Consider the following 457,414-nt stretch of genomic DNA (forward strand, 5'->3'; position numbering starts at 1 on the left):
TCTACAAGAATTCTCCTTTAGTCATAGGAACCACAATTTGATTTAACAAAGTCATGAACTTTCAATAATGTAAGGTAAATAATCCTACAGAATATAGTCCCCTTCCTTAGTATAAGGTAATGGTCTTTCCACTGCATGTACATACTCCTAGGTGATGTTATAATCAGGGCTCTGGAATCTGAAAATACACAAATACTGTTTCATTTCATAACATTGGCATCACATTTCAAATTAAGCACAATCATATGTCATCAAACCTCAAGCAAAGTTTATTGTGCTTTATTTACTCAAATTTTAGTTTATCGCTCAAATGTTCCATATCAAACCCCCAAAGAGGGAATGTTAAATCTGTTACACAGTAAAAAAACTGAAAAACCTGTATTACAAACATATTTAATACTTTATGAACAGTTTGACATTAATCAAATTGTGATTGCACAGTGGGAAAAAACAATTGTCACCAAAATAAACAAAATAAAGGACTGCGACTTAAACATCTGACCCTGAACTGCTGTAGGAGAAGCAATGAATACTTTAAGTTAAATTTAATTATTGTATACGTCCACTAAACAAATTATCCATTTCCATTTAACATATCTAAAGCAGGAGAATTATTGAATTTAGGGCTCTTTAAAGCACTTTTCGCAACATGGTCATATTAAATCGGAGCCAGACTGCTATATGATGTGAAGTTTACAAATTAAAGAAAAAAAATACTGTTACGATTCAGCCTTTCTGTGAAATATCTTTTGTTTTAAAAAAAAAAAAAAAAAAAAAAAAAAAAAAAAAAAAAGAAATATCTTTTGTTTGTGTAGGGAGATTTTAAATAATTACCATACAAACTGAAGCTAAACTTATTATTCAAATTACTCCATGGAAAGATGGGAGACTAAAGGAGGCATAGACAAAGTAAAAAACAACAAAAATAACCAACACGTATTCTTTACCGTACTAAGTAACAGTGCCATAACATTTACAGTCCCATTCCTATGCACAATCTACAATTCAGGTTAAACTTTACTTGCTTATCCCAGAACAATACCTGTAATATAAAAAAATGATTACTCTATATAAAATTAATCCGTTTAGTTATCTTTTAAGTCAATTATGCAATACAATGAAACTGTACCAGAACAATGGAGTTTTTTTTAAGCTGCTCTCTGCTCTGTTCAGTCCACTGCAAAAATTACATTTTAGAATATGGTAGTCACATTACTTAGCATCACGTTTTTCATATTTAAACAAATGTTGGCACAAAATGTATGTAGGCCTCTTATTATGCCCTTTTGGTTATAAGCCCCCAAAGCAGACATATTTGATTTCCAGGTACTCGTCTATGCCATATTTTGAACCTTCCCTTCCAATGCCAGATTGTTTGACACCACCAAAGGGACACTCCACACTCGACAACAACCCTTCATTTACGCCAACCATTCCGACTTCCATCCGCTCTGCCACTCTCCAGATCTGGGCTGGGTCTTGAGAATAAAAGTACCCTGTTCAGGAGGGGAAATTAAAAGAAACAAGTGCAATAGTAAGAGAACAACTCAGAAAAACAAGTAGTCTCAGACTCCGATATATTTTATCGAAACAGTTTGCGTGCGTAATCTTGCTGCCGCAGTGCGCTGTCCTCTTATTATATTGTGCCCGCATGAACTATAAAGGATCCAATGCTGAACAATCAGAAAATAAACTCCCTTTAAAAGCAACAGGTTTCCTCTAAACTGGTTATAGTGGTTAGTTTATTGACATTTGTGATAATAAAGCAAATGGATAGTTAAATTAGGTTTGAACTATAAACTTTTTTCCACAGATATAAACCATCGTCACTTGTAAACCACTAAGAATGGTGTGCTTTGTCCTTCGAGGAAAATGTATTTCAAAATTGGGTACTCCCAGTTTTTTGTTATCGGGGGGACGACACTATCAATGGGAGACTGATACGCTGAAAGCAAAGGAAAATAGGTCGACTACCACTACCTTAAGACCCTGAGTCACACAGGGTTAAATCCAAGGTAATCTCATGCAATTTTAATATTACTCATACCACACGTGACTATCAAAAATATTTTTCTTTTTATTGTTCAGACAACACATGCCTAAAATAAAAAGGCTTTCTAACGCCTAAATCTATAAAAACAAACTGTGCTAATCACTTACAATCTAACTGGTGTGAACACACCAGACCTTTCAAGATGCCAATGTATTTTCATGCACTGTATCTTTAATGTTTTTAACTTGTGACGAACTGGTGAAAGCAAAGAATCTCCACTCAGCTTAGTTCACGGTGGTGCTGTGTTCAAAGTGGTAGCACTTTCATCTGTTAATATGGGTGAGCAGCAGCTCCAGAAAGGAACCAGTATAGCTCCTGGCTTGCACTCGTATAAATCAGGCATCTGCTGTTCTCTGGTGAAATAAATTGAATGCGCAGCATCCGCTTAGGAGCCGGATGAAAATGCCGATAAAGTTACCTTATACGTCCCAAAGAAATTGAGAAACACTCAGATGTTCTATTAATGGGAAGTATCAATTACTGACAACAACATTTTCTGTGTCCTGAAGACGGCCATTATTACCATCAGAACCAACGGCACCAAGAGAGAGTTCTGTATGCGTCAGAAAGGCCGAAACATATGTCGACTTGCTAATAGGAACTTTTTTACTTCTCCGATTCCTGTCTCTCATTTCAGTAATTTGTTAAAGGGTAGCTGGCGTGTATTAAGTAACTCTCAGTTACCCTATATTAACGTAGGTAAATTAGCACAGAGTGGTTAATAAATATAACAGAACTAGATCACCCGCTCTGGTCAAAAAACCTTTGAGGCATACATTACAGTTGGGAGGCTCTAATATATTTGATTGTTCCTTGAGATTATATGTATCCATGCTTGCAGTAATATCCACTGTTTTTCCCGTTACCTTTCTCCATGTAATTTGGCATCTTGAAAGGTCTGGTGTGTTCACACCAGTTAGATTGTAAGTGATTAGCACAGTTTGTTTTTATAGATTTAGGCGTTAGAAAGCCTTTTTATTTTAGGCATGTGTTGTCTGAACATAAAAAGAAAAATATTTTTGATAATCACGTGTGGTATGAGTAATCTTAAAATTGCATGAGATTACCTTGGATTTAACCCTGTGTGACTCAGGGTCTTAAGGTAGGGGTGGTCGACCTATTATCCTTTGCTTTCAGCTTCGAGGAACATGGCCACACCTGTCCTCCCCCAGCACTACCTATAACCAGGCTAGGTTACGGAATAAATATGCAACAATGGGAAGGCAAGCTGCGGATTAATGCCTATTTCACTGCTGCCTCCAGGTTCCTTTTATTTACCTCTGAAGGCGTAAAGGAGTTTACTTTATTTCCAAGGTATAACTTACCTGCTAAGCCAACGTTTGCAGAATTTGAAATGGCCAATGCTTCTTCTTCTGTATCAAATCTATTAATATTAAAAAGAAGGTTAGGTTTAAAGGTAATTCAAGATAAAAATAACAAGTATGAACCAGTACAGCTTTAATACAGCACTGAAAATCGGTGGTACGAATTTCATAAGAGCGAGAAAAAAAAAACATGAATGCCAATTTTACAGAAATAATCTTGAACAAAAAAAACATAATTATGGCATTCAGACTAAAACTGGTTAATGTTGAAAGACAATAGTTTTCCATTGCAGAGTAGTGAACTTAGACCTTTCCATAAGAAGAGCAGGAAGCAAAGGGAAAGTAAGATAATTGAAATAGAAAGGAGATACTGAGAAATAAGAAAATAATGGGAACACACAGAAACACAAAACACGAATGTAGTATGAGCAAAGACCTTTGCCGTGTTGAAATTAGGTAGCAGGGTTAGGGTAGAAATAGTGTTTTGGTCCTTCACAACCCAAATCCAAAATTTGGTGAGGTTACAGTGTAATACTAGGGTGGGGTGATATAGGTAAACTTATGTAAAAGTTTGGATTGTCTTTTATTGGTACCTTGTTGGACCTGAAATTTGCAACAGTAGGTTTAGGGTTTTCAGCTACATATTGACAGGCTGGTCCACTACAATTTGCACGTGCTCTGGAGAAAGACGGAATCTGAATCCCTTGCAAAGGAGATGAGAAAAGCTGTTCTCCAGTTTCTTGTGTTCTTCCCTGGACTAAAAACTGACTTAAAGAACTGGATCAGAAAGCTTCCTGTCCATGCCCAGTGGTGTCTATGGTCCATTGGGATAACTCTACCTTACTGGAGACTCCTATACCAGTAGTCTCAGGCTTCCTAGTACTTGTGGAGTTCTGAAGGAGTCCGAAACCAGGAGTTGTGTGCTTTCAGACCCCACCCCAGGGTGTGTTAGGAAGAACTTTAAACCTGCTTGCAGAGCCTGTGCCCATTGTCCACAAGTGGTGCCTACAGTATGTGAATGAAAAATAAAGAGTTTTCTCCAGATACTGCAGCAAGCTGGGCCATTTAAACATGAAATCTCAACTGGCATTTGTAAACAGTCAACTGACCTTCTTTGGTATCTAAAGCTGCTCTATCCACCCAATGGCCATGACAAATAAGCCAATGGGATTTTTGACGCATCCAAGAAATGTCTTGCAGCATTTATTAATCTCAGATGAAAAAGAGAAACACAGAGACGGTATGGTATGAGCATGTATTTTGAAAACAAATACAAGTTTTTGTTTAATTTTTAAGGGTTGATATTTTCAATTAAAACTATTTACACCTCGATTTGTGTTGTTCTATTAAAACACATTGCTTTTGAAATGTAAGCTACAAATTAAAACACTATCTGAAAGCATTACACCTGGATTGGAAAGAATTCATACGTGTGTTTGCATTTTTAGTTTAAAGCACTTCCTTGTTTTTTATTAAAAGGTGTTATAACTTGTAATACAAACCTTTCACCAAATACATTTACTATCCATGAAATAATTACACAATTGAGGGAGAATAACAATATATCATTTGGCATTAACAAAACATAATATTAAAACAATTATACAGTCTCTAGAAGTGGCAAATTAGTAAAAACAAGATCCTAGGTCTCCATCTCTTAAATGTTATTCAACACATTTGGAAAAAATAAATATCCATTCAAAATGTAGTGGTAGCTAACATTAAGGAGACTTTATCCCCTGACATTATTCATGCCAGTTAATGAAAGTGATATCCTGAAAAAACTTCTCAATATATCGAGTTGACATTTGCAGGCTAATGTTTTACATTCGATCACTAGATGGTATACTATTTCTACAATATCTGGTCTGTTAAAGAATCTGCAGTCTCTGCTCTCCGATTATATTTAGTCAGGCTCCTAGAATTTTATGGTCAGTAAATGTCTTCAAATAGGGCAAAAAGAAAATTTGCCGGCTTTTCAGTTTCTAATATATGCGTATATTTTTTGTATTTACCCATCTTTTCTCTTCTTGAAATCCAGTCAAATGTCTTATGTTTTTTCCAAACTTATGAGGGCAAATTGTTTAAAACATTATCATGCATCTGAACTCGCTAAGAAGGCATCTAGTAAAGTCACTCTGGCGGGTTAGTTCGATATCGATTCCCTTAGTGATTGCTAAATTTAGGGTACAGAATAAGGAACCTTTGTTGGGAATAAAATGTTTCTATATAGACTTCGATATTTCCATGTTGCAAGTGTATTAAGAGAAATCAAGCCCAACTTGTACCTTATATCGGAGATGGGGACACAGTTTGTTAAGTTCAGCACTCGCCTCCAAAAGAGGGGTTCACATTTGTTCCAAATAGTCTCATTATTCGGGTTTCTTATTTCTGCACCATATGCAAGAATAGCTGTAAAGAATTATGTAGCTGGAATCAAAGAGAAACCCCCAAACCTTCTGCAAATTCATCTGACTTGGCTCACAAGTAAAATACATTTCTCAGGGGGCTCATCATAAAAAGCTGTCTTACGGTTGCCAACAGAGGGAATCCCAAATAGATAAATTAAGTAGTTACCTCAATTGATGTTTCATTTAATGTCCATTTGTAATTTAAAAATGTGGCTCCAGGACGTATCTTCGTTTTACTTGGATTCATTGTTAACCCATTGGTCTTCACATAGGTGCCTCAGGTTACCAATTGTCACTGCAAGTGAATAGGGCTAAGATCCAATAACACTAAATCATGGGCGTATGCCAACATAACTAACCAAGGAGTTCCCAAATTTAGGACCCAAATTATTTTACATATCCACTATGAGGATATTAAAAAAAGAAGGGGGCAAGTACACAGCCCTGTCATAGTCCCCTATATGTAGAGATGGGTCTCTATGAGGCACCCTGAACATTAAGCATAATCTGGACTTTAGTATAACAATGTAGTTACTGAAAAATTGCTACATAAGAAGTGGGGCAGGCCTTATCTTATAGTTTTACCCAAAGAAGCTATCAATCTATGCAGTCAAATTCCATAGTTAGGTCACTAAAGGCAGCATAAATATGTCGTTTTTTGTGAGTTGCCCAGGCATGAAGGACTATTCAGGGTTGCGACTAAGCGGGTTTTTTTTTTTTTAAACTAGATTAGTTCACGTCATGGATTTTATTATCGATTTCCCGTTTTTCCAAACGTTTTTACAAAATACAGGAAAAGATCTTACTAGACACATCAGGCAATACAATCGGCCAATAATTCTGTGGAAGGACTCTGTCCCCATTTTTAAAAACAAACTGTATGCTAGAGCTTCCAAGAGACAGGTGTGTGAATTTAGTACGAATTATATGGTCAAAAAGAACCTTTTACATTTTAGACCATAATTCTGTCTGGCTTCTCATAGTGATATTACAGAGGCCATCAAGCCCTGGAACGTCTGAGGGTTTACTTACTTTTATTAGGCGAAAAATGTCTTCGGCATCAAAGTTTAGGGTCCAAGCTGGCTCAGAGATACTCGTTTCAGCACAGGTATCGGAGGGATTGGCACAAATTGCATTATAATGGGAGATCTACTCCGTTTCTAAAATGGACACAGGGCTCTATAAACCTGGTTAGAGTAATTTATCAATTTCCAAAAACATGCTATATTGTTTGAAGATGGGCTTCTCAGCATAGTCTCTGCATCACGCTGGAGAATGGACTATTTCCTAGACTAACCCCTCAACCAGTTCTTATATTGCAGTCTTATCTTAGCTTTTTCAGTCTTTAAATTGATGGAGGGAGGTTGAATCAAAGCTCCAAGATTACGTTTCAGTTCCCTGTTTTTTGTCACAGATGTTGATATCGAAGACATGTTTATGCTTAGGTGCTTCCCTGATTTTGAAATCAAATCTTGTGTTAAAACTAAAAAACAAACTGGCAAACATTTTCAGAGAGAAAGCACCAATTAACCTTTGTTAAGACCATGTAGAGGTTGATGTACACAATCTTTCATTACAGACTGCTGCAAAAAGTGTACTCCATTTCAGTCGGTTGCCTCCTGTATTGATTTAAAAAAAAGAGGCATTGGCTGGACAAAAGTATGTGAAAGAGCATCTGTCTCAGACCTCCATTCCGTGGATAGCGGCATATGGATAGCTGAGACTGTAAGCACCTTAAGGTAATGTCAAATAGGGACTCTCATGCAAACATGTAGTCAATCAGTGATTTCACATTTCCTCAGTGGCAGGTAGAGGGGGGCGGAATGTCGCTTAGATATTACCATTAAACAGGCGCAAGCCCCACATATCCATAAGTTTCATCCAAGCCTGACCACAACTCTTATTTCATTAGAGTGACAACCAGGGCAATGGGGAGTATTTATAGATTGGTACAATTAAGATCACCAGTAATTAACATACTAGGAAAATCATTAGCAGACATCCGCCTACTAAGTATTGACTAGTATTGATATACCCATCAAAAAGGTTTCTGCAGGGGTATTTAGAGAATTCCAGTAAATATTAAGCAGGGGAACATGATCAAACATACAGGCCTCAGAGGACGCTTTAATTTCAATGGTTTGTACAAAGGGGAATTTGATTGGCCAGCTAAGACATGACAAACTCCTATCATTCCTTATAGCGGTCAACAGTACACCTTATGGTCTGCCTTTAGGGCCTTTTACAGCAGGATTCAGAAATATACAGAATCCATCCATATGGGGCCTGTCACTCATCCATGTTTCCTGTAGCATGAGAATGTCTTGAGTTTCGAAGTCCAAACACGAGTCACCAAATAAATAAAATTGGCCACAGGTGTTGCCAGAGACAATTCTTATTGACTCAGAATTAAAGATACTGGGTGGTCCGGCAATTAACGGGAGGTCCAGAATGTGAGGTAGAAGCTAACCAAGACCAATCACTTGTCTCAGTTTCTTTTTTCTTACAGGCCTTTCTTTGTTTCTCCTGAGATAGATTGCAGTGAATCTTCAAGGACCGGTCCCCATCCCTCCAACCGAACCCTGGAATCCTCCCAATAGTTTTTTGGGATCATGATCAATTTTTAGAGTTTCCTCATGATCTTCCCAGAGATCATATCCCAGGCTAAGGAGGAAGGTCACAACAGCTTTTAGACTCTCCATTACATTTGCTGGTGGGGCTCTTCAGACTGAACCCTAAAGAGGGTTCAGTCTGAAGAGCGACCATATTGAATCCCACAACATTCCAGTATCCCATGCTACTAGTTTCCCCCTCTGCAGAGGCTAGCCTGCTATACTGGTGTTTTATGCCCCATGGGTAGTTTCCCTGCAAGTTCACAGGCCTCCAGAAGGAAGTACAGTGCAGTTCTTGTCGGGTTAAACCGCAGTGGAATATTATTTGGAAGCATTGGAGCCCTGCAAAGACTGGTTCCGTCTCATTTTAATGTTTCTTGAGAAAGATACAGATGAGAAAGCTTGATAAGAACTTTTAAGTACAAATTTACCGAGTTGCCCACATCCACACTTCACTGGGCACTGCAGTTTCAGCCGGTTTTGTTATGGAAATGGGTTTTGGAAAGTGTGGAAGCTAGTTGTATTTTACTTTTGTATGTGGATGTCTTGGGAGGACAGCTCAGCGGCAACGTGCTTGCCTTGGAAGCAAGACAACACGAAGCAACACAGGTTCGGTCCGCGCTTAGAAACCTGCTGGGTATTAACCGCGTTATAAATAACCTATCATATCATAATCATATCGAATGAGTCTCGGACAGTGCAGAACAGCAGCCAGAGCTGTGACAAGAATGTAGGAACCACAGCCATGCTAAGGGGTGGTGGTGGTGGTGGTGCGGATTAAACAAATCGTAAATCAACCGGTGCCCATAAGGATGCGAGAGGATGAAGTAAGCCAATGCTTGAAACACAGGTACTTCTACCTACACGCAATCGATCCTGAAGGCAGATTTAGCCACCCAAGAGCAGGAATAACGACCACATGATTGCTGAGCTAGCAGTTAGCAGTTATGGCACCATTATTTTGGATTGAAAACTCCCAGAGAAGCAGTGGTCTGAGACACATGGGTGGCCCGAGCTGTATTGCACTGGTCTCAGATGTTCCTGTAAAGCCATGACCCTAAAATCTACCCATTTGGAAGTCCATTGACTGAATGTACCATACTTACTTTTTTCTGTATGAGGTTCATTGTCTAAAACCCAAGGTTTTAGGAGGGCCACATTTTTGGGGCAGGATAGCATGCTGGACTCACAAACCATTCCTGCACAGCTGTGTAGAAATAACCCTGCCTCTGCCTTTGCTGGCCATTTCTCAGTTGGATGTTTTGGCAATGAGCTGCAGGTTTCCTCAGAAGCCATAGGTTGAGCTTGTTCACCTGTAAAGAGGTTAGTCGATGGGGCACAGTGGAGTGGTCAGGGTGATAAATTAAAACAACTGTCAATAATTCTGGGGGCTTCTCAAAGAGACAGGGTGAATACTTTTCCTGAAGAGAGGTCATGTTTCTTAAGGGATCCGACTATGAGAAGAGGATGGCACCCCACAAAGTATGCATAGGTATACAAACTTCACTTAAAATAGGAAAACACATACCTTGCATAAGGCATGGCTTTTCTGCTATATGTGTGTATGTATACAGATTAATTCATTTCCTCACTCGTGTTCCTAGTGCCTTGATGCACTGTACGCTTATTTTAAAGAAAATTCATATCAGCTGGCTTCTCCATATCACCAGGAAACTCCAGCACGTTGTCATCTGTTTGAAGGGAGCAGGATGACAATAACATGAGTGCCGAGATGTTTCATTGCAATCTATGCTAATGGTTTGAGTGAAGTAGCTTAACATTCAATGTCAATCTCTGGTGGTGATACGGACCCCAGGGCATTTGATGGCACTTCATGCTAACACTGACCATTTAATGGCAGCAGCTGGCAATGCTGTGTAAACAGGGACAGTGGATTGCAATCCTGGTCTATGATTCAAGTACTTGGACATAGGTTACGTTAAAGATAATTAACAATGAGCCACAATCACCATCAATGTGGTTTTAAAGCACTAATGCTGGTCAGGAAGATGGTAAATTGTGCCACAGCGCAGGGTGTCAAGACTGTACAGAGGGGTAATACAGGGCTGTTAGGAGTGTTTTTTAAAGTCACTATCTGGGGTAGGTCTTGGACAAGCCAACCTAGGTTTAGCAAGGTTTTTTTCTAACCCCAGTAGAGCGAAGTCACTCACCTAAGTAGCAGTGACCAAGGCTGAACTAAGGAGGAAGTGGTACTGGTGTATGGTACAATTAACACTTAGCAGGTCAGGTAAGTAAAAAGACCCACACATGTAAGTCACAAAAATAACAATCTTTTATTACAAGGCAAGTAAAAATACTTCAGAACATATGTACAACTCACAAATTACTCTGGCATAAAACGCGTAGGGAGCAAGTGATGTTATCTCAGTAAAGCCCAAAACCATATACTAACTTTGAAAGTCCAGGCATAGTCTACCCCAAGTCTCTGAAAGTCTTTTAGGTGTCTCAAAATGTTCCTGAGGAAGGAGGAGTGAGCCAGGAGGGCACACTCACTTCGTTCAGGTACAGTGCTAAAGTTCAGTTACTGCAGAGCAAATGCAGCAACGTAAATAGGAGGACTTAAGGGACTTAAGTCTAGTTCCAGTGTGAAGAGGAACAACTACCACCTGTGGGGTTCTAAAGGAGGACCACCAGAAGTACGGACCCGGACACCCCCACCTTGGGTCTGCCCCAGATAGTGATATGGTAGACAGGACTTTGTGCCCAATGCTAACCCTACAGGGAGGGGGGCTGGTCAATAGATCTAAAGGATCTGAGGCCCTGAATCCCCTAGAAAGTTAGGAATGGTTCCAAACGATAATAATAAATCACTTGGGGAAGCATGGTTCACTGTTGATGTCGCTGTGCAAGGTCTTCTGGTTGTGGGTTCGAGTCAGTACTCCCGGTTGTGTTTAAAATCCTCTGGCGATAGAGTACAGGGAAAACACACAGATTATATTCCACAGTGAAGAAGGGACCCTCACAGAGATCTTCACTGATGCGCTTCTTGCATTGACCATGGACAGAGTGAGGAAACACTCGGCAACCGGTCAGGTGAACTTAGTCATCTTGCAAGCATGCCTCCTGGTGGAGGGCAGCACATTGATTACCAGAGTCCGGGCAGAGTCTTGAAGATGCACACGATGAGCTCCAGCCAATTGGCTAGCCGGAAGTCCTTGCAATGATGGATGTCTGGTTTCAGGCCTTGAACAAATGCAGTGGTGCATGCTCCAGCAACAACAAAAAAAAACAGGTGACAAACCTCAAGCAGGACAGTGCTGGTCCCTAGAAGGGAGGAAAACACCTCATGTAGGTCTACCATGTTTAGAAGGTCTACAATGTCGAGTAGAAGGTCGAGGTGGGTGACAGTTAATCTTTCTGAGACAGTACTGGCCACTGCAGCAGTCCTCCGGCGTCCCTCGGTCGCCTTCTTCTTCGGATATCTTAAGTTCCAGTGGTCGACTTGGTTTCTGGGTCCAGCTCGTCCCCTTATATTATGAGGACGACACCAGCCCTCCAATAAAGACACTCTTCAACATTGAAACCTGGAAATCAAACATCATTTTACAACTTCCAAGTATCTCCAGGAATGTGGAACGGGAGTAGACAGCCCCATCACCACTTCGTGCCAGCTTGCACACACAAAAGAGAGTAGGGGTGTACCGAATAGCATATGTACTATTCGGCCGAATGCCAAATAGTTTGTAAAGGATTCAGCCGAAACCGAATATGAAGTCAAATTTAATAATTTGTGTTCTAAACTTGAAACAAAAAAGATTTAAATAGGGGTTCCTATTTATCATTTATTTCTATTCATTTTAATCAATATCCCATACTTATTTAATGCACACAAGCGAGAAAATAAGAGATTACCAAATATAAACATTGAACTGCATGTATGGAAGGATGTTGCATATGCAAAACCAGTGCTACTCAAAGTGGCAGGCTACATGGATGCAAAGTGCTAGGTTGCAATGAACAAAATAGATAATGCAATTTGCAACTGCCATCGCAAAGCACATACATTGCAAACTCTTGTGAGTTCCAAGGTAGCTTACATGGATAGCGAATTTCAAACCTTCCTCCTGCTCACACTAAAAAACAAAAATGGTTTCAGACTGTTCATGCAGAATACATGTTGAGGGTACATAGGTTATTTTACTCAATCTCTCTACTAACTTTAAAGAGGGGGCTCCCTCTCCCATACACCAAACATGAGAAAGAACTCTCCCAGAGAGGCCAATTAGGTTGCAGCAGGATTAGTCACACATAGGAGCGTCTGACATGTGACTGAATCTGCCAAAACCCTAAAAAGGTCTAAGAACACATTTGCATGTTGAGAAGTCGCTCAATTCCACCAAATTTAAGTCCACATTTACTTATCCAAACTCCTTCCAAGCTCTATTGATGTCTCTCATTTCTCAGGCCAACATAAAACACCACCAGTGGATACAGTGTGCTCATCTTTCACACTATTCCTGTTGGGACTGACTGGCCTATAATGTTTTTAAGAGATTTAAAAGAAAATAATTCTTCTATGAGGCCAATATGGGCCGGGAAATGTCAGCTGCATCTTGCACTGCCTGACGTGTAGCTGACTCGTCCCCAACACCTATTCACCTAGAAACAGGTAGCTCACCAGCCGGGAAGTCTTCTGATTTCCAAACATCCTCGCTCCTACCAATTTCAACAGCAGAGCATAGCTTTCTGCCCAAGTCCATTCATACAGAGTCTTCACAGCTAGCTCTCCATATTCCCTCTGGCAGACTGGCCCCCAGGGGTACTGCAGAGATGTCCCAACATGAAGTTCTCCGCGATGCCATTTACGCAAGCGGATGGCACTCTGCGTGATCTACAAATAACTACTTCAGCCACACTGACCTCCACTACCTGCTGTGAATTCAAGTTTTTCATAGGAACACACCTGGCTCACCTCACTCATTAACACAACTCCTCTCCAATAGACAAACATATGTAACATAGTCTTCTATTTATTTGTATTTTGTGTTTGTATTTATTGCAATTTATGTAGTTTCCACTAAAATGCTGTACAGCAAATGACGTACATTATAATATGAAAAATTGACAAAAACTACAATGTAAGCAAAATAGTATACTAAGAGGAAGACGATGGAGGAAGAAATGGATCTTTAAGTAAAGTGTAAAATATTGCCAGAAAGGGAGCAGATGGAAAGTTAAGAGGTGAAGAGTTCCAGTGTTAATCTTCTTAATATAGCAGAATTTGCATATATAACAATGCATCACATGCCTCCGATCACCCTAGAATGTTACCGAAAATCATTCCCTTAAGCAAGACCGTACCCGCAGCCAGTGAAACGATACAAAATATCCATACAGTGCAGGCTAAGGTGTCAAAGTCTCTGATACGCCTTACCTTACTGCGCTCCTGCAAGACGCATCCCGCGTACCAGGTCTCCCTGTTGGAACCTTGTGTATCGGGTTCTCGTATAAAGGGTAGAAATCCCCTGTTCTGGTCGATGGCTCTGATGAATTTGAGGTACAAGCCATAGTGGATGGTCAACTGTCCAGAGGTTTGCTTGTATTTCCTTGTGGACTGGAACGGTTATGGTCCAGAGAATCATACATGGAAGGCCGCTTCCAATGTGCATGCCCCTTGCTTAGTGCCTCACTTTCCTGGCCAATTCCGTCTTCACCGTCCAGGGTTCGCCCCTTGGGTGGGTTCTTTCAGGATCGCCAACTGACGTCCCGCTATTCCATGTCGCCCTTAGAACATGGAGACTAGGTCTCCCTATATGCCCTGCGTGGACGTCTGCCCACAGCAGTGCATCACTCTGGTGACGTTTCAGCTCACCGACGTGCTGCGGTTGGTCCACACACAGCAACAGCTTCAAACATCTTAAGCCGCCTTGGGGAACAGACAGCGGTGCTCCTTAACAAGTACATGTGTGCTTGCGCCGTATCTTGACACATATTTTTGATCCCGTTTATCATGTTCCTGTGAGCCCCTTGATCCCCCTATTTTTCCTCCATTTTTATACGTTTGTGCTTTGCCTTCCCTTCCTCATATGTTCTGTGCCCCGCTTCAGCACTACCTTTTATTTTTTTTCTTCCTCCCCACAGCTCTTAATTATCTTTATTGGTGGAAACATTTCACAAATCTATATGAAAGCAACAAGAGTTCTAATATTACTGTAAACTACTCAAAAGACAGAATCAGTCCCCTGGTCCTTCTGGAGGACCAGCCCTTGTCTTCCACAAGGTTTGTTGAGCCCTTCTCTGAGATTAAAGACCCACACCGCAGTAGGCACTATATTTTGTCAACTATCACCAGAGCCTTACCCTGGATACTTACTCTCAAAGTGGGTAGTAGTATCATTTTTAAAATTTTATTGGTTTCAATTTAATCACCATACATTGTAACATCTCCCTTCACAACAACTGTCACCACATTTTCTCCCTCCCCAACTCACCTCCACCTTCCCCCGAGCCTCACAACCCTTTAGCCTTCTCCAACTGTCCCATTGGGCGTTTCACCCTCCTCACTTTGAGGAGCTATCCTCTTCCGGGTCCACCTGATTGGGCCCCGATAGCGAGGCTACTAAATTCGTCCAGGCTATCAACGTGTTTGCTACTTCTTTCCATACAACTGTTTCAGCATCAGCCCATTTCAGAAGATCCCGCCATCACGCCTCTACTTTCAGCCTACTACTTGCTTTCCAGCTCATGTGCAGAGATACCATAAAGTATCAAGGAATGTGAGATTGCAACAAATTCAGCTCTATATTGCCCATAGGGCGTATATATGACTCCGAAGAATTTAGCCATGTTCACGAAGGCCAAAAATGTCCTAAGAGTGGGCCAGTACATATGCCAAATCTTTGGGTTTATTCACATGTTTGAATTTATGCGGCCTTGAGAAACCCCCCACCATACACGCCCACAGAGAATCCACATCCAAGTTTATTTCTTTACCCGCTAATAGGTGAGCTACTTCATTCCAGAATCTCCCTATTTCAAGGCATGCCCAGAACATGTGTACCATTCCTGCTTCGACCTCCCCACTCTTAGGACATTTTTGGCCTTCGTGAACATGGCTAAATTCTTCGGAGTCATATATACGCCCTATGGGCAATATAGAGCTGAATTTGTTGCAATCTCACATTCCTTGATACTTTATGGTATCTCTGCACCCTGACCCTTAATCTGTCTCCAACTGGTCCCCCACCTTCTTCCTCCCATTCCCGTCTCGTCTGGATCACCTCTCTCCCCAACTTTAGACATCATTAGTTCGTAAATCTGGGAGACCTCATGACCTCCTTCAGACACAGCTTGAAACGTTTCTATAACAGCGTCGGGCTGACGGGTCAGCTCTGCTTCTGACCACATGCCTCTCACCAGTCTCACCAGCCTAGCATAGGTGATATATTGTCCACTGTGTAGACCTGTGTCCTCCCTCAGCGTGTCAAATTTCATCATTAACCCCTTATTGCCATACATCCCTGATAGTCGCTACCCCCACCGGTTCCCAATGCTCCCTGACGGTCTTCCTCAATTGTTCATCCATCCCCATCCAATGTCGCTAGTGGTATCTGTGGGGAGTACATGAATGGGCTCCCCATTACTTTTAAGGCTCTCCGCCACATCTTCCTACCCAGGTCTAGTAGCCTCGGCTCTTTCCCTTTCGGGGTCTTCGGCAGCCACATCCACTCATTCAAGAAGTATGGGGTACACTCAGCACTCAATAATTTAGACTCCGGTGTGAGGTCCTCAGGCAACCATCTTGCTACATATTGAAGTTCGCTAGCCAAGTAGTACACCTCAAAGTTAGGCAATTTGATGCCCCCGCTCGTATGGGTTTTGCAACTTCCACAATGTTAACCTATTCCTGGAATTATGCCAAATGAAAATCCTGCATATACTCTGTACTCTGGTGAAGAACTGTTTAGGTTGCATGTACGGAATATTAGCAAAATAATGTAATAGCCTGGATAGCAGCACCATCTTTAATAGTGCCGCTCTGCCCATCATGGTCAAAGGTAACCGGGCCCAGAATTTCATGCTGTGTTCTATTCTAGTCACTGCCTTCTCCGTACTGAATTTGTGTTCATCCTCAACTTTGTGGTATACATCCACCTCCCAGGTACCTAAACGTCTCAGTTGTCTATCTTATCTGTAACACTGGCAGCTCGTGTAGTGGTATCCCGACATATCTACATAGGGGAAATATGCAGGACTTCTTGGGGTTGATCGTTATACCAGACCACATCGCGTAACGTTCCATAACCTCTAAAATGTATTGTAAGTTCTCCTCAGGATATTTCAAATACAACAGCATATATCGTCTGCGTACAAAGATATCAAATGCAGTATTCCCTTCATGTAGATCCCTACTTCCTCATATTGTTGTCTTAAGTACGCTGCTAGAGGTTCCAGTGCCAAGATATGTTCAGCACTACCTTCCGTCTAACTGACCTGTGTGCTTCTTCCTCTGTATATTTCTTCCCTACTGTTTTTTGGATCTCCTTTGGCTGGACACCTTCTTTAGTATAGCTTGTTGGATTATCCTTTTTGCGTGGACTTCTTAACCATGCATCAGACCTCTGCCTGGTTTAATCAGATTGCGCTTGGATTGTGTTTTGTGCTTCCCAGATATTTCTTGGACTTCTGACTTTGGTATTCTCCCATCCCTATTAGTACATCCTTGTGCAGTCATGATAGGTCCTTGTTGCTTTTTGTTATTTCCACCTCTTGCGGTCATGCAGGTCTCCTGACCTATGACCATAATGCAAAGGGGAAGAGAAGCCAGCTTCCTACTAGGTTTCTCATGGATAATCTCTTGACCCTAGGTGGGTTAATGTCATAGTATCTGTCATAAGATATATTTTGGTGCCTAAGGGTATTGTAAGAAAGGCATGGTATCAACAGTAAGACAGACACAAGTGACCACAGTACAAAGGAGTTTATTGAACTTCAACAAGGGTATGATAAAAGCCCATCTAAACCTAAATCTACAGATGGGAGCAAGCTACGACCATAACGCATTCCTAGTGGTGTCTTGTCAAAATAAAATGGCCTATACTAAAAAAAAAAAAAAAGATTGCTAATCCTTACCTCTAAATACAAACAACGTAGGAAATAATGTTACAAAACGAAAGAAGTGTTCAAAATGATATATGTCAGGATGTTCAGGCCGTTGGCCTCCCTTGCCCATGTTTTTAGCACCAGACAAGGCGGTTCACTCGAGCGTAGCACAGTCTCTGGCTTCTTTATCACAAGGATACAGTTCAATCGGTTTATAGTGATTACATGGAAAAAATGCACGTTTACATGTAAACGATAGCATTTCAATGCTTTTTTTGGTCACTTTAAAACGTTACATGGAGCTGTCCAGAGCTGACATTTTGGCACTGGCCAGCTCCTTGTAGCGTTTTAATTGCTTTTTGTAATTTGGGTGGGGGAGTGGGGGGTTCCGCCCCTATCCCCCACAGCCATCCCACCAACCCTAACGTAACCCTTAATCTAACCCTAACCCTAATGTAACCCTAAATCTAACCCTAGCCCCTACCCTAACCCTAGCCCTAAACCCTAACCCTAACCCCAACCCTAATCTAACCCTAACCCCAACCCTAATCCTAATGTAACCCTAGCCCCAACCCTAATGTAACCCTAGCCCCAACCCTAACCCTAACCCCAACCCTAACCCTAATGTAACCCCAGCCCCAACTGTTGTATTGTGCCTGTCTCTGGTGATGTATCTGGTGATGTCATGTGGAATGTTTGTGTGTGGATGATAGAATATTCTTGGTGAGTGTTCTATTCAGTGACAGTTACTGCTGGCTTGCCCTGGGTGATGGGAGCCGGTGTCGGTCCACTGCTTATGTCCTTAATGTCTTCATGTGGAACTGTAATTGTTAAGCTGGAATAAACTTACATGAATTAACATAAAGAGCATGGAACCTGCTTTTTAACAATGGCGACAAGGAGGTCTTTGGTTACACGAGTGCCACAAACTGAAGCACTGAGGACTCTGCTGCGGGGGGTGCAGGAAGGACAAGCTGATGGAGAAGGACAACACCGCCGCCAGAAACCGTAAGTCCCATTACCCAGGGGCCCAAGGGGTTGTCAGTAAGTGGTCCTCATACGTCCCCCAGAGTGCAAGGGGAGCCGGAGGGAGAAGGCCCCATTGTCGTTGGACCAGCTCCCATAGCTGTTGGACAGGCTGGAGCCCGTCAGGGAGAAGCCCAGTAATCCCTCCACAGGACGCGAGGGGATATGGAGGAAGAGAGCCCCAATGTTGGTGGTACCTGCCCACATAAGCTGTGCCAGGGTGCAGGGGAAGGAAAACAAGGGCCCCTTATATGGAAGTGACTGGAGATAGAGGGTTTGCTAGTAGGATAATGCAGGAACTGGCCCTTTTATTGTGATGACTATCTCTGTCTCAGACCAGTAGCCCATAATACTTGGGAGTGCTTCGTTGGACTGTGAAAGATTCAAAGCTGTCCATGGGATGAAATGATGCTGTTTACCGTCCTGGAATAACCGTCTTGCTGGATTGTTCTAGCAGAGTCATGTGCTCCGTCTTTTTACAGTGTCAAGCAATGGTTTTAGTTTGTAAAGCGGAAGAACTGATAAGGAAAAGGAATTTCTCCGTAAGGGGAAGCAGCGCATTCACTGTACGAATTATCTGTATGTGTTTGAATGGAGTTCTGCAACCCATGGTTGCTCGCTGTGACTGATGTCAGTCACGGATGCTGGGGGAAATCGGTGAAGAAAGGGAATGTTGCCTCTCCATCGTTTCGGTTTTTGTGACGGACGAGCTTCGTTCTGTTCCCAGCAAAGTTTTTGACTAAAGGACCTGGGTAAGCTGACGCGACGTGACGGTGTCACGTGTTTTATTCCGGAAGTAGTGCGGCGTAAAAAGAGACGAGCCAGCGCTGTGGGATAAAGTCTTCGCGCTCTGTTTAAGCGGGTATTCGCAAGCGGTGAAGCGTACCCAAGCGCCCGGCTGATGAAATGTCCACTGGTTGAGCATGACATACTGTGGAGTGGAATGTTGGTGAAGATATGTCGCTCAGTTTCAGTTAGTGAAACGTGTTCTAGCGACCAACGTAAAAGGTGACATTTATAGGGTGTTGTGTGAGTCCTATCAGGCTCTATGAACCATATTTTGCTGAAAGCTATTATGCATTGTGTTCTGAGTAAGTGTCATAATACGATGGGATGATGACTGACATACCTGTGTTTTGGTTTTGCTGCATTTAACATGAAGGCAACTTTGCGGTAGCGAAATGGTGGAATGACTTTAAGATAACAATAGATGTTACATTTAGCAATGGCTTAGGAAGAGCTAAAGTGCTTTATGTGAAAGTAAATGCCACGTGATAGTATTACATGTATTGCATTTAACAGCAGACTAAGAACTCTAGGACCTGATGGTGCGATTGGTATGGCATGGGTGAATTGAATATGTAGAATTCGGATTTGGTGTACATATATGAAGTGACATTAAATGAGTCTATATTGGTAAGTGTGCTGAGCCAGGAATGTGTCAATGGTGCAGCGGTCAATGTTTCTTTTGGTGAAAGATTGGACTAGAGACTTAACCTTTTTGAGGAATTGCAGGTTTGGAGTGGAGAGCAACCTCGCATATGGACTTCTGCTTGCAAAAAGGTGTTATTATGTTGGTCATGTAGATATCAATATGTTTCTATGGGATGGATAAAACTAAAGGTTTTTTTTGTAGGATTTGCAGTGTTTACAGTTGCATGAAGCAACGGACTGGTAGGGATTTCTTTGGAGATCTAATCTCTATGGACATTAAAGTTGTGATGGAGCCTAGCAATGGCTATCGAGCCTAGTAATGGCTATCAACCTTTAGGTTCATACGAGTTTTGGGTTCGGTGTTTTGCTTCATTTATAGCAAAATATGGGTAATGCATTTTATTGTCTTAGAATGCATGTTATGAATTTGACTCTTATAATATTGTATATAATATGCAATATCTGTATCTGGATGGGGAGAGTCAGTGAGAGTTTGGTAACGGATAGAACTCACAGTTAGCATGGGTTATGCATGTTCTTCTGTTTTTAAACATGTGAGTTAATTCTTGGGTAATGTGTGCTTGGTATGGTTTGGACAATGATGTATGGTGCCATGAAGTTTACATGAAGCGGTGTACTCATGTTAGGTTATTGGTAAAAATTGAACTGCTAGGATGTAGTTCTAGAGCAGTACAGGAGAATGCTTGTTTTTTTTTAACTTTGGAGTTGGGCTTGGTTGATGAGTTTATCTCATTTGCTAGGTAAAGTTTGAACAACTATGTTGGTTGCTTTAATGGGAGGTAGCGCCTTCTCCAAGGTTTCTTAACCTTCTCATCATATTGGACTGTTAGTAGCTGGCGGTGAAGGGGTAGCTGGGGATGCCTAGTAATGACCCGGTGATAGTGAGAGTGGTTTGTCCATAGCTGGTGAGTAAACGATTTTCTATGTTACTTGTGATTTTTTTAATTGTGGATTTTGTTTTGCCTTTTGGTTTCCAATAGTTGACTTGGGTGAGGATGTCATTCTGGCTAAATAGACTGTTCAATTTTACCAGTTTATGATTTTCGCTTTGGGAGTATGTGGCCACTGCTCTCAATGCGTTTGGAGGGATTACATATCCTGGTCTGGTGCGGTGTGTATGGTGTTGGGTCCATGGGTGTTTGTTGGTTTGAGTGATGTTCTGTGTCTCCATCCAGTATCCCCTCTGGAGTGAGGTTGTGGTTTTGGAGACTTTGAGTTCTCAGCTCTCTAGAGTGGCAGTCTAGAGGCCTGCTGGAGATTCCAGGGTGGCAGCCTGGACACCCGCACTGTTGTAGGCGGGGGCAGGTGGCAGGAGGCGAAGCAGTTGTGTGGTGGTCAGGAATGTAGGTGATGTTGCCCAAGTCAGGGTTGGTCGGTCATGGGGTGAGAGCCCAGTTGCATGTTTGTGGCAGGAACAGGCAGGTGGATGATCGTATTTTTGCGAGGGTATTTGGTTTGCGGTTTGTCAAGGTGTGATTTTTTTGTTGGTTGGGGTTGGCTGTGGAAGTGTTCGTTTCCTGCTGGGTGTTGTGTTTCTGTTCTTGGAAGGTGGTAGTTTTGATGTGGTGTGTGACTTGTTTTTGTGCAGGTCAGGTTTGTAAAGGAGGGAGGTGTGTTGTATTGTGCCTGTCAACCCTAACCCTAGCCGCAACCCGATTCCCAACCCGAACCCTTAATCTAACCCTAGCCCCAACCCTAACCCTAATGTAACCCTTAATCTGACCCTAGCCCCAACCCTAACCATAATGTAACCCTTAATCTAACCCTAGCCACAACCCCTAACCATAATGTAACCCTTAATCTAACCCTAGCCACAACCCCTAACCCTAACTCTAATGTAACCCTTAATCTAACCCTAGCCCCAACCCTAGCCCCACTAATTTCGATGTATGCATCAAATTATACATACAACGAAATGGCTATTCGAGAGAATGGAATTTCGTTGCATATAATTCAATGGTTTGGTATTAGATGTTTTGGTGTTCAATGGATTGACCAGATACCAGTTTGATAACAGTATCCTGAGCAATGATTCTTCCGGCATTGTCCGCCGCTTCAAGGTTGGTTTAAAGTAAACAGCTCGACACAGCCCTCCCTTCTGCGGCCACCTGTGCCAGCTGGGATTTCAGTGGTCTGGGTCAGACGATAGTAGAGCTGACACTTCCTCCCATTTGTGGCAGTTATAACTGCCCAAGAGGGTAGCATAGTTCACAATTCTGGTTTGGTAAGCCGCAGAGGAGGCGACTTCCCTACCCATGGTGTAAATCTTTTTACTTTCCTTGTCGGGTGGAGCCTCAGAGGAAGAAAGGGGGTTCCTGCTCTTTTCCTACTTGTAGTTACAACTAATGAGTCTGGCTTCAGCTGCCCTCTAATATACAGTGGGTCTGAAGGTGCGGGTTTAAAAAGCTTTTCTACACGTGGGTTTACAGCCTGTGTGAGGTTAAGGGCTTTTAATGAGACTTGTATCCTGCGCTGTATTGACTTGAGTAGAGGAATAAACTGCACCATTGTTTTCTTGTCCCCAATGATCTGTTCCACAAAGTCATTAACTTCCTGTACCGCCTGGGTGTCAATTTGAAAGTGCTCTGCTGCCTTGGCTAGCACCTCATTAAGAAGGGGTTGGTTGTCAATAGGAGAATCAACTATAGGAGGATCCTGATCGATAGGCGAGTCTATCGGGTATATATTGGCCTCTGAGTCAGCCTCTTGGTCATCATCTTCCCCATAAGGGTCTACTGCCTCCTTGTCATCGTACTGAGGGTCAGCTGCCTCTACAATTGAGAGGTCCACGTTTTCGGAGTCTGGGTCATAGAGCTCTATGACTGCGTTACACACTGGAGTTTCTGTAGGAGACCTTTTAGAAGGGGGTTGAGAAGGCTGAGCAGAGACTTGAGACTCAGAGGGAGCTGTGGGGGGGGAGGGGTCGATTGGAAACTCTGGAAGTATGCAGGGTCCTTCTCGTAGAAATTGGCCATAAAGGACATTCTCCTCATTACCCTGAATGAAGACCATTCTGCCGAACCTGGGATAACCAAGGGTTGGGAAGGAAGTCCTAAGTCTTCATCGGTGGGAGGAACAACCCCAGATTCTTTAGGCCTATTCTCTGTAGGTGTGTCCTTATTAAGGATGGGGCTAGTTTCCTTAGGCTTCTCTTTCTGAGAATTTTTTTTCCTATGAGGGCCTCCCCCCCCGGCGCCCAGAGCCATGTGCATCCGACTGTATGGGCTGTTTGGGGCCTACTACCTTATTTGATACAGAGCGTCGATTTTCGGGCTTGGGAAGGGCCGAAGCCTCGTTTGCGGACAACCTTCAGAGAGTTTTGCGTGCATCACCCTTGCCGTCTTTCGACGGTTGGGTGCTGTCGTGCGGCGATCTCTAACGACAACGTTCAGAGGACAGGGACTCAACTGCCCTTTACCTGGGTGCCGTGCGTTGTCGAACACTCACCCCATGTTTCGAGTCTCGACTAGGGGATATGCGTTTAGTGGTGTGTGATTTCGATGCGCTTCCGCCGCTGGGTGTAGTCCCCACAACATGGCCTCCGGCCTGTCCTTCGGGGTCGGGGGCTTGCGCTTGGGTAGCGGCGTTGCTGTCATCACTGAAAGCGCCTTCTCCCTCCATGGCCTCGAGTTGCCTGGCGTAGTGGGCCCAGCGTTTCGTGGAGCAGTCCTTTAAAGTCTTTGGCTTGAAGAGCCTACACGCTCGACAAGACGTTTTTACGTGGTCTCTTGGGAGACACAAGTTACAGACTAAATGCTTGTCGACCCACAGGAATTTCCGATTGCACTCGGGGCAAAATTTAAATGGGGTCTTGTCCATAACTACAAACTATGGCAGCTGGGCGAAAGTAATGTAGGAAAAGGGGCATATGCATCCTAAAATGACCTCCCCCCTCTCTCCCTACTGTCTGGCCCGAGGCCCTGGGTGGCCTTCCAAGGTCGAACGGTCTGTCGCAGTAGTCCTTGGACGGGCAGTCTTTGTCTTCACGGACATGATGTTTCGATGGTTGGTGAAGTAAAAAATAGAAAGAATGAACTATCGATAATTGAAATAAGTCAATGGCTTTACGCCGAAAGAGGAACTCCGCTATACAAGTCCGTCTAGAATGGTGGAAAAAAAGAAATATGAGGGACCTCGATGCACGAGGGATCCTGGGTACAGTGGACGTCACACCAGGGATAGTATTACTGGCACGCCCCGTCGACGTCCCTTTTCGAGTTTCAAAAGCCACAACTGTAATACTCTGCAGCTTCCACTAGATGTAAGCCTATGCACAGCATGTGATCTAAGCAGATTCAACAAGCTTCAGAAATATATATATATAATTTTGGTGCATGCATAGTATGCAGAACTATTTCGAAGCAACAAAAAAAAACATTATGTTTGACACAGCCCTTTGAATATATTTGCATTTTTTTACTTTTAGCCCCGAATTCCAAATGAAAAAGAAAACTACACATACAAAAAAGGTAAAGAATCAAGTAAGGACTTGATCGGCTTCAGTCGCCTGACAAGGGGCAAGATGGGCGCTTGAATGTAGTGAGCCGTAGAATACCCAAAGTTAAAAGAAATCATGGTGTACAGGAGAGGAAGGGGAAGGTTCATGGGGGAAAGTGGCAGGTTTATTTGCATATCCATTTTCACTGCTAGAAGCAAATGAGCAGCATTTAAAAATAAAACACTTATGTAGAAACTTAGCATCTCACCATAAAGATTACGACAAAGCCCTCAACAAAATTATAAAGTTGGCATATTTACTAAGTAGTCGATTAAATAGATTCTTGATTCAAAGAGCTGGATATTTAATTCAATGGGAATGAGGGATTCCAAATCACAGACCCAACTCTGTGATTTTTAACCAAACTGTACAATCGAAACTTCCATTATGGCTAGGGTCAGCAACCTTTGGCTATCCAGATGTTTCGGACTACAAATACCACCTATCCTAGCCAGCATAATCAATGGTGAGGGATCATGGGAGTCGTAGTCCAAAACATCTGGAGAGCAGCATGTGGCAGAGCCCCGCATTATGGGAATAGAAGTGATCTTCCGCTTGGTCTATTTTCCCAATAGAATTTGAACTGACTTGTGTTTGATGGGGGCTCATTGGAATGCAAGGCACCATTTGATCAAGTAGTCATTTGTATCTTTGAAAAGTCGCTATCTGAGGTTTTGCACACCTGTAGATTTGGCACTACAATGAACTCCAAATTGCTACAAACCTACCATGCAATTGCCCAAAGTTTAGTCAAAGCATATATATTAAGCTTCTGGATTCAACTCTTCCCTGTGTTTCCATTACTTTCCTTTGCATGGAGGAGGAGCAACAAATGTGACATTAAAGTGGCACTCCTACCATTGTATTTTTCCAGATGAGAGGTTTATGGCTGCCGCTCAGAAGAACAAGTTACTTACCAACTGGTAACATTCTTTTGACTGGATGTTCCTCCAACGTATTTCACATCTTTGACATGTAATGTGCACAGCTGTGGACATTACATGTCAAAGATGTGGAATACGTTGGAGCACACAATCCATTCGAAATAACCATACTCTGTGTGCCATTATGTTTCGAAATGAATCCTGGTGGTTTTATTGGTTTTAGTGTCATACATATGCATCATAGAAATCTCGTATACATTAGTGAGCATTTTCATTAACAGTTGCTAAGCTAACATGGTAACATAACACGCAGTTTATGTTTACTCCCCAACATTCCCTCCTCTCCCTCCCCCCATTGTTGCCTGTCAAATTACAATTAATTCTCCAATCCCATGTTATGCAAGTGGAAGGTCTGTTTGTGCGGTCATAGTGGACACGTGTTCCATCTACGACCCTTGTGTAGCAGGTGCAAACAACGATTGGGTGAGTGTATGCCATGCCGCTATCTCCACATTAGTGTCAGAGGGGCTTACGTGTGCTGCCTTCCTCCAGGCCGTTGTTTCGACCAGTGCCCATTTTTTGAAGTCTCGCCACCAATCTTCTAAGTGGGGGCCCCTCAGGGACTTCCAAGTCATCACTATCCATCGTTTGGCTAGTACAAACGCAAAGTCTTTCATTTTAATTGACATAACGTAAGTGTTTGGGGCGTGTAAATCGACCCAGCAGGCAGGCCGCAGGTGATAGTGTGTGTATATTACAGCCTCCTTTGTTCATTCTATCCGCTATACCCTCCTAGTACTGCAATATTCTAAGACAGGGCCAGAACATGTGCAATATGTCAGTGTCCGTGGCAGCACATCTAGGGCAGTGTTGTGCAGCAGCCCTGAGGAATTTGGACATCTTAAGAGGGGTCACCTTCTTATGGTACGGCAGTATCTGTGCCCAGTGCGTGTCCAGGAGCGGGATTCACAGATCTTCCTCCCACTCGGACCTTATGGTTGCATCTAAGGAGGGTCTGCTCGTTAGGAGGAATACATACAACCTAGAAATAGTTTGTGCGCCTTCAGCTATGTCGTACATAGTATCAATTATGGAGTGTGCCTCTGCTATCTCTTCATACGTTGCCCACCTGCGTACAATCACATTTTTTATAGTGCAGTATAACAGGTATTGGCCGTGATGTAGGCCTGTGTTATTGGCTAGCTCTAGAAAGGGTGTGAAGGAGGTGTCTGTAAGCAGGTCCCCTATTGTGGCGATGTCCTTAGGTTCCCAATGTGTCCAGGTTCCCAGATGCACCTCAGTTGCCTCTGGGGACAGAGAGGCCAAAGGGATCTGCACTGAAAACGGGTCCTTCAGTTTAATTAATGCTAATGTCCTATCCCACAGTTGGATGGGTAATGTCACCAGGTATGAGTAGCGGCTTAGTTGTGACCACTTGCTCCACAACATTTCTTTCAGAAGAACTCGTGGCATGCAGGTTGGAATAGCTTAGTGTCTGAAGTAGGTTCGTCCGTCAACCATCCTACCACAAATTGAAACTGCCCTGCAATGTAATACTGCTCAAAATGAGGGACCCTGATGCCTCCTTCCTTGTACGGTCTTTGTAGTGAAGCTAACGCAATCCTGTCTCTACCATTGTGCCACAGGAATTCTCTACACAAGGAATCAATAGCTTTAAAGAAGGCTTTGGGTACATTATATGGGACGTTTGCAAAGTGATGTAGAAGCCATGGGAGAGCGATCATTTTTAACAGTGCAGCTCTGCCCGTTAATGAAAGGGGTATTTGGTCCAGAATGTCATGGAGTTCATTATCCCCTCCAGGGCTCTCTGTATATTGTTGTCATGTTCCTTGGCCGGGTCGTGGAAAATGTCAACCCCCAAGTAACGAAATGTAGTTGCGTTCCATTTTAGGACCAGCACAGGTAGTTTGTTGGGTTGTGTCTTAGCTAGTCCGGTCAATGGAAACAGAGAGGACTTTTCCATACTGACTGTAATGCCCGAGATCTGAGCCAAGCTAGCGAGTACTTTGATTATCAATTCTGAATTATCTTCTGGGTTTTGCACATATACAAGCGTGTCATCCGCGTACATGGAAATCAGGTGATTGTTCCCAGGACCGGTTTACCTGCTGTCATGTACTCTGATCGTATGTGGCCACTGGCTCCATAGCCAGAATATACAGCAGCGGGGACTATCTAGTGCCTTTCGCTAGCACCCAGAGCTTTGAGAAGTGGCTGCCTGTCCCGACTCTTGCTACTGGATCCTTATATATTATTTCCACCCACTTTCTTACTGTGGCTAGTAACTATCGGCCACCAGGTCAGATCTCCTTCCTCTGAGTGAGCGGACCTCTCCTCCTACCTCCTGGCCTCAACCACACAACTCCTTCTTGTAGACTTCAACATCCATCTGGGTGCTTCCTGTCCCTCCTCTGGACTCTTTCGTGACCTCTGCAACTCTCTCTCTCCCTCTCTCTTTCTTTTCTCCCCTCTGGCCCGACTCACTCTGCAGGACACACTGGATGTTCTGATCTCTTCAGACCCCCCCTCTATCCCTCTGACCACTCTTCTCTCCTGGAGTGATCACTCTCTCCTTTCCTCCCCTCAGGCCAAGCCAACTCCAACACTGCCACCTACCTTTTCGGTCATCCGACCCATGAAGCATGCGTTAGTTGAGGCTTTCGCTACCAATTGTTCTCCCCCTCCTCACCTCTGGCTGACTCGCATCCTGACACAGCCCTTTCCATGCTCTACTCTTCTATCTCTGATACTCTTGTGGTTCTTTCCCCTGTCATGAGGATCCGCTTGAAGCCCAAAGCCAAGTGCAACTCTTGGTACGACTCTGACCTAGTTACCCTGAAACGCAAGTGTAGGGTGGCTGAGAAGAAACTGCAGGCTTCTTGTGCATCCTCTGACAAACTGGCTTACCACCTTCTCCAATGGCAATACTGGCTCCTTGTCCGCACTAAGAAGAGATCCCATATCCAAGCCTGTGTCTCTGCGGTATCTAACAACTCGGCCGAACTCTTTAAAATCTGCAAGGAGCTGGCCAACCCTGCTGCAGTCTATACCTTTCCTGTCACCTCCCAGGCCCTCTGCGGCCCTTGACTCATTACATCTAAAAGAAACAGGACATCCTGTCCACCCTTTCGTCCTCTCCTCCTGCTCCCCCTTCTCTCTCTGATACCTCTGGCCCCCCTGCAGCCACCTCTCCTCCCTCATATCATTTCCTCTGTTCTCCCCAGACGAGATTTCCAGACAAGTCCGATCTATGAAAGTGTCGCCAAAACAGGTTTTTCCCTGTTCGTCCAAAACCATCAAGAACCACATTGACACCCTTGCTCCTGCTCTGGACGACTTCTGCAACCACTTCTTCGCCTATGGAGCCTTCCCATCCCCTCTGAAGCACTCTCTTGTGCACCCTATTGTCAAAAAACCCACAGCCGACTCCTCTTGCCCGGCTAACTATCGCCCAATCTCCATCACTCATTTCCTGGGCAAACTCCTGGAAAAGCTGCCCATCTCCCAGCTTAATCATCACACTGATTCTGTTGGTTGTCGCCAAGACCATCAGTCTGGCTTCAGAGCTGCCAGAAGCACAGAAACTGCTCTGTTGAACACCTGTGAATACCTATTCTCCAACCTTGATTGTAATATCACATCTGTCCTCATCCTACTTGATCTTTCTTCTGCCTTTGACACGGTCAACCACATTATCCTCCTCAATCGCTGCTGTGATAATCTGGTTATCACTGATCAGGCCCTGGCCTGGCTGACTGACTGACTTCCTCTCCAACCGACCCTCCCAGGTCCAACTTGGGTCCTTCCTCTCCTCTATCTCACTTTCTACCTGTGGTGTCCCCCAGGGGTCTAACCTCTCTCCCTGGCTCGTCAACCAATACCTGGCACCGCTGGCCCACTGCATTGCTGCTCTCTGCTCAAATGTTCAATGCTATGCGGATGACACCCAACTTGTTTTCAGGTTCCCATCTGCCACCTCCCTCCCTTATCTCGGACTGTCTGTCTGCAATCCAGGAGTGGTGTGCCGCCAACGACCTCTGCCTTAATGCCAGTAACACAGATCTTCCTCATCGGCACACCTGCATCTTCCTTTCCTTTCACTCTCTGGCCGGCCTCCCTTGGCCCTCTCCCTGCTCCCACTTGTGAGGTTAAGAACCTCGGAGTCATCTTTGACTCCACGCTTAAATTTTTTCCTCACATTTCTGACGTCTCAAAAAAAGTCTAACTACTAACTGCATCTCCTCAGAGGTATTCTTCCTTTCCTCTCCTTCCCCCAGAAGCTCACTGTCTCCAGAGCTCTGGTACGCCCTAGGCTGGACTATTACAACAGTCTCTTTCTAAATCTGCCTGCAACCACTCTCCGTCCTCTGCAGCTCATCCAGAACAGGACTGCAAGACTTGTCCTTGGCCTCAAGCCCTGGCATCGTATCTCTCCAGCCCTAAAATCTCTTCATTGGCTCGCAGTGGCTGCAAGGATTAAATTCAAGACCCTTTGCATTGTCCACAAGGCTTTCTGGGGCCTAGGCCCACAATACCTTCAAACTCTCCCTCCATAAATACATTCCTACTCAAGCTTGTCACTCCTTCACCTCCAACTCCCTCAGGGTCAGTCGCTTGTTGGGAGTAGATCCCTTTCCTTGGCTGGGGCCTCCTTCTGGAACAGCCTCCCTGAAACTTGAGGAGAACCGTCTTTGGTTCCGGAAGCACCTCAAGATCTTCCTCTTTGCTTCTGCCTTCGCTCTTCCTCTCCCTTGCTAATCTGTCTGCTTTGGCACTGGCACCTGGTTACCCTCTGATTTCGGACCCAGATCCCTGCCCTCCTAGCACACACCCGCACTGCTTCCTGGCAACCCCTGCACTTGGGTCTGTAGCTCCCACCCTATAGTTCCCTTCCTGAACTTATCAGACACCTGTTGTCTACACCTTATTCTCGCACTTACGACCTGCTGGCCGCACTACCTGTTCTATCATGTATTCAGCACTTTCCACTCCCCCCCGCCCTCGCACTTTCCCCTTTCCCTGTCCCCTGCACTTGCACATTCTCAATCTCAATGGGCCTAGTAAGATCGTTATTTTGTCCTCACTTGTTTCCCCTTCCTTGCCTTGTCACACTCTGAAACACTTGTGTGTGGGTGCAATACAAATAAAATATCATATCATCGTAGATAGTACGGGTCGAAACCTAACCTGCGTAAAGTAGCGTGCAGCCAATCCCACTTAATGGAGTCAAATGCTTTTATTGCGTCTACAGCTGCAATGGCGCACAGTGTCTCCCAAGAAGCAGTGCTGTACATGCTATGATATAATCGTCAAGTTCCAGGACATATTTCTCACAGGCACATATCCCATTTGATGGGGGTGTACCAGTGTGTGTATTACTTTTTTTTAGACTATTGCCCAGTGTTGCCATCAGGATTTTGCTATCCTGGTTAAGCATAGACAAAGGTCTATGTGAGCTACATTCCTGTGGAGGTTTTTGGGGTTTCAGCAGGGGTACTATTGTTGATTCTCTTAGGCTGAGCAGAAGACGGCCGGAATCAAACGCCTCGGTCAGGGCGTTTAGAAGATGGGGGGCTAGTTCCATAGCAAATTCCTTGTAAAACTCACCAGGCAGGCCATCTGAGCCTGGGATTTTTCCTGTGGGTAGCAACATTATTGTTGCTATCAATTCCTAGGCCGTGATTGTCTAGGTCACTGGCTGCACTCCCATCCAATCTAGGGAGATCTATTTCGTTTAAGACCTCTTCCGTGATAAGTTGAGTGGTCCTGGCCATTTCTTTATATAGGCTGCGGTAGAAGTCATAAAAGACTGTCAATACCCTCTTGGGTGTTACACATGGTGCCCTGTTTTGTTTGTATTGAATAAATGGATGTGCGTTGTTCCTCTTTCTTACATAGCCATGCTAGTAGTCTGCCCGGCTTGTGCCCCTCAGCATGCTGCCTCTCTACATATCTGGTATAGCTATGCCTCCCTAACCGTTCCCAGCAGCTCTGACACTGTTGGCGAAGAGCTGTTTCTTTCGCTTCTCTATCCCCTGGTGGATGTGGGATTGCATGAGTGCTTGCAACGCGTCCCCAGCGGAGGAAAATTCCCTGCAAAGCATAGCTTGAATGTCCCCAGATTTGGCAATTGCATTGCCTCTAATGACCACCTTTAAGGCTTCCCATAGTGTATTAGCGCTTGGCACACTGCCGTTGTGTTGGAAGTATTCAGTAATACTGTCTCATGTGGTCTCGGAAAGCGATGTCCAATAGGGCCGCGCTTCTCCATTTCCATGTTGGGATGGGGGCCTCGGAGTTAAATATTGCCACTGCAGCAGCAGATGAACATGGTCGGACAGAACCATACGCTTATATTCTGCTATCATTGAGTCGTCCATCAACTCCTTCGCAACGAAGAAATAATCGAGCGTGGTGTGGACCGCAGAGGAGGCATGGGAATAATGTCTAGAATTCGGGTGGAGTGCTCTCGAAATATCGCCGAATTCGAATGATGTTAGTAGCGTCTGTACGGCCCTGGCAGGTGGGGAAGGTTTTATAAACGTCTGAGCTATCCATGCAAGTATTCAGGACGCAATTAAAGTCACCCCCCATATGACAGTAACTTTGGGCTGTCTTAATATCCAGCTGGGGACACACCAAGTCATTAACCTGCTTGACTTGTTAACAGTGAAGGTATGGCGAGGGAGCGGGTGTCCAGAAAGATGTGAAGTGTATGTTTAGAAGGACTAAAACATGTTGCAGTTATACAGAAGGCTCTGCATGACTGTAATAGATTGGAAGGGTGCTAGTAAGAGTGTGTGTGCAGTGTGTATGGGGAGCAGTGTATGTAGTGTAAGGTGGTAAAAATAAAAGGGGAGTAGGTTTTAGAGAGCAGAGACATCCTAAATTGGGGCTATTTATAAGATAGGGTGTCCTGGCTTGCTCCTATGAAGTGGGGAGGGAAGGAAGATCAGGCGTGTTCCTTTTAGACAAGTGCATGTTTGTTATTCTTGATGTCAAAAGCGAGGGAGGCCTAGATCAAGCCATCAGGGTCCAGACACCAGGATGGGGTGAACATTAAGTGGAGGGTATGTCTTGGGGAGGACAAACTGATGTCAACCAGTCTCTGTTCCATTTGTCCTTGACTGAGCCTGGGCCTGCACTCAGGGTAGGTGTGTGCTATGGAGGACATGTGGGATAACCTGACCTGATTATGTCAGACCTCAGGAAAACTCTCGAAGATGTGCTCAAGTAGTGGACTCTAGTCTTTTGTGAGGGGCATATGACTGAAACTGACCCAACTGGACTAGACCTTCGACGCATGTGCATCAGCACCATTTTGTGCGTGTGGCCTGGTGACCTGCCAAGTTTTAAAGGGACTTCCTAAAGGTTATGTGGCCTTCCAAGTTGTGGAGTTGCCTTTGTATAGACAGTTTGGTTTCAAGGACTGAAAATGAGGACCTGCTTTAGCATTTCTGGTTAAAGGTTGAAGTTTGAGATTGTTAATAGAGCCACATTGCTTTATCAAGGGGTTTATCAAGGGGTTCCAACAAGTGTGTATGTGATGAACTTTGCAATGGTTTCTGGGCTGCTGCTGTTGAAAGCGTTGCCTAGAACTAGATTCTGTGCTTGACTGGAATCCAATGGTGGTCATGTGTTCCCATCATTCAAATTTTAGGAGTTTTGCGGACGAGTTTTTTACTCTTTGGAACAATTCAGCAGGATTTATGGTAGGCCTAACTAAAGGCTATTGGCATAATCAATTATGGAGAGTACAAAGGTGATGAATGCCATGGTTCGGAGTGCCAGCGTCAGGTGTGGCATAATTTGCTGAATCAATCCAATTTGAAAGTAGTATCGGATTACAGAAAAGTTGAACCTTGGTGTGCTTTTAAAACCTGTGCATTTAGTGCTTTGCAGAAAAGTTGAACCTAGGTGTGCTTTTAAAACCCGTGCATTCTAATTCTTTGTAGGAAAATTGAACCTAGGTGCACCTCTGACCTGGGTATTGTTTCTGCTGTACGCTAGCATTCATCCAGTCTGGGTACCTAATTAGCAAGATACCTTGCCTTGCTCATATCTAGTTCAAAGCACCCCCTCATCTGTGATCTGTGCCTGCTGGCTGCTAGGGTGCCTGGTAAGTGCATTCGTGCACTGTGAGCTCCCCTGTCTATCTCCTCCCTCTCTCACTCGCATGGCGCTCTCTATCCCCCCAATCTATTCTAACTGCTACTCTATCACCTATCCTATCTCCCTCACAAAGTCTGGAAGAACAAAAGTTTAAAAGAGCTCTCTTGGCCTCCAACCCGGGACTACCTATTGCTGACACCTACATCAATGCTACTTCCAGATCTACCATTATTGACATCCTCTTCTCTGTCCCCTCCCTGGACCTCTGGACTCCCCACCTAATCACCACCCTTCCCCTTTCTCCTCCTCACCCATTAATGGTGGTACTATATGGTAAGTACTCTTGGCATACTTCTCATCCTTTAGATGCATCATTAATGTCTATCACAATGGCACTATCATAGCCCAAGGCTCTCAACCTCCCCCCTCTTCGACCGGCGCCTACCCTCTCTCATTAACTTCCTCCCATCTCCTGCTATTCCTCCCCCTTCCTTTCCTTTTGCCGCTTTTCCAGCACCGACAGGAGTACCACGCCCCTGTACCCCACCTTGGAAAACTTTTAAAGGTGGTAATCGGCTTCACTTAGCTAATCTGAACGCTCGTTCTGCTATCATACATGCCTCTGACATCGGTCACCTTCTCAAAGCCCCTCGGTCCTTTGTCTGATCTGCACCCTGCACTGCCAGCCTCCTCCGCCGCCATTCGACCGATGAAGCGAGTGTCAGTTGCTGCTTTTGCTTCCACTTTTATCCCCTCCGACCCCCTGCACCTGACTCTCCCTCGGACTCCGTCCCTTCTAACCTGGACCTCTCCATCTCCAACACCCTCGACATCCTTGCCCATGTCAAGAGGATCCACCTGAAACCTGCCTTTAAATGCAACAGCTGGTATGATTCTGCCCTTTCATCTCTGAAACATACGTGCAAAGCTACCGAACGGAAGTGGTAGACTTCAGGTTCATCCTCTGACAAACTGGCCTGTCGCCTGCTCCAAATGCAATATCGCTTTTTAATCACTCTAAGGAGAAGGCTCACATCCAAGCCTGCAACTCTGGGGCCGCCAACAACACGGCAGAACTCTTCAAAATCTGCAAGGAACGCAACAATCCAACTGCAGTCTCTACCTCCCTCTCCCAGGCTCTCTGCACCACCTTGGCTTCCCATTTCACCTCTAAAACTCAGGTCAACCTGTCCTCACTCTTCACCACCTCCATTCCTGCTGCCGCAGTCTTGCCTCCCTTGGCCCCCACTCCTGACTGGCTGACCTCTTTTCTCACTAACCGACCCTCCCAGTTGCAACTCGGCCCTTTCTCCTCCTGCACTTCATGCTCTACCTGTGGTGTCCCCCAGGGCTCTATCCTATTGCCATAGCTTCAAAATATCTATCTCGTCCCTCTTGCTCGCCTGATCTCCTCTTTCTCCCCTCATTTCCAGTGTTATGCTGATGGCACACATCTTTCCTTCAAACTTTGCTATACCACTTCCTCATCTCTCATTCTCAATTGTCCATCTGCTAGCCAGGCATGGTGTGGGGCCAATGACCTCTGTCTTAATGCCAATAAGGCGACAAATCCTTCCCATCAGGACTCCTGCACCCTGCTTCCCTCTGGCCACCCTCCTTGGGCCATCTACCTTCACAATCCCTTGAGGCAAAGACCTTGGGGTCATTTTTGACTCCTCTCTCGCCTTCACCCCTCACACCTTGCGCCTTGCCAAGAATGCCCATTTCCAGTTTCACCTCCATAGAGGCATCTGCTCTTTCCTCACCTTTCCCCAGAAGCTCAATGTTTCCAGTGCTCTGGTCCTCTCTAGGCCGGACTACTGCAAAAGCCTCTTCCTCAATGTCCCACTTTCCTCCCAACGCCCCTTCAGCTAATCCAGAATAGGGCTGCAAGACTTATCCTTGGACCTCAAGCCCAGGGACCATATCTCTCCAGCCCTAAAATCTCTCTACTGGCTCCCAGTGGCCGCAATGATCAATTTTAAGACCCTCTGCATCATCCACAAGGCTTTCTTGGGCCTGGGACCACGCTATCTCCAACGCTATCTCCCTAAATACTTCCCTACTAGAGCCCTCCGATCCTCTAAGCAGAGAGTGGGGAGCAGGTCTGTGCCTCTCTCTGGAACAGCCTCCCTGCCCCTCTCAGACTTGAGCTGAACCTCCTTAAATTCAGGAAATTTCTCAAAACTCTGCTTTTCTCTACCCCTTTCTCTCTTCCCCTTCCATGCTAACCACCCCACTGCCACTGAGACTGGTGGCCTGGTACCTTCATGAACCCCACAGGTTACCAGGCCCTCTGACAGTCAACAACAGTACCCTCCCCACCTAAGCTATGCCCTTTGGGCCCTCTGCCTGGTCGACACGCATCCCACTCCTTGGGATCCCTCCGCCCAGCACTTAGCTGTGGACCATCCCTGGCACCCCCACACTTCCCTAATGGGCTCATCTGCACTTGCTCATCCCCAAAAATCTGGGGGTCTATGCCAATTTTCTCCAATCCCTGGTTTACTCTCCTGCCAGGGTTTCTATGATCTTGCAACTTGGGTGCAGGTCCCAGACTCGCTGCATGCCTGGTTTATTCTCCTGCCAGGGCTTTTTAAGATTACTCAGTATTTGAGTGCAAATCCCAGGCTTACACTCTTCGTCAGCATTCACTCTTATATTCTTCATATGTCGGGTCACTGAGTTAAATGTCCCAGTTCCCTTATTTGGGCTTATACTCTTTACTAACGGTACGCGGTATCTGACCTGAATGAAGCGCCCTGGTATCCCAATCTCCTTCGCTGGGTTTACCGGTCTTCTTTGGCAACTTCGGTGTCCCTCGCGTCTCATCTTTTCCTCTGTTGCCCATTTGCTAACTGGGAGCACATCTCATCGGCTTCTCGGTTCCTGCGTTACCTTCTCCTGCTGTCCGTGGTCACGGCATGGCGAACACTCTTCTACCCGACTTCCCTGGACGTCGCGCTAGGTAGTTTCCTTGCGCCTGTTTGCAGCCTGCATTCCTCCCGTATCCCAACCAGCGTCGGGAGGACTGAGTCTCTCGCTCTGTTTAGGTGTGCCACATTTGAATGTCCTGGCACCTGTTAACATCCTCCAACAACTTGAACGTGGCATTGGCTTGACACTTCTAGTGATCCTCATCAATCCATCCCTCTTCCTCATCTCAGTGTTATTAAAAAGGGGTGGGGGGCGTACATATGGTTGGTGATCAGTAAAGAGTGGAGATTCTTTATCAACACTACAAGATGCCATACAGGAACAAGAATGAGGGGATGGGAGGTGAAGGGTGTTACCAGGGAGTACATGTAAAAGCCTGTTCTAACCCAGCAGGTTCACTTCGCCTTCCTGAGGGTTGTCCTCCCCCCCCCCATGTGCTCCTCCCACTGATAGCCACCCCCAGTGACAACCTAGCTATATTCGTCACAATTCTCAGGCAAGTAACTTAGATTTCTCCAGAATTGCATCTTTTACAGAATCACATGCTTACTGAATATAAACCGGATAAAGAGCAATACATCTTGGAGGCGAGTCCAGAGAATGGCATTACTTGAAGAGGTTTTTGAGAACTGGTTGGCCCACAGTGGTTATCTTGTTTGGTGTCCTTGCGTAAAGAAAAACGTTTACAGAACACTTTCAGGGGCAGAATACTAGCCATGAAAGCGGTTGTGGATGTTTTACCTCTGGGTGAATGTCCCGTCATTCTCCCTGGTAACTATTTGACAGCTTATAACATGGTGTCATTCAGCCCACTATACAGCTTCTGATAGCTGCATTCACTACTGCTTGGTTCTTAGTAGCAGAGCAAGAAGCTAAAAACTGCAATATTTCTTTCTGAAATCCTTTGTGCCGTCATTGTCATAACTAAGACACTGTTTAACCAATGCACAGAAAGATCCTTCTGCAAACTGATGTCATCCAGTCTCTGTTCCATTTGTCCTCGACTGAGCCTGGGCCTGCACTCAGGGTAGGTGTGTGCTATGGAGGGCATGTGGGATAACCTGACCTGATTAAGTCAGACCTCAGGAGAACTCTCGAAGATGTGCTCAAGTAGGACTCTAGTCTTTTGAATCAGACTCTAGAGTTTGATCTCTAGTCTAAATCTGAAAGATTTATCACACTTCTGGACTCTTCCGTGTCTGGGTGCGGGGGATTTTCTCTGGCCCAGTTCCTCATCCTTAACTTCAGAGTGAATATAACTTGTGGAAGCTGAGTTTTTGAAGAAATCTGGAAAATGCACTTCCTCTTTCAAATGAAAGTCCAAGAATATTTTAGGGCAAAACCATAGGTGTGTTCTTTGAGTGACTTTAGCTGGATTAAACTTTAAGCATGATTCTGATGTCGAAAAAGCTTTGATTTCACTCTGTATGCAGATATTATGAAGACCGAAAATGGGATTTTCAACCTCAAGAATTTCATTTTAGCAGGTTTCATAGGCTCGAAAGGGGGGACCCAAGTTTCAAGAGAACCACATTTGTTTCCCATGTTGGTGAAGGGAGTTCAACTGGTGGAAATTCACGAAGTATTCCTTGCATAAAGTCCACAATCGATTAGAGAAAATGGTCTCTTCATCAAACTCATTATAAAAAGGAGACCAACTCCAAATGCACCTTTTATTGAAGAATGTTGTAAACAAAATCCAGCAGGATGCAGCAAATATGGTATGACTTACTCAGGACAAGTGGGTAGATTAACCCTTTGTCACATAGCAAAATGCAGAGGACAAGACCACTTAGATTGTTCTAAAATGTATTAAGGATTATGAACAAAGGGACAAAAAAAACAAAGAGCTAATGGGAAAAAGTCGAACAAAAAGGAAACAATCAGAACAAAACAGTTAGAAGGGGCTTCTCCTTATAAGCTTCTTCCTGCCGACTCTGGGTGCTAGGCGCCTCACTTGTCCCTTGGTGCTGGCTTTCTGGGTCCTATACCTGTGGACTACTGCAATTTCCCAAAAGAGATCCTGAGCAGTCGAGGCATCATTGTGGGGGAGGGGGGGGGAACAGTGCCCCTGTAGCACCTCGGTCAAATCTGGGAATGCTTACCCTTCTCTCAAACTGATTATGCACTCTCGGGCCCCACCTCATTCCTCCTCCAACTGCCTCGGCCTGCCTATGACTGACCTGGCCTACCGAAACCTACCTCTTTTGCCTGGCTAGGCTCAGATTATCCCCTTTGTATTTTCTGTTTATAGATCTCCTTTGCGGCTTCCTTAATGTCGCTTCACCACTCTCCCTGGATGTCAAAACCGATTCTGTCTCGCTATTGGGCTGAGGAGGTTGCTTCGTTAAATCTCTTCACTGCTCTAATAAACTCATTCCTCCCTACTTCTGGGTTTGCCACTCCCTCCTTTCCATGGCTGTTCTCCCAAACTAAGATTCATCTTTCCGCAACCAGTACTACTGGTCTGAGCTGGCTGATTTTTCTAGCAATATCCCCTCCTCCGCCTAGGTGGAACTGGGGAAGAGGGTCTGCAGCTGTGAGCCCACAGTGTTTGAAGGTCACGTTGAGTTACCTGGCTGAGGGGCCATCCTGAAATTAAATCTACTATGATGGCCTTTTTGGATTTGCTCCGTTTGCATGACTAAATAGGGAGTAAGTGCTAGTTTTTGAGGCTGGCTGTTCTAGTGCTGAGTGCAAGTGAATGAACTTGCGGTGCATTTGTTTTGCCACTCTGGCTATCTTTAAGTTTTCCTGAGGCCTCATGGAGCATCACCACACTCCGACTTTAAGGGTGGGTGCAAGTGGGTCCATGAACCTGCGATGGCCAGTGGACTTGGTAGCCAGGTCGGCGGTCCACAGAAGATACACAAGTGGGTCTGTGAGCTTAGGTTGGTCCACAAACTTCGGAGATGTTCGCCAACAGAGTCGGGGATGTATTGGGGAACAAGACATGTTCTTTGGGAAGAGGGTGTTCTCTGTAATTGGTGTGGGAGGGTGGCCTTCCTAATGCCTAGGATACCTCGTGAGGGGGCAGATACCCCCAATCAATGTAACTGTCTTCTGCCAGTTAGCCTGGACATTGGGATTTTCCCTTCGGGATAATCCCCATTCTGCCCCCGGGCTGATCATCTTCTGACTTGTGTAGGTCTGGGGCCATAAATACCACTCTCCCATTTGTCTGCAGAGTCAGGCAAGAGACTAGTGTGCATATAGGAAATGTGACAAAAATATGGCCTACTTGATATTCTGAAATGCGCTGTATACATTGCGGGCACTCTAGAATGTGCAAAACGTCTCATGTATTTATGGAAAAAAAATAAGTTTCCCATTTGAAGACATCAGGGGTGGCAACAACAGATTGCCTAGAGGTGGTGGAAGGGGGAGAACAGCGAATGAAAAATGCTAACAGGACCGTGGGGTGAGAAGCCAAGCTGGTCTTCTCTGAAGAAGTCTTAACTTGCCATCCACTTTTTGGTTTGTTGTGGTCACATATGACGAGTCTCCCAGACTTACTTGGCCTTCTTCAGTACACTGGGCTGAAGAGGGATCCCCATTTTATACCGTCTCCTCACAAACACCAATGCCTGGGATCCTTCCTCTGCTAGGGCATGGGGCGATTGCAGCCACAGATAGTCCAGGAACTAAAGAATCCTCTTGTGGAACTATTTGAAGGAGGAGGGAAGATCCTATACATCCTCCCTATTAGCCATGTCAACTTGGGGAGACATAGGCGCATCCAGGTCTGTCGGAGACATTGGACTCTTTCGAGGAGGCGGTGGGTAACACTCAGAGTTGTAGTGGGGGCGTCAAACCACCCCCTCCTCCCAGCATACCACCAAGATGACAGACGCCACTCAGTGAAGCAGCCCCACAGACTATAACCAGATGCCATCAACAAAGTAATCATGAATAGGCAACACAGCTGAACACACACACACACACACACACACACACACTTAGATCGCATTAATCTTAGGCACGAAGAACATGCTTATGACTCACTTAGCTAGTTCAACAAGAATACACATGAACTGCTTACTGTCGCTTAAACACAACTAACATAAACAGCCATGTAAATCAAGATGAAAGCCACAGCTGCATTGAAATGAATGGAGGAGATTGGAGAGGCTCAAGAATACAGGAAGAGGCCCGAGACACCGATTTCCCTAAATAAACGCAGAGCAGGCTAGCAGTGCAGCCACTGTGCACAGTTTTGCCAAGGGTACCAAAAGAGAGAAAGTTTCGAATCAATAGAAAAGATAGGGCACCTGCAAGGACAAGAAGCTGATAATGCTTATAAATGCAAGCAGGTTTACAGTCCCTACACATGTGATCTGAACCCCAGAAACAAAGCCCATCTATTTGAGCCAGACAGAGACCGTTGTTCCAACCGAACTGAAGACAGGAGATACAAAAATAACACAGCATGACATTGTAAGCTAGAATGCACTTGCACATGGCGAGAGTCGTCGTAGAGTGATAACTTTATAGGGAAATGGCAGCACTCTGGGGGTCCTCCTCCCCACACGCCATTGTGCTCATGTACTGATTGCTTTCCCAAGCTGATAAGGCTTGTAATAGCCAATCCTTACTCGCCTTCAACGCGGCTCATAATTTGTTGCAGTAGCCACTCACAACCCACTAGTATGGCATGCTTGTAGTTGCAACATCTGGTAGGTGGTCCCAGACGGAGTTACCCGATATGGCCGGACCAATTAGATCATCTATCCTATATAGAATGTATATCTATCTATGCTATTCACCCAATCCAGTCTCATCTGAGGTTTTAGGATTATCTTTTGTTTGCAATATCGCTGGGGCTTAAAGCCCACATGACAGGTCTGTTACTGTGAGAGAGAGCTTTGGAAATCCTGCAATATTTGCTTCTCAAATCTCAATCCCTGTTGCAACAGCCTTTAATCCTTTAATAAACTGAAAGATTTATCACACTTCTGGACTCTTCCGTGTCTGAGTGTGGGGGATTTTCTCTGCCCCAGTTCCTCATCCTTAACTTCAGAGTGAATATAACTGGTGGAGGAACCAGTAAAGGAGGAGGAAGGAAGGTAGGAAGGTTGTTAGAGGCAAGGGTGCTATCAACTTAACCTGTAGCGTTGTAATACAGGTGAAGGATTCACTTGTGAAAGTCATCCCAGCAGCACCAATCCAAAATGATGTGCGTATGGTATTCGGAGACTCAGGTAGGGGTGATGGACACCTCAGTGACCTATGAAAAACCTCCCATATCAGATCTTTGAAATACAACCTTATGGGAGTGGAGGTCATGAAGACCGTGAACATGAGGTGCACTAAACTTGTAGTTGGAGCCAGAATCTGGCTCACAGTGAGTGCCTGCATACAGGTCAGTGTTAGTTGATAGAAGGCCGTATATGGCTCTGAAACGTTAACAGCATGGAGCTGTGAGAAGGAAACAAGCTTTCACTCGAGGGAGTGGACCACTCTGTTCAAGTTTGCAGGAAAGGTATCCCACTTCCCCTCTACATTCTTGCTTAAGGTCTGGTCTAAATGTACACCAAGGCTCTATGAGGCAGCATGAGACTCCTCCGCAAGGAGGCTAGTGCAATGAGAATCCTCCCCAAGTCCAAATTGGACTATGTTCTCCGCCCCATAGCCGAGGGGTGGGAAGAGGCTTTTCCCCCTTTGTCCTACACAGATCTGCTATTTTGCGGGCGCATCCTGGCGTGAACTGGTGAGGATTATGTGCATGTGCCCCCCGGAATAGAGTTCTGTGGAGCAGAAGAGTAGTGGTGCAAGACTGCCACTCAATCGCATCCAGAGAGCTTTGACGACTGAGACGTTACATGGCAGCAGTTGGGACTGGTTTTGACAGTCTGAGGTGCAGTAGTGGGGATTTTCCTTCTTGTAGAGCCTGAAGGAATTCAGGGACTGACAAAGCACCTCTGTAAGAACTCTGTGGGCCCTCTAGCCCATGTCAGTAAAAGAAGGCCTTACAGCCCAGGAAGGTCTAAGAAACCTCACCCAGAACAGTAGCACAGTGTGGCACCAGTCCGGTGTGCTGGATTAGTCCTAACACAAACCTCAGATTGGGCCCCGTGACTATTGTCTTGTGGCCTAGTAAAGCGCCACTGGCATTTCTGCCAATTAAAGAGAAAACCGGAAACATGTCCCCCAGCCAGAATGACTTAAGAGGTACTGCCTTTCATGATGTTTTGTAGTCTTTGAGGAGGGTAACTGAAAGCTTCCTCCCATTTCAGAAGAAACTTAAGATGAGTCCTGCCTGAAAGTTAATCACATTAAGGTCGGAGGGCCAAGGCATGATCCCCACGAGGCACCATTAAAATCGAACATGCTGGTCTGTGACGTGAAAGGACTGTGAAAAGGATGTGCAGCATGTACACCCACTGTCATAAAGCACAAGCCCTGGGAGGCCTTCACGAAAATAATAATCTAGCATTGGATACGCGTAGCTTGTGTGCAAATGTAAAGACATCCGTGCAGAAGGACCGATCTGTGCAGGCGTACAGCCCCGCCTGCATAACAGGTTTTTTCTTTGAAAATGTATCCGTGTTGTGAGAAATACTCTGTTCCTCTTCACATTCCAGGGCATCATATTTGAAGGAAAGGGGACTGGATGTAGTAGTACTCAAGAGTTTGCAGAGGGTGGCTCTGTACAATTTAACAGTGTGCTTTCTTGCAAAGGTTTCAAGGACTTCTTCAGAAAGACCTTATCCATGGTTTGTAATATCCACAATGCCTAAGTGGAGTGAGGCTTAGAGGCTTTTTGAGCTGCAGGGAGAGCATAAGGCAGGAGGTAATTCCATGATCTGATAGCTGATCATTTTGGCTTGGTGCTTTTAGCCAGAAGTGTGGCAGGGATGAATAAGGTGAAAAGAATGGCAGCACGGTCAATGAAGGGTGGGGAGGGAAGGCAATGTTACGGTCAAGACTCTTGTTGCAAAAAGCCCCAATCAACTTGTGTTCCACTTGGTGTGTTGGTTCTGCCACCAATAAGGTTTGCTGGCAGGGCTTTGGCTGCAGCTTTTCTTTTACTCAAGCCAAAGTTGAAATCTCCAAGGATGTTGAGGTAGTGCCAATCTACCAGGCGCTTTGCCAACATATCCACGATTTTGTCTGCGAAAAAAGGTGATACAGTGATCTGAAGACCAACTCATGCGGCCACCATCTTTCCTCTGTGCAAGCTATCTTTCTTCCTGTGAAAAGAGAATGCCTTATGTGTAATTCTGCTTCAACTATCTCCCTATACACTAGTTGAAGGAAGCTGGGAAATATGGAGGTCAACCAGCAAGAAGATTTTCTGGGAAAGGCATTATAGCCCATCTTTTGTACTAAAGATGATCTGTTCCTGAAACTTCAGACCATCAGGAGCAGGGTAGGACCTCTAAATGAGGAGGAGATGTGGTTATTACTTTAGTAAGCAAGCAACAATTTGGTATCATTTACAGTCAATTCATAGTGTGCTCATTTCGCACAAATAATTAAGTGCATCCTGATTAGAGTGTTTCAACTGTAAATGAACACATTTTTGCCTGACTTTTATGTAGTGAATATCTTGATGTCTGTTCATATGTGTAGAATTGTATATAGCATTTTCACATTCATACAGGTAGTATATGCACAGTTTATTTTACATAGGAATAGTTTACTAGAAAATAAATAAGAAAATCGGTTAAAAATACCAATGAAGAAAGAAATGTGAAATAAGTGCAATCATAATAAATGGGAAACCGAAAATTGGCTGCAAAAGGCAAGCAACTGAAGAAAGATCAGCCTGGCAAAAGAAGAATGGTCTTTTAAAAATAAGAAATCTTGAAGTGTGAGCTGAGCAGGGCTGAGGGTGTGATGGGTGAAGTTGGGGGTTATGCTGTGCATTATAATTAGGGGATTTATTGAGCTTCGGGAAGCAACAGAGCGCTTTACAATCATACAGGGGAAGAACACAGTGAAGAAAGCAGAGAAAAAAGGAGCAGGGATGCTAACAGGAGAGGGTGTGTAATTGGCTGCATTGGGGGAAGACAGTGGGGGGCAGATCACAGAGTCTCAGGTAGGGTAGGGAGTGCAGGTTGTGCAGACCTAGGTGTTAAGGAGGAGCCATTCCTTGAGGAGGAAGCTCTTGAGCCCTTTCCTGTATGGTAGAAGTGATGGGGCAAGTCTGATGTGGACGGGGAGGAGATTGCAGAATCTTGGGGCGTAGACAGAGAAAGCCCGTCTTCTGGTGCTTTCCTTCCTGCCCTGTCGTAATTAAAGTCTGCAATTTCCTTACTTCTGGTGAATCACAGGCCTCCAGAGATGCTGAGTTTCTCAGTGAGGTCGCTTGGGGACTTCAGGATGACAGCCTTGTAGATGCAACATGATTTGAAGATGAGAAAGGCTTCCAGTGGGAGCCAGTGCAGATGGATGAGGGTTAGGTTGATGCGGTCGAGTTTGTATGGTTTGCTATGTGCCAAGTACAGTGGAGGGTGCCTTTTCACAGTGGAAGCTTTAGTTCAGAATGTTGCAAGAAAGTCATACACATTCGAATGCGGTTGCTGTGAGCTCCCCTATGAATGCAGTTTGGTGCAGTACATTTCACCTCACAGCAACCATTCAGTAGGGTGCTATGTGAAGGCTGCAAGTGCAGCGGGCTGTAGGGAGTCTGTTATGCAGGGAACAGAGTTATGAAATTAAGTGGGTTTACATGTATACATTCATAAAAGCAATAACATATATAATACATGTATAATCTATATCTACTTAAACAAAATTAAAAAAACAGTGGAGGAACGGGACGAACTAAAACCCAACCCACATTTGTAAATACAAGGTTTTATTTTTTTGCTTTTCAAATCCAAGCTATACATCACTGTATAAAACAGAATTTTAATGGCTGATGCCCTTTTATCAAAAAATGGACTTGGAGTTTTGTATTAATCTTACTAAGGAGGTAGCGGCAAAGCTTCAGGAGGTAAGGTGTAGCTTTGTTTGGAAGCCAAAAACTATTTGATTTTAAACTGTACAAATACGGCGGTGAAACCCCCCCTGACATCAATAAACTATTTGCACCTTCTAGCAGAGGAAATGCTGATAATCTGGAGCGTCACTCACGAAATATAGAGCAAAATCACTTATATGGTGAAATATGCTAATAAGCAACATACAAACAAGCTGGTGGTAATGTCGAGACATTTTGTAGTTTCAACTGCAAGTCGACAAAGCCAACTACATTAAAGTAATCTGGTGTATATGGCCCTTCGGTTGGTGAAAAGATGCATTGCAATTCAGCTTTCTTTTGGCTTTCAGGTGTGCATGCCTACTATCTTAGTGTATTCATCCTCATCTTGTTCCTTTTGGTTTTGGCACATAAAAGCACTACCTTGTAGCCAAAACAATGCTACTGAGAAGAGTGGAGAGGAGAGGAGAGGAGAGGAGAATGGGTGTTTTGGGAAGACGTCTTTCCTCTTCATCTCAGTTCTTCTCCTTGGTCAGCCTTTCCCTCTCCTTTGTCATAGTTGTGGGTGCAGATTATTCTTGTAGGTCTTTCCACTAATGGGTTATATTAGGAGCTCATTTGATACATTAATAAACTTTGTCCTCCACAAACTAAAAGTGTTCCTTTTCTAGCCGACACATTACAACTGTGCTTTGAAACGATTTATTATTGGCTCTAGGCAATGCTTGCTTTAACTCAATGGTTTGTTTACTTGTCATATATGGACTGGGACTCAAAAACTGCTGAATGGCAATTTCAGTGCCAAGGATTTTTGTAGGCCTGTAAACTGGTGTAGAACATACTGTTCAAAGGGGACGCTGTGAAAGGACAGAGAGGTGTTATGAAAGGCAGGGTTGGTAAGCCCCTTTGTCAGGAGCAATCGAAGGAAGGGGGTCATATGATCTGTCCAATGGTCATCTGCATCCATGATGAACTGTCATGTAGAGGTTTCACTAGACCGGATGGGCAGGCAGGCCCTTTTCCCGCTACATAGACATAAGGCTGAGTTCTGGGAGGTTCTTGCTAGATTTCGTTTTTGTTACCCAACAAGGAACATTTATAGTGGCGATTTGGATGGTGGAGGTTGTTGCAGCCTTTTCCCGTAGGATGTGTTGCCTTATCCTCGTCTTTCAAGAGAAATCAAGCTGCCCCTGTTAATGATGCTACCTAAACTTAAACATGATGAGCCTGGGGTCTCTGGCATAGTCATCATCACTCTCCTGGGTCATACATCTGCTGCAACACATTCCTTTTGTATGGTCCTTCGTCACAGACTCTGGTGATAAACATTCTCCATCACAATCCTTATCAGTTACAGTCCATCAGAATTGATCATCATCAGTCCTTTCACAGGCCTACATAAGTATTTCTTCCCAGTCCTTCTCAATCAAAGACCTGCAATGCGGCTCTTTGCCTTAATCCTCCTTGGTCAGTGTTACATGGTCCTTTGCACTTCTCGCTGTCTTCTTCCAAAAGAGCAGCCCTTTGTCACAGTCTTTCATCACACTCTTCCTTTGCAATAGTGCTTCTCCTTCAACCTAGTCCAAATGTTTTAGACAGTCTCAGTAAGAGCCATAATATTCCTCTCTCTGCTCCCTCCTCTGTAAAGCTTCTTCTATCGTTTTACTTTCTCCTTCCATAGGCACCTGTCAATCTCTTTTTCTCCCCATCTCTCTCATCATCACCACATTGTGTAGCAAAAGCCATTACAATTTAAAGAGTACAGTATCATCCTAGAAATATGCACCTAAAACAATACCAATTAAAAAAAGAAAAAAAGAAAAACAACCTTGCATTCTCTTCTCATTATTTTCCAATTCACTATCTTAGCAAGGCTCATAAATCTAAGGAAAAAAGGCCCTTCCTTCATGCCAGGCTGTAGTGCAACAGATAGGTGCTTACTACTGTGGTTACCCTCTCTTTAGTAGATGCACAGTATTACACTGCCTCCTTATACATTTTAATATTGTTTCAACTAAAGAGGAATAGAAGCCCCTTCACCTCCATCTGCGATAATGTTGGAATGGTTATAAGAAGTTGCTCTCAGTCTAAATGGTATTAGAATCAGAGTCAGGACCATGGGTGCCTCGCCCCACTTAGCAGCTATATAGCCCAGAAGGAGGCTTCAGAATGTATAACTGCATGAATGGCTGCATAGCCCCTTGATGTGAACCTTCACCGCCCATATGCCCTTATGTTTAAATAAAACATGGGGCATTTGTCTGGGTTACCCCAACACAGCATAATTGTATACATCCCAAAATCTTTCCCTCATTTGCCTAAGGAAATTCCTACTAATCGTGGTTTAATTCTCCTGCAGAGTTGCAATGCATTCCAGGCTTTCTTCACCCATGCCAGTTCTGGATCTTCATCCAAGCCTAAAATATCTTTCAATATGGCTTGGTAATCTTAAGGCCTATGTGTTACCAATGCAATATGCACTTGGTAAGAGGGCAATATGATCAGTGAGCCGACACTAAACTGGGTCCAATCTGAGTTCCCTTCGTAAATTAACAGTGTTCTAGGGGCGGAATGTTCAGCTGCAGTCAAAGCAGTACATGGTTCATAGCCCCAAACTACTGCACCATATAAAGTTTCAGGGACAGACTTCTGTTGATAGTCAAAGTCCTGTGCATGGGAATTTATCCATGGTCTTTGTTTTGGTCACGCTAATGACCAACTTTTCACAAATATGGTAGCTATACAAGGAGCGCAGTAGTTCAGGTATTGCCATTTCCATGCAAGTGAGAATCACAGTGTCTCTAAATAGATGGCGCGGAACACCCTGGCCTAACACCCTGGTCACATCTAGTGTCTGGACACCCAGAAACACCTTTGAATCCTTCCAGAACTGACTACATAGTTTGGGAGCCAGCAGACACCGTTGTCCAACACCCATCCCCACAGGAAGTAACTTCCCCATTCCGGCTGTATCCGATTCTTGCCACATTACCCTCATAAAGGGCCTCTATTATTTCCATGTACCATTCTCCCAGGTCTTTCCTAGTCATTGGCTCCCACAAAAACTCCCTATTCACAAAGTTGAAAGACTCTTTCAGATCTACCCATCTTTCCCTTTCCCTTCATCTCACTAGTGCCAGTATAAAATGTAATGTATGAGAATTTCGCACTTATGCTTAAACAAGACACCCCCTGCCACCTCCCCCCAACAAACCCATACATCAATATTTGTGTGGCATGCTACATTTTGCAGCTTGACTGGCGGCCTTGCTTCATTGGAGCATTTTAGGTATGCATGGAGCTGAAGTCCGTTTTTAAGTGTGAAGCTTTCAGGCAAAGTCTCACTAGAGCAGCTGCTTCAGTTGCTCCAGAGGTAAATAGAAAGGCATGAAACACTGCTTAAATATTTCTTGCAAGAAACGAGTACTATGTATTTTCACACTATCCTTTCTTTGCACCCGTTATAAGGTTTAAGTTACTTGTAACTATGGTTCTCTTGCACGGGTCCAGCATGGATTCACATGTTCAACAATATTCCCTGTGGTCTGGCTGGGAATCCTCGGTAAAAGAAAAAAGTTTCACTTTCACTTAAAAACTGTATTTGTCCTTTAAACCAATCTATGTCCTCTGGGTCATACTGCCCCGTCCAATGACAGTCCTCTCTCTAAGCCCCTCCTCTGGCAGCCATCTTCAGATTTTCACAGCACGCTTCAGTGTTGGGAGTCCTCGGGTTGGCTCTCCAAGCGTTTTTTTGCGTTTTCACTGGCAGAAGTTTAATTTCTGTTTTAAAGGGGCCTGTGTGCCCTTTTCTTCATCTGCCGACAGCGGGGATCCGTTGTCGGTGAAGTTTTGCACCCATCAAGGGCGGAGATCCATTGAAGATTTTACAAGGCCATCTTGGGCCTACTTTACTCCCTCCGACCATGACAGAGGAGAAGGAGGGAAGGTCCCTCTTCAGGCCCTGCACCAAATGCAGATCACGGAATGTGTTTGTGGAGGACAAGCACCTGCAATACCTCAACTGTCTGCACCCGGACCACAAGGAAGTAGAGTGCGAGAAATGCCTTGGTTTCTCCAAGAAAACGACGAAGGACAGGCATAGTAAACTGGCGGCATTGGCTTAACACAAACAAGGCCTTTGACCTGTACTCCAGCAGGGTCATGCCTCATTCAGGACCGGCCGAAGAGCAGTCTTAAGTCCTTTGAGGGTGCCTCATCCGTGGGGGCCCAAGATAAGGCCAAGAGCTGCAAGTCTGAGTCCACCGGGTTTGCCGGAGAAGTGGGTCCCAAAGTGGATAGGACGCGATCAGCTTCACCTTCCGCCTCAATTACCAGCATACCTTCTAGCTCCTCTTCAAAGAGGAAGTCATCTACCCTGGCAAAATTACAGGAGAAATCTGAGAAGCCACGGACGAAGGAGAAGAAAGACACGCAGCCCAAGCAGGCTCAACCGGCACAAGCAAAGACCTTGTTGGCCGCTCCTTCGACTACTACCATGGAAGCTACGAGCACAGATCGTGCGAGGGTCGCTCCCACGGCTCGGAAAGTGTCCCTGCCCAAAAGGTGCAAAACCGCCACAGTGACTTTGGCAAAGTCTGCAAGCATGGGCTGGCATAACCAGCCCAGGCCCTGGTTTAAGACCCTCAAGGGGGGGAAAAAGAGGGAGCCAAGGAGGCCCCGAAACAGCCCTCACAGGCCGTCGCCCAAGCCATGGAAGTCTCGTCCATGGGCAACGAAGATCTACAGTCTTTGCATCCAGTCCATAAGGACATTGAAGAGGAGGAAAACGTCACCGACGGTGCAGGGCCTAGTTTTCCTGTTCTGCCATCTCAGCCGAAGTGCATTTCCTTGAATATTCTATCGACTCTGTACACCTTTGTGTCAAAGATCCAGATGAGAATGCCTCCGGCCCGGTACCTGTGGTCCCCCAGGTCACCAATCAGCCTCAATCGAAGAAGAGGAAGCATCATCTCACGCCCCTATTTCAACCTCCTCCACCACGTCTGGCCCCTCCTCCCCCAGCAGACCCAGATACGGGTACGGGAACAGCTACGGCCACAACGACGGATGATTAAGATATTGTCGCAGCGGACGGTGAATCGCCACATTTGGATGCTCCACATAGGGTGCCCCCACTAATTGAGGTGGGATTGTTCCACTTCATGATCGCAAGGGCCTCCGAGTTATTCCATCTATTCGCAACCCTCGTCGGCAGCCGCGAGGAAACAGTTCTCGTCTTCGGTTCCTCCGGACATATTCATGAGCATGTGAATCCATGCCAGAACCCATGTGTACATGCATGTTGCTGCTTTCTTTGCATAGGCATACCTGGTAAACAGGTGCTGGTACAGCAGAATATTCTCACCTTGCAGGAAACTTATCAAGCGGTGCATGCCTCCTAACACTTGGTCTCATATCTGTATTCTGTTTTGTAGTAGTACGGTCCTACGTTATGACCCTGTAGCAAATATATTGGTGAGAGTTACACCATTATGGTGTACATCATTTAAAGCAGAGGTAATTGGGACTTGTGTGTTGTAACATTGGTGATGCCATGCTGAATGGTCAAGATATCAAAAGCATCTAATGGGCCTTCTTATCTAAAGTGTAAGTTCCAGGCTTCTTGCCTATCCTGCCAAATTAAAATGATAGGAGTATTTAATGAACCAGCAGCTCACCTAAATAAGCATTTGACTGGCATTTCAGCGTCCAAGTTCTTTGAGGTTGGCCATTTTTTTTTTTTTTTTTTTTTTTTTAACAATGGAGCCAACACAGATTCCTTCCTATAAATGTAGAATACAATGAACAGCACAAAAGGCAAAGCTATTGGCTTGGTCAATGCTAGTTTCAAAATCCCTGATGCAAAGGCTTTCCTCAAAGAAACAATCTGCACATAATCTAGCTAAGGCGTTGAAAAGAACCATAAGGAACTTTATCCTTGGGTGGTAACCCTTTATTCAAAGACATTCTGCATATTTCCTAGTTTGGCAGTAAATCCACCGAATTGCTGCCAAAATCTGTTACCATTAATGCTACTTTTTAATTTTTTTATTTCTTTGAATTAATTGATTACAACTTTTGCAAAACCTTAGAACACTGGCAAGATGTCCTCCAATCACTATCTCTTAAAAGAACCGAAAAAAAGAAGTGTGTGGGTATGTGAACATTACCGGCGAGCATCACCAATAAGCATAGGGTTAACCCTTCCATTTAACCTACGGAAGAACTGTGGACATGAATGCCACTGTGGCTAATACCAGTGGAACCCTTACCCAATTCAAAAGAAGCACCCACCAGCATTCTGAGTCCACTGATGGCACTTCCTTCAGCAATGGACCAAAATAGTTTGTTGTCTCTAATGTCAACTCTTTACAGAACATAGAAGATGTTTTAATGTTTCCACTTGGTCCACCTCCACACAAAAGCGATATTGGTTGGTTTTCGGGATGTTGGATGGCAATCTTGATACGATTATTTCATTTGTTGTTAACAGATTAAATCTCATCCGAAATAATTGTTCCCTCTGATGTCTGCTTGGGAACCTGGCGAGGTACCTTGGTAGCACACTCCGTTTTTATGCCTCTCGAGCCAGATGTTGGAACAATTTATAGGTATGTGCTTCCAAACGAGTAAATCTTATCAAGCTCACTCAGCTTGGTCTTTACCCTAAACAGATGTCTTTTCAAGTTTTCTTCTGTGTATTCGATCTCCCTCAGCTTGTCTCGGTTGATGTCAAACCATGCCTTTAGAGACCTGGTGGGCCCTTCCATCATTTCCTTATGAATAATTTCAATAGTTGTTATATGAGAACCCAAAAGGCATTTTCTGAACAGTGCCAGTCTCTTCCATTCCACTGTTGCCTTTAATCAAAGGAGGCCGAGATCCCTATGCAAAATCTGGATGGGGATAGACGTTGAAACTCAGGACTTTCTTCCAGAAGAACAAGTTACTTAACCATATCTGGTAATGTTCTTTCGATGGGATGTTCCTCCGACGTATTCCACATCTATGACAGATAATGTCCACAGCTGTGCTGCTTCAGAACATTTTTAGCAGAGGGCGTCCTGCGTCGATGGTGTTGATCCGCTGTCCCTCGAGGGCCTCCATCGAGGGTCGACATCACCGGATGTTATATATAGGACGCATGGCACCTGTAGCCTCAGTTGTAGTTTTTTCCCAAAACGTGTGGCACCAATCTCCTGCCAGTATGACTGCAGAAAGCCTTGCAGAACCGTAAGCTGCAATCGCATAGGAAATTCAGTAGAGGGGCAGGCTGGGAGGGCGATGTGGAATACGTTGGAGGAACATCCCATCGAAACAACATTACCAGATATGGTAAGTAACTTGTTCTTCGAGGGGATTGTATCCTCCGATTTATTCCACATCTATGACAGACTCCCAAAGCAGTACCAACTTATTTATTTATATTTATTTATTTTAGTATTTGTATATCGCGCTGCAACCCATGGGCATAGAGGCGCTGAGAATAAAATGTATGCAGGCTTGCTTAAGGGTTAAAAGATAGCGCCCCAGTACAATGAATAAAACAGTTACATCAATTACAGTAGGGTCCAAGTCGGATGCAGTAAGCAGAGACAGTCATAAACTGAGGCGATGGGGGGAGGCAAGTCAGGCAAAAAGCTCAGTCTTCAAGGCTTTACGGAAGGTTGTGTGTGATTCGATCATCCTGAGTTGGGCAGGGAGGGTGTTCCAGTGAGTTGCAGCCAAGGTAGGGAAACTAGAGCCACCCGCTCTAACTCTTCGTGTATGAGGAACAATGCGACGATTGGCATACGCAGACCTGGATGGTCTGGAGGGTGTTTTTTTGTGATCCTCTGAGCTAAGTAGGTAGGTGCCAATCCACGGATGCATTTGTGTGAAATGGCCAGTGTTTTGAAAAAGATCCTTTCTTTGACGGGCAGCCAATGTACCTGCCTTCTCACTCCAGAGATGTGCTCCCTGCGATCTGTGCCAGTTGTGGCCCTCAAGGCATTGTTCTGAGCAACTTGAAGTTTTGACAGGTTCTTTTGGAAGGTGCCGGCATAGAGTACGTTACAGTAGTCTAGCCTAGATCCAATAATGGCCCTTGCAATGGTGATGCAGTTGTCTTGTGACAAGAATGGCCTCACTGCATTGATTAGTTTGGAGTGGTAGGCAGCTGAGGAAGCGATGGCATTAACCTGTCTGTCCATGGTCATGCTAGGTTCACGGTATACGCCTAGAGTCTTGATGGCTTGGGACACGGTAATGGGGATGTTGTCTATTGTAAATGCGCTGTACTGGTGGGAAAAGAATTTAGAATTTTAGAATACCCAATCAAATGGCTGAATAGAGGACTGCCATACCAAAGGCCAATTCCTGCCCATGGATGGAGTCCAAGGAATAGTGTCTCACAAAAGTATGGACAGAGGTCCATGTGGCTGCATTGCAAATATTGCGAATAGGAACGCCCCTCTGTAGAGCAGTGGAGGCAGCCACACCCCTAGTAGAGTGAGCCTGTAAGCCTACTGGGGGGTCCTTTCCCGCCAAACGGTAACACTCAGAGATCGTCAAAATGACCCATCTGACAAGGTCTGCTTGGAAACAGCCTAACCCAAGCACTTAGCATAACCAACAAAGAACTGATCGTCCACTCTGACCCGGGACATCCATGAGAGAAAGAAACTCAAAGGATCCAACCTATGGAGCCTCTCCTCTTCCTTACCAGGATGTGGAGGAGGATAAAACGCCGGAAGAATCACCTTCTGGCTCAAATGGAATTCCGACACAACCTTCGGAAGAAAAGAAGGCTGCACCCGCAGGACAACCCTGTCCTTATGGAAAACAGTAAAGGGTGGCTTGGCGGAAAGTGCCTGCAACTCACTCACTCTGCGGGCAGAAATAATCGCAACTAAAAACACAGTTTTAAATGACAACAGTCGCAACTGACAAGAATGTAAGGGCTCAAATGGAGCTCCCATTAGGAACTTTATAACCAAATTCAAATCCCATCCCGGCACCTGGAAGAGGGACGGTGGAAACGCATTAGTTCGTCCTTTTAGAAACTGGGAAATCAAAGGAATCTTAAAATAAGAACATTGCTCAGACGAGTGCTTAAATATGGACAGCGCGGCCAGGTAACCCTTAATGGTACCCACTTGCAGGCCCTTGTGGACTAAAGAAAGCAAAAAAGACAAAGCCAAAGGAATGGAACATTGGAAAGGATCCACATTCTGTACCCTGCACCAGTCACAGAACTTTCTCCAACGGCAACGGTACAGGGATTTCGTTGCGGGCCTTCTGGCCAAAAGCAACACCTCCATCACGTCTTCAGGAGGTCCCAATCCTTATACCTCAACCTTTCAGATACCAAGCATGAATGCTGAGAGACTTGAGCTCTGGATGGAGAACCCGACCCCCCTCTCGTGAGAGAAGATCGTCTTGGTAGGGAAGACGGCGTGGAGGGCAGATAGACAGGTCTAGAAGGTCCGGGTACCACGCTCTCCTGGCCCATGCCGGAGCAATGAGGATCATTCAGGAACCAAACCTCTGCAAACTTTGCGGAATGAAGGGGACTGGAGGAAACGCGTACAGCAGTGGGAAGGACCACTCCACTACGAACGCGTGCCCTAAGGCTCCTCTTGGGGGAAAATTCCTGCAAGCACAATCTTTTTCACTTCCAGTTGAAACTGGTGGCGAAGAGATCCACTTGTGGGGTTCCCCAAGGGCAAAGATCTCCAAAAGAACTTCCCGAGCCAGCTCCCACTCCTGCGCAGAGCGTCCGCCGCTGCGTGTTCGTCTCCGGCCAGATGAACTGCCGAGATCGAAATTTCCTGCAGGATGGCCCAGAACCAGAGCTGCATCGCCTCCCTGCACAACGGGAGTGACCCTGCACCCCCTTTTTTGTTGAGGTAGTGCATGGCCACTGTACTGTCCGTCATAATCAGGACATTCTTCCCCCGCACAGATGGCAGAAAAGCCTTCAGGGCTAGCCTGACGGCCCTCAGCTCTAACAGATTGATGTGGAGTTTGGACTCCGACGGAGACCAACGTCTGCTGGCTGTCAACTCGTTGGCATGAGCGCCCCAACCTGTGAGGGAATGTGTCCGTCACGATCGTCACCTCCTGCCATGGTTGCCAAAATGGTGCTCCCTTCATCAGATTGCCTTCGTCGGCCCACCATAGAAGATCCTGGGCGACCGGGGTCGGAATCTGAACGGGATACGACATCCTGCCAGAGAGCTGCGACCACTGCATCTTGAGAGCCCACTGCAGGGATCTCATCCGCAGCCTGGCCTCTGGCACACAGAAAATGCAGGATGCCATGAGGCCGAGCAACCTCAAGAATTCTAACGCCGGGAGACTCTGGGCACGTTGAAACTTGTCCACCATCTGCAGAATGTGATGAGCCCTCACCTGGGGAGGCGAACAATGCCCCAGGGATGTGTCAAGCACTGCTCCGATGTATTTGAGCCGCTGGGTAGGTGTCAAAGGTGACTTCTTTAAATTGAGGGAGAAGCCCAGCTTGTGAAGGGAGTGGCAGGTGATGGACAGATGATCCAGGGCTTGCTCGGGAGAGCGAGCCCTGATCAACCAATCGTCCAAGTAAGGGTAGATGTAAATCCCCCCTTTCCTGAGATACGCTGCCACCACCACCATCAGATTGGTGAAGACCCTCGGGGTGAAGGTCCATCCGAACGGCAGGACCCGAAACTGAAAATGCAAGTCGCCAACCGCGAACCTCCAGTACTTCCTGTGCTTGGGATGAATTGGCACATGAAAGTAAGCATCCTTGAGGTCTAGAGACACCAACCAATCCTGAAGTTGAAGGGCCTGGAGGACTTGAGAAAGAGTTACCATTTTGAACTTGTCCTTCCTGAGGAGCTTGTTCAACCAACGCAAGTCCATGATGGGTCTCAATCCCCCATCTTTTTTCAGGATAAAAAAATAAGGGGAATACCATCCCTTGTTCATCTACGCTACAGGGGCACCAGTTCTATGGCGCCTTTCTCCAGCAGGGATATGATTTCTGCACAAGGAGCGGATCCGGACGCTTCAAAGAGCTTCTTCGGTGGATTGTTGCGAGGTGGCCCCTTTGACTGGCAGCTAATCACGATCTACCAAAGGAAGAGTAGTACCGAAATGAACCTCCCCTCCATTGGTGTCCCCTAGGATGAAAAGGCGGAGGTTGACGTACTGCAGTGCTCAAAGACTTCGCTGCAGCTTTGAAGGTCTGCAACCTCTCAAGGCTCTCGTCAGCCTTGCTGCCAAACAGATGAACACCATCAAAGGGCATGTTCAGAAGACAGGATTGCACATCAGGAGTAAATCCCGACTTCCACAACCATGCAAACCTGCGTATCACGGTGCTCGCAGCCATGGACTGGCTGGCACAGTCTGCCGTGCCCAAACCCGGCTGAAGGGATTCGCACATGGCATCCTTGCCGTCTTGCAGGAGGGCTAGAAAACCATCCCTTTCTTCCCCTTCGGGTATATGCTCAGCCGCCAAAAACGCACAGTTCCAGAGTGTGTGTAAATCTCGCTAAGGCACAAGTGGAGTTGGCCGACTGCAATGCCATACCCCCAGCCGAAAATACCTTCTTCGCCCAACAGCGCTCATTGTCCCTTTCAGGAGGGATGGTAGGGTATGCAGCCTGCTTCGAGGAGGCCGTAGCCGCCTGCACCACCAAACTCTCCAGAGTAGGGTGCATCGATAAGTAGCAGGGGTCACGAGTGGATGGGCGGTATTTCTTCGGAAGCGACTTAACTGCCGGTAGACTCTCCGGAGCAGTCCAAGTCGCCACCCTCCTTTGCAAAGCCATGTGAAAAGGCAACACCGGGTCAGTGGGTGGACCTAGATCTAGGATGTCCGTCAAATCATCCTGAGCAAACTCAACAGGTGGAGGAGACCACCCCAAGTATTCTGTCACCCTTGACATGAGACGCCATAGGAGGAATCTGCATGCGCCCCAGGCTCAGGTCGGCCAAACTCCACCTCCGGAGAGGTGTCAAGGCCACTAGCATCATGCAATGACTGACGCAGTTCCTCCATCTGACTATGCCCAGACAAAAGGTCATCAGGGACATCAGGAGGCACAGGCAAGGCCATCTCCTCATCAGACAGTTCAACCTCTGAAATATCCTGGAGGAACAGAATAGGGCTCAAAAACAGTCCTCAGACTTACTGGCAGCCTTCCGCTGAGGTAGCACAGCCCTCAGGGGCACCTCTGTCAAATCCTCCACAAATGGCGTTGAGGGCGCTGAAGGAATCGACATCGAACAAGGCGCCAACGGCATCGAAGACTTCTTCGAGGCCGGAGCCTCGAGAGAGCCCCTCGACGGGCACGGCGCCGATGGCGTTGACGCCTTATTGGAAGGCTTCACAGGTTCCCACTGTCTCGATGGCGTCGAGGACCGGGACCTGGATCTGGCATGGCTATGGCGATCTCCCTTGTCCAAGCGGGACCTCAACGGCTCGATGCTTGCGCCGACCGCCCGAGCCTAAAGGCGTGCCGGGTCCTTTTGAAGGCACGGCTGTAACTACGCCTTGCGACTCGAAAAATCGCTAAAATCTGCTGGCGGAATGCATCCCATTCGGCCGGCAACGAAGACTTGGTGGGACAAGTCAACCGTCTGGCGGAGTCCTCCTCTTCCAAGGAAGGCGACCGGTGACGGTACTTCCTAGAATGCCTCGGCGAGGCAGAGGAATGGCGGGAACCACTACTAGAATGAGACCCCCTGGATTATCGCCAACACGGAGAGTCGCCCCTCGAGTGATCAGTCGAAAGCCCAGCGGACTTCGATTTACAGAGCTTAGACACACTACCTACCGTCAATTTCCTGTTACGTTCCCTCAAGGACTTAGACGTCAGGGACTGGCAATCCTCGCAGTCGTCGGTGGAGTGGCTTTCGCCGATGCACCAGAGGCAGATGTCATGCTGGTCTGTGATGGACATCTTCGAACCGCAGTACCGACATTTTTTAAAGCCGGACTTCGGGGTAGTCGAAGAAGATGAAGCCAGTGTACACGAAGAAAGAAACGAGCGCGCCGAGATTCCGAAGCAAACACGTTTGTAGAAAAAACGGAACTGAGTCTACAGGCGCCGTGCGTCCTATATATACCATCCGGTGATGTCGACCCTCGACGGAGGCCCTGGAGGGACAACGGATCGACGCAAGACACTCTCTGCCGAAAAGTTTCCGAAGCAGCACAGCTGTGGACATTACCTGTCATAGATGTGGAATACGTCGGAGGACACAATCCCCTCGAAAAGGCCTTCTAATAGAGGCCAAAGATTGTTAGGAACTTTTAAGATTGCCTCTGCACCAAAGGTCAAAGTAGGGACGACCTTTGATCTGTAATAATTCAGAACAGGGACCAATAAGAATCGTCCAAATTTCCTGTTCACAGCTGTTGCTTGACTTGCCAGTGAGTTTGCTTTCCTTCGGAGCGAATCCAGGACCGAGTTTTGATGCTACGGTTGCTGATCCAGAAACCCAGGTACTTAAATGACAAAGCCTGCTTGATTCGCGTTTGGCCCAGGTACCACTCAGGTTTTTCTTTCAACTTTTTTGATTTTTTCAAGCACCAAGATTGTTGTCTTTAATGTGTTTATCTGCAGGTCATTCTCCTCCATGTAATTCCTCAGTTTATTCAACTGACGCTGTAGACCAACCTACGTTTCATCTATTAAGACAAAGTCATTGGCACACAGAAAGCTGCTTAGGTGGACCCAGTCTATATGTGGGGGAAAATACCTTACTAAGTACAGGGTTAAATTGAGATTAGCCAGGAAAAGATCAAAAAAGGGCCGGTGCCAGCGGAGAACCTTCAGGTATCTGGCTGTTTTGATCTCTGATGACAAGAGACCCAATCTATTCTATCTTACTCTCATGCTTGTATTTGAGTGCAACGAGATCAAAGGATCCAAAACTGGCTTTGGGCAGTTCCATGTCGACAATTATTTCCACAGACGTGTACGACCCACCTGTTCGAAGGCCTGGACAAAATCAACAAAGGCCAGGTAGATTCTCGGTTGCCTTCCCATACCATTCCTTTCAACATACTCGGCGGTAAGATGTTGACCGCTGTGCTAATCCCCCTCACAAAACTAGTCTGGAAGGGATCATCTTTCGCTGCTGGACCATTCATTTAGCCTTGTCAGTAACATGGAACCAAAGATCTTGCCAATCAGATCCAGAAGGGCGAGTGGCTGATAGTTCTTAGAGTCTTCCCGTTCGCCCCTCTTGATCGGTACCACTATCGCTCTCCTCCTAGAGTTGGGAATGGACCAGTTCCAGATAATTAGTTTGAAAAACAGATGAATGAAGGCAGTCCACGATTCCGGGTTTTGTTTAAACATTGCATTAGTTAGGCCATCAGGGCTAGGGGCATGGGAGCCGTTTAACTTCATTAGTTTCTCCATTATGTCTTTGATGTCGTGGGGGACGTCCCATGGTATCAGCTCTTCGCTCAAGTCAAGGACAACCAGGTCTTTTTTCTCTTTGTAAAGCCCACTGAAATAATATATCGATGCTTCCTCGCGGACACAGTTTAGCTGAGGTGAGGTGGCATTCCCGGAGCAGGAATTTACCAGGTGTGATACTGGAAATGCATCGGAGGGACAGGGCCTCCGAATCCTTGTCCTTTATTGCTTTTTATCTTGTGTTTGGACTTGTTTTCCGCGCAGGAGTTCATGTGGGACTCCTGGCGGTGCGGCTCTTCCTGTATTTGGATTGTTGAACAGACCCTTGGGATACCCCTATGGCACCCATGGGTGGGAGTACGTCCCTGTACACCTGTGTGGCCCATAGAGCAGGGTACGGGCTGTTAATTGCAGGTGCCCTGAGCGCCCTCCATTTTGGGATGCCCAGGCCCTGTCTTTGGAACATGATGGCCCCTGTGGCCTCTTGCTTTCTATAGCCTGTTACCTTAGTTTTCCCGAAGTCCTGCGAAGCCCCGACTCTGTCCCTTCCCCCTGACTGGCTGTTGGGTGGAAGTTCCATATATGGTGGTGTGGGGAATTCCAGGAAAGACAGGCTGGAGTTGAAAAACACAGCCTAATGACCTCTCCCTGAGCTTGGTCTTACGGCCGGCCTATGGGATGCAGTTTGCATGATCTATTTTATAGATTTGAGCAAATGTATCAGAACATGCCAACTGTTATTCAAACAAAAAAAAACAAAATGTATTCATTTAACACACAATTCTTCCATAAGACATCATACATTTGATTTTAAAGGTGCTTTCCACAAGGCACACAGTAAAGAAGCCATTTATCTCAATTGGTAACAAGCCTGTTCTAGGGCTAAAACACAGTGGGGTTAGTATGTGATAGACAGTTTTTACAAATCACAGATGTATGCATATCATCATTGTGTTCATTTTTCATTTAAGGGGAAACTTAGCCAGAAAGAGATGGATATTGTAATCTCTATTTTCACAAGACAAAGTTTGTATATGTCTCCTGGATATGTCTACATATGTTTTGGCTAGAGTCACAATTTGACACCATCCCTGGTGTCTTGCTCTTTGGTATTAGCCCTCTTCAGGACGAATAGTTTCTTATTGATGCAACATTCATGTATTCCCCAATAGTTCAAGATTTGTGATCACTCTGGTCAGTAGCATTGGTCAAACACGAGTTTTTCAGAATTCTTCGTTGAAGGGAGTATCTTCAATTATATGTTCATTCCCATCTTATTTGCTTCCATTTTTGTAAAGACTGGACCTTGAGTTCACCTTACTGTATGGTTTCAGCTTCACCTTCAAGGTCTAGTAGCTAAATTCCGCCTGTGTAGTTGAACCACAGCTGCATTACCAAGTTCACTCTTTTACTCGCTTTCTTAGTGCTTTTATCAATGACACAGTTTAGGTCTTGCTCCTTCCCGTTAGTTCTTTCAGCGACCATCCATCTCAATGGAGCCTTCCCAATGACTATGTTGTGGGTACGCCCGTGGGGTGGGACCTGGGTGAATGGAGTGTGTGATGAATACGCATTCTGTGTTATGGGTGTCTAGTATCTGATGTTTGACACAATGACTGAGACAGCCCTACCCAAAACTGGTATGAATGCAGTGTGTAGTGCTGGATGGCAGAGTACTTGTCTGAATCCACATTCTGTGTTGTGAAGTGTCTGGATGGAGAAAAATGGCCTGAATGCACGGTGCGCCTGATTGGCTGCATGAATGCCCTTCTGAGTGATTTGTTGCCCGAGTGTGACTCAGCAGAGTGAATGGGAGATCAACAGCATATCTGGGGCCTCTCACTGCTAGAAATCATTCAGAAGCTGAAGTAGAAATGGACATTGAAACAGTTGCCGTTCAGAAGCTAAAGTTGAAACTGATGCTTAACTTTGAAGCCCACTGTCCTTCGCTAATCTGAAAGCTGCTGTGCCTTCAAGGAACTGATCCAAGAGAGGACCTGGCTAGGAGACCTGTCCCCGAGCTACGAGGGAGCATCGTGTACCAGCTGATCTTTGCCAAAGCTCCCTGGTAGACAGACCTACAAAAGGATGCCGACAGGAGAAGGGGACCGCTGAGGAGAACGAAGAGAAGCACCAGACAGCCGTCCACCATCGCCGACCGTAGCCGCCGTGCTCCCTTTGCCTAAGAACATTTGATCCAAGGACTCCCTTGCTCTTCACCGTCGACTGCTTTCGTCCTGCCGGAGAAAGTCAAGGCCGCTGACGACCGAGGAGAATCAACCGTTGGGTTTCCTGCCACTTGAAGACCTCAGAGACGCCGACAAAGCTACTGAAACCAGCCGTGGTCAGGTCCCGTTCGCCGATGCCAGATGCAGACGACTCAACGCCCTTGCTGGGCCAAAGTTCTTCACTGACTCTTTACGACAACAAACCATCGTCGTCGAGGTGCACAGCATGGCTACCCTGTTACAGGATGTTTTCGACCGATCGTCAACGAGCACCCCAAGGACCGAAGCTGCTGCCTCAATGACAACGTTCACCTTTCCTTCATCTTGGAAGTTCGACGACCCGTGGCTCCTGCCTGAAAGGGAGTGCACTCAAGAAGGGCCAGTCGATTCCCCGACGAAGAACTCTCCAACACATTTGGGTTGCAGAATTATAGAAGAAGATAAGACTTTAATAGACAATATATGGACTGGGCTTGTAGTGCATCTTCATTTACAGGTTGCCCAGGTGGGGTGATCCTCCTACAGAACTGTGCCCAGGTAAATGGGTCCAGTAGTCTGCCAATTGTCTAACCAACTTGTCTATGGTTGATATCGTTTTTGCTGTGTTGATTTGTATGCTATTTGAACAGAGTACAGTTGATGCATTGTAATGGTATCTGTGTAATTGTGGTACCACATAGAACTGTATATAATTACCATTTTAGAATTGTCGGAGCAAAAAGTTTATTATCGTGATAGTGTATATAACATTGAACCTTATTTATATAAAAACTGTTTTAACTAATACATTGTGTGGACATTCCTTTGTGGGTGCTTGGGGACTACACTGTACTTCAGAACCAGCCCGCATAACCTCCTGAGAAGCTAGGGCTTGATTGCTCGACCATAGATACCGTAATAGAGAATCTTGGCTGGGGTTCTCCGTGCCTCTCCTCTGCCATATAGAGAGCAGGAGTACAGACACCCCCCTCCGGTCTTTACACCAGGGACCAGAATCACGGTCCTCCGACAGAATGCTTTCAGCATGGTTTCAGAGTCGTGCTGATACATATATGACGTGTGGGAGCAGAGCCAGTTTTTGTAGTATAAGGCTGCCGTTCTGGCTCCGAGCAAGTCATCCAGATGTTTAAAGTTAACAGCTCTTCATTTAATCCTCCTCAGCCCCTTTCTTTTTGCAACCAGGAGTGCATTGTAGGAGTGTAGTGTAGAGATTTCTCCCCGAGGCGTTCCCCGATTTTTCGAGTGAAAGCATTCAAGTAGTGGTGTGTAGTCCACTGAACCACCAAGTAGTTGTTTGCAAATCGGGCTGTGAAAAGTTCTATTGAGTATTGAGTCCCTTGACACTCTCAATCTTGTCCCTCTATTGCACTCAATTACAGGGGCCTCCAATCTTATTATGTCACAACTGGGGGCTACTACTCAGGACATGGTCAACAGATTGTGATTACTGTTCGTCGTGTCCACCACTTTGAAGCATTAACGAAAGATAAATTCCTGGAGACAAAAACAGTCTGACGGCCTACTGTCCTTCTCTCGACCAGGTTACATGCGGGGGGACGTCCTCCAGCATTTGGCCATTTCTGGGGCATGGGTCCAAAATGCCTTCAGCTATCCCTCCGCAAATACCTCCACTCTAGAGCTCTTCGCTCCTCCAACTCCCTCAGGGTCAGTCGTTTTTCAAAGAAACAATCTGGGTGTAGACTTCTGTCTTCGGCTGGGGCCTTCCTCTGGAACAGCCTCCCTGCCACTCTAAAACTTGAGGAGAACTATCTCTGTTTCCGGAGAAGCACCTCAAGACCTTCCTCTTTGCTTCGGCCTTTGCTCCCCCTCTCCCCTGCTGATCTGTTCTCTTGGCACCGTGCACCTGGCCACCCTCTGTCCTTTTGACCCAGGTACCTGCTCACCCTGCCACCTTCCCGCACTGCCTCCGGGCCACCCCTTGCACTGGGGTCTATATCTGTACCCATACAGCCCACACTTTTTCCTTCCTGCACTTATCAGACCTACCCTGTCTGCTGCCTTAAACCCAGCACTTGCCAGTTGCTGGCTGCACTACCACTGTTTGTTGCCTTTATTATTTGTTCATTTATTATTATTTATCTGTTTCTTCTTTGCTCCGCACTCTCCACTTCTCCCCCTTCCGTGCACTTTTCCCCTCCCCCTCTTCCATGCACTTTTCCCCTACCCCTCTCCCATGCACTTGCGCGCTTTCAATTTCACTGGGCTTAGTAAGATCGTCATTTTGTTCTCCCCTGTTCCTCTCCCTTGCCTTGTCACACTCTGAAACACTTGTGTACGAGCGCGATAGAAATTAAATATCAATATCAATTCAACCTATGCATTTCCATTGATGCCATAAGGGATTGCCACAAGACTCCTCTTGATGCTGAGGTATTTTCCTGTACACACTTTTTGCAGTGAGGTCCCCCAAGAGACAATTGGCGTTTAGATAGCCACACAGAATGGCATTGGCAGTGTCATGGTTAATATATGCATTGTCTATCAAGGATGCCACCAGATTCGGAAAGGCTTTGTTCGAAAGGGTCTTCAATATAGATTTATGATTGCCAGGCGAAGTACTATGACCTGGCCATGCTCGTCCGTAGGTGGCGACCATCCCACTATGATTTCCTGGGCAATCATGTTGGAAAATGCCACCTTAATTAAATTAAGGCCACTTCCTGACTTGATTGCCGGTAGGAGGCCTGATATTGGTCTTCCTTTAGGGCCTTATGTGGCAGGGCTCAGGGTTATATTGTATCCATCCACGCTTGGTTTCTGACAGAGACAAGTCTCTTGGGCACACAAAAGGTCGTAATCCCCCCCAAGTTCATGTTGCTCTTTATCGTGAGGTGTTTGAAACCCTTCGTGTTCCACAAAGCTATCCTCAGCTGTTGCGGAGGGGCCTCCTTGAATAGCTATGAGCTTCTGTTACTGGCCAGAGCTCCCGACAGCCATGTCCAGGAAAAGCGGTCCATGTTAACTGGGTCATTCTTGGGGCCAGTCCTGACCTCTCTTCTCAGTCCAGTTATATTATCAGTCAGGATTGATATATTAAGTTAGATCTGGGCCCTTGAGGAACTCGTTTCGTACACAAAGGGTCTTGAAAGTTTTGCCTTTCAGGTTGACTGCTCAGTCCACTACACTATGGTAGGTCTTTGACGATCCTCCTAATTTGATCATTTTGGCGATGGTCACAGGGTCTGTGGTCCCCCTGACCAGGGGCTGTGCATTGTACCCCAGCAGGTTCTTTCACCGCTATAAGATCGAAACCCAACATTAAAAAGCTTTCTGCTGCATCAAACAACATTCCCCTCACCACCGGAGAAGTTGGAACAAGTTACTTACCTGTAACTGTTGTTCTCCAGCATGGGTCTGGCATGGATTCACATGCTCATGAATATTCCCCGTCGTCAGGCTGGGAATCCTCGGTAAAGAAAAAACCAGTATCAGTTTCGTTTCTGATCTGTCTTTCGTAGCAATAACCAATCACTGGTCTCTGCGTCATACTGACCACAGCCAATGACTGCCCTCTACCTAAGCACCGCCTCTGGCAGCCATCTTCAGATTTGGAAGCACGTGAAGTGGCAGTATGACCAAGTGAAGAGCCGCAGAGGGGTAGGCGGGAGGGTTCGCATGTGAATCCATGCCAGACCCATGCTGGAGAACAACAGTTACAGGTAAGTAACTTGTTCCTTCTCCAGCATGGGGTCTGGCATGGATTCACATGCTCATGAATAAAGAATACATAGCAGTACACACATGCACAACCACGGGAGGTGGCGAAGGCTCAACATTAAGCATCACATCAACTCAACATTAAGCATCTTACCTCCTCACCAGGCCCACCTCAGGCGAACAGGTTGCGCAGCACTGCTTGGCCGACCCTGGACTCCTCCCTGGAATCCCGGTCGACGCAGTAGAATTTCGTGAAGGTGTGCGTCGACCTCCACGTAGCAGCCCTGCATATGTCCAGCAGGGGCACACCAGATAGGAACGCCGTGGTAGCTGCGATCGCTCTGGTGGAATGGGCTCTCGGACGGCCAGGCAGCGGTCGGTTTGCCAACCGGTGACAGTACATGATACAGCCGGAGAGCCATCTGGAGATGGAAGCCTTCGAGAGAGCCTTCCCCTGATTGACAGGTCCAAAGTTCACAAAGAGTTGTGACGTCTTCCGAAAACCCTTCGTGCGGTCCACGTAGAACTTCAGCGCTCTAGCTACATCCAGCGAGTGCAAAGTCCTCTCAGCCGGCGACGAAGGCGACGGGAAGAACACAGGTAACACCAAGGGTTCATTGAGATGGAAGTCCGACGGTACCTTGGGCATGAAGGAGGGGTGCGTCCTGAGCACTACCCTCGTGTCGTGGAAAGTCAAGTACGGGGCCTTGCAGGAAAGGGCCTGGATCTCTCCCACTCGTCGTGCGGAGGTGATGGCCACAAGAAAAGCTGTTTTCCACGATAGAAACTTCAACGGTGCCGAGTGCAGAGGCTCGAACGGAGGTCCCATGAGCTTGGTCAGCACCACGTTGAGCTCCCACGCCGGGGCCGGAGCCTTCACCGGCGGGAACGATCTGAATAGTCCCTTCATGAACTCTTTCACCAGACGATGAGACCACAAGGACGTCCGCCCCGTGGTTCTGGTGTATCGGGAGATCGCAGCAAGATGAATCTTGATGGACGCGTGTGCCAGTCCAGCTTTGGCCAGCGTCAGCAGGTACGGCAGTACTTGGGGAGCCGTAATCCGTAGAGGGTTAAACTTCTGTGCGTGGCACCAGACAGAGAACCTCTTCCATTTGTGTCCGTAGCATTTAAGAGTCGAGGACGCCCTGGCCTTTGCAAGAACCTCTCTGCAATCGGCCGGTATGTCGTATCCTCCAAACTCTAGCGCTGCAGGAGCCAGGCCTGCAAGTTCAGCGACTTCGGGTCGTGGTGGAGGATGGCGCCTCCTTCCCTGGAGAGTAGATCCGCGTCCGCCGGCAGCTTGATCGGCGGGGACGCTGACAAGTCCAGAAGGTCCGGGAACCATATCTGCCTCGGCCACGCAGGTGCGACGAGGATCATCCTGCACCGTGACCTCTTGAGCTGGTTGACGAGCCGGATTAGCAGAGGCAAGGGAGGGAACGCGTAGAGGAACAGGCCCTCCCAGGGGAACGAGAAAGCATCGCCCATGCTCCTCGTCTGGGGAAACCTGCTGGCGAACCTCCGGCACTTGGTGTTCGTAGCCGTCGCGAACAGGTCGATCTGGGGTGTGCCCCACCGTCGGAAGAGGCGATCCACCAGATCCTGCCGTAGTTCCCACTCGTGGCACGAGCGCAGCTCCCTGCTGAGTGAGTCGGCGATGGTGTTTTTTATCCCTGCCAGATGAAACGGCACCAGAAAAATCCCTTGGGCGACGGCCCAATGCCACAGGTCCTGCGCCTCCTTGGACAGCGCTGGGGACCTGGTTCCGCCCTGTTTCCTGATGTAAAACATGGTGGTGGTGTTGTCGGTGAAGATCCTCACCACCTTGCCCTTCAGGGACGGAAGGAAGGACCTGAGGGCCCAAAACACTGCACGGAGCTCCAGGACGTTGATATGCAGGGACTTCTCCGTCGGGAGCCAGAGTCCCCTCGCGTGCAGATTTTCGGTGTGCGCTCCCCACCCTTCCAGGGAGGCATCCGTGGTCACAGTCTCCTGGTGGGCTGGGGTCTGGAAGTCCATGCCCGCCGTCAGATGCGCGCGGGTGCCCCACCACCGTATCGCTCGTCGGAAACTCTCGTCGAGCTTGATCCTTTCTTCGAAGCTGCCCGTCGTCTGGATCCAGCGCGCATCCAGGAATTCTTGCAACGGGCGCATCCGGAGCCTGCACATGGGAATGAGGTAGATGCAGGAAGACATCATCCCGAGGAGGGACTTGATGGATCTCACTTTGGCCGCGTCGGCCACCAACATCCGTTGCACTTTGCCCAAGATGGTCCTGGTCCTCTCCTCCGACGGGGAGGCCAGAAGGGACACTGTGTCGAGCCTCGCTCCCAGAAACAGTGCGACTTGCGCGGGCACCAGGTGGGATTTGGCGTAGTTCACGGAGAATCCCAGGTCCGTGAGGAGTTGGACGGTCCTTGCTGTGTGGACCACGGCGAGCTCCTTCGTCTTGGCGCGGATGAGCCAGTCGTCCAGGTAGGGGTAGACGTGAATCCCCTCGCGGCGCAGCTGCGCCGCCACCGGTGCGAGGCACTTGGTGAATACCCTGGGTGCCGACCGTAGTCCGAAGGGAAGGGCTTTGAACTGGTAATGACGCCCTTGGACCACGAACCTGAGGAATTTTCGGTGCCCCTTTAGGATTGGAATGTGGAAGTAGGCATCCTCCAAATCCAACGACGATAGGAAGTCTCCTTACTCCAGTTGACCCAGGACGTGCTGTAGGGTGACCATCCGGAACTTCTGCGCCTTGATGAACTTGTTCAGCCGTCGCAGGTCTAGGATGGGGCGCCATCCTCCCGTCTTCTTCTTCACGAGGAAGTATCGCGAGTAGACTCCGGAGCCCCGAAGCCTCTTTGGGACGAGTTCGATGGCGCCCTTCCTGAGCATCGCCTTTACCTCCAGGAGAAGTTGAGGGACGTGAAGTTCTTTCCTGGCCACGGGGGGGACGCGCGGGCACCTTCTTTGAAACTCGAGCGCGTGGCCCCGGGCCAGGGCGTCCAGCACCCAACGGTCGGTGGAGATGGACTCCCACACGCTGACGAAGCCCGCCAGCCGGCCTCCCACCGGGGTGCTTCGGTGGGGGCCCGACCCCACGGCCGGTTCAATCCTGCTTGGACGCGGCCTTGCCGCCTTGACCTCCTTGGCGACGACGGCGGGGTCCGCTAGACTTGCCTCGTCCTCTGTAGGCCTCTTGCGACGACGAGCGGGCCGATTGACGGTAGGAAGAGAAACCGCCGCCGGAACCTTTGGAGGCGCCCTTGCCTCCGCCGCTCCGAAAGGGCGTCCGTCGTTGCTGCAGGACTCCAAGGGCCCGGGCCGTCTCAGTATCCGCCTTGATGGCCTGGAGGGAATCGTCCACCGTCTTCCCAAACAGGTTGTTCCCGTCGAAGGGCATGTCCAGGACTCTGGTCTGGACGTCCTGCCGAAAGTCCGTAGCTTTGAGCCATCCACGACGTCGAAGGCAAACGCCGTTGCCCATCTGGCAGAACCCCGCGTCGGCGATGTCCGTTGCCACGGTGATGGCGTGGTCCGAAGCCACTTCACCTTCCTGGAGGATCTCAAGGGCCTCCGCCCTCTTGTCGTCCGGCAGAAAATCCAGCAGGGGAGCCATCTTGTACCAGAGCTCCCTGTCGTAGCGGGCCACGATAGCCAAGGCGTTGGCCGCTTTAATCGTCGTCGCTGCCGACGAGATGACTCTACGTCCCATAGTATCCAATTTCTTTCCCTCGCCGTCCGGCGGGGAAGTCGATGTGGAGGCCGCACCCCCCCCTGCTTTCTTCCTGGCTGCCGCGGAGACGACGGAGTCCGGGGTAGGCTGCGCCCGGAGGCATAGGGGGGCCGTGTCTGGGACCCGGTACTTCTTCTCGTACCGGTCTCTTCTAGCTGGCGTCGTGGAAGGGTTCTTGAGGAGGGAAAGGCCCTCATCCCAAATGTCGTCCAACAGAGGCACTGCGAGGACCGTCTTCCTCTTGGCCTCGCGCCGCTGATAAAGGAAGCCTTCCTTTTTCTTCTCCTCAGGGCAGAGTTGGAAAAGCTCGGAAGCCCTGGAGATCATGGAGTGGAAAGATCCGATCTCGTCGGGCGGAGAAGCCCTGGTGGGAGGCGACGACGGAAAATCCTCGTCGTATGCCTCGTCGTCCGTACCCGTCGCTGCCGTGTCAGTCCCCGTATCATCCCCTCGGGTGGATGGGGAGGAGGGCTGGACGGGGCGCGACGGTTGAAAAGGAGGTGGAGGATGGATCCTTCTTTTCTTGGTAGGGGGAACACCAGAAGGTCCCGGTTCTGGATCCCCCGACGGGAGAGGTTCCTCCGTCGGTAACGGTAGCCTCGTCCTTATCTCAGTGCATAAGGACTGTATGGCCAACAAAATGGCCGCCGAGTTGTCTCGCGGCGTTGGCAGAGGGGAATCCGACGGGCGAGCAGGGGCCCCGTCGGTATCCTCGACGATGTCGTCGTCGTCACCTGCGTCGGGGCCCATTCCGACGGGCTGGTCTTGTTCCACGCCAAGGCCGTGGCTTAAGACCTCGATCAGCTCCTCTTCTGAGGTTGAGGCCGAATCTACGACGACGCCCTGCCCCCCCTTCTTCCCCACGGAGGGTTTCACGGGGGTCCTATCGATGGGCACAAAAGAAGACTCCCTCCGAGGAGGCAGGGAGATTCTGGGCCCTGAGGTCGCCACCACTGGTGCAGCCTCCACAGGCTGGGCCAGGGCCGCCGCGACCGTTTCGATAGAGGGCTTGGTCGGATGGATCAAGGCCTTCACCACCTTAGGTGCGCTCACCGCCTTATCCTTGAGGGAGGGGGCACTGCCACGCTCCTCCTCTGCCTTAGAGCTCGACCGGGGCCTCTCCAGGAGCTTCGCCGGGTGCTCGGCCTTCCTCTTACCCGACCCAGAGCGTTGGCTCGTGGTTGATGGCGCCGGGGAGGGTGCGCCCTGCCTGGCGCCCGTAGAGCCCGACCGTTCGGCGCTCCCGGTGCCAGCGGACTCGCGGTGCTTGGCCTTATGTTGGGCCCCCGTCGCCGGGGCGCCCTCAAAGGTCTTAGAAGACCGCTCGGATTTCTTCTTCTTCTCGCCAGACGGGCTCTTAACCTCCAGCCAGTTGGCGAGACGTTGATGACGGTCCTTCATGGTCCGTTCCGACATGTTGCCGCAAAACGCACAGTCCTTTTCCACGTGCGTTTTGTCCTCATGAAGGCAGTAAAGGCAGAAAGAGTGTTCGTCCTCCTTAAAGACGTTCTGCAGCTGGCATCCAGGGCAGACCCTGAACAGCTTTCCGGGCGTCGAGCTTCCCTTCTCCTGGGCCATCTCCGAGACCGGGCCTGAGAAGCTTCTGGAGTCCTCCGAAGTGTAGCTCGACGAAATCTTCACCCTTGAGGGGCACAGACGAATCCGACACGGGTCCCCGTTGATCGGATGTAGGATCGGTGGAGCTTGAGGCTCTTTTGACCGAAGAATCGAAGTTTTTTGTGAAAAGCGCGAAAAAATAGCACTAACGCTCGAGAGCAATAGCACGAGGATCCCAACACATGAACGTGCGGTAAAAATCTGAAGATGGCTGCCAGAGGCGGTGCTTAGGTAGAGGGCAGTCATTGGCTGTGGTCAGTATGACGCAGAGACCAGTGATTGGTTATTGCTACGAAAGACAGATCAGAAACGAAACTGATACTGGTTTTTTCTTTACCGAGGATTCCCAGCCTGACGACGGGGAATATTCATGAGCATGTGAATCCATGCCAGACCCCATGCTGGATAAATATGGAGGTAAACGCTATATGTGCGTGACTCATCCACAAATTCGATGATTTTTAGGTCCCCAGACACCACTTGGCAGAGGTTCGGGATACAGTGTAACAAATCCATTACACTTTTTCTGTTCAATCCTTGTCTTGTATTCGCTCCAGTTTGACTGAGCGAACATTTTTCCCGCTTTGTGGCCGAGCTTGTGGGAGAGAGTCCCGTGGTCTACCCGGTCCCTCTCATGCGTGCCTGTTCCCTGTTGAGGGTTTCGTGCTGAAGCGTCCCGTGTGAGCTGTTCTTAGAGCCCCGGCAACTCCTACAAGTTTGACATCCTGATGGAGGTATGCCTGCCAGTTGGCTAACTCTGGGGAAAATTGGACCTGGCATCGACCCTGCCCACTGCCTTTCTGCTCAGGGGCTGATCATCTGGGCCCTGGATTGTTTCCAACTCGGTTGTCCTTGTCCATGAGCTTTCCAGCTTCTTGATGTTTTTCCCCAGACCCTTTGCCTTTTTTCAGCCAGTGTTAAAAATTCTGGCGATTTATCTCCCGTGAGGGTTTGTCCAACCAAAGTGTATAGGCTTTTATTCTGAGTTGGACTCGTCGCTCGGAGCGCCTGGTTGGCTTCCAGTTCGATCTCCGAGTCCTCTATTGAATAAACCAATAAGCTTTTTAGGTCCTTGGATGTTGTGCCGCCTTCCTCTAGACCATCTGACCTCTCGACATCTTCACAGTCAGATAACAACAACAAAGGATGAGAGGATTTCAACACTTGTGATGTGCCCTTTATGCCATTAGTTAGTGGCTGAGGCATCTCTACCTAATTTCAATGATTCCTTGGAGTTGTTGCGGCAATGCAAGGTCTTCTCGAGGAAGTTTGTCAGCAGTTGGTCTTTGGTTTTCTTTATCCGCTTCTGGGAAAAGATGAAGAAACTCCTGGTTTGCATTGCCAACAATTCTTGTTTCAACTTTGTGGGCCTAGACCACAGGATCTCCATTAGTTGGGCCCTTTCCCACCGATACCGTCCCGGAGCCCTTACTGACTTCCCTGTCAACCTGGTCCGTGTTACTGGTCCTCATAGATGCGAGTCTAAGTGGGAACGGTCATTGATGTCTGTGCATGCTGGTCCTGTGTCATCGATGGTGCCTTCTTTTTGTAGTTCCTTAGCTCTGAAGCAGTAATGAAGCCCTCAAAGAATAACAGTTTGGAATGGACCATTGCCATCAACGTGGTTTTGTCATTTAGTGCCTTGAATAGCTTTGTAAATACCGCCAGTGCAATGGATAAGGAGGACTTGCCGGGATGGCGAACAGGTCAAAGAAATTCTGTTTTTTTAATTGATTGAGTTGCTGTTTGAGTACTTTTGAAGATTCTGAAGTTGATTAAAGGTTTTGAGGCTGTGACGCGAGGGGGGGGCAAAGGGGTGTAGTCCGAACCTTGCTTATTGGTGTGCCAAGAGTCGACAGATCGCTGGGTGCCCAAATTGCTCAGTCTTTCTGTAACGGTTATATTTCCTGACCCTTCCGATGTTGCTGGTGGTTTCTCAGAGTTTCGCTCAGCTGCATTCTCACGCCCCGTCTGTGGTCCTTTCGGCCTAGGGCCTGACCATGGGGGGAGTTTCTTAGTTGTTATAGTCCTAAAATAGGGTTCCCCTTCTGGTGTAGTAACCAGGGGTCCTCCGACTTCTGACACCTGCGTCCGTATGTTGGACCGACAGCAGTATCTTCTTTGTTAGGTACTGCAGATTTTGGTTCTCATGGTTCTGCTCTTGTGGGGACCCACTCACTGCCTGTTGGTAAAAGTCTTGTAACGTACGCCCCCATCTCGTTTTAAGGTGCAAATGTTTTTTTAATGAGCGGGGCACAGTACCTTCCCCGCTCCTTCCCAAATCTCATCAGATAGTTGCCCCGGTGTATCAAAAAGACAGTTCCTTGTGAATTTTAATTGAAGTCATTAGAAAGCTGTTAATTTTGCTCCGGGTGATACTCCCCTAGCAAAATCATTTCGGTTTGCTCGTGCCAATGTAGATGAAGTCGCCCCCTTAACAGGTATTGACTTTGGAAGGGCCTCTGATGACGGCACAGCGTCCCCAGTGGTGTTGGCAGTGCCCTCCCAAACTACCTCCGATGCCCTAACAGCCGTTTTGGGGTTTCTAGATTGATTATCCATTTCATATTCAAGGACCCCAGATAAAACAGCCTGTGAAGCCTGTGAATTAACTTGGAGGGAGGGGGCACCCCTTCCTGTGGTCTCCAAGACTACCATAGAATCTGAATTTGTTAGATCAAATATAGATGGAGGACTCAATTGCAGGGAAGGCATGTGGAGATCATGAGCCAACGAAGATTAGGTCCCACACACTGGTTTATGTACCTGTGCGGAGACCTGCATCCTCTGTGGCGAAATTTGAGACAAAGTAGGCAGAGAACCCATCTGGTTCGCAGGGCACGTGAGCCGTGGCTGTGCACCCGACTACGCTTGGTTAAGAAATGCAATGTTCACCCTATTGAAGCTGAAGTCTTTTGCCTGCATATCTTCATCAATATGGTCACCGCATTGGGAAACGTCATTAGAAATATCTGCGGTACTCGTTAGCGAGGGCACCCGTGACTCACCCTCTAGGGTCGGTTTCGGGGAGACCAACACCACCGGCACCGAATCGGCCCTGTCGACTGTTCCGCCTTCCTCGTCAGAGACACACATGGGAGCATCTGCAGTCCCGGTAAATGTTCGTCGGGTTTGTTCTTTTGTCGCCGGAAGAGAGTCAGCTCTCAGCGTTGGAGACAGTAATGCACAATGTAAAGACTGTAGGTCGGGAGATCGTGCTTCGCCCTGTGGGTGTGGGGTTCTCAAAACAAAGTCAAGATTTGGTGTTAAGGAAATGTTTATGAAGGCAACTTTTCTGTTAGGCTTACTGGCAACCTCAGAAGCCATGGTCCCTATGGTTGGCTGGACTGAGGCTGAAGGCAGCGGGTTGTTGCCTTCCTCATGCAGCTTTGAACTCTGCAAGTTACATCCCTCTTCCATCCTTCCTGCGCCCTTCTGCCAGTCGACCAACGTGCTTCTGAACTCATTGCTGAACTCTGCGTCAGCGCTCCTCACCACAGGAAGGCTTTTTAACCTCCTTAAAGTGATAGGACAGCAGTGAGGAAAATGCTGCACACTCCTCCAGTGAAAATACACCAAGCCACGGAAGACCTCCAAACTAAAGAGTTTGCAGTAAACTCGTCGCCGTACTCCGCGCTGGTGCTCTGCACCACATGAAGGCTTAGCATCCTTAAAGGTATAGAACAGCAATGAGGAAAACGCTGCACACTCCATCTGCATGCTGCTTGGTTCCTTAAACTTATTACGGGATTCTGAGTGGTGGTGTGGTGGCGTTAGTCACCATTTTTGGGATTGCATAGGACTCCATGGGGATTTTGGCAGATTTAATGCGAGTGGCAATTCTGCCGATTTTTGGTGCTTAAGTGGAGGATTGACCTTCAGCATCATGCTGGAGGTCAATCCTGTACTCCTGGCAAATCCAGTTTTAAGTCAGTTACCGCCAAAAAAAGTGGCAGTAGCGGTATTACCATCACTTTTTTACTGCACCCCCAAACTTATAATGAGGCCCATTATATTTTAAAGTAACATTATGATAGATCATGCTTACTATGCTGCTACTTTGGCATCCTTAGCAGACATTCCTCTCAATACTGACGCGGTTATGCCTGAATAGGCCAGCCTTCAGGTGAACTAGTAAGAATGGCTATCAATATTTTAAGGTGTATAGGCAAACACCAGTAGGGTCAATTAACTTCTATTTTAATTAGGGAGCATCTGATATGACCAAAGACAACAATAAAAGTGAGGTGTGGAAACCCATTATATTGTAGATGTAAATCAATAAGCTTAGTTTTTTTTTCAGGGGGTGGGGGTTGCACCTTATGATGTCATTCTTTGCATCATACTCATTTATTTTAAAATTTCTTTATTGGCATTTCTTAATGTTACAACAGCTGCACGTCTAGGCAGGCATGTTACAACATGGAGCATTGCAGGTGAAAAATAACGGAACAATAACATTAAACCAACGTTAACTGTCTGTGTGGTTGATGATTTAGTTCGGCATGAGTGAGACCAGATTAAGGGCGAGGTCAGCAGGGCAAGGGTAAGGAGTGGAGGGAGGGAGGCAGAGAAATCTAGACCCGTGGAATAACCTGTTTCAGATGCTTCTGTAGTCAGTGAGGTCCAGTAATGGTGGCGCGGGTTGTTCGGGGGGTGGGGGGGTTGTCATCGGAGGGATGAAACATACTCCATGTCAGTGCTTTCCAGGCGTCTAGCGCCATACTTGCATCATCAGGAGATCTAGAAACACTATCCTCCCAAGCTTTGGTTTCAGCTTCTACCCAGCGCTCCAACTCTCCGTACCATGAGTTATATTGTGGGCCACTGGGTTGTTTCCATGCCATTGCAATGGTTATTTTAGTTAATACACATGCAATGTCCATGAGCTTCACAATGTGCTTAATTTTAGCTGGTCTCGGGTACGTTCCTAAGAGAAATTCACTAGGGGACCATTCGTATCGGGACATGCCTGCCCTCCTGCACGTTTGTTCCACCTCGGCCCAGAGACGCCGCACCTTGGTGCATTCCCAGAACATGTGTACAAGATCTGCCTTGTCGGCTTTATACCAGGTACAGCTTGTTTGTTGAACTTAACCATTCTGTATGGAGTTAGGTATGCGCGGTTTAAAACATTCAGTTGAATTACTCTAAACCTGGTGTTCCTGGACACCTCTTTTGGGAATGCAAGCGCCCTGTCCCACTCTCTGTCGGCCAACTCTGGCCCCAGATCTTTCTCCCATTTGGATCTCAATTCAGAGCTACAGGGGTTAGGGTTGTCCCTTAGGTGGCCGTATATTTGAGACACCGGTTTCCAGCCCTCCCCGAGGTTATACAGTAATGTCACAAAGTGGTCTGCTTCTGGTTCCTCAGGCCATACATCCCACTTGGCCCGTGCCACCCTGCGAATCCTCTGGTACCATATAAATTGGCTGCTAGATACATCATCTTTGGACTGCAGTGAGGTGAATTCACGAAATGTGCCATCCATATATAAGTCTCCCCATGTGTAAACCCCCTTTCTTTCCCACAGTCTGATGGTCGCTAGGTCGACACTGGTTTTGCAGAAGTCCGAGATAAGTGTTTCGGGGGAGTATGCATGTTCCAGATGCAAGAGTGTCTTGGTTCTTTGCCATATTTTCCTCCAAAGGGTAGCTAGTGAAGGTACTCCACTCAAGAGTTGTCGGGGCTCCCAGATGAGCTCCTTCAGTCGTACCGGGGTAATTAAGTGCCGTACTAAAGTAGTCTCGTACGTGACTTCGTCCGACAACCACTTAACCAGGAAGCTAAGTTGGGCCGCCAAGTATTATTTCTCTAGGTCTGGAAGTTGAATTCCACCTTATCTATATGAGAGGGTTAGTGTGATAGCGCCATCTTGTGCCTTCCCCCTCCCCCATAGTAATTCCCGAAATAGGATCTCAAGTTAGTGAAAAAAAGAGCCTTGATGTAGCAATGTACGTTCTGAAACCCATAAAGGAACCTGGGAAGGACAATCATTTTGATAATGGATGCTCTACCCATCATAGACAGGGGAAGCTTAGACCAAAAACCTATTGATTTGCGTAGGGCTGGTAGCGCAGCCATAGTGTTATATTCATGCATTAGTTCCAGAGTCTGCCTTATGTTGACCCCAAGGTATCGGAATGTGGTTATTTGCCATTGTACACCCACTGAAGGTAGGTCTTAAATGTTTTTGATTCTCTGATCCTCCAGTGGGAAGAGGCAGGACTTTTGTTTTCTGAACTGTATTCCAGAGACTTTGGCGTAGTTGTCGAGGACCTCTAACATGGTTTGTACGTTCAGGTGTGGGTCCCTAACGTATAGGAGAACGTCATCCGCATATAGGGAGATTATATGGTTGCATCATACTCATCATAACAAGTAAACTCATTTTTCAGCAGCAAATTAACCATGGGAAACTAACAAATCATAGCAGAAAATGGGTACCAGGTTGGAGGTATTTCAGCTCCCTTAAGGGAATTGATGAGACAAGCTTTCCTACAACAGCTTTCAGAAAAAGAAAATATTTCATAAAGCATATTTGTCCCTACATTTATAGTAGCATAATATCCACTTTATTTAATAAGAAGTGTATATTCTTACTTGATCACTGGTGCGAGAGGACCAAATGTCTCTTCCTGTGTGCACAGCATGCTTGTTGTCACATTGCTTAGTAGAGTTGGCTCAAAGAAGTTCTTTCCCAAGCTGTGACGCTTGCCTCCAGTGACAATGCACGCACCTTGATTCACTGCATCACTGACATGTTTCTCGACCTATAGTAAAAACAGATGCAGTTTCAGCTACCTGGTCCACACAGACATTGAATACAGAGTGCAGACACTCAAGTTAACAAGTACAATAAATTGTAAACAAAGAACTGCAAGAGGGGAAAATTATAGGAAACGGGTCTTTTCCTGCTATTCAGAGTCACTCTGGAACAATCTACAAATGCAAACATGACATGCCTGCTCCATCACACACTGAAGATCTCACTCTTCAAAGGAAATATCACCATGCACGTATCCGTCCACTCAAACCCATTTCTCCCCCTCTGAAGACACTGCTCCTCCCCTTGTAGCTCCCGCGGTGTGCCTTTGTACAGAGCTACATTACTTCCCAGCTAGGTTCACGTTTTATAAATCTCATATCTACATGTTAGTCACCATGGTGACTAATGTACTCCCAGTCAAACATTTATTTTCCTTCACACTAATCTGTGTGTTGTACACAAAAAGGAAACCAAATCGAAACGCTCTGCAAAACAGGCCTTAAGAATAAATCAAGGGACACGTGGAAATGCATGCATGCAGAGAGCTTGCCCAGCCCCATACCCACCACACACCTGCAAACACCAGTTCGTTCCTGCAGGTCAATGGTAAGGATCGGCACCATTCAAACAGCCAGCAGAGGTCCAATCGGGAACCACTGTTGGTTTCACTCATGCCCCACTGATGTGGAGTGTGGGACCACCAACGGGACCACCACCATCAAAGGGACCACCACCATCACGGCCACCACCACCGGGACCACCACCACCAGGACCATCACCCCCCCCCCTACCTTCCTGGGCAAGTGCATGAACTTGACCTGGGAACGCAGGAAGAAGGCCAAACAAGAATATGGCCACATATCACGTAGCGTGGCCATTTTAGCACACTAGCCACGTTTAGTAGTCATAAATGAGACACTGCATGCTAGATACAACAGAAAAACTGCAAAAATATATTTGCTGTGCAAGCCTTGGGAAGTGGGCACCACTCTTGGCATAACATTTTAAAATAATATTTCATAATAGCTTTGAGTAAGTATGTGGTCCTGTCACCAAAAAAATACCCTCTTGTAAAAGGGACCAACATTGAAAGAGCTGCAGATTTCTTGGTAGAGTAATGAAGAAAGTTGTAAGGACCTTGTGTGCTAAACACACTGAACATTCAATAATTCATTATTCTGTATAATGTGAAATCCTGTGGAACATTGTAGAGGAGAATAAAAGTGCTGAAATGTGTGGAGTATTTTTTTTTTAAATGTACGTTAGAGACAGAGGCAGATCGGGGTCTGATGCATTTTCGGACAATGTCCTTCAAAAAGACAAAAGTGTTTGCCAGCATTTGCCCTCGGCCTCCCTTACCCGGACCAGCCCAACTTCTTCATCCTTGTCCACCGCACTCATCCTTCCCCTCCCCCTTTTCCCCTGGCACTTGGCTGCCCCCACCCGTGGGGTATCCCACTCCTGCACTTCTCCCTCTATGCCCCCTTTCACGTATCACCTTGTCATGCACTTGCACAGTAGGATTGTCACAAGGCCAATACAGCAGTTTTTTGTTCTACTTTTGTGACTCCCATGTCCCTCCACCCCCTTCTTGTCTTGTGGCACCTGCAAACACCTGTGTATAGGTGCCAAACAAATGTCCAATAAATAAGGAATGCGATTGTGCCTCATGGAAAGTCGGTGTGTGTGATGTTCTCCCATGCACCTTGTTGATATTGGGTGTGTGATGAGGACTGGAACAGATGCTTTATTGAATACCGCTAATAGGATCCCCCCATCTTCAACTGTGTAATTTCAAAAACATTGTGGATGGTTTCAAAGGGTTTTGATTGGTGGCTGATATGGATGAAGTTGTCACTTATGCAGGCTAGATATAGGCCTGAAAAGGGACCTTCATGGTTCGAAATGCATTTTTGGAATAAATCAGAGAAGCGGTTTGACCACCAGAAAATGGTCAGATTGAAACGTTGATATACTTTTTGTTTGAGTTTGATGTTTATAAATCGTTCATGAGAGAGTGCCTAAGGTAGTGCACTCCTAACTATGGGTCATGTGCCCAGGTCTTTTTTGAGTGTGAGAGGTACCATCAGCTGTAGAATGACAGATATACCTGGACAGCAGCATGCATTTAGCAGTTGGCAATCACATAACTGTCCTTTATGCCATCACCCATTCAAGACTCTTGTTTGGAAGTGATATTAACATGAATGGAAGATGGACGTTAAAGGTGTCATAGAATCACAAAAATGGCACAATCCACCAATCTGCATTATTGGTAGAAGAGGATAGCTGTTGTAAAATTGTTAAGATGGGATTTACTTAAAACGATTCAATGGCCTATCTAAATGATCACTTGTCAAGATTCCCAAATCTAACTAACAGTCTCATGGATATAAAACACAGCCTGCTTCTTTACTTCAGCCCCTGTGGAAAAGCGCATAACATGTTTCTTGGCAATATTCGGGCTACAGCGCTCTGCTGTTTTTGTCAGGATGTGATATTCTCACCCATTGAGTCATCATCCTGGGCTAAAACATTCAGCCTTTAATAGGCTTCAGGTTTCTACTTAGTCCTTGGCTCCTGCCAAGGTCTGGGATTTGGCCCATACTAGTTCTCAGAGTCGTTTCAAATTCTCCAGATTGCCCAGATATCGCAAATCTAGCGATTGGTTAGCTTCCTGCCTCGATCGCCATTTATCTCATGATTGGCCCTGCTGTAGTTCCTAGTGGACCCCGGTTTGCCCTTAGTCGTTTCAGCTTTTGATTTTCATTTTCCCTCACTGATTAGCAACACAGATAAACCCCCCACCCCCGGTGCCTACTGGGGGTTTAAAAAGGCTCTCTGCCATTTTGTAGTATGGCAGAAGTGTCTCATCATTTGTGTGGCATTCGGGTCCAGCCGCTGCTCTTCTGTGAGCTGAAATGCTGAAATGATGCAAGAAAATTGCTTCTGTGAGTGAGGTGGGGGCAGGGTGAAAATAGGCCCAAGGACTACATCAGGGGGGTGAAGTCTCTGAGGAAGTACCTGGTGTTCGCGTTTCCATCTCCAAGTGTGTGAAAGCCCCACTGTCATGAAAAGTACACTGAAGCTGGCCTTATGAATGGGAACTTTCTCTATCCAGATGGCTCTCTTGGAATAAGAGAGCCAGCGGTCTGTGGGTTAGGGAAGGGTTGATGTGCTGGCACTGGGATGGGTCTGGAACATAAAAAGCTCAATTTCTTCCTTCTTTCTTGCCTCTGATGGAGAGATAAAGAGTGCATGATACGGACTCCTGTTTTCATGAAGATTTGGAACGCGAGGAGGGACACGGAGGGATCCCCCTTATATCACTGAGTTGTACTTCACCCAGGTTGTGGGTATCCTTGACCCCATAAAAACACAAGCCCCCAAAGGCGGCACTTATCATAAGGGGTGTCATATACCACTCCCTTTCTTCCAGTCCCCTGTTTTTTCCAGAGGCATGGGATGTCTGGTGAAATCTACATTGGATTGACTTTCCCCCTCTTATGTTCTACTGTAAGGAACACGATAGTTACCTGTAACTCCTGTTCTCCAGCATGGGTCTTGCATGGATTCACATGCTCATGAATGTTCCCTATAAAGCTGGGAATCCTCTGTAAAAAAGAAAGCAGTTTAGCTTTAGACAGAAATCTGTGGGTCTCCTCTATAGCCAATCAATATCCTTTGGTCATACTGCCCCCAACCAATGATACTCGTCCTCATAAGCTCCACCCCTGGTGGCCATCTTAAGATTTGGTTGTGCACGTAAAGTGGCAATATAAACAAAGAAGAGCCAGAGGGGAAGGAGGGAGGGGGTTCACATTTGAATCCATGCTCGAGAACTGGAGTTACAGATAAGTAACTTGTTCCTTCTCCAGCATGGGGTCTTGAATGGATTCACATGTTCATGAATACGATTATACAGCAGTACATATACACAAAAACAGGAGGCGGCATGGCTCACAGAAGTAATACACTTACCCCTTGAACAGACTCACCTTATGCAAACAGTTGCATAGCACAGCCTGGCCGACCCGGGATTCCTCCCTGGAATCCCTTTTGAGGCAGTAGAATTTTGTGAAGGTGTGGGTAGACCTCCACGTAGCAGCCCTGGAGATGTCGAGCAGGGGCACACCAGAGAGATATGCTGTTGTTGGTGCGATGGCTCTGGTGGAGCGGGCTCTAGGCTGGCATGGAAGTGGTCTATTGGCCAGACAATGACAGTGCATGATGCAGCTGGAGAGCCACCTGGATAGGAAAGCCTTAAAACAGGGCCTTCCTATGTCCCACAGGTCCAAAAATGACAAAAGGCTGAGACACCTTCCGAAAGTCTTGTTTGTGCCAACTAAAACCTGAGGGCATGAGCAACGTCCAGTGAACACAACGCCCTCTCAGCAGGCATAGAAGGGTTTGGAAACAAAACTGGAAGTATCAAAGGCTTGTTAAGATGAAAGTCCGAAGGAACCTTTGGCATAAAGGTGGGATGAGTCTGCAGCACCACCTTTGCTGCGTGGAAGGACAAGTACGGCTGCTTGCAGGAGAGTGCCCGGATCTCCCTGACCCGCCTGGTCGAGGTGCTCACCACCAGGAAAGCAGTCTTCCACAAAAGAAACTTTAACGGGGCACGATGCATAGGCTCAAAAGGAGGTCTCATAAGCTTAGTTAAGACCACATTCAGTTCAAGCTGGGGCAGGAGCCTTCCCTGGCAGAAAAGACCTGAACAGACCCTGGAGGAATTCCTTGACAAGCCTGTGTGACCACAGGGAAAGCTTGCCTGGGGCCCGTTCGTACCGGGATATGGCAGCCAGATGAACCTTGATAGAGGCGTGAGTCAGCCCATCTTTAGCCAATGAGAGCAGGTACGGGAGGAGCTGCAGAGCAGTTATCCACAGAGGCGTAATCTTCTGTGGCCTGCACCACACTGTCAAGCGCTTTCATTTGTGTCTGTAGTGAGACAACGTAGAGGGAGCTCTGGCCTTGGCCAGAATCTTCTTGCACTCCAGAGGCAGTGAATAGTGACCAAACTCTAGGGCTGCAGGAGCCATTCCGGGAGGCTCAGTGACGTCAGGTTATGGTGCAGTACTGTTCCGCTTTCTCTGGAGAGAATGTCAGGAAGTAGAGGCAGCTTGACGGCTGGAGCCGCTGACCGGTGGAGGAGGTCCAGGTACCGTATGCGCCGCGGCCACGCCAGCATGATGAGAATCATCCTGCAATGGCAACATTTAAGTGTGTTGATCACACGTTGCAAGAGAGGAATTGGGAGGGAAGGCGTACAGGAAGAGCCCACCCCACGTGGAATGAGAAGGCTTCCCCCAGACTCCTCTGCAGAGGATATCTGCTGGAAAACTGCCAGCACTTGGAGTTGGCAGCCATCACAAAAAGGTCGATCTGGGGAGAGCCCCATTTGCTGAAGAGACTAGACACCTGCATCTGATAAAGCTCCCACTTGTGGCAGGACGCAACTCCCTGCTTGGGGAGTCTGCAATGGTGTTCTGGACACCTTCCAGGTGGAAGGGGACGAAGAACATGTCTTGTAGTATGGCCCAGTGACAATCCTTTGCCACTCTTTCATTTTTGTCAACTCTCAGCTGGACACCTTACAGAAACCTTCGATTGAGCATGCACGCGGTGCTGGACCACTCTGTCAAAGGCATCGTATATCTTGGTTTCAAAGTTCAATCACTCATCTGCAGTTCAACTTTACTCATGTTAGTTATCACATGCGTTTCATACAATGTTCGTTGCAGGGCTTGCCATACAATGTTGCCGCTTGCAACCTTGGCGTCAACACAGACCGGTCTTGTATTGGTCTCCCCAACTCAACGGCTGTGTTGATATCACGGACACTGCTTTGTTGTTGGTGCCAAGGATAGAACCATGGCAGCCGATGATTCTCCCCGCCCTGATTATCAATGCGTGGGGGCCCTGGGTACCTGCGACACAGAATGCAGGATTCCTCAGCCTGGTTTCCTGTTCTTATGCTTTCTATTCGAGACTTCATGAAAGTAACAGTTCCTTATCGAAAAGGTCAAGAGAACTTTTCTTCTTGTGATCACCCTCGGTTTCATTGTCTTTCTCCTTGTGTTAAGCTGCCATCTTGGAATTTCTGTTTCCTTGTGTGCTTTGCCTCGCTCAGAGTGTTCTCTTGCGCGCCGTCTTTTATCCGTATGGGGAAGTGTAATGGAAGTCAGGTGTGCGTGATAGTGGGTAATTGCCCGACCATTGTATTGGGACACGTCAGGTATACGGCTCGGGTATTAGTCTGTTTCTTCTCATAGCGGGCTGTCTGTGAGAAAGTGTTTGTGTTGTGAAAGGGAGGGGGGCTGAGTTCCTAAGTATCCTACCTGGTAGGATGAGGTAGAGGTATTACAGGAAAGGGAATACCGCATCTCACCATCTGGTGTCCCACAGATACTCCCCGAAGACACCTCACCCAGGTGATCCACCCGCACAGGTCCACCAAGAGGAAGTGGATCCAAAAGCGATGGCCGTGTCCTGGCCACCAGGATGACAGATCCCCCGGGGACAAATGGGTGAGACCCCTTCTGGTTTCTCACAGCAGACACCACAGAGTCCGGAGAAAGCTGTGATCCGAGACACCTGGGCACTGAATCCAGGACATAGTATTTCTTCTCTGGCATGTCCTGCTTTGTTGGAGTGGTGTTTTCCTAATGGCCAAACTGTCTTCCGAGACGTTGTGAAACAACGGGACCGACACAACAGTCTTCCTGGAGGACTCACGTCATTGAGAAAGGAAACCTTGTTTCTCCACTGGCACCAGACTGAAGCGTTTTGACGTTTTTGTGATGATCGTGTGGAAGGATCCAATCTCCACTGGTGGCGAAGCCCTGGCAGGCTCGTCAACATCAGGAGGTTCCACATCAGTGGGGCATAATCTTTGTACTCATCAGTGTGAGTAGTCGTGGTGTCTGTGTCAGTGCCAGTGTCTGTGCACTGGCTCATCCTCAACCGGGTCAAGGTCCAGAGTCAAGATGTGACAGGCACATGCCTAGGTGGATTGGGAGGACTCCTGGGTGGTGGCCTTGGAGGACTGCAGGCTGGACCAGGCATCAGAGCAGTAGGCAGACATTGCTGAATTTCAGACATTCATCAAATTCTGGCTACTAGGTAACCCCCCCAAGACTCCACATAGGATGGTGTGTGCTGGACCAACAAAGAGAAAAGGTAAGTTAAGTCAATTTCACTTCACTGTTCTTGGGAACCGTAGTTCACCCAGGAAAAGGTTTTTAAACCTTATGAGAAATCTAAAGGATTTTTCAGTGACACTGCACTGAAGATGCTGTGTGTCACCATACAAAAAAGCAGATGCCTATGGAGTTTGTCAGACTCCAAAAACAGTGAAAACACAAAATCCAAATCAGGTAAAAACAAATGAGAGCGAGGAAAAGGTCTCACTCACTCCAGGGTTAAAATGTTAAAAGTCCAGCAAATGAGCTGGGGGTCTCTAAGGTTGAAGGGAATTAGTACAAAAATGAGAATTCTCTAACAAGTGGTGAACAGAGGTGGGAGGATTTAGGGAGAAGGAGAGGGAAAAGACAAGGGAAGGGAAGAAAGGAAGAGGGGAATGGGAGAGTGAAATGTGGGATAGACTCAAACAGGGTATCTGCATAGCACATTTCCCAAATCCCCTTTAGAACACTAACAACTGGATAGAGTAGGGACAATCTTAGGAAGTCAATGAGGGAGTGGAGACAGAAGGGCACCTTGCCTTTAGGTCCTCGCACATCCAATTTAAGTCAGAACGTGTCCAGTAGGGGGTCACCCGGGGGCCAGGGACACCTGCGTTAGGGAGGAGGTACGAAGGAAGGAAGGAAGCAAGGAAGAAAGGAAGGAAAAGAGAATAGAGCACATCAAAAAATCAATTAAAGACCCTTAACAGTCTCACAGGCTTGCAGCAATGTCTGTGCCACGTGTGAAACAGTATAAATAACTTCCATAGGCCATCACATCCAAAACCACATATGGCTTCATATGTGTATACCAAACTGCCATAATGCTTCTGTAATTTTAAAATTGCTTGTTTATTTTCAAAGGGATTCTTGTTTTTTTTATTCCCAACACGATCAAAGCAAATATTAGAATAACTTTGGTTCTATACATGCCAGTAGGTAATCCTTTGGAGGCCATCTTCCTGGCGCAGTCGTGAATGTATAGCCTTCTACCACTTGTGGTAGATTTGGCAAACAAAAACAGGTTTACACCTTTTAGTAAGCTTGGCTGCAGGCACTTCCTAAACGTGAAGCCCCACAGCTGCTGGCATTGTTGCTGATGCCCAACTGCAAATATGTGGGGGTGGTGCATTATATAGGTATATGTACACCCAATTGCGGCATACTCGTCTGGGTACAAACCCACCGTCTAGCAGGTCTGACTTTCATGGCAGAATCCATTTACTAGAGCCACTAAGATTTAAAAGCATTCTCACTAGCAAATGGAAATCCATCACAATTGGTTATTACAGAGTCTCAATTTTCAGCAGCAAGCAGGCCTCCCTGGACCCCAGAGATCCTCTAAAATGGGGTGCTTGGTGTGCCTTCCTCACAGTCAGGCAAGTACAGTGATGAGCAAATAGGCAGTACCACTGGTTTAGAGGAAGAGATTAGCAGTTCCTATGTGCCACTGTTTGTGGACATGGACATGGCTTTGTCAGGAGTATGGTCTTGTCAAACAGAAAGAGGAGATTCTTCTGAAATTGCTCACAATAGAAAGCCACATGGGGTATGAGTTGGATTTTGGTTGGGGGCAAGGGCTCATGGTTAAGTAATGGGGGAACCCCAGGTGGGTCGGGGCAAAGAACAAAAACTATGAATGCAGCCAGCAGCGTTTTTACAAGTGATATTCTATAGCCAGATAATTGTACTTTGTACTATATATCATTTAGATTTTGTGTTTTATGTGCATTCTTTTATAGATTTGTCCATTACCTGAAATGAGCTTCTGCAGTCTTTGGGCAAATGGGTCCTTCTGCTCCCGGACAGTCTTGAAGAGTGTCCTCTCCAACTTTTGTATTAGGATTTCAAAAAAGTTAAGGATGTAGACTTGCACGATAAATAGGATTGATAGCGGATTGCACCTATGCTTCCAAACACAGGGTGTGTCCTTTCAAACGTACCTGTGGCCTTTACACAGTCACAGGGGGCTGCCAATCATTCTTCTTCTTGAGGTTTCACATACGATGTAGATTATTCTGAGGAATCCTGAAACTATTATAGTATCCAGTCTCATCTTCAAAGGCAGGCAGAGGACAAACCATGTAAGACGACATCTGCGCCCCCTTTTACTCTCAAGGAACTAAGTTTCCTCTGCACCATCCCTTTGGATACAGCAATCGGGTTCGCATTATTATTCTGAATAAGTGAAGGTCGGCCAATAACCAGTGGGGCCTACATATCAAACCGTCCAAAGTTGCTCGCACAGGGAACAATGTGTCTTAGGGACACCCTAACCCAGGGGCACATCTGAATCTACGGATATGGTCTCATATGGAAATCAAAGCAGCAATGTCACTAGAAGACACCAAATAATTTGATTCATAAATATTTTTATTGTATGCATGTATCATTTAGGGTAATTGATAGGACAAACTGTCTTCCACCAGACTGTAGCTCGGCCTTTAAAAAAAACGAGGGTAAATAGAAAAAGTTAACCCTGCATAAGAATAAATGTACAGCATGCATGCAGAAAAATAACATTTGACTGGCTCAATATTTTGTAGATTATACAGTATTAACAAACACAATAATACCAGTATTGCCACTGAAGGAACACACTTGTGTTGGCTTTGCCTGAATAATGGTAATCAGGACATACCAGTGATGGGGGCGTGGCCAAGCGCAGTGCAGGATTGCTGACTGAATCTTGCGCTCCTGCTCTGTAATTATTCTTTGCCCCTTTTATCATTCATGGCGAATTGAATTCTTTACTAAATGACAGCCGCTTACTCATAAAACTTGCCTCGTGGTCCGTGGCGCTTCGAATGCTGAGACTTCCTTTGGTAATGTGAGCCCTATCTTGGAAGGAGCTGGGCCTGCTGAGCCGGGAGATCCAGTGACACTTGAGACGACGTTGCAGTCAGCTGGCTGGGCTGCGCGCGGAGTTGAAGATGCGCTGAGATAACAGGTTATATTTTTCTTCACAACACGGGCCCGGGACCGTTAATAAGTCACTTAAAGGCACATCCTTCATATTTAAAAAGCACAAATAATGCTTTCAGGATACAGGCAGTGTTTTTATTCTATTTTATTTTACATTTTCCTCAACAGACAGGTTTACTAAGCCTACATAAAGTAACATTTGGAATTTTCCTTCTCTTTCTTTTTTTTTTTTAATAATGGTCTCTGCAATGCCTTAACATTTAGTACTGACTTTATATAAATAGCAAGAAAACGAGGAGTCCTTCATATTAAAGTACTGCACTGTCATTGCTAATGTTATTAGTTAAAGAAACTTCCGGCTCTTGAAGGTCTAGGGCTAAATGCCCGTTTTGTCTGGTTAACCAATGCTAATATAATAGCTGCAATTTCCTCCTTTACTATTCTAAATAAGATAAGCCAAAAGCCATCTTGGCTTCTCATGGAAAAGAACCACTGAATTTGAGCTGCCATCGCTGAAATATTCTAACATAATATTGGAGCCTTCCTTCGAGATTCCATAGCTCTAACTCCATAACTACATCTACCAAGCCTATGATGAAGCTGTGTGATTAATTATTGCAACTTCAGATCAAGGCTTAATCAACCAAGTCAGGTCGCACTCAAGTGTGTAGTACTATAACTGAAACCTTTATGGTATGGCGTCTAAAAACCTTCAAAGAACTACCCAACTCCACTTCAAATAAGAGACCTAAAAGAGAGTCTCCAACACCTAAGGAAGACACCCCAGACGCTACCATGCTGGCAATACTAATGGAAATAAAGGCTCTGAAGCCTTTTATGGAGGCGACTAACCATAAACTACAGCAAATAGATGGCAAATGGACAATGATCCAAGCAAGAATCTCCGAAGTGGAGCAAAAGGTTAGCAATGCTGAAGATATCACGGGAAGAGTTGAAGCGCTTGAAAATACTGTTATATCACGACAAAAGCACACAGAAAATTTAGAAAAATCGCAATAGAAGAAACAACTTGCGAATTGTAGGATTATTGGAAGGAGTTGAAGGAGAAGATCCAATTTCGTTCACCAACACCCTTCTAATGAAACTTCTGGAACTTCCGCCATCAACCAAACTGAATATTTAAAGAGCGTACCGTATTGGACCCCATTTCCCTATGCAACCCACTAATAGTACCAATAATAATTCCTCAAGAACAATGATTTTTGCTCTATTAGACTATACTCATGTGCGTTTGATTTTGGAGCAGGCCAAACTGAAAAAACACTTAACTTGGAATGGCAGGAAAAGTTTTATCACTCAAGATGTATCTAACGCCACAGCGGCCAGAAGAAAGGAACTCCTCGCTCTTAAACTTGCTCTTAAGCAGCTCAATGCTAGGTACGCCATTATACATCCGGCTACCCTCAAAGTGACTCTTAATGGCCATATTTCTTCCTTTTAAGATCCTATTGCGCTAAGAAACTTCATTCAAAATCAAAGGAAAGATGACATGGATACGTTTAAAGCACCTACTTGAAGAACATTTCTAAAAGCAATCCTATCTATTAATTATCTTTGCCATGTCTTCTGGTCTCTTAATTTTGCGGAGCGGGGTGTGAAGTCGGTTATCTCCATCGAAGGCTCTTCCTCCCCAGTCTCCTATACCTTTATCAGCTAGCATGGATGGGAGTGGCCATTTCCTGTTAGCCACTGCCGTCATTAAAGTATTTTTCCCTTCCAGTTTGTTATTTTCCATGCTATCTTTGTTAGTCTCCCCCTTTCCTCTGTGTTTCTCTCCGTCTGTGTCTCTGCTGAGTGCATACATGAAAATGATTACTCTTTTGAGGATAATTCATAACCTATCGCTCTGCCTACATTTTTAAATATCTTGCATGCTACTATTATTACACCCGCCTTTAAGTTTGTTTCCAGTCTTAGTGTATTACTCTAATTCCAGGAAGTCAATGTAACAACATGGAATGTAAAAGGGTTACATAACCCTATTAAGAGGCAGAAAATATTATGTTGTCTCAAAAAGAACTAAACCCTCCATTGCGTGTATTCAGGAGTCCCATCTTGCCAATGCAGAGACACTGAAACTCAAGCGTTAATGGGTTGGCGAGGTCTTCTCTAGTGCAGCCAATGGGAAGAAAAATTGGGTTATTACCTTAATAACTAAGACACTTAATTGTCAAGTTTTAGCAAGTGAGAATTATGTTGGTAGATGGGTAATGCTTAGGCTTCTAATGGACTCCATTGAGTTTACTGTCCTTAATGTTTATGGACCTATGTCGTCGGATCCCTCTTTTTGGGTACAACTTAAAAAATCACATCTTTATTTCTAACCCAAATAATTTGATTGTGTGTGGAGATTGCAACAAAATTATGGATCCATACATAGATAGAACATCCAGCGTGAACTATAAACCTACAAAATCCCATATGCAATTCGCCAGAATAATTTCCAAATTGGGCCTTGTGGACACCTGGCATATTACCCACCCCTCTGACTCAGAATTCACTTTCTTCTCTAATCCCCATAATACTTAATCTTGATTAGATTATATATTTATCCTCAAATCCCATGCAAGTTCAAGTGTTGATACTAAAATTGATTGTATAGCATTATCAGATCATGCCCCTGCCATATACAACTAGCTCTCGCGCCAAGCCCCACACCCCCAGCAGATGTAGATTTGACTCTGCCCTGCTCAAAGATGAGGCGTTTACTTCCTATATATCTCAACAACATAATCACTATTTTTCAGAAAACCTAAGTAAATATACCTCAGTTTTCGATTAATTGGGTCTGTTAAAAAGCAGATTTGCAAGGGCATATTATCTAGTATATAGCTAATAGGAAAAGAAGTTTAAATTAGGATCAGATAATATATTAAAGTAGCTCAAAAATCTCGAATCTCAGTTTTCACGTAACAATTCTAAAATAATCCTGAACTCCATTAAACTTCAAATTCAATATAACAAAATAGTTACCCAATACTCCTGCGATAATCTCCTTAATATAAAGCAAAAATCTATCAACTATCTAATCGTTCAAGCAAATCATTAGCATCATATCTAAAGCTTAAAAAGGAGAAAATAGGATTGCAGTCATTAAAGATAGCACTGGTGATAGAAAATTCACAGATAAAGAAATTGCTGGCTTCTTCTCTGATTCTTATAAGAAATTATATACTTCTGAAATACCTGCTGATAATGGGTTATCATAAGCATTTCTTAAAGACATCCCTCACTCTACATACCTGTCAGTTGATCTTCCATCGCTCAATGCTGCCATTTCCATTAATGAAATTCACAGAGCCATCAAAGACCTTAAAAGAGGTAAAGCCCCGGGGCCAGATGGCTATTCTAGTGATTTCTATGCACATTTAAACATATTTTAACACTCAAACTAAATGATCTATTTTCTCAATTCATCCAAGATAGTAGCACCAAAGGATCCTTCTTAGAAGCTATGCTGATAGTATTCCCCAAACCTGGTAAAGATCCCAAACTCCCTCAAAGCTATAGACCCATTTCCCTTATTAATACAGACTGTAAACATATTTGTGAAGATCTTAGCTAATATACTTTTACTGGTATTAGCCAAAATAATTAAACACGATCAAGTAGACTCTCCTCCTCCAATGTAAGATTCATTCTAAACTCTATCACTCATATCCGTGGCTCGAATGACCCTTTTGTCGCAGTTGCCCTAGATGCTAAGGAAGCATTCGATAGAGTTGAATGGATGTTTATGTTTGAAGCCCTTAAATGATACAGCCTTGAAACCCAGTTTTTAGCAAAGATTGGAGTGCTTTATTCCAACCCAATGACCACCATTTTCTTTTAACCGACATATATCCCCATATTTACCCCTATTTAGAGGTACTCGCCAGGGATGCCCTCTTTCTCCACTCCCATTTATTTTGGCCCTAGTACCCTTTTTGGAAAAAATAAGTCTAAATACAAATATTAAAAGGCATAACCTGTGGCAATTTGCAAATTAAACTAGCGGCATATGCTGATGACATTTTATTACTACTTAAAGACCCGAATTCTTCCCTGTCAAACATCTTAGATATGATAACACCGTTCTCAGATGTCTCGGGGTATAAATTAAATACTGACAAGTCCGAAATCCTTCCTCTCAATGCTCATTGCATCAAACATCATACTAACCACGGGTATGAAATGGTGCCTAGATGGCTTTAAATACTTTTCCTCCTCTATTAGAGATATAGTTAAACTCAATACTATCTGTCTCTTATCAAGGATTGAAGAAATGATTGGCTCATGTCCCCTCTTTACCTTCCATGGTGGGGTAGACTGGAATCCATTAAGATGAGGATTACACCCATAATCCTATATCTATTATATATGCTGCCTGTTCCTCTGCCCTCGTCTTTTTTAAAATCTATTGATTCTAGTCTTGGTAAATTCCAATGGGGAAAAAGGAGACATAGGTAGTCCCTTAATAAACTCAAATTATCACGGGAAGCCGGGGGTGGGGGGGGGGGGGGGGAGGGGTTTGGCGGGGGGTGAAGGGTTTGCAGATTTCAAGAACTATCATATAGCATTTGTTTTAAAACAGGTCCAATTGTGGTTCACTCATGAATATTCTGGTGATGTACCCCAGTGGATGTATCTGGAGAGAGTGATGGTATCCCCATATGTTTGGTTGATTGCTTTCGCATTAAAGCTAAAATAAAATTCATTAAGTGCACGACTACCATTTTATCTGCACGGTATTTGAGAGGGTTTTTATTTTTCCCAAAATAAGTCTTTTCTGGAGGTCATGGCTGGTTTCTGGTAGCCCAATTGATTTCAATGCACTTATACATAATGTAATGCTCCCCTCTATTTTTACAGCAATTTGTCCATTATTAATGCCATAGCCGAAAACTATGCCTCTCTTGTTATCAAAATCCCCTCTCCTAACGCTGAAAGGTTACAATTATTCAGCAAATCAATAATGTCAGCTGCCATGTATTACAAAATCCTTCTTAAAATCTTTTTATCTAGTTCATCACATGACTGCATTTCAGCATGGCAACAAGATGTTTCACTTATGGATAATCAACTGGAATGGCCTAAAATGTGGAACTATACGTCTACGGTGACACCTGCTGTGAATCTAATACAAACAATATTTTTTTTCATCAAAGAATTTTTGTCACACCTCAATGGGCCTCATTACACGGACGGCGGTAACCATGGCGCTATTAGCGCCATGGTTGCCTCCGGTATTTTACCGAGTCCGCCATGGTGAATGGCGGAATTACCGCCCTATTCCAAGGTGTGTGGGGGTGGTAATTCCCCATTCACCATGGCACTTCCCCATTTTCGCCCCCATAGGGCTCAATGGGAATGGCGGTAATTACGGTACCACAAATTGCGGTACCGTAATTACCTCCAAGGTCCCTTTGCGGGTCAAGGTAGGGACCCACAAAGGGACCTCGTAGTAAGGCGGTAAGGGTTTACCGGCACTGGTACCTGTACCGGTACCGGTAAACCCTTACCACCTTCTGTGTAATGAGGCCCTATATCTTTTTAAATGTGGTCTGTTATCAAATAACAAATGCTGGGGCTGCTTTCAATCCCAGGATTCTTCAAACACATGTTTCTCGATTGTAAATGTGTTTCCTTTTTCTGGATTGATATTTGGAAAATTATAAAGAGCATTTTTAATATCTCAATAGACTTCTGCCCACAAGTACTTTTTGCTGGAAATACTATCATTCGAAGTATTACATGTAAACATGAAGGATTCTTGTTTGAGTTATTTATAATGTTAGCCATTAAGGCAATCGCTTCTAATTGGAAACATTTAGACAAACTCCACTATAGAATATGGTGGAATGTTATATGTAATACTCAGACTAGAGAATTGCAATCCATCTACTAAATCCCTACTATGCAAGCATGAACTTAAATGGAAACCCTTAGTACAATTTCTAGCGACACCTTCCATGGTTTAATGAATTAACTATCTAGGTCTCATCATGCACTCTCCTCCCCCTTACTCTCAACCCTCCTGTTGTGTATGTTTTATATACTTCATGTCATTTTACTGTCCATAAATGTATGTATGTACTCCCCCCTCATATAAAAAACTAACACCAGTGTACTGTTGAAGATATGTTATGTTATCTGCTCTTGCAATGCCTTGTAAGTTGTGACCTTAAATAAAAAAACCTTTTAAACTGAAAAAGGACATACCAGTGATGTTCCTGCAAGGACACACCCGAGATGGCTTGGCCCAAGTAAGACTACAACTATGATGGCTTTGCCTCAACATGCCAGCATTTGCCCATGCGTACACCTGTAATGGAAATGATATGACCTAGGACATGTATAACGCGCCTATACACAGGTGTTTCAAGGCGTGACGAGGCAAGGGCAGGGAAACAAAGGGAGGACAAAGACAACAATATTACTAGGCCTAGTGACATTGAGATTGCGCAGGTGCAGGGAAGAGGGGTGGGGAAAAGTCCCAGGGGAAGGGAAGGAAGGGCAAGTGCAGGACACAGGATCAACAACAAGTAGTGCGGCCAGCAGGTGGCAGTGCAAGGGGTAAGTACAGACAACAAGGGCCTGATTCACAGAAGCATTTTCTCATGGCAAAACCCCATTGGAAAACGCTCTGTGAATAAGGCCCCCAGTGTCTGATAAGTGCAGGTAAAGGGACTGCAGGGTTGCAGATACAGACCCAAGTGCAAGGGTTGCCAGGAGGCAGTGAAGGTGTGCAACTGGGCGGGCAGGGACCTGGGCCTGAAGTTCAGGGAGTAGCCAGGTGACCAGTGCAGTATTATACAGTCGATCAGCAGGGAAGAGGAAGAGAGAGAGGAAGAGAGAAGGAAGAAGCAAAGAGGAAAGTCTGGAGATGCTTCCGGAACCAGAGAAGGTTCTGCTCAAGTTTCAGAGAGGCTGTTCCAGAGGGAAGTGCCAGCTGAACTGAGAGATCTGCCCCGCCTAGTTGCTTGGAGAAGCGCCTGATCCTCAAGGAGTTGGAGCGGTGAAGCGCTTGAGTTGGAAGATTTTTCCGAAGATAGAGTTGGAGATATTGTGGTCCCAGGCCCGAGAAGGCCTTGTTGACAATGCAAAGGCAGCCCTGTCCTGAGCCTGAGCCCCCTTCATTCCTCCGACCCGGATCACGGAGCTGCTGTGCCTCATGCCACTGCTGGAGCAGGGCCACCGACTGCAGGTGAGGCCAGGGATGGAACGTTGTGCCCAGGCTGCCGTACCAACTTGAGATTCTGCATACTACGAGCAGATTTGAAAACCTGCTTCTGCATTCATAATTCGCTGGGAGCTGCACTAAGGCAGCGCTACCTTTAAATTGTACCTGTGGTGCCCGATAATCTTTTTTTGCATCTTTGCCTCCATTAACCCCCACGAGGCAGATGCAACTTCCAAGATGGCCGCTCGCAAATTTCACATCTGAAAGTACAGCCTTCTGCAGGCTGGTCGCACTGTGATTGGCCAAGTGAATTCTATTTCTGCCAATCGCTTACGCCGGCAGGCGAACGCCGGCCTGCCCACTAAGGCTGCCCAACAAGGCAGCCCTGTCCTGAGCCTGTCCGGAGAATGCCCAGAGGCCAAGGCCGGACCACCTGCTCCTCGCTCCTGACTATTGGCCCATGTGCATTGCCCAGGGAGCTGTGAAATCACTCTCTGATGACCCGGTAAGCGCTACAAATACGCTCCTTAATGCCTTTGACGTATACTCACTCCATGTTTTTCATACTAACTCTGGCCAACAAAAAGACTAGAAAGTGCCACCTACTGCAACAGCTACTGGTGTCAACATCAATAGTTACCCATGGCTACTCTACACCAAACTGCTCATAAGTAACCTTTTTACTATAAGCACCTGCCTCCAATGCTACCCTCTCACAGCTACTATAACAAGAAAAACGATTTGCACTATGAAATACCCTTCATGCCTGCTTAGGTGCCTCTGCACTGGCAATTGTCTTGCCACTCAGAATCAATGCCAGAATCTCGTTGGCCTCCCACCTTACTGTTTGTGATAAAGCCCCGCACTGCAGCCTGATAGAATGCCTACTGTTGCTATTGCCCATTAACTGCCTACTGTACTGTGGCAATTACTATCTTAGCTTATACTAAGGAAACCTGAATTTAGGTTTAATATAAAGTGAACCACCCTACACTTTGATCTGTACTTACTGCACCAGTCTAAATGATGCTTGAATTTATGCAAACCTGTTTGCTCACTACATGCTCAGCCTTTACTGTGAATCTTGAGGTGATCACCTATTGCTCAAATGCGCCTCTTTGCACAAGGCATTTTTAGCCTACTGTGAATCTTGATTTTAGGTGAAACCTTTTGCTGCATTTGTACCTACCTGTTTGCACACTGCATTCTTAGCCTTTACTGTGATTTTTGAATCTAGGCAAACCCTATTGCTCAACTGCGCCTGGTTGCACATGGCATTTTTAACCTTTTCTTGTGAATTTTGATTTTTAGGTGAACCCTTTTGCTGCATTTGTACCTACCTGTTTGTACATTGCACTTCTAGCCTTACTGCGTATCTTGAACTTAGGTGAACCCCAACACCATGAGCAAAAACATAAATACCCAGACCTACCTACTTACGCTTGGACACTTCAGCATCATGGCCTTTGCCACCACTAATACAAGCCCACCGCTAGACAGAAACATGAGACTTAGGGCAAGACTACCCCACATTTATGAACCCAAATGAAATAATATAAATAATACCACTGGACTCCTCTCTGCCCATGACTACCTAGCTAAGGATGCACACGCAACCAAAAAAGATATCCCAAACAAGTTGCCTGCCCAATCCCACACAAAGAAGCACCCAAACCAAAATAGACAACTAATCAAACCCTCACACAACCCTACCCCTACGAGTACCCTGACATTAACTGGGTCATTTATCAATGCCAGTTCCATAGTAGCCCATGCCACCGAAATCTTTGACATTCTAAGTAACGGCAGCCTGGACCTACTTGCCATCACAGAGACTTGGCTCCACAAGATGGCAGGACCTACCCTGATGTTAGCTGTACCTGACAGCCACCATATCCTCAGAGTAGATGGACCCAATGCTAAAGGCGGTGGCCTAGCCATTATCTCTAAAACCACCTTGCTTATTAGGCTTGCCACCTCACCACCTTGTTCATCCTGTGAAATACTCACAGCTAAATTGCTGTTATCCAATAACCGCACATTGACCATCCACTTGATCTACAGGCCCCCAGGACCATTAGGAACCCTCAAAGATGACCTTACCAGCCTTATAGCGAACAACACGCAAAAGCACTCCCAAACCTTGCTGATGGGTGACTTCAACATTGGCATCAATGACCCAGACAACAAGCATGCCCACTCAATAACAGCCTTACTTAATGACCACGGGCTCACCCAAAAAGTCTTCTCACCCACCCACATTAAAGGTAGAACCCTCGACTCTGTTACCACCGCACACTGAGCACAATACTATTCTGCCTTTCAGTTTCAAAACTATCTCAATTATTGATAATGAAAAGGTCATTCTCTCCCTGAAACCTTCCAACTGCAAGGGTGACAGCTGCCCAGCGCAAATAATAAAGGACACGACCATAGACCTAGCCCCTTTTATCTCAAAGCTCATCAACTCCTCCTTCAAATAAAACACAGTACCTACCAACCTGAAAGAATCCTGGGTCCTCCCCTTACTGAAAAAACAAACCCTCGATCCCTCCATCCCCCCTAACTATAGACCCATCACTACCGTACCTTTCCTACTCAAAACTATTGGAAGAGTAGCCTATTTACAAATTCAAGACTACCTGGAAACTAATCATCTGCTAGGCTCACGGCAATCTGGATTCCATCCTCTCCATGGTACCTAAACAGCCCTGCTAGACCTTAAGACTAAAATTGAGGAGTTAAAGGATACTGGCAAAACAGTTCTACTACTTCTACTGGACTTATTAGCAGCCTTTGACTTGGTGGACCATGCAGTTTTATGCAGCCACCTAATGCTCGCTGCTAATTTCACAGGAGAAGCCATAGCTTGGGTCCAATCCTTTCGAGCCAACAGGACCATGAGAGTTTTCTCTACCTCCACCTGTGCTGATCCTATCCAAATAACACACAGAGTCCCACAGGGTTCCTGTGTCTCACCCATCATGTACAACATTTTCACCAAGCCACCATTTGATAAGTTGGACAGACTGGGTGTCACCTACACTAATTATGCAGCTGACACCCAGATCCTCATACCCCTTTCGGCAACTATGAAGCGGACATGGCCTTGGTGAATAAGATATACATCCTCATTCAGGTCCCACGGCCTCTGCCTGAATGACGATAAAACTGAGATTCTGCTCCTCGGATCCGACTCTAATCTAAAAAACGAACCCCAAACTATGCATCCTTCAACATCGACAACAATTTCATTAAGGTTATGCCTGAGGTAAAAACTCTAGGATTCTATCTGGACTCATCTCTCACCTTGAAAAAGCAAGTTAACTCTCTCTCCTCCACAACAGCTTACACCTGTAAATTAATCCGAGCTGCCAGACCATTCCTCTCCACGGCTAGCTTTATCACCTTAGCTAATGCTCTTATGTCTAGACTAGACTATTGCAACGCCCTGTACTCAGGAGCCAACAAGTATGTCACTGACAAACTCCAAAGATTGCAAAACAACGCTTCAAGAGCAGCGTTGAACATCCTATAAAGAGAGCACATCTCTAAATTCAAGAAAGAGGCCCATTGGCTAAAAATAAAGGATAGAATCATCCTTAAAACAATATCTATCGGGGATTCCAAGATGGCGGCGATGGAGGGAGGACGTGCCTGAGCGTCGCTCCGTCCCCCATCCAGGCCGCACCGCCAAAGAGCCCATCAACATAGCGGAATACTCTCACAACATCGCCTAGAGCCAGGAGTTATACGGGCGGTGGACCGCCGGGGTGGCCGTGAAGCTCCCGCGCGCGCCAGAGAAGACCGCCGAGGGGAGAATCGCCCTTGCACTCGGGAGTGCCCGAAGGCCCCGGAGGAACTACCCGCGACTCCCCGGAGCTGCGTGGCGCAGGACGACCTGACCGTCCCCTACCCCCTACGCGGCCTCGGGCGGACAGCGGGAGGCAGCGAGGACAGGAACCGCTAGGGGAAGAGAAGCAGAAACAGCCCTCCCCCCACCGATAACAGCCGCCGGAGGACACTGGACCGTAGGGCGGCCCCGGCGGGGACTGCGGGTCGACGCTGGTGCCGGTGGCGGTGAGGAGGAAGACCAGAGGGGGATCACCAGACAGGGTGTGGGGGATCGCCCACCTGCGCTCAAAATAACAGATCCGCAACTCTGGGGAAGAAGTCTCAGTGGCAGTCAGTTGGGGGGGGGGATCCCATCAACGACGGTACAGAGGCGGCAGCCCACGGGTAGAGGGAGGCCTGTACCCGGGATCCGGGAAACTCGCGCATCCACCCCGGACCCAGAACACTCAGTGGAAGAGAGCAGGTCACTGAACGGAGCGCCCACAACTCAAAAATAAACAGTAGCACATAGGTCAAAATCCAGGGGGGAGGACAGCGCAATCTACCCTCCAAAATCCCCAAAAGAAACAGGATCAGAGCCTCCCACAACTGTGGGGGTCGGGACAGACTACTCCCTCTAGTTCCACAAGGAAAAAAAAAAACCCAAGAAGGACACCCCTTGAAGGCAACCACAGAAACAGCAGACCCCGAAATGGCATCTAAAGAGGAAATGAAAATGTGGTTTGGAGAATTTCAAACAGTTCATGGCTAAAACGGAGACGCAATTTGAATCTATGAAAAATGAAATGAAGAAGGCCCTACAAGAATTAGGATCGTAGATTAAGAGCTTGGGGGAGAGAACGGACACCCTGGAGAAAATCACCCAAAATCTTGACTAAGAGACGCAACATTACGCAGAGCTCCAGGAACAACTGCTGAGACGGACTCACAATCTTGAAATTCAGTGCGAGGACCTTGAAAATCGTTCACGAAGGTCGAACATAAGAATCAAAAATATGGTGGAGTCAATAGAGGACAGAGACCTGAAAAAAGCCATCCAACAGGTCTTTATGGAGATCCTGGGCGCAAAGGAAGAGGAAGAAGTATCCATAGACAGAGTACACCGGGTGGGCCCAAAAAGAGTGGGGGAACCTGGCGCAAGGCCCAGAGATGTTTTGGTAGCCCTCTCCTCTTATCCCCAAAAGGAACAGATCCTGAGGAAAGCCAGGTCAATGGACCACATTAGAATGAATGGGGAGGAGGTCCAGCTGTATCAGGACCTGTCACAGATCACATTATAGAAGCACTGAGACATGGGCCCTGTTGTAAAATATCTAACGTCAAGGCAAATAAGATATAAATGGACATTCCCCTTTGGGCTCCTCTTCACGTGGGACAACAAACAAAGGAGGATAACTACCTGCGAAGAGGGGAGACAAATACTGGGCATCCACGACCAAGAGGAAGAACCTCAGAGAAGGACGAGAGATAACCAGAACCGGAATAGAGCGGAATCCCACTGGAAAAATACCGGAAGAAAGGGGAAAGGCCCCCCCGCCAACAGATAGCCTCTTCTGATGCCTTTCTTGTGGTTACCTATCAAACTCACACCGGAGAGATCGAGTAACCCAACTCGACTACGATAAAGGAACAGGACGAGAGTTTTCCAGCATGATGAACAGGTGCGGAGAGGGTGGAGGAGGGCACTTGGAACGTCACTTGGAATCCAAAGGGTTTTAGAACACCCTGCAAGTTATCCCTGAGAACAGTCGGGCATGGCGCACACGGCGCAACACCAGAGCCACCTTAGGAACCAGAGCCCGTCTCAGGGCAGTTTTGGGGGGGGGTTCAGGGCAAGTTGGGGGTTGCCACATAGGGGTGGGGGGAACACTGGGACTCCGCGCTCCACTTTAGGATGGCTCCGAGACACACACTCAGGGACCAACATGCAGGATTGGGATGGGGACTAAAATCTTAACTTATAATATTCGAGGCCCTAACTCTCCAGTCAAACGGAAAAAAGTGGAGCACTTCCTGAAGCAGGATAGATATGACATTATCATGCTCCAAGAAACACATATAAAAACACAAGACAAGACAAAGGTCCGACTGAAAGGGTATAACCAGATACTACAGGCAAACACACAAGACAAAAAGGCAGGGGTCTTAATAGCCTTCAACGACTCCCTAAAGGTACAGATCCTCCAAACAAAGGCAGACAAACAGGGGAGATATCTGTTGGTGAACACGAAAATTGAAGGGTGCTCCCTAACACTCGCTGCTCTATATGCACCTAACACAAGGCAGGAGGGGTTCCTCAAGGACACACTGGGAAAACTAGAACGTTTCGCCACAGGGGAAATAGTGATGGGAGGAGACCTAAATATAGCGTGGGACCCCAATCTGGACAGATCGGCCCCCAGACAGCAGGGGCAATGCTCCCCCTCGAAAGCCCTGAAACAGAAAATGTCCAATTTAGCACTGGCAGATACCTGGAGGCACATTAACACTGATCAGCAAGGCTTCACGTATTATTCACATGTACACCAATCAATGTCGAGGATAGACTACCTATGGGCCACCCCAACCATTCTGGGAAAAATGCGGAGGGTAGAAATTGGCACCATTTCACTTTCTGACCATGCCCCCCTCTCGATGGAAATAATGCTTACCCCACTACACCCAGGCTTGTGGAAATGCCGGCTCCCAGAAGAGATACTCCGAGACCCGGTATTAGGGAACACCATTCGCGAACAAATCATCGAATACCTTGATAGCAACAACCTCCCAGACATACCGATAGAAATACAATGGGAAGCCCTGAAGGCGGTTACGAGGGGTCACATAATCGCACAAAAAGCCCAGAGGGAGAGACTTAACCTCCAATGGGAAAGGGAGCTGGAGGCCAACATTAGCAAAATCCAAGCTGAAATCATAAAGAACCCAACTATGAAGCTGCAAAGAACTCTGAGACACGTACAAAGCCAACTAGATTCCATCCGTACAAAAAAAATCAGAAAGACAATTACTAAGATTGAAACACTGGTATTACATAAAGGCCAACAGAGCGGACAAGCTCCTGGCCAGACAGTTGAGGGGGAAAATTCAGGATAGGACAGTAAAGGCACTGCAGGACGAGAAAGGGATTAGGAAAACACAAACGACGGAAATTGGTGCCATATTCAAACACTTTTACCGGCACCTATACTCATCCGATCACCCGGATGACTCCCCCCAAAGAACATATTTAGACGGGGTGACGCTCCCGTCACTAACGGAAGTAGAGAGGCAGATGTTAGACAAAGAAATTTCATTAAAGCAATTAAAGACCTTCCCAGAAATAAGGCCCCGGGCCCGGACGGCTACACCGCTCAATTTTATAAAACCTATAGCGATATATTGGCCCCGGTCCTAACGGAACTCTTTAACTCATTCAAAGACAAAGGCGACATCACTCCATCGATGAATGAGGCAAAAATGCTGGTGATACACAAACAGGGAAAAGACCCAGAACTCCCAACATCATATCGTCCAATAGCATTACTAAACCTGGATGCGAAGTTATATACTAAAATTCTAGCCACGAGACTCACGCAAATACTCCCGCGCCTGGTCCACCAGGACCAGGCGGGTTTTGTCCCCGGTAGACAAACGCACGACAATATTAGGAGGGTCCTACATATTGTGGAAAAAATAGGTATAACTCAACACCCCCCTGACAATACTGGCCTTGGACGCGGAAAAGGCATTTGACCGAGTCGAGTGGTCGTTCCTTTTTCATACGCTGAGGAAAATGGGGATGGGGGAGCCCTTCATCAAGATGATCAAAGCTAACTATGAATCACCCTCCATCAGGGTTGCAGTGAATGGAGCTCTCTCAGAGAAAATTCAAATTGAGAGGGGGACGAAACAAGGCTGCCCTCTGTCCCCCCTGCTATACGCACTTTTTCTGGAACCCCTATCAGCGCGGATTAGAAGTAATAAGGAAATAAAGGGCATAGACATGGGAGGAACCGAACATAAAATAGCCGCATATGCAGATGACATGCTTGTGATGCTGGGGGACCCAGAAAACTCCCTCCCACTTCTTATGCAGGAAATAGAAACATTCAGCACATTGTCATGTCTCAAGATCAACAGACAGAAATCAGAAACACCGATACTGGCAGGAGACTCCGAGCAGATTCAATCAATTGCAGAGGATCTCCAACTAAAGGTTGCACAGCAGGGGGTCAAATATCTGGGAATTACCCTGACACACAAAATACAACATCTATACGCCCAAAACTACCCCTCGATATTAAGACAAATAAAAAGGGACCTCGAGAAGTTGAAACCATAAGCAATAACATGGTGGGGGCGGATGACGGTGATCAAGATGACCATCCTTCCCAAATTTACGTACCTGTTTCAAGCCCTACCAATAAGGCCCACCCCGAAACTCTTCAAGTCCCTAATGAAAGCAGTCACGGAATACATATGGCAGGGGAAAACACCGAGAGCATCCAACACAGTTCTCACAGCGGCTAGAAATGATGGGGGTTGTGCACTACCGCACTTTAAAAAATATTACGAGGCAGCCCAACTCTGGATATTGAAAGAATGGATACCGGAAAACTCCGAGGCTTTGGGCAGCCCAAGATAGGGCAGTAGCAACCACACCCACAAGACACCTGCTATGGGTCGGGAGGAAACAGGCACCCCAATACACGCATAAGTGTAATAATGCAAACGGCACTAGAAATTTGGGACAGAGCCACCAAGATGGGCACACTAACAAAAGACCCAGCACCATTCATGCCCCTATTCAAAAACCCTGAATTCCCCCCAGGCCTCGAGAGGAATGCATACCAAAAATGGGAGGACGCAGGTTGCAAAATGGTGGGGGATATGTTCCAAGTGGGACACATAAGATCATTTGAAGACTGCACCTCTCTATTGAACCTCAACGCCTCAGACAAATACAGATACGACCAACTATACCACTGGTTAGACTCACCCAAAATAAGAGAAGCGGCCGCGAGAGAATTAACCTCATTCGAAAAATACATTATGACAAATTATGGCTCTAGGAAGCTGGTCTAAAACATATACAGATTTATAAATTCTCTTGGGGAGGAAGTACAATGGCCATACATTAAGAGGTGGGAAAAGACTGAGGAAAAAGATACCAAGGGAGTCATGGGAATACACATGGGAGCTGATACCCAAGCTAACGAAAGCAATACACTCAAAAGAAATGTGGATGAAAATTCTCCTCCAATGGCACTACACGCCAGAAAGACTACACACCATGTACAGGGGAGTTTCCAATGCATGTTGGAGGGACTGTAGGGCAGAAGACAACTGGCGGCATATTTGGTGGGACTGCCCTAACCTACAACAATATTGGAGTGACGTTAAGGCGCACATGAAGTTGATGTTCCCAGACATGGGGGATCCAGGGGAGGAGGTGTGGCTATGTGGGATTTGGGACCCGAAAGTTAGAACCCTCACCAAATCCCAGAAAAGAAACTTTATGGGCCTACTAATCCGAGTTTGGCTGGAAATAGCCCAAAAATGGAAGCAGAAACACCCACCAATGGCATTAGATTGGATAAGAAGAGTATGGTCCCACATAACGATGGAACATATTACTTACAATCTTCAAGGGAACCATCAGAAATTCAGAGAGGAGTGGGCAGTGACTTTGGAATACTTGCAAAGTGACTATATGGAGCAGTGGTGCTCACACAAAATTAAGATACTGGACATGTTTAGTTAAATTGAACTAGAGACTCTCAGAGAGCAGAGCGGCGATAAGAACTTTCCCGGTGGGGGTGGGGGGAGGTGTAGTGGGACACAGTTTGAATATTTCTTGTTGTAAAATCAATAAAAATATTGTTTAAAAAAAAAAAAAACACAATATCACTTCCAAATGTCTTAACAATCTAGCACCTCCTTACTTATCGGAAAAAATCACCAGGAAATCCATAACCCCACCTTTGAGATCTTCCAACACATTCCTGCTTGAAATCCCTAGATTTAAACTAACCACGAACTAGGTTCCCAGTCAAAGCCGCGCAAGTATGGAATACACTCCCAATAGACCTTAGACGTCCTCTACCCTACGCCAGATTCAGAATTAATGCCCTCAAATGGCTTCATTCCAAAGACCCTTAACCTTTACACCCTGACAACCACTGCACCTGACATTACTGCTGCGACTAGCACACCGGACCTGGTCATCCATAGCCGTAGCCATAGGCATTCACTAATTTACACTATGTTAGTATGACCCCTGTCCTGTTTACCTTTCCATGCTCTACAAATGTTTATACTGCATCATTTACTGTACTCACATTGTGTTCACCTGTATCCACGAATGGCAAATATCTGTACTGTTCCATTTACTGTACTACACACTGTACTCGCATGTATGCACTAACCTGTGGCAAGCACTGTAACTAAGCTTTGAGAATTCTTTTACTGCTGCGCCCAGCTGCCCATGGGCTTGGTGCGCATTATCAAATTAATAAACAAACAAAGGGTCTTGAACCTAATCCTTGCAGCCAATGGAGAGATTTCAGGGCTTGAGAGATACGATCCCTGCGCCTGAGGCCAAGGACAAGTCTTGCAGTCCTGTTCTGGATGAGTTGTAGAGGACAGAGTAGAGGCAGGCAGATTTAAAAAGAGGCTGTTGCTGTAGTCAAGCCTAGAGAGAACCAGAGCTCTGAAGACCGAGAGCTTCTGGGGGAAGGAGAGAAAAGGAAGAATACCTCTGAGGAGGTGCAGTTGGTAGTATGACTTCTCAGAGAAGTCGGAGATGTGTGGAGAGAAGGAGAGTATGGAGTCAAAGATGACCCTGAGGTTCTTAGCCTCATATGTCGGAGCAGGAAGAGGGCCAATGGAGCCCAGCCAGAGAGTGGCAGGAAAAGAAGGTGCAGGTGTGCCGATGAGGACGATCTTCGTCTTACTGGAATTCAGGCAGAGATCATTGGTGGCACACCACTTCTGGATTGCAGACAGACAATCCGGGATGAGGAAAGGAGAGGAGGTGGCAGAGGGGAGCCTGAAAGTGAGCAGAGTGTCGTCCGCACAGCACTGAAGGTTGGGGCAGACAGCAGCGGTGGGCAAGAGGTGCCAGGTATTGGTTGAACAACCAGGGAGAAAAGTTAGACCCCTAGGGAACACCACAGGTAGAGAGGGAGATAGAGGAGAGGAAGGACCCGAGTTGGACCTGGGAGGGTCGGTCCGAGAGGAAGGAAGCCAGCCAGGCCAGAGCTTGATCAGTGATATCCAGGTTATTACCAATCCGGCTGAGCAGGATGGCATGGTTGACCGTGTCAAAGGCAGAAGAGAGATCAAGTAAGATGAGGAAAGAGGGGAGATCAGCATCGAGGTTAGAGAGCAGGTCTTCACGGATGTTCAGGAGAGCAGTTTCCGTGCTTCTGGATGCTCTGAAGCCAGACTTGGTCATGGAGACAACCAACAGATTCAGTGTGAAGATTAAGTGCGGAGAGGGCCATCTTATCCAGGAGTTTGCCCAGAAAAGGAGTGATGGAGATCGGACGATAGTTCGCCGGATAGGAGGGGTCGGCTGAGGGTTTCTTGAGAAGAGGGTGCGCAAGAGAGTGCTTCAGGGGGGGAGGCAAAGTTCTAGTGGCAAAAGAGTGGTTGCAGAAGTCAGTCAGTGCTGGAGCGAGGGTGTCAATGTGATCCTTGATGGTTTTGGAAGAACCTGTTTTGACAAGGCTTTCATAGATCGGGCTTGTCTAGAAACCTTGTCTGGGGTGAAGAGAGGAAAGGCAGAAAAGGGAGGGGGGCGAGGGGTGGCCGCAGGGGGGCCAGAGGAAGAGGAGAGAGTGGAGGGAGAAGCAGGGGAGGACAAAAGTGTGCACAGGATGTCATGTTTTTTTTTAGATGAAATGAGAAGCCAGGGCCGTACAGAGGGCCAGGGAGGGGACAGTAGAGGTAGAGACTGCAGCAGGATTGGCCAGTTCCTTGCAGGTTTTACAGAGTTCGGCCGAGTTGTTAGATGCCGCAGAGATGCAGGTTTGGATGTGAGCTCTCTTCTTAGTGAGGACAGAGAGTCGGTATTGCCTTTGGAGCAGGCGGCAGGCCAGTTTGTCAGAGGATGTCCAAGATGCCAACCATTTCCTCTCAGCCACCCTACACTTCTGTTTAAGGGTGACCAGGTCTGAGTCGTACCAGGAGTTGCTCTTGAATTTAGACTTCACACGGATCCGCATGACAGGGGCAAGTACATCAAGAGTGTCAGAAATAGAGTGGAAAATGGAATGGGCTGTGTCAGGGTGCGAGTCAACCAGAGGTGCAGGAGCAGGAGAGAAAGAGGTGGCAAAAGGCTCAACTGACACACGCTTCATGGGTCGAATGACTGAGAAGGTGGGTGGCAGTGTGGGGTTTGGCTTGGCCTGAGGGGTAGAGGGAGAGGGAGAGATGAGAGGAGATGAGACAATGGTCACTCCAGGAGAGAGGAATGGTCAGAGGGTTAGAGAGGGGGAGGTTTGAGGAGATCAGAACATCAAGATTGTGCCCTGCAGAGTGAGACGGGCCAAAGGGAAGAATAGAGAGCGAGAGAGTCGCAAAGGTCGCGAAAGGTTCCTGTGTCAGGACAGGAAGCATCCAGGTGGATGTTGAAGTCGCCAAGAAGGTGGAGTTCAGTGGTCAAGGCCAGGAGTGAAGAAAAGAGGTCCGCCCACTCGGAGAGGAAGGAGGTGATCCGACCAGGTGGCCAGTAGATAGTAGCCACTGTGAGAGAGTGGCCAGGAGAGAAAGCATATAGACCAGGCATTCAAAGGAGGAGTGGGCTTGCATAGGAATGATAGAGGCAGTGATCCACTCTGGGAAGATCAAGGCTACACCCCCACCGGAATGGTTGGATTTGGGTGCAGAGTGTTAGGACACCACCACCTACCTGCAGGCAGTCCTTGAGGGGTCCCCCTGGTCTTGGACGACTCTGGAGATTATACCCCCGTTACTGCTCGGGGGTGGGGGTTGCGGGAGGGGGTAATGGCGGAGGGGGGGGGGTGTCACGGTTGCATGGGGTGCCGCCTCGCGCGGGTGCATCTCACCGACTCCGGAACACTGCGCATTCGCAGTCAGGCGGCAGCGCAGAGCTTGCGTTGCAAATCTCGCTTTCGCGCCATGGGCACGTGCGAGGAGGCGTTGCGTGTCTGGCCTCATTCTGGCGGGGATTTCCTTATTATGCGGTCCGGTCGGGAACTAGTCGCGTCTCAACGCAGTTTGGTTCCCGACCCGCTGCATCGCTCTGTGCGAGTCCTGACCTGCTCAGTACTCTGCCTTCCCCTCCTGTCTTGTAAGGGGTTGTTCCCTGCTCCTGTTGATCCTGCCCTGGTTCTGCCCCACTCCCGATTCCTTCCTTCCCAGGTCCTGTTCTGCTCCTTGTGCCCCCTCCTAGCCTTGGGTCCTGCTTCCTGTCTGCTCCTCCTTCCTTGTGGCCCTGCCTTGGGGTCCCCCTCCAGTTCCTCTGCCTGATCCTGTCTGCTGTTTGCCCTTGGCTGGGACCCTGTCTAGCAAGTTGCCTGCATCATCGTCTTTCTTCCTGGTTCCTACTGCTGGACCTGTCATCTGCCAGCCCAGTACCACTGTTGGAACGGCCTTCCCTGTCAGTGCTTGCACTGTTCTGGTGCCACATTAAGACCCAGGGAAGTGCCTCATTTGTGGCGTCAGGAGTTGGTTCCCCTTCAGCCCTGTACCATTAGGGCGGGAGTGGGGCTGACTTTTGGCGTCATCTTTCTTCGGACTACCAACCAACCGACAGCCTGGCATCGCCTCAACGAACACCTCCTGGATATTCAGGTACACCACGTCCCAGGGACGTACATCTTGACACAGAGAGGATCTTGTAGCCATCAGTGAGGAGAGTGTCAAAGCTTGTGACAGAGCTGCCAGTGAACCATGTCTCGGTGAGACCAAGGACATCAAGGTCAAAGTCTTGCAGGAGATGGCATTTGTCAGAATAGTGTTTGACAGCTGAGCGAGAGTAAAGTGTGGCAAGGTGGAGAAGGTTGCCACCCTTGAAAGAATTCTGGGGAGGGGTACAAATCAGAGGTACTCCCTGCCGAAGTGTAGGAAGAGCTTGAGGGTGGGCAGAGGAGATTGGAGGAGAGGGCAAGGTAGCCAAGGAGGAGGAAGAGGGCACGAGAGAAGTGGCAGAGGGGAGAGGCAAGGAAGCCAAAGAAGGGAGAGAAGGGACAGCGAGAGAGGAGAGGAAATTGGTAAGGCGCGGGAGGCGTCTATCAAAGAGGAGGTTGGCCCGAGGGCCTTGGACCAAGACGGTGCCATTCAGGTAAACATTCATGATGACCTTCGAGGAGTGGAAGGAAGCCAGGAGGGCCTCCCGGGTGCCACCATTAATGGGAGAGGAAGAGAAAGGAGAAAGCACAGAGACCATATCAAGAGTCCATAGGTCTGGCAAAGGAACGACAAAGAGGATGTCGGTGAGGGTCTGTCTAGAGGAAGCGATGGTGTAGGTATCAGCGATAGGGAGGCCTGGGTTGAAGACCAGGATATCCTTTTTGAACTTCTTCCTACCAGACTTAGTGAGAAGGGTAGGATAGTCAATAGAAAAGCAGTTGGAGAAGATAGGAGAAACAGAGAGCACCATAGATGATGTGGAGGAGGGGAAGAGGAGAGATGAGATGGGGTGTGGGTGGGAGTGAGAGAAGAAGGGCTGGGGGAGAACACAGGTGGGTGCAAGCAGACGAGACGGAACGAGACAAGAACAAGTGGTAAATAGATACACTGAACTAGATGGAGGGCTAGGGAGAGAGCACAAATGAACACATGGCAGTATGATTAACAACCAGGTTTGCAGGGCAACAAGAAACCAGAGCAGTCAATGAAAGAGAACCTGGGAGGAAGGAAGAGCACAACAGTACAAAAGACAATTTACAGCAAAAAACAGAACAGATGGCGAAAGATGACCTAGAAGAGGGAACAAACAAAGCAGAACACAGCAGTACACAGCAAAAACAGGATAGTTGATGAGGGAACCTAGAAGAAGGAAGAGAGCAGCAGAGACAGAGCAATATGAGCAAAGCAGAGCCGTCAATTAAGAAACCATAGAGGGGGATGAGCACAGCAGACACAGAGCAAAACACCAAGGATAGAGAAGCAGCAGGGCGAGGGCGAGGGTAAGGGCCAGCAGGGGAGCAATGGCGTTCGGGGAGCGGGTAAGGCAAGCTGGAGAGGGAAGGGTCACGAGGCAAACGCGGTCAAGGGATTGTGAGAGGAGGCGTGTACAAAGGATGCGCAGTTCGAGTAACCAAGGATGTCGGGTGCAAGGAACCAACGCAATCTAGGATTGCAAGGGACCATGCGGGTTAGGACGTGCAGGGGCAAAAACATGGCCAAGGATGGAAGAGCGTTGGAACACATGCAATCATGGGTATGTGCGGGACAACACAGGCCGAGGATGCGGAGCGCGGGCAGGCATGGAAAGGAAAGGATGTGCAGGCACATGCATTCGAGGAATGCGAAGGAACATGCAAAAAAGGGGGCACGTCAAGGACGGAGGATGCACACGCGCTCACAGGAATGCGAGGGACCATGCAGGCCGAGGACATGCAGAGCAAACAGACAGGGATGGAAGAAGCGCAGAGGCACACACAATCAAGGAATGCGAGGGGCCACGGACAGCGCAGGTAGGGAGCGACAGGGAAGGGGCGCACACAGCATGGTCAGGGGACGGGGCAGAGGGGAAGGTTGCAGGGGACTCAATAGGTGAAAGGCTCAAGAGAAGAGCTAAGAAGCGCAATGCAAGCTAACTCCCCAACTCTTTACCTGGCGGCTGCAGATAAGGGGGTGAATCGTCCGCACCAACTATCTGCACCGCAGACCTCTTCGTCACTAAACGCCTATGTTGCTCGCGTCCTTGTCCTGCGAGGGCTTTGCTGCATTGGGTCCGAACCTCAGATTTTTATAGGCTCGGTAGTGTGAACGTAACAAACGTGTTACGTGTCGTCGGGCAGCGTATCCTGTGAACCTGCGTTGCTCAAGACTGCAGCCTTGTCCTGCTTTTGGAATGTGTTTGTAAGTTAGGCTCTGTTAACTGTGGAGGACACATGTCTTTTTACTATATCTATGCTAAGTGTAGCAGTGTACAAATACACATTTCAAAAACGTGCTGTAATTTTACAAGGAGTTGAGACAAGCGTTACTGTGTGAGGAGAGGAACACACCTGAAATGAGTCTCAAAATATGCATATGTAAATGCAATCCAAGAAAAACTTAATTGCATAGCGTTATCACCCGATTTTGAAACAACTTTAAATACTTGATACATACATGTTCACATACATAAAACAAATATACACGACTTTTACGGTTACCTTTTCCACTGCTTTTTCATTGATTAATGGTCCTTGAGTAGTGCTGGCTTCAAATCCATTCCCCACATGAAGTTCTTTTTTGATGGCTTCAGCAAATTTCTTCACAAATGTATCATGGATTCCTTTTTGCACCAAGAAACGGTTTGAACAGACACAGGTCTAAAAATTGCAGAAAAAAGCAAACTTTATCATTTAATAATGCACACTAGTATACCCATAACACAGCCCATGCCAGCACATCAAATGGAGTTATGGGATGCAGTTAGTGAAACCTCCAGTGGAGACAGCTTTTCAACCTCCACAGTACAGCCTGTGCTCACATTTGAACCATGGGGAATGGGCATTGCCTCCAACCGTTGTTCCATTACAAATGGTGGAGACGCAGCGCAAGTATTTTGAAGAACTTGTAACGAACCATGTCGAAGTTATTTAAATAAGGCCAGGAAAGAAAGAAACATGTACTGGCCTCATACGTGATGCATGAAGAAATGCAATCAAACCATTATTTCCCTCTTTTCCAATTTAAGACCAGTTTACCATCTGCCACTTGGCGGCTCTTAATGGCAGACGTTCAAGATACCAAGTCCTTTAAGAGTAAGTGCTCCTTCAGAGATAGCTTTATGCAGCAGAGAAACGAATAGCCCCAGGAAAACGTTGAGGGTCTTCTTGTCTATTAAATCTTTGGGTGATGGCCCCCATCTCCCTTTCCCAGAAGGGAAATACCAAGGCTGGGTATGGTTCCACACCCTCCGCTGCCGCAACAAAGGCATTCTTTATTTAAATGAGTCAAGGTATACGGTGTGTTCTAGCCAGCAGTCTAATTTCCTTACTTGCACTACATCAACTAATAAACACGTTCTCATTGGCCCTGAGCCATAGGAAGAGACTCTTTAGCTGAATCAGGGGAGGTCCTGGCTGAATGCCTGCTCTCATGCCAATTACTGAGGTCCTTCGAGGAAGTCCTAGGAGAGAAGCATTTACTGCCCTAGGTTCCGCTTTCGTCCTCCTGGCTTCCACAGACTTCAGCACCATATGTGCTAGTAGTGACTAATATCGCCATTACCTGCAGATTTAATTTATGGGTCGCTGCCATGCCTTGAGGCAGTAAACCAATGTTGTGGTCATATAGAATGAGGGAATTGCCTGAAGGACAGGTATACAATAACACGCAATGAGCCAGGCTGATAAACCAGTTCATATTATGGATAAGATGAACAGGTTCCCAAATGGCAGCTGAGGTTTGGACAGAGAGTTCACCAGTCGCACAGAGCCGTCAGAAGTATCTCTGACTATTTGTACATAGAGACCATCTTGTCCTGGTTGCTGATCTTGGATGCAAGACCAAGCAGAGCAACAGAGGTTCGAATCCCAGATCTGCACTTAGAAACAGAACTCCAGTACGCTATTAGGAGCGTTATAAAAAAAAACAATGAAATTAAAGACATAAAAACACATTGGCCAGACTCCAGGTGGGCACTACGCTACCTAGCCAACTTTGCATAATGGTAACATCTTGCAGAAGCTGGAGTCAGGACAGGTTTCGTTATATAGGGTTCAGCTAGCAGATCACTTCTATGGAAAATATGTACCAAATAAGGTCATGATACAGAAAACACAAGTACAACACTGAGATGTGACGTCATGTTGCTGGGTTGCAGGCAGAAATATGCCAGGACAGGGTTGTAACATGTGTTGTGTGCAAAGTGTACGAATAATTAGACATGGCTACACAGAATGGGCCTAACGCAGGCCTCTTCATAACATGTAGCTATTCTGCCACAACAACACAGCAACAGGGGTTCAAAACACAGCTCTCTGAAGCGGCCTTTTGTTACTTTCTTTAACACAGGGTCAACCGGCATAGTTCTCGATTAATTCGATGTCAAGACCAGAGGCTCACATTATGCTTCTCTTTCTTTATTCACTTCCATAGAAAGAGCTCAGCAGCAAGTTTTGATGCACCCAAAAACCAGATGGCATCTATACATAGAGAGGGTGAAGAAAAAACATACAATAATAACATTCAAGTGAAGAAAAATCACATTATATAATTTCCAGTCCACAGTGAACAGTCTCTGAAAAATAATAAACTCCATTTCCCAGCAAGCTAGGTCCAAGTTCAAGAAAAGGTCACTAAACATGTGACACCAGTCCTCCAATAACAGTAGGTAAATCCTTTTAAATAGGGACCAATAGTGCATCTCCTCCCCTTTCTTTGCTGCTCACAGTAAGAGATGAACAAGTTACTTTCTTATCTGGTAACGTTTGTTCCTCCGACGTATTCCACATCTATGACAGTAATCACCACAGCTGTGCTGCTTCGGAAATGTTTTTCGGCATCTGCGTCCTGCGTCGATGACGTCGATACGCTGTCCCTCGAGGGCCTCTGTCGAGCACCGACGTCACCGGATGTTATATGTAGGACGCACAACGCCCGTAGCCTCAGTTGTAGTTTTTTCCCCAGAACGTGTGGCACCAATCGTATGGAGGTGGGAAAATAATTTAGAATATTAGAATGCCCAATCAAATTGCAGAATAGAGGACCGCCTTGCCAAAGGCCAAATCTTGCCCATGGATAGAATCCATGGAGTAGTGTTTTACAAAAGTATGGACAGAGGCCCATGTGGCTGCTTCACAAATATCACGAATGGGAACACCCCTCTGCAGAGCAGTGGAGGCAGCCACACCCCTTGTAGAATGAGCCTGTAATCCCACCGGAGGGTCCTTACCCGCCAAACGGTAGCATTCAGAGATTGTCAAGATGATACAACGGGACAAGGTCTGTTTAGAAACAGCTTGACCCAAACACCTTCCAGCGTATCCTACAAATAGCTAATCGTCCACTCTGACCCGGGACATGCGCGAGATGTAGAAACTTAAAGCTCTCCTAGGATCCAACTTATGGAGCCTCTCCTTTTCCTTACCAGGATGCAGAGGAGGATAGAACGCCGGAAGAACTGCATTCTGGCTCAAATTAAATTCCGACACAACCTTCGGAAGAAAAGAAGGACGAACCCTAAGGACAACCCTGTCCTTATGGAACACTGTGAAAGGTGGCTTGGTGGTTAGTGCCTGCAACTCACTCACTCTGCGAGCGGAAGTAACCACAACTAAAAATACAGTCTTAAAGGACAACAGTCTCAATGGACAAGAATGTAAGGGCTCAAACAGAGCTCCCATCAGGAACTTTAAAACTAACTTCAAATCCCAACCGGGCACCTGGAAAGGTGACAGAGGAAACACATTAGTTAGCCCGTTCAGAAACTGAGAAATCAAAAGGCATCTTAAAAGAAGAACACTCAGACGAGCACTTAAATATGGACAGCGCCGCCAGGTAACCCTTAATGGTACCCACTTGCAGGCCCTTGTTGAAAGCACAAAAGACAGAACCACAGGAATTGAACACTGAAAAGGATCCACATTCTGTACCCTGCACCAGTCGCAGAACTTTCTCCAACAGCAACGGTACAGGGATTTTGTTGCGGGCCTTCTGGTCGAAAGCAACACTTCCATCTCTTCTTCAGGGAGGTCCCAATACTTATACCTCAGCCTTTCAGATGCCTAGTATGAAGGCTGAGAGAATTGACCTCTGGATGGAGAACCCGACCCCCCTCCTGTGAGAGCAGATCGTCTCAGTAGGGAAGACGGCGTGGAGGGCAGATGGACATGTTGAGAAGGTCCGGGTACCACGCTCTCCTGGCCCACACTCGAGCAATGAGGATCATTCGGGAACCGAACCTCCGTAACCTCTGCAACACTTGCAGAATGATGGGGACTGGAGGGAACGCGTACAGCAGTGGGAAGGTCCACTCCACTACGAACGGAAATTCCCGCAAGCAGAATCTTTCGCACTTCCAGTTGACACTGGTGGCGAAGAGATCCACTTGTGGGGCACCCCAAATGGCGAAGATCTCCAAAAGAACTTCCTGAGCCAGCTCCCACTCGTGAGAGACAGTGCTCTGCCTGCTCAGAGCGTCCGCCGCCGTGTTTGTCTCCGGCCAGATGAACTGCTGAGATCGAAATTTCCTGCTGGATGGCCCAGAAGCAGAGCTCATTGCCTCTCTGCACAGTGGGAGAGACCCTGCCCCCCCTTTTTGTTGAGGTAGTGCATGGCCACTGTATTGTCCGTCATAATCAGGACACTCATCCCCAGCACAGATGGAAGAAAAGCCTTCAGGGCTAACCCGACGGCCCTCAGCTCCAACAGATTGATATGGAGTCAGGACTCCGACGGAGACCAACGACCGCTGACTGTCAACTCGTTGGCATGAGCTCCCCATCCCGTGAGGGAATGCGTCCGTCACGATCGTTACCTCCGGCCAGGGTAGCCAAAACGGAGCCCCTCTTCATCAGATTGCCTTTGACGGCCCACCACAGAAGATCCTGGGCGACCGAGGGCGGCAGCTGAACGGGATCTGACATCCTGCCAGAGGACTGCGACCATTGGATCTTGAGAGTCCACTGCAGAGATCTCATCCGCAGCCTGACCTCTGGCACCAGTAGAATGCAGGAAGCTATGAGGCCGAGCAACCTCAAGAACTCGAACGCCGGGAGACTCTGGGCATGTTGAAACTTGTCCACCATCTGCAGAATGTGATGAGCCCTCACCTGGGGAGGCGAACACTGTCCCAGGGATGTGTTGAGCACTGCTCCGATGTACTGGAGCGGCTGGGTAGGTGACTAATGAGGCTTCTTTAAGTTGAGGGAGAAGCCCAGCTAGTGAAGGGAGTGTCAGTGACCGACAGATGATCGAGGGCTTGCTCGAGAGAGCGCGCCCTGATCAACCAATCATCCAGGTAGGGTTAGACGTGAATTCCCCCTTTCCTGAGATACGCTGCCACCACCACCATTAGCTTGGTAAAGACCCTCGGGCAGAGGACAATCCGAACGGCAGGACCTGAAACTGAAAATACGAGTCGCCAACCGCAAACCTCAGGTACTTCCTGTGCTTGGGATGAATCGGCACATGAAAGTAAGCAGCCTTGACGTCGAGAGACACCAACCATCCTGAAGTTGAAGGGCCTGGAGGACTTGAGAGAGAGTAACCATCTTGAACTTGTCCTTTCTGAGGAGCTTGTTCAAACCATGCAAGTCCATGATGGGTCTCAATCCCCCGTCTTTTTTCGGGATAAAAAAATATGGGGAATACCATCCCTTGTTCCTCTCCGCTATAGGCACCAGTTCTATGGTGCCTTTCTCCAGCAGGGATTTGATTTCCTGCGCAAGGAGCAGATCCGGACTCTTCAAAGAGCGCTTCCCGGTGGATTGTCGTGAGGCCTCTGAAAGGAAGACAGTAGCCGTGGGCTATGATCTCCAGAACCCACACATCTGAAGTAATGGCACAGCATTCTACAAGATGCTGCGCCAGCCTTCCCCCAACCGGCGAACCATGGGAAATGGCCTCACGACTGAGCGGAAGTGGCTGCTACAGTGCCTGAGGGCAAAAAGGCAACTGCCCGAGTGGCCTTGGCACCTCGAGTACCTTGTTTTCCACCTCTGGTACTCCTACGTTGGCCGCTTTGACTGGCAGCTCCCCTCGATCTACCAAAGGAAGAATAGTATCGAAAGGAACCTCCCCTTCATTGCTGTCCCCTAGGACGAAAAGGCGGAGGTTGACGTACTGCAGCGCTCAATGTCTTTGCTGCAGTTTTGGAGGTCTACAACCTCTCAACATTCTCGTCAGCCTTGCTGCCAAAAAAGATGGTCACCATCAAAGGGCATGTTGAGAAGCCGGGACTGTACATCAGGAGCAAACCCGACTTCCGCAACCACGCAAACCGGCGCATCACGATGCTCACAGCCATGGACCGGCTGACGCAGTCTGCCACGTCCAGACCCGACTAAACGGATTCACACATGGCATCCTTGCCATCCTGCACGAGTGCAAAAAAACCATCCCGTTCATCCCCTTCGGGAATATGTTCAGCCGCCAAAGATACACAATTCTACAGAGTGTGAGTGAATCTTGCCAAGGCACAAACGGAGTTGGCTGCCTGTAAAGCCATACCCCCAGAAGAAAATACTTTCTTCGCCCAACCGTCAAAGTGCTTGTCGTCCCTATCCGGAGGGATGGTAGGGCACGCAGCCTGCTTAGCTGGGGCCGTAGCCGCCTGCACCACCAAACTCTCCGGAGTGGGGTGCGTAGACAAGTAGCTGGGGTCGCCACTTGCTGGACGCTATTTTTTCGGTAGCGACTTATTCACTGCCGGGAGACTCTCCGGAGCAGTCCAAGCCGCTGCCACCCTTCTCTGCAAGGCCATATGAAATGGCAGCACAGGGTCAGTGGGTGGACCATGGTCCAATATATCTGTCAGGTCATCCTGCAGAAAATCCACAGGTGGAGCAGACCACCCCAAGTACTCCGTCACCCTCGACATAAGACGCCTGTACGAAGACAACGTGTGTACCAGGCTCCGCCCTGCCAAACTCAACCTCTGGGGATGTGTTGTCATGATCTCTGCTTCCAAAAGGTCAGGGTTTTCCCAACTCCCTTGGAAGCAGACCCATAACCCCGGTTCCGAGTGCCAGCCAGTCCCAATTGGGACCTTTTGGACCCAGGCCTGGCGCCAGTGGCACCAGGCTCATAAAGATGCCCAGTCCCAGCGCTGGAAGCGCCGGGCTCATAATGCTTGGGTGGACTTACCTGCAGCAGACCATGCTGCTTACTTACCTGCCAGTTGAACCCCTGATCCTCTTCTGTTTGGGACTACTTTTCCTGTTGGGTGGGGCAGGAGCCACTCCCTAGGTTCAGAACACTGGAACTCTTCTGGAAAGCAGGAACTCTTTTCTTAGGCGTGGCTGTGGAAGGAGACACCTAAGCACTACAGGAGGCTATTTAAACCACACCCGATGGATGAATCTTGCTTTGCGTTATTCTGCATCCTCTGCAGCAGAACGCTCATCGTGTCTTCTGCATCTGATCCTGGGCCTAAGGAAAAAGGCTTACCATCCTGAATCCAGTCTTCAGCAACACCTATAAAGACAAGAAAGAACAGGTTAGCATTACGGTCTTCAGTGACAGCTCTTCACTTACCTGGTCCATCGGCTGTCACCAACGCCTCGCGCTGCATTCCGGCATCTGAAAGACAAAGGCTTACCTACTCTTCGTGCGCTCCGGAGGTCTTCACACTGCATTCCGGCATCTGAAAGACAAAAGCTTACCAACTCTTTGCATGCTCCGGAGGCCTTCGGCGCTGCATCCCGCATCTGAAAGACAAAACAAGGTGTGTTTAAAGACATTGGGGAACTTTAATACTCACGTGCCATTACTCCTTTCCACATCTAACCAACCCAGTGGGTATTCCGGCATCCTGCAGCCGCTCCGAACTTGTACCTGCAAAATAAAAAGACAGTTACAGCGCATCGTGAAGCAGGCAACAAGCGCTTACTTACGTGCTTCCAGGCGCTTCTATTCATCACACGGGCTCCATCTTCAACTCACTTCAGCCCGTCATCCGCCATCGCCGGAACCCTGCAAAACAAGAAACATCATTAATAAAGACTTTAAAGACATTAGAATTACTCGAAACTTACCGTTCGTGCAGTAAACGATGGACAGCAGTCCTCTGAAGTCAAGAGGCCTGCTCCCCTTATCCAGTGAAGAAACTGGTTACAGCACCCTGCCCCGAGGCAGATGGAGAGCACGGCGTTCACTTACCTAAGGTGAGAGCGTTAACCTTTGGGGTTCTACAGGAGAAGAGAAAGGGAAGAAGAGAGAGACATTCAATAACCCAGTTCCTTATTCCCATATTTTCTATCTGCAGACATCTTACCCTTCAAGTCAGACATACAGTGCACAGAGGTCCAGCCCAAAGAGCCAGCCGTGTGTTACATGTCACCTTTGAAGATACGGTATACGCCCAGTCAAGACCGGCACCTCTACGGGAATCAGGTGAGCGTTACAGGTGTCCAGACCACTGGTGTCATAGAAGACCTGCGTCAATCCTTGCATCTGGCTATGACCAGACAGTACGTCATCAGGAACCTCAGGAGGTACAAGCCCCTCCTCATCTGACCCTCCTTCCACCTATGAGATGTAATCCAAAAGGCTGGAATAAATCCCTGGATGAAGGTACAGAAAAAGGTTTAAACACAGGCCTCACTGATTTACTCAGGGCCTTCCGCAGAGGTTCCACGGCCCTCCGGGGCACCTCCGGTAAAGCCCCTTCAAAAGGCGTCGATGGAATCGACGTCGAGCGAGGCGGCGACGACTTCCACAACGGCTTCGAGGCCGGAGCCCCAAGCGTGTCCTTCGACGGCCTCGGCGCCGATGGCATCAACGGCTTCCTCCGAGCCGGAGCCTCGAGAGACTCCCTCGACAGACATGGCGCTGATGGCATTGATGCCTTCTTAGAAGGCCTCACAGGCTCAAGGGCGTCAAGGACCGGGACCTGGACCTGGCATGGCTATGGCGATCCGATCGGGTCCTCAACGGCTCCCGATGATCGCGCCGACCGCCGAAGAGCCCGAAGGCGTGCCAGCGGTGGCCCTAGCGCGTTCCTTGCCAGCTTCTCTCGAAGGTGCGGACGGAACGGTGCCCTGGGATTCAAAAATCACCATCATCTCCTTGCGAAATGCGTCCCATTCCGCCGGTGATGAATGCTTGTTGGGACAAGCCACCTGCCGTCTGACAGAGTCCTCAGACGAGGACAGGGAAGGCGACCGGTGACGGCGCTTCCGAGTGTGCCTGGAAGAGGCAGAGGAATGGCGGGACCCACTCCGAGAACAAGACCCCCCCCTGGACCTACGCTGATGCCGAGAGTCGCCCCTCGAATCGTTGGTCGAAAGCCCAGTGGATTTCAACTTACGAGGTTTGAAAACCCTACATACAGACAACTTCTTCCGCTCCCACATCGCAGTCATCGATGGCGTGGTTCTCGCCGAGGCACCAAAGGGACGTCGTGCAGGTCCGTCAAGGACATCTTGGAACTGCAATCCCAACACTTCTTGAAGCACGACCGCGGGGTAGAAGAAGACGAAGACATATTTGCACAATAACCAAGTTAGAAGAACCGATTCAACAGGAGAAGAACCGAGGCGCGCCGAGATTCCGAAGCATACACGTTCGCAGAAAAAACGGAACTAAGGCTACGGGCGTCGTGCGTTCCACATAGAACATCCGGTAACTTCGGCGCTCGACGGAGGTCCTCGAGGGACAGCATATCGATGTCATTGACGCAGGACGTAGACCCCGAAAAATGTTTCCGAAGCAGCACAGCTGTGGTGATTACGGTCATAGATGTGCAATACATCAGAGGACACAATCCCCTCGAAAAGTTAATTTCATTACCTCATACCTTGTTTCTGTTATATTGATTTGAATGAGTATATATAGATTCTGAGTGAGATATATTGCTTTGTTTCTTATTATCACTAACGCGGTTAGCATTGCGAGTGTTTACCTGAAGCGTTTATATTGAGGTACGCAGTTCGCGAAGCCAGTGTTTATTTTATTTCGCTCGTGCGAGCATGTCATTTTTAGTACCCATTCCGACGCCAGCTCCTGTTTACAGGCCGGCGTCCGAGAGCCTTCTCTTGTTGCGGAGCTTTGCTCTGAAATTGCCCGCAGCCGTCTGTTTTTTCCTTTGGGACGCTTGTGCGAGCCTCCTCTCTATAACGTTTCATGAGAGGCGGAGGCCGCGCAGAGCGTATTAATTTAGGCGTCATTACGCACAAGCACACAAGAGGGAGCTCTTGCTTCCTCTTCGTGCTTTCTTCTACTCTGGCGCTCGCGCTGCGTGTTTCCATTGTTTTCCAACAGATTTTACAAGCGCCGGAGAGAAAAGCATTACATGTCTTACTATAGGATCTGTGTTTTTCATCAGATTATCTTCTATAAAAAGGAGGTGAAAATAAGGATTACTCCTTTTGCTCTTTATAGTGGGTTGCAGAGAAGGCAGTCTAATTACCCACTATAACAACAAAAAAAAGCTGCACATTTTATTATTATCATGGCAGCTCCATACTCCCCCCTTATCCTCCCCAGGCTGATCAAGCTTGGTCAGGGGAGGAGGAGGCGGCTTACGAGTTCAACGATGTGGCTATGTCAGAGAGTCTTAGGATCATCTGTGGAAACCACTATAAAGAAAGTGGTCTGTGAAATGCTGTTACCTATACAGCACTGTTTGACAGCATAGGGGAACATTTACAAACAGCGCCTCCGCTGGGAAAGAAGAGAAACCAGAAGAGAAAGTACCTATCAGATGGGGGATGTACACCGGCTCGCAAGAGTAAGGACCCTTTTACCACCGCCACTACCCCCCCGAGCCAGACTGAGCAAGCCACTACTGCCATTTCGGACGCTTTCTCCAGGCTTAAAAAAGCCTCTTACTAGGAAGGAGATCCCTTCCAATGTCATACCCTCTCACCCCGACAAAGACAATGCGGGTGGCAGACCCTCGAGCCCTGAGGAAGAACAGCAGGGCGCTGATGACGACTATTTCCAAGGGGAGACCCAGTATGACGACCAAACACCCCTATCCTCAGAGGAGGATGAACACACTATAGGCTCTAGACCTTCTACCTCTGGGAATATGGCAGTCCCAATTCCCAAGCAGACATCCGGGAAGCATCCCACTCTTGAGGGTATGTTTACTCCGGAGGATTCAATACACTGCACGTCGTCAGACTGGGAATACCATCAGAAGCAACTGAATATATCAAGGCCAGACTGCGGCGGCCCAAGGATAAAGAAGTCACAGCCAAGCTCCGCTCTGAATGTCCTCGGCCAGAGATTCCAGGAAAGGTGGCTTTGGCCCCTGAATTAGACACTAAAATGATCACCTTCCGAGGGAAGAACGTTAAGGATCCAAAGAAAGCTATCGACCGTGCCTGGCATTCTTGTCAGGAGAAGGTCCTTGACATCTCGGGGCCCCTGGCAAAAATCATGGATCTGGCCGAAGAGGCCATGGACACGGGAAATCCAATTGACCCCGCTATTCTGGCAGGTTGGTCCCAAAGGGCATTCTGCATGTTAGGAAATACCAACTGTGCCATTTCTACGGACGCAGAAAGGGCATTCTCCTTAAAAATGATCCTAAATTAGGAAAACTGGCAGACACCGAGTCTGGTCCAGCAGCTCTGGGGCTTTTATTTGGTGATCCCTTCGTTAAAGAAATGGCAAAGTTTGTAGGTAATTTCACTGCTTTGGACAAGGCTCAAGCCTCTATTAAAAGAGTATTCATATCTAAAAAGTTTTACCGGGCCGGACGTGGCAGGGGTCGCTCCTCCGGCCGATTCTCTTGACAGGAGACCCCCCACATTCAAGAGACCACCACAATTCATGGCAAGATCGTTCAGAAACCTTCTTGCCATTCAGGGGTCGAGGAAGAGGACGCAGCTGGAGGAGTGCAGCCAGATATCATGCCCAACAGCCCACAGGTCAGTGCAACCATAACAGCGTCAGCACCGCAGTCACCATAGGGGGGGAGAATAGCTCTCTTTGCGCAGGCTTGGGACTGCTTATCAGGGGATGCCTGGATTCGGGACTCAGTGAGAGGCTTGCGCCTAGAGCTCTTTGCTCAACCTTTCCAAGCTCATCGTCCCACACAAATAGTTATGTTCGAGGCAGACGCAGCAGCACTAGACAGCGAGGTACTTCAGCTGCACCAGAAGCGGGCCATACGCCCGTGCTCGAGTCCGGGTGGTTTTTTCAGCCCTATATTTCTGGTTCAAAGAAAACAGAAAGTGCGTCCAGTGATAAATCTCAAGGCTTTGAACGACTTCATAATATACTGCCATTTCAAAATGGAGGGCATTCACTTGATCAGAGACCTCCTGAGGCCAGGCGACTCGTTGATTCGCCTAGACCTCACGGACGCCTATCTGGCAGTGCCCATTCATCAGGCGCACGCAAGTTACCTCAGGTTTACTTGGCAGGATCAGGACTGGGAATGTACGAGCTTGCCCTTCGGGCTCTCTTCGGCCCCCTGGGCATTTACCTAACTTCTACGGCCGGTCGCAGCTCACCTTAGAGTAAAAGGTATCAGACTGATTATATATCTGGACGACATCGTTTTCATGGCTCAATCCCAGGCTCTGGTGCAACAACAGGCCCGCCTTGCCGTAGATCTCTTGCACAACCTTGGTTTCCTCATCAATTGGGAGAAATTGATGCTCTGTCCCTCCAAAAACCCAGAATTCCTGGGATTCATTGTGGACACGCAAACCTCACAACTCTGCCTGCCTACCGCCAAGATACATGCCAAGCGACAGGAAATTTGCAGGCTTCTACAGAGGAACATAATCTCCCTCCGGGAGTTAGCGAGGATAATAGGCCTGTTGTCCTCATCCATACAAGCAATATTTCCCGGCCCCCTTCACTACCGGGAACTGCAGAGGCTGAAAGGGCAACAACTTAGACGCAGCCTTTCCTACTCTCAATGTCTAACTCTATCGCCACAGGCAAGGACAGAGCTCATCTGGTGGCTCACACATATGGAGGCCTGGAACAGCAGGGCGATCTTCAGCTCTGGCTGGGGAGAAAGATGCGGCACAGTGGCCACGGGCGGAATTTGGTCCTCTCAGGAACTGGATATGCACATAAATTGCCTGGAATGACTAGCAGGCTCCTTCGCCGTATGATCTTTCGCCAGAGACAAACTGAGTTGCTGTATTTTACTCATGATGGACAACATTTCTGCAGTAAGATACATCAATCATCTGGGTGGCACCAAGTCAAGGCCACTAGCGGAACTAGCCAAGGACTTTTGGCACTTCTGCCTGGAACACCACATTTCCGTCACAGCGGAATATCTTCTAGGTCTCAGAAACGTAGTCGCGGATTGGCACTCCAGTCACTCCACTGACTACAGTGATTGGAGACTCAGCATAGAGATCTTCTGCCGGCTTCAACAAGTATGGGGACCCATGTCCAAATATCTCTTTGCCTCTCGCCTCAACACCAAACTTCCGGAATTTTACAGCTGGAGACCGGACCCAACAGCAACAGCGACAGATGCATTCCTACAGCGGTGGACCGGGGGAGTTCTTTACGCCTTCCCCCCCCTTCACCATGAGAGCGAGGACCCTGGCGAAGGCCGTCAGGAACAGGTGGAGCTTGTCCTCATAGCCCCGGTGTGGACATCTCAGACCTGGTAATCCAGTTCTTCTGGAACTTTCCTCGGATTTTCCAATCCTTCTACCCCAGTCTCCAGATCTCCTAGCGGGTCCGGCGGGCCAACGCCACCCCCTTCACCTCAGCGAGTCATTAATTCTGGCATCTCAAGGCAGTCAGTCTCATCGAGGAGAGCTGGGCCCCCGCTACCAACAAGAGGTACTCTAACTCCTGGAGCGACTTGACACGCTGGTGTTTGGACCGAGAGCTCCATCCGGTTTCAGCACCTATAGAGGAAATTCTGAACTTTCTGGCCACACTAGTATAGCGGGACCTCGCCTGTAGGACGGTTAACGCTTACCGCTGCGCAATTTCAGCCAGCCATAACCTTGTGCAGGGCCTACCAGCAGGTGAATACCACCTAGTGTGCAGACTACTTAAGGGCATCCCGTTACAGCACTCTGTGGGACGTTAACAGAGTACCGAATCTTTTTTCTTTCCTGGCCTCATAACGAGGAGTTATCTTGCACTGCTCTTTCCAGCAAACTCACTACGCTACTATGTTTGGTCTCCTGCAGAAGAGTCTCTGATGTCAGGGCGCTCGACCTTGCAGGTAGATCCTTTTCGCCTGACGGCATAGTGCTTCATATATCCAGGCAAACGAAATGCAATTCTAGAGTTATCTCATACCCTGCCTTTACAAAAAAGCCTGAGCTATGCCTCGTCAAGTGCTTGAAGGTCTACGAGGAGGTGGCCCCGCCACTCAGGGCCTCTCCTAACGGGCAACTGTTAATAGCACTTCGCAAGCCGCATAAAGCGGTTTCCGTGCCAACACTGGCGCGCTCGACGCTCTCACAGGCAGGAATAGATACTGATCTCTTTGGCGCTCACTCGGTGAGAGGCGCCATGGCATCAAAGGCCTTTCAGGTCGGAGTCCGTTTAGAGGACATCATGAGGATGGCCGACTGGGCAGGCGAGTATTTTTAAACAATTCTACCTGAAGCCGGTAGAGCAACCTGCATCCGTAGAGGTAAGTAAGCTTTAAACCGGTCTGACATAGAATAACGATTTTCCAGAACAACTTCCTTAGAAAGTCTTACTTCTATTAAAGACACAGAGGTGAGCATTATTCCGCCAGACTAGAGAAATACAGGACGCGTACCACGCTTGTGTGCAGTTGTGCAATGTCTTATGAAGACGATGAATTTATTGTATAACATGCCATGTATGGTTTGCCTAATGGAATACTCTTTTCTCTCCCGCCTTTGTATAATGAATAGGGTTAATATATACATCAGGTAACCCTTGACTCTTTATTGCCTTTCCTAGTGACTTCGGATAAGCCAACCTGACGTGCCTTGTATCTCCACAGACGTCCACTGCCGACGACTACAGCTGTTATGTTTTTCTTCTTGGTTTGGTTCAAAGTTTGCAGCCTCGAAAGAGGAGGAGATGCACTATTGGTCCCTATTTGGAGGGATTTACCTACTGTTATTGGAGGACTGGTGTCACGTGTTTAGTGACCTTTTCTTGAACTTGAACCTAGCTTGCTGGGAAATGGAGTTTATTATTTTTCAGTGACTGTTCACTGTGGACTGGAAATTATATAATGTGATTTTTCTTCAGTTTAATGTTATTATTGTATGTTCTTTCTGCACCCTTTCCATGTATAGATGTCATCTGGTTTTTGGGTCCATCAAAACTTGCTGCTGAGCTCTTTCTATGGAAGTGAATAAAGAAAGAGAAGCGTAATGCTTGCCTCCGTGTCTAAGGAAGTTGTTCTAGAAAATATTTTATTCCCATTCATTACAGATTTCTTTTCCTGGTAGAATTCCTCCAGACCTCTCAGCAACTTTCACAAGCAAGAGCTTGTCCTTGCAAAAGGACTCAGTCATCCGTAAATATGTGGACTGTTTTTTTAAGCAAATTTCGGAAATCATAAGGAATGCTCACTGGCTCCCCGTCAAGGAAAGGATTGTGTTCAAAACACTGGCCTTGACACACAAATGCCTCATGTGCTGGCACCACCCTATCTAGCCCACAGAATTATCCCCCACACCACTTCCAGACCATCAAGAACAGCCTACGCCAACAGAATAATGGCGCCCATCACACACAAAGTGTCCACTGGTGGCTCGAGCTTCCCTAACATGGCTGCCACCCACTGGAACGCTCTCCCTCCAGTACTGCGTCAGATTGACTCTCATGCAGCCTTCAGGAAAGCCATCAAGACTAGGCTCTTTGTCTAACAGATCTGCCTGGCAAAGCCATAAGCGGATACCATCACTGTATGCTTCCTTGTAATGCCCAATGTAACTGTTCACTATGTATTTTATCATTCTGCAGTAAGTTACTGTAACCCTGAATCATGCCTTCATACATGTCCTTCACAGCGCCTCAATGCTCGAGGGCTGCAGTGCACTTTATAAATATAAATAAAAATAAATAAATCAACAGCGGTTCACTAAGTACCCATGTGTCAACTTTGTTGCAATCATTTCTTTTTTAATACATCCTTTGACTTAATGTACATTTTCACTCCCATTAAATTGCTGTCACCTTTTTGCCACAGATGGCCTAAAGAAAACACTAACTTCTCAAAGATGGTTCAAGGGTTTTTATTATGTTCTTCAACAGGGTCCATGTAAGGGCCGCCTCTCCCACCTCCTCCTCGGGTGCCCCTCCATTCTAGCCCAAACCCCCCCAAAACCTGAAGGTGGTCATTAGATCGGTAATCCCTACTATCTAGAATCTCGTTGACTAGTGTTGAGGGCCTAACGGCAACCGCCTTATTGGACTTGCGTCCTCGATGGCCTTAAGGTGGATCCTAACTTGTGCTTCTACAAGAATAATAATAACACAAATTGGTGCCATCCAACAGCCCAGGTAACACTCAACCTTTTTTTCTCACACCCTCCTACTCCTCACCCGGATGTTCTTTCCTCTCTTTCTCTAGCTTTCTTGTTATTTCACCTCACGTCCACTCCTACTGTCCTTCGCCATTCTATTCCCACTCTGCCATATTTCTCACAGTCACCCTCCGGTCACACTCGATCATCCTTCTTACTCAGCCTTACTTACCCCTTACACTCCCACTTGGTCTCACTCACTCGCCATTCACGCACCCTCACCCTCAAGTACCATGTTTTCTCACTAACCAATATCTCACCTTGCACATGCTCTGTCTCTTCCATGCTCAGTTCCACCGTCCTTCCACCTTCTGGTCGCTCGGTCCGCCTTCTCCTCCCTTGACCTCACCCGCTCGACCCACATTCAGTCTCTCCGCTTTACCCTTTTTATAGTACGTTTGTCTTGCTGTAACCCTTTACTTCACCCCCTCCATATTAGCTGCCGCTCTCATCTGCCCTTGGTGAGCTAACCAATGACAGGCTAGGTTGAGCTGCAGAAATTGCATAAAATATCCTAACCCATCCCCTTTTCCAGCTGGGAGTTGCCAGGACTCCCAGCTGTTGGCCAGGCATGAGAATTACCAGTCTCAGGGTCCCTGCCTGACTTTGGTCAAGTGCTATCGCCGCAATGCACAGTAAGTGGGACATTTAATTTAATTTTCTAATTTCTCTGTTGCGAAGGTCGGAGCATCTTTGGTTTGCTGCCAGGACTCCAGGCACCTCGAGTGCTTATAGTGGCCCACTATCTCGTGGATAGTATTGCTTTAGGCTTGCAGTATAGAGGGATCTGAAATAAAGCAGAGAGAACACTGGCCAGCATGTTGTACGGCATGCATGAAGTGATGGAAGGACGTACTTTTTTCTTGCAGCACCAGAGGTGGGCTGATGGACTTGTTCGGACCCCAGACAACCATTGTATAGAGAGAGAAGGGGGAAAAGATCAGGCTGTTCCCAGTCAATTTGAGAAGGTATACAGGGACCCCACCTAGACAGCGAGACCCAATTGTCTATTTTTGCAAAACCTTTTTTCGTAAAAAACTGAAAACATATTGGATTTGTATTAAGATATGGACATACTATAAAGAAGACATCTTAAAGATCTGGCAAGGTACAGATGGAGAATCACATAAGTTATTTTATTACCTGAACATAACAATTTGGTATCAAGCACACTTAGATATTATTGCACAAAGTTACTTTCGTTGACTTACAAATGTATGTAGCCAACAACAAGGTAGAAACTATAACTTTCCGTAAAACTACAGAAGTCAATCCCACAGTCTTACCTACCGGGTTTAACAAACAGTACAATATACCATTAGATGAATTTATTATAGCAAAGCGTAATTGTATAAATCAGAAAGTGAAAGTGATCTTATCAAGAAGAGGTTTCTCATGACATGAAAGACACAAGGCTAACAAGAAACTTGATGCTAGAAATAGAGACAATTTATATAAAAACACAAAACATATGGCTACAAAGTCAGTATTCTATATTTCCAAGTATACATCACAGAGTAAATATGTGCACAAAATCCTGAACAAACACTAACACGTTAATATTAGATAAATAATTAGAATTCTTAAGTGAGAAACCAAAAGTTATTTTAACAAAGGCTAAAAACCTACAGAATAGATTGTCACCTAATCACTTACCACAAATAAGATCACTATCTTATACATGACAAAGCACATAAACGAGGATTGTTTAAATGGCGTACCTCTAATGACTCAAGATTTCCAATTGACAATATTCAGAAATGCACAGATGACGACGGCAAAGTAATCGATGTAAACACATTTATAATCAGCACATTTTGTGGTTTATATTTTCAACTAGTTATGCATTGTCTGTACAATATGTGATGATTCCAGTGGAGTCCTCCCAGAATCCCCAGCGGGATTCTCCTCCTCCCATGTGGCCAGGGGACGGCATCCACTACCGGATCCTGACCCTGGGGGCGGATTTACGAGGGAGGATCACATGGGAGGAGACACCTACCAGGGAGATGCCATAACGTCATTGGATGAGGTACAATATTCCCCCCTTCCTCCCATTCCCCATGAGGAAGACCTTCTGGCCCAAAACCTTAATAGCCAATTGTCAGCTGGCAGTTCCCCCCTGTAGAGGAAGTCAAAAAACCTTTTCCTTACACTGTTCTGGACAGGCCTCCACCTTTGGCTCAAACACCCACTACTCGCACACAACATCTTTTGTCTCCAATGTGCCTATAGGTGGAATTCATAAGAAAAACCATCAAGGATATAAAGTCCCAAGACAACTATGGACTCCAATTCCCATAACCACCCAAGCACTGAGACGCGGAGGAGAACAAGGGAGTTTGTGCAAATTGACAAGTACTTAAAGTTTAACATGCAGACTAGTTGTTTTTCCAAACCTGCAATGAGCGGGACATTTAAAGCCAGCAACCGCACTGTCAAGTCGAGCAGTGCAAGAGGAGAGTTTGGCACCCACTGAGAAATCTGAGGGTATTCTCACCACTCCCTTGGGATCCTCTTCACAGGTGACCAGGGAAAAACCCTTGCTCTTGAATCCCGACCATTAGTGTGGAGAAGTTAGGGAGGATCACCTGGATGGAAGGTTCTTGGGGGTCCGAATGAGATGTTCTCTGGCAAAACACGCTATTCCACATTTTCCATCCAGGAAGAACCCTCTATTCCAGAGACCGTTCTGGGATATTGTTATCCATGTACCATTGACCAAGAAAAGGACATAAGACTTAGCAAAAAGAGGGCAAAAATTGTAAATGGTAAGATGAACAAGGTATGGTATCCCCTTTTCCTATTGACAAACAGCCTAACCCTTCCCTGACCTTTATGTGCTACTGTAAAATAGCTCCTTCTCCATGCCCCTCGTTTAAAGTCATACATACTGAGACGCGGAAGAGGCGACTAGGAGTAATGAACACTCGCCATCCATTTGACAACTATGGTACTCGGACGAGGAAGATGCCTGCTAGAAGTAGAGGTGGTCAGGAATGTCCCTTTAATCATGATCCGGCAAACTTAGGTAAGAACTTACATCTGCAGCCTATTAACTATCCGCAGGTGTATAAGATGGGAACCCAAATTGAGAGAGAGAGACACACACAGGAAGAGCCCAGGAGACAATGCAGAAAGGCGTATGCAGGAGACACCAGTGTTGGGACCAGACAAGAAGTCAGGACACCAGCCACGACCCCAGAAAGGCTGCAGAAGGTGCTTTGCAGACCGGGAGCCTTTGAATTGGGTGGCGGGCAGCAGAGGCTGCCAAATAGCTGAAGGACCAGGAAGGCGCGGGCCACGCCCAAACCAGAGTGTAGCTGGATCTGCGGAGGACACTGTTGTCGAAGGGACAAGGACCACGCCCAGTGGAAAGCAACGTGGCCGGCAACAATCTGGCGTGTGCAGCAATCTTCCAGGCAAACTTGGGGCTCCTTTCCAGCTACAGAAGAGGTGGGCGGGAGCCGCTGTTTAGGAAGGAAGCTGGCGTGTGCAGAGTCGTACCCGGCGAGAAGCCGGTGTGTGACGAGAACTGCCTGGTGAACTGGGGTCTGCTTCCCGGCTACAGAAGAGGTGAGCGGGAGCAGCGGGAACCACTGTGTAACTAAAATGAATGTATTGAACATTTAACTGAATGGAAACATTATTTTGATAAAAACAAAAGCTATATTGAATATTGAAGTGAATGGAAACATTAATTTGAGCAATACCAACGCTATACTGAACATTGAACTGCAAAGAAACAATATTTGAAGCAAAACAGCATATTGAAGAATGAATACTTCAGTATTTTAAATATGGTGAAACAACAAGAATGAATTGAATTAGTAAGCTTCAAACCACAATGAGCCTTGAATACCAAAACTACCTGGGTTTGGCAAGCAAAATGATATGATATGATATGGCATTTGTAACGCGCCTATACACAAGTGTTTCAAGGCGCGACGAGGCAGGAAGGGGGGGGAACGAGGGGAAGACAGACAACGATCCTACTAGGCCAGGTGTCATTCAGATCGCGCAAGTGCAGGGGTAGGGGGAAGGGAGAAAGTGCAAGGGGAAGGGGAGGGGGGAAGTGCAGTACAAGGTAAGTAGAATAAAATAAAATAAATAAGTAAGGGGGCCAGCTGGTGGCAAGTGCAAGGTAAGTGCAGACAAGTGCTGGGAAGGGGGGACTGTAGGGATACAGAGACAGTCCCGCAGTGCAGGGGTTGCCAGGGAGGCAGTGCAAGTGGAGAGTGGCTGGGCCCAGGACCGGGGTCGGTGAGAGTGGCCCAGTTGCAGATTCAGTGCAGTTTCAGCGAAGAATTAGTAGGGGAGAGGGAGAGAGAAAGCAGAAGCAAAGAGAAAGGTTTTGAGGTGCTTCCAGAAGCGGAGATGGTTCTCCTCAAGTTTCAGGGAGGCAGGAAGGCTGTTCCAGAGGGAGGCCCCTGCCGCGGAGAGAGATCTACCCCCAGCTCGTTGCTTCGAGAAGCGGCTGACCCTGAGGGAGTTTGAGACGGATGAGCGAAGGGCTCGGGAAGGAAGATATTTAGGAAGAGAGAGTTGAAGGTAGTTAGGCCCCAGGCCCCAGAAGGCCTTGTGGACAATGCAGAGGGTTTTGAACTTTATCCTCGCAGCCACTGGGAGCCAGTGTAGAGATTTCAGTCCTGGAGAGATACGGTCCCTGGGCTTGAGGCCAAGGACAAGACTGGCAGTTCTGATCTGGATGAGTTGCAGAGGGCGGAGAGTGGAGGCAGGCAGATTAAGATAGAGGCTGTTACAGTAGTCCAGTTTAGAGAGAACCAGGGCTCGGGAGACAGTGAGCTTCTGGGGGAAGGAGAGAAAGGGAAGAATACCTCTGAGGAGGTGCAGCTGGTAGTGTGACTTCTTAGAGACGTCAGATATATGAGGAGAGAAGGAGAGTGTGGAGTCGAAGATAACCCCGAGGTTTTTTGCCTTGCAGGCAGGAGCGGGAATAGGGCCAAGAGAGGCCGGCCAGAGAGCTGCAGGGAAGGAGGTGGTGGGTGTGCCAATGAGTAGAATCTCAGTCTTACTGGCATTAAGGCAGAGGTCATTGGCGGCACACCATTCCTGGATAGCAGACAGACAGTCAGAGATGAGGGAAGGAGAGGAGGAGGCCGAGGGTAGCCTGAAAATGAGCTGGGTATCGTCGGCATAGCACCGAAAGTTGGGGCAGAGAGCGGCGATGCGGTGGGCAAGGAGTGCCAGATACTGGTTGAACAGCCAGGGGGAGAGATTTTATCCCTGTGGGACACCACAGGTGGAGAAAAAGATGTCAGAGAGGAAGGACCCCAGTTGGACCTGGGAGGGTCGATTGGAGCGGAAAGAGGTCAGCCACGCCAGAGCCTGACCAGTGATACCCAGGTTATCACGGAGACGGTTGAGCAGGATGGCATGGTTGACAGTGTCAAAGGCAGAAGAGAGATTGAGCAGGATGAGAACACACGGAGTGTTGGAGTCGAGATTCAAGAGCAGGTCCTCACGGATGTTCAGGAGAGCAGTTTCCGTTCTTCTGGCAGCTCTGAAGCCAGATTGATGGTCATGAAGGCTTCCAACAGATTCAGCATGGAGGTTAAGCTGGGAGATGGCCAGTTTCTCCAGGAGCTTGCCCAGGAAGGGAGTGATGGAAATTGGGCGTTAGGTAGCCGGGCAGGAGGGGTCAGAAGAGGGTTTCTTAAGAAGAGGGTGCACAAGGGAGTGCTTAAGGGGGGGAAGGGAAGACTCCAGAGGCGAAGGAGTGGTTGAAAAAATCAGCCAGGGCCGGAGCCAGGGAATCGATGTGGTCCTTGAAAGTTTTGGAGGAACAGGGGTGAACCTGTTTAGACGAGACTTTCATAGATCGGACTTGTCTGGAAACCTCGTCAGCAGAAAAAAGGGGAAAGGCAGAGAAGGAGGGAGGAGGGGTGGCTGCAGAAGGGACCGGAGGAAGAGCCGGGAAGAGAGGGAGGGAGGTGAATGGAGGAGAGAGGACAGGATGTCCTGAGTTTTAGAGATGAAGTGAGAGGCCAGTGCCGTGCAGAGGGCCTGGGAGCAGACAGGAGAGGTAGAGACAGCAGCAGGGTTGGCAAGCTCCTTGCAGATTTTAAAGAGTTTGGCCGAGTTGTTAGATGCCGCAGAGATGCAGGCTTGGATAAGGGCTCTCTTCTTGATGAGAACGGAGAGACGGTATTGCCTTTGGAGCAGGCGGCAGGCCAGTTTGTCAGAGGATGAACATGAGGCATGCCATTTCCTCTCTGCCACCCTGCACTTGCGTTTAAGGGTGACGAGATCTGAGTCATACCAGGAGTTACATTTGGCTTTGGGCTTCAGGCGGATTCTCATGACAGGGGCAAGGATATCAAGAGTATCAGATATAGCAGAGTGGAGCATGGAGAGCGCTGTGTCAGGGTGGGAGTCAGCCGAAAGGGGAGGTGGGGGCGAGAATTTAGCAGCGAAAGCCCCAACTGACACTCGATTCATGGGCCGGATGACCGAGAAGGTGGGTGGCAGTGATGAGGGTGGCTTTGCCTGTGGGGTAGGGAGGGTGAGGTGGGAGGATAGGAGAAAGTGATCACTCCAGGAGAGAGGAGTGGAGAGAGGGACGGAGAGGGGAAGGTCGGAAGAGATCAGAGCATCAAGAGTGTGCCCTGCAGAATGAGTAGGTCCAGAAGGGAGAATAGAGAGTGAGAGAGAGTCGCAGAGATCATGAAAGAGTCCCATGGGGGGACAGGAGGCATCCAAGTGGATGTTGAAGTCACCAAGAAAGAGGAGTTGAGTGGTTGAGGACAGGAGTGAGGAGGAGAGGTCAGCCCACTCAGAGAGGAAGGAGGAGATTTGACCAGGTGGCCGATAGATAGTAGCCACGGTAAGGGAATGGCTAGGAGAGAGTGAGAGACGGCAGGACAAGGCATTCAAAAGAGGAGTAGCTCTGCGTAGGAGTGACAGTGGCAGGAATCCACTCAGGGAAGATAAGGGCTACACCCCCCCTTGCACGGTTGGGTCTGGGCACGGAGAGGATCTTGTAACCGTCAGGTAGGAGTGTGTCAAATCTGGTGACAGAGCTGGCCGTGAACCATGTCTCAGTGAGACCGAGGATGTCAAGGTCCAGTTCCTCAAGCAGGTGACAGATATCAGAAGAATGCTTGATGGCAGAGCGAGATTTAAGAGTGGCAATGTGGAGAAGCTTGCCATCCTTGAAGGACTTCCGGGGAGGGGTACAGATCAGAGGTACGCCCTGCGGAGGTGTAGAAGAGGGAGGTGAAGAAGGAGCACGAGAGGGGGCAGGGAGGGAGGGTAGAGGCAAGGTAGCCGAGGACAGAGGAGGGGGGACAGCAGGAGAGGAAAGGAAGTTGATGAGGCGTGGGAAGCGTCTATCAAAGAGGTGAAGGTTGGCCTGAGGACCTTGGACCAAGACGGTCCCATTAGTGTAGACATTAATGATGGCCTTAGAAGAGTGGAAGGAGGCCAAGAGGACATCCCAACGGGTGCCACCATTAATGGGAGAAGAGGAGAAAGGAGAGAGCACAGAGACCATATGGAGGGTCCATAGGTCAGACGAAGGCACGAAAAAGAGGATGTCAGTAAGAGTTTCCTTGGAGCAGGCACTAGTGTAGGTGTCAGCGATAGGGAGGCCTGGGTTGGAGACCAGGATGTCCTTTTTAAACTTCTTCCTACCAGATTTAGTGAGGAGAGCAGGATAGTCAATAGAGAAGCAGTTAGAGAAGATAGGCGAGATAGAGAGCACCATGGAGTAGGAGGGAGTGGGGGGGAAGACAGACGAAACGAGAGCACGCAGGCAGGAGGTGAGCGGCAAGCCCAAGTTTACCACAATTCAGAACAATGAGTGCGTATTAGGTACAGAGGCCACCTAAGTTTGAGAATCCTGCGAGGGGGGAAAACACCCTGGTTTACCACATTTCAGAAACAGTGAGGGCGTATTAGGTACAGAGGCCACCTAAGTTTGAGAATCCTGCGAGGGGGGGGAATAAACCCTGGTTTACCACATTTCAGAAACAGTGAGGGCGTATTAGGTACAGAGGCCACCTAAGTTTGAGAATCCTGCGAGGGGGGGAAAAACCCTGGTTTATCACATTTCAGAAACAGTGAGGGCGTATTAGGTACAGAGGCCACCTAAGTTTGAGAATCCTGCGAGGGGGGGGGAAAAAACCCTGGTTTACCACATTTCAGAAACAGTGAGGGCGTATTAGGTACAGATGCCACCTAAGTTTGAGAATCCTGCGAGGGGGGGAAAAACCCTGGTTTACCACATTTCAGAAACAGTGAGGGCGTATTAGGTACAGAGGCCACCTAAGTTTGAGAATCCTGCGAGGGGGGGAAAAAACCCTGGTTTACCACATTTCAGAAACAGTGAGGGCGTATTAGGTACAGAGGCCACCTAAGTTTGAGAATCCTGCGAGGGGGGGGGGGAAACCCTGGTTTACCACATTTCAGAAACAGTGAGGGCGTATTAGGTACAGAGGGCACCTAAGTTTGAGAATCCTGCGAGGGGGGGGGGGAACCCTGGTTTCCCACAACTGAGGGACACAGTGAGGTGAAGACACCATGCAAACGAAGTGACCAGGAAAGAAGGGGTGGGCTGGGAGAAGGTGGAGATAGAAGTACAGGCGCCCGGCGTCCCCTGCGGATCCAAGCCATCCAGAGAGGAGTGAATGTCCAAGGGAATACATGTGTGAGAAAGTAATAATTGTGTGGCAAGCCAAGGACCAGCACAGAAGTGTCACACTAAAAGTAAACTCCTAAGGCTAAGAGGGAGAAGCCAAGGAAAAGAGAAACTAAACATAGGGGAAGATATAGAAGAACCTGTGTGGGGCCAAAGAGGCCTAACTGGATCTCTGGTTGCGTGACCTGTGGTGGGTGGACCATGTGGTGCGACAACTGCGGCCAGAACAGAGGAACCCAATGTGTTAAAGCTCAATTCATTTTGCAAAATACCATGAAGAGACATTACATTACCAGTGTTGTATTAAAATCTTGCGGAAGGGATCCCTGAGAGTGGAAGCACTGCTAAAGATTGTGTTGAGGACTCAGTCTTAAAATTCTTCTTTGTGTGAAGTGTGATACATCGATCTTGTTAAAGGAAACCCAAGACTTTGGGCCTCATCCCTAGATTGCGCCAGGATACCGCCAACACAAACAGCGTTACTACTCCTCGGTCCGGCACCATTTGTGCCAGATCGCGAGAAGTGGTAAAGCTTTAAATCCCCATTGGACCCACTGGGGTTTTTCGGCACTATTAGCGGCGGCGCAATTAGTGCTGCGCTAATAGTGCCGAAAACGGGTGGAAAGTGGAGATTTATTTTCCTCCTGCAAAAAGCGGGAGCTGAACCTCCAACTTTCCGCCCAACTCAAGATTGGGCATAGCACTAAATGTAGCGGTAATAGCACTACCACCACATTTAAGGGCTACTGCCCAACTCGTGATGAGGCCCTTTGTGTGTTAAGACTGCATTTGAAGTTGGGGAATGGAACTCTGAGAAGTAAATGGAACTGTATTACCTTGAGTCCAGGAAAAGTTAATTTTGAACTATTGTGAAATGTTTTGAACTTGGGGAAAGGGGAGCTGAAGAAGCAGCTCACAACTTTGTTGTATCACTATTTCTGTTAGTATAGATATCACTACACGTTGTTTAATTCTAAGTGTGAGGGCAAGAATAGGTTTTGAAAACAGACATTCAGGTTCAACTCTTTGGCTCAAATATTCCTTAGTTTCATAAAGGTAGGGAAATCCCACCTTAGTATAGGGCAAGATAGGCTTTCTAAAATCCTGACATTTGTTTTAATGAAGTATTTTAGTTTGAATTATAAGTCTGTTGTCTGTGTCTTACTTTTTGACGATCCACACCACGCTGGGGCTCAGGAACGCGAAACACAGCAATGGAGCTGGTGCAACAGAGAACCGTTGGGAGAAGTCGAAAAGTACCACGTGCGAGCACGAAGGGCTGTGGAGATGCCGGGAGCAACATTGAAGCTCCTGGAGGTTGGGCTGCTTGACGCAACAGCATTCTCAGGCCCGGGCCGACCAGGAGAGTTGCTGTGTACCGGCAGAGCCACGCAGGAAGCAGGGAGAATGTCCGGAAACTCCGAACTGGAAAGCGGGTGAAGGAATCACACCACAGAGGTCCGAGCAGCATCAGAAAAGCTTGGAAGGAACTGGCAAGTCTGCCCAAAGCAGCTGGGGACCACAGGGCATTCCAACAAGCGCGCCATCAAGTGTTTGAATGATACAATTTGGCCACCACAGAAAATGCACAAAGGTTGTTTAAATGCAGTCAAAGCAAAGTATCAATTCAGCACCCAATAAGAAGAATGTTTGAATGGAGAAAAGGCAAAGTTCAAAGGCCAGGTTTCTTTGAATGCAGACAAGACAAAGTATGAAAGCAAACTCCACTCAATTATAGATACATGAGATGCCAATGAGTGGAATAGATGGAATAAAGATTGCCATAAATCATTATACAAAGCACCTCACAGTATATGCTTATGTGGTATAATCAAGGAACTGTGATAACTAAAGAACTTTCAAATGCATTAGTCCTGGCAGGCGAGTATACCAGGCTGTTGAAGTTGTATGACGATTCCTGGCAGGAGAGTATACCAGGTCAACTGAGAAACCTTAAGAAAAGTCCTGGCAGGCGAGTACACCAGGAAATTGAAGTTGTATGAATATTCCTGGCAGGGGAGTATACTAGGTGGTCTATAAAGTATCAGAAACACTAAATAATGTATTTGTTTAAACAAGAACTTTATGAGTCCAGTGAAGACATGAAGGAACTATTTGCTAAAGAGACATTTTTCCAGTTGGTTTAAGAATCCACAGGAAGGTGAACAACCTCTGGATCCAAGGGTCTTTACCTTGGAGAAGATTTTGCTGGAGTCATCCTTTATGTTTTGGATTTGAACACTTTGGCCAACATCCAGACAAAGACATTTCCTTCCACCTTTTGTAGTTCTGTTTAGTGAGCGGGTCAGAACAGAACATTTTGGACACACAGACAAGACATTCTGACAAAGACACTCTTAGTTTTAGTTTCTAAGTAGGGCAGTCTCTTTAGAATAGGGCTAGACAGCTATTATCCCAACCCTCTTTTTGTTTAATAAAATGTCCGATTTTGAGGAAAAGAAAGCTATCCGGCTCTCATTTCTGACCCCTCACAAAATAGCAAAGGATATAGGAACTGTGATAAGTTCCACTTAGGAGATGGAAAAGAGGTAATCTTTGCAGCAATGGTTTTATTAACAGAAATGTGTATACACCTTGTAGAAGCATTCCTTAGGGAAGGTGGCCCCCTCGGCTGTGGTGGAACTACATCTCTGGTTCCTTGGTGTGCTTCGTAATCCCTTTGTCTGTTCTGCTTCTTCCATTTGGTGTTCCATGGGTCCTTGGCATTGTCTGCATCCAGGACCAGTCAACCACTTCCAAGGTGGTTGTGTCTCTGCTTCAGGTGCGGTCGAGTCTCACTGGCTCAGCATCGCATAGAAGAGCGCATCGTTCTAAGGGCCCCTGTCCTTCCCCCCCTCTACATGGGGGCTGCTTCCTGTTTCTGCATTCTGGGAGGGTTTCTTGGCCTGTGGTTCATTCCACAGGCGTTCCTCCTCGAGTTCCTTCCTGTGAGAAGCCAAAGGATGTCTCACCTGCTAGTCCTCAGGGACTAGTCATCCACGTGGCCAGGACATGGCCATCGCTTTTGGATTCTGTTCCTGGGGGCGGACCAGTGTGGGGAGTCACCTAGGTGAGGGCTTTCTGGGGAGTGCGGGAGAGGCAGCTGATGGCGAGACACGGTATTCCTCCCTTTCCCATACGCATGATCCTTCTCATTTCATAGGATTCTCTGATGTCCCAACTTCTCCCATCCCCTTTCCACACAAACACTGGCCCGAGGAAGAGGGCGATGGAGAGTAATAATGCTAACTCGTACACATTGCATTGGACATGTCCCGTTAATTTGGTTAGGCAAAGCCATGCACTTGAATCGGATACCAATTAGCTCTCCTCACGCGGATAAAAGGCGGAACATCGCAACACACTCAGCAAGGTGGAACACGAGTAAGAACAGAACCTCCGGGGTGAAGGCAGACCTACTAGAGCAGAGCAACGGACCGAGAGACGAGAGCCACGGGTGTAGAACCCCAGGAGTTTCCTGCAGAAGGTTGTTGCCTCCAAAAAGCAGCAAAAGACACTTACAGAAGGCCGAATCCCAAACAAGAAGGCTGCATTGTGTTTCAAGGACGCCAGCGACCCTCCCGGGTGAACGACAGAGGCCAACCCTGTGGTACTAACCTTGATTGGTAAACTGGAAGACAGTAAAGACAAGAAAGAAACGCACACAGCCGCAAGTTGGCAAGCAACGTGAGAGACCAGTGTGTGCTAAAGAAAGATTGAAGTGGCAACATTATATCGCAGAATTGAAGGCTGCACGCATGTGGATGCAATGCGCAGACAGGCAGACCTGCAAATTAACCTTGAAGTAACAATAACTGTAACGTCAGCGATACTGAGTAACAGAGTGGTCTGGCGAAAGGAAGTAGCCCACATGAAAGTCTTGTGAATGGTGAAAAGTTTGTAGCAATAAAGTGAATGAACTGGAAAAGCGAGGTGATTGAAATTGACCCCAAGAAAAGGGGCGAGAAAAAGGTGAACATTGAACTTTGGTGCACAATACAGTGAAATAGCCAGACCAGGAAGCACTGGGATAAATAACATAGGAGTATGAGTTGAAAGCTAGAAAGTCGAAGTGGTCTTGCAGAGGTTGTAGAAAAAAGCCACGCACATTCGAAAGTGTTCGACATCAGGAAACGGTCTGAGCAAGACTGTGGGAGACCGAAGGTGTAATAAGTTAGGGGACGCAAACCCCTAAAAGTAGGTGAATTAAGCTTGCGGAAGGGAACCCCTGCAAGTGTTTTCATTTTCTATGAACGGTCCAAACCCAACTGAGGCAGACCGACGTGAACATTTTTGTGAAAGGTCCGACTGAGGGAGACCGATGTGAACTTTTGCTTTAAGAGGTCTGAGCCCAACAAAGGGAGACCGATGTGAACTTTTTGGTGAACTGTGCTTTGGAAATTGGAAATTGGAAATTAAGACTTTAACATGGAAGGGCAGGCGGGCCTCGATCCATGTCTTGAACTGCCTTTGTGTTAAGAGTCTGAGCCAGAGTGTGTCATCTTGCCTACAGGGACCGCCTTACTCTGTGCTGTCCAACGTGGAAAGGGGAGCCGACTGACTCAGCCACATTTATTTTTTATATTTGAACACTGACTTTTCTTTGAATACATATTCTCCTTACATACTTTTTGCACAAGATATAGGGCAGGCATTAGGTTTTTGTTAGTATACGCCATTTTGATTTGTCAGACTCAATTACGACTTCTTTAAATTATTTGATGGTCGAGACTGCTCCCATCTTAGCTATAGGACAAAGTAGGAGTTTCTCCAACCCCATTGAAACGTCAATAAAAATGTGACAAATTGTACCTTTTGTGTCAGTGACATACTTGTGATACCATGCCTCCCTTACATTCCCTCTTTGTTCCGGTCTTACTGGTGCTTTATCATTCAAGTTGTAATGAGATTGGACAATTACTTGTTCCTGTGATTCACATAATGTTCGTATCCTTTAAAAACCCCACCAGCCATGTCAAAAGTGTCATGTACAACATAATCTTTTGTAATGCCCATATAGCTAATAAACACAAGTCTCCAATCACCTGCAAATGTGATGAGGAGGGGAGGCGCAAGGCTTAGAAAAAGCAGGGTCAAATCTGCAGGCAATAAGGCGGGGTTGTCTATGAAAAAAACAAACTAAACTAAAGGAGAAATTACTGCATTTTTTTGGTTGAAAAAACAAAAATTTCTACTTCCTTTTTGCACTTTTCTTTTAATAATACCTTAATTAATACCCCTACCCCACCACTATATTTTCATAAATGTACAAAATTTCCATTAAAAAAAAAAGGAAAACAAAAAAAAAATGCCCAAAATAATTAGGCCATTTAATTTATTCCTTGATTTTTTCAAATTTGTTTTTTCTACGGATAGAAAAGGGAGTGCGGGGATCGATGGCCGTCCCTCACCCTTACAAGGTAAGGTGTGTGGGGTGAGTAATTTCTTGTGCCCACGCCGCGTCAGTCAAGTGCAGCAAGGAGGAGAGCTGCATTCACAGCATGGCTATCCGAGCAGCGCTCCCTTGGAGAGAGAGCAGAACCTCGTTGAGAGCCATGCCACCAGCGCAGCAAGCCCGGGGGGAATGGAGAGTCCTGTCATTGGCCAATTTACAGACGATATGGATTTTCTGAGCCATACCAGCGTAAATACCCATCTTAGATATTCAGATTAATGATTCAACCAATGATTCCTTGCATGTGCAGATGCTACTGTTTTATTGGCAAGGACACCCTGATCTTTAAAACGCCTGATCAAGGTGTATGTAGAGTACATGCAAAAGCATGATTTAACCTTAAATGTAGACAAATCAGTCACAGTGACCTTCTACCGAGAAGGGACACGTGAGAACTATAAATATACAGCTTTATGGGCATTAGGTAGGAAACTACAGATGGTGCAATGTGATGACTACCCGGGTGTCACCTTTTCAGCAAACTTTAAGGTGATCAACACATGGAAAAAAATCAGATTCTAGCATGAGGCAGTCTCTAGGCGGTATTGCCAGTTTTGAAATAAGATGCAAAGCCCAACCTATAGATCTTGTATTGCAAATGTATAATGTTCTAACCAAAGCAGTGTCAACACACCGTGCTGGAATTTGGGGATTCGCTGACGCTGCTCCATTAGGCACCCTGGCACTTTTCTTGAAAAAGATGTTAGGTCTTCCTCGATGGGCACCCAACTACAGTGACCCTATGGAGTTAAACGAACGTTTTTAGAAGATGCTCTACTGTTGCAACCCATTCTCTTTTGACTGAGGGTATGGGCCAACGATAAAGTAGTTTTAACAAAATGTATACTGAATCGCATTTTAAGTTCGACGCATAATTATTTAAACACACCATGGCTTTTGCATGTCAAAACCTTCTTAACCAAAATTAAAGCAGAAATGCACTTTTAGTACCCTTCTGCTATAATACACAAGGAATTAAAAGCATCAAGGAAAATGTAATTGGCAGAAGTAGTGTGAAGCTGCGCCCAATATTACACAATTAGTCAAAATAATACTCGGGACTCAGGTGCAAGTCAAAACCACAATGCATCCCAGCTGGGACAGCATACAAGCATCGCCTTCTCATAGATGGAACAAGTTACTTACCTGTAACTGTTGTTCTCCATGTTCTCCAGAGCATGGGTCTGGCATGGATTCACATGCTCATGAATATTCCCCGTCGTCAGGCCGGGAATCCTCGGTAAAGAAAAAAAATCAGTTTCAGTTTCGTTTCTGAATTGTCTTTCTTAGTAGTAACCAATCACTGATCTCTGGGTCATACTGCCACCAGCCAATGACTGCCCTCTCCCTAAGCCCCTCCCCTGGCAGCCATCCTCAGATTTGATAGCACGTAAAGTGGCAGTATGACCAAGTGAAGAGCCGCAGAGGGGAAGGAAAACCCTCCCGGTTTGCATGCGAATCCATGCCAGACCCATGCTGGAGAACAACAGTTACAGGTAAGTAACTTGTTCCTTCTCCAGCATGGAGTCTGGCATGGATTCACATGCTCATGAATATAAGAATACATAGCAGTACACACTTGCACAACCACTGGAGGTAGCAAAGGCTCAACATTAAGCAACTCTTACCTCCTCACCAGGCCCACCTTCAGGCGAACAGGTTGCGCAGCACTGCTTGGCCGACCCTGGACTCCTCCTTGGAGTCCCGATCGACGCAGTAGAATCTCGTGAAGGTGTGCGTCGACCTCCACGTAGCAGCCCTGCACATGTCCAGCAGGGGCACACCAGACAGGAACGCCGCGGTAGCAGCGATCGCTCTGGGCGAATGGGCTCTCGGACGGCCGGGCAGCGGTCGGTTTGCCAACCGGTGACAGTGAAGATGCAGCCGGAGAGCCATCTGGAAATGGAAGCCTTCCAGAGAGCCTTCCCTTGGTTCACAGGTCCAAAGTTTACAAACAGCTGTGACGTCTTCCGAAAACTCTTCCTGCGGTCCACGTAGAACTTCAGCTCTCTAGCTACATCCAGCGAGTGCAAAGTCCTCTCGGCCGGCGACGAAAGCGATGGGAACAAAACTGGTAACACCAAGGGCTCGTTGAGGTGGAAGCCCGACGGCACCTTGGGCATAAAGGAGGGGTGCGTCCTCAGCACCACCCTCGTGTTGTGAAAAGTCAAGTATGGAGGCTTGCAGGATAGGGCCTGGATCTCTCCCACTCGTCATGCGGAGGTGATGGCCACAAGAAATGCTGTTTTCCACGACAGGAACTTCAACGGCGCCAAATGCAGAGGCTCGAATGACGCCCCCCATGAGCCTGGTCAGCACCATTTTGAGCTCCCACACCGGGGCAGGGCCCTTCACCGGCGGGAACGATCGGAACATTCCCTTCATAAATTCCTTCACCAGACGATGAGACCACAAAGGTGCCCGTCCTGTAGTTCTGGTGTATCCGGAGATCGCAGCCAGATGCATCTTGATGGAGGCATGAGCTAGTCCAGCCTTGGCCAGGGACAGTAGGTACGGCAGCACTTGAGGGGCCGTAATCCGCAGAGGGTTAATCTTCTGTGCACGGCACCAGACAGAGAACCTCTTCCACTTGAGTCCGTAGCACTTGAGAGTTGAGGATACCCTGGCTTTTGCAAGAACCTCTCTGCAGTCAGCCGGGATATCGTACCCTACAAACTCTAGTGCTGCAGGAGCCAGGCCTGCAAGTTCAGCGACGCTGTGTCGTGATGAAGGATGGCGCCTCCTTCTCTGGAGAGAAGATCTGCGTCCGTCGGCAGCTTGACTGGTGGGACGCTGACAAGTCCAGAAGGTCCAGGAACCAGATCTGTCTCGGCTACGCCGGTGCGACGAGGATCATCCTGCACCGGGACCTCTTGAGCTGGTTGATGAGTCAGAGCAGCAATGGCAACGGAGGGAACGCATATAGGAACAGGCCGTCTCAGGGGAACGAGAAAGCATCGCCCATGCTCCTCGGCTGGGGAAACCTGCTGGCGAACCTCTGGCACTTGGAGTTCGTCGCCGTCGCGAACAGGTCGATCTGGGGTTTGCCCCATCGCTGGAAGTGTCGATCCACTTGATCCTGACGCAGCTCCCACTCGTGGCACGAGCGCAGCTCCCTGCTGAGTGAGTCGGCGATGGTGTTCTTTATCCCTGCCAGATGAAAGGGTACCAGAAACATCCCCTGGGCGACGGTCCAATGCCACAGGTCCTGGGCTTCCTTGGACAGAGCCGGGGATCTGGTTCCTCCCTGCTTTCGGATGTAAAACATTGTGGTGGTGTTGTCGTTGAAGATCCTCACCACCTTGCCCTTGAGGGACGGGAGAAAGGACCTGAGGGCCCAGAACACTGAACGGAGCTCCAGGATGTTGATATGGAGCAGCATCTCCTCCGGGAGCCAAAGGCCTCTCGCGTGAAGATCTCCGGTGTGCGCTCCCCACCCCTCCAGGGAGGCATCCGTAGTCACCGTCACCTGGTGAGTCAGGGTCTGAAAGTCTGTGCCCGCTGTCAGATGAGCGCGGGTGCCCCACCACCGGATCGCTTGACGGAAAGTCTCGTTGAGAGGGATCCTGTCCTCGATGCTGCCCGCCGCTTGGATCCAGCGGGCGTCAAGAAACTCCTGTATAGGACGCATCCGAAGCCTGCACAGGTGCATGAGATAAATACATGAGGACATCCTCCCGAGGAGGGACTTGATGGACCTCACCCTGGCCACGTCTGTGGCCAGTAGATGCTGCACCTTGCCCAGGATGGCCTTTGTCCTTTTCTCCGACGGCGAGGCCAGTCGCGCCACTGTATCGAGCTTGGCTCCCAGAAAGAGTACGACCTGCGACGGGACCAGGTGGGATTTGGGGAAGTTGATGGAGAACCCCAGGTCCGTGAGCAGCTGGACGGTCTTCGCTGTGTGTTCTACGGCGAGCTCCCTTGTCCTTGCTCGGATGAGCCAATCGTCCAAGTAGGGGCAGACGTGGATCCCCTGCAGGCGCAGCCGCGCCACCACCGGTGCTAGGCACTTGGTGAATACCTTGGGCGCCGACTTCAGTCCGAACGGGAGGGCCTTGAACTGGTAGTGCCGTCCCTGCACTACCAACCTGAGGAACTTTCGGTGTCCTTTTAGAATGGGGATGTGGAAGTACGCATCCTCCAAATCGAACGACGACAGGAAGTCGCCTTCCTCCAGCTGTCCCAGCACGTGCTGGAGGGTAACCATCCGGAACGTCTGTGCCTTGATGTACTTGTTTAGTCGACGCAGGTCCAGGATCGGGCGCCATCCTCCTGTCTTCTTTTTTATGAGGAAGTACCTTGAGTAAACTCCAGAGCCCCAGAGCCTCTTCGGGACGAGCTCGATGGCACCTTTCCTGAGCATCGCCCTTACCTCCAACAGTAGTTGAGGGACGTGGTTTTCCTTCCTGGCCACGGGTGGAATGGGGGGGCACTTCTTTAGAAATTTGAGGGCGTGCCCCTGGGCCAGGGCATCCAGCACCCAACGGTCGGTGGAGATGGACTCCCACACGCTGACGAACTTCGCCAGCTGGCCTCCCACCAGGGTGCTTCGCTGGGGGCCCGACGCAACGGCCAGTTCAATCCTGCTTGGAGGCCGCCTTGCCGCCTTGGCCTCCCTGGCGATGACGGCGAGATCCCCCAGATTTGCATCGTCCCCTGTAGGCTTCTTGCGACGAGGATCCGGCCGCCTGGCGGTACGTAGAGGAGCCACCGCCGAATCCCTTGGAGGCACCTTGCTTGCCTACGGAGTTCCGGAAGGACGGCCGTCGTTGCTGAAGAACTCCTAGGGCCCGAGCTGTCTCTGTGTCGGTCTTGATGGCTTGGAGGGACTCATCCACTGTCTTCCCAAAGAGATTGTTCCCGTCGAAGGCCATGTCCAAAACCTTGGCTTCAACGTCTTGGCGTAAATCCGTCGCCTTGAGCCATCCCCGTCATCTAAGGCAAACGCTGTTGCCCAACTGGCGGGAACCGGTGTCAGCAATGTCCGTGGCCACCGTTATGGCGTGGTCCGAAGCCACCTCGCCTTCCTGCCAGATCGCCAGGGCCTCCGCCCTCTTGTCGTACGGTAGGAAGTCCAACAGGGGGGCGATCTTGTACCACAATTCCCTGTCGTAGCGGGCCACGATCGCCAGGGCGTTGGCCGCCTTAATCGTCGTCGCCGCCGAGATGACTCGTCGTCCCATTGCATCCAGTTTCTTTCCCCCGCTTTCTTCTTGGCCGCTGCCGAGACGACCAAATCCGGGGTCGGTTGCGCCCTAAGGCACAACGGGGCGGGGTCGGTGATCCGGTACTTCTCGTACCGGTCCCTCTTGGCAGGCGTCATGGACGGGTTCTTAAGGAGAGCAAGTCCCTCGTCCCAAATGTCATCCAGCAACGGCACCGCGACGACCGTCTTCCTCTTGGCCTCGCGCCGCTGGTAGAGGAAGCCTTCCTTCTTCTCTTCGGGGCAGAGCTGGAAAAGCTCGGAGGCCCTGGCAATCATGGCGTGAAATGAGCCAATTTCGTCGGGAGGGGAAGCCCGAGGAATCGGCGATGGGAGATCCGTCCCGTCGTCATCCGTCCCCGTCGTGGCTGTATCTGTTCCTGTGTCATCCCTCGGGGAAGGAGACAAATGCTGAGAGGGCCATGAGGGCTGACAAGGTGGGGCTGGATGAATCCTCCTCTTGTTTGGAGGGCTTCCCGACGGACCCGGCTCAGTCGGGTCATCCGTCGGGCGGAGGGGCAATCTGGTCCTTCTCTCCGTGCATAAGGCCTGGATTGCTGTCAAGACGGCCGCCGAGTTGTCCTGTAGCTCGGGCCGCGACTGGTGCGACGGTTGCTCCTCCTCCACGGGAGCCTCATCGTCGCCACCCTCGCTCTCGTCGTCGCCCTCGTCGGGATCCCTCCCGTGGAAACGGGCCTCTTCCAAATTCTTGTCGAGTCCCTCTTCGACTTCTACCAGCTCCTCCTTGGAGGCTGTGTCCATGTCCGTAATGGCCACCGCCCCCCCTCTTTTTCCACCGGGGTATTCACGGGGGTCTTCTCGATGGGCTTAAAAGAGGATTCCCTCCGGGGAGGCAGGGAAACTCTGTGCCCCGAGGTCGCCACCACTGGGGTGGCCTCCGTAGGCTTCGCCAGGGCCGCAGCGACTCCCTCAACAGAGGCCTTGGCCGGGTGAATCAAGGCCTTCACACCTTGGGCGTGCTTGAGGCCTTCACCTTAGGGGGAGGGTCATTGCCTCGCTCCCCCTCGGCCGGTTCCTCCGAGATCGACTGGGGCCTCTCCAGAAGCTTAGCCGGGTTCTCTGATTTTCTCTTCCCCGAGCCAGAGTGTTGGCTCGTGGTTGATGGCGTCGGCGAAGGTGCGCCCTGCCTGGCAGCCGAGGAGCCCGACCGTTCAGCGCTCCCGGTGCCCGCGGACTCGCTGTGCTTAGCCTTCTGTTGGGCCCCCGTCGCTGGGGCGCCCTCACAGGACTTAGAAGACCGCTCAGACTTCTTCTCACCTGCTGGGCTCTTGTCTTCCAGCCAGTTGGCGAGACGGGTCCGACGATCCCTCAAGGTCCGTTCCGACATGTTCATGCAAAACGCACAGTCCTTCTCCACTTGCGTTTTGTCTTCGCGAAGGCAGTAGAGGCACCTCGAGTGCTCGTCCTCCTTGAACAGGTTCTGTAGCCTGCATCCAGGGCAGTTCCTGAACAGCTTGCCGGGCGTCGAGCTTCCTTTCTCCTGGGCTATATCCACGAGGTAGGCCTCAGAAACTTCTGGAATCCTCCAAGAAGCGTAGCTCGACGAAAACTTCACCCTTGAAGGGCGTAGAAAATTCCGAAACAGGTCCCCGTTGATCGGAAGTAGAAACGGTGGAGCTTGAGGCTCGATTTACCCAAAAAATTAGAAAAATCTCTTTGAAAAAGCACAAAACGCAGTAAAAGCTCGAGAGCTATAGCACGAGGACTCCCAACACTTGAACGTGCGGTAAAAATCTGAGGATGGCTGCCAGGGGAGGGGCTTAGGGAGAGGGCAGTCATTGTCTGGGGGCAGTATGACCCAGATATCAGTGATTGGTTACTACTAAGAAAGACAGATCAGAAACGAAACTGATACTGATTTTTTTCTTTACCGAGGATTCCCGGCCTGATGACGGGGAATATTCATGAGCATGTGAATCCATCCCAGACCCCATGCTGGAGAACTCAACATTTTCAACGAATGGAAGCAAGTTTTGAACCAAAACTACGTAACAGTTACGTCATATTACACAATCAGTCTACAAAACCTACAGGGAAGTTGGGTTGGTTAATACCACAAACTACATATGGGATGCAAAGGGGTTAGTTACTCTATTGGTCTCTACCCATCTAATGGCTCTGCCTGGAGCCATTCCACTATAGATACTACATCATAACAGGAACAGCTAATTGGTTAGCATTATCTATCATAGGCGGTGTGGGACGGGGAAATTCTATTGGTTGGCATTTAGCTCACCAACCTTGACGAAACGTCAAGTTATGAGCGGGACATAAGTGGGGGAAGAGAATCCCGTAGTCTGCCATCATTTCAATTAAAGAATACTCCTTGTCCTCCCGAGGCGGTGAGGCCTTCCCGTTACTTTGTACTTGGCCTGTTGTGGATTCAGCATCTTATCTACCAATAATCCAACTGCCTTAGCAGTGTACTTTTATACTGTGTTGCACTATTTATACTGCACACCATTTGTGTATTCTAAAAACTACTTTTAGTCCTTACTTGTGTTGGACAATACAACTAATCCTTTATCTCAGATTGCATGTACATTCACTTTAGTTAAGCATGTTGTTTCACAACACTTAGTTTAACACCTTATCAACCACCTCAAGGTTCATGGGGTGGTAAGACTGTCTCAGTATGTAACGTCTCTCGCATTTGGAGTAATAGGTGGTGTGGGGGGAGGGCAGACAGTGCTAATGACGTATTAATCTGCATCATCGTAGTAGAATTAACAGAAAGGAAAGGAATGAGGTAAATATTCTAATAGAATATTTACTTTTTAAGGCTGGCCAAATTCCTGGCTATTTATTGTGGTCCAAATACAAATTCGACCGATTACAAGAGCGTGTTTTTAATTTACATTGGTTAAAAGAAGTGACCTGCAAAAAGAACAATGAGAGGAATAGTTATTGCATATTTTGCACTACTAAAAAAATAAATAAATAAATAAAAGAGGATGTGCTGCATTTGTGGGGGGGGGGGGTTTGTCCACTATATAGGGAACCACAAACGCTTTTTATTGCCTGTTCTCAGACCAATGGATTTTACTCTATGCTCCCCACACTTTATTATTTGCTGAAATCTGATACACATTAATTGCTTGGTTCCTGCTATTTTTACGAGCAGCGTTTAAGCTTAGAACCAATATACGTAAAGAATCCTTTTATCTAGAGAGTGGAATATTAACTGCCGTTTGTTGTATTTACTCTATTTTTTAATTCATTATAATTAATTTCTGTACGTGTTTATATTGCTCTGTTCTACTTTATTTTACATGTACCGATATGTATGGTTTCAGGGAACGTACTTCCGAAATAAACTTGAGAAACGGATTCAACCAATTGGAGTCTCGCAAGTGTTCCGTTAACACATCATAATGAGGTTGACACCATTTTACCAGCCCTTGATTCATACACATTTTAATATAGACGCAGCTTATATGCAGGTCCTTCCCATTAACTGTTAATAGCAGTCTTACAATATTAAGGAATGTAACTGTGGTACACAGTCAATCACTAGACCTGCACAGGTCATGACATGACATAACAGTTTGTTAACGAACAAGTATTGGTCTCTAGTTTATCCATTTCTGGTGCAGCATGCATGTACAATTAGCACCCCGAGAGGGGCCCTAGCCTACAGGGGAGCTCTAACCAGGGGCTGTATTCACTTATACGAGCCTGCATTCCGAGCTTGCCAAGTGCTGCGTGCCTCATACACTGTGCCTCCCTTGCTCCTTCCTTCTACCCTGTGCCACATTTAGCATCCAAGAGTAAACACATGCTAAAGGCTAAATACATTTGAAAAACTCACATTCATTCCTGCAGAGAGGGAGTGGGTTTTTCAGTGTTAATTATATCATCGCAATCAACACCGAAAACGGACTCGGTCTCCCCAAAGCAAGATCGCAGGACTGAAGGGAAGTCATTATTTATTTTTTATGAGTTTCTTTAGACTTTTGCACCCATGCGTCATATTTAATGTGGAGGATTATTTGACAAAATAAATGGTCAACCATCAAAAGGTTGCTATGACGTGAGATACAGTAGAATCTTTTTAGTGGAACTTTGCAAGTAAAGTTATATCAACCAAAGAGGTTTGAACCTGCCAGCGGGTGTATCTATAATGTACATAGAGTGCACTCTAGTGAATAGGTATACGTTATGCATATTTTAGCTATTGTTTCTTATAATAGTTAAGTTTAACATGTTCCATGCATTAGTGCTACCAGGAGCTCATTATGTGTTACATGTGTTTAATGTGCATGATTCTGGTAGTGTTTGTGTTGTATGAGGCATGTATGGGTTTAAGGATGCACGTGGCACGGGTGGGAATGAATGTACCCATCTGTTGTGAAAGGATTGGCTGTTGTGTGTATGCCTCCTCATTCCACAGTCCCCCATATGTTTATGTGTGCAATGAATGCGTGTTGAGGATAATGTGCACGTGTCTACTTGAAGTTTGGTTGGAGGTTGATTAGTATGTTTAATGGTTGTAATTCTGTGGGATGTATGGAGGGAGATAAGTGGTAGTGTTTTGTGGTTGAATGAGATGCGAGTGTGTGAGCGGAAGAAGTGTGATCAACGTACCCCTTCTGCAAATGCTGGCCTCGGTGTGGCAACACCTCTCTCTGTTAGGTTGCTGGACTTTCACGGACAAGAGTTTCCGTTGGGTGCTGCTTCACGGTTGTGGTTGCATCCGGGTCCATCGCGGGGCAATCCGTGGTCCCCCCATTCTGTTCCCCACCTGTTTGTATGGATGATGTTCCCATGGTTGTTTTGGTTGTGTGCCGGAGTGTGGCAGGCTCTGTGTCTGGATGTGGCGGGTCAGATGGTAGGTTGATAGTTGTGGTTGCAAGGCTTTTGTGTGAAAGGGCAATGTTGTGGTTGGATCTGGTATGAAAGGGAGATGGTTATATTGTATGTCTTGTCTTGTCACTGGCCAGGAGTGCTTGCTATCAGAATGTTGACGTGTGAATGCAGCTCAGGAGAATGTTGAGTATCTGTGAGTGAATGTTCCAAGAGTGTCAGTTGGGGGCCTGAGCTAGGATGTGTTAGGCAGAATCCAGTGCAGTTCCCATAGGGAGCACTACACCAGATTAGGACTACAGGCGAGAGCAATAAATCCCCTTTGGTATTAGTCCGTGCCACAAAGATTTCGTTGGTAGCTGTGGCTGAGCAGTCAGACTTATCTCAAGAGGGAGATGAGCAGTATTCAGGGTTTACACAATAGGTATCACAGTACTATGGTACAAGGAAAAACTGATCAAAGCTTTGTATCAAAAAGTTTTGTGAACAAGTAATGCACAGTGACACTTTAGCAGAAAGAGAAGTGAATGAAAACTGAGCAAAATGGCACACCACAAGGTAAAACAGTAGGAAGGAAGAGGGGTTTAGAAATTCAGGTGCATCAACACATTTTTTATTGAAAATCAATCTAGTGAGAGCAGATTTAACAAATCAGCCGGAGTCAATAGGCCTGAGCCAGAGTCAGTGGTACAGGACCAAGAGATTAGGAGCAAAAATGTTCTTGTAGCTGCAGTCAAGTCTTTGGTAAACGAACATTGAAAAGCTAGATGCGAGGCGAAAGACAATGTTAAGAGAGAGGGCAGCCAACCCAACAAGTAGATAAAGGATTTAAAACACCTTTAGGGTTACCATGGGGAAAGGGAGACCTGGCGGAACAATGTACCTTAAATGTGAAGTGGCTCCTGCGGTGGCGGTTGTTCCTGGTAGTTCCTGCAGTTCGAGGGGTCTAGCAGAGGAAGAGAGGCTCTCGTCGTGGAGGAAGGTTCGAGTTACTGCACTACCCAGGGATGAAACCAGCCGCGGTGCTGCCAAACAAAGTTTAAAAGGTACGCTCCTTTTAATCGCGGTCCGGATCGATAGCTGCCTGGCTGTCCGGTCTCCAAGTGCTGAGCACTGGCGATTCAACCAAGGCAGGTCCGGGGGGGGCGTTGGGTGTACTGGTTGTTCCCACCAGCTCAAGGGAAGAAGGCTCTTTCGATGAAGATCTCCTCTCGGCGTGTGGAAGAAAAGTTGAGACGATCCGGCAGGGCTTGACCGGTGGTGTAGATGCTGAAGATGTCTGTGGCTTCGCTCCGCTTCGGTTCCGTAGTTCCAGTGGCGACGTCTTGCCCTTCCAGTCCTCATGACCCTGCTTTTATGCAGAAAGAGACCCATTCACACAGCCTAGATGTCACTCACAGGGTGGAGTGGTCTTCTTGCCGGGAGACCCTCCAGCCTATCAGGTTAGAGTGCGACCTGAGTTGCTGTGGCAACTCTGTCCAGGGGTTCTACTCCCCCTCCCAAACAACAGACCCACCCCAGACTCAGAGGCGCCGAAAGGAGGGCTTCTTGGCAGAAGCCCGCCAACAGAGCGAACAAAGGATCCCCGACCTGGGTTAGGAGTTTAAAGTAAAACACGAGAAAGAAGTTATATTAAAGTTCTGGCAAATAAAACCTACCGGAGTAAAGTAAATAATAAAATAAACCAGCGGTATGTTAGAGGCTTTCAGTAAAAGTGTTAGCCTCGAACAATGGGAAAATACCATAGGAAAATATTTGCGGTTGAATATTTTGGGTAGTAACCACTGCCACCAGCCAGAAACTTTAGAGAGCGGGACTTTAAGGTACCCCCTCGAAAATGAACCCAGGGGAAAACTATTAACCCTTTCCAGTACCTCCACAGTAAGATGGGTTGGACTGGTTAAGTTCCGAAGATTTGACTAGTAAAGTCAATGAGGACTTTACATGCTCTGGGAGACAGTAGTCAGTCCCAGGGTATGGAGTCTGAGTTTGGGGGTCGCTACGACACCCCTGTGTCACTGCACTGAGGGTGCTCTGTAACACATGTGCATAAAGATGGTTCCTATGGGTGAGAGAAAATCCCATAGGCATTAAACACAAAAATAGCCTAGACCACACATAGCAAAATGCCTAAGAGTGGGAAAACGATTCTCACTCTTAGCAGGTAACAAGAAACAAACCCTTCAAATCCAGCAAAGCTGCTGGGGGACTCTATAGGTAAGGGAAATTAGCCATAGAATGAGAATTCTCCCTAACAGGATGATAGGATGGCCGGTGGGTCTACTCCTCTGTATGTAGTGTTAATTACCTATGCCTGTTCCAGTCCTGTCCTACATGTTACTGTATATACCCATAATAACTGGATTATGTACATACTGTATAATAAAGCTCTACCTGGACCAACCTGAGACTCCACAGCTGGTCTGTGTCTGAGTGACGAGCTGATTGACAACACAGAGACATTTATAACAAGGCATTGGCCCGACCCTGCCAACAACGGCACCTCCACCGGGATAAGCGAAGCCTGCCGCCCCGGCTTGATAACAGACACTGTATACATGCAGCTAACATACTGCTCTCCAGACATAATCTACAACCACCACAAAGGTAACTTTTTAATTGACCCACTGATTCTCTCCAGCCATTTCACTTTTACATATTACAGTTCTTATGGTAATTTTCTTTTTCCTGCCCAACTGCACAAGCATTTAATGGCGTACATAAGAACTGGAACAGATCAAAAAAGACTACCATTTATACAGCACACTTAAATTGCCCTTTTAACAAATCCTACCTTATGTGGTAGCATTAGAGCTTAGCTGCTCTCTTTAGGCAAACATCATTAGGCAATGTTGAAAGTTCCTCCCTGGACTGTCTCAATAAAGGAGAGGTTGACATTCAAATTGTTTATGCTAACATGACATTGTCTCATTTGGGTGTAGAAATAATAGAGCCCTAAACTAGGGAAGAAGGATGCAAATATATGATATGATATGGCATTTATAACGCGCCTGTACACAAGTGTTTCTAGGCGAGACAAGACAAGGAGGGGGAAACAGAGGGGAGACAAAACAACGATCTTACTAGGCCTTGTGTCATTCAGATCGCACAAGTGTGAAGGAGAGGGAAGGGGAGAAGTGCCATACTCACGAAATATAGACAGCTTGAAAGTAAGCGTACACTTAAATAGGGTAACCTTCCGAAGACCTACAAATTAGAATTTCTTAGTGTGGACACAATCTCATGCAAAGTTGATCTTTATATGCTTGATATTGGAAAGAAAGTGACTGGGAGATGTTGTTAAAACGTTGCAATATGTATACAATTTTAAAATGTCAGCCCTTCCTCTTTGTCATAGTCATAAGAATTTGGAAAGTTAGTTTAGTGCTTTTGTTTAACAACAGCTCACAGGAGAAACATTATATTTAATACTTTGGAATTTTTGACTCTACAAACCAAATGTGTGCATTTAAATATTAGGTCACAACCCCATCCAGACTCGCAAAGTTCAACAAACTGCCGCACTCTAATTGTACATGGTGCGGAATGGACAAGGCGGACTTAATCCATATGTTCTGGTCGTGCACTAAGACGCAGTCCCTGTGGACCGACATACAGCAGACAAGCGACAACCTTGGGATGACCAGGGTATAAATGGACCCCAGAGGAATGCCTACTGGGCACATACACTAGACCGGCCAAACTTAAGCACCTTGCCAGAATAATGGACATTATGTGTATACTCGCAAAGAGGACAATTGCAATGTCCTGGAAGAAAACAGCTGGGCCCCAACAAAAAATTTGGCACAAAGAACTGAAGCGATGGGTAAGAGCAGAAACAACGGCCTGGGAGGGCAGTGTAGCCAGATCTACAGATGACTCGAGCATGACCCTGGAGGCCTGGAAGGAACTCACAGGCCCCCTGTTTTACCCCTCAGATGACAAGCCCCCGTGAACTGGGACAAACCCACCCAAGGCGGAACTACGAACCGAATCAGCAAAACCTAAGTCTAGCAGGCCGCTACCATACTGGGCCCTCACAGGCACAGCCCTCCCTTTCCCCCCCTCCTCCGGACCAGCCGGGACCCCCCCGGATCGACCAAATGTCAATTGCCTAACGGAAAGAACACTGGGAGATAGTTAATGTTGTAATGTTAATTGTTAATGTTTTATGATGAAACGCTCATTATCCTCTAATCACGGGCACTTATATGTCCTGTAACTGTATTAAATAACAAATGCCAATAAACAAAATTTGAAAATAAATTAAATATTAGGTCACTTCTCGTTTCCCCCTTTTTTCTCTCCTTTGTTGCTTATTTCTTTTTGGACTTGAAAACCCAATCCGCCATTTATTTTTGCATTTTAGCAATACTATGTAAACATTGTATAATAGAACTAAAGTTTATGGAGCAAAATAGATTAAACGATGAAATGAGGTATGAAATTTGTGCTTCCTATTGATAGGGGAAACATGAAATCCCTGTCTCAAATGGCCTAGCCAATGTCGTCAAGGGCGATCCAGACATCTGGGCACATATTTTGGACATTTTGTTAAAAAAGTCTGTGCTGAGGTCAATGTTCTAATGTCTTGGTGAGATTCAATACTGATACTAATCTATAAAAAAGGAATCCGATCATTGCTGTCCAACTACAGGTTGTTATGTTAGACATTACTGGAAAGTCATTGACACACTTTTACTAGAAGAACTGCAGAGCTGGGTCGAGGCCGCAGGATTGCTGGCCACTTTCCAGACAAGTTTTCCAGCTGGCTCTGCGAAAATTCATAATCTAAGACTGATCTATTTACTAACAGACAAGGCCAAGAGAAAGGACAGCCCTGTATTGTATGCTGTTTGTGTGGACTTTTAAGCGGCCTTCGACTCAGTCAATAGAGATAAATTGTGGCAAATGCTGGAGCTATTTGGATGTCCTGAGGGTTTGTTGGAAATACTAACATTGCTACATGTGGAGACTAGTATGCAGGTGAGATCGAATAGTGGGAGTGGGGTGTGAGGGGGGCAACTAGCCCCCAATTTCTACCAGTAAAGTGTGTCGGACCCCCCTGCTATTCAATCTATATTTGGCTGATTTACCCCAGTGATTGGCCATGTCTGGAATGGTCTTCCCAGGATTGGTCTGTTGCATGTTAATCGTTTGCCATATGTTGATGACTAGTTGTGTTTCACCATACCTTTAGAGGAACGTCCAGAACTGTAAAATAACTATGGACATGCACCAAAGAAAACGATCTGACGATCGATATGGAAAAAAACAAAATTAAGCAATGTACTGGTTCGCCCTTACTTAGACCCAATTTAGTTCTATCTGCAGGACATATAGGGTATTTTGAAAATTATATTTATCTTGGCATAAGGATCAGTTTGGCAAAAGGCTATGATGAACTTATTGCCTCCAAAATCAGGAAAGTCAACCAACTATCTATTCTTATTGATAAATTCTCAAAACAAACTGCTGGTTATAGCCTTAAAGGCATCATCAGGTTATATAAGTGTTTATGTACTGTGATATTATATGGTATTGAGGCATTGATGTTGGAAGAAATGCACTGGTTGCAGGTGTTGGAGGGTAGATTCTGGAAGAAAATATTGGGCCTTCCATTGGCAGTACCTATGGAAGTTCTTAGATTGGAACTAGGATGGATACTGTTGCGTGGTCTTGCATTTAATAGGCGTGGGATCCGGTTTATAAAAGGCCACGACAAACCCTAAATGCCCCCTGTTGTCTCTGAGGGGGAATGATATGAAGCAAAATGTGGCTGATGTAAATTATGCATTCAGAAACTTCCTATTCCTTTTCCCATAGATAAACCAGGTCAATTTTTGCCAGACCGCACAGCCCAAACCGCAGGACGGATTTGGACCAGGTCCAAAACAACTTGGGCACGAAGCGTTTAAAAGAGGCCTTTTTGTGGTTTGGGGTTATTCCGTGCAGTAGTTTTTAAAATATTTGACGTAGAAGGGGTGCCCCCTTCTCAAAAAAAGATAGCTATATGTCGGGTAAATTACTAAAACCGGGGTTTTTAGAAATGAGACCGCTGCCATCTTCTTTTTGTTCTCCATGCGAGAGATAGCCGCGGATATCTGAAAATGTAAAGCAGGGAAAAAGCCACTTGCAGTCACAATAATTGCAAATATCATTGGTCTAGAGGTGGGGGTGGCTAGGGATAACATGAAATTTGGGAGTTGGAGGGGCTCTAGGGTCTGAGTTTGCAACACAACTTTTCTGCAACCTCGGCTATAACCTCAAATAGCTGACATCTCAAAGCAAACTGCATCACAGAAATAGCGTGTGCAGTGGGGGGGGGGGGAGGAGAGACGGCAGCAAAGATCACTGGCCATGGCCTACAATAGGCAACTATTCCCATCCAGGCAGTAACCGGGACAGACCCTACTGAGCTTCAAAGCAAGGTATTGGCTGGCATCCTCAGGCCATGTTGCCTAAGAAATTAGCACAATTTAAAAGACCACTTAGAGCAACGTGGCCTGATGGGACAGGCACCTGTCTCGCTTTGAAGCTGAGCAGGGTCGGTCGCGGTTACTGACTGGATAGGAGACAGTTCACAGTTCCAGATGCCCTGTGTTTTCTTAGTTTTAAATATCTCATAACACTAAGAAAACACACAGCGTCTGCATGCTTTTTTTTTTTTAAACCATGCTACTGTCAGTCCTTGAAAGTATTGCACTCAGATACAACTTATTTGCCTTTTGCTGAATTGCATTCTGGTATGTGTAGTCTCCCAGTCAAGATGGGGGGAAAATGCCACAATTGTACACTTTTTGCCTAACATAGTTCGATAAGGATTTATATATTTGAGTGACACTATGTAATGTGTACTTTTCAAGTTATCTTCATAAAGCAGAGTATTGTTGAAAGCCAGGCATGTGGGTGAGGAGGGGAAATGATGAGAGGGCAAGCAAGCCATGATTATTTGCCCACGATGTGGCAAGAGAGTTTGTAATCTTGGACCCTGGTGCAATTATTCTCCCGTTTGTGGCTGCTTTTCAGGGAACAAGTAAAGGACACATGCGGGTGAATAGCGTAACCATTTATCAGAGGGCGGACGCAACCCCTTTTGTTTTGTAGGTTGGCAAGCTTGCTCAAGTATTTGGCTACCAGGATTTTACTCAGTTTGTCATGTCCCCAGTGCAGACACTTACCCACAAGACCACAAGCACTTGTCTCATATTGGGATTTGGTTTACCAGGAAATATTTCAATACAGATTGCTGGGTTTAAAAGGTGAGCACCTTTTATACTTTGTCAGCATATTTATTGGAACATTACCTCTCAGGTTATTTCTGTGGTGTTCATTACTTTTTCTTTTTTTTTTAAATCCAGTGCTATTTTGTCTTGCACACTTTCTTCTAAGGGGAAGGTCAAATGAACTACAATTGTATATTTCACTTTTAGATATATGTTCACTTACTGTGTGTTTATTCATGGGTGCCAGCTTTTGATTTTCATTATGGGGCAAAAGTACATGGGCATATGTTATTCTTGCAGTCAGTCTTTTTTTTCACCTTTTCCGTGCTGCTTGAATGCGGTAAATTGGGGTTGTGCGATATATCACAACAGTCGCCAAGAGACCGGTCATAAAACAAGGGGCTTGTAGTCCGCTGCTTTACCAAAGAGTGCGATCCATGGTAAAAAATGTAATCTCACTGTGCACTGCCAAAAACATTGTGAATTCTCAAAGCCTGCAATCTTTTATACATGACAATACCACTGACAACAGAGGTGAAAATCAGTTTGTGATTGTTGAACGTCTTTGAGCGATGGGTTGCAACCGTTTTAAAACAGAGTGACCCTTCCCACTGGCCGTGGCAGAAGGTCATGGCTAGTAGTTTGGTATGGTTCTAAAAATGTCTGGAATAACAAAACCATTCAAATTCAAGACATTGGTTGCAGGGATGTTATGGTGAGAACTTAACGTAACAAAACACCTGAAATTCAGCTAAAGCCACCTTAACTTCGCGGAGCATATGACAACAACGATGATATCATAGATGACATCACTGATGAAATCGCTAATAGCATCATATAGGACAATGATTATTTAACTAATGGCATCAGACATAAGAACACACTATGTATTTGGCCATATTTAGACCTCCCTTATGTTTCTACAAATGTGCTATTAGCATTTTAGAATAGTTCATAACAATGAGCACATTGTTAAAAACAGTAAACAGCTACACATGTATCATATTACTAAAAAGCTTTCCTTTGTAGTACGTTGGTAAAAGTTAATATCTGAATTATAGATAGTACACTGCTTAGAATGTTCCCGTTTGTGCAAAATATATCTAACACATGTTCACTAATATAATCTGTATATACATTTACGAAACAATTAGTAGAAATAAATATAAAGCAACAAGTTTCGAACCTGAATTATTTACGTTTTAAAAAATAAACATATGTAAATACTTAACTGTTTTATTCTAAGAAAAATATGTACACGTATCATTTTCTAAAGGACATGAGAAGTGCTTTAAAACAAGGAACAACTATGTATTAAGATATAGTTATGATTTGTCAAACATGGGTATTGAAAGAAAACGTGATTACTCTAAACGTGATTACTCTAAATGTATATATGTATGTATAGAAAATAAATGAAGTTTTAAAATTCAACATTTGCTTGAAAACATGTACATATACGTTTATTTCTGTGTGTCTTTTTTTAAGTGATTGAAATGTTAAAATTGAAATAAAACATACTGTACAGAGTAAAAGTAATCTTTAAATAGTATCCAATTGTTTAACACATTGACTTCTGTGTATGTTATAGATGTCATTTGTGATGTCACCGGAGATGTCACCAGTGATGTTATAGGCTGCGCAACAGGGGGTGTGAAGTTAAAGGTGTCTTTAGCTGAATTTCAGGGGTTTTGTTGTGGTACGTTTTTTCTTGAGTTTCAAGGTTTTGTTACAATCTATTGCTCACCTTAACGTCCCTGCAACTAAAGTTTTACTGTTGAAACAAAACAAAAAAAAAAAAATATATATATATATATATATTATATATATATATATACACACATATATAAAAAATCAATAATAAGTTTTACAATTGAAGTGCAAGTGAAAGGTTTATGTAAACTAATCACATTAGAAATAAATAAATAAAAATAAATAAATAAAAACTATGTACAAATCTTATAATAGAACTAGAGTTTATGCAGTAAAATAGATTAAACTTCATGGTGAAAATGGCCCTGAAAATGCCTGTAGCCTGGGCACAATATGTTACCTAGATAGGAAAGACCAATATGTGCTGCTAGTTGTTTCCACTTTTTTTCAAACTTCTAATGATTATTTTACGATAAAAAGGAACATGTTAAATATACAGCTCCACAAGTGATGCTGATATTTTTGTACATATATCAGCATATCAGTGTATTATTTGAGGGTAACTATTGAGAATAACAGGCAGCCTTCCTCTCTTTCTTGAACGAAGCCCAACTGCTCTGCTACAGCTATGAGTTTGGAGAATCTTTTGGTTGGTACCTTGTTTTGTCATTAGGTTAGATGATTTCACATCCCTCACTAGAGGGCAGTGTAAAATATTCTGAACAATCACTACCAGGTGTGGCGCATCAGGTGCAGAACAGAGAGCCTATTTCAGCCCAAAGTACATAATCAGCGGGCTCCAGGAGCTCTGTTCTAGCACTGAGCACATTTCCAGACTCCCTTGCTTTGAACTCTGGTTATCCTGCTGCACCTTCCCATGATCATTCAGAGTGAGACACAGAAACTTGTTGTGTACACCCCAAATAGGAAGCAAACCTGTTTGCCTTGGTTCCAATTGACTTTGCAAGTCGAATAATGCTGGCTGTACTTTACACTGGTGTTGGCTAGCTAGGTAAAATGTGCCGCTGGCATATGCCTGGCCTTAAATGCCAGACTCTATTGGTGCAAACAGCTTCTTTTGCCTTGGCAGTTTTCAGGAATACACCCCCCCCCAACCATTCCTCAGCAGTTTTCCACACACCCCTTTGTGCCGCCATGGACCCTCATGCTTGGTTCCCTGCCTGTCCCTTGCCACTACTTGAAGCGTACTTCTAAGCAAGCACACCACACATTATTAATGAGGTGCCTCATGTTTGACCTCTGCAATGCATTTTGCCTGCCTATTAGAAGGCCAGCATATTGTATTGTAGTATTTGTAAGGCGCACCTGCCAAATTATATCGTAACTGGGCGCAGATGTATCAATTGACATTTGTTTATGAATGGTCCACTGGATCGTATGAGAATTACTTAGCAAATATACTCTATCAGAAGCCTAACAGAACAGATAGGTCTTCACAGCCCTCGGGAAAAACGAGAGGGTTTTCATGTTGCGGATTTCTCTGGGCAGATTGTTCCATGCTCTGGGACCGTAGACTGAAAATCTTCGGTCCCCTTTATTCAAACATTTAGTGCCTGGTATGCATAGCAGATTTTGGTCTGTGGAGCGCAGTTGTCGGGCAGGAATGTACCTCCTGATTTTATCTGATAGGTATGTTGGTCCTATCTTATTCACAACCTTATAGACCAAACAGAGGACCTTAAACTCTATTCTCTCTTTTACAGGCAACCAGTGCAGGGCTTTTCTCAGGATAGAGATTGAGGCTGATTTTTTTGCCCTGTACACCAGTCCGACTGCTGCACTTTGGGTCAACTGTAGTCTACGCAGTTGGTAAACTGGAATACCCGACAGCAATGCATTACCATAATCTAGCTTCGAATTAACCAGAGTACCGATAACTACCGCTCTATCCTCATTTGCAATAAAAGGTAAAATATGTCTCACTATACGCAACGAGTGGTATGCTGCCTGCACCTTCGCACACACCAGAGCACCACATTCCATATACAATCTAAATGCTTGATTTTTTTGGGAAAAACTGTGTCCCCAATAAACAATTGTAACTAGTGAAATGCTGTGTATGGTTCGTCTTAGTTGTATTACCTACCCTTTATTGTCCAAGTAAAGAACCAGAAGTCAGACCTTCTGTGTCTACGTCCCCATAATCTGGACCCTTCTCTCCAACATCAGTCTTGCCCCACCACTTCTAAATTTCAAGAATTAGTTCATGGGCTCCCCTCATCAAGGAATGGATCCTTGATGACAACTAATTCCAGACCCTCTGTACCTCCATCTAAGCAGAGACTGGGAGGTCCGCTCCCCTCCACCTCCGTTTCCTTCCCTGGTTGCATGTAAATCCCTTGTGCCCAAAATTCCTGCCCTCCCCCTCCCTGGTTAGCTCCCCGCTCCCATGCATTGATCCCTTGCGATCTGCTTCCCTCGCTGTGCAATCCGCCTAGGACTTTGAAAGCACTCCATTACTTCCCAAAGCTAAATCCATGATTAATAGCAAAATGTAATGCTTTGGTTGCTTGTCTAGACTTCCAATTTATCCCCTTGTTATCTGCAGGACTCTCGTCCTTACCAGGCTGGCTCTTTCATACAGACTTATCTTCAGCTTGTGGATAACACTGCCCCCCTGAAGGCTTAGAAAACATGTACATTTGGATAGGTTTAGAATATCTGTAGATTGTTTTTAGAACATGTAGGCCTATTTTCTTCCTAACCCTTTTACTCCTCATTCCATCACTTGGGTCTGGAGACAACAGAAATGCAGCAGATAGGATTTTTGGTTTCTCAAGACCTGATCGTGCTGACAACAGAAACAAGTCATGCTTGGTTAACTCTAGCCTAAATTGCTGTGAGGCACACATCACGATGACAGCAATAGAGAGTACATGGAGAGGTGAGAAGAGGAGTAGGGATTGCAGGACACCTAATGGTGGATGCGCAGATTAAATGAGGCATGCTAACTTACATGCTACAGCAAAATAAGATTTGCGCAGCATAACTAGGTGTTAGGCAAGATTGTATGCAGCACCCTTTGGGTGCACTACAACAACCCTGACCTTCTGGCAATAGGAACCCAACCTTTGGTATAAGTCTGTACTACACAGGTTGGTAGCGTGTTGAGCAGCCAGGCTCATCTCAAGAGGGGTCAATGTGAGCTGTAGGGGAGTTACACAAAAATTCACAGTGACAAGTATTCAAATAGACTCTTACACATAAGGTTTCTTGATTAAACAATTATTAATTTATCAGTCAGTAAGAATAAGCCTTCTTCAGAAGGGGCAATGTAACAGTGGCACTCAAATACACTTGAAAAATACACACTCTTAAGATTTCTAAATAAGCAAGTACCCATTTGGGATGGCTCACCGCTCACCAACACTACCTACACCCTTGGGTGACTTCAATAGTTAGGGTGCTGGGGACATTAATATATCACTGTTGCATTTAGAAAAAGATTTAGGAATATGTCAAAGGAAATGATTATTTAGAACAAAACAAGGGTTGTAGAGTTGTGAACGCAGCCCGCGGTAAATGCCCACGATAAATGCACACCACATTAGTAAAAAGTAAACCACTGCCACCAGCCATTCATCGAGGAAAGGGTAACATAAAACTGTTACTTAAGAAGCTAGACAAAGGGGATACTAAGTAACCCCTCAAGCACCCTATTGTAGGATACTGTGTGCTGGGTCTAGAAAGTTACAAATGTAAGTAAAGTCCATTTCACTTTACTGCTCTTGGAAACAGTAGTTTATCCAAGAGAAGGTATTTAAACCTTTGGAAAATCTGGAAGACGTCCCTGTGCCACTGCACTGAAGGTGCTGTGTGACACAATGTAAAAGATGATGCCTATGGAGTTTGTCAGACTCCACAACCAAAAGAAGCACAGAGTTCAAAATCACATTAAGATGCATGAGAGAGTGGGAAAAAAGGGTCTTGCTCTCTCCAGGTTAAACATTCAAGTCCTCAAAATCCAGCAAAGTTGCTGGGGGTCTCTAAGGTAGAGAGGAATTAGCACATTTCTGAAAATTCTTCCCAACACAAGATAGCTATGAATAACTAGTCAAGTCAGAAGAAATCATAAAAGGTGAACAGAAAAATGTGCTGCAGACTGGGAAGGGAGAGAAAGTACTCAAGACTCTCTGACAAAGGGGGAAAGAATTACCTGTTATTTGAGATACAAAACTGGGACCCAACCTTAACAAGGCAAAGAAATGATGGTACTTATAAAATCTCACTTTGTGGCCGAATCGTGTCTGGTGTGGTTTATTGTCTTGTAAAGGAGAGTTCAGATTGAACTGCCTCTTAAGGAGGGACCAAGCCTGATGTTAGGAAGAATTCTCATAAATGTGCCAATTCCTCCCACCTTAGAGCCCTCCAGCACTTTGTGACTTTGAACTTTTAATTCTGTGCGTTTTACTCTTGTGTTTTCTTTGGTTATGGAGTTTTAGACATCTTTCATGTGTGTCACACAGCACACTCAGTGCAGTGGCACAGGGAAACCTTTACAGGCTTTCCCAAAGTTTAAATTCCTTCTCTGGGATAAACTACAGTTTCCCAGAGTGAGTAAAGTGAAATTGACTTTACTAGTCTTTTTGAATTCCTAGACCCAGCACAACCTATCTTACAATAGAGTGCTGGAGGGGTTACTTAGTATCCCCTGTGTCTAGATACTCATGTAGCAGTCAAATGCTACCCTTTCCTATCGAAATGGCTGGTGGCAGTGGTTTTACAATGAACAACCATTATTTTTCCCGACCGCGAACACCGGTTGCGTTAATTAGCGGGAGCCATGTTTTTCAAGATGGCGTCTGAGCCCCCTCTGTAAAAACAGGTCCCGGTCTTTTTTCGCCATTTCATTTTGGAAAGGTCCTTCTAGACTTTGTCTCTGGGCACCAAACCAGGTTTGGTCCCTTTGTTTCATTGCCTTTGGACTGAAGACGACCTCTGGCACCCGAGTTTGTGGGGTGGGCAGGAAGTGAGGGTGGTGGCCGAAACTCCCTGTGCTTAGTCTCCTAGGAGACCCAAATGCACTTTGGCGTGATTGGCTCGCTGAATGTCCGTCACGGACAGCCACCCTGCTGGGTGAGTGGCATCTAGGCTGGAATGAATGGTAGGAAACTGGATAAAAGGCGAGTGACAAATGCAGAATGGAATGGGAAATAGCACTACAATCCCCGTTAAGGAGTTTGAGGTGGGCACGCGATATCCGCAATGTATGAGCATTCAGCACAACACAAAAAAAAGATGGCCTACCAGTTAAACTCTCTACAGTGCAGGAAACGTAGTGCGGTGAAAGGGGACCACATGATAATTTCCAACACTCCATTTTAAATTCTGGATGGGTATAATAGAGGTGGCCGGGGGAGTGACATGATACAAGACCCACAATTAAAGTTGGAAAAACACTAAACTGCGGAATACCTTTACAAGGGGGGTGCACTTACCCTGCATCTGAATAATGAACATATTGTCAGTGACCAAGTTGCTGATCTTAAGGTGCTGGAAACTTGCCAGAACATTAGAAATGAAAAACTGGATCAAAGATCTAGAAAAAGTAGCCAACATAGAAGATGGCCGAAAGAGCAGACTGGCCGCGAGTTGCTCCGTCCCACCTTACCCCATGTCTGCTGTTTTCAGCAGAAGGGGACTGATAGCATGGTTGCACGGCCCAGGTCTACTGTGGAGAGGCGGTAGCCCTGGGGGAAGTCAACCGGGGACGCCGCATGGGAAGAAGCAAGACTTTTTAAATATGAACGGCTGGTGAAGAGGGCAGCCTGCATGGCCAGCCGTGACGGAGGATGCAGACAGCAGTCAGGAAAGCAGGGAGTAAGAATGGAGCTCGATCCGGCTGGCGCTCCGCCTTGCGGTCGAGAGAGGCTAGGGATGCAGTGCAGGGAGCGGCGGAGGAGAGCAGCACGGCCTGCCGGCCTGACTTCGACTACCTGACCTTGTGATGGTGACCGCCACGAGCGACAAAGAAAACCCAGGCTAGACGGCTGGCTACAGTGAAGAACCTGCACTGAGAAGCTGCCGGGAAGACTGGAAGAGAGTAGGGGCATGCCAGTGGGTGGCCTGCACAGTTCCAACAGGTGCGTGAAGGGCAGGGGGGCCGGCCCTTACTTAGAGATGGGGTGGAGTAAGCCAGCGGGGCACCTACTGGTGAGGAGGCTGCTGAGAAGTAACAGATTGGCCTTTAGGAAGATCAGTGCAACGCGACTCAGCCCTCATTTCTACCCGATGCCCACCTGGAAGTCTGAAGGAGGTGTGAAAGCATGGTGGGCCCCAGCCTCCAATCTTGCATATGGTCTGAAGTGGCCAGTCAGGTGCATCAGTCTGTGTTAGAGTGGCCTGCACTCAAACCAGTGGCACACAGCACCCACTTAACTGGCACCCATCTGGAGGATTGCAGGAGGTAGAGGTGTAGGGGGAGCCCCTTGGAAGACGCCATTGCAAGGGGCCCTAAACAGATCAAAGCATCCTCTTACCTACAGGGCACGACTGGCACCGACAAGGGAGAAGACATGAGAAAGGCCTCAGAGGAAGGGAGAATGGATGACGCTCCACTGACTAAGGGGGTAATGCTCTCAATTGCCGCACGTCTGCGTGAGGATATATCAGCCTTGTTTAGAATTGAAAGGATTGGCTGCCGTCAGGGAGGAACTTTCTAAAATGACCTCCGAGACCAAGAATGAGATTGGGGACTTGGGCAATAGGGTGGCAGAGAATGAAAAAGGAATTTAAGTACTGGACGGAAGAGCTGCAACACAGAAATGGGACCTGCAGATCCTTGCGGGTCAATGGGAGATTCTGCAAAATAGGAGCAACGACCTGGAAAACCGGTCACGCAGGGATAATCTTCGGATTAAATTTATGGCAGAAGGAATGGCAGGTGCAGACATCAGAGGTTGTATAACAGTTCTTGTCAGAGCTCTGCCCTGAGAGTGGTAAGGTTGCCCCAAGAATTGAGTTCACAGGGTGGGCGTTAGGAGAGAGCGGAATGGTCCACACAGGGACGTTCTGGTCAAACTTCATGATTTTACCACAAAGCAAGCTATCCTTTAAGAAGGAGGGACATAGATTTGAAAGGATCATCAGTCCAAATCTTCCAGGATTATGTCTCATTCACAGCATATACTAATCTGTTCTTTTACAATTCTATGTTACTTGCAAAGTATGTTGATCTGTTCTTTGTGACCTTATAGGCCAATGTTGTTCTGATCAAAACAATTGTCTTGTTGAGGATTGTTTTATGATTATCAATGAATTGTACAGTTAATATGACGTATTTTTTCTTTATGAGGTTCTTATTTTCTCTTATTCTCCTTCATCTCTTCTTTCTGTTCTTTCTGTACTTCCTTATCAAGTACATTTTAGCATGTTCATTTTTGGCAACCGAGTTTGCAAATTCATCTGTAATCCTCTTTTGAATATGTGAACCCTTGTTGTCATGCTTTATTTATTAGGATATAAAATAAAAATGTTAATACCAAATCTTCCAGGATCTTACCCAGTGAACATTAGAAAAAAGGAGGGCAATGAGACCACTCACTGAGAAATTAAATGCAAGTGGAATTCGGTACCACTGGACCGATCTGTTTGGGCAGCAATTTCAATGGAAAGACAAGGTGGACAGAGTCTTCACGGTGGAGGAGGGAGCCTCCCTCCTTGGGATAGAATTGGGAGGAATAGAGGAAAGCGGGAGGGTGAACGGAGATCCATGAGAGAAGACACAGGATGGAGCAAGAGACTGAAGGGGAGACAGCCCTGATGGAGTGTGGGGTCAACAAAGTGCAGTTGGGTCGGGGTTCACCAGAGCAATTGAGCCAGTGAGGCCTGTGAAATTGGGCCAGGGGGCAGGAGTGCAATTAAGCCAGTGTGTCATTTATGTTGGGTCCTTAATGTTGGGTCTTTGACAGGTTTGGGGAAATTGCAGAACAAGATGGTGGACTTCAAAAGGGGCACTAGGTGTGGAGGCACGCGGGATGAGGAAGGAGAATTGGGGGTAGGGGCTTATGAATGGGTTTTGTTGGATGACCCTTTGCTAAAGGAGACTGTACTAGGGGAAGGAAGGATGCTGCTGAGAGGAGAAGACAAAGGTTTCACCAATGGAGGGAAAAGAGGCCAGGGGGAGGTTTGGGGACGGGGGGTTGTTTGCTGTTTGGTTGAGGGGGTTGAATTTCAGTGTCAGTAAGACGGTGAAGATCCAGAGGTTATGTGGCAGGTGACTACTTTTCCATGAGTCAAGGCTTAGACACAATTAAATTGGGTCAGGGAATGTGCAGGGGCTCAATATGCCAAATAAATGTGTGCAGTTACTGAGGAAGCTGAGGCTGGTGGGTGCAGATATAGCACGGCAGGAGACCCACCTATTGTCAGGGGACTACTTTCCCATGAGTCAAGGCTTAAGACACAATTAAATTGTGGTCAGGGAATGTGCAGGGGCTCAATATGCCAAATAAACGTGTGCAGTTACTGAGGAAGCTGAGGCTGGTGGGTTTAGATATTGCGCTGCAGGAGACCCACCTATTTCATCAGCACCCAAAACAGAATGCAATCTAGTAACTTCCCCCTGCAGTTCTACACTAGTGCCGCCACCAAACAAGCAGTGGCAGCGATCCTAGTTCATAGGCGCCTCAACTTCAAGGGCTCGACTAAAAATAGGGAGGGCCGATATGTCATAGTTAAGGGGACTGTCGGCTCAACCAAACTGACTATAGCCTCCATCTAGGCCCCGAATAGGGAACAGGAACACTTTATGCTACATTTCCTGCAGGCACTGGAGAATTTGGAGAAGGAACCTGTCTGGTGGCGGGGGACTTCAATGCAGTATGGGAAGGAGATAAGGATAGGTCGTCGGCATCTAAGTTCCCACATGTTTGGGAGTTTACCGGGAAAGTTAAAACTGTTACACTGAAACTGCCTATCCTGTGCACGTTTAGCCAATGAGAATTTGCCTACTTGTTGAACACTCAGCCAATTTGTTTTTGCCCACTTTGTGCACTCCTAACTAAAGTTGAATCGGCCTATCTTATGATCACTGTGCCAAACTGTCTGAGTAATCCTAACGGACTTTGCATGCTTTGAGAACATAGGTAAATTAAATCGACCTATCTGTTAATATTGGGCAAAACCTATATCACCCAATTTGCAAGTGTTCAGCTAAAGGGGATTCTTTGCCCAATTGCCTCCATGTGCTAGATGTCTCCTCCTCATATTGTAACTGGAAAGATGCTAATCCTAGCATCACTGATATGCACCCTGATGGCATCCAGCCACATTAACCCCAGAAGTCAAGCACACACTAGGCCGCCTACCTTAACAAACATTGCTAACATGGGCCAACCTCTACATAACAGTGCATGGCAGACAGCAACCCATGCCTCTCTGCCCTGATCCACAACTAATAGAAATGCTAGACTCCGTGCTAGATTATCCAAAATACACGAACCCCTGAGAAGATCCCTTCCAACTATCAACCACAAATCTAACCTCAAGTCCAGCTTGACACCTTGTCATGCAAAGCAGTCTCTGCCACTACCCACCCAGATTATAAATGGTCCTCAGAACAACAATCACAAGTACAAGTCATGAGTTAATAATCCTGACAAATCTACCCTAGTCAGTGCAGCTATTGAGACACCCCCCCTCAAAGGAGCACTCATCAATTCAAGATCGCTTGTCGCCCACGCCTCTGATATTGCTGACTTAATCAAAGAAAGTAATTTGGACTTCCTGGCGATCACAGAAACATGGCTCCACAGTGCAGCAGGACCCGCACTCATGTTAGCTATCCCTGATGGCTACACTATAGCCAGACAAGACCGCGATAGTGCCCGAGGAGGTGGCATTGCCATCATCTCCAAAACATCTCTATGCCTACGACCAGCCCCTGCCCACTTGTCTCAATCCTGTGAAGCTCCCTCTGTCACACTCCAGATAAATAACTCACAAACACTTACCATTCACTTAATATATAGGCCGCCTGGTCCACTTGGAACCTTCGAGGAGGAACCTCATAATATACTCACTAACATCCTCAAACCCTCCTCGCAAATACTCTTACTAGGGGATTTCAACCTAGGTTTTATGGACCAATTGGACAAAAATGTCACAGACATATCCAACACAATCAAGGCACTCAAAAAGTTAATAAATCCACCCAACAAAAAGGGAGAATATTGGACTGGATAGCGGACTAGAACTGTACAGCCACTATTTTTTCAGTCCTGCCACTCTCCTGCACAGACCACTCACTGGTGTCTTTCCACCTATCTACTACTAGATCTGCCCCAAGGGTTCCCCAGGCAGCGCCTCCATGCTTAACTAGAAATAGAAAAAGTATTACGGTACAGAAAATTAACCCTGCTATCCTACCCACACTTAATTCTTTATCCACAAATCTTGATCCCAGCATCCTAGTCCAAGAATTTAACAATATTATGCTTACCACACTGGACAGAATTGCCCCTCTCAAACTTAGATCCAGCAAACCTAAGGCCCATTGAAACAAATGGTTCACGCCACAACTCAAAGACCTTCGTACCCTAAAAAGAAAAAGTGAAACCAATTGGAGACTCTGCCCCAACTAGTGAAAATAAAACCAAACTAACCTCACTTTCCTCTCATTATAAGAAGGAAATCTGCTTGGCAAAACGCAACTCCTATGATGAGCGTATTGCTAACTCCAATTCTAGCATGAAAGAGCTCTTTTCCATACTGAAAGAGCTCGAGTCCCCAATAGCTACACCTGACATCTGTACCAAAGATATATCTTGGTGTACAGACATCCAATATGCATTGGCCAACAAAATTGCCACGCTCCAAAATAAAATTCTGCAGAAAAAAATGTGTTAAACTTACGGCACTCGGCCAACATTCCTGTGCGTAATGTTTCACAATAACCTCTTCAATTTCTCCAAAATGTCTACACTAGAGGTAGAAAAAATTATAGTGGGGAATGCATTTGAGGGCGTAAGAAGTACACCGCCCACCTTGAACGGTACTCAAATTAGCTGGCTCCTATATGCAGACGATATCGTGTTATTAGATCTTACACAGATAGGTCTGCAATGGAAATTAACAGCTTTGAAAGCGTACACGGAGAAGATGGGCTTAGAAGTAAATACGGCCAAATCAGAGATCTTGACCCTTGAAAATCTAAAAGGAGCCTCCTTGAAAAAACAGAAATTTCACTGGACATTGGGAAAGGAACAACTGAAAAAGGTGAAGAGCAGCAGATACCTAGGTGTCTACATCAACTCGAGTTTATGTGACGAACCAATGGTACACAAAATATTAAGCAAATGCAAGCAACTAACAGCACAAGCACTGGTAGTTCATAACAAATACGGGAAATTCTCGTACAGACCAGTGATGAACTTTTATAAGAGCAAGGTTGTCCCAGCACTAATCTTTGGAGTAGAAAGCATGTTCGGCTGTACATGTGAAATTTGGTCTCGCTGTGAGGGCATGATCTGGAAAAAGATCTTACAAATTCCAGCAAGTTACCCAACGGCATGTGCCCTGTACGAAGTAGGAATGGTGACCCTGAACGCCAGAATCACATGGAACATGCTTTCACTATATGACAAGACAATAGAATCGGCAGGACCGCAATATGAGATATTGATAGAACAAGAACCAGTGCGGACACAGCCGATTCTCCAACAATGGAGAGCGAACTGCAAGAAAATCCTGCAAGAGGTAGGGGCGGATGCCAAATTGTTGATAAACAATCCAAATGCCGTAAAAAAAAAACTCTTTGAGCATGATTGGATCAGGACAATAGAGAAAAGAAGTGCACATAAATGCATGGCAAACAGCCCAGTGGAAGCAAAGGGTGTGAACCAGACACTCCAATACATGGAATTGTTTCCGTGCAAAACTCTAAGAAGGTACTATCTGAGGTTCAGACTGAACTTGTACGAAACACGTGATGTTCTCAGTAAAAGAAGGAATTGGGCAGGCAAAGATGTAAGATGAAGGTTCTGCCAAGCCAATACCAAAACTCTGAAACACTTGGTATTGCATTGCATCGGGCTCAATAATGTACGAAATAATATCTGATCCAAGAAAGAAACCTGGTGGCAACAAACAGTACTGAAGACTGGTGGGTACGTCTGCATTGCAGTACTCACAAAAAACGGTCCCTAGCACTTGCCTTGTTTCTCCAACAGCTGGATGGAAAAAATGTTGGATAAAAAAAGACGAAGAATCGCAGGAGCAGCCCCTTAGATGCAATAAGTGAACGACAGGACGCAAGTGAAATTAAAAAAAGACTTGTGGTTCATGCGAGAGTATATAGTAATATGCATCCAAGGAATTGCGAGAAGTTCTAGAAGTTAAAGATTCGATAGGTAGTAATTGTATTAGGTATTGAGTATTAAGTATAAAGGATTTTGTTCTTTCATTTTCAAAAGTTTGTATAAACTAAATGAAAATAATTAAAAAAAATAATAATTATCCTGTCACTAAAGCCATCCAATTGCAAAGGTGACTATTCACTGGATCAAATCTTTGAGCGAGAGAACTATAAGAGTCTTCTCTCCCTCAGGAGCAGCAGACCCCACCCCCATCCTGTGCGGTGCCCTCGCAAGGCTCTTGCGTCTCTCCAACTCTATACAATATCTTCACCAAACCCTTGTTTGAAGATCTGGACCTTCTGGGTATTACCTACACCAATTATGCAGATGATACCCAGATTCTCTTCCCGCTTTCTGGGGATTACAACAAGGACATGGGGCTGGTGAACAAAGTATATCTGATCATCCAAGCATGGATGGCCACTCGTGGCCTATGCTCAAATGATGATAAGACAGAGTTGATAATTTTGGGTTCTCAGGCGAACATCAATAAACTAGGTCAGAAATTTGCCTCATTCATCATTGATTGGAACTCTATTAAACTATCCAAGGAGGTAAAAACCCTTGGCTTCTACTTGGATTCCACATTGTCATTTGATAAACAGATCAAATCCCTGACTTCCACCACAGCCTATACGTGCAAGCTACTCAGAGAGGGCAAGCCCTTCCTCTCTGATGACAGTTGCCTGATCCTGGCTAGAGCTCTAATACTATCCAGAATCAATTACTGTAATGCTCTTTACAATGGTGCTAATAAAACAACCATCCACAAACTCCAAACCCTATAAAATATTGCTTTAAGAGCAGCCTTAGGTATAAACAAAAGAACCCACATCTCCCCTATCAGACGCCAACATAAATGGCTATGCACGGCCAATAAAATACAATTGAAGACACTTTCATTGACACACAAAGCCCTTAATAACTCTGCCCCTAGCTATGTTACATTTCAGAGAAAAACTGTCCATAGATTAACCAGAGCTGGTAATGCTAATTGCCTTACCATACCTAAACACAAGCTTACCACTATTGGTGGCAACAGCTTCCCTGTAAAAGACGCTAAATGTTGGAAAGCCCTGCCCCAAGATTTGAGAGCTGACCAACCTTTCCCACACTTCAGAAAAAACGTGATAAAACACATCATCGCCACAGACCCTTGGCCTCAGACCTGATAGATTATGCCCGTTGTCCCTGTTCACCTGCGTGCCTCAGTAATACACGGAGGCTCTGACTAAGTATGGCGCATTTTTGCACACTGCTCATGCTCATTCATGCAACTACAAAGGTCACTTTATCGCTGTACATATCTGCACATTCTGTATACTCTGTACTCTTGTAATTTTTTGTGTATATTTTTGTAAATGTTATGTATATTTGTAACTATGTAAGCTTCGCATTTTCATACTGCTGCGCCCTCTTACCTACGGGTCTGGTGCGCATAACAAATAAATAAACAAACAAACAAACAAAACTGCCTCGGGAAAGATGGGCCTGGTGGGTGTTTGGAGTAACTTGCACCCGGGGGAGCGGGACAATACCTACTACTCAGCGGTACACCAATCCTATTCGAGGATTGATTATGGCTTCATCTCCACGGCTTCTCTCCGAGATGTGCAGTCGTTTAGCACCCACATTAGCAAGATGTCTGACCATTTCCTACTGTTGATGGAATTGACAGTGGAAGAGAGGCTGCCCAGGAGGCCACTTTGGAGACCTAATGAGTTTCTCTTGCAAGACAGGCTAGTGAGAGATCTTCTTGAAAGAGCCCTGGGTGACTATTTGGATTTCAATAAGGTGGGTGACACGTCGGCAGGGGTTCATTGGGATGCCCTAAAAGCAGTAGCAAGTGGGAGCCTGATCGCTTCAGCGGCTGCACAGAGCAAGATTAGGATGCAGCAGAAGGTTGAGCTGCTTGGGGAAATTGAGAAGTTGGAGGAGCAGTGCAAGGAATGTAATAGTAGGAAAGGACAAAAGGATCTTAAAGCAAGACAGCTATGGGTGGTAAAGGCTGGGCAAATATTATGGAGAACCAGGCAGAGATTTTATGAGAGGGGAGATAAAGAGGATAGGCTTTTGGCCAATTGGTTGAGAGCAAGGGGAAATAGGAGCTTTATCCAGCAGATACTGGATAAGAGGGGCGAGCCGTGGGGCGGGGGTGAGAGTATAAGTGGAAGGCCTGCCGAAAGTTCTACCAAGTTCTAACAAGTGACTTGCTGAATGAGGGACCAGATGGCATATTTAGATACATTAGTTCTGCTAATATTATCAAAGAGGAATAGGATATGGCTCAACAGGCCAACAGAGAGACAGGAAGTGTTAGATGCCCTTAAAGGAATGGGGGGCAGGGCAAGAGCGCAGGGCCCGATTGCCTGCCAGCAGCATTTTACAAAAGTAGGGTGCATGTACTTGTCGAACCATTCCTGCATTTATTTAATACGTTTAAGGAAAGGGGGGTATTGGTAGCAGATTCATTGACTGAGGCCCAAATAGTTTTGATCACTAAGTCTGGCAAGTACCCTGCCCACTGAGCCTCCTACAGGCCCCTATCTCTACGTAACGTAGACACAAAAATCCTTACACAAATGTTGACCAATTGCTTGGGTCTGTTCATGCAATCCATGATTGACCCTGATCAGATGGGCTTTGTGCATATTGGGGGGCTGGGGATAACATCAGGAAAATCACGCTATTGATAGACAGAGCAAACAGACGGAAGGAACAAGCAGACTTGCTGTCCTTGGATGCCGAAAAGGCATTTGACTGGGTTCATTAGTCATTTCTAGAGAAGGTATTATATAAGATGGGACTGGGGCCCGGTATGATTAAGATGATCATGGGGAATTACGCATTAGGAAATCAGAGCAAATTAAGGGAATTACAGTAGGGAAGGGGGGAATATAAAATGTGCATATTTGCAGATGATGTCATCCTGTTGCTAACAGAGCCCATAAATTATCTTAAGGCAGTCATGGGGGAACTGGACCGTTGTGGGTCGGCGTCTGGGTTCAGGGTCAATAATGGGAAGTCTAGTTTTTGACCAGAACAGGCTCTCCTGAAACTGTTTGTTACGCTCACCTGGTATACACAGGAATGCCACTCAACCCTGGTTGCTTGATTCGTGCCCTGGACCCCTTCCCGATCCCGGGTGGTACCTTCGATGGAAGTTGTGCCTGAAAGCACAAGTGGACTAGGTTTAAGATCAGGTACAGTCTCCTCCCACCTGCCCTGGGTTCGACCCGATGGCCCTCCCCTCACCTTGTTGTGATATCTGGCGTGCTCTCCGTCCTGCCTTCTTTGCAGGGGTGCGTAGTCTTCTGCGGGCTTGAGCGGCAGAGTTATTTCACTGGTGCAAGCCCATTCAAGTGTCTTTAAAAGTAGGCCTTATTGCAGCAGTCTTTATATGTTACTGTCCTTGCCTTCCTTTCTTTGTGGTTAATGACTTTCTTTGCCCCCTTAGGTGAGCAGAGGTTCGGCGTGTCGTGCTGCTTGGGTTGAGCTCCTACCGGAATGGGGGGCACAAGAAGCGCACTACGATTTGGTAGGTAGTGCGGCTCTGTTTTGTCTTTCACTTGCTAACCTGTACTCGTTCTTCCTTTTCAGGTCACGATGGCCTTCTCTGGTGCGTGAGGTGCTCCGGAATGATGCCGACCTAGAGAAGCCCAACCAGGTGAGGTTCTCGTAATGACTGAGGCTTACGCCGTAAGTAACCAGTTCTAACGTTGTCTTTCTCTCTCTCCTTTCAGGTTGCTTCGTTCCGATGTGTTTGCAGTGTCCCGAAGATACCAATAGCTGGATGGATGGCCGCGAGTAGCAGAAGCATGGATGAGCATCGTGCAGATGCAGGATGGAATTCGCAGGTAAGTAAGAGTCTAATAATGATGTTCTTTGTCTCCTCTGCAGGTCCGTTGTTTCAATGATCGCCAGTATCAGGACACTGGACACGGTGAGCGTCACGGTGCTGGCTGCAGAATGACGCGAAGCGTGTTCTGTAGCTTGGGTGTGGTTTAAATAGCCGTCTAGAAATGTAGTTCCGGTAAAGTAGTCCCAGGCTACCATACCCCAAAACACTGTACAGCACAGTCGGGTTCTAGGAACTAGACTGTGTGGGTGCCTCCATATTGGCTGCAGGTCCCAAAGAAAAGTAGTCCCTTCAAGGATGTTCCCCATTCTGAACATGAGCCTGGCACCAAAGGCGAGTCCTGGAAGGTAGTGCAAGGCTCCTGGGGCCCCAATGGTACCCCGAATCCTGGATTCACCTGGCATGTGGACATGCCAGTGGGGGTTTGGGTCAAGGGTCGTGACGCCATTGCAGCTCCAGCAAGTGGGTCAATTTTGGTAAGCGAAGGGGAAACTGCGGTATCTGGGTATTAATATCACTAGCAGAGGGGGAAATCTTGAGGGAGCAAACTATCCTTCCCTAATTGGAGCAATCCAGAGGGACTTGGACCAATGGAGTAGGCTTTTGTTGAGGTTGGGGAGACGAGAAGTTGTCAAAATGAATATCCTGCCGAGAATTCTTGATCTATTCCAGAACGTCCCACTGGCGAACCCTGGTGGGAAACTGCATGCCATTCAGAGGAACATCTCAAGGTTTATTTGGGGGCATGGGGCGGGGGAGGAAGGCGCAGCTCGGCCACAATAGAATGGTGGCCCCTAAAGACAAGGTCGGTGAGTGGGTTGGCTTGCCCAGACATGTTAAACTACTATCTGGTGGTCACAGTTCAAGTTCTAGCAGACTGGTTTCAGAGTCTGAAAAGCACTAGTTCCTCATAAAAAAAGAAATAGCGGGGGGAGCATCTATGGAAACAGCCGTGGTTGCCCAGAACCCAAAGGGCCAAATCCGTGGGTCTAAATGGGATCTCTAGGTACATGATGGAAGCGTGGGACATGATCTCCAGAAGTAACCAGATAAGATTTCTCTCACCCTTTACAATCATCCATAGGAACAAAGAATTTAGGCCGGCACTCAGGGATCAGAGATTTAACAAGTGGGAGGTGGGAAGCTGTAGGAATATATGGACATAGCACAAGGGGGGATCATTGACATATGTGTAGATTGCAAAACCTCCTTTGGCCTAGATGAGGGGGTACGTTTTTGCTACCAACAGCTGTGACACTAGCTCCAAAACTCAGCCATGAAGGCCAAGATCTGCGACCTCCACAGCCTGCAATTCACCAATACCTGGGGTCCTGTGCTGTATTGCGGTGCAATTTCTGTCGAAGCCCGATTTCACCTGGAACTTTGTGGGCATCCTTCCAAGCCTGCAGTGACTCGAGCCAGCTCCCCAAAGTCCCCTTAGCCGAGACGAGAACTGAGAAAAGGAGAAGAGGCCCCTGCCGCGACAAACAACCTTCAACCAATCTTGAAAAAGGCGCCAACAAGCCAGGACCGAGAAGATCCTTTGCTGGGTGTCCATCTGCATGTGATCTGTCACCAGATAAAACTAAGCCCCCTACTTCTGTCGCCAAGACCAAGAAGCCTGTGACCAGGTATGCGGTTGCCTCACGCTGGAACCGTCCTACAGCAATTGCATCTTCATTCTAAGGTAATGTTCTGCCATTGCTATAACTTACCTCAGCGCTGCTTGCTTGATCCTGAGATGCTGGGGGCTGTAGATGGCTTGAATCCGGCACCCCTCCAGATCCCCATATGGTTAAATTGGAGTAGACAACCCATTGTACCCTAAGCAGTAGAAACCGCCTGCCTTAGAACACTGGTCCTTGGGGCAACCCTGCAAGGAACCATCCAAGCTTCCTTGACTGAAAGAAAGCCTAACTGTACTTACCTGCAAACCTAAGAAGAGATCCTGTGTAACTCTGCCTTCTGAACCTTGTGTTCCATTTCCTGCCTTCCTTCCTGAACACTGGTGGTATGGTGCCCCTCTGAATATTGTGTGACTCCCATAAGATAGGGTTGCACTCTCAGATAGGCTGGAACAAAATTACCAAAAGTTATAAGAAGTTGGAAAAGTTTGCATCTATGTTTCAAATGGTTTAACTATGTGATTGAGGTATTTGAAAAGCTATTATAAAGTTACTATACCTTTGGTCTATTATCTAAAGAATATTGCAAGTGTTCTTCTAATTCTATTGTGGTAATACTACTTAACTTGAATTACAACAGTGTGCTGTGAGAAGCCCAAGGGTATTCCCACTCCTATTCCCTATTGATCCTCTGTGCAGGAGGCCAGGAAAAGGCCCTTGCTCTTGATCCTGATCCTGGCCATCTGCAAGCGAGGGAGAATCACCTGGGTGGAGGGTATTTGAGGACTAAGGGTGGGATGCCCTTGGGAGAGACATGGTTCCCCCCTTTTCTACCACCATCCAACCTGACCCTACCGCAACCTTAATGGGCTATTGTAAGCCCACTCCCCTCACTTTCCCTAATGTTACATATCGCAGTACTGGGAAGAGGATACTAAGAGGAATTAACACTACACATTTTTAACACTTAGGCACTGGGACGAGGAAACTGCCTCCCCATTCTTGGGAAGGTCAAGCATGTCTTCCTAATTATGGTCAGGCAGATCTAATTGACCAGGCACACCTCCAGCCTGTTACAAGGCTGCAGGTACATAAAATGAGAGACTGCGAACACCCAAGTGAGAAACAGGGAGGTTGGCATGACAGAGACCAGCAAGGGAGCCGCTCTAAGAGGAGGCAGCCATGGTGGGACTGGAAGCTGAACCAGGACACCGGCAGACCAGTATTAAACAGGAGGCCGCCCGCGTCCACTGAAAAGCAGAAGGAGAACCTGAATGAAGAAAGAAGCATCCAGCAAGCGAGCAGGGAAGACCGCTGGTGAGTGTCGGAAGCGCACAGAGGCACCAGGAGCTCCGAAGCAGGCAAGTGCTGGTCTGTGCATTCTGAAAACTGAATTGAAAGCAAAATTACATTTAACCACAAAAGTGCATTATGAATACTGTACTGAGAGCAAACATATTTGAACTACAAGAATGCACAGTAGGGCTTGAGGAACACAGCCTTAAATAGCGCAAGGACAGCCCATTGGTCGGTCCAAAGCCAAATTTATGAGACTGGAGATAAAGCCGGCAAGATACTGGCCTGGCTAGAAAGACGAATCCAAACCAAGGGTCAGGTACGGGCTATCCTAGCAGATGGTGAGGAACTATTAACCGAGGACTCCGATGTTGTGGAGGCATTCGCTGCATTCTACAAAAATCTTTACTCCCCCCAAGCAAGGGCAACTGTCGCAGACGATACAGACTTCTTAGACTAGGTTGAACTTCCCTGCCTCTTAGAACACCAGGTAAGAGACCTCGAGTCCGAGATCACAACAGAAGAAGTGGAAGCCGCACTGTCGCAACTCCAATCTGGGAAAATCCCCGGGCCCAACGGCTTCCCGATAGAAACCTGGAGATGGCTAGGGGGTAAGGTGACGGGACACATGCATTGCATGTTCCTACGAAACAGGGTAGACTCCCCGCAGACCTTAGGAGGACATGTATAGTCATAATTCCCAAACCAGGGAAACCCTGGGAGCTATGCGCTTTCTATAGGCCCATATCATTAATAAATGCGGAAGCCAAGATTCTTGCGCGTATCCTGGCCAATAGACTACTGGGAGTGATCACATCCCTTGTCCACCCAGGCCAATGCGGGTTTATGCCGGGCAGATCCAACCGGATTAATCTGCTCAGAGTACAGCACCCTATTAATCAGGCTTCAACAATCTTGGATCCACTAGCACTCTTGGCTGTGGACTTGGAGAAAGCCGTTGACACCGTGGGATGGGACGCTCTGTGGGAAATCATGAGACAAATGGGATTCGGGCACGAGTTCATGTCTTGGGTGAAACTGCTTTAAGATTCCCCAGAGGCGGTCGTGCCGGTGAATGGTAGGTCCTCCAGGGTATTTTCATTGGACTGTGGGACCAGACAGGGCTGTCCCTTCTCTCCCCTGTTTATCCTTGCTATTGAACCACTTGCGATAAGACTTGGGACAGACCAGAATTGGACTGGATTCCGAAGGCCTTGGGGGAGGGAGGATCGTGTCTCATTGAACGCAGATGACCTTCTCATATATCTTGGTAACTCCACAATCTCTTGCCCGATAGTGTCCCGTATCCTCCTGGAATACCAAAAATTTGGCGGGCTTCAAGTGAACAAATGGAAAACAGTCTTTTTCCCGCTTCAGGGGGGGAGACGCTGCAATCACTGAACGGTGCCTGTACTCGGTCTCGATCCTTGGCTTCACTTACTTGGGTATACGCATTGGTCTGCTCCTGGATGACTTTCTCCAGCTTAATCTACAGCCTGTGATGGATAGATTTGCTGCTGATATGTCGCACTGGCAGTCTCAGTCTCTCCCCTTGACATTAATGGTCAAAGCAGCCCTGTTCAAGATGTTGACTCTTCCAAGATTTCTGTATGTCCTCCAGAACACCCCACTCTTTATCCCCCGAGCAATTTTTGTATCGATATGTGTCCTTCAGGGATTGTTATGTGGAAGGAAGCAGCCCCGCATTGCCCTTAAAACACTGCAGCGCTCAGTAAGGGATGGAGGCATCAGTTTTCCATCTCTTCGCATCTACTACTGGGCAGCTCAAGTGGTGGTGGTGAACGACTGGCTACACAGTGACTCCGAGCTCCCACACATTGGGGCTGAAATAGGGAGTGCAGGACCTACCACTCCGCTTCAGATACTGTATGGCAAGAACAAAAGAGTAGTGGGAATGTCAAGGATGACGCAACACATCCACCAAGCCTGGAAAGAGGATCGACAGCATACTGGGTGGAAAGCAATGCCATCCCTGGAGCAACCCCTATGGCACAATAAACACCTCAGTGAAATCCCAACAAATGGGGCACTTTAGGACCTCGGAGGAACAGGTCATATGTACCGTTGCAGACGTAGTAAAGGATGGTCAACTTTTAGATTTTGAGACGCTGCAGAAAAGGTTTGGGTACCTACCTAGCGAATACATTAGGCATTTCCAATTAACACACGCCATCAACGCCCAATTCCCTAACCTGGGTGAGCTTCCCAAATTCTACCCCTCGAGACTAATATTTTCCCGCTCCACATCCCGACCAAGGTCATTTACACATTATATCAGGTCCTCATCTCATTTGGTACCCAAGAACTTGCGGGCTAAGGGAGAAATGGGAAGGGAACTTGGGCCCCCTGGAAACCGAGGAATGGCTGGAGGCATTAATGTTTCCATGAGAGATTGGTATTGACGCCAAGCTAAGATTGATTCCACTTAAAATGTTACACCAATTATATTATTCTCGATCAATGATGGCACGATGGGGGGCCGTGGACAGTGGAGAATGTCTGAGATGCAAGGGTGTGGAGGGCACCTTCTTTCATATGGTGTGGGGCTGTGACGTGCTTCAGAGCTTCTGGGGGAGATGTATAAACAAGATCTGAGGACTTGGGATCCCCGGTTCCACTGGACCCGAAAGAAATTCCTAGCAGTGGCACTGGGAGCAGGGAAGAGACTGCTGCAACTTTGGGCACGGTGCAATAATTTAGCCTAAACCGATGGACCAATGATGTGGACAGATGTGCATCCCTGGAAAGACGCTTTTACTAGGCCAGAGGGTGCCCCAAAAGATTTCAGAAGGTCTGGGGGGAAATGGACAGGCACTTGAGGACTACTGACAGAGGAAAACCCTTAGGGTCCACAACGTTCTTTAATGTATTGTGTCCCAAGCCCAGCGGTACAGATCCCTATGGCCCTCCGCGATGTTCCTGTACTAACTGTACAATGCTCCTTGATCTGTAAAGCTGTCTTGTGCCGGTGACTCGGTTGGTTGTTTAATGTTGATATGTATTCATTATTGAAACAAAACAGAGGTATTAAAAAAAGAAAAAAGAAGGCATTTTTGAATACCAAACTGAAATCAAACTTAATTAAACTACAAGAGTGCTTTTCCAATAACTAGAGTGGTTTTTCAACTTAAACCATAAGCAACACAATTAACCATTGAATGGAGAGCAACTCACATTCATAGCAAATTAAAACCATTAAGCAATTTACATATGAAACACAATATAAACATTAAAGTATAATCCAAGAGGCTAACAAGGAGAAACCAAAAAGTGTGGAACTTTGTACGCATGGCCAGGAGGCCAATCAAAAGACATTAAGCAGAAACATGTTGGTGCACAAGAGCAAGTACCAGGGAACACTGTGGTGCACAGGAGCAAGGGCCAAGGAACCAGCAGGGGGCTGAAGAGCCCTGGGATCCAGGATGCGCAACCTGTAATCGGTGGACCGTGTGGTCTGACAACTGCGCCTAGACCAGTGAGCCCTAAATACTCAAGATCCAGAATATTTGGAAACCCAACTGGTAAAACGAACTAAGACACATACAAAAGGGGAAGTTAAAGTCTTAGGGAAGGGAGCCCTGAGACTGAAAAATCTGTTCATGTCTTGAGAGCGAGATCTCAAGACCCCTTTTTTGTTTGGGACTGTGTTGCATGAGACTTGGAGCGGGAACCAAGAGGATTATCTTGAACTATGTTGCTTGGAGCTCGAGAGAGGTCATCTTCAGACTTTTGTGGGACTTTCTTAAACTTGGGGGAAAGAGCTGCGAGCTGGAATAAGCACCGAACTTTGAGTTGAACATTGCTTCTTTTATTTATTAACATTCCTACACATTGTTAGTCTAAATGGTGAGGGCAAGTATAGGTTGTGGACACAGACAGACTTTCAAGTGGGACTATTTGACGCTGACTTTCCTTAGTTCCCACCTTAGCTACTACACTAAGCACAAGAAAACTCTTACACACTAGAAGTAATATAAAAAATATATATTTATTTATACACACTAGGCCTTCAACCATCTTGACATTTGATTTAATAAAGTGTCTTAGTTTGAAATCTAAGTCTGTACTCTGTGTCTTACTTCATGATGCCTTTACAGTGCCTAGTGTGTATAAATAAATGTATATTTTTATATAACTTCTAGTGTGTAAGAGTTTTCTTGGGCTAAGCGTAGTAGCTCAGAGTTCTTTCTACCTCATTACAGCCCTCCTCCCTCAGACCAAGCTTGGCTGCTCCGCTATTGCTACCAAACCTTTGGGTGGTTCCGGCCTAAATTAAGAAGTGTAACCCTGATCACCTAAGTGGGATTTTCCAAGTTCTGTCACAGGCACTAACTAGTGTAAAACTCACTAACACTGTAATGTACAGTCCTTTCATTAAGTGCTCCCTCTGTCATTAGAGACATGCACCGAAAATAGCCAAAATTTCACTATCGTACATAGTGGAGAAATCTCCCCCTTTAAGTTTACAAATGGGACATGGGAGTTTGCGACCCCAGTTTTCCACTTAGAGGATTGTTTAGGTGATGAGAATTGCATCACAATTGAAGACACTTATCAACCATGTAGACAAAGTTGCACGCAACAACTTAAATCAAATGATTGAAAATCTCAGTCTAATGGCAGATGATAGTGAACATGAACTCACCAATTTCATATTGCATCTGTAGGACACTAAAAAGTGATGAAAACAAAAATGCCAATTCTTTAAACGGTTCATAGTGATAATACCGAATTTAAAAATCTCGAAAACCAAAATCTCGAATACAAAAGGCCGAAAAATAAAATATCGAATTTTGTTTTCAATGTGTTTTTTTTCAAAATGGGGGGGTTCCCCCCCAACCCCCCTTTTTTTTATTTTTTTTTTATTTTACCCCTTTTTTTTACTTACCTGACCCCAAAAACATATATAAATAAATAAATAAAAAATTCGATATTTTTTTTTTCGATATTTTATTTTTCGGCCTTTTTGTATTCGAGATTTTGTTATCGAGATTTTGACTGACCACCTCTTTAAACCTGTCCTTTGTGGAGGGTATTCATATTGGGTCGCCAGCCGGCACACACTCATATCCTGCCAGCCGGCACACACTCGTTTAAGTGCCAGCTTGCAAAGCAAATTAATTAAATCTGACAATATGCTGTGGTCTTGCAGGCAACAAACAGTATCCAGATACCTTACCTACCAGTGCTCCGAGAAGGGACTGGCAGCCCTTCAATCGAGATGCTATCCGGGACAATTAGCAGAAATTAACCTCACCCTTTCTCTCTGGTGGGAAGAGGGACACATTCTGGAATAGATAGTAAGTGTATGTAAGTGCGACTGTGCTATTAAGGGGAGACTTTTGCCCTCTTCTCTATACATTGTATTCTGAAAATATCTGATAAAGCGTTCTGTGGGAATAGGGATATCCCAGATCCCAGTGCAGTTTCAGTATGTGACAAGGGTAAGACCTGTCCCGGCAACACAAAGCACAAAGAAAAAAGAACAGAGGGTCCTAACCAAGGCGGCACAAGGACCAGAGACCTATTTACAATAATGGCGACTAGGTCCTGGCCTAAGGTGGCAGATTGCCACAGGAGTGGCATTTTATAGCAGTTTATTTTCAATGTTATTTTTTAAATATAAAGTTAATTTTGTTTCGGGGAATCTGGCTTCTCCAAAACAACACACAAGGGATTTTGAGCTATTATGTCCTTCCACTCTAACAGCTAAAGTCTTTGCTGGCCAAACATGTGTATATGCTTGAGATTTACAAAAGCTTTATTGTTGGGGGGTGACTATTGTTTAAAAAAAAAATATAAAGATTTAAAAAATGTGAAGCAAACCCAGTCTGCCTTAGGTATTTATTGATTCAGTCATACAACTGAAATATAATACAACAAGGAACCGATTACCCCGCTCTATGTCCAATTTGTTTAGGTTAGTGTACCACCTGGAATCTAGCGTGACCACAGGGCACGGCTAAGAAGAAAAAAGAAAATAAGAAAAACAATCCTGTCACAACAAGCACAAATAAGAGACAGTTTAAAAAGACATCAAGATTTGTGAAAGCAAGAAGTATTGCAAGAACAAGGTGCAGGAAAGTGTCCCCCTTGTTATTTGAGATCCGAGCCTGGTCGAGGGAGATCCAGGGGTGAAAAACTAGCACCCGAAGCTCACTGAGAAGAGAACTGTTTTTGTGAAATTGTTGAAAGCAATAGTGAAGGGTCTATGCCCGGAAGAGTTGGGCCCACGGGTGAAACCGTCACCGTGAAGCAGAACTTTGTGTTTGTTTGTTGAATACCTCAGGCCTTGAAGGAAAAAGACTTTATTGAAAAGAGACTTTACCATCAAAGGACCCAATAGCTGGAATGGAACTGTCAGCTTATGCTGAGAAGGCTCGAGCGTGTGCCTTGCCAGCTGGAACGGGACTGTCAGCTTATGCTGGGAACGGAGACCTCAAGGGAATCACATCCTGACATATCATTTGAACACTATTTCCTTTATTTTGATACCCTATCCCACACTCTTTCTGTAATTATTTGTAAGGAATTGGCAATAGGTTTTCCTTAGTATAGGCCCTTTTATTTGGACACGACGCCACTAGGTCTGCCTTATTTTTCATTTGATGGTCAACGCTTTCTCCCATCTTAGATTTAGGCTAAGCATTTTTCCATCCTGCATTTGAAGTTCAATAAACACCCTTGAACTGTGATCAAATGTGTCTGTCTCTACTGTTGCCACAATGAGTTCCTTACAGTGCCCGTACCCCTATCCAATGACATCACACATTTCGGGACTCCCTTTTTGTAGCAACTTCCTGAAACAACATCTCCCATAGGAAAGCACAAGCATGGAAAGCAGCAATACCTATTCTATTCTGCATATTCAGACACCAGCTTGTGCGGACTGCTTGGTAAACAAAGAAAAACTTGCTGTCTCTTAAGAATAAAAAATAAAAAATAGCAATACCTCAGCTCTGCAAACCTCTGCATCATGAAAAAGAAACATACAGGTCTGAATGGACCTACTCCACCACTGTGTGCGACACCTGCAGGTCACCTTCTGAATCCTAGCAGCAACAGAATTCTACATTAACAAAATACATAACATGCTTACCACGGATTTGGGTAATAGTAAAGCACCACTTACAGCGCTATGTATCCATATTACTGTGAAAATTAAGCGCCATACTATAAACAAATAAGTTCCTGTTCAAAGCGTCAGCCTTTTACAAAAGATATCCTCGGTACATTATCGGTTCGCAGATCAGTGCAGTGCCTTTCCAAACCTACCTCCACTCTCCCGCTAATGCAGCAAACCCAGGGAGTCAGCCGGGGCGATCTTCTAAAACCAGCAGACACAGCTCACACAGCAGAACACGAAAGTCATCCCGCAGAGACAAGCGGCGTGAAGACAGAAGAGAAGACTCAGAGCAACACAGGCACAGAAAAGAGCACCACGACAGAAAATCAGATATCTGGGAGCGTCCCCGCACAGATGACACAAGTCAAATTCCTCCTCATCGAGTGGCGACCAGAAAAGAGGATATGTACACGCCGTAGGGAACAACAGAGCCACCGAATACAGCCCATACCTGCTGCTGCAAATAAATGGACAGAGCCGTGAATTCCTCATTGACACCGGAGCCACGGTAAATGTCATCAATAAAAGGAACATAATTCCCTTTTCAAGAAGAAAGAGTTGAGGAAAGCAGACACTGACATATCCATACGGCACAAACAAACCTCTCGACTGCAAAGGAATGTTCACTGCCACGTGCCAGTACAAGGACAAGAGATTAAAAGTCAAAATATATGTGGTGAGAGGAGAAGTGCCAGGGGGAAGCATTCTCAAATTTCGGTCAGCCATTCAAATGGGTTTAATACATGTTATGTACCAGATCATGTCCGCATACACGACCAGCCCGAAGGAAATGATGAAGAAAATGTTCCCTGCACCGTTCAAAGGCCTCTGGAAACTTAAAGGCAAACTAATCAAGCTACACAAACACACAGGTACAACTGACGGCCCAACATTATAGGGGCATCCCCCTCAACATCCAAAGGCATGTGGTGGACGAGATACAGTGCCTTCTAGAACAAGACATCATTGAGCCAGTATCAGGACCAACACCTTGGGTGTCCCCCATATTACCTCTGCCAAAGAAGGAGAACACCACCAGCATCTGCATCTGTGTAGACATGAGCCCCCAACGTGGCGATAGAAAGAAAACGACACCTGGCACCCTGAATGACTGACATGATGCATCTGCTGCATGGGGCAAAACTATTTTCAAAACCAGATTTAAACAAGGGCTATCATCAGCTAGAGCTACATCCGTCCTCCAGATATATTACAACCTTTTCTACACACCTGGTACTCTTCAGGTACAAGAGTCTCAGCTTTGGGGTATCGTCGGCCGCAGAGATCTTTCAAAATGAAATTCCACAAGTCATCAAACATATCCCCCACTGCCTAAACTATAGCGATGACATTTTGATATTTGATGCCACACAAGAAGCACATGATGACATGACGACACGCTACGGAGAGTGTGCATGGCGCTAGAATAGGCCAATTTGACATTAAATGCTTACAAGAGCAAACTCAGCAAATCAACGCTAAAATTCTTTGGGCACATATTCTAAAACAGCCTACAACCAGACCCATACAAAGTGCAAACATTAATGGAAGCCCCTACACCGACCAGAGTGTCTGCAGCCAGATCTTTTCTAAGAATGGCGAGTTACTGCACTAGATACATTCAGGACTTTGTTTCAGTCAGCACGCTCCTCCGACTACTCACTGGGAAGGGACAAGAATTTTCCTGTTCCAGTGAATGTGATAAGGCGTTTCAGGAAAACAAAAAACGAATTTCCTCCGCCGCATGCATGGCGTATTATGATCTGGAACTCAACACAGAAGTGACAGTTAATGCCAGCACTGTCGGTTTTGGGGCGATATTAGCACAAACAAAACCAGGAGCCTCGCACGACTCAGCAAGACGCATAGTAGCGTATGCAAGTCACAGCCCCTCTTCAACAGAATGTGCATACTCGCAACCGGAGAAAGAGTCTTGCAGATGAATGGGCATGTGAACATTAACATCTGTTCCTGTATGGACGTCCATTTACCATCATCACAGACCATCAAGCCCTTACCACCATCTATGGCAAATCAACAGCCAAGATGCCGCCACGCATTGCAAGTGGGGACTCGACTACAAGAGTATTCCTTCAACATTATACACCACCCCGGGAACGGCGACAACCCGCGGACTTCTTATCTCGATATCCCCTACCAGCGCAGGACGAGAGACAATCCATCAAAGCCAACCAATAAATAATCTAGTAAGTCACGCACTGCCCAAATCAATCACGACTGCACAACTGCTAGAGGGCCTAAAAAATGACCAGCTGCTCCAGAAATACAAGAATGCTTGACGTCGGGCCAGTGGCATGCCAAAAACAAACACAATCAGCCACTATCTGCAGCTGAAGAGAGACACTTTCAAACATTCCGACTCATAAGACATACGGTGTCCATCTCCCCAGAAGGATTATTGCTAAAAGAAAATAGGAGCGCCATCCCGGCAAGCTTGCAGGACCAAATACTTGCTTTGGTGCACACAGGACATCGAAGACTTGTCTCCACAAAAAGACAACTTAGAACCAAATTGTGGTTCCCACAGATGGACGAGAGGGTGGAACAGGTACTAGGAAAATACATAGCATGCAAGGCAGTCGCCCCACGCACATTTCCTGAGCCCCTCAAGATGACACTGATGCCACTACAGGTATGGGACGAGGTTGCCATCGACATGTTCAGCCCACTAGCCAATGGCAAGTATGTACTTATCGACAAAATGCAACAGTGCTCACGCGGTGATACCGGCAATAGACAAAACATTTGCCGACTATGGAATTCCCTCTAACGTGAAGTCAGAGAATGGACCCCCCTTAAGCGGACTTGATAAGCGGACATGATTTTGCCATGTTTGCAGAATACCTCGGGTTTCAACATCATGAAGTCACACTACTGTAGCAGCAAGCAAATGGAACAGTGGAACATGGGCAACCTAAAACGCACTCTACAAGTATGCTCAATCACGATGGGATCCTTTATTCAGGCAATATGCACCTTGTTGCGGGACTACAGAAACACGCCACATAGCTCTACAGGAACGTGTCCTTCAGCGCCAATGTTTGGCCGTGTCATAAGAACCACACTGCCGCACAATCTTAACAGTTCTATCTCCGCTGAATGTGCTGACTCGGCCCGGAGAAAAGATAAGGAACGCAAGAACAAAATGAAGGAGTATGCCGACCGTAGGCGGAAAGCAAAGCCCTGCAACTTCCAAATAGGAGATAAGGTACTGGTACGGCAAACCCAAGACTCTAAAGAGGCCCCCGCTTTCAAGCCAGAGCCAAGGACTGTGACTCACGTACAAGGATCCATGATACCAGCAGCCAGCCCCACTGGCACCGTCACCAGAAGCTCTTCTTTCTTTCGGACCTTTGAAAGTGAAGAGCATCAGGAGAACAGCGACCCAACAGGCAGTGAGGACTCGTCCGACCTGGACTCGGACTACAGAGAAGGCGACATGGACACCGATGATTGTGACAGTGACTGCAATGCAGAAGACCCTCCATACGTGCAAAGCCCTTCTCAAGGGGTGGTTCTCAAGCCATCTCGTTGGAATGAAGAAATGAGTTAAGACTCTACGCTTCTTGTTGTGTAAGGGGGAGACGTAATGTCCTCCGATCATTATTAATGTTGTGAAGTGAGACCTTGTCCCCTTTCTGTTGTTGTGTTGTGGATTACAACCCATGCGTTGTTGTAGGCGGAGCGCTCGCCTGTGCGCCAGTTCGCGCCTTATGCTTGAAGAGGTAACAGCCTGATTCAACGCCTTTGCGCTTCATTGATTGTCGTCTCATTTGCCTCTTATATTTAACTGCCTATATTCATATGCTTACATATAACAGTCACCCACTAATGGATGAAAAACAGGATTTCTTAAAAAATAAAAATAAAGACAAGCCTCACCTGCCCAGAGTTTCGATACTTGGATGCGATAGCCCCAGCTACAGCCTGGTCCACGTTGGCAGTGTCAAACACAACAAATGGTGCATGGCCCCCAAGCTCCATGGAAACTCTTTTCACACCGTCCGCGGCATGCTTCAGCAGGATCTGTACCAAGAGAGAACAAGTAAGACTCAATCCCTTATCGGTTTGGTGACATGGTTTTGGTTGGCTTCAGGAGTAGGACTCTATTTCGCCATGTGTATGCACTGCGATCAGAGCCATATAAAGCATGGTCACAAACTTCTAATGTATGCAGTATTGTGAAAGAAAGCACAGTAGTCTAATGGTTCCAGAAGAAGGTTAAGAAGACAGTGGTGGATTTTTAAAAACATTTTCTTTACTAAGTTGGGAGTTCGGCAGGCTCATTAAACTAGACTGCAAACTCATCCAGTACATACTTGCTTTGGAGGGCAGCTCGTCGCAGGTGACTCACCTGGTCACGCAAGTTTATTGGGGCAAAGGCTAGGGTGGAGGAATAGAGGTGAGAAAGCTTCGAAAAAGGTTGAGAGGTGGGAAAGCTGCCAAAGGGTGAGAGGCAAGCATCCCTACAGATACAGGGTGTACCAGCCACTTTTACTCCCTACAAATGGGCAAATACTCCCAAAAAATAAAAATAGCAAGTACAAATACAAATGGGAAACCGACACATAAGGTGCATATCCCCCAGCTTTTACCGAAACAGCCCCATGGATATGTTTGGACAAGTAGCACACATAGTGCCACAGGACGAAACTATTATCAATGCCTGATCTGAAGAGGTAAAAATGCATCTTTCAATGTGCATGATTGACCAGGTGCAAACACGTATTTATGAAGAAGAAAATTCTGCTTTACAATAAAAACATGTTTTACTCAAGTATAACATACTCCCATTAGGAATGGGACTTATTTTTTTACTCAATAAAAAATTATTTTACTCCCACTTCTTAATCTTATCTGGAGCACTGGATGCAAGTTCCATTTCCCTTTGCCTCCATTAGCCCCCCTTTCATGCCTGGAGTTGGGATGGGGAGAAAGCCAGAGGCATAAGGTAGATGATGAAACAATTAAAGAACGTAGCACAGAGTCAATTCCAGGGCTCCCACTTAATTTTGTAGTGCGATTGTTGGGAGGAAGGTATTCATCTCTGATGGGCTGTCGTTTTTTGTTCTTATGTTTCCATCAATCCTACCAGTCACTTGTATGCCAGCCTTTTTTACTCCCTAAAAAACAAGTAAATAACAAACAAAAATACCCCTATGAAAAAATAGGAAACACGTACATAAGCACCTGGCCCCTGCTTTGCAAGACACAGCTCCTCAACTATGTCAGTATCAGAAGTACCAGCAGAGCATGGCCCGGGAAATGCACCTTCAATTTACAATGCAGTATGGATTAGCGTATAATAGATTATTATTCGCCAAAAAAAAAGAAACCACAAACGAATGGGAATGCAATTACTTTTTCATTTCATTTCAGCTTTATTTCGGCCAATCCGCTATAAAAGCACATAAAAATACAACATCATTATACACAACAAATATTCATAAAATCCCATTGCCATAAAAAATACCCATAAAACCAAGAATAAAATATCCATCCCCACAATATTGTCAAATAATCATTTCAGAGCTGTAAAAAAAAAAATATATATATTTAATATATCAAGGAGTTTTTAAAAAAGCGCAACGCGCATTGATGACGGATGCTGCCAAATATCCCATGGTGAAGTAGCTTCCATTTCAAGGGGGGACGTGAGCATCTAAGCAACGATAACATGTGACTTCCACCACCATGTCCACAGTCCAATATCCAGTTCAAAAGATCAAACAAACAAGGAGATAAAGTATACAAAGTGGGCCTCTTATATCAGCCCAACTTTGCCGCTATACGCCTCCATGCTCTGATCAAGTAATTGCAAACAGAATGCACCGCCAAAGAATCTGTAGAATCGTGGCGCAATAACATTGCCTGATCCGTAATGTGAATTGACCTGGGCAGAAACAATGGTTTTAAAAACGTTTTCCTGATATCCAAATAACCCAGACAAAATGAAGTGGATTATGGTTTGTGATCAAGTGCCACAAAATGGACATTCTTCCCCACTGCTATTTCTCCAAATACAGCTCCAGTGTCACTAGTAAAATACTGAATCGCAGTTTGATGTACAATGAACGTAGCCTTTAGGCTGGATGACATCTGAGTTTGTGATTAAGGGAGTCCTTCAATCAAAAGCAGAATTAGATAATGGGAGTTTGTTCACTCAGAACCACAGGCTAAAGGAGTATTGGGATTGTAAACAGATTCTTGGTTATGAAAAGTATGGTAATGGGTTCCATACACATTTCATGCAGTTACCTAAAATATGTTTAACCTGCCTTTGCGTTTTGGAACGCGGGTTAATTTGCAGCTAGAGTCCTGCTCTTGTGTAGTTCACTAAATAAACATACTACAGTAAACATCTCTTTGTTAATTCAGGACGGTGAATTGGCACAGAATAATAATTCAAACGAAAGCAACCTTTATAGATAGATGTGTTTTTGGGTTTTAGTAGTAGCTGGTGTTCTAATCAGGGAGTTGCCTTTTAAACTCTGGTTGTACTGGCAGCTGGTATTGTTACATCACCCCTCAAGCACCACAAGTCTAATAATTTATTGCAGTTTAGTAATTTCTGACAGATCTCATGAAGGTAATTTAAGAGGAGCCCTGTTGTCAATCGGTTGCTCCATGAGGCAGAACAAGTACATCCCGGTAAAAACGTTTAGTGACAACCATTTTGTAGAAGCCAGTGGCTGCTTTTTTTTTTGTAAATTGTCTTTATTATTTTCCATATATCAACATTCAAACATTGTAACAACTTCCACCCCAACTCCCACCCCCCACACCTCCCCCCACCCCTCCCAGGACACACGTGTTTTCATTTGGGGATTACATTATGTATTAAAAATGTCCGTGACCTTGATGTTGTGTGGGCACCATTGTTCCATAAAGTCAGACTGGAGATACTCTAGGACTCCTCCCCATTCCTTAGCAAACCTGTCCCTCGTTCCTTGGATTGTGTGAGTGACTTTTTCCATTGCCAGGTGCGCCCAGACTTTTTGAAGCAACGTAAAAATCAGATGGGTGTCTTTCTTTTTCCAATTCTGGGCTATTGTTGTCCATGCTGCAATGAGAAGTCCCATAAAGCTTCTCCATTGTGCTTTTTTGTATCTTCTTGCTGTGTCATCTCTTATTCCACACAACCAAACGCCCTCTCCCAGTTGTCCCACATCTGGAAATATTTTACCCATTTCTCCCTTAACTTCTTCCCAAAACGGCACTATTCCTTTGCAGGCCCACTAGGTGTGTTTCCACGTCCCCACCTCTCTGCATTCCCTCCAGCATAGGTTTGAAGTTTTTGGGAACATTATGTGAAGCCTCTCTGGGGTGTAGTGCCACTGTGTCACAATTTTAATCCACATTTCTCTTATTTGTGCTGATCTGGTCGTTTTGGGGATCAGAGTCCAAAGGTCCTCCCACTGTTTTCTTGTTGGTTCCTCCCCCAGAGTTCTGCTCCATTGGATCATGTCTGACCACTTAATTTCTTCATACTGTGTATTTATGAAGGAATATAGAGTCAGTACCCATTTCTTTGCCCCTGAGTTGGTTGTAACGTATTTCTCAAACGGAGTGAGGGTTCTCGTTGCTGCCGTCGCTATGTCCTGGGATTTTAACCAGTGTTTGAGTTGTTCATGTCTATATTTATCCCGTGTGGAGAGTGATGGGAATGGGAGGCAGGATTTGTATGATCTAATTTCCTTGTTGATGAACATTTCCCCAATTTTCGTTATTCCCGCCTCCTCCCAGCTTTCATATGCCCCCTGCTCCATCCCCAGTGGAAACTGCAGATTCCTACATATGGGGGTAAATGGGCCTAGCGTGGTGGTCATTACACCCTTTCGTGTTTGGATGTCCCACGCCTCCATCGTTGTTTTCATTATTTCGCTAATCCCTATGTTGGGGTGTCTGTGTTGTTTCTGTTTCCAGAGTAGTTCCACTAGCGGGGTTCTTGCCACTGCTCTGTCTTGTGCTGCCCAGATCGGTTGTGGATCGTCGCCCAGCCACTCCCGTAGCACTTTTAACTGGGCAGCTTGGTAGTATTTCTGGAAGTGAGGTAGCGCCAGCCCACTCTCCCTGGTAGGTGTGGTCAAGATAGCCCTGGCCAGTCTCGGGGTTTTCCCCTTCCATACAAAGGTTGTGATTACCTTCGACAGTGTTTTAAAAAATGATCTGGGTACCCCTACCGGGAGGGACTGAAAGTAGTATAGTATCTTTGGGAGGATGGTCATCTTTACTGCTTGAATCCTGCCCCACCAAGAGATCAAAAGGGGATTCCATCTTTCCAAATCTCTACGGGCTATTGTAAGAATCTGCGGGTAGTTTTTACCATAGAGCTGCTCCACCCTGTGTGTTAGTGTTATTCCCAGGTATTTAATGCCTTCTGCAGCTATCTTGAGGTTAAGTGCTTTTGCTTCTCTTTCTATCTCCCCCCCTGTCTCCCGCCAGAATTAGGATTTCCGATTTGTTCCTATTAATTTTTAGACCTGAGAGGACCCCGAAGTCTTCTAGTTCCCCAACCGCTGCCGCCAATGTTCGGCCCGGCTCCTCTAGTGCTAACAACATAATGTCCGCATATGCGGTTACTTTGTGTTGAATGCCTGCCATGTCTATCCCTTTAATATGTGTGGCATCTCTTAATTTCATTAGTAGGCGTTCTAGAAAGATAGCGTATAATAACGGGGAGAGCGGACATCCCTGTTTTGTTCCACGGGATATAAATACCTTTTCAGTAACCTCCCCATTGATGGCCACTCTGCAAGTTGGGGCGTTATAGTTCGCTTTTATTCTTGCAATAAAGTGCTCCCCAAATCCCATGAATTGCAGGGTCTTAAATAGCATGGACCATTCAACCCGGTCGAAGGCTTTCTCTGCATCTACTGCAAGTAGACTAGCCGGGGTTTGCTTTATGCCTATTTTTTCCACCAAGTGGATGATCCTTCTAAGGTTGTCGTGGGTTTGCCTACTGGGATAAAGCCCGATTGATCTAGATGCATTAGCTTTGGGAGAAGAGGGGAACGTCTTGCTGCTAATATCTTAGTGTATATTTTGGCGTCAATATTTATTAGGGAGATTGGTCTATGTGAAGCTGGGTATAAAGGGTCCTTCCCTGGTTTGTGAAATACTAGGACCTTCGCTTCGTTCATTGTGGGGGTCACGTTGCCACAATCTTTAAATGAGTTTAGGAGCCTGGTTAGGACCGGGATTAGCAGATCCGCATATTTCTTATAAAATGGGGCCGTGTAGCCATCCGGACCTGGAGCTTTATTTAATGGGAGATCAGTTATTGCTTTTTTAACTTCCTCTTCCTTAATAGGGTCCTCTAAGGCCTGCCTGTCTACTTCTGAGATTTGGGGGAAGGTGAGGGTTTTCAGATATGTGTCCTGTGCGTCTACCTCCGGGTGGTCAGTGGAGTAAAGTTTTTGGTAGTATTCTCTGAACACTTCCCCTATGTCTTGTGTACGCGTGAGATGTTCCCCTTTCGTGTCTCTGATGCTTTTTATCGTAATGTCTTTCTGTTTTGCGCGGAGTTGTCTCGCTAGTAGCCTATCTGCCTTGTTTGCTTTTATGTAGTATCTTTGTCTTAGGTACAGCAGACTCCTTTGCGCTCCTTTTGTGCGTAGCAACTCTAGTTGACCCCGAGTGTGTCTAAGCGTCTTCTTTAGTTCTCTAGTGGGTTGTGTCACGATTTGCCCTTCTAGTTCTGTTATGGACCTTTCCAGTTCCTTTTCCCACATATACCTCTGTTTCTCCTTCGTGATTTTCAGTGCCATCATCTTCCCACGAATCACCGCTTTAAACGCCTCCCAGACTGTGCTCATAGATACTTCCCCTGTGTCATTTTGCATAAAGTATTCTATCATTTCCCTTATGGATTCCCCCGTAACCAGGTCTTGGATTATGTCCTCCGGTAACCTCCACCTCCATAGACCATTAGATTTCCCCAGAAGTTTCAGATTGAGCCACAGGGGGGCATGGTCTGATAGTGCAATTGCCCTAAATTTTCCAAACCCTGGATCATGCCCTTGAGCCCCACTGATGCCCAAAAGTAGTCAATTCTTGACATGGAGTTATGCACATGTGAAAAGTATGTAAACCCTCTTTGCTCCCCCTTCAGTTCCCTCCACACATCATTTAGGGCTAATTGGTCCATTTGTTGCTTGAGGCGTTTTGACGGTGCCCCTTGGCCATGTACACTCCCCGTGCTTCTGTCTAGTTGTGGGTCCCCATGCCATATTCAGGTCTCCCCCCAAAATCACCTCCACCCTTGCGAAGGATTCTAGTTTTCCCATGGTCTCTCAGAAAGCCATCCTGCCCCACATTGGGCGCGTATACTGATGCTAGAGTGATCCGCTGCCCTTCAAACACCACGTTGGCGAACACATACCTTCCCTCTCTATCTGTGATGGCGTCCTCCAGTATGGCGTCCCTTCCATCCCTCACTGCTATCAGGACCCCCGATCTTTTTTCTGTTGTATTTGTCTGGGCCCAAATTTTAAATCCCCTTACACAGGTTTTCTGTTTGTCCTTTGCTCTGATATGAGTTTCTTGGAGGAGCAGGAGGTCCACACTTTCCCTTTTGAGTAGTTTCTCCAGCTTCACCCTTTCTGTGGGATGATTCATCCCCTAATAATATATGTTACAATGCGGACCTTCCCCATTTAGTAAGGCACATGTTCATTGTACTTGAGTCCCCTTCTTTGCCGCTGCTCTAGTTTTTGTGTCTCCGTCCCCATTTCCCTTCCCCCAGGACTCACCCCCCCAACCAATAACCAAAAACCAAACAAGTAGACCCCGAGCAGGGCGAGGGTTCCTACTGATGTCAAGGCGTTGCGCCCACAGCTCCCTGCCCTCCATCCTCTCGGGGGGGAATTTTTGTGGGCGATCCTAAACCACACATTACCGTCTGTCCTTACCGGATTCCTAGCCGATGGGTCCCTCCCGGGCCGCCGTTTCTGCCTCTCATGCAGCGGTTCTCGTTCTCACCGTCCCCCTTCACTGGTGCCTTGTGTGGCTGCCGCCAGGGTGCCCACGGCATTCCTTTTCTCTTTCTCTGATCATGGCAGCTTCCTACGGCATTCTCTTCCCGTGTTTGGCCTTTTTTGTTTGATCGTTTCCCAGCCTTTTGGTTTTCTCCTTTGCTCCCTACTAGAGGTTCCTTGATCTGCTTCCTCCCCGTCGTCTTAGAGCCCCATTATGTTGATGCCCTCTTCTCATGTGGTCGCTCTTCTCTGTTTCCCCTCCCATGTGAAGGTCAGCCCAAAAGGGAAGGTCCACTTATATCGAATTTCTTTTGCCACCAGTCCCTTGACCAGTGGGGCCGTCGCTCTTCTTTTTTGCAATGTGACCAGGGCCAGGTCTTGGTAGAGTTGAATTTCTTGTACGTTCATTCTGATGTGATCCATTACTCTGGCCTTCCTCAGTATCTGCTCTTTTTGTGGGTATGAGGAGAGCGCCACCAGAACGTCCCGTGGTCTTTCCCCTGGTGCTCCAGATCTTTTTGGTCCGACCCGGTGACCCTGTCCACTCCGATTGTATCTGTCTCAGATGCATCTAGAATATCTCTGAACACCTCCTTCACAGCTGTCATAAGGTCTTTGTCCAGTACTGTTTCCGTCATGTTTTTGATGCGAATGTTAGATCGTCTGCAGCGGTTCTCCAAATCCTCACATTGTATCTCCAGGTTATAGGTGAGTCTCACCAAGTGTTCCTGAGTTTCGCTAGCCTGTTACGTTTCCTCCTCGAGCCCCTGGACTGTTCTTTCCAATATGTCTGTTCTCTCCTCCAGTTTAGCCACGTCGACCCTGAGGTCCTGAACCGCCTGTTTCATGTCGTTTTTCATCGTCGTGAACTGCTCCTGTACTGAAGACATGAATTTTTCTTGCAGATCCTGGAACCATGATTGCATGTCATCCCTAGAGGTTGCATGATGGGGGTTCGTCTGTGACATGCCTTCGCCTTATTGGTTGTCCTGGGGCTTCCCTTTAGCTTGCGACGTAATGTCCGTTGACCACAATTGTAGGATGTTTGCGTCTTGCCTGGAGGACTGCGGGGTCTGTTGAGAAGCGTTATTTTTGCTTTTTGCCCTTGACATGTTCCGTTTGATTTCCTGGGGTGTGCATGGGCTGAGGGATGTGCCCCCTGGGGTTCTCTTGGAGCCGGCGTCTTGGATCGCCCAGAGTCGCACCCGTTCGTAGAGTCTGTGGCGGTTAGGGCCTACTTGGGTGGGCCCTTTCCTATTTGAATGAGTTTCCGTTCCAGGTCCAGGTTTCCTATCTAGGCAGCGGGGGCACCCCGCGCAGGTCACGCCTTTCCGGTGGGCTCTCCCTTCTCCTGATTGCGGTGTCCACTCTGCCCTCTGGTTGTGTCCCCTTGGGTGCCTTTACTGCAGCCAGCGGGCTCCTCCTCTTGCCCCGCTACAGATTACCGTCTCTGTGCCCCTTCCTTATGGGATATATATTGCTCCGGTTGTGGAAAAAGGGGAAGCCAGGGGAGATCACTTGATTCAGGCCCCGTTTACCCTCAGGTGCTCCACTCTGCTCACCTCAAGGGGGCTATTTCAAGCAGGGCGTTCGTCTCTCCAACATCGCTGCAATCGTTGGTGCCCTCACAATGCGGGAGCCGCCTGCCAACCTCCGGCGCCAGGTGCGCACTTCCCTCGGTGAGAGCGTGGGCGTTCGCAGCCCCACGTTCCTTGGGCTTCTCATGTATTACGCCACCATTCGCTGTGCAGGGGGCCCAGCACCCCGAGTGTCCAGGCACCGGGCGTCTTCGATGGGGGGTGGGGGAGGGGCCGGTACGCCCGCTCCACCGCCTTCGGTCTTAGCCGCTTACGATCCGATTCCTTTGGGTAGAGATGCCTTGGCGGAGTGCCAGGGGGACGGGGGGAATTCGCCCCCGTCACTGCGACTCCTTTTTCCTCGCCTTCTGTATGCGGCGTGCCCGCCTGATCCGCTCCGGTGTAGTTGCCGGCACGGCGGCAGGGATCTCCCGATGGGGGAGGGGCAGTCGCTGCTACTCTCTCTTCCTCGGCGTTCACAGCGCCCCACTGGTCGTACTGCCGGACCGGAGCCCTCGGGAGGCGTGGGGGGGGGGGGCGATCCGCTCACCGACCGCGCGTGTTCTGCTGCAAAAATGTGCTTATTTCGGCGGCCCGGGGAGAGCGCGGCTTAGACGCGGCTCGTCACCCCGGTGGCCATCTTGGAAAAAAAATGTAGAGGCTGCTTTTAAGAGACGTTTCCATTCCATTTAATAGACTGATGGGCTCTGCATGTTTCTGCTGTATTACATGCTGTGTACATTTTGTTGCAAGCATTATTTTTTATAACTAATATCTATTGTGGCCACCGTTTGTGTGGTTAAACAATGCAGCCATGACGGACTGGGAGCATCCTATATAAACCAATCTAGCATGGCTGCCATTATTACAAGCACTGGCTGAGTAAATAGATATGCCTTTGCTGTAGAGGGGAAGAATGTATTGATTTGGTTTTCCTTTTCTTTTTTTAAGAGCCACCACGGCACAAGCAAAAAAAGTAATCCTCTACATTCACAAAGACAACCAATTGCTTTGCCAATGTTTACTTTATTACTACAGGGGAGAGGTGACGTTACCAACCACTCGACATACAATGGGGACCTTCATGCTTTTTTGCACAAAGACAACAAGGTTATCGAGGGCATCAGCTCTGCTGGAGTGAGGGCACAAAAGAAAGTAAATACTGATTAAATGTTCTCTTGGTCGAGTTGGTTGGTCTAAAACAGATTTAAAAAATGAAAAGTTCATGAAAGGTTTTAACAACTTGCACCCTTTCCTGGGAATGGCAATTTGTATCCCAAAATAAAAGGGACTGTATTCTGGTCCCTGGTAGTAACATAAGCCCTTTGCAACAAGAAGATGTTGGGGTTACTTTCAGGTTAAGGGAGCTGCTGTAGCATCTTGGGAAAGTATCACGAAAGGAAAGGCATAAAAAGACTTCCACAAGCAGGGGACCAGAAATCAATGAAATATGGAGCTTGCATCCCATCCCCGCTCATCCAACTGGCCAACAAGTGAAATCTAAAATGTTACGGATTAGAAAGAATGCTGGTCAACAAACCCCCCTACCTAAACCCTTATCCCTAAGTATTGAAATTCCCTTGGGATATACCTGGGTTGAGGGTACTTAATGCTCACTGGAGGTTTCATCCTTTCAATAACCATTTTCCTTTCAGGATTGTTCATTTGTATTGGTTTGTATAATGCAATCTTCAGCATGGTTCTGACTGCACTACCTGGCCTTCTCCTTGCTTGCGTGATGTTTTTGATGCCACAGACCCGCGCCACAACTCCAAAAAGCTTATGCAGGCCTGAATCCTGTATAGGCATATTTGCCCTGGGGTTCGGGTACTTTGCAGGAAATGCTGGTTCGCTCTTCTAAAGCGGTTTGTAATGGATCTAGGACAATTATGGATTTCCCCCTCACTCCTACAAACAATTCGGTCACGTAATACATCATGTGCATTGCCTTCATTTAAATGGCGGGCATCCTATAGTTAAGTTTCTCATTCATTCTAAATCAGTCACATTGTCTCTAAAACGTGCACATCAATTTCAATTGCACAGTTGCTAATGGCATTTGCACTGTACAATATATCATTGATAATCAGCTGGACATAACTTTTAGAGCCAAGACCTGGCTATGCGGTGGCTATGTCATTGTTCTACCATCCATGGTTCCTAATAACACTATTAAGAGCATGGACAGACCCATTTGTTGGGGGGTGGGAAGGGAGGGAAACTGATCTCCAAATTGACCCTATTGACATCTGATTTAGGGTCACCATTTTCGGTTAGAGAGTCTTAATAGTGAACTTTACATATTTTTGACATCAGAGGCCTAAAAGTGGTACTTTGCTATCGGCCTGGTTCTGTGAAGTCCTTGTTGGACGAGTTTGAGTATTTTCTCTCATGACATGCTCTGAATTTAAAAAATGTGCAGATTTTTGGGTGATTAGCCTATTTAAGATCTCGGGTCACGTTAATTTAAATAAAACAGACTATAGGACCCATTTTTGTCGCAAATCAGAAGATACTCGTGGTAGTTCAAACTAGTGAGCTGGCCTCTCCCCTCGTTCCAATTGAACCCGGATGCATTTGTGCTCGTTATTTTGAACCATGTCAATCTCTTTCGGACTGTTTGTGATAGTTCAGTCTCTCTACATACCGAAAAAGAAATGCCCTCTCGAGTACCCAGTGATATTACTGTCAGTAAAGAAACATTGGGGCGAACATGGTTTTTCCTTCTCTGACTATCCAGCACTTTCCACAAATATTCTAATTTACTAATATAAATATACAAGTCTTAGAATATGTTGGAAATGCGTCCTGGTCCATGCTTCTCTCAGTTTTTAAAATTCCTGCAAAGAGTATTGGAGGAAAGAAAATACGTGGAAGTTTATCTTTTTAACATGGGGAGGATCCCCACCTCTGTAAAAGGGCCCACCAGTTAAAGCCCACTAATAATTACAGTTACTAAAAAGGCCCTCCTTAGACCCTCCGGTATTAGACTAGTAACCAATATCAGACCTTCTAACAAGTAGAAACCATCGACTGTAGAATCAAATGGAAAACGTCGAGTTATTGGATCATCTGCAGTCTGAATTCCAGTTTAGTTTAAACTTCCTTTTATTGCATGTTTTCATCAACAGGTTATCAAGTTATTCAATAGAACATAACTGTATTGACAATTTAGCAATCATACCAAATGATCCGCACTGAACAAATGATTAGCTTCATGACACTAGTTATGCAGATGTATTAATTTTCAATTTGATCATCCGAGGGTCAGTCATACCATAACAATAGCTTACAATTTTGAACATCTAGGGTTCACTTATTACTCTTTTCCATTTATGCACGTTTGCCCAGATACATAGAATTTTCCCCAATAGTCTCTGGGGCACGAGACTGGGTTTACCACATTTCTCATCGTGCATCCATGTTTGTTACACAACAGAAGCATTTTTATCCATGTACTCACTACCTTCCTCTCACCGTCCTCCCTCAAATCCATTTATCACTCTGCCATCCGCTCCCTCTACCTCCTATTTCCTCGTGACTCCATCTCCTCTTCACTTAATACACTAGGTTGGCTCCCTTTGTACTCAGCTCAAATTTACTTTTCTCTGTCTTGTCTTCAAAGCCCTCTATAATCTTGCTCCTTCCCAACTATCCTCCCTTCTTACTTTATACACTCCTTCTCGTTCCCTCCGCTCTGCTGATCTCTTCCTTCTCTCTCCTCCTCCTCCTCCGCCCTGTGCCCCCTCCTGCTTCTGCTCCTTCCAACTTCTTGCGCCTTTCCATTGGAATCGGCTACCTCTCCCTGTCCGCTCTATCACCCCCTACCCTTTATTTCGCACTTCTCTTAAATCCTATCTCTTCCACTCACCCCCCTAACATCTCTTTCATCTTCTTCCTTGACTGAATCTACCTCTACTTACCCCTCCTACCCCTCTCATACCATTGCTCCTTCCACTAGCGTTTAACCACCTCAACTTTGTTAATTGTTCTTTGTACAGCTTTTTGGTTTGATTCAATTGTCATGTATTGCTTGTTGTAATTGATTGTTCCTTTTGCAAAGTGCTTTGGATTAAAGCGCTATATAAACTCAAATAAATACAATTACAAATATCAGTACAGCACCTTCCAGACATAATTTTGTTATAAGGGATTTTTGCCAGTAAACGAGCAATTCCTAAAAAACGTGCATCCTTCTTGTTGAAACCAGACGCGCAGCCTAATAAGCACAATTCGGGTGGTCTCTCAAAAGCAATATCCACCATTTCTGTTTACTAACATACCCCATCCCAAAACAATTGGATAAAAGGGCAGGTCCATGACAAACGTAAGAAATCTGCATTAAGAGTGAAGCATCGCAGACTCTCAGTTATAATCCAAATTATATTTTGCCAATTCATGCGGAAGGCGATAATACTGGTGCATATAATTACGCTTTATGGGGGGCGTGGCTACGAGAGCCATGTAGGAGGACGCGTTCTGGAGGAGCTCCCGAGATCCTACAACGATCCGGGCAAATATGTGCGGTACGACGGACCACTGACCACCGACGATACACATGCTGGTGTGTGAAGGTGTTGGCCACGCACTGTGAACTTCTGGAAGGCACAGGTTTAACGGCGCCGGAGATCGGTGACGATGAGTTAAAAGACGCCGGGAACAAAGGGCGACTCAAAATGGCCGACCCGGGTCCGGGACAGGAATAGAAGCGAGCTGCACGGTGGCCCAGCTGTGAAGGTGCACTGTACGCACACTTGCTACTTGAGCAGCTTGTTGATTCCCTGAGTCATGTCGAGCAGGCCAGTGCGACCGAAGGTGAAACAGCCCACCTTAGACGACTTTACTAGGACGTCCCCGAGCCAGGACACTACCAAAAGTAAGGATGCGCTGGCTGCGAGTAGCGCGACGCCTTCGTGCACCAACCAAGAAATCCTGGCGGCGATTGCGGATCTGAGGGCGGCCTGGGAATCAAAGCTGGAACTGGCCGTCACTGAACTAAAAACGGCGCTGGACCTCAAGGTTGGAGAGGTCCAGGAGGACGTTAATTTGCTACGACAGGATGTCAGGGCCCTGGCGGAGCACACGGAGTCCCTTGAAAAAGAAGTTGGCCCGAATACTGCAGATTGTGCCACCCATAAGGCCGATCTGCACGCCCTGACACAAAGGGTGGGCAACCTGGAGAGCAGAGCGGAGGAGGCAGAGGGACGAGCCCGTCGCAACAACATCCGCATCGTGGGCCTACCGGAGGGGATGGAGGGCTGTGACCCTACGGATTTCATCGAATCCATGTTCTTACAGGAGATACCTGGAGGGGCCCTATCTCAAGGATTTGCAGTAGAAAGGGCACATAGAGCCCTAACGAGGAGGCCGCCTCCGGGCAACCCGCCTAGGCCTATGATCGCCAAAATTCTCAACTACCGCGACCGGGAGAGGATACTGGAATACTTCCGTAAAGGAGGGACGATCACGAGAGGAGCGGCAAACATCACGGCTTACCCAGATTATACCTTGACTGTACAGCGTAGTCGCATGAATTTTGGGTCTGTAAAGCGGAGGCTGAGAGAAGCGGGCCACAAATACATGTTACTTTATCCTGCAAAATTGAAGGTCATTCATGCACATAAAACTTTGTTTTTTGAGACCCCGGAGGATGCCATGGGATGGCTCGATGCGCAAGGATGCCCCCAGGAATCAGAAGTTCGGCCTAGAAAGGGCTCGGAAGAGATACGGGAGGCGTAAAATGGCGTCGCAAGATGGCGTGGTTCGTGGGACTTGAATATAGTCGGTGCGACACCTTCGGTAAAGAAGGTCAGATGATTGCACTATTTGTCAAGGACACTGTGATTAATGTTTATTTGACCGGGAGCCTTACAGGGCGATACTCTTTACCCCACGATAGTTTTAGGTGGGTGGCCACTAGGGTGACCTCACCCTACTGGGCTCCGTGCAACGACCGGTGCTTGCGGAGCTAGATGTGGGGGTGCCTGAGCTCTGAGGCTGGAGCTGGGCAGCAGTTGGGGTGTGTGATGTTGGGGAAGGTACGGGAGGAGGGAGGGGAGGGAAGTAGGGGTTTTGTTGTGTGTATAGTTAAAGGGAGTTCGAGCTTATATGAGGAGCTACTGGACCGGGACGCCATCTGTGTCACGTGGGCAGTTGGGAACCGCTACATGGGAGGCAGGAAGATACGTACTTGCCATGGGAGACCTTAAGATTGTCACCTGGAATGTCAGGGGACTTAATAGTTATTTAAAAAGGAACAAAGTCATGTTGTACCTCAAAAGACAGAGGATTGACATCGCACTGCTGCAAGAAACACACCTGACCCGACACAAGTTGGAACTGGTGGGGAAAAAGTGGAGTGGCACGGTGGTGGGCTCCCCGTACTCTGCCTATGCCAGGGGAGTGCTAATCTGGGTGGCACCGCACGTTCCGCTCAGAGTCACACGGGAGGTGGTGGACACGGAGGGCAGGCTGGTCATGCTCAGAGCCCTGGTAGAGAACAGAGAGGTTTGCATTATTAACACATATGCTCCCAACCAGAATGCTGCTGCATACTTCAGAACCCTATGCACTCGTCTGGGCACATGTGTGGGGGGAGCGATTATTTGGGGAGGGGACCTTAACTGTGTTCTCGACCCAAGGGCGGACAGGTCCGACGGTAAGATTGATCGGCCCACCCCGGCGGCCAGAGTATTACAGACATTGCTGGGCGACTTTGGGCTGGCGGATGTTTGGAGATTGAAACACCCTAATGCCTCGCAGTATTCTCACTACTCTGCCCCACAGCACTTACACACGAGATTGGATTACTTCTTTGCCACGTCAGAGGTGGTGATGGCGACCACTCAAATTGAATATAGAGCGAGGGTCCTGTCGGACCACTCGCCCTTGGTGTTGACCTGGCAGTATGGCCGCCCTCGTGCGCGGATACCTACATGGCGCCTCCGTGCGGAGGCGCTTAGGGACTCGGTCTTCAGGGAGGACATCAGGGAAGCGATTAAGCGGTACTTTGAGGTGAACACGGGCAGTGTAGATTCGGCTGGTACACTTTGGGAGGCATTCAAGGTTGTGTTGCGGGGTGACGCCATTTCCAAGTCAAGGGGCCTGCAGGGTGGGGTTCTGACAGAGCTAGAGAAGGCGGAGAGACAATTGGAGCGCGAATGCAGCAGGACAGGAGGGGACGCAGATTTAGTACTCGAGCTGCAGCAGCGGTGTTCGGAGCTTTGGGAGAGGCTCTGTAACCTTAACTACAGAAAATATGTTGAGAGGCAGCATGCGGGTGGAGACAAAACTGGCAGCCTTCTGGCATGGCTATATAAGAGAGAAACCCCCAGGCCCCCGATCAGGATGATAGCTAGAGAGGACGGGGAGGAGGTAGACACCCAAGAAGGAGTTAATGAAGCCTTCTTTGATTATTATAGAGCACTGTATGAGGACAAAGGGGGAGGAAATCAGGCAGAGATCAGAAACACATTGGAAGACATAGAACTACCCAGGATTAGTGATGGAGAGGGAGGAGCTGGACACACCTATTACACTGGAGGAACTAGAGGAGGTAGTGAAACGATTGCCCACCTGCAAGACCCCGGGCACAGACGGACTCCCGAGTGAGTTTTATAAAGTGTATAGGGCAGAGATACTCCCTCCGATGCTAGAGATGTTCAACGAATCTTTCGAGAAGGGTCGGTTACCGGAAACGCTCAGAGAAGCGCTGATAGTGCCGCTCCCCAAGCCTAACAAACCGAGACAATGCTGTGGCTCGTATAGGCCGCTGTCGATGCTGAACCAGGACAGCAAGATCCTGACGGCGGTCCTGGCCAATAGGCTACGAAGGGTCATCAGTAAACTGATACACCCGGATCAGACAGGCTATGTCCCCAATCGAAATATAACTCATAATCACAGGCGACTCCACCGGGTGATTGAAGAGGGGAACAGAAGTGATGAAGAGATGGTGGAGTGTCCCTAGATGCAGTTAAGGCATTTGATTCAGTGAGGTGGCCGTGGTTGCTGGCGGCCCTGGAGGGGTACGGGTTTGGGCCTGGCTACGTGGGGTGGGCGAAACTGCTGTACAGCGAACCACTAGCCAGGGTGCGCACGGGATCAGTGATATCCAAGAGGTGGCGACTCAGTAGAGGCACCAGACAGGGATGCCCCTGGTCTCCAATGTTGTACATATTGGCCTTGGAGCCCCTAGCGGTGTACCTCAGACAACAATATGACTTGGTTGGCATCGAGGTGGGAGGAGAGAACCATTTGATATCCCTATATGCTGATGATCTGTTATTGTACCTGAAGTATCCGGAGGAAAACCTCCAGTACATTTTAGAGGTCATGGAAAAGTATGCGGAACTGTCCGGCATAGCGGTTAATTCCGGTAAATCGAGCATGTTTCCACTGGGGAGCTTCGCAGGAGTCCCTCTGGAACGATTGCCGGTGTTGCCCGTGCCTTGGGCAGTTGAGTCTTTCCGCTACCTCGGAATTGATGTATATCATACTGTGAAGGAAGAACACTTGCACAATACCGAGGTGGCTGTGAAGAAAATCCGCGAGACTATGCAGTTTTGGGAGAAGCTGCCGCTGGCAATGATGGGCCGGGGGGCGATGCTCAAAATGGTGGTCCTGCCTAGGCTATTGCACTTTTTCAGTAACATACCATACCTGATACCCAGGAAGTTCTTTGTCAAACTTGACAGTGTATGCAGGGACTTCCTGTGGCACGGCATCCGCAACAGGGTGGCCCTATGGAAACTGCAAAATTTCCACGATAAGGGAGGCATCAAGCTGCCGAACTTTGAGGCCTATTATGTGGCCAGCCAATTGCAATACGTGACTAAATGGCTCTCTGATGAGGAAACTCCTTGATTCTAGGCTGGTTGGGCGGGACTGCGCCCGTTTTACCTAAAAGAGATCGTCTGGGTCCCTAGATCAGACTTGAATGGACGCCCAAGTATGTTGCTGCTGGGGTGGAGAATTTGGCGCAGAGCGTGCCAATTGATAGAGAGCCCGTGCCCGTGTTCCCCACAGGTGCCACTGGTCGCCTTAACTATGGGGGACAGCCAGCTTAGGAAAATAATCAGGACATACTGGGAATCGGTTGGGCTGGCCACATTGGGAGACATATGGCAGGATGGGGCCATTAGGGAATTTGAAGACCTGGGAGAAGAAACAGGGCTGCACGGGGGCCAATATGTTACGTACCTAAGGTTGGTACAGATCATCCGTAAGACTTGGCCGGAGGAGGTGCTGGCGGAAGATCCGGACGCACTGATCGGAACGATATATGATATATCAGAGGGCGGACATGAGATCTCTAGATTATATGAGGTGGTGATGACCCGGGTGGGGAAGGACTTGATGGATTTGAGGCTGGACTGGGAAGCGGAGGTGGGGGCGCAGCTGACTGATGGGATGTGGGAACGGGCCATGGGATACCATAAGAAAGTGTCCAGGAATGCTAGATTGCAGCAAATACAGCTATACATTACGCATAGAGCATATATGACCCCGAAGAAAATAGCCAAGTTTGCGAACGCAGGTAGACAAGCATGCCCGAAATGCGATGAAGAAGACGCAGACATGACACATATGTTCTGGTCCTGCCCAGTGATTGAAGGCTTTTGGGGGGAAGTGGCACAGAAATTAGCAGATAAGGGGGTCCTGCTACGCATTGACACGGCCTGGGCCTGCCTCCTGGGAGGGTTCCCCAGACCACGGAACACCAAACATCTCGGGAAACTGAGAGACCTGGCGTATGTACTTGCTAAGAGAAGGATAGCCATGAGTTGGAAGCAATGCCATGGGCCAAGAATAGAGATATGGTGGCGGGACCTGCAGAAGTGGGCGGAGGCTGAAACAGTGGTATGGCAGGAAGCGTGTAGCAATTGCGGGGAAGAAGATGTGGGCAACCTAGCGGCTTGGAGGATGTTAATTACGGCACTGTTTGGCACGGAAGTGGACCCTGCTGCTTCGGAAGGAAACGACGCCCAGCCACACCAAGTTTACACAGAACTGTAAGGTTGATAAGCTCTTGGGGGGGGGGGGTTTGAAGTGCAGTAACATGTGATTAACTGATGTTTACGGTTATGTTGTATAATGCTGCAAGTTTGGTTTGTATTGTTTTATTTTGAAAATAAAAAATATTTAAAAAAAAAAAAATAATTACGCTTTATAGGTTTGAGAGAATGTGCTTCATGGCTGCTACACCAAAACCCCTCCACTTCCCGAGTCAGTGTGCGGACCAAGCAACTCTTCCCATTTTCCATTTTCTCTTAATGACTAGCGCTTGTTTTTGACAAGAAAGTGTATGGCTTCAGCCTCAGAAAAGACACAGTCTGCCTTGACCGCTCAGTAATACAGTCGGCGATCACATTTTGCGTTCTCGTTTTTGTAGTAAAGCAATGTCCACACTTGACTTAGTTTGCTTATAAGTAAGTTTACTTCCAGTTCTTATGTTACATGTTTCAGGACAAGACATCAAGTATAAGACAATAAATCACCGGCACCCATCACCCAGGGAGGGAGGGACCAACTGACCAGTTACAGAACACTCACCACATCATTCTCACACTCATACATCAACATTCCAATCGATGCTTGCATGGCATCACTGAGCACATGACCATACTAGGCAGACTCAATTACGATACAACACATCTCCCTCCTTACCGAAACATATACACAAACAATAAGAACTTTACATACAGGCAAGTCACATCACCATCCACCATACTACTTCACGAGTACTCCCACAGCTATGCAATTCCAAACTTCACCTACATATTCAGGTCACTCTCAATACTAACATAAATCACCTTCAGTCTATCCCTGCCACGGATAGACTCTAGACTCTCACTCTAGACACAGCCAGCCCGTACACAAGGCTAAAACTACCCTACAAACCAAATGCCCACCAAAATAACATATATCCTTCTGCCCGCCCCCGCCACAGGCGAGCCTCCAGGCTGCCACCCTGGAGCACAGCTTGTCATCCCGGCGCAATACTAGACATCCAAGAAGACAACAAAATCACCATACCTAGTAGGAAAACTCATAAAACCGCTAACTACTGTTAAAATATCGCCAACTATGCCTACATCACAAACATACACAGATCATCAATGGACTAGGCCGATGGAGCCCAACTCAACCACACCAAGGTATACAGATCCTGCAACAACTTGAAGATGCTGGACAGCCATCTCCAAGACCACCAACTAAACATGGGGTTGGCCTAAACACTCATCTCAATGGCAGTACTAACAAGTCCCATGATGCTGAACTTGGGGTACCTTGGGCAGGATTTACATCTAACACACAAAGAAAACAACTGGTAAGACAACTCTTCATCTTGGACAGCACACTTCCCTTTAGCCAATATGTTCACCAGAGGGCGTCCCCAACCAGTACAACAAGTATTTCTAAGAGAACCACTACCACAACTTCATCCAAAAAAAACACCTGTCCATTACAGATAAGAGTCAACTTCCACAAACAGTGCACTACTACTGTTCCTAACATCACCAGACCACAACTCCCACTAACCTTAGTGCACTTCTCCACTTACCCCTCACTCCTACACCTGGAAGGGCGCTACCCCCAGGATTTACCTCAAATGTCCCCATAACCAAAAGAGGAACTAACTCACCATGCTTAACCTATACAAAGGCGCTACCTCCGTATACTAAATACCAAAATCCAAAGCTAGTATGGATCCTTCCACCTAGGAACACTTAATCATCTTCACGTAAGTGTCCACTCCAAACCAATTAACACCTAAATGAGGCGCTACCTCAATAAAGTCAACTTACAGAAAAAAGCTACCCACATCTCAATACAACACCTAAATGAGGTGCTACCTCAATACACATATTTAAACAAAAGCACTACCCCCCCATTTAAATACTCATAGACAGCAATACTAACCGTCCTGCCTCCTAACCTACCCATCGGAATAATGCACCCAAAGTGATTTGAATAAGAACTAAGCTCACATCACTCATAACCAGATACATATCCATTAAGTTTCAGATTCACAGTGAACCTTGTGTACAGTATATATACCACAATTGACTTTTCTTTAGGCTTCACAGATGACACACTCAGGCACGATACAACAGTTTTACCTCAACTGCAAGTGTTTCGGAGAAGGCTGGTGGTGATGGTAGCTCTAGTCCTTCCTGGCTGGAAATCCCAACAAATGAGATTGGATGCTTCATTGTCATCTATCGCCCTTGTGACGTTTGGGGCTCGTCAAGGGTAAGCTGTCACTTCTTGTGTTTATTATCTCTATCAACCCTTTGGTGTCCACTTATTTGTAAAAAAAAAAAAAAAGGACTTTTAGGTCATGCCGATGCATGATGATACTAGGTTGCAATTTAAAATGTTCATTGTCTGCCTTCTTTTCAGAATCATGTCAGCACCAGGATGCCTCAAAGCAGACTACAATTGAATCCATCTACGACAGAAGTGATCTTAAGACCAAAATATCTGCTTAATGACTTATGCTCCCTAACTTACCCTGTGTTGCTTGTACAACAAACACAGAGAAGATTACAAAATCTGGGTGCAGTGTGGAAATCGGATCTGAGCATCAACTACGCAAGTCATCCCTTTTCTACCCAAGGAAGAGCATGCTGTAGTAGTGGGGGCTGTACATTCTAGACTTAACTACACAAACACAGGAGATTACCGTCTATCCATGCTATCTACTACAACTGGTTCAACTCATTTGTAGTGCATAAATAACACTCCATTTTAGACCTTAGAAAATCACTGCATTGGCCAACAGTCTACTGTTGAGTCTATTTTAAGATCACATGCCTAATTCTCAAATGTATTAATTCACTTACTCCACATCATGTAGCAACTAACATGGAGCTCTAAAAACCCTACCAAACCCTCTGTTCCTAAAATGATGCCCCAAATTTAGATGTAAGAGTACGGGTGGGCGGAGGGGACAGAATAGTCAGATCTTTTTGGTAACTGGTCCTTGTTTCAGGAATAAACTGCCCTTGGGCACCCGGGATCCCAATTCCTTCCTTTACATCCATCGCCCCTTGAAGACCTATCGGGATTTGTTGAATAAACTCTTCCTGTTGATCTGTATTATTTCGTTGATAGCACATAGATGAAGGTTTTCTATTGTGTTGGTTAATGTTGTCAAACAATAAAGAGTTTAAAAAATAAATAGATGAAGGTTTTCCCGTTAGGTTGAATGGAATACATTTTTGAAAATTCAAATTATAAAATATTCAAGGAGGTACACACTACAAGTCAGAGGAAACTTCCTTGCACATTTCCATTAGCAGCGCATTTTGGGGTGGAGACTTTTCTGTGCAAGCACATGTCAACATCACACCAGTAGCAGAGCTGAGCTCGGCTGAAGGTGTAAAAGGAGAAGTGCTCTGGTGACCTCACAACTACTCGACAGCCTAACACCCAGAGGCCACTCACAAAGCGAAAGTCATGGTAAAGAAGTCCACCATATATCCTCCATTCCAAAGCATCCCAACAAGCCAAATATTTTCTATCAGTTTTCCTGGGATTATTTCCTTGTGATTATTGTATAAACTGAACCAATTTCCGCCGATTTCTTTTGGTTTTGAAGAGGTAAAAAAAAAATACCACAATTGTGAGCAAATGATGCATTATGCATTTTGTGGCATCACCTCACTTACCTTCCCTGTAGTGGTAGAACCAGTAAAAGAGATTTTGGCCACCAGTGGATCTGTGCAAAGTGCTTCTCCTACGCTTGCCGCATTCTGTCTGGAGCAGGGCACAACATTGAACACCCCTGCGGGAATCCCAGCCTGGGTGGCAAGCTGCAAGGGGGTTACAAAAGATAGCAGTCAAATCTCTCCTGATGATCCCCTGTAAAAACAAGGGTGAAACACGTGTAGAGAGTGTTAATAAGAGGTTGAGAGTGGAAAACAAGAGGTTAAATTTGGAATAAAAACACTCAACTTTTGAAAAAGTAATCTGGTGTGAAGGAAATTTATTTGGCGCTTACCTTAACAATTAAAGTACAATGGGAAATCGCAAGTGGAGATGTATTTATTTTGAGAAATGATCTAATTCTACCTATCGCAACCTAAGTTAAGATGCAATACCACAGCTGATAAATCCCAATACTAAAAATAAGCAAACAAGCAGTAATTCGCCAGGAATCAAGTCCTGTAAAGGTTGCAAAAAGTGTGTTTAAAGTGGGTTACAAAAGAGATTGAAAGACATTCACCTGAACAAAGAGACAACAGACAATGCACCAAAGGAGTCTCAACAAACTGGATGTGTTGTAGTACATTGAATTACTTTGTTTTTACTCGATCGCATTAAAGGAAAACATTCACAAAACAGATTTTAAAAAGGTCTTCTAAACAGAAGATGTATTTTGTTAAAGCGCAAAAATTATACATTATATGAGTGGTTGACTCACAAAGATATCAACATGCACACCCCTGAAAGTAAAAGTACTGTCAAATCGGCAGAAAATATGCCCTTCACAAGAATCTGGACGGTAGGCTATATGCTAAACATTGTTTTAAGAGTCTGACGATGTAGATTTTTTTTTGCCAACATGTTGGATGGATCACAAACATGGTTTACAGCCTAAAATCAATTACTACCATATTTCGCCTTTTCTGCAACTCGCCCCTTCACAACACGTTAAAACCTTCTTGCATGAGAAACACAGGCCTCCTTGGTGAGCACTTGCTTTACTTCACATGTAGAGAAACTTTACACATAGTAATTCCTCTGCCTGCCCAGACAGTAAAACAGGCCATTACCCCCTCCTCCCTGTCCCAGTTATTACACCATGAAGCATCCTCTAGCAGAGTATCTGCAACGTCAACTCTGGTGACGGAAGCGACCAGAGAGAGGGGACGTTCAGAGGGGCTGGGCCAAACTGTTGCACTGAAGGTTTTTGATATGGAGTTTCTTACACCCTCAAGAGTAGACTCTACCCTTCCCTAGTTCGATGGCCACAACTCTGCAGCCAGAGAGGATTAGGCGCTTTAAAACAGATGGATAAGAGTGATGGGGCTGAAGGGAGGATGTGGGGCAGTGGCCTTTGCTCTTCTGGAAGCCACCTACTCAGCCCATAACACGCAATCACTCTGCAATGATATCCAGGCCCTTTTCTTCCTACTGGAGGAAGAAGCGCTCTGTTCCGCTATCCTTGAAATGCTACTTCAGGGCACACTGTGCCGATATCCTTGAAATTCTACCTCAGGGACACGCCTCACAAGAAATCAACCCTATTTTGTCTTTCCTCCCATGGGCCAGAATATTTTTGGGACCTACAAAGGAGGGAGTAGGTAAAGTAAGCCACAGGAGAAAATAGCTCTGCATCCCAACATCCATCCCGAATCCTGCTATCCCAAGGGTAGCGGGTGTAGGCCCCAGAGCCACTATTCCAGCCAGCCATCCAGAGGCCCTCTGGGAGGGCAGTTTGTGGCAGCAGCACATTCCAGCTCAACAAGTCCAGCTCCACGGCCCAGCTGCTGCATCTCCCTACCTCTCCTCTCTCCCCACTTTAGAACGTCTACAAGTCTCGCAACAACGACATGCTCTGTGGGTTCAAGGGTTGTGGGACCCATGACGCCTGGGCACAGAACATGATGTAAATGTCCCTAGACCTTGGACTAAACATCACTGCCTGGTCTAGAAACACCCTAACAAGAGGGATTCAGCGGCTACTATGTTAGAAGGTGCGATAATGGTCGCCCAGGAGGAGAAGGGAGTCTGCTACCCAGTTTATTTTTGTGACCAAGCCACTGGTTGCCTTTATACCAATTGTAGACCTAAGGAAAGAACGTACATGTCAAACAATTTCTCTTCAGGATGCAGGCCCATCTAATGATTATCTCCTGGTTGAACCAAGGGGACTCCATACATGAGAGAAAGAGAAAGAAAGAGAGAAAGAGAAAGAAAGAGAGAAAGCGAGAAAGAGAAAGAGAGAAAGAGAGAAAGAGAGAAAGAGAGAAAGAGAGAAAGAGAGAGAGAGAGATCCCCAGGCCCGTCCTCTGCGTTCCAGGGTTCCCAATGTGCTTCCACCAGGACTTCTTGTGCATGTGATTAAAGTCCTTCTCTATGTGGTGTCAGGGCACTGCAATTACTTAAATAATGACTCTCCATTGGCTAGCTTGTCAAGTAACTTGGGTCTCCCGGTACCTGAATGCATTGATCACCTTTCCAAAACTGTGCCCCTGACCCCATGTCATTCTACCTCTTTGAAAATCTTTGACTCCACAGCTATGGACCTGACAGTCTTCAAAGTGTTACCATAGTCTCTGTTTCGAGATTGATGGAGTTGGACACTCATCCGCACTTCAGGATTTGCTCCAGAGAGCATGGACTTCACTTTTCACCCCATTTTTGACCAAATTCTCCCCGATTTTCACCTTTATGAAGACTGAGTGTTACCCACTCCATTTGCACCGGGGTATGCTGATAAGAACCCCACGTCGGCCAGCCTGAGTAGATTGATCAGATGGGCCATTTTACTAGCTTAAAACAAGTGGGGTCCTGGGAGTTCTTCTGCCGGACATTAGTCCTGGTTACGAGAGACTTACTCAGAGTCTTTAGCTCACTAGATCTCACAGAGAGGAAACATCTAAAACATATCAGTCTTTGCCCTGCCTTAGGGCAAGGCAGCACTGAAATGCTAAGCAATTCTCCTCTGAACAAGAGTACCTACAGCAACCCCAGACACGTGTTTCGGTCTGGTTGGACCTCATCAGTAGGGTGGAGCTGTGCCTCCCTAAGAATAGTGAGCAAGGGGTCAACAACTAGATTCCCCTAGTAATTTACGGTGAGACCCAAAGTTACTTAAATAGGCAAAAAACAAGGGGGGTCCTGGGAGTCCCTCTGCCGGACATTAGTCCCGGTTATGAGAGACTTACCCATAGTCTTTAGCTCACTATCTTTCACAGAGGAGAAATATCTAAAACAGATCTGTCTTTGTCCTGCCCTAGGGAGGTCCAGCACCGAAATGCTAAGCAATTCTCCCAACAGCAATCCCAGACACGTGTTTTGGTCTGGGTGGACCTCATCAGTAGGGTGGAGCTATGCCTCCTTAGAGAAGCATAGCTCCACCTTACTGACTAGGCCCAACCAGGCCAAAACGCGTGTCTGGGGTTGCTGTTGGTACTCTTGTTCAGAAGAGAATTGCCAGCCATTTCGGTGCTGGACTGCCCTTGGGCAGGACAAAGACTGATATGCAGTGGACATTTCTCTTCTGTGAAAGGATGGTGAGCTAAAGACTGTGGTTGAGACTCAAACCCGGGATATAGGCCGGTAGAGATAAACTTCCAGAACCCCCCCCTTACTTGTCCATTTTACTAGCTTAGCAGGTGTCGGCATGCCCATTCATGGGTCTGTTCTGGGTCACTGTCCCAGAGCAATTTTCTAGTCCTGATTGGGTTTTACCGGATTTCCCCCGAGTGAAACGTGTATGGGAGCAACATGGGCTTCCCGTGACTCTTTTATAGCCCATTACAAATTGTATGGGTGACTGCCACAGCCAACGTGTGGGTCCAATAGCCTATCCTGTCTAAATAACTGACAAATGTACACAAGTGTTGAAAAATCGTCTTTGTGCTCTGTAAAAAGTGGCCCGTTGGAATATTTGGCAATGTGCGTTGTACTACTTCTCATATTTTGAGACTTCGTACAAAGAAGAGGGGAAAGGGGATCATGACCTGACTACTTACCAGTAATCCCTTTACATTGATTCCTACTCTTTCTTATCCAAGTTCTAGAACCACTGCCGCTTTCCCTGTATGTTCACAATTGTAGTGTACTGCGGCAAACCTAGAATCAACACCCTGCATAGACCCCAAACACCATGAAAGGTAGAGTCCTCTGGGCCACTGCCCCTCACACACGTTTTATTTTTTCCAGTTTGACAAGGGCGTTCCAGTCTTGGACGATGAGAAGCCTAACACTGTGAGGAGTGGAATGAGGAAGAGTAGAACGCTGTGCAACAGCATAGCCAATAATTAATCTAGGCATTTAAGCTGGCTTCTTGTTCTTTCTTCTCCATTGTGTACAGAGGGGAAGGGAGGGATTGAGTATGGTACACTGGTATGAGATGGGAGGATGATAACTGCACCAGCATCTATAGGTGCAAGGGACGAAACACCCTCTAGGCAACTCGATATAATCACAAAAGGATAACAGACAAACCGTTCAGGTTGCAGGTTTTGAGTTGGCAGAGCCAGCCACTCCTAATCAGAAGAAACCTTTCGGTAAGGGTCTAGAGGCCCCAAATGGTCAGTGACTGCCTGGTGGTGAAAACGCACTACTCCCAGCCCAGTAGAACAAGACAAAATGAAGTGCCCCCGGCAAAATGTGGAGAGTCTTTGAAGACTCGTGCCCTCCAAAGGCTTACACAGGGCTTATGTCAACCTGCGGTGGACACCAACTGTACCATAGAGGATGCAGGAGAGCTCATTAAGCCCCCGTTTCACCACCCTACCCAGGTCACTGTGCCCCAGGCTTCTGCGATTTCGCCCACATAAATGCGTCCAGCACTGCTTGGTGGCCTGAATTGTGTGCACAATCACAGCTCAATAAGCAATGGGTACTGATCCAAACGTACCACCAGCGCTAAGCGTTTGTCCTAAATGTTTCAACCTGCTAAGTACTTGGGGTGTGACAGTCATGTCCTGTGAAAGCACTACCTGTTGTATAGGATGCGTTACCGTAGATTTCTTCGAATACCATTTCCCCTAATGAGATTTCATTTAATATATTTCACCGAAAAAGGTAGGGGGAATGGTATATGTGTAATGCATAGTAGGTGGGGTAAGGGTATAAGTTAGGGTAGGGAACATTGAGGAGGGGGTGGTTGCGCGGGGGCTCTCCCCGCATTAAAAAAAAAAGTAAAAAAAAGTAAAAAGAAGATTTCGTTTTTCAGCGAAAGGGATTCAGTGAAATCGCCATTAGGAGAAATATATTTGAAGAAATCACATACATCCTATAGGATGGACAAGTAAATCAAGCATGCTAGAACTGTAGACACTGCATTGCATCCCTTTTTTTCCTGGCATTTTCGAGTGATCAAGGAGCTCGGAGTTTCTGGCAGGAGCAGCCAGGCTTCTTTAAGGGAAGGAAGTGTGTAAACAGGTGACCGTGCGCGCGTGGAAGAGACAGACTGAAGGCAGTGCGGGAGAGAGCCTGCATTGCAGCTGGAATGTGCAAGTGTGTGCCTGGGAGAGAGAGCCTGCATTACAGCTGGAATGTGCAAGTGTGTGCCTGGGAGAGAGAGCCTGCATTGCAGCTGGAATGTGCAAGTGTGTGCCTGGGAGAGAGAGCCTGCATTACAGCTGGAATGTGCAAGTGTGTGCCTGGGAGAGAGAGCCTGCATTACAGCTGGAATGTGCAAGTGTGTGCCTGGGAAAGAGAGCCTGCATTACAGCTGGAATGTGCAAGTGTGTGCCTGGGAGAGGGCAAAGGGGTGTTTGTGAGAATGTAGGAGCGTATTAGTGCGCGAAGAGTGGGAGTGGTGAGATGTGGGAGAGCATACTCGTGTGTGGTGGTGGTGTAAGGGGAGGTAAAGTGAGATTTGTAGTGGGATTTTCTTTTTTAAAGATTGGGGAAATGGCTCCGCTGGGCAGTTAGTAGGAACCTTAGCGTTGGTATTTCCAAAATGTGTAAGCTTTATTTTTAGAGCTAAGAACTAAAAAGAGAAATGTTCCCTGTTTTTTTGTAAGCCGTTTTCCGTGGCCGTTTTTCGCATCGTCGTCATAATCGGGTTTCTCAAAAAGGGTGTTGTGCAGGTTGTCTACATAGAGACTACTTGGTGGATTGGCATGTGCTTGTTTGGTTTTCCTAGGCCCTTCTGCACAAGTGCGTTATTTCGTTGTTTGTGTTGTGCGTGGGGTCAATTTGTGAGATGTCGTAATAAAGTCAGAATAACTCCAGGTGGAAGCAGATTTTTTTAAAAATATTTGGGCCTGGTCGTTTTTTTTTTTAAAGTCAATTCAGAAAACCAGTTTTTCATAAATAATCTTCAACACAAACACGTTAAATCGAATTTCACTAACTTTGGCCATTTGTTGTTCTGCCAAATTTGGTGAACTTTCAAAAGGAGGTCCAAGTTAGAACATGTATCCACGTTTTTCTATGTAACGTGCTCAGTGATCTCAACACTGGTGTTGCTAATTAGTCTATATGTGCATCAGGGAAGGAGCCTGCACGTGGAGGTTGCTTTCATTCATCTACCCAGTGGGTTTATTGGTTCCTTGGGTTAAGACTCCTGCATAGAAGTGAACCTGGATCTATCCTCTTGTGCATGCCACAGCCGACAGAACGCACACTGGTAACGTAGGTGTTCAGTGTGTAGGTTTTCACAACTGGCATCATGCCCCTCACCTTCAGTGGCCCTACCGGGCTGTGGAACAGCTCTATATAACGTACGGTCTGGCTAGCCATCTGGAATTGGGACCTTGCTTGATGGCTACCGTGCAAGGGCCCTCACATGCAGGAAAGGCTAGTGTAATGAAGTCATAGGGATCTTTGGAGACATGAGATGCCCACCTCCTACCTGAAGCTCCCCCCCGGAGATGGCCCACAGGGGATTCCCTAAAGCACCTCCACAATGTGTGCTCACCGCTAGCCACTGGGAAGTGATGCATCACTGTCGGAGAGTAAGAGATGGTGTGCAGGTGGTCTGGATAAGGAAAACTAGCATTATTGCCAGAGGTGAGAGATTTGTATGCCCATCTAGTAGCTTGCAACTAGACATTTTGCACCCTGCGTACAGTGTGTGTTTTTATAAAGCCGGGGCACAGTGTTCGGCAAACCCCAGCTGGTGAACCTAGAGTGCGAACACCTAAACCCTGCAACCTGAGAAGCTCTGCATAGACTGCCTCGAGGGAGACATCCTCTGTGACGTCCTCAACCCATTTTATGCATTCATACACTGACAGCTTCCTTGTCCATTATTCTACTGTCTTAGCGATTATGTATGCCAGCCCCTTTAGGTCATACTGTGTGGAAAACATTACAGCATACTAGGATATATTCTCAGATCCAGTAGTTCGAGTAGGTGACTAAGACCCAACAGGGTTCTGGGCTCATCGGTGTGAGCCATCACAGAAACCCCCAGAAAGGATTGCACATCAAGAGAACTCTTCCCCTCATTCCCAAACTGCAGCAAACTTAATCTGTCTGGTCACAGCGGCAGTACCACAAGCAACAGGGTCGATCAAACTGACTTTAAAATGGTTGTGAAACATTTTAAGCCTTCATTAGCTGCAGAAGAACACCACTGTACACAATTTACCAAACACGGAATTGATATTCAGAAACAGGGGGAAATCATGATAAAATCGCCAGGAACACCTGGGGAGGCCCAAGTAATAATTGGGTATATCAATTAGAGAACAGGGTTCAAACTAGAAAAGGGGATTAACCCATTAAGAGAAGAATTGGTTGATCAAGTCAATTAACCCCATAGTAAAAAAAGCACATGCTCAGACAGAGCATCTCACAGAGCATCGGTACAGTCTGGGAGGGACTAGAAAGAGAGAGCCCCAAGCCTGCAGATTCGTGAAAGAAATTGCAATCTTTTTTGTTATAACTGTGGGTCCAGTGGTCACAGAGCTCAGGATTGCAAACAGCCAACAATGGATTTCAATCTTCAATGATTTCAAGCATATTATATGCCAGACCGCGGCTGAGATCAGAACCTGAAAAGGTGGAGAAAGTAAAAGAAAAAATAACTGCTGAGGCCCTTACTGCAAATACTCCCCAAGACCTGGACTCTTGGTGAGACAAGAAGCAAGTCAAGAGCCTCTGGGACTACAATCGCAGACCTCAGCAGGGGAACAGGTCCATATAGAATTGAGTAGGAGGGTGAACTATGGCTGGTGGGTTTGACAGAAGCACTCAGCAAGGGGGGGGGGAGACATACTTGCTGACAGGAGAATAAGACGTACCATCAGGAGCCCAGGAGGGCAAGCTGTGACTAGAAAGTGGCAATATATAAGCAAATCCGTACTGTGACAATTCATCACTTCTCCCAAGGGTGGGGTGAGGGCCCTTTCCCATGAGGCTAGGGAGGTGCGACCGCTACCCAATTGTCCCACTAGGGGTGGTGTAATACAGGAGGACCTCATGGGCAGGGACTCCCCCTGAGGGCACAAGGACGATCACCTAGGGTACAGCCTGTTGAGCCACATCACTCCCAAACATTCCCTAGCCCCCCTTCCATACCAAGCTACGTAATCAAGAGTAAGCCCATGCATTTTTGTAGAAAATTGGATATTGACAGAACAGAACATACTGAGATGAGGAAGAACACAGCAAGCATGTAGAGTAACACATTCTTAAGTACTGCCACAAGGTGGCTCACCAGAGGCATGAGGAATGCCATAGAGACATTATCTGCAGGTGTTGATGCAGCGCCCGGTCGGTGTCCCGAAGATGAAAAGGAAAGCAAAGAGGCACTAAAAGTCAGATAGTGGAGAAGCCAGGAGCCTGCGAATTTCGAACTCCAAGTGAGGGCTGGAAGAAAGGCTGTCCCGGGGACAACGGAGGCAGGCTGCGAGAGTCCATTCTGGGTCAGAGGAGCAGACCCAACTGTGAAGCCAAAGGAAAGAAGTGGTGGCTTGTTTGCAACAACGTGGACCGTTGGGTCCCAGAGCGGAGCCAAGATTGTAAGGAGTGGAGGACTGCAAAAGGTGCACTGGGTCCGCCGAAGTAGACAAGACCACCACCGGAAGCCGTGGACCAGAAACCCCATCCAAGGAAGGACCAGTGATGTGCCGATTCCCACACAAAGGTAAAGAGGGAGGCACGGGAGACCCGGTAGGGATACGGGAGGAGTCGGAGAGAGGGACACAACATACTGTTCCTCACCCCAGTGGCAGCTATAGGGCTATTGGGGAACAGAACTGTGCAGAGTGCATCAGGGAGGATCTCCCTCATCCCAGTAATAAAAAAAGAGCTAGTGAACACTGGAAGAGTGAACTAAGCATCCAAGGAGAACTTCCTTGTGACAGTGGCAGCAATACGCCTACTGACCAGCAGAGAAGGGTGGGGACCCTAATCACAGTGAAGCAAGCATCAGAGGACAACTTCCCCCATCACAGTGGCAGCAATAAGCCCACTGACCTCAGAGAAGGGTCTGGGACCCCAACAACCGTGAAAGAAGCATCCAAGGAGAACTTCCTCATTGCAGTGGCAATCATAAGCCCACTACCAACAGGGAAGGGTCTGGGATCCTATCAATAGTGAACCAAGCATCAGAGGAGGACTTCCTCGCCCCAGTGGCCGTAATAGGTCCACTAAACACCAGAGAAAGGTCTGGGACCCCAAAAAAAGGAACTGAGCATCCGAGGAGAAATTCCAAGTTGCAGTGGCAATCAGAAGTCCACTGACCACCAGAGAATGATCTGGGACCCCAATACAAGGGATCTGAGAACTTCCTTGGCGGAATGACATTGACCAGCAGAGAAGGGTTACCGAGAGAAAGTGGGATAACATACAGCAAGTTTAAAAACACAAAAAGGAATCTTTGAAATAGAATGGAGAAGGGAGTCATTCTCCTGGGCACAACACAAACCCTTTGAACATATCTGAAAGACGCAGGTGAAGGGAGTCATTCCCCCTGGCCTTATTATGAACTCTACAAACCAGTACCAGGAGAGGAGAGTCTTTCTCCTGGACCAGAATGTGGAGTTGTGCAAAGATTGTGTGGAACTGGCAAGTCTGGGGAAGGAAGGCATTCCACCTGGCAACCTTTCCAAACATCACCCAAATACCAGTGTAAGGGAGTCATTCGCCTAGGGAAGGAATTTTCTGTTGAAATATATTAGTCTTCAGTTGCAGTGTAAGGGATAGAAGTAGGATGTAACTCAGGACAGTGGACTTTGACGGCCATTCAGATGGAACCCTGCTTAGATAATGGGGATAGTGAGGGTCTTTTTCGTGAACACAAGTCTATAAGCACCACAGAGCACCTTTGTGTCAGCTTCCTTCTTCGACACACTTACAGTCCCCGAAAGCAAGTGGGAGTGGGGGCATGGGAGAAGTACTTGGTGGTAGACTAAGTCAATGGGTGATGGGTGCCATGACCTTGGGACTGTGAAAGCAAAGACTGTATGGGGGCAGTGGGGTGAAGAAAAAAGCCCTGGTCCTTTAGTAAGAACAAGGCAACACTGGTTTATTCCATCCTGCCACTTTTGGCTATCAGTGGCCTATATTATTTCTAGAGTGGTCTCTTAAACTCTGTAGGCAATATCATCAACCCCTTCTGTAGTGTGTAATTAAAAGAAAGCTGACCCACATTGACTACGCTTGCATGTTTTATTGATTGCTTCTCCACATTAGATTATGTTTCGCTACAAGCCATAACTTCCTGGCTTACCAACCTATACTTGATCAAGCAAAATTCTTCAGTTTCCCAAATGGATTTGCTGCCAAGTCAAATCAAAATACAGGTCCTACAGTTATCTTTCATGTGTTGCAATCTCTCGTATACGAGTACGCCAGCAACATATTCTTTTAGAACTGGTCTTGTACTCTCTAAATTCTAAAATACAATATAAAGCACCTTTTGCTTCCCTACCCAAGTCACAATAAGCACTGGGAAGCTTTCTCCTAAGCATGCAGTGCTTTACAATTAAAATTAATAAGTACATTGGTCCCTTGTTTATGGACATGTACTAAACATTTTATTCACAACTAGGCATACTGAAATGCAACCGAGAGAATGTAGAGTAATGTGACCAAACATACACATATCCAAAATAAGAGATTATGCAACAATAGTTCCTATACTGAAAAGCTTTGTTTGGGAGTGATGTCCTCTGTTTGAATGAACTTTGTTGTCCTATCAGGAAGATCGCAAATGTCTTATAGTCTTGGAGAGCACTGGCCAGCTGGCTTTGGAGCCAGATCTTTGTCTGGGAAGACTATCCTCCCTGATGGGTTAGGTCCGCTGTCTCGCTTGGGGCTCCCGGGTCTGTTTTAGTGCTTGTATTGAACTTGGCCATTTCCAGTTGAAACAGTACATATCTCCCAATATGTCAAACCCAACAGACATGCAAAGTTCAGATGCAAGCTAGGTCGCACTTCAGCACATAGGGCTGTTACATCCACATATGAATCCGAGATCGGGGTTATTATTACATGTAAAATAGAAAGAGTTTTGAAAGCAGGGTTTTCTTGCTACCGAATATAAGAACTCACCTCTGCCAGAGCTAAAGCAGATAAAGGTGTATCTTCTGCAGGCTTTACTATCACTGTGCAGCCAGCTGCCAGGGCTGCTCCCACCTTCCGAGTAATCATAGCACTGGGGAAATTCCACTAAAGGGAGGTAAAAGAGAACACATTAAGATTATTGGTGGTTTGGAAATATACACTGCTAAAAATGGAAAGCCGCAAGCCGCATGCCAGGTATAATAATGTTTCTACTTTATGCAAGCATAGACAATTGCCACAATTGGGCTAGTTTTGCTTACATAGGCTATGATTTCTATATGGTCGTTAGATTGACGTTAACCACAATGTCGAATAAAATCAAAATCAATGCAGGTATTTTGATGTGGAAATGATGCACGAGACTTGTAGCAGGAAGTAGGATTCGGCAAAATAGAGGAAGGATGACAGCAGTGAAGAGAGTAGGAAGGGGGTGAAGGTGGTGTGGAAAGAGGTCGGTCGGAGGTATGGCAGAGCAACAGAGGAACACAGAGAGGACAGGGGATAGACACAGGATGAATGAGATACAGGATTATGGCGGAGGGCAAACAGGTAAAAGAAACAAAGAGGAGTGTCTTTAACTGTGAAGGACTTCTCTGATCAACTCCTCTGAAAGCTTGTATCTATTACATGGGGTTAAGATGGTCAGGTCGCTCCCGGCACCAGCTATACTTCCAGGCACCGCAGAGCAGCGGTTTTCTGGGCTCTTGCCATTTCCTATCACAACCCATTAGACATAGACCACAATATGAGAAATGATGCGCCCAGAGCGACTAGAGACCATTATAGGCAACTTTGGTAAAGCTGTGAATGTAACGGTCAGCTTGCAATCAAAAGTGCCGCAGAAATCTCTTCATGTCTGAACTGGAAGATGTGTGGTAGTGCTGAGAAGCAAACAAAGCTAAGGTGGCTCAGCACACAGAGCATGTGAACTGTGAATAGGCTAGTCATTCATGTGCTTAGGCCTGTGGTTCTCATGATGCAATTCGTTTTCTATTAATAAGAATGAGGAGGAAGCCATTTTATTAAATGTTACGGTGCTGGGACCATTCATAAATTGCTCAAACTTTTAAGTTGAAGGAACCAAGCACCTTATTTCACAACATCAGCAAAACGGGTCTCCTTTCTGAAAGGTCGCTTTGTAACAATTGTCGACACCAAGTGCTCCAGAGAGGTTTTAAAATGTTTAGAAAATCTGCGTATTCCACCCAGGTTAGCAGGGGTGGGAAAGTGAAGGCAAGCTTCTGAGTAGACACAACCTTGCCCATCAGGACTCTGGACTCATCAACTGCTCAAACGGACACTTACCGGGGTGATGATGGTGACCACTCCCAGGGGCTGTTTCAGAGCCAGGGCTCTTCGGTCTTTCATAGGGACAGGAATGATGTCCCCGTAAACGCGACGGGCTTCCTCCGAGAACCATTCCAGGAAAGCGGCCGAGTACGCAACTTCACCCAGTGCTTCCTTCAGAGGTTTCCCCTATTGTTAGAAAAAAACAGAACGAGCAATAATGAGACAAAGGCAGATTTGCCATCCAATAACGGGGAAAATCTAATGAATAAACACATTTTTAAAAGTACACTTCGCTACAGTAGCTTACAAACTTGTCTCTATGTTCTGATGCCCAATTAAATGGGACAATAATTTAACAGCATGCACAAGAGAGGCTCATTGGAACCCCGAGATCCAAATGAATGCCCTTATAAACAGTATTACTAGGTTTGGAAATGGCCGGGAGATATTTGGCTCCTGCTTGTAGCCTAGGAGAACACCCAACAGTTACCAAGAGCTACTTTTGACTACAAGACCAACTGGCACCATACAAACATACCTATGTGATTATCCACATTCTTAAACCATACAAAGTTAAAGGAGAACAAAGGACACATCTAAGGGACAGTCAAGCACAACGGGATATATACCATGGTCAGCAAATTAGTAAGAAGATTTTAAGGCCATGTTATATGTACAGCACACTATGTGGTTCCCCAGAGGCTGCTCCTGCCCACTGGGTGGTAGCCAACACTCAGGATTTGTTTTTAGCTCCTGCTCATGAAATCTTAATTTTGATCCCCGGAATAATAGAATAAATCTTCTATTATACTACCACGTTGGTATAGTTAAGGTTACATCAAACTTTAGATGGGAAAATGTAAAAAATGCCTTAATCCTACTTTTTTTCTCGTCCACGAAAGTTCACCAAATATGACATGCAACTCATCTGGTTACAGCTGAACACGTAAGCCACATTTTTTTTTCTTTTTTTTTTCTTTTTTTTTTATTGATTTAGCTGTTAAAAACAACTTTTCAATATACAAAATTCAAACATTTTAGCATTCTTAAAACCTTACAATCATTTTCATTTAAAATTTTTTAGAATTTAAAGTTTCAAGTTTAGAATTCATTTAGGTTATACAAACTCAGGCAAACTCATACAAATTCAAACAATCTCAAACAGCGACAGTACAGTTAATGTTTTACATCACAAAAACAGATTGATACATATCATTCAGTTTACACTCCTCCAGTAGCTATGACATCATATACACAGGTTATCTAATAGATAATTTATCAGACAGTTACTCTCTTTTTTTAAAAATCAATCAGAGCTTGAGATTGAAATCGCCTCTCAGATAGTAATGTCCCAGTTTATGGCCATCAAAAAATTACTTAAGGCCACCTTAACAGAGTGATTGTTAGAACACAATAAGAAAGAACAGCGCATATCATAAGCAATGGTTGTTAACGTACTCAACACCTTTGAAAAATGTCTTGATCTTAAGATAGATAGTTGGGCACAATTGCAGACCAAGTGTTCGAGAGATTCAATCGTTCTGGAATCATTACAGAATCTGCATGACATAAGAGCTCGAGGCCTCAAATTGCGTCTCACTAGGACTTGATGAGTGGGCCATAGATCGAATCGCGCCCTTATTATTCCTGATCTCAATGCTACTGATGGAAATTTTAGTAGATAAGATTCTGGGCTTTTAACCGGTTTAGGCCAGAATCGATACTTGCATGGTTGATGATATTTTTGGCATTTCTCTATGGTCTTAATCCAATTGGTATAAAAGGTTTTTTGCCTTTGTTGGATTAGAGATTAGCAAGGCTATTGGTATGCTTGCAGCCGCGAGAGCTTCTAAACAGAAGTCAATCCATAGTTTTACAAACAATTTATCTGTTTTTAGGATATAGCCAGAGAGGATCGACAGAATAGTAACTTTTTGAGAAGCCATTATGCATTTGCGCAAAAACATACAGCAGCGCCATGTATAGATAGCATGCATTGAGACTAGACCCAATTCATAACACAGCCAGGGACCGGGGACACAGTTTGGCAATGATAGCACCTCTCGCCAAAATTTACCCTCGAATCTATCAAAAATAGACTTTCTAAGGTTTTCACAATTCAGGATGGATTCCGTTCCATATATAATCGATGGGATGGCTTTAACAGTCCAGTAGACTATTGCCGATTTAATGGAAAATTTTCCAAATTTATGCAATATTATTTTAGTTTGCGAAATGGCCGCGGTCAATTTTGCCTCCATGCGCTCTACCTGGTTGCGTGAATTGGGTAGGCCATCGAAGACAACGCCTAAGTAGGTGTAGGTTGGTACTATATCTAATGGTGTATTATTTATTGACCACACTGGCCTAGACCTACTGAGTTTATTAGCTTGGTAGCCTACAATCTGTGTTTTTTTAGTATTGACCACCAGTTGGTTCTTACGTAGGTACAGGTTAAATGCATCTAAAAGATTCTGTAGGCCTGTCGGTGTTTTAGAAATTAGGACAATGTCATCAGCATAGTTCAGGTTAGTGATTTTAAACCCTTTCAAAACAGGGGCATCAGAACATATCTGTAAGAAAGAAGTACTCAGATCGTGTATGAAATAATTAAAGATTGCTGCCGCTAGTATGCAACCTAGTTTTAAGCCTCGCGCAGTCTTAACAGGAGCAGATAACAACCCCTCCAAAGTGAGTCTTACGCGAATAGAGGTTGCACCATGAAATGCATGGATGATATCAAAGAGGTCTGATGGACAATTATCTCTTATTAGTTTCCTCAATAATAGTGGACGCAAGACCGAGTCAAATGCAGCATGCAAATCAATAAACGCGAAGTAAACTGACTGTTTATGAGACTGACAGAGGGCTTTAATTGAGTTCAGCGTAAAGAGATTGACACAAGTGCCCATGCCCCCAACAAAACCCGTTTGATAAAGATCGCGTTTACCACAAGTTTCGGTCCATTGATTGAACTCTGACAATACTAGTTTTGCAAACAGTTTGCCTGGGGTATCTAGTAGGGCGATTGGCAGGTAGTTGCAAGGATCAGAGCGGTCACCCTTCTTATAGATAGGGACTATCACAGAATTTAGCCAGGAGGCTGGAAGTCTGCGATTAGTCAGCACTTGTACAAAGATTGCATGGAGATTTGAAGCCCAAAGTCTTGGGTTATCTTTCAGAATGACATTATGGAGGCCATCCGGACCGGCAGCTCGTGATGTGCTTAATGTTTTAATCATTGCTTCAAGAAGATGAGGGGAGCAATGAATGTTCCAGGGTTTAGAGGACTGGATCTGGGGATCGTTCGGATCAAATTCTGGATCGCTATAGAGATCAGAAAAATGTGATACCCAAGCCGCCTCTGTTACAGTATTTGATTGTACATGGGCTTGAGCTGTATTTGGTTTTTGGTTTAGATATCGCCATATTTCTGCTGAGTCTTTAGAACAAATTGCAGATAGCATCGCTTCACTGTCTTGTTGAAAGAGCTTGGCTCGGTGTCTTCGAATCCAATTCATATATTTGCATTTAGCTGTTTTTAAGTTGACATTAATGTTAGCGTTATTTGTCATAGGTATTACTCTTTTTTCTTTGCGATATTCGGCCTTGCGAGCTTTAATTGCAGAGTCAAATGTATGCTTATGAGTTTTTATATTTGGATTTGGGACAATTGTGTGCCGAAACTGATCAAGAAAAGCAGTATATTCAATCAGTTTAGATGATTTATCGTGTTGATGAATTGCATTCGTGAACTTCATAAGATTTCCATGCGTCCATCTAAGCCGATTTTTGGTATTATTGACCATGAAGTGCTGGTCAAGCCATTGTCTAGAAGGATCTATAGGCGTCCAAACTAACTGAAGGGAGAAAAGGTTGTGATCACTTACAGACCCCTGTATTATCTCAAACAGACGAATGCAGTTAAGCATGGTTCGCTCGACATATATATAATCAATGATGCTTTGACTCATGCCTCGCTGCCAAGTTGGATTCGGTGGAATGTCACTATCTACAGAACCATTTACCATACACATATTGCAGTCAGACAAGATGTGGGTCCACGTGGTAACGGCCCTCGTCTTATTTCTATTAGCCAGAGATAAACAATCCATGTTTAAATCGCCCATGATAAGGGAATCAGTGATGCCGGGCGTGACTGCTATCAAATCAATGAGTCCTATTAGACTCTCAAAGAAAGCCACATCCGATATTCCAACCGGATTGCGGTAGATGTTAACAAGGGCTATTATATGATTTTTACAGGTAATTTTCACCAATTGCATATAGTCGCTGACATGCTTCCAGGCTTCAACTTTAAAACCCAATTTCTTATTAGCGGCCACCAATAGTCCTGACGAGGGTCGACCATGTGCTCCCATCTTTGCAGATAATAAAATGACATCAAAATTGTCCCATGTTGGAGGTTCTAGATACCAAGTCTCTTGCAAAGCAATTATGGCATAGTCTGCTAGGATTTTTAATGATGTATGTAAATGCGAATGGCCACGAGTATTCCAGGAAGCTATTTTAATGACATGAGGCTGTAATGTGGGTGATGGTTAATATCTAGATGTCTGCATGTCCTCTCGGGAACTCATGTAAATTTGAGGTTGATGAACTAAAGGGGCATCTACGTGTTTTGTGGTACGCTCCGGGTCTTGCGTCAGCAAGAAACCCATTTCAAATAGAGACATTTTGGCAAGCCATATAGTATTTAAGACTAAACCTGAGGGAATCCATAGTCTTACAATTGCTGTAGTAGTGTCAGAAATATATTCGACTTGAGCTATATCGTGTGATGTTAGGTCTTCTAGTTCAAGTACATCGCCAAATATATTCAAGACACTTTGCCTGTTTAGATTGTATTTAGGGTAAGGACCATCGCGACATTTCAAAATTAGCGTGTGGCAAGTGGGCGCAGTAGTAGGAAGGTGGCGAGATTGCCTATTGCTGACATTTTTCGTCTCAGGATTATTGAATGAGACATTATTTCTTTCCACGGTGTATTTTTGATGTTCTAGAGACTGGCATGAAACGTGTTTAGATAAAGACAGACCTCTATTATTAGGTCGATGTAGAGGAGTTTTAGATTGTACCACCGGGGACGTCCAAGAGACTGATTTTGTTTGGGAATCCACTGCTGGCTTTGAAGCATGGTCATTCGCTGACAGACATCGCTCATCCATATAGGCGTCCAAAGCGCGACGCATTTCACTCAATATAACAGATTGTTGTAATTTAGAGTCCTGATTGCTAGAAGTTGGTAGCTGTTGAGCAGAAGATGTAGCGCGAGTGTCAGTACAGATCGGAACATCAATCTTATCAGTATGATCAGCTTCAAGAGCCTCAACAAGAGAGTCTAATGGGTCATAAGTCACAGGTACTTTAGGTGAAGCATGTTCATCAAGATTAATAGATACAGGACAGGTTGAATGGGGTTTTACTATTTCTGCAACTGCAGGACGGTCCATAGTAATTTTTTTAAAAAAAAGCATGTATTGAGGCTTTGGACATTCGTGCAGCAGGCATGTTCTTGGTCTTTTTTTTGGCATTGGTTTTGACAATCTTCTTAACTTTCGAAGAAACTACAGAGGGACATGCATCCGGGGCTGTAGGATTCATTACAGACAGGGCGTTTTCCAACATAGAGTTAGGAGTTGGTGAGTCTTGCACACTCACCCACGATTGATTAGAGGGAACTAAGGAAACAGCCGGTTTTGGAGGAATTACTGTGATAATCTGTGCAATAGAGGGCAACGCCGAATAAGGCGTGGGCAATGGTGTTAAAGGGATTAGCTCAGCAACCATCCGAGTGCCAGAGGAATCGCCACACTGTGTTCCTTCTGTTGGGCATGAGTGAAGCGGAGGTGCCAGTTTTACTTGCTGTGTCCATAACAGCAAATCATTTAACTTAGATTCTTGGTTTGTTAACAGAGACATTAGAGTGGTATTGATGGCTGTCAATGTAGTTTGTAACAACAGAGATTGAGCCACTGCAGAATCACCTTGAGGAAGTGCACTGGGATGGCGCGGTGTAGGGTGTACATATGAAATCGCAGACACGGAATGAGCTGGTAGTGACACATTAGATATTTGGTGAGAAATCTGCGAGTTGAGGATCGGTATTGGGGAATCACATTGACTCGCATAGAGAGAGACCTCTTGATTCTCATTTGGGTCAATAGAGTCTGCACTGTAATTAATAGACACAGATGAATGAATGGTTCGGTCTACTATAACTGGTTGAGCATGACAGGGTGAGTTTAACATAGTATTATCTGAGAGTTCACATGGTGTCTTTAAATCAGCCACTGTTCTAATGAGTGGTCGCTGATGTGGTAGGTCATAATTATTATTAGACTTAAGAGACTTAAGTGGCCGTGGAAATTTGGTAAGCGACTGAACACTTTGGTTAGGAGTTGACAGACACACAGGATCAAACATGGTAGTACTTGGTCCTTTTGGGGTCATGGGGCAAGGATTCAGAACAATAGATTTGTTGGCGGACGTTTTATTTTTGTGTAAATTATTTTGATTACCATTAAAGGTATTGTCAACATGTACTATTGATGGCATGTCGGTTTTTAGTAAATATAGCCGACCCCGCTTCAACATTTCAAGAAGACTGAAAATAACAAATAGCACGACAAGATCACACCAATGCTAAATCTTCAGAGCTGTTTATAAATTGAGGTCTGAGGGGGGGGCTAAAAAGAGTACTTACTCGTAAGTCAAGATATAAAAGAGGCTCCCTCACCCCTCAACCGACAACGCGGCAAAGCGGGTAAGCGGTACTCAATCCGGTACTCGCCCGTGTGCGCGCGCGCTGTGCGCGTGCGCAATGGATTTGAAGGCTAGGCAGGGTCGCAGTACAGCCAATCGCTGCGAGCTGGGGTGGAGCCGAAAAAATGATCACGCAATTCAGGCGCCAAATGCCCAATTCAACTCCAAGTAGAATCACTAGCAGTCCAATAGTCCGGCACTTGGAACAGTGCGAATAAACACGAGCAGGAAACAGTGCGGGTAAGCGGTACTCAATCCGGTACTCGCCCGTGTGTAAGCCACATTTGGTGGTTTCTGTCCAAAATGATTGCTGAAAAGAAAAAATAATTGGGCTTTCCATAGAGGCCAACAACTGCACACTTGGTCCTGTTGACTCAAAATTGCCCGCTTTGATTTTCTGCGCGCAAAGAAGCCGTAGGCGAGCGGTCTGCAACATTTGGCTCTGAAGATGTTTTGGAATACATCCCACATTAGCTCTAGTTAGAATAAATCAATAAGGAGGGATCAAAGAAGTTTTAGTCCAAAACCTCTGTAAATCCACAAGTTGCAGACCCATGTCCCAGGCAGAAATAGTGCATGTAGAAAACATTGCAAAAACTGTCGGGCAAACTCAAAAAATGTACTTATTAAAGCCAAAAAAAGTCAATGTGTCCAGACATGCACAGTAGGTAGGGAGAGCCTAACAACATTACGTTTATACCATCCATTATACATACGGAGTACAAAATGTGCATTCACCACTAGCTGTTGGCTAGTAATAATTGACTCTCGGGGAGTAAAGAATAGTGTGCTGTATGTATAGAATTAATATAGCGAATTACTTTATGGCAGGCTAGTAGCTTGCAACTTTACATTTCCCCCCTTTATAAAAACATTTGCAAACCAAACACCAAGCATGGAACACATGCGCAGTAAAGTCGTATGGACAAAAATAAAAAAGTTTATACCGGTCACAGGCACAAACGTCCGCAACTACCACACCCAACCTGAAACCTTGGCGTCAAGGCCAAAGAACTAAAACAATCCTGTAATTTACTCATTGTAAAAAACCTGGAACATTCTTAGAAGCAAACGTGAGAAAAGGTTTGCTAAGACCTGCACAGAATCCTGAAAAGATCTACAGAGAGACCTGGAAGAAAATCCAGAGTAAGATCTGTTAACAGGCATCCAGAGAATCAAAAGACAGCCTACAGAAAGATCTCCAAAGAGCCAACAGCAAGGTCTGAGGGACAGATGTCCAGAGAAGCAATGTTAGGTCTCTGAGAGACCCTAGATAATTCTAAGGTCTGAAGAGGAGAATGTTAGCAGAACTAGATGAAAGGCCAGAGAGAGAAACAATCCACAGAATCCCAAGATCTGAGGGACAGGCTTCCCAACAAACAAGTGAAAGTCACAGAACTGTCTAGGAAAGGACAGAGAGAATGCAGAAGGGTCTCAGAAAGAGACCACTAAATGATTTCAGAAAAAGGGTTAATAGAGACCACCCGAGAAACATGAAACTCAAGGACATAGTGAAAATGGGAGCCCTCCAGAAATGCAAGAGGCAGTTCTGGGAATACCTTCTGAAACCCCATAGGGCCTGAAGAGAAGGTCCTGAGAAACCAAGGTCTAGTAAGTCCCTTAATCCAACTGAGATTTGCCAAGAACAAAAAACCTGATACAGAAATTGAAGTTTGTGTTGGATGAAACTGTAGGATTTTGCAGGTGTTGATTGGGGCTAGCTTATGGTGTTAGCGGGAATTGCAAAGAATGGGTTTGGACTTTTGTTGGCCACATAGTGTATAAGTTGCGTGTTTAGATTAATGTCCAAAATAGGAGAAATGCACATTAAGTATAGGGAAAGAACATTCCTTATTTGGATAAAAAAAATATTTGAGAGACAGCGGGACTGTGACAGTTTGTATAGTATTTAATGTATTATTGTGTATATAATATTACACCAATTCCTGTAGATAGTCAAAACTTCCACTCAAATCATGGAGGAGACAGGGGGGGGGTAGAGATAAAGATGGAGGGGGAGAGAAAGAGGGATGATGAGAAAAAGGGGGGGAGAGAGAAAGAGGGAAAGAGAAAAAGAGGCGAGGGATGGGGAAGAGTAAGAAAGAGGGGAAGAGCAAAAGAGCAAAAGAGAAAGTGCGAGAGAAAGAGGTAAAGAGGGAGAGAAAGAGCAAAAAATAGGGACAGAAAACATTGAGAGAAAAAGGGAGAGAACGAGAAAGAGAATAAGAGAGAGAAAGAGAACGGTGTACAGACTGGAGAGGGTATCTATTTCTGCCCCCTATACAGTTGGGCTAGAGGCACAGAGTACCCCAACCAAGGTTCTTTAATGGTAGCAATGGACGAGCAACCAAGGCTGAGACTCAAGGGAGGTGATGCAGGCAGGTTCTTAGGTACAGTGAATCCCCAGCCCCCCACAAAGGAATGTCCACACACTATGTTATGTGGCCAACACAGTAATTTTTTATATAAAATAAGCTTCAGGTAAATATTTACATCATAACACTTTGTACTCAGGGAACACTATCCTAATAATGGCAAATGGTTACACTTCTATGTGGTACCACAATATACTTCGATTCAGGTCAAATTCACCAACTGCTGACAGTTATTAAAAAGCATAAGAATCACTAAGCAATGTGTCACTTCATAGATATTACTGTAGAATGGCAGGTTAGATTAGGAACATTGGTAGAATTCTTTCTTTGCGAAAGACAATACAATCCTGTGTGAGGACCCCTCCCCCCGCCACCTGGGCAAGCTCTAAGGAATAGTTAAGGTGTACTTTATCTTGTATATTACAGCCCAATCCAAATATGTTTATTAATAGTCTGCTTCTCTTTCTACAGATCCCACTAAGCCCAAAGTACATGGGAAGCCACAGGAGAACAGGATACGAGACTAATCTAGGACCTCTGGAGAAATTTGGAGGATGGAAGATGCTCTTCCTCGTCACACTACCTTGGGTGCCTTGGCAAGCGAAGTTGGCTTTACTCAACGAGACCCCTTGAGGATGGATCCCCTTGGAAGAAGTCGTGGCTGGGATTTCGGTGTCAAGAAGAAGGGAACCAAGCAGAGTCACAAAGGCAGCGCTTTCGGTCTTTGCAGTGGTCTTAATTGGAGGGACTTTACTCTGGCTGTCTCATGAAGGCTAAACCTGCTGTGGACCTCGACAAGGTTTGGCTGAAGAAGATAAGATCATTGGTGGCCTTGGATGACTTTCAGTGGTGACGGGTGCAGTGGCAGAAGTAGGTGTCAGGTTTCAGGATTTCACGGTTTACTGACCTTCGGTTGTTCGGTGTGGCAGCTTCTGGCAACCTGAACACAACCACTGGACTGGACTGTAAACCCTCACCAAGTCTGGACACTCGAGACATCTTATTCGGATTTTGTTGACGGGAAACCCACCGGCGGACACTCCACTGCAGGCATCGTCCCTGGACCGTCTTCTGGTGTAGACAAGTAGACACAGATGTTGTGGCAGGGATGCCCCTTGAATGATTCTTCAAAGATTTGGAACTTTCGCAGCTCCAGGTGTCAAGCAGCACTATGCCAGGGTACCCCCTTTTCTGGGCGCTACTTAGAAACTTGTCTTCCAGCAGTCACGAACACTCGTCCGGACCCTGGGCGACACTAATGAACTTTGTATTAAAGATGCATACACGGGAGGTAAGCGAATGTCCTTTATTGGTAACCAGCCTGAGCCCAGCAGCGCCCAGCCTACACAACACTTCAACACCTCCCAACCGTTTTAGAATCCGGCACCCTCAAGGAATGTAAACATGGCTCAGAGCAGGAGTGGAATTCTACAAGTTAGAATTCCACTCCAGACAGACATTACAACACTTCTCCCCCCCTTTTCCCCAGAAACCCATAAACGGAAGAATTTCATCTAGATTCCACACAGGCGCCCACACATGCACACACGCAAACCCACACACGCACACACGCAAACCCACACACGCACACCACACACACACACGCACATGCACCACACGAGGAAGGGAAAGGATGAGACAAAGGCCATTGAACCATGCCCCCCCCCTGGACAAATCTAAACGAGATCTATTGAACTATGGCTCCCAGGACAAAGTCCTTGTACTTGGAGGGAACCTTCCTCTCCCTGACAGGAAGGGCAAAACCCCCGACCTGCTCAGCAGCCCCAGAGACGGCAATCCCATCGCCACCCCGAGAACCGGTAACCCCTTCAATATAGTCAACAACCACGTCGTTGGCAGCGGGGTCAAGTGGGGAATTCAACATGAAGGCCCCTCCCCCCGCAGAGCATCCATGACCACGGCATCATTCATGTCACCACCAGACCCCCCCCCAATTCACCACGAGCAGGGACAAACCTGTCCTTATCAACCACCACCCGGCTGAGACTCCACCTGGACCCGTCATCGGGTTTAACATACCCATGACCACATTTGGTGACCACACGGGGTTGCATAAACTTGCTCAATTCCTTAGCTACAAACCTGGGATTCTTGACCTGCACCCAATCACCAACCTTAACAGGCAAGGGTTTCCTACGGGCCAATTGCTCATTCAGCAAACGCTGTTGTCCAGCCCGTACATGATTAAAAATTTCTCGCATATCCACCTGCGATTGGACACCACCACCTAGCGCAGATACTCTTGACTTTGATCCGGGTTTCCTCCCTCTCATCAACTCGAAAGGAGAGTGGCCAGTGAAAACTGAAGGGGTTAGCCTGTAAGCTTTGAGCGACTCCAACAACACCCTCACCCAGGGAAGACCGTTGGCAAGAGCCAGTTGAATAGCCCCTTTGACAAAACGGTTCATGCGCTCGACAAGACCGTTAGCCTGTGGGTTGTACAATGCAGCCTTGTGGTGACGCACACCAAGCCCATCAAGAATTTTTGCATGTGTCCTGACACTGAGACCCATTGTCAGTCACTAATCCAGCAGGCACACCTTCCTTGTCGAACACCGCAGAGAGGAAATCTACAATTTTCTCGGCTGTAACAGTTGACATAACAGTGGCCTCGACCCACCTCGACGTATAGTCCACCAAGACCACAACAAACTTCAGATCTCCTCCCAATGAGTCCATGGGCCCCATAATATCAAGCGCCACCTTGGACCATACTTCACCGGGCACCTCCACCGGATAAACAGGCTGCGGGGAAAGAATTTTACTTTTATCACTTGCGGAACAAGCTGCACAATCCTTCACTACTGCCTCCAAGTCAGCATCCATGCGGGGCCACCAATAATCTTCCCTCAGCCTCCTTTTGGTCATGGATCTGCCTAGGTGCCCTTCATGTGCCAAACCAACAAGCTTCCCTCTCAAGGGGGAATTAACCTCATACCTCTCGCCACACCCCATGGGCCAACAAACAACTCTTTCCAAACATGACCGTAAGACTTGGACACAGCTGCATCAAGAACACCACTACTGAGGACCGCCCTCACTCCAATCAACTCGGGATCCACCGCACACTCCGTACTCCACTCACATTCCGACACCGCAGGCGCCAGATTGGGAACCAGGGTGCAATCGTCCCCCACCTCTCCATGGACCACCTCGATACCACTTGGGCTTGGAAACCGAGACAGACAATCCGCCACTGCGTTCCTCACACCCGGTACATACTCCACTTTGAAATTATACTCGGCCATGTCTGCCATCCATCTCATGATCCTTGAGGATGCATGAGACAACCCTTTCGTCGTCATGACATGTACTAAGGGTTTGTGGTCGGTACGCAGGGTGTACTCAATACCCCACAAGAAGGTCCTAAAATATTTGGAAGCCCAGACAGCAGCAAGAGCTTCTCTCTCTATGACAGCATACCTACCCTCAGCCTCCCCGAGAACCCTGGAAGCAAAGGCAATGGGACGAAGCTCACCATCGACCCTTTGCTCCAACCCCGCACCTATGCTGTACTCACTTGCGTCCACAGTTAGGAAAGTTCTCCTGGACGGGGAAAAGGAACTCAAGGATGGGGCTCGACTAATCTCCTCCTTCAACTTGAGGAACTCTGCCTGGCACTGGTCGGACCATGTAAAATGCGCACCCTTCCTCAGTAAGGACCTCATGCCGACAGTCTTATCGGCATATGATGGCACAAACCTGCTATAGTACTCAGCAAGACCCATGAAGGATCTCAACTGGTCCTTGCTACCTGGGGCCGGAGCATCGCTCAACGTCTTCACCAACTCGCTCTTGGGATGAATACCCTTAACATCCAGGGAATGACCCAAGTACGTCACACTCGGAACACCTACTTTACATTTACTGAGTTTAATGGTAAGTCCGCTGGCTTTCAGGACGCCCATCACCTCCAGAACCCTGGCATCATGCTCAACACGAGATGTACCCCACACAAGAATGTCATCTTGGAAACATTCTACACCAGAAAGACCTGCAAAAAGTTTCTGCATTATCCTCTGAAAAACAGCCGCAGTAGAGGCCAACCCAAAGGGCATCCTACAAAAACGGAATGCCCCAAAGGGGGTAACAAAAGATGTAAGGGGGCGCGACTCTACATGTAAATCTATCTGATGATAGGCAGACAACAGGTCAAAGGTGGAAAAACAGGAAGCACCACACACACCAAGGAAAGCATTTCATTGATATTGGGCAAAGAGTGTCTGTCAACCCATATGCAAGAATTAAGATCCCGGAGATCTACGCACATCCTCATGCCTCCATCACTCTTACGTGCCAAAACCACCGGGGCCAACCATTCCGAACTTTCTACCTCTTCAATGACCCCAGATCCTTTAAGTTTGGAAAGCTCTTCCTTTAAAGCATCACGAGCCATAACTGGGACCCTTCTGACCTTGTGGACAACAGGCACTGAACCTTCTCGAGAACAAACTTGTGGGCAAACTTTCTTTCAACTTGCCTAACTTAGAGGTGAAAACCGAGGGGAACTTGCACTCCAGGACTTCCGCCGTAATTCCCACAGGCGATTCAGCACCCCCGTTCTCATCAGATACACTCATGACAGGGAATAGTTTCCTTGGTCTAATCTGCAACTCTAGGGCGGCCTGCTCGTCCCACCCCAGCACTGGGTCTCCCTTATGGGCCACGTACAACTTTCCCTTGGCCAACCGACCCTCAAACTCTATATTGGCTCCCTAGAACCTTGATGGGTACTCGCCCGTAGGCACATGGGTTTATGTCAGGCGCGACCAAATTTGACACTCTCTTGTGGAACTTGGACTCATACAGCTCGGGAGAAATCAAAGTATATGGAGAGCCCGTGTCCACCATCATCTCCAGTGGGACACAATTGACCACGAGTGTCACCCAAGCTGTTTTCATACAGCTCCCCACACTCAACAGTGAACCTTCAGATGCACCACAATCTCTCTTGTCTGAACAACCCATGTACCCCACAATGGTCACTTCTTCTGCATCATCACAAGGCTCTACCATGTTCATGGATTCTTTGGTAAACACGCCACTCTTGCACATGCGGGCATAATGCCCCTTGGCTTTGCATCTTCTACACTCCACGTTGGAAGCAGGACATTCCTTTACACCTGCCACGTGGCCACGCCAACCACATCTCTTGCACTCTTCTCTTGACGAGGGTATCACCCTGCTATCTTTTTTTTTCTTTTTTTTCTTAGTTCATTACAAACTTTTAAAATACAATATTTCCAAGAAAAAAGGAGACAAACAAGTCAGGAAGAATGAAACAAAAAAAACAAAAAAAAGGAATCACAAGGGTTTCTCAGACATCAGTCTCTTTCTATCCATCTATGGAAACAAAGATAATAAAAAATGAAAGAAAAAAGGAAGAAAATGGAAAGGGAACGCTCCTTCCAGTATCACATATTTTTCTTCACTGATTAAAGACTTTTCCATAGCCTCCAAGAAGAATGTTAGGGCAAAAGTTACTTGTTTGATGTCTCCTTCATGGAGTAAGCTCCAACCCTTCTCTATGCTTCGGCATGTTGTTAAGACGTTGACTCTTTTAAGGATGGTTTGTCTTATTTCGTTAAACTTTGGGCAAGTCAGGACGAGGTGTTTTAGTGTTTCTGTATCTTTTTTGCAGAAACGGCACTGATCATCCGTTATTACAGATTTGTTCCAGATGTTAATTTTTTCCTTGGTTCGATACAGATTTAGACGGAACATCATAAATGATCTTCTTTTATAGTTGGAAGGGAACATTCCAAGATGTTTAGGAAGTTTCTGGCATTCTCGTGCTTCTATAGGGGCGTTCTTCATGCAGCGGTGAGCTCTTCGCTGTTGTGATGTTTCAAACCAGTCCTGGTCCCATAGCTTTTTTTTAATGTTGTTTGGGTTGTGGATTAATGTATGAAGGTCCGATGCCAAGTCGCTTAGTATTTTTGCACATGATTCCTTCCACATACCAAGTATAGACTTTCTCTGCTCCACCGTCCAGAATTTAAGATTTGGAACTGAGGAAAGTTATCCGCTCCCATGATTTTCCGGTATAGGGTTAGAATGCTCCATTTGATTTGAGCATTTATTGAGGTCATGCCAAGTTCATACCGAAGGCACGCAATCGGTGCCCCTTTCGGTAAACGCAAAATCTTGGACCAGAAAGTATTTTCGCACCCTGGCCAGATTGTATGCGAGCATCCAAGCATGGTTTCGGCTCCAAATATTAGCGACGGTATTACTTTGGCTCGATAAAAGTCCATGACAGGTTTCAGACTAAACTTCCCATATTTGTTGTTCATCACAGCTCCTTGGGCTGTTAGCATTCTACATTTTCGCCTTATCCTTTGGGTCATTGGATCGTCATTTATGTTTGAGCTGATTGATACTCCCAAGTACTGGACCTGGGTTGCTCGGGCTATTAACTTGTTTCCAATATACCATTTAGGTTCTTTTTTCCTCGTCTTTGTCCTTTTTTTTTTTTTTGTCCTGTTTTTGAAGGTCAAGATCTCGGTTTTATTTGGGTTAATTGTTAGCCCGTTTCTTTCCATGTAGATTTCCATGTAGATTTCTAATGCTATTAGCTTTCGCTGCAGTCCAATCGGTGTTTGGTCTAAGATAACCATATCATCAGCATAGGCCATATGGTGAAGAGCTCTTTCGTTGATCTTCGGAGGAAAGGATCGGACTTCTGACAAAGCTTCGTCTACGTCGGAAATTAAGAAATTGAACAGAGTTGCCCCCAGCGGACAACCCTTCTTAACCCCTCGTGATGTTAAGATTGGAGAGGAGAGCAACCCGGCCTGATTTAACCTTATGCGAATTGATGTTTGAGTGTAGTTCGTGTATTGGTGTTAAAAGATTTCCTGGACAGTCTTGGTGCTCGTGTTTTCTCCATAAGATCTGTCGATCCACACTATCAAAGGCTCAGGCCAAGTCAACAAATGCTACATATACCTTCTTGTTGTTCTTAATTGCTTCCATTTTCAAAATGTTAAGCATCAGCAGATTTAAAGAGCAACCGACTCCTTTCACAAACCCCGTTTGTCCGATATCAAAATTCTTTGAATCAATTATCCATTTAATTAAATGATTTAAAATCTGAGTTGCAAAGATGTTACCTAGTACGTCCAGGAGAGCAATTGGTCTGAAGTTTCCTGGGTGGCTTCTATCTCCTTTTTTAAATGTGGGCACTATGATGCTCACCTTCCACGAAGTTGGAACTCTTTTTTTCATTTGCAGGTTCTGGAACAGATTAAAACAGAACTTTGACCAAGCTTCAGGGTATTCTTTTACGAGATAGTGGTAAGCCCATCAGGACCTGGGGCTCTTCAGGCACTACGTTTTTTTATGTTCGTTAGTATGTCTTGTTCGGTAATTTGAAGCTTCCAATCTTTTTTAGCTTCTGCTAGTTCGTAGCTCTTAGTTTGTTTTGCGAACAAGTCTGAGAAATGTTTTATCCATAGAGCCTCTGGTACTAAACTTGAGAGAAGCGCTTTTTGGGGAGCTTCCGTTTTATTCATAGCCTCCCAATATTGGCCTAAATTTCTGTTTGTCATAAGATTTAAGATTGCTTCAGCATCTTCTTGTAGCATGTTCTGTTTGTGTAATTTTAGCCACTTTTTATAGGATTTTTTGATGTTATTAAATTCAATCCACCATTCTGGCTTCCCTTCTATTTTGAGTTGTCGTTGGATTTTTCGCAGCTCTCGTTTCTTTAGAACTATCTTTTGATCATGCTTATGTTTGTGGATAAGCTTGGCCTTTGTTGGACCGTGCACATTCTCTGAATATTGATCAAACAATGTGGTGTATTCTTCGTTTGTGACCACGCCTTCTTTATACATGTTTTCCAGGGTTTTAGACATGTTTGTGATTTTTCCTTCATTCCATCGAATTCTGTTTCTACCTGGTTCAACAGTAATTGGAGTTCGCCAATGATCTCTGATGTTTCGGTCAATTCCATCTATAGTGGCTATCACTAGATTATGATCGCTTTGTTTCATTTCCACGATGTTAAAAAAGGTGATCTGTCCAAGGATTGATTCTGACACATAGAAGTAGTCTAAGATTGAATGATGCTTTCCATTGCTCCATGTAAATTGCGGAGGTATGTCCCCACTTATGTTTCCGTTCCAAAGAGACATTCTCCTTATGTCCATTTCTTCAACCCATGAGATTTTTATCATGTGTACATCTTTTGTCACAGCTGCTTTAATGGCAGTTTGATTGGCGTCAGCAAGGTGAAGGGAGGTCATATTTAAATCTGCACATAATATTATATATCAGATCACATATTTGATCAAGGAAGTCTGATTCGTCTGAGGCATCATGTAGCCAATAAAGGTTTATAATGACAAATTGCTCTTTTTTACAATTTTCCTCGGGTCCTACCTCAATCGTAGTGACTTGGATATACGGCGAAATGATTTTCGAAGATCTCATAATCAAATGTGTTCCGCTCTTGGTTAGTGTGATTAAGCCTGCTTTTGGTCGTCCTTTCTGTAGTTTCACTGCAGGATTAAAGGCAATTTCGTAATTTTTAACAACTGGGCATTCCATCACCCATGTTTCCTGGAGACAAATTACATCCAGCTGTTTAAGTTCATTTGGGAATGTGTTAAAGCGGTGAGCAAACCCTCGGGTGTTCCAAGATCCAATCCTTGGGGTCTGTTCTGGACGCTGCTTCCGGCATTATTTGTCAAGATTGGTATTTAGCGCACCTGCTAGCCAAGACCAGGAGTCTTTCTCCATGGGGACACCTAGTTTGTTTGCATCTATGATTTTCATCTCAGTGGTCAATTCGGGTGCAAAAGTGATTTTAATTACATCACGTTCATCTGGTCTGTGACGCATCGCGTAAAGGGTTTGGCTTTCATTCAAAGCCATTAAGTGATCAGAAGGTTCCAGTTTCCCCTGTTGACGATGAGTATCGGATTGCCGAAACGTCTGAACTAGATCATTAGACTTTTTTGACAGTCATTTGCAGAACTCACACTAGGAATATACGATCGGTCTGTATCCCCGTCATAAGAATCGGACAGATCGAAGCCTAGGCAATTCAAGTCAGAGCTGTTCGACAGCAGCAGGTCTCTCACAATTCTCGAGTGGATATGAAGTTTTACAACATCCATTAGATTTCCAGTAACAAATTCTACGGTCTTAATGTCTTCGGAGGCAATTGATCTCAATTGTGGTATATGGTTGAATAGTTGAAAGACGGTTCTACGATTTAAGATTAGTTCATCTTTCCCTTTTAGGATCTGCTCCAGAATCAAGCAATAATTTGTTGTCTTTGTTGTTTTTTTTTTGATAGTTGTGTTTTTTGTGTTTTTGAAATCCAACTTTGCTTTGGATGTGATCTTTCTCCTGCTTCCTGTCTAGTGTTGTTTGCACTAGGACAACTTATTTGTTTATTCGGAATGATTTGTTGCTCGACTCGTCGATCTCCATTTGGTCGTTGAGGTTCATTATTACTTGCTAATTGTGCAGATTACTTTTTTTTCGCTTCTATAATATTTAACCGCTCACTTAAGGTCAAGTAAATGGGATCCGCTGGCACTTCATCGATGTGATTATGTGGCAGAGTATTAGCTTCTGGGAGGTACTTAATTATTTCGTACGTTCTTCTCGTTCTCTCGCCAGCTCTTCCAATAGGGCGAGCACTTTCTGATGTTTCAGCCGCTGGCTTAACCAACTTGTCGCTAGGAGTTTCCGGTTGGTTCAAAGCTGGCCGTATTTCAACTGGTTCGACCCGATCGTCTTCATATGTGGATAAATTTGCCAGTACAGTGATATCATCCTCTTCTGTAGGTTCATTGTCTATAATTTCGATTGGGTCTGCAACGGGGACGTCAACTTCTCCAGATGTAACAGTTTGTTCAGCCACTTCCAAAAGAACATTAGATTTTGGGGTGTTGGCTGATTCAGTTTCTAGTCTCGTCTGTAACAAGGCATTTAGGGTCTTCACATTCCTTAGAAATTTACAAGAGCCTCGAGCCTGAGGATTTTTTCGTTTTGTAATTTTTTAGTTTTGGGTTGTTGTTTTTGGCTGACTTTTTTAGCCCCTCTTGACTCATTTACGTCTGTTGCACTTTGAGACGGTTTTTGAAAGATTGGGAAGGTAAGTTGACTTTTCTCTATTGATTTGTCAAGGCAAGATTCTGCTTGGGTCTCAATCTCTTTTGGCTGCAGGGACGGCCTAAGTTGAGCGGAAGGTACCGTTAGCACATCAGGGTTCGATTGAGAATTTAAATGGGAGGTATCATTTGTTACAGCTCTGTTATTAGGAGGTTTGTCCGGAGTTGTTGCCGACATGTTCGATGAAACTTCTGAGGTAGAGACTATGTTGTTTTCCGACAGAGGATCCACAACATCCTCTATATTTGTGGATACAACATCACCTGATACACCTTGCCTTTGTTTTTTGGAGCATATAGGATCATTACTTACTTGCGAGCCAACTTTTTGCATTTGGTCATCTCTATTTTGAAGGTAAGATTTGTTGTTTGATAGTTTTTCATCACTGAGACTGTTTCTTTTGCCACCTCGGCCAACAGTGGTTTATCGTCTGCATTTGTTTTTAACTGCTCTCTAATTATCTCCATGAATGATCCACATGCCTTAGTGTCATTTTTCATATGACTTTTTAATCCTTTGATTTCGTCTTCACAATTCATCATCTTTGAATTTAACAAAGCCAACAACGCATTTTGATCTCGGCACGATTCGCTCAACTGTTCATAGAGTTTGATTAGGGGTGCGACTGTGATTTTCAGTGCCGAGGTTAGGTTTTGACGAAGTTCGTTGATGACTTGTTCAATCAAATTAAAGCATTGTTGCCCATTTTTGTCAGCCACAGCATGATTGCTGGGTCTGAAAGTGTCTTGTTTAGTCATCCATCCATTTGCTTTTTGGTTCGTAAAACTTTGAGATTCAGAGTCGGAGGAACTTGTATCAGAAGTAGATGGAGAACTTTGTCTGGGGTCTCTCTTTGTGATTTTTGGTAGTGAGTTTCCTGTTTGTCTAACGTCTGTACACAGATGTTTTTGAGATAGAGGGATTATCTCGTGAAAGCTATAGCCCATTCGTCTACGTTTCGGTTGCTGAAACAAGGTTATCTGAGACCCATGGTCACGGTTTGATATTTCAGTTTGGACTGGCAATATGTTTTGATCAGTGGTCGCGGGGGTCTGTGAATCCAAGTTTTCCAGCGCTTGTGATATATTTTGTTTTTGTCTAGTTTGCGCAGCCGGCATTGTCTGATTCATTCATCTTAGATCTTCAATCAGTTTATCTGCTACAGTCAATGAATCACAACGGTTTTTTGAAGAGTCCTCAAGTTTCCGAGTTTGTACATCAGAGAGATGTATGGTGTTTGGGAGCTTTGTAGGCCACATTGGTCCTTCAGAGATATTTTGTATTTCATCCTCAAAAACCTCCTCATTTGTTTGCGCTGATATCTGTACCTCCTGTGGCAACTGATCATTTGATTTTTGAAGGCTTGTAAGATGCTTGGGGTTATAATAATAAGCCTCAAGGTGATCAATGATTTCTAAGTCCACTGACTTTGTGTTTGCTTTATCCAATAAGACGTTTTGAGCCAGTTCATGGAGTGAGCTTATTTGGCCACAGGCGCTACTAACACAAACTTGTTTTGAGTCAGTGATGTTTTTGTGGGTTGGTTCACTCGAACAAACACCAGGTTCATCAGAGCAAGTACATAAGGCAACATGTGGGGTTTTGGAAGTGTGTAATACAGTCAAAGGCATTCCAATTATTGTGTTTATCTCGTTACTTAGGTCAGCCTGAGTGGATTGTACGTCTGGATTTGCGGATTTATCAGAAAGCATATGACATAGTTTGCATTGGGTAAATATAGGCAAACCCAGTCCCCCAGTTTCACTTACGTGTAGCGAGCACGGACTCACATGGACTTGCGATTGTGATATTACCGTCTCAGATTTGGAACGCTGCGAGGTGACGGAACGCACGTTGGAAAGCGCAGAGGTCGGCCACATATCGGGAGTGTGTTGCTTAGTGCTCCCCCAGCGAACACAGCAAACACACTCTGCTCACTCCGCCTCGGCTCTGCCGAGGGGTGAGGATTTATGGCTCCGCCCGGTGAGTTCAAAGGCCCCTGAAGACAGATTCCGGTCTGACTTCACGGCACGGCAGCAATTCCACAGTAGAAACAAACTAGTGAGCAGCAAACACACTCTGCTCACTCCGCCTATCTTTGTTCTTAGTCTTAGCATCAAAAGTTCTGCGGGGAGTCACTGCATGCACCACTTCCCCTTTGTCCGCCAATTCCCCAACACTTTTCCTGGACTCTTCAATGGCACGGGCAATCTCAATGACTTTTTCCTGGGGCAGATTCTTTTCTATCCACAGTCTCTCCCTTATGCGTACATCCGAAGTCCGCATCATAACTTGATCCCGGTTATACTCATCAATGGTACCGGTGAATTTGCAGGTGGCAATCAAGGTGCGTAGGGCAGTCACATAGGCGTCTATGCCCTCACAGGAGCCCTGAGCCCTTGAGAAAAAATGATACCCTTCAAGTACAATGTTCTCTCTCTTGCCAAATCGTGCTTCCAGCTTCCCTAAAGCTGTTTCATAAGCCAACACTACTCCAGGAACCGCGTCACCACCCTCTCTACCTTCTGCAGGTGCAGTGGGAGCAGCGTGCATGTTGGGGCCAGGGAGATGTCTGAATACTCTAAGACCTTCCGTTCCCAAACAATTTAGCTGGGCTGCTTCCTTTACATCATCTGTAAACTTGGAGCCACCTGCCGCCCTGAGGTACACCTTGAAGGTGTCCACCCGCAAGTCCCATGCAATGGCCAGCTCACCAGGGGTGGCCAAAAACGCTGGGGGCGGACGTGCATTGTTGTGCTGCATGTTTGGGGTAAACCAACTAGGGGACTGTCAACTGCAATCACTTTAATGTACCCCCACTAAGTTCGTAAAACGAATTCCTGGATGCACAAGTCACTCACAGTTCTTGGGCGGTGAATGGCAGGGGGTCAACTGGCTTTTGGACCGGGAACGCAAAACAATGTCCCCCTTCAAAAGTGCAGACGGGGTTACTTGCCAGATGACGGGCTTCCCAGATCCTTCTCCACCACCTGCCCCTCCTCACCTCTCACAGCAGCAGCAGCACGCTCAACCCCGACTGGTGAGCACCAGCTATGTATACGTAGACTCCGGTGCAGACTTGCGTAGTGGCCTCTCCCCCGGTAGACGAAAAGGGGATCAAGTTGCGAGGAGACAATCCCGGCAGCGTCAGAGGAAGTGATCCTCCCCTTGGCCCTCCTCCTTACGGCAGGCACCAATCAACAGTGCGAGGAGGAGGAGCTGAAATAGGATTGCAGGCCTGCCTCCCCATGGCTTTCCCCACTCCGTAGCACTGCGCAGACGACTCCCGACTGCACGGACTGTCAACGTCTCTCCAAATGAACACAAGGTGTGTTTCTCTCGGCCCCTCCTGCTCACAGTGCTGGCTCTCAGCCGGCCTCACTGATGATTCTCCTCTCCGGGGAACGATGAAGGTGCCGGCAGCAAAGCCTCTCCCAGGAGCTCCCGGAGCAGGACGCTGGAGGGCTTAGCTACCCACGGGTCTTCCGACTCAGCTGACCGCGAACGCGGTGCTGTACCAACAGTGCAGGCACCCAGTCTGGTGCGACTACTGGTACGCGGAGGCAACGGCCGTTGGCTCACAGGATCGGGCCGCTGGAAGGAGTGTAGGCAACTGCTGGTTGGTCAAGGAGGCAGCGTGGGTCAAGGCTGGTTACCCTCGTCGCCAGTGTAAAGATGCTTACACGGTAGGTAAGTGAATGTCCTTTATTGGTAACTAGCCTGAGCCCAGCAGCGCCCAGCCTACACAACACTTCAACACCTCTCAACCGTTTTAGAATATGGCACCCTCAAGGAATGTAAACATGGCTCAGAGCAGGAGTGGAATTCTACGAGGTAGAATTCCACTCCAGCACAAGACAGACATTACAACAAACTTCTTGGGTTCAAGCTGTTCAGGCACTCCTCTTAGGACACACGAAGATCCCTCTTCCAGATGGCAGGCACACAGGACACTTCGGGAGAAGAGCAGTAGTTACAGGACACTTCGGGAGAAGAGCAGCAGTTGCACGATGTCCCCTCGTAGCAGGTCGCCTATCCAGGTCCTCTCTGGTTCAGTCCTTGAATCAGCATGGCAGCTTTTGGATTAGATGGAGATGTAGCCAGAGACTTCTTCGTGCAGCTGGATTCCAGGATGCAAGCTTAAGATGACTTCAGCTTCCGCTTAAGGTTTCTTGTTTCAGGTTCCGACTTCAGTTCACTTCAAGCTTCTGACAACGAGGTGTGTGGGAGGCCCCCTGTTATACAAAACACTCCCCATACACTCAGGCTGAGCCATCACATAGAAGTGCATTCATGCAGGCAGCACTCAATCAGGCTCACAGGAATTCAGGCTATTCACCAGAAACCCACAACACAGGATATTTTTCCATCTCCTCCCGCCATACATCAGAATGTGCTATGAAGTATTCTAAAATTAACTTTCCCGCCAATCTGCTTAAGAGCAAGTTTCATGTATCGCAACCTGTAGGCTCAATTCCTTTCTCCACTAGAATGACAGAATGCGCAATGGCTTGGAGGAATAAATTACATTGTGTTAATAAGTAGTGCCCCAATGTGGCATCGCAATGAATGCAGGAGCCAGTGTACCAATTATTTTCAATATTGAATATTTAAAACAATTAAATGAAATAAACCACACAATTGTTTCACAAAAGTGGTGCCATTTGTTTGCATGGTAAAAGATACACTAACCGTCTATACAGGTAACGGCAAAGTTGTGCAGAACATGCATCGTGACAAAAGATTGTGTATGAAGAATCACTGTTTTAAAGTGTTGGATCTTTTCGTAATGCTCCATTTGTAGCCAGTACTATATAAATTTGAGTTTTGCGGGTGATACTTTAAAGCGGGCGAGTGACAGCAATGATACATTGTTCAATCATTCAGACCCATCTCACTTCCAACCTGCGGACGACAGTAGCAAAGTAGGCAGCATCCTGCATAACTGTACTAGATGAAGCAAATCCAGAGTATGTATATATATATTCAATGAAAAAAACTTTGCTAAAGGGACGTTATGGTGAAGTTGTGCTACTAAAAACCTATGAAATTCAGTCTTGGCAGTGCACGGTGGTGGCGCGAGTTATGGTTGCTTAGCTTACCATAACTGGCGAATTTCAAGGGTTTTTCGGTTTTACTTGGAACCAGAACGTCCCTTTAACAAAGTTTTTTCACTGAATTTCATAGGTTTTTAGTAGCACAACTTAACCATAACGTCCCTTTAGCAAAGTTTTTTTCACTGAATTTCATAGGTTTTTAGTAGCACAACTTAACCATAACGTCCCTTTAGCAAAGTTTTTTTCACTGAATTTCATATTTTTTTAGTAGCACAACTTAACAATAATGACTTTGACTTTATATACATGTCATATGGAACTGACTAGATCTCTTCTTATGAACTTGATGTCCGCAAACTTATTTAATGTTCGCGGACATGTTCGGAGAACAGTACCACTACCTAAAAACTGTGGGGGGGGGGGTATGTTTGATTGTTATATCATAATATAGGAACATGTAACAAATTCAAAAAGCAGCACACAAACACATTATATATAGTAATACATAAGAAATGTAACCCATATATGTAACACACTAACCATTCATTTAAATACAATATGTTCTGAAATGGAATATACCACAAGAGGATAAATTGACTTCCAACATAATTACCTCACAGACACAACAGAACTGAGAACAAGACCAGACCCACTGAATACATAGGACTTATCTTACCAGAAACAGTAAGTGTACTTCATTTTACTCATATATTTCTAAACTTTCTGTATTAGATTAAAAAATATATTATCTTTTATTTTTTCTCACAGAAATGTCTAGTACTCTGGAATGGCTAGAGGACAAATTTCCCACATGAAGAAATGTCTCAAGATAGTGAAACTAATGGTAAACACTTTATAATATAAACCATTTTGTTTATTCTTTTTTTTATATACATTTAACATATATATTATTTTTTTGTACAGAGCATACCAAAATAGAAAAAAACTTCAGAAAACCCTGTTATGGATAACAGTCTTCACAATATAGAAGAAAAAATGGATGTATTGTTGGCTAATTTTAATAATTTAAAAACTTTTGTAGAAAATCATTTCAAACCAAAAACCTCATACCATTGCCCCACATGTACTTGTCCCTCCTCACCATATCCCGGTCAATTATCCCCAAATCCTCTCCATAATCCAAAACGTTTTGATGAGACTTCCATCCCTTCTTCACCTAATACCAATCATGTTGAAACCCCAAATTCTCCTGTTTCTGCCTCACCTTCTCTGTCATAAATTATTAATATATGTTAAATAAAGTTTAATTTTTATATTGTATTGTGAATAGTTTCCATTTTTTTTTTATAAAAACAATAAAACTGTCCGCGGACAGTGCGAGTGTTCTGAAATGTTCGTACATAAACGAAAATGGAGGTGTCCTGAAGAACACCACACCTGTTCGTACTGTTCGCTAGCAAGTTGAAACTGTTCTAAGAACACACGTGGTGTCCTGAAATGTTTGTACAGAAACAAAAATTAAAGTGTTCTAAAGAACACTATATCTGTCCGTAATGTTCGCTATCAACTTAAAACTGTCCTAAGAACACAATTCTTGTCCTGAAATGTTCGTAAATAAACGAAAATGATGTGTCCTGAACAACAGTACAACTGTTCGTAGTGTTCGCTAGCAACATGAAACTGTACTAAGAACACACGCGGTGTCCTGAATTGTTCGTAAACAAACAAAAATTAAAGTGTCCTAAAGAACACTATACCTGTCCGGTACTGTTCGGTAGCAAGTTCAAACTGTTCTAAGAACGCTATTGGTGTCCTGAAATTTTGGTACGTAAACGAAAATGGAGGTGTCCTGAAGAACACTATACCTGTTCGTAGTGTTCGCTACCCAATTGAAACTGTTCTAAGATCACAATTGGTGTCCTGAAATGTTCGTACATAAACAAAATTACACGTGTCCTGAAGAACACTATATCTGTCCTTACTGTTCGCTACCAAGTTTAAACTGTTTTAAGAACACACACAATGTCCTGAAATGTTCGTTTCACGTGTGACGCACTTTTAATTACTTCGGAACCCGAACAGTGTCCATAGGACATCAATGCGCATGCGCTAACCAATCTCCGTGCACTTGGTGTCCTGCGGACAGGCACTTCCTTCGCGGACTAGTTCGCGAACGGATCATATGACCGCGCCCACGCTCATCGTGTGTCCTGAAATGCGGACACTGTTCGTGTCCCCGAACAATTTAAAAGTACATTTTCAGTTAATCCATAATATTTTTCAATAAAATCTCACCATGGCACAAGTCCCACATAGCAATCTTGAGTTTCTATATACCTTTTGAAACTTTACGATCTTTTTTTGTGTTCGATCTGTCCGCGGACAGTGCGCATGTCCGCGAACCGCGCACAAGCAGCCCTATAAAAGACCACGCCCAAGAGCTTATTCCTATTGTGTTTCTGGTTATTCTTCAGAACACAGTGATTTTTGCTGCCACCTGCAGACTACACCATCATCGAGATGGCATCCTTGGCTGCTGAACTGCCACTTGGTGCTGCACCTGCTTCAGCACCACCCCTACCCCCTCCACCACCACCACCTCCCCAAGGGCCTGAAGAGGGGAACAGGAGTGAGGATGCGGAGGAGGAAGAAGAGGATGATGAGAATGAGGTAGAGGAAAACCCTACTACCCGCACTAGGCGTGAGTCTTGGGTGTGGCAGTTATTTACCATTCATGGTAATGTTCCTAAGGCTCGTGCGAACCGTGTTACCTGCAATGAGTGCAAAATGATACTCAGTTGCGGGAAGCACGGTAAGTACACCTTTGGGACCACTACTATGAAGCGACACCTGAGGTCATTTCACTCTGGGGCTATTCGCAGGGTTGTACCTTGCGAAGAACGTAGCAGGTTGATTTCCTCTACTTCATCCTCTGTTTCTGATCCTGTCATCACAAGGACCACCTCATGTGGGACAGCGCCTTCCTCAGGCTGCCTCACAGGCCATACAGAATGCTGATGACCCTTACCTTTCGAGGGTCACAGTTGTATGTATGTACTGTGACACAGTACTCTGCAGGGGGGAACGACTTCAGAGTGCTTTTGAGACTATCGTCTCAGAGCACGAGAAGACCTGCTCACTACCCAAATAAAACCCACTCTACATCTTCCTCTCTCAGCTCGCCCTTTCTTATACCTGTGGATGGTGTCCCCCCCTTTACCCTCCTCTCCTAGTGTGTCGTGTCTGAAAAACCAATAAAAATACAAAATTACAAAAATCAAAAGCCGCCTTTCCCAGTTAAAAAAAATCTGATTGCCAGCATAAGTAAGATGGACTCCATCTCTGCGAAAAATCTATGTACTACAAAACATAATATTTTCATTGTGAAAAGAAGACATGCCAAAATCTCTTAGAAAGGCACAAACAGCCTTATTAACATTGCGCCTTGCTTTTTCCATTTGTGAACCAAATGAAGAAGAACGAAGCCACATTCATTCCACGTACTCCGTGCCAGTGTACTTCCACATGTGGGAATCCAAGATCTACAGCTACTCCACAGCTTTCTGCATGCACCTTCAACCAATGTATCCACGAATCTCCTAAAATCCAAACAATCTGTTTTCTGAAACACACAGCCATAGCTATCTTTTGCTCTCTCAGCAAAAAGAGTATCTGAGAAAATCTCTCCTGGCACAACACACCCACCAAACTTTCCTGACCAATCCCTTTCTGTGCTTATTCTCATTTGCATGACTTCTGAACCCAAAAATCCCCGGATGTAACTCCCGATGTCCGCAAACTACCGCCATGTCCGCGGACATATCGTAACATGAACAGCCCTTCTACAATTTCCACTACACTCTCTCTGCCATTCCCTCATTGGATGTACCTCAAAAATCACATGACCGTGCACCAATCACATTCAAGACCTCTACATCTAACTGCATCATCATAGATCAGCACTGCAAATGTACTCTGAATCTCTCTGAGTACAAGTGTCATTTCATTGGCAAGCAGCATCTACCAGAAATACTGTACAAGTCTTCAAGATTTCATATCCATATGCATGAACACAAACTTCAGGTATGCATATTTTCTATATAGTAGATGAACACATTTTTAAACAGACTTTTACCTTGTAAAATCTGTAAAATGAATTTACTGTACTTTTTTCAATTTCCTAAAATCAACTATCACTTATAAACCTTTATACTATTTACTTTCTTTATACACACACACTCAAATCATGTTAAACATTTTTTAAATGAAATATATAGACTACATATATTCAAACAAAATTGCATGCAAACACAATCTATGTTTAAACCTTTACAAAAAATACTTCTAAAATTTCATATTTTTTGTTTTTATTTATTTACTTAATTACTTTAAATTAGGCATGACATTGAGGCGCTATTACCTAGAACAGTTTACTTACAGAAATAGTGGTATTCACTAATATATTATAAATTTCACAAGACATAGTACAGATATTTTTTTTTTGCTACAGTTAGTCATTCAATACAATTTGTTCATTAAGAACATATCATATGTACTGAACTGATGCAATGTATCTTATGTAAATAAATTAGTTTAATGGTTTTAAAGAAGGCACTGAGGATTTGAATTAAAAACATCAATATCTGAATTAAAAACAGTGCTATATACAAACAAAGTTACTAATTTGAAGCTTTTACAATTGCAGTTAAGACCAGTTTCCTGAAAAGAAGCAGCCGAATTCAAAGAAGAAAGAAAAACTAAGAAGTTACCTGTTAATTTAAAAAAAAGTAAGTAAAATATCACCATAATATTTGTATTATTAATCAAATATACTATAACGTTAATACAAGCTATTTTGGTTTCTAAAAATAGAGATTTTGTACCATTTTGTCCAAAAATGTCCATGTCTTAAACAGCGATTTACAGCCCGAATGGCCCACAAATTTCTATTTTTAGACACACAAATTACCAAACTGAACCACTACAATTTTCATATTATAGAACAAACAACTGTTTTAATTGTATACATTAGATTTACTATTTGTACTTTTCCACACCACTAGCTTACTTTTTTTTGTCATCTGAACCCCAGTTTAGTAACACATACATTCAAGAATACCTATCCCTACTAGTTTTAGTTCCCAATGCACAATCACACACCATTACATAGATCTTTATCATCTTACTCAAACACTCATGCACACAGCACACATACATTCCAGAACACCCCAACCCATATCTTCTTTATTTTTTCAACAGACCCTAAAGAATGCCTACCAAAAGTCAAGTCCGTAGAAAGCAACGCAAAAGTAGAGCAAATGAAAATAAAGGTGTCCAACATAAGCATCCATCTCTAGCAGAATTTGTAAAAAAAGTTGAAACAAAACAGCTAGTACAATCATTTAGTGAAACACAAGAAGTTTCAAGTACAACAACTTCGCTTCCTCTATCAAAATGTAAAACAAACCAAAAAACAACAGACAATCAGCTATCAGTACAGATAAAACTACTTCTTCAAATTTTAATATAGTGCAAAGTAAGCATACCAAGAAAAGTATTTTAGCCAAAATACACCGTCACAAAGACCTTCAAAATCTTATAAAAACAGGAGAGAAATCAGGTTCAGAGCTTAAAACCTATCGTAGGAAATTAATCTTAGAAGCATTGATGGACAGTGCAATTCTTCTCAAAAGAAATGTATTTATTTTACTGTTAAACAAAATGAAACCACTAACAAAACTAATAACTAAATTACAAAAAAAGACTTCTCAATAAGCGAAATATCAACAGAAAGAACTTCTTAAGTATCAGCGGAGGTGAATGGAATCACACTACAAGCACAGAACCATATTTTAATGAAGAAGCGTACAAACAAAAGCTAACAAATACAATTGCCATACATAGCAGTGGTCGAGGTTATGAAAAAGTGAATAATACCATAATGGAACAAGAAGTACTTCTTACAAAAATATGCCCTGAAAACTTAGAATTACCCCTCCATTCTAGTGTACAAATGGCCATGCACGTCAATGTGTAACATTCCCAAACAATGTTTCAAATCTTTACGCCAATTCCTCAATAAATATGTAAAAAGCAAAGACAAAATCAAAATTAAATTACTGCAAAATATAGATACCTGTCCAGTGCGCAAGTACACAGGACTACAAGGACATTCATTGGCCTGCATTACAGGACCTACTTGTAAAACCACTTTCCATGATATCAAAAGGATATCAACAAATCATTCAACTATAAGAAATCTAGTCTATAAACTGTATTATGCTAAAAGTCCTGCTTTAGCACTAGCAAAGTTAAATAACATCCTTCTACATGGTACAGCAAAATACCTACTTGAAGAAATTCACTATATCCAGAAAATATTTTTTAGAAGTGAAAGCCATTTACAGAATGAAATAGCTTTAAACCAATTAAGCAACAATTCTACACATGGCAACCTTTTGCTAAACACATACAAAAAAGAAATACTAAAATTTAAAAGTACATCAGCTGAAGTACCAAACCATGTATGTGTATGTTGCCATAGAAATTTTTATAAAAGTAACACAAAAACTGTGGACTTATCATACAAAATAGAAGACAATGAAGATTCTAAATGGTTTGAATCAGCTCTCTACCTTGTAGCAGAAAACAAATATGAAATAACTGAGCCCTTAATACTTTGCAGTTATTGCACTACAAAACTTGACAACAACCAAACTCCTTCACGTTCTATCACAAATAATTTGGAATTATACCCAGAACCAAAACCTCTACAACAACTTAATTTATATGAGAGCATCATAATTCAAACAGAACACCCATTTCAAGCAAGAATACGCCTTCCACCAAAAACAGCAAAATTACCTCCCTCTGAATTGGTAAAAGGCATTTGTGGAAAAGTAGTTTATTTACCATTAAATCTAAAAGAAAATGTGCATACTCTAGGAGTGCAACGTCCAATGCAGCAATCTTTAATTATATTAGTAAATGGAGTACCTACAAAAGACAAAAACATATGGCAACAGCTGGTAGATTTATATAAAGTTAGACAAGCCTTCCAATATCTTAAAGAGAATAATGAATATTACAAAGAAATTAATATTGAAAAAAACTTGAAAGATACAACTGAAATAATTCAAGAAACACAAGAAGCTGGTCAATTTGAGCTACTAGATCCTGCTACAATATCAAATACTTTAGACAATTATACAATTCATCCTTTGCACTGTAATGACACCATACAAGATGTACTGGAAACTTACCAAATGCGTCAAACAAAAAGGATCGCCAATCAGTATATGGGAAAAAAGTATAGAAGCACGTGCTTTTCCTCTACTCTTTCCTACTGGCAAAGGAGGAAGGTATGATGATAGACCTATTCAAATATCAGCTTCAGAATACCGCTCATTACGGATGTATTCTGAAGATCCACATTTTGTCTAAATCTGGGAATACATATTCCACCTACTCTTTGAAAGTGAACTAGAAACGTTATGTTACGGAGTTGCACACATATTAAAATCAGGATCACACTTTCAAAATATGACAGCTACACAATTATTAGAGAAAGTGCAACAAAAGGATGAGGTTTTACAATCAAATATTACAAATCTATTAGCAAATATGCGTGGTACTAAAGAGTACTAGTTTCGACGTCATGGAGATGTTCGTTGTATGATCAGAAACCTTGGCCCACCCACTTGGTTTGTTACATTAAGTTGTGCAGAATATGCATGGGAAGATTTACATGATTTCCTATGCATATCAAAACAAAACAAAACAAACATAGATATTCTAACAACTGGAGAACTTTGTTCTTTGGATCCTGTTAATGTTTCAAGATATTTTCACCATCGCTTCATTGCTATGCTACATTTTATTTGTAATAAAACTGTTCCTCCCCTTGGAGAAGTGCAACACTTCTTTTGGAGAAAAGAATACCAAGCCAGAGGAGCACCACATATCCACATGCTTTTATGGATTAAATATACTCCTAAATTTGGTCAAGACAGTGATGCCACTGTTTTACAGTTTATTGAAAAATATGTCACTTGTGAAATTCCATCAGAAGCCACAAATAGTGATCTTCATGCACAAATTTTACAATTTCAAAGACACAAATGTGGAAAATATTGTCATCGCAAATACAAAAACAAAGGCAAATACTACACCAAATGCCGATTTGGTTTCCCTAGACCAGTTACAAATACAGGTCAAGTAAACAACCTCATGTCTTCAGTTAGACATAGTGTTAAAGGTAAGTCACCTAAAAATACATATTACATAAAAAGAAAAGAAGAAGAAAAATATATCAATGATTATAATGCAATCATTGCCCACTTATGGAATGCAAACATAGATGTGCAGTACATTGCAGACAATTCTACTGCAGTTGCACGATATGTCACAGCATACTTAACTAAAGCAAAAAAGAGAGCTCCAAGACCTCTGGAATGACCTGTCATCAGATAAAACAGTATCTCAGAAATTATACAGCTTGGGCATAAAAATGCTCCCCAATAGAGAATGTGGATCTTATGAAGCAGCTGATTGTTTAACTGGTACTTCATTGTATGGTCAATCTGAAAATATAGTATGGCTAAGTCTTGGTCCAGCTAAATCTAGAAAAAGAATTCTAAAATCATATGAAGATATAGAAACAATAGCCAAACCTGATCCCAACAGCCAAGACATTTTAAAAAACAATTTATTGGACACATACTACCCAAACAGAAGTAATACTTTGGAAAACATGTGTCTATACCAAATAGCCCAAAACTACACATACAAAAATAATATGAAACCTGATGAAAAAAAAGGTAAATATAGAGTGACAGACTGTGAAGGCAGCTTAGTTAAACTCACTAAACCAAATTTAATTAATCATATCAAATTGTCATTGAAGACTCCTCAACATAAAGAAGTATATTACATGTCCCTGCTACAACTCTTCAAACCATGGAGAAAAGAAGAACAATTACTAGATAACTATGACTCATATGAGGATGCTTTCAAAACAAATGAAAGCACTATAACTGATGTAAACTTTACACAGTACAAAACAATGTTGCACAATGAACAGCAACATGAAGAAGAACTCCAAGCCCAACTAGATAAGGATACCCCTGACAGTAGTCAACCTTCTGTAACAGGAAGCCAAGAACCACTGGGAGAACCACTAATAACAAATGAGGCAGAATTAGCTATGATAGAAGTAGAAAACACCATGTGTCAGTATGAAGATAAGGAAGACTTAACTATACTACAACCAAAACCAAACAATGAGCAAAGTAGCATTTTTCAAGAAGTAACAAAACAAATTGCACATAGTGTAAAACATGAAAATAAAGAATGTTCCTGCCATAATTATAAACCTATACTACTGTACGTCAGTGGTGAAGCTGGTTCTTGCAAAACATTCCTAATCAAAATCATTAGTAAGTTCCTGAAACAATTGACAAACAACAAACTGTCAGCTGTTGTCACTGCCCCCACAGGTTTAGCTGCCTACAACATAGGTGGTGTTACATTACACCGATTACTACTATTACCAGTAGAACACCAGAACAAATTAGACTATTACAAACTTTCTGCAGAAGCTGCAATGGAATTACGCAGAGTATTGAAACAAATGGAAATGCTACTAATAGATGAAGTGAGCATGGTCTCCAACCTGATGTTAGCTTTGATTCACCTCAGATTACAAGAAGTACTCAAAACAGACTATGAAGAGCTCTTTGCAGGAAAACACATTATTGTTTTTGGAGATCTGCTTCAATTAACACCAGTAAAAGGTGAACCTGTGTTTAAAACATTAGGGCACAAACTCTGCCGTAAAACTGTTGGCAGCATTGGAAATGTCAACCTTTGGCAACATTTCCAATACAGCGAATTAACAGAAAACATGCACCAATCTGCAGATCTAACTTATGCCAACATTTTAAAAAGTTTGAGAATTGGTATACTTTCTAAAGAAGCAGAAGCAACATTGAAAACCCGGCACATTAATGCACTTTATGGCGATAATGCATGTGCTACAGATGTTATGGAACAATTAGCCCACAAAAATGTCAATTGTACGGCCTTAATGCCAACTCTTGCAAGCTGTCTCAAATTCAATGAAATCATGCTAAGTAAAGAAATGCAACCAATAATGGAAATTAGCGCCACAGCCAAACTAGATGTACATGGTATGACACTACCCATGTGTGACCAAGCCACAACAAGACTAAATAATTTTGAAAAATCAATCTCAAACACAGCAGGCTTAGAAAAGATGTTAAAATTATCCTTAAATTGCAGAGTAATGCTTAAACGTAACCTTGACGTGGACCAAGGACTAGTTAATGGAGCACTGGGTACAGTTGTTGGCTTTCAAACATACCCACGTGACAACAAAATTCAGTTTGTCAATATACTCTTTGACAAACTTTCAGAAGTAAAACGGATAGGACGCTCAACAGCTAGATTCCTTCTCTTCAAAGATATGTATGTACGCAGAGACCAATTTTCTCTAACTCTTGCATACGCAGTCACGATTCAGAAATCACAAGGTCTTACCCTAGACAAAGCAATGATAGATATTGGTAACACAGTCTTTAAAGAAGGCATGAGCTACGTAGCACTATCACGCTTACGTACACTTGACGGTCGTTTTCTAATCAACTTTGATGCAACTAAAGTAAACGCTGATACTCCTTGCATTTTAGAATATAATAGATTTCGCTCACTATACACTCCCCATCTAAACACATATTCTGTTCCACAAAAACTAAAACGTTGTAAAAGAAAACTAAATCAAACAGAAATGCAACAGGACGTCACTGCAAATCCTCCAAAGAGAGTAAAAGAAACTAATACTTCATCAAGTACCACAAACAAAAAATAATCAATTAGAGAAAGTAAACCAGGTACTTCTTTAAAGAAGGAAGACAAACTCCAAAAAAAGCAGTTAGATACAGAAGTACCTGGACCATTTAAATTCTCAAATATAGTTGGTGTAAATTGCTATGCAAATGTAGCAATGAATATTCTATTTCAATTACCACCAATTGTTGACAACATTTACTTACACTTTAGAGACCCATTGTGTATGCAAATGTTAGTACTTCATAGAAACGCAAAAAACAATCCTGACAAGACATATAGTGTTTATGGAATAAGACAAGAATTGGACTACTGTGCTGGAATGGTGAAATTCACTATAAACTCACAGGAAGATCCACAAGAATTTTTAATGTACTTACTACAAGTACTGGAAAACAAAAACATACCTATAAAGGAAATCTTCCAGATTTCATACATGTGGAAACATACATGCACTCTGTGCAACAATGTGACACAAGAAGAAATTCCCAATGAACGCTTCATATATATATCAATACCAAATTGTGAATCCATTCCATTTCAGCAACTTGTACAAAATGCAAACCATGGTAGATTATGCTCTACCTGCAATTCAGATAATCGCTCCACGGTAGTAATACAAACACATAGTAAATACGTAATACTAATGCTTCTATGTTACAATGCAGATGGTTCCAAAAACAACTGCAAGCTGACTGGATTCACACATAGTCAAATATCACTTGGTAAGAAAACCTTCACAACAATAGGTATAATCTACCACGCAGGAGCCACAACCAATTCAGGGCACTACACGGCATATATAAAAAAGAAATGTGGATGGTTTGAATGTAATGATAGTACCATTACTCTAAAGCAGAGATTACCAGCAAATCTTACAAACGCTTATTTGATGTTCTTAAAACCAAAATTTGATAAATAAACTGTATTTAAACCTTTAAGTAAATTTGTGTTAAAAAAATATAAACTGTTAGAATACTCCAAAAGCTATCTAACAGCTCAAAGATTCTACAACAACTAATCAGATAAATGAATATCACTAAATTAGGCCAAATAATACACAGTTAGAATACGCCAATTGGTATCTAACTGCTCCAAAATTTTATAATATCAAAACAAATGAAGAATCTGTTACTGCTCCAAAAAAAATACAACAAAGCAAAGTATAAAGCATTAGCCAGAAACAACAAGTGAACACTGAAAACAAACAAACAAATAAACTGTAGCATAACAGAAAAAGGGTTTTTTTTTAATCCAACATGGATTTTTTTTTCTCCCACACACCCAATGATTTTAGCAACAAATACAGAAACTGAGCAAATTGCACAGTATTGTACTTTACTAAATATGAGGGTCGAAAAAAAATAAAAGTATATTGCTTAAACAATGTAATAAGTCATTACAAAATACTAATACTAACATGCTATTTTCTTTTATCACAGAAATGAAGAAGAAAAAACATGGACTCCCATTACTAGACCAAACAGTAAGTATACAATAATAAGGACAACCATAGCAGCATATCACATCCATAGTATCTAATACCTTTGTTCCTTATACATTTGTTTTTCACCCAAAGTTATAAGCAAATATGAATGTGATATGCTGCGGTGGTTGTTGCCAGGGCATAGAGTCTTGGGTGCCTGGCCAAATGGCCATGCACCCAAGACTCTATGCCCTGGCAACAACCACCGCAGCATATCACATCCATAGAGTCAAACATTTCAACTACGAGCTATGGGAAACTTTTAATGTCCGCGAACAATGCGAGTGTTCTTAGAACACTTTGAACTTGCCAGCGAACAATACGGACACCGTTTTCAGGACACCCCCTACGAACATTTCAGAACAACGCGATAGTTCTTAGAACACTTTCAACTTAACAACGAACAATATGGACAGCGTCCTCAGGACACCCCCTACGAACATTCCAGGACACCGGGAGTGTTCTTAGAAGCGTCTTCAGAACACCACCATCTTGTTTATTTGCGAACATTTCAGGACACCGCAAGTGTTCTTAGGACACATTCAACTTGACAGAGAACAATACGAACAGCGTCCTCAGGACACCCCCTACGAACATTTCAGGACACCGGGAGTGTTCTTAGAACAGTTTCACTTTGCTTGCGAACAAAACGGACGCATATTGAGTCCTTAGAACACCCCCCCAGTCAGTTTATTTAGAACATTTCAGAACACCCGTGATGTCAGCAAACAAATCAAACACAAAAAGAACGTCTAACACATAAAAAACACAACTTTCATCCTATCTCATACACTCCCACCCTCCCCAAACACTCCTACACACCAACACACTCTACTAAATACACATTTTGAACAAAGTTTCACCGCGCTGTCCGCGGACGTCCGCGAATCCAAGATGGCGGGCGCTACCGAAAAATCTGACGCGCTTCACGCTCCACGCCGTCCAATCAGCGAACACGTTGCATGTTCGCGAACATCACACAAGACGATTGGCCAATCAGGACACTGTCCGTGGAGCGAACAGGGAAGTGTGTCCGCGACCCGAACACAGATATCACTAATTTTTTTTTACCTACTTTTTGGTCATTTAAAAAAAAACTACTGGACGGATTTTCACCAAATTTGCAAAAGCACGCTTTCGGGACCAGGCCGCTGCTCCTGGTCCAAATTTGGTGGAAATCCGTCCAGCGGTTTGGGCTGTAGGCGCGAGCAAAATTTCTTTCCCATTCAGTCTATCGGGAAAAAAAAGTTTTGGGACCCCCCTATAACTTTGCCCCCCCTGGACGAATCCTCACCAAACTTTGCATAAAAATTCAGTGACCCAAATACTTTTTTTGCAAAGTTTGGTGAGGATCCGTCCAGGGAGAGCGAAGTTATAAGCCACCCAAAAAGTGCTCTTCCTATGGAAACAGCAACTTAACCATAACTACATGGCCACTACCGTGGCCATGATATATATATATTTATTAGGTGCGCAGTGCTGCTTTGCATCATTTTCCCCCCACATTGTAAATTTCCAGTGCCGGTTTCTGGTAATGAATGCCTTTTTTTCTTTAAAAAGATGTGACAGTACTTTTGGTACTCGCTTCACATTCATATTTTCTATAGGCATTTGAGCAGAAGGTGAATGACTGCCAACAACCCAGTAGTCGATCTGCTTAGTTAACACTAAAAGCAGAGTTGTCAGATTGTAGGGATATTTACTTATAAAGTCAATGACATTTGCAGTGGTAATTACTGCACAAATCACGGACACCAAAACTATGCTAGAGAAGCAATATTTTGCCGAATATCCACCTTTTTGCCTCTGAAGAGTGCCGCTAGTGAAGATGGTAATCCCTTTACTCAACAGGGGTGGTGAAGTTAGGGTGTGATTAATGTTTGCAGACTCAGATTTACTTATGTTGTCGCACATCCAAAATAAAAAGGTCACAACAATATAAGGACACCCTGAAACTTCGCAAAAAGGCAGCAGAATAATGATCATCAGTTTCATACGACATTGAATGCAATTGTGGGGGAAAGATTGGGAATTGAAAATTCGATGTACTCCCCTTATATTATTGAGCAGACACTGTACACTCAAATGCTTAAACAACTGTTTCCTGCTTGTGCGAGGCGAGGCTTTAGACTTTACTGCACATGTCTTTGCAATGAAGGCTCTTTGCCTAGGGTGCAGGAATCCTCGCTTTCATTTCTCTCGCTTCTTACGCATTTCCTTTTTGGCATAAATAAGCGTGTTTTAGGCTTCCACTTTCTTAGGAAAAGCAGCATTATCTGACGGAAATCATATTGCACGCGTTCTCACTTGCCTCAGAGTGGGTGTGCATCTTTAAGAAGTATATTCACCTTGAATACATTTATTATGATATGCTGTACTCCCCCCATAACACTAACATTAAAGAGCACAGCTGGTAGCAAAGAAATAAGTCTTTGTTCTCTGCCAGCAACATTGTTTCAGTGTGATTTCCCCGTTTGCACCACCCCTTTCACTGAAACACAGGTGTTCCTTTGAGTATAAGGAAACAGTGCACAGAGGGCGGGGGGGGGGTCTCACTTGCGCCGTAGTCTTGTGCTGTTGGTGGTTTTGTTCTTGTTATTGCTTTTTACTAATACTTTGTTCACCAATCCACCAGAATAGTAAGGGGTCTTTTTCCACCACAGGTTTGGTGCCTTAGATGTCATATTCTTGCAGCTCTTCAGCCAGGTTCACAGGCTGCCTGGTACACTTCCTGGTAATCTCTGTGGGCCTGGAAGAGGAGAGCTGGCTGGAGCACCAGAGATTTGAGGAGGGCGGGCAGAGCATGTGTGGAAGAAAGAGCCAATCAAAAATCATGGGTTGGTGAAAACAGTCAGTGGATTGTTGCGTCTTGTATTCTGTTGTCTGAAACTGGTTAAGGGTATACGTTTCATCCCTGAAATCTGACATCTGTTGTGATTATCCAAGGTTAGAGGAGGGAAAGTACACTTCCTAAAGAACGGTTTATTTGAATAAGGCAAAGTAAGAGTGGCTGGTCACTGCAGTTTCAAAGCAGGGCATCCATAATCCCCACTGATTTAAAAGAACACAAAACTGCTGTGCCGGTCAGAGGAGTGTAGTATCGATTAGGGAGAATGTGTTATGTACGAGTGTGAAGAAAATATTGTGGATGAGAGGATAGTTCTCGTCTTAACCTGTACATGGTTATGTGAAGCCTTATATGTGCAATTCAGTTGCGCCCCTGCTTTATATTTCACACCGTTCACTGTCCTAATACGGGAGCTGTAACAGGCTTTGATTCTACCGATTATGAGACTTGTCTTTGACCCTGAGCTACCCAAGTCTTTGAAACAAGTTGAAACACTGCTCTGCATTGTGGGTAGCGTAATGGGGCATATGAACTGTGAACCAGCAGTCATTTGACCAACACCAGCACGTGTTTCTAAAATTCCTGTAATGGGGAAGGAATGGAGGCTGGGTGTTGATACCGGAGCTTCTGAATAAACAGGTTAGTCAGCATTGAGCCATACCCACACCGCCAGCCACGGGACTCGATAGCGTCCCGATGCAGACGGAGTTAGGAACGGACCTGGATCCACAATAAGCCACACCTTGTCCTATCCCCATGAGAATAGGTTTGGGGCAGTCTAGACAAGTGCCACTTCTCCCTAAAAGAAGTCCAGCTCATTTCATGTTTACTCAATTCTCGCCAAAAGCATGAAAGTATCTGGATAAATGGCACGAATATACACAGAGTGAATCACCTACACATTTTCCTCAGAAGGTACATTTGACTTCGACATGAGAACACAATTTCATAAGGTTTCAGAAAAGAAGGGCGCACATGTTCAGCTATGCCAATGGGATAGTTATTTAGACTGGTATATCGAAGCTAAGAGACAGACTGAATACAAGACCCGGGCACTGAAAGACACTCAAGAAAAGCTTGAGGAGCAAGTTAAATCAACTGAATCTTCTAACCTGTAGGTACTGACCCATAAGGCTGGGTACAAACAATTACAACCTATTATCCAAGGGGAGCCTCCGTTAAAGGAAATTCTCAAAGATATTTTGGAATCTTAGAATCCTGCTATACTAAATGTTAAACGTGAAACACAACCGGTTCGTCCAGACTCCACTCAACCACTGACTTCTCACCAATAAATTCCAATAAATGCTATGGTTGGTTGGTTTACTTCGGAAATACAAGCTTAGATTTCTAAACTCTTTTCACCTTCCTCGACCACCTTTGAAGGGTTCTCGAATACAACACTTAATACTAGCACTGATGCATTCCCACTCTGGCAACTTCCAGGAGGAGGCAGTACTTTAGTTACTGTACATGGCCCAAAGAGCGCTAATGATTTGTTTAATATTGTTCAGTGACTCCTGAAGATACAAGAAGATCCTGTCAAGTTCCAGGAGGAATTTCAGGTTATCATAGACTGTTGGATCATACCACATGCTTAGATTTGAATCAGTTGTTGCGAGCAGTGCTGCCTACAGAAACATTTACCTTGCTTAAAGTGTGTGCTAATTAGCCAGCTGAAGAACATGTTACTGCTAGGGATTTGAAAACATTTACTGACAAACCGGTGCAAACTATTATTGAGATTTGTCCTCGAAGAATTGATTGGTCTAAGATAGATGCATGCAAGCAACCCAAGGGAGTAATTCCTGTCAAATATCTTGAGCGGGTGACCCAATGCTTCAAACAAAATTCTGGGATTGTTGATTGTTGCTCATAGCTCCCTGATGATACGAAGATGAAAGAGCGCAGCTGGTATCAGAAGGAATGTATTACAAGGGTTTGCTCCCTGCCAGAAACATTTTATCAGTGCGATTCCTTGCCCTGTTTGGAACACCCCATTCCATTAAATGCATGTGTGAGTTTGGGTACAAAAAAACAGTGCACAGAGGAGGGGGCTGTCACTTGCGCCGAAGTCTCATGCTGTTGTTGGTTTTGTTCTCGTTCTTGCTTTTTACTAATAAATTGTTCACTAATCCACCAGGAATAGAGAGTGGTCTTTTTTTCACCCCACAATGGAATGCCACTCAAATTAACATATGTGCCATTTTTTGTGTAATGCTCCTGAATAAATCGGGAGCAAAGTGTGCCATTCATCAATGATCTAGCATTATTCTCTGCTTAAGAATGGATACGTTTGTAATTTCCAGTTCGTACATAAATTGACACTGGAATATATGGCCCAACAATTTCATCCTCATCAGCCAACTAGATGAGAGAGCTAGTCTTACAAGATACTACTACTACCCATTCACCCAGTTAGGTAAAAATGCTGTAAGGGGTTGGGATATAAAAACACTCCACCCTCCCATCTCCACCTCGGATTCGAAAATGACAAATTCAATAAGGTTCTCAAGACTGACCTCCTCCTTGCCCCCACACCAAAATGCCTTTGGGCCATGGCCGACAGACCCACAATCTCTTGAAGACTCCACAGATTCATGTTTACCTTCAACACCCACCTACACAGTCCTACGATGATTCTTCATTCTCAATCTTCACTGATTGATTATCATGAATATTGTTGTAGGTTATGCCTACCCTTAGGCACCTAAAACTGACTACCAAGCCATCTGGATGATATACAAAAAAATAAACTAAAAATGTAGAGGCACAGAGATCACAGTTGTGCACGTTGTAGGTCATGAAAGACACAGCTCTCTGTGCGTTATTGCGCGTGCTGCATACATCTGTGTGCCGCCGACAGGGCACAAATTTGAATTCCATGGGGCAGACAGAGACTTTCGTCTTCCAGTGGTTAGCAAAATGAGAACCACCTGACCAGGTCTCGGTAATATGCATTGGTCACAGCTCTTTGAAATCGAACAACGGGCATCATGCTCCTTAGATTTTTCTATTTTGAAGGGTGACCGTCGCCTTTTCTAATATAACTATACTCGCAAACCTTCCGCAACTTGTGGAGGGAAAGGGATACCAATAAGTTCTGAGACAATTGAAGGCAACACAAGATGACCCTAGCTTTTGGCTCTTAATTTTTGTTGGCCCATAAAAAAACTAAAAAAACGCATCACTGGTTTTTGCTTTACTACCCCTGGATCACTCTTTGGCATTTGAATATTTGTTTGTAGGTTGCCTATGGCCCATTGATAGTGAAACACTGCTGTGCGCCAAATGTTGGTTGGGACCCGCAATCCATTATTAAGTACATCATAGAACATCTATACCATACAGGATGGCGTGTAAGGGACAAACCTTGCAGCACCAAATTACTACAAAAGCAATAGGCAAATGTATTAAACCCCCCCTTCATCTGTCATGAGGGAAGAGGGCACGAGACAAGAGGTTAAGGATTGAGAGGTGGGACGAGGAAGAGGAGGAGTCCGCTGAGGGAAGTGATAGGGGCGGTTCAATAAATGTTAAACTGTGAAGACATGTCTTGTCATCCTTATGTCCCGCATAAGGGACTAGTCCTTATCCCTATAACATTACTCTTAATCCTTTGTAACCTCTGGTCGAAAAAGGTTTTTAAAAAACTACGCAAGAGGATTGTGGAAGTCAAAGTCGTGGTCCGGCAAGCCAAACAGACATCCAGTAAGATTAATAAAGTGATCGAAGCCGTGCCCACCGGATCCTAAACACAGCTCCCCATCGTTAATGTTTTTTCTGTCCGATTGCAAATGGTTCAATAACTCAAACTGGTGCGCGTATCCCTCTACATGGCTATTGGCAATTGTGAGCAACTTGCAGCACAGACAGACAGAGTAGACGAAAAACAAACGTTGGCAATGCCAACAGTTTGGGCTTTTGTGTAGGCATGGGAAAGGCACTTACTAGGCACTGACGTACTGGCATTAACTGCCCATTGATGGCAGTAGGTGCACAATGGTGCAAATTCCGGGGTGTCTAATAGCAGAGTCTGGCAAATGCCCAATACTAATAAACAAGCCAAAACGATTGTCTTTTCCAATGCTTCTTATTAACAGGACTGCAGTGAAGACACGGATAGTGCTCATAATACGAGTGGCTGAAGGCATACCTGGTGGTTTACAGCTCCAATTAAGTAATTAACTCTCAGAAGACTTCTTTGAAAAAACACTGTCAGGGTGCAAGTTTGACGGTAAGGCTCGAGTAAAGCAAGCTGAAAGCGTTCCCATGAGAAGGTGTTTATGGCGGGGGGAATGGCCATAGGCAGTACTTTAAGTGGGCCGGGCCGGGGCCTGCCGTGACATTGGCGGGACACATTATCCCACCGCAGCCGCGATGATATATGCGGGCGCCATTATGTCAGGCAAGCTGGCACTTCCGTCAGTCAGTGTAACTTCCTCTGATGACCCCTCATCAGGGTCATCTGAGGAAGTTACTGTCCCTTTGTTTGCCCTCCCCAGGTCACTGACCCTCGTGAACCCGTGTGCTCCGTGATCTAATTTGCAGATTAGATCACGGAGCCCGAGGGTTCGCAGAGGGTGAAATGCACCTCAGACTCAGTGATCTCTGCTCAGAGCAGATAGATCACAGAGCCCGAGGCATCCATCTCCGTTGGCAAAGCTTTATAAAAGATGCCTTGAATTGTGTATGTTTCAAGCCATCTTTTATAAACGTAGAAATATTTGCATAATATTTCTACGTTTATAAAAGACGGCTTGAAACGTACACAATTCAAGGCATCTTGTATAAAGCTTTGTCGATGGACAAAGCCACCTTGGGTTTTGTCCGCCATCAACGCTTTACAAAAGATGCCTTGAATTGTTTACGTGTCAAGTCATCTTTTAGAAACATGTTACAAATGTCTATGTTTATAAAAGGTGGCTTGAAAAGTACACAAACCATAGTAAGGTAAGCACACAGTGCTTACCTTACTATGGTTTGTGTACTTTTCAAGCCACCTTTTATAAACACAGAAATATGTAACATTGCTACGTTTATAAAAGATAGCTTGAAAAGTACACAAACCATAGTAGTACGCATACAAACATATAAATGCTAAAATACATTTATATATTTGTTTGCGCACCTTACGATGACTTTTAGGCCACGCCCCCAAACGAGGGTACCCCCCTCAATTTCTTACCCCACTTAAAGCACTGGCCATATGGATCAGCATGGCCATGGGTGGACAAATATCCAAACACCTTCAAGCTTTGTGTCCCCCATATGCCATTTATCCATAGTTGTACTTCACTGCAATGAAATAGTTAAGGCTTATAAGTGGCTTTGCCACCTAGAGGCCCAAACTAAAAAGAGCTACATTGTTTCACTGCGCTCACATTCGTACCTGTGTGTGCATGCTCCAACGGAGGAAAACCTCAAAACAGATAAAATAGCACAGACAGGAGATATTAGAAGCCTGAATATCTTACCAAGGATGCCCATCAGGCGCATAGCGGATGTGAGCTTGAGACTGCCCTGGTGCCTTGAAAATGGACGGATGTGCCATCGATTCAATGTTATGCTTCCCGAAAGTGCACCAATGTTGGCATGGGTTGCAGTCAGGAGCCTCGAGACAAAATGACTCTGGTGGCTCGGATCATGGCTAGGTCACAGGAGCTGTCAACCGGCCCCCTGACCCGCTGCCCCCATACCATTTATGCTGATCACTGCTTTGGCAGGAAGACTTCTGCATCGATGGAACTGCTACTGAGCGGATGCACTCCTGACCAATGGCAAACTCTGGTTCACTACATTGCCATGGCCACTAATCGTCAAACCCTTGGGCTGCTCAATACAAGAACCAATGTGGGACATGTTTATGCTAATGATAGGCAACTTTGTGGGACTTCTTCTAACTACTCACGGGCCGTCCATCACGTAAAAATGAGTGCTTTTGCTATGAACGCAATTTCCGTGAATGAAATGGAAGCCACTTCTTTTCAAAACACACTCATTTCTCAGTGTGCACATCCTGCCTTATCAAAATCCATTCCTGAGACTTTCATGCAGTCCTGTTTTAAACTTTGCATTCTGGGGCTTGTAGACTTGGCTTTCCCAGTTATAAATTACAAGTCCCAGAAGGAAAAGTTAAAACCATGACTTGAACTATTGTCTCCCGAATGCAACGAATAATGTATAAGTTATGTTTGTGGGTATTGTTAAACTGAGGTGTAATAATTGTACAGCTCCATTTAACGCTCAGCCCCATTTTGAAGCAGTGACGACACGGAAGTGGGGTACAGAGCGGAAAAAAAACGCCCCGGGAACCGTGGTTCAAGTCAGGAGAGAGAGAGAGAGTCAGTCATAAGGTGCGTGGGTGCACCGGATGTGTGTGCAGCTTGTGTGGCAGTTGTATGATAGCTGCTTCTTAGGGTTAGGTGTGGTGGTTGGGAGGTATGGTATATGTATTCAATCTGGTGGGATGACATCCAGACTGATTTGTGGCTGCGTTGGGCCTGAGGAGACGCTTAGGCTAGCGGTGTGTGCTCGGCCAGCTGTGTTCAATTAGGATGATGGGGAGTATGAGGTGGATGTTAGTATGTATAGTATTGCTGTGTTCTAGATGAGGGTTGGTGTACAGGAGAGAGTAAGCATGGTAGTGTGATTATCAGTAAGGCGCTTGAGATTGAGTACTCCACCTGTACAGTCTGTTCTATCCGGTTTATTTATTCTGTCCGTTCAATCCACTTCGTTGGTTCATCAGTTTCGTTTGTTCATCCATTTCGTCTGTTTCATCCATTTAATCTATTTGATCATCCGTCATTCATCATTCCATCCACTCAACCCATCGTCCACGTAGTCTAATCCATCCAATCCGTAGACCCATTTCATCCTTCCCATCCGTTTAGTGTGTTTTATCCGTTTCACCCTTCCTATTCATTCGATCAGTTCTGTGCGTTTCATCTCTTGCACCAGTTTGATCTACTCCATCGGTTCCTGTTAGGTAAGATTTCCACAGGGCTGGTAAATCTTCCTTGCCTGGTTCAACTCCAGAACTTTTTGTTTTTCTAGTGAGATATTTTCCATTAATACCTCAGTGAGTGGGAACCTTTTTCCACACTGACCTGTCTTTAACTCTTTTTATGGGTGTCATTTTTAAGACTCTCCATAGTGTCTTTTTAAAGTTATCATGTCTAACAACTTATTGGCAATAAGTGCCTGTTGTTGCTGGGTTGCCCTAGGGGCTCCCCATTTAACTTTCTTGTGCTAACCTTGAGTGAACTACAGTTCCCAAGGGTAGAAAGGATCTTTGGATCCCTTTTACATTTACTTCTGTGAAACCAGCACACCCCACCTTATGTGGAGTGCTGGGGAGATGCAATGTATCCCCTTTCACATTTAAACTGTAACAATTCTGTTACAGTGACAAGCTTACCTTTAATGGCTGGTGGCAGTGATACCTTTTACTAATTTGGTGCACCTTTACCGCGTGCTGTAATCACAGCTGCAGTAAAGGCACCTAAGGGTGCTCATTTTTACCAAAATGGCCCCTGTCTTCTTTTTCTGCCATTTTAGTGTTTCTTGTCGTTTCTTGTTCCTTCCCCTGACATCCAGGGTGGGAAAATCCTTTGTTTGAGTTTTGTCTTCGGCGGGAGTCCCCTGGACACCCCGCCCAGGTTCCAGTCAGTCTGTAAGCACAGGAAGTGGGGGAGGGGTCCCAAACTTCCCCCTCCTTTGTCTTAGGTCTTCCTTCAACTGGGCCAAATCCCAGTGGGGGGTTGGCTGTCCTGATTGGACAGCCAAACGCCCCTTTCTTGTAAAATGCGGGGAGAGAATGCAGAGGTTGTGTTGCAGTTCCTGATAAATACTGGAAACCTGGAAGCTGAAGTCATGTCGACCACTGGAACCGAAAACCGAAGAGGATGACGAAGGAAAAGCGGCGGGAATGATTTCCAGCGGCCGGAGAGCCTGCTTTGTAACCGGAGCCTGCTGCAGCCCTTCCTTCCGATCGACCTGGGGTCTCCGAAAACGACGACCCGAACCCAGAGCCTGGTGAGACCCACTAGACTCAAGACGACCTGCATTTTGAGCCATCCCACGGGTTCCTGCGACCTTGCGTTCTTGCAACACCCCAATACCCTGGGACCTCCTGCCACTGTGCGGTGCATGGTCTTCCGAATTCCGAATCTCGCTGAAACTTCGTGGGGACCTTGGTCTATCTCCAGAGACACGAATCGAGTCCAAAAAGTCCCCTCACGAGAGTGCTGGACCTTTTAAACGACGAGAATTCAACCGCGATTTTCTGTCTTCATCTGTGCTCCTTGAAAAGGCGCCAAACCCGCAGAACCGCATTCAGCTGTGAGAGAAATCTTGCCTAGAGCCTTCTTCATCGATCCCTGCTGCAAAGTCCCTTCTGAGGTCTTGTGTTCAGTCTCCAGGACAAGGAATCCAGTGACCGGGTATTTGGCTGCAGTCCCTGAAGTTCTCCTGCTGCAATCTCTTCTCCATTGCTGAGGTACTGTGTTGGCTTGGGTATATACTTACCTTAAGCCTGTGGGGATTTCTGTGTAGTCCTGGGGTGTTTTCTGTGATTGGGAGGTCCCTCGTCCAGTACACCCAGTCCCACTGCTAGAATCCTGCTGGGGTGTCTTCTGCGAAGCCCCTGGACCCTCTTCTAACCCTAGAAGTAAAGTCCTCACTTGGTTGCCAGTTTTCCTAAGGAAACTCTGACTTTTGCTACTAAAGAACTTATTCTAACACTGCCTGTTGGTCACTAGTCCTAGTGACCCCCCTTCTGCCACTGAGAACACTCATGCTCTAAGGGAAAAGACTTTGAAGGGATTGGGACTTCTGCCTAGAAAAGAAATCAAGTGTTTTACTTACTTGTAAAGAGTTGGTTGGTTGGTAACTGTAATTCTAAGAGTGAACAGTTACAAAAGTTCTTACTGATCTTGAATGTGTGATGCACTGTTCTTAAAAGTATGGTTAACATCTTTTCTTCCTTAGCCACTGTTTTGCCAGTCTAAAAGAAAATAGATGTAAAGGTATTTTACTCTCCTGTGATTAGGTTGTGCCTCTTTACAAAAGTAAATGTGTTGGTATCACCAGGTTAGTCCTGTTAGGATAACTGTATGAGTGTCCCCCAACTGGGTCTTGCTTCCCCTGACTTGCTGCTAGCCTGTCTTTAATAAGTCTACAATAGGTTGTTGCCTACCTAGAATATCTATTCTGTAAAGTGTGACATTGGGTTTTACTTCCCCCTTCATTGTGAAGTTAAAGTAAGTGGGTTTTACTTACCTTGTGTTAGCTGTGTGCCATCCAAAACAAGTTACAAGAGTTATTGCTTATCTCCATCTGGGGTCCCCTGATTTCCAAAGCATCTGTAATTGTATATTACATCCATTAGGTTTTGCTCACCTGGTATAACTGTGTGTTATGACAAAAGTAGTGATAGGTTTTTACTGCACCTAGAATAAGTGTTTCACTATTCATCAAAAGTATATTGTCCAGTTGACTGTTTATGTGATTTGTTACAAGAGTCACTGTACAACTGGAAGGGCCTACTGTCCTTGTATTACCAAAAGTAATCTAAAAATAACCATTGGTCTTTTACTCCCAAGGAATAGGCTTGGCCTATACTAAATGTGTATAACAAGGTTTTGACTTCCCTAGAACTACTGTTAGGTGTTCCAAATAAGGTCTATACTTGGGTCTGTGTACTTTCAAGTATAGTGTTGTGTTTTATATTGTGATTTCATATAATGTTTCAGTATTTACTTAACCCCTAGATTTATCTGGGCCTACTTGTATTTAAATAAATCCTTTATTTTTATAATACATAGTGTTTCAGTGTTTCTTTGGATCATTTGTATTACAATTTTCACTTGTACTGTATCTACTGCCCTCTCTCCCTCCTAAGATAAGCCTGGCTGCTCTGTCTACGCTACCCCGAACTCAGGTGGTACAGCCTTATTCTAAGAGTGGAGTCTTGTACTGCCTCAGTAGAATGGTTTTGCTAGGCCCTTAACTGGACTTCAGAAAAACTGACCTAACAGTTCCGCCCACTCCATCCGTTCCATCCACTCCATCAGTTCTAACTGTGCCAACCACTCCATGCGTTCCATCCGCTCTTATGTTTCAACCATTCCATCGGTTTTTCTTTAATGCATCCGTTCCGTCCACTGCATCAATTCTATAGTTTTATCCACTTCATCCGTTTTAGCCACTTTATCCATTCTATCCACCTTATCCGTTCTAGCCTCTTTATCAGTTCTATCCATTTCATTCATTCTTTCCACTTCGTCCATTTCTTCCGTTCCCATTTGCTCCATCTGATTCTAACTTCCATTCGTCCGATTTATTATTTTTGTTTCATCTATGCCATTCCGTCTAACAATTTATTCAGATAAATCTGATAAAACTGCAACAATTTACTCATAGATCAATTTCAACCCGAAACAATATTTTTTTTGCACAAACAATATCATAAACTGTTTTTTGTTGTTTTACTGTTTTTCACTGTTGTCAAAACTTGTGATGTTTTCTTCTACATAGGTTGTTTTCACAAAACAGTTTTCTTTGTATAAATGTGTTTTTTTTTGTCCATTTGTAAAAAATTCTTTTATTTTTTAATTCTTTATTGTCTATATCTGAACATTGAGTTTATTGAACAATTGCATTGTTTGGAATCTTTCAGGTCCTTACCATCATTGCTTTCACTGCAAATTATTTACACTTTTTCGGATTTTTTGCCAAATAGAATAAATCAACAAAAACAAATAAGCTTCAATTCCCTTTCTTTTCCTTTTTTCTGCTGACTGTGGATTTTAACTATAGAGGGCTAATCAACATGGATATCAATGATACCAAACACGAATACTATATTGAATTTAATTCATTAGAGAGGCTAAAATAATAATTCTATTAGCAGCTTTTTGGAACTTTACATACGCACATTTTAGACCCCACCATAGCTGCATCACCACGGGTAAACCCCTTTTCTTGTTATCATCTATGCCATCCGTCGTCACCATTCCAACCAGTATGTTCACTCCGTTCCATCTGTTTTGTTTGCTCCATCCGCTCCGTCTGATCCATCCGTTCATTCTGACAAGTATTCAGTCCAACAAGCTCTCTGCTCCATCCGATTCGATCCTTTTCATTCACTCTATCCGTTCCATTCACTCAATCTGTTCCGTCCACTCTGTCCGTTCCATCTATTACATTCATTCTGTCCACTCCTTTTGTTCCAACTACTCCCTACGTTCAATTCGTTCACCCTTTCCATCCATTTCATTCTTTTATCCACTTTATCAATTTGTTGCATCCTTTCTATGCTTTCGATCTACTTTTAATTTTGTCTACTCCACCCGTTCTACCTGTTCCACTCGTTCCATGTTCCATCCCCTTCATCCGTTCCATCCGTTCTATTAAGTTTATCTTGTTTATTTACATTGGCGGTTTTAGTTTTCTGTTTGTTCAATCCGGTTTCTATGCTGGATTGTTATCTTTGATTCAGCAACCTTGTTTACTGTTTATTGCAGTTGGTTATTGTGTTTGTACCAAGAGTCATTTTTTAAAGGGAAGAGCCACATTTTCAGTAGTTTGCGGAAAGACACGAGGTCTTCGGTGAGTCGAATGTGAGGTGGAAGTGAGTTCCAAACTCCCAGCGTATGCCCCAGAATACACGTACCCCGCTCGCGCCAGGCCCATCGGCTGTAAAACTCCCTGCGTACTCCTCAGAATACATGTACCCCGCTCGCACCAGGTAAATTGCGTAGAAAAAGCACCCCCCGTGTGGCGTGGGCTGCCTGTGGGGCATGCCCAGGGTGGATGGCCTGCCTGTGGGGCATGGGGAGGGTGAGTGGCCTGCCTGTGAGGCATGGCCAGGGTGGATGGCCTGCCTGTGGGGCACGGGGAGGGTGAGTGGGCTGCCTGTGGGGCATGCCCAGGGTGGATGGGGTGCCTGCGTGTATTTGGGGGGTTCGCGGGAAGTTTCACATGCGATAGGCCTTGGGCGAGTGGGGAATGTGCATTTGGGGGGTGCGCAGGAGGTTTTACATGCGATAGGCCTTGGGCGAGAGGGGAACGTGTATTTGGGGGGTGCGTGGGAAGTTTTACACGCGATTTGGCATCGTGGGCTTTCCCCCCTCCCCATGCCCTGCAGGCAGCCCACACCACAGGGGACTACCCTACAACTCTCCCCATGCCCTGCAGGCAGCCCACATGGCACCATGCACTCGTGAGCGCACTTGTGAGCCCCGACTCAGGTTCCCCCTGCACCCCCACCCACGCAGCAGTGATGGGCACCTGCCAGCAGGCCCCGACTCCTGTCCCCCCCAACCCGACACGTCATCATGGCCACCCAAATCCCACCCCAGGCCACCCCAGTCCAAACACCCCACATTGAATTCCCAAAGTCATGATACAAAATACATAACTAGCATGCCCATGAATTCATGTCCCTCTGACCCACACAAAAACGACATGACTGTGAAATACAACATTGTGACATGCACAAAACAAATGATAGAAGACCACACAAGTAAAGTAAAGAAAAAAAGTGTATTGCAGAATCAACAAAATGAATAAAGCCAAATCACACAATAATGAAAAGAAATAATCCAAGTCCGGAATTAAAAAATTGTCAAAAAAATAAAAGCTGCAACCAATAAAATCCAAAGTAAAATGGCTCCTATGGGCCTGACCATAAAAAAAAATAATAATAAAAAAAAATAAAAATAAATCGCAGTTAAAAAAAAGCTAAGTATTCCACCACGGGTCCAAGAAAATGAAATCCACATCGAAAAAAGTATTTACAAAAGAACATCCAAGGGTCCATGAGCCCAACAAGCCAAAGGAAACCTACAAAAAACCCTACCTAATAAATAACTATACACAAAAAGGTGGGGCATAGTACATGCGCCCCAAATGAAAGAAAAATAGAACGGAAACCTAACACTAATGAACTATATACAATGGTGGCGGGCAAGTCCTACGGCTTACTTGTTGATTTCCCGGCCCAGGGCATCATCAAACTCCTGTTCAACGTTCTGGAGGCGGGCCTGTTCCCAGGCCCCGAGGTCTTGCAGGGATAAAGCCATGTCCACCTCCAACTCCCTGCGAATTTCCTCGAGGCACTCAGCCCGCCTCAACGCCCTGCGCATGGAGTTCTCCGCCCTGACCATAGTGAGCCGTGCCTCTTCCGCCCGCCGCCGCTCCGCATCTATTTGCTGGCCCAACCGCTGCCACACGGAAGACACTCCCAATCCAGGGTCCTCCTGCCCTCTGGCCGATGCCTACCCCTCTGATGTTGATGGCCCCGAGCCATCATCGCTCCCACCTTGAGCCTGCTGCTGCCGTGCACGTGCCCTGCCTGTCGATTCCTGCATATCCTCCTCCTGCTGGGGTCCAGTTGTTGTGATGGCCACCCCTGCTGGACCTCTGACTCCCGACTGTGGCAGGGATGTGTCCTCCACCAGCCTGGCCACTGGGTCTGGGGCAGCGCCACAGGGTGGCAGGTGATAAGTGGCCAGGAAGATGGCACGGAGGACGACTGGCGGATAGGGGGTTCTGTTGACGAGGGGGTCGGTATAAGGTCCAGCACATGGAGGATCCCAGCACCGGTGATCCCTCCTAGCTAGTCGACGCGGTCAACCAGGCATCTGAAATAATGTGCAGCGTCCTCACGAGAACCCTGCACGTTATCCCGGACGCCAAGTTGACGCAAAGCCACCCCCCAGCCAGGACAGGCTCAACACGGTCCCGGATTGCCACATCCACAGGGAGAGGAAGGCCAGTTGTTGTTAGCGGATCCCCTCGCTGAAAACGGGTCTGGACGTAGGCATCCCTGCTGGTGGGGGATGATGCTTTCACAGGATCAGGGACAGGATTACACACAGGCACCTCCGCGGCCACCTGTGTTGCCTCTTGTCCGGCCTCTGGACTGCACCACTAGCACCAGTGGAATCCCCCCCCTCCAGACCCCGTGTGTGGCTCTTCCACGGCCTCCTCCTCAACCAAACCCTCCAACAACCTGGATGACTCAGTGCCATCTTCCTCCATAGGCCCTTGTGGGGTCTCAGCTGCCACTTCTGCTGCCGAGGAGTCCACTTCCGACCTCTGTCTCTTGGACCTACCCTCGGCAGCTGCGGACGCGGCACCAGACCCCTCACTCCCCGACGAGATGACTACATGGGAGGGGAGCTGGCCCTTGCGTCTCCGGCTGGCGGTGGGATCCCTGCCGCTGTGCTCAACAGCACCGTCTCCGCCCTCTTCATCAGTTGACGCTGCAGACAGGGAGAGACAGAACACAGGCATCAGGGCACTGTACAATGGTCTGATACACACATGACAGTTGCACATGAGTGGCAGTGTCAAGCTTCACACATGGCATCACAATCACCAACACACCTATCATTTGAACCCACACACATGCGCACATTAACAGGAAGGTTGCAGCAGGCAGCACCATCCATACACATACAACAGCATGGGCATCCGGAGGTTAGCCTGACGTCACATGCAACACTGGGAGTGCCAAACACATGCACACACGCCACCAGACATACATGCATCTGTACATCTCCACCACCTGTCGCAGTTAAATCATTGGCATCCATGTCACATCTGCTAATCAGCCGCCTACATGTCGGTGTCACATGCATCCATGGTGTATCACAGTGGCACACATGTCAAATACACATACACACATACACATGTACATTGTGCACATACATAAAGGTGGAACCAGCATCCATGTGTCACACCACAACCATGCCACAGTACATACACATAATTCAAAACATGTGTGTACCGACACATGCATTTGGGCACCATGCATTTGAACACATACACCATTGATGTGCCTCATACATGACTGGACTCACATGCGGCAGGCTCATGTCCCTGTACATACACATCCATACATGGCCCTTCCAAGACATATATCCAACCTGCACACTCCTGCCACACCTCGACATGCACAGCGTCCAATCAGTAAGCATGGTCACATACCGCTCGACTCTGGGCGGGTCTGCCTCTGAAGGATCTGGCGGTGGAGCGCTGGGTTTATGCATTCCAGGACCCTCATCTGGATGTTGCTAAGGCGGACCCGAAACCCATCTGCATGCTTTCCCTTCAAGAGGCGCTGGGCATTGCTGAGGGTCCTGGACCGAAGTCCTCCCAGCGCTTCCGGACGTGTTGCATGTCCCGGGTTGCTTCCCTCTCCACGTTGATGGCAGCCACAATGTCCTTCCAGATCCTCTTCCGTCCTTCATTGTCGTCGCATGAACTTCCAAAGAGGGCATCATAATGCCCCAGGACTTGCTCCACCAGGACGCCAACTTCATAGGCACTGAAGCTGGCAGCCCTCTGCCTCTCTGCTGAGGGGTTGCCAGTGGTGCCAGATGGTGTTGTGTCGGACATGGCAAACACCGAGGCAGGTGTGGGTGGGCAACTGGGTCCTGGGGCTGGGCTGTGGAGTAATGGAATACCAGTCAGGAGTCTTCTGTTCCAGCAGGGGTGGTCACAGCAACTGGACCCCTGCAGATGGCTGATGTGCAGGCACCAAATAGCAGGGCACGTGGACAGCAGGCAGGCAGGCAGCAGATGGCGGGTGGGAGCATGCTCGGGGATCTGGGGGGCAGGAAAATGGCTTTCAGGGCAGGAGCGTGGTCTTCCGTGTGTTGTCGCGTGGCCAGCTTGATACGGAGTGATTTGGGACGTGAAAAAACTGCACGTCAGCGTGTAATTCGAGGAAAGGCCCTTAAAGCGTAAGCGCGTATGGTACGTAACACGTGCGGGCGTTTCCCTGGCACATGTTGGGGGTACCACGTGGGTTTCCAACGCTCTGTACGTGCTTTGCGGTGCGTGTGTTTTCCAGGTGTTGGGGTTCACACGTGATTACTTCACAGCGGGTGGGTGTTGGCTACACGTTCTTCTACACGCAAGGCAGACGGTGAGTCACACATGCTATTTTCCCACTGCGGGTGTCCCCGTTTGTCGCGTAACCCTTTTATTCCACCCATACTAGCCTGCGTGTTGATCACGTATGTATTTTTTGGGTTCCTGGCTGCCAGAGCATACTGCATGTGTTTTTTTTTTTTTTACACGCACGTGGGCTACAGGGCTCGCTTATCTCTTTTTCTTGCTTTTATGGGATGCCTGTGTGTTGCGTGACACATCATTTCTCCTAGAGGGTCACAGAATGGGACATTCATCGTAGCTGTATGTACATGTTTGTTGTTTGCGCACACTTTTGTAATGCGCAGTGACGCTACCGCCTGCCTTCGTGTGGCAGACGTGTTTAGGCCTGTGTGTGTCTTTTGCCGTGCGCGGGTTTCCCCTATTCCATTCCATGAATACGTGTTGTTCGCTTGCGTGTGTGCGTGCGTTCCGTGCATTTCCCTGCAGTACTTCCCCCAGTTACGCCTTCTTTTTCACTTGTTGTTCCCCATTCCACGTGTTACGCCCCGTGTCCCGCCCCCTTTTTTGGTGTGTGCGCCGATGTTGTGCGCTTTCTCTTTGCGCGTCGCACACGACGTTCGGGGAGTTGTAATGATGTGTGCGCCCGTTTGCGCCACGCACGTATTTGGCGCACATCCCGGGGAAAACACACGCAGGCCCTTACAGGAATCGCACGTGTGCGCTTGCTTTTTCATGCTTGCGCCAAGATTTTCGGCGCTCATTTGTTCCATGAATCGGCCCCAACGTCTCTTCCATTTGAAAAAAATTGATTCTCATTCATGGGACAAAAACATTTAACAAGTTCCTTAGACAGACATTCCCTCTTTAAATTGTAAGCCCCAATGGTGCAATGCTTTCAGGGCTGATAAGGCCTAGTCAGTCATTTGGGGAAAAAATGTCAGCCATCTTGAAGAGATAAATATGGGCTAGCCACCAACAAGGGTGAGGATAGTTTGTGGCGTGAATACTCCAGGCCCAATCAAACAGCAAACGACACAAACACCCTTACCACTGCAACAGTTGCTCAGCGTTTTAAAAACATGATAATAGGAAATGCCTTTGAGAAATGGTTTGGTGCCAGCTATGGCTTTGAAGCCCTGGGCCTGCATGTGTTGGGCCACTCTAATGCATTGCATCAAGGAAGAAACACAAACACAGATGTTAATATTTTTTTTTTTAAAGGCGTTGAATAATTAGTTGCACGCTGTACTTTAAAACGGTCACACAAATCTGCAGTAAAACTGTGGCTGTTAGGCAACAATGCCACATGTGTTTCAGCATCTATTAAAAGTGGTTGTGTATGAAGCAATTCTGAGAAATCCATGAAGCGATATTGCATTCATTTGTGGCGTTTAAAGACATGATTTAAGGCCTTTTAAAAAAAAGAAATGTTTAATACACTTGAACCATGCACTATCCGATTTTTGATGAATGAATGTTAATTTTAGTTTGGGCATTTAGTGACAGCAAACCGAGCACCAGGAATCAATGCAGTGATGTCCATTGAAGTGGTTACAGGCATAAATCAGATGATGGCAAGGGGACCAGTCTTTACACCATATCACGGATTACGGTCGTGCTGTTTAGGGTAATGGGCAATAGTTGCCATTTAACGTGAATGAGAAACATGTAACATTGCTGATAGCGGGCGGGGGGAAGGTGGCTGAAACGGGTCAGTATCTTACGGTGTTTAAAGAAAGCGTTTCTTCAACTAGAGGGTCTAGCTTTCTTTTCTGAACTACAGGACGGTGGGAGAGAGTCTGATTTTAGGGTACCGCTGTTTGTGGCACAGACCAATATGGATTACTTCCTAGTTCTCTCTTTTTGAATTTACCATGCTCTTGTCTGGCCAAGTTCGCACTTAGTGCTGGTGGCAGCGATTACCCTTTTGTCTGTCAGGTAGGAGCGGGAGAGTGCATGGCGACAACATTGCATATGAAGGAGTTGGCTCGGGGGCGATGCATGCTTGCAGGGGTGCCACGAAGTGCAATGGGTGTGGGCTTTATGTGGTCGCATTTGCAGAGATGTTTGATGTAATGGGCAACGGGATGAGGGATGCGCCTCATGTGTGCCTTCATGGTGGTGGGTAGGCCACAGACAAGGGCGTTTCCTCTTTCCACGTGCGATAGGACCGGGGCCTGTACCGTGGATTATCTAGTAAGGCAGGTTTGATTTCCCTCAGGAAGGACAGTTGGTACCATGTGGCCTAAATTCTCTCGGTTGTGTGTTTTGAAGGAGAGGGGACAGCCTACGTGGAATTCCAGCGACATGGTGATAGGTGGCAACTATTGGGTGAAGCAGAGCCCTCGAGGTTCATGGTCAGGCCAGCCAGGTCTTTATGCGAGGGTGTGAATCCGATTTGTACATAGGCAGAGTTCAGTCTGAGGGATGCACAGGACATCTTTGTATAGATTGGGGAGAGAGGCAGGGTTTGAGTTGGTGGATGTTAATTGCCTTTATAACATAATGGTGTTAACAGTACAAAAGTGTATTAACTAACCGTGCTCATGTGTGCTCATGTGTGCGGGAACCATTACAAGCAACACCACATAGTCCTTTCCTGAGGGAAACCTATAAACCGCTCTGAGAGCATACTTTAACTATGTAAACTAACATTACCTCGTACATTATAGATCTGAAACACCTCAACTGCACACAGTACAGAACGCCCACATATAATGACAGGGACTGCACAAAAGAGCTTACAGGCATTTTGCCATGTTTACAACCATGCCCAAGGGCTCCATGGAAGGAGAGGACATAGAAGTCAGGCCACACTGAAGAGATAACTACTTCCACAGACTATTCACCATCCAAGTAAAATGTGCGTACTTACCTTTAACCCACAAAATCGTTTCAAAATGTACACAGATAGCTGAAATCAAATACACCATCCAAACATTATGCATGGGGGCACTCAGAGATATGAAACCCCCTCTGGGGGCAACAACCAAAGGATCTGCCATAACATTTCTTGCTCAACCCTCAAGCGATTACTAAGCCCATCGCCACGTTATAGCACGCGTCTGACAATCACAAGGCAGCACTGCTCCCAAGATGACAGTAAAGAGGGTGACCCCGAACCCATCAGATCATGCCTACACAGCAAAACAGACATACATATGCACAACAATTGAAGCACATAAACATGCACATTCAACCCCCAACAAGCTCTCGATTGTAGACACACAGCTCACTCATACACAGATTCTTTACGGCAATTCAAGGAACTACATTGAATGGGGAACTCTTACCAGACTTCTCCAAACCACATGCGCTCACCAACCGGAACCCGCTATTACCCAGTAAAAACGTTCACCATCAGCCATTAAATAAACCTTCTTACATTTCCCCATTATCTCTCCTGACAAATAACGCTGTGCAGCGCAGGATACTTAAACATGCACCCATATAGCACAACATTCAGGAAGTCTTGTTTTTTCTTAAACCTATTTTTATTGGCATGTTTACAACATTTACAGCCATCCACTTCCCCCCACCCCCTACTATCCACCCCACACCCCACACTCGCTTGGTTTGCGCAGTGTCTTGTCCAACAACTACCTGTAAACGTTCTTATGCCCCTCAGTTCTAGGGTCCCGGACCTGTTTGCACCTGGGTTCACCTCAAGTCCAGTATCCCCAGGTTTTGTGGGCACCATTGTTGCATGTATTCGCTTTTTAGGTAGTCCAACACCTCTCCTCAGTCCTACCGAAATGTGTCTGCATCCCCTTGTAGTTGGTATGTGATCCACTCCATTGCAACTAAGTCCCAAAGTTTATGTAACCATTCTGTCACAGTGGTAGGGTCCTTTTTTTCCAGTTCTGTGCGATCACCAGCCACGCTGTTATCAGAATCGTCATCAGGGCTCTCCTTTGGGGTTGCGGGATTGAGTGTAGTTCCGGATCTAACAGTCCACATAAATTCTCTCCCAGGGATAAGACCTGCAGTTCCGGCATCATACTGGTTAACTGATACTTCACCTCCTCCTAGAATTTCTTTATCTTGGGGCAATCCCACCATATATGCCTCCAGTCCCCTCTCCCGTAAGGTGCTGTACGGGCCCCGACCCCTGTTGGACGTTTGACCACTTCTATCTTTGTCTGACTCCCAGGCTAGGTTGAAGTCCCCCGTCAAGAGAATCTCCCCTTCTACAAAGCTTTCCAGTTTCCCCAGGGCCTGATATAGGAACGGCTCCTGTCCCGTGTTGTGGGCATATAAGGTGCCAAATGTATATACCCTGTTCGAGGAGGATTTGGATGAATATGCATCTACCATTCGGGTCACCCAGGGTGCGAATCGCCTTGGCTCCCCGCTTATTTCTGAGGCCTATGAAGACCCCAGCAGCTTTATTTTTAGCATTTGCCCAGTAGATTTGTGTGAACTGGTCTATATGTAGTCTGGGACTGTCACCCATTTTAATATGTGTCTCTTGTAACAGAATGACATCCGCTGCCCCCACCTTTGGAGTTGTGCTTCCAGTTTCTTCCTCTTCCTTGGGGTGTTCAGGCCCTGTATGTTATGTAAGAGAATTCTTAATAGCTTCTTCCCTTCCATGATGCGTTCTCTTTTTGGCCCCTTACATTTGTTTCCACTGACGTTCTTTTGGACCCTGCCACTGCGTTCCTGTTTCACCCCCACCCACACCTCTCTACACCCCCTGAAACAACTGTCCCCATTCATTCCCCCCCTCCAGTCTAGGCTCAATATCTTGCGATTAATCCCAAGGATCTTGGGAACCGGGCCACATTTTATCCAGGAAACTTCGTTCCCTTGAACCTTCTAACTATTCCAACTGGTTTCCCAATTCTGGTACCTGTCTGGCCAGTTGGAGAACCTCTTTTCTCTCCTCTCCCCATTTCTATGGTTTTAGTTGCCACTGCCCCTTGCTGTGCTTGTTACTCCTTATGCATCCTGCGAGTGCATCCCTCGTATTCCTTGTGTTGAATCCCTTTATCAGTCCTCGTCCACTCTCTGTTTTGTGAGTGGGCCTTTTATTTTGTCTCCTCTCCTCCCTGTTGCTGTAGACCAGTCCCATGGCCTGGTCCTTGGACATGAGGCCCGCCCCTATTCTCACTGGAAGATTCCTCCCCAAGATTGAGAGGCCTTTGGTGCACATGGTGGCCCGTTATTGCTTCTCTTCCCACGAGAACAGCAGGCCAAAAGGGAAATGTCCATTTGTAGGGAACTTTGTTATTCATTAGTACCTTTGTCACTGGACCCATTGCCCTTGTTTTCTGTAATGTAGACGCCACCTGGTCTTAAAATAGGAGGATATGAGATCCGTTTATTGTGATGGACGTCTGTCCGTTTGGAGGATCCTCTCCTTCTCTTCATACGAGGCCAGTGCCGCCACATGTCTCTTGGTCCATCTCCCGGCCCTGACCTTTTGAAACCGACCCTGTGAATGCGGTCTACACGAATATCCTCCAGAACCGAGTCTGACAGGATGGTCGCAAAGCATTTTTGTACTATTGGTTTCAGGTCTGCACTAGTGTTAGTCTCGGCCAGGCCATTTGTTCTTATATTCAAACTTCTTAAGCGGTTCTCAAGGTCTTCCGCCTGGATTTCCAGGCAACGTGTGTTCCCAGGGCTAGTTTTGCAGAATCTCACTGGAAATTTCTGACAGGCCCTGCTCCGCAGTGTCCACCCTGGTACCCAAGGTGTTGATTTCCTCCATAACCTCTTTCAGGGAGCTTTTTAGTTCCTTCTTTTAGGCTCCCATTTGGTCCTGAAAGGTCACCATCATCCATTCCTCCGCGCTCTTAAGGCAGCCCTGGAGGTCCTCCTTGCTAAGTGCCATGTCGCTGTCTTCCTGCGGGCCCTCACCTCCCTAGTGTTGCCTCGCTTGCTGCGATTCTTTCTGTATTTTGTCACCAGCATTTTTCCAGTTGTCCCATTTTCGTGACTTTATTTGCTCTCTGTAGTGCGGGAGGCTGTTTTCCCTTTACCTCTTGGCATCCGAGTATGGTAAGGGGTCCTCTTGGGCACTACTCAAACTCGCTGTATGTTCTATGGCCCTTGTAAGGTCTGTCAGTGCTTTTGGCTTCCCACGGCTCAGGTGTGATCACGTCTGCCTATGGTGATTGACGTTCGCCCTACTACAATGCCTGCAGCACAGCAAGGTCACTACGTGGTTTCTCCGGGGCTATTTAGATCCTCTACTGCCTCTGGGTCCCATGTGTATGGGGCTCCCCTCCAAGTCTCTTCAGAATGGGTGACTTTAGCAGCCTGGCAGATTATTCTAAGCCCCACTGTTGCCCTCCTGCTTGCTCCTCCTTCGGGCAAATTCCCCAGTGTGGTGCGCCTCTGTGAAGACGGTTGCCTCTCTTGGCAGGTTTGGGGGAGAGGAGTCCGTGGATATTGCCTGTCGGCAGTTTAGTTGTATTGGTCTTAGTTCTCCCCCAGCTGACGCTCTGTGCCTCTCACCCCCCACTTGCTTCCCCTGGGCCCCAGGCGACGGTGCTATCCTGCAGAGCCTCCATACTTCAATGCTGCAGTGTAGTCAAAAGGGCCATCGCCTCTCCTGACATCCCGCTCCTCACACACCCCTCCAGCCGCTCACTTTATCGTCCCGATCTGATATGGGACCGCAGGCTCTGCAGTTCCTGGATTGCCCGGCACACTGCGCTGTCCCTCTCCACATCTGGGACCTGCTCTCCTCTGCTAGATGCATTCCTCACGGTGCGATGGGCGGGGGAGGCGCGCACATTCGCTTCTCTGTGCCTGTGCCCAGGGCCCTAGTGGCTCTCTGATGTCAGCGTCAGCATTCCTCCAACGCATTACCACTGAACCACCTTGTATGCATGGAGGGCTGCCGCTGCCTTCCAGTCTCCGAACGTGGCGTCTCCAATACGCATCGGGGAGAGGTACACACTCGTTATTTCTATTTTCCAGCTTAGATTATTGCCTCCTTTATTTCGGCCTGGTACAGAGCACATGAAGTGCAACTTCGCTCTCCGGTCGGCATCTTGGAATCAGTCTTATTTTTTTGTGTGTGTGTGCTAGTTTATATAGTGAAATCTTTCACAATTCGTTTATGCATTCAACAATAGAACAACAAAAGAAACAAACATACAAATTATCAATCAGATAACGTACAATCCTTATGTTTAAGGATATGTTTTATTGTTCCGCAGATATGACAAACAATGTACTAAAACATCTACATAACTAAGGTCATTGAGACATTATTTCCACATAGAAAACTGTTCCACAAGCTTAGATCAGACCCCTCATAGTTGATGTACATAAAGTCCTTAAAGTGCACAGTTTGTGCAGAGTTAACAGGGCCAATATATCAACAGATTTTTTAAAGTTTCAATGTTTGCGTTTTGTTCAGAACATCTATAGAATACAAGAGTATTTAGAATACCCAAACTAGGTCCCAAGATTTCAAAGTTAGGCGGTACATTTAGTTTGAATTTCAAATAGAGGTAGCGCCTTTCCTGGCTGGGGAAGCAAACAAAGTATTCGGGTAAAACCCCTCTTCTTCGAACGAAAACTCCTCTAGAACGATGTCTGCATATTCTAACTACTGAGAATAAGACTGTGTAATACATCAACTGTCTTGCACTATTCATGTTGGTACACTTTGTTTAGTTTTGTCAGGATTACTTAACACATTTGTGTCGCTTTCAGTATTTGACATTAAGTTTATCATTTGTGAAGCAAAGACATTTAAAGAGGGAACTCTGTTTAGGCTTAATGTCAGCAAAATTGTCAGGGCGTTAGCATCCAAAATGTAATATGTAATGTGCCAAAAGTCTCAATTGCTTCTACAGAGCTATATAACCCAGGGAGGCGAGTCCCAGTGCATGACGGTGATGGCATTTGGAACACAAGTGAAGCCCCAACACTTTTTAGCAAATGGTTCCTTCAATGGAGTTTAAAAAATCCTCTAAATGATAACGGCTCATCTAAATACCATATGTTAGTGGCAGGACCACATTTGCACAATAAAAAAAACGTTCACAAGGGCAGGATGGAGAATTTGCAATAAGTTCTGTACACTTGCCTCATCTGGGCAATCAGAGAAACCACCTTAGGTCTTGGCATTTATTTGGTAGCTAAGAGCGTAGGTGATTTATACAGATGAAATCCAAGGTATTTCAAAGTTTTGACCGTCTCAAGGTCTTTGGTTGCCAACAGACCATATCAATTGTTTGGGAGATCGCTTATTAGAATAGATCACGTACACGGAAGATTATTTCAAGAAACAAATCATGAAATAGATGGGACCATAAGGTAGGCTTGTACTTCAATGTAACAGGTGCTAATTTCTCAGGCCCAGGGATTTGATTATTACTGCATACACCTTTGTCAAAAAGAGTTCACCCCAGTTGAAATCATGTGCACATCCTCTGGTAGAGGTGGTTGCTTGAGTCAACTTACATATTTTTGCAGAATTATCCACCCATACATACTCATGAATCACATTCATGTGGACATTATTATGTGTTAATTTCAGCATTTGTCAGCTCCCAAAACCTACACATGTTGGTACTACTCAGAGCTTCCAACATGTTCTGGCTGTCCACTGGATATAACTCCGCTTTTAGGCACATTATTAGGTGTTTATAGGACTGTTGGATCATCTTCTTTTTAAATGTATATACTTCTGAGTTACAGATATGCCAGAAGTCTAATGAGGGTTCGCGTCTCTTTTTTCGCTCACGCTATTTTGTTATTGTACATATGTCTTGTGCAATTATGCAAATTCAATGTTCCCTTTGCCGGCTATTAACCGCTAAGCGTGTCCAATGCAATATTGTTCATGGTAGAACCCCCACTTAAGTAATCATTCTGAACATTTCGACCCAACTTACAGGCAGTGTTGTGCAGTTCATTGGGTGTGGTTAGTTCTCTTTTAGCAGGGACAATTTTATCATCCCCGATTGCCTACTTATTTAGTGACGCAGGTTCTGGGCCATCATAGAGAACTTGGTACATTCCAAGAAAAGATTTGTCGAGGCTCACTGAGTCATATAAAGCCGACTCACCTGTGTTGACAAGTGGGCCAGGTGACTTATAAACAGAAGCTGTATTCACATAATTTGACCCCCCAAGGCCTTTACCAGTAAGGGTGACTCGTGCAATGAGGGTTCCAGAACCCATTGTTATGATCCCAAGCCGCAACTGATGCAGGCGTGTCCCTCTTGTCCCCCCGCATGAATCATTACATTAATGTTTGTCTCATTGCTTTCTCAAATTATACATGGCTAATGTGCTGGTGCTGATCCAGAAAGTGAAACCTTACCACAGAGGTGTCAGAGTCCAGCTGAGGTCCTCTCCGAATGCAGCGCAAGATTGGCCTGTGCCCAGCCCCCCCCCCCGCAGACCACACTTCACGCTGCACTTCCATGCTGCGCCCCGCGCTTGCAGCAGGGTTTTGAAGATGAGGGTGTTGCTGTAAATCACTCCCTCTCGACACTAACTTCAGCAACAAAGTTCCACAGCAAAGCAGCAAACCACACTTCACGCTGCACTTCATGAACAGTTTTCTAAAACACACAAAGCACCATACACCTGATTTTAACATGCATGTGTCCTATATTCCCTCTATGGGAAACCCCATAACTAGCAGACAATACTCTGGCAATCAACCTAGGACAGCCCACAGCAGCAAAATGCAATGTAAACAGCAGATGCTGCTCTTTATGCGTGCCGGGTTAACACAATTCATCATGGTACAACATTTCCATCATTTGGCTTGAATACACATTTCTTTGTATTGGATGAAAGATGCTTTCTTACGTTCTCTGCTGTTATTATCTTTGCAAGTTCCTCCTTGTTTTGAATCATCAGCTCATACCACTTGCGAAGCAAGACACTTCTATCCTGAAACATAAAATAAAAAGGAAGGAGTGGTTATAATTCTCTTTTTATTGGTTTTTCAATACTGAGTAACTATAGTATGGAAAGTTACTATACAGAAATAGAACAGTCGGACAAATTTATGGTATACATACATTCTGGCAGAATATATTCCCAAACGACATGCAGGAACATTTCTTAAATAGTTTAAAGTTAAAAAATGAAAAGTGTGTGTGCATGTGTGCAGCAAACATTACTCACCTGTACATATGGTGCTAATCGCAGAGTATTGCATCTTTTTTCGATGATTGTTACGGGGACATCGACATGGGCGCGACTGTAACACCATCCCTGACATGACGTGTAGTGTACCCAAGATTCTTCATGCATCGAAGTTGCCCCAGTTGTCTTTGTTCTGCCACGAGGGAGCCTGATAGAATGTGTAAGCGAGTACAGAAGAAAAGAAGGTGTGAGATGTCTATGTTCCTTCAACTCCAACAGGGGAGGAAGGGTGGGCACATGTGAATCTAAGCAGAAACAAACAGAAATAGGATTACGGTGAGTAATGTATGTCTTCTGATGTTTGTGAATCTGCTTTGAAACACATGCTGTGCATAGTCTAGCAAGCATTACCAGGAGATGGTGGTGGGATGTGTAAAGGAATGGTAGCAAAGAGATGTCTTAACACCGCCTGGCCCACCTGAGAATCAGTCTTAGATTGTGCATCTAAGGAGTAATGTTGAATGAAAGTGTGAACAGAACTCCAGGTAGCTGCTTTGCAAATAGAATCCAGAGGAACATTTGCAATAAAAGCTATAGTAGCTCCTGTGCCTCAAATAAAATGTGCTCTAGGCATAAAGGGTAAATCTCTCTTAGCTAGAGAGTAACACATTTGGCTACATTTAACAATCCATGTAGAGAGTGCCAACTCAGAGACACAGCCCCCTTCTCTACCAGCGGCAACAGAGACAAAGAATGGGTCTCTCTTGCATAGCACTTTTGTTTTATCAAGGTCATACACCACTGCTCTCCTAACATCTAGTGTATGGAGTCTTCTTTCAGCCTAGTTAGTGAGATTCTAAAAGTAAGTTGAAAGTTCGATGGATTGGGTCACGTGGAATTTAGAAATGAATTTAGGCACAAAGTGTGAGTGTGTGCATAGCATAACTTTGTCCTTATGAATGGTAACATAGGGGTCCTGAACTGAGAGAGCCTGCAGTTCACCAATTCTCCTAATAGAGGTAATAGCCACCAGAAAAGTGGCCTTATAGGTGAGAGCCTCAAGACTAGCTTTGTGCGTTGGCTTAAAAAGAGGCCACATCAGTCTTGTAAGAACAACATTCAAGTTCCATCCGGGAGTTGGATTAGATATAGGAGGGTAAAGTCGTTTTACCCCTTCCATGAACGCCTTAATCACTGGGACTTTCCACCAGGAAACTTTGCTCTGAGATGTAGTGTAAGCAGAAAGTGCAGCAAGGTGGACATTGAGTGAGTTAAGTCCTGAGTCTAAGAGGTGTGTTGGAAAAAAAGGACTGTGTGTGTGGTTGAATAGCCAATAGGGTTGATGTCCCTAGTACTGCACCGAATGACAAAACATTTCCATTTACTGGCATAGCAGGGTCTACTGTTAGGTTTCCGTGCCTCTTTAAGAATATCCATAGGCAGTTGGAGATGCCCTAACTTCAGGACCCATGCTGCCAAGTTGAGCTTTTGAGGGCATAGGTGTAGTGTTGCTCCTTGGTCTTGGGACAGCATGTTGTACGGACAAGGCAATTTAATTAGAGGGGAAAGCGACATTCTCATGAGACATGACAACTACGGCTAACAAGCCCACATTTGTGCCATCAGGATTAGTGCAACTTGTTCCTGGTGCATCTTGTGCACTATGTGTTGAGCAGGGGAACGGGGGGGGGAAAGCAGAAGCAAATCTCTGACCACATTGTCCAGATACAGTTTCCCTTGGACTTTTCTCTGGGGGTATCTGGAGGCATAGTGTGGGCATTGCATGTTCTCCAGTGTTGCAAAAGGTTCAATGTGCGGATGACCCCATTCTGCAAAGACGTTGTGTAAAATGTGGACTTGTTCTACGTCATGTTCTACAGGTAGCTGAAAGCCTCTGCTGAGCAAGTCTGCCAGAATATTATGTTCCCCTAGAACATGTTCTGACAGGAGAAACATGCTGTGTTTGAGTGTCCATTTCCAAATGCTCTGTGACAGTTTGGACAGCCCTGGAGAGCGAGTGCCCCCCCGTTTGTTCAGGGAATACATGGCCGTAGTGCCGTCTGTAAGGAGCACAATGGTCTTCCCTTGTAGTTGTGTTTGAAAAGCCTTCGGAGCTTTGAATACAGCAAGTAGTTCCAACAAATTGATATGTTTGTTTGCTACTGATTGTGACCACATGCCATGCGCTGTTTGGTGTAGGAGGTGCGCTTACCATCCCGAGAGGGATGTGTCCGTCGTGAGAGTGGCATCTACTGCGGGGTGGTGATGAATTTTCCTTTCAGAAAGTTCTCCTTAAACCACCACTGAATAGACTGAACGAGGGTTGTCGAGACAGGCACTAGATCATCCCGGTGACCTCTTGCCTGCGTGAGAAACCTAAGGGTATTCTCCTAAGCAGACCTCGGGAATCTCTTATTCTGGTGGCCTGGGAAGAGCGGGCACTCTCAGATCCTAATCCTGGATGCGGAGAAGCGAGAGGATCACCTGGATAGGGGAGCCCGAGTTGTGCTCGGGGGGAATAGCCCAGGTGAGACGCACCATTATACCGGGGAAGAAGGAGAAGAGGACAGGATCCCTGAGACCTTTGTAGGCTATGCCACACCTGCCCCCTTTCCTTCCAATGAATCTCTCTTGCCCAAATCCAACAACCCCTCTGTATATGACAAATCCCCTAGGAACCCAAACCCTGTTGCACTTGGAAACTCTCACCCAGGATCCCTGTTTTTCTGGGTCCTACCCGAATACTAAATGAAAAATCAACCTGCACTCCCAGTTTCTATCCAATAATTTGTGAAATTTTTATATTTTTAAGCAAAAAATTAAGTAAGTTAAAAGGTGCAGAGAAGATAATAACCAACCCTAGCATATGGGTTGTATAATATGAATCAGAGAACAAATAAGTTCCCAATGTGGGAACTCCCGTCCCCTGCACACTATCGAAAGGCTCAATACATTTTGAGTCCAGGTAATTTGGTTGTGTTTTGTATGTTTGTTTCAGTATAATTTGCCATCATTACATTCATATCAATAGGAATAGTGATTGTCAGTTTATCTAATATGCATTTAATCATATGAAATTTTGCCTATTGATATGAATGTAATGATGGCAAATTATACTGAAACAAACATACAAAACACATCCAAATTACATGGACTCAAAATGTATTGAGCCTTTCGATAGTGTGCAGGGGACGGGAGTTCCCACATTGGGAACTTACTTGTTCTCTGATTCCTACCTGAATACTCCCAGTCCTTCTCCTCCCCGTCCCTCTGATTATTATTTCCCGAACTCCCAGTTTGTTTCGACAAAACGCTATCCTTCCCACAGGCTCCTCTATTCAATTCACAAACCCTACAACGCTCACCTTTCCGAGTTGACCAATCACCCCCTTCCTTATGACACCTTTTCTCTATCCTTACCCATAGGATACTTACAAGTTCTACCCCCTCCCTCTCCATTTCCAATACGAACACTTTCCTACACTCTGACAGACAACAGACTAACACCAGAGCTGTTTACCGGACATGTACCAACACAACGGTCAGACAGGGTCAGGCAATTGAGAATAACTACGCACACATGACAGCCCTGCCCTTCCCCACAAGGATAAAAGGCGAGCACGAAAGCACACTTCGAGCAAGGTTGAACACAAGAGGAAGCAGCTATTCCGGATCGGCACTTCAAATGGAGGAGAAAGGCAGAGAGACCAGGATGGACGAGGAGGAGGGAATTGCCCTTGCCCTTTTCAAATCAGACACGGGAAGCCTCTGAAAGGGAAATCATAAGACAGGGAAGTTCAGCTGGCGTGTGGTGCGACAGGTGTCAATGGCACACAGGGCCCTCCTGGGCTGATAGCCCTAGCGGGTAGAAGTACTTGCTTCCATGGTGCCGTTTTTGAATCCTGACACAAGAAACTCCAACAGTTCAGCACAGCCGGTGAGTCGAGAAGACAGATAGTAAAATCGAACTGTGCTGGGCGCCCAAAGTTGCAGGCGGCAACCTTGTTGAACAAAGAACTTGTGCAATTGATTTAAAGAAACCATAGTAAAAGGTTCAGAAGTAGAGTTGTCAGGCGTCGCAGGGGCGCTCATTTGAAGGACTCTGACTTAAGCCCTTTTGGGTTGTGTTGTTATGTGAAACTACTGTTGATACTACAAAGACCAAGAGGCCGTAGGAGAGGCCGGTGTAAAGTGTCAAAGTGGTCCTACGAGGGTCTAGCAAAACCCCTTGTATACATGAGTGTGACACATTGGTGAAAGCCCGACTATGGGCTTAAGAGAAAGCCTGACTGGGGGCTGGAAAACCAAGGGAAGTGAATCCTGCATAGTGTTAAAACACCTATGAACATTGTGACGACAAGTGTGATCCCGGCTGAGGGACGTCCACAATGATTGTTTAAAAGACATTGAAATTACTGAGTGAAACGTTTTGACTGAAAAGCCATAGTGAACCCGATTGAGGGAGGCTAATATTGCAAGAAGGACCAGAGCGCGGCTGAGGGGGATCCAAGGGGCGAGGAGCAATCGCCAAACGTGAAAGATTACCAAAGGAACTTTTGTTTATTGTTTTGGTACAGCAGGCCTTCTAAGGCAAGAGACTTTTGCAGGAAAGAAAGTTGGCCACGGAAGGTCCTAGCGGCATTGAAAGGAACTGTAACCTTGTGCTGGCGAGACCCCGGAGTGTTGCGGTGCTCAAAGGTCCTGCCTTGTCCCATGCCAAAAACATGGGGAAGGGAGACCCAGCCAGCAGGTGAACACTGCTTTCTTTTCTTGGGAACATTATCCCACACTATTTTGTAACTTAGTTGTAAGGATTGGCAATAGGTTTTTTAGTATAGGCCCTTTTTATTTGACAGACGCCACTAGGACTGCCTTATTATTATTGGATGGTCGTAGCTTGCTCCCATCTTAGATTTTGATTAGGCGTTTTTCTCACCCATTGTACAGTTTAATAAATACCCTTGAACTGTGAACACATGTGTCTGTCTTTGCTGTTGCCACCATGAGTTCCTTACACCTGACACCATTGGCTCGAGAGCCACTCTAGCATATGACGCATGCACGGACTGGTTTGTGTGGTACCAGGAAAATGCAGGATGCCATTGTCACTCGCAGCCACATGGCTTTCCATACGGTGGAACAACATGTTTTGAACCCTCTCGTTGGAGGGGAAGACACGCCTGTCTTCTGTCCAAATTAGGGCCCCCAGAAATTGTTTGACTTGACTGGGGATCAAACTGACTATCTGGTTGATCGAGAACCCCAGGCTGAAAAGAAGATTTGTCTTTTGGGAGTTCTGACACGCCTGGTGCGAGTCTCCAGCTATAAGCCATTCGTCGAGATAAGGGTCCACTGGAATGGACGGCCTGTGCAGGTGAGCTGCCGCCACTGCCAGTACCTTGGTAAACACCCTTAGGACTGAGGTTATGCCAAAGGGGAGTACTTTGAACTGATAGCGAGTGTTCTCCATCTTCAAACTGAGGTAGATTCTGTGCACTAGCAATATTGAAATATGAAAGTATGCATCTTTCATATCCAAGGTGGTCATGTAATCTCCTTGCTTTAGCAACGGGATTACTTCCTGCAGTTGTCATCCTGAACTTTTGAGGTTTGTTCGCAGGACGCAGGTCCAATTCAGGGCACATGGTTAGATCCTTTTTGGGTACAAGAAAGTATATTTAATAAATACCCTTATTTACATGAAGAGCTGCGATGATCACAATCGTTCCCTTCTGCAGCGGGGTCTTTACTTCTTCCAGGAGGATGCGTAGATATTCTGCTTTTCGGCTGGTGGTATCAGGGTGGATAGAGAAACGCGATACAATAGCCGCCACTTACAATCTTGGACACCCACGGGTCCGAGGTTAAACCCTCCCATGCATGAGTGAAACATGTTAATTGTCCCCCAACAGGGGGAGCATGGGAGGGGACCTGAATCATGGAGTCATTTGCTGGCAGCAGCAGGGGAGCCTCTGGCTGCTGCATTTCTCCCCCTACCTTTTCCACGCTGAAATCCTTGTTGTTGAGGGGTCTGAGAGTCGGCGGATGTCCCTTGCCGAAATACCAGGGAGATCCTCCAGTCCCATAGGAACCTTGAGCCGAGTGGGGAAAAGGCTGCCTAAGAAAGGACCGGCGGGCATTGAAGACCCAGCATTGTACTTATGGCTTAACTGAGATCTGATTAAGAGACTTCAAAGTCTAGTGCTCCTTTTGTGTTTCAAGGGCATCATCCACCGCCTTGGCGAAGAGGGCCGAGTCCTCAATGGGTTTATTAATGAGCGAGCTCTGTGTCTCGGGTTTAAAACTAGAATTTTTAAGCCATAGATTGGCGTTTCAAAAGAGTGTCTTCAGCCAACACCCTACCCAAAGTCTCTGTAGAGTCAAGGGTGTGATTCAATATGTTCTGTGTCACTTGACGGTTCTCATGCAACACTGCCAGATGCTGTGACCTAGTAGGCTCTGGTACATTCTGCAGACCCTCCCGCAATATCTCACACTGGACAGCAAGAAGAGTTGTTTTATTGGCTATGTGCGTACTGTAGGCAGCAAATGAAGTGATGCACAAGGTTTTTTGCAGTCTTTATGAAGGGTGTTGGGAGAGATTCCGACAAAGACAGTGGACTCGGTGCATGTTTTCTAGTTGTGGTAAACACTGGGAAGACTGGGATGGAATTTAACCAAATGTAGAGTGGATCGTAAAACGGGGCAAAACATCTTCTTGACCTGTGGATTGACCGCCCGAGTAAGGGAGGGCCTGAGCAAGGAGAGGGCAATCCACTTTTTAATAGAAATAAGAAGCGGGATGGCTTGGCTGACAGGATATTTTTCAATGAGGTTATCCTCAACAAAGTCTGAAATCAAGCACTGCCTCCTACGTGACAATCTTAAAACGGCCTGCTGCTTTCCTAAGGATAGTGTTAAACAGTATGTGATAATCTATCAGGGAAGCCTCCCTGGGTTGAGATACAGGAGGAGCACCCAAACATATGGTTCAGCTTCACAACCAGGGGTAGTGGGCCAATTCCCCATGTCATTGGCGGGGGTCCAAGCATTGGGATCTTGAAGAAAGGGTCCTGGGAGCCATCGTCCTGATCTGGGATACAGTAGACATTGTCCTGATCATATTGATCTTGAAAAATATTTTTGGGTGATGGGAAATCAGTTAATCGTTGTCTAGTAGAAAAAATTAGCCTAGGGAGAGTTAAGCCTAGGAGACTAAGGACCTCAGACATACATCAAGGGGATGTGACCTCTTAAGGATGTCATCAAACCTCCCTGAAAAATCAATACACTCTGACATTTTGCAAGGCATAAATTAGTTTTCAAAAATTGATTAGCAGAGTTTGCTAATTAAAATGTTTTTGATTATCAAACAGACCCATTTGCTTAGCAATTTTGTACTAATATGGTTAATGTCACAAGATGTTATTTGTACCCAAGACATGAAATTAGCAACAATACAGCAGTTTTGCTGACCGCTGAAATAAGACATTAGTGAGAGGAGTCAGACCTTACAAATTCTTTAAACTTCAGCTAGACCTACAGGTCAAGTAACGTAGTTTACCTATTGAACCAAAGAGAAATGCACTTTGACCAATAACAACAGAGGAAAACAAATTTATTATGTGATTTATGTAAAAGGTGCAGGTCACCAAAAACCCACTTTATGTTTGGCACACTGCTGCCACCCAGAATCCAGCCATGTTCAGTGAAACCTTTATTTGACATTTACTGCAAACAAAGTAGATATTAAATAAAGTTTCAAACATCTCTTAGAAATGCTACTCGTCCTTCATAAAATATACTCGACTAAGTGGGCGAAAAGGTTTTGCGAGCTATAGATGTGTCTGTAAAATGTAAAAGGTTAGCTGCATGAATGGCACAAATAAATATATATGAAAAAAGGGTCTGAAGACAGTTTGGCCAGCTGTCTCCTCCAGGTGGTATAATATAATAGAATCATAAAGCAAAGCGAGCTCTAGAGGCTAACTACAGTGTTTGGTATTGCAGTAGATAAGTAGATCTACATTCTGGATGAACTATTGATCTCTACTTTGTGTAAGGATTTAGCTCACTTTGTGTATTTATTGTGTAAGAGGAAAGAAAGACTAAGCAGAACTAGGTGGAATATTGTAGTTTGTGGTCATCTCACTTTCAGGTTACCTGGTATAAAGCAACGGAGTGATAATATAGAATGTCAAGGAGTATGGATTAGATCATGGGTTGAGCACCAGTTGCAAGATGTTTGCAACCTGCGGGTTACAGAACTAGGTGTGCCATCAAAAGCATTTGATCATGTGATAATGTACATTTCCAAAGGTTCACTAGTTAACATGATGCATCTTCCCCAAAATGAAATATAGTTGAAACTATGAAATGCTGACACATGAACCTAAACTTTATTGTAAAACATGGATCGGTGCAAGGTTTTACAGTCTCAATACTGTAATTATGTATTTAACAATTTACATTTTAGGAATGGAATTGTAGGACTGTCTTTTTAAAAGATATGTTGTAAAAAAAGTATCATCCCGATTACTTCTGGTTTGCAATTTGAAAAACAAATTCTTGCACTCTCTACACATGCATTTGGCACTTAAGTAGAGTAGAGGCGAGGATTACTGCTGCACTTTACCTCCTTTAGCACTTGATGGGAACAGAGAAAAGAGGGTGAAGAGAGCACCGATGGCAAGAGAGGAATGCAGGGCGAGCTGTGTTTTCATTGAAGAGGGCAATTTAAATAGCTAACTTTGCTACACAAGTGTCTATTTGATAAGCAAAACTACAGAATTGCATGGCAAATTGCTATGCGACACTGCTTATTTTATGCCTTGTTTTGTTCATAAAGTCTTCAAATCTTTCTCTAGTCCAGGAAGAGGAATAGGAATCTTCTGGAAGAGGGAAAGCCAACTCAGAAGGAACAAGGTACTTAGGTAGGGCCTGTGACAAGGGAGGAGAGGCCGGGAATACACTAAAGGTGTTGCAGTGGTCAAGAAAAGTCCCAATGTTTTGCACGCAATATTTGTGACTGAGTGTGCAGTGAAATCAGTGTGATGTTGCAATTTCATTTGTATCCAGTGAAGTTAAATGTGAATAGGATAGGTTTATTCAGTATTCAATTTGATACATATTAGATTTGCTTGCATGTAGAAATCCCAAACGTTAAACCTACCAAATGAAATATAAACACGATTCAAACATGGAGTGCTACAGAGTGCCCGGAAGCAGGCAAAGAGGAGTTGACTAATGCGCATGCAGGGAAGAGGGACCTGTCCTGAAGAACCCACTGTAAAGGAGAGATAATATTTATTAAACATGCATGCACACTGAGGATCATACAAAGGGAATTTATAAATCTGTCTGTAGTGAGCTTTTGAGAATTCATTTAGACTCTGCCGCCAGCAGTTCATGCAGTGATTTCAGGTGGCTGGGAAAACTTAGCTCTGCAGGATTGAGGGTTGGGGGAGGAACAATGATTAACCAAGCAGATGGTCAGCCATTGAACAGGACACAATATTAATGGCTTGGTAGTTCCGCAGGAAGAGATATAATCTCTTAAAGTGCATTGAAGTTTTGCAGAGGGACCCAGCCATTTGTTTTCACCATTAATAAATATGGGGCGATGTAAAGCTCGAGGCTAAAGTGATCAATACCCAGGAGTTTCAATTGCATTCTCAGGTGTGCTGTGCATGCTGAAATGGTAGTCATTTAGATTAGAATGTTCCAATGACGGCAGTAAGCCAAGGCGGATCAGATAATTTTTAAAACATTTTTTATTTTATTTGTATTTGTATAGCAAGCAGCAGCCCAGAGGCTTCGTGGCACTTGTTACAGAAGCATACTTTGTTGCATAGTTATCACGTGACATTTGTTACAAAGCATGAGCATATTTGTATAACATTTGTCATGTGTAATGTTTCGAGATAAGATATATGTACATAGGTTACATTGTGTTTATATTGCATTTATATTACAATATACATTAGGAAAAAGTGGGAGTGCTTACGGAGTTAGCTCAGGAAAATGGTCCCGAGATTTTTTCAGAAAGCATGGATGGATGGATGATTCAGCTCCGAGGATGGTAGGGAGTGAGTTCCATAGTTTGGGTGAAATGTATGAGAAGCCTAGCCCTCCAGCTTTAGCTCTCCGCATGCGGGGGGATGTGTAACTGGTTGGTGTACCGAGTTCTGGTAGGGCACGTCGAGGCGGTTCTTGATATAGCTTCTGATAGGTATGTGGGAGCTGTGTTGATGCATCTATGCGTAATAGTGAGGATTTTGAGTGTAATGCAGTCTTTGACCTGGAGCCACCGCAATGCTTGTCTGTCTTGAGATGTATGGTCTCTTCTGGGGATGCTCAAAACAGCTCGTAGAGCATTGTTTTGTGTAGTTTGCAGTCTGTGTAGGTTTTTGTAAAATGTGCCAGCGAGGAGAGCACTGCAATAATCGAGTTTGGCGCCTATGTTTGCTCTGGCTATTTCAAGGTAGTTAGGTGCGAATAGGTAGGGTTTAATCGCATTGATAAGTTTGGTGCTAAATGCTGACGCAGAGGCTATGGCGCTAACTTGTTTGTTCATAGATAGGTTCGCATCGATGTGGACACCTAGTGTCTTGACTTAGGAAGATACTGTGATGCTGGAGTTATCTATGTTAAAGTTGTCCTATTGGGGACTTAGCTTAGCTATTGTGACTTTTTGCCCAAGGATAAGGATTTCAGCCTTACCCCTGTTAAGGCACAAGCCATTGACAGCCATCCATGCTTGGATAGTAGAATAGATATCGTGTAAGGCAGTGGCGTCTTGGTGGTAGGAGCCAGATAGTGGTAGGAGTACTTGAGTATCGTCAGCATAATTCGTATATGCTACACCCATAGAGTCAAGTAAGCCCCGAAAAGGGGTTTAGTGAAGAGGTTGTAGAGGGTGGGGGATGTACATAAGCCTTGGGGTACTCCGCAATGTATGGTTGTGGGGTTGGCATTTGCTATGTTGGAGAACACCTTCATGTCTCTGCCTTCCAGGAAGGAAGTAATCCAAGATTCTGCTTGTGTATAGAAGTGGGCTGCCTGGGTGAGATGGGTGGTTAGAGTTTTATGATCAACCACATCAAATGCTGCCAAAAGATCGAGAAGGAGGGCAGGTTTACCTTTGTGAATGATCTGGGAGATTTGATTTTTTAGATCTAGTAAGGTGGATTCAGTTCCATGCCCTACACGAAATCCAGATGGTCTTTTATCCAATATGGAGTTGAATTCTATGTATAGTTGGATATGGTTGTGAGCTGCCTTGTCCAGGATTTTCAGAAGGAACAGGACTGCCGTTATAGGTCTGTAGTTGTGGGGCTGCGCTGGGTCTAATATAGTTTTTATTTTTAGAAGGGGGCGTACCCATGCTTCTTTGAGACTATCAGGTACAGAGCCTGTTCTGAATGAAGCATTAATGAATCCAGTAACCAGTAACCAGAGGGGCTAGGTTCTTGTCACATTCCTTGATAATTTTAGGGGGGCATATGCAGAGTGATGGTTTGAGGTGTTTGATGAGATCAAGGACCTCAGATTTGGTAGTGTCTCTAAAGACGAATTGGGCGTGATGGCGATCGCTATGCTGAGCTTGTGTGGGAGGGGTATTCTTTTGGTTGGGGAGGGCTTTGCAGTGGTTTTGAATTTTTTTTTGGAGGAGATCTATTTTGTTGAGCATTGCAGACCAGATGCTTGCGCACCAGACTGTGTCTTTGATTATCACATCTGTGCTAGCCGGAGGTGTGACCATTTCGTTAAAGATTGTGAATATCTCTTTACTTGCGAATTGGCCTTGGAGATCCCGTCGTTAAGAGTTAGCTCTCCAATACAAAAAAGCTATTATCACAGCAAAAGCTATCTGTTTGAAGAGGTTCTTGTTTAAGTCATTTGGGTCCGCTTGCCAGTTTTTTTTTGTGCCTGGCGCTTTTGTGAGCGGAGAGTTCGGAGTTCATCCGAGAACCAAGAATTGTGGTGGAAGGATTTTTTTTCTTTCTTGCTTTCGAGCGGGGCTATTAAGTTTATTGCATTGGTAAGTGTGTCGTTTAAGATGTCTGCTAACACTTTAGGATCCTGAGAGAATGGGGGAGCTAGACATGGGTTGTTCAGGTATGGTCGGAGGATGTCTGCATTGAGTTTTTTTGAGCTTCTTGTTATGGCTGGTGGCGCGTGAGTGAGAGCTTTGGAGCTTGGGGTCGTGGGGATGTCGAATTCAATGCAGGTATGGTCTGTCCATGGATAGGCGGTGTTTGAGGTAATGTTGGATGCACAGTTGTGACCCATGACCCAATCAAGGGTACGCCTTTGGAGTGGGTGGGAGAGTGTACTCCTTGGGAGAAGCCTAGATCTAATCATTCTTTAGCTAGAGCTGAGGCAGGTTCATCTTTAGGGTCATTGTAGCCTAAGTTTAGGTCTCCTAATAATATATTTTTCAAGGATCTTTTTATGTTGTTACTGAGTCGGTGGGAGAGGTGGTCTTGAAAGTCTGCGGGGGGCCCGGAAGCCTGTACAGGATATGAATATTGAGTTGTTGGGTGAGAGCGTTAATTTAACTGATAGGATGCCGGCATTTTCGCCCCACCTGCTAGAATCTGATAGCCTAATGGAGAGTGAGTCTTTGTAGATAAGGGCAACTCCACCTCCAGTTCTCTCCAGTCTATCTTGTCTAAGGATGACATAGCCTGGAGGTAGGGCTAGTGAGATAGCTGGGTAGGAAGCATCATTGAGCCAAGTTTCAGTGATGCTTAGTAGGTCAAGATTATGAGTGGCTAATAGGTCATTTATCTCTAAAGCATGTGCAGGGAGGGAACGTACATTCAGCAGTGCACATTTGAGAGGTGGATATTGTGTGATTTTGGTTTTATTCATTTTTGAATGTGAGGTGGTAGATTTATCATTGTGTGGGATAATGTGTGGCTTAGTGCGCGGTAGTGCTGTAAAAGATTGGCGAGGCAAGTGTTATGGCCCTTGCTACAGTTGGTAGAAAGTGTAGGTGAAGTGGGGGTCCTTAATCTGAAATTTCTTAGAGGGAGCGGTGAAGGTGAGCATGGCAGGTGTCTAGGTAATGTGCGGTTTCTGAGTTATCGCTAGTTCAAAATGAACCTGTTTATTCAGCCTTCCTCAAGTTACTTGAAGTATCCAGGTGAACCATGTGCAATTACAATTAAAGGTTAAAGGGTTCAGACCAGTTGTTACTAGTAATTAATTAGTTTTGCGCACAAATGTTTAACTGCTTGATGATGTCGTGACCTACCACGGACGAATTGCAAGAAGGGGTGTGCTATGAATACGATCTGAAGATGGTAGTTAAGATTATAAGTGGCCAATAAGAATTGGAGAAATATGGGATTTCTTTGTATAGGTTTTTTCCAATCACATGTGGGGGGGGCGGATAGTAATAAAATATATGGGAGTGTTTTAACTGTTTTCTAAAATGCACATAATGTGTCAACTTATGTTGTTCAGCAAGACTTGGGTTAGTTTGGCTCGACAGACTCATAAAGCTCCTCACTGGACGATTGTACAATAAACTTGCTTTATGTACAAACGTGCATTCGCTTCTTAAGTGGTGGGCCTGCTTGGGTTAAGGTGATTAAAGGCCCATCCACACAAAGGCAAAGGAGTAACCTTTTGGGGCCCAGAACCAAGAGGAGGGGCCTCGGAATGCTTTTACTGGAGTTTGGTGTGAGTCTTCACTAGGGAAGAGCATTTCGGCAGGTCTTTCGATGCCCCTGAAACATGTGTCGAAACTTTAGGGACGGCGCCTTGTGAGACCGAAGCCTTGGGACCCTGTGCCGGCTGGGGAGACGCATGCCCTAAACCTGTAGGTTCAGTAGGCCCCACCGAAACAGTCAGCAGGCCTATGGGCGCTGATGGCTTTTTCCGATGAGTCTGTCGAAGGAGGCCGAGGAGTTGTGTGTTTGGCCTATGAAAGAATGTGTGCCCTTGACGCCAGGGTGTGATTTCTCCATTGCACTGTCGACCACGTGTTTTGCGGGGCTGGGACGGGCACGCGGGCGTCAGCAGACTCCACGGCTGCTTGAGGAATCCTCGACCGAGAAGAAAGCGCTGGTGGAGACTCTCAGCTTGCATGGCTTAGGCCGCCCACCGCTTGGTGCACCTCTCCTTATGCGTTTTGGGCCTAAAGAGTTTTCAGGCCTTGCAACGCCATTCATCGTGGTCATGAGGTAGACAACAAATACACTCCTTGCGAGTGTCTTCCCACAGAAACTTGCCATTGCATGAAGAGCAAAACTTAAAAGGAGTTCTCTCCATAATAGCTTGGAAAAACAGCAGACGAGAAAAGGAAGAGGAGGAGGGAATGGAAAGAAAAGGCATTCTCATAAGAGAAGTGGCTAGAGAAAACGGGTCACCACTCTCCATAGTGTAAGGCAAAAGCCTGAAGGCCAAGGGCAACAGCAGCCGTCGAGTCGCCAGAGGCAGCAAAGGTTTGCAGAATGGCAATATCGGAACAGCCAAGGTTCGAAAGGTCGAAGAATTCTGTCGATGGATGCCCCAAAGTCAAAGGAAACAGAAATCATTTCTCGAAACACGAGCTCTGCATAAAGCGACCGACCAGAAAGGTGGAAAAAAACTATCTGGGGGGACTTCGACACATGAAGGATTTTGGGTACACTACACGTCACGTTAGCGATAGTGTTACCGTCACGCCCATGTCGAGGTCCCTTTTCGAAAGATGCAATACTCTGCAATTACCACAAGATATATGCACAGCATGTGATTCTAAGCAGATTCATAAGCATCAGCAACTCTGCGAGGATAGCTCATTATACGTGTCCTCACAATTATTAACTGACAACTTCCATAAACCAATCTGCCAATTTATGAGTGAGTATCAAGCATCCAGTGTAAAGCCACATGCTGACATGCCACCAGCGAGGCTCGGAAACAAAGCGGTGCACTAGACGTGGAATAGCATGTTTGGAACACTATACACACAGGAATGGATCTTGGGGTAACAGACTTGCGCTATCCTTGCAAGTCTTCGGCTACTTGGGACCCAAAATCTTGTACTGTCATACAAGCATAGTCGTAATGCAAAAATAATCTGCCACTTCTTGCTTACACCTGGGACATGCCCAAATAGCAGTGGGGTAACAAAAATATATTTTTAGTCGAGTAGAATTTGGCGGAGATTCTAAACAGCAGAGCCAATGTTTACTATTAAATGAGACACATTTAGTTGGACACACATTTCTAGTCCCAACATCGGTTTTAAATTGCCAAACCAGAGTTGCCTCGCACATGTATTTAGAGGTGTGTGACCAAGAGGACCTCCACTTCTTTACCAACCTATACAACGATGAGAGTGGTGTATGCTTGAGTGATATTAGTTATTACGGCGCTGTCCTCAGGTGAACTATGAATGGAAGGAAGTAGGCAGGCCTCTCACTAAGAGATCGGAGGGACAGTGACCTTGTGGGAATAGAACATCTAAAGAGACCAGTATAGTGATGGGTCACATACGAGCCGGTTTGAGAGAAGTGAGAGTAACACTGGGCTGAAGAAGGCATCATCCCTACCAGAGTCTAGAAAGCGGGCTAGGTTAGGGAAAGTCTAGAAAACCTCTTGGGAGTGAGATAGCTATTGAATCACAGAAAACCACTATTAGCCTAAGTCAGAAACAAACCAACAAGTGTTACCGTTTATTTATTTACATTTTTAAGTTATGCACTACATGCCGAAGGCCTCAGAGCACAGCAAGCGACTAGTACTAGCATCCCAGTAAGGACGCCTGGGCTAGGAAGCCAGACAAGACAGAGGGAAGTAGAGGTAGACAGGGACAGCCCTGACGCCAATTGCCCCAAGGACCTGCTTAGCCCTGGGAACTCCCTGAAAGTCCCTGGTCCAAGTTGACTGTAAAGATACAATAAACACCCTTGGACTTAACATTCGAGTAGGCGTGGTTCTTTGTGGAAGGCCTCCCGGCCACACCTGGTTTTTATTAGTAGAGCAGACGTAAAGTAAAAGATACTCTGCATACAGGGATATCAACACATTCTGAAAATTCAATTTCCTCATCAGCGTTGCATTCAGGAGAAGTGGTTCTATATTCAGGGCTCACAGTAGGGAGCACAGTTAGCTCAAATTTAGAGGACATCACACCTTTCAGGATTACTTTAGCTCAGGGTTGTCTAACACCAGACCTCAGGGATGGCAGTATGTCAGATTTTCAGGATACTGCTCATTAATATTGATGAGATAAATGTGCATAAAATAATTCTAAAATGTGTGCAAATTTCTTCACATGAATATTAATTAGGGATATCTGGAAAACTCATCAAGATTCCGGCCCTCCAGGCCTGGAGTTGGACAACCCTGCTCTAGTTAGTGGAAGGTGATGAAGTAATATTACTCATGAGAGAAAACCCCTGCATATTGTCCAATATATGAGAACAAAAAAGCCCATTCTATTGACTCAACTACTTCTTCAGCATTGTATAGCTTAGCCACTGCTGGGATCTTCAGGAAGAGAATATATATGTCAAAGGAACAACGAAGGCTAGTTAGCATGGATCTCTGTGGTATAAAGCAAGATCAGTCGAACAACACCATCTGTGACTAAAAAGGAAGCAAATTATTTGACACGACTTTGGTCAACGTTTTACTGTCAAAATTGAGACAGTATATGATTAGCATTTGGTTTTCTCCTCGCCCAGCTTGGGAAGAACGGATGTTAATGCCTCTTTTGGTTACAGAGGAATTATGCCCTCAAAATAGCTTCCTGATGGAGGCTTGTGAAGATAGTTACAAGGGACGTCAGAGAGCTCCATATAAAACCCAGCAGTTGTTCCATCAGGATCAGTGGTCCGATTGGAGGCAAAAATCCTTAAAAGTCTTAGCAATATCACCCTAAAAAATGGGGGCACCTAGTAATTCACAGAGCAAGTCTTTCAGTGATACAGACGCTACACAGTTTAGGATTGCATTAAGCTGAACCCAAGGGACATGTTTAGAAAAATACAGGAAAATCTTATTTACCTCCTTGTCACCAAAACATAAAAAGCAATCCAAATCTGCGGTTTCCAATTTCTCTTACCTTTATTTACTGCCACATTATCGAGGACAGTCATTCCCCCCCCCCATTAAGCTACTCTCCGATAATGGAAGGATATCATCATGGTCATTTGTCATAGTCAACCTCCTGCCTACAGAGCCCCATCCCAAGCACCTCCATATGTCTGTGCAGTCATCATGGAACACCTGCCTCCTTTGAATTACACACAGCCAGAATATAAAGTTTGAAAGCCTCCGAGATCAGTGCAAAGCTAGTGACACACCCATCATTAGCAGAGGGGAAAGAAAATGATGATACCTTCATATAGTGAAGTGTGGAACGCTGCGTCAAAATTGCTTTGGGTGTAAATCACCATGTCATGGTCACCATGTCATGGGTCAAGAGAGAATTATGCCCAGTTTACAGTCAACAGGGACTCTGAGGGAGTGTACCTTAGTTCGATACTGCCTAGAACACAGCCGTTAAGTGAACCACAGATGTATTTGTGAAGTTGAATTATGGGGTTGATGAATAATATGTAAACTCACTCCAAGATCCCTGCAGGATGCACCACAACTCGAACCGACATAAGGTTTCCAACTTCTGCAGTAGAGGTCTGGCAGAATGTGGGACTTTGCGGGGACCGGTGGGGGCTAGCAAATATTATTTCAAGGATTGCTTTAGTGCTCCCTATAAGCATCACAAAAACAATACATTTAGAACACACTTTACCTAGCATTTGCACCAGTGCTCAAAACTGGGCAAGTGCATTTAGCACCATCTGCTGCTCAGGTGATATGTAATTGAATCAAATAGGTGGTGTGTCAACCTACATTATCTAAACAAGTTTGCACAAAGGCAACATAAAATAAATGTTAATTTCTTTTCATGTTATGCAGCAAATATAGGTAAAAAAAAACCAGCCCGCTTACTTTAAGGGATTCTTTTTTTTTTTCACAGAGGCAGTGAAGCTGCTGTCCCGACCAAGCTCCTATACCCACGCGAGCGGGGCTTGCAGAATTCGAAGCACTATTCAGAGGGAAGAAGGAAAGCAGCAAGGACCGTCGGAGGAAGATGCCTGCAACCAGTGAGTGCTGGGGAAGTTACCCAGAGACCGGGGACGCTCAGGGCAGGCTATGAAGGTGGTAAACAGTGCCAAGGGAGTGAATACTTTGATTACCAGTGGAACTATGAAGTTATATGATTGAACGGAAGGCAAGTGGCGCGAAGAGAAGCAAAACTGCTAATATTTTATTGACTACCGAATTGAATGAAAATAGCAAGACTGCCAATATTGAATAAATGAACTGAATGCCAATAGCAAACCTACGAACGTGTAATCAGGAACTTAAAGAAAAATAGAAAACTAAACAGAATTAAGGTCTCCGAATGCTGAGTTGAAGTCAAGTCTGAGGAACTGTTTGTTTTTGAGCAGCATTTGAGAAACCACTTGTTTATTCAATATTTAACTGCTGAAAGAGAATTCAAGGTTCCTGGTTACGTAACCAGGTTCCACCCAAATAGTAGGTCACACTCTTGACGCGGTTCTACGTTCCTTTGCCAACTGGAGTTTTTTCGATGTACTTTGACATTTTTTTTTATCTTTTACTTATATTTGGGGGATCTCTCCTAAACCCCCATTCCCTATATTTTAATCCCACCCTGCCCTACCCCTTCATCTCCCCCCCCACCATATGGTTTTCAATTCGTTTTTTCGATGTACATTTTTGGGGAACAATACATCGAAAAACCTCCAGTCAGCAAAACAATACCTGTGATCCTGTATTCAGCTCCACCAACTCGATCTCCACCCCCTCCACCCACCCTCTAGTATGGACAGATCACTCTGCCATTTTCTCACTACCCGCTGCCCTGCCCCCCTCCTCTGACCATTCCCCCACCCCGTTCCCCTCTGGAAAGGTAAATGTTTCCCCAGACCTAGCCAACTCTCTGCTCTCCTCCCTTCCCACTCTCATCTCCCCTAGAAGGAATACCTTCCGTCAACCTCTTCAACCAATGGTTTGCGATGCCCTCTCGCCCCTTTCAGATCCCCCCCTCCCACAGAGCAGGGCTTTCGCCAAAGTAGTTCATACCCTCACTCAGCCCCCACCTGGAACGTAAATAGCGGGCTGATCCGTCCCCCTTAAAGCCAGACAAATCAGGGCCTACAGGGCTGAAGTAAGGAAAGACAAAAATATCTTTCTATGGTTCCCGAATCTCCAACGCCCTCAACCCCAGCAGGGAAATGCACAAGATCATCGCAGAATTCAAGGCCCCTCTCTGCTCTTCCCCATCCACCTCTCACTGCCAATCACTGCTATGCCATATCAGACCACCTTTATAGCAATCGCCATCGAAAGAAGGATCACCATCAGCACCAGATTAGCATCATTCACCCCCCTCGCTCACCCTCTCCCACCCCTCCTATCCTGCCCCCATGACGCCTTTTCTGCTCCTTCCCCTACATTTCCCATCCAGAATTTCAGAAGCTGTTATCAAGTAGCCGCCCCTCAGGATTCCCTAAAAAACATGTGCAGGCAGCATCGCTAGATCAATAAATAACTTTTCTCTAACATCGGGTGTTTTTCCAGCAGCCTTCAAAACGTTTCATGTCAAACCTTTACTCAAAAAGCCCACCCTTGACCCCCTTCTCCCTTCTAACTACCGCCCAATATCCAACAACTGCTTCTTTGACAACTCTTAGATCACACGGCATACTCCCAACTCTCCCTTTATACAGAAGTCTGCGGCCTCCTCGGCCCTGCCTAATCGGGCATCAGACCTCTCCATGGAACCGAATCCTACCTTGTCTCTATCTGGAATGACATGACAAGTACAGCAGACTCTGAAGGATGTGCTGCCCTCATCCTCCTTAACCTCTCGGCAGCATTCAACACAATCGACCTGCCGACCTCATAGACAGCCTCCACTACAAAGGAATCAGGGACTCTGTTTTAAGATGGATCTCCTCTTTCCTCTCTAACGGCTCGCAAATCGCCATCCTCCCACCTCCTCCCTCCTCCCTCCTCCCTCTCCCGCCCTCTCTCAGGGGGTCATCCCTCTCCCCCTACTCTTCAAACTCTACCTAATACCCCTCCCCGTGCTCATCCGCTCCCACAACCTTACCTGCTACAACTATGCCGACGACACTCCGATCATTTTCTAGATTCCCAACTCCCGGGGTGCTGTTGAGCAGCAGACGAATGAGGACGTGAGCCCTGGGAGCTCCATCCGGGCTGCCGACATCCTGCTGATAATATCCTGTTTACCGGTACAGAGGGAGGTTTGTGCTCCATGGCATGTTATCTCTTAAAGCATTAGCTCCCAGCCGCTACATTTCCGATCGTAATCGGACCAGAGAGACCAATTTAGGGCCGATCTGAAAAATCAGACTGCTGTATGGCACCATCTTGGGCCTAGCTGTACATAGTTGCTGGAAGGACGGCAAACGCGAGGTACTTCCCCCTCCCACTAAACTGCTACACAATCTAAAACGAGTAAGCAGTGGAATAGCAGGGCACTGACGCACCCGAACCAACAAGAGTGAGGCAGGATCACCGGACGTGCCTGTGCCGATGCCAGCCCAGTGGCTAGGTGGGCCCAGGAGGAAGGCCAGTGGGCAGGCTCTAACCGCGAGACCCCATCAGCGAAGGAAGGTCCACGAGAGGCTGCCACCTGGCCCGGTATGCGGGAATGGCAGTCTGCCCAGCAACGGATGGAGAAGGGTGTGGCGGTGCCAAGGAGGACATAAAACGCTCTGCCGTTGGGACCACCTGGCCGGCCGCAGCGCAGCATCTTTAGTGGGGCGGACCCAGATGACGAGATTGTGGCTGGCTGCATGGCAACAACTGAGCCTGCGCTCCCCTCCCATCTGACATCCGCGGGCGGTCGAGGCTATACACGTAAGGCCGTTGCTACGAGGCGGCATAGGAGGCCGGTTACAGAGGGGATACGGTGAGTGGTAACTGACGAGTGCATCGAGGCACCGCACACAGAGTGCACCGGTAATCACAGGCTGGATTTGTGATTAAATCATCGGACACTGAACCTGGGTATAGCAGCGGCATCCCACACTGCCTAAGGGCTCCCCGGGCAGGCATCAAAGCAGAGGTGGGCCCGACTTCCGCCATCTGCCTTCCTCCAGCCGAGTCTCTCTAAACGAATCTCGGCTCGAGGAACGCGTCACCGAACCGCAGCATGCAAAGGTTCTATAAACCTTCACATCATAACAACCACTCACGCTGGAAGCTGCGCTAGGGCACACAGGCAGGAAGCACAACACCGGATTGGTGCGCATAAGGTGCTGTGGATGCAACTAGGCCCGGAAAGTGTAAAGAAGGTACCCTGCAGCACTAGGGAGGGGGCCATGGCCAATTACGGCGCTATACTGCCGGACATAACTGCAGTAGTGTCTCCTCGAAAAGGGTAGATACAGGAAGGTATCCTCCTTGGGCAAGGTGGGGACTCCACCACAAGGGTGAGGGGCTGGATATCGTGGACAGACTATCGGCTCGATGGTGAGGCAACAGCCGCCCAGAGGTGTTGCCCGGACAGTGTGCCCACTTCAAAGTGGGAAATTTGGGGTCTACCAGTAGCCGCTCTGGAAGCCACATACGGGGAAGTCATGGCTAAGGATAAGAGCAAAAAAACTGGGCTGCAGAGCAAGATGGATCAATTTACGGTGGGGGCCTCCCAGCCCCCCTCAGCCCAAACACAAGGGACAGTGGGTGCAGAAGAAGAACTGTTGGGCTCCCCACTTTCCCTCCATGACATTATGAAAGCCATAGGGGACTCCAGAGCCGGAGTTGAAGAAAAGATAGACAGCCTCCCGGGAGAAGTATCCTTCTTGCGCCAAGACCTGCGGAACCTGGCAACAAGGGTCGGAAAAACAGAGCAGCAAGTCTCGGACGCTATTAAGCGACTAGAGTTGCTAAAAAAACAAACGCACCTGGAAAACAGAGCGGAGAACAGCGAGGGCAGGGCACGCCGTTATGACATTTGCATCCTTGGACCATGGAGTACCGGAAAGAGAGGAAGAGCCCAGTATGAAGCTCTTCTTGGAAAAATGGCTGGCGGACCAGTTTGCTCCAAAGAAGCTTTCTAAATTCTTCTTAGAGGGCACTCAGGATTCCAACAGGTCGCTCCATCCCTGGTGCACCCCCGTCCCCGTGTACAATAATAGCAAGACTTTTGAACTATGGAGACAGGGACCCCTTCATGCAAGTGGGCGAGGGCCACCGACCCCATTACATATAACAGCTATTGTATAGGTTTTTTCCTGGACTACACCAGGGAAGTCAAGAAGGCATGTCAATCATTTGACTCGGTCAAAAGAAAACTGCACTTGCTGGGCATCAAATATGCTCTCTTTTTCCTGGCGCAACTTAAAGTACAACACAAAGGGACAATCCACCTCTTTTATACCCCGAAGGGCGCATAGGCATGGCTAGAGACACAGATTCTGTTGGGCCAGGAGTCCACTCGCCGAATGGGAAGTGACAACGAGAACCAGCTCGAGACCAAACACGGCTGAAATTCGGGCGACGGAACAATCAGCACAAGCCGGGGTTCTGCTGGTGGCAGGGGGTGACTGTTGACCCTGTAACTGTGGGAGAGCTGGCTGAGAGCTAGGAGACCCTGGCATAGGGTATTGGTCAGGCGGCAACAGATCTGGAGCATGAGGTTGCAGTGGCTGCCTCAGACACCCCGCAGAGGTCACTGTTCTCTGCACCCGTTGGTGTGGATTTGGGTGACAGGTGCTTCAAGTTGGGAGGTGGTGGGTTTGGGGGCGGTGGTGGTGGAGGGGGGGGTCGGGGAGTACAGGGTGGGATATGGGGAGACATGTTTGGCGATTCCAGCTGGTTGACGGTCTGTTGTTGGGGGGTAGGTGTTTTGTTTGGGGTGTGGATATGTGGCAGTTGAGTGCTGGGTGTTTCCTACAGAGAGAAGGGGAAAGCAGATGGGGTTGGGTGGGTGGCGGGGGGAAAGGGAGGAAGAGGGTTTAGGACCACCTCTGAACTGATCTGCTCTGCATACTTTCTTGCGGGATGATGGCTGAGGGGAAGTTTCCTTGCTAACGTGGAACGTCAATGGGCTAGATTCCAGCATAAAAACGACGCTTGGTGCTTCCGTTTCTAAATAGATGCACTCCGGACATGGTGCTCCTGACTGAAACACACCTTGTGGGAAGTGATTGTAAACTATTTAAGAGAACTAACTACACAAAGGTCTAACACGCTGGCTTCTTGAGGGAGGCGAGAGGAGCATGGATATTGATACATAAACAGATCCCCTTTCGACTTCAGGAAGTCCGGCGTGACTCTCAGGACAGATACCTCCTACTTAAGGAGGAGATGTGGGGAGCCACATGAGGGGTGGTGGGAGTTTATGCCCCTCTCCTCTTATGCTTGATTTGCTGAACGACCTTCAAACCCTGCCACTCCTGGACAAGGCAGACATGTGGGTAATGGGGGGTGATTTCAATGAGGTTATGGACTTGGCGGGTGGACCGCACACACATTGGAAACAGGAACCCGACACTCGCAATAAGCTATGATCATTTACCACGGCACTGGATCTGGTAGCCGGATGGCAAATGCTGCACGTGTCGGAGGTGGGGTATTCCATGTCATGCATTGACTACTTCTTTCTCCCCTAAGGGGTCACACATAGGCTTATATTGGCTAGATTTCTAGCCAGAGGGGTTTCACCACTCCTCATGCAACTAGACCAACAGCAGTTTGGAGATGAAATAATTATCTTGGGATTCCAGGGGAAAAGGGAGAGGGGGCTATCCCGTAAAACCACAGAATACTTCACTGAGAACCAGGGGTCCGTAGATAGCTCGGTCACACTTTAAGGCTGTACTTCAGGGAGTGTGGGGGGAGCAATATCACTGATAGCAACCACGCAGATGAGGAAGGTAGAGGAGGCTGAACAGCGCGCACTAAGGAAGGAGGAGTGGTTCCCCGCCTCCGGCACATAGGCTTCACAGGAGGCCTTAGTTATGGCACAGGAGGCTCTAGGGCATGTGGCTCTCGATAATGCCAGGTAGGCCCAGTGGGCAATACGAAGCCAAATTCATGAGTCCTGCGATAAAGCCGGGAAGATGTTGGCGTGCTTGGAACGGAGGGAGGTAGCGAAGGGACAAGTACGGATTGCACAAGACGCTCTGGGTGAAGCGCTAATGGAGGATGCAGAGATTGCAGGCGCATTTGCATCCTTCTATGAGGCATTATATATTCCCTGCGGGCACAGGTTGGGCCGGTGGGTCAGTGTTTTATTGACCCGGTAGAACTCCCTGCTTAACGGTGCAACAAACGACAAAGTGGTCACCGCCCTCATTCAGTTACAATCGGGTAAGGCGCCGGGGCTTATTGGCTTTCCAGCCGAGATCTGGAAACGGCTCGCGGACAAAGTTACAGGGCCTCTGCACAACCTCTTTAAACAGTGTAGTCGAAGGGCATCTCACCCCTGATCTGAGGAAGGCCTGCATAGTGGTCCTGCCAAAACCTGTGCCTCCTCTAGGCCGATATCACTGATAAACGGGGAAGCCAAAGTGTTGGCGTGGGTTCTGGCCAACCGCCTCTTAGTGGTAATAGATTCCTTAATACACCCGGACCAGTGCGGGGTCATGCCCACTAGATCCACGCATATGAATATCCATAGAGTACAACTGGTGAACTTCCTCGGGTGGGTTTGCTTGCTATAACATCCCCCAAAGCTTCTGTTCGGGTTAATGGGAGTACTTTCTGAAGGGATTGCCCTCGGGCGGGGACGAGGCAGAGGTGCCCCTATGCCCCCTGTTGTTCAACCTGGCCATTAAACCATTAGCGTTCAAACTCCCAGACTCACTGGATGGGTTTACGCTGGTCTTGAGGGACCAGGGGGTGGGGGGGCAAGGGGGTGGACCGGGTCTCACTCTATGTCAGGGGTGCACAACTGATTTTGACAGAGGGCCGAAAGTACCTTAAATGAGGGCTATAGTGGGCCGAAAAGTAAAAGTGGGCGGGGCTGTAGGCGGGACATGTCAGGAGGCTTTTCAACCCCCAATTTGTATTAAACACATGGAAAAAGAATATGTTTTTGAGGGGTAACGATTTTTATTGCATTTCAAACTTACATTTTGTACTACACATTTTCCATTGTTATAATTTATTTCGATTTAGTTATTGTATATCGTCTGTTTAATTAAATTATATATATTTTATTGACCATTGATTGGACATTCCGTTATTCTGGACTGCTATAGTTTGCTGTTTGGGTTGCCCAAGAGGAGTATGGCCTTCGTTGAGTCAGGTTTCCTCAAAAAAGCAAAGGATGTACATCTCCTAACTGTGCCTGTTTTAGCTTTATTATTGAGTTCACTCATGGAGTGCAACACTATGCCCCATGGCTCCCACCCCCAACCAAACACTATGCCCCCTGTCCCTCACCCGCCAAGCAAACACTATGCCCCCTGTCCCTCACCCCCAAGCAAACACTATGCCCCATGGCCCCCTCACCCCCAAGTAAACACTATGCCCCATGGCTCCCACCCCCAACCAAACACTATGCCCCATGGCCCCCTCACCCCCAACCAAACACTATGCCCCATGGCCCCGACGCCTCATGCAAACACTATGCCCCCACCCCCAACCAAACACTATGCCCCATGGCCCCCACGCCTCATGCAAACACTATGCCCCCTATCCCTCACCCCCAACCAAACACTATGCCCCATGGCCCCCACGCCTCATGCAAACACTATGCCCCCTGTCCCTCACCCCCAACCAAACACTATGCCCCATGGCCCCCTCACCCCCAACCAAACACTATGCCCCATGGCTCCCACCACCAACTTAACACTATTCCCCCTGTCCCTCACCCACCAAGCAAACACTATGCCCCCTGTCCCTCACCCCCAACCAAACACTATGCCCCCTGTCCCTCACCCCCCAAGCAAACACTATGCCCCCTATCCCTCACCCCCAACCAAACACTGTGCCCCATGGCCCCCTCACCCCCAACCAAACACTATGCCCCCTGTCCCTCACCCCCAACCAAACACTATGCCCCCTGTCCCTCACCCCCAACCAAACACTATGCCCCCTGTCCCTCACCCACCAAGCAAACACTATGCCCCCTGTCCCTCACCCACCAAGCAAACACTATGCCCCCTGTCCCTCACCCCCAACCAAACACTATGCCCCCTGTCCCTCACCCCCCAACCAAACACTATGCCCCATGGCCCCCTCACCCCCAAGTAAACACTATGCCCCATGGCTCCCACCCCCAACCAAACACTATGCCCCATGGCCCCCACGCCTCATGCAAACACTATGCCCCCTATCCCCCACCCCCAACCAAACACTATGCCCCATGGCCCCCACGCCTCATGCAAACACTATGCCCCCTATCCCTCACCCCCAACCAAACACTATGCCCCATGGCCCCCACGCCTCATGCAAACACTATGCCCCCTGTCCCTCACCCCCAACCAAACACTATGCCCCATGGCCCCCTCACCCCCAACCAAACACTATGCCCCATGGCTCCCAACCCCAACTTAACACTATTCCCCCTGTCCCTCACCCACCAAGCAAACACTATGCCCCCTGTCCCTCACCCCCAACCAAACACTATGCCCCCATTCCCTCACCCCCCAAGCAAACACTATGCCCCCTATCCCTCACCCCCAACCAAACACTGTGCCCCATGGCCCCCTCGCCCCCAACCAAACACTATGCCCCCTGTCCCTCACCCCCAACCAAACACTATGCCCCCTGTCCCTCACCCACCAAGCAAACACTATGCCCCCTGTCCCTCACCCACCAAGCAAACACTATGCCCCCTGTCCCTCACCCACCAAGCAAACACTATGCCCCCTGTCCCTCACCCCGAACCAAACACTATGCCCCCTGTCCCTCACCCCCCAACCAAACACTATGCCCCATGGCCCCCTCACCCCCAAGTAAACACTATGCCCCATGGCCCCCTCACCCCCAACCAAACACTATTTCCCATGGCCCCCACGCCTCATGCAAACACTATGCCCCCTATCCCTCACCCCCAACCAAACACTATGCCCCATGGCCCCCACGCCTCATGCAAACACTATGCCCCCTGTCCCTCACCCCCAACCAAACACTATGCCCCCTATCCCTCACCCCCAACCAAACACTATGCCCCATGGCCCCCTCACCCAAACCAAACACTATGCCCCATGGCCCCCTCACCCCCAACCAAACACTATACCCCAAACACACTCTCAAGCATGCACCCATACAGACCCGAACCCCCACCACCAATGCACCACACATTCTCAAGCATGAACCCATACAGACCCGAACCCCCCGCCCCCCCAACGCAGCACACACATTCTCAAGCATGCACCCATACAGACCCGAACCCCCCGCCCCCCAACTCAGCACACACACATGCACCCTTACAGACTCGAACCCCCCACCCCCCAACTCAGCACACACACATGCACCCTTACAGACCCGAACCCCCACCCCCAACTCAGCACACACACATGCACCCATACAGACCCGAACCCCCCAACTCAGCACACACACATGCACCCATACAGACCCGAACCCCCCACCCCCCAACTCAGCACACACACATGCACCCTTACAGACCCGAACCCCCCACCCCCCAACTCAGCACACACACATGCACCCTTACAGACCTGAACCCCCACCCCCCAACTCAGCACACACACATGCACCCATACAGACCCGAACCCCCCACACCCCAACTCAGCACACACACATGCACCCATACAGACCCGAACCCCCCACCCCCAACTCAGCACACACACATGCACCCATACAGACCCGAACCCCCACCCCCCAAATCAGCACACACACATGCACCCATACAGACCTGAACCCCCACCCCCCAAATCAGCACACACACAGACCCGAACCCCCCCAACCCCAACTCAGCACACACACAAACATGCACCCATACAGACCCGAACCCCCACCCCCCCAACTCAGCACACAAAAAACATTCAAATCAAAACATTCATACACATCCGACACTCCCCCACCCCCGCATCTCAACATACACACAAAATACATTCAAATCAAAACATTCATACACATCCGACACTCCCCCACCCCTGCATCTCAACATACACACAAAAACATTCAAATTCCAACATTCATACACATCCGACACAGCCCCCCACCCCCGCATCTCAACATACACACAAAATACATTCAAATACAAACATTCACACACATCCGACACCCCCCCACCCCCGCATCTCAACATACACACAAAATACATTCAAATACAAACATTCATACACATCCGACACTCCCCCCACCCCTGCATCTCAACATACACACAAAAACTTTCAAATTCCAACATTCATACACATCCGACTCCCCCCCCATCGCAACATACACACACAAACATAAAGTAAAACAGACCCGACACACAAACACAAACAGACCACTTACCGGAGACGTGCTGGAAGGCAGGCAGGTAAGCTGCAAGTCGCTGGAATCGTACTACGGCTGGCGTGGTCCAAGGCTGAAATGCCTTCCGGCATCAAGCCTTATGGACCACGCCAGCCGTAGTGCTGGCCCTCCATTGGGTCAGCACACACACACTACGTGGCTCGTAGGAGCAACGTGGTGCATGTGTGCTGAGCCAATGACGGCCAGTGTTTTGTCCGGCCCGGAAGACAACAAAGACTTTCCTAATGGAGGGCGGCCGCGGGCCGCCCTCCATTAGGAAAGTCTTTGTGCCTCGCGGGCCGGACAAAAGAGCATGGTGGGCCGCAACTGGCCCGCGGGCCGTATGTTGTGCACCCATGCTCTATGCCAATGACCTTGTATATATGGGTGACCCAGCGACCCCTGTCAAGTGGCAATCAAGATACTGGTAGAACATCAAGCTTATAGAGGGCTTAAGATGAACCAACAGAAGTCAGTATTCTTCCCGCTACTTGCGGGTGTGGAGGCTATTCCCCCAGGGTGTCCTTATACAGTCTCAGGATTCAAGTATTTGGGCATCCACTGCAGTCCAAATCCAGCAGATTATCTCCGGCTCAATCTCACTCCGGTAATAGACTGGTTTTCTTCAGATGTAGCTCACTGCCAGGCTCTCCCGTTGATGCTGCTGGATAAGGCAGAGCTTTTCAAAATGTTGGCCCTCCCCAGATTTCTTTACGTGCTGCAGAATGCCCCAATATCGGGTCCTAAGTCTATCTTTGGAACAATTGAAAAAAGTTCCTTGTTGGTGGTGGGGGGGTTAGGGGGGGCAGCCACATATTGCTCTTAGGACGCTCCAGCACGCCATGTGGGAAGGGGGACTGGGGATTCCCTGCCTTCAAAAATATTTCTGGGCAGCGCAAATTGGGTGGTGAATGACTGGCCTCATGGAGACCAGAGACTCCCACATGTGGGGACGGAAAGGGGATGGATGGGAGAGAGACCACCCAAAGAGATATGATATGGTGACATGCCAGGGATAAGGCCCTCCCCTTGTTAAATCATACCCGCCAAGCGTGGGCTGAGGCACATCACGACATGTGGGGGGGGGGGGGGGGGGGGAGAAACCAAGACCAACCCCTGTGGAACAGACTTCTCCCAGAACTCTGCAAAATGGGACATTTTAAACAATGGGAAGAATCAGGGGTGAGGGACCTTGCCTCTGTGGTATAGGATGGAATTCTCATCCCCTTCATGAAACTGCAAGACACAGTCGGATTGTCGGGGAGGGAATAATAGAGACATGCAGCTAACCCATGCTATGAAATTTCAGTTCCCTGCTCTGGGGGAAGTGCCTACATGTTCTCCCATAGAAGCAAATGTCTTTCCTGAATGCATGACCCCAAAGGTCATGTCGACACTGTATCAGGTATTAATGGCCTTTGTTTTTCCGGAACTGTCCCAACTCACAAGACAAATTGGAAGGGGTTCGTTTGAGGTGCGGTAAGAGTGGGGGCCCCTTTTTTCATATTTTATGGCGGAAATTTATTTGTAGATTATCTGTAATAACAGGGACTGAGGTCCCCTGCTATCCTAAACTGGGTATACTTGGAATCTGGGGGGAAGCTGGGTTCACAAAGCATGAAAAGATTGTTTTGTCTATTGCACTTGGGATGTCAAAAAGATCACTGTAACAATGCAGGGTTCTGCGGACCGCCCACGACTCAGCCGTTGGATTGCTGAAATCGGTAAATGCATGTCTCTCGAAAAGGCGTATCTATAAGGCCAGAGGATGCCCTGGAAATTTCAGAAGGAGTGGGCTGAATGGGCGATGGGAGGTCTAAGATATGTGAGGGGTAGGATGCAGGTCTCACCCTATGCCTGGCGATAAGAGTAGACTGTCATGGACACGTTTAAACAACTACATGTAGACCTCATATACACAATGCTGATGAATCCATGTCTGGCACTGTCACAAGTTTATTAACATGCTGTCGAAAACAAAGTTATTTTAAAAAAAATTAAAATAAGATTCTCAATGCCCCAGCATCCCATCACCCAGGCTTCCTGCCTCATGGATATCAACCACTAGATGACGGCCATCCACCACATGCTCAATCCAGGCAAAACCGAAACATGATGTGCAGCAAGACAGCACTTCTCCCCCAACCTACCCTTGCCGCCCCTTTCGCAGAATCCAGCTCAGTAAAGAACCTGGGATGCACCCTCAGCTCAGATTTACTCTCTATCGCCACAAACGCCATCTCCAGATCTTGCCACTATCACCTCCGCATTCTCAGGCAAATGTTCCTCTCCCTCCTAAAATCACAGAATCTCTGCAATACTGGCCATCATCCTCTCTCAGCTAAATGATGCCAACTCCCTAGAGGGAGCACCCCTGTCTCCCAGCTCAGAAAAATCCAACGGATCAAAAACTCTGCAGCAAGGATCCCCCTTGCCCTCTCCCCAAGAGAGCACATTCCCAGCACTCAGGGTGTTCCACTTCTTCCAATCAGTTGAAAGGCCACTTTCAAAAAGGAACTCACATAACAAAATTGCCCTACTTAACACCCGCTCATTGGGCAAATCTGCCATTAACATCCATAATTATACATGTAAGGGAGGCATGGTATCACAAGTATGACATTGACACAAAAGGTACAATTTGTAAAACTTTTATTAAAAGTTCCAATGGGGTTGGAGAAACTCCTACTTTGCCCTATAGCTAGGATGGGAGTAGTCTCGACCATCAAATCATAAACAAACACTCATAGAAGTGCCTGTCAAATCAAAATGGCCGATACTAACAAAAAACTAATGCCTGCCCTATATCTAGTACAAAAAGTGTGAAAAGGAATACATGTATATAAAGGAAAGTAAGTGTTCAAAAGAATATATTTGGCTGAGTCAGCTCACCTCCCCACGTTGGACAGTACGGGGTAAGGCGGTCCCTGTAGACAAGACAACAGACTCTGGCTCAGGCTCTTAACACAAGGCAGTTTAAAACGTGGATCAAGGACCGCCTGGCCTTCCACGTTAAGGTCTTGCTTTGCAATTTCCACAAACAAAGTTTAACAAAAACTTCACAGCGGCCCCCCTCTGTCGGGCTCAGACCCTTCACAGCAAAAAGTTCACAACACTTGTAGGGGTTCCCTTCCCCAATCTTAACTCATATGCTTGAGGGGTTCCTTTCCCCCAATTTATACTTCCGGTCTCCCTCAGTCGGGCCAGGACCGTTTCCTGATGTCGAAGGGGTTAGGTGTGCGGGAAAGGGGGGGGATACAGCATCTCACCAGAGGGTGTCTCACCCCCCACTCCCTGGAGACACCTCACCCAGATGATCCTCCAGCACTGGTCCACACCCAGAGTCTGGATACAAAGGCGATGAATGTGCCCTGGCCACCTGAGAGAGAGATCCCCAGAGAATAGCAGGTGAGACACCTCTTGGTTTCTCGCATATACTCGACAAAGATGTCAATATCATGGCCATAATGGAAACATGGCTTAAAGACTCTAGTGGACCGGTCATTAACCTAGCCACTCTGAAAGGCTTTAAATTCCTTGGACAAAATATAGACTCTGGGAATGGGGGTTGGGGGAGAGTTGCATTTATAATTAGGGAGGATCCATGTTTTTTTAGACCGTGCTCAACTTTCGAGGACTGCAAGATAGTGCAACCGCGTTCCCTGCAATGTACCATGCTCCAAGTATGTATGTAACTCTATACCATGCACTGTACTTCACTAAGTATCTACCTGGGCGGCTTCGCTGTAACCCTTAAGCGAGCCTTCTTTGAGCACTGCTATAGTGCTGCGATGCCTGTGGGCTGTAGTGCGCTCTACAAATACAAATAAAAAAAAAATAGTACATCTAGAAATTACCTCCTCCTCTGTACACTGTACCAATATTATTTTGGTAGATCGACTGCCAAACGAGATGCCTAACTTTAACGAAGAATTTACAGACATCCCAGTAAGGTTAAACAAACCCAACTTCTCCACTCTCCCGATGGGAGATATAAATAGGTGGAGAGAGAATAATGCCGACAAAGAATCCCTTCTACTTGAACAAATATTAAACATTGAAATTGAGGTACACAAGAGTGAACCCGGACTGGGTTACCTCCAGGAAGTTGCAGATCAGCCCCATTTATCACTGAACCCTGCGTTTGGCCGGACCATTTTTCTATTAACTTCCAGATCACTTTACCAGGGAAGCAGGCCATGGTATGCAAATCACTTAAAAGCATTACCAGTAGAAATCTGAAAAAGGTAAGACCGGAAGATCTTGATAAATGTCAAAAAAATATCATGGCAAATACCTCAGACCTTGACCCTCCACATTCTGGTTGCAAGGTACAACCATGACCTGAAGACAATGCTTAATAGCATAGCACCAATGAGGACGAAGATGGTTAGGGACCAGCTGAATCAGCACGATTGGTTCTCCCCAGAACTAAGCTTCAGCAGGAAAAAAGGAAGGAAGAACACTTCTGGAGTAAAAATAAATCAGATGATAATAAATTCACTTGGAAAAACATCGAGAACAATACAAAGAAGGTATATATGAAGTGAAGAAAGGTTATTTTAACAGTGAAATTGAAAACTCTGGCGACAATACTAAAAAACAGATTATGAGAAGTCTGGAATAGTCTAATTTTACACAGAATACTCTACTCGCTACTGCAGCAAGCCAACATACAGCAAGCCTTTGCTGACAGAACCATGAAGGCACATGCTAAGATCGCCCTAGAATCTGTCTCAGATGTGTTACCTGAGAAAGAGGTAAACGTTATAGTGAATAGCAATTCACTTTTTAGCTTCCTGCCTATTTTGGTCTTAGAGATGGAGAAAATACTGAAGAAAATGCATCCCACATCATTCCCAGGTGACACCATTGCTTCTAAAATGGTTTTAAATAATATTTGCTTTTTTGCACCATTTGTAACACGTTGAACTAACACTACTTTCTTCCACAAAGCTATCCCAGACAATGGTAGTGGTTACCCCACTACTAAAAAAGGTCAGATAAGACCCTAAATACCCCAATAATTCTAGACCCATTACGAATGTCCTTTTTCTTTTAAAAACTGATAAAGTGGCCACTGTACAGCTACAAGATTTTCTGGATCAGGCAGACATTCTGCATCTCGGATAGTCCGGATTCAGATCTAATCATGGAACTGAAAGTGAGTTACTGGATCTTCAGACACAGGTGTTGGACATTGTTGACAAAAGTAAAACAGGGCGGCTAATGCTTCTAGATCTTTTGATCTTCTTGATCACAAAAAGCTCCTGCTTACACTATCCTCGGTAAGGCAATGTTCACGTGCAACCATTGAATGTATTGAGGCATTCCTCTCCAATAGGATGTCCAGAGTATGCTGGGGACAGGCCTACTCAGATTATGAAACATCTACATGTGGAGTTCCGCAGGGTCCAGAGCCCTTTAACATCTACATACATCCTTTATGCAATATTTTAAGATTTACAAAGTACGCCAACGGCACACAGTTGAGTTAAGTGGCGACTATGCAAAGGATTCTAGGAAAATTCAAGACATCTAAAAGTTGGTGAAAGATTGGATGACAGCCAATTGCCTCTGTCTCAATAGTGCTAAGAGCGAAATGTTGACATTTGGATCCCCCCAAACTAAAATAATTTGGACCCACATTTTGCAAATTTCTTAATTGATGATCACTGTATCAAAGCACAAGACTAGGTTAAAACCTTAGGCGTGGTATTGGACTGCTCGCTTGCTGCCGATTCCCAGGTGGAAAATATAGTTTAAAAAGTCCCAGTATCAGGTCAGATTATGGAAGCTTGTGAAACCATGTCACAAGTAAAAATTGTGAGAATTCTAGTGCGGGCCATTATAATGCCTAGGCTAGACTACTGCAATGCGCTTGTGAGAGGAGCTAATAAAAATAGCATCAATAAATTGCAAATACTCCAAAATTATGCTATGCGCATTGTCAAATACATTCCCAAGAGGGAGCATATTACTTCCGCTAGGAGGGAACTTCACTGCTCCCAGTTGCATCACGGATCTTCAAGACTTTGAATATGACACAAATGTATATATGGATCGGCTCCTGCATATCTTAAGGAATGCCTCGCCCTGCCACAAAGGGAAGAATAACTAGACACACTGACATTTTCCGGCTTATATGCCCAAAGCTGAAGAGAACGAGAAGGAAAGGACGTTCCTTCCCTTCCCAGGCTTCACATGCCTGGAATTAATTATTGGCTTCTCTGAGAAGGGTGAAATGCCTCCTCACCTTTCGCAAGCGACTTAAAACACTTATTTAATTAACTCTGCTCTTCTCCCCTGACATACTAGATGAGTTGTATGTCTGAATGTTGTGAAACTCTTAATGTGCGTCCTGATGCCTTTGGGCTGTGGCGCGTGACAAATGTGCATCACCCACTGTACGCTCCACAAGAAAGGACTTGAATTCCCCCAAAACAAACTCTCTTGCTAACACCCAACAGAATCCTCAGATCTGGCTCTGCACACCTCCTGGTGGTTCCCCCCATTCAATTTCACCACATTAGGAGGATCATCTTTCTCTGTTCAAGCACCCAACCTCTGCCTCCTAGATGACCACCTCGCCAAGCCGGTCTTTCATCCTGCAACCTGACTTTCCCTCTCCCGTTGTTTCCCTGAGAGTCTCTTGACCAGTGAACACTCGCACTCGATGGCTTAACCAGGACGTTTCTGCCCGGGCGACCAGCAGGGGCATGTGGGAGGTTATCAGGAACAACTTCCATCCACAGTTTGCCCCCTCTCCTGTGGGAGGTCCCATCCAGGCATCGCAAACCAATCGAGAGCAACGGCCAGGTAAGACAATGCCCTAACTCATGGTCAGTGGTTGCATGCGGCAAGGCAATCGTTAAGATACACACACTGTGTTCTTTAAAAGTTGATTGTTATAGTTCAACCAGTATACCGACTCCATATGATTGCAGAATGCAGCCAGGCACGAACCTAGGTGGATGAAGAATATAGCCAATGCATTGATTTTAGATATCCATGTAAAGTAGCCACTGCTTCATTCCAGATCCTCGCAGAATGCCGCCATTATAATTTCTTCCAGGTGAACTTAGTGCCATGGCTACATTCTGAATTAGGTGAACGCAGAATAGTCCTTCATGGAATCTAAGCTATTCGTACAATCTAGCATGGATACTGAACCCAGGTGAAATGAAGAATGTTATTTAAGCTTGAAATATTGAAGAATGTAGAATATAAACAGATATTGAATCTAGAAGAATGTTGATGTAACCTTTACACTGATCCCTGGAGCATGTATAATTTAGCCCTATATTAAAGCAAGTCGTCATACTTATTCTGGGACTCTGCTTAGAATGTAGACCATGCATTTAACCTCTTTCTTTCCATACATAAGGAAACTAGCCTAAGTCCCGGCCGCAGACCCGCACGCACCCGTCATCATAAAGCACATGAAGACACTTTGCACAACACCTCTGCCATAAGAATGCAGCTACTGTTGATGACAATTCGATACGTAGATGCACACAACTTGTATCCCGCTATCGCTTAACCCCTCTAGACCACTTACCACCCATCCACATGCCAGCTCGACATGGGTGGCTAGCAAGGACTTAGCCCCCTCCTCATATCTTAAGCACTGGCCAATATGCACGCGCATACTAGCACCTCCTCAGATTTCTTCCCAGACCCGGAAGGTGTTCAACCTACAGCGCGTTGTGGCCATACTAATGGTGAAAAGCGCAATAGAAATTACATACTACTACTAGTTCATTCAATTTTTAAAGTGCATACCCTTCGTTCAAAGGATTCTGAAAAGCGTCCTGGATGCATTTGTTTCTCCTGTGCCAAATATGCAATAAGCCATGCTCGGAGGATCAAGTACTGCCCATTTCCCAAGCCACAGCCCCTCAGAGACACACGCAGCATCCTTGGCTCTGCATCCAGCAACTGAACTCGACAACACTTTTCTTTTGTTCTCAGCAGCAGAAACGTTCTTATGTATGGTGGGTTATTCCCAAATGAAAGGCCTCGCACAGCACACGACAACGTGACATCTGTACAACTTAAAGCAAGAAACACAAAGCATCGTTGAAAGCTTTGTTTATGTCCATGATGTTGCAAAAATAGTTTGCTTTTATATCCTAGTCGAAGGTTCTTAACATCATGCATAACGTATAACGCAGTTTATTACACAACTTATTGTAGTTTGTTTCTTAAAGTGCTCAAAGTACAATGGATTTTTTAGGCTTGCAGCATTTTGCATATTGAGATTTATAGTTTTTTCTGCATTCAGGATGTGGAAAAGAAAGCTACAATTATATTGTTTTGGCTTAACATGGTGCTTTAAGGATTTACATGTTGTCATATTGCTTTATAATGCATTTTGTGTATTTTGCAAGTAAACTACCAAACCGTATAATTGTAGCCTTGGCATCCCCAAAACTATTTCTACCAAGAAAGGTTTGGAAGGTATATGGTCAAGTGCCTCAATTGCAGATAGGGTTCAAATCCCTGCTGCACGGTTTAGCCAAAGTGTGTGATCCTGGGCAAAATAATGTAATCTCACCCTCACTTAACTGCAGAAATGGGAGTGCTTCTAAGTGATGAAGTTCACATGGGATAGATTTAATGATTTTGGGACAAAATGGTGCACCCTGGTTCTCCTCGGTTAGCGGCCCAAAGGCTAGGAATTGCCTAATTGTTTCACTAGTGCTCCCTCAGTCCCAATCACTTGATTTAACATGTAGACACATAGGAACCAGATTCTCAAACCTTTTTGTCTTTTTCCCTCATTGCGCAAATAAGGGGACGTTTCAGGGCATTTAAAAGTGCATCTTGAATTAACAAATGGTATGCAACTTTAAATTCCCTGAAATGAGGAATGAGGGTCATCCCCGTGCGCCTTTTGAAAGAGGCACAGGGGGAGGCTCAAATCATGAAGGTCATTTCTGACCCTGCCAGGATTATTATTTTTTAATGCATTTCTTTGATGTGCTATTCATTTTGTTTGTATACTGTATTTGTAACATGTTCATATTATTAGATATCATTATTACATATCATATTATTATTATTAATTTTGATATGCGGAGTCCTGAAATCGAGGTTCATTTTTGCATTTGCATTAGCACCTTATTATCATGCACTTGGCACTTTATGGTTGCTTGTTTGCACATACGATATACATTTGCTCAATATTGCATTTCTTGCACGAATTTGCATTTTTGCACATAGTAATGATATCACTGCTTTTTGAACCTCCGAGTGACATTCTGAAATGTTATTTGCAATCAAAACTGCATACAAACAAAAATCGATTTTATATTCAGAATAGGATTGCTAAAGCATTAGTGGCCTCCCTCACATTATAGTTAACTTTCATCAAGGTACCTGCTTGTTTTTTAGATTTAGGGATAGTGTTTAAGGTTCCATGCAGCCCACTTGGGCTTTACTATTATTATATGTGGCTCGCTGGCTATACATGCATCTACAAGGTGGCCAGACAGCACAATGGTTAAGCATCGCACACGCTCCATTAGTGGCTACGTTTTCTGCCAATCAGTAGTTTACGGCCAAGATCTGACGAAATTATTAATTGTGCTTAGAAGTCAGAATGGTTTTTGTGTAAATGATGAATGCACTATTTAAGAGCTGCAGTTTATTGACAAACCATCTCATTTTCACAAGCTCGCACTGGAAAAAAGAAAAAAAAAATGTGCAACTCATACATATGTTTATTTTGTGCAATGGCTTCGCTCAGACTTTTTCCCCCCGCAATGTTTGCTGTAAACACTTTGTGGATGTGTTAACTTTTAACTTCTAAACAAAATTGTGGCTGTTCCATTCAAACATGCACTACTGCAACATGTCTGTGCCTTTTGTACATCAGTATTGCCCCAATGTTAAAGCTTTTTTTTTAAAGACATTCTGGCATCCAGACCATAGAGACAGACATATTTATTAGTCCATTTTTTATGTTAGGACCCTTCAATGTGAACAGGCGGTTCGTTACCGCGAAATGCGTTGTTGCCTGCAGTTTTCATTTTCCACTGCACATTTAATGAAGGATATCTGTTGATGTGGATACTTTGGTCGTTTGTCTGGCAGTGTTGGGGATTCATCCATACTGCTGCTCCTGGAGTGCTGTCCGCTTTTTGACTCTGTGCACATTTTTTTCGAATATATTAACATGGGATACATTACTCACCGTAATCGTATTTCTGATGCATGTATCTGCTTAGATTCACATGCTGTGCATAGGCCGACACCATACGAAGACGCATCTCTGCACTAAATTTCCCTAGACACAAAACTATCAGCAGAGCTCTCAACACTCTTAAGATGCTCCCTGACACACTCAAAAGGTGAAGTAAGCATGATGGGGTCCTTCCACCACACGGCACGCAGGAACCATGTAAGTTACAAGTAGTTTATTGAGCCCAGTTGTACAGGTAAGTTCATCAAGTACATAGGGAAGAATCACTGGCCCATCCACATAGCTCACTCTCTCACTCCCAACTGTCCGCTTAGAATCTTCACACTGAAATGACAAACACTCCAACCAACATTCCATCACTCAAGATTCCACAGCACAAGCGCATTACACCAGCACATTACAACACTTCTCCCCCCGTTAATTAACCCAAACCACAAGGAAAGCATGCTGAACCGAACCTGTGAGCCAAAAGCAAACGCTGCTGCAGACCATGAACCTGAACAAGACCCTAGACAACAACACGGTGCACAAAGACACCAATTGGATCCAACAATTGCATCCCGAACCAACCAGATCAAACTTGCACCTACAGAAGACATTTGCACAGCAACAGCAGAATGCACTGTAGCTATGGAGGCACCCTGAACTACACTTGTAGACAAACTTCAACCGCCACAAAGACAAATCGTGACTGTAACAACAAATTCTAACTGGCAGAATATAAATCCAGAACAGGTTATGGCAAAGATGAATGATATACACCAAACCCAACTCCTACGATGGGTAAAGACGCATATAACAAACACCAATTGCAAGAAAAAGTTGGTTACTTCAAGGTGGGTTCCTTCCACCACACAGCACGCAGTGTGTGTGTGTGTGTGTGTATGTGCATGTGTGTGCATATATAATCTATGTCTGAGGCTTATGGAATCTGCTTAGATCACATGCTCTGCATAGGCTGACATCTAGTGGAAGCTGCGGAGTATTACAGTTTGTTTTTTGAAACTCGAAAATGGGCTAACTAGGGTGTGCCAGTAACACTATCTCTAGTGTTACATCCACTGTACCCATGATCCCTCACGCGTGTAGGACCCTCAGATTGTATTTTTTCTGAGATGAGGTAGCATGAGGAGTAGCGCGAGTACAGAGTATCCAAGCAGATAAGATAGATAAGACTACAAGCATCCATGCGCCTTCTCTCAGAGGGGAGCAAGGGAAGGCGCATGTGAATCTAAGCAGATACAAGCATCAGAAATACGATTACAGTGAGTAATGTATCCCTTCTGAGGCTTGTGGAATCTGCTTAGAGCACATGCTGTGCATAGATTAGCAAGCAGTGTTAGAAGGAGGTGGGATGTGAGAAGGGTCATGAGCGAACAAATGTCTTAGAACCGCTTGTCCCACTTCAGTATCTGTCTTGGAATGAGTGTCAATGCAGTAGTTGTGAGTAAAGGAGTGAATAGAGCTCCATGTAGCTGCTTTGCAAATGGTGTCAATGGGTACATTTGCAATGAAAGCCAGAGTGGCCCCAGTAGCTCTTGTAGAGTGGGTCCTTGGCGTAAAAGGCAGTGTATTTTCTGAAAGGGAGTAACACAGCTAGATACATTTGACTATCCATTTTTAGATGGCACCTTTAGAGATGCGATCTCCTTCTCTGCCTGTAGCTACGGAGACGAACAGTTGATCTGTCTTTCTTAACAGTCTGGTCTACGTAGTAGAGGACCGCTCTCCTCACATCTAGTGTGTGGAGTTTCACCTCAGCAGAGCTTTTGGGTTCTTGGAAAAAGGCTGGTAGCTCGATGAACTGGTTAACATGGAATTTTGAAATGAACTTAGGTGAAAACCTTGGGTGTGTGCGTAAAACCAGTTTTTCTTTATGAACAGTAAAGAAAGGATCCTGCACTGACAGAGCTTGAATTTCACTGACCCTTCTTATGGATATAATGGGTACTAAGAAGGCAGTTTTATAAGTCAGGTGTTTGAGACTAGCTTTATGCATGGGTTCAAAGGGAGATCCCATGAGTTTAGCAAGCATCACATTAAGATCCCACCCTGGTGGTGGGTTAGAAATTGGATGGTGGGTCTCTTCACCCCTTCCATAAAGGCCTTGACAACTGGCCCTTTCCACATGACACCTTATTATAGGAGGTGGTGTAGGCTGACAGCGCCGCCAGGTGTACCTTGCGTGAATTAAATACCAACCCTGCATCCGGTAGGTGGAGCATATAGGTGACAATATTGGAAGGAGTACAATCAATAGGGTTGATTTGTTTATTCTGGCACCAAATAACAAATCGTTTCCACTTATCAAGGTAATAGTGCCTTGTGTTAGGTTTTCTTGATTCCTTTAAGATATCCATACATCTTTGGGGTAAATTGAGATGGCCAAACTCTATGACTTCAGGAGCCATGCTGCCAAGTTCAACGAGTTGGGTTGAGGATGCACTGTTTGTCCTTCGTGCTGGGAGAGTAGGTTGTACCAGCACAGGTGTCTGATGGGGTCGCACACCGCCATCTTGCGTAGGTGTGGAAACCATGGTTGTCTCGCCCACATAGAAGCAACTAGGATGAGCGTCATTGATTCCCTGTGTATCTTGTTGACCACCTTCCTCATCAGAGAGGTTGGTGGGAAAACGTAGGCAAACATCGCTGACCAATTCATCCATAGAGCGTTCCCCTTGGAGCCTGGCTGAGGGAACCTGGATGTGAAGCCTGGGCACTGTCTGTTTTCTCCTGTGGCGAATAGGTCTATAGTAGGGAACCCCCACTGAGAGAAGAGATCTTCTACAACTTTTGTGTAGTTGCCATTCGTGTTCCTCTGGGAGAGGATCTCTTCTCAGAGCGTCCGCTAGTGAATTGAGATCCCCTGGAACATGTTGAGATGACAGGTAAATCTTCCGTCTGAGTGCCCTTTTCCAAATTTTCTGGGCAAGCTTGGACAGATTTGGCGAACAAGTGCCCCCCCTGTTTGTTTAAGTAAAACATTACTGTTGTGCTGTCTGTTAGGATTTGCACTGACGGGTTGAATAGAAGGGGTTCGAATGCTCGAAGCGCTCTGAAGACTACCAGAAGTTCTAGCAGACTGATGTGGTTCTGAGCCACTGTGTGAAACCAGACACCCTGAGCTGTGTGGTGAATGATGTGAGCTCCCCCCCCCCCTGCTAGGGAGGAGTCTGTTTTGACAACCGCCTATATCTCTGGATCGTAAAAGGGTTTCCCCTTTAAGATTCTCTCTTATCCACCAGCGAAGACTCTGTACTAGTGTTGGCAAAATGACCACTAGATCGTCCCACTGACCACTTGCTTGAGACCACTGTTTCGCCAACCATTCTTGCCTGGGTTGCATGCGCAGGCGCGCGTGTGGAACCAGGTAAATGCAAGATTCCATCATGCCTAGCAAACACATCGCGTTGCGTACCCCGATTTGGCGGCCGGGCTGATATTGAGGAATTTGCAGCAACAGATTCGAATTCTTTCCTCTGATGGAAAGGCCAACCCCTCTTGAGTGTTTAGGACAGCTCCTAGGAACTGTTTTGAGGTGCTTGGCACCAGGATTGATTTTTCCTCGTTGATTGAGAAGCCCAATTGGAAGAGGAGGTTGATAGTTCTTTGGATGTTTAATCTGCAAATTAGGTGGGTCTCCCCTGTGATGAGCCAGTGGTCCAGGTAAGGGTACACCGGGATTGCCTCCCTGCGTAGGTGCGCTGCCACCACCGCCAGTACCTTAGTGAATACCCTTGGTGCCAAGGCTATTCCGAAGGGCAGCACCTTGAACTGGTAGTGTTGGCCGTCTATCTTGAAACGCAAGAATATTCTGTGCGCTGGGAACATGGAAATATGAAAATAGGCATCTTTCATATCCAATGTTTCCACGTAACCCCCCCTTACCTCTTAGTCACGCTGAATTTCTGTGGCTTGGCATACTTCTTTGCAAGGCGCAAGTCTAATACTGGGCCCATCGTTAGATCTTTTTTTGGCACAAGGAAGTAGGTTGACTAAATGCCCTTGATTACCTGGTTGCCCAGGTCTATTGCGTCCTTTGCAAGTAGAATTGCGATCTCCTCAAGGAGGATTTTCTGGTGCTTCAAGGAGTGTACTCTGTCTTGGAGGATGGTTGAGGGGGCATTCTAGTAGCTCTATACACTATCCTGCGACACTGTGGACCACACCCATCTGTCCGAAGTGATACCTTCCCATGCGTGGGTGAAGGTGGAAATGCGCCCCCCTACTGGGGATGCATGGGAAGAGACCCGGAGCGGAACGTCACTGTTTATTGGGTGGCATACCACCTCTACCGGGGCTGCCTCTACCCCTAGTGCAGCCTCTGCGCTGACCTCTGGGGAAACCTTGTGTAGCCTGGGACTGATTGTTGCCCCACGAGGTTCCTTGATTCTGATAGTAATTGGAGCCTCTCTGGGAGTTTTGGCCACAAAAGTGTCAAAACTTATTTCCCCCTTCACCTGAGGGCTTATTTGTCAATTGGCTGAGAGATTTTATGGTCTTGTGTTTGTCCTTAGCCGTCTTTAATGCCTCTTACACTGCTTTCCGAAATAGGACATTTGGCTCTACTGGCATGTCTATGAGGGTGGCTTGGGTCTCGGGCTTGAACCCGGACTGTCTTAGACAAGCATGGCGTTTTATTACTGTGCCTTCCGCTATCAAACTTCCTGCATTGTCTGCAGCATCGAAGTTTGTTTTAAGGATGCATCCGGACACAGATCTACCGTCTGATGCAATTTGGGCCAACTGTCCCTTTAGCGATTCAGGTGCGGAGGTGAAAGCAGCTACTTGTTCCCACTGGTGGCAGTTATAGCTTGCTAACAGAGCGGTAGCGCTAGCAATGCGTGCCTGATATGCTTATGTGGATGCCACCTTCCTCCCCAGAGCATATATTCTCTTGCTCTCTTTATCGGGGGGTTGCTTCTGAAGAAGCTAGTGGTGTTCCCGCCCTCTTTCTGGTGGTTGTTACTACCAACGAGTCAGGTTTTAACTGACCCCTTATGTACAAGGGATCAGCCCAAAATAACTTTCTACTCGTGGATTACCCGCACGAATAACATTAGGGGTTACCAGCGAGGGATCTATTCTGCGCTGGACTCATTTTAATATGGGGATAGCTTGGGCAATGGCTCTCCTGTCCCCTAAGATTTCTTCTGCAAAATCCCTATCTTCTTGGACACCCTGTGTGTCTATTTGAAAATGGGCTGCAGCTTTGGCTAGTACCTCATTAAGTAGAGGTTGATTATCAACCGGTGAGTCATTCACTGTGGGATCTTTCCGAATAGGTGAGTCAAGACTGTAGGCTTCTGCCTCATCTTCCTCTTCCTGGTCCTCATAGTCCCCATACTAATCAACCCCTTTCTGGTCGTCCAGCATCTGAGTTTCTGTTTCCTCACCATATTCTTCTGAATGGTAGGGCTGAATTATAAAAGGATCTGAAACACATGCCTGCGCTGGAGTCTCAGAACGGAGCTTTTTAGTAGGAGGTTGAGAGTCGTTGGATCCCGAGGAGGCAGAGATAGCTGGTGTGTTTTGATAGCTCTGGAAATAATTAGGGTCCTTTTCGTCTACAAAAAAGGACATTCTCCTCATTACCCTATCAATGTCCTCTGAGTTCCATTCTTTGGAACTGGGAATAATTCTCTCTTCCTGTGGTTCCTCATCCATGCCCCTATCATGAGGAGTGGGAGGGACAATCTTTGCCTTAGTGTCAGGGACCTTGGATTTGTGTAAAGATTTAGGGTGTTTTTGTTTTTCCTTTTGAGCATGGGGTTCCAAGGTCTTTTTATGTTGTTTTTCACCCTTCCCATGACTAGGAGTGTTTTGCTGAACCTTTAGGTTCTTCTGAGGGTTTCGGCGCCTGGCGCCGAGATTCGGAGGTGGGGGTACGAGATTCGGCAGTCTTGGAAGAGGGGCGTTGAATCTCGGAAGTAGACGTAGAACGTGCTGCTTGAGAGAAGAGGTCGGATTCGGCTTCTGACGATCGGGCCTGAATGACTTTTGGTAGTCTGGCACCTTTACCAACCGTGGACGGTTGTTGTTTGTCGTGAGGCGAATGCGACTGGGAGCACCCAGAGGACATCGAATCTCTAGGTGCCTTCTGTTTCCGACCGTTTGACATGCGTTTGACATGCGTGTCGAATCTCGGCTGGGGCTAATGTGCTTGGTGGAAGTGGTGTGTGTTGCGCTCTTGCCGCCGGGTTTTGTCCCCATAACTGAACCGCCGGTCAGTCCTCCGAGGTTTGGGGCTAGCACGTGGGTGTCTGAAGTCACCCCTGTGCCCTCGCCGTCCGATAAGGTGGCATTGCTGCCATCGCTGAAGGATCCCACAGCGACCATGGCCTCTAGCTGCCTGGCATAGTGGGCCCAGCACTTTGTCGAGCAGTCCTGGAGTGTTTTGGGCTTGAAGAGTTTACAAGCTCTACAGGTAGCCTCGGGATGGTCTCGTGGCAGACAGAGGTTACACGTATTGTGTTCGTCTACCCAGGGAAACTTCCCGTTACACTTCGAGCAGAATTTAAAGGGAGTACTCTTTATATGTCACTAATTGGCAGCGGATGGGTATATGTAGGAAACAAGTGTATGACCACCCCCCACTCTCCCTACTTGAACAGGGCCTAGGACAGAGGCCTTCCGAGGCCAGAGGCCTTCCGAGGCCCAAAGTCTGTACTGCAGTCTCGATGGCTGATTTCCTCAATCTCGATTCACCAACGTCTATCTTCGGCGTAGTGTGGGAGAAACTTTATAATAATAATTGATAATTGGCTAAAGCCAAGGGAACTCCGCGATATGCTTCCGACAAGTATGGTGTAAAAAAACAATCTGAGGGTCCTACACGCGTGAGGGATCATGGGTACAGTGGACGTCACACTAGGGATAGTATTACTGGCACGCCCTAGTTCGATGCCCATTTTTGAGTTTCGAAAAACAAACTGTAATACTCTGCAGCTTCCACTAGATGTGGGCCTATGCACAGTATAATATATATATATTACATGGCCACAGTAGTGGCCACGTAGTTATGGTTAAGTTGGTGTTTCCATAGCAAGAGCACTTTTTCTGTGTTTTATAACTTCGCCCCCTCTGGACGAATCCTCACCAAACTTTGTAAAAAAAAGTATATGGCCCACTCTGAATTTTTATGCAAAGTTTGGTGAGGATTCGTCCAGGGGGGGAAAAGTTATAGGGGGAGTACCAAAATTACAGTTTTTTCCCCATAGACTGAATGGGAAAAATATTTTGCTCACGCCTACAGCCCAAACCGCTGGACGGATTTTCACCAAATTTGGACCAGGAGCAGCGGCGTGGTCCTGAAAGCGTGCTTTTGCAAATTTGGTGAAAATCCGTCCAGTAGTTCTTTTTTTAAATGACCAAAAAGTAGGTAAAAAAAAGTGATATCTGTGTTCGCTTCGCGGACAGGACGGTGATTGGGCAAGCAGCTTGCGTGATGTCTTCGGAAATCTGACGTGCTCCCTCATTGGATGCGGTGAAAGCATGCAGTGCGTCTGGCTTCAGAGACGCCCGCCATCTTTCTTTCCCGCATGAGAGGCTTTGTCAGGTCAGCAGGAGCGTGTCCGTCTCCTGTTCCTCCCACCCTCGCTCATGCCCTGTGTCTGCCCCACCCCCCGCTCATGCCCAGTGTGTCCTTCCTGTCCCCCCCACCCCCGCTCATGCTCCGTGTCTCCCCTGTTCCTCCAGCCCCCCTCTCACGCCATCGCACATGGTGGCCAGCGGAGGGCCGAGGAGCGGGATCTGTCGCACAAACTCATGTCCGTGTTTTTGTTCGTCTCCTGACATACAAACCCCACCACCCCCCGCTCATGCCCAGTGTGTCTCTTCCCTTTCCCCCCACCCCCCGCTCATGCCCAGTGTGTCTCTCTCCCTCCCCCCAACCCCGCTCATGCCCTGTGTGTCTCTCCCCTTCCCCCCCACCCCCAGCTCATGCCCCGTGTGCGTGTGTCTCTCCCCTTCCCCCCCACCCCCGCTCATGCCCCGTGTGTCTCTCCCTCCCCCACCCCCCGCTCATGCCCCGTGTGTGTCTCTCCCTCCCCCACCACCCGCTCATGCCCCGTGTGTCTCTCCCCTTACCCCGCACCCCCCGCACATGCCCCGTGTGTCTCTTCCCTCCCCAACACCCCCCGCTCATGCCCCTTTCCTCCCCCCACCCCCTGCTCATGGCCCGTGTGTCTCTTCCCTCCCCCGCCACCCCCCGCTCATGCCCAGTGTGTCTCTTCCCCCCCACCCACCCCCCGCTCATGGCCCGTGTGTCTCTTCCCTCCCCCCCACCTCCCGCTCATGCCCAGTGTGTCTCTCCCCTTGTCCCCACCTGTGGTCATGCCCCGTGTCTCTCCCCTTCCCCCCAGCCCCCGCTCATGCCCAGTGTGTCTCTCCCCCTCCCCCTGCTCGTGCCCTGTGTCTCTCCCCATCCCCTCACCCCCCGCTCATGCCCCGTGTGTCTCTCCCCCACCCCCCACTCATGCCCTGTGTGTCTCCTGTTCCTCCCACCCCCCGCTCATGCCCCGTGTCTGTCTCCCCCCACCCTCCGCTCATGACCTGTGTCTGTCTTCCCCCACCCCCGCTCATGCCCCGTGTCTGTCTTCTGTTCTCCCCGCTCATGGCCCGTGTCTGTCTCCTGTTCCCCCACCCCCCGCTCATGCCCCGTGTCTCTCCTGTTGCCCCCCGCTCATGCCCCGTGTCTGTCTCCACCCACCCCCCGCTCATGCCCCGTGTCCGTCTTCTGTTCTCCCCGCTCATAGCCCGTGTCCGTCTCCTGTTGCCCCCCCACCCCGCTCATGCCCCGTGTCTGTCTCCTGTTCTCCCCACCCCCCCGCTCATGCCCCGTGTCTGTCTCCCCTCACCCCCCGCTCATGCCCCGTGTCTGTCTTCTGTTCTCCCCGCTCATGGCCCGTGTCGATCTACTGTTCTCCCCACCCCCCGCTCATGCCCCGTATGTGTCTCCTCTTCCCCCCACCCCCTGCTCATGCCCGATGTCAGTCTCCTGATCCCCCACCCCCCGCTCATGCCCCGTGTCCGTCTCCTGTTCCCCCCACCCCCGCTCATGCCCCGTGTCGGTCTCCTGTTCCCCCCGCTCATGCCCTGTGTCTCTCCTGTTGCCTCCCAACCCTGCCGCTGATGCCCTGTGTCCGTCTCCTGTTGCCCCTGCCCCCCGCTCATGCCCCGTGTCTCTCTCCTGTTGCCCCCTACCCCCGCTCATGCCCCGTGTCTCTCTCCTGTTGCCCCCACCACCCTGCTCATGCCCCGTGTGTCTCCTGTACCCCCCACCCCCTGCTCATGCCCCGTGTGTCACCTGTACCCCCCACCCCCTGCTCATGCCCCGTGTGTCTCCTGTACCCCCCACCCCCTGCTCATGCCCCGTGTGTCTCCTGTACCCCCCACCCCCTGCTCATGCCCCGTGTCTCTCTCTCCTGTACCCCCCACCCGCTCATGCCCCGTGTCCCTCTCCTGTTGCCCCCCACCCCCCGCTCATGCCCCGTGTCTGTCTCCTGTTCCCCCTCATGCCCCGTGTCTGTCTCCTGTTCCCCCCACCCCCACTCATGCCCCGTGTCTGTCTCCTGTCACCCCACCCCCCGCTCATGCCCCATGCCTCTCTCCTGTCACCCCACCCACCGCTCATGCCCCATGCCTCTCTCCTGTACCCCCCCACCCCCGCTCATGCCCCGTGTCTCTCTCCTGTACCCCCCACTCCCTGCTCATGCCCCGTGTCTGTCTCCTGTTCCCCCCACCCCCCACTCATGCCCCGTGTCTGTCTCCCCCCAGCCCCCACTCATGCCCCGTGTCTCTCTCCTGTACCCCCCACTCCCTGCTCATGCCCCCTGTCTCTCTCCTGTTGCCCCCCACCCATGCCCCGTGTCTCTCTCCTGTTGACCCCCACCCCCCGCTCATGCCCCGTCTCTCTCTCCTGTTGCCCCCCACCCCCCGCTCATGCCCCGTGTCTGTCTTCTGTTCCCCCCACCCCCAGCTCATGCCCCGTGTCTCTCTCCTGTTGCACCCCCCGCTCATGCCCCGTGTCTGTCTCCTGTTCCCCCACCCGCTCATGCCCCGTGTCTCTCTCCTGTTGCCCCCCCACCCCCGCTCATGCCCAGTGTCTCTCTCCTGTACCCCCCACTCCCTGCTCATGCCCCGTGTCTCTCTCCTGTTGACCCCCTCCCCCCCGCTCATGCCCTGTGTCTCTCTCCTGTTGGCCCCCACCCCCCCGCTCATGCCCCGTGTCTGTCTTCTGTTCCCCCCACCCCCCGCTCATGCCCCGTGTCTCTCTCCTGTTGCCCCACCTGCTCATGCCCCGTGTCTCTCTCCTGTTGCCCCCCCCACCCCCGCTCATGCCCCGTGTCTGTCTCCTGTTGCCCCCCACCCCGTGCTCATGCCCGTGTCTCTCTGTTCCCCCTCACCCCAGCTCATGCCCCGTGTCTTCCTCTTGCCCCCCCTCCTATGATGCCCCTTGTTGACCTCTTGTTCCCCCCACCCCCGCTCATGCCCTGTGTCTCTCTCCTGTACCCCCCACTCCCTGCTCATGCCCCCTGTCTCTCTCCTGTTGCCCCCCACCCCCCACTCATGCCCCGTGTCTCTCTCCTGTTGACCCCCACCCCCCCGCTCATGCCCTGTGTCTCTCTCCTGTTGGCCCCCACCCCCCCGCTCATGCCCCGTGTCTGTCTTCTGTTCCCCCACCCCCCGCTCATGCCCCGTGTCTGTCTTCTGTTCCCCCCACCCCCCACTCATGCCCCGTGTCTCTCTCCTGTTGACCCCCACCCCCCCGCTCATGCCCCGTGTCTCTCTCCTGTTGCCCCCCACCCCGGCTCATGCCCCGTGTCTGTCTCCTGTTGCCCCCCACCCCCTGCTCATGCCCGTGTCTCTCTGTTCCCCCTCACCCCTGCTCATGCCCCGTGTCTTCCTCTTGCCCCCCCTCCTATGATGCCCCTTGTTGACCTCTTGTTCCCCCCACCCCCGCTCATGCCCTGTGTCTTCCTCCTGATCCCCCACTCCTCGCTGATGCCCTGTGTCTTCCTCCTGTTCCCTCCCACCCCCTGATCATGCCCCGTGTCTTCCTCTTGTCCCCCCTCCTATGATGCCCCTTGTTGACCTCTTGTTCCACCCACCCCCCGCTCATGCCCAGTGTCTCCCTTCTTTCCCGCTCATGCCCTGTGTCTCCCTTCTTTCCACCCCCTGCTCATGCCCCGTGTCTCTCTCCTGGTCTTCCCGACCCCCGCCGATGCCCTGTTTGTTATGTTCTCTTTATACACCCTGCCTTCCCTTTCCCTGGTGTCAATCTTGGTAAAAGATTTACCTTCCTACACTGGGACGGCTACCTGCGGCGTCCCGGTTTGGGAAGAAAAATCTTTTTTTTACCACCCCGGGGTCCCACTTTGAGAACCTAGGATGCTAGTGGTCTTCCTCCATTGAAAAGGAAATTATGGTTACGTTGCACTAATAAAAAACTATGAAATTCAGTTAAAAAAAATCGAGCTAAAGTGACATTATGGTTAAGTTGCGCTACTAAAAACCTATGAAATTCAGTGAAAAAAACTTTGTTAAAGGGACTTTATGGTTCCAAGTAAAACCGAAAAACCCTTGAAATTCACACACACACACACACACACACACACACACACACACACACACACACCCCCCCCCCCCATCAACTCTTGTTTTGAGTACTGTCTTACTTACACAAGTTATTTTCTGCAAGCACCCTCTGTACAGAAGACTTAATCGTACACCACTCCTGTCATGGCTGCCTCCATCCCTCCTCCTCTTTCCTTTCTTAACGAACCAGGTCTCCCCTCCATCAGGTGGGACAAGTGGAACGATGTTTTTGAGAATTACCTCGTGGCAATGTGGGGTGACAGATTTAGTTAGTTCCTGTTAAGAAAGTTGGTATAAAACATTTAAGGATGGCTCTGTATCGACCCAGGGTTAATGGGTTTGTGGAGGGGCAAATAGGTTTGTTAAAGGGGGTTTACAGCTGGCGATGGCAGCGGGTTTGAACTGGCAGAAAGTATTGAGAGAAATGATTTGGAGTTACTGCACGACTCCACATTCAGTTACTAAGGTTTCTCCTTTCATGTCTCTCAAGGGTAGGCAGCAGGGTACGAAACTCTGCCCGGGTTGGCTAAATTTAGCAGGGAGTATGAATGTGGATAGAGATAAGATCATGACGCTAATCAAGGAAGCCCAAAATGAATATAAGGAGAGGTTTGATATGGAAAGAAAATCCAAGGAGATAACCTGGAAGGAGGGAGACTTGATCTATGCCAAGAATCGCAGATTGTCTCCCAAATACACTGAGAGTAAGTTCATTGGTCCAAAGAAGATTGCAGTGGTGAGAGGGAATGTAGCTATCATGGAAGGGGGAGAGTCCTGGTCAATGTCTAGATTAGTAAAGTGCAACAATGATGGTGAGGCAGTCGACCTTGAAACAAGTGAAAATAGCAATGACAATGAGTTATTGTGTGAATCAGGAGTGAGCAATGGAGTACAAAAAGATAACCAAGATAACCACATGAATACAAATTCAGAGAGGATAAGAAACAAGCCTCTTTGGTTGAAAGATTATTATATTGAGTAATGCTCTCAACATCGTAAGGGAGGAGATGTGTTGGGTTGTTTAACCATTAGATCAATATTATAATAGAATGGTATACATGTTTTCCCGTATAGTGTACTGTGTTGTAGTGCTTAGTGTATTATGACATCACACTGTTCTGTTTTAGAGTGTTTTTCTTTCATGTTAAGTTCTTAAGAGTCAGTTGGAGCTTGCCTCTGAGGGCAGCGCCTGCTGTCGTGATTCCTGCTACTTAATAAATGCTGAAACGTGCTCTCGCTATCCGAGCCTTATTCTTAACAGTTGTGTGTGCCTCTTTAAGAGACGTGGTCACGGCCACGTCACAGAATGGATAAAGGGGCGTCCCGGGTCGCACGCAGTTAGTGCATGAGCGGAGGCCATAACACGAATACTCGTCTGTGTGTTCCTTATTCACAGGCCAGTATATACCTTGTATGTCCCCCCCAGACCACCCAACAATGGCGATGAGGTGGTCCAGTGGCTGCAACATCTCCAGCTGCATGGTCCCCCCCTACAAGACTCAGTGCATCCGGCTGTGCTCGCCCGGGCCTGGAGGCAGTGGGCATGTTTGAGCCACCTGGATGCCAGCTCCTTCAGCGTGCTCCTAGACACAGGCCCTACTGTAGCCCTACACCAATGGCCAGCACAGTGCGTGTCTGCCTATGTGGAGGAAGCCAAATCCCGGACCTTCATCACATCATGTACGCCTGGAAGTGCCTGAAGAGGTTGCGGCTCCGTGCTTGTGCGCCTTCAGGAACATTGCCTTTTCCGTCTCCTTGGCGGGGAGACTGACTACTGAGCCCACAAGTCCGTACAACAGAAGGTTAAATACGGTCCTAGGATATTTGCTCTTTCAGGTGGATGTGCATTAGCTTGTGAAAACAAGTCGACAAGAAGGTGTTACTGAACTGGTCTCCAGGGTTACATCACCTTATTGTTAGCGAAGATGAGGGGGTGCCAGGTGCTAGCAGAATGCCCCGGCAGCAAGGGTCACTTGCCCCGCTGGTCAAATTTGACGTGTCAGACCCAGGAAGGACAATCGTGCGGAACGCACGCCCATATGCCCACAATGCGGGTACAGTTTGCCACATTCGGGTGACTGCCCTGCCAAAGGTCACACCTGTAGTGTCATGAACCACTTGGCAAGAATATGCCACGCTCCAGTGCCTGCCACTCCTCCAAGAATGAAGGCCAAGTCAAAACAAGCTGTTCAGAGGCCACAGAAGATTGCGCAAGTAGAGCTGGCCAAAAAGGAAGATGAGCAGGTAGATGGGAGAAGATGATGTTTTTTTTCATGTCAAGTGTGTTCAAGATCAGAAGGAAAAAGAAAAAGAAAATAATTCAGACCTTGTGTAGTTCTTATGAATGAAACGGAAACCCCTATACTCATCGACAGAGGGGCTTTGGTGAATGTGATGGCCTTCTCTCATTACACCGCTCTAATTCAACCTCCCCGTTTGAGCAACACTGGTGTTCACATCTTTATGTTTGGGTGATGTAAAGACTGGCAGGGGGGCATCTGTACTTTCTGTCCACTAGATGGTTGGGGTAGAGTCACAAAGCATCTCAGCCAAGGTTATCTAATGGTAGCTATGGACGAGCAACCAAGGCTGAGATTCAAGGGAGGTGATGCAGGCTGGTTCTTCGGTACAGTGAACTCCCAAGCTCCCCACAATGGAATGTCCACACACTATGTTAGGTGAGAACCCAGTTCTTTTATTAAAGGATAACAAGTCAGGTAAGATTTAAAAGGAGTGCGAGAGCCCCATTACCGAGAAAGAAAGTGGGTCAAATACAAAAGGGGAATTTGGTCCACGTTTGTTCTCAGTAGAGGGGCTCCCGCGCCTTTGTTTAATTTGTAAAAGGTCAGGTAGATAGATACAAATAAATAAGACTCAATTTGTACTAGAAATCTAAACAGGTAATTGAACGTAATATATATAGTTCTATGTGGTACCACTGTTACCTTTAAATTAATTCAGTTATAATGCACCAACTGCTGACATTTAAATTATTAGGCACGGGTTAACCTCATAAGCATTAATGTAGAAAGGCAGGTAATACCTGTGTGAGGATTCCCCCCGCACCCTCCCCCAACCCCACCTGGGCACCCTGTAAGGAGGTGTACTTTATGTTGTATGTTACAGCCCAGCCAAAATATGTTCATTAACAGTCTGCATCTGTTTCTACAGGTCCCCCTACCCCCAAAGTACCTAGGAAGCCAGAGAAGAACCGGATCCAAGACAAAACTGGGACCCCTTGATGAATCCTGAGTATGCAAGATGATCTTCCTCGTCACAGTACCTTGGGTGCCTTGGAAGGCGAAGTGGGACTCCCTTGGAAGAGGACAAGCAGTGTTGGAAAGGCAGCAAAGCAGGTCTGTCGCACTGGTCTCCATTGTCTGGTTGCTACGCCGGCTGTGGATGTCCCAGGAAGATTAAACTTGCTGTGGACCTCGACAAGGCTTGGATGATGAAGATAGGTCCCTTGGTGATCGATGACGTTCGGAATAGTGTAGTGGCAAAAGGTGTCTGGTTTCCATATTTCACGGTTGGCCACCTTTCGGTTCTTCTGTCCTGCAATTGCAGCACGGACGACAGCATGGCTTCTGGTGACTAACTCGAGCACTGGACTGCATTGCAGACCCTCACCAAGTCTGGACCTTCGGGATGCTTTCTTCAGAATTTGGTGGTGAGAAACCCACTGGATGGCATTCCTCTCCAGGCAGTGACCTTGGATCTTCTCCGGCACGGAAAAGCGGACAGGTGTCGTGGCTGCAATGCCACTTGAAGATTTCTTGTGTTACTTGGAACTTTGACAGCTGTGGGCATCGAGCAGCACTTTGCTGGGGTACCCCCTCTTCCTGGGTGATACACCCCAACTTGGCTTCCAGCAGTGACAAACACTCCTCCTTACCCTGGAAGACACAGATGGACTTCTTGGGCTTAAAATGTCCATGCACCCCCCTTCTGAACCCACAAAGGCACCTCTTCGGGATGGCAGGCACATAGGACTGGGTTTTCAGGACACTTTGGGTGAAGAGCAGATGTTGCACGATGCCCCCTATGAACTAAGGGAAGCCGTTGCCTCTCTATGTCCTCTCTGGTTCAGACCTCGAATCTGTATAGTATTTGATCAAGAGTTGCAGCTGCAGACTTCTTACTCCAGCTGGATTCAGGATGTAAGCAGCTTCTTGAGACTTCAGCTTTTGCTTTGTTTTCGACTTTCAGCTTCTGACCCTGTCAGAGTGAGGGGTCCCCATTCACTCAGGCTGAGCAAGGCTCAGCCAGCCATCCCACAAAGTGCATTCTTGCAGCTACCAAATCATGCGCACAGGCATTCAGGCCATTAGCCCAAAACCAGACACCCATAACCCATGCTTTCAGAGCATTCACTGCGTTCACTCAATTTCAGTCACTGCTGACTCAGGCAGGACCACAAGCATTGTGACACAACCAAATCCAGACACCCACAACACAGAATGTGATTTCACTCCTCTCTCCATACACACCGGTCCTACCCACCGGTGTGTACCCACAACAGCAATCTCTGGGAAGGATAGTCTAGCAGAGGAAGCCCCAGTTCCATATATGGTACTTCCATCCAACATCCAGTCAGGGGAAGGGAACAGAGACAGGGTTTCTCAGGACGTTGGGAAACTAGGACGAAAGTCAAAGGAAGCAAAGAGACCACCAGTGGCCATCTGACCTTTGTCCAGGTATCCATCGATTCCTACGGAAGGGCCCGGGTGTCCCAAAAAGGGAGTACATCCAGAGCCACTTTCAAGTCAGCACGTAGTTTCCACCAGCCCACACCCTGCTGTGTGGGCAACATACATGTGCCCAGAAATATGCACTAGGGGTACAAGGGTGTACCCCCACCCATGAGTGCCCTAAGAGTATCCCATGGGTCTTTGTCCACCAAAAACATAAATGTAGTGCTGCACTGCCAGGGGTCCATGTTGGACTCACCCGAGCAGAGGAAAAGCAGAAAACACAGTCTAAGGAGGTAGTGGGACAAGGACGAAGAGATCCGGTCCCTCTAAAGCATTTCCAGAATCACTGGGGAAACCACCCTTACCCCTGGAAGGCATATTTGTGAAGACGGTACGACATGAAGGAATCAGAGCCAAGTTATTTGTGATGAAATGGCATGATGTAAATCTGCTTGGTTGTGTTGCAGAGGCGTTGAAGATTGTGAACTTTGCTTTTGTTTGGAGTGTACATTGAGGATGTGCAGTTGCTCATTGAGCGATTTAGGATCATATTTGAAGGAATAGGGAAAATGAAGGGCGATCACATTTCTCCTCACATTCACAAGGCTGCATGGGCGAAAGCTCTGAAACATTGGTGCATGCCTTTCCATTTACGAGACCAAGTAGAGTGTGAACTCGAAAAGCTGGTACATCTAGTTATCATTGAGCCTGTGGATGATCACAACCCCATGAGTTACACCAATTGTGGTAGCTCGAAAGCCAAAACAGCCCGACTCAGTCGGCATCTGTGTGAACATGCGCCTTCCCAATAAGGTGATAAAAAGGGAAAGGCACATCACAACGACTATTGACAATGTGGTTGCAGATTTGCCGTGAGCCATGTTTTTCTCCAAGCTGGAACTGAGGGCTGGATACCATCAGTTTGTCCTACACCCTGCTTGTCGCTACCTTACGACCTTTACTACACACAAGGGCCTGTACCGGTATAAGTGGTTGAATGATTGTATCTCCTCAGCAGCAGAGGTGTTTAAAAACTTTTGGCCTAGGGGCAGTACTGATGCAGTCCAACAGGAGAGGGGAGGCGAAACCCATAGCTTATGCAAGCAGGGCATTATCGTCAACTGAACAACGATATTACGAGATTGAGCGCGAAGCTTTGTGGTGCAGTGGGGTTGCTGGCATTTTCAACTCTACATATATGGGAAGCTAGTGATGGTGGTCACAGACCATAAACCCCTCATTCCCATTCTAGCAGAGTCATCGTCGAAGCCACCGGCACGCATTGAGAAATGGATGCTGGCCTTCAGGAATATAATGTCAGCCTGGTCTATCGCCCAGGAAATTACAATTCAGCAGATTATCTATCCAGACACCCGGTCCGCCATGACCCAAGTTCAATGGAGGAGGAAGAGAAGACTGAAGAATTCATCAGGATGATCTCTGAAAGCATTATTGCAAATTGCATGTCAGTTGGGGAACTCAAGCTCGCGTCTGAAGATGAGTGCTTCCACATCATGCGGACTGCCATCACCAAAGGCGAGTGGAAGTGTGTGCTGGCGAGTCTGGATAAGCGCTCACAGGCAATGCTCGGAGGTGATGGAGCAGTTGTCGTGCGTCATAAATAAACTGACTTTCAAGGAGAATGTTTTACTGCTGAGAGGGTCCCGGATGTTAACGCCCCAGGGTCATCATGTTGGCTCACCATGGGCAGCCAAGACAAAGGTCCGCCTTCGGATGAAAGTTTGGTTTCCTGGACTGGAGGAGCGAGTAGAAACGTTTGTAAACGGTTGTGTTTGGTGTCAGGCGGCGGCCTCGGCGCAAAAGGAACCCAAAATTGAATCAATGTCACCATGGGAAGTGGTACACATTGACTTCGGGTCCTCCAGCAGGAACACCCATTTCCTGGTAATGGTCGACCAACAGTCCAGATAACCAGAGGTAGAATTTGTGACCTCAAGACATGACACCCATGGTCTGCCGGATGAAGTATGCTCCGACAATGGGCCCTCGTTTCAAGGGGAAGGTTTCCCGTCTTTCATGCTAAAGTACAGGATTCGCTGTAGGAAGAGAACGCCTTTGTGGCCCAGAGCAAATGGGGACGCTGAGAGATGTATGCAGACTTTGAATAAAGTCTTCAGAATGGCACATAACCGGGGGACCTGCCTCAAGTGTGCGCTATATCAGTTACTGATGGAATATCGCATCATGCCTCCCTGTTCCACCGGAGAACACCCAGCGGAGGCGCTATTCCAAAGGTGCCATCGAGGTGTCCTACCGGATGTAATGCCACAGATCCAAGGTGAGATTTACGATCAGGTTGTGGGCAATGAGAGGAGAAAGGCCAATAATGTGAGACCGCAAGGAGGAGACTTTTTGAGTATCTGCTATCACTAAGGGATGCTGTGGCGTGAGGTCCAGGCGTTTCAAGTTGTATATATTAAGGGATCAATGGTAACCGTGTCGAACAGACGTGACACAGTGTGGTAGCCAAGGCAGACCCCTTCCCAAGGATCCCCTTGGCCTCAGCCTCAGCTTGCAGCAATAAGGACACTAGACACCAGACTGATGGATATAGCAAGCTGCTTGTATTAGACAGAAAAGGAACAGCATACAGAGAAATGATCAGCTGATAAGCAGAAAAAAACAGAAGGACAAGTGGCGGGCAGTTGGCACTCAGAGCTCTGAAGGGACCGCCCTTAGAGCACAGATTATATAACAGGTCATAAACAAATCACTAATACTATAGCATTTTCACAATGGTGGGTGGTACTTGGCATGACATTGCAGACATTTGGCCATAACTGTCAACATCTGGCGTACGACCTTGTGATGAAGCGTTGCGGGTACATGAGCTGGATACATTGTCTTGTAATATGGATAAGCAGTGTTCGCAGAAACCACTATTGTTATCTACCATATGGAAGACAAAGTATGAAGTGTCCCTTTGCCTTGTTATGGGGTCTTGGTCTAATCTGCACCAGATGGGGTTTGGGCATGTCAGAGGAGCAGAATGCAGAGGGAACCTTCAGGCAAAGACAAAATGGAGGATCTGAGGCCTAAATGTGTGAGAGGGAGCATGATGTAGCTTACCATAGCATAACAATCCAACCACATCAACAGTGACACAAAAAGTGTGTTTCTTTTGAAAGTGTGGGAGTTCTGCATATGAACAAACGGATGGCCAGCTTATGGGTGGTCGGCCCATCAGCTCCAGTGAAGTCAAGATGGAGGATGACAATCAGAGGGATGGTTTTGGGTCCATGGCAGGAGAGTTGGTCCTGGCACTGCTAGATGAGAATATGGGTCGGATGGAATATAGGAGGACCGAAGGTATCCTCTATGGGAGTCTCGTAGGCGGTAGCCATATTTTCTTTGCAATATATTTTTATCGAAATCTAGACATACCAGCAAGGCTTTACAGGCAGTATAGAATTCAACATAAACAATGCGACGTCGACATATCAGTTTAACATTGTAAAAAACACCTCCCCCAAAAAACAGAGAAATTAAAGCAGAAACAAAAAAGGTGAATGAGAATGCATTATCCAGAGCAAGGAGTGGCCCCCCTGTTCATAGGTTTAGTACGAGCACAATCATGAGCAAACATAACAGAATAAAGTGTGTCGACTGCCCGCAAACCCCGTCATTCCAGAGACAAAGCTTTCAACAGCAGCGACCTATGATACATATGCTCCTTCTCAAGCACAAAGTCTACAAAGAGGGCACAGGTATGGGAAAACTTCGGCATTCCATCAGTCGCTTAAGCAGAAACCTTCTCCATTGCAATTAACTCCCACACTTTGACCCACCAATTTGCCAGGCATGGTCCTTAATGCATCTTCCAAAACCTGGGGCAAAAGTTCTCCTTGCTGCCATGCAAAGGTGCGTTATCAATTCAGCCCTTGGACCGGTCATCGGAAAGGTGTCAGCCTCAGTAACATTCCCCAGAATCATAGTTAATGGACACATCAGAAGGAGCCTGCCAGTTTTCTCCTGAATTTTCATGTGAATCCCTTCCAGTATGTCTGCCTAACCGTGCAAGACCACCACATGTGAGCCAAGTGCCTACTTGACCACAGCCATGCCAACATAAATGTACAAGTCTGGGTTCGGAAAAACCGGAGAGAGAGGCCCCAATTTGGCTTCAATTCCCTGCTGGCTGCAAGCTTTATCCTAGTGAAACAAGGTGGTTTCTGTGGAGGCCAGTAGGCCCGGCGCCAGGTGTCTGGCCTTCTTAGAGAGGAAAGGAAGGTATGAAAGTGGGAAAGGTGCACAGCCTCGTTCTATAAATATCCATTTTGTGGGGGTCCAGTGTAGAGGCCCAATCCAGCATAGGTGCCAGCTGGGAAACGCGGAAGTAGCGCTGTATAGACAAGACGTTAAAGCCTTCCATTCCCTTGGATCCAAGCAGAACCCTACAGGAAACCCGGGGGCGCAGAAGGCTTATTTTCTCCATATGAACTTCCCAATTTGTTTCTGAAGGTCTATTAGATCCCGCTTAGGAACCCGGAACGAAAGTGACTGAAAGATATAAAGGAGTTTGGGGAGCAAGGTCATTTTAATTGCATTGATCCGGCCCAGCCACGAGATCTCTTGCAAGTCCCATTGCGCCAGCATCTCTTTCGCCTTCCATAACGGAGGGACATTGGCTGTCATCAGAGATTCGTAGCGAGCCGTGATGCAAACACCAAGCTGTGAAGTTTCCCTCTTTCCAAGGAGAAGGGAAACGGGTTTGCATGGTGTCAATAACTTCAGGTTCTTCAGTGATATTTAATCCAACTGACTTCAAATGGTTTATGTGGAAACCTGAAGCTAAATTAAACTCCTCAAGCAGTTACAAAATTTAGTAGGGACACCAGAGTGTCTGAAAGGAAGCATAGGACGCCATTGGCATAAAGCACCACCTTATTATCAGTGCCGCCAGACCCGAACACTTTGATCTGAAGGTGCAGTCGGACCCTTCGCACTAGCAGCTCCATAGGGAGGGCGAACACCAGTGGGGACAAAGGGCATCCCTGCCTGGTACCCTTCTCTAGAACAATCAGGGACAACCACAGACCATTTGCCTTCACCTTCGTGGAGGGGATCTGAAAGTTAGCCAGTAAAAAATTCGGCCCCAACCCATATGCTCAGAGAAGCACCTCCAGGAATTCCCAGGACATACTGTCGAAGGCACAATGTGCATCACATGATAGGATTGAGAGTCTGTCCTGGGCACCTGTGACCGAGGCTATGAGATCAACCACCCTCCTGATGTTCTCATACACTCCTCTATTTTTGATGAACCCAGTCTGATCGTTATTAATTAAGAATGGGAGAATGTTGCTTAACCGAGTAGCGAGCATCTTGCAATATAGTTGATTCTGGAATGCAGGCAGCAGAGGCAGCAGCATAATCCTGTAGCTCCTGGCCCTCTCCTGCTACTGATAATATTGGATTATGAACACTAAGAAAAAGATTGAAGTAGCTGAGAACCTTATACCTAAGAAATCAAAGCCAACATCAGAGATGGATGAAGTTCCTAGCACTCAAGATATCTACTCTTTGCTACTTAAAATGGCTCAAGAATTGGGAAAGGTGGTCTAAGATGTGGGTGATGTTAAATCTTCAATGGATGATCTATCCAAGAAGGTCTCCCAACTGGACAGTAGAATTACTATCCTGGAAAATGGTTCAGCCTCTATGTCTTCGGAAATTACTGGAAGTTTCAGAGCTTATAACACCTTGAGAGATAAAGTTCAAAAAGGGATGGAATTGGACTTGAAGATTAGGAACAAAAAATTGAGACTTGTAGGAATTGAGGAAAATACAAGTGAAGACTTATTACATCTGGTACTGGATATAATGAAGTTCTGCTATGGCTCTGACCAAATAACCCCAGGAGATATAGACAATATCTATAGAGTTGGGAGAAATACTGTCCCAAAGGCTAGGCACATTTTAATCACACTGATGAACACCAGGACAAAAGAGACCATTCTGGGAGCTGCAAGAAAGAAAGAAAGGAAGCACCTATTTCAAGGGTAACCAAATATTCGTGTACCCTGACTACCCAAGAGAAACTTTGATAATCGGGAAATCCTTTAAAGAGGCCAAGGAATTGTCAAGGCTTGTGTGCATTAAGGCTTTCCTTAATAGGGCGAATCTGCTGACCCTAGCTCTACCGGGATGGTGAAAGGAGCACATCTGACCCTAAAGAGGCCATGAAATGGGTGTAGCCATTGAAGGATAAGTGCAGTTAGTGCTTGTAATTTGTACGTTTCATGTGCTTCAAACATTACCACATCGAACTTGAATTTTTATTTATTAAATTCCTCTTGATAGTTAAAATGGCGCTGACAATATGAAACAGTTGAAAGATTCACATTTTTTCTCTTTTTCAAAAGAACACTAACCTTCATGATGTTGTCTTTCGGTGCTCCAATATGCAGCGCTGAGGGATTAGAAAAAAGCACCCTCAAACGTGCCTAATACATGCCCACTACGTGTAAAAGGAAGTAAAGCTTCCAAGGCTTCCTAATACGACTATGAACTGCTGAACGGAGAAGGGCTTGTTGTCGGTGATCCGTAAACCACCAACAGTGCAGCTTGCTCATAACACATAAGTGAGTGCCTTTATATTACGATTGTACGGCTGTCGGATAACTCCGGATATATTCCACCCATGTATACATTCTTAACATGTAAGCACTTGGATTCTCTCAATGACTGGGTTAGGGATTAGCAAGTTAGCGACTGCTACTCGAGTTTAAGGCTCTTGTATCGGAGGAAACGCTGGTTAGTTCGAGTGCCAGACCTGAAGACACGCTACATGCGAATCGGAGACCTGACACACCGAGAACTTGTAACGCTTGCTATCCAACTGCCAATACACCTCTGTGGCCAGCAGGAAACTCCCCACCACACCTGTAATCGCGGACCCGTAGCTGCCGTTCGCAGTTGAGCGAACTCGACTGTCCTCGCCTATGATCCATTTTTGGGACGGGAGATTGGAAAGATCACCTCTGCTGCTGCTGCATACACACAGGCTCCCACCAAAATCAAGTCCAAGGCTCCAGAGAAGGAGCGGGGCACTGGAGTGCCTTCCACTGCAGAGCTACATGTGCTTCCCCATCCCCACGCTCTGAGCCCCCCCCCGCCCCACCTCACTGAAGACACTTCACATCACCCAGGGCCAACATATGCAATGGGCGACTCGTTGGCGGTCTGAGCAGAGCAGCCAGCTGTGAAAGAGCATGGCATTTGCGGGCCCCTATGGTCCGACTGCTGGAACACAGTACACCCTGTTGGGGGATGGTCAGAGTGAGAGGGGCCTTAATCACATTGATTCAAAGTAACATTGAAGGGCCCAACACGTTTGGCTATTGGCTTTCTATGGACAGTTTTTTTTTTCTTCCATTTTCTGTTGTATCATCACAACCTTTCCCCAAATATCATATTTCATACAGTTGCAATACATGAACGACAAACTAAATAACAGGGAATACAATACATATATTATCCATCAAAATGCCTGAAACAGCAAGTCTACAGGAAAGACAGAGTCCTCGCTAATGCAGGCTCTGTGTAGGATGTCACATGTCTTTTTCCAGCAAGCGAATCAGATTGTTAAATGTGTATACATTGCAAGTATTGGACATAATTCAAGGAATAGCTTTTACATCGATATAATTACTTCTGGTTAATTCACGTCTGTCCAGTCATCTGTTATGTTCAATGTATCTAATGTATCCTTCATTATATATTATGCAGATGTTCTAAAAGTACCTGGATAATTTTGGGATGGATGACAAATGTTCTTTGCTGTGTGTTGCTACTTCCGTATTTCCAATATGACATATCTTGGAGATAGCTCCTCTGGTGAGATGCCGTGTACTGAGATCAATAATAATCTAATTGACTTTCGAGTTGGTTGGGGGGTTGGGGTGAGGGGGTTTGATGTAACCAATGGCTGGAGATGTGGGATTACATAGAAGTGTTCGATGGAATTTGCCAGCTGAGGGATGGTCTTTATATGTAACCATATTGGCCCATATTTTGATTTTTACAAGTTGCCACGAAATACCTACACCCTTCTATTGATCCTCAACTTAGGTATTGAGTATCAGATGAACATTCAAGGAACTGGTTGGTTCTCTGATGACGATGGGCTGGACATGGGGGGGTGAGATGCGGGGTTTGGATGGGGCTATTAGTGTGTGATGCCATTGTAGGGGAGCCATGATGTGGGCGATAGGTGATCACCGTGGCATTTGGTGATTATCCCTTATTCTAATGGAAGTCCTAAGCCATGTGTGCCTTCCTTAGATCCACTAAAAACTTGTGGACTGACAATGATCATTGAAAACATTTCTATCATCTACAGGCAATTTCAAAAGTGTGTGGGGTTATACATCATTAGTGGGTTGTGGAAAATATGATCTAGATACCGGGTGTTAGGCCAGATGCTTGGTAATGACCCTTTGCCTAGCTACCAGTGTTTGAAGTTGGTGATATGCTACTACTGATTCATGATCTTCCGTATGTTCCAGGTGCTCAATTTCCTATAGATAAATATTGGGAATAATAATTATATTTGGAGTAATACATGTGATTCATGAAGGAGTCTGCAAGTCTATTCATGATATCACTTGTGGTTTTAGGAACGCTGAAGAGGCTATACTTGTTTAGGATGCGGACGAATATATATTAATAGGGAGTAAATGGAGGCAGATGATATAGTGCTACAGGCTATATTAAGAAGGTTGAGAAATGCAGCAGTGTTAAATAGGTCTGTATGAAAGGCTTGTTAATTCAGAGGGACCGGCTCCTTGGGGACAGCTGAGATACTTTTTGATATTGCTGAGCTACACTCAGTGGGTATCCAAACACATTGACGGATATTTATATATGTATGGAGTCTTACATAGATATTGGTTGTTATGATTGATTAAGCCTGGAAGCTGAAAATGAATGAAGCTCGTTTCTGATAAAGTGAATGGACATGAATGGATTTGAAAGCGATTGTACAGAGTAGAATGTATGATAGGATGGTGTTTATTTGGGATTTTGACCTGATTGAAATTAATGGTGATGTGGTTTGAGCTGTGAATGGCTTGTTCAATTATTGAGACAATATATCTATTAAATAGACTGGGGGATGAAAAGATATTACTGTGATTAACATACAAATGTGATGGTGGTTAGTTTTGATTTTAATATGTATGGGGTGATGTTTGGCTCATATGAGGGTTTTTCGGTTGATGTATTATTATTATTATTATATTTTCATAGGAGAGGTGTCCCGGACACTGGACTGGTTAAAATGTTATATTTAGTTTGAAAAATATATCTGTTGTTGCTGACTTGCTTCTATTTCAGCAGGGGTTAGGTTCGCATCTGTTCATCTCTTGTTGGATTTATTGCGTTTGGTTGAAGTGCATTTATTTGGAAATTTAGACACTGATGGTGAGGTAATGAGGATGTGGTTACATGGAATCTTAATGGACTAAATAACTCGAAAAAAAGGCTGAAGGTAATGACCCATTTAAGAGAGCTAAAAAGTGACACTTGTTTTATTCAAGAAACTCATCTTCTTAAAGATGAAATTGAAACCCTGAAGAAGGGTTGGAAGGGTCTATGGCTCCTCCTTTTCCACGCGATTAAGAGGTGTAGCAATTTTGATTCGGAGAAATGTTCCAATAAAGGTAATGCGAGAATTGTCAGACCGAGAGGGAAGAATGGTGGCATTATTGGTTAATATTCAAGGATGTATTGTGGCATTATGTAATATTTATGCCCCATCTGTAGATGATGGATCTTTCCATTGGAAAGTGGCTCAATCACTACAGGATTTGGTTACAGATAATATCATTCTTGGTGGTGATTTTAACACCGTTTTAAATAAGGATTTGGATAGAAGTGTGTCCGTGAATAGTAAGCAGACTGATCGTCACTATCCATCTCTGAAAAACCTGCTTGAGGAACACGCCCTGCAGGACTGTTGGAGGTTGGAACATATATATTGCTAAAGAATATAGTTTTTACTCAGGCGCACACTCTGTTTATTCTAGACTTGATTTGTTACTGAAAGCCGGGAAAATGACTGAGAACCATAAAGCAAGTAAAATAGGCACCATTCTGCTGACAGACCATGCACATGTTACGATGTGTATTAAAATGGTTTGTGACAGACAAAGACAATATACATGGAGAATGAACAATGCAGTCTTACAAATGGAAGAGGGAATGGAGAAATTGAAGACAGAAATTCATATCAGAAAAAAAAATCACACGGGCGATTTGAGACCGGAGATTGTATGGGAAGCTTTCAAATGTACCTTGCGAGGTTATTTGATTAATCTAACGTGTGGTTTAAATAAGAAACATGTTCCTAGACAAAAGGAACTTGAGATGAGAATTGGTGATTTATCTAAGAGGACAATGGCAGACCCACGTGACTTGGATAGTACTGCCAAATTGTTGAAATTGAAGAGAGAACTGAAAAATATAATTGAGGAGCGGACGGAACGGAAATACCATAACCAGAAAAGTGTATATTTTGAGAAAGGGGAGAAATGTGACTGGTGGCTAGCCTATAGGCTGAAGAAGAGGGAGTGGAGCATGCTATTAGATCTATTCAAGACAAGGATGGACGGGTCACCTTTCATCCAGAAGAGATCAACAAAATCTTTCGAGACTACTATGTAAATTTGTACCGGAATGAGTCTGGTACGACCATCGGTGGTGGTGACTTTCTTGAGAAGACAAAGCTTTCCAGATTTACAGATTATGATTCGCATTTACTTGAGGAGGAATTGACACTGGATGAAATCAAAGGGGCCATTAACAGATTGAATGTAGGGAAATCGCCAGGACCCGATGGCTTTCCAGTGGAGTTCTATAATCTGTTGAAAGACTCGGCCCTTGAATTGCTAAAGGATATGTATGTGGCCTCTTTGGAAAATGGTCTCTTGCCGACATCTACAAGACATGCAATGATATCGGTTTTTCCTAAGAAGGGGCAAGATGAAACGCTTCCTGCGAGCTATATGCCGATTAGCCTTATTAACAGGGACAATAAAATTCTGGCGAAAGTTTTAGCTATTAGACTAGAAAATCTTCTCCCAACCTTGATCAATGAGAATCAATCGGGTTTTATAAAAATGAAGAAAGACATCAAGTAACATTAGGAGGCTGTTCCATACGATTGCTAAGGCGACTGATCCATTAGACGGCTCTGCTGTTTTTTCATTGGATGCAGAGAAGGCATTTGATCGAGTGGATTGGGACTGTCCTTGAAAAAAATGGGATTTGGGGTGAAGTACAGGTCATGGATTACTATATTCAGACCCGACAGCTGATGTCAACACCAACGGTAGACGTTCAAATCCTTTCAGGCTGGAAAGAGGGACAAGACAAGGGTGTCCTCTTTCCCCATTGTTGTTTGTTATTGCGATCAAACCCCTGGCGGCTGTGATTAGAGATGACCCTAATATACATGGAATGTCATGTTGGGGGATGCAACAAAATGGTTGTTTGCTGATGACATTCTTCTGGTTCTCCGGGACTTGGGACAGTCATTACCGACTCTAATGGAAGTTTTAACATTGTTTCACACTTTCTCTGGCTATTAAGTAAATTGGACAAAGTCAGAGGTGATGCCCTTGGTACCTTGCTGTAGTAAACAATATATAATTGGTCTGGGGTTTGGATGGTGCCCGGATAAATGTTGTATATTGGGATCTGGATCACTCCGAAGATCAGTGATTTGGTGAAAGTGAACATGAATACGATTAGTATGACTTTTAAAAATGATTTGGAGCATTGGGATTTATTAAATCTTTCACTATGGGGAAAGGTTAATGCTTTAAAGATGGTATCGACCCCTAAGATCAATTATATCTTGAGTATGATCCCACTAAATATTGATTCTCATTACTGGAAGGAATTCGACAGACTTATTCAAGGGTTTCTATGGGACAAGAAACCATCTAGATTAAGTTTGTGGAAACTACAATTACTTTTGAAGAAAGGTGGACTAGGAGTGCCAAACTTTAGGGCCTTTCATCTTGCCTTTATTTGTGACTTTATAGTTGAATTCTTGGCGCTGATACCTGATGAATGGGTTATGGCAGAGGCAAGTTATAATGGTCCTTTGTCACTAAGGGCATTATTGACCACAGAATCAAGAACGAGAAGTGTGAAAGATCTGTTGTCTGTCTGTCTGAGAAATTCCTGGAAGAAACTGACTGGTTTATTAGTTGTCGATGCATACAAAGATCCTGGTGCATCGTTATGGATGAATCCCTCTATTAAATTAGAAAAACAAAACAGTATTCTGGCCAGAATGGTTTTTGGGTGGAGTCAGTTGGTTTGATGAGCTCTTTAATGAGCAGAAATGGAAGAGTGCTATAGACTAATAACAATTTAATATTGAAAATTTAAGATTTTCAGATTACAGGAAATTGAAGATTGCCGTTGGTGAGATCAATTTCCAGGATAGGTTAAATCTGGATTTTCTTAAGAGAAAGTCATTGGTGGATGAGGGTGGCTTAGCTAGCCAGGTATACAAACAGATTGTGAATGAATATAAAGGCAATGATTTGCTGAGAGATGAATGGAGTTGAAGAATTGGCTCTGACATTACAGTAGAGACATGGACAAGGATGTGTGCAAATGTCAAACTTTGTTCCTTGGGTTTAACTGAAAGAACAAGACAAATTAAGATCCTAAACAGGATTTATTGGACCCCTGATAGATTATGGAAAAGAGATTTGAAGGATGATCCGGAATGTTGGGCTGGTGTTCATGAAACCGGTAAACTGGAACACATGATGTGGGATTGCAGGAAGGTGCGAGGATTTTGGAGTGAAATTGGTGTAATTTTGGAGAAGGTCTTGAATGAACCAATTGGTTTTGAAACATTGATATTGGGAAATGATGCTACCTTGGAGTTGCTCACTCAATGCAAAAAGAAGTGGTTATTTAGAGGTGCCATGGTGAGAACAAAAATCATCTTTAGGAAATGGAAGTCTGACATTACTTTAGAGAAGGTGGTCTGGTGGAATGAAATGCATAACCTGGCAGATGTGGAAAGATTTTTATATAGGAAACAAGGCAAGAATGGGTTATTTATGAAGATCTGGGGTAAATTTCTAGCATTGTATTGAATCTGACATTTGTATATTACGTGATGTGAACCATGCGACTAAGGGGGGGCAGGTGCAAGTCTGGGCACTTACATGTTTTGCTGAGACCATGCTGAAGTAGCCTTCGGTGACCCCCAACTTCCCCCCTTCAGAAGTTATCTGCCGCTCCTCCCAGTCCTTCAGAGTCCAATGTAATTGTGGGAAGCCAGTTTATGCAGCTTGGTGGCTAAAAACGTGTTGGTTTGGTTTCCCTTGGAGCAGTAGAACTCCTTTGTCAGGAGAGTTGAATGGGCAGCCTTCTCCGCTAAATGAGCTTCAAGAGCCTGTCGTGCCAACCGGAGCTCCCGCAGTGATCGTCGAGAGCCACGTTGGACATGTTCCCTCTCCTTGTCCTTAACTTCTCCCTCTAACAATTAGTGTCGCACCCTCCCAAAGGCCACAGTTTGCTGTATTATCGTACCCCTTAGCACTGCATTGCCAGCATCCCAGACCACCGGGAAAGCCAGCACCCCATGTCGTTTTCTTGAATGTAGTAAGCCAGGGCTTCCGAGCCGCAGGGATGTCCATGAAATGATTTAATATAAATAAATAAATCATAGGAGAAATGGCCAAATAGTTTATTTTTTATAATGCGGCAGGAGCCCGCTCGCAACTCCCCCTCACCTCCTACTGCAGCTAATACCCTTGCCCCACCCCAACCTATATTTTGCCCCACCCCAACCTATATTTTAACATAAACGACCCAAAAGTTCAAAAAGTATAGGTAAAACTATTCGGTCAATTCTCCTTATGATTTTTTACTTTCCATCATTTATACGAGCCGCACCGCCAGGATCCACTTTCGATCTCACTGGGGCATGGTCTAAAAGGGCTTTTGGGAGAATCTCTATTGCAGTCACTGCAGAGATAAGGGTACTAGCCACCAAAATCATATCCAACCTGGAGAGACCCTTGTGAACTGCTGAATAGTAGGTGTATTCCCATTCCTCGGGATGGAAGAAGCACCAAGCTTCTATGAGAGAATGCTCATGCAGAAAGGATGTCATCACCCAGAAATTCTGCGAGTGCCTCGCAGTGGGTGGGAGCGACTTTACAAGAGTCAAATTCACTACACAATTAAAGTCCCCTCCCACTATTATGTCTGCAAAGTCCACCAGAATCCTGCAAAAGGTAGCCAAGAAGGCATCCTGCTCATCATTTGGAGAGTAAATCACTGCCAATGTAACCCTCCACCCACTGAGGAGAGTAGAGAGCAGTGGGCACTGCCGCTCTGCATTCCTGCAATGCATCCAGCACCTTGCAAATCAATATGGAGACGCCACATTTCTTCAGACCACTACTCGCATAATACGTCATAGTATATAACTTGGAACTAAGCTTGGCAGAGGGCGAGTCTCTTGAAGAAAGGCCAGAGGCATCGAGGGAAGCCAGCCTCTGTAAAATCTCTGCCCTCTTAATCAGAGAGCCGAGTCCCTGGACATTCAGGGAGACAAAGGAGTGCTAAGAGGTTCGCCATTAAAGATCGAATCAAGCATGCTGCGAGGTGTAGCCACGCCCCCACCCACCACAGGCGGCAGGACAAAAGTAGAGGCTCTTCCAACTGTACATTGTTTAAGAACCGCAAAATAAAAATCAAACCCAAAGTCACAAAAATAAATTTGACAATTCAAGAACCCACAGAAGAAAATACGTCTGCAAGAAGGAAGGGTTAGCACGAAATTCCTCATCACTGCCCCCAACTGAGTAACCCTGCATGTCCCCTGGCGTACAACTGGTACCTGAGCCACCCGCAACCCCACAACTATTCAACCATTTAACAAAGTAAGCCACAGTGCCCGCCAATAAGGCAACACTGAAGAACGAAGGAAAAAGTGCATCATCGGGCAATCGCCCACAGTGTTCAATGTGGGCCAGGCAGTGCATTCTCTATCCTCTTCCGGACCAAGTACTTTAGACACGCTTTCTTCCCCTTCGGCTTCCTATTTACCATAGTCCCGGAGGACTCTGGACTCGCGGTTGGGTCCCCAGCTCTGTCGAAAGGCTGGTCCTCCACGGTAGATCCCACCAGTTCCACCGCCTCTTATTCCGAGTCAATGGAGTAATGCTGATTACAGTATTTTAACAAGAGCTTACATGGAAACCCCCACCTGTACCGAATTAGACTGTAGCCATGCTGTCACCAAACTGGGCTTTCACCTTTTTGCCTGTGTGTGAGACGAAGATCTTGAAACATCTGGGATTTCCGAAAGACAATAGCTTCTCGCTTTCTTGCTGCAGCCATAATAACCTTCTTCTGTTGATAAAAGTGCAGCCTGGTGAGCACGTCAGGCTGAAGGTCCTGGCGTTGTTGGAAAGATGAATATACCCAATGTGTTCGATCTACAGAGATTTCAGCATCATTGGGGAAGCCCAATAGGGAATGGAACATGTCTTGGAAATAGAGGCCTAGTTCTTGATCCTGGCTAGTGCGAGGAATGCCCCGAATCCGGAAGTTGTTCATCCGAGATCTATTCTCCAGGTTCTCCCATTTGATCCAAACCAGTTCAACCTGCTCCTCAAGGCCAACGACCCAGTTCAGAAGTTCTGCTTGGTCGTGGGCCTGCTCGCAAACCGTTGTCTCCATATCATTCATAGATTCCAGGGCCAGCATTTGAGTGTTTTCAATTCTGCGATAGACTTGGATAACTTGTCGCCGGAGCCTTTAATCTCCAGCACGATTTCACGTCTACCACAAAGCATTTCAAAGAGATGCTGCTTTGTTATCTTTGCATCATCTACGGCTACTTCTGTAGGAGTGGGATGGACATCAGCTCTCACCACCTGGGCAGCCTTGGACTTACTTTCCAGCATCGTGAGCATCGCCTTAATGTCCCCAGATTTTGCTTTCGGTGGAGGCTTAGACATTCTAGGCTAACTCCAGCGGCGCCAAATACTCAGCCCCTCTTGGCCTGACCAGCACCACTCGAAGCAGCCAGGAAAGCGTCACAACCAATAGATTAAGGCCAGAGTAGGGGGGTGTTGTTAACCACCTCTCGTCCAGTAGTCCCCATTTGCAGTGTTGTGCCAAGATTCACTAACGCTGCTTCAGCCTATCTGGAGTTCAGCGAAAACCCAGAGTGGGAGGAGGGCGTTAAACACCATTACATAGCTGAAGATTCACTGACACATGAGGCCGCCCATCGAGGGAGGCGCAGTAGGTGCAACACTGGCAGCGAGGTCAAAGATCCTTAACCCCCAGTGCTGCGTGCAGCTCCTACAGGACATGTCGGTGGCTGAAGATTCCCAGTTGCCCTAGTGTATGCATAGATGGTGAAGGTTCAGTTGCCAAGGGGGTGGAGCACGTCTGCAGTAGATGCAGCCGCGATGACGGTGCTCACAGCACCCGAGAAGCCTATGGGTCTCTCTGATCCTGCCAGCGGTGTCTGTAAGGGGCCAAAGCACAAGCAGCCACGGCCACCTGAAGAGCCTTCGCGGTCTTTACTCTCCAGAACCTTGCACCACGCTCAGGCAGCAAGCGGGACAGCAAACCCAGCCGGTATCGGTGGCAGGGACCACCTTCATCTCAGTAGCCCCTATCCCAGTATGATACGATCCAGGGAGCTCATGGCCGCAGTTGGCACACACCAGACAGTTCACTCAGCGGCTCCAAGTGCAACAGTCGCCAATCTTCTTGAGGGCCGCCAACGCCATCTTGAGAATGTGAGCAGCCACCAAAGCTGGTCCTGTGGAGTGCCGCTCAGTGGTTTACCCAGCTCCCGGGTGAAGCAGACTTTGTTTCGGGGGGGAAAACAAGATCTTAGCAATCAATGGGTAAATCACATAGGGGCAGCGAAGTGAAGCCTACATCAGACGCAGCTGCATCACACCTGACCTGGCCACGCCTCTCAGCGCTAGCCATATGTACAGAACTATGTGCTTGATTCAGAGGCAGGGTCGACACTAGGATTTGCGGGTCCCTGGGTGGCAAAATATTTGTGGGGCCAACTTATTTGAATCGCAGATAATTATGTCACAAAATTAGTCTTTCATTTCCGTGGGAATCAAGTAAACTGACGACCAGTGCATGAATTTTAACTTACTGAAGCAATCAAAGCAAAACCCATTTACTGGGAACGTATTGAAGCAGTCAGAGTAAGCAATTCCACAGGTCTTCAAATGTGATCAACGTGAGTAAGCAATTCCACAGGTCTTCAAATGTGATCAACGTGGCTCTAGTGCAAAACAAATGGGGCGCATTAACATACGCAAAGGCACTAAATGTATGTAAAATTGAAATAAACACATTTAAGTCAACTGGCCTTTCCTAATAGATGAACATTCACAATACAAACGAGCATTGTCTTTCAAAAAATGAATCATAAATAACCGGATGGAAGAGATGTTCCTATAACGTTGCTGGCAAAGTAAAAAAGGGACATTCCATTATCCAATACAAGACATGTGCTTTGAAGACACTTTCATGTGTTCTTGTGGGTAAGTGTGTGACCAGAGAACTTGAAGATTTGGGTTACACTTGAGCAAACATGCTTTTTTTGCATTTCGGCCTCAAAAACACCCGAGGGGGATGGCGTCCACACTGTGAAAAAAAAGTGGGGGGGAGGCCCTGTACCCTCAACTTGTATCCTGAAAATCAACAAAGGACCTGGCAGATCATCACCAGTTTACCCTCTGATCCTTTTCCCCCCTCAGCCCAATGTTTGGCTTTCAACAATACTCTTTTTCCTTTTATAAAGAGGACTTGAAAAAGTACAACTGTTGCATTATTTACCCGTCTTGAAGACCACAAATACCAGAATGCAATTCGGCAAAAGGATTAAAAAATGGCTTGAGGGCTTTTTTCAAGACTGAAAGACTCATAACAAAAGATAATGTGAAAAGGTAAGCTTGGTGTTTTACATGGTTTGACAACTGTATGCTTCATATGTTCATAAGTGAAATGTGACATTCTACAAAAAAAAGAAACACATTTGGCACACCAAAGAGTGTGCACATAACACATTTTAATTTTCTTCAAAGAAGACAGATTTGGGCACCTAACGTTTTTTTGTGTGGGCTTTCAAAATGAAATACCCATTTCGAACGCCATTTCCAAAACAACGGTTCTTAAATCAACTATTACTTAGCTTTCACTTTAAAAACTCTGTTAAAACAAGCGTGATAAGTCCCAATTGTGAGGCCCCACATGGTCTGATGGGCTGCTGGAGAGGTGGGCGGAGTGGATATTTGTCTCTAGAAGAGAGTCACAGGGGTGTGAGAGCTGAAAACCTGGCCTCTCTAAGATGGGAGCTCTGTGCCTGAAAGCAGCGCAGTCGTGCAGCCCCCATTTAAAGCAATTCACATTATTCCATATACACTCTGCAGATGGTGGCTGCCTGTAATGTCCCCCCCCGCCTGTAATGTCCTACCTCTATGGTCATTGTTTTATTTGTTTAGAGGACAAGTCCTCTGTTTGTTGCTGTTAGTTAGTAGGCCGTGACCCACGTGTGAAGGGGCGGGGTTACCGCCCAGGAGTGCAGTTCGAGATTAATTAATCAGAGTTCAGACGTGCATTCCTGTCTCTGCGATCCATTGCTTCGTATTTGAATTAATTGCATGCATGCTTCATTGACACACAGCGCTTCAGGCGAAGCGCAGTCGAAATATAACATTGGCAACGAGGCACAAGCAGCATTGAGGCCGGTAACATTGCGTGTCTCAGCACCAGCCCGATCGTGCTCCCGAGACGGACCGACCGGACTTTGGCACCGGAGCGGCCCACCACCCACGCCGTCTCAACACCGAAACCAAGTAAGATCACCGGCAGCCTTAACGGGAGATTCCGTGAAGCAAATCACGACAAAAGCATGCCCTGCGCACACGCGGATGACACGAGGAGCGAACGTATCATTACGCGCAGCGCCATCTGCAAAGACACGTGGAACAAGTCTCCGTCTACGCACACGCGTATCAAAATCAGCCAAGAAAACACCCGAGGTACATAAACGACCACACGCGCACATGCTTCTCAACGTGGCATTCCATTTATATGTCTCAGGAAGTTATTTACTAAAATATCAACAGCAGCATTATACTTGCAGAAACACTCGCCGTATCAAAAGAAACCATCAAAACGCACGCGTTTCATTCAGAAGCCAGCATTTCTCACCAATCGAATTGTACGTCACTGCAACAGCTAACCACTGCATGCTATCCAGCACGATCCAAGCACATATTTGCAACACCTGAACACAAATGCGCGAGCGGCTACCACAAATCACAGAAAAATGTCTGAAACCAACACAGACAGTGGCATCATGAGCCCTGCAGCCAGCTCTACTCCACGCCACCCTGCACCCATGGAAGAGAGTGCATCCGAGTCACTCCAACTACAGGCCATGCAGCCATTTGACATGACAGATACCAGCAGTCTGGCACCTAGATGGATCAGGTGGCTCAAGGAACTCAATATTTACATTGATGCGTCAGGAGTAAGAGAGGAACGCAGACTTAAAGGCATCCTACTACACTCACTTGGACCAGTGGTGCGAGACATCGTCTTTGAAATGCCTGAATCCGGTACAGACACCTTCCAAGGCATTATTGACTCATTAAACACCTACTTCACAACACTGAGAAATGTGGACTATGAAAGACACATATTTCACACATCCACACAAGAAAATGGAGAGACCATGGATAGTTTCGTGATGAGACTCAGGAAAAGAGCGAAGTATTGCAAATATTCAACAGAGGAAGCATTGAAGTCACAAACTATTGCTGGCTGCGAATCACATGATTTTAGAAAAAAACTACTACAAAAGAGCAGAACGCTGGATGAAATCCTGCAGCTGGCACGAGCTGACAACGCCCTAGCACTACAGACAGAATCCTTGGGCAACATCAAGATCACACAATCTGCCTCGACCACGACCATCTGCCCCATCAGATCAACAAGAGACGCATCTGAACAAAAGAAATGCTACAGATGCAGTTTCAAATTCCCACATGTAGGCCCATGTCCGGCCATTGGACATAATTGCAACAAATGTGGTGGAGAAAACCATTTTCAATCTGTCTGCAAGAATATTAACTTCTTTCAACCCTCTGAATCAAACAGAGACACGCGGAGGCACGAGAGCTGCAACGCCAGGAAGGAAAGCCCTAGATCCCCTGCACACCACTCGCCGAAACATACCGGGCGGCAGCCTCACAGCATGTCCCGAGCGGAACCTCGAGAGGAGAGAAGACGTGAAGAAAAAAGAGAATATTCCAGCCGCTATAGGAACAGACATGATTCGCAAAGAAGACATTCCAGACAAAAAATTAGATACATGGATGACTCCCCTCGCAGAGGACACGAGTCATGCTCGTCCTCATCCAGCGGAGACCGGAAACGGGGATACGTCCATGCTATCGGCAACAGCACAGAGTACAGCCCCACCCTATTATTACAGCTCAATGGACAAAATAGAGAATTCCTAATTGACACTGGAGCCACTGTAAATGTGATTAACGATGAAATCTACGAGTCGCTCACCTACAAAAAATTGTTAAAGGAAGCGGACACGCTGATATACCCGTATGGATCAAACAAGCCCCTCAACTGCCAAGGGATGTTCATGGCGAACTGCCAATACAAGGACAAGAGCCAAAAGATAAAAATCTACGTCATAGAAGGTGAAGTGCCAGGAGGCAGCATCCTGAGTTTCAAGGCGACAATACAAATGGGAATCATTCAAATAATGTACCAAATAATGTCAGCATACACCACCAGTCCGAAGGACATGGTGCAGAAAATGTTCCCGGCCCTCTTCACAGGACTAGGGAAATTAAAGGGCAAACAAAACTACACATCAATCCACAGATACCGCCAACCGCACAACATTACCGGGGCATACCTCTAAACATACAACGACATGTGGAAGACGAAATTCAAGCACTATTGCAACAGGATATAATTGAACCGGCATCAGGACCGACACCCTGGGTTTCTCCTATTGTACCGGTACCCAAAAAACAATAAAGACAGCATTAGAATATGTGTGGACATGAGGGCTCCCAATGTAGCCATCGAACGAGAACGGCATCTCGCTCCAAGAATGACCGATATGATGCACCTACTACACGGATCTAAAGTGTTTTCGAAATTGGACCTAAACAAAGGCTACCATCAGCTGGAGTTGCACCCCGATTCGAGATATATTACCACTTTCGCAACACATCTCGGCAGCCGAAATCTTTCAAAACGAGATACACCAAATCATCAAACATATCCCGAACTGTCTAAACTACTCCGATGACATCTTAATATTCAGCACCACTCAAGATAGCCATGACGACACGCTTCGGAGAGTATGCATGGCTCTGGAAAACGCACAGCTAACCCTCATCCCTGAAAAATGCGAAATTAGTAAGTCCACACTGAAATTCTTTGGACATCTTTTCTAGAGTGTGGGCCTAAAACCCGATCCTGAGAAAGTTCAAGCGCTAGTAGAAACTCCCACGCCCACGTCAGTATCCGCAGTACGCTCATTCCTCGGCATGGCGAGCTACTGCACAAGGTACATACAGGACTTCGCGTCGGTGAGCACACCTCTTCGATTACTCACTGGGAAGCACCACGAATTCCAATGGTCCGACGCATGGGAACAGGCATTCCAAGAAATTAAAAAACAAATTGCAGCTGCCTCGTGCATGGCATACTATGACCCTGAGCTCAACACGGAGTTAACGGTAGATGCCAGCCCAGTAGGTCTAGGAGCGATACTAGCGCAATCCAAGCCTGGTGCAAGCCCTGACTCACCCAGAAGAATCGTGGCATACGCAAGCCGCAGCTTATCCACCACGGAATGTGCATACTCCCAGCCTGAAAAGGAAAGTCTAGCGGTAGTATGGGCATGCGAGCACTACCACTTGTTCCTATACGGTCGACCATTTACCATAATCACTGACCACCAAGCCCTCACTACCATCTACGGCAAACCGACAGCCAAAATGCCACCACGCATTGCCCGATGGGGGCTGCGGTTGCAGGAATATTCTTTCAATATCGTTCATCACCCGGGAAAGAACAACAACCTGGCGGATTTTCTATCAAGGTATCCCCTGCCAGCACAAGATGAACGACCATCTGACAAAGCCAACCAATATCTGAACTACTTAGTTAGCAGTGCTCTACCGAAATCCATCACCACAGCACAACTGCTGGAAGAGACACGCAAGGACAAACTAATCCAGACAGTACAGGCATACCTAAGGTCAGATCGGTGGCAGAGCAGCCGAAGGAGTGACCATGAAATACCTCACGGTGAAGAACAACACTTTTCGCACGTTCAAGCTCATCCGACACACCCTGTCCACTTCTCCAGAGGGCCTGTTGCTTAAGGAAAACAGAATCGTCATTCCATCCACAGTACAAAAGCTAATATTGGACATCGCTCACACAGGTCATAGAGGCATAGTATCAACTAAGCGCCAACTCAGGACCAAGGTGTGGATACCTGCAATGGATGAGCGTGTGGAACAACTTCTAGGACAATGCCTACCATGTCAGGCAGTCGCCAAGCGAACATTCCCGGAGCCCATCAGGTCCTCCACAGTGCCTCTACAGGTGTGGGATGAGGTGGCGGTGGATATGTTTGGACCTCTAGCAAACGGCAAATACGTGCTAGTAACCATTGATGAAATGTCACGCTTCCCGGAAGTTCACCTCATCAGATCCACCAGTGCTCAAGAAGTGATACCAGCACTCGACAAAACATTTGCCGATTATGGCATTCCATCTACAGTCAAATCGGACAACGGCCCACCATTCAGTGGACATGGCTTTGCCATGTTCGCAGAGCACCTAGGATTCCAACATCACAAGATCACCCCATTATGGCCCCGAGCCAATGGAATGGTAGAACGGTTTATGGGAAATCTCAAACGTACCCTCCAAATATGCTCCATCACTAATGGTTCATTCATGCAGGCCATCTGCACACTACTGAGGGAATACAGGAACACGCCACACAGCTCGACAGGAGAATGCCCGTCAGCCCTAGTGTTCGGGCGCGTCATCAGAACAAGACTACCACACTATCCGCAAGCCACTCAAACTCCAACCAAGAGGAAGCCACACGAAAGAAAGACAGAGAAAGCAAAGCAAGGATGAAGGAATACGCTGATGCCAGAAGACGAGCAAAACCGAGCTCAGTACAAATAGGTGATCTAGTTTTGGCGCAGCAAAATCATCGGACAAAGACTGAGTATCAAGAGGAAGAAAGAGATGCCGACGACAGTAACAGCGATGAAACACACCAAAGAACCGTCATACCAACTCGCAGCCCATCCAAGAGAGTCATACAAAGACCCTCCAGATGGATTGAAGAAAGCTAAGTGAACCATCCCAAACATTTGTTTAAGTGAAGGGCAGATGTAATCAGCCTACCAGTTAACGTGCGTATCTTGCCCTTTTACGCATGTAAATATGACAAATACGGACCATTTAATGTTGTACTGCGTACCGTGTACGCTTTGATTTATTCATTAAAAAAAAAAACATACTTTCCACCACTAGATGGAAATGTAGCATTTCTTTTGTCACAGCATAGCCTTCTTATGCATGATGGTGAATTTTCAACTGAAAGACCAAATCTGTGACAGCTAAGCGAGCAACACAATAAAGCACGCACCCTTTTAAAATGTGTTTATACCCATAACGTATGTGTTGGATAAGTTTTACTCTCTTGCAGAGGAGAAAACTAATTTTACTCTCTTGAAATTGCATTTACACTCTAATTTGAAAAATCATGCGTAAAATACTCCCACCTCAAAATCTTATCTGGAGCACTGGATGTAATGTCCTACCTCTATGGTCATTGTTTTATTTGTTTAGAGGATGAGTCCTCTGTTTGTTGCTGTTAGTAGTACGTGACCCACGTGTGAAGGGGCGGGGGTACCGCCCAGGAGTGCAGTTCGAGATTAATAAATCAGAGTTCAGACGTGCATTCCTGTCTCTGCGATTCATTGCTTCGTATTTGAATTGATTGCATGCATGCTTCATTGACACACGGCGCTTTAGGCGAAGCGCACCGCCCCTGGCAAAATCAAGTCGGGGCTGAGACCCCCCCCCCACCGGAGAGAAGTGAGAACATGTCCGATTAAGCCCTCCCATCTAGGACTCATATTGGTGTATGGTCCTGGAGGGGAGGGCTTAGGGCAGCGGTATTCAAACTGTGGGACGCGCCCCTCTGGTGGGCCGCAGCCTCATGCACAGGGGGGCGCGCATCCACAGTTCGAAAAGAAAAAAAAAATAAAACTTTACCAAAGGATCGGGCTGTTGCTTCATCAACAAGCAGCAGCCTGATCCACGGCCCCTGCCACACATGCTAAGTGCGACAGGGGCCGGGCCTTTGTGAGGCCTTTGTAACAGCCTATTTATGAAGACAAAAGAAGGTGTGCGCTTTTTATTTTCTTCATGAATAGGCTCTTAATGGAGCCTGAGGCCCCACAAAGGCCTGGCCTCTGTCACACTGTGGGTGGTGGCAGCAGGGTAGTTTCTAGCCCATTTGGTGCCCAGGGTGAAACACTAGGAATGAGCCCCCCCACCTTGCGCCCCACTCCCACCGCACCCCACTCCCACTGCACCCCGCGCACCACTCCCAAACTCAATATAACACTGCACAACATTGGGACACGGGGACCAGTGGGGGCACACATGGGGACACAGGGAGACATGGGGACCAGTGGGGGCACACATTGGGACACAGGGACCAGTGGGGGTGGGCTGGGAGCCTGCTCTGACTTCTGTAATGTCACGTAGTACTCCTGTACTACGTGACAGTCAGAAGAGGCAGCGCCAGCACCTGCTACGGCGCTGCCGAACTCTCTGCCCTCGGCAATCGCCGCCACAAACCCAGACATGTGAACCCCTCCAGCCACGGGCAGGGACTGGGCAATGGCCCCCTCGGGGCAATTGCGTCCCGGGCAGCTGCCGCCTTGCCCGGGCCAAGAATCGGGCCTGGGTGGCAGCAGTGGTGTGGAACTGCCCAAGTGTTCACAATTTGGAATATTTCGGTGAATGCCGTTTTTTATTTTGCATACTTTAATTCTCTCTTCATCCGTCTACAGTAACCTCAAACAAGCATTGGCAATGCCAACCATTTGGGCTTTTGTGCAGGCAGGGGAAAGGCACTTGCCAGGCACAGCCATAGTGGTATTAACTGGCCATTGATTGTAGCAGGTGCAAAATGATGCGAGTACCAGGGCCCATGCAAGGAATTTTGCCACCCTAGGAAACTGTCAGATTGCCGCCCCCATTCCAGATTCTAACCGTTCTCAATCAACCGTCCTCCCACCAACTCCCACCCCCCTACAGCCTTGTGTTCACGAGATGTGTATTGCCCTGCAGGAGGGGGTGACTTCTAGGCCAGCATGCATAAAATGAAATCAACAAACGAATGTGGGGCAGCTCAAAACAGCAGCTTCAGGTGCCCTGACAGATTTGGCACCATACCACGAAAACAAAAGAAACAAGCATTGGCAATGCCAATGGTTTGGGCCTTTTTGTAGACATGGGGAAGGTATTTGCCAGGCACTGCTGTAGTGGTATAAACTGCCCATTGATGGTAGCAGGTGCAAATGGTGCGGCTACCTGGGCATATAACTGCAGTGCCTGGCAAATGCCTAGTACCTACATACAAGTCAAAACTGTTGGCTTTACCAAGGCTTGTTTTAACAGGACTTCAGTGAAGGACACCATAGTGCTTATAAATTGAGTGGCTGTGGGCAGGCCTGGTAAGACATTCTTATTATATCAGTAGCACGTACAGCTCAAATTAAGTGAATAACTCTCAGAAGACTGCTTTGAAAAAACTTTTGCAGCCACTACAAGTACAAGGTTGTATGGTAAGGCTTGACTAAAGCACGCTCAAAGTCATGGTATGGTATGGTAATGTTTATTTATAAAGCGCCTATACACAAGGCAAGTGCTTCAAAGCGCTCAAGGAGGGTGGGAACATGGGGACAAAACAACAGTCGTTCAGAGCCCTTGAAATTCTGAGACGATAATAGTCTTCACAGGCAGAGTAAGTGCAAATAACACAATTGACAGTTGAGACACAGCAAATAGGCCTGCCGACGATTCTGCAGTTTTACCAAGTGTAATTAAGGTGGGTAGACAGGGGAGAACAGACAGACAACCTTCAAACACGGTGCATTCGGATCGTGGAAGTGCACAGGCAGTTCCAGGGGGGGTCCAAGTGCACCCAGTCGGTGGATACGAGGGTAAGTGCAGAGAGAGCCACTCTCTTGGATCCTTTGCATTGAGGGTGGGGTGATTGCAGGGCGCTGAGGCAAGTGCAAGAGAGGACTGGTGAGGTGCCAGGGACCTGTGAGACTTTGAGGTACACCAGGCAGCCAGTCAGCAAGCTGTAGAGAAAAGAAGGGAGAGAGAGAAGGAAGAGGAGAACAGGAAGGTCTGAAGGAGTTTCCGGAACTTAAGGAGATCAGGCTCAAGACGGAGGGTGGCAGGGGGGCTATTCCAGAGGGAGGCCCCTGCTGAGGGTAAGTATCTCCATCCAAATCTCTGCTTGGAGAACCGGCTCATTCGCAGAAGGTTGGAGGTAGATGAGTGGAGGACTCGGGAGGGACAGTTTTTAGGTAGGCAACGTTGCGGATAGGTAGGTTCAAGGCTCCAGAAAGCCTGGTGGACAATGCAGAGGGTCTTCAACTTGATCCTTGCAGCCACAGGGAGCCAGTGAAGGGATTTCAGTGCCAGAGAGATGCAGTCGCTGGCGGCGGCGCTGCTCGTCACCGACACACTGCCATCTTCAGCAACCACACCCCAGTCCCCCACCCCCAATCTTGCTTAGATATTTCGCAGGCACTTACTCTGGCTTTGTTGATTTGAATAGTCTGCTTGGGGCTTGATGTGGAACCCATTCTTGAGCCGCCACATATCCCTTCAACGCAGTTTTTCAGCATGTGTGTTCTGCAAGTAAGTAAGCACGTTTAACGTGGGTTTGCGCACTGGTACATCTACTTACTTGGTTGTCAGTGTAGTCGGCACGCCACCTCGGTCCAGGGGTCCTCCTCACCTGTCCTGACTCCTGCGTCGTGGTCGTCGCAATGCACTGCAGCATTCATACCAGTGAGTTGACGATCGGATTGGTCAAGGGGGGACATGTGGTGCTTGGTGGCGTGCTAATGCACATTGCACAGGTGCCAGCGCTGCCACCACGCCCATTCACCCATCGTGACCCTGACCCGGCCCCAAGTCCGAACCTTCACTGCGCCACCTGGTCTGCTGCTGCAGCCAGCCTTACTACAGACAGTAACTAAAAACAGGACCGGTGCGATTACCAGGCAAGGCAGTAGTGTGGGGGGTGTTAAAAAAAGCATTTTGCAGCTCTAACATTTCCAACATATAGGCAAGCGCCCAACCTTGCCTAGTGATAGCACTGGCCCTGTCAGGGCCTCGCAGTCCCTGACAAATGAGGTGTATGCTTGTTTCTTGGAAGGTAAAACGTTATTAAGCATAAGTGGGGTGTATTTTTTTTTTTTACTGACTCCTTCATTTTTTTAATAAGGGGTGTTTCAAATGAATGTCGAAAACCAGGAAAGTGGGAGTTTTTAAAACATGGAGACAACCATGGCTACAACATTTAGACGCGAGTGCTTTCCATCAGTCCGACTCCCAAACATCACTTGGGTGCAGGGTGAGCCTGGGTAACTGCTTTTTAACATTGTAGACTACTTTACCAGAATTTCTGGTAAACTACAATGTTAAAAGCAGTTAACACTCTTCTCCCCCCCAAACCCCCACCACCCAAGTCTGAAACCACACTTGATTGCATTATACTTCAGCAGAACATCTGATGTGCCACTGAAAGGTTTAAGATTAAGCTACATCCCCAACTCTATCTGGTTACCCAGAGGTAACATTTTAGCAAATGTCACTTGTGGCTGGCCAATCTACAGCAGCACTATTGTAAGTTTGAATTGTTGATGTTTTACTGAACTATGGCACCACACACGTCTTGCTTGGTAGTTTTTAATCGGGAAACGTCTTTACTTCTCGTTTCCCTTGTATTGGGAACTTTTCTTTGGTGGTGGTGGTGGTACTGCACCTTGCAGCTCTACCTTCTGTTTAGCAAGCATTTCATTCTCCCATCCTAGTTGTGTTGCTCTGCCTTTTGAGGGAGGGCTACTACAACCTGGACGATTATAGAGTGCTGGAGTAGGGGCAGTGATGTCTTACTGGAATGCAACTCGATGGCTTAAATCTCCTTCTTACTTGACTTTAGTATATGCAGCGCATGCTAGCCAATGTTTCCACTGTTCTGCGCTGAGCGCGACACCCCCCTCGCGCCATTGCACCAGGTGGGTGACTACATGCAAATTTGCGGTCATATAACTGCCAGTGATGTCACTTCCTGTATTTGCCCCCCCCCAGGAAATTCATAAGTCGGCTCCCCTGGCTGCGGGCACCTTGACCCCCCAAACCCCAAGAACGCGGGGCCCGGCACGACAGCACACACTGCCCATGCATTGGGCCGGTCCTGGCTTAATGACTAGAACCGCTAACAGAGATCTGGAATATGCACATTGCTCTATGTTTAGATGTTATGTTTAAAGTTTGTCGAACGTTATGAAAAAGGAGGAGTGTTGTGTGTGTCTCTTTAAGAGACATGGACACGTCACGTCAAGGAATGAATAAAGGGGTGTCCCGGGTCGTCCGAGGAACAGCCTCGGTATCAAACATCCCCCACTGACAGATCAAAACTGTCAGCAAGACAAAGTTCTCTCGCCACAGTTAGTGTGCGAGCAGAGGCCAGAACACGAATTCCCATGGGCGGCAATAGGCATCACTCTAAAGTGGCGTCCAGTCCCATTATTAACGTGAAGGCGTGATGTTATGTTCTGCTTTACTTGTCCCGTGGTATTGAGTGGAGAGTGGTACTCTTGTTGGAATGTTGCTATGGAATGTTTGTATGTGGTGTGACTGGGACATTCCACTGGTGTCAGTTGGGACCAGCTTTGCCTGTGATGTGTACCGGTGGATGTCTTCCTGCTCACCTTTACACTTGAAATTGTATACCCATTTACTGTTGTATTTTCATCTCTACATGACATGCTCAAATCAAAGTAGCTTCATTGACTACTTAAGTTTATTAAGAGGAGCCCCCAGAAGGCCAACCTTGTTCACGGCAACATCTTCGTGTATAGTTCCATCAACATTCTGGAACGATACACGAAGATGCTGTTGTCACAGATACAGAATGCATGTCAGCACGCATAGAACTATATACAGAGTAGATAGAAATACGATCACCACATCTTCCCCCCCTAATTAATTATACAAACTTGAGTAATAATTTTCCAATGTGTGACATACCTTACTATAACTGTACTAGTAAAACAATTTAATTAACTTAGAAACCATATATAAAAAGGATAGAGTTGTTTCCATGTTGCACCGTCGTATAACTACACACGGAAGTATTCTGTTACTTTCAAGATTTTCAATAATATACATAGTCTTGTTTATAGTTCCACACCCTTTTCCTATGTCTTGATGGTGTTTGACTATTCTCATTACTTTTCTCATGTGGACCTTCACTTGTGGTCTTTCCATGTATTTTTTCATTGTACATACATCTGGGTACATTGATCTTGTCTTTATATGTTCCTTCATCAATGCTTTGTTCTCTTTCATTCTCACTCTCGCTCCTCAACACTTCCTCCTCCTTTGCCAGAATTATATCATTACACGACCACTTTTTGCCGTCCTCTAATATCACAGATTTCTTTGAACACTCTCTCACTCTTTGGGGAGGACGAAATTTTGATTCTCCTCTCATTACACATGTGGGTTCTCTCACCCTTACCCAATCACCTTTCACAATTTTACTCTCTTGAACATGTTTCTGCTTGTCGTAGTATTTTTTGTACTCTTCTTGTTTCTTCTTAACTTTATTGACAATTTCTTCCAAATTGATTTCTTTGTACCTCTTACTCATCATCCAAGCCGGTCTAAGTCTGTTAGTAGAAATTCTTCCTCTCATCAACGTGAAAGGTACTTCCTCAGTCACTGAATGTGGTGTGACTTTGTACGTGTTGAGCGCTTCCTCGAGCGTTTCTTTCCATGGCAGATTGTTGACAATGGCCAATTGAATAATGCCCTTTACGAAGTGATTCATTCTTTCCACTAAACCATTCCCCATGGGATGGTACAGGGCTGTTGTGTTATGTTTAATTGCTCTATCTTTCAGAAACTTGTGTACCTCTAGAGACATAAATTGAGCTCCATTGTCAGATATAAGCTCTTGTGGTTCTCCTTCTCTGTTGAAGATTTCTTCCAAAAACTTTATAACTTTGACAGCGGATCCAGAGTCTTCTACTATACCACATTCTACCCACTTGGATGTATAAATCGACAACTACAATAAAGTAAATTTTCTGTGGCCCTAATTTTTCGTATGGCCCAGCTATATCAATCGCCAATTTAGTCCATACAGTACTGGGAATTCGCACTGGTTGTAAAGGAGTGGTATGTGTCGATTTGCTTTTATCGCTTACTGCACAGTCAGTACAGTCTCTGACAAGAGCCTCCATTTCATCCCACATGTTAGGCCACCAATAGGCTTCTCTTACTCTTCTCTTTGTCAATGTTCTGCCCACATGACCCTCATGGGCAATGTCCATAATTCTCTTCCTCATGTTAGCCGGAGGTATTATTCGATCTCCTCGATAAATAAATGTATTATCACTCGACAATTCATCTTTATGTCTTTCCCAGGACTTAATACTTTCCTCTGTATCTTTCCAACGGCATTTCTCAATAGTTTTTGTTCATGGTCTTGTTCTCTTGCTTCCATCCACTCTGCTTTTGAGAAACTAGGATGTACATGTGCTATTATGCACTCCATATCTTGTTCTTCTGTTATTTCTTCTTTATCCTCACCATCATTTGTGGCATTCTCACACGGTAGACGAGAAAAACAATCCGCTACTACATTGGTTCTTCCAGGTGTATATTTTATATTCACATTATAATAAGTGTCCATCTCCTTATGCGTGGGGACATCGTGTGAGGATTTTTCGAGTTTAAAACATGTATGAGAGGCTTATGGTCAGTTTTAATGTCAACCGGTATGCCCCAAATCAGTCCTTTGAAATGCTCTAATATCCATTTGACACCAAGGGCTTCCTTCTCTATAGTAGAATAATTTTTCTCAGCCCCTCTTAATGTTCTGGAAGCAAAAGCAATGGGAACAACTTCACCTCCTTGTATTTGTTCCAATACACCACCAAGTCCTATGTTACTAGCATCCACCGATATCCTGGTTTTTGCCTTTGAGTCAAACATCTTTAATGCCGGTGCCTTGTTGATCAATGCTTTAATCATCTCAAATTCTTTCTTACATTCTTCTGACCAATCGAACTTCCTTCCCTTGCATATTAGATTTCTATTTTTTTCAGTTCTGTCAGAGTAGTGATCTACAAATTTAGAGTAATATTCAGTTAATCCCATAAAACTCCGAAGTTGGTCCTTATTTTTTGGATCAGGAATCTTAAGAATGGTGTCTACCAATGATTCTTTCGGCTTTATACCATCAGCAGTTATGCGATGACCCAAGTAGGTTACTTCACTTTTCTTGATCTTGCACTTTTCAATTTTGAGCGTCATTCCTTTCTGCTGTATAACCTGTAGTACACCTAACAATTTTGCATCATGTTCCTCCTCAGACATTGCAGATATTAAGATGTCATCTTGGAAATAATATACTCCCTGGAGTCCATCAAACAAATGATGCATTAACCTTTGGAACACAGCGGCTGCTGAGGCTAATCCAAAAGGCATTCTCCTGTATCTGAAAGCCCCTAATGGTGTTACAAAGGATGTCAAATGTCTGGACTCCTCTTCCAACACAACTTGGTGATACGCCGACGATAGATCTAGCGTTGTGAAGTATTTCGCCGGTTTCATGGTAGTCAACATTTCTCCAATGTTTGGCAGAGGATGGCAATCTATCCAAATGTTGACATTCAAGTCTCTTAGATCAACACACATCCTGATTGCTCCGTCAGGTTTTTTAACAATTACAATCGGGGATAACTACTCTGAGCTTTCAATCGGTTCAATAATGTCCTGCATGCATAATTTCTCTAATTCACCTTTCAACGCTTCTCTAGTGCCAATAGGTATGTTTCTCACTTTGTGTACTACAGGATTTGCTCCCCTTCTGAGTATAATGAAATGTTTGAATCCTTTGAGTAAACCAATTCTGTCGTTGAAAACTTCAGGAAAGCTTTTTGCTAAATTATCAGCAGTACTGCAACTGTTTTCAGTGATGCATAGAATGGGCACATTTTCACCTGGATGTATTCTTATTTTTAGTGATGTTTGTTCCCACCATCCAACTATTGAAAATCCATTTTCAGCCACATACAGTCTGCAGTATGTCTTCCGTCCTTCAAAATTCAAATGTACCCAAGTAAAATCTATAATGTTGATTGGAGTTTTTCCATAGCCAGTCGCCTTTATTCTGGTCATCTGTAATTCTTCCATCTTTTTCTTTAGGATCTTCACATATGTCTCCACATCAACCATAGTATATGGGGAGCCAGTATCAACCATGACCTGTAAGGTTATGCCATTAATTTCCATTGGAACCCAAGGTCCCGCACCACCTTCATCAGGCAAAAAGGCAAGTATTTGTACCTCGTCTTCAAATGGATCTGCGATTGCTAACAAATTACTTGATCCACCAACTTCTTCCAACGCTTTTATGCTCGTCGTGGTAGTACCTCTTCCTCTATTATATCTACCAGCGTTTCTCACATAACGGCGGTTATTAAATCTGCCTCTTCCTCTGCTGTTACGACACCATTTACCAAAATGCCCTAATTGTCCACAATTATAACATTCTGCAGTTATGGCTGGGCAATCCTTCTCATTTGCATGTTTGTACCATCCACATTTAAAACATTTGTTGGTTTGTCTATATGTACCCTCTCTCTCTTGTCTGTATACACTGCTGGTGTCAGACTTGACCAATCTTCTGACTATGGCAATCAGATCTTCTTCTTGATTGGTATGTTGTCCAACATCCATTTCTTGGACTGATTTTATCTCGGCATTCTCCATTTTGTTTTGGACCTCTTTCATGCACTTTTCACCTAGTTCAATCGATCTAGCTATTTCCATAGTTTTTTCTAACGTCGGGTTCTTCGCTTGCCACAGGCGTTGTTGGGTGCGTTGATCCGCTACGTGCAGTACCATTTGGTCTCTCAAATATTCATCTGCCACCCCTGTGAAAGCACACGTAGCCAATAACCCTCTTAACGCAGCCAGGTAATCATCTACACTCTCACTCTTATGTTGTCTCCTTGAAAAGAACCTATATCTCTCCAATACTGTGTTGCTTTTATTTCCAAAATGTTTATTTAACTTGGCAATTGCTATGCCGTACTTTCTGGCTCCACTTGAAGATTCTCCCCAACTTTCTTCATCCTGATCTAATCCAGGTAAGGTTCTGAAGATCCTGAGCGCTTCTGCCCCTATACAATTGAGAAGTGTGGCCTCTTTGAGATCATCATTGTATTTGGCTCCACCTATTGCCCTTAAATACACTTGAAAATTGTCTTGCCATTGTTCCCAGGGACATGCTGGATTTCCTGGTAATGCTAAAAACTTCACTGGAGCAGCTACACTCTGCATTTTGTATTACTGTAACATTGATATAGCTGTGTTTTTTTGCTAGTCTTTATTTCATTTAAGTGACCTTTATAGTTCAATAAGCTTTCTCATATTTTCTTCACCGTTTACTTTCACTTTAAAAACGTTTGTTTTATCATTCAGCTCTTTATACAACATCCGTTTATAATATCTCTGGGATATCCACTACTGTGCATGCATACTCCTTAATGCACGTTCCCCTTTACTGTGAACCAAAACGCTAATGCCTCTTTTCGTTTTGTTTGTATATACTTTGGTGAACGTTTCATGAACTGTGAAGCAAAATGACACGTCCTTGATACAGTCGCATGCCGCGTATTCTTTACAGTTTGTTGCCGTCCTTTTTCAAAACAAAGATGGTGGCACGCAAAGTACGCCAGAGGGTGCTTTACTCTAACCTTATAAGCGGTTGGCCCTGCGCTCGCAATGCGTTTGAAGGATGCCGGCCTGTGAGTTAATTAAAAAGCCTTTCTTTATAGTAAAATGCGGTTCGCTTGAGCGCGGCTCACCTTTTCATTTGCTGTCACTCTTTCTTTTACCAGTAACGGAATCTCAGTATAATGCTGCTTCTGATTGAAGTTTTTCTTCCCGTAGCCGCTCTTTAATGTGCCTGGGGGCTCACTTTTCACAACAAGTCCTCGTCGCCAATTGTTGTATTTTCATCTCTACATGAAATGCTCAAATCAAAGTAGCTTGATTGACTACTTAAGTTTATTAAGAGGAGCCCCCAGAAGGCCAACCTTGTTCACGGCAACATCTTTGTGTATAGTTCCATCAACATTCTGGAACGATACACGAAGATGCTGTTGTCACAGATACAGAATGCATGTCAGCACGCATAGAACTATATACAGAGTAGATAGAAATACGATCACCACATTTACCTGCCTGTTATTATATATTCAAGTCTTATTAAAGCCTTGATCTTACTTCACGGACTCAAGACTCTACTTCAACCCAATACCTCAAATATAACACATGGCAGCAGCAAACAGTGGCAGAAGTCAAAGGCCGGCTGAGGCAATATCAATAGACCCCCAGTGGTCTTCAAACTCGGAGCTAGCTCCCGTGGGGAGGGGCGCGCATCCCACAGTGTGAAGCACTATCAAAACCAGCCTTATTTGAATTTCATCGGAGCCCGAGGCTTCCACATTAGTGGAAATAAGCACAGACTGAAAGAAAGTTTCGGACTGTTTATTTCTCGGTTACTGAAGTCAGCAGCAGAGTCCCCTGAAAGAAGGGCACGCTGTGACAACTGTGGCTGTTTAACAGGGGCTAAACTGAAAGGTGACATATTGGAAAGGGGCCGGGAGGAGGCGAAAGAGCAGAGTAGGATAAAAGTAAAAGCACAAAAGGCATCAGTAGCCTGTGCAGAGGTGAAGGGAGAAACAACACGGAAAGGGTGAAGAGTGACAGCCACAGACATGATGGAGAGCGAGGGGGGACGAGGGAGAGAGAGATGAAACTGAACAGGTGGGGAATTATAGAAGCATTATAATGAGTAAGAGCAAGCACAAAGCAAGAGACTGAATGAGTGAAGGTGGAGATAAAGTGGAAGGGAAAGCACAAGGTATATAAAAAGACGAGTAGATAGGGAGAGAAGAAGAGACCACCACACCAGAGAGATGCAGAGCTACAGAGCTTGCAAATATGTTATATAATTCAGTCATCCAGTCCAGGCTTTATTCTTTGTGTAGTGGGACCATTAATCTTGCTGGGAAGGAAACACCAGGACTGGATGACTGGATGGCATGTGACACCGTCAGTGCTCTAGAAAAGGGGAGTAAGAGAGAGAAAATACAAAACATGGTGAAAATATAGCAGACCAAAGGGAGGAGAAGGGAGACACAGAATGCGTAGGAGAAGAGAGGACAACAAAAGGGAGTGAAAGACAAAGAACATGAGCAATTGTAAGAAAGAATGTGAGCGAGGATGATCCAATCGACTGAAACAAGTGAGTGAAAAGGCAGAATGGAAGTCAGGGAGAACCAAGAAACTGCATGAGAGGGACAGCAGAATTGTAGGAATAAAAGGGAAAAAACTAAATAAAATGTAAAGTCAAGGTGCGAGGAAAAGAGTGATAGAAAAGGAACAGGAACGAGCAACGAAGACAAAGGACACTGAAGGAATGAAGGCGAAAAATGATCAAGAATGCAGGAGGGGTGACGGGCGCTGCACCATCTCCACCATTTATAATCTTACTAGCTAACGTGGCGAAGCGGGAGCTCAAAATAAAAAGTGGTCTGGGAGCGGGATTTAGGGATGCCCTTTGAGGACAAACAATGGGAGGCAATATGCTCCTACACCAAGGCAGTGGCTCGCAATGCATGACTAAACCTAGTACAATACAACATATTACAGAGGACAAACCTGACCCCAATAAGGCTTCATAACAATGGTATAGGAATGCATGTGCCTTAAACAGTTTTGAGGGATAGTGTTGGAAGAGATATGCGACATGTGGTCCACGTGGATTGACCCAACACCGCCGATATGCTTATTGGCACAATTCCATTGGAGTAAGTCCAAAAAAACAGCTGAATAGAATGGTTTACTTAGCTATACACCTCTTTGCCAGGATCAAGTCTGTCATGGTTTAGTCCACAGGGACCCAAGATCGCTGACTGGAAGGGAGACTTGCTGAAATGGGCTACAGTGAGTCGTCAGTGTTGACACGACTAGGATTGACATATGCCAATGTAAGTATGTCAGCATGTCCAATAGAACGGAATGGGCAATACTGGCGAGTGGCTTGTTGTAGCCTTCTGATGACAGGCCTCCTTGAATTCACAAATGGTTGGTTACTTATATTTGTCCTTGGTTGATAGGGACAGACGAATAGCCAGAATGACTTGATAGTAGGTTGTGTACACTTGACAGGGGTTGTTGGCACACATATATAAGATCTGTAATTGGGAGGGGGCTGGTGGGGAGTAGGGCAAGTTATTGCATTGATATTCCTGTATATTGGCACTTCCTTTGGCAAGACATGAATAAATGGCTTGAGATTGTATGGAAATTATGTATACTTTTGATTAATGCTATTAAAAAATAGAATGCAAGAGGGAATATGAGAAAGCATGAGCAAGAAAACAGACCAAGGGTGACAGGACAGAGGACCGACAGAAAGAACAGGGGTGGGAGTACCAAGAATTTAGAGCTAGTGGAGAGAGAACAGCGAGTAATGAAGGCATACATTTAGATTCCAAAACATAAAAAACATGTTCTAAGCGAGCCTGTTCCATTGCATGTGTATTCCATATTCAGTGCGTGGATCTTTTACATTAGAAACATATGCTCCCTCCAATCCACCTGCAATGAGAGACCTCCCCTTCAATCCTCCTGCCACAGGAGTACATTATTCGATTCTCATGGTGTCCTCATTGGCACGCAGATTCACCCTCCTAGCAAACCAAATGTCATCCGTATCTCAATAGGATAACCCTCAAAGACATCCAAGCTTGTCCTCCCCTTCAAGGCTAAACAGATTTAGAGCTATGCAATAGAGAGGGTGAAGGTGGCATTTTAGCATGCCACTGCCAACCTATTGGCAAGGAAGCAACTGACCTATGTGCAGGGATAGGTGGGGGGCCCACCTCTAACAATGTTTCTTCAAGTGGGAGGAGGGGGGCAATTAAAAAGTGTGAAGAAAACTGCCTTATGATGAAGCTAAAGGCTTAACTGTTGGGCTCAAATTTTAGATGGCACTTGCCTACTATGACTAGCATCTTCGTTAAACTAAATAGCCACAGAATTGGGGTGAATGGTCCGCACTCATTACCAGCTTTCGAAACTGTCCTACAGCCCCCCAAAATGTGGAAGCTGGCTCCGCCCCTGCTAATATCTGGCTCTGTGTGTTCGTTACTCACAGGCCGGCATATACCTTGTATACCCCTCCCCGTAAGTTTATATATTCTTTACATACAGATAGCAACCAATTAACCTTGTTCAGACCATCCACCTTATGGCGATTTTGCGATTTGCAAAACAAAAAAAAAAAAAAAACAAAACAAAACAAAACAATCGCAAAATTTGCCATTTCCCGCAATTGCCGCTATAAATCATTAAATGAGCGCAAAAAAGACACGTTAGCTTAGTGTGTCTTTTTTCACGCTCATTTAATGATTTAGAGCGAACACAGCTGGCTGCTGATTGCAGCAGCTTGGGGGTTAACACCTCGGCTCTGCGTTGCAGGCGCAGGATTGGGGGAGGGTCACGCAGGCCTGGGAGATGCACAGCATTTGGCTGTGACCCCAGGCACCTCCAAGGCTCATTGAGTGCCCGAGCCGACAGTTGGTGAAGCTAGCCAGGTAAGCACTGGCCTGTCCACTCATCTGCCCCCAACTCAGAGCACCCAAAGAGGCCACTGGACTGTTTTCATTCCCGGCGCTCGACAGGAAAGTAAATTACTTTCCTGTCGAGCGCCGGAAAAGAAAGCATAAACTTAATGCTTCCTGACGCTCGTCTACAATTGGTATCATGCAGCCCAGCCTCAAGGCTGGGCTGCATGATACCAATTGAAGACTCTCGTAGCTGTATTAATTTCAAATTGCTTTACAATTGGTATCATGGGCTGCATGATACCAATTGTAAAGCAATTTGAAAACGAATACAGCTACGAGCGTTTGTATCATGCAGCCCAACCTTGAATCAAGGCTGGGTTGTATGACACCAATTACGCACAAAATTGGGTGTTAAAATTTATGAACAGCAAATGCCATTCGTCCTGTGCAATTTTGGTGGTTATGCAAAGCCAATTTAATGATATATGCATATTTCACCTTGATATGCTAATTTCTGATGACATCACATGCCATTGCATTTGTTAATGAGTTCCCTCCCCCACTTTAATTTGTAGGACTTGACCCCTGGTAGTGTTGTGATGTTTCATTTCTCTTTGTGGGTGTGTTTAGTCACCATGTGTGGGTGGCATAACCTAGGAATTATGACCACCCAAGAGAGTTCATTGTTTGGCTAGGTATTATGGGCTTGCAGTTACTGCCACTGCATTGCCCCTGTGTCTTGGCCTCATGGATTCCTTCCATGGAGAAGTGTAGAGTTGTTCTCCCTCTTTCCTGGGGTCATAGGACATGCGAAAAGCAAACCTATGGACTTCAACCAGGGTTACACTTTGGAATTCAAGCCTATCTGTTAATTTGCTTTCCACTTGTCTGCTGGAAGTAGTGGCACAGCACCATTTCCTTGGAGCTCATCAGGCTGTATCCCCCTTCCCCCACCACAATCCAAAGTGTTAGGCTGTGGTGACTCGACCTGGCTGTCCTACAGAGTGCAGCCAGACAGAACACATTTTGTTCCTCACTAACAAAAGCCTTGCAATTACTTGGTCTTAGGCTAAAAAAGATGTTAAATGATATATTTTTCAATGTTAGAAAATGCCGCAAAAAACGCAGTTGGGTGCCGCAATTTTTTTCTTTTTTGTGCCGCAATATTTTCCATTTCATGCCGCAATTTTCTGGAGGGTCTGCTTGTTCCAAAGATCTCGAAGGATGGCTCTAAATCAGAGGTGCATTGCTCGATCTACACGGGAAAGCCGCACAATTTTGTACACACCCTTAATGATTGTGTACTGCTCTATAGCAGGGGTATGCTAATTTTGGGTCTGCAGATGTTTTGGACTACAACTCCTATCAGCTCAATAAGCATAATCAAAGCAGAGGGTTCATGGGAGTTGAAGTCCAAAACGTCTAGAATGTCAAAGGTAGCAGACCCTTGCTCTATAGTGATCGTTGCATTTCCCCACCGTAGCTGTGCATTGCTGTATTTATATTAAACTGCTAATTGCTCAGCACCCTCCCACTTGCGTCCCTCCGACTGTTTTTACATCTGGTCAGGTGTGAATTGCTTGACGGTTATTTGCAGGTGCCCTTGGTACACTTGACAAGTTGACAGACTATATCGTTTTCTAAGGCTGTCCCCACATTAGACTCCCGTTGCTTAACTCCATACATGACGCACACTGCTGCAAGGGCTGCTGCTTGTCCTGCGCCACTTCAAAGCTCAGTTGCAGGTGCTCACCTTGGCCGAGACCTCCCTCCAGCTCTGGAAGGCGTTGTAGGCGGCGGTCACCGCCTCCCGGCTTTCCGGCAGCCCACAGTCTGACACCCGATGCAGTTCGGTCCCGCTAGCCGGATCCAGCACAGGGAAAGTCGCGGCGACAGTCACCCAGCGGCCGCCAATGAAGCCGCCGGAGCGGAGGAGGGGGGAAGCTTCTATGGAGGAGGAGGCGGACAGGCCGCGGCTGCAGGCCCCAGCGAGCAAGGCTCGCCCTGCTCTGGGGACTTGAGAGCCCAGACTCGAGCAGTATAGCGCCATGTCTGCCCGCCCCTTAGAGGAGGAAACCGGGGAGAAAGAGGAGGCCGTGTGGAGATGGACAGTAAGGAAGGGAGCGGAGGAGAGGTGCTATGTGAGGAAGGAGCGAGGGAAGTGGCCAGCGAAAGAAGTGAAGGGGGCAGATAACGAATGAGGCGGCTATGATGCAGGAGAGGTGGAGTCAGGGGGGAGAAAGACAAGGCAGGACCCAAGCCGCTACTGTTTAATACTCGATCGAATGCAAATGGTGTTTTCCAGGAATCCAAACCATTGTGTTTTATGGACTTTAAAGTTAGCGATCGCTAGTCCCTTTCATGGGCTCCCAGCCGCTGGGGGGCGTGGCATAACAATGCAGAGGAGGGGGCGGGTGGAACTGTCATGCAAACCTAGATATCGGACTACCAAAGTCCGAACTCGCAATTCTCCACTGCTGCATGCTTCTTTTTCTTTTTTTTAAAGTGATTTGCAAGGAACACTCAGTACTCTGGGGGAAAACGTCATAAAACACCACAATAAAGCAGTGGAACTGTGACTCCGGCAGGGGGCGGTAAATGCAGGAAGGGTTGTGGACTGGCCAGGTGTGTTTGTGCGTGGCCTCATGGACACACTGGGAAAGGTATTAATTCAGATTTTCAACACATTCGTTACTGAAAGTCATAATTCTATTAAAGACATGGAGGCGAAGGATTATGCTTTCTCCAAACTTTACTGTTCAGCAGCAAAGAAAACACAAACATGAAAAAAAAGATACAAAAACCATAAAAAACTACAATAACCATGAAGTTTTTGAATTTTGTAGTCCATGTCCATAGGTCCTCCAACTGACCATGTGATTCCAGTAACCAATCAAAACCAAGTCCTCATATAAAACCTCTTGTCCTCTTTCTATTCCTCCTCTTTCTTTGATCCTATGAGGTTGTGTTCAGTACTTAGTTGAACTTCCCTCTGCATCCTAATTCAGATCCCAGATTGCTTGTTGTCTGTCGGCCCTCCTATAGAAACATAAATTAGAAAGGTGACTATAGACCGAATAAAAAATTGGGTGGGACAATCGTATACATAGGTACAGTAAATTATATCTTCAATAAAGCATACAAATATTTCTCATAAGCAGTATGCATAACACATAAACATGATATATCACTTTCTACATTCATACGATTGATAGGGTGGGATAATCCTTTGCCTCCGTGTCTTTAATAGAATTATGACTTTCAGTAACGAATGTGTTGAAAATCAGAATTCTATGTCAAGACCGGAGGCTCGGATTATGCTTGTTCAAAGCTTACTTACCACTACCGATGTCACACTTTCCATGGGCTTAAAATAAAAGGTTTTAAAAGTCGATTCATTCGACCAATCTGCAGCCCTCATAATATCTTCTACTCTGGCTCCTATATTATATGCTTTAGTAGCCATCGCTCCTCTAGAGGAGTGGGCGCCATATTTCTCAACATCTATGCCCGCTTGTACCATCACCCATCTAAGCCATCTAGCTATAGTGGCCGGTGTAATCGCTCTATAAGGTCTACAAATTGCTATCAACAGTTCTGACTCTCCCGGGGGTCTAACCTCCCTCGTCATCTCTTCATATGCCGCTAAGCATCTAACCAGACATAATTTTGGTTGAGTTGGGAACGATTCATAGGAAATAGATCTCAAACCTGTTTTGGTCCTCTTTGTTATAAGAAAAGTCACCCCGTTCGGACCTATACTCTTCCTTTTAACCTCCAGAGCCCTAACATCAGAGGATCTTTTGAATGCTAAAAGACATAAGAGCATAGCCAATTTGCCTGAAATCGCTTTCCGTGACAACTCTTGATTATCCGGCCAAGATAAAAATAGTTTCAAGACTTTATCTACATCCCACAACTGATTATACTTAACACTAGAGGGTTTTAACATCCTTACTCCCTTTAACAATCTACAGATCAAAGGATGTTCACCAATCGCTGCGCCCTCTACTCTAGTGAGCCCGGCAGATATCGCAGACCTGGCTGCGTTGATAGTCCTGTAAGCCTTCCCCTGCGCTGCCATCTGAGCTAAAAAATTAATCACGTGCACTACATCCGCTCTATCGGGATGAATAGTCCTTTCCACACACCAGCTATTCCATCTATCCCAAGCTGATCTATAAGCCTTGTGAGTCCCTGGGGCCCAGGATTCGTTAATGACGTTCTCAGCCTCATTCGATAGTCCTGGCCTAGCCCAAGCTCTCCTGAAATCGCTCACGCTATTAGTCTGAGTCCCCCTGACCTCACTAGTGGATGACTGTGATCTCTGGGATCTCGAATAATAAATTCTGTGACGGGTAGAACTACTGGGTTGTGATATGTCAGTTCTAGTAGACTGGGAAACCACGCCTGCCCGTTCCAGTCCGGCGTAATTATAATAATGGATGCTTTTTGACGTCTCACTTGTGCCAGCGTCCTCGCTATCATTGAAAAAGGAGGAAACGCGTAATTCTTCTGGTGTTCCCAGGATTGAAGGAAGGCATCTGTCGCCTCTGCTTCCGGGTCCGGTCTCCAGCTGAAGAACCGAGGAAGCTGTTTGTTTAACCTCGATGCAAACAGATCAACCTGACAAGGACCCCATCGTGTCATAATTTCCTGGATCACTACCTCGTCCAGCTTCCAATCGCTGGCGTCTCTGAGGTATCTCGAGTTCCAATTGGCCACTTCGTTCATCTGGCCCGGCAGATATTCCGCCGTCACCGAAACTCTTCTCAAAGTTCCCAAAAATCCTTCGCCAGATCCGCCAATAACCTGGACCTCGTCCCCCCCCCAGTCTGTTGATGTACCTGACTGCAGAGACATTGTCCATCTTTAACAGAACGCCACAATGTGCTTTCTCTTGGGTCCAGCATCTCACTGCAAAAGACCCCGCCAACAACTCCAGGCAGTTTATGTGCAGTCTGGTCTCCTGGTCTGACCACCTGCCTCCTGTGGACAGGTTCCCGCATCGGGCTCCCCAGCCCATCTGCTGGCGTTGGATTCGATAATAAGGTCCGGGGATGAACCAAATATGGCTCTCCCGTTCCATGCATCAATATGAACGAGCCACCATTCTAACTCCTCTCTCACCTCCTGTGAAATATTCACTTTTGATTCATAAGAAACGCCCCTCCTGAGGTGAAATATCTTCAACCTCTGGAGTGCCCTGTAATGCAGAGGTCCTGGAAAAATCGCTTGAATTGGTGCCGCTAGCCGGCCCACCAATCTCGCGATGTCCCTCAACGACATCTCTCCCTTCGCTAGGGTATGTCTCAACTGTTTCTTGATATCGTTCACCTTGTGAATGGGTAAACTGAGAGTTCCCTGAATCAAGTCCACTATGAAACCCAGAAACTCTATTGACTGAACCGGTACTATACTGGATTTCTCCCAATTTATCAGGAATCCCAAACTCTCCAACACCTCTATTGTTATCTGAATCTGCTCTATCAACATTTCCTTCTCCTGACACATCAGACATATGTCGTCTAGATAAATTATCAGTCTTATCCCCTGAGCTCTGAGATGAGATATTACGGGTTTCATCATTTTTGTGAAACACCAAGGTGCCGATGCCCGGCCAAAAGGCAGACATCGAAATTCCCAAATCGTTCTCTCCCATCTGAACCTCAGAAATCTGCAGTGCTCCTATGCTATGGGAATAGTCAGATATGCGTCTTTCAAATCTATTCTGGCTAACCAATCTCCCTGAATGAGGGTATCCCTCAACAGATGTATCCCTTCCATTTTGAAATGCCTGTACACTACATAACTGTTTAGACCTCTTAGATTTATGATTGGTCTCGTCTTGTCTTCCTTTTACTATGAACATATTGCTTATGTAACCTCCTACCTGACCTGCAGCGGGTCGAATAGCTCTTTTGTTTTCCAAACCCTGTAATTCTTTTTCCAGTAAGACCTTGTCTTCTCTGCTCATTTCTAAACATTTCGGCAGTTCTTTCTGATATGGAGTTTCTATAAAATCTATATAAAAACCTTGAGCCGTCTGAAGTACCCAGGGATCCCCGGAAATGTTCAACCAATTTTCCAAAAATTGCGCAGCCCTCCCCCCTACCTCTGGGGTCATAGGAAGTATGTATGGTAATCTCACCTGTGTTATTCTGCAGACGCTCCCCTCGCCAGATCCTGCCTCTTCCCCTACTCCTCGATGGGAAGAAAGGTGTATGTCTGCGCTCTTCTTGTTCGCGCCAATTCGCTCTGTCTTGGAAGGATCGGTTGTATTGGAACCGGCCAGCCGAGCAACCCCTACCTCTGCTGGCCCGTCCAAAAATTTGCCTCCCGAAACTCTTTAAGAGAGGCTTGCGCCTTATCCAAGGCTGCTTAAGAATTCACAAATTTGGTGAGTTCCTTGATAAAGGAATCTCCAAATAACTTTCCCTTTGCCGAAGAGGCTGATTCCGAGGAGGCTAATTCACTCAATTTTGGGTCGATTTTAACCAACAAGGATCTCCTCCTTTCAGTGGTTATGGCATGATTAGCATTGCCCAACATGCATATCGCCCTTTGGGCCCATCCTATAAGAATAGCCGGATCTATCAGCTCCCCTTTCACTTTTGCCTCTTCTCCCATCTGGAGGATCTTTGTGAGGAGTCCCGTCATAGCAAGCATCTTATCCTGACATGATCGCCAGGATATATCAAGGCCTTTCCTCACATCTTTCGTGAATTTACTCATAAAGGTTATCATTTTATCATCAATTACAGGTGTATCGGCCGCACCTTCAGGGAGGAGTGGTCTGGGGCATTCTGCCCTCATCTTGCTTCTAGCCTCTTTGGCTAGGGGCGCCCTCAGGTGTTTCTTTAAATATGCTGCAATTCTCTTGGGTGGTTCCCATTCTGATGATCTGGGATGGATCAGTGCTTCTGGATCGAAATCCTCATCTGCACCTCCTAATTCTTCCTTTTCTTTAATGCCTCGTGGCTTTCATCCCCTGATGAGGCTATTGATAAGACTTCCTCCTCTTCAGGATACTCCTCCTCCCACTCATTCTCACCCTCATCTGAGGTATTAGATGATTCTCGTCCCCTGCTAGGCACCACTTTACCTTTTCTCTCCCTTTTTCCACCTTTCCTCCCTGGTGGAGTGCCCGGTGGGTGTGGGCTTCCTCCGCCCTACGGGCTGATTTACTGCCCCCTTTGGATTTCATCCGAGCCTTAAGGTCCTTGACCTCCTCTAGGCCCTGAGAGAATTGGAGCCAATCCTCCATCAGCGCTCTCTGCTGAGGATCATGTCCCAGTGAAGCCCCCAAGGCTTTCTGGAGGACATCAGTCATGGCTGTGTGGCTCCTCTTTTGGCTAACACTAGCCTTCCCCTCATCACTGGAGGAACTCATGATTCTCAGGCCCTGGGGAATGTCAGAATCTTAATGGTATGTAAAAAGAAATATATATATATACCAGGGATTAGTCAACTCTCTCAGTACAGAGAGCCAAATCTTCCAGAATGTAATATCTTCACTGGTTCTGGATATATAGAAAGATATAAAATATATCAAATGACAGGTTTTACCCGGGACTGTGCCCGTATAAACTGTGGTATCTCTGGTAGCCTGCAGGGGCGCTGTTGGCCTCTTGAAACAGGACGCTACGTTCGTTCGAACGATGCATGTTGTTTTGGAATCGCAATCAGCAAAAAAAAAGGATTCCTGTTTAATAACACCATAAAACTCGTGTAACACTCTTGATCCTTCAAAACCTGGAATGGAAGAAGAGAGCGCCGGAACTACGCGGTCCCGTCGCGCTCCTTCTTCCGTGCCGGAGTGCCCTCTTCGACGGGTCCGTGAAGCTGCGGCCGCAACTTCGGGAGCCGCCTACGTTGTAGCGGATATGCTCCGCCTGAAAGGCACGCGCGCGTGTACCAACAAAACAAACAAATTATATCATCAATACACTCACACAATGCATTCACAAGTAATAAAGAAAAGTACTTAACTCGCTGCCGAGCAGCAAAGAAAGAGGAGGAATAGAAAGAGGACAAGAGGTTTTATATGAGGACTTGGTTTTGATTGGTTACTGGAATCACATGGTCAGTTGGAGGACCTATGGACATGGACTACAAAACTCAAAAACTTCATGGTTATTGTAGTTTTTTATAGTTTTTGTATCTTTTTTTCATGTTTGTGTTTTCTTTGCTGCTGAACAGTAAAGTTTGGAGAAAGCATAATCCGAGCCTCCGGTCTTGACATAGAATTCGTCTACGCGGCAGGACAGTTGCACGGATCACTGGACATCTGGATCCATGGTCACACGGATTAGACACACAGCAGGTCGTGAGCACACAACGTCACATTAATATAAGTCGGACACAGACTTGCCACTCATGGAGTCTGCCACCGTACTCCCGCATGTGCCGGTGTTATGTAATATTTAGTCTCTCATACCGATCGGGTTTCGATTGTGTTCGGCTCATCGCTGATTGGCTGCTTTAGGCCTTAGCACCCGTCTCTCATCCGAGCTGTCACAGACAAAAGGAGCAGAGTACCAAGCGAGCTGCCTCTTTGGTTGTAATCGATAAAAAAACGTTTATTCTAAGCTTTGCATTAAAATGCGAGGCTGCCTCTGAGGAAGCCGTCCATGTAAAGCTTTCTCTCAGAATAATAAACAGTGTTTCATCTATAGCCACAACCGAACGAAGCTTGGCATTTCATAAACTGTAACTTATTAAAATAGGAGGCTTCGACTGAGGAAGCCTTTAATGACACGTTACAGTTTATGAAATGTTGAGCTGTGCTCCTTTGTGGTCATGACAAGTTACATCTTGTGATATGTTTCTTAAGGCTCCCTATAGATCCTATGTCAAGACTCGGAGGCTGTGATTATGCTAAATTCTACTCTTTACTTCTCGAGCAGCCATTAAACAAATTTAAATGAACACCAACTAACAATGAACTACATTTCCCAAGATTCTATGTCAAGACTCGGAAGCTCAGATTATGCTCTCAACTTCTCTTTACTACTCGATCAGCAATTTAACCAGTAAACAATTATGAAAAACCAATATAAAAAAAACGACTATTCCCAGCACAATGCAATGAATATGTAGTCCGTTTTTCATAGGCTCATAAAGTCACGTGATTCCTCAGTCCAATCATAGCACATGTCATCACTTTAATTCTTGCTGAAACCTTAGTCCTTCCTCTTTGTTTGCTGCTCGAGCAGCCGAGAGATAAGTATATTGATGTTGTCATTGCAACTGTGGTATTAATGTCAAATTTTATGTTTATTTAGAATGCTTTAGAGCGTGTGTGAGGTTAGAGCGCTTGTTAAGCGGCGCGTAGGAAATTTGGCGGAGCATATCCGCTTGTAGACGCGATGGGCTAGCATATTCCGGCGTTTGGTTGCCTCGTTAGGAGGCACTGTGAAGCAGAAGTTTGTAGCGGTGCGACAGGACTTTGCGGTTCTGGCCCCATTACGAACTTCACTTCAGAGGGTACCAGGAGCATTAGAAAGTCACTGGGACAGAATTCTAAACTAATTTTGAGCCGCAAAACGCCAGAGGCTCAGAGTGAGAGGCGCACTCTCTATACAGATGGCAAGCGCCATCTGGTGGCGGAAAGGCAGCGTTAGAGGCTTGAGGCCGCTGCTGTCCAGCTTATAAGTGACGGGCCAAGCCCAGGTAAACTAGAGCAAACCCCTCATTACACTGCCTGGCTGGGGAGGTAATACTTGAAAAGGTATTGCTAAATATCTTATTGACGGTGACGGGCACAGTCCCAAGAAAAACTGTTGTAATTGCCAAAGACTCGCCTAGCTACAAATAAAAGCATAGATGACGGGGGAGCCCAGTTAAACTGTATCTGTATTCCATGGCACGATTTGAGAAGATGAGCGATTACTCAGAGGGCTCAGAAGGTCCGCATGTGAGCGGCTTACGCATGAGCGAAGCAATCCAAAGGCTGGATAGTGCTGAGAGGCCCCATAGGGAGAGGGGCATAATACAGGACCTGGCTGCTTTGTCGCAGGGCAAAGCACACAGGAAGAAAGGGGGAAGCAGGAAAAAGACCCAAAGGGATAGTAGCTCCCTGACCCCCCACCCCACCGGTTTCATCACGCAGATCCAAAGCGGGAAAGAGAAAGGTAAGGTCTCGTGAGAGGTTGGTCACGAGTTCGAGTGAGTCTGATGATGAATACTGTAGAAGCAGTTCCAGTTTGGACGCAGGCAGTACATCAGAGAGTCAGACCTCCCCAGATGATGACGAGTGGGAGCCCAAGGGCAAGAAAGGCAGGAGGGAGGATGTGGTCCCACATACGGACGAATTTGACTCTGATGAGCTAGTGTATCTGAGGTCTAATGAGTGGGACCCCCAGAAAAGATTGCTGAATATATAAAGAAAAGAATGAGGACACCCTTGAGCAGGCAAGCGAGAAGCAAGCTGAAAGCTGAATGCCTGAGGCCAAGGGTACCGGATGGGGTGGCGGAGACCCCAGAGGTTGACGATGGGATAATCACGTTCCTGGGCAGATATGGCAGGGACGTGAAAAGAGGAATTGACAGGTCCTGGAGGTCCTGTCAGGATAAACCCTTGGACATGTTGGGACCTATTACAAAGATCTGGCCACTCGCTGAGGAAGGAGCCCATTGACCCGGACATTGTGGCTGGTTGGCCACAGAGGACCCTATGACTGTTGCGAAATGCCAACACAGCGCTGGCCACTGAAGGAGAAGGTCCATTTTAATGAAGTTGGATTCTAGACTAGGGGAGCTGGCTTCGTCGGAACAAGCGACGGCGGCGAAGGATATGGCGAAGTTTGCCAGCACATATGTGTCCATGGACAGAGCTCAATCTTCACTAAAGAAAGTTTTCAAGAGAACATTTTTTGACAGGGCTGGAGGAGGAAAGGGCCTCTCGTCCAGCCGCAGTCAATACAGAAGGTCCTATAGTGATAGGTCCAACTCGAAGCAAGAGGACAGAATGTCAAACCCTTTCTTCCCTTCCAGGGGAAGAGGCAGGGGTAGAGAGTGGAGAAGTAACAGTAGAAGCAGCACCAGAATATTTCAGGTGAGGAAAATAAAAGCTTTGGAAAAGGTGGAAATGAGCATTCCTCCAGTAGGAGGGAGAGTAGAGTTGCATGTAGAAAAATGGGAGGAGATATCCTCAGATGCGTGGGTGAGACAGACTGTGCAAGGTTTTCAGTTGGAATTTTGGCAAGATCCGTATCAGGTAATGTTGCCAAGGCAGATAAGGTTCAGCAAACAGGACGAGGATCTCTTGGACAGGGAGGTAGAATTACTCAAAATAAAGAACGCAATAGGCCCAACTGCAGATGGTCAAGGAGGTTTTATAAGCAACCTGTTTTTAATGAAAGGAAAAAACAAGGTAAAGCCAGTAATACATCTAAAAAGGCTGAATTACTTTCTAGAGTACAGACACTTCAAAATGGAAGGGATTCATCTTTCAAGGGACATCCTTCAGAGAGGAAATTGGTTGGCAAGGAGAGATCTCAGAGATGCTTATCTAATTATTCCGATTCAGGTGGATCAGAGGAGACTTACAATTTCTTATGGAAAGGAGAGAAATGGGAGTTCAAATGTCTTCCGTTTGGTCTGGCGTCTGCTCCATGGTGCTTCACCAAACGTTTGAGACCAGTAGTAAGATACCTGAGAGAGCAGGGGATCAGAATGATTATTTACCTGGACAACATCTGCCTGATGTGCCCGGACAGGGAGATTCTGGTGGAGCATATTCAGATGACTACAGTTTTGCTGCAACAACTAGGGTTTCTGATAAACTGGGAGAAGTTGGAGCTAGAACCAGCACGGGAAATGGAGTTTCTAGGCTTCATCTTAGAGGCAACTCAAGGTTCACTCAAACTCCCGTTAGAGAAGGTGTATTCCATAAAGAAGGAGTGTATGATGGCAAGACAGGAAATTTCTTTGAGAGAGATAGCGAGGTTGGTAGGTCGTCTGTCATCATCAATTCAGGCGATTTTTCCAGGATGTCTGCACTACAGAGCATTACAGAGACTGAAGATAGGTCATCTCAGGACAGGCCTATCTTACGAACAAAAGATGGTTATGTCGCAGGAGGCGAAGTTGGAGCTGGAATTGTGGTATTACCACATGGAGGCATGGAATGGCAGGGCGATATTTGGCTCATCCCCGGACGTGGTAATAGAGTTGGATGCCAGTCAATGGGGATGGGGAGCCAGATGTGGAGACCAATTGACCGGGGGGGATGGTCGAGAGCGAGGAGTTGAATTTACACATCAATTGCCTGGAGCTTCTGGCGGGATCCTTCGCAGTCCATTGTTGGACTCAGGAAGGAGTGAAGGGTGCCATTCTTTTAAAGATGGACAATGTTTCGGCAGTCAGATACATAAATCGACTGGGCGGGACGAGATCCAGGATGCTAACAGAGATGGCCAAAGAGTTTTGGCAACTATGCCACCAGAGGGGAGTCAGTGTGAGAGCAGAGCACCTGCCAGGAGTTCTCAATTTGGTGGCAGACTGGAATTTGAGATACTTGAGGGACTCCAGCGATTGGCAACTGGACAGCCCAGTATTTCAGGAGATAATGCATCAGAGAGGTCCGTGTCAGATGTATTTGTTTGCGTCGAGATTGAACAGGAAGATCTCCAAGTTTTACAGCTGGAGACCAGATCCGGAAGCGACAGCGACGGATGCATTTCTCCAGGTTTAGGAACCAGCAAAAGAATATGCCTTCCCTCAGTTCGCCATGATAGCGTGCACAGTGGTGCAGGTCAGGAGGTGGGAAGCAACAGTGATTCTGGTGACACCCGATTGGAGCGGTCAGGCTTGGTTCCCAGACCTTCTGGAGTTGTCATATGAAGCTCCAATTCTGCTACCACACAGAGGATATATTGTTAAATCAGGAGAAACTCACCCATTGGTACAATAAGGGAACTTGAACCTGATAGCATGGGCGATTTCAGGGAGAACTGGTCCAAGCCAGGACTTTTGGGGACGGCTCAGGAGTTTATTAGGGAGTCATGGGCCCCAGCTACCGGGAAAGCCTACAGAGTGGCATGGAGTAGATGGAGTAATTGGTGTATGGAGAGAAAGGTTGATCACATACGAACGGATGTAGTACACATAGTGATTTTTTTGGTAGCTCAGGCAAAAGCTTGCAGGACTATTAACAACTATAGATCGGCGATATCGGCAGGTCATGAGTACATTGAAGGTAGACCAGCATGCGAGCATCCCCTAATATGTAGACTTCTGAAAGGAGACAAATGCATGAGGCCACCCACACCTAGATATTCTTGTCTGTGGGATGTGAGCGTGGTATTAAGGCTGTTTGAGGCTTGGCCAGACAATGAGTTTCTTTCTAGGAAAGCACTGTGGGCTAAACTGCAAGTGATTTCAAGCCCGGCACACAACCAAGTCACGCCCAGCATGTAGTGCGCAAATGAAACCCTTATTTATTTTTTATCTATAAGTTCAATATTCTGAACGATATACCACTCATATCACACCCTTCTCCTGGCTTCCCCCCAACCCCCCGGTCACACTAAACCAGGAATCAAGCTAGTTTGCAAAGGTAAATATTTATTTATGCAGCACAGAAAAGAATACTGTTGGGTTGGTTTAGAACAGATGACACTGTGGTTAGGGGATCCCCCTCAACCCCCCAATAGGCAATTAAATAGATGTGAGGAGAGAGCAGGCATTCAGGAATAGCACAAATCAAACAGAATATCACTCCCACCTTCCCCTTTCATTCACAAGAGAAAAGCTGAATGGACTTTTCAGCTGTCAGAATGGCTTTGAAATTGTCTTTGGAATTGGCTGAGCAAAAACACCAAATGTGGTCAAAAATACTTAAATTGTTATAAATTCCTATGGGAGCCGCTTTGAACAGTTGCACACAATCACAAGCAATAATTTAGTCAAAAGAAAACATTTGAAAGCCCAAAGTCCAAGTGGGAAATTATTGAAAGCTACTTCACATGTGCAAAACATTTCAGAATTTCAGTTCGCGGCAAACATTTCCTTGCGCGATATTCGCTAGAACAGGCCAATCGCACTGATTTTGGGTTCTGTGGATAGCTAAGGATTTCGCTTCTCTCATAAAAACTGAGCGAGTTATATAGGTTTTAGTAAGAGTCGGTTTTTGCAAAATAAGCGTGAGAATGGAAAACAGAAATGCACTTTGAAAATGACAGATGGGTTTGATTACACTATATTATGACTATGAAAAAGCGAATGCCACAGATGGATCTTAGTCACGTGATCAGCGTAACCCGTGTGTAGATACTCTACCTCTTCCTGGGATTTACTTTTCTTAATCAAATCAATAAGTAGTTAGGGTTTAATAACACAGGTGAGAAAAAAGTCAGCGCAAAGATAGTTCTAGCAATACTATGGTTCTGAATTAAAGATGGGATGGGTTTGAGATTGGGATCATACAATGCAGATATATTATGGGTCACTGTTCTTTCTATTAATACTCACAGAATAAGTTATGCAATTGGACCATCAGTTCTGGTCATGGATTGGATCTGGTCTAGGAAGGACAGCAGATCAGGCACGGGACTGGATCAGCTAGGCCGGTCACAGGATTTGCACAGGATCTGCCCTTCTTGTCCTGTGGGTGTTTCAATCAGCTGGATAGCGAGTTCCTCAGGCAAGCCTTGTGGTAGCAAGCCAGAGACTTTCAAGATACTAGTTCAAAAGGCCTTCTCACACCACAATGCTTCACTGGGTTGCAAGAATAAGTTTGAGGATTTAGGCCTTGCTGAAATCAATAGTTCTCTACTGCTGGCAAGAGTGTTGGCATCTGGGTCTGGGAGGATGTTAAAGCTGGATGTAGAACGCTGGATCAGATTGCTTCGATGGAATCAGGAAAGTGGGTGGATCAGTGAGTCGCTATGTGTTGTCAGCTGTCTCTATTTATCCTTTCAAATGACATCACAAAAAGGGTGTATCGGCCGGCTTAACTAAGCTTGCCCCTGTGAGCTGGGATTGGATGAAAACCTCATCTCCGCCTTGCACCTGATTGATTGGGTCAAGGCCGGATGATGTCACATTTTATGGTTTGCTTTACAGTCCTTAGAAACCTCCCTTTAGCCACTGGTCTAAAAATCGGATTTTATCCTAAATACATATTTCTACATTGGTCACCTCTACACAAATCACATACAAAGATTCCATATTGTATGTAGTAGCTGATCCTCAAAATCCCCCAGCTGTGGGATCTTGTTTTACCTTTTTACAGAATTTTGTCCTTTTTGCCATGAACACAATTTCCAAACTTTCTGCAACTTTCCACAAATGTGTTTACCGTAGGGATGTGTGTGTAAAGTTTCACAATTTTTGGCATTAACACAGTTCACATAAAACCACATATATTGCCATTCCTGTCCAGAACATGTTACACAGTTCTGCCGCCTCTTGAAATGTACAGCCAAAAAGTACTCTAACAGATATGTCCTTGGTATATTTTTCACCACTTTGAATCACAAGTTATGAGTCTTTAAAAATTGTTCATGCTTAACAGCAAATAGTCCACCCATTTGTGTCTCCCTGCAGTTCAGGAGCAGCCCCCTCCCTTGGGGAGTTCCTTCTAGGAGCAGTTTACAACCCCTTTCACAACTCCGTTTCCTGGGCTGAAGCTCTGCCATTATTCATTCTCTTGTAGACAAAAGTCTGGCTAATCCACAATTCTCATCTACCAGTGAGTTTACGGTTTCCGCTGAGAGGATTTCCTCTCCCCTTGGAAGAAACCTGTTTTTCCACTTCCGAAGGATTGCAGCTCAGCCAGGCTAATTTATTCTTAATTAAAAATCCAGCAAAAACCAAAACTTATTCCATCAAATCACATGAATACATTACGTTCTTAGCTCTAAGTCTGTGGGATCAAAAACGACAACTAAGATTTGTATTCCTTTTAGCCACAATCCTTTTATGTTTGCTAATCCGGCACACTTTTAGTTTAAATACTTTGAAGTTTCATCAGGAGCTCATCTGACAGCTGTCATTCACAGGTAGCCCAGGGTCAGTTTATAGACAATCAAGTTTTTCTGAAGAAATGTTTTGCTCTTTACACTTTAGGATTTTGTATATTCGCAATGCTTCATTAGATTACATGAATTTTAGTGCCAAGCAAGATTTTGAATGTTGAGAAGTGTTGTCTATAGGCATTTTTGAGTTTTTAGCAACAAAGCCAATGTCATTTGTAGGCACCTTTTTGGAGTTTCATTTGTAAAGTGCTGCTTCTCTCTCTGCACTCTGTTTGCTGGTCATGGAGCCCACTGGCACATTTTCTGCAGTGTGTGCTCTATCCCACCACACATGCACCATGGGTGGCAGGTTGTGCATCCATCTTTTTGTGCATTTGAGAACGTGGTTTTTGTAGGTTTTTGGCGCGCACAAGGGTTTTGCCGCCATTGTTGCTGTTTCTTGCACCATAAATATCAGAGTGATGCCGTATAGCACAGAGGAGTGGGTCAATACATCCCACAAAGTTAACTACTTTGCTATGTTTGATTTCATGCAAGAGAGTGTCTGATGTAAAGGCTTTAGAAGTAAATAGGAAATCCTTTTCACCTTCAGGGGTAATATACTATATAGAGAAGAGAACAAAGACAAACATTAGATCAGTTGAGTGAATGGCTTTCCCGGGAAAACCTAAGTTATGTCCGGTTACGTGTTTGAAAGTGTATGGAGCCAGGGCGAATATGGCGAGGCCCACTGGGGAATATCAATTGTTGATAGCTATTAGGAAACCTTTAAAAGCGGTAGCATCAGCCACTTTTCTAGATGGGTTAGATGATGCATGGCAGAAGCAGGCATAGATGTGGGTCAGTTTGGAGCGCATTCCACGAGGGGTGCTATGGCGGCATCGGCCTTTATGGCAGGAGCCCGCCTGGAAGATATTTTGAGGGCTGCAGACTGGTCTAATGAAGAAACATTTAAGAATTTTTATTTTAGACCGGTAGATCAAGTAGCGTCATTGGTGGTAAGTAAGCTTTAAACAAGCATAATCTGAGCCTCTGAGTCTTGACATAGAATACAGATTTTCCATACATTAGTTACAGAAAGTCATGATTCTATTAAAGACTCAGAGGCGAAAGATTATTCCACCCAATTCAATCGCTACAGTTAAGAGTGTGTAAATATAATATTTGAAGAGTATTTTAATGTTGTAAATGGTACTGTAATGATGTTGTTATGCGATTGCCCACCCATTCATGATGAGATAGGTAATGGTATATGCATGTTTCAACAGGAGCAGAGCAAAAGATAATGGGGAAAGAGGTCAAGTTAAAAAGTCATCTACCGGTTGGGGTGCAATGTTTGGATGTTCGATCAGCAGACGAAAGAGGAAGGACTAAGGTTTCGGCAAGAGTTACAGGGATGACATGTGTTATGATTGGACTGAGGAATCATGCGACTTTATGAGCCTATGAAAAACGGACAACATATTCATTGCATTCTGCTGGGAATTGTAGTTTTTTAATATTGGTTTTTCATAATTGTTTACTGGTTAAATTGCTGTTCGAGTAGTAAAGAGAAGTTGAGAGCATAATCTTTCGCCTCCAAGTATTTAATAGAATCATCATTTTCTGTAACAAATGTATGGAAAATCTATTATATGGGTGAATCTGTAGTTTGTGCTTCATAGGTTTGTTTGTCCATGTGATCTTCTAAGACCAATCACGTCACATTACACACTCTCATAAACACTCTCATAAACACTGAACTTCTTTAATCCTTCTCTTTCTTTGCTGATCGAGCAGCTGAACTAAGTGACATTTATTTTTCTTGATTTATGGAGTGATTGTGAATGTTTGGGTTACTGCAGATTAGAACTGTATAATGCGCTGCATAACTGTTGTGGCTGTGTAAATGCTAACACCAGGCAGGGGATTGAGTTAGTGTGTTTTTATTCACTCAACACACGTAACTCTGTCTTAACAGACAAATCCCCTTTCAGCATACAGTGCAGCAACTGTTGGTATCATCAACATAGTTCTGCTGGTGGTTCCTGTATTTAAGGTAAGTAATGGTCCCTGCCAGGAGGTTAGAAGGGAGAGCGTACGGCAGACTCCATTTCCGTGGCTTGCCTCTCTCTTAATGTCATGAGCAGGGACTGCCGCACGTAATCTCGCGGCTCTTCCCGCAGGACTCCACACGGGACTCCCACCAGATATGCCAAAGGTCCTTTACTCTACATACAGTGAGTGATGCGACGACACATTCATCCTGCAGAAAACTGGTTTCTTTATCTTCGCACTGCGGGAGTCTCGACATAAAGTCTGCCTCAGCATTTTTCCATCCTGCAATTTGCTGTATCTCATACGTATATTCTTGAAGCTTGGCAGCAAGGCGAGGTGTCGCTGTGCGGGTTCCTCCCGGGCTAAGTAGGTGCACTAGGGGTTTGTGATCGGTAACCAGCTGAAATTCTGTACCCCATACGTATGTGCAGAAGTAATCCACGGCCCATGCACATGCTAACATCTCCTTTTCAATGGTAGAATTTTTTAATGCTTGTGAGAGGGCCTTGGATGCAACGCAACAATATGTTCTTCACTGCCTTTCTTTTGCATGAGTGTTGCTCCTATACCATATGCGCTGGCCATCCGTGGTAATCATGGTGCCTCATTACGAGGTTGGAGGTAGCCTTGCTGCGAGCAGAACTCGTAGTATGGCGGTACGGTACCAACGATGCCAGTAGTGATACTGGCACCATTGTTGCCTTACCGCCATACTTGTAATGAGGCCCATGGTCTTCCATTGGGGATTGAAGGGTTGCAGGCAGGGCATATGCATTATTCCCTCTTTGACATCTTCAAATGCCTTAGCTTGTTCTGCCTCCCACTGGTACTCCACGCCTTTCTTGAGCAATTCTCTCATTGGAGCAGTGATCTCTGAACAATTTGGTACAAATTTTGCATAGTATTCCGATAGTCCCAAAAAGGATCTCAGCTCTTCTTTGCTGGTTGGGGGAGGCACCTTCACGATTGCTTGCAGTAATTCTTTCTTGGGACTGATAGCTGCCTTGGATATGGTGTATCCCAGATATTCTACTTCATCCACCTGTAGTACGCATTTGTTGTAGTGTAGTCGCACTCCTGCTTCCTGCAATTTTGCCAACACTTTGCGGAGAGCTGTATCATGTGTCTCCATATCTTCTGCGTATATTAATATGTCATCCTGGAAGTAAGAGACATTACCAATGAGTTTCAAGAGTGAGTCCATCATGCGTTGGAACGCTGAGGACAACCCAAATGGCATTCATGTGAATTGATATGTTCCAAATGGGGTTATGAACGCCATGAGGGGTTTGGATTCTCGATGTAAGGTGATCTGGTGGTAGGCATCCCTCATATCTAATTTTGAAAATACTTTAGCCTCCTTCATGAGCAAGATCAGTTCATTTATGCACGGTAAGGGGTAACTGTCCGTTGCCACCTCCAGATTTAGGCTGCGTAAATGAATGCAAATACGCAAGTCGCCGGTATGCTGTTTCTTTATGAGAACCACTGGGCTGAGCCATTCTAATGACTCCACTGTGTCTATGGTTTCTTCCGATAGAATCTTGTTGAGCTTTTCTTGTAGTGCAACTCTCGCCGGCACAGGTCTCACCCTATGCTTGACTGGTACTGCTCCCTTTTTTATCTTGTGCACATTGTTTTTGATGAAGCCAGGCATGTCTGAAAATAATGAATGAAATTCTTCTTTTCTGATTGAGGCACCATTTCTGTTTATGGACAGGACTTGTCCCTCCACGGTGGTGTCGAGACTGATTTGCAATTTGGCCTGGTCACCCCAGCCTAATACTGGTGGTCCTTTTTCTGCAGGATACACTTTGGTTTTGGTGACCCTGTTCTTGGATTCCACTGTCGCTCTGATGTACCCCAAAAGATTCACACAGGCATCTCTGTATGCCATGGGACTAATGTTCGTTTTGTAGCCTTCTATTCTTTTTCTTCCCACCATGCTTTTCTATAAGTTTAAAAGTAGTATGGTGAAGTTGGAACCCGAGTCTGCCATCACTCGTGTTTCATGGCCATCGACTTTAATGGTACAGTAGGGCTTTTTGTTCACCATGAGAACTGTGGCGCATGCTTCTTCATCTGAGTAGGCCTCATCTCTGCGCTCTTCGCTCTGGATTGCTGCCACAGTCTTCCTCACTTTCCACATGCACACCAACGCAAAATGTCCATACCTTCTGCATTTCAAACATTCTTTATTCCTTGCCGAGCATTCTCTGCTGTTGGCTAGGTGGCTTGTACTGGCGCAACTGTGGCACTTCAACGCTTCACGTTTCACTGCTGCATCATCTCTTAGCTTAACTACGTAGTCGTCCAGGGTTCTGCTGGGTCTGTCTTCCTGCTATAGAATCTTATTCTGTGTAGTACCACATTTTCTTTACATTCCTTTTTGTTTCTTAATTGACATCACCTTCTCCTGTCGGGGCTTCTGGGTTCAGGCCTGCAAAAGTTCTTTGTCCTTCCACGGCCAGCCTATCTAGTAGCATAGCCTTCTTGCGCGCCACTGGATAGCCTGTTCCACCCATCGCTTCCAAATAAGTTTGAAACAAAGGTTCCCATTGGAGCCATGAAATGGCTGGCTTGCCTGGAACTTGCAGGAACGGAGGTGGCAGAGTTGCTCCTTCCATCGTAGGGCAGCTGGGCCAATCTGATCCTCATCGCCAATTATGTTGTGGCCATGTAAATGATCACACCAGGCACGGGATTGAGTTAGTGTGCTTTCATTCACTCAACACATGTAACGCTGTCTTATCATACAATTCACCTTTCAGCATACAGTGCAACAACTGTTGGTATCATCAATATAGTTCTGCTGGTGGTTCCTGTATTTAAGGTAAGTAGTGGTCCCTGGCAGGAGGATACAAGGGAGAGCGTAGGGCAGCCTGCCTTTCCGTGGCTTGCCTCGCTCTTAATATCATGTGCAGGGACTGCTGCTCGTAATCTTGCGGCTCCTCCCGCGGGACACCCCAAAGGACATGCTGAAGATCCTTTACTCTACAGTGACGTCGGGCGTGCAGCGCAGGGGATAATTGGCGGAGCTTATCCGCAACAGGGAGCACGACAGGGCGAACAAGCTCCAGCATTCCAAAGCCTCAGTAGGAGGAACTGCCGCACGGAATATCGCGCTGGGTGCGACGGGACCTCAGTGGTTCCGGCGCTATTGCAAACTTCCGTGGGCAGCGAGTAGGAGGATTATCCATAGACAGGAGAAAAAATATAATTGATTAACGAGCGGAAAGCTCGTAGAATGGCTACACGTTCAGTGCAGCAAGTACTCATTCCGCAGAACACGGAGGAACGAATTGAGCTATACGCCCTCTAGTGGCCACAAGTGTGCACCGCAGCATCAACTGCAACAGGTGCAGGTGGACATAGACGGGCACAGTGCCTGGAAAAATTGTGAAACAAGAGCAGAGTCGTGTCCTAGGAGGAGGTGAGGCTATATATGTATATATATATAATTTCACGGCCCACTGTAGCAGCCGTGTAGTTATGGTTAAGTTGCTAAACCCATAGGAAGACCACTTTTTGGGTGGCTTATAACTTCGCTCCCCCTGGAGGAATCCTCACCAAACTTTGCAAAAAGAAGTATATGGCCCACTCTGAATTATTTTGGAAAGTTTGGTGAGGTTTCGTGCTGGGGGGCAAAGTTATAGGGGAGGTCCCACATTTTTTTTTTCTCCATGGACTGAATGGCCAAAAACTTTGCGGATTTGCGCATGGCTACAGGCCAAACGCTGGATGGATTTTAACCAAATTTGCGGCAGGAGTGGGGGCTTGGTTCCGAAAGCGTGCTTTTGTGTGTTTGGTGGAAATCGAACCAGTACTTTTCATGAAAAGAACTGGAATGTACATCTAAAAAAATTAGTAATATCTGGCTCCCCTCTGCGGACCCATTTCCCTGTTCGCTCCACGGACAAAAGTCTCATTGGCTTTCAGTACGCCGTGATGTCAGCAAACATTTTACGCGGCCAGTGGTTGGCTGCAGGGAAGCGTGCTGTAAACGCTGCCATGGTCTATCGGAGGACAGTGCGGCACTGAAAAGGCCTGGCTGTCACGCCCTCTCACACACCCCATCTCTCATTTCCCCCCTCACACCTGTCTCTCTCATCAGGCGCTTCTCGCCGTTGTATTCTCCATTCACATCAGCCGGGGAAGCACGGCAGGCGGGATACCATGTTGGGCGGACCCGCCTCTTTTCGCCCTTTTCCGCGTTGGCAGTTGCCATGGCGCCTCCTGCACAGCCGGCGACGCCAGGATACCATGAAGTACCGGCAGCCCCAATCGCTGGCCGCGTTGCGCTCCACGTAACGTGTGCGAGCGGTCACGTGATGCGTCACGTGACACCGCTCGCCGCTTCAAAAGAAGCCGGCAAACAAGACACTTTGCTTCACAGCTACTTCTACGGAGGACTGCCAGGCGTTACCTTTTGCTTCTTGTTACTCTCCTTGCCTCGACCTTGGAACGCTTCACTTGGACCTGCTCTCGGATTACCCTTGGACTCTGGCGTGCTCTCTGATCTTCCGGACACCTGACACCTGTTTGTACTCTGGACTTGCTTTTGGATTACCCTTCTGTTTCTGCAAACCTCGGATTGCTTCAAGTTTTGCCATGGATCAAGTTCTTGCTCCACCAGGTGTTTTCAGGAGTGCCAAGTACATCATCACAGGCTGCTGTGGGTTCCCCTGCTGTCTGCATAGGTTTCTTACCTATACTCCACCCCTTTTAGGTAAGCTGGTGTCACTGCATCTTGTTTGCTCCCTCTGCCAATTGCCTTTTGGGTGTTTCCTTGATTATAACCCTTTTGCCTTACAGCACTCAGGGGTCCTTCCGGCGTTCCCGGTACCAGGCTGACGACGACACTCCCACCTGTGGCCTCAAAGATTGCTAGGGCAGTATTTTACATTCTGCTCGAGCGGTACTTGGGGACGGAGGCATTACATAACTGCACGACCATCAAGTTGGACCCATCAAGTTAGAACAGACTGTGAAGCCTATGGTCGTCCAGTTATGGATGTTTCAGCCGGGGACCCTGTGACTGCCTTAATGCAAGCAGTGACATCGCTTAGGGCAGAAATGGCAGCTGCTACCACTTCACTCCGCACTGACCTGGCCACTGCCACCACTGCACTGAACCACCGTCTTGATTCCATGCAAAGCACACGACATCCCTTACCTGTTGACGCCGAGTTCGGCGATGCTGCCCCATCCCAAAACCCGATTCCCGTCACACCACCCACTCTGCCAGCCCCGTCTGTGGTGGTTCAGACCCCATTTCCTCTAGCAGCCCCTGAGAGGTATCAGGGGGATCCTTTGAAATATCGCACCTTCATAAATCAGTGCAAACTGCATTTCTTGTGCCGACCCCAGGCTTTCTCTGATCCGGTCTCTAAGGCAGCGTTTCTTCTCTCCCATTTGTCGGGTGTGGCAGCCACGTAGGCTAACCCATTGTTGGAGGGCAACCATCCTGCTCTGTACGATTTTGAGTTATTGACCCAACAAATGGCCAAGGTTTTTGACACTAGATATAAAGCCCAATCCAGAGACATGGAACTCCTAGATCTTACTCAAGGCCGGTCCACCCTCATTGAGTATATCACCAAGTTCAACCAACTCGCTACTGAGACCTTCTGGCCAGAGAACAAAAAAGCAGTGATCTATTATCGGGGCTTGTGTGGTTCCATGAAGGATGCTTTATCTGTGGTGCCTTCTCTTCCCTCACTCTATATCGATCTAGTTGATTTGACCTTGCAAATCGACGCCAGGCGGGCAGAACGTAAGGGGGAAGCAGGGCTATCTCATACCTCACTTTCAACCACATCCGGCACCTCACCCGAACCCATGCAGATCAGCGGGGTACGCAGCCCCATTACTCATGCCGAACGAGAGCGCAGAAGGGCGGACAACGCTTGCTTCTACTGCCGTCCCAACGGGCATTTTGTAAAGGAGTGTCCCCGTCGGCCAAGGAACAAAATTCCGGGTTTTCCAAAGACTCGCCCTTGAGATCAGGGGTTGGGGCGAGTCCTATACAAAATTCCTCTGATCCGGCTTTTGGTCCCGTCCGACCTGTGGTGGTACAAGCTTCCTTAAACCCTGCTGCAGGTATCTCCCATGCAGTACGAATAGTGATCGACTCTGGAGCGACAGGCTGCTTTATAGATATAGCGCTAGCCAGTTCACTAAACTTACCTCCGATCAAAAAGAAACACCCCGAACCGGTTCATGCAGTAGACGGGACGTCCCTAGCCTCTGGACCAATCTTGCAACAGACAGCCCCGTTGGAATTAGTCATACAGGAAGTCCATAGAGAGACCATGTCATTTGACCTCATAGCCACGCCTCAGTTTGGAGTTATCCTGGGCATTCCTTGGCTAAAGAGGCACAATCCTCTGATTAACTGGGGCACAGGTCAGGTCTCCTTTGAATCAGAAACGTGCCAATACTACTGCCTGCTCGAGACACCTCGGGTTTCCAGTCCCGCAGACATCCTAGGGGTAGTCGCTTCTTTAGCCATAGAAGACAGACCCGACACCCAGGACACTCACATGATAGGGGCGGTCACGAACAACATACCACCTGAGTATTATGAATTTCGGGCTGTGTTTGACAAAGGCTCTGCGGAAGGTCTTCCTCCGCATCGATCCTACGACTGCCCCATTGATTTAGTCCCGGACGCCCCCATCCCAAAGGGCCGGATCTACTCCCTAACCCAGACGGAAGAGTGAGTCCTGCAGGAATACATACATCAGGCCCTGCGTCTGGGTCACATTCGCCCATCAACATCCCCAGCTGCAAGTCCTATCTTCTTTGTGCCAAAGAAGGAAGGGGATCTCCGTCCTTGCATAGATTACAGGCGTTTGAACGCCATCACAGTAAAAAACCGCTATCCCATACCTCCCATTACCCCATTGTTAGACAAACTCACTCATGCCACGATTTACACCAAACTGGATCTTCGGGGAGCGTACAATCTCATACGCATGCGTGATGGAGATGAATGGAAGACAGCCTTCTGCTCACGACAGTTAGAGTAGAGTATACAGTTATGCCGTTTGGCCTCTGTAATGCTCCTGCTACGTTTCAGCGCTTCATGGATGACATATTTGGCGATATCCTGAACGCCTACGTGTTAGTGTACTTAGATGACATATTGGTTTTCTCTTCCTCCCTCGATGAACACATCACGCATGTCAAGGAAGTGTTGTTGTGTCTCCAAGCCAACGCACTATTTGCTAAACCCGAGAAGTGCATTTTCCACACAAGTCAGGTTGAGTTCTTGGGGTTCCATATCTCTCACGGGGGTCTCTCTATGAATCAGTCCAAAGTCCGGGCAATCAACGAATGGCCAATTCCGACCACACTCAAGCACCTGCAGTCATTTTTGGGTTCCGCTAACTTTTACTGACGATTCATTGCTGGGTTCTCCTCTATTGTAGCAGCACTCACTGCGCTCACTAGTCCTTCCGTCCCCTATGTCTGGTCCGTGACACAACAAAACGCCTTGACTCTCTGAAAACTATGTTCACCACTGCTCCTGTGTTACAACACCCTGACCCTGAACTCCCGTTTGTCCTCGAGGCAGACGCATCCTCCTATGCACTAGACGCTGTACTGTCCCAACCATGTCCTGCCACTGGTCGTTTGCATCCGGTTGCATTTCACTCTCGTAAGTTCACGGCAAGCGAATTGCACTACACAGTTACAGAAAAAGAACTATTGGCCATTAAGGACGCTCTACAGACCTGGAGACACCACCTCCTGGGTGCAAAACACCAGACGGTGGTGTTCTCCGATCATAAGAATCTCCAGGACCTTGCCTCTCTGAAATGTACAAACAGCCGACAAGTACGTTGGCATCTCTTCTTTGCCGCGTTCGACTTCGTGGTCAAACATAGACCTGGTGTCGGGCATGGGAAAGCAGACGCTCAGTCTCGTTCCCCTGGGGGGGAGGTTCTCCCATCCTTCCCGGAAACCTTGTTGAGTGAGACTCATGTAGTTTGTGTCTGCACACCGTCACCTTCTTTACAGTCCACCATACGACAGTGGGTCTCCCGCTATGCACAATCACTAACAGAATGGGATCCGGTTATGCAGGATGGGCTGCCCTTTGTACACGGGAAGCTCTTTCTTCCCACAAGTGAAACCAGGAACCTGGCGTTAGAGTGGTCTCATGATGCTGCCATTAATGGTCACCCCGGGCAGCATCGTACTCTGGACCTACTCAAACGCTGGTGTTGGTGGCCGACTATGAAACGCGACGTACAGAACTACGTCAATACCTGCTCAGTCTGTGTCCAGGGCAAGTCACGCAGGGGCCGACCTTTGGGTCTTCTTCCTCTCCCGGTTCCTCCACGACCCTGGCACACGGTCTCAATGGACCTGATTACCGACCTGCCACGTACACAGGGTTTCGATACTATTTGGGTCGTTGTCGACTCCTATACCAAACTGGCCCGTTTCATACCATGCAAGGGGGTACCCTCAGCCCCGGTCTTAGCCAAGCATTTCTTTAGGTCTGTGTTCTGTCTCTTTGGCCTGCCGCATGTTTTGGTGTCCGATCGAGGCACACAGTTCACCTCCCGTTTCTGGCGGGCCCTCACCTCTCTGTTGGGTATTGATGCTCATTATTCCTCTGCTTACCATCCAGAGAGCGACGGGCAAACCGAGAGGGTCAATCAGACATTGGAGCAGTACCTACGCTGCCTAACGTTACAGTATCAGGACACTTGGCTTAACCTCTTGCATCTCGCCGAGTTCGCTTATAACAATACACTGCACTCTGCTACTGGGTTCTCACCTTTCTTCGCCCTCTATGGCCAACACCCCCATACTCTCCCCATTCCAGACTTCTCCTCTTCTGATACCCCCGCCGCTTCAGCCTGCGCTTGGGATTTGGTCTCAGTCCATGCCCAAACATTGGTCCACCTGCGCGAGGCCCAAACCTCCATGAAAACCGCTGCTGACAGGAGGAGGGCGGATGCGCCTGCTTACAAAGTGGGGACCGGGTTTGGCTCTCTACCCGCCATTTGCACATCCCTGGCTGTCGCAAACTTCTCCCTCGCTTTGTGGGTCCGTATGAGGTGGTCAAGGTCCTGAACCCGGTGGCTATGCACCTGGCGGTGCCTCCCGCCTGGCGGATCAACCCGGTATTTCACGTCTCCCTGCTTAAGCCATGCCCTGGCCCTACCCGGTTGGCTGCCCCTCCTGCCCCGGTCTTTGTCTCGTCCCCCGATGTGTTTGAGGTGCGGGCTATTCTGGGTTCCCGTATATACAGTGGCGGGTTGCAGTATCTAGTAGACTGGCTGGGTTACGGCCCTGAGGACCTCTCCTGGATTGCTTCCCGGGATGTTCACGCTCCTTGCCTGGTGGCCCAGTTTCACCGGGAACATCCATCCAGCCCACGCGGTTGTGGGCCTTTGAGGGGGGGCTCTGTCACGCCCTCTCACACACCCCATCTCTCACTTCCCCCCCTCACACCTGTCTCTCTCATCAGGCGCTTCTCGCCGTCGTATTCTCCATTCACATCAGCAGGGGAAGCACGGCAGGCGGGATACCATGTTGGGAGGACCCGCCTCTTTTCGCCCTTTTCCGCGTTGGCCGTTGCCATGGCTCCTCCTGCACAGCCGGCGATGCCAGGATACCAGGAAGTACCGGCAGCCCCAATCGCTGGCCGCGTTGCGCTCCACGTAACGTGCACGAGCGGTCACGTGATGCCTCACGTGACACCGCTCGCCGCTTCAAAAGAAGCCGGCAAACAAGACACTTTGCTTCACAGCTACTTCTACGGAGGACTGCCAGGCGTTACCTTTTGCTTCTTGTTACTCTCCTTGCTTCGACCTTGGAATGCTTCACTTGGACCTGCTCTCGGATTACCCTTGGACTCTGGCGTTCTCTCTGATCTTCCGGACACCTGACACCTGTTTGTACTCTGGACTTGCTTTTGGATTACCCTTCTGTTTCTGCAAACCTCGGATTGCTTCAAGTTTTGCCACGGATCAAGTTCTTGCTCCACCAGGTGTTTTCAGGGGTGCCAAGTACATCATCTCAGCCTGCTGTGGGTTCCCCTGCTGTCTGCATAGGTTTCTTACCTCTACTCCACCCCTTTTAGGTAAGCTGGTGTCACTGCATCTTGTTTGCTCCCTCTGCCAATTGCCTTTTGGGTGTTTCCTTGATTATAACCCTTTTGCCTTACAGCACTCAGGGGTCCTTCCGGCGTTCCCGGTACCAGGCTGACGACGACACTCCCACTTGTGGCCTCAAAGATTGCTAGGGCAGTATTTTACATTCTGCTCGAGCGGTACTTGGGGACGGAGGCATTACATAACTGCACGACCATCAAGTCGGACCCATCAAATTAGAACACTGGCAAACATACTTTACGTCATGTGGTGGTGGGAAGAAGGGATGGATAGGATGGGGAAGCAAGAAGTGGTTCATGTGAGATATGTCATTAGGTGGAAGAAGACGGTGATGTGCCTACAGTATCAGTGTGTACTGCAGCAATTCGCGGGTCCCTCCACAGGCGACTACCATGTGTGGGGAATGCATACACCCTTTGTTACGGCACGGTAGCTCATACCGCGACCTCTTGCCGTGGCAGCTGAATTGCATAAGGGGAGTGCATTGCACATGACACTGGTTGCAAGTAGGTTTCACATTGTTGCCTTCTGTGTGTGGTTTGTGAACATTGCATACATTGTTCGTTCGATGGGAGCACCAGAAGTGAGCTGACATTCGTATATTGTTGGTTCCATGGGTGTGGTCACTTTTAGAACATCCTACAGTTTTCGGTGTATGGCTGGAGATGGTGCAGTGGCAAGTCCTGCAGTGTGGACACTGGGTGCAGTGTTGGAATACTGTCAATGTAGAAGAGGGCAGGGTTAAAGTGCATCTTCTAGTGTGTCAACTGGGTGAAATGTTCTAATAGTGTGTAGATAGAAGTGGATAGGGTTGACGTGGCTATTGTATGGGCTTGGGTAGTGTGCATTGCGCGGAGTGCTGACTATTGTACTGCACTGTGAAGCATTGGTTTTTTGGACTGAATAGACTGTTGGGAGCAGGGCCACTGTTGTGAACAATGTTTTGGGTTGGGTGGCAGTAACAACATATTATGTGAATAAAAGTGGGTAGGGGTGCCGGAGGCTGTGTTATGTTTGTAGATTCTGCTAACTGTTGCATGTTTCCATGTATAGCTGTATTCCGTTGCAGAGATTGGGTAGGAGTGCCGGTGGCTGTGGTACATTTGGGGATTCTGGTACTTGATCAAATGTTGACATGCATGGTTGCATTACGTTGCATTGGTTATGTCCAATGCTTTGTGGAGATTGGTGGGAGTAGAGCCAATGTTGTGAAGATTTTGTGTTTTGGTTGACAGTGACACAATAATTAGTGAATTGAAGTAGGTAGCGGTGCCAGAGGCTGTGGTATGTTTGTGGATTCTGATAACTGTTACATGTTTGTATGCATCGCTGTGTTGTGTTGCAGGGGTTGGGTAGAAGTGCTGCTGGCTATGTTACGTTTATGGATTGTGGGATCTGGCCACATGCTTGCATGCATGGCTCCATTATGTTGTGCTGGGCGTGGGCAAGGCCTAGACTCTTGTGTGCATGGCCAAAGTCGTGATGGGTGCCGCTCTGGATGATTTTGGATGCTGAAATCGTGGATTCTTTTCCAGAACTTTCTACTGGAGGTGCTTTGGAAGCACACGCGACGGGCACTCAAAGTGTGTAACGGTAAATATGGAGTGCTGTACAGAAATTATAGTGTTGCCTGCAGAGGTCTTGGCTGTCGTCGGTGCATGCATGTGTGAATATTTCACAGAACCCAATGAGGGAGTGCTGGAAAAAGAACAGCGGAAAGGGAAGAAGTACTGTCTCTGCTTAACTGGGGTGTAGCCATCGATGTACCTGGGAAAGCGCACATGTCACATCCTGCCATTCTGAGCAAAGTGGGCATGGAAATGGAACTACGGATGTTATCCAATCAGATGTTCAGGGTGTGGTTGACAGGAAGGGGCGGGTCTATTTTTTCCCATTACTCTGTGTAGTGAGGTCGGTAGAGATGGAGAAACGCACAGTGCTGATCATGGATGATATTTTGTGCAACATCTGCACAGGTGTGCCGTCCAAAGAGGCGTTGCTGCTAATTTCCTGTTGGAAGGAGTGGACGCTTTGTGGGGCAGTCTCTATGAGTGCAGTTTCCGTGGGATGGTTCGCCTTTGCAGATATGTGGCCTCTGTGCCTACCGTCAATGTTGTTGTGGTGCATTATGGAAGTCTATGTTTGGGTTACATGTCATGTGAATGTTTGCTCTGTCAACTGAAGAACATGCTGAATGCAGTGATTCTGATTTTTCCCACTGCCAAGGTTGTTATCTCATGCATAACACCAAGAGGAGTATGGAACCATGCCAGTGTAATTACTCCCCAGCCAGAGCTCGGAAGGTGTCTTATAAACAGAAGCATGTGTGAATTTATGCACACTGCTGGGATGTTCTCCACCCACTTTGAGATCATGAGGTCGCACAATATGCAGTGGTTCCACAGACATGGCATTTATTTGACCGCCATTGGCAATGACATTTTCTTTTACACTGTGCAAGAAGCGTTGACCAGAATTCGGTAAAAATGTAAGGAGGAGAAGCAATCAGAAACATATGCAAAGAGAAAAAAAAAGTTGTTTGCAAGCACATAAAAAACAACACAACACAAAAAAAATCTTTGCAGATCCACCACTACAGATCCAATCCCCTACCGTGCTTCAAATTTCTTTCCCTCCCTCCCCTTGCTAGCACACCCGGCCCTTTTCAGGATGGCAGGCATGGAAATGGGACTGTGGAGGCTAACGCATTGCTCAATAAGGTTTCTGAGTGTGGTGTGTACACAAAAACTGTGGCAGAGGCTATGGTTGGAGTGTGCAAGGTAAGGAGAAGGCATCCTGTTTGTATGCATGCACTGTATGTACTTGATGTACGTTGCTAAGAAACATTGAATGCTGCTTTTCAGCGATATTTTTACGAATTTTGTAGGAGATGGGTACGTGCAGAACAAAATTTGTAGCATTGTCGGAAGGCAAGCAGACAGTTACTGTTTGGAAATTAGAATGGCTAATATGGGTAAATGAAAACATTGAAAGCACATTCCATTGCAGTTGCAGTAGATGGTAGGTGTTGGGAGAAAGAACACAACGTCTTCTAAGCACATTGTGGACGTTCAGTGGCAGATAGCCTTCTCTGAGGTGTAACAGTGTTTTAAAAATAGTGTACAGCAAATATTTCTACCTGTACTTTGTGCTGATGGGTGGCCATGTGGATGAATGTCGATGCAGAAATCTTGGATAGTTTTACAGAACTTTCTACTGGAGGTGCTTTCGAATCACACGGCACTTGCACTCTGAATGTGTAACAGTACATATGAAGTGTTGTACAGAACTGACAGTATTACATGCTGTCGTCTTCGATGTGATTGGTGGATGCGTGAGTTGACTATTTAACAGTACCCAATGAGGTAGTGCGGGGCAAAAAATAGTGGAAAGGGAAGATGGACTGGTCCTGATTTACTGGGGCACGGCCCTCGCAGTACTTTGGGAAGCCACAATCTGCACTTATCACCATGCGGGCCAATTGAAATGGGACTGTGGGGATTATCCAATCAGGTACTGGTACACAGGAAGGGGCGGTAATACAATTTTTCATTACTCTGCGCAGTGAAGAGGGCTGACATGGAGAAATGCATTGTATTGATTTTGGGTGATGCCTTTGTGATAGATCTGCAAACGTATGCCCAGGAAAGGCACGTTGATGGGGATTTCGGTTTGGAGGGAGTGGATGCGTTGTGGTGCATTGTCCATGTCTGCAGTTTTGGCGTTTTTCTTGACCTTTGCAGACAAGTGGCCAGTTTTGCTGCTGTGCACATTGTCGTCGTATATTATGGCGTCATGCATTTGGGTTACATGACTTGTTTGTGTGTGTTCCATCAACTGAAGAGGTTGATGAAGGCAGTGAAGAGGCTTTTTCCCACTGCTAATGTGGTTTTCTCTGCCATAGCACCAAGACATTTGTGATGTCATCTTTGATGGCATGGGTGTTAGTCCTTGCAGTGCACAGTGGTAGCGTGAGTTATAGTTGCTTAGCTCACCAGAACTGGAGAATTTCTGGTGTTTTTCGGTTTTACCTGTAACCATAACGGCCCTGTAACCACGTATTTCATTGAATTTCATAGGTTTTTATTAGTGCAACTTAACCATAACGTCCCTTTTTTAAAAGGTTTTTTTCACTGAATATATATATATATTTATGCATTACATGGCCTGCAGTAGCGGCCATGTAGTTATGTTTAAGCTGCTAAACTCATAGGAAGAGCACATTTTCGGTGGCTTATAACTTCGCTCTCCTTGGACGAATCCTCATCAAACTTTGCAAAAAAAGTATATGTCCCGCTCTGAATTTTTTCGGCAAGCTGGGCGAGGTTTCATGCGGGGGTGGGGGCAGAGTTATGGGGTGATATTTTTTTTCCATAGACTGAATGGGGAAAAACTTTGCGCACGGCTACAGCCTGAACGCCTGGACGGATTTTCACCAAATTTGCGGCAGGTGCAGGGACTTGTGTCACAAAGCGTGCTTTTGTGTGTTCGGTGGAAATCCGAACACTACATTTGTTGCAAAGAACTGAAATGTACGTCCCAAAAAATTAGTGATATAAGGGTCCCCTCTGCAGACCCATTTTCCTGTTCGCTCCGCGGACAGAAGTGTCATTGGCTGGCGTTATGGCGTGCTGTCGAAGAAGTTTGAATGCGGCCGGTGGTTGGCTGCAGGGAAGCGTGGTGTGCGACATTTTTTGGGAAAGCCGCCATGGTGTATCAGAGGACAGTGCAGTGGCGGCGGAAGGGTCTGGAAAATGTACCGTTCGGAATGCGTTGGTGGCAGTAAAGGAAGGAACGGGTGGGAGAGTGAGAAGCGGTTCATGTGACATAGGTAGGTAGGTGGAAGAAGGCGGAAGAGTGCCTGCAGTTTTCGCACGTACTGTGTCAAGTCGCGGTTAGCTAGACAGGCAACTACTTTTTGTGGTGATTGGAGGAAGGTGTAGTAACGGCCTAATAGCTTGTGCCGCGATCTGCTTGCACAGACTTCTTTACATGGTGAATGGTGGTATAGCACTTTTAGAAGGGGAATGAAGTGCACATGACATAGGTTGCGAACCGATATTGGGTAGTTTGGCAGTGACACAATAGTTTGGGAATGGAAGTGGGGACAGGCATGGTATGTGAATTAAAGTGTAGAGGGGTGCAGGAGAGAGTGTTTTCTTTCTACATTATGGTAACTGGTGCAATTTGTTGCTACATAGTTACATGCGGGTGTACAGTGTTAAGGATTTCAATCAGGCGATACACTCTGCTCTCGGCCTAGTGGACAGCGCAATGGAAAAACTTATTTGATATATAGATTCAATTATTTGAAAGATGTACCACTCTTATCACACCCCTTACTTATTTAAGATCAAAATCACAATATATATATATTAATAGGTAAACAACAATCACCAATGGGGTGACAGAATACAGAATGATATCTTTAATACACTAGAAATAAGTAATGAGCAAAACAAATACAGCACAGAAAAGAATACTTTTGTGTTGGTTTCAGATCAGATAGCACAATGGTTAGAAATTCCCCCTGCAACACACCTCAACCCACCAATAAGCAAATTTAACTAAATGTGAGGAGATAGCTGGTATTCAGAAATATTACAGATCACAGTGCCTCGCTTCATCCTCCCCCCCCCCCTTACACAGAAAGAGAAAAATGAAGTGGGCTTTTCAACTGTCAGAATTAATTTTAAAGTGGCTGAGCATGAATTCTAAATGTGTGGAAACATGCTTAAATTAGGGTAGATTCCTATGGGAGCCTCTTTGAACAGTTGCACACAAGCATAAGCAATGATTTAGTCCGCAGAAAACATTTGCAATTTTAAAATCCAAGTCGGAAGCAGTTTAAATCTATTTTACACATGTAAAATTTCTCAGGATTTTAAAATCTCTGCAAACTTTTCCGTGCGCGATATTCGCGATAACGGGAGAACCGCACTGTTTTGAAATGGATTTAAGATTTTGGACCGTCAGGATTCTGGACCGTCAGGATTCTAGACCTATCAGGGACAGACAGCTGGGCACATCGGACTGGACAGGGTCAGCAAGGCGCTCTGGTCACAGCACGGCACAGGACTGGACGGGATCTGCCCTTCTTGGTTCTGAGGATATTTCAATTCAGCAGGCAAGCAGTAACAGCACAACCCGGCTGTATGATGATGCTTCCCCTAGGCTTTTGGGGTTCTGTTCTAGAATTTGAGGCCTAGCTCAGAATGGTTCAGCTATGTAATAGGCCTTTGCTTTGCCAAGTTTCTGGAGTCTGGAACAAGGAAGATGTAGATTTCAGCAGCAGGGCGCTCCGCCAGCATCAGGAGAGTGAGTGGATCTGTCTGTCCCTCTGTGCTCTCAGCTGTCTCTATTTATGCCTTAAAAATGACATCACAAAGTGGGTGTATGGGCCGGCTTAGCTAAGCTTGCCCCTGTGAAAGGTGATTGGGCCAGAGTCTACTCTCTGCATTGATAGGAGGAGAGAAACCGAGTGTCATCTTTATGGTGTAATTTTATGATGCTGAGCATCCACCCGTGGCCACTGGCACACAAAGTCTACTTTTGGCAAAATACATATTTACACATGTGCAACCTCTATAAAGATCACATAAACAGATTGCATATTTTACATAGCAGCTATTCCTCAAAACCCTTTAGTTGTGGGATCTTGTCTCCGCCTTCTACATAATTTGGCCCTTTTCACTATGTACACAATGGGGGTCATTCTGAGGCTGGAGGTAAGGTAAAAACGATGCCGGTAAAGGATTACCGGCATCGCTTACCGCTACGGGCTATTCTGACCAACCAGACCGCTATTTATGGCATCGTACTTTACGATGCCGTAAATAGCGGTCTATGGGTGCGCGCGCGCGACACACCATGCCGGCATTAGCAGCATGCCGTAAACCGGAGCTGATCCCAAGTAATGCAGACATGCAAATAACGGCCTCCAGAAGGCCGAAAAAGATCTTACCGGCATGGAGTAAATACCGGCATCTCCGAGAAGGTGTAAAGAACCCTGAGTAGTGTTTAGAAGTGCCACAGGTGCACACAATCAACACAGGTGGAGGCAATGGAGTGAGGGCCAGTACAAAAGGAGCACACCCACACACCACACCAAGATGATACCAATAGTAGTAGCATTACTGGAGCTGGAGGCCCTGCTTGCAAGGCTTCAACAACAACAAAAGCCCCCACCATGAAGGGGTCCCAGAGGGACCCTCGCATATGGAAACAAGGCACAATCACCACACACAAACTGATATGCCAGACAGTATTTGTATTCCCAAAAGCTAGGGTTTATTGCAAAGTAAATAGTCTCAGTTGGCCAACTGGGTCCCACGCCCCGCAACGTGTGTTTCCAGACCCCGGAGGACGCAAGAGAGTGAGAATCGTACAACAGTTACATATATACAAAGCAAGCATCTTACAATCAGTTGTGCCACATCCACTACCGCCCCTAATACATTTCCTCAGGCAAAAGGGGACAGAGCGTGGACTGTAATTTACTGGATAGGAGGGGGGCACTGTATCTTTATTTCCTTCTGGGTTCATTTGAAACGTGATTACAGATGATTTATAGGGCACAAATAGTCTGCCTTGTCGCATCACTACTGGTGTGATCGGCCGTGCTTTGTGAAATATAGAACAACCTACGGGTTTCATAATGTTCTCTTCAAATTCATTCATATTTGTTCTATCTTGTCGACCAGTTTCACTTTCGTTCCATTTTCCATAATATAATGCACTCAGTGATGCGTAACATGCAGAACTCAATGGCAGGGGCTGCACATACCAACCAATTCCTTTACCACCATGCTGCGGCAAGTGGGCACATACCCAGCAATTATTTTTTCTTAATATGGAGTGGGTCATATTCATTATTAGCAGTAGGGTGTTATTCCCATAACCTTCTCTGTGTCTTTCTTCCATTGGGGACAGAGTGTAAGTAATTACATGAACCGGGCTTTCAATAGTGGAGATGTTTCTTACAGGCAAGAGCACTTCTAATGGGTGTATTTCTTCTAAGTACCATAATACCAGTACTGTTGTTATTGGAGCTATTATACTCATCACACACATGACTATTGTTAAAATCAGCATACCATTTTTTCGGCAATTCTTTTTGTGTAACCTTCCAGTCTCTATGTTTAACTCATTATCAGCAGTGGTGCAGGAGGGGGCAAAAGCTTGTTCCGGCATTTTTCTCTCGCTTTCTTCTTCTTCTCTGACAATGTTCGTTGTGAATATCTCTTGTTGTTGCACTCGTTTGAATGTCAATAAGTTCGGTAATTGTCAACAGTCTATTCTGCCAGTTCTTAGCAGCCTGGATTGCTATACGTTGGGCAAGATCTCTGTGCATCTGCACATTGCTCAAAGAACTCCAGAGCAGTTATCAATTGCCTTCGTACCATGTGAGCACCTCTTGTCCGGGAGGGGTGGTCTGCACATGGATTTTTAGCACCAAGGAGCCTCGCTTTTGGGCTGTCTGATTTGCACAACCCTCATGCCGCTCTCCTCTAGGCCTCCGGTTCCTACTTCATCCGTGATAGGAAACAGAGGCAACAAAGATCAAAAGAAATGAAGATTTGATCACTCCTTCTTCCGGTTCCGCAAATTATACCACCCTGCTCCTGGTATTGGGTTGAAAGGGGCCCCTAGGGGACCCTGACGTCTATGGAAACAAGGCGGGTCACCACACACGATAAAGACGCCAGACACGAGGTTGTATTCCCAAAGCTAGGGTTTTATTGCAAAGCAAAAGTCTCAGTTGGCCAACTCGGTCTCACACCCTGCGACATGTATCTCTAGACCTCGAGGGACGCAAGAGAGTGAATTACGTACATCAGTTACATATATACAAAATGCACATCAAACAATCAGCTATGACATGTTTAACAACCCACCTTTATTGGGTTTCTTTGAACTTGGTGTGATGATGGACATCTCCGACCACTATGACACCTTCAAACATCTATTCTAGTAACAATTTGCAATTTGTGAGTGCGTAGGCATCTTTCGGTTATTGAATATCTGTTCTTGGAAGCGAACTACATACGGGGGGGAATTTGCATTCCGGACCTTGCTATCTATCAGGTGTTATTCGTGTTCTGGGAGCCGACATGCTCTTAGCGGGCTCAGCAAAGGGGGGCTGTTAGAAAAGCATAATTCAAGCCTTTAGCAGTATTATTCTAACATATTCTACCATATAACGAGACCGGCCGGCAGCTGTGAAATGATTAAATGCCCTGCAGCTCTGCTTCAAGGCTACATTAAGGAGGGAGCCGGGCATTCTTCCTGGCGCTGCCTACATTTGTGTTTCAGCAAACTCTTGTTATCCTCTCGGCCCTGCAGCCTTGTCCTTTTCACATACAGACAACAATGTTCCACAGTCGAGCAGTGTAAGCGGAAAATATACTGCGAAGCAATAGGAACAGAAAGCAATGAGCAATGGTTAGAAAACAAAATGGCGATTCTTGTTACATCAAAATGGCCGTTCATTGGCAAACTCGAAAACCTATATTCAGTCGTATCGTGCATGAGATGGTTGGTCCACAACCACCAAAATGCGTTTGCGGTCTCAAAGTAGAGTTATCCGTATTTCTAGATTGACAAACCCTCCTTTGGCCGTATGCCAAACGTCTCATCTATTTATTGAAACGTCCTCTAGTGATGATGAATCTGAAGTACTTATATCTGAGTCTTGCTTGCTATCGTGGACATCATTGTCTTCATCAATATCTATTGCCATCAACTCTTTCACTGCTCTCATCTCATTTGGGTCTGGGCTAGTTCGATCATGAGGTTGTTTTTTCTTTATCATCATATGCATGCATCCTTCCGTACATCCCTCAGTTACCTCTGCGCAAACTATGGGTAAACAATGTATACAACAACAGCACGTTAGGAATATTCCGAACACCACTACTAATATTGAGATCAACTTCCATCCCCAAGATCGTAGTATTCCCCAGCTCCCTTCTCCCGTGGGGAGTTCAGAGCTTAGAACGTGCATTTTCTTTATTGCTTCAAAGATTGTGGGGGAATAGTCATCGACATAAATGCAACATGCTGATCTCACTATTTTGCAAATTCCCCCACGATCAACCAGGATTACATCGAGAGCCATTCTATTTTGCAGCGTCATTAACCTGATTCCTCTTTCTTCCAACGTCATGTTAAATAATATATCTGTTGTGTTTATTGTATTCTTTAGGATTCTGGACAGTTGCCTTATATTATAGGAGTTCACTATCTGTCCAAAGAATGGAATGAATGATTTTGCTACATCAGTTGCTATTAAAACACCTTTGTCAGTCCTCTTGACTCTAGTTCTGGATAATCTGGCCATGGCTGCTGTTTCCAAGAGGAATACTCCTGGGAACAGTAGCCCTAGGTAACATGTACCTCCCCAGTTTCTGGGCAAACAAGGGTATGCTTTCTCTCCGCATATAAAATAAACTGGATCACCTACGTATACTGGTTCTATTTCTCATTTTAGTACCACTGTATTCATACAACCAGTATATGTTCCGACTGAAAAAGAGCCTTTCCTTTTTAGACAAAAAGGGACAGTTCTTGGGCTATAATTCACCGTGTGAGATGGGGGAATTGCATCTTTGTTCCCTTCTGTTCTTACATGAAACGTCATTACAGATGTTTTTTTCTGGCGGGGACAATCTATCTCGTCTATTTTGTCGTGTTATCTTCCGTGTACTTTTCCTCGTGGGCTCTGGGGCTATTACTTGTGCTTTATGGAAAATGGAACAACCCACAGGCTTCATTATTATCTCCTCAAACTCATTCATGTTGGTTTTGTCTAATTGACCCGTATTACTCTCATTCCACTTCCCATAGAACATTGCACCTAAAGATGCACTACATGCAGAACTTAATGGTAATGGCTGCACATACCACCCTATTCCTTTTCCGGCATGCTGTGGTAAATGTGCACATGCCCAACAATTTGTTTATTTTTAGGATTGCATGTGTCATGTTCATTATCAGAAGTAAGGTGTTATTTCCAAAACCTTCCCAGTGTTTTTCTTCCATTGGGGGTAGGGTATAAGTGATCACCTGAACCGGGCTTTCAATAGTGGATATATTAATTATTGGTAAAAACATTTCTAATGGGTGTATTGTTTCTACCCACCATAATATTAGGGCTGTCGATATTGGTGCTACCACGCTCATAAAGCACATTATTATCGTTAGTGCCAGCATACAATTTGTTTTACCATGCGTTTTTCTTAAACTTATATTCTTTATAACTGACTCATTCTCAGCGGTTGTAGTGCAGGAGGAGGCTGGAACCGGTCTCGGCGTGTTTCTCGTCGTCCTTCTTCTTCCTTATCACAGTTCGTTGTGGATATCTCTCTTCGTCGCGCTTGCTCTGATGTCTATAAGTTCAATGGAATTCTCACAATTCAGTTTTGCCCGTCCTTTTTAGCCTGGATTCGATTATTCGTTTTTAGGCGAGATCACTTGTCCCTTCTTCTACTGCTCAGAAGACCTTTGATCAGTTATCGCCTCAGTATCATGTGCGCCCAGCTTGTCCGCTCTGGTTCCGGACATATGTACTGTTAATCTATTATCTCACTTGCCATAGTACCATGTGCGCCCAGCTTGTCCGTTCTGGTTCAGGACACATGTACTTTTTATGATCGCACCGAGGAGCCGCGAGTCTTGAATTGTCCGATTTGCACAATTCTCACGCTTCTCTCCTCTACACCCCTGGTTCCTTCTCCGTCCATGAGCTGAACCAGAGGTTGACATAAACACCAAAAAAAAAAGAATGCGGATCACTTTGTCTTCCGAGGCCGCAGGTTGTATCGCCTTGCTCCTGGTATCGTATGATCCATGAACAGTGCCGGTGCACTTTCAGATTCAGGCTTGAAGTCAGCCTGTGGCGCTACTGCATGTGCTGGTGTGCGCCGCGCCAATGATGCAGATCCGTTTTTTTCGTGCTGCAAGTGCTGGTGGGCGCCAAAGGGGTACACGATTTGGTTTTGCTGGTATCTGCAAGGCAGATTTCACGTCGGTCAGCAGTGATGTCGATTCTGCTGGGCAACGTTGGGGCACTTTTTGCCCTTCCCTCTTTTTGGCAATCGTCTCAGGCTTTGTTTCGAGTTTCACTTCTCGTTTTGGCAGATTAGGTGGCTGCTCACTGGCAACAGTTTCTTTCATTTCTGGGACCGCTGTCTCTTTCCGGTCAGCAGTGTCAGGCAAGACTTTCAGTGCAGTTGGAATCTTTTTGGCATGGGTGGCATGGATCCACGACTTCCTTCCATCCACCCGTATTGCCGTCTGCGTCGCCAAAAGTACTTGATGGGGCCCGCGCCACCTGGGTGCTAATGATGACTTTCTCTCAAAGTTTTTTAGCAGCACCCAGTCTCCTGGCTCCAGCGCGTGCCCCGGACCGGTATACAGGTAATGCCTCCTGTACCTGCTGATGAATCAAACACAATTTCTGCATTAAAAGGCCACAATAAGTACTAAGCACAGGATGTTCTATCTCACTTAGTCGTTTTGGCTGAGGTGCGCACCAAACATTTGCCGGCCTCCCCATTACGATTTCGTACGGGGAGAGCCGAGTTTTAGCCTGTACAGACGTACGCATGCATAATAGTGCTATTGGTAATGCATCCACCCAACTCAACTTGCTTCCCGCACAAATCTTGCTAATCTTTGATTTAAGAATCCTGTTGTGCCTCTCCACAAGACCGGCTGAACTCGGATGCCTTGAACTATGGAATCTCTTATCAATCTGGAGACCAGCACATATCTGTAATACCACTGCACCCACAAAATGCGGTCCATTGTCAGACCATAGGACCCGGGGCAAGCCAAATCTGGAAAAATACTCCTTCAACATTACTTTTGCCGTAGTCATTGCTGTGCAATCTTTTAAAGGATATGCCTCCACCCACTTACTGAATGCACAGATTACCACCAAGACGTATTTTAAGTTTTGGCACCTCTCCATCTCTATGAAATCAAGATGAACTACCTCAAACGGCATGGAGGGCGGGCCAAAACTGCCTGTTGATGTCACTGTTCCCTTTCCTACATTGTGTTGTAAACACGTGATACAGTTCTGCACCAACCTCTCTGCATTCTTTTTTATGTTTACATTCTGCCATACTGTAGAAAGGTGCTGTATCATTTTCTTTGCACAGATGTGCGTAGGGCTGTGGGCCATTGTGACCATTGCAGTCACATATGAATTTGGCAACATCCAGTTTCTAGTTCCCTTGTCCACCCAACAACCCTCCAAATTCAACTCAGCAGATCCCTCTGCCCATCCCTGTATTTCATCGGCCGTAGCCTCGGCCTGCATTTCTTTGACAGTCGCAACTCCATCTTTTATCATACAGGTTACTTCCTCTGTCTGAACCGTCATCATCTTGGTATTCAAATCAGTGGCAGTTTGTTTCACAATTCTGTCTGCAAACGCGTTTCCCTCTCCTATTTTGCATGTTACTTTTTTATGTGCCTCGCATTTCACTATTGCTAGGCGCTTTGGAAACTTGAGTGCAGACAGCAATCGTACAATCAAAGGGCCATGTTGAATTCTGGCACCATGTGATGTCAGAAACCCTCTCTCAGCCCAGAGTGACCAAAGTTATGAACCACTCCAAACGCGTACTGACTATCAGTATATATATTCACATTCAAATTTTCAGAAATCTCGCAGGCTCTGGTTACTCCTATTATTTCCGCGGCTTTTGCTGAATTATAGGGGATTCTTTTACTTTCTACAACACTCTCTAGGGTAGTGATAGCTTATGCGGCAGTTGTCGTGCCATCTGGTAATTTAAAACATGAGCCGTTACAAAATAACTCTCCATCCGGCTCTTTCTGTGGAATATCACTTAAATCAACTCTCCCCTTGGTTTCTTCCTCAGTGACCATTAAGCAATCGTGGGGGGGTGATTCATTCTTCCCGATTTCATTTATGGTTAGTGGCATTAATTCTGCAGGATTCAAAGCGCTACACCTCATAATTTGGATATGGGGCGCGAACAAGATAATCTCATATTTTGTCAATCTAGCAGAGGTGAGGTGTTGCGTCTGTGTTCTATTTAATAGAACGTCTATGGCATGTGGCAACATCAATATTAAGGTGTGCCCCAATACCATCCCTTCAGTTTGTTTCACTGACGCAGCAGCCGCTGCAACAGCTCGCAAACAACGTGGTAGTGCATGCGCTACAGGGTCCAGCGCAGATGAAAAATAGCCGCATGGCCTATTTCTTCCACTTTGTTCCTGTTTTGGAACAGCCAGCGCGCAGCCCTCACTTTCATGTACAAACAGTCTAAAAATGTTCTCATAATTTGGTGTGCCCAAAACTGGAGCAGGACACAATGCAGTTTTGAGAAAATCAAATGCTCTCTGACATTCTTCATTCCACTGCAAAGGCATCACAACATCCCTTTTGTCAATTCCACCATTGGCTTCACAATCAATGCAAAGTTTACAATCCACTGCCGGCAATAGGAAGCCATGCCTATTATGGCTCTGACTCCTTTCTGTGTTTTTGGAATAGGCATACCAGAAATGCTTTCTATTCTCTCTGGTGTCAATCTTCTCCCTTCTCTCGAAAGTATGTAGCCCAAATAAGCCACCTCCTTTCGACAATATTTGAATTTCTTTAAGCTTGCTTTATGGCCATGTGCTGCTAAGCGTGTTAATAGTAAAACAGTGCTCTTTTTACAAATCTTCTCTGTCTCTGCAGCGATCAATAAGTCATCTATATACTGTAACAATACACAACCTGCTGGTAATTCGAGCATATCTAGCTGTTATTTCAATGCTCTGCTGTAAATACTCGGACTCTCTGTGTAGCCCTGTGGAATGCGTGTGAATGTAAATGATCGTCCTCCTAACGTGAAGGTGAACAGATATCTGCTTTCTTTGTGTACTTGAATACTGAAGAAGGTATTTTTCAAATCAATCACACTAAAATACTCTGCCGAGGCAGGAATCATTGTGAAAATTGTGGTGACGTCTGGAACCAATGGTAATTGAGGATCTACTACCTTGTTTAGTGCACACAGATCAATTATGAATCAATATGGTACCTCATTACCTCCTTTCTTATACACCGGAAGAATGGGACTGTTACATGTACTGCCTGTTATCTCTTCAATCACCCCCAATTTTACCAAATCCGAAACAATGCTCTTCAATCCTTTCTCTCGTTCTGCTGAAATTTCATACTGTGGAATACGCGGTAACGTTACTCCTTCTTTTAGAGCAATCTTCACTGGCTCTATCTTCAAGCATCCCACATCATTGTCATTCATCGCCCATATACAAGGTGGCACTTCACTTAATTCTCCTGGCAAAGGCTTGGACAAAAATTCAGATACTGGTACATTCTGTGGCGAAATTGTCAAGAACACTCCATCTGGCGTACAATGGATAACTGCACTTAGTTTTTTCAATAGATTTAACCCCAATAGATTTTCCCCACAGTTTACTGTTAAGAGAAATGGACAATATTCAGTGAATGGACCTAATGTCACCGCTACTGGTTGGGACACTGAATTTATTACTGGGGTACCTGCAAACCCTACTGAAATATTTCTTTGCCCTGACAGTGGTATTTCTGGAACCAAGTGATGATCTATCGAGCACTTTTGTGCCCCCATATCTACGAGAAAGCTATGCTCTCTATTCCCGACTTTCATTTCTACGTAGGGTCTTTTCTGATTCACAGGAATAGGCACTGGTTCCGACCCCTGTCTTGGGCTGTCCTATTGAGGAAACAACACATCATCCGATGTGTAATCGCTCCTGTTATTATAGTACGCATTTGATTGGGTGTCAAAAATGTTCCCGCCCCTTCCTCTATTTCCATTTTGCGTGTTCTGATGGCTCTGATTCTGAGTAGAAGCAGTTTGATTCTGAGCTTGGTTCTGATTTTGGGTACCATTCCCTTGGCTATTTTGGTGCTGCTGCATGTTATTTCTATTTTGCCCATTTGTTCCTGGATTCCCCCTATACTGTCTTCTCTGGCCATACCCATTTCTATTTTGCAGATGTGGACATTGCGCTCGCCAGTGACCTTCCTCTCTACAATATGCACACTGATTTAGTCCCAGAGACCCTCCATGCATGTTCGAATTACCTCTTCCTTGTGCGTTTCCTCTTCCTCTATTGTGTCCCGCCACTTGCTGGAGTAGCACCTCAACCATTGTTCGTAGTGCTTCTATTTTCATTGGTAAAGGGTATTCATCAAATATCTCATGTATTTCCATCGTGGGGCTACTAGGATCTGAAATCCATTTTAACGCTTCTCATATACATACTTTTAGTTTATCACTTGGCTGTCTTGGCGACGGAAAAAGTCGCCGCTGTATGTATGGCACCACCATTTCCTTCCTATCTCTCCTAAAATCTTTACTCCTATACCTCGGTGTGGCAAACATTTCAGCATATTCATCATCAAGTTCATTCTTAAATTCAAAAAGTCGGTCTACATGTTCCCTTATTTCTTCATCTCTCTCTACAACGTGCTAATGCATTCAAATCCAACAACCGTTGTGGCGGTAGCTTTCCAATTAACTGTTTCCATCTCTCCGTTAAATATTCCCCCATGCATTCCAACACTACCTGTCTTTCATTGCTCCTCCTGAAATCATACATCGAAGCCAGCATCGATGTCTCATCATTCCCGTTTATACACATCTGTGCCTGATCTTGCAACTCTCGTTTTCTCTCTTTGCTGATCGCACTACGGGTCAATCTTGTACATCTACTTTGTCCGGCCCCTTCCCTCATTTCAATGAGTTCAAGTTCAATTACAGGAGGGGCAGATTGGACAGAAATGATCTCTAGGGAGGGAGGTGCAGATGGGACAACAGGAACGGGAAATGACTGTTGCGGCGCTGACTGGCTAATGGGAGGCGCTGATTGTGTGGTCTGTGGCTGTGCTGGGATTTGATCAGTAGGGAGGGGCTGAGCAACTGGAGGGGGCTGAGCAATAGTCACTGACGCAGTCTTTTTAGTCTCTTCCCTTGGGCCTCGCTTTGTATCAGTCAATATTTTATTTATCAATTCATCTGATGAATGCAACTTTCGTTGTGGGTATATTTTTTCTATACTCTGATCGCGTCTATTTGACTTTCTCAAACTATCATTCCACTCCTCCTCCTCCTTTTCTTTCACTCTCTCTGCTTTCGACTTATGCCTGCGCGCATGTTTCTCTCTACTTCTCCAACGAAGCATAGCTTCCCTCCTCCAGTCCCTAAGGATATCAAATGCTGCAGAGCGTGTTTTCTTTTTCATCAAAACCTTCTCCGAATTATCTATTCTCGTAATCTCAAAACTCCCATGATTCGGCCACTGAAGATCTTCCTCTTTTCTGGTTTGCCTATGCCAAGTCTCATAAAACATTATTGCTCCCGCACCATATTTCACATACATCTCATACGCCGGCGACCCCACGGGTGGCGCGACCTGGCCAGTTTCCAAAGATTGTCTACCGCAGCGGAAAAATCCAGCTAAAGTGGGCAATACCCCAGGCATGTCTTAACCTTACCCTCGGCTAAACAACCTTACGCTGGGTGTTTGATTTTGCAAAATCAACTCTCAACCAATATCAGGGTTACTTTGAATCAGGGCACGACTCATCTGATCAGTCAAGTCGTCTTTCAAGACGCAATTCGTCCGTATACTGACGCAACCAATGATGTCGTGTCTCTGTATCTTGGCTCATTCTGCCTCGTTTCGGGAACCTCGCCTCCTTGTTCTCTGGCCGGGTACGTCGATCAGGGATCAGTTGTGTGCAGATCTGCAAAGGAGTCTCTCATCGCTTTCAAAGGGGCGCCCCGAATACTTCTTTATCCCGGCTCGATCGTCCCGTCCTGTGGTTCTCTCCGCCTTCCTTATTTTACAATGTACACAATGGAACAAGTGGGGGAGGGTCCCTATTCGGGCGCCACCATGAAGGGGCCCCTCAGGGACCCTCGCGTATGAAAACAAGGCACAATCACCACACACGAACTGATATGCCAGACACAGGTTGTATTCCCAAAAGCTAGGGTTTATTGCAAAGCAAATAGTCTCAGTTGGCCAACTGGGTCCCACGCCCGAAACGTGTTTCCAGACCCCGGGCGACGCAAGAGAGTGAGAATCGTACAACAATTACATATATACAAAGCAAGCATCTTACAATCAGTAGTGACACATCCAATACCGCCCCTAATACATTTCCTTTGAATTGGGCACAATGATTGACAATGGTGACAAGTATGACACCTTCAAACATTCATTTAGCAACAGTTTGCAATTTTGCAAGCCTACAGACATAAATCTTTGTTTTAAAGAACACAATGCTTCTGTTTTTGCAAGCAAGCTGTGTGCAGGGGAGAGACACATTCCAGGCCTTGCTATCTCCTAGTTTCTATTTGTGTACTGGGGTCAACTTGCTCTCCAGGGCTCTACAGGGCTCGGGAAAGGGGGGCCGCAAAGAAGAGCATATTTCAAGCCATTTAATGTTCGCTTCTAACATTTCTACTGTATTAAGGAGACTAGCTAGCACCTGTGTACTGATTAGAATTCCTCGCTGCTTACTTCTAAGGATTTGTGATTTAGGAGACCGGGCATTTCTGTCTGGGTTGCTGCGTTATGTTTCAACGTTATGCACTAGTGGAGCAGAATACATTTTCAGCAAAGCAGTTTTAAAAGAAAGCAAAAGGCAAACGTTAGAGAAAACAAAATGGTGATTTCAGTCACCTTAAAATGGCTGCACTTTAGAAAAGCTTATGGCTATATATTTCTAATACTAAACACATGAGGCGGTTGGTGTTCGGCCAACAAAGTACATTGCCTTATGATTGAGGGACTGACAACCACAGAGGAGACACAGGAGGAGGAGGAGGAGGGTGAGACAGGCCCAGCATGCCCCACCAGTGCAGCCACCGTTACCACGCCGGCAGCCCCCAATCCCTCGCATCAGAGCCACCCCCTTTACCCTAACACCTGAGCAGATCCACACCCTGTACCGGCTTGACCGTGACACCATCACCGCCTTAGTGGACCTGATACACGACGACATAGTGAGCCTCATAGAAATACGCACTGCCATCCCCCCTCTACTGAAGGTAGTGTCTGTGCTGCACTTCCTTGCCACAGCAAGCAGCAAACACCTACCAGCAAACAGTGGGCCACATGCATGGCATATCACAACCCTTATTTTCCCGGATACTGAACCAAGTGCTGGATGCCCTCCTCAAGCACACAAGGGACTACATATCCCTACCACAGACTCCCCAGGAGATATTCAATACAAAAGTTGCCTTCCATGCACTGGCAGGCCTGCCAAATTGTGTAGTGCCCTTGACTGCACCCACGTGGAGTTGGTAGTCCTGCATGCCATGCAGGTGGTGTATTGCAACCGCAAACAATACCACTCCATCAATGAACAGATGGTATGCAACGCCAGCAAAATCATCACACATTGCTGTGCCCGATATCCAGGATCAACTCATGACTCTTTGGTCCTATGGAACTCCACGCTACCATGCTTCATGGAGCGACATGCTGGACGACGTGCCTGGCTGCTTGGTGAGTTGCCTGACTGGCCCATGGCAGTGCATCCGGGTTGTGAGGCAGGTGGCTGCATACTCCACCTGGGTGGGAAGTGGGGGGATGCATACTCCACTTGGGTGGGACGTGGAGGAGGATGCATACTCCACCTGGCTGGGAAGGGTGGGGGGATGCATACTCCACCTCGGTGGGAAGTGGGGGGGTGCATACTCCACCTGGGTGGTAATGGCGACGTCAGTGCACGATGTGCACATCACCGAACACTATGCCCCAAAGCCACTGAAACGGCACATGACAACCAAATTCCATAGTGATGAATTAAGTCTCACACCTATCACTACATGACTTACAGTTAACCAGCCCTCATCCCACAACACATGCACCACTCATCGGCGGCCCTCACACATCTTAAGGCCACACTGCACTATGCACTGCATATGCACTATGTTGCTGTATCCAGCATATTACCACACTTGACAGTCATCCCTGGGAGTGCATTGCATTGAGCCAACCAGGGATAGCACAGTGTGTCCCTGGTTCCGCACACCCATAGGAGCGCTGCAAGTCACGATGGAACTGATCAGTGCAGAATGACGAATATGGTCCTGACTACAGCCAACACTCCCTACTACAAAATCTCACAGGACACAACACATGAATGATTTTACTCCAACACTGCTGCATGTATATACGATGCGCGTGCAATAAGATGCCAGTGCACACCATGACCCATCTCGAAGATGCACCCCACTCCATCAGTCCATTGCACAGGACACATAGCGTGGCCAGAAATGGGGTAAATGCATCCAGGGACATGTGCGTGTGTGCAGACATTACCTGCTGCCATGTGAGCCTAGTACAGTTGTCCACCATGAATGTACGTACACTTACCTTCATTCCCCTCTCATGCTGGTGATGCTGGCTATCCCTTGAAGCTGTGGCTCATGACTCCTGTCTGAAACCCACAGAACAGGCAAGAGGAGGACTACAATTGTTCCCATACCCGTACACGTGTGGTGATTGAGCAGACCTTTGGCCTGTTGAAGGCACGATTTCGCTGCCTCAGCAGGTCGGGTGGGGCACTCATCTACAGCCATGAGAAGGTGGCCAAGATCACCATGGCATGAGTAATGCTTCACAATATGTGCATCCGTCGGAACGTGCCCCTGCCCCCTGACATGGAACTGCTACCACCAGATGATGATGAAGGGGAGGAGGAAGATGTGGCAGGACATCATCAGGGTGCCAATGCACAGGAGGGACGTGCCGTGCGCCAGTCATTGATTGGACAATATTTCTGACACACAAGTCAGCAGAGGGTGTCATAATTTGAGGACATAGGGCACTGGGTGTGGGGATACATGTACACTATGCACTGTTATATATTAAATGATACATGCGCAATGATGAATGTCCACTCTGGTTTTTCTTTGCAACACAACCGGTGTATTAAAAGTGAAAATGTCTAAATGAAAAACAAACCCTCCACCACCCTCACCCCCCTCCAATCCCCCCCAACTCCCCCACACACCCTCACTCCCCCTCCCCCCAACACCCCAACACTAGTCCCATAGGGTCCACGTAGCCCACATGTGGCTGGCAGTAAAGTCACTCTGCGCTCCCGGAGCCAGGGGGAGGCATGTCCCAGCGGCGCTGGCCACGGAGCGAGCAACGGAGTCGGCTGGTCTGGGTTGAGTTGCTCATTGAAGGGGTGTCCTCATGCTGGGGCTGTTGGGCAGGATGTGCAGCCTCCAGAGCATCGGCTATGCGGCCGAGGACCTCACAGAGCCGGTTGGTGCTGTCCGTCATTATCTGGCCCAGTTCCCTCAATTCATCCCGCCACTCCTCCCTGGCCTGCCGATTGTCCTGCATGAAATCTGTGATCAGGGCTGTGAGCTGCGCAGCCCGCTGTGCATCTGCAGATGATGTAGTGGCCCTGCAGGGGATCGGGCTGACATGTCCTGCCGGCGCTTCCTCAAGGGAACTGGGCACAGGACTGGCATGTCCCTGTGTTGGTCCTTGGCCAGATTGCTCAGGTGTGTCGGTCTCACCCGAGTCACTAAAGGAGACCTGGGGGGTTAGAGTAGGCTTCTGGGGTGTGCACGACAGCAACAGTGTCGTCCTCTGTCACTCCACAGATGGAATTGGGGCTGTCCGCAACTTTGAGGGGGGCCGTGGCTGCCACCTCCCCAGCCACACTCGACCGTGGCGTTGGGCATGTGTCTGCAGCCAGTGCAGGGAGGGGTGGGGGTGGTGCACCCTCCACGGGCCTTGCTAGAGCTGGTGGTGTGCATCCAGGTGTTGTCTTCCTCGCTGGGAGGCGGCGGCCCCTGCATGTGCTGGGACGGTTGCTCTCCTGCTCCTCACTGTCATGCTCACTGCCTGTGGGGGTGGAAGGGAGGGACAGCATGAGTGATGATTTGAGAGCCAACATTTATACATGGCTACAATCGCACATGTGGGTTATCGGCATTTGGGTAGATAACGGTACATCATTCAATATTTGGGTGCTAAATGCATGCATATGTCGGTGTCAGTCATGTTGGCCGGGTACTGTGCTGTCTGACATGCACACTGTTTACATCAACTGCCCTGTGTGCCTCATGGAATGGGCCACTTTGTGCGGTATGTGTCATCTACGTTACGGCCTTGCACCTGGCACTAGCTTGGGTCTCACTTGCTTCGGCATGATTTACAGGGGGGTTGTGGCCGACCATGCCGTGTCTCCTTGGCCAGACCTTAACAGTGACATTCATAACATTGGCATTGGCAGTGTTGACTTTGGACACTCACCTCCATCAGCGGATGACGTTGCACCACACTCCATTTCGCCAACCCCTTCGATGGAGTCGGAGCCTATCATGGCCGCACATATCTCCTCCCATGGCATGAGTTTCATAGGCGAACTTGGGCCTCCTCCAGTCTCCAAGGCCTGGCTTCTATTTTGCAGAGAGGATGCTCCGCACTCCTCAGCCGCAGGTTGTCCCACCTTTTGCGGCAGTCCTTCGTGGTGCGGGGGGTGTTGCCCACAGCGCTCACCTTCTGGGCCACTAGTGCCCAGATGTCTTTTTTTTTTTTAGCACCGCCACCCTCTGCATGTCGTTGCTGAAGACACTCTCAGCATGCTCGTGGAGGGATCCACGAGCATTTGCAGTTCGTCTGGACTGAACCGCTCCTTTCGGAGGCGGGCAGCTCCCTTTTTTGGCGCTTTGGGCATTCCTCGGTAGTGGTGGTAACTTTCCGGTATGTCAACAGTGTGCCAGGGTTCCTGTCTGGTGAGGATGGCAATGGATTGTGTTTTTAAAGATGGCCGCCATGCTCCTTCCAATTCCTGTGCGATGACGCTATTTCCGGTTCCGCATTTTAACGGGGTTCGTAATTAAGTGACCGCTATTTACGGTCACCGCTAATGCCGCGTTGCTCTATGGCGCTAGTGTCCATTGCGGTGCGGTTCATGCTGGTAGGGGGTTTTTCAGGCATTTTTGAGGCATGCCGCTACTGTCATTACCGGCATGGTGCAAAGCTCATGCCCGTGAACTCGTAATTGTGCGCTTTTAGCAGTCTACTGCCAGCTCAGACATGCTATTTGCGCCATGCCGGTAATGGACGGTACTTACCTCCAAACTCGGAATGAGGGCCAATGTCCAATTTTTATGCAAATTTTCACAAGTGTGCATGTTTAGCATAGGGATATGCATGCACATTTTCACAATTCTAACAGTAATACATTTTGCGTAAAGTCGCATAACTTGTCATTGCTGTCCAGAACATGTCACACAGTTCTGGCGCCTCTTCACCCGTGCAGCTGGAAATCAAATGCACAACTCTGTCATTTTTGTATTTTTCACCATTTTGAATAGCAAGTTATAAGTCTTTTAAAAAGTGTTCTTTGTTCATGTTCAGCAACAGATGGTTGCTTGGGTCCGAATCTTTTTGTCTCCCTGCAGTCCAGGAGCATGCTGTCACGACCCTCGCCCAAAACCCCCTCTGGCAAACCCATTGGCCAGGTGGAGTCAGGACTCTAGAGCCTGGCATCCTCTTCAAAATCCCTCATGGGGCCAGTCCTCATACACCGTGGAAAAACAATGTGCTTGGGAACTACTTTATTGTATCAGCCAACATGGAGACATCCACATAGCTTGGTTCCTAAGAACCAAGCAATGCGGTCTAGTGGTTTGGGTGTGGTAGCCTAGGGACTACTTTACCTGGACTTTTGTTGGGGCTATTTAAATCACACCCGAGCAAGACAACACGGTTTGCGTTACTTTGCAGCTTGCAATGTGACGCTCACCATGTCCAGCTATTCCCTCGAACCTCGGAGAAGCAGAACTTCCAAGGAGACAAAAGGAACATCATTAGCAGCAGCATTTTACCTGCAGTCTTCATCTTTAAACACTCACAGCTACTGAGAACAGCTTCCTCGAATCTGCATGCCTCCCGGACAGAACGACCTGAAAGAGGAAGATAGAGGCAACATTAAAGAAAGCAGTAGAGACATTTACAAATTACGAACTGCTCAAAAGGCTTACCTGGCTGGTCGCCTCTCGGCTGGCACCAATCCGGACATTCCACTCGCGCTGAAGAACACCGCGACCTACAAGGAAGGAAAACACAGATTAGCAAAGGCAAGACTTTGCAGCGCTGCGCATAGCTCTTACTTACCGCATCATAGCGCTCTTAATGCGCCATCATTTACCAGCAGGGTTCAACTAAGCCAGTTTGCCGTGCTGAAGCTCCGCATACCTAAGGGAGAAAAAAAGACATTTTAAACAAAGAAAGGCATGCAGGATAGCAACAAAACTAAAGAACAGCAATAAGACCTACCTGAACAATATCAAACGGGTCGGCGTCAGTGAAGTAACTGGACCGCACTCGCCCATGAAAGACAACGCGCCCCTGCAAAGAAGGCAGGACGGAGAGCACGCCTAATTCTACCACAAGGTGAGGAGAGGGCGCCAGAGGTACTGAAATCATACAGGGGTGGAGGGAGGATACTTACCCCAGTCGGTCAGTCTTGAACACAGTCCTCCTGTATTTTCAGGCAGAACCTTCCCGCAGACCACATCAGGGCAAATCTGAGAAGCATACCAGCGAATAACCTGGCTGGGTGGCGTCCCTGTGGATACCAGGTGAGCGTAACACATGTTCCTCCTTGCTTCTTCCTTCTGGAGGCCATTCACGACTGCCTTCACACTTCCAATTTCCTGGGTTGGAGGATGTCCATTGTTTAGTCCTGGACTAACAAGCAATTAGCACCTCCCCGTGAGTTTCAGCTGAGAGGAAGGCCCTCCTTCCAGGAGGAAAAAAAACTGCTTTTCCAGTTTTTGCAGCTCAGCCAGGTTTAATTTAATTGTTAATTTCTTTTGGCTTTTCTTTTGCACAAAACAAACTTGTGGCATCAAATAACAGATAGAATTCTCATTCAAGATTTTAAACCTATGGGATCAAAAACAGCTACAATATGGGTTCATATCAGTAACAGACCTCTTATATTGCAAACATTTGACTTTCAGTTTATAACATGTTAAAGTTTAATCAGGAAGGCCCCTGACCGCTGTCATCACAGGTAGCTCTCTGCTACATAGAGAAGAGATTTTTTTACAGATCCACAGGCAGGCCACTTTTGCTGTGGAGATCTCTTTATGCTCTTAGCCTTTCAGGACCTTGTAAATTCACAGTGATTCCTTAAGCTAAGTGAATTGTAGCACCCAGTGAGAATTTTGAATATTTGGAAGGTGTTTTTTACCGGCATTCTGAAGTTTCAGCAACAAAGTAAGGGTGATTTAAAGCAATATTTGGAGTTTCATTTAGCAAAGCACTGCTTTTTCCTTCTACATTCCACTTTCAATTGTTGTGGAGCCCAGTGACACATTTCAGTAGTGAGAGCTCTGTTCCACCACTGACAACATGCGTGGCAGATTGGGCCGCCATCTTTTTGTGTGTTGAAAAACGCGATTTTCTGGGGTTTTGGCGCGCACAAGGGTTTTGCAGCCATTTTGCTGTTTCTGGCACCACCATAACAGAGTGATGCAGCATAGCAGAGCAAAAGTGGGTCAATACATCCCACAGCAGGTTGGGTAGGAGTGCTGGTGGAACTGCTCTGTATGTGGGTAGTCGAGGTTGGTGACATGGTGCAATGGATGGTGCCATTCTGTAGCAGTGACAGTGTTGAAGGCCTAGACTGTTGAGGGCATGGCCAAAGGCCATGCACTCAAGAGGCTAGGGCAGTGTTGCAAACCGATTGTGGGTACTTTGGCAGTGACACAATAGTTTGGGAATAGAAGTGGGGACGGCCACGGTATGTGAATGAAAGTGTAGAGGGGTGCAGGAGAAAGTGTTCTCTTTCTACATTATGGTAAGTGGTGCAATTTATTGCTACATAGTTACATGGCGCTGCGCAGATTGGGTAGGAGTGTTCGTGGTAGTGCTCAGTATGTGGATAGTCGAAGTTGGTGACATGGTGCAATTCAAGGTGCCATTTTGTCGCAGTGGGAGTGTTGAAGGCCTAGACATGCACTCAAGAGGCTAGGAGTTTCCGATAAACTCGGCAGTACTGCATTTTGGATTGTGCAGCAGTTAGCGGGTGGTGACCTGTAAATAGTGGGTGTAGAGCATATTTCAGACGCAATAGAGGAGGAGAAGTGAGCTGCCATGCGTAAATGTTTGGTTTTGCAGGTGAGCACACAGTTATAACATGGTAAAGTGTTTTGTGTGTACTTGGCGATGGTGCTGTGAAAAGTAATGCATTGTGGGAACTGGGTGCTGGGTTTGCATACTGTTAGTATGGAAGAGGATATGGTAGAAGTGCTCCTTCACTGTGCTTGGTAACTATGGTGTGTGCTGAATTGTTGAGGTAGGGCCAATGTGGTGAAAAAGTTGCGGGTAGGTTGGTAGTGACACAATACTTTGTGAATGGTGTGGGTAGGGGTGGTGGAGGTTGTGGCATGTTTGTAGATTGTCTGGATTGTGACCTGTTTTCATGATTGGGTGCAATGCAGAGGTTCAGTATATGATTGGTGGGTGCGTGTACAGGTTGGGTAAGAGTGCTGGTGTAAGTGGTGTGTATGTGGATAGGGGTAGTTGGTGATATGGTCACATGCATGGTGGCATTACCCTGCAGTGCCTGTGTTCAAGGCCTAGCATATTGGGTGAATGGATGAAGGCCGTAGGCCATGTATTGAAGAGCCTAGCACTTGAGGAAACCCACACCCCTAATGCAATTTTTACTTTGTATGTGGTAGAGGGTGGTGACTTGTAAAGAATGGTTGTGGAGTATATTTCAGACGCCATAGAGCAGCAGAAGTGAGGTGCCAGGAGTGTATGTTTGGTTCCGCCGGTGAGGTCGCTGGTAGGGAGATGGTAAAGTTTTGGATGTGTGATTGGAGATGGTGTAATCAAAAGTCACGCAGTGTGGGCACTGGGTGCAGTATGTGCATACTGGCAGTATGTCAGAGGATATGGTTGAAGGGTAGTTTGTATGGGTTCTATACTATGCTGTGTGCATATTTGTTGAAGTAGGGCCAATGTTGTGAAAATATTGTGGTTAGGTTGGTAGTGTCACAATGTTTTGTGAATGGCAGAGGGTAGTGGTGATGGAGGCTGTGGTATGTTTGTAGATGCTGCTAATAGCCACCTGTTTTTATGAATGGGTGTGAGGTGGTGTGAGGGAGTTGGGTTAAAGTGCCGCTACATATGTTATATTTATGCACAATGTTATCTGCCCACATGGTTGCATGCATGGATTCATAGTGTTGCGCTGGGTGGGGGCAAGGGTAGACTGTTGTGTGCATGGCAAAAAGTGTGCTGGGTGTGCGGCAGGATCATTGTGGATGCTGAAATAGGGCATCCTGTTGGAAACGTTTGTGGTGGAGGGGCTTTGGAAGGAAAGGGAACGTGCTCTCAGAGTGTTTAACAGGAAATATGGAGTTGTGTATAGAAATGATAGTATGCAATGTCGAGGTAATTGCTGATAGTGCAATGAAAAGTCACGCAGTGTGGGTACTGGGTGAAGTGTGCATACTGGCAGTATGGCAGAGGGTTTGGTTGAAGTGTAGTTTGTATGGGTTACATACTATGCTGTGTGCAGATTTGTTGAAGCAGGGCCAATGTTGTGAAAATGTGGTTTGCTTGGTAGTGACACATTATTTTATGACTGTCAGCGGGTAGAGGTGATGGAGGCTGTGGTATGTTTGTGGATGCTGCTAATAGCAACCTGTTTTCATGACTGGGTGTTTTATGGTGTGAGGGAGTTGGGCTAAAGTGCTGCTACATATGTTAAGTTTTTGCAGAATGTTAGCTGCTCATATGGTCGCATGCATGGATTCATCGTGTTGTGGTGGGTGTTGTCAAGGGTGGACTATTGTGTGTATGGAGAAAGGTGTGCTGGGTGCGCCGCAGGATCATTGTGGATGCTGAAATAGGGCATCCTGTAGGAGACATTTTTGGTGGAGGGGCTTTGGAAGGAAAGGGAATATGCTCTCGGAGTGTGTAACGGGAATTATGGAGTTGTGTACAGAAATGATAGTGTGCAATGCTGAGGTTTAGTATGTGATTGGTGCAGGCATTTTTGAAATTGCATATTTGCCAATAGGCGGCACTAAGTTAGTGTTGGAAAGTTCGAGTGCAAAGGGAGGAAGTATTGTGTCTGTTTTACTGGGGTGTGGTCCTAGCTGTAGCTGGAAATGCGTTCATGCATGTCATTTTGAGCATGGAGGCTTCGCAAATGGAACTGTGGGGATTGTCCAGTGAGGATTCGTGGGTGTGGTTGACCGGAAGGGGCAGTGACATATTCACCCAAAGTTTGATGCAGTGAGGTTGTCAGAGATGAACAGACGGCGAGTGCTTATAGTTGGTGATACCTTTGTGCACGATCTGCACAGGTATGCCATGGAAAGAGGATTCGATACTGACTTTCAGTTGGAAGGAGTGCAGGCTTTTTGGGGCACAGTTTATGAGTGGGGTTTCGGTTGCATGGATCTCCTTTTAAAATATGTGGCTTCTGTTGGTACTGTAGATGTGGTGGTCGTGCATTTTGGAGGACTACATTTGGCGCACATTTGTGCTCTTGTTTGCTGGCTTACTTAAAGAAGTTGTTGACAGCTGTGATGCAGATGTTTCATACTACAAAGGTGATTTTCTCCTCAATGACACCAAGGGGACAATGGGAGAATGCTGGTGTAAATTGTGCCCAGCAAGAGGTCGGGAGATGTTGAATAAACAGAAGCAGTGCGACTTTATGTGCAGTGCTGGGATGTTCTGCACAGACTATGAAAGCATTAGTAACCAGCCAGATTTCCAGTGGTTTCAAGGAAATGGCATTTTTCTTACCTCCATTGGCAATGCTGTTGTGTTTGCCACTCTGCACGAAGCATTGCAGAGAATTCTGTAGAAATGTAAGATAAGCGTTCATGTACAGGTGAGATAAATGCGAGGAGCAGAAGCAAACAGACTGTGAACAAAAGAGAAAAATAAGAAAAAGAAAAGGTATGAATGCACGTACATAACAAAAACTCAACAAAAAGAAAAAAAATGTATTTTTAGAGACAATCCTAAAGACACAATCCCCACCCCTGTTTCACATTCCCCCTCCCATTCCAGTTTGTAGCACGGTAATGCTGTGGATTTCGCAGTACTTTGAGGATTAGATGTGGATTTCCGGCTCTTTTTAGGATGTCACCTATGGCATTGGCCGTGGGGAGGCTAAGCCGTTAGGCAATGTGGTGGGTGGTTGTGGTGTGTACATAAACACTGTGATAGAAGGTTTGTTGGTACAGATAAATGTAGGAGGCTATAGTGAGAGTGTGCAAGCTAAGGGGCATGCATCCTGTGTGTATGTATGCACTGCACGCACTTACTTAACGTTGCTAATATACATTCCCTGCTGCTTTTGTGGGTTCACTTTTCCGACATTTTTAGTGCATCCATTGCAGTGGGAAGACTGTATTCCGAAGTTTACAAGGTATGTGGCAGGTATCATGTTGTTATGAGTGTAGTGTGTGTATTATATGATATGATGTGCTATGCTATTTTGTGCCATTTGAATCGCGCCTACATACAAGTGTGTGAAGGTGCGCCGAGGAAAGGGAGGCGGAACAGAGGCCACACACAGACATTGATTCCTCTAGGACAGCTGACATTGAGAGTGAGCAAGTGAATGGGAAGGGGGAGGGCAAAGTGCAGTACATGGGAACAATAAAAAATCTAAATGCATTGCATGCAACTACGGCCGGTGCTGTCAAGTGCAAGGATAAGTGTAGACCTGAAGTGGTGGCTGCAGTGTTAGGGTTATAGAAAACCGTCCCCAAGTGCAGGGGTTGGTAGAAAGCCTGTGGAGGGGTGGAACTGTAGAGAGGGAAGTGGCATGGGGCACAGAATATATGGTGGGTAGGAAATCGGTGCACAATACGTTTCAGCCAGCAAGTGAGTAGGAGAAATAAGGGGAAAAATAAGAAGCACATGGAAAGGTTTTCAGGTGCTTTCAGACCCTACGATGCTTCTCCTGAAGGTCCAGGGAGACAGAGAGCGTGTTGCACAGGGAGGCCGTAGCAGAAGAAACACATCTACCAACATGTGGTTGCGTGTAGAAGCAACTGACCCTGAGGGAGTACGTGGCGGATGATGGAAGAGCTGGAACAAGCAAATATTTAGGAAGTCACAGTGCAAGGTATTGAGGTCCAGGGACCAGAAGGCCTTCTGTATAATGCACAGGGATTTTAGTTTATTGTGCGCAGCCACTGTGAGGTTATGGTTAAGTTGCACTAGCAAAAACCTATGAAATTCAATGGAAAAAACTTAACCATAACGTCCATTTAACAACGTTTTCTGTTAGTGATATATATTTATATGTATATGTTTTAAGACGAGGACAGTCCCAAATAATACTGAAACTTGCATCAGACCCGCCTAGCTACGAAGAAAAGAGTGAAATTGACAGGGGCATCCCAGGGCAACTGCAAAGGCAACACACACGGCATAACCGCTATCATGAGTGGGTACTCGGAGGAAGATTAAGAAGGTCCCCACGTAAGTGGCATGAGGATGAGTCAAGTGGTACAAAGAGTAATGAGTACAGGCAGGGCCCCCAGGAGAGAGGAAAGGGGTATGTTGGAAGACCTGGTGACTTTCTCTCGGGATATGGAGAAACTGAGGAAAGCATGCAGGGAAAAAGGGGGAAGAAAAAAAGAAATGTAGGGTTCGTAGCGCCCAGACCCCCCCGGGTTCGCCACGGAAGGACAAAAGTGGCAAAAGAATGGCGAGGTCAAGAGCCAGATATGAATATAGTTTAGAGGACACCTCTGGCAACGACTGCATGAGCAGCGAAGAGTCGGATGAGCACAGCTCATCAGAAACACAACCCTCCTCCTCGAGTGAAGGGTGAGAGCCCAGGGGTACGAGAGGCAGACCCGAGAATGAAGAACCTCAGGGTGCTGAATTCGACCCAGATGCCTTGGTCCACCCAAGGTCATCAGAATTGGACCCCCCAGAGAATGTTACAGCTTACCTGAAAAAGAGGCTCAGCGCTCCACTGAGTAAACAGGCCAGAAGCAAAATGAGGGCAGAATGCCCCAGGCCCAGGGTGCCAGATGGACTGGCATAGACACCTGAGATTGGTGAACGGATGTTTCTGGGGAAATATGGCAGAGATGTCAAGAAGGGCATAGACCGTTCTTGGAGATCCTGCCAAGATAATTGCTGGATATGGTTGAACCGATCACAAGGATATGGCAGCTGGCAGAGGAGGCCTAGCAAACGATGGAAGCTATAGACCCAGAGATAATTGCCGGCTGGGCCCAGAGGACAATATGTCTTCTGGGTAATGCGAATAGCGTGATAGATCTCCTTCTCTCTGTGGCTATCTTAATGAAGATGGACGTCAAGCTGGGAGAGCTGGCCCCATCAGAATTGGCAGCAGCAGCCAAAGGCAAATTATTGGGGAGTCTCATAAAAGATATTGCGAAGTTTGCCAGCACTTATGCATCTATGGACAAGGCACAGGCATCCCTCAAGAACATTTTCGGAAGAATGTTTTTCGATGAGGCTGAGAGAGGCAAGGGCCACTCGGCAAGCCGGTACCCTTGTCACAGGTCCTCTGAGTATAGAACACACTGGAGGGAGCAGGAAGACCGATGAGCTAACCCGTTCTTCCCCTTCGGGGGAAGAGGCAAAGGCAGAGGTTGAAGAGGCAGCGGCAGACAGCAACAACAAGAGTGTCACAGGTTAGAAGAGAAAGCGCACTAGCAAAAGAGTTAGAAGAGGGCATACCTCCAGTGGGAGGGAAAGTGGCGCTGCACACGCAAAGTTGGATAGAAATATCCTCAGATGCAAACGGCTCAGGGTTTTCGTTTGGAATTCTGGCAAGAACTACAAGTGTTCCCACCCAAACAGATAAGGTTCAGCAAGGAAAATGAAGCACTGCTAGACAGAGAAGTAGAACAGCTAAAAATAAAAAAGGCGATCAGCCCGGCCAGAGAAGAACAGAAAGGATTTATAAGCAACCTGTTTCTAGTGAAAAGCAAACACAAGGTCAGACCAGTGATAAACCTCAGGGCACTGAATTCATTCTTGATATACAGACACTTCAAGATGGAAGGAATTCATCTACTGAGGGACATTCTACAGAAAGGGGACTGGCTAGTAAGGCTAGATCTCAGGGACTCCTACCTGACAATACTGATCCATCAGAGTCAGAGGATGTTATTACAGTTCCTCTGGAAGGGAGAGAAATGGGAATTTACAAGCTTACCATTCGGACTAGCGTCAGCCCCTTAGTGCTTCACCAAACTGATGAAACCGGTAGTGGGGCACCTCAGGGAACAGGGAATCGAATTAATAATATACCTGGTCGACATATGCATAATGTGCCAGGACAAGGATATGTTAGTGGGACAGGTCAAGAAAACAACTGAATTATTGCAGCGATTAGGATTTCTGATCAACTGGGAGAAATCGGAGTTAGATCCAGCCCAATCCATGTAATTCTTGGTTTTCATTCTAGAGACAGTGCAGGACAACCTCCGCTTACCCCTGAACAAGGTGAACTCCATCAAAAGAGAGATAAAGAACATGATGGCAAGGGAAATGATTTCCCAGATAGAGATTGCCAGGCTAGTAGGCCGACTGTCTTCTTCGATTCAGGCCATTTTTCTAGCCCCTCTGCATTACAGAGCACTGCAACGGTTGAATATAAAGCATCTCAGGAAGGGCTTATCCTACGAGCAGACGGTACCCATTGCTAAAGAAGCGAGAACGGAGCTAGAATGGTGGTACCACCACATGGAGGCATGGAATGGCAGTGCGATATTTGGCTTCTCCCCGGACCTGGTAATAGAATTGAATGCCAGCCGTTGGGGCTAGTGTGCCAGGTGTGGCAAACAGTCCACCAGGGGTAGATGGTCGATTAAGGAATTGGGACTCCATATCAGCTGTCTCAAACTGTTAGCGGTATCCTTTGCAGTCTGGTGCTGGACTTGAGAAGGAGCGAGATGCGCCATCCTGCTCAAGATGGACAACGTCTCAGCAGTCAGGTACATAAACCCACTGAGATGGAAGAGGTCCAGGATGCTGGCGGAGATGGCCAAAGAATTTTGGCACTTATGTCTCCAGAGAGGAGTCAGCGTAACGGCGGAACATCTGCTGGGAGAACAGAACCAGATTGCAGACTGGACCTCGAGACACTTGAGAGACTCCAGCGATTGGCAGTTGGAGGAGTCAGTATTCCTGGAGGTCATGCATCGGAGAGGTCCGTGTCAGATGGACCTGTTCACTTTGAGACTGAACAAGAAGATCTCCAGACATTTCAGCTGTAGACCAGACCCAGAAGCGGTAGCAACGGATGCCTTTCTCCAGGTTTGGGGACCAGCGACGGAATTCGCATTCACAAGATTTTGCCATGATAGCACAAACTATGGTGCAGATCAGGAGACCGGGAGCAACAGTGATTTTAGTGACACCCGACTGAAGGGGTCAAGCTTGGTTCCCAGACTTAGTGCAAATGTCTTACGACTTTCCAATTCTACTGCCACACAGACAGGACATCGTGCTGGGCCCGGTTGGAGAACATCACCCATTGGTTCAAGAGGGGAACCAGAACCTGGTAGCATGGGTGATTTCAGGAGATCCTCGGCCAAGCCAGTTTTTTTGGCAGCAGCTCAAGAATTCATCAGAGAATCCTGGACCCCGGGGACTGGGAAGGCTTACAGAGTGGCATGGCTCAAATGGAGTAATTGGTGCATGTAGAGGGAAGTACATCCGAAACGAACAGATGTGATTCACGTGGTGAATTTCTTTGGCAGCTCAAGCAGCACAAGCCAAGGCATATAGAACAATTAATACTTACAGATCAGCGATATAGGCCAGTCACAAATATGTAGAAGGAAAACCGGTGGGGGAACACTATTTGATCTGTACATTGCTGAAGGGAGTTAAATGCATGAGACCACTAACTCTGAAATATTCACACCTGTGGGATGTGAGCCTGGTGTTGAGAATGTTTGAGTCCTGGCCGGACAACGAATATCTATCCTGGAAAGCACCCTGGGCAAAACTGACTACATTATTGTGTTTAATCTCTTGTAAGAGAGTGTCTGAGATCAGATCTTTAGAGGTGGACAGGAAGTCATTTTCACCCACAGGAGTTATATTTTATTTAGAAAAGAGGAATAAGACAGGGATTAGGACAGTGGAGTATGTGGCGTTCCCAGAAAGACCCAAAGTAGGCCCGGTTAGGTGCCTTAAGGCTTATGAGGTTATGGCAGAGCACGTTCGGCCTGTAGGAGAGTTTCAACTGCTAATAGCGGTGAAGATGCCGTTTAATGCCGTGGCATTGGCCACCTTAGCAAGATGGGTCAAATGATGCATGGGACAAGCAGGCACTGACGTGGTGCAATTCGGAGCACATTTCACTAGAGGTGCTATAGTGTCTACGGCCTTCAAGCTAGGAGCATGCCTAGAGTATATTTTGGAGGTGGCAGACTGGTCAAATGAAACGACTTTTAAGAATTTTTGTTTTAGACCAGTAGATCAGATAGCTTCGTTGGTGTTAAGTAAGCTTTAAACAAGCATAATCAGAGCCTCCGAGTCTTGACATAGAATACAGATTTTCAACACATTCGTTATAGAAAGTCATGATTCTATTCAAGACTCTGAAGCGAAAGATTATGCCACCCATGCAATTGCTAGAAAAGGGTATGAATGATAACAGATTGTTTATCAATGTATTGTGATGATACTGAACATGTCACGTATTGTTATTATATGCAATAACCCACCCATCTAGGAAGAATCGTTTCATTGAGGTTATATATGTCTTGATAGGGACGGAGGCGAAACCAGCAGCTTCATGAAGAAGGATCAGGGTGTTCGAAAGAGAGAAGACGTCTAACGGTTGGGGCGCACGTTATCTGTTGTCGATCAGCTGCAGAAAGAGGAAGGATTAAGGAAGTTCAGAGTGTTTATGAGAGACTGTGGAAGGTGATTGGTCTGAGAAGATCACATGGACAAACAAACTTATGAAGCGCAGACTACAGATTCACCCATATCATCTTGAGACATGTAGTTCATTGTTAGTTGGTGTTCATTTAAATTCGTTTGATAGCTGCTCGAGAAGTAAAGAATAGAACTGAGCATAATCCTTCGCCTCTGAGTCTTTAATAGAATCATGACTTTCTATAACAAATGTGTTGAAAATCTGTATTCTGTCCTAGTGGTGAAGAATATCCTATTGTCCAGTCAGTGGAGTATCCAGCATTGCAAGTCTGGGAAGGTGGGGGGAGCCACGAAAAAAGTCCTGCTACTTTGCCCCCATATGCAGTCCCCCAATCCATATGCTCTCATGCCAGCCCACAAACCGACCACCCCACAAAAACCAGAAAACTACAGAATCATTACAGATGCAGGAAACTCATATTAGAGCTCTGTCCAGGCGCTCTGGGGCAAAATACATACAAACCTCCTAATTTGCATATGGATTGCACCAACAGAATTTACTTCACAGAAAATCAGTCTTTGATACTTGGAGGCACCATGAAAGTAACTTTAGAATAAGCTGCCATAAGTAATCCAAGTGGCAAATAACTCGGGGGTGCAAAATACCTAAATCGCACTATTGTTATATATGGTGCAACCCTATAGTCAGGCTTTTAAAAAATAACAGCATGATATATTAACACACAAGCTTTGAAGTGAATCACTTACAGAGCTGCATATACACAGTGTGATTACATGATCTGCCCAGGATCGCACATTTTGGTTAAATGGTGAAACCGGGATGTGGACAATTTAAGCAACTGAGCACATCTTCACAGGTTTAGTTTATATAGATATTTATTAGGGTTTCCCTTTGCATTTCATGTGCTTAAATAATACTTTATTCATAGCAACGCCTTAGAAGCAAAGGACATTACATAAGGAACTACTCTTTCATAATAACCTTTACAATATATACATCATTATAGAAATATGTTGAGCAATATGAGGATGGCTTTAGTTTTATTCTCCCCATCCTGCATGCAACGTCACAATAGCATCATGCAGATTAATGTGAGCCCAACAAATACCCCCTGGGTAAAGCCATAGTCATTATTTCATAAAGCGTGCAGCATTATGCAACCTTCTCACTGCTGATCACTCCCTCGCATGTACATTTCTAAAGGGACAATAGACAATAGATGGGAGGGAGAGGCACTCCCTCCCATCAGTGCCTAATGACTCACATTGAAATGCTCTATTGACACAGAGCAACTTCAGAGCTCCTCTGCTGCTGCCTGGAGCTCCTTAGGACATTGTCCTGGCAGACGTTTCGGAAAGGGTAAGGTGTCCCGCTGCCAGGACAAAGACCGTGCGGAGCAGGTATTGCTCGGCACACTGTGTCCAGCCAGCGAGACAACTTTCCCATTGGGCAACCTCATTGAGGTGCTGAACGGGAGAGGTGGCCCACTGACAAAAGTCCTGGTCAGGCTCTTAAAAGAGCCTGTGGGGGGCAACTTGCCCCCCACACCCTGCTTGGTACGCCACTGTGTCCAGATGTTCTCCAACAGGTCAAGATATGAAGCTTCACAATCCCTGGTGCCACATCTATAAGTTTATGAACCACCCTCGTCCATTTCACCCATCCTCCTGATTGAGGGGCTTTAACACACCACATAAGACTTGCACCATTAGGTTCTACTTTGTCAAAATATTTTATTCAAGAAAGAGTGTGAACAGTAATTTCAACAAAGTGATATATCCTTATACAGCCACAGATTCCTTACGTAAATCAAGAACTGCAACCTTTCAAATACAATTTTCCATCAAAGAGGCCACAACAACCACAAAGAGCAATACATAAGGTAAGTCGGTGGGTACAAGGTGTGTCTGTGACAAACAGCAACAGGAACACCGACAAGACGGAGCACACTGATACAACAAGCATTAGCAACGCCAACAGTTTGGGATTTTGTGTAGGCATGGGAAAGGCACTTGCCAGGCACAGTCATATTGGTATTAACTGGCCTTTGATAGTTGCAGGTGCAAAATGGTGCGAGTGCCTGGGAATCTAGGCAGTGCTCTGCAGGTGCCTAATATTATAAAGAAGCCAAAACTGTTGGATTTGCCAATGCTTGTTCTTAAGAGGACTTCAATGAAAGAAACACATAGTGCTTCTAGTGGCTGAATTCAGACCTGGCTTCAGCATTTTTATTACACCAGTAGCGTGTTTACAGCACCAATTAAGTCTGCAAGCTGTGTGCCAAACAACATCTACAAGCTGTGTGGCCCTCCTCATATGCCAACACCTAAAGGGTGTCTGTCAAAGAGACTGATACCTTAAAAGTAGGTCATGGGACAAGGACGAGGTACATGGAGGTAATGTGCCTGAGAGATATGTGTAGAAATTAGCATTTCTACACATAAAGCTTAAATAAAGCACAAATAGCCTCATTATGATTCCGGCGGGAGCCGTGCCGGTAAATACTAGCACGGCTACTGCCAGAGTCATTTATTTTTATGGTGCCCGGCAATGGGGACTTACCGGGGCATTATAGCCCCGGCGATCACGGTAATTCCTCATTGCCGGGTGCTGGAAATATTACTTCCCATTTGAGTCCCATTGGACTCAATGGGAATGGGGAGGACGGATGCACCGGCACCATTCATGAATGGTCCGCTCGCCAGGTCTGACCTGGCAGGCGGCCCAGCACCCGTGAGCAGACCATGCCCGATGCACCGGCACCATTCTGAATGGTGCCGGTGCATCCGTCCTCCCCATTCCCATTGAGCCCAATGGGGCTCGAATGTGAATGGGGAGCATTTATTTCCGGCGCCCAGGAATGGGCAATTACTGGGTCTGGCGGGGCTGTAATGACCTGAAAATTGCCCATTCCTGGGTGCCAGAAAAAAATAATACCGGCAGTAGCCGTGCCTGTTATACCGGCATGGCTGCAGCTGGTATTGTAATGAGGCCCACTGTATTATTCTTCATAAAGCATGTATGCACCTGGCTGGTGTGCATAGTGTAGTTTACTCCACAAGCAGGAGAGCCCCATGAGAGCAACCCCTCAGCCTGCTGCTCCGCGCTTTTCTGTGCAGCGCCCTGTTACACCCCCACACTCCTCCCCACACCACGTGCAGTGTGCCTCCATGGCGTGGCACAGTGCGATGCGGGCAACACAGAGCACAGCACTACAGTATGCTGTGCAGAAACATGGACACAGCAGGCATATATGTTGTGCTTCTCACCCCTTAAAACATCTGCAGGTAAGAAGCCTTCAATTCAGAACACAAGTGGGATACTGCTTTGGTGCATGGGTGCATCAGGCACGCATTATGTTGCCTCACTTCTACAATGGCCTGGGCTCACAAACCCTGAGTCAGGAGATAAGTGAGATGTTGTGCTGCTGCAGTGCCACCTCTTCTCTATGGCATGCCCTTTGGTCTCACATCCTTAGTTCAGAAAATGTGCATGGGTGGAGTATGGTACTGATGTATTCCTCTTTTCTGCAGCTCAATACAGAAGCCCTGCTGGATTATTTGTCAGTGAGTCAGATTGATACAGCCTTCCCTTTGAAGCCCCACTGCCACATGCTTGTTAAAGCATGTTAGCTGCTTATAGTGCAGTTCTTGGTGTACTCCCCTGGTTTAGCAAAGTGTGCCATACCAGATGATACTCTTAGAAAATGGAACAGTTCCTATTTCATCAACCTCCCGGCCATGGAAGTTGTCAATGTTTTCAACGCTGTGTGGCCTCATTAGAATATGTTTCACCCTAAGTTTCCTAGGGTCATCCAGACGTGGACCCCTTGATCACTGTGCTCAGAGAGGCACATCTCTACCTCACTGATGATGCCCAACAAGGCTGAAACACGCGTATGGGGTTGCTGTTGGTACTCTTGTTCAGAGGGGAATTGCCAGAGCATTTCGGTGCTGGACTGCCCATGTGGGCGGGACACAGACTGTTATGCAAATGGATATTTCCCATCTGTGAAAGGTACAGTGAGCTAAAATGTGGCTGCGGACCCTAGAGTGGGTACCATCCCATAGAACAGGCAATTATTGCCGTGTCCGTTCTCGTAGAGGGGCGCCCATGACTAATTTTTTGATTTCAGACTCTATATCTGCCTGTGCCAATCCTTATCTCCTCGTCATCATTTAGGGCATTCACTTTGGCTCACTTGCAGAGGGGAACTAAACCTTGTGCAGCCAAAACTTAAAAATTTTAATCAGTACTCAAATAATTCTACTAAAAAAAAAAGTCAAATAAAAAATGAATCAAATAAGAGATAACAGTAAGTCCGAGTCCCTGTAATATAGCCAAGGGTGTTAATGTCTCTGTTGCAGAGATATACTTGTATCCTACGGGTCAGAATTTCCCATTCCCAGTTAGATTGCACAAAGGGTTAATGTGCCTGCTCTGATTTTTCTTTTACATGCACTGCACACACCTACCATTCTAAACAACGGAAGATCTGTGGCCCCTACAGCCCACCCCCGAAAAACTGAAAAATATATTATGATTTGCTTCTCATAAAAACAAACGTCCCTTCTTAGAAAGGCAGGTGGCTCATCTCAACAAAAAAGGTGGTTCTTTCTAGCAGCACTCTGATGAATCCATTTCACTGTTAACATGTAACAAAATCGGATAATTTGTATGTGTCTGTCCCTCCAGGAATTAAGGAAGCACAAGCCTTAGGCATAGGCGACCTGGGCAGTTGCCCGGGATGCCACATTAACATAATTTACACAGGGCAGCCTAGCCTCTGCCACACCAGCATTGAGGCGCCTTTAAAAAGCTAATTTGTGCTGGCGCAGCAGGGGCCGATGCCCCTCATGTCAAATAAAAGGCTCCACTGTGCTGGGCGGCAGGAAGATCCATCTTAAGTGAAAAGGTCCTTCCAGTTGGGAGGACTTTTTACTTAAGTATGGCGCTGCTGCTTCCCAGCTTGGCGCAGTCGCTTTTCAAAGGGTGCGGATGCCACGCCAGCTCTGGGGAGTCTTTCAAGGGCTGCCCCAAGCTGGCGTGTTTAAAATGCCCTATTTAAGTTAAAAACACCCACTCTCGTGCTGGCACTGGCTGTTCCAGCACGGGAGCGGGGCTTCTTTCACTTAAATAGGGCATTGCTGCTACACCAGAATGGGACAGCCTTTGAAAGGCTGCCCATGCTGGTGTGACAGCAGCGCACTATTTAAGTGATAAGCTCTCTGCTCCAACACAGCGGCTTGGAGCTTTTCGTTTAAATAGGGCGTTGGCTGCTACACCAGCAAAGGGTAGCTTTTGAAAGGTTGTCTCATGGAGTAGAGCTTGCTGAGGCGGCACGTTGCAAGGTTCTGGACCGAACCGGGACTTGCCTGTACTTCAGAGACCTGTTCCAGAATCAGAAGATGCTGCTCTAGTATTTGTGCGAGTGAGTGAGGGCTGTGCATGGGGACAGGAGCAGCTTCACTCGTGTGCTGAAGAAGGACACATTGAAACAATCTGAAAGGGATGCTAGCATTCTCATTGCCCCAAAACAAGTCTGTTTGGGTTGTAGCTGAAGACTGTGACGGGAGGCAGACCTAGTTCTCATCTGTCAAGCCCTCAGAGGAAGCCCCTCCCCAGGGTTATGATCACGCTCAGTGGGACAACTTGTCAACTAACTGCCAACTTAACCTAGCTTTGGCAGAGCTTTCTTTTTTTGTGATTGCCCGGATACAATTCCCTTTCACACTTTCCCTTCAACATAAAAAGCAAACGGTAGCTAGCACCCTATGCCCGTTTACCCGCTGTGAGAAACCTGAAGGTGTCTCCCTGGCTAAACCACAGGGATCTAGCATCCAGGTTACCAGGACACAGCCATCGGTATTGGATCCAGTTCCTGGGGGTGGACTAGTGAGGGAGGATCACCTGGATGGGGTGGGGGGGTCCTCGGGGAGTGGGACATCGACTGGTGAGACGCGGTATCCCCCATCCTTCAACACCTTTTCCCCAACCTCTTCGGTAGGACATTAAAAAATACTGCCCACCCCCCCTTTCCGACACAAACACTTTTGCACAACATGAAAGACAACAGACTACCGCCAGAGCCGTTTACCTGACTTGTCCCAATAGCATGGTCAGGCAAAACATCAGAATCACACACACCTGACGGCCCTTTCCCTTCCCCACGGGGATAAAAGGTGGAGCAAGAGAGCACTGTACGAGCAAGGCAGACGCACGACGAGACAGCTATGCAGACCCGGCAGTTCAAGAGCAGGAGAAAGGGGGCAAACATTGAGAGGCCGACCAAGGAAAAACACGACCTTGCCCTTCTCGGCCAAACCCTGCGAAACCTCTGCAGAAGGAATCGTAAGACACAGGACAATAGCCCAAGTTTCCTGCAGCAGATGTCAACTGTACACAGAGCGTATCGACGCTGATAAGCCGGAGCGAGGGAGACTCCTGCTACTGTGGTACCGGCCTTGACTCCAGTTGTGATGAAAGCCAAGCAGTTCATCACAGCCAGTGAGTCGAAGGGGAAACCGATAAGGACCGGGTTGTGGTGAATGAAAGTCGCAAAGTGAAAGAAATTCAAAGAACTGAAACATTGTAAAGGGGAGAGCAGCTGCAGAAGGGGATCGGCACCACGTGGGAGCTGCTTTGAGAAATTCTGGTCGATCCCCGTCTCAGTGAAACTACAGATACCAGAAGACCTAAGAACTATGAGATAGCAAGAGAAGGGAATCCTGCAAACATTGAAAGTAAATGTGAATGTGAAGTTGGCAAGAGTGTACCTGGAAGAGGGATGCTGACAAAGAGGGGGCAAAGTCTAAATTCCCAAGAAACACGGTGTTGACAAAGGGGGATGTCCACTATGAACTGTTAGAAAAGACCAAGAGAAAACCATAGTGAACCCGGTGGAGCGAGGCTGAACGCAAAGAGGGGTCTGTGCCCGGAAGAAGGGGAACCAGGACGTAAGCCATCACCTGAGAAATATGTAGAATAGAACTTTGTGTTTGTTAGTTATTTTTGTAAACCTATCAGACTCTCGGAAACAGCAGACTCAACCACGAAGGCCTTGATATTGATAGTAACTGTTTTACGATCCAAGCCCGGAAGAGGGGGATCCCGGGGTGAAAGTCAATACCCAAGACCCACTGAAAGGGGACTGTACATTTGATTCGTGTAAAGCGATTTGTATCTGAAAAGGAACTTTGTGTTTGTCTGTTATTTTACTGACCCTCGAAGGCAAGAGACTTTTTGAAGGTAAAAGAGACTTGGCGATTGAGGCTCCTGATAAACTGAAACGGAACTGTTGTCTCGTGCTGGGAGAGCTCGAGACTGTGCTGTGCTCCAAGATCCCACCTTGCCCCGTGTTCAAAACGTGGGGAAGGAAGACCCAGGCTACCATATCCTGACATTTTATTTGTGAACACTTCTGTATTTGGGTTTAGATTAGGCGTTTTTCCAACCTGTATACAGGTTAATAAACACTCTTGAACTGTGATCATTTGTGTCTGTCTTTACTGTTGCCACCATGAGTTCCTTACACCGCCCTGCCCCTTTTCCTATCTGCCCCCTCATCCACAGAACTTCCTGACAAGAGTTAATATCTGCCAACTAGATATGTGCCACCACACGTAGGTAATAGCGCTATGGGTCTATAGGAGGCACAATTAGTGGGATCTTTCCTGGGCTTCAGGATTAGCCTAATCATGGCTTCACCATAGTAGGAGGGAGGCAGACTTGCTGGGGGTCTCTTCATCATTCAATATGGTCGCTATGTTTGTAGGCCCCCGTTCAGAACGCAAAACAAAAGCGGTGATGACTGGAAGGTTTAGAATTAATCTTAACCTCTGGCATTGATGTGGGCAACCCTCCAGATCATCGTTCTTCGCCTGCCAAGCCATTACAAAAAGGGAAAGACCATATGCAAATCAGGCTTGGTCCTACCTTAAAAGAGGCAATCCAGCCCGAAATATTAGGTCACATCCCTTCTGCACAAGAATACAAGCATCTCCAAACATGTTTTGGCCTTGTTGGGCCTCATCAGTGAGGAGTAGGTTGGGTCTCTCAGCCCAGCAGTCACAGGACCCACGTCTGGGCATACCCGTCCCACTGGGGGTGACTTCAGCAAAACAAAAGAGGTGATGGCTCTTTCAGAACACAACAGTAAGGCTAGGAGGCGGCAGGAGTTCCGTCCTTTCCATATTTCGGATCTGTATCTGGGCAGAAACTAATTTCACCTGCTGGTCTGCCAGTGATCGCAATTGGTCCAGTTGAACTTTTATGGATGGAAGCAGGATGTTATTGCGGGACCTGATCCATTTCAATCTCAAGTTGTCCGATCTCTACCTCAGGTTTCATCAAACTCCTCCTTATGGACTACATTCTTTATGCCTATGCAGCATGAAGATAAACCTTGAATGTCTCCCAGATAGTAGACATTCAGGGGGACCAAGCCAATATTAGTTTTAAAAAAGGTGTTAATGACCACATTGATATCACTTTTAAATGCTACATCCCAAAGTGCATGCAATTTAAAACGCCAGAGAAGTTGCTCAATTACATTCCCCTCAAGAAGAAATGTCCACAATAAGGGGGCTGTTCTGATAGAGTCCTAGGGAGGAGAGTACACTCCGAGACCTATGTAACAGTCCAGTCCCGATTAAGATACATTCAATTCGTGACTGCATATCATGGACTGAAGAGTAATATGAATATTTCCCATCACTTGCCTAACAGCTCAAAGTCATCCATGGCCTTGTGAATTTTCTGTGCAGATAATGAAAAAGCTCTAGGAACCTTGCTGGATCTACCTAGGGATGTGCTTAAAATGGTGTTCAAATCTCCAGCGTATATAAACTGGGTATGAAGATGTTTAACACATTTACCAAGCAGGAGATTATGAAATGTAGGGTAATCAATATTCAGGCGTATCTAATGACAATGGTCAAGTTAGTGTAGGCAAGTGTGCCTGTAACTATCAATTAGCGGCCTTCCAGATCTTGCTCATGACTATGTACTTTGAATCTAAGGGACTTATGAATTAAGGTGAGGGCTCCACATGAATTAGAAGAAAAGGATGTAAAAATCTGGAGAAGCCCTAGAGCTTAGCAAATGACACAGGGTCCTGGCCTGAGAGCTGCGTTTATTGCAGTAAGATTGTTTTCGCCCCATGCTGTTCACAGTTGGGTTGTACCCTGTGGGCCTTCATAGGCTTATTGAGACCCCTAACATTCTAGCTTCATAACATACATCTGGGAGGGGGGAATTGGGGTATCTCATTAGAGGTGGTTTACTGACGGCCATGATGTGAAGTTAATTGCACTAAAGAGGCTGTATATTGTGTATAACCCTGTGCTGTGTTAGGAAGTAACTTTCAGTTTTGCCTTGCTCTCCGGGAGCCAAGACGTTTGCTCCCCCAACCCCATTTCCAGACCACAACACGCAGTGACAATACCAATCCATGCCATCAAACAAACCCAAACATAAAACCTTGAGCAACTGCCGAAGGGCAACATCGATTCGTTCATCCATTCGCCCCCACTTTGAGGGGGGGGGGGTGCGAGCACCAGAAACATCCATTTTTGACAAAATGGGCTTAGGTGGTATATCCTTAAGCATATGCTGGGGGACGATACCCCATTAGGCATCGTTGTGATAGAGTCAAAGGTGCAATGAAAGAGAAGAGTTCAACCGTTATATTGTGTGGACATCAGGAACACTTTTTATTCAACTTACATCATTTAATTATACCCTTCTGTCGAGGTGTTGAGGGCGCATTCCCATATTCTACTCTGTGAAAAATCATCGCTATTGGATCCCGACTTTGGAGGCGGTGGAGCGAGGGTGGATCACCTGGGTAGGGGGTTGTCGGAAAGTGGGGAAGAGACACCCGAGGCCGAGACATGGTATCCCCCTTTTCCTGACAGCTATATACCCAATATTGCCTCTGCATTTATGGGATACTACAACTCCCACAAATCCCAGTCTCTCCCTGACAATCCGACTATTGAGACTAT

The 457,414-nt window shown here is 46.3% G+C and overlaps 1 protein-coding gene across 1 annotated transcript; it reads right to left on the minus strand.

The window, feature by feature from the left end:
* Window positions 1-246: 246 nt before the first annotated feature.
* Window positions 247-386,560, minus strand: ALDH5A1 (aldehyde dehydrogenase 5 family member A1). The gene is made up of 10 exons (XM_069613625.1): window positions 386,006-386,560; window positions 290,861-290,944; window positions 225,632-225,802; window positions 224,315-224,431; window positions 212,791-212,934; window positions 190,438-190,581; window positions 111,242-111,400; window positions 77,588-77,757; window positions 3,379-3,437; window positions 247-1,496 (listed from the first exon to the last, which is right to left on the minus strand). Exons 1-10 carry the CDS (start codon window positions 386,300-386,302, stop codon window positions 1,291-1,293), a joined length of 1,551 nt encoding a protein of 516 aa, XP_069469726.1. The 5' UTR covers window positions 386,303-386,560; the 3' UTR covers window positions 247-1,290.
* Window positions 386,561-457,414: the final 70,854 nt, after the last annotated feature.

Source organism: Ambystoma mexicanum, chromosome 5p, assembly GCF_040938575.1.
Source record: "Ambystoma mexicanum isolate Mex_15411 chromosome 5p, UKY_AmexF1_1, whole genome shotgun sequence".
In the NCBI taxonomy this organism is placed as follows: domain Eukaryota; kingdom Metazoa; phylum Chordata; class Amphibia; order Caudata; family Ambystomatidae; genus Ambystoma; species Ambystoma mexicanum.

Coding starts and splice junctions, on each gene's coding strand:
- ALDH5A1 (XM_069613625.1), bottom strand. CDS start 386,302: ATGGCGCTATACTGCTCGAGTCTGGGCTCTCAAGTCCCCAGAGCAGGG. Junction 290,945..386,005: donor GGAGGGAGGTCTCGGCCAAG/GTGAGCACCTGC, acceptor TTTATGTTTCAG/GATAGAAGTGTCTTGCTTCG. Junction 225,803..290,860: donor AGATAATAACAGCAGAGAAC/GTAAGAAAGCAT, acceptor TTCTAACAATAG/GGGAAACCTCTGAAGGAAGC.